Source organism: Sitophilus oryzae, unplaced genomic scaffold, assembly GCF_002938485.1.
Source record: "Sitophilus oryzae breed Bouriz unplaced genomic scaffold, Soryzae_2.0 scaffold_815_pilon_pilon, whole genome shotgun sequence".
Taxonomy (NCBI): Eukaryota; Metazoa; Arthropoda; class Insecta; order Coleoptera; family Curculionidae; genus Sitophilus; species Sitophilus oryzae.
This window is the reverse complement of record NW_022147434.1, coordinates 4,208,147-4,784,862: the sequence shown is the minus strand read 5'-3', so window position 1 is coordinate 4,784,862 and position 576,716 is coordinate 4,208,147. Positions and strand designations below refer to the sequence as shown.

General features: G+C 33.0%; 5 protein-coding genes and 1 long non-coding RNA gene across 14 annotated transcripts; 1 reads left to right on the top strand and 5 right to left on the bottom strand.

Moving 5' to 3' along the window:
• Positions 1-73,516: 73,516 nt before the first annotated feature.
• LOC115889589 (protein ZBED8-like) lies at positions 73,517-74,083 on the bottom strand. The gene has a single exon (XM_030909642.1). It carries the CDS (start codon positions 74,081-74,083, stop codon positions 73,517-73,519), a length of 567 nt encoding a protein of 188 aa, XP_030765502.1.
• Positions 74,084-76,594: 2,511 nt separating this feature from the next.
• LOC115889588 lies at positions 76,595-81,720 on the bottom strand. The gene is made up of 2 exons (XM_030909641.1): positions 78,775-81,720; positions 76,595-78,706 (listed from the first exon to the last, which is right to left on the bottom strand). Exons 1-2 carry the CDS (start codon positions 81,718-81,720, stop codon positions 76,595-76,597), a joined length of 5,058 nt encoding a protein of 1,685 aa, XP_030765501.1.
• A 72,720-nt stretch (positions 81,721-154,440) lies between these two features.
• LOC115889477 lies at positions 154,441-156,474 on the bottom strand. Its single transcript, XR_004051456.1, has 2 exons — positions 156,413-156,474; positions 154,441-154,799 (listed from the first exon to the last, which is right to left on the bottom strand). It is a non-coding gene; the product is annotated as an uncharacterized LOC115889477 (long non-coding RNA).
• A 10,122-nt stretch (positions 156,475-166,596) lies between these two features.
• Positions 166,597-167,028, bottom strand: LOC115889587. The gene has a single exon (XM_030909640.1). The coding sequence runs from the start codon at positions 167,026-167,028 to the stop codon at positions 166,597-166,599; it is 432 nt and encodes a 143-aa protein (XP_030765500.1).
• A 72,828-nt stretch (positions 167,029-239,856) lies between these two features.
• LOC115889586 lies at positions 239,857-240,321 on the bottom strand. Its single transcript, XM_030909639.1, has one exon. It carries the CDS (start codon positions 240,319-240,321, stop codon positions 239,857-239,859), a length of 465 nt encoding a protein of 154 aa, XP_030765499.1.
• Positions 240,322-260,420: 20,099 nt separating this feature from the next.
• On the top strand, positions 260,421-572,215 carry LOC115889476 (nuclear receptor coactivator 2). Of its 9 annotated transcripts, none has more exons than XM_030909476.1 (20): positions 260,421-260,884; positions 412,282-412,386; positions 431,453-431,624; positions 433,009-433,155; positions 434,528-434,770; positions 435,562-436,034; positions 437,995-438,321; positions 442,281-442,523; positions 444,858-445,101; positions 534,279-534,536; positions 545,547-545,844; positions 547,475-547,767; positions 547,846-548,040; positions 551,084-551,293; positions 552,256-552,540; positions 554,922-555,117; positions 558,537-558,728; positions 563,797-563,991; positions 569,553-569,632; positions 571,063-572,215. In XM_030909476.1, exons 1-20 carry the CDS (start codon positions 260,796-260,798, stop codon positions 571,138-571,140), a joined length of 4,323 nt encoding a protein of 1,440 aa, XP_030765336.1. In that variant the 5' UTR covers positions 260,421-260,795; the 3' UTR covers positions 571,141-572,215. The 9 variants fall into 9 exon arrangements, with proteins under 9 accessions (XP_030765336.1, XP_030765334.1, XP_030765342.1 ...); XM_030909474.1 differs by having other exon boundaries at positions 260,422-260,884; positions 554,892-555,117; XM_030909475.1 differs by having other exon boundaries at positions 260,423-260,884; positions 551,084-551,263; positions 554,892-555,117.
• Positions 572,216-576,716: the final 4,501 nt, after the last annotated feature.

Sequence of the window (576,716 nt, the reverse complement as noted above, 5' to 3'; positions counted from 1 at the left end):
TGCGAATAATCACTACTATTGCCTGCCTCTCAAAACTTGTTACACTTTCCTCTTCCAAACTTGTCACTAATCTTTTTCTTTTACGCATGTTTTTATTTTCTAATAACTTTAATCGCTTATCACACTCCGCTCTACGGAGCGAGAGCCGATCGATATCTTTTACGCGATATTCGATGTGGGTCGTACCGCACACAAAAAAAGACTAAATAAGAAATGATGCAAGGGCATGTAATGAGGTAAGGGAGCAGGGAAGCGAGGGGCATGTTGAAATTTGTTTGTTTAGGCTTTAAAATGTGTGGTCGTCGCACGGAGAAAAGGGAACTACATTGTACTTATTTATGGAGACGAGACCTATATAATTATTAATATTAATTGCTCCAAATACTAAAAAACTGAATTTTGTGTGTGTAGAAAGTAAATGTGGTAAAAAGTAACATCTTAATTAAAATAAATAATTTTATTTCATTTTTTGACGAATGCTTATTTATAAAAACAGAGACGTTCATTTTTATAACTTATTAATATATTGATTTTTCTGAGCCAAATCCACATTTATTTAGAATACTTTATTAATTAAAACAATTTAAAAGTATGTAATTAACTAATTTTTGGTCGAAAATAATGGTGGTATATTTAATTGGTATACTCTTTTACAAATATTTAAATAGTTCTTTTTTATATACCAATATGGGCTTGCAATATTTACCACCTGTACATTTTGTACATGTATGTTGCTTTTAAAAAATTCTGAATGTCTGAATCCATGGCTATAGTGATAAATGAGGTCTCAATTATAAGAAAATGCATTTTCTACAAAAACTTGAAGAGATAGGTAAAAAATTGTATAATAAAATATCATAGACAATTAAATTGTGCATATTATTCACGTAAAATATACAGGGTATTCTATTTAAATTAAACAAGTTATTGCCGTTTAATGCTAGTATTTATTTAATATAAATTTTTGGACACTCTGTATAAGGTAGTAAAATTTTTATTATTGCAACACAATATCTGATCAATAAATAATATTCAGTAAATATTTAGCATTAAAAACTTTGATACCCTTGGAGAAATGAGGCCTTAAAAATTTTACTTCAATTTCATAAAATTGAAAATATTTCAAAAACGGTAGGGTTTAAGTATGATAAACCTTAATCAAATTTACCTTTATTTCAATCGTAGAATCCAAAAATAGAATAATATACGGGGTGTTCCATTTAAAAGAATACAACTATAATATTTTTTACTTATTTGGGACACTCTGTATCATGTAAAAATATTTTTAAATTGTTGCTCTAATAGTCCTTCAATGAACCCAAAACTTACAATTTGTAAAAATCTAATCGTTTAGCTACAATACTCCGTGTCGTATGTGGTGAACAACCCTGTATAATAATATCGTCATATTGTTTTTTTTTTCATGCTGACATAAATGGGAGAAAATTTTATCCAGTTTGTATGTTAATGGAAATTCTTGCTTTGCTTTATCATCATCATTACAAATAATCAATTCGACGCGAACGAAGTCGCGGGTACACGCCAGTAGTTAATAAAATTCTTATAGTTATTTGCTTCATCCTAAGTCATTCGCTTCATTCTAAGTCATTCAGGAAATAATCTAGCCTTATATCACTCAACCTATAAATTTAAAAACTAACCAAACATTATTCCGAAATAGGAAAAGATTTAAGTCATTAAAAAAAGATTTAAGTTTTTTAAAAAAATTAAGTCTTTTTAGAAAGGATTTAAGTCATTAAAAAAGATTTAATTTTTTTTTAATGACTTAAGTCATTTTACAAAAGATTTAAGTCTTTTTTTCATATATTTTTATCATCAATTTTTAACAGCGGCATCAAATATGTGTTTACCATCTTTAGTTTCATAAAAAAGTAGCAACTGTGAAAACCGTATCTTTGTACCGCTGCTCATAAACGAGAAACACTGTAAAACACACTAGAAATGGGCCAACCTGTACAAAGTACCACGAAATTTAGTTTTATTTAAGTTGTTGATGTTTTTATATGTGTTTTTATGTCCTTGATGCGTTTATTTTTTTATTGTTTATTCTAGTTGTTTATGTAATATTTTAATCTAATCTGGATCTACAATAAATTAATATAGATATTAAAAAAAGTCGGTAATGGGTAGTACAAGAAAATTAATATTAACATTTAAAAAATAGGTATTTAAATTGAATTCTGCTTGTCTTGACTTGAGAGAAAATATATTGATTTAAGTCATTTTACTGATTTAACTTGCAGATTATCATAATTTAAGTAAAAAAAGACTTAAGTAAAAGAAAGAGTTAAATAACCTTATATTGATTTAAGCACAGTTTAAAGAATATAAATATATCAGTCGGCCCACTCTTCGCCCTCATCAAAATTCCTGCCGTCGCTCCCCGCCTGTCTTGTAGACTTGGGTCAGTCTACATTCGTTGCTCGACGTGTACACAGCATTCCAAGTTTATTTTAGTTTTGTTTTCGGTCCGACGCATAGGTTGAACCAAAAATAGTGTTTTAGTTGTTTTGTTCCAATTGTGAATAAAATGTCTACTAGAAATATTCGTGAAGTGGATGTTTGTGCCCAAAAGATGAAGGAAGGTATATGTTTATATAGTACTTAAAGTATTAGACATATTAAGTATATTATAATTATGGAAACCCAACTATGAATAAATTGTTTTAAAAATATACATATAAATTAAGAAAAGATTTTACTCGAAATGTGCACAAAATATTTATTTTTAACAATTAGTTTATTATTTTAGTAGATATTTTAGACTAGTAGTTGTACATATTTACTATTATGTTTTGGATTTTCCTGTATTTACCGGTTGGCGAAGTGCATATTAAATTATTTTTTTAAATAGCATGTTTTCCTTTTTAGATGTTTGTATTTAACTTCAACTACCTACCTGGAAAGTCCAAATTTTATCGTCAGGTAATAAAAATACGTGCATACAACTTGTTCTGCTATTGACAAGTTTTTTAGAGTTTTTACTAAATTTTATGTAACAGTAAATATAACAATTGACGAGCACATGGGAGAAACGATGAGTATCCAGAAATCATAAAAGTTCAGGAAAACGTTTTTTTAATTCAAATTACGCATGGACTTTTATATCGTTTTCCCCATTTTTAAATGCTTGATTCTATGAGGCTGTTATCGCTATTCCCGTTTATTTAGGTACTAAAAGGTGTAGCTTTTTGGTACTCTCATTGTTTTTCTCGTGTGCTCTTCAATTAGTAGTAAATATTGTAATAAATTATATCTGCATATTTCTTAAGTTATAGCATGTTTTGCTTTTTAACTGTGTGCATTTAATTTGAATTATCTACCTTTATATCAAAAGGTAATAAAAAGTACTTGGATACAACTTGTCTTGCCATTGTCAATTTTGTTTTCAGTTTTTACTAAATTTTATCAAACATTAAAATTTATTACACAATTAACTACTAACAGTCATAATTACTGTTCATGATAATCATACAATTTAGAAAAAATCCCAAAAAATTGACAAAGGCAACACAAGTTATATGCAAAGGTACTTTTATTACCTTACGATAAAATTTGGGCTTTTCAAGTAGGTAATTAAAGTAAAATGCAAACATCTATAAAGCAAAACATGCTATAATTTAAGAAATATGCAAATATATTATATATGTTAAAAAATTAACTTATTATATTTATTTAGAATACATTTTTCATATGGGGTTTCCATAATAATTATTAATAATAATAATTTCCCTATTGACAATTCCATATTCCAAAGAATTAGGATAGAATAATATATCTAATATTTTAATACTAATGTATCCACCATAATATGTATGAGTAGAGTATGTATGTATGAGTAGAGTCTGACATACTATGTATGAGTAGAGTCTGATAAGGAAAATAACTTGTAGGTGTGGAGCCTGGAAAAGTGCCTTAGGATTTATAGGATCCCACAGATATGAAAATTATACACCAGAACAATATCATAACCGTATTAGAATTTGCGGTTTATGAGATATGTTATTAGATAATAAGAAGAAGAAAGTAAATAAATATTGATCAATTATTAAAGACGCCTAAAACTGTTAATCAATAAAACTAGTACTGTATTTTTATTTTTCTACTTGCTATATTAAAATTCCTTAGTATTTTTAGTTGATCCCTCGTATACTGCCAGCGTTCTGACTGATAAAATAGCACTTCCGCTGCACCCGGTAAACGTACAAATTTTTTGTCACCTCGAAGGGTCACCGGCCGCCTTTGAAGTCAAAATAACAATAGAATTCATTAGAGTGAGCCAATTTAAACTGTGATTTTTAAGTCTTTACAAAAATGACTTGACTTGAAAGAAAATGTGACTTGAGTCATTTGAACTTTATATTCAAATTGACTTAAGACTTAAATCATTTTAATTTTAGAAATGACTTAAGACTTAAGTTAAACTTAAGACTTATAAGACTTAAGTCTTTTTAAAAGTGAGTAGCAGCTCTGCTGACGTCCATTGCTGTTTTTCATTTCTTGAAATTAATTAACGTTTGTTATTAGAATAAACTAATTACTAGATATTTTAATATTTCCTGTTTTCAATTATAAAAAACCTTGTCTTGCACTCTCTAAAATATTTTTAGCATTACATTAAAAAGATTTATAACAGATTGTAATTAAATACCGCGGTTTAATGAATTATTTACCATAGACACAATGTAGCAATAACCGTGAAGTTCTTTGTTTAAATATTATTTGTATTTAAATATGTACCACTATTTATTGTAGTTTATTTTAAATATACACTTAATTGTTGTGTATTGACCCTGTGTATTGGCCTTGGCAACGATAATAAAAGTTATAAATAAACAGGATCAATTTTTGGATTAATATTAAATAAAAATAATCTATTTTAAGAGGTGTTTTATATACTGTTTGCTGTTGAATTATGTGTATTTATATCGATAATAAATGTTGGTTTGTTCTTCATTAATGTTATTAATATTTTGCCAGTAAAGTAATAAAGAGTATTAATATTACACTATACAGGGTTCGGCAATAGTGCGTCGGGCATCTGTAGCTCATAGAATAAAATACTTGAGAATTTTGTTTTAGTGCAAACCTAAAGTATGTACCAGGATGTATTTCAGGAAAATATTTTAACTTCTATAGGGTGGCTCAAAAAACTGTGAGTGAACCTGGATGCTTTTTTTTAAATGGAACACCCTGTATATTATTGCATTTTTGAATTCCTTTCAGATCACTTTACATACACCTAAGATATAAATAAATATATTTCGATAGTTTCAGGGATATTAAAAAATAAATCAAAAATATATATTTTTCAGCCCTTCTTAAAATAATTATTAAAAATACAAGAACTGTTCTGAAATCAAAACTATATTAGGTATTTACTTTAGATGGTCTATTCTTACTTTGCTTTAAATATGGTAATCGTAAATCCTACAGGATGTTCAATATTCTACGTCAAACTTTCTTAAATATAAAATATGTTTTCTTTGTTTTTTTAAATGGAACACCCTGTATATTATTTTTTTATTAGATGGAGAGTGTAAAAATGAACATTTTTTGTATTTAGAGTATTTCAAAATTCTTAAAGGTTTCGCAGATACACGCAGTATTATTTCATATGGCGCTTTCAATGGTAAAATACGAGAGAAAAATCATTGGGTGGCTTTGATAAAAATTTACTGTGGAAAATGCCATATGAAATATAAAACCGCAAATATCTGCGAAACCGTTAAAAATTTTAAAATACTGTAAATACAAAAAATGTTCATTTTTTAATTATCCGTCTATTGAAAGAATAATATACAGGGTGTTCCATTTAAAAAAACGAAGAAAAATTATTTTATATTTTAGAAAGTTTGGCGTAGAATTTTGAACGTCCTGTATAATTTACGATATTCATATTTATAGCAAAATAAGTACAGACCATCTAAAGTAAATACCTAATATAGTTTTGATTTCAGAACAGTTCTTGTATTTTTAATAATTTTTTTAAGAAGGGCTGAAAAATATATATTTTTGATTTATTTTTTAATATCTCTGAAACTATCGAAATGTATTTATTCATATCTTAGGGTTATGTAAAGTGATCGGAAAGAAAGCCAAAAATGCAATAATATACAGGGTGTTCCATTTAAAAAAAAATCATCCAGGTCCACTCACACTTTTTTGAGCCACCCTATAGAAGTTAAAATATTTTCCTGAAATTCATCTTGGTACATACTTTAGGTTTGCACTTAAACAAAATTCTCAAGTTTTTTATACAGATGCTCGACGCACTATTGCCGGACCCTGTATAATTTAAATATGTTTTTCATTTTCTTATAATTCAGCCAATTTATTGAAAAAAAATACAGCTTGATTACCCACGAGGTATTAAGAGACCTAGAGAAAGACCGAACCTGAGATTGATGATATTAGGAAATTAGCAGGGATAACTTGGGCCCCCATGCGCTTATGCGCTTGACTAAGAATGGGTCCCATGGGGACTCTCCACTGAGGCCGCGAGGGCCTATTGTGGCTCAGTTTCTACACGCTCTAATTTACAAGAGCGTCAAAGTTCACCCTCAAGACCCAGCCTCCTAATATAGGCCGTTATGTCTGAGGGCGATATGTCTCCTAGGTCTGATAGGTCTAGCATGGGTTTGCCAAACATCTCAAACCTGGTCCTGCTCCCAGCCAGGTGAGGTACACATAACGTGCTTCATTGTTTCGTCATCTTCCATACAGAGTCGGCATTCGGCGTCTTCCACCAGTCCCGTCCTCTGTAGGTGAGATCTCAGCCGGCAGTGGCCCGTGTACACTGCAGTGAGCACACGCGTTCCATTCCTACCGGCCTTTAGAAGTTCTCCTGTTCTATGTTTGGATGGCTCTGCTAGGATTTTCTTGGCATGTTCCATTCCGGGCCCCCATAGCCAACAATAGACCACAATGGGTCCAGCTACAAAGAGAGTGTCTAAATATGTAAGGGAGGCTACACCATAATTAGAAATGGCTGAATAAGCTGAAAATGATGATGATGATGATACTTTCTGTTTTAACATTAATGGTACCAAAGAACTAATTAACTACTACTTATTTAATTTTTCACTTTATATTTATTTACCACTACTTTTTAGTACACTTCTGCAGTATTTATATGAACAATTTAAATTTAAATAATTTTTATTTTGTGGCAGACTCACTACTGGGGGAAAATCTAGAAAATGAAAATATTTACTTTTTATAAGGCTTTGACCGTGGATTTTAAATGGACTTATCAATTTATTGAAAATCAAATGACTTTTTTGTTCGGTTCCATATGCCATAAGCATTTTTTATCATTTAAAAGCTTATACAACGTTTACAGAATTAAAAATATAGACAACAATTGTTTTACGTTTTTTACAAAACAAGAAAACAACATTTAAAATATCTCTTTGTCTACAACCGTTTAGTTATAACGTTTTTACATCACTATTTTTTTAGTATTTCAGTTACGTTATGAGATTCATAACACAACTAGTGGTGTTATGAATCTATAACACAACTAGTTTTTATAATAATGAAAAACAACTACGAACATCTAATTCCTACACTAGGAATTAGATGTTCGTAGGCCGAGAACGACACCGACACCGAGACACGATGCAATATTTATTCCAAGAGAGCTTGGTCGGACCTTACTGATTGGTTTCACTTTGGATTCAACGCAGTGATTTTTACTAGAGAGGAGCGAGACTGGTCTTGGTCTTGCACAAAAAGCAAAAGCGAGACCCAGAATGGTTCTGTTTATTTGCATCACCCATCTTTCTGAGAAGAATAATAATGTTGATGGTATTTTTCGTACCTTAAATTCTTTAGGCATAGCCGTAGAATAAGGGTAAAAATAATATTTTATACAATTTGTCGAATATACATATACATATAACCATATTAAATGTATGTTCACAACAGTAGTTTTTCCCGACTATTGCAGAAAACTTTAAAGAAAAAACAAAAATAAAAATAATAATTAATAAAATAAGTAAACGAAATATTTCAAAATTGTTTGAATGACTTCAATCCAAAAGATTTTTTAAAATCGGAGTACTTATACAAAAAGTATCAGTTTATAACTTCAATTTTTTCCTGATTCTTTTATTGTTAAATCTAGCCAGCTAACAATTAAAACGAATGATGGATATATGAATTGCCGATTTTATATTACACAATTATTTCAAAGCTGGCGTGAAAACGTTTTGTTCACTATGTTAGTAGGTTTTCGTCTATTATGTTTACAAAAGCCATGCGAATAAATGTGATTCACTGCCGCTTCGCACCTATCGAAAAAGGAAATACAGGTAATTGTTATTCAAGGTAATATTGGTCGCGCTAACAATATGGCATTCGCCTTCGCTACCGGCTCATTTAAATTTAAATTAGCCTCTTTTTGTTTATCGCCAACCGAAAAATTACCAAACAGTGTATAGGGGCTCGAATGCGACCTTTATCGATTCGAAGGGCTTGTTTACAATATCTCAATACAATAATAAAACACGTTCCAAATAAAAACACGTGTTACAAGGTAATATGTTTGCACTTGTTTTTATTTGAAAAATTTTACCTGATTAAAAATTTTATGGATTGGAGGAAAATGCAATTTAATAATACTAGCATAGAATACATTTTTCTGTAGGTATGTATATTCTGTGATATTAGTATTTATACAATCATCATATGCAGCTTTATAAAATATAATTATATCTTCTTGTACGGGCAGTGTCTTGTATCGTTTTAGAGTTTCACCCTACGTACGGCTGCTGTTCACATAAATATACTTAATAAATCTTTAAGCCTCAAAAATTGGGCGCCTATTATTATACAAAAGAAAGGACAAAATTGTATCTATTTGATTAGTTGTTCATTGATGGCACGATGGTAGCTAGGTTTTAACTTAGAGTGGGGCTAATAAATCTGCTTTCTCTACTTTATACGTTACTCAACAAACTAGTAAATTTATATCAAAAGTAACCTACAAGGAATCTGGCTAAATTTTGTGAAAATTTTGATTTCAAATTTAGTTTTAGTTTCTTGAAACAATCTGGATTTCATCTACCAATCTTTGGCTGTGAGTATGTTGTGTGCCATTCTTTTGTGGGCTAGCGATAAGACCAGCCAGGAACAAATGTTTATATTTCTATGATTTTATCGACTACATTTTTTATAAGTTCCAAGTTTTTTCAAATGCTCCAAACATCTTGTATAACCTATAATCAAAAGTTGCCGGCTTTCTATGCATGTAGGAGCCTTTAATGACTTAATGGTATGTCAAAAGGATTCTTCTTCGAGGCGTTAATTTTGGAGCTTTAATATGTATTTAGTGAAGTAAAATGAGTCAACTAAAGTATTGCTTTTAATGAAATGCGTGATTTTGGAGGAGATTTATCTTCAAATTCTGCCAATATGGTATATTAAAACATCATGCGAAAGAAGCGAATATACTGTGCATATCTTATCATATAATAAGAAATAAGAAACTTGTAAATATACAAAATATCTGGAGTAACTGAAAAAAAAATTGCATCCTTAAAATCTCTACCACTAGTCGAGAAAGGCTAAGAAATGTAAATACTTGCTGTTCGCTGCTCATATCAATGAGCTGCAAAAAAGCCGATGTACACACAGCTTCAACATTTTTTATTTTATTTCGCTGCTTTGCCAACATATCTTCTTTGATTGACTTTGATAGTTTATTACAGCTCACAACATAAACACGGCCTTACTCTTTCAATACCAACATTTTCACATTGCAGTATCTCATATCTACTATTCTTTTTGGACTCAATGTGCTCAATTCCACTCAATATTATTTTAATGGTATTGATAGACATAAAATTATCTAATCTTTTAGTATTAAAATGTGAAACGGAGACCTCTTGTTTCATTGTCCATCTCTAATGTCCAACTATCTGAAACAAGAAATAGCCATCTTAGCCGACAGTCAAACAGACTGAATAGCGATCAACTTAGGAACCATCAATTCGAAGTTGGTGAAAGAATGTCTAGAGAAGCGGAACCGGCTTATTAGGCAAAGAAGTCCTCCTACTCTGGGTGCCAACCCACCAATGGATAGATAGTAATAAAAAACAAACGCTCTGGCTAGGATAGGAGCGAACACTCCACTAACTGGACTTAACCCAGATCTTGTCTTTTTTGTCCTTCGCCTTTTTCTTCATAATGTTCCTTAACATGCCGCAAATCGCTTCGATATTTTCATTCGATGATGTTAGAAGGTTTCCGACGTTTACTCTAATAATCTTCGTACCACAGACTGTTTCTGCGTTTTTCCGTAAATCTTCGTGCGCGTGACACTCAAATAGTGTGTGGTTAGCCGAGTCTGACACCTCGCAATACCAGCATTTAGGAGAGTCAACCTTGCGGATTCTGTGCAGATACTCGCCAAATACTCCATGGCCAGTCATGCCTTGCGTGATGTAGTAGTCCGTGTTTGCTTGGTCGCATTTTATCCAATGTTTAATATTGGATATGAAAGTCTTTGTCCATCCGCTATATGCTTCCCATCGTGTCTGCCATTCCTCTAGTACCATGTTTCTGGCCTCTTTCGGGAAGGAAGTTCCATTTTTATATATTTGATTTCTTTCCTGGATCAGTAGACTGACTGGAGGTATCTTAGCAAGACACAGTACCGCTACTGTTGGACATGTGCAGTTTCTGCAGTACCCAAACAGTCCTCCAGCGCTTTACGTACTTCGTTTTTTGTTGTTTCAGAGTCCATCCCTCTAATATGTATGGTCTGTTTTTTGATCTTGCCATCGTATCTCGCCACGCTTTTCATGTTCGTGGAGTCCAGCGTTTGTTTGAGTTTAGCTAGCACGTTTTTATCCTTCTCCAAGTTTTAGTTCCACTTCACATAGCTATTTTTATACGTTTGTTTCGTATGAGCGATAGAGCTTCTTTATCAGGCAAGGTGACAGTGACGGCCTGGGTCTCCGCTGCGTTTGGTCTTGGTTCGCCTATCTTCGTATTTTCTGCAGTACCCAAACAGTCCTCCAGAGGGTGTATGTACTTGCTTTTGTCGTGGAGTCTCCTCTGAAACTTCGTCCTTGTATGTTAGGCTTTGTGTTTTCCTTGCCTTCGTAAGCGCTTTCCTGAAGGCTTTACATTTGCCGCTGTTGGCCGTGTGGCCTAATGTATTACAGACTACACAGTGCATCTCGCCTGTACATTCTTTTGCAGTGTGACCGTCTTTACCGCATTTATAGCACGTATCTTTCCTGTCTGGCCTTTGACAATTTCCACTAACTGGACTAGAACCGTTCTTGCTATCCGTAACCTGAAATGGGATTCGTTCAATGGGCAGGACTCACGACCGAAAAAAAATAAAAGAATTTTCTTAATTTAATTAAAAACATTATTCGGATTGTCACGGGGTTTTTAATAGGACACTGTCTCCTCAGTGAACACCTCAGTAGATTGAAGCTAAAAAACAGTGGCGAATGCAGATTCTGTAGGGAAAATGGGGAAAAACCAGAACACCTATAATAATCACGAGTGCGCCGATACGACAACTATTCGTGCCCTAAACTATGGTACGACTGATATCGGAGCTGGAGAAATAACCTCTGTAAAACCGTTTTAGATACTGGCTCAAAGTTCTGAGTCTTTGATGAGTTATAACTCAAGAAAGAAGGATAATAGATCTATAAGGTCGGTGGTGATTAACTTTCCCCCTCCTATACAATCTACATCTACATTATCGGAAACATATCTTGGTCCAAAGCCAGTACTGAAAATACCCAGATGTACATCCCGTAGTGCAACAAGGCTATGAATCAAGGAAAAGCATAGCATCCACTTCTTCCCCTAGGAGATGCAAGATGTCGTTGGTGGGGAAGCTCCTGGTCAGGTGCTGGGGGGAATCCCCCCTAGCACTTGGCTTGGTCTAAGAAGCATCTCACTCATCGTCTTGTCTCTGACTGTAGTGTCGTGGCCAGGGAATTGCACCAAGACATATAACGATACCGGGCGGGGCTACGAACAGCCTCAACCTTGGGCACCGGGGGGCACCCCATTGTATTTTACCCCTTACTTCTACATGCGGGGCTCTGTAGAAGTGGACCGACTGTCCCTAGCGACTCATAGGAACACTATGAGATCTGGTAATAATAGTAATAAAAACATCACCGGTGAAGCTATGGGGAAACCCCCTAGCGACACTGGGAACAGTAACAATGAAAGTTCCAAGGGGCCAAACCCAAAGAGAACTACAGGAGAGGTGACTGACACTTGCGTGAGACCATCCTCCGCAAGTGGCATACAAGCTACCACCTCCTCCAAGGGTCGGGAGCCTACCTCCTACCTCTAAACCCAACAGGCGACAGAAGCTACCGTTTCGTCTACCCGGCCTGGGTCGTAGCTCCTCGACTGTGAGGGACACGGGTCTCCGTAGGAAGTCCTGGGACTGTATGATGAGTTATAACTCAAGAAAGGGGGACACAATAGATCTCTAAGGTCGCAGAGATTAACCCCCCTCCCACTTATTCTATTCTATAGCATCCACTTTAGAGACAGACAGGTGCACAAACATAATAGGTCCGTTATCCGTGGACCTAATTCTAAAAAACCCAAAGTAACTGCCAATGCTCAGCAGAAATATAGTGCTGATTACAACAGGTCTTTTAATTGGACATATATTTTTCAAGTATCACCTGAACAAGGTCAACCTGTATAAAAGAATCCATTGCTGCAAACGTCACTGTAAAGTTCTGGATCGCAATTGACACTATTTATTCTGGAAAGCAAGACTAGAACCGAAAAAACTATGCTCTCATTCTAACAAGGATCTGTAAAAACTGGTGTGGGGTTCAGGGATACGGTGCTAGGTTAGGTTAGGTTAGGTTGTAAGACATAAAAAGGAAACAACCACAATTTTTAACCTTACAGAGTTTCCATTATAATAAGACGGTCCCTTAAAATCCGAAAATAATTTATTTGAATTCATCTACTTTTTGTGTGTCATCGTTGATTGTAATGTCTTGAATATCCACTAGCTGATTTTACATGATTTTCGTTTTACTTTGTTAATATTTATGCATTAATGTTGTAATTATTTATGCATTATGTATTTATCAATACGATGAATAATATTCAGTTTGAAAAAGTTCCGAAAAACCACCAACCCAGATTTCCTGTTGAGGATTTCTACCTTTTTTTCTTCCAAGTCGAAATCTTTTATTCGTTTAATTTTTTAATTTTTGTTCCTATTTAATGTTACTTATTTTTATTTTCTTGAGATTAAGTTGAAAATTCAAATATTTTAACTTCTCAGCTGTAAGTATATAAATTTCACCTTGTACGTTTTTCACTTTTAACATCACACACATCAAAAAGTATTTTAAAGAATCATCGTTTCACCCTGTATGTTAATATTTACTGTTTTTATGGCATATCAAAACTAACATTACTTTATTGCCCTAAGATAGAATATAAATTGTAGTTTTTAAATCGTTGAATTGTATTTTTATTGACACATTCTCTTTTTGCAGGTGAGTAAACAAACGCAAGAGCTTTCTGAAAAAAAGATGGACACCAAGAGGTAAAGCTATAAATTCTTATTGATTTATTTCCGTTTCTATGTAATGTAGAATTATATAAATAAGTAGTATATAGATAAAGTTAATATCTGTTATGATATTAAATGTATTTCTAAGTCTTTAAAAGTTTTTACTACACGCATGCTATATTTCGAGGGCTGAGAACCAGGGGTGGATGGGCCATATGGGAAAGCGGGAAAACTCCCGGTGGGCTGGTGGGCCGGCCGGTCCCGATTAGAGCTCAAAAAAATATTGGATTAGCAAAATTTAAATGGTCAATCTTCTAACTAAAGTGACGTAAGATTCTTAGAGGCTCCATAAGTAACTAATCAAGTTGCATCAGTATAATCGTCAGTTGCTTTTAAACATAAACACCAATTTGTAAAATAACTATTGTAAGATGTCTTTCTCTGAGACACTTTTTAATAAACGTCTGTTGTTTGTTCGTTTTGAAAATTTTTATTATACAAGGTGACTTTATAAGTGCATATATTTTCAGGGCTGGTAGATCTCAATAAAAGAAACATAATATATTTATTCTCTTTACCGTGTTTCAAATAAGTCCAACCGAGTTATTAAAATTTGAAAATTAAAAAAAAAATTGCACTTATTTAAGACTTACCCTGTATAGTTTTACCACTATTCTTTTATTAATAACTAGTAAATATGACTGACTGGCAGCAGAAAATAGAATGAATAGCACAACAGGTAAATTTAAATAGTCTCGATCTAAGTGTATTCTAAAAATACGGTAACGTAGATTGACAACTGGGGGCCTCGGTGCAATATTTTTCGAGCTCCCCTTTGTAAAAAGATTGACCAATTTGACGCGAACTCTGCAGTTGACAGAGAAAACATGTGATGGCTATCTCTATGCTTGAGAACTAAAAGCCAAGTCTAAATTGTTGTTTAAAATGTTACTAAAATTAATTTACTAACAATTACTGAGACATCAGAAAAGAGTTAAATAAGGGTTGGTTTGGTTTGCTAGACTAGATAATAAAATATTAATATGTCTGGAAAATCCAAATATTCTTATTATGGACTGTAACATAGCATTACCTCAGAACACATTTATATCCACTGCCTAGGTCTAGTTTTTTTTTCTTTTGAGACATGGCATTATTATCGTAGTCACATAGTGTATTCCGTGTTTTCATGAAGATCCTAGGTCACTTGATGAAGCGTCGGTTAGGTTAGCAGTTTAGTTATGTTATTAGGTTAGTTTCATGAAGGCGCTTCATGAAAAGACGGAATACACTATGAGACTGCAAGATGCCAAATGTAGAAAAATATAAAGGAAACGTGATAAGAACTAATATAATAACCTAAGAAATGCAGCAGTTTTAATGCAAAAACACGTATACACGACGAGGCTGCTGCTCTACCAGAAAAGAGAGAACTTCTTTCTACAATGTGTAAGAAAGTACCGTATGATCGAATAAAAACGGCCTCAGCGTTGGCTATGAAATGAAGATCGCTGTCATTTTATATGTAAAATTATATAGGAAATGTCATCGGTCGTCATTTCATAGCCATCGCTGACGCCGTTTTTATTCGATCATACGGTATATACCTGAAAAGCTAAAAATAATGTATTTAACAGGGGATTGGGCCAGCTGAACTGAATGAATCAGGTAGTCTTAAAGTTTCTCAAAATCGTGACTCAAAATCGTAGCCTATTCAAGATCAAAGTACCGTTATCGATAATGGAAATAAAGCAGTAGAACCCTATAAAACTGAGCCTGAAAAATGAAGCAGTAGAACCCTGTAAAATTGATCTTTGTGAAAATTTGAAGAATTGAAGACAATTTCAATTTATTTAAAAAACAGGAGGGAGGAGAGCTTTTTTCGCACGAACGAAAAACACCCTTATTTATATATATTAATAAATAAAATATTTTATTTTGTTTCTTCGTTATGGTCATTTTTTGTGGATTTGGGCCGGTTGCCTGTTATTCCGGGGCCGGTTTCCACTTCCCCATCCACCCCTGCTGAGAACCATAGGGTTCCAAGCGACATTTTTTTCAAAATTCACTTTTTTGCAGGAATCTATTTTATAGATCATTATCTTTAATATATATAAGAATCGCTTTTAAAACGTCCTTCAACGTTGTGCGATGCCTAGTCGCCATTGATTCCGTTCATTCCAGTCTCCGTCACGCAGATCCGACCGCCTTCTTGACACCCTCCATCCAATTTGTCCTTGGTCTTCCCCGTTTCCTTCTCTTTTGTGGAAGCCAGTTTAGTACTTTCTGAGGCAGTCGCATGTTGTACATCCTTCTCACATGTCCATACCACTTCAGTTGGGCACTCTCTATTTCCTCTACTATAGTTTTTTGTCTACCCATTTTGTCCCTGATTATTTCATTTCGTACTCTATCCAGCCTTGATGTTCGTGCTGATCTCCTTATCGCGTCCATTTCTACCGCCAGTAATTTTTTTGTTATTCTCTGTTATCCTCCATGTTTCCGCCCCATATAACAGATTTCTCTTGATTATCGCATCATAAATCCTTAGTTTTCTGTCTTTACCTATTTCGTTACTCCAGAGTATATTATTCAGACATTTTATTGCATTTCTGGCCTTGACTATTCTTGAACTTATTTCGTTGTCGTCTTTCCCGGATGTATCAAAAGTAACGCCTAGGTATTTGTATTCGTTACATATTTGTATGTATTATCTAGCTTTATCGCTCTTTGATCCGATCCAATGCAGAGATATTTAGTTTTTGCGATATTCATCTCCAGTCCGCAAACTTGGTATTCCTCTTTAAGTTTTCGTGTCATATATTCAAATAACTTGGTCGTCGGCGAATTGCAAAGTGTATAAGCAAGATCCTTCACTTATTGGTATGCCCATATCTCTACACTTGCTTTTTGCAATGCTTTAAAACTTGGTTGACGTATATTTTAAATACAGTTGGTGACAGGCAACACCCTTGTCTTAATCCTTTTTATATTTTAAATGGTTTTGATACTTTATTTCTAGTTTTTATCGAGGAACAAGAATTTGTATATATCTTTTGTATTGCTGTTATAAGTGTGTGATTTAATCTGGTTTGTTTAAGAGATTCCCACAGTTTGGTGATAGGGACGATATCGTAAGCTTTCTGGATTATCTTTAATTTGCTGTAAAAATTGTAAACTTGTGTTTCTCTTTAATGAAATTACAATAATTTTCAAATTTTACTATAGTTTTTTATACACAGCCAGATTTCTTTTTAGAACCATAGAGTTTCCAGTACAGTGCTTACAGTGCCACAAGGTTCCAAGTACAGTAACAACGAAAAAATACATAATTCGAGTTTTTATAGCAGCTCTTTGTGTATGTTTTTATAAACAAAGCCCTATACAACGTTCCCAAATATATTTCAATTTGATTTCTGTTATCATAATGAATTTATCGACTATCAAACTTTAAAATTCATTTTTCTAAGAAAAAGAAAAATGTCGCTTGGAACCCTATGGTTCTCAGCCCTCGATTTGTGGTTATTTTCTAAAGTTTTATGCATGTTCTTTTTTTATGGCACATTCTGTTTTAAAAACCGGTCAATGTAAATGAACTTAAACGTTGAAGTTTGGGATTTTCTGAGAAAACTCGTAATCAATGGTATTTGTTTTCAATATGCGTTTGTAATTTTATACACATGTTCCAATTTCAAACTCTTTAATGTTCTTTGTACACTTTGTATACGTAATGCTCTTTGCGAAGAAACGCTTTAGCTGGCATTTAAATCTATTTTTGTATAGTAGAATTATTTAATACAGTAAATAAATTAAGTAGATTGTGGAAGTATTCGTAAGAATTATAATAAATTTGCATCAAGTTAAGCGCTATTTAACTTGAATATTCCGTTTTTCGTGATAAACAGACGAAATACAACATTTTAGGTATCAAAAATAGATTTGTATGTTAATGGTATGATAAAATATTTTTAGAAGTTTTAATAAATTCCTAAAGAAAATTAAAAAAAAATATGATTATTTAGTGTAAAATGGATGTTCTTCTAGGTATTTTAGTGAATTTCTGGATTTTTTTTAATTTGAACTAAATTTAGCTTAAACCGTAGATCTTCATTTATTTAAAAAAGCATTCTTCCTTCAGTTTAAAGTACGACTAATTTCATTTGGTATACAGATCACATTATAGGCTCTTATCTTAGCGGTAATATCATAGCTCATGAAAGGTGAGCCTCTGTCAGAGATATGGAGTTTCGCTACCATAAGATTTAAGAAAAACAATATCTACATTTCAGTTTCACACTTTATTAAATCAGCAGTTCTTCCCCTACAAAAACAATAAAATATCAGCAGCAACGGCCCGGTTGTACAAACATAGCTTAAACAGCTCTCAGACGAAACGTTATTACCCTTCAAAACAGTTAAAACACATGTAGGTGGCGCCCCTACAAATAGGAGTCATATTAACATCAAAATCAAAATTCTCGTGTCAAAAAACTCCCAGACACTAATTTTCATCCAAATATTGACGTTACTTCAGAAATTAGTTGAAAAAAATTAAAATAAAAATGAAATTTGTGCAAGCATTTTAGGACATACATTTATACGAACTTTATACTTATTTTTATCTGCAGAATATGCTGCCCAAGTTTCCAGAATACAGTTCGGACCATCCTGTATAGAGACTGAAAAATGTAATTCAACAGTGGACTGTTAAGAGTAAAATCACACTAAAACAAAAAGCGGATACTGTTTTTTTTTTGGACTGAAAAAGTTCAGTTTGATCCGTAGCAGTAGAATCATCTAACCTATTATCTTCTAGTATACAGGGTGGGCCAATGGAAACTTTCCATCCCAATTTTTCTCGTTTAAAATTAAAATTTGCAAAAACGCTCGGATACGTCGATTTAGTTTTCGAGGGGGAAAAGAAAATATCATAATATCACTTTTACACCTATAACACACGAGGCGGGGGCGGCGCCACCCCTAAATTCTTAAATGGAAAGGGGGGCCGAGTGATACCTCATGTGAAAGGTCTTTCAATTCCCTTTTTAATGATATAATATATCATGTACTTTCGTTCGGTAGTTTTAGAGATTTATTGATTTAAAGCAGATTTTAATTTATCAGCTAAGTGGTGAAAAAATCGGTTTTTATTTTTTTTTCTCTCTCAGTATGTATTTTTTTGGCTAATAAGATCGGATGATTATATTATTAGATTTAAGAACCTATTTTACGAATTCAAAAGTATACGAAGCTAGTATTTGGATTTGGATTGGAGCAAGATAACTTAATTATTATCATATACATACTTTCCCAACTAGTTGTTCTAACCTCTTCTTGTTAGTTTAATCTGTTTCCAATTAAAACAGCAGTGCTTTAGAACATCTGGAACTGGAACAGCATAACTCATATGAACTATACCTGTTCCAAACAAGTTCCAAATTTTTTTTCGAAAATAACAAATCCTGTTCCAAAGCATCATCACTAGTTGTTAGCTGACAATTTCATATATTTATGTTTTTAATAATTTTAGTAGATCTGGGCTCAACCTAAGAGGGTAACTTTGTACTGACACTAGTTAAAGCCTCAGTGTTCTTATCGGACTATCGTATTTATACTAGAGAAATTAGTTCAGTTTTTCTATGTACTTGTAAAGTTGCATTATTGTTAGGATTGATGATACTATATTACAATAATTGTCGACAAAACGGACACAATCGAGCGCGTCATAATAGGTGCGAATGTGTTGTTTGTTTGTTTTATATGTTTTATGACATTAAGCAATCAATTTCAGTCGGTTCCGACATACACTTAATGCGAATAGAGACGTTTTGGTGCAGAGTTATTGATGGAAACAGTCACGGCGTATTGCATGCAAGAACTTGTCTGTGGGTGAGTGATTTACAGAGTTTCCAACTACGCTATTCAGAGATTGCATTACAGAAATACAGACCTATATTTAAAATTATCTTTTCATTTTTCACACAAAAAAATGATCCACATTTATATAGTTAGTGATGTCAAGCGTTAAATTGAGATGAATATACGGAAACTATCATAGTAAATAGATGTTAGATTCGAATAAATCATAGCGTTCGTTAAATCAAACAGCGAAGCGTGAATAGCACATGATAATTAACAAATTGCCGAATTCGTTAATATAAACAGGCATAGAGACGTTATAATGATTTGGTAGCGTTTAATATACAGTATGTGCTAAAATATTTGCAACAAATAGGAAAACAATTATTGTGTTGAGTGGTCTTAACACAAAGGTGCTAAAACAGTTTGTATCACGAAGTTTTAATAAGCAAATAAATAATTTACTTGGGTGTTATTCAACCAAGGGATTGATCAATTTATTAAGGAAGGAAACTACTGCCATAACCTTGGCCCTTCGAGCCGGATTCATCCAGCAGTTTATAGAAATCATCGGAAAAATACACATACATACATAACATGTTCTTTCAGCAATACCGTAAAAAAGGAACAGAGGCTCTCAACTTTAATCTCGTAATGCCCCAAAGTTCTAAACGCGTGTTAAATGTCCTAATATCATGTTGACTTTCTTTTATCAGAAGTGGGAGTGCGGTTTTGTTCTTTTAGTATATTTTTATATTACTAAATTATAAGATTTAAGAAGAGCTGTAATAAATATTTTTCCCTGTATTTATTTGTATTAAAAACAATATCCCTCGAAATTGCTTTTTAATAAAGATGTTTTAATAATAAAAATGAAATATTTTCAATAATTTTTGAATCTACGCATAGTATGCTTCTTTAATATAAGTTTTCATATTTTTTTGTCTAGTTTGTGTTTCTTTAAAGATAATTTAATCTCCTTAAATCAGAATCCTTTCCCCCTTTGTTTATCTTGACCGTAATTACTTTTCATTCACCCACAACGAAAACAACTTAAAAGTCCATTAAAGCAAATCCAAATTTGCTAAAGTGGATTATGACAAAAGTGACAGTCTATAATATAATAGATGTTTATTTTATATAACCCTTCTTTGTATGCTTTTTATTAATATACTGGATTAAACACAGTAGATTGACACATATAATCATATTTCAGTATTTGTATTTGTTATGCTAGATTCTTTTACCATACGATTGAAAAAAAAACGGCGTCAAAGATGGCTAGACGTCATTACTTGGCTCGTACTCTTTTTTATTTTTTAATGACGCTAACTGCCAGTTGGCCTAAAAAATGTTTTATTTTGTCTTGAGTAAAGCTTCATTCAGAACCTCGTTATTAGTGGAATAAATTAGTGGTTTCAATTAGCGTAGAAGTTCGTTCCTTTAATTTCAATGTAAGCATTCGGAACGTCAAAATTAGTGGCAGACATTTTCTATTACTGGAAAAAGGTATCAAACTTTTTTACTAATTATACTTCAAAATTTGGGAGAAGTGTCATTTTGGTCTTTGATTTTCTTCCGTCAAGAGAAATGGTGGTTAGAAATCAAAAGTTGATGTTTTATAAGCTAAAGTTATTTAACTTTTTGTTTTATTCTTTTTTTGTTTAGCGAATGTTAACAATTACTAGTAAAAGCGCACATTCACAGATTTGCTAACAGTACGTCAGTAAAACTTCAACAACTAATTTTGAAATCAACTTTTACTAGTGAATGTTTGTTAACATTCACTGAGCTTAATAGTGAATTACATTCAAGTTCACTTTGCTTTTTATTTTCTAGCAGCTGTTCATAATTTACTAGTCGTAAATTGAAATTCGATGGATACAGGAGCTGACTGAAAATTTGACGTGAGACATTCAACTTTAAAATCAATGCATTCAAAGCCATCAAACTCGTATGCACCATTATAAACCTTGCAACATCGGTATAAAACTTTGTTTAATATTTTCGACAACAATCACAATATTGGACTTCTTCGCACTAATGGGACAGTACTTCCCGATATTATACCATATCGGGAAGCGACAGTCTTGGACACAATTTACATGTCTAGAAGCGATCTTGTAAGACGGAGAGAGAAAAATGCGAAGTGTTTATTACATATCTTCTAAATCCGGCGCTTGAGACAATAGCTCTTCTTTCTTTATTAAGTAGAAATTACTGTACTGAACGTATTGACTGTACTCCTCGTACATACGAAAATCGGCATCCAAATCTAGACCTTGCCGACTCTGTATAGAACATACAGATTTCGTGCTGAGTTCGTTATAATCTGATTATAATATCATAATAAAGGCATAAAAATCTGCCAAGGTCTTTCTTTTTATCTTAAAACTGAATACCATTCTGTTTCATTGTCTTTTTTTCTTAGCGTTATAAAACCATCATAACAATTATCTGCACTATACTATAAGAGCAAAACAATAGCCAAGTTACTTCATAATGCCATTTACATTTGCTATAATTGTTCTATTCAACTAACGCAATAGGACATTGGCGAACTTGTCCTGTTGTTCTAGTTTAATTGAAATGTCATATCAGCTTATGTTTGTAATTATAAAACATTTTCTGTGTATTATTTTTTTGGTTTTCGATATAATGACATGTAGAATTGTCTTTGTACTACAGCTTATTTTAATTATTTTTGTTCACATTGAGATACAGGATGTCTTATTGTTCAACACAAATTTTATGACTAAACCAATGAACATCTTGTCATATGCATGGTCAATTTATGAATATTTTGAGAATTAAGAATAGCATGAGGTTTTCCACTGAGCATTGAAGCGTTTTATGAGTGGTTGTCATATTGTTGAAATTTCCATACTTGGATTGCTAAAGATTTTATTATTGTTAGAAATTAATACGGCCGGCCTCTTTAAATTTGGGTTTTTTGCAATGGGGTTCTTCGAACAGGCATATTAAGAACATTACCAGCAAAGCCACAAAGGCTCTCATGATATGCAGAAGACTGGCGGGAAATAGGTGGGGTTGCGCCCCTAACATTTTGCGCTGGATGTATACCATGATAGTAAGACCCATGATTACTTATGGAGCAGTTGCTTGGTAGACAAAACTAGAGCAACGTACAGCAAGGCAAAACCTGTGCAAAGTACAGAGACTGGCATGTATCTGCATCACAGGTGCCATGAGAACATGTCCAACAGCAGCCATTGAGGTCATTCTAGACCTAACACCACTGCACATTGTCGTCGGTAGTTATGCCAATGCGACAATGATTAGAATGGTTACTGACGGAAACAGTACTGGGAGAATTTTCAGGTCAGGGGCTTGGAACACCCTCAAAAAGAAAATTCCACTTCTCCAACTCCCAGTAGATGACATACCAAGAATTTACAACTTTGAGAAACACCTCACTGTAGTATTGAGTAATAAAAAGGATTGGAAGAAAGAGACGCTTACTCAGCATATAAAGACCATACCATCATGTGGTATACGGATGCTTCAAAACCAAAGCAGGGACAGGGATAGGGTATTTGGGCCGAAAACTTAATACTCCGAACCAATGGGCACCTACCCCAGTATCCTTCAGGCAGAAATTTGCGCTATCGAAAGATGCGTACAATTTATCTTAGATAAGAACTATCGAAAACAGGAAATTGCCATCCTATCCGATAGTCAAGCAGCACTTAACGCGATCAACTCAGTAACCATCAATTCGAAGTTGGTCATAGAATGCCTGGAGAAGCTCAACAAATTAGGCAAAGAAAATAAAGTCCTACTCTGGGTGCCTGCTCACCAAGGGATAGAAGGTAATGAAAAAGCAAATGATCTAGCTAGAAAAGGAGCGAACACTCCACTAACTGGACCAGAACCGTTCTGTTTTCCAAACGGGAACCAACTGAAAGCGGAACTGAAGAATCTGGAAGACTCCATCCGTAACTTGGAATGGGTGTCCTCCAACGGTCTAAGACACTCGAAAAAGTTCCATAGAACTTATGACCGAGAAAAATCAAAGGTTTTCCTTGATTTAAGTAAAAACAATCTTCGGATTGTCACGGGGTTTCTAACAGGACACTGTCTCCTCAACGAACACCTCAGTAGGCTGAAACTGAGAAACAACGGCGAATTCAGATTTTGTGGGGAAAATGGGGAAACACCAGAACACCTTATCACTGAGTGCGCCGAGACGACGACCATTCGTGCCATGAACCTTGGTACGTCTGATGTCGAGGATGGAGAGCTGGTCTCTGTGGAGCCGTCTTAGATACTGGCTTTTCTTAAAGCCCTGAGACTGTATGATGAGTTATAACTCGTTATAACTCAAGAAAGGGGAACACGCAATAGATCTATAAGGTCGCGGTGATTAACTCCCCTCCTAAACATTCTACATTCTACAATGGGGTTCTTTGTGGACATCACGAGCTTCGGACCATTTTATGTTGTGGTGCTTGCACATGATCTGCAATGCCCGACTTTATTGTTTCACCTCTTTGCGTATGTTTTTATGTTCGTCAAGTCATACATGTAAAGGACGTTTTGTCTCTCCAATATACGACGCATCGCACTCGCAAGGTACTTGGTAGATGCGCTCTTTCTCTTGGTTTGATGATTCAAGTTTTTTTTTGTATAATTTTTTAGCTATTCGCCTGATCTTCTCCGATCTTCCTTTCACATATGGAATCGTCAAGAGAGAGAGAGAGAGAGAGAGCATCCTTCTCAGGCTGGCGCACCAATGAGTCGGACTTGCAATCGGATATAATATTGTCTAGGGATTTTGCAGAGTAACCATTCTGAAGCAAATCGGTTTTACTATTACATAGTTCAGAATTCAGAGATTCTTGGTCATTGCATATAGTGATTGCTCTATGACATACTGTTTTAACTATACCTCTTTTGGTAACATATGCAAAGAGGTGAAACAATGAAGTCGGGCATATCATGTGTAGAGCACTACAACATAAAATGGTCGGAATCCCGGGTTGTCCACAAAGAAAAGAAGAACCCCATTGTGGAAAAAGCGCAAATTTAAAAAGAGACCGTATTCATTTCTAACAATAATAAAATCTTGGGTTATATGAGTTTGGAAATTTCAACAATATGGCAACCACTCATAAAACGCTTCAATGCAGGTGTTCTTAGTGGAAAATCTCATGCTTGACAGCAGTCAACAAATTAACGGGTGAATGCTCGGCTCTATAATTAGTATATAGGGTCCGGTAATAGTGCGTCGGGCATCTGTAGCTCCTAGAATAAAAAACTTAAGAATTTTGTTTAAGTGCAAATCTAAAGTTTGTTCTAGGATGTATTCCAGGAAAATATTTTAACTTCTATAGGATGGCTCAAAAAAGTGTGAGTTTTTTCAAATGGAACACTATGTATATTATTGCAATTTTAGCTTCCTTCCAGATCACTTTACATAATCCTAAGATATTAGTAAATATATTTTGATACTTTCAGAGATATTAATAGATAAATAAAAAATTATATTTTTCAGCCTTTTTTAAAAAAATTATTAGAAATACAAGAATTGTTCTGAAATCAAAACTATAGTAGACATTTACTTTAGATGGTCTGTACTTACTTTGCTATAAATATAGTAATCGAAATATCATACAGGATGTTCAAAATTTTACGCCAAACTTTAAAAAAATATAAAATAATTTTTCTTCGTTTTTTTTACCTAAATGGAACACCCTGTATATTATTTTTTCAATAGATGGGGAATTAAAAAATGAACTTTTTTTGTATTTAGAGTATTTCAAAATTTTTAAAGCTTTCGCAGATATTCGCGGTTTTATATTTCATGTGGCATTTTCCATAGTAAATTTCTATCAAAGCCACCCTATGATTTTTCTCTCGTATTTTACCGTTAAGAGAGCCATATGAAATAATACGGCGTGTATCGGCGAAACCATTAAAAATTTTGAAATACTTTAAATACAAAAAATGTTCATTTTTTAATTCTCCATCTATTGAAAAAATAATATACAGGTTGTTCCATTTAAAAGAACGAAGAAAAATTATTTTATATTTTAGAAAGTTTGGCGTAGAATTTTGAACATCCTGTATGATTTAATATTACGATGTTTATACCAAAGTTAAGTATATACCATCTAAAGTAAATACCTAATATAGTTTTGATTTCAGGACAGTTCTTGTATTTGTAATATATTTTTTTAATGAAGCTTGAAAAATAAAATTCCTTTATTTATTTATTATTATCTCTGAAACTATCTAAATATATTTATTCATATCTTAGGATTATGTAAAGTGATCTGAAAGGAAGGCAAAAAATGCAATAATATACAGGGTGTTCCATTTAAAAAAAAACCCGATCCACTCAAACTTTTTTGAGCCACACTGTAAATGAAAATGTCGTAAAATCACAACAAATATTGTTGGTTACTTTTGACCACCAATTATTGTTGTAAAATTACAGTAATCTGTATTTTTCATACCCTGTCGTAAACGTATCGTATTTTATAGCATGTAAATTTACTTCTAAAATGCTGGGAAAAGCTTATCGAATTAATCGAGTAGATTTGATGAAAGTATCATAGTAATATTACTGGTTTCTGTACAATTCCGGTATTTTTCCAGTTATGTTACAAAAATTGGGTAATCCTTCTGTATAAAAATTGTATTTTTGCAACAATAATTGTTGTAAATTTAGACCTCTTTTAAATTTCTTTTGGAAATTTACAATATTTTTTGTAAAAAAAGCCAAAATAATTTATTTAAATTTCTGCTTTTTGTTTGTGATTATATCGTAAAATTACAACGATTAAGTAGTGAAAGGATTTTAGCTTATTATTTTTTACGCTAAAAACAAGGCAGGTGTCAAACGTCGTTTTTCGCAGACCTTGAAAATAGAAAAAGTAAGGAATAGCCAACAAAATAGTGTTTAAAGGCAATATAACGCCTCTATTTTTATCAAAACACACTGTGTCTGTAAAAATACTAAAAAATTCACTTTTCGAAACATACTTTTTTTTAACTAAATAAACTTTAAAAGATATATAAATAAGCAACAGAAAATTTCGTAACAAAATTTTATTATTGACTTATATATATAACAGGTATATTTATATATATAACAGGTATAGGCTTAGGTATAGACTTATATATATAACAGGTATAAAAAATGTGGAAATATTTAATTTAACAAAAGAAAAGTTTTCATTGCTTAAAAAGTAAAAAATAAAATAGGTAAAAATAGGTAAAGTAAAAAAAATAAATAGGTACGTATTTGAATTTGACTCCTAAAACTACTCGGGTTTTATGTCCTTAATTTCTTAATTAAAGTGAAACTATTTTTTTGACGCAGATTTTTTAGACTCATCGCAACTTTCTGCAGACCTTCTTAGATTTCGATCCGTAATCCGAATCGTCGGCAAGTATATATTTTTGGACGACGATTTCAAAACTAGTGCTAACATTTATTGGAAACTTGACTCCAAATATATAGTACAGGCAGAGTAACATACTTCAAAGGCTTCAGTAAAAGTGACATATCCGTCTTCATTTATGATTTGCCTCTTCATGGCCACATAATACAGTTTCTGGTTTGCACTTGGTTCTAAAATTGAACATGGTAATGTATTGTATGTACTAAACATTTTTAAAAATGCTTTTTTTCTAAGAGCCTGTGCAAAGTTATACAAAGTACACTTTTCCCCATGCATTTTAGTTTAAAAATTTGTACTTTTTTACACTATAGTGCGGACAAGTAAATTTCAAATATCCATCACTTGCCGTTATGCCACAATGGTGATACCAGCAAATCCCATAAGAATATTGGTGTCATTATTGACATAACGGCAAGTGATCGATAAATAAACTTTAGTTTTCCACCCTTAGTGCGGAAATATAAAATTATTCTAATTGACCACGATTCTAGCAAACCAAAATAAAATGTACTTATTCCGTTTTTATTATATTATTAATTATTATTATAGTGGCTACTTTTCTAAAAAACGTTTAAAGCAATAGTTTCTACTATTTACGTTTACTGTAAAATGTACAATTGTTGTCAAGTTTGATCGCCGACATTAAAGTCAAAGAAACAAATAATTTTGTTGCGATATTCTTGGACACATGGTTTACACGTCTATGTACGGCCGCGAGCAAAAAAAACTGGGACATTCGAGATTATGTTAAATGTGTGTATCAGTCAATTTTGAATTATTACACATTCAAAATTGACTTTAGATGTCCCAGTTTTTTAAAGGATTTTTTCGCTCATTCAAAAAAGCCAAAAAGCATTGTATTTCCTAAGTAAATTAAATATTTGGCCACAAAAATCACATCTAAACATAGTCCCTATTATTAACTACTAAAGTACTTACCTAAATTATAATTTAAAACACTGTTCCACTGCAAAAAAAGCAACAATGCCAGAGCGCTGGAGAATACCTACCACCTACACAAACCACTATCGAATGCTAATGATTTTAATGGCGTCTTCCCCATCATATGCCTTGCGTATCGACCGAAAACTGGGCAAATATTACTATAAAGCTTGCTGTAAATTAACAGGGTTTTATATTTTTAACGTAACTTTCAGTATGTTGATGATATTTATCAAACAAATTGTAATTTTTATGTGATTTTATTTTAAACATTAGATATAATTACGATCCGATGTGTAAACATGGAGTATAATCACAAGATTAAACGAACTTACCTGAAGTGAAGTTCAATCTTGATTATATGAAGGTCTCGTCGAAATAAATAAGTACAATGTAGTACCCTTTTCTGCGTACTGCGACCACACATTTTAAAGCCTAAACAAACAAATTTCAACATGCCCCTCGCTTCCCTGCTCCCTTACCTCATTATATGCCCTTGCATCATTTCTTATTTAGTCAATTTAAAGATACTTATTATGTTGTTGTAAATTGAGGTTGAGGGTGGGAGGGAACTTATTTATTTCGACGAGACCTTCATATAATCAAGATTGAACTTCACTTCAGGTAAGTTCGTTTAATCTTGTGATTATATACGGTCTCGTCTCATAAATAAGTACAATGTAGATTTTTAAAGTAATAACAACAACATAATCTTTTCTCCCATTTCTATATTGAAAATATATAAAGATTAATTTCTCAGCAAAACTATTCTCATTATCCATCAAGGATCTATTGTAAACAGTAGCGAACATTCTAGAATTTTTAGACCAACCAGCAGCGAGTCTGATGGTATCAAAATTTAACCCTTTCCTGGCAGCTGCTGAAGTTACAGCATGCCGTGTACTATGAGCGGTAAAATGATCCGTATCAATCCTACTCTTATTTAGGACAATTTTAATCCAGCTCCCCAAGGTTTGAGTGGATGTTTTCTTATGCGGTTTCTTGATTGTTACGAAAACAGAAGTTATACTTCCTCTAATGCTCTCTGTTCGTTTTAGATACTCTACTAACGTGCTAGCTACGCATAAATTAGCGTCTTTCTTGAAATAAGGTAAGCGTAAAAAGGGTTGCGGCTTATTTCTACCGAATGTTTTTAATCTTGCGCTAATTTTTATATGTATTTCCCCTAACTTCCGAAAAATTTCCCTTATATCAATAAGCGATAGTGTTTGTAAACGTTGACCCGATGCTAAGGCCAGTAATGTCACTAATTTATGCGTAAGCCCCTCCAAGGTTAACTCATAATTATTTTTTATTTTTAAATAATTAAGTACTACGTACGTAGGATCCCAGGTATTTTCGGACTTGGGCTTATTAGGTCTCAACATATATATTCCCTTAAAAAACCTTTGCATACGAAAATCTTGTAAGAGGTCTGGGCCCGCTATCTGTGCTATGGCTGCTCTATAAGAACTTAATGAGCTAAAAGATGCGCCTTCGTTAAAGAGTTGAGTCAAAATATTAGAACGTTGGAACCCGAAACCGAGAAGGGATCTAAGTTCTTAACGCTACAAAATTCCCACCATTATTTAAGCCCTGAGTTAGACTGTTTTAAGGTGTTACTTGTTATTGAAGACATGCAAATTTCCAGCGCTTCTTCTGGAACATTCCCTAAGAGCAAGGCTTGCCTGATAGCCGGACCTCCCGTCAGAGAAAGATGTTGGCTAACGGGTGGGGAGATCCGCTAAAAGAAGTAAATATTTATTAATTTAAAAAAATAATCGGCTCATCTATTAACATCGCCCTTAAAACCGAATACCAAGGTTGCGAAACCCAGTTGGGTACAACCATTATACCTTCTGCCTGATCAGAAATAATTTTTTTTCTTTTTGCAGAGCCTTTGGGACCATTGAAAATGGAGGGAAAGCAAAAAATAAAATGTTTCCCAGTTTGTTGTAAAGGCATCAATGGCGTACATATCTGGGTCCCTGTGCCACGATATGTATTTCTTGCATTTAGCATTTATATGCGTAGCAAACAAATCTATTTCCGGTAAACCCCACTTATAGTGACCAATTTCCCAAATGCCCAGCTCGCTAAACTCCATTCTGTCTCGACCTTAAATTCCCTGGAAGCCCTGTCAGCTTCCTTATTCTCTTGAGATCTAATATAAGAGGCTACGATAAATAATCTCCTTTCCTCACACCATTGCCAAATTATTCGAGGGATATTGTTTAACTTGGAAATTGAACACATTATGTTCTATGTAATATAGGTATATGCCAGTGCAGTAACACTACTGCACTGGCATATAGGGTAGACAACACTGTCTACCTTGCACAAGCTAGAAACGTTAGATAAGTCATTAGCAAAGCCTTTCAAGCCAAAATAAACAGCTTGTAACTCCCTAAAATTTATGTGTTCTTCTCATTCGTAGGTAGGCCAGAGACCTTGAGAACTTATGTTATTGCAACAAACACCCCATCCAATATCTGATGCGTCAGAGAATATTTCCATAGAGTATTTACTATATGATAATAAGTTTTTGCTAATAGGTATGTTTCGAATCCACCAATCGGTATCAACACATAACTTCTTAGAAATTTTCATAGTTCCGTTATAATTTCCTTTATTACTCTTTAACGCTAAATTTTTTTCTCTCTCGAAACAATTTGGTATATAAATAACCGTACTTATGGCTGGACATATGGATATCAACTTCCCTGTTAGCCTTACAAACTCCCTTGTAGTGCATTTCTTCCATCTTAAAAACTTTTTTAAATGCAAAATTATTTTTGTGATTTTTTCCTCTTGAACAGAAATAGTCATATCCATAGAGTTTAATTTAAACCCCAAAAACGTCACAATTTTTTGTGGAGATAATACTCTTTTTATAGTTTACAATAAACCCCATATTCGAGTAGTCCAATTGTTTCTAATACATTTGCTAAACATGCATCATAAGAATCTCCTAGTAATTAAAAATCATCTAAATAAACAACTGAAACGTGAATATCTCTGTAATAAACTGATTTTTACATGGCTGTGCCTTAGAAATAGCCCCTATACTAAGCAATCTCCGAACGTTGCCCTCAATTGTCTTATGTTGTTGCACCGACCATTTATGTCTACCTGAGATTATGTTATGTGATGGTCTCGTCACAAACGGAATTTTAAAACCTTGCAACCATGCCATAATACATCTATTATCCCTATACATCTTCCCTGAGAACGCGACCTTACGCCGAAGTGTTGTATTCGGTTCCAGGTCCGCCTTTGACGTGGGCGGTTGTAGGAAGTTTCTCGAACATTGAGTCTGTCCCGTTTCCCTCCCTGCTGATGTTGAGGCAGACTTTTGAAGTTTAAATGCGGCGTGGACCGAGATCTGGCTGCATTTGATACGATTCTTCCTGGAGTACTTCTGACAGTCTTTAACTGACTGGATGACAGTTAAAGGCGGACAACTCTTTGCCCGCCTTTAATCTTCCTTCCAAATCCTCACCAAATAACCAGGTATCCAAAGGGGATTCCGTTAGAGTGGTTTTCCAATTTTTATTTAAATCGAAAGACACTAGTTCCCTCCTCGATATTGACTCGGAATGGATAACACCAGTTATAAAACGTTCTGTGTCGTTTAGGGTCTCTATATAATGCTTTATATTCCTTTCTCCCCCCTTTCCCTTTTCCTCTAAAATTTTTGCCATTACTTGGCCTATAGCCGACAAACTGGCTGCTAATCTTGATTGAATTTTAGCCAATTTCATCTCTGCACTCCACATTATCATGTATGGCCTGTTTCCCCATTAAATTTAACTGTGGTGGTCCTAAAGAGGTGGCATTCTCTGGAGAGGGGTACTTTTCCATTAATAGGTTAAGAACGGGTTCTTCAAGGCCGGTTTTTGCGATGTGTATGTATCTTTCTGCAATTTCCGGTTCAATCGGTGGTGTCGTGGTATTTTTCCCGTCTACCTTATCTCCTAAAACCGCTAATAAACCTTCCTAGAAAGGTTTAGGTAGGCTCTTTCCAATACCTTTTTCAATAAGTGTACTAGCGCTTTCACCTATAAGAAAATATCATGATATGTAAACACATATTGGGCTAACTCATGCTTAAGGAGTTTATAAATCTTATACAGCTAGCTTAGCAAAACGTCACTCCATAAGGACAACCACCAACGTGCCCTTATGGGACTACCAACTTTGAAAATAAAAGCAAGACAGCCATGCGATAAGTATTCACCAATAATACATATATACCAAGCTAGAGTAACCACCAACGTACTCTGCTGTATTAATGTAATAAGTGGGAAAAACTAGGTAATATAAGCATTCACTGAGGTATTCGCCAACAATACCTACACACCAAGCTAGAGTAACCACCACTGTACTCCGCTACAATTAACTTGAATAAATTTAATGTCCTATAAACCAAGCTAGAGTAACCACCAACGTACTCTGCCATATTATTGTAGTAAGACAGCCATGCGATAAATATTCACCAATAATACATATATACCAAGCTAGAGTAACCACCAACGTACTCTGCTGTATTACTGTAAAAAGTGGGAAAAACTAGATAATATAAGCATTCACTGAGGTATTCACCAACAATACCTACACACCAAGCTAGAGTAACCACCACTGTACTCCGCTACAATTAACGTGAATAAATTTAATGTCCTATAAACCAAGCTAGAGTAACCACCAACGTACTATGCCATATTAGTGTAATAAGACAGCCATGCGATAAGTATTCATCAATAATACATATATGCCAAGCTAGAATAACCACCAACGTAATCTGCTGTATTAATGTAATAAGTGGGAAAAATCTAGATAATATAAGCATTCACTAAGGTATTCACCCACAATACCTTAGAAGAAACCCAAGCTTAGAAGAAATTTCCCCCTACTATTCAGGTATTGTATATGTATATGTTATATGTTTATTTACCTTTATTTCTAACATCTCAAACACTGCTAATCTCGTCCTCAGAATCTTGCGAATACTCACTACTATTCGCCTGCCTCTCAAAACTTGTTACACTTTCCTCTTCCGAACTTGTCACTAATCTTTTTCTTTTATGCATGTTTTTATTTTCTAATAACTTTAATCGCTTATCCATCCGTTTAAGATAATCTAAAAACACTCCGCTCTTCGGAGCGAGAGCGCGATCGATATCTTTTACGCGACATTCGATGTGGGTCGTACCGCACACAAAAAAAGACTAAATAAGAAATGATGCAAGGGCATATAATGAGGTAAGGGAGCAGGGAAGCGAGGGGCATGTTGAAATTTGTTTGTTTAGGCTTTAAAATGTGTGGTCGCAGTACGCAGAAAAGGGTACTACATTGTACTTATTTATGAGACGAGACCGTATATAATCACAAATTTATTTAAAATTACTGAAAAACTGTATATTTACATGGCTTTAATTGTGTTTTTTTCTTAAATGTTCCACAATTATTCTAGTAAAAATACAGGCACATTTTACAGTGTACCCTAGAGAAGTTAAAATATTTTCCTGAAATACATCCTTGTTCATACTTTAGGTTTACACTTAAACAAAATTCCCAATTTTTTTTATTCTAGGAACTACTATTTACGTTTACTGCCCGACGCACTATTGCCGGACCCTGTATAAGCTCAGTAGTTTTATAATTTAGTTTAGTTCACAGTTGAAACGGTCAGTGATACTTCTGACCGAAACGTTTTGTAAGCAAAATAGATAAAGACAATGAAACTCTGAAACTACTATTTTAGTTTTAAATTGAATCATTGTCTACCACATTCAAAGTGCCAATATATTTATTGAAACGTCAACCAAATAATAAACCTAAGTTTTATTTTGACCCAGATCCAACAAATAAAAACAACTTTAACCCGAGTTTGTTCCTGCTGGTTCATGTTCGTTTCGTAGGGTTGGACACGGCTTTAGAAACAAGTGTAGTGCGGGCGCGATAGCCACTCCATTTTTCGTTTCGCAAACTTACCATTATTAATAATAACGCTTCCATTACCATAATTGCCGTCTTGGCTGAATTTAAGTGCAGCCTTTTTCGGTTCAGTCGGAAATGATAATAGTGAAGAGTAGCGGTAATAAATTTTAATTAGACTCTCCACTTGCGCTTAAGATTGTTAAAGGAAAATTAGTGAGCGTTTTTTTTCGTATTCTTAGTTCTTTTATTCTTTTAGCCGCATCGAGCCCAAGGCTGACCAGATTTTACCGCGCTATTATTTAGATTGTAATTTATGTTTCCGCTAAATTTGATAGAAAAGCTACTGCATTATTTTAGGTAACTTCATAAAGATGCCATTTTGGCATTAACAAAAAAAATATTATAATTTTTATTCATATATTCCACGATTATGAACTGGTTTCATCAATATTCTTTTTATTTTACCAAATAATTAAGCAAGCCCCATAATAATGCACTTGCCATTGGTTTAGTTTAAAGAGATATTGGGTTAATAGTCCACGGAGACAAATTTCTGTGTAGGCGTGTACTTGAGCACAAAATTATGCAGAAAACTTATTTAACGTTTCAATTTGTCTCCTCGGAATTTTTGACGAAATAAAAAAAAAGTAAAATTAAAATATGTATACAGGGTGACAATTTGAAAACGAAGAGTATTTAATATTGCCTCTACCGATGATAGTATGAAAATTTGGCGAAACACGTCAATTTACATATCAAGGGGGATAATTTTTGAGGCATTTGCTGTCGTGTTACTTTCAACCGCTTGACCCCCAGGGCACCTACCCCTAAAATTTTAAATAGCAACCCCTATTTCTTTTACCATTTTTGTGTTTCTTATAGAATTCTAGGTCATAAACTGCATTATTTTTTGAGAATTTTATAAGGAACTCAAGAATGGTAAAAGAAATAGCCCTGGGGGTCAAAGGGTTGAAAGTAACACGACAACAAATGCCTCAAAAATTGTCCCCCTTGATATGTAAATTAGCGTATTTCTCTCTCTCTCTCTCTCTCTCTCGCCAAATTTTCATACTATCATCGGTAGAGGTAATATTAAAAACTCTTCGTTTTCAAATTGTCACCCTGTAATATAAATCACACAGTTATATGAAATGAACAAAATTCTTACAGCTTTAGTGTATATTAATAAATAATATTTTCTTGCCTTTAGTTGTGTATTTTTTTCTAATTTTGAAAAATCGAAAGTAGAAAAAAAAATGTTTTGTTTGTCGTAAAAGGGGGAACCAAGCTCCATTCCCACAACCGGTTTCTGGGCCTACCCTTCATCAGTTGGGCTGCCCAGGGCGTGGTTCTCACTGAAACGGCAAACAAAACTTGTTCAATATCAATCGACGATGTCGTAAAGTGTCGGTGAGATATTAGCGCATCTCCCATCAAAAGATGGTAAGGAACGTTTTTCGGCCCGCTTAAATATACCGGGTGGTGCATCGTCGTTGGAAACATAGGAAATCCTATGCAAATTTTGAACTGTTCAAATATTGGCTCCCCTATTGATTTGACAGCGAAGTCGTCAATAGATTTTTTAAAGGTTTATGTATGGTAAATACACGTGCCAATTTTGGACCAGCCGATTTTAAGTAATTTAAGAAAGATTGCATCTATTTTTATATTAAAACCGCACAGGTAACAATCAAATACCAGTCAAAACCTGACATACCTTATGTTTACAAACTATGATCAACTATGATTTTGTCATTGTCAAAAGTAATTTAATTTTAATATTCAGGGGAAATTAACAATTAACCGAAACATGTCAGATACACTGTCTAACCTATTTCCCGCTTAGTAGGTACCATTTCATCACGCTTACTTTTTCTTTTTGTGTATAACAATAAATTATATTACTAGTACTGAATATTAAGATTTTATTAAAATTAATTTACGTTTGAGAATGACGTTGACAGCTTAAGGTATGTCGGTTTTTGATTAGTGATTGTTACCTGTTCAGTTTTAATTTAAAAATAGATGCAGTTTTTCTCAAAGTATTCAAAATCGGCTTGGCTAAAATTATTCAAATTTGGCATGTGTGTTAACCAACTCTTTCGATCAAGCCATCGTTTTGTAGTTTTATCGTTTGTAGTTTTAGCAAATTTATCTTTTACTCTCTTTTTACTATAAAATAGATTAATAATATTATGTGTAAAAAATTAAACAAGTTCTTACATATAATCACCCACCATCAAGTAATGTCTTTTTAATATATTTTTTTTCCTTTTACGAAATTATGTTTTCTTTTTATAAAAGCAAGCTGGAACATGTTAATATTATAAGATAATTAATTAACGAAGTAATAGGATTAACTCCTTATCTTTATACTAAACCTAGCGGAGCAGCCTTTAAATGAGAGGTGATTTCTCTTTTGACGGCGTATGTACGGGCGTTAATTTTTCGTTTTTGTCTGGCTGACTAAAAGGTCTGCAACGTTAATTTCTCATCATGCCACGGCTTTCAACGCCAGAAAAAGATGTCGGAGGAAAAGAAGTTATACGCGAAGCCGTACTTTTACTGCTTCTTCTTCTCCGAGGAACTTCTAAAGAGGTTAATTCGTACATTGATTAAAGGTGTTAAGCCGTACATTAATGATATTTATATCCCAGACAAGTCAAATTTTATATGTAAACCATGAAATTTTTACCCAAGACTGATTATTGTTCTTTTGCTGAGTTATTCAAGTTTGAAAATTAAAAAAAGTTGCTTTTTTGAAAAAAAATTGAGAGCCACCGGATTTTTTCTGTAATTTGTTTCTCTAATTTTAATTTAAAAAATTTCAAAATTTCACCTAAATATGATACTCGTATTTATAACACTTTGAATGTTCACCGACACCTTTTAGAAGTGAGCTAAAAATCCTGCCTTCCGGTGATATTTTTTTTGGGTTAATAGGTTCATTTTCACCCAAAATTCCACAGGTTAGTTTTTTTAGCTCACCCTAACGTCCATATACAGGTTGTTAATTTGATTATTACTCGCGGCAAGAGCTTTATGGTTGAAATATGGCAACCTCGGCCCGCTCGTCGATAGACGACGCGACGGGATGAGTCGGCAGAAAACCCCTATAAGTTCATGCGTTCTCAATAGGCAGTGTTGCCATTCTGTTCCCCTATAAGTAACTGTCCAGTTAACAAACTGTATACTAGTTGACGTCTTTGTGCGCAATTCTGTAACATGGCTCGAACATCTCGATATGTTTCCCAGCAACACGCCGTTGACACAACTGCTGGCAAAAAATCAAGATCTAATCCGAATACAGCCAGACCGCAATTAACTAGAGATGAGTAGTTCCGAATGGATACAAATCCACGGACCTGTCTCCGGGATTGGTACTGATGGATGTAGCTCCAACTGACTATCGACCCCTATCCGCGGAACTACATTGCTGACAGCCAATTGATCACGTCAGCAGATAACGAAAGCGATGCAATGAAATAAATCAGAAGGAATTGTTCGCTGAGTTGTATTTGCTTTATTTTGTATTTTTTTTTTGTCCGCAAATTCTGTAACATGGCTCGAACATCTAAGTTTTTTTTAAGTTTACTTTTGCGGAACCTTAGCGATATTCGAAATTATTTTATATTTTTTGAAATTTGTGTCTAGTCTTGAGGCTGGAGAATCTGTCTCCATTTTCTCAACCTCTTTAACTTGGTCTCTCCTTAGACCTGATACCGGTGTTGTCCCGTATCTATAATAGAGGATATGTCCTTCTTTCTCTATTGCCTCCTTGGATTTGAGGTCTTCTTGAGATTCTTATTGTGAGGATCTGGCCATGACTCTCCTCCCTGGAGTTGATGACTCGCCAACTCGATGTCCTTACATTGAAGTTCTGACCCTGGATAAGGCTCAGCAGGTAGGTGGTGTCTTTCCTCTTGCTCCTCGGCAGAAAGACCGTGATGGCTGCCCCTTTAGGGATGTTTTCTCCCTTCATTGCAACCAGTTCCGGCCCTTGCCAATTTTTAAGCTTAGGTACGATTTCCATCAACCAATTCGCCGATTCTTGAGATACACAATCTATGAGGATCATGCCTACCCGAAAGTGCATTCCCGCAAAACGCAGCTGACCCACATTTTGTAGATCGTTGTATTGCGATCGATCGCCACTACTTCATCCAGTATAGCCCCTTCTAGAAACGTTTGCTGGTCGGTGGTCAGAGCAACCTCTGGGAAATCCTTTGGCAGTACCGCCATTTTCACTTGTCCAGCAATAACGGCAAAGCTGGCGATACGTCCCTGCTTGCCTCCCGGTGTTGGACGGCTTTCCATCCTGGTTTTTTTCTCTTCCTGTCGGAGAAGAGGTGAGAGGTTTTCGCTCTTGCCCTTTGATGGAGATGAGGGTTTCAGGTTGTTTCTTGGTTTCTGTAATCTCCCCCTTTCGGAGGAGTGTTTTCGCTTTTGCTTCCTCTGGAGCAAGTCCTTCGTGGAGCAGTCGGAGGTATCTCCGTGCTTCTGCTCCGCTAAGACCTACTCTCAGAGGATCGTCTAGCCCGCCTGGTTGACCCAGGCCGGGTAGATAAAATGGTAGCTTGCGTCGCTAGGTCTAGAGCTAGGCTCCAGACCCTTGCTGGAGAAGGTGGTAGTTTGTGTGCCACTTGTGGAGGATGATCCCAAGCAAGTGTCAGCAGCCTCTCTTGTAGTTTCCTTTGGATTTGGTCCCTTGGAACTTTCATTTGTAATGTTCCCAGTGTCGTTAGGGGACTTCCCCACAGCTTCACCGGTGGTGTTTTTAATGCTAGATCTCTTAGTGTTCCCACGAGTCGCTAGGGATAGTCGGTCCACTTCTACAGAGCCCCGCATATAGAAGTAAGGGATAAATACAATGGGGTGCTCCCTGATGCCCCAAGTCCAATTTTGTCTCATAATCATAAAAATTTGAACCTTAAGGTACCTTTACCAAATAAATAGAACGTTCAGCAGAACTGGAACCTGGATGTAGGTCCATGAAGGTTGATGTAACTCCGGAGCCGATCGTCTCTAAGGTAGGAAGTTTAATCTCGACAAAAAAGGAACTCCCAGTAAAAAAAAATATTCTCCATAAAAACTTTAAAATACTGTTATTACTGACCGAAACGTTGTGGAAGTCCAAAATTCTTTTAGTATTAATACTGAATCATTGTCTACCACATTCAAAGTAACGGTGTATAAGAAAAACTACATGAAAAAAAAATAACAAAAAGACACAAAGTAAAACAATCATGTTTTCAGCTTTATGTTTTGCTACAAAACATATTAATGTCCCATATGGCTCTTAAATACTCCTCCGTTATAATTTTAGGAAAAGGAAAATGGATCTGTACAGTTTTGTTATTGAATTAATTATCCTATCTTTTACTTCCATTAGTCCACATAATGGCATAAGAATGTTGCTGGGGGCATTTTCGTAAAATATAATGAGTGCCGTTAAATACAAATTTGAATAAATATCCTCTGGGCACTTTCCTTGATGCTTTCTGTTTACAAATTACTATCTAGCATCATAAAAATAAAAGGTCTCTTATTATTACTGGAAATTTAATTTTTATTGTATAGCCCAGTCAATTTAGACATATCGGTGGAAAATTTTCCTAGAATTTCGAAAATGGTTTTAAACTTTTTCACTAGACATAGGCTGATACGTGTCAAAAGAGAAATGAGAGAAATGATTGTGGCTGTTTTTCGAAGTATGCCTTTTCATCTTTTAAATATTGTAATTATAAATAGTGAAAATAAATATAGAGTAGTATATATTTTTGAAAACCCAGATCATAATATGATTTATAAATATACAGGGTGTTTCATTTAAGAAAATATAACTTTAGTTCATATCTTCAAAAATATTTTTTTCCTAGAAAATCAGACTACACCACTGTATTCTACGTAAAAATTTCTACAAGAAACAGTTTTTCCCTTCTCGATACCTTTCACCAATAACAAATATACGTGGGGTGTCCCAAACTGCAAAATTTTCAAAAAGACCTCGTAGCTCAGAAACGAAGAAGGCTATAAAAATGTAGTTTACGGCATCTTCCGTTTGTCAAAAGAGTGAGAAAAATTTAGACAAACCGCATCCCATTATCTTAACTAATACCGTATGATTTCAACCAAAATGGGACACCCTATACAGAGGGGGTCAAATTCGACGCTTTTAAAGGGAAACACCCTTTTCTATAGGAGATAAACGAAAACTAATATCGGTGTCTGAAGCTCAATTTTTATCAAAAACATGATGGCGAAAACCGCACATCGATATCTGTTACCGTTTCAGAGTTACGGGGTGTTTTTAAAAAATGTGCATTTTTAAAAAATTGCTATAACTTTTTTGCTATGGAAAGTTTTGTATTTTTGTGAAAACATTTCTAAAGCACCTTTTTACGTAGAATTTAATGGTTTAAGTATAATTTTTTTTAAAATTAATAATTTAGGAATTATCAACAAAAAAGGTTTTGTGATTTTTTATATTGGACACCCTTTATATTTTTAATTAGTTGAAAAGAATTTAAAATTACCTTTCCAAAAATATAGCACACTTCATATTTTGCTCGATTCCTCTTCGAGATATAGTGTTTTTAAAAATTCGCCCACTTTGAATAAGTAGGCTTTGAACAACGCGAGCCGGCTGTAATGCAAAAAAAATCTAGCTGTGAGCAGCAATTAAAACGAAAATAATATTTAGAATGAGAGATGCAGAATTTTATAACAATTTAAACTATATTTAACAACATCAACATATTTAAACTCTATCTAATAAGAATAAAAATTAATAGCAAACCAACACATGAGATTTTGCTACAGGTGTTCGACATGTTGACCGTCTTCTGTTATGGACAGACGGGGCCGTTTTTGAATATTTCTCGCGGAATTCATTAACTCAGTGAAGGTGAAAGATACCCTCGCCTAACCGCTAAGTACTTCTAATTCTCGTTTAGATTATACGGGCAATTTTAAAATAAGAACCTTTATGCTTCTGCAAAGATAAAAAATCAACTAAATATAACAGGCACTAAGTCCGGCGGCCTCGACCAACGGCTGGTACCTTGGTTAGCTATTCCATTATTCTCGAAATTGGCTGCAAACATTTGCTGATAACTTCAGCGTTCTGAGGCGGTGCCGCGTTTTGCTGGAAAAGTATCTTTTCGAGTTCCATTAGGTTCCATTCATCAATAAGGGGTTCAAAGCCAAAGCGAAAACTTAAAAAATTCTGTATTTCGAAGGGGACTATAACAAAATATCAAGTGTGCTATATTTTTGGAAAGGTAATTTTAAGTTCTTTTCACTTAATTAAAAATATACAGGGTCCTCAATAAAAAAATAATTTTTCTGTTGATAACTCTTAAATTATTAACTTAAAAAAATTATACTTAAACCATTAAATTCTACGTAAAAAAGTGCTTTGGAAATGTTTTCACAAAAATACAGAATTTTTCATAGAAAAAAAGTTACAGCGATTTGTTAAAAATGCATATTTTTGAAAAACACCCCGTAACACATAAACGGTAACATATATCGATGTGCGGTTTTCACCTTCATGCTTTTGATAAAAATTGAGCTACAAACACCGATATAAGTTTTCGTCTATCTCCTATAGAAAAGGGTGTTCCCCCTTTAAAAGCGTCGAATTTGACCCACCCCCTGTACATACGTTTCGTACTCTATCCATTTATTCTATATGTGAACTATTTATCTTGTTTTCTAGTCATTAATTTGTATCAAACCAATTATAGCTTAATTTTGCTACAAATAAGAGCACATTACCAATTACCACATTCTTTCCATCCAACATTAGCGCATCGTATATTTTCATTAAGATGCGTATATAAGTCTTACTAATCGCAATTCAAACATCTAGATTAGTATAGTTGGACGATTAAAATACTATAAAGCTGAAAGACACAAAGTAACGTTCTTTTTGTCATTAATTTAAATTAGTCTCAACTAGAAGAACAATGGAAGCTCGGGCAGGTAGAACAATACCGCGTACATGAATCATTAGATCTGTTGCTCAATCTGACGATGTAATTAGTGTTTTTCTGTGTCTTGTTTCTCATTTTACTTTTATTTTCGTTCTAAACGGTATTTGTTACGGTATCTACTCTCAGTTTCAGTCTGTATTTTTGATAACAAATAATGCGCGACTAAGATTATTTCAAAAATATAAAAATATATTTGTAAACGGATATAAGTGGAAAAAAGTCATCACATTTAAAGAAGTATCATCTATTTTTTTCGATTTGGAATTTTCCTATGAGGTTATTTATATGTCGAGGTACAAGGTATCCCAAATTTTTAGTTAGGTTGTAATATCAACCTAACTACTCGTATACATAGAGATACGAGGTTGGTTGAATTGAGACAAAGTTGCGTAATTTGATACTGATCAAAATGCCACCTGAAAAGTTTTAAAAATTCCGAAGATTTCCAAACTTTTTTCAAAAAAAAAACAGTTTTTGCGGCTGCATTTTTATTTTTTTATATAAATCTATTTGAATATAGATATAAGAAAATAATTTCACATTTTATTTGCTACTTTTTATGTTCTACAAGATGATGAGATTCGTCTTTGAGCTGCCATCATCAACTTTCTTTTTTTTAATATGGCTCTCAATTTTTATTATTTATACTGAAGAATACATGCTGATGTATTTATATTTGCGAAATCGGAGAAGAAGAAAAGGAATATTTTTTCTTTTGAAGTTTGACTTTATGTTTTCAGTGATAACTTTGAATAGCCCGACCGTTTGAAATTATAACAAAGTCATAAATCAGTTTTATTTTCTATCTCTAATAAAAAAATCAGTAGAGGCTGACCAAATTTTATGAATGCGCATGTTGTTTCTATTTTACGAGCGGAGACGAATGAGTGCCTAATGTATTTTCGACAAAAATTAAAATGTACCTAGTATTATATTTGCTGTACTAAACGTGACAACAATATATGAATTAGAAGCGAGTTTGTAGGTTGCAGTAGTTAGAATTTGCTTACCTTCCCCAATTCCTTTACATTCTACAAGTATTTTTCTTATTTTCATTTAAATAATATTCATCTAGTTTCTCTAAAATAAGTTTAAATGTTGTGACATGTCTATTTTTAAATTGTGTTCAAATATTCGAAACAAAAAAAGAATTAAGTGTGGCATATCATTGTACTCAGGAGACCGAGTTCTTTCAAAACCTGAAATAAAAAATGCAGGTCCGTATTTGAAAAAATTAAGATGGCCTCTGTATCTCACAAATTATCACCTAATTTGAAAATATAAAAATACTATCATATAGCCCTAATAAAGTGGCTAAGAGAATGTGCAATTGGTTTTTTGATTTGCTGAAAAGTAACGACAGGAAAAAATAAAATTGATTTTCAAAAAAATCCGTTTTTTCGAAAAAAAACTCAGCAATCCTTGAAATTTTTAAAACTTTTTTAATGGCATCTTGATGAACATTCTAAAGCGCAACTTTGCCCCAATTTAACTTAATTAATTTTTTTTTTAATTTAAGGTTCGTATCTATTACAGTTACCGAGATACCAATGCTCGTACCTCGAATTTATAGCACCCTGTATACCAAGAAACAACACTGTATACAACTGTATACAAAGAAAAATAATATACACAAGAAAAAAAGATAATGATCTGTCTCATAAAACAGATACCCAGTTGTAGTTTATAATCAATTGCCTCTTAAATAGCCATAACGAAATCTCTTGAGTCGCTCATATATACAGGGTGGTCCGAATTGTATTCCGGAAACTTCGGCAACATATTCTGCAGATAAAAATAAGTAAAAAAGTTCGTATAAATGTATGTCCTAAAATGCTTAGTTTCGGAGATACAGGGTGTAGAAGTTTTGATTTTTATTTCGATTTTTTCCAAATAATTTCTGAAGTAACGTCAATATTTGGGTGAAAATTTGTGTCTGGGAGTTTTTTAACATGAGAAATTTGATTTTGATGTCAATATGACTCCTACTAGTAAAGGGCGCCACCTACATATTTTTTAACTGGTTTGAAGAATAATAACTTTTCGTCTGTACCTGTATAAAACTACTGAATAAATAATATACATTTATGACGTTTTTTACGTGAAAAAGGTCTCTTGGTAAAAACCGCTACTAGTAATGGTTTTCGAGATATTTGGAATAGAAATTATCAATACCTGTCCGCATTGACATAAATTAAACATGTTGACTAAATAATTATTAGACTCAAATCATAAATTTGGAATGTTTTTGTGCCAAATGTTCAAAAGAAACTGTTTTATCATCATTTTTTGCAGAAAAATATATGATTAATTTAAAAAATAAAATAGAAATTTCCCAAATTTATTATTTCAGTGAAATAACTATCTACTCAACATAAAAGTTATTACTCTTCAAAACAGTTAAAATACATGTAGGTGGCGCCCTCTACTAGTAAGAGTCATATTGACATCAAAATCAAATTTCTCATGTCAAAAAACTCCCAGACACCAATTTTCATCCAAATATTGACGTTTATTGAAATTTAAAAATTGTTTTTTTTATTTTTAGAAAATGTTATACAGGGTGGTCCGAACTGTATTCCGGAAACTTCGGCAGGACATTCTGCAGATAAAGATAAGTAAAAAAGTTCGTATAAATGTATGTCCTAAAATGCTTACTTTCAGAGATACAAGGTGTAGAAGTTTCATTTTTATATCGATTTTTTCTAAATAATTTCTGAAGTAACGTCAATATTTGAATGAAAATTAGTGTCTGGGAGTTTTTTGACATGAGAAATTTGATTTTTGTGTCAATATGACTCCTACTAGTAGAGGGCGCCACCTACATGTGTTTTAATTGTTTTGAAGAGTAATAACTTTTCGTCCGTACCTGTATAAAACTACTCAGTGAAAAAATATACATTTCCGCGACTTTCTACGTAAATAATGTCTCTTGGTAAAAATCGCTACGAGCAACTGTTCTCAAGATATTTAGAATTGAAATAGTCAATACATGTCATTATTGACAAAAAAATAAACATGTTGAGTAGATAATTATTTGACTGAAATGATAAATTTTGGAAATTTTTGTTTCAATCATAAATTTTTCTTTGAAAAAATGATGATAAAACAGTTTCTGTTGAACTTTTGGCACAAAAACATTTTAAATTTATGATTTCAGTCTAATAACTATTCAGTCAACATGGTAAATTTATGTCAACGATGACAGGTATTGATAATTAAGATTCCAAATATCTCGAAAACCATTACTCGTAGCTATTTTTACCAAGAGACCTTCTTCACGTAAAAAACGTCGTAAATGTATATTATTTTACTCAATAGTTTTATACAGGTACGGACGAAAAGTTATTACTCTTTAAACCAGTTAAAAATATGTAGGTGGCGCCCTCTACTAGTAGGAGTCATATTGACATCAAAATCAAATTTCTCATGTCAAAAAACTCTCAGACACCAATTTTCATTCAAATATTGACGTTACTTCAGAAATTATTTGGAAATAAAAATGAAACTTCTACACCCTGTATCTCCGAAACTAAGCATTTTAAGACCTACATTTATACGAACTTTTTTACTTATTTTTATCTGCAGAGTATGCTGCCCAAGTTTCCGGAATACAGTTCGGACCACCCTGTATATGTCATAAACCTTACATTTTAGTCATATACTTGTCATAAAACTCAACTTTATTTTATAATGTAACTTTTTTGGAAACGCCCTCTAGAACTCTACTATATAACTATATTTTTAATAGAAAACAAATTTCTTACAGTATAGGTATATAATAAAATTATGACAAACACAGCGTAGAATTACATTTCTATATAAGCAGTTAAGTGGCAAGAATCCTTATATAATTTTATTATATTTTTAATCTAGCTATATTTTTATATATATATTTTATCGGCGGAGCCTGCAGAAGATATTCGGTAAGTTTTGGAGAAATATAAGCATTCGTTACACAATATGAAGAAGATTCCAGTGGCGGTGCTTAATAAAGATATGTTCGCAAATGTTCTTAATCACTGTCAATAAAATAAAAATTACTTTATATCTTCTGACAGCTAAATTGGCAGGCTCTAGATTGGTAGCTTTATTTCCGTCCAAGCTTTATCTGTAACTTTCTTTCTATAGTCTGTCCAACGTCAAAACTCTCCATTTTCTTGTCATTGATAAGTTGGTACAGTTGCAAAGCAGGAAATTAATATATTTTAGTGGCAAATGACTACTTCAAAATATTATGTAAAACTTGGAAAATAAGTTCGTTATAATAATGGTTTTATTATTCACTATTCTAATAAAAAATATGCATTCCTTCGGAAACTCTATTTACTTAACTAGTAATGCTAAAACACTCTATTTGAAAGTCGATTAGAGAAAATAGTATAATTCATTGGCCAGCGATGTAAATATTTGCGATCAGGTAAAATTGTGATGTAAGAGGACAGGCTTAGCTTGCGGCGGGTCAGTAGTAGACGGGCCGGCCGGCTGTAGTGTAGTGTTGTCTTGTGTTTTGTTACAGAGTTGACATTTTGAGGTTGCGAGTCTTTTTGACTATTAAGGATGCGAGTCTTTTTGACTATTAAGGTTGCGAGTTTTTTTGACTATTAAGGTGAGTCTTTTTGACTATTAGGGATGCGAATCTGTTTAGCGGCAGATTTGCGTCCGGGGGAAGCCCCTATACTTATTTCAGGTGACACCAGCTAGTTGTTGAAGATTAACCAATAGATCCGAACAATATTTGGATTAGATGGAAGATATGGAATGGGATATATTGAACAGAATGTCAGTGGCTAGGGGGCGGAGTATCCCCCGGTGAGTTTTACTACTTAACTATCAATTTTATCCATATCAGTAAATGTTTGTTTTTTTATTTACATGTACAACGAGAGTCTGCTTGTCAATGACCAACAAAGTGGATATTTGAGGTAACTTTGCATTGTGAGACCCGGTTGAGTAAGCCCCAGAAATAAGCGATTTTACAATTATGAAAAGAAAACTGTATAAAACTGAAAAAGTCTAATGGAGTTATTGTATTTCGAAATAGAAAACATACAAAAAAAACTATAAAGGAAAATTACTATCACTTCTTACTTCTTACTATCAAGAAACAACTTCTTACAACTAACTTACTTCTTACAACTTCAAGAAACTTCCTACATTTATTATTATATTTCTCAATATAACTTATGTAAAAATAAAAAAAGTTTTAACATTGCCAAGAATAAAGAATACACAATATGAAAAAACAAACAAAATATTTTATTAATAATACGGTCAACACTTACTGAATGTTTTATACCTTAAAAGTTAAACCATATAAGTTAATCTTAATATTTTTTAACCAGTATTTTTTGACCTTATCTCTCTACAGCACTGAAATCTATTATTATTTATCATCGTCACTATAGTATGATATCTTTAATTTACAGCTACTTCAGTTTTTAAAACCATATACGAAATGATATACAAACTTTGTATGCGAAACCTGGACACTTAAAATGGACATCATCAGGAAATTGCAGGTCGCACAACGCACAATAGAGGGACACAATAGATCTTTAAGGTCGCAGTTATTAACCCCCCCTCTCACTCACTCAACGCACAATAGAACGAAATGTGCTGGGAATAACCAAGAGAGACTGTAAAAGAATCGAGTGGATACGACAAAAGTCCCAGGTAATAGATAGATCATCCACAGAGTAAAATCCCTCAAATGGCAATGGGCACGACACCTGGCAAGAAGAACGGGCAACAGATGGATCACAAAAATTACAGCATGGAACCCATTAGGAATTAAGAGACCTAGAAGAAGACCGAACCTGAGATGGGACCATGATATTAGGAAATTAGCAGGGATAACTTGGGCCCGCATAGCCAACAATAGACAACAATGGGCCCAACTACAAAGAATGTATGTGATGGAGGCGAGACCATAATTGAAAATGGTTGAATAAGATGAAAATGACGATGATGATACAAACTTTATTGCTGGCTCTACACTTAATTTGATGATGATCTGTAATTTTTGAAATAAACCAATACGATTGGTTAAAAATAACAATAGACGACTCAGGGCGAATTTATGTATAAAAAAGCCATTCATAATTAACTTAAAAAGTATTAGAACTTTTTTTAGTGAAATAAATGGATTGGTATGGACGTCATTTGCCTTTTTTCTGTCATCGTCGGTCGAAATCTTATCTGAGTCGTAAAAGTGAGTACACTGTAAAAAATCAGCCTGAGTGAACACATATTTCTCAGGGAGTGAATTTTTTGAGTGAAATAATTGAGTACATTTTTATCTAAAATAGAGTAAATTCATCATTTTACTCAAATATGATCTCTATTTAATCAATAGCTATTGAATAAGCTCATGTTCGAGTTATAACCCCTATCTTTGAGTAATGGAATAGAAAAATTCACTTAAAAACTCATGTTATGTTTTACACAATAAAAATTTGAGTGAAATCACCCAGTTTAGAGTATTTTCGCTCATTACTAATCATACGTCATACGCGCTTCTTCGATACCGAATAAGCTATTTCCCTGTTCCTCAGTTTTTAATTATCTGTTCGAGTCGTAGGTTGTCTTGTTCCTTCGAAGGTGCCCAGGTTACAAGTCCATAGTGTATGTGTGTGTGATGTAAAGTGTGACAGTGGCCGCGTGGCGTGGTGAAGCGAATACGAACTCATAACTCCTAAATATGTTTTATGTTAAGAACATTTTTTTTCACATCGCAGAAATCCGCCTAACATATATTCAAATTCGACTGCGTCTACTGATTGCCGCAATGCTCGGATGTTTCCTGGACTAATTAGCGTAGCGAAAATCTAGGTACTTTCCCTCAATCTGGAACTGGGAACTGGAACATTTGGCAGAATAACATTTTTTTTTAATTTTCAGGAGGAAAAGTATCTGGATTTTCCGGAGGATTTTCGTTATTAAAAGTTAGTTTAGAAATTAGAAATATTCGAGAATGTTGGTAGCCGAGCTGACGAATGCTCTTAATAAAGCGGATTTTTGCGATGTGATGCAACTTTTCTAGACATCTAGCTTAAAAAGTTCCTGTATTTTTTCCAAAAAGAGTTGAAAACTTTTTAAAATGTTTTTGATATTATAATAATAGTGTTATATTTGGTTTTATTTGTTTTTTTGTCAAATAAAAATGACAAATAAAAATATTTTTGAAGGTTCTACAGTTTTTTATTTGGTTTGTTAAAAAAAACGAAATATTCTAAATGATTTTTTTAAAAGCTATGTAAGCTAACTTGTTATTTTATTACAAGTGACCAGATGCCTCCCAAAAGTGAATTTTAGGAAATGGACATGTTCGAGACCATGTCCTAAACTGAAACTTACCTTTGAAAGGCACCTGCCCACCTGTTATAAAATAACAAGTTAGCTTACATATAGCTTTTAAAAAAATAATTTAGAATATATTTCTCAATACTGAGTGAAATTAATACTCAGATATGAGTACTAATCGAGTTAAGTGTAACACAAATTTGAGTAAAAGTCACTCAATAAAAGGTGTCTTGAACTCAACACTTAGTGAGTTCACTCATTTTAAAGTGAATAAATTATCAAAATCGATCAAAATCCTACTCAAGGTAAACAATAATGAGTAAAAAAGGAGTCTTTCGTCTAATCTCGATTGAGTGAAAACACTCAGTGCTTTTCACTCTGAGAATTGAAGATTCACTCGGTTCTGTAGAGTGGAAATTTCACTCAATCGGGTGTGGACAGAAATTGAGAAAGTATTGAGTGAAATCTGAGTGAAATTTCACTCATTTTTTTTTACAGTGTATACCTACACAACATTGTTATTTGTTGATAATAACTAATTCTTTTCTCTTGAAAAAAGTCTATATTTTTCCTCACTGGAAGAGAAATCTACAATGTAGGTAATAAAGTTATTTCGTGTAACCGTCAACTAACCTAACCACACTGCGTTGAATCCTAAATGGAAAACAGCTTGTTAGTAATTGTACAAATTTTCCTAAGTATGGCTTCTTTTTTTTTTCGGAAAAATCAGATAAGAAAACAAAACTTTAAAGTGTGTTTATACAAAATTATTCTAAGTCAGTTACAAACCGTATAATATTTTATGTTCTGTTGAAATGACATTACATGGAGTTAAACTTCAAATTAGTAATTACTTTCGGATCAAAATTAGTTAATGAAGTAAAAGCAAAAAACTTTAACTTTTTGTATATTATTAGCCTCGTTATTAGCCGATCATACCAACAGGGCTATTAAGATCGGCAAAAAAAAGTTTTTTTAAATTCACTCAAACTCAAAATGAGTTATTTGGATCATAAATGACCTAAATACAAAATATTTTCATGGTGTCTGTCTGTCTGTCTGTCAGTCTGATAGACGATAACTCAAAAACCGCTAAACCGATTTTAACCAAATTTGGCACAAAAATACCGAGCACATATATAAAAAGCACCCGAGAATCTGGCCATTAGTTTTTGGTGGGGGTGGGTGGTTGGTAAGGGGGTATGAGAGGGGGTTAAAAATTTAAAAATCGTAATTCCAAAATTACAGTAGCTAGCGAAACGCGGTTTTCAATTTAAGATTAGGAATAATATTTGCAACAAAATTTTTAATAACATCAAAATCAGTCAAAGTCGCAGTTTTTGAGATAATTGAAACTAAAAGAACTGCCTACCAACTTTTTATTAACATATTTTAGTATGGGCGGCTATACGGGCCTCCCGGCGCCAATTTTTACAATCTCTACAAATGCCGGAGTTATAAATACATTTATTTGTATTAAATTGGAAAAAGTTTTTATTTTCGTTTAGAGGCGCTAACAATTCTTTTATTATAATTTTTGCATTGTTAAAATCTACTCTCTGCCCTGTGTCCCATGATTTCTGACAAATCCTATTTAATTAATTTTATTAATTCTTGGAAGCTTAGCAGCCGCCACTGTCGATTCTGTAGTCCGTATTTTCATAAATGTTTATCCAGTCTCCAAAGAGAATATTTTATGAAAAAAATGAGAAAATAGGATATCGGGATTTTATTTTTACTTTCATTAATAATTTATCAAAGACATTTTTTCTACAAAAAAATAAACAGCATCTTTAACAAATATTTTCACTGATAAAATATATAAATTCTTGAAAAAATAAGTTTACCGTTAGAGGTCTTTAAAAAACTTAGACCGAAAAAATTCGGATTGTCACGGGGTTTTTAACAGGACACAGTGTCCTCAACGAACACTCAGTAGATTGAAACTAAAGAACAATGGCGAACGCAGATTCTATGGGGAAACACCAGAACACCTTATCACTGAGCGCTCCTTGTCGAGACGACAACCGTTCATGGCATGAATTTTGGTACACTGAAAAAAAGGATCTCTCAGTCGAAATGAATATGACTTTGACCCAAAAGATTGGCGCTTTTCAATAGGGCCAAGAACGACGTTTCTTTAGTTCAAGTCTCTCTTTTTTATCAGTGTACGACTGATCGAAGTCGGGGATGGAGAACTAACCTTTGTAAGGCCGTCTCAGGGTTTTCTCAACTGCATGATCAGTTATAACTCAAGAAAGGTGGAAACAATTGATCTGTAAGATCGCGGTGATTAACCCCTTTCTTTTATACCATTCTACATTCTACACGTTTTAGGGATCTCTAATGATTATTTCATTGGCACACTTCGTTAAGAGCTTAGAGATCAAATTATCAAAAAGCAAGTAGGTACTTAATAGTAAAGAAAATGAGAATAATTTTATTGAAATAAATAACATTATTAATTGTTATGTAGTTTTATTATTATGTTTTTATATTTGTCTTAATAAAGTAATACTTTAACACAATAAAATTGTAAATATGATAAATTGTCATACAAATTTAACATGGCTATATCGGATAAAGCGATTCCCACACAGCGGTAGCTTCTGTAATTTGTAATGACACCAAGCATTGCATTGTGAACATTTTTCAAGATAATGTGACGTTTTATGGCTTTTTAAAAGGTATATAATTGCTTATTGTTTTTATTTTTAGTCCATTGCAAGGATCATTTTTTATTCGATTATTATACTTTCGATTTTAAAAAGGTGTTATGTGTTATGGAACCTGGACCTCTTAATTTTTGTCTATTTTATTTGATTATTATGTACTTGTGCAATAATTCTGCACACAGAAACTATAGCGTGGAACTAAAATTTGACGTCAAATAAATTATTTGATTGTTTTAATTATCTGATTTAAACCGGACGCCTAATATGTTAAAAAGTTAAATAATTTTATTTCCTTGTTTATGAATATAAGTATAGAGCAGTGATTCCCAAAGTGGTCCAGGTGGACCCCCAGGGGTCCACGGGAGACTTGCTGGGGGTCTACGTAGGCGTGAACAAAAAATGGGGGTCCATAAGATGTTAATGGGGGTCCACGAAAATTTATCTGCTTTTGATAGTAAAGAGCAAAAATGTAAGCATAGTTTTTATAAGGGCCTACCTACATTGTTTTAAGTACCTATCTAAGCAGATAATATTTTAATAAGGCAAGCGACTGTTACTTGTCCAAACTTGCGTATTCGATATTACGTACAATTTCGTGTACAGACTTGCAAAGCGCTATCCGCCCGACAATGCTTAATGCTTGTTCAGACATGAACTTGATCACCACTATAAATACTTGATGCCAAAGGCAAACGCATTCATTTGTTTCCGGAATTTCGAAAAAAGGCGGAATTTGGAAAAAAGTTGTGAGAAAATTTATATCTGTGTTTGCTAGTGCCGGAGAAAAGTAAGTAACCTACCTTTTTTGTTATAGTACTTAAGTATTTTGTTTACGTGTACTAGTCGGTTGATCACAACGGCCTGTATAGATAGGTAACTTAGTAACTTACAGATATTTTAATTGTCCTCTTTCGATTTGAAGACAAACACAGCACGTTTTATTCAATTGTTTTTTCACGAGAGAAACACTGCCTCTCTAAAAAGGCCGAATAAGCAATATTGCAGAGCAATTAATTTTGTAATTTTTCTTGCAAATAACTACTAATTTTATAAAACAGTAATTTCATAATCATTTTAAATTGGTTTTGAAGTAAATATTTTATCAAAACTATTCCTTTTCGGAAAGAGCGAGCGGTGCGCGGGCGACGACGGAAAAGGGCAGGGCTTGGACTTCGATGCCAGTTTGTCACGTTTTAACAATGAAGCCGCAGACAAAAAATACGCAAATACACGGAGCGCGTGAACTCATTGATTTAATAAAATGTTAGTTATCGTTTTTATGGACAATTTTGGGATTTCGACTTTTATTTTTTCCTACACAAATATGATCAGTATTCGATACTGAGTACACCAATTTTATTTATACTATTAAAAATTAGTGGTAAATTATGTACTTTAAAATTGATACCGTTTTGTGAAAACGTCTGTATTTGTCTCAGCGGTTTATTAGTTGGTCCCTTTACAAGCCGTAATTCTATTTCCGCGTGCTGACAAAGGCTGCGGTGTGATACCTATATTCAGAAAAAACTTGGTTACTAAAACATTTTTTTTACAGGTAAGGTAACTGACACGAAACATGGCTACAGCAAAGAAAAAATGTCGACAATATAGTATCGATTATTTGAAATATGGTTTTGTTCCATCAGAGGCAGACAAACAATTGCCCATGTGCCTATTATGCAACAAAGTTTTGAGCAATGACTCTATGAAACCATCAAAGCTCGAAGATCATCTAAAAAGGTGTCATACTGATAAAATAGGTAAAGATTTAAAATATTTTCAAACATTGAAAGAAAAATATGGAAAGAGACCCACCATGCACAGTATGTTCGCTTCAACATCTCAAAGTAACGATGATGGCTTGCGGGCATCTTACAATATCTCATTACTTATAGCAAAATCTGGAAAACCGCACACTATCGGAGAACAATTAATTTTACCCGCTGTTGAAGAGGTTTTAAAAACTGTTTTGCACAAATCTCCATTTGACGTACTAAAAAGAATTCCATTAAGTAACAATACTGTACAAAGACGCATTGATGAAATGAGCTCTGATATCGAAAGCTTTTTGTGCAATCATCTGCAAAAAACTCATTTTTCTATACAACTGGACGAGTCAACGTTACCCAGTAATGAAGCATTACTATTGGCATATGTCCGATTTATTGTTGAGGAAGAAATTCACGAAGAATTGCTATTTGCCAGAACTTTGGAGACTGACACTAAAGGCGAATCAATATTTAATGTCCTGAGTAATTTTTTTACGGAAAAATCGATCCCATTTACAAACATTATTTCAGTGGCAACAGACGGAGCTCCTGCAATGGTCGGGCGATATCGTGGGTTTATAAGTCATCTCAAAAGAATTATACCAGGACTTACAGCTATTCATTGCGTAATCCACCGACAACATCTTGTGGCAAAACATTTAAGTGACAGGTTGAACCAATCTCTTCATTTTGTAATAAAAGCTGTCAACAAAATCAGAAGCAATGCATTGAATACGCGTTTATTTGCTCAATTGTGCGACGAAAATGATGAAGACTTCCAACGACTGCTCTTACATACTGAAGTACGCTGGTTGTCGAAAGGTGCATGCTTAACGAGATTTTACTCTGTTTTCGATTCCATATTAGAGTTCTTAGAAAGTAGAGATCCAGATTTAAAAGAAAACTTGATCAAATTCAAAGCAGACATTGCGTATTTGACAGATTTGTTTAAAAAATTTAATGATATTAACTTGCAGTTACAAGGGGACAGCCTGAATTTAATAAAAACAAAGGGGATAATTTCGGCTTTTCTTGGGAAATTGAAATTTATGAAGCAAAACATTAGTCGGCGCGAATTCTCTCAATTTCCAAACTTGTCGCAGGTAGAATGTATTGATGAGGATATCCATTAGTAGTGGGAACTATCGAATGAATACTATCGAAACATTCGATAGTTGCAATTCATTCGAATAATTCGATAGTTAGTAAGAAAACATTCGTTGAAAACTATTCGAATAAAAATTATCGAATAGATCCGTCATCTGCCTTGAAATATTGTATTCTAGTAATTCGGCAGCAAAAACCATTCATTTATAAAATTCATTCATTTATAAAATTCATTCATTTATAAAATTCATTCATTTATAAAATTCATTCATTTATGAAATTCATTTATTCGTCAGGATCGATTATAATAAAATATTAACTGAATTTTAGTTGTCGCCCGGCGACGTAGGTTTCCGAGAAAGCGGTCGGTGGCAATGCTATGAAAGAAGCCGGCATCTTTGATTTTTGCGGAGTCATATATAGATAAGGGACACATTATTTTTTATTGAGGTGCTAGTATTTACACAGAAAATACATTATGAAGGGCGCTGTTGCCATATTTTTGTATTAGTTGATATTAGCAAAGAATATTATTGTTTGGCTTTAGTTAGTTAGGGATAGTATGTCTATATATTCTGCATTTTTTTATTAATATTCTGTTGTTACACTGCAATAATACTTGTTATTTTGGATGTAGGAAAATTATTTTTAATGTTTTTAAGCAAAGACTGGTTTAATAAATAATAATAACAGTAATAATTTGTTATACCTATTAACAACAAAATTTAAAATCATTTAATATAAATATTTTTTTTAAGTAGTAGCAAAATATAAACAACAAATTAGATGTCAAAATTATTTATATTAGATCCTATTTAAAAATAATATAGTCTCTAATTTTTTTTGGCAACGTTGGTTTATTAAATAATAATAATTACAGAACTAATTTGTTATATTAACAACAAATTTTAAAATCATGAAATATAAACATTTATTAATTTTCTAAGCATGCAGTGTAATGGAAGGAAAATATAAATAAAAAATTAGAAATCAAAATTATTTATATTAGGTGCTTTATATTACTATTTAAAAATTATATTTACTTTTACTGGCATTTACTTTAAAAATAAATGAAATATTTTTCTTCGCAAAAAACTACATGTAAGAGAATTAGCATAAACAAAATATAAACATCGTTAACTTTTTTTTTTGAATTGGCACGTGTAAAACTTTCATTTTAATTTTCTCACCCCATAGTTTGAGTTCGATAACCATTTACTTAAATATGATTATACAACCACATTACTTAAATATGATTATTAAGTTCAACTAATTCATATTATTAAAACATCTAAAATACAAATATGTATTTTTAAAATTAATTGTAAGTTCATCTCATCTCTCTTAAAAATTGCTACTTCCCAAAATTTCCCATTAAAAAATAGACCATATACCATATAAAATTAAATAATTGAAAGATCGGACTACGGAAAACCACACAAATTATCGAAAAAATTTTGACCACCTGCACATGCACACAATCGTCAATAAATAAAATTAAAAAATAACTACTATTTTAGTATTTTAACTATTTTAATAAACGCAAAAATAGCACAGTATTTATACGGCGAAGTTATAAAAATTTGGAAGAACCAATAATGCACTGACGCATACAAAAATCAAACGAATACTAAATTTCATTTATCAAAAGCATTCGATAGTCGTGGCTCAACGATAACCATTTAGTCGCACGGCGAGGTTGTCACATATGCTTTAGTTTACAAATGAATGAATGATTTTATTCGAATAAAACCATTCGATAGTTGAAATCATTCATTCATTAACCATTCGATAGTCTAATTCATTCGATAGTTCCCATCGCTAATATCCATACCTACAGTCAACATTTAAGTGCTCTGCATGATGACTTCAAAACCAGGTTTGAAGATATACTGACGATGGATATACCACCATGGATCATAAATCCATTTGATGAAACGGAAGTGGCCAATGTTGTATTACAAGAGGAGCTGCTCGAGCTAAGCACTAATGAGGAGCTGAAGGTGAAATTTAGAAAAGGCTACCCAACATTTTGGCTGCAAGCAGAAATACCCGAAAAATATCCTGGACTGTGGGAAATCGCAAAGGAAATTTTTAATAGCTTTTCCCTCGTCATACCTTGTCGAAAGGAGTTTTAGTGCCGTTACAAACCTCTTAACAAAAAAGGAGCAAATTAAACATCACAGAGCAGGGGGGATTTGCGGTTTGTGCTCACAAAAATAAAGCCAAACATTGATCGTTTGCTGACACTCCATCAGATACATCCTTCCCATTAATTAAAATTATGACCTGAACCTATATTACCTTAATATTTTTTCTTGTAATTCTATTCTTTTAATAAATAAAGTGATATAAAATGTACCATTTTTCGTTTTTATTTTACATATCGGAATATAGGGACAGAACTCAGAAGTGACACAATTTTTATTTTTTGGCGACTTTAAGAATGTGGTAGAAATGTAGCAGCAGGGGGTCCACCGAAACCAGTAAAATTTTGAAAGTGGTCCACGAGAAAAATAAGTTTGGGAACTACTGGTATAGAGTATACTATATTTTTAGATAGCTCCATAACCAGCCATATAAAATAGAAAAAAAATATATACCGGGTGCGTCTCAAAAATGGCTCACCCCTATAACTTTTTTTATTTTTTCAGTTAAAAAAAACGAGATTTGATATGTTAGTATATGACATAATATAGGATTGATTGACGTATTCAATTGTTTTCGGTCACTTCCTGTTTCACCGGAAATGACTACAACTTTTCATTTTTAAATGGCACCCTCGGTATTTTTTTACTTTATTTGATCGAAAATAACACTCTGAATAGAATGACATATCATATGTCAACTTTTGACATTTTCGGATATGGTTTATTTGAAACTATAACTTGCGGTTCGTAACAAAAATTTGACTCGAAATACCAAGTGTGTGATATCAAATTATTCGTAAAAAAATGCTTTTTCCAAATATGCTAATGAGCCACCCCTCGTTTTTTTTTTACATTAAAAATACGATTTGAGCATTTTCTAATTGGCCAGGACAAGACACTAAAAAGATTAGACGGTCAAATCTATTTTTCCAAGGCTCCTTGATTAAGGGTTTGTGTTTTTATCATAACCATAGCACTCTAGATTGAATTTTAAAATATTTTTTTTTATTAGGCGACAATGTCAAAAGTTGACACATGATATGTCATTCTATTCAAAATGTCATTTTCTATCGAATAAAGTAAAAAAATACCCAGGGTGCATCTAAAAATCAAAAGTTGTAGTCATTTCCGGTGAAACAGGAAGTAGCCAAAAACAATTGAATACGTCAATCAATCCTAATTTATGTCATATACTAACATACCAAATCTCGTTTTTTTATCTGAAAAAATAAAGTTATAGGGGTGAGCCACTTTTGAGACGCACCCGGTATACAGGGTATCCCCTTTAAAAAAATAAGTTTGGGTCATATTTCATGAATGACAACTCCCAGCGGAAATCTAGTTATATCACTAAATTCTACGTGAAAAACGCTATGGGACTCATCAATCTTCACCTTTTCGATAAGTTATAAAATAACCGAGAAACGAAGGGTGGTCGAAAAATGCAAAATTTTCAAATTTGTCCTGGATTTCAGGAACTATAAGAGAGCTAGGACAAATCTGTGTTTAGCATCTTTAGTGTCATAAGAAAGTAGCATAGTGATGTGAAAACCGCATCTTTGTATCTCTACTCATAAACGAGAAACCCTGTAAAACACACGAAAATGGGATACCCTGTACACCATGAGCATACTACATACTATTATTAAAAAATATGAAAATTTAATGAAAAACGTACTCTACAATTTTATAGCTAAAAACTGGATTTATAGAAACTTAAAAATGAAAAATTTGCTTCAATCTCAATAGTTTTATAAGATTTTTTTTTATTCTTAAATAAAATAGGAAACTTTTATTTACCCTTTTTTGAAAATGTATATTTACATTCTTCAAAATTGCATTACAAAAAATGCTTCTAACAAAATAAACCATGGCATTACCATTGCAAATCGATTAGCTCTTTGCATAATATGTAGTTTGTATTTTGAGTATTACTAAAGAATAAACGTATCTGATCAGTAATCAGTACATGTTTTTCATCAATATTCTATTGTGCAGCTCGCTTGAAATTCGTTAGTAGTATTAAATAACAATTAATATTCTACATAAAATCTTATCAAAGTACAAGGTGTAAGTATCATCTTTTCGTGCTCTAGAGAATAAAGTACATATCTTTGGTAAATTACCCATCATATTTTGATGATATTTGATGGGTTGCAATTATTTAATTTATACTTGTATCTTTTCACATTCGACTTTAAACGATGCGAGCTGTTGTTCTATGGCATGAGTTTAACATATGTTGACACATACTGCTCATTCAGGCCGATTCTAAGCCGGATGAGATCGGATATCTTATGAGTAAGAGTCGATTTAGACACTCGCCAAGACGGTAGGCCATTGACAATGATATGGCCGAGGACCGCGGTTCGGATTCCGGGTAAATAAACTAGGACCTAAAATATTTTCTTTTTTCTTATATTCTGGGTTTTTAACCCCATTTCAAATTTAGGATTAATTTTAAGAAACATGTTTTAACTTTGTGTTTTGCGATATTTTTTTATTGGTTCTTTTTGATCTTGTTATTAGAGGATAGTAACTAAAGATGGAATAGCATTTAGTTTTTGTGTTATATAAAAAGAAGAATGTAATGCAAAATGCACAAATTGTAAATGCAAAACTTTTATTCTTAGTTACTATCAGTCATACAGTTGCACATAACTTAATAACTTGTTCTGTTATTATTAATTTATATTTATTTATAAAATTTTCTCAAAAATACATAACAACATAAAGGTACCCAAATACCCACTATAAAAAAACACGTCAAACTAATCATGACGCTCGTCAAAACGTATATCAGATTTTTTATTAAACACAAAATACCCCTAAAACAATAAAACAAACATGTAATTAATGCATTGTCATAATATTATTTGCAATCGCGCATCACGAAATACTTACTTTCTGAGTACATTAAACACTATTCTCATTGTGCTGAAAAAAATACTCTCACCGTGGCCACAAAGCCTGTTTGAATGGCAAGGCAAAACCTGCACGAGAGTATAATGATGGGAATAGATTAAAAATCACTGTCTTTTTGCGAATAGGCGTATTTGTTTCCGAGAAATGGCGGTGTTCAATTTTAGGGATACTATTCCATATTTGGTTACTTTCCTCTATATTTTAGTTGTTACAAAATCTACAAAAAAAATCGCTCTATATTGAATTCCTTTTACAAAAATTTATTGTTGATTTAAGTTATTGGCACAACTAAATAAGTGTTTTTTTTCAAACGTCACAAAAATATTAATTTTTGCGACCTAACAACATAAACAAGTCATTTTAACGCCTAGGCATAAAAGTAGAGCATTTTTATGCCTAAGTACAAAAGTAGGAAAATATATTCATAATATATTTTATTAAACTGACATAAAAGGTCAAATTCAAGGAGTGTAACCATAATTTCTCGATATATAATTACTTCCAGGGTATTACTTTTAAATATTTTTATATTATTTGTGAACGTTTGAAAAACATAGCATGTTCTATTCGGGTTCGAGAGAAACATAATTCTAAGCGGTTCTCAATCAACCCCTCCCCCTCCCTTAAAAAATCCTTTTTCATAGTCCATTGTCTTTTCTTTACTTTGCAAAAAGGTGGCAACCCTAGTCCCCATTCCTAACTGTAATACTCAAGTTTAGATTTTGTTCAAAAATCAGGGCTGCTAGAATGAGACCACTAGATTTGACTAACAAATGGGGTATTATCAATTATTTTTACTTGTACCACAAGTAAAAATAATTTAGAAATTCAGACGATCCAAAAACAGCTGCTATTGGTTAAAAACCAGAATTTTGAAAATGTAATTTTCAAAATTCGGCCAATAAAATGGAGTTTAGCCACTTCTTTAAATGTCAAATTTGACAGCTACCTGACAGCAACAGCGTTAATTTTATTATGTCATTTTTATTCTACTTTAAAGCAAAAATTAAAAAGTCAAATTTGACCTAAATCCATAAATAACATAAAACACCATATGATGCAGACTTTATCTGTGACACTGTAGTAAAGAAAAAATATGTTTCCTTTATCAAGATATACTAGCCCTGTGAATACTTATTTAAGACTCACCCAGTATACATCAAAATTTCAACCGTCTTAGTCAACTTATTAAAGAGCAATATGTTGTCCTTGACCAAAACTAAAAAAAAAATCATGATATAACCGAAATGTTTACAAGTTAATCTGAAAAATTCCGGTAGTTGTTTGCACAACTTCCTGTGCCCGTCATTTTTTTCTTGGCTATCAGACCGAGCGGCTTCTTTAATTTAATGGCTGTATTCATTAAACATCTCCTAGATGAATGGTTGGTTATCTCTTGGTGTCGTAACACTCCGCTTCCGGAATCGGCGGTTACTTTTATAATTTTAGACACGTCCGTTCAACTAGCATTAGTAAAATATTATTTTGCGATTTGAATGAGTATATGCATAAGCCGATCAATAAAAATATTATGTTTTAAATAAGATCTAATACAAACTACAACAGAAATTATACTGTTTGATTGTGTAAGGTTACGAGGTTGTATTTTATATTTTGCATATAGAACCATAGTAGGGGCCTAGGTCAGGACAAAATCAACTGTCACCTTTAGTTAACGCCTAAGTTTTAGATAACTTCGTTTAAAACCCTAGTACCTAAACTGAGTTTTTGAAGTTGACGAGTCGAAAAATGGAATCAAGCCGAGAAAACTTTCCCGCAATCATTTTGATTGTTGAATTTTGAAGACAGTTGTTTCAATATGAATGTCTTAATATCTGATTAGAATGGGAAGGAACAGTACTGGGAGAATTTTCAGGTCAGGGGCTTGGAACACCCTCAAAAAGAAAATTCCACTTCTCCAATTCCCAGTGGATGGCATACCAAGAATTTAAGACTTTGAGAAACATCTCACTGTAGTATTGAGTAATAAAAAGAATTGGAAGGAAGAAACGTTTGCTCAGCATGTAAAAGGCCGTTCCATAACGTGGTATACTAATGCTTCCAAAACCAAAGCAGGGACAGGGATAGGAGTATTTAGGCCGAAAACTAAATACTCTGAATCAATAAGCACCTAACCCAGCATCCTTCAGGCAGAAATCTACATTATCGAAAGAGGCGTACAATTTATCTTAGATAGGTACTGTCGTAAACGTAAACAGGAGATAAAAACACTAAATCACCACAATACACCAAAACACTTTTATTTTTGTTGATAATGAACACATATTGTTGATAATGAACATTGTATAGATCTTAATAATTTAAAATTAATTAAACAAGTCTCAAATTACAGGCAATTAGATGCATATGAAAGCATCAGAATTAATAAATGTAAAGATAGTATGAACAGAGTCAACGGTTCAATTCCTTCAAGTTCTTTGTTCCTACTACTCTAGTGGCGGAAATCTAACTGTTACGCTCAGTTGGCTCTGACTCGGTTGGCTAGATTTTGCCACGCCCACTCGGTGCCCACTGAGCGAGTATATAAACGCTCAACTTGTAGATTGTACTTTAGTTTATAATCATCTGCTGATGATGCTAACATGGTTAGCGAAACGCGCGTACAGTGTAAAATAAAAGTGTTTTGGTGTATTGTGGTGATTTAGTGTTTTTATTTTGCTGTGTAACACCAAAGGTTCCAACCCTCAACTGTAATCAGGAGATAACCATCTTATCCAATAGTCAAGCATCACTAAACGCGATCAACCCAGTAACCATCAATTCGAAGTTGGTCAAAGAATGCCTAAAGAAACTCAACAAATTAGGCAAAGAAAATAAAGTCCTCCTACTCTGTGTGCCTGCTCACCAAGGGATAGAAGGCAATGAAAAAGCAAATGATCTAGCTAGAAAAGGAGCGAACACTCCACTAAGTGGACCAGAACCGTTCTGTTTTCCAAGTGGAAACCAACTTAAAGCAGAACTGAAGAACTTGGAAGACTCCATCCGTAACCTGGAATGGGTGTCCTCCAACGGTCTAAGACACTCGAAAAAGTTCCTCAGACCTTACGACCGAGAAAAATCAAAGATTTTCCTTGATTTAAGTAAAAACAATCTTCGGATTGTGACGGGGTGTCTAACAGGACAACTGTCTCCTTAACGAACACCTCAGTAGGCTGAAGCTGAGAAATATCGGCGAATATAGAAGCCGTCTCAGATACTTGCTTTTGTTAAAGCCCTGAGACTGTATGATGTGTTATAATTTGTTATAACTCAAGAAAGGGGAACACACAATAGATCTGTACGGTCGCGGTAATTAACTCCCCTTCTAAACATTCTACATTCTAGCCTTAGGGTTTTACACACAAGTTTTAAACACTTCCTTGGAAATTACCTTATACATATAGGATGAATCTTAAATAAGTGCAAATATTTTCAGGGAAGGTAGATCTCGATAAAAGAAACATATTTTGCCCTTTACCATTTTTCAAGTAAGTCCAAAATAACAGAGTTATTTTGTTTTGAAAATTTCCAAAAAGTATGTTTTTTGTCTAATTGCTTTTCTGGGTTTTTTCTTGTAAATTTAATTTACTACCTATGTTGTCGTATTATAAAGAAATTATGTTTTTTAACTAAAACTATATATTTTTTTTGCACAAAAATCTTCATAATCGTGTATCTGCGGTCGAAATATACTACCCCTAAAAATATTTGCACTTTTTAAGACTCACCCTTTATACAGGGTTGTTCACCACATACGACACGGAGTATTGTAGCTAAACGATTAGATTTTTACAAATTGTAAGTTTTGGGTTCGTTGAAGGACTATTAGAGCTACAAATTAAAAATATTTTTACAAGATACAGAGTGTCCCAAATAAATAAAGAATATCAAAGTTGTATTTTTTTAAATGGAACACCCTATATATTATTACATTTTTAGTTTCTACGATTAAAATAAAGGTAAATTTGATTAAGGTTTATTACACTTAAACCTTACCGTTTTTGAAATATTTTCAATTTTGTGAAATTGCAGTATAAATTTTAAGGCTTCATTTCTCCGAGGGTATCAAAGTTTTTAATACTAAATATTTACTGAAGTTTATTTATTGATCAGTTATTGTGTTGCAATAATAAAAACTTTACTGCCTTATACAGAGTGTCTAAAAATTTATTTTAAATAATTACTAGCTTTAAACGGCAATAACTTGTTTAATTTAAATGGAACACCCTGTATATTTTATGAGAATCAGATGCACAATTTAATTGTCTATCAAATTGTATTATACCACTTCTTACCTATTCCTTCAAGTTTTCGTAGAAAATGCATTTTCTTATAATTTAGACCTCATTTATCCCCATGGAATATTGACATTTTAGATTGTTTTTAAAACAACAAATGTACAAAATGTACAGGCTAGTAATACTATCGTTTTTAGTAAAACGATAATATTACTAGCCCATTTGTATGCAAAAAGAAAACTATTTAAATCTTTATAAAAGAGTATACCATTAATTAAATATACCACCAGTATTTCCGCCCAAATACTAATTAACTACATACTTAATTGTGTTCGTTAATAAATTATTCTAAATAAATGTGGATTTGAATCAGAAATCAATATATTAATAAGTTATGAAATGAACGTCTCTGTTGTTATAAATAAGCATTTGTCAAAAAATTAAATATCATTTTTAATGTGTTACTTTTTACCACACTGTCTAATACACATACATAATTCAGTTTTTTAGTATTTGGAGCAATTATTATTAATCAACGCAAACAGTCAATGAATGTAATTTGAATACTGGAATCATATTAACTGGTCCCCTTTAACAAATATTTTAACAGTTTTTTTTATTTTTTAATGAAATAAACAAACTATATCAACAATATTAGTATCTGTACTCTTTAAAAATTTACTACATCTTTAAAAATAATCTAAAATGTCAGTATTCCATGGGTATATTGATAAATGAGTTCTAAGTTACAAGAAAATGCATTTTCTACGGAAACTTGAAGAGATAGGTAAAAATGGTATAATACAATTTGATAGACAATTAAATTGTGCATCTGATTCTCATAAAATATACAGGGTGTTCCATTTAAATTAAACAAGTTATTGCCGTTTAAAGCTAGTAATTATTTAAAATAAATTTTTAGACACTCTGTATAAGGTCGTAAAGTTTTTATTATTGCAACACAATAACTTATCAATAAATAAACTTCAGTAAATATTTAATAATAAAAACTTTGATACCCTCGGAGATATGAAGCCTTAAAATTTATACTGCAATTTCACAAAATTGAAAATATTTCAAAAACGGTAAGGTTTCAGTGTAATAAACCTTTATCAAATTTACCTTTATTTTAATCGTAGAAACTAAAAATGTAATAATATATAGGGTGTTCCATTTAAAAAAATACAACTTTGATATTTTTTATTTATTTGGGACACTCTGTATCTTGTAAAAATATTTTTAAATTGTAGCTCTAATAGTCCTTCAACGAACCCAAAACTTGCAATTTGTAAAAATCTAGTCGTTTAGTTACAATACTCCGTGTCGTATGTGGTGAACAACCCTGTATATCACACAATTTTTTTGTATCATTCAAAAGTCTAAAACATAATTAATATCCAGGCATTAGCATCCAACAAAGTTTTAGCTTTATTAAAGCCAAAATAACGGGACGGTTAGGCGATTTTTGCAAAAATAATTTAATGTTCCTTTTTTCATACCGTACCACAAAAGGAGAAGTTGTGTGGTAATTGAAATAAATTGGTTTCGCAGTTTTTCATTCGGAAAATAACAATAAACGCTGGAACGGAGCGGCAGAAACGATATTATAAAGCAGGGGAAAATTTTGTATGGCTTGTGCCCAGCATTGGAGCAACAAAAAATATATGTAATTCATGTAGAATTATTGTATATGTATATGTACGAGATTTAGGTGTTTCGACATCACAGAATTTTTTTAAATTTGACGCCAAAATTTAACATACCAACCAAGAAAGTTGATTTGCTTTTAAGCTATAACAAGCTTTACTACATTATTTACTGTAGCTGCTATACGAATCATTTATAATATACAGGGTGTTCCAAATATAAGTTAAAGTCTTGTAACTGGTAGTATCAATGACTAAAGAATACAAGGACAAATAACACTCGAGACCAAACTGTTACCATTCTTCCAAACAGTAAACAGTGCCGTGGCACATATTTTTCTTAAAATAGTCGCTTGAAACGATATTGAATTTTTGATAAATTTTTTGACTACGCCTATAATGTATGCGGTGGTATTGTACTAATTAATTACGAAATAAAATATATTAAAATGTTAACAAAAGATATAAAACTAGTATCGACGAAAAGCACCTATCAAGTACATATAATATCAGAAAAATAGTTATCGAATTCAATAAAAAAACGCTAAAATGGTGGAGTGGATTGTTTATTTCCCTATTAAACGTAACTCCTGACTCTTTCTTATCATTGCGTTTTTTATACTTGAAAGCTGAACAAATTAACTTTGTAATAAAGTTTATATAGTGTTTACTATAAAAACAATAAAGCAATGATTGATTGATTGATTGACTACACACAAGAAACTCTTAAAAATCACTAAAATTGTCGCCAATGACCAGCTGATGACTCATTCGTTACTTCCAAAAAAATGGCGTCTAACATCACAAATTGTGCTGCAGCCCGTATATGAGCGTTACATGTCCTTGTATTAGTCGTCCTCCTTTAGTCACTGGGTAGTATAATTCGACCCCAGAAACACACTCATGAGGTTTTTGCGAAAAAAAAAAACGTTGAAAATATTCTTGACAGTATCCGGAAAATATTGATAAACTTTTGAGTACCGCTTGTTCAGTTTTGCGGAAATGCAATGTTGCCACCTTCTACGTTATCCACGTTCTGTATGTTTATAAGTTCACAATTTTAAATTTATACAAAGAAACACTTGAATTAATTTTATTCACGTAGATTTTTTACTCATTGGTACTATTAAGAAATAGTACAACGTCTACTATTTTCAATACCTTTTTTACATTTTAGTAAACTGAAATAATAAAACTCTAAATAATGAAGAATTATACACATCCTTTTTTTACACATCAAACAATTCTACATAAATACATTTTAATTGTTCCACCTAAAGATTCCGAGATCGATATTCCAGCAAATTTTTGCTGGCGTCTGCTACCGACGATTCCAATGATACTGACCATATACTGAATACATCAAATATTTTTTCACTCTAACCTAATTACATCGATCTACTATCTATCAAAGTCCAAATTTCTAATGTTAGATATTTTTTACTTTTAACCCTGTCGGTACTTAAACGAAAAAGTGCGTTGGGGACGATTGTGGTGTATATGTTACGGTTAAGATCCGGTATTTGGTTAATATCGACATTACCCGGTTAATCTCGAGAATAACACAACAAAACAACCAAAAACCTAACCAAACCCAAACATTAACCTGTTAATGTCGACATTAACCGGACCTCGGACTTTAACCGTAACATATACAGGACACCAGCTCAATGCTTTCTTATGGCCATTGCAAAAACTCCCGGTCCTGCGGAATTTTTTTTCCAGGCGAGCCTCGGTCCTGAAAGGATTAATCTGAATTTTCCAAGTCATTTTTAAATCTTTCTAGTCGATGTGTCAACACTGGGCGTCGATCAAGCTAAGATCCGAGTTATTGCTTGGTATTTGGAGCTGATCATTGATTGCTGTCGGCTGCTCTCAAAATGTTGCCATTATTTTTTTTTAATTTTTAAAGCTTTCATAACTTGGTTATTTTCGATTTATTTTACAAAAGATAAAGAAAAAATATGTTTCTTTTGATCAGATCAGCAAATGACCAGACAATGACCGTATCTCAAGATTGGCAACGTAGAATACGAGTATATGAGAAACTCTCGTAACATTCCAGTGCTGCTGCCTCTCAGTATACCGGGTGCGTCTGAAAAGTGGCTCACCCCTATAACTTTTTTATTTTTTCTGGTAAAAAACGAGATTTGGTATGTAGTTTATGACATACATTAGGATTGATTCACGTATTATATGGTTTTTGGTAACTTCCTGTTTCACCGGAAATGACTACAAATTTTGGCTTTTAAATGGCACTCTCGGTATTTTTTTATTTGATAGAAAATGACAATATCGCTTAATAAAAAAACGTATTTTAAATTTCATTCAAGAGTGCCATGGCTATGTTAAAGATAGTAATTTTTAATTAAGGAGATTTAGAAAAATAGTGTAGAAAAGTTTTAGTGTTTTATCCTGGCCGGTTAAAAGATGCCCAAATCGCATTTTTAATCATATATCAATTGTTTCAAATGGAACGAGGGTGGCAAATTAGCAGATTTGAAGAAAGCATTTTTTTACCAATAATTTGATACCACACACTTGGTATTTCGAGTCAAATTGTCGTTATGAACTGCATGTTATAATTTCAAATAAACCATATGCGAAAATGTCAAAAGTTGTCATATGATATGTCATTCTATTCAGAGCAGAGTGCTATTTTCTATCGAAGTAAAAAATACTGAGGGTGCCTTTTAAAAAAGTGACCGAAAACAATTGAATACGCCAATAAAACCTAATTTATGTCATATGTCACAATCAAATCTCGTTTTTTTAATTGAAAAATTAAAAAAGTTATAGGGTTTAAAGTTATATACTTTTGAGATGCAGTAACCATGCATCATCAGCAGATAATTAACACTGCAATTTAAAATCCTTTTTAATAATCTTTAATTATGAATTATTATTGTTATTTTCAGTAAAATCTGTTAAATGAATTTAAAGACATTGGTGCTGTGAATTTATCACTCTGATCATAACCCACGTTCTTTTTGTGAATGGAAAATATTTTATTAGCTGAGATAAATTTTGATACTAATTTTTCTTGAAAGTAATACAAAAAGTTTTTATTTATAGGACTTTTTTGTTGGTAAACACAGACTTTATTATTTTTTAACTTATTATTCTCCGCCAGTACTTTTTTTCGTTAACATTATATAACCCAAACTCAAAATTTTACCTACATTAATCACTGGTTCCTTCATCCATCATTCTTTTAATGAGTTTGGGCGTTCTCAGAATTAAAATTATAGGTTTGGATTTCTTGTTTTGTTGAAATATTTAGAAGAATGGCAGTTTTTTGGCCTAAAGCAGAATAAACTATATTGTGAAAAATGGTTTATATTATATTTTCACTCATATGAAGCATTTAAACTTAAACTGATTTTTTATCCGATATTTATAAAATAATATATTTCGCAAAAGTTCCTAAAAGTTCGGTACATGCTAGTAGAATTCCTGTTCCAGACAAAGGGTTGCCACCCAAGAGAAAAACTACAACCCCCTCCAAGGTATACCGATCTCGTAACACTTATTTTTATAATATCAGCAGGAATCTGGGCGCACAGTATATTAGCTGGACTAATAGGTTACCCAAATATCTAGTAATTACACCTCATAGTTTATGAATTATCGCTTGTCAAATATCTTTAATTTCGACATTGACTCACTGACAGATCGGTGTAGATGTGTGACAAACTTCAAATTTCAAATTTTCGGTAACTTTAAGCTTATAATGGAAGGAAAAAAATGAAAAATCTCGAAATATCTTTATGGATCAAAAGTTAGCTTGGTAATCGACTTTCCGGCGACGGTAATACGGGGACCGGTTATAGGATTGTTTAGAAAATTTGGATTTTTATATAAAGACACCTGTTCCATCCATCTAAAATATTATCAGTGTAACAGTGTTGCCGGATCATTTGAAAAGTGGTAGCATCATTGTTATTTTAAATAGAACACCCAGTATATTATTACATTTTTGGAAACTACTCTCATATTTCATAATTTTTTTATTATATTAACATATACCTATATTCTTATAGTTTTCGAGAAAAATAAAATATGTATAAAATTGACAACATGATTTTGAATAAGCAATGGTAAAATCGTGAATTGAACATTTTTAAAGTTGATATTTAGGTTATAACGAAAGTCGGAATCACAAGTCGTTAGAAAACTAGAATTAATCCACTTCATATTATCTGACTTTATACGATTATTCAAAGTTTATGAATTATTGCTAGTCAAACTTCTTTAATATTATTTTAAATGATATATTACCCGAGAAAAAAAAGGAGGATAACCTACAAAAAGAAATGAGATCCTATCAAAATCAGAATTTTTACATTCTAAAATAACTAATAAACGGAATATATTACTGCAAAATAAATACCCATCCAAAACATAGAATGTAAAAAAAATGGCAAGTCTCGCAACACAATTCTTCCACTATAAAAAGTTGTGAGATCTCATGTAAAACCAAGTCAGTTTATTTTATTCAATCTCTCTTTAAGAGAGAGCACCTATTCAACAATTTTGTTAGTACCAATATTAGTCTGTAAAAATTATGATGATATATTTCTGTAATAATTATAATGACTTGGCAATTGCACGATATGATATTCTACTCTAATTAAAAAACTTTATTTTTAAGGCTACTGTTTAGATTTACTTAGTAATCGAGTTGGTAGATTATTCTTTTATAATTCTGGTGCTGTGCAATTGCCAAGTCATTATAATTATTAAAGAAATAAAGATGACTAATATTGATAGTAACAAATGATGACAAAATTGTAGAATAGGTGCTTAAACAGAGACTAAATAAAATAAATTGACTTGGTTTTACATGAGATCTCACAACTTTTCATAGTGGAAGAATTGTGTTGCGGGACTTGGCATTTTTTTACATTCTATGTTTCGGATGGGATTTTAATTTTCGGTAATATATTCCGTTTATTAGTTATTTTATTTCAAAAAATATTTATTGTTTTTTATTGTTACACTTTGAATTTATACGTTATTTTTAATTGTCTTTTATGTGGGTTATTAACTAGTGATGGGAAAAACCGATTAATTCCAATAATCGAGTACTCAAGTTTGGAGCGATTGCGATAACAGAGCGATCGCTCGAGCGAAATATCGCTCGTATTTAAAAATACGGTTTTTCGCCCGTCGCTTGTTGTAAGTACTCGTTCACTCCAAGCGCCAAGCAGTAAGTTGCGTGCGCAGGGCCCATATTCTTTCGGTGATGAATGGCAAGTAGCAAGCGACGAGCGATTCGCTTGATTTAGTTTATTTCAAAGCATTGTTGATGTAGGTCGTAACATTTTGTCTCTCAGATACGCAACGGACAAATATATATACGGCGTCGTATAAATTTGTTACCTGCAATGTATGTAGATAATGCGCTCGGCTTTTTATCGAGTATGTCACATTAAAATCGGATCTTAATTTATTTCATTCTAGGATCGCCTGCGTTCGTCGCTCGTAACTCGTTCATAATCGAGCAATGTCGGTTATTTCAATAATCGAGTACTCGGGCGAATTTTCGCTCGAGTTATCCCATCACTATTATTAACCTGTTGCGCAATAAACAATAATAAATTATTGTTTATTGCGTATTTTAATACGGTAATTTGTTTGAAATACTATTTCCCGAGTCTTTTTATTTAATGGTTTAAAAGATTTTAAGTTATTAGGCTAAACCTCAGAGGAATGACACCTTACACAATTCAAAATTGCAGTTGAGCGTTTCCAACGCGAGCTCGTTGGCGCTGCATAAATAATCCAACTTCCGAAAGCAAAAGTAGTCTGGCATCGATTTTCCCGCGCAGCCGGCCGGGGCCCGGGCGAAAGGAAACCTCGCTTCGTTTTCCTCGACGATCACCTGACAGTTTCAGCGCCTGCTATAATGTTCGCTTTTCGCAATAAAATCTATACGCGATCGGCCCAAAGCTGCTGCACCTTGCCGGCTAATGGCTGGCTTTAAAACTTCGCTAACTTGATGGCTTTAGAGAATCTTGGAGAGTAAATTTGAAATATTCATTTCCTGTGCAATTTTTTCCCATTTCACATGGAACGTATCGTCTGACCCCGGATCATATATATTTACGTAGATGCGTAAACGCCATACGATTAGCAATAAAAACGATGTCTTCAACATTACGACATGCCATTTTCAAAACTTTATTGCATTTATGAAACGTTCGTCTTGTTTCGTTCGTTCGTTCGTTCTCGTTCGTTCTCGTTTGTTCGGTTTGTCTTTCTTGAGGACCTTACTTTGCGCATGTGCATTAAAAGTTGCACGTTTTTCCAAAGTAATCACATTTTTATACGGCTTAGAAAGTACCAATTATACATTGTTATGGAATCCAACTTTTCATTGTCATATTGTCATAATCTTATGTCATAATCTAATTTCCATTGTGTAAAGGTTCTCACAGTGTGCAAAAGCCTCCATAACAACAACTCAAGAGTGTCACCATCATGGATCACTGAGCGATCCCTTCCTAACAAACACAGGAGTTAGGCAGGATTACCCTGTCTAGTCACTTATGCAGAATGCAAGAAAATCGCATACCAAAATCTCTGCTTTACGGTGAGCTTGTACGGTAAGAGGAGGTCGGGTGGACAACTCGAAAGGTACAAGAACATGCAGAATGAATGGGAAGAACCAGCTCACAATAGAACGGAATGGAGAAAAGTTGTAAACTCAGTTAACAGTGTAGCATTTTCATTTTCCAAATGCTACTTTGTTTTATTATAGACGGTTTTTTTATTATTGTATCGATATTCTTTTTACATTTCGACAACACTTAAATTTCGGAACGCTCTCTATCGAAAATATTGGATCGTACCCTGGTGTATCGACAAGACGGGAAACGTCAAAATCGTCATCTCGGATTTGGCCGTTGCCGAGGTCACCGTGCCATTTTTTGAGAATTAAATTTATTTGGTTTTTTTATATAGTATTTTTCACAATATGGGAAAATATTGTGATTTTGTTATCCTATAGATCAAGGTTTCTTAAACTTTTTGCAGTCACGGACCACTTTCGCAATTTGTACAATTCCACGGACCCCTATCAGAAATAATAGAGGAAAATAAAAAAAAAACTTATTTACATAAAAAGAAAACGTTTATTAGTAATAAATATTACACGTACACTAAGTAGTGAGAAGGATACTGCTATTTAGCCTTAACGAGAACGCTGAATTGTGGGGCTATCTTCGACAAGGCAAGGCGCGTTGACATCTGCGACGTTCAATCGGTTGCCACTTTTTGTTTTTATTGAGACCAGAACCGAGAACCCTGCCTCGGCAAAGGTACGTAGTAGCAAATGGTATCAGAACGGACATAGCTCGCTTGACAAGAAGAGGGTAAGCTTGACTTAAAGAACACCAAAACTCGCCAAGATCTTTTGCATGAAATTCAGCTTTCAAAACTTCTTTTTCTCAAAAGATCTCATGTCAATTCAGTAATCTTTAATGAGATCTTCATCGCTGATATTATCCGTGTCGATTATAAATGGACCCTGCACCCCGTTTCATTTTCAAACGATTCTAAGTTAATCTATTATATAATCTATAATCTAAGTTAAAGTAGCCTTCAAAAGAAGTTTGCAATGTATCAAAAAGCCTAGACACCTCTTTCTGTAGCATTTTTTATATCGTGTTGCCGTCACCTTGTGCTATTAACTCTTCAAACATCGGAAAATTTGCAAAGTCACCAGATTCTCCTTTTTCAAAGTGGCAGTTTACATATGAAACCTCTCAACCGTTCAGACGCATCCACGATAGTCACCGCAGAGCCCTGAAGTGACAGGTTAATCTCATTCATTGAGTAAATATATCTGCCAAATACGCTAGCCCCCGTACAAAATATTCGCTCTCAAGATATTCAGACAGTGAATTTCCTTTATCTTTTAGAAAAAGTAACACTTCTGTCCTCAACTCGAACAATCGCTTTAAGACCTGTCCCATTGACAGCCAACAAACTTCTGTGTAGTAAAGCAGTACTTCATGTTCTGACCCCATTTCTTGACAAAGTCTTTTAAATGGCGGTGGTTTAAGGCTCCTCTGATGAAGTTAATTATTTTGATACATGTAGACATAACTTCCTTCAGAAATGGAGGTAAAGTCCGTGAAGCCAAGGCATGTCGATGTAAGACACAATGAGTTATTATGACATGAGGGATCCCTTTCTTGACCAAAGCCGCGAAACCAGACGTATTACCAAGCATTGCGGGAGCTCCATCGGTGCAGATACCACCAAGTTTAGTCTTCCAGTCTGTATTTTGTTCGTTGAAAACCCTTTTTGTCATTTCAAAAACATCTGAAGCCTTTGCAGTCTCCAAAAGTGAATTGCAAAAAAGAAAATCTTCTTTAATACTACATGTGTCTTGTTGTACGTAACGGACAAATACAAAGAGTTGGTTACATTGTGACACATCGGTGCTTTCATCCAATTGAATGCTGAATGGAAACGGTGAAGCAATTAATTCTTCAACAACTTGTAAAACATTTGACGACATTTCAACAATTCTAGAATGAATAACATCTTTTGATATGGGGACAGCTTCAACTTTGTTTTTTTGATCCTTACGCGCATCGCGTAGTGTTTAGTAATTAAATACCTACAGAATTCGTCGCCCTACATTATTTCTTTTCTTAATAAATATATTTACAGTTAACTGACGTAATGCAGACCGCGGACCCCTGGTACATACGCTATGGACTCCTAAGGGGTCCGTGGACCACACGTTAAGAAACCCTGCTATAGATGGTTGAAGGTCCCATATAGATTTTGATTGCTTAGATTTTAAAGGATTTATAGTTTTGGTAAGATTTTCTTTAACGTTCCTTTTGTGAGAAAAAATCTTCACATGCCTTTCTTTTAGATTCTAGTTTTTTTTATGAGAAATTATTGATTGTGTGCCGTCACAATGAGGTAAATTAATCTCTTCGTAAATTTTTCAAGTTTTTTTTAAATGTAAGGTTAACTTATACCGTACATTTCTTTTCAGGTTTTTCTCAGCATTTTTCTTTGGATTTTTCTGCAAGTAGTTCTAGACATTTTTCTAGATGTTTTTCTACAGTTTTTCTACACTTGTGTCTAGAAGTTTTTCGCCAAGTTTTTCAACAAGTTTTCCTTATGAGTCTTCAGTCACCGAAGTAATCAGTAGCAGCCTGTTCGGTTAAATTTCAGCCCTGCACACCTCTGAGAAAAAGTTGGATGCTGTGATGTTTTTGTATTATTAAGAAGATTCTTTTTTAGTATAATTTGGTATACAAGGCCAGTGTATTTTTTTATAGTAAACTAAAATTTTATTAATTTAATTTTAAATAATCATTAGTGTGAAGAAATTAACTATTCTTTTTCAAACATTTTACATTTAACTGGTTAAGTACTTGCCTTCGGCATTACTTACAAACTATCAGCATCTTTTTGAAATAAGTGGCGCCCTTTGGTATGCAGTGTAAGCAGGTGGGTATCGTATTTTTAGCCAAGTGCAGAAGCAAAAACTTGTTCCCACCGCCTCCGATATAAGAGTAGCCGTTCGCAATATTTTGACTTAAATTTTCATTAAAAGGAAAGTTTTTGTCACAACAGCGACAATCAAAAAGTAAAGAGACAACAAAGCAATGAGATTTTTGAATGTCCGGAGTGCAGTAGACAGATAACATGAAATCAGAATCACATATCGGGCTTTTCAGTCACAGAAAAGCTCATGAAAGAAAACGCCTTGCATGACCATCTTCTGATGCGTGGCAAATACTCGTCAGCGAGTAATGACAGTGTGTATGTATATGTATATAATTTGATTTTTTGTAACAGTAAGCATTCGATTTATTGTTCAAAGATAAATATGCATTTTACAAATAAAATGTTTAAAATTAATATCCAAATTTGGCGCATGGATGTTTGCGACAGTTTCCATAGTGATTTCCGTATCCACGTAAAGGATCCTGACAACGTTGATAATCCATCATGAACGTAGCTAGGTTTTGAGTTAGGATGGGGTAAAAAAAAGTTAAATCTGAGAAAATGAATACCAAAATCTGTAAAGTAACTTTATTTCAAAAGTAATCTGCGAGAGCTCTAGCTAAATCATGACAATATTTTGATTTATTGAACCAATCTGCTTTTTAATTACAAGATTTTGGCTATGATTATTTTGGAGGTGTAATAAATCATAAATTCAAGGGAGTTAGTTCGGACAAGCCGATTTTGAGTAATTTGAAAAAAATTGAATCGATTTTTAAATTGAAACTGAATAGGTAACAATCAAACACCAGTCAAAAACCGACATACCTTAAGTTGTCAACATCATTTTCAAACGTAACTTAATTTAAATAAAATTTTAATATTCAGTACTATTTACAATTTATTCTTATACCAAGTGAGTATTATAAAATGGTACTACGCGTGAAATAGCTTAGACAGTATAACTGACGTGTTTCGGTTTATTTCTCCCGAATATTAAGATTAAATTACTTTTGACAATGACAATATATCATAGTTTGTAAGCCTAAGGTATGCCAGATTTTGACTGGTGTTTGATTGTCACCTGTTCGGTTTTAATTTTTTAATTTAAAAATAGATACAATATTTTTTAAATTATTCAAAAGCGGCTGGTACCATATGGAGCGTCTTTTTCAATGATGTTTACCTTTTATATACAGCTACAGACAATAAATCGAGTATCTTTGTCAATATGGTCTTTATTTCTAATTTACTAAATAACACGACAACAGAAAAATGGTAGTGCGATGCACTCCCCCTTAAACACCAAGCAATACTAAGTTTTTGTAAGCTTTTCGGCTGCGCTGTGGGCCTACGTGACTTCTGCCTTCTGCCAGCGACGCGCTCCCCGCCGGCGGCGATCAAGGTCCTGCGCTAAGGCCTTGTACGCATCGTACGTCGTACGGCTTTCAAAAACCCAACATGCCGCCCCCCTTGAAAGCTTGTCTTTCAAAAACCTTAACCCTAATTCCTAAAATCTATTTTAAACACTAAATCCTTAATGTTCCTAAAATTCTTATTAATTACTGCCTTCAAATGGTAGAACACATACACGAGAAGTAGACCTCTTTATTAAACCCCTAGCGGTTTTAAGCGACACAACACGACATATCCCGTCACTACCCGTGTGTAACTCCACTACTCGTCCTAACTGCCATTTCATGGGCGGAGTGTTATCTTCTTTCACCAACACCATGTCATTAATTTTTATAGAGTCCGCTCTTATTCGCCACTTAGATCGCTGTTGCAAGTTACCCAAATACTCCGTTTGCCACCGTTTCCAAAAACTTTGGATAAACTGAGTCAATAACTGATACCTTTGTAAGCGATTTGGATTATGACCTTTTATATCTTCTTGAGGCAGAGCAGAGGGTGAGCTACCCATTAAAAAATGACCTGGCGTTAAAATTTCCAAATCATCCGCAGATTCACTTACAGGAGTAATTGGCCGGGAATTCAGACATGCCTCCACTTGGGTTATCACTGTATACAACTCTTCAAACGTCAACTTCTGATCATTTAAAACCCTCTTTAGATGGTACTTTGCGGATTTCACCGCAGACTCCCACAAACCCCCAAAGTGCGGCGAACGTGGTGGAATGAAATGCCATTTTATAAATGAATTTGTAAAGTACTGTGAGAAAACCTCCTGGTTACCCTTATCCTGTAAAAATCGACTAAGTTCCGTAAGTTCATTATTAGCCCCTATAAAATTTGTCGCATTGTCGGAGTACACATTCCTACAAAGTCCCCTACGTGCGATGAACCTCTTAAAGCAGTTAAGAAAAGCTTGGGTCGTTAGATCAACGACCAATTCTAGGTGGACCGCCTTAGTCGCGAAGCATATAAAGACGCATAAATACGCCTTGGTAATAACAGGTTTTCTAACTGTGCCTGATTTAACAAAAAATGGCCCTGCGTAATCAACCCCACAATTTTCGAATGGCCGACTTGGAACAATACGACTGCTTGGTAACTCCCCCATGTATTGCCTAAAATCCTTTGGTTTTGCCCTAAAACATACAATACAACGCGATAAAACACTTCTTATTGTTTGACGACCTAATATGGGCCAGTATTTGAGACGCATTACTGCTAAAAGCGCCTGCGGACCTGCATGTAAATGCTTGTAGTGCTCACATAGAATGATTAACCGCGTGACGTCGTGTTTATTTGGAAGTATTACCGGAAACCGCTGATTATAACTAAGATTAGCCTTGGCTAGCCGACCTCCTACCCTTAATAGCCCATCCTTGTCCAAAAACGGATTAAGAGACAAAATTCTACTTCGTCTATCCAGCCCGCATCCCCCTTCTATGGCCTTAATTTCAGCACCAAAAACTTCACGTTGAACTAATGCGATTACCACTGTCCATGCTTTATCAAGCTCCTGTACCGTTAATGGACCTCTTCTAGGTGGTTCCCCTCTTTTAGAAGCCCTGCAATTTTGCATAAATCTTAAACAATAAGAGAATGTTCGAAGTAATTTATTGAAATTCGAGAACCTTCTAAGCACCTTATTAAGATCCGTCACGATATATGAATGTTTTATGATCTTCTGCTCAGGAATGACATCAACACTAGGAATATGAGTTTGAGGAAAGTAATTCTCTTCGCGAGATAACCAGAATGGGCCTTCCCACCATAATAAATTTTCACTTAAGCTGTCACAGTCAGTACCCCTGGAGACCAAATCCGCCGGATTTTGCTCTGATGGTACATGACCCCATTGGTTGCCTCCGCTGAGGGTTTGAATCTCCGCGACCCTATTTGCCACGAATGTTGTCCAAGTCGAAGGTTCCCTTGACAACCAAGACAGCACAATGGACGAATCCGACCAATACCTTATTTGAGACGGATTTATATCGATCGCTTGTAAAACTGCCTTAACCAACTTAGCCAACAAAAGGGCACCACATAATTCTAATCTGGGAAGAGATATTACTTTAAGTGGAGCAACCCGTGATTTCGAACATAACAACCTTACGTGACAATCTCCCTTCTGGTCTACTGATCTCACAAAAATACAAGCCCCGTAAGCCTTCTGCGAAGCGTCGCAGAAACCATGTATCTGAAAATCCCTAGACCCTGTGCATATAACCTGCCGTTCTATTTGAAACACCTTTAGTTTCTGAAATTCCTCTCTCAAATTTAACCATGGAACTAGAACACCTTGCGGAACTCCTCGTCCCAACCTACCTTTTCCTTCCATAATAGTTGAAGTACAAGTTTAGCTTTAATAATAACAGGAGCCAACAGTCCCAAAGGATCGAATATCTGGGATATCAATGACAAAATTATGCGTTTGGTTACCTTATTGTCCAATAAAACACCATAATCTTCAGGACAATCGTAGTGCAAAGTATCTAGGTGTGGATTCCATCTGATACCTAGTGTTTTCGAAGTGCTATCTCCTGATATATAATGCTCCACATTTGGCTCATCGCAGGTTAACAGAGTTTCTGGTTTATTAGAACTCCATTTTCTCAGGATAAAACCACCCGAAGCTAACACCTGACTGATCCCTTTCTTAATCTCTCGGGCTTCTTCAACTGTATCTGCCCCTGTCAAGAGATCATCCATGTAAAAGTCCTTCATGATTGCCCTTCCTACTTTATCATCCTCACACTCCGAGAGTTGTTGCAAACATTTTACTGCCAAATATCCTGAACATGCCATCCCATAAGTAATTGTGTTTAACTTAAAATGTCCGATGGGTTCATCCGCGTTAAATCTCCATAAAATTCTTTGCAGATCCTGATCCTCCTCCGCAACCCAAACCTGCCTAAACATTTTCTCCACATCAGCTGTTATGATTACTGCATATTTCCTAAGACGTACTAGTATATCAAAAATATCATCTTGCAGCTTTGGACCAACCATTAGCTGATTATTTAAAGACACTCCAGTGTTAGTTGGTGCGCTGGCATCAAAAACAACTCTTAGCTTGGTGGTCAGTGATGTTTTCTTAATAACCGCGTGATGTGGAAGATAATACGCCACCGGTTCATTCATTTCCTTATCCGAATATACTCTAGACATATGGCCCAATGAAAGATATTCTCTTATGAATGCGTGATACATTTCCTTCAATTCATTGTCCCTTTCTAATTTTTTCTCCAATGAAGAAAACCTTTTTATCGCCAGATTGACTGAATTGCCTAACTCTGGTACCCCGACACATATTGGCAACTTGACAACGAATCTGCCATCTTCGCTTCGTTTCGTCGTTTCCGCGAAAAATCTTTCACATTCTTCTTCTTCCCTTGTTAGTCGTTTCTCATAACCTATTTCTTCTAGAGCCCAAAATTTTTCTAACTGCCCCTGAACCGAACAGTTAGATGAGAAATGACACCTTTTTGGTTGTGATTGCTTATGCACTTGCATTTGCCCTGGTTTTAAATGCATAGTCCCAGCAATCACGAATCCCAGTTTCGTTCCATGAAGTAGAGGCCATCCTTTACCTAATTCAACCTTCTCTGTGTCCAAAACGGACCAAAACACTGAAGCACCCAATAGCATATCGATCTTACCTGGTTCACCACAAGATGGATCCGCCAATTTAATGTTTTCAGGTAAATTAAGTGATTTTAAATCAATACTAACCGAAGGAATGTTGTTAGAAATCTCATCGATTACCAGAAACCCCACTTCAGCATTATATTGCGAATGAGTCGAATAAATCCTTGCAACTACCGAGTGATCAATACTCATGGTTTCGGGCCCTATACCCATAATTGAACTGTTTATCCTTTTCATTGGAAGCCTCAATATATCACGAAACGCCTTGGTCACGAATGAAGACTGTGACCCGCAGTCTAACAACGCCCTACACTCATGCCATTTACCTTCTATATCCTTAACCCTTACAACTGCAGTAGACAAGAGAACCTCCGTAATTTCCTTTTTTACACCTTGCATCTCGAGACCTTTATCTTCACTACTATGACCGTTAAATACCTTTGAGCCACCTCCTTCCGCTGCGCCTTCCTTGGAATCCCGAGTTTCCTTACCTGTGTGCTGATTATCATGCAGCAGAAGATGATGTTTCCCTTTACAACGCCTACAACCTCCAGATGTACATGCATGCACCCTATGTCCCAGTTTGAGACATTTCCAACAAGCATTTGACCTTGACACCACTCCCCTCTTGTCCTCCAACGACATATCCAAAAATTGTTTACATTGCTGTAAACAATGTTCATCTGCCTTACAAAGTATGCAACTAAATGTTTTAGTTGTAGATCGGGGAGGGGGTAGGTGAGGTTTCCCTTTCCCTTGGTCATCAGTATTTGAAGATCTGATATTGGTTTCCCATACTGCACATTTGTTTACCAAAAATTTAAAAAAATCATCCATCGTAGCAAATTTATCGACCGAACCTTGTTTTTGCCACTCCTTCCTGGTAATAGGATCCAATTTCGATTCAAGCAAGTAAATTAGTATTGGATCCCAGTGTTCTACGCCTAAACCCAAAGTTTTGAGTGCCCTCAAATCCTTACGCAGCTCATCTAACATTTTCCTTAACCCGGAATGAGACTCCTTGGTAAGACCCGGTACATTGCAAATAGAGTCAATATGACTAAGAGCGATTAACTTTTTATTTTCAAACCTTTCCTTTAAAAGGTCCCATGCAACCTGATAATTTTCTGAAGACACCTCTAAAGAATGGATCACATCAGCCGCCGTACCCTTAAGCGCCCCTTTTAGATAATAAAATTTTTGAATATTAGTTAAAGACAAATTCGAATCTACTAAGGACTTAAAAGAATCGTGAAATTCCAACCACTGCTTGTATGAACCATAAAAGTTAGGTACTTCCATTGGTGGAAGACGTACTTCCGTTCTTGGAGCAGTTGAGTCCTGTGTACTCCCACCGTGCGCAAGCAAATTTAGGCGACCAAGAATGTCAAAATACTTTGTACCAAAATCATCGCGTTCAGCCACTTGCTCATCCGAATTATCCAGGTCCTCGATTTCGTCCTGGATGCTTTCAAATTCATCCCACCACGCCTCCGCTCTTTTAAGACGTATCGAAATCTCATGATGCTTAGAGGAGTCATAATTCTGAATAAAAGTTTCTAACCGTGTAAGCTGCCCTTTAATATTTCCCCTTTTTCGAGTCAATTTAGCTAGATCAGTCATCTTGACCCTTTACCTTAACCTTTACCTTAAAACCTTAACCTTTACCTTAAAAACCCTTATGAATGTTTACCTTACCCTTAAATTATCCTTAAATCTGACACAGATTCTTAACCCAAGTGCGCTGTCTTTACAAACCGTCCCTTACAAATATAAAACACAAATCAATTTAATAACTTACAAAAATAATAAAAAGAAATGGTACGTAAATTTGGAAAAACTGGACTTATAAATAACAAAATCTATTTAGAATTTAACCTTTTGTCCACCTTAATAACAAAAATACAAACAATAATTAATTTAATGCACAAAATAATAATAAAATGCACAATAAAACAATTATGTGTACCAAATACATCAAAAGTAAATACTTATTTGTCAACTAAATCAACCATAAATATCTGTTTTTCGAATAAATCAAGCAAAAAATATTTATTTTGTCAAATAAGCCAAACGAAAAATATTTATTTTGACAAATATAAATCAAAGCAAAAATATATAAAATTAAAATTGCTCACCCTGTTGCGCACTGCACCTACCTCGGTAAGTATCCAATCTGTGTAGATAACCTTCAAATCTTCTTAAATGTCCTTAAACCTTAAATTTCCTTAAACCATATAAATGTCCCTTGACCTTCCTTAAATTCCCTTAACTTTCCTTAAAATGAGTATTAGCCTGGTAGTCCTTAAAGTCACTGTATTATTTGTATTTCCTTGATGCACTGACCTGTTCCTTTTCTTCGATAAATGTAGCCTTGTAGCCGTATCCTTTCCTTAATTGGACTTTTCCAATTATCCGGCTCGAAGGACCATAAATGGAGCGTCTTTTTCAATGATGTTTACCTTTTATATACAGCTACAGACAATAAATCGAGTATCTTTGTCAATATGGTCTTTATTTCTAATTTACTAAATAACACGACAACAGAAAAATGGTAGTGCGATGCACTCCCCCTTAAACACCAAGCAATACTAAGTTTTTGTAAGCTTTTCGGCTGCGCTGTGGGCCTACGTGACTTCTGCCTTCTGCCAGCGACGCGCTCCCCGCCGGCGGCGATCAAGGTCCTGCGCTAAGGCCTTGTACGCATCGTACGTCGTACGGCTTTCAAAAACCCAACACCATACATACCATATATAAACCTTACGACTTTACTGTAAAATCAATAGGGGAGCCAATATTTGAACAGTTCAAAGTTTGCATGGAATTTCCTATGTTTCCAATGACGCTGCACCACCCGGTATATGTTTATATGCAGGTGCTTGGTAGCAGTGAGTAGATTAAACTCGTTTTTGTGGACCAGTGATAAAAGGCAGCCAGGAACAATGAAAAGAAATGCTATATTTCTAAGCTTTTATCGACTAAATTTTTCATGAACGCCAAGTGTTTCAAATCAAAATCAAAAGCTTTTGTTTGTATCATTGTTGATTGGCATTTTTCTTTTTGATATACCATTCTGCAGAATTTGAAGATCATTCATTTATTCAGAAATCAGGTAAGAATTTTATCGATGCGCGATGTATGAAACCGGTAACTTTTTATTTTATATACAAGATGTCGTTAAGTATGGTTGAAAAGGAAAAGAAATCTAAACATTTGTTTTTTCCTGCTCTTATTAATGGGTTAGGAATTAGCGCCGATGTACTCAAGTTTCAACATAAACTTTATCAATGTGCTCAATTTCACTCGTTATTCTTACATCGATACTGATTGACATAAAAATTATGTTGATTTGTGTATACTTTTTATTTTATTTAATACTTTAATATATGCCATTTAAATAGAGCCCCTATTGAGCAATTTAGAGGATCAGTATCTTATTTAAATTAATAATATTTTGAATGTTAAATATTTTCCTATACACTGGCAACGTCGCTAAATTTTGCAAAAGCGCTCTGGGTGCGTGTTAGGCCTATTTTATGGTTTTCTCGTCTGCTTTGAAGAGGGTGTGTGCCTCCAAAAAACGCCCAATACTCTTCCCCTTATTTCTAGGCCGCTCTGGAATGATAAATGTGTCTGCCTGTGTCTGAGGTCATTTCCAACTTCCGATTATGTATAAAATGTAGAATATGAAACGGAACGGTATACTTATGTCATAAAAATATTATTAAATGTGTAAAAATAAATATAAATATTTTTATCTGTTATTTTGAACTGTTATTTAATAATAACAGTTCATAATAACAGATTTCTACTGCTTATTGATTTTGTTGTTATGCAGTTAAATAATAAAAAAACGTTAAAAGATAAAAAAAACGGTATGTGTTAATACAAAACAAACAAGATAAAAAAAACACATACCAAAAAATATAGAAAAGAACTGTTACTTACCTTGAAAGTAACACCCTTCCCCCATTTATTATTATATTTATCAATATAACTTATGTACAAATACAAATTTGTAATATTCCACAGGAATAAATAAAACAACAATTATTTACCAAACTTACCAAATTTTATACCTTAAAGGTTGATTAATTAACTTTAATCTTAATTTTTTTAAACCAGTACCTTTTGACATTATTTTTCTGCATTACTAAAATCCATTATTTACCTATCGTGTGATGTCGTTATATGTTTAGTACGATCCTTGTACCATATACGAGATGCACTTATCTATGACGAGATGAGATGGTATACAAACATTATTGATGGTAACTTTGCTGGTGTGTAAGACTTTCTCCCTGGGCACCGAGTGTTAACTATAAACCGTGCTCTGGGTCTACAGTTAATGTAAGTCCATGTATGTTTTATTTGTAATTTTAATGACGTAATTTTTTTTGAGTTGATTTGTATTGTATCATTTTTTTTTTGTTATTTGTATATATTTTTTTGTGTTTTTGTTTGTTGTGTACATGCTTTGTCGATGAAGCTATTTTGGCTTTTTGTATAATAAAGCGTTGTTTATTATTATATATTATTATTATTAATTTTCCCTCGATTTTTTTTGCCTCAAAAATCTAAAGGCGAATTCATACGCATCGACGTCCATTTGTCGTCTATCGTTCCGTCAAACCAATAAAATTGAAATATGATGTCATTTTTGAAATAAACCAATAAAACTGGTTTAAAACAACGAGAGACGACGCATGACGGATTTATATTTAAGCCCATCCATAGTTAACTTAAAAAATATTAGAAACTTTTTTAGTAAAATAAATAGATTGGTATGGACGTCATCTGCTTTTCTCCTGTCGAAATCTTACCTGAGAAAAAAAACAGAGTATAGTAATGTTCATCAATTAGAATAATGAGAAAATAAGCATATGTGTAGTTGTAACAAATTTCTACTCTTTGGCTATAGTTTGTATTTTACAATACACACATTGTTCAATATGAATTTGTAAGGCGTGCCCCCTCGCATGTTCCGTCGAATACATTTGAACACCGGTAGTTACGTCACTGACCAAAACAGTTTTACTTTTAAACATCTGCATTATATCCCTGGTTTTCTTTGAACGTCTGGTTTTCTTTGAACATCAGTTTCAACATATGATTTAAAACCGCCCAATGAAAATGCACACAGCATCGAGCAAGCGTAGAAAACTTCTGGCAACCCATGGATAGACTTACTTGGGAAATTACACCGTTTAAATTCTATATCTATCCTCCAATATCCGAACAAAAATTTATACGGTTCCTGCAGTATATTCAATAAAATAAAATATAACTCTATATTTACATATATTTTTTGTTTTTACTCTTGGCTTTAGGTCGTTGGGGTTGCAAAGATGTTTCTAGATTTTGTTCATTATTTTTTTATTTTATGACGACGTTTCGACAGTATATGTCTTTTTCAAGCCTCTTGAACGTAGATTCTTACAGAGTTAAAATTTGTTAAAACTGGACAACACAATAACACATATTAACTATTGTTTTAATTGTTTTTGGACATCACACTTTACTATAGAGCACGTACGTATTTCCTAGCAGATCGCTCTTTATATCTCTATGATCTCTATCTATGATTTACATATATTGCCTACTTATCTTAATCTGATCTTTGAGAACTTTATTTATATTTTGGCATACGCCTGGTATTATTTTTGAAATGCTTTGCTTGGAAACTTTGATTTGTGCTGTCTGCGGTGTATAAGGTTAGTTATAAGGGAAAAACAAATGTAGGAATCTGTATGGTTGCCAATGACTCTAAATGTCACCTCAGTCTAATCCCGGTGCAATGTCGTTTTTTTTTCAACATTTTTGTCAGGTATTATAAAAGAACGACCTATTTGAAATCGTTTGATTTGGTTTAGTTTGGAAAAACAAACGAGAATATGTACTCTCGTTTGTTTTTCTGAGAATTTAGAAAAGGATTAAACTGTCAAGCTATCAAATGGTTGCAGTGTGCCGGTGACTCAAGTTTAAAAGAACAAAACCTATTTGTTTTCGTTCCTTTATTTGTACTGCTAAAAGCGTTAACCCGACTCCGTAACAGCTCAGGTCCAAAGACCCCCAATTCTAAACGGAATTACGTGTGTGCCGAAAAGAGCACACCTCGCTCTTTTCACCGAATCCGACCAATCCCCTTGCGTTACGTGACGTAGCTGTCACTCCCAGCGCTGGTATCGTCGTCCCACGTGACAACGCCGCGCCGCCTCCTCCCATAGCGGCGTCGGCGGTTTTGATCGATCGGCCGCCGCCAACGTCGGCCGGCGTCGGTCGTATCGAGCGGCGGCCGTGGGGCAGGTTATTCCAGGGTCAAGGTCGGGAGAGCCGAGCCGCCGCCCCTTCGAGCGCCTCCAAGCCTAGAGAAACAGGCCTCTTCCCCTCTCTTCCTTGCCACACACCAAAATTGTTTTCGCCGAATTTTATAAAATATTTAGTAGGAATATAAATATCCACAAATCAATGAAATCTTTTTGTTTACTATTCGGTATGTTGTTTCATAGATATGGGACTGACAATTAGGGCTGGTAAGTTTTATTGCCTAACAACGCGACCTTAGACTTTGCTAAGAATGCAATCCCATCAAAAACATAGAATGTAAAAAAATGCCAAGTCTCGCAACACAATTCTTCCATTATAAAAAGTTGTGAGATCTTATGTAAAACCAAGTCAGTTTATTTTTTTAGTTGTCTTTAAGCACATATTCAACAATTTTGTGGTAAATTGTTAGTATCATTATTAGTCATTTTTATTTCTGTAATAATTATAATGGCTTGGCAATTGCACAACACCATAGTTATAAGAGAATAATCTACCATCTCGATTACTAAGTAAATCTAAACAGTGTCCTTAAAAATAAAGTTTTTTTTTTAATTAGAATAGAATATCATATCGTGCAATTGCCAAGTCATTATAATTATTACAGAAATAAAGATGACTATAATATTGATACTAACAATTTATAACAAAATTGTTGAATATGTGCTTAAAGAGAAAACATTATAATAATAAACTGACTTGATTTACATGAGATCTCTCAACTTTTTATAGTGGAAGAATTGTGTTGCGAGACTTGACATTTTTTTACATTCTATGATGGGATCTCATTTCTTTTTGTAGGTTATCCTCCTATTTTTTTCTCAGGTAATATATCATTCAAATTGTCCTCTAAAGTCAGATAATATCAAATGGATTAATTCTAACGACTTGTGTTTCCGACTTTCGTTTAAATATCAACTTTAAAAATGTTCAATTCATGATTTTACCATTGCTTATTCATAATCATGTTTTTGTCAATTTTACACATATTTTATTTTTTATTTCGAAAACTAAGAGATATAGGTTAGTATAATAAAAAAATTATGAGATACAAGAGTAGTTTCCATTCCATAAATGTAATATTATACTGGGTATAAAATAACAAAGATGCTTATAATACCACTTATTAAATGATCCGGGAAGACTGTTACACTGATAATATTTTAGATAGATGGAGTAGGTGCCTTTATATAAAAATCCAAATTTTCAAAACAATCCTATAACCGGTCCTCCTAAACCATCACCGGAAAGTCGGTTACCGGTAGCGGCTAGACAGCTAACTTTTAATCTGTATAGATATTTCGAGATCTTTCATTTCTTCCTTCCGTTATAAACTTAACGCTACCTAAAATTCGAAATTTGAAGTTTGTGACACGTCTAAAAGTACCTTAGAATTTTGATGATCTGTCAGTGAGTCAATGTCGAAATTAAAGAAATGAAAAGAAAAAACTATTTTTAAGTGTAAAAACTCTTTGTCACCGGTAATAAACTATTTGTTACACATAAAAAATATTTTTTACGCGTAATCTTTTTCTTTAATTTATTACTTTTTCAACATTTCAAACTACACTTTTTAAAAATCCTTCAGTTTAGTAGCTGCTAGTAAGAAATTTCGCTTCAAATATGCGCACATAGTGTAGACACATTACTTTTTTGACCACTGTTTTATCCAAAAATATACAGCATTCCGTTTAAAAAAATACAGCTCCAATTACCACAAGAAAGATATTTTTATGAGGATATTTTTAAAAAATGGGCGCGCTATTATTGCACCCATATTTTACAAAAAAATATATTGGAGCAAAAAATCTCAAATAGGAAACCTAATATAAAGCTTTTTCGTAATACAGGTTTGCTCATTACCCTCTATTATAGTCAGATATTTAATGCCGGATATATTTTTCCGGAACTAATTTTTCACCAAAAATACTTATTTTAGTCATACCAAAATAATTGAAGTAATAGATATAAAATATATTTCAATTTGAAATAATAATACCGACACGTGTACATATTTTAGTGCAAATATAATTATCAATTGAATATTATGCATAGCTTTTGAAATATTGACGGTCATTATTATAAAATAATGAATTTATTGCTCTGTATAGAGAATTTTCGCTACACATCCCCTAGCAACCCCGTCACCGTCGACAGCTAGCTAGCAACGGCCTCCGAAACTCGAACCACGTGGAGATGGCCCAGCTCGCAATCTGCTGCTGCTTCTGCTGCTACTGCCTGGCAGGGAGCCTTCCTGGAAATTATGCCGTCGCACAGTGGTCTATTTTCAATAACTAGATGGTAAAAAGTCTGAATTTTCAATAACTAGAATGAAGATGTCTGATATACCAGGTGATAAGAAATGGTTGCACAGACCACCATTTAATTGTTTCTTATGCAGCTAACAAATGTAAAATTTAGGTAAAATTACATTTCCTATCAAAAATCAAATGAATATGGTTTAACTGCAAGTGAGAGTGAATGCGAAACTTTTTAAACACCTTTTACGTATTTCAAATATTCTTATATACAGTGTGGTCCGAATTGTATTCCGGAAACTTCGGCAGCATATTCTGCCGATAAAAATAAGTAACAAAGTTCGTATAAATGTATGTCCTAAATGCTTAGTTTCGGAGATACAGGGTGTAGAAATTTCATTTTTATTTCGATTTTTTCCAAATAATTTCTGAAGTAACGTGAATATTTGGATGAAAATTGGTGTTTGGGAGTTTTTTAACATGAGAAATTTGATTTTGATGTCATTATGACTCCTACTAGTAGAGGGCGCCACCTACAAATATTTTAACTGGTTTGAAGAGTAATAACTTTTCGTCCGTACCTGTATAAAAATACTAAGTAAAAAAATAAACATTTACGATGCTACGTGAAAAAGGTCGTTGGTAAAAACCGCTACGAGTAATGGTTCTCGAGATATTTGGAATAGAAATTATCAATACCTGTCATCATTGACATAAATAAAACATGTTGACTAAATAGTTATTAGACTCATAAATTTGAAATGTTTTTGTGCCAAATGTTCAACAGAAACGGTTTTATCATCATTTTTTTGCAGAAAAATTTATAATTAATTTAAAAAAAAATCCAAATTGATTATTTCAGTGAAATAACTATCTACTCTGTATATTTAGTAGGTAGTTTTATACAGGTACGGACAAAAATTTATTACGCTTCAAATCAGTTAAAACACACGTAGGTGGCGCCCTCTACTAGTAGGAGTCATATTGACATCAAAATCAAATTTTTCGTGTCAAAAAACTCCCAGACACCAATTTTCATCCAAATATTGACGTTATTTCAGAAATTATTTAGAAAAAATCGAAATAAAAATGAAACTTCTACACCCTGTATCTCTGAAACTAAGCAGTTTAGTATGTACGTGTATGTTTTTAGTAGTACTGCAGAATATACTGGCGAAGTTTCTGGAATACAGTTCGGACCACCCTGTATATTACGGCTAAAATAGATACTTTTAGGGCAATTATTTTGCAAACTAACAACACAACAACCACCGCAAACTAACACCACGACAGACCAACAAAATAACAAACTTAAGGTGGTCCACCTTGTTAGTGGTATTTTACTGGTAAAAGAAATTTGCCTAACTGACAAAAAAATGCTTAACATGTCAGGAAGTAGATCTCCTCTTGTCGTCCGAAGCAAAAAAAAACACAAAGAACATTGAAATGATGAACTATTTAAAATATTTGAATACAGTTATTCAAGAACACTATAGTTTTTAGCATATACGTCAAATCAGCTGTGTACACATAAATTCTGGCGCCCAACGTGGGAGTCGACTCTGAAATTAAGTCTAATCTCTTAGTCTTCTGGAAGCGCACAATAATTTATATGTTTATGTTTGGATTTAACGCCAATGGTGTTTACAAAAAATAACTTTTTTATTTTATATAATTTTCTTCCAGTGACGAAAAACACAGATTTCTTTTCAAGAGATTTATATTGATATAAAAAACAGCAGGTTTCGTCGTGACTTACTAAGTTAAGAAAAACTCAAGTTTTAGTGAGGATGCAATGAATAATCACCACATAGGCCAATAAAACTACTTTTCAATTTGTCAAGCTTTCGAGAAATTTATTCCCATCATCAGGACAGTTTGGATAAGTTAATTAACAAGACCACATCCTTTGCACAATTTCCAATGATGTTAGTTTGTAAGGCCTTATTGTGTAAAGGATGTTGTTGATTTAAGTATTTTTAGTGGTTTTTATATTTTTCTAGTAGTAGCTATACTTGTAATCTAAAATCTAAATACAACTTATAAATAATAATTTCTAAAACTGTTTATTACTACCTAATTTTAGTTTCTAATCCACTGCTTGTCGCTTGTCGTGCTGTCTGGCTAAACATTTCTAAGTCAATGTTGCCACCTGACTGGCTTACTGCCGCCTGCTGCCGTAGTCGATTCATTCACCTTATGTCTGCTGTGAAGCGAAAGGAAATATGTAACCCACTATGGCTGGTCAACATAATTCCGAATTTGAGGAGGTGTCAAATTAGGAAAGAGCAGTTTTCGATAAGGCATTTTTGTGAGACGAGTATAATCAAAAAGGGAAGAGAATGTCGCTACCGGCGTAATTATGTAAGAGCCTTACTTCGCCATGTTACTAAAATCAATACGATATCCCATTGAACATCAAAGAATGCCGAGTTTTGTTTTTCATAAGTTATGTTTTATTTGCTCAGATGCGGCTGATGATAATTTTGTTGAAAAACAATTAAAGGTCACTTGAAAATTTCGAATGCACGTTACGAATGCAACAGAAAAGACACTGCTTTTCGCATCTGTATTATGGCATATCTCAGATGCACTTTATTATTTTGTTTCAATGTAAATTCTATTAATATTGTCTTTCTATTTTCTGATTAATATGCAGGGTGAGTTTTTTCGATGTTCTCTATGGATATTGATATTGCGTATTGGAAACTACTGGAGATAGAGAGTCGGCCAAATGAGGAAAACATTGCAGTTTTGTGAAATTAAATTTCACAAACCAAAAAAATATTAAAAAGAACTATTTCTTACTTTCAAACTTAAAGAAACTTCCTGCAATTATTATTACATTTATCAATATAACTTATATACCGGGTGTCCCACTAAGAATAGCTCTCGGCTGTATCTCGGAAAGTATTAGCCGTAGGGCTTACGGAAAAAATATTTATAACTAAAGGGGCTATGAGAAATTGCTGGAAATTATTTTCAAGTTTGTAAAACGGCCGCTAGGGAACGCAACTGCTATGGAAAATAAGAAAATAGAATTTTTACAGAATTTTGCCTAGATAATAGGTACTATAAATAATAGCTTCGCGATCTTCAGTAGATTTTGGATTTTTTTTTGTTAGAACCATTTTTCTCTATCTGCTTCAATAAAGTGGTGGGGGAAGGTTAGATCTATCTTTATATAAATGTTAATAACTCCGGACTGGATGATCAGAATCCAACAAACGAGGGCTCGTTTAAAAGAGCGTTTCTTACTCTATATTATACCATAAAAATAATAATAATAATAAGGTTTTGAACCGGGGCGCTTTCTTACAATTTAACAAACAGCGCGTTTTTTTCAAAAAAATTAAATAGTATATGTAATTTTAGCTGATAGTAAAGAGTAGTAAAAGCTTAAAAAGTCAGCGAAAACCGCATCTTCTTTCAAACCGAAGATATTAGCAAAATTATAATAAATACCAAAAAATAAGCCCTTAATTACCTTATTTTTACAATACGGTATCAGTAGCCCTCTTGATTGTGCCCATTCTAACAAAAAATAAGATAGAAACAGTTAGTTTATTTTAAAATCGACGAAATACCAGAATACCATAATACCAGATGTATTAATATGCAATAACTAAGATATTAATAACAGTGAACAAGAAACGATGATTCGATGAAGTTATGGTAGGCTTTGGAAAAAAGTTGCTTTTCACGTAATAGTGTAAACGTCAAACTGTTATTAGATCAACATTTTGACAGTCTTAACCGCGTTTTTTATCTTTTAATTGCTTTTTTCCAAATACCTTCATTATTTGAAGTAGTTGAAGTTGTTGGCTTTGATCTTAATTTTTAAAACAAGCCTTTTGAAGCATAAACCTTTTGACATTATCTCTCGGCAGTACTAATATCTATAATTTACTTCTCGTGTGATGTCATTTTACAGGTACTACAGGTATACAAACTTTATTGGTGGATATTGGTGGCACCGAATATTAACTATAAACTGTGCTCTGGGTGTACAGTTAATTTTACCTCGATTTTTTCTCCACTTAACTTTAAAAAACACAAAACACACAACTAATAATACAAACCAAAGTACAAAAGCAATTCGCAAATAGGTTTTGACATAATTTGACACAAATTATAGCCTATAATTTGGCAAGAGTTTAACAAGCCTCAAAAAATCTTAAGTCGAGTTCATATACGCATCTGCATCCGTGGATCTTTTATCGTTCCGTCACTCCAATAATATTGAAATATGATCTGTCATTTTTGAAATATATTAATAAAACTGGTTAAAAACAAGAGATGACGCATGATAAATTTATATATACATATAGTTAACTTAAAATATATTAGAAACTTTTTTTAGTGAAATAAATGGAATGGTGTGGACGCCATCTGCTTTTTTTCTGTCATCGTCTGTCGAAATATTACCTGAGTAAAAAAAGTAAGCATGGCTGCAGAAGTTTCCGAGATACCCATAGAGAATATATAAAAACTCACCCTATATCTCCTACGCGGAGCAAAGGGTTTCAGTGAAAGCTCTCATCGGGTTCTGTTTTTGGCAGTTGTTTTTTCTTCTTTCCATGTTGAACCTACTTGTTGAAGCTCCTCCAGTATGGAACGTCTCCATGTTTGAGCAGGTCGTCCTTGCTTTCTTTTTCCTTGGGGATTCCACTCCAAAGCTGATCTCGCTCTTAAATCTCGCTGATCTCGCCACTGATATCGCCTGATTATTACCATTTGATTTCCGCAAGGTGCGGTCTATCCAACCCCATTTTCTTTTACGGATTTCAATGCCTACTTCTTGTTGGTTTGTAAGATGAAGCAGGTCGGTATTGCGTATAGTGTCTGGCCAAAAGATGTTTGGTATTTTTCTCAACGCGATTGATAAACACTTGTGGGCGGTGGATAGATATTTTTTTCACCCTGAGCTCTCTCACATTACGTTGGAATTGAATATTCTTAATTTTGTTTGAATGGAGAGTTGACAGGAGGTCCAAACTAATTTTAGTTGGCCAAAGGCTCGCTGCGCCTTCCTGATCACACCCTGGTGTATAAAAATAGTTATTTTTTATACAGGACGATAAAATGGTATTTTATCGTCGACCGAAAAGATTAATTCACGAGCGATGAAATCGCGAGTGAATTAATTTCGGGAGACGATAATGCAATAATTTTATCGTCGTGTATAAAGCAGTATTTTTTTCCATAGCGAGTTACGTTTTAGAAAATATTCAGAAATTATTATTTCAAGGAATTTATTACGAGTAGAAAAAATATTGTGCTGGGTTGGTGTTGGTTTCTATGTAATTTGAAAAATAAATAAAGATGTCTCTTTAGTTGTTAGTTTTGAGTCAATATTTTTTAATTCTCTTTCGTGTCGATTGCTGATTGAATTGGAGCCAGAAATGGCTCAAAACGAAATAAGTAAATTACCAACAGATATTCAGGCTGAGGCGACAAACGCCATATCCAAACTACTTCCATTTAAATCCCGAATAACTTGGAAAAAACTTGAATGAAAAGTAATACAAAAGTTTTCAAAAATGGAAATGCAATTAAAAAACGTGGGAGAAGAAATACATTTTTTAACCTATCCTCGCTGTTATAGTATCATTTAATCTACCCTTACGGTTAAAGTACTATTTTATCTACTATTTTTGATAGATATAAGGCATTTAACAGTTGCTATGGGAAAAAAAGATATATTTTAGATAGTTAAACATTGTTCTATCAATGACAGCACCTTAAAATACCAAACTATAGGGTTTTACTTCATTTAATCACCGTCTGTTGTTTTTAGGAATATTGTTTTTCATTAAGCCTCTGACACATTACCAGATTATATTATGTAATCACTTAATCACTTTCAATGGAACGGCGCGGCGCGCGGCGTCGTATATATTTAAGCCCCAAATGGAGTTTCTAAAAATAAAATTTACGGAATTAATTTCGATTTACTTAGGTGGAGGGAAATATTGAATATTTAATATATTTTTGTTTGTCCGTTGGCCAACGAAAATCCTTTGCGTGCCCGATCCGTGCTTTGATGGATCTGACGATCAAAACAAGAGAAATTTATTCGATTGTTCCCGTTTGTAGACCTTTACGAGCAGTCATGAAAATGCTCCTCTATCGGAATTGATCAAGTAAAAGTTTTATTTGTATTCAATCGTTGGAAAAGATCTATTGTCGTTTAAATTATGATTGATCGAATATGACCGGTCATATACAATATGGGCGAATTGAAATATCAATAACGTAATAATTGTGTTTGAAGTTATGGATAAAACACAGAAAAAACTTAATATTTAAAGATTACAGTTGATGGTTGGAACCTTTGGTGTTACACAGCAAAATAAAACACTAAATCACCACAATACTCCAAAACACTTTTACTTTTACACTGGACGCGCGTTTCGCTAACCATGTTAAAAGGGACTTCGAAAATTTACCTAATCATGAACCCTCTTTCTCAGTTAAAAATAATGTTGAATTCATTAACAAAATTAAAAATATAACATTGCATGAAGGTGAAATTTTGGTTTCCTTTGATTTAACTTCATTGTTCCCAAGTGTTCCAATTCCACATACTTTAGGCTACTTGAAGGAATTACTGAACGCAAATGGTCTCGACAACAAAACTGTGATTGAATATATTGAGCTTACATCGTTATGTATGAAACAAAATGGTTTCCTTTTTTATCAACTTTTTTGAACAGCGGGAAGGTACAGCAATGGGTAATCCATTGTCTCCATTTTTGGCTAATTTATTCATGAGCAGGTTTGAAGTGGATGCTAAAAATCAGTTTGAGTATTTTCCAAGAGTATGGTTTAGGTATGTGGATGATATTTTTGCCGTTTTTGACACACATTCAGACACCATAGATAATTTTATTTCCAAGTTAAATAATCGTTTTCCTTCCATTAAATTTACACATGAAATTGAGAACAATGACAGATTACCATTTCTAGATGTATTAGTTATTAGAAGTACTAATAATTGCTTGGAATTTGATATCTTTAGGAAAAATACCACTACACGCAGATATATTCCTAATGAATCATATCATAGTGTTGAACATAAAATGGCTAATTTAAATTTCTTAGTTCATAGATTACTTAGTTTTCCACTTTTCAACGAAAGATATGAAATAGAAAGAGATTACATTAGAAATGTAGCTGAGTGTAATGGATATTCTCCTTCACTAGTTGATAAAATAATTAGAAAACGTAGGTATAGGTTAATAATTTCTGAAAATTTGACTTTTCAAGTGGAGAATACGTCAAAATATTTTTCAATACCGTTTGATAAGAGAGTTATCCCGTGGTCTAAAAGGAATTTTTAAGAATGTCAATTATAAACTGGTGTATAGTGCTAATAATAAATTACAACAATTATTAGGTAATCCAAAGGATAAAACACCTCCACTGGAAAGGTCGGGTATTTATGAAATTTCTTGTAAAGATTGTAATCAGAAATATGTTGGGCAAACTAGAAGATCAATATTAACTAGATTAAGGAACATTTAGCTCATATAAGATATGGTAGACCGGATAAATCTTGCGTTGCCGAACATATTGTTGATAAAGAACATTGTATAGATCTTTTAGAACATGTTTCGAATTACAGGCAATTAGATGCATATGAAAGCATCAGAATTAATAAATCTAAAGATAGTATGAACAGAGACAACGGTCCAATTCCTTCAAGTTCTTTGTTCCTACTACTCTAGTGGCGGAAATCTAACTGTTACGCTTGGTGGGCTCTGACTCGGTTTTCTAGATCTTACCACGCCCACTCGGTCCCACTGAGCGAGTGTATAAACGCTCAAATTATAGATTGTAGTTTAGTTTAATCATCTGCTGATGATGCTTAACATGGTTAGCGAAAGCGCGTCCAGTATAAAAGTAAAAGTGTTTTGATGTATTGTGGTGATTTAGTGTTTTATAATATTTAATCTGTATAAAAATGGGATTTAGGAAAATTACTTATAAGAAAATTAATACGGATTGGTTAGGTTTTTTCTGGTAAGGCTAATCTGTTAAGGTAAAAGTCATTACCTGTCAAAACAGTTGAAGAACATGTAGATGGTGCTTCCTATAAGCAGAAGTCATACTGACATCAAGATCAAATTCCGCATGTCACACCCAAACACCAAACAAAATATCTACCTTTGTTCGACTTTTTTCACTTTATTATAAAATTGATTTATAACAAATTCATAAAATATATAAAAATGTGATTATTACAAAGCAAAATACGGGCTGTACATTTAACAGCCCAACCAGTTTATTTTTAAACGTACATAAATTTGATGTTATTGAATTTCACGAAGAGGTGTATGCTTCATAAATCCATTTGGATTCGGTACAATTTAGTGTGATATTAAATTACAAAATTTGTAGGTAGATAGAGTTTTAGCAGTATCGATTTTATAATTTCAGTATAACGTAGTTGTGCGTCTATAATTTGAATAATTGATCTACAAAGTAATAACATGAATAGATAAATTAGAGACCTTTATTAAATTAACGTGTGTTAAAGAATAATGCTACTACCAGAAATCAACAGAAGAATTATTATTTTATTATTATTATTATTATTAATTAAGTTAGCATGGAGTTAGAACAATTAACCTATACAAGAAATTCAATCATATTCAAATCTAGAATGCCACTTTAAAAAAACAAAATAAAAACACTAAATCACCACAATACACCAAAACACTTTTACTTTTACACTGGACGCGCGTTTCGCTAACCATGTTAGCATCATCAGCAGATGATTATAAACTGCTCAATCAGTTTATAATCATCTGCTGATGCTAACATGGTTAGCGAAACGCGCGTCCAGTGTATAAGTAAAAGTGTTTTCATGTGCATCATCAGCAGATGATTATAAACTGCTCAATCAGTTTATAATCATCTGCTGATGCTAACATGGTTAGCGAAACGCGCGTCCAGTGTAAAAGTAAGTGTTTTGGTGTATTGTGGTGATTTAGTGTTTTTATTTTGCTGTGTAACACCAAAGGTTCCAACCCTCAACTGTAATATGCCACTTTATCTAAAGAAAACATTCGACCAGTGTGTACTACCAGTCATGACCTATGCATGCGAAACTTGGACACTTAAAACGTACATCATAAGAAAACAGCACAACGCTCAATAGAACGAAATATGCTGGCCGTAAAAGAATAGAGCGGATACGACAATAGACCCAAGTAATAGATGTCATCCACAGAGTCAAATCCCTCAAATGGCAATGAGCAGGACACCTGCCAAGAAGAACGGACAACAGATGGAAAAGTACAAGATGATTTACATTTGAGTCAAATAACTATGTAGTCAACATGTTTATTTTTTGTCAGTGATGACACGTATTGATAATTTTCATTCCAAATATCTTAAGAGCGATTGCTCGTAGCGATTTTTATCAAGAGATTTTTTATAGCGGTCTTTTAATCCACGAGGAATTAAGGAACATAGAGGAAGACCAAATCTGAGTTGGAACCATGATATTAGGAAGTTAACAGGGATAACTTGGGCCCGCATAGGCAAAAATAGACAACATTCAGGGGGCCAGGGGGCAGAGGGGGAAAAGTATTTATATATGTAAGGGAGGCTACACCATAATTGAAAATGGTTGAATAAGCTGAGAATCATGATGATGAAAAAATAATGCTTCTTTACTTGATTTTTAAATAAAATTGGGAATTAACAAAGAAATACGGGTAAAATTCCAAACGACTGGCTAAAATCAACTTTTATAACAATTCCCAAAAATGCATCTCCAAAATACTGTAGTGACTGTAGACTTATAAGTCTAATGAGTCATGCTCTGAAACTTTTTCTTCGAGTCATGCATGCTCGTATATACTCGAAATGTGAAGGAAAAAGCGGAGAGACACAGTTGGGCTTCATCAAGGGGCTGGGTACGAGAGAGGCTTTGTTTTCAATCGAGCTACTGATCCCGAAATGTTATGATCAACGCCAAGATGTCTTTGTGTGCTTCATAGATTATCAGAAGGCTTTCGACAACGTTAAACACGATATTCTCCTAAACAGACTGCTCGAGATAGGAATAGACGCCAAAGACATTAGAATCATACAGGAACTATATTGGAACCAAACCGCGGAGATAAGAGTTAACAAAAATTTATCCACAGACACCTTGAATGTGTGTAAAGGAGTCCGCCAGTGCTATACAGCTGTCATCAATACTTTTTAATATATACGTCGAAAAGATATTTCAAATGGCCCTGGAAGGAGAAAGTGGAGGAATTAAGATTAACGGAGTTCCAATTAACAATATAATATATGCAGGTGATACGGCAAACCTAGCACCTACTTTAGAAGATTTCCAGCAAATAATAAATAAGATAGAGGACATGGGAAATCGTTTCGCTCTTAAAATCAACGCTAGCAAGACCAAACTTATGGTAATAGGACGCCAGCCTATAACAAAGAATATTATAGTTTTAAGAACTCTCGTGTGGAAGCTTTAGTGATTTGTCATACGGTGGCGCTTTTGAACATAATCGAAGCCTGAAAATGCTAATATTTTAAATTTTGAGGACTACGCGCGGCGATATTTCGTACGGTGTTGCCAAACATATTTTATTTCTCGATATTTAAAGAAATATGTATTGATTATATATTTCGTATATTCGATAGTACATGAGGCATCCTAAGGCTATGAAAAAAAACGTAGCTATGAAAATAAAATTTTAGATTTTTAATTTTTTTGTACCTTCTAATAAAAATTACCTCTATTCCAATAAAAAATTAACTAGTATGATTATGTGTTATCTGTGCTAGTATTAGGAAACTGGAGTAAATACGGAGAATATTAATTCGTTCTCTAAGATGAGCATTACTAAGTAATTTTTTAAAATTCGACCCATAAGGGGGTGTAATTAGATAAAGGGATGTAATTATACAAAAAAAAAATCTGTACCTACTAGGAGTATGAACTTTTGCACAGATGTGGCGCATTTGAACATTGATAAGCGATTTTTGGAAATGTATAGCCTAAACTGGGGGGGTGAAATTTTGTACAAAAAGTGTTAGTTCTAGGAGTATGAAATTTTGTACAGAGTTTCCTTAAGTGACGAAAGTGAGTACCTAGAAGCTAATTTTTGACATTCATCCCTTAGAAATAAGGGATGAAAATTTGTACAAAACGTTAAAATCGGTTTTAGAAGTATGAATTTTGCAGACGTTCCTTATGTAACGTAATTTAGCATTAAGAAGCAATTTTTGGAAATTCGCCCTCTAAGGGTGTGAAATGAGGGGTTGAACGTTCTGGAACAATAAATTCTGTTCAAGGAATATGAGAATTTGCAGAGAGGTTCCTTATGTAGCGTAATTGAATATTAGAGTGATTTTTGGAATTCATTCCTTAAGGGGGTAAAACTAGGGGTGAAAATTTGTATAATTTTTTTATGTAAAATCCGTTCTAGGACTAGGAGTATGAAATTCTGTTCAGAGGTCCCTTAAATGATGAAAGTGAGTACCTAGAAGCGAATTTTAGGCATGCATCCCCTGAAAAATAAGGGATGAAAATTTGTACAAAAATTTGTTAAAATCGGTTTTAGAAGTATGAATTTTGCAGACGTTCCTTATGTAACGTAATTTAGCACTAAGAAGCAATTTTTGGAAATTCGCCCTCTAAGGGTGTGAAATGAGGGGTTGAACGTTCTGGAACAATAAATTCTGTTCAAGGAATATGATAATTTGCACAGAGGTTCCTTATGTAGCGTAATTGAATAATTAGAGTGATTTTTGGAATTCATTCCTTAAGGGGGTAAAACTAGGGGTGAAAATTTGTATAATTTTTTATGTAAAATCCGTTCTAGGACTAGGAGTATGAAATTCTGTTCAGAGGGCCCTTAAATGATGAAAGTGAGTACCTAGAAGCGAATTTTAGGCATGCATCCCCTAAAAAATAAGGGATGAAAATTTGTACAAAAATTTGTTAAAATCGGTTGTAGAAGTATGAATTTTGCAGACGTTCCTTATATAACGTAATTTAGCACTAAGAAGCAATTTTTGGAAATTCGCCATCTAAGGGTGTGAAATGAGGGGTTGAACGTTCTGGAACAATAAATTCTGTTCAAGGAATATGATGATGATTTGCACAGAGGTTTATTATGTAGCGTAATTGAATAATTAGATCGATTTTTGGAATTCATTCCTTAAGGGGGTAAAACTAAGGGTAAAAATTTGTATAATTTTTATGTAAAATCCGTTCTAGGACTAGGAGTATGCAATTTTGTACAGAGGTCCCTTAAGCGATGAAAGTGTGTACCCAGAAGAAAATTTTGGACATGCACCTAAAAAAAATAAGCACTCCCTATAAAACAATTAAAATAAAAAATTTGTCTAAAAAATAAAAAAAAAGTTGGGGTGGGCCACTCTTATCACTTAGGGGTATAAAAAATAGATAACAATCTAGGAATAGGTTGTGACCAAACCAAACCAAACCAGACCTACTGAATATACATATAAAATTTTATCAAAATCGGTTTAGCCGTTTCGGAGATGGTAACAAAAAATTAAAAAAAAAAAACCCTATTAAAATATAGGGGATGATGGTGGAACGGTGAAAATTTAGGGTTATTTGTATTTATTAATGCCAACTAAAAAAATAAAAACATTTTTTCTTTTCAAAAAATAAAAAAATGAGGGTGGGCTACCCTTACCACATAAGGGTATAAAAATAGATAACAACCTATTCTTAGACGTACTGAATATACATATAAAATTTTATCAAAATCGGTCAAAGCCGTTTCACGGATGGTAACAAAAATTAAAAAAACAACCCCTATTAAAAAAATAGGGGATGATGGTAGAACGGTGAAAATTTTGGGTTCTTTGTATTTTTAATGCAAAATAAAAAAATAAAAATATATATTTTTCAAAATATAAAAAAATGGGAATGGGCTACCCTTATCACTTAAGGGTATAAAAAATAGATAACAAACTATTTTCAGACCTACTCAATATACATAATAAAATTTCATCAAAATCGGCAAAACCGTTTCGGAAATGGTAACAAGAAACTTTAAAAAAAACAACCCCTATTAAAAAATAGGGGATGATGGTAGAACGGTGAAAATTTAGAGTTGTTTGTATTTTTTAAGGCCAAATAAAAAAAATATTTTTTTTCAAAAATAAAAAAATGAGGGTGGGCTACCCTCTCGGCTACCCTTATCACTTAAGGGTATAAGAATAGATAACAACCTATTCTTAGACATACGGAATATACATACATATAAAATTTTATCAAAATCGGTCAATCGGAGATGATAACAAAAAACTTAAAAAAACAACCCCTATTAAAAAATAGGGGATGATGGTAGAACGGTGAAAATTTAGGGTTGTTTGTATTTTTTAATGCCAAATAAAAAAAATTAAAATAATTTTTTTTTCAAAAAATAAAAAAATGGGGGTGGACTACCCTTACCACTTAAGGGTATAAAAAATAGATAACAAACTATTTTCAGACCTACACAATATACATAATAAAATGTCATCAAAATCGGCCAAGCCATTTCGGAGATGGTATCAAAAAAACAACACCTATTAGAAAATAGGGGATGATGGTAGAACGGTGAAAATTTAGAGTTGTTTGTATTTTTTAAGGCCAAATAAAAAAAATATTTTTTTTTTCCAAAAATAAAAAAATGAGGGTGGGCTACCCTTATCACTTAAGGGTATAAAAAATATATAACAACCTATTTTCAGACCTACTCAATATACTTATAAAATTTCATCAAAATCGGCCAAGCCGTTTCGGAGATGGTATCAAAAAAACAACCCCTATTAGAAAATAGGGGATGATGGTAAAACGGTGAAAATTTAGAGTTGTTTGTATTTTTTAAGGCCAAATAAAAAAAAATTAAAAAAATGAGGGTGGGCTACCCTCTCGGCTACCCTTATCACTTAAGGGTATAAGAATAGATAACAACCTATTCTTAGACGTACTGAATATACATATAAAATTTTATCAAAATCGGTTAAGCCGTTTCGGAGATGGTAACAAAAAATCTTAAAAAACAACCCCTGTTAAAAAATAGGGGATGATGGTAGAACGGTGAAAATTTAGGGTTGTTTGTATTTTTAATGCCAAACAAAAAAAAATTAAAATATTTTTTTTCAAAAAATAAAAAATGGGGGTGGGCTACCCTTACCACTTAAGGGTATAAAAATAGACAACAAACTATTTTCAGACCTACTCAATATACATAATAAAATGTCATCAAAATCGGCCAAGCCGTTTCGGAGATGGTATCAAAGAACAACCCCTATTAGAAAATAGGGGATGATGGTAGAACGGTGAAAATTTAGAGTTGTTTGTATTTTTAAGGCCAAATAAAAAAAATATTTTTTTCAAAAATAAAAAAATGAGGGTGGGCTACCCTCTCGGCTACCCTTATCACTTAAGGGTATAAGAATAGATAACAACCTATTCTTAGACGTACTGAATATACAAATTAAATTCTATCAAAATCGGTTAAGCCGTTTCGGAGATGGTAACAAAAAATCTTAAAAAACAACCCCTGTTAAAAAATAGGGGATGATGGTAGAACGGTGAAAATTTAGGGTTGTTTGTATTTTTTAATGACAAATAAAAAAAATTAAAATATTTTTTTTTCAAAAAATAAAAAAAAATGGGGTGGGCTACCCTTATCACTTAAGGGTATAAAAACAGATAACAACGTATTCTCAGACCTACTGAATATACATATAAAATTTCATCAAAATCGATCAAGCCGTTTCGGAGATGGTAACAAAAAATTAAAAAAAAACATCCCCTATTAAAAAATAGGGGATGATAGTAGAACGGTGAAAACTTAGGGTTGTTTGTATTTTTTAATGCCAAATAAAAAAAATAAAAATATTTTTTTTTAAATAAAAAAAATGGGGGTGGGCTACCCTTATCACTTGAGGGTATAAAAAATATATAAAAACCTGTTTTCAGACCTACTCAATATACTTATAAAATTTCATCAAAATCGGCTAAGCCGTTTCGGAGATGGCAACAGAAAAAAATAAAAAACAACCCCTATTAAAAATAGGGGATGATAGCAGAACGGTGAGAATTTAGGGTTGTTTGTATTTCTTAATGCCAAATAAAAAAATAAAAAACATTTTTTTCTTTTCAAAAACTAAAAAAAAATGAGGGTGGGTTACCCTCTCGGCTACCCTTATCAGTTAAGGGTATAAAAATAGATAACAACTTATTCTTAGACGTACTGAATATACATATAAAATTTTATCAAAATCGGTCAAAGCCGTTTCACGGATGGTAACAAAAAATTAAAAAAACAACCCCTATTAAAAAATAGGGGGATGATGGTAGAACGGTGAAAATTTTGGGTTCTTTGTATTTTTTAATGCAAAATAAAAAAATAAAAATATATATTTTTTCAAAATATCAAAAATGGGAATGGGCTACCCTTATCACTTAAGGGTATAAAAAATAGATAACAAACTATTTTCAGACCTACTCAATATACATAATAAAATTTCATCAAAATCGGCAAAACCGTTTCGGAAATGGTAACAAGAAACTTTAAAAAAAACAACCCCTATTAAAAAATAGGGGATGATGGTAGAACGGTGAAAAGTTAGAGTTGTTTGTATTTTTTTAAGGCCAAATAAAAAAAATATTTTTTTTTTCAAAAATAAAAAAATGAGGGTGGGCTACCCTCTCGGCTACCCTTATCACTTAAGGGTATAAGAATAGATAACAACCTATTCTTAGACATACGGAATATACATACATATAAAATTTTATCAAAATCGGTCAATCGGAGATGATAACAAAAAACTTAAAAACAACCCCTATTAAAAAATAGGGGATGATGGTAGAACGGTGAAAATTTAGGGTTGTTTGTATTTTTTAATGCCAAATAAAAAAATTAAAATAATTTTTTTTTTCAAAAATAAAAAAAATGGGGGTGGACTACCCACTTACCACTTAAGGGTATAAAAATAGATAACAAACTATTTTCAGACCTACACAATATACATAATAAAATGTCATCAAAATCGGCCAAGCCGTTTCGGAGATGGTATCAAAAAAAACAACACCTATTAGAAAATAGGGGATGATGGTAGAACGGTGAAAATTTAGAGTTGTTTGTATTTTTAAGGCCAAATAAAAAAATATTTTTTTTTCCAAAATAAAAAATGAGGGTGGGCTACCCTTATCACTTAAGGGTATAAAAATATATAACAACCTATTTTCAGACCTACTCAATATACTTATAAAATTTCATCAAAATCGGCCAAGCCGTTTCGGAGATGGTAACAAAAACAACCCCTATTAGAAAATAGGGGATGATGGTAGAACGGTGAAAATTTAGAGTTGTTTGTATTTTTAAGGCCAAATAAAAAAAATATTTTTTTTTTCAAAAATAAAAAAATGAGGGTGGGCTACCCTCTCGGCTACCCTTATCACTTAAGGGTATAAGAATAGATAACAACCTATTCTTAGACGTACTGAATATACATATAAAATTTTATCAAAATCGGTTAAGCCGTTTCGGAGATGGTAACAAGAAATCTTAAAAAACAACCCCTGTTAAAAAATAGGGGATGATGGTAGAACGGTGAAAATTTAGGGTTGTTTGTATTTTTTAATGCCAAATAAAAAAAATTAAAATATTTTTTTTTTAAAAAATAAAAAATGGGGTGGGCTACCCTTACCACTTAAGGGTATAAAAATAGACAACAAACTATTTTCAGACCTACTCAATATACATAATAAAATGTCATCAAAATCGGCCAAGCCGTTTCGGAGATGGTATCAAAAAACAACCCCTATTAGAAAATAGGGATGATGGTAGAACGGTGAAAATTTAGAGTTGTTTGTATTTTTAAGGCCAAAAAAAAAAAATATTTTTTTTCCAAAAATAAAAAATGAGGGTGGGCTACCCTCTCGGCTACCCCTTATCACTTAAGGGTATAAGAATAGATAACAACCTATTCTTAGACGTACTGAATATACAAATTAAATTCTATCAAAATCGGTTAAGCCGTTTCGGAGATGGTAACAAAAATCTTAAAAACAACCCCTGTTAAAAAATAGGGGATGATAGTAGAACGGTGAAAATTTAGGATTGTCTGTATTTTTTAATGCCAAATAAAAAAATAAAAACATTTTTTTTTTTCAAAAAATAAAAAAATGGGGTGGGCTACCCTTATCACTTAAGGGTGTAAAAAATAGATAACAACCTATTCTCAGACCTACTGAATATACATATAAAATTTCATCAAAATCGGTCAAGCCGTTTCGGAGATATTAACAAAACAAATAAAAAAACATCCCCTATTAAAAAATAGGGGATGATAGTAGAACGGTGAAAATTTAGGATTGTCTGTATTTTTTAATTCCAAATAAAAAAATAAAAGATTTTTTTTTCAAAAAATAAAAAAATTGGGGTGGCTACCCTTATCACTTAAGGGTGTAAAAATATATAAAAACCTGTTTTCAGACCTACTCAATATACTTATAAAATTTCATCAAAATCGGCTAAGCCGTTTCGGAGATGGCAACAGAAAAAATAAAAACAACCCCTATTAAAAATAGGGGATGATATAGAACAGTGAGAATTTAGGGTTGTTTGTATTTCTTAATGCCAAATAAAAAAATTAAAAACATTTTTTTCTTTTCAAAAACTAAAAAAAAATGAGGGTGGGTTACCCTCTCGGCTACCCTTATCAGTTAAGGGTATAAAAATAGATAACAACTTATTCTTAGACGTACTGAATATACATATAAAATTTTATCAAAATCGGTTAAGCCGTTTCGGAGATGGTAACAAAAAAATAAAAAACAACCCCTATTAAAAATAGGGGATGATAGCAGAACGGTGAAAATTTAGGGTTGTTTGTATTTCTTAATGCCAAATAAAAAAAAATTAAAATATTGTTTTTTCACAAAATAAAAAAATGGGGGTGGACTACCCTTATCATTTAAGGGTATAAAAAATATATAACTACCTATTCTCAGACCTACTGAATATACATATAAAATTTCATCAAAATCGGTTAAGCCGTTTCGGAGTACGGTAACCAAAACTGTAACACGGGAATTATATAAGATAATATTATATGTAAACTGGCGGAGTGCGGAGAACGGAAAGACTGATTATAGCAATAGATAAAATTTAAAACTATAATTTAAAACTATTCAAGAAAGTACACACAAAACAAGGCAACGCTGCGCGTCTATTCGTTCAATTCCGAGCAAACTAGCGAGGCTCCACGAAGTTGGGGCCTCGCTCGCCAAAGCGAGGCCCCATCGACAGGTCAGATTTTGATGCCAGACGAGACTTCTAGGGTATTAAGATATTCTTTGCCTATAATCAACACCGCATTGACGGTGGATGGAAATTTTATAGAGCGAGTACCACGATTTCAATATCTAGGTGCTATGATCAATGAACGATGGGACTGCGATGAGGAAGTTAAACTTAGAACGAATTATGCAAAATCAACATTTTTTTAAACTTAAAAACTTCCTATTAGCACGCAGTCTCCCGCTAGCACTTAGACTACGGGTAGTAAAATGCTACATATGACCCATCTTACTATACGGCGCAGAAACGTGGTCTCTCAAGGCTAGAACCCTGAACCGCATCGAGGCTTTCGAGATGTGGACACTCCGGAGACTCTTACTTGTACCATGGACCGCACATGCCACCAACGAAGAAGTTTTAAGAACTGCAGGTTATGAACGAGAAATGCTTAATAAACCTAGTTAAAGAAAGAAAAGTTTCATACCTCGGCCATATCCTTAGAGGAGACAAATATTACATTCCTAAGCTGATTCTACAAGGAAAAATAGAGGGACGGCGAGGCTCAGGAAGAAAACAACATTCCTGGCTAAGAAACATACGGGATTGGTGTAACATCAGCGACGCAGCCACCATATTTCGAAGAGCCGAAAACGGCATTCTACACATTGTATGAAGAGTACAGACAATCGCCAACGTGCAGCTAAGCACAAGGCACAAGAAGAAGAAGAACAAAGAAAATTGTAAAACATCATGGTTTTTATAGATTTTATTGATTCTTTATTTTATAATTGTAGATATTTGTCAGTTACTTAAACCTATAACTTTGGTTTTAAGTGATATAATATAGTATTTATTTTTTCCTTTAATCCTATTTCTTCATCGATAATTGTAGGTCTTTAGTAACTCTATTTGTGGATTCGCGTCGACAAATGACAGTAAAAGCCTTCCAAATAGATGGATTTCTAGTTCAGAGTTTCATCACTTATCTCGACCCTAATACATTCTGAAAGTTATGCTTTAAAGCCATCATTACTAACACTGTTATCGTTATAAATAACTCTTAATATTAATGATATTCCAAACTTGATACTTTATTATTCTTGGTTGATGTTTAGAATGTTTTCGACAAAAAAATCATAATTATTGGCCAAATGAATTCAATGATTTACAACTGTTTTACAACCATTACAGATATCACATACATGACATAATATCAAAATATGTTTTTATTATCAATGACGAATAATCAATTTCGTTTTATTTTTTTGATAAAATTCTATATAATAGAATGTTCTTACGTTTTTAGTAGTCGTAGCTACTGTAAAAGGATTTTTAACCAAGCTTTTAAATAGACATTAATATAAATGATTTGAAAAATATTGGAATTCGATCAAACGAATTGAAAGTGGTAAAAATTCTCTAGTAATGCTTACCAAGCATAAAAATAGATTTGATTTTAATTTAATAAAAATAAAATTCTTTATAGTCACTAGAAAGTCAAAGTAAAAACCATAGAGTAATAACAGTAAATTACATAGGTACAGTATGATCAAAGAGCTTATTGATTTATTATACAAAGGTCATAAGATTTTTGGATCATATTGTATGATTGTTTATCGCGTGGCAACATGGACTATAGAGCACGTCACAAAATGTAACAAAACCAGGTATCACAAATATTTTTCTTTGTGATAGCTTGGTGACAATTATTCTTAAGCACATTCCTATTGCGATATATTAGTTTTAAATTAATGGAAGCTTTTTTGACACGATTGCCAACATGCTCGGTAACCCTTAGATGAACGTTTATAAGCAACCCAAGTCCCAAGGTACTATTATAACACTTCATTCTCAAGGCTTAATTTTAGGCAGCGTTTGTACTTGTCTCTATATGGCACCCGTCCGAAGAGCTGGACTTGACATTTTATTGCATTTTGAAGATCCCTGAAATCAACTATTTTGGACATAGCATAGGCAATAGGATAACAAATTCTTTAAGCAATCCCCAATTATTTATGGAATTTTTCTGTCGAAATTTATTTTGGAGATGAACTTTTTTATTTTCTATGGCCATTGGAATCTGGTTAGGAAGTTGTCTGTAGCATTTTCAGTTGTTTGAAGTTTTTTGGTTTTTATATTTGGTTAGTGCCTTATCTCGAAGATGCAAAAAGAATTTTGCATCCGATTTTTGGTATTTCTAACATTTCTAATATCGTTCAATCATATTAAAGTAGAATGTAGAAAGTTTAGGAGGGGAGTTAATCACCGCAATTTTTTATATCATCCCATATTAAATGAATCATTGAATAATTTTACTTTATCATCAATCAATTTTGAGGATAAAAAATATTTCGAGGCAAATTTAATAAATCTGAATACCAAAGATATTTAAACTGGGGAGATACAACGATCCATTCATAAAACGCTCTAAACCTTCATCACACATTGCTTTGCGAAAATCAACGAGTGCGAGAGAGAATGGACAAAGAAGGCAATAGGGTATCGGCGCAACGGCAACAATGTAGTTGTTTACAAAGATTAGACGGTTTGGGTCAATTTCCAGTGGCGTGCCGATCGACCGACAGTATTTTAAGGAAATTAAAATAATTGTTTAATAAATTTAAAAAAATAATAATAACACTTACATATTTGTCGCATTGTAAAAAGTTGAGGGAGGATATTAATAGGAAAAAAATAAGTTGAGGGAGGATAGCGAAATAAATAAAAACCGGCATAATTTTTTATTATAAGATGGCTTTTCACATAAGAATAACGATTAAAAAAATCAATAAGCGTTTTTTACTTTATTTTATTAAATAAAATATCAAATTTTGGGTGTATTAGTAAATGCAGTTTCAATATCTTGTTCCAAACCTTGTTCATCTCCGGTGTGAATGAGACTCCTCTATATATATATATATATATATATATATATATATATATATATATATATATATATATATATATATATATATATATATATATATATATATATATATATATATTTATATATAAAGATACTGCAAATAAAGAATACGGAGCTTGATCGGCGGCATAGCAACATCGCAACAGGAGAATCTAGGAATTTTCATTCATCCTCGAAATCCGTTGTGCTACGCCGGCATATTTCTAAAACTGACGTTGCCAAACTGCTTTTTATTATTAAAAGAAACACGATCATGATATTTTTATTCCATTATAAAATTTTAAATAGTTAAGCAGTTAAGCATTAAATGAAAAAATTGATGTTAGCAAATTAATGTACTTGATATATTATAGAAATATAACGAAATTATTTATTACTTAATAATTGGTTGTGGTATTTAATCGAATACTAATACCAATATACAGGTAAATCTGGCAAATGTTTTCGGTGTAAGAGAGATGCGAAAATAAGGATAGAATAATGGCCGATGAAGGAAAAAGGTAAACAATTGTATCTCGTGAGTTTAAATATCTTTGCTGAATACCAACTCTCGTAATCAAAAAGTTTAAATTCCCTTTAAGAAACTATGAGAGGCGGTGGTTTTAGTATTCGCAAACGGCATACGACATTAAATGTGGAATATATGCAACAAACATAGGGTAATATTTAATATGTTAAACAACTTTAAGTAACAAAAAATTTAAAAAAATCATTTTAATTCAGATATAGAATGTTTCGCCTTTATAGACTTTTCTTTTGTTTCATTAAATATTTAAAATTTAATACACCGACAAGCACAAATTTGCGAAAAAAACGAAGATTGAATCACAAATAACTGAAGTAGTTAGAATTGAAATATTCAGAATGATAAAAAAACGCGACGCTTGGTAAACTTTACTTAAAGACGGAGTAGCACATACATAATTTATGTGAATATTGAAACGGTTCGTCTCTTGATTAAACTGCATATTTACGTTAAAGATTTGTTGAAGTTTTTGTCTGCCATTTTAATTCAATGAAAACTGTTTTCTGACAGACAATTATTTCATTTACTCATTTATAAGAATTCTATAAATCTCTACCTGAATACTTTTATAGTTCTAGGGACAAGGCATGGCAGTGTCCCCGCTAAATCGAGCACAACCGTATCGTCCTTTTCTCAAAGCAACCCATGACCCATGGCACTTTTGACTTTCCTGTTACCTCGTTGTGGATAAAGCAAGAATATTATTTTTTACTAATCAAGAGGACATATTATAGCTGGCTCTATTGCCAATATATATATACAAAACCTTATGCTGGAAGTACACACTCGCCGAGGTGATCCGAGGCGCGACAAAAAAGAACGGTTCTACCCAATAGCCGCACGTATACCGTTGATTTTTTTGTCGCGCCTCAGGTCTCCTCGGCGAGTGTATACTTCCAGCATAATAATTTTTGAAGTATCGCTGGTCAGTTTTTTTTTTAATTTCAACAATGACTCACTGATAATCATCAAAATTCTCAGGTACTTCTAGAAGCTTCACAAACTTCTCAAAAAAAGTTTGGAATTTTAGATACCTTTAAGCTTATAATGGGAGGAAAAAATGAAAAATCTCGAAATTTTCTCATGGCCATGGGCTAACAGTTAGGTGTCTAGCCGCTAACGGGAACTGCGACTTTCCACTCGACAAAAAGTTAGAAAACTAGAATTAATTGATTTGTTATTGTCTGACTTTATTTATACATCATTTTCTACGATATTCTCTATTATGGGTATCTATAGGAAGCTAGTGGAGGTATGAGGATACCAGCGGAAAAACGGCCTAATTCACAAACTCGCTAATAAAAATAAAAGTTTTCAGCAACAAAATTTGCTTCATTATTAGTTTTCATGCAATTAATATAATATCGGCCTAACTGCAAATAAATTCAAAAATAAAAAAATTATGTGTGCACTATGTGTGCATAATTGAAGTGAAACTTCTTATTTTCGTTTCTCTGTCCGACCGTCTGTCTGAGGTTTCCATTCGGGTACCTTTATCCACCTTTGGTTCCAATCGACCCATAATTAAGAAAAATCCTGATAATTTCGTCCATTTAGTAGCATCGGTTCGAAACGTCGGGGCCGTTATCCTGTATTACCACATTTTTCTTCAATATCAAATCGTTAGTCCCACCCTGATGAAGATGTAAACGAAACGTCGTTTACATCGTTTACGTCTATCTTCATACCCAATTTCACTTAAATCGGGCGATTTTTGTTTTCATTCATTGATGATTGGGTTTCGTAGCGCACGAAACGTCGTCAAAATATCATAAAAAGATAGGGCTCTTCCACCCTCATCTACATTCCGAGTTTCAGCCTCCTCACATAGGGCCCGAGTTATAACGCTCCGTCTTAACCTCCGATTGTTACCACTTTTCCTGACGCTTCTCGTGTGTCACGGTCTTCAATTTTTACACTCATCGCGCGTAAAGAAGTTTCACTTCAAAAACGGCCTAATCCACATTTTTTCTAGTAAGCAACATTTATTATACATATACTTATGTCTAAATTTTAGTTCATTAGATCTTTAGGCAAATATTTACAGCAAAATATCAAAATATTGTTCGAAAATTAAACTAGTGGCGTTAGTGTCATTAAACTTTATTCCAAGTTTTCTCAAAAGAAGTTTTTTGGTCGTTTTTATCGTTTTTGCGCTGGTAGCCTCATATACAGGGTTAGTCTTCAATAAGTGTAATATTTATACGGGTAGTACCTATATTTCGACCCCAGAAACACGATTATGAATTTTTCGCGATTTTTTTTTTGAAAATTTCGATTTTTGAAAAAAAAATTGGAAATTTTTTTAGTCTTTAGTTAAAAAACATAATATGTTGAGAATATGGCAACGTCGAGAGTAGATTAAATTTACAAGAAAGACAATCCAGAAAAGATCCAATGGTTTTCAAAATTTTACTTTTTTTCAGAAAATATTGTGTTTAAAATATGTTTCTTTTATTGAGATCTACCAGCCCAGAAAATATGTGCACTTATTTAATTCTTCTCACTGTGTACAGATGACATACAAAAAGAAATAAGGTCCCATCAAAAGCATAGAATTTAAAAAAATTCTAGATCTCGCAACGCAATTCTTTCACTACATAAATTTGTGGGCAACGGCCCAGCTACTTCGAAATACCGGTTACCATTAGAACACCGAAGTTAAGCGACGTAAGGCGATACTAGTGGATGGACGGGTGATCGGAACTTTGTATCGTGTTGTTGTCCAATAAAGGCAAAAGTGTAAAATCTATTGACACACACTGCTCATTCACGCCGGTTCGAGGCCGGATGAGATCGGAAATCTCGTGAGTAAGAGTCGATTTAGACACTTGCCAAGTCAGTAGGCCATTGACCATGATATGGCCGAGGACCGCGGTTCAGATAACAATGTAGGCTCCGTCCAGATTAGCCCTGGCAGCAAAAATGAGACGTTAACTTGAAATCTTTACTTTACTACATAAATTTGTGGAATCTCTTGTAAAAGACAATTTATTTTATTTAGATGCTATTGAAGCGTCTTTTGTTAGCATCAATATTATAAAAAAAAATTGGCGCTGGGAGGCACGTATAGCCGCCCATACTAAAATATGTTAATAAAAAGTTGGTAGGCAATTCTTTTAGTTTCAAAGTAAAGGAATTTTTCCAATTTTGTCCGCGGTTATTTCCCCTATCCGCCATCTGGGGTCGCGTCCGATGGAAGTTTGGAGTTCTCCACGCGGATTTTCCCAAAAACGGACTACGGAAACACGGAATATCTCAATAACTGCGACTTTGACTGATTTTGATGTTATTACAAATTTTGTTGCAAATATTATTCCTAATCTTAAATTGAAAACCGCGTTTCGCTAGCTACTGTAATTTTGGAGTTACAATTTTTTTAAATTTTTAACCCATACCCCCTTACCAACCCCCACCCCCACCAAAAGCTAATGGCCAGATTCTCGGGTTCCACAGTATTTTTTTGCCAAATTTGGTTAAAATCGGTTTAGCGTTTTTTTAGTTATCGTGTTACAGACGGACAGACACCATGAGAAAATATTTTCTATTTGGGTCATTTATGACCCAAATAACTCATTTTGAGTGAAATTAAAAAAACTTTTTTTTTGTCGATCTTAATAGCCTACCATACCCATTGGTATGGTCGGCTAATAATCTACCATTTCGGTTTCCAAGTAAATCTGAACTGTGCACTTGAGAATAAAGTATTTTAATTAGTAGAATCCCATAACCTCCAATTTCCAAGTCATCATATAATTATTACAGAAATAAAGATGTTTAATATTGATACTAACATTTAATAACAAACTTGTTGAATAGGTGCTTCCATAAAAACTAAATAAAATATCTGACTTGGTTTGACATGGGTGGAACTCTGTAACGAAAGAGCTATCGGTAGCGATGAAGAATACTGTCACTTGCCGTTCGCTATTTAGTTACAGAGTTCCACACCGTTTTTTCTACACATAACTTTCTCATGCGAAGCTGACTGGTCATAATATTTGGAATATTATCAAACTACTTAAACGTTTTTCTCATCCTATAATCTGTTTCTTGGGGGTTGAAGGTATTCGCTTTCACTTTCTTATTGTTTTAAGTTTCTAGGTCGCTGTAATTAAACCAGTGACTCATCTAAATAAGATAACCGAACAGAAAGTTTGGTGTATAATAATTAGTTCGTCGTATTAATATTCTGGACACTTTGTTATAAAGCTGTTAAAATTTTTTATGACTATTGAGAAAATTATATTTTTTTTTACTACCTTCCATTGTCTCGGATCTAGGTCGAGTGATTAACTCAGGTAGATTGAATTGAAGATTGAATTAGTTTAAATGTTTAACTTGTGCTTAAAATATTACATCGTAATAAAGATTAACGTTTAATAGAAGGAATATGTATATGCAGAAGCAAATAAAAGGGTAATTTACCTTTACTAATTTTTAAGTTAACCGAATATCGAAGTCCGGAGGGGGGGGGTGTACAGAACAAAAGTCATGGATGCCATAGAGAAAATAACTACTTTGAAATGGAATTTGGCAGGGCACATTGCAAGGCTAAAGGATGAACGATGGACGAGGAAAATAATAGAGTGGAGACCAAGACATGATGCATTCAGGAGCAGAGGCCGTCCTCCAACCAGATGACATGACGACTTAAGGCGTATCCACAGTAACTGGATGCAAATGGCTCAAGATAGAGAGTTATGGAAGCAAACGACGATGGAGGCCTACGTCTAGCAGTGGACTTTAATGGCTGGTTTATGATGATGATGATGTTTCCGTGCAATTGCTAAGTTATTACAATTATTATTATAGAAATAAAGATGTCTGATATTGATAGGATTACTATAAATGTTGAAACTGTTTAGATAACAATTTATAACAAAGTTATTGTTGAATAGGTGCTTCCATAGACAATGACTAAAATAACTGACTTGGTTTTACATGGGATCTCATAACTTTTTGTAATGGAAGAACATTCTATGTTTTTGATGGGATACGATTTGCCATTCGGGGCCAAAGGTACCTACTGAAACGTTCCCTGAAAAAATGTTTGTATACGTCACACTATCGGTCATCTGAATAACTGCATTTAAAAACCATGGGCCATTGTAGATATTTTTTATCGATTTGACAAAACAATCGAAACCGTACAGTGTGAACGGGTTGTTACTCTGTAATATATACGAAAAGACAGATAAAATGACCAAACAAAGCTGTTTTATAAGTTCAGAATCCTTCTGTAAAAGTTATTAAAAAATGACTGGAAAAGAGTAGATGGCCACAAATCTTCAGTATGGTGAAAAAATTCATCAGGAAAGAGGGAGACAAAACATTTCCTTGTACACTCGTAAAAATTTAGGGTAGACCTGATTTCCTCAGCAAAAACAGTTTTAGTGGGTCTATACAAACGGGACGTTGCAAGTCCAATAGGCATTTAAAGCTGTTGGGATTATATAAAATCATGTGAAGATTTTGTCAATCAAGAAGGGAAACGGCAAACAGAATTAAATGGATCAAGTCCAATTTCCTACTATTTCAAGATAATCGTCTTTATACATTTATAAAATATTGTGTTTTCCAGTAGAGAAATGAATCAAGTCATACTTGGTTACAGTCATACTGTTTGATTTCATAATATTCTGTTGGTTCCTTTCAGAACTGAAATGGATCAAGTCCATAAAATTTAACGCTGTGCAGGATTTTGACATACGTGCTAAAGTTTAGAGCTAAAAAAATATTTTCTTGATAAAATGGATAACAACGAAACAATGTCTGAACTATTTGCACCAAATGAATCAGATTATCAGCCATCTTCAAGGTCTGATTCTGTCGATTCTGAAAGTATAGTTTGATTTATCATTATTTTCACTATTACTACATCAATATTTAGGCTGGTTTTCTTACAAATACTTAGATATTTAACATGTTGTTGATCTGAATAAAACTGCACGAGGAAGAAAAATGTTATCATTTCATATAGACGTAACGTAACACACTCTAAAAGGCAACACATGAAAGATCTTCTTCCCTTTATCTCGCCTATATACCATATTTTTTATAAAAATCGAAGAAAACACTATTAATAGACAATGTGAAGTTCTTCCTTAATGACGAAGAAGAATGTAATGATGAACCAATTTATATCTAACTTTAAGTTATCTGGTTCAAGTCCAAAAAAGTATAAACAAACATTCTTAAAAATTACCACATTTATATTTTAAGTTACTTTAGTTTGCAATTATACAACTTAAAATATAATAAAGCATTGTGTCAAGTTTTTTCTCCAGCTTGTATTATTTTAATTAAGTAACATTAAAAAACCTTAAATCTCATTTTCTCCATAATTATCTTCTAAGACTAGATCCATTCCACTTTTGAACCCCTCATGTATCAGGGCGACAGTCTGTTGTACTAGGCCAGTGATGCGATCCTATGACCCGTAGGTCAGACACTGACCCCCGCAAGATTTTTATCTGACCCACGATTGCTTGGCAACCATTTGTTTGTTGTAGAATGTAGAATAAGTGGAAGGGAGGTTATTCACCGGGATCTTAATATTCTATTGTTTCCCCCCTTCTTGAATTATAAATCATCACATGGTCATCTTCCTCTTGCAGGGGGGACAGGGTATCCCACAGGAGCCTATCCTCCCCTGACAACAGAAGTTCATCCTCCGAGGACTGGACATCCTACGAGGGTATACACTCTTCCACGTTTGGGGTTTAGCACTCCGTGCCCTTCACATTTGAGGAGCTTTTCTCCTACTGAGGTACTCATCAGGTGGAGAATATCTGCATTTTATCCACTGGACCATTTAGATCTGAAACCGGTGTTGTCCGGAATCTATAATAGCGGATATATCTCTTTTTCTCTATTTGGATTTGGGGTCAATACCTATTGTGAAGACCTGATCAGGGCCCTCCTCCCTCGGACATCGAGTTGATGACTCGTGTCTTGAGGAGTCTTTTCGCTTTTGCTTCCTTTGGAGCAAATTCTTCGTGGAGCAGTCGGAAGTATCTCCGTACTTTTTCTCGGGTCGTCTAGCTCACCTGGCTGGGTATCTACCCAGGTAGCTTGTCTAGCCTCAAATTAAAATTCTAAGTGTCTATACCTAATAAAAGTTTAGATGAAATGTGAAAAACGTTTTAACGTCGAATCTGCTAAAACTGACCGTGTTCATCGGGTTCATAATTCATTTGCATCTGCAGACTCTTAGTCATTTATTTCTTTGAAAAATGCACATCGACATCTATCTGCTTAAATTTATATTGAAATGATGGTTAGCTGAAATGATAAAATTAATAGGGGAACAGTTTAAATTATTATATTTTTTAATTTCCTTGCAATTTAAAAGGTTGTTTTAAAAGGATATTATTTATTGTTTTTACCTTACATGGGGGTATATACTTGTATTTTTTATAGTTTATTACCAAGAGAAGATATTTTATATTGCATTTTTAATTTTATTTTATATTCGATAGAGAATATTCAAATTTAAAAAAAAAACTTGTTGAAGAGATAGATTTTTTTATGTATTCTCTATAGAAATCTTATATTTTTTTATTATTTCTTTGAGAGGCCACTTCAGTTCTTGATTCAACAATCTAAGTTTGTGTTTATGAAAATCTCTGTGTTCTTAAATTTACGCCATATTTGAATATTTTTTTTATTTTGTAAATACTATCTTATATCTATAATACAACTCTTTCATTTCTTTGTATAACTATTTTAATACATTTCTATATATTATGCATCTTAAGTCATATTACTTATTTTACTTATCTTAATTTTATTCAGCTCACTCAGCTCAGTATAAAATGATTCAATAATACTAACTTACGCTTTTTCTATATTACATTTTTTTAAAAATAAAATTTGTTTATGTACCTAGCTGATAAATTCATTAATTAATATTAATTGGTTTTAAGATTGGATTACTTGTAAATTACGCAGCAACTCATAATAAATATTAATATATTTCATATCTTCGTTAGGTTAATGGATCTTGGCAATGTTAATATTTAAAACAACAACCTGTTATTTCAGTTCTACTACAAGTATAATGTATGATATTTCAAGGCCTACAAACTAACATTCATGCCTAATAGTTACATTAGCTGTATTAGAATCTCTTTATAAGATAAATTTGTTTATTTTTAAACCGTAAAAATACAATAGAAGTAAAGTATTAATTGATTATTGGATAAATTGATTTTACTGAGAATTTATTTATTTTAATTTGAGGAAGATTGATTAACTAATCATATTTTTTTCAGCATAAGTTTCAACAATAGAATTTCTATTATTTATTTTGTATTCAAACAATCACAGTAAATTTTTAAGGAAATCCGAAAATGAAAATTAAACTTAAAGCCATTTTTTTCTAACAAATAGTATAGTAAAGGCAATAAGTTTGTTTTCTAATCATTGTAGGTAATCATATTGATTTAATAAATTTTCTGAAAAGTATAACTTCTGCAATAAAAATTGCCTATTATTTTTGTGTGACTCTTTTCATAATCCTTGAAGTTTTCAAAGATTTTTTTATTTACCAACTACGAGCCCTAACAACTAAATGTTCGGACAAACAAAAATTTATTAAAAACCTTTATTTTCATTAACTGAATTATTTACATTTAAGAAATACATTAAAAATATATTAAAATCTAACATTTCTAATGAGTATTTAAATAGTTTAGTTTCTATAAACATTAAAATAAACTGTAGGCCAATAAATAAACAAAAATATTGCACAATATCGTGACAACTAAATGTTCGGACACTTTAAAAAATAACTGTTCCAATATGGCATTACATCGGCATGAACTTTTGCAACCACTGCATGCCTGTTTGGCATTGTTTTTATTAATCATTGACATACGCCAGAGTAAGAATTTTGCCATAATTCACTTAATATCATCATCAAATGGGCCACGGTTTCTTGGGGATCGTGGCACCATTTTTATTTTGTTTTATGCCGTATGTCTCGATAACATTAAGGTCCGGACTGTGCGAAAGCCATGAGGGGACCATGATGTTCATGTCCCTAAACCATTTTTAGTAGTTTTAGCCGTATGGCATGCCCCGCCATCCTGTTGAAATATAAAATTCAAATCCTGGTAAAGGCCTCTCGCACTTGGCACAAAACTGTTTTTCAAAATTTCTTGATATTTTGACACATTATTTGTGTCTTTCTACCACCTCATACCTTCCTAGACCCATTTGCGAACATAAACTCTAAAAGCATAATGTCTTTAGAAAATTCCACTGTCCATCTTTCATAACGATCATGCATGCGTGCAGATGTAATCCTTGAACTTGCAGTTTGCGATTAGAATTAGCAGCGTCGGATTGAAACTTCTGATATCACAAACTGCAAAAATCACATTAAGGTAAAAATTTAATTATTTCCCAATCCGACGCTAATAATTCCAATCGCAAATGGCAAGTGCACGGATTACATGTGCACATGAGCCACCTTAATATGTATATAACACCGCTAGAGTGTCTATTTGATAAAGATTGCCTCAAAAGGACAGTGAAATTTCCTAAAGGCATTATGATTTGAAGGTGTATGTCCAAAATAGGTTCAGAAAAGTATAAGATGGTAGAAGGCATAATTGATGCGTTAAAAAATCAAAAAATTTTTAAAAATATTCTTGTGTCAAGTGGGAAGGACAAAGGTCCTTGTAACCAATTGTTCTGGTAAAGACCAGGACATTAATTTTATATTTCAACAGGATGGCGGGGCATGATGCTGAAACTACTAAAAAATGGTTTAGGGACATGAACATCAAGATTCCCTCATGGCCTTCGCACAGTCCGGACCTTAATGTTATCGAAACATATCGCATAAAACAAAACAAAATTTGTGCCACGATCCCCAAGAAACCGTTGCCCATTTGACGATGATATTAAGTGAATTATGGCAAATTTTTTATTCTGGCGTATGTCAATCATTAATAAAAACAATGCCAAACAGGTTTACAGTGGTTGCAAAAGTTCATGCCGATGTAACGCCATATTAGAACAGTTATTTTTTAAAGTGTCCGAACATTTAGTTGTCACGATATTGTGCAATATTTTTGTTTATTTATTGACCTACAGTTTATTTTAATGTTTATAGAAACTAAACTATTTAAATACTCATTAGAAATGTTAGATTTTAATATATTTTTAATGTATTTCTTAAATGTAAATAATTCAGTTAATGAAAATAAAGGTTTTTAATAAATTTTTGTTTGTCCGAACATTTAGTTGTTAGAGCTCGTATTAATCTGACAAGTATCTTAAAGAAGTTCTTATTGTTAAATTTATATTTATCTTATAAATTTAATAATTAACTGATTTGCTTCATTCTTCCTATTATAAACGGTCAATATGTCCTAAAAATATCGTCTGTTTAAAAAAGAATATTAAAGTTCATCCTCAAAACCCATTCTTTCAACATAGTAGGCTGTTATAAAAAAATAGATTTAATAATATGGTCGTTGGTCAAAATTTGAAAAAAAAAATGTTTATCTTGTATGCATCACGTTGGGAAACATCTATTTTGTGTAACTCCTGTCCAACCTCCATTCGTTACACAAAATAGTCTCTTTCCCAACTAGTTGCGTAATTAACTATTTTTTGTGAATCTTTTATTGATCATAATTTAACAATTTTTTTTTGTTCTAGGTAAGCTATAATGGAGTGAAGATACCGGTTGATGAATTCCGTAATGCGAGTTGTAAGCAATTTTTTTATTTTAACTTTATATTCCCTCGAGTTCCCTCAGTGATAATAATAATAAGTCATTAATAACAATACATTTTTAGATTAATTATTATTGTATGACTTATTATATTAACATACACTAACATAATAGTAATAATTGAGGAAAACCATTTCTCGTGTACAGATTTGTTTCTTCTATAAAAGTAATTTCAAGGAACATATTATACATATAACCTCACTTTTATCATCGCAAGTTTTGCTCATTAATAGGTAAATTTAAAAAAATTGTACAGAACAGGGGTAAATGTATAATTACTAAATATAAGGTAATTTAAAGATTAAAATATAATGGAGATTTTTTGTATAACATTTTTTGACTCGGCATTTTCATACAAAGATATTTGGTCTCTATAGAGCAAACTAAAAGCACACTGTTATTGACTTTTTTCAAAAACGGTTCACACTGAGAGACCTTGAGAGATATGTGGTGTCTGGATATCATAGATCAAGTCGTATATAGAATGATAATAATCTTTGAGAGGACTTAAACACGCAGGACAGATGACTTTAAGTCCAAAAGTTAATCTGGACCATGTTCAATTAGAGCAACAATAGTATAACAGAAAAGTCCACAGACTTCGAGACATAGGAAAATCAAGTCCATTTAGCGTGTGTCCAAATTTTGACAAGTTTTCAAAACAGACACAGTTTTGTTTAGACTGACGTTTAATTTCATTTTATTTAAACTTGATAAGTTCTAAATTATTTATCTCAGATTCTTGAATTGCATTTAAAAATGGATGTGTATCATGTTAATGAAAAAATTCAGATAATTAAGTGGATTTATCAGAACAAGTCGATTGAAGAATTAAAAACGGGATTCAGACAAGCTTTCGAGAATAGACCGGTGCCTTCAAAAGCCTCCATTCGCACCATACTGATTGTTTTTCTTTTTTAAAAATATAGAAAAATAAGTGGGTTCTCCTCAAAGGGCCAGGTGTCTGGGTTATGTTTTTATTTCCTCAAATAGTCTAGTTTTCAAAATTAAATAGATTTACTGCGACTTTTTGCGACTTCGTAAGATATGAACAATTACGTACATCAATACTATACAAAACACTGTTTGTATTAGCTGTAACTGGGAATAATTTCCATTCCCATTTTTTTTGTATCTATACTATTTTGGAGTGAATTAAACTTAAGAAATCGATAGAACATCAAAAATAATGAAAAAAGTTCCTATAAACATGTGTCCGGATCCGGAAATGCTTGCATATACTTTTCGAGATTCAGGGTGCCAAAATTTTATTTTTACTTTCGTTTTCTTCGTCTAATTTTCTACATAATTTCGATATTTAGATGAAAATTGGTATCTAGGAGTTTTTTGACGTATAACATGCATCGATTATTTCAAATCCAAATCCAAATATTATACAAGGTCTTACAAAAAGTCACGAAACTTTAAATGAATGAAAATATATGTAGGTGGTGTTCCCCTCAAGTAAGAGTAAAATTAGGATAAAATTTAAATTTCTTATGTCAAAAAACCTCTAGATGCCAATTTTCATCTAAATATTGAAATTATATAGAAAATTAGGCGAAAAAAAATGAAAATACAACTTTGACACCCTGTATCTCGAAAACTATGCATTTCCGGACACATGTTTAGAGAAACTTTTTTCATTATTTTTGATGTTCTATTTATTCCTTAAGTTTGAATTGCCAAGTCTAAAACACCCTGTATATCGACTAATCTTCAGTCTGCTCTATACAAAATGTTTAATTTAAGTGTTATTAATAAAAACTAACGATTTAAAAAAATATATTTGTTCATTTAATACGTAATTTTAGCCTAAAAAGTTCATCAGGAATGATACAAAAGTTTTTCAATATTATTGGTTCATTAGGGCCCACTGTGCGGCGCGGCGATTCGACGATTATTTGGCGAGAGATTTGGTGATATTTGGTGGCTACAAGATGGATGTCCAGCACACAATGGTCGTATTGTGCAAGAATATTTAAACAATACTTTTGGCAATAGACTAATTAGTGGGCATGGAACCATCTTGTGGCCGCCAAGGTCACCTGACCTCTTGGTGAATGATTTCTTTTTATGGGGGTACATAAAATCTAAAATTTACGGCCATGAAGAAATTCAAAACTTGGAGGAGTTAAGGCAGAACATATTTAATGCCTTTGACACTGTCACCCCTGATATGTTATCCAATGTGAGGAGAGAGAGAGGGGATCGTTTGGGTTATTGTTTAATGCAAGAGGGGGGCATTTTTGAACAATTTTTGTAATTTTTTAAATTTCATTATTCTGTTTTTTTACCGTTTACCCATTACCTACCTTGACGAACATGGGAAAACAAAGGTCCTTTTCAGGACCACAAATATTTTGATTGAGAAATTTGTTCTTTTGCTTTTATTTTTTTTTTGGATTAAAAAAACAAAAGTTGTTAATATAATATCAATTTAAAAGTGTTTTAGTAGTTTTAATACACACTATGATATAAAATTTATTATTATTATAATGTACATTATTAATACTATTAGTATTAATAGTAAAGTAGAGCTTAGAATGAGTTGTATTTATATTTACTTCAGGGGCCCAAAATAAAAAGCAATGTAGAATATGCTTTTTAGGGCGCCATTTTTAACCCAAAAGCCTAATATTTTACAGAATTTACAGATTTTAGGGGGGTCATGGCCCCATAGGCCCCCCCCTGTATCCGCCGTTGATTTACTTTAATCACACTTTAATATTCAGCTTAAATGAGGGAATTTGACTGATACAATTTGTGAATTTGAATTGTTTTTAATGATACTAACAATTTTAGTTCAATTTTTAATAAAATTTATTTAATATTAATAGAAATCCAAGAGATTTGAAACCTTTTAGCATTCTTAAATGAATTACAGGTGTCCTTATTTTCTATGAAAACCACACAGCTTTTTTCATAGTCGCTGCAGTTGCTATAAAAAAACATAAATAAATGAATAGGGACACTCTTTATTCTCTTAGTTTCATAGTACTTGCGTTTTTAAAGAAAAAGTCACAGTTATAACTCGACTTAAGCTAAGAAGGCCTTAAATATCGCGGTGCAATTGGCCATATATTAATGTCAAAACTGATTTTTTAAGGTGTGAAAATCGCGACACACGCTAAATGGACTTGATTTTCCTATGTCTGGAAGTCTGTGGACCTTTCTGTATACAATTTCTGGATTAAAACCATCTCTGTCTGAGTAACTTCCCACAAACAATAATAATATAATTTATCATATAATTTCAATAACAGTGACAATGGAAAAATAATAAACTAATTGATAGGTGTGTTGATGAGGATCAAATGCAAAGGCGGACTTTTAATGCTAACATTGTTGTAAATCGGTACTGTCTTCTTTAAAAGCGAATATCTCCAACAAAAATAACGCTATCGAGATGGACCAAGAAATAAACTAGAGAAGAAGATTTGCACCCTAATGATAAAGCGATTTTTATTTTTTTTGCTTTGTGGAATGGGTTATCCGCAGAATGTTTTTATCAAAATAACAGCATTTGTTTTCCCTCTTATACTCGTGATAGACAGATGGAACAGATAATTTTTAACTTAAAAGGAGGCTAAAAAGTTAAATAACAACAAATTGCATTAAAAATCATCAAAATCAACTCACTAGGTGAAAATATATTAAACTTTAAAAAACATAAAAATAAAGGTGTCCGTTTTTTCCGTGCCGGTAAGTGCGTAGAGTAACGCGGTGAATGTATTTAAAATATTTCATCATCCTGTATCTACAAAAACTACTAATTATTTAATAATTACTATTCTAATTAGTAATGTCATACAGAGTTACCTAAACTTTCTCACAAAACTTGTGTATTATGTGCCTACCATATGCAGCCGTAACTAACTAATATTATCAGATGTTTAAATTGCAACTGCTTTCCATTATTTTTCATTTGTATTCCAAAACATGTTATTATTGACCGCATACATTAAAACGAAAGCAGCACTTGCTGTACATAAAAGACAATGTATAATTAACTGTTATTATTTGTCATTATATTATATCTTTTTGTTGTTCTATTTTTATCTAAATAACATATGTTTTAATAAAGGAAAGTAATTTTATTTTACCCTTATATGGGCGAGTGCGGACGGCTAAGGTAATTCTTACAAAATTAATATTGAACGTTTTAGACAAGGTGACGTTATCTGTGTTCTGTAATATGTGGGTCATTTTGAATTTCCATTATGAGGTTTCTTTTATCTGTTCCACGTCATTACGAATTTATAATAACAATGAGAAAAGCATAGCAATTATATCCATGTGAAGGAATAAAAAGCAAGTACAGTTTTTTATTACTATGAACAATATCTTTATTATGCAATTATTGGTCAAACGTGTTTTGTACTAGATTCGGATCTAGATGTAGAAGTATACCACGCCTTAAAGCTAGTGATTTTAATTTGTTGAATAAATGTCTACTTTTAGTAATATTTAAGATCTAGATAATAAATTGATCGAAACGTGTTATTTTGTGTGCGCTCATAAAATATACTCAGTTGCATCAGCAAAGTTGCAAAGAAACTTAACCGAAATACACAAAAAAAAATGTTCTAAATATGTAATGCTACAATTATTGTAAAATTCTTTGTTGCAAACTGTAGTAGTATATGGGCCAAATACAAGTTTTAATAATATCTATTATTTTTGAAGTGAAACTTCTTTATGCGCGTTGGGAGTCAAAAATTCAAGGTCGTGACACACGGCCTTGAATGATGGCCCCGGACGGCCGTGACGCGCGAGCTAGCGAGAAAAAAAGTAATAGCGGCAGTGTTGCCACAGCTACCCTATTTGGGGTAGACCTACCGCTTTGTAAAACAGTTTAACTCCGTTATCTCGTGATAATCTACCCAATGAAAAATAAGCTTGTGGCAACTAGTGTTGCACAAGACAAGAATTCTTGTCTTGAAAATTAGTTTCTTGTCTTGTCTTGAAATTCAAGACAAGAAATTTCAAGACTTGAAATTCAAGACAAGAAGTCTTGTCTTGCAGATTTCTTGAATGGCAAAGTCTTGTCTTGTCTTGCAAGACTCTTGAAATTTCTTGTCTTGAAAAATTTTACATTCTAAAAAAAGGTAATAATATTTCTATATTTTATTTCATAGAAAGCGTCGCACAGTGCTTCGTCCCATGGACAAAAATCGAAAAAAAAGTTAAAATTTACTAATATCTGAATATGTAATTTTATACTTATAGCAATGTTCAACCATCCTGTATATTATTTTTCATAAACAGCGTTTTTTTGTTCAGCGTAAATTTTGCGATTATTATCTTATATCAGTGAAAAGAATAACATTCATAGTAGTTCTGTATATGGAGTTAAACGTTACGTACTTAATTGAAAGTCACTATGGATATTGTTAACAAGGTATGTACTTTAAATTTATTTCTAAACAAGTTTGTTATTGTTTAGTTTTTATTTATTTTTTAAGATGATTCTTAAATGGGTATAAAAATTTTACGTTTTCAAACTTCAAAGAGGCATTAAAAAAAAACATATCAAAACATATCGTATTTATTGAATATTTTTGTTGCCATATTCATACACTTTTAATTTTTGCATAGTTCACCTGCGTCTGCTTGCGACGAACTTTATTTTATAATACTTTTCAGATGGAGTAAAATTGATAAGCAATGCCGATCTGGTTAATACTTGGCTTGATCATAAGGACAAGAACTCAAAATTATTTATATTTCAAAAAATGTGTTCTTTATTAGATATTGATGAACCTTCCAGTCCAATTTGATAACCACTTGTGCCTGAGCCCACTATGTTGGAGCGAAATGGGGCATAAAAAATGTTTCCATCTTTCAATTTATTATAAAACCTCATACCCAAGAAAACGAAAAAATAATATATGGATATGGTCTATTAAAGAGGTAACTATTAACATCCGAACCCCTCATACCAACAAAAAGAACAGTAACAACGCGAGAAAGTAACATATTAGAAAATGATGTACAGAAATATCTTATATGTGAAGATATTTCATCTACCTGTGATTTGGATACTATAAATTTGGAAGGTTCTGTCAGCAATGATTCTTCTGAATCAGAGTAGTTACGATCTATGCATTTTGTTGTCCTAAAGTAAATTTATAGTATCTTAAGTTTTTTTTTAAATTAAATATAGCATTAATGTTTCTTTTTCATTAAAGAAAAACATTTTTATCTTATATTAGGTTTATATTGTAGGAATCATATTCTAATGTTATTCCAATTCTTTTTTATCACAGGCATTTATTTAATACTTACACCGCTTTCATACTATAAATTATTATTTCCTTAGATGGAACAGAGCTCCAACATTTTTATTATTTATAAGATTTTTTTTCATAAACGTGGGACTAAAAACATCATCATTTAGTACAATGAGAGTACTCATCATTTGTGTCAAATAAACCTAGTTTGAATAAATTGCCTACAATAAAAGAGAAGTTTTGCATTTTTGTCCTCTAGAGCCATATGTTCGAAGCACTGTGCGTCGTATACAAAATGTAATACGGAAAAATGAACAACAACGATAATTTTAGCAAAAAAAATGTTAACGGGTCGCAAACGAACTACGTCAACTCGCCCGTTTGACGAAACAGCCATTACCAAATAAAAGCTGAATAAGGTTAAGTTCATTTTTAGTTCTAGTTGCTAATGCCTGTTACTTTATTATGTTCTATTTTGGTTACCCGTTTGTTAGTTTTATTTTTTATCGTATTTATTTTATTTTTTTATTATTTTTAAGTTTTAAAAGTTTGGATACAGGGTGTACGGAAAGATCATGCTAGAGTGTACTATTTGCGTTATTTGGTACTACTTTTTGTTGGCAGAGCAATTTCGTGCATGAAAAGTAGTACCAAATAGCACAAATAGCGTGCTCCACGAACCCACCATTAGTTTCAACTACCGTTAGTTTTTTTTTATAATACCATTATACCAATATAATTTTGTGTATAATACCAATTACCAATATACGGTTTGTTGCCTCGACTTTATTTTATTTCATTCTCAACTCTAAAACACTGGCTATGATAGAAAAAAAAATGAACACTGGTCAATATTAATGCCGGGTTTATACAACATTTGCATAAGTCGTAATCACAATCACAGTCTTAATCATCGTTATAATCACAGCACAATTTTAATGTGCGTTTATAGAACATTTTCATAATCATAATTCTGAAATTAATCAGTGAAGCTAGGTAACATAATTAAAGGCTGAGTTCATGGTAGATGTCAACAGGTTTATAGGAAGTGGATAGTTTAACTTTTATGATTATGACTATGATTATGATTACGACTATGTAAATGTTGTATAACCCCAGCATAACTTACGCAAAGACCTAATTATCACTTAAAAAAATGTATCATTTCTAACTTTCAAGAAGTCTTGAATTCAAGAAATCTTGCAAGACTCTTGAAATTTCTTGAAATATATATTAAAGTCTTGTCTTGTCTTGAAATTCAAGACAAGAAATTTTGAAAGTCTTGTCTTGAATTTCTTGCAAGAGTCTTGGTCTTGCAAGACTTTTGTGCAACACAACCTTCATTTCATGCATATTTTCATCGATAGGTTTACAACATTCTGAGAATTCGAATAATGACAAGACAAGTGAAATCTGTCTAAAAAAAACAGCCATTTAGAGTGACAATTTGGTTATGTAAAATTTATAGTTACAATTTTGATTATGCAATAGAAATACATATTCTATGAGTTTATTGGTTGCCTAAGGATTAACATTAATTTAAAAATAAATCCCCAACATGAATAATGAACAAAACATTTAAACAAAAGCAGAGCACAGACCACTCAAAACAATTGTTGGTTAGTAGCAGTTAGTAGTAGTTAGAGATATAGATGTAGTTGTATTTTGGTGTAATGGTCACAGCTATCCGGCCGGGTAATAGAATTATCATTTTTTAATAAAAATTAAATAAAACATTATAAAATTAGAAAGCTAGAATCGCTAGAATAGTATACAATTTTATATTAACTCTAATTTTTTTGAAGTTTATAAAAACATTCATAAAAAATAATATATCCTATACAGTACGTCTGTCCGTTCTGTAGCTACGGGGTATCCGTGAGAGGGGAAACGATATTCTCTCCATGTTTTTCGTAAAAAATTAGACGACGCGTCCCATCAATAAAAATTCGACAAATTTGCAAGTAGCCAATAAAATGAATGGGCGGAGCGATTAGCGGTGACGTACTCGTCAAGTCGACGTATAAAATATATTTCTGTTTATTTAAATGTTTTTGTCCGCATTCCTTTCATAGACACAGATCTAGCAGACGTACTGTACATCCTTCAATTTAATCGCGGTAAGTAAGAAGTTTCACTTCAAATATGCGCACATAGTGCACACACACAATTTTTTTTGTGCTTAAAAAGTTGCATAAACAGTTCATAGTTTTGTAGAAGGACTGCATATCAAGTCATAATTCCTCAAAGATTGTACTAAAATGTAAGCTCATGTCGGCAGTATTTCCGTTCCATTGTAGTAAAAATGACATTTTCGATCTTAACCAAAACTACAAATTGTAGTGAAATCTAAATTGCTTATCGGCAATTCTTAAATACTTTTGTAGTAATAATTACCATAATACGTTCTTAACCAATACCACATATATTGCAGAGAAACTGTTGAAAAACTCGCTCTTTAAGTTGCAATTCGCATTTAGAAATCGATGCGTCACGGACGACTCCAAATGATATTCTCCGAAATTCTGTTTTCTTACACCGTCCCACTTATGGCCGGTATTATGCTGGGTCCAGACCAAAGCGACAAAAAGTAAACACGATTTTGAGATAAAAACAAGACAAATTTGCGACAAAAAATAGGGAATTCTGCCAAGACAAACTTGAGACAAATTGTCCACACCGCAAGGACAAAAGTACAACAAAGTCAAAAGTTTAGTTGTTGCGAATGAGTTTTATTAACTATGTGTCTCCTACTGTCGGCAGCACACGCCATCCACACTGCGCCGACAACTTGTTTTAAAATATACGAACAAAACATAGACACGTTCATCTTTACAGAGTCGAGACGGGACATTGAAAAATCCCCGAATTTTGAAACAAAACAAAAATGAGACAAAAATGTTGCAGAAATGTATTGGTTTTGTCGCAATTTTGTCATAAAGCATGAATATTTCTGTCTTGTTGTTGTTTTGTCTGCTTGGTCTGGACTCGGCATTACACTATCAAATTTCTTTGTCAAAGATCTTTTATAAAAGAGATTTGATGAAAAATTTGACAGTGTTAATATTATACAATATTTTATAAAATCACACATATTACACTGTCAAATTTTTTGATAAAATAAAATCTTTGATATAGAAATTTGATAGTGCGATACTACTGGCCTGTGAGTCTTATTTTTCCGAAATTCTATGTATCTGCAAATTTCACGTTCAAAAAATTCAGGTAGAAAATTGGCATCCTCGCGTAAAATTACATTGAAAAATCTTCATATAGGAAATAGAAAAACTATAAATTGAGGAGTGAGACACAAATAATATCCCTGTACTTATATTTCATATAAGTACAGGCATATACCTATGCACTTTTTATTTCATATAAAAATAAATACATTTTCATTTAAAGTGATGTTATTTAAAATTTTAATTAACATTTATTAATATCTTTAATGAGTGAATGGTGTACAATTATTTAAAAATTATGTTTACAATTAAATATATAAAAATAACAAATTAAAATAATGACCCGATATAAAATAACTACGATTTATTACTTGGATTTAAGTTTAAACAATTTTAGTATAACAAAAATAATTCGCGGCGATCAAATTAGGAATTACGGATAATATCAGTATTTAGATTACAGTTGAAACCAAAAAGTTGACATATGATATGTCATTCTATTTAGAGTAGATATCATTTTCTATCGAATAAAGTAAAAAAAACCTAGGGTGTCATTTAAAAATCAAAAGTTGTAGTCATTTCCGGTGAAACAAGAAGTGACCGAAAACATTTGAATCCGTCAATCAATCCTAATTTTTTAGCCGACCATACCAACAGGTATGGTAGGCTATTAAGATCGGCAAAAAAAGAGTTTTTTTAATTTCACTCAAAATGAGTTATTTGGGTCATAAATGACCTAAATAAAAAATGTCTGTCTGTCTGTCCGTCTGTAACACGATAACTCAAAAATCGCTAAACCGATTTTAACCAAATTTGGCACAAAAATACTGTGGCACCCGAGAATCTGGCTATTAGTTTTTGGTGGGGGTGGGGGGTTGGTAAGGGGGTATGGGATAGGGTTAAAAATTTAAAAAAATCGTAACTCCAAAATTACAGGAGCTAGAGAAACGCGGTTTTCAATTTAAGATTAGGAATAATATTTGCAACAAAATTTGTAATAACATCAAAATCAGTCAAAGTCGCAGTTTTTTAGATACCTATTCCCTGTTTCCGTAGTCCGTTTTTGAGAAAATCCGTGTGGAGAACTCCAAACTCCTATCGGACGCGACCCCAGGTGGCGGATAGGGGAAATAACCGCGGACAAAAATTGGAAAAATTCTTTTACTTTGAAACTAAAAGAACGGCCTACCAACTTTTTATTAACATATATTTTAGTATGGGCAGCTATACGTGCCTCCCGGCGCCAATTTTTTCATATACTAAAAAATAAACAAGTTATAGGGGTGAGCCACTTTGGAGACACACCCGTTATACTGGATGTTTTGTTGTTTTTTATTAGCGAATTTAGCTAAAAAAAGTTCACTGCCTTTTTTTGCACTAAAAGTAGTAAAAATTACAATATTTTAGGACTTTTTACTACATATTGTTTCTATGTTATTTTTAAGACTTCCTGTTATATTGAAGGTATTACAATCATCTGAATTTTCTCATCCTGAATAAAAATCGAATAAAAATAAATTGCAGTATTGGTTAAATTAAAAAACAACAACCTTTCTTTCGAATAACATATAATAACCAATAATTACGCTTTAAAATTTACACACTTATCCATAATTATGCCTGTCTGGCATTGACCATTCTGGAGTCACAAAAAACTTGTTCTATTATTTCGCGCTAGATTAGGCAAGTTGCATAACAACAAAATTATTGGTTTCTCATTTCAGGCCCGTATTTATTAGTTCTGATTTTGTTGGAGTGGTATGGTTAGAGATGAACATATTATATCCTTGCACGAGAGAAAGATATCTTGCATTGAGTATCACTTAAAGTCGTAAAGCATACAGGGTGTTCCTTAATGACATGCTAATATTTTAGGGTATGATTCTTTAACCTATTTTAAGAGAAAAAATTCATATGAATGTATGTCTTAAACATCTTAATTTCTGAGATACAGGGCGGTAAATTTTTCTAAAAAAACTTTGATTTTATTTCAGATATCTTTATAAAACTTGATACACGTCTTTTATGCATCAAAATACCTTTTTTGACGTAAAAAGAATTTTATTTATTTCAACCAGTGCCGTCCATGCGGGTTTTACATTGAATATTTTTGAAGAAGAAAGTGGTACACCACCGACTTCCCTTAAAATAAAATGATTTTCAAAATCTCCATTCACTTCTTCTAAACATTGCTTATCTCTTGATTTTTTTCGTCCGACGCAGAGCGAAATGTAAAGTGAAAGAGATGTCATTTCCATAGTCAAAAGTAGGCAACACGTTTAACCAGGACCGATAGTAGCGCACCCTTGAGCCCTAACTGAACTAATGGAAATATAACAGACGTAATCGGTAAAATAGGTATCTGCATTGCCTACCACGAAAAAGGCGGGCCGTTTAAATGTGAATATAAAACTTTATGTATCTTTAAAAATATTACGAAACTAAAACTGCAAAAAATATAAAGAAAATTTATTTTTAAAAACGGAATATTTGAAAATTTGAAAAGTGTAAACTATTGGACACTTTTCAAATGCTTACAGTTAAATGTTAAATTAAATTTTATAATACAAAACATAATATGCTGAATTAACCTCGAGGGGTAAACCGCTGACGAATTTCTGTACACTAATGCCAAAGTAATGCCAAAAAATACGACAGTAATGCTAAATAATTTCGTACTAATACCAATAATACCACGAAAATGCCAACATCTTGTACACCAAAATACACCAGCGGTTTACCCCTCGATTTACCTATAGTATTATAAAACGTCAAAATTGATTGAAATGATTAAAAACTAGTAGTAGTTTTTAATCATCTGCTCCTGATGCTAACATGGTTAGCGAAACGCGCCTCCGGTGTAAAAGTAAAAGTGTTTTAGTGTATTGTGGTGATTTGGTGTTTTATTTTGCTGTGTAGCACCAAAGGTTCCAACCTCCAACTGTAATTATAAAACGTATTTACAACGCCACTAGCAAAGCATATAAGATCGCAGGGTTTGCAATCTATGCTATTATACCAGGTAAAGATTTAAATAAGACAACTTCATCAGAAATTAATTCACCTTTAAGATGGATCAGTTGGATTTATAAACTCAGCAGTTGAAGTTCAGTTGAGATAGCAAATGTTCAACACTATGAAATGAAGGCGCGAATTTATAGTCAGTTCGTTTTACGTTCACGGAGTTCAGAGATGGGCAATGTCTTTAACTATCGAACTTGCTTTGCATGATCCGCTTTCCTGGATCGTGTTCAAATCACATCATCGGCTGAACAAAATATTACATGATGACGGCAAAACACATAGCACAAAACATAAAGTTCAAATCATAGAGAAATATAAGGTCTCTGGTTCCTCGGGAAATACAGTCTGACAAACGGATCTGAAACAACGGGGCAACGGTAAGGGGATCGCAATTTTGTGAAATCATGACCGATTAAATATCCAGGAGCGTGCGGTGTTTCATAAAATATATCAGGAATTTTTATAATATTTTCCAGTAAAGTTTATAATATTATTTTACTTTAAATGTACCTACATTTTGTTTAGTCATTTGCCAAATATAGTAATATTTATTAAAACGCGTGTACTAATTACAACAAGCAGAAATCAAGTTAAAAGCATAAAACGCAATATAATACACCGCCACTGGATTTTTCAGTAGCAGTGGATGTTTCTACTATTCCTAGAGAGGGGCATAAAGTTGAAAGTAACGGCGGCAAGACGTGCGAGAATCTCGACCAATCAGATTGATTGAATCCGGGATGCCATTATGAATTTTGTCGGCGTTGCCAGCTTGCCCTAAGCGGACGTTATTTATAATAGGCAGAATGAAGGAGATCAGTTAATTAGATAAATATACATTAATACAATAAGAACAACGTCAAGATATTAGCATATATATAATTATGTCTGCTGAAATGAACTAAAATATATTCAATTTATAGGTAATATTGAGCAATTTTGCTTTTTTATTATTAAACGTGACAACGTCGACTTTTTTTGCCCGAATTCCTCTTGCTGTTTTAGATCCGTTTGTCAGATATTATAACTTCCTCCATAATTTCTGTACGCACAAACACAAAACAAACAAACAAAGAATATACTACACAAAATAATAACAAAATTCCAAAATTCAAAGCAAAATACAAATAACTTGCTGTTATGTCACTTGTCAATCTTGTCATGACATGTGACAGGTAGCAGGTAGCGACGCTTTGGAGCCCTATAACTGAACTATGCAACATTATGGCCAAGTTAGACAACCTTTCAAACACTCATTTATTTTAGTTACTTTATAGTCCGACGCATAGTTTTTGCTTAAAACAATTAAAGTCAGTTTATTTCAGGGTCAAATCGCTGAAAATACGATGTGGTGACTGTTATTTGGAAATAATTTCTTCATCGGCTGGAAGGAAGTTAAGAATAAAATCATTTGATGTATGATATGATGGTATATGTATAGCATCCGAGATATTTAGAAAAAATGACTATCCTGTATCTGAAAAGTTAAGATATTTAGGACATATACAGGGTGGCCCATCGAAAACGTTCCGCAAGGCATAACGGCCAGGGTAATTTTTTTTTCAGAAAATTCAAAAACACGTCAATTTTGTTTGTGAGGGGGACAATTTTTGCCCCAAAAATGATTGCAAAATCTTCAACCCTCTAAGCGGGGGTATCATCCCCCAATTTTTTTCAAATGGGAGGGGGGGTCAAGTGGTACCGCAATGAAAAGAGCTTTCTATTCTCTATACTTTCCCGCTTCGTTTTTGAAAATCGGTCGAGTCATTGAAAAAATATGAAGGATTGAAATTTAAAAATTTTATTTGAACATTTATCAGAGTAACGATAAGGATAAATTCTTTCGACCAATTTGCAGTTTTTTCTTATTATTTCTAGATGTTTACGCATTTTTTCCCTTGTCAGAAGGTCGAACGATCAGGTGCGGTAGCTGCTAGATAGCTGTTCTGTGACTTGTGCGTTGAAGCGGTGGAAGTTCTTTTTAATATCATTAAACTTTTTAACAATTGTGGTGTACTCACTTGCAGAAAGAGTGGAAATAATCGAACTTTATTTTAAAAATAATGAATGTGGCAATCGGGCTGCGCAGATATTCAATGAACGCATCCTGACAAACACCTTTATGGCAAAATTGTTCGCGAGTTGGTAGCAAAATTTCGCGAAACTGGTTCCGTTATGAATAAAAAGAAGCAGAGGGAAAATCCTGTAGTAAATGAAGCTATGGAGGTATTCGTATTGGGCGAAGTTGCCATGGATAGTACGCTGAGTACAAGAAAATTAGCCAATGAGACTGGCGTCAATCGTACAAGTGTCCAAAGGATATTAAAAAATCACAAGTTCCACCCGTACAAAATTCAGTTGATACAAGAACTCAACGAAGACGATTTTGATCGTCGTTTGCAATTTTGTGAAACTATGAGTGAACGAGTGGCGAATGATAATAATTTCTTATTTAATGTGTGTTTTTTGGACGAGTGTACTTTCTTTTTGAACGGTGTAGTTAATCGGCACAACTGTCGATACTGGGCTCAGGACAACCCCAGGGTTTTTCACGAGGTGCACCCCCAAAACCCTCAGAAATTGAACGTGTGGGCTGGTATTTTTGGAAATTCTATTGTGGGTCCTTTTTTTCTTCCTGGAAATCTAACAGGTGATATGTACTTGGATTTACTGGAAAATACCATCGACCCAGCCCTAACTGACATTATAGAGAACAATCCTGGATACGTTGAAGCGGAACTAATACTTCAACAAGACGGTGCACCTCCACATTACTCTCAAAATGTGCGTAATTATTTAAACAATAACTTTCCCGGTCGGTGAATAGGACGAAGGGGTGCAGTTGAGTGGCCTCCCCGGTCACCCGACTGGACTCCTTTAGACTTTTTTCTATGGGGACACATAACAAGTAAAGTGTATAGCACTCCACCCGCCTCATTAGAAGATCTGCGAAGACGAATTATTGATGTTTGTCGCGAAGTGAGCCCGCAAGTTCTTCAGAATGTTCGAGAAGGGTTTGAAAATAATTTGTATTACTGTATGGAGGTTGGCGGGCAACATTTTCAGCATTTGCTTCATTATTTAGGTAAGTTTTTTTTAATTAATTCAATTTATGCGTTTTTTTGCAAAAAATACTTTTCAAATTTCAATCCTTCATATTTTCAAAATGACTCGACCGATTTTTAAAAACGAAGCGGGGAAATATAGAGAATAGAAAGCCCTTTTCATTGCGGCTCCACTTGACCCCCCTTCCCATTTGAAAAAAGTTGGGGGATGACACCCTCGCTTAGAGGGTTGAAGATTTTGCAATCATTTTTAGGGCAAAAGTTGTCCCCCTCACAAACAAAATTGACGTGTTTTTGGATTTTTTGAAAAAACAAATTCCCTGGCCGTTATGCCTTGCGGAACGTTTTCGATGGGCCACCCTGTATAAAGGTTTTTTCGTAGAATAGGTCCAAGATCACCTCCTTAAATATTAGCATGTCATTAAGAAACCTCTTGTATGTTTATTCAAATTTTGAAAATACAAGAATTTTAAAAAATCATACAAATCATGAATTCAAAGTTCTTCAAATTCAAAGTTTTTAAAAAAAATTCAATATTAAAGGTCCAAAAATATTTTTGTTTCATATTTATCTTAGGTAGCTTAAGTAACTTAACTTAGTTTTAATCATCTGCAAATAATTTTCAGATTAAAAAGGAATCACAGTACATAAATTGATTATTTTTGTATTTTATGAGTTCATGGAAAAATGATATCGTCATCAGGAGTTTAGCCAGAGTATATATCCCATCAAATTCATCGATTCTATATATACTATTGACCTATTTACCTATTGGTTCTTGAAACCGAACGTCGTACGGTTTCTAACGGTTAACGTTTTGCACTTACTCACACACATTCGGTATGTTAATGTTGCGGGCAGTGAATGAACGTGCACCTCCTTCCTGCTGTCTCTCTCTGGCTCGTGGTTTCAGAGAGGGACGGACAGACCAGATACGCAACGGCCTAACGGGTCTTGGTTTAATACCGGCGCGTAGATAGACATATATTGTTTTTTTTTCTTCTTCGAAAGTCGTTTTATTACCTTGTCCGGTCTGATGGCCTGAGCGTAGGATGTTGTGTCCATCTGTATTGGGTATTATCCATATACATAGCTTACGGTTGTGTTAGTTTCAGAATAATTCTTTGTTTTTTGTTAAATTTAGACCAAATTCCGAGTCCATGTACATATATACAATCCAATATGCTATGTCTGCTTCCAACCAACGTTTTTACCATAACAGACTGAAATTAGCAATTTTATAAGAATATACCAGGTGCGTCTCAAAATTGGTTCACCCCTATAACTTTTTTATTTTTTCAGATAAAAAAACGAGATTTGGTATGTCAGTATATAACATAAATGAGGATTGATTTAAGTATTCAATAAAATTGTTTTCGGTCACTTCCTGTTTCACCGGAAATCACTACAACTTTTGATTTTTAAATGACACCCTCGGTATTTTTTTACTTTATTCGTTAGAAAATGACACTCTGAATTGAATGACATATCATATGTCAGCTTTTGACATTCTTGCTTGAAAAAAAATTGTACCTTAAATTTCAATCTAGAGTGCCATGGCTGTGTTAAAAACATTAATGTTTAATCAAGTGGCTCAATCTCAAAAGTGGCTCAACCCCATGGTACAAAGAATACAAGGTATGATATTGCGCAGGTTGGTCGCTACGTCACAGGTGATAACTGGCGCTATTGGTCAGCACTCTCCGCGTGCCAGTTCAAATCGTCAAGATATTGTTATAAACCTGTTTTTTTTGTTTATATACCGTCATTGAATTATCACTAAGCAAGTTACTGTGGAGCAGTGCGTAAGGAGTCGGGCTAGGAAGCGAGAGACCGGAGTTCGAATCTCGGCCGGGACATAACTTTTTATTTATTTTTTAAATACTGTTGTATTCTATAGTTTATTTTTGTAGTATAAAAAAAGAACTATTTATTCTGTTATTTTTTAATCTCCGGTATTAATATAAATTGATTGTTGGTACAACACTTCATTTAATATAAAATAATATTCTACTTTTTGAAATGTATCGGGCACTAATTGTACCTAAAAGTAATATATTTTTAGTGATATACCATATTGTAAACTATTTAATATTTCAGTCACTTAAAAAGTTAATTTGCATTGAATAATTGCCTACCATTAAAGGAAATTTGAGCTATATAATCCTTGATGGTCATATTCTGGGTATGCAAATACTTCCTCTAAATTTTGGGTTTCGTTCAACCGATTTATTCTCAAAACCTGAAACATCTACATATAAAAAGAAGCACAGGTCACTAATTATAATAGACTTCACCCTTGGAATTACTTCTATCACAATTACAATACATTCATCTGCATTGGCATTTTCTACTTTTCGATGGGAAACTTCAACTTCCCAACATTTTTTAAATGATGTAACAATTCCTCTTGTGGTTACTTTTCCATAGATATCCTCATCTCTGTCCTCATGTGAATTCAGAGGCAATGAACATGAAAATTATTTACCATAAACATCGCAAACTAAAAACCTAATAAACAAATCCATGTTAATAGATAATTATTTTTAAATATATTTTTGGAACTGAAAAATAAACAATTCTTAACCATAACCCCAAAAAATGCAGATCTCCTGTCAACTTTCTTTATTTTTTATTTATTCATTATTTTCCTAGTGACGTCACAGGTGGTATGCGCGAACTAAACGAAATTGGAGCCACTATCGATCATACCTTGTATTCTTTGTACCATGGCTCAACCCTATATCTTTTTATATTTTCAGATAAGAAAACGAGATTTGGTATGTTTGTTTATGACATAAATTAGAATTGATTGAAGTAGGTATTCAATTGTTTTTGGTCACTTCCTGTTTCACCGGAAATGACAACTTTTCATTTTTAAATAGCACCCTCGGTATTTTTTTTACTTAATTCGTTAGAAAATGACACTCTGAATTGAATATCATAGCATATGTCAACTTTTGAGATTTTCGCTTTAAAAAAATCGTATTTTAGTTGGTTAGGCTGTGTGGCACTAATTTTTAGTCAAGGAGCCTTGGAAAAATAGATTTGATCGTCTAATCTTTTTAGTGTGTTGTCCCTGGCCCGTTAAAAGATGCACAAATCGTATTTTTAATCATATCTCAATTTTTTCAAATAGAACGAGTGTGGCTCATATTTGGAAAAAAGAAAACGCATTTATTTACGAATCATTGAATAATTTGGTACCACACACTTAATATTTGGAGTCAAATTGTCGTTATGAACTACATGTTACAATTTCAAATAAAGTATATGTGAAAATGACAAAAGATGATATATGATATGTCAATCTATTTAGAGTGTCATTTTTTATCGAATAAAGTAAAAAAATACCGAGGGTGACATTTAAAAATGTAAAGTTGTAGTGACCGAAAACAATAAAATAAAAAAAAGGAATATAATAAAAAAGGTAAAGAAAAATATGGATTTTAGTGTCTATCAAAATCATTAATCAATTTAAAACAATTAAAAGAAGGGTGTCAAATTAGTAGTAGAGCATTAATATCTCGTTTTTTTCAGTGTTTTATACCTATAATGTAAGCGTCTTCATACATTTAATAATCGCTATGAAGGTTGTTGTTTCATGTTACAATTTAGAGAAAGTTTCTTGTAACTCATCATTTTTGACAGTCGATTTATTTTTCCATTACAATATCGACTGGTTCATGTTTTGTTAAACGAAGAAATAGTGAGATTTTACTATGGTACATTATTTGTGGCAGAGATTTTTAACTTTATACTTATTGATTTTGAAACACATTTTTTATATTACTACAAAACTATATACTACGATTTACAAGAAACTTTTTAAAATGTCTTTGCGAAAGAGATCTGCTAATTTTTTCTGAATTGTTAAAAAAAGTCTTCGCCAAACAGTTAATGTTGAAGCTCCTCTCAAATGCTATTATGTGAATGGCTATCGTGATTTATTTTTTCGTTTCTCTCAAATGCTAAAACTGCAGTAGACATATTCGCTTTATTCCTCAATTTATGAATATTATAATTTCTTATTTTTTATTATACTTTTGTGTAGCTTTCAAATTGATTTCGAGTTGAAAATTAAACATACTATTGACAATAACATGATCTTGAGTAAGAATTTGGAAAATCATGATTTGGAGTCTATTGAAAGTTGAAATTTTATTTGCGTGTTAAGGAAAATCAATACATTTAACAAGTGTATCCATTATAAAAATTGAACTCTATTAGTATAAAAGTAAAAAATATTAAAATTGCTTTTTGATGATATATCATGTACGAGCCCTAACAACTAAAAGTTCGGACAAACAAAAATTTATTATTTTTTTTTATTTTCATTAACTGAATTGTTTACATTTAAGAAATACATTAAAAATATATTAAAATCTAACATTTCTAATAAGTATTTAAATAGTTTAGTTTCTATAAACATTAAAATAAACTGTAGGCCAATAAATAAACAAAAAGATTGCACAATATCGTGACAACTAAATGTTCGGACACTTTAAAAAATAACTGTTCTAATATGGCGTTACATTGGCATGAACTTTTGCAACCATTGCAAGCCTGTTTGGCATTGTTTTTATTAATTTAGTAAATTTTGCCATAATTCACTTAATATCATCGTCAAATGAGCAACAGTTTCTTGGGGTGGTTTGGAACAATTTTTGTTTTGTTTTATGCCACATGTCTCGATAACATTAAGGTCCGGATTGTGCTAAGGCCATGAGGGGACCTTGATGTTCATATCCCTAAACCATTTTTTAGTAGTTTCAGCTGTATGGCATGCCCCGTTGAAATATAAAATTATTGTCCTACCAGAACAATTGGTTACAAGGACCTTTGTCCTTCCCACTTGACACAAGAATATTTTTCAAAATTTTTTGATTTTTTGACGCATCAATTATGCCTTCTACCACCTCATATTTTTCTGGGCCTATTTTGGACATACTCCTTCAAATTATAATGCCTTTAGGAAATTTCACTGTCCTTTTGAGGCAATCTTTATCAAATAGACACTCTAGCGGTGTTAATTATATCGATATTAATGTGGCTCATGTGCACATGTAATTCGTGCACTTGCCATTTGCGATTGGAATTATTAGCGTCGGATTGGGAAATAATTAAATATTTTACCTTAATGTCATTTTTGTAGTTTGTGACATCAGAGGTTCCAATCCGACGCTGATAATTCTAATCGCAAATTGCAAGTTCAAGGATTACATCTGCACGCATGCATGATCTTTATGAAGGACGGGCAGTGGAATTTCCTAAAGACATTATGCTTTTAGAGTTTATGTCCCCAATGGGTCTAGGAAGGTATGAGATGGTAGAAAGGCACAACTAATGTGTCAAAATATGAAGAAATTTTGAAAAACAGTTTTGTGCCAAGTGAGACGAGAGACCTTTAGCAGGATATGAATTTTATATTTCAACAGGATGGCGGGGCATGCCATATGGCTAAAACTACTAAAAATGGTTCGGGGACATGAACATCAAGGTCCCCTCATGGCCTTCGCACAGTCCGGACCTTAATGTTATCGAGACATGTCGCATAAAACAAAACAAAAATTGTGCCACGATCCCCAAGAAACCGTTGCCCATTTGACGATGATATTAAGAGAATTATGGCAACATTTTTACTCTGGCGTATGTCAATCATTAATAAAAACAATACCAAACAGACATGCAGTTGTTGCAAAAGTTCATGCCGATGTAACACCATATTAGAACAGTTATTTTTTAAAATGTCCGAACATTTAGTTGTCACGATATTGTGCAACATTTTTGTTTATTTATTGGCCTACAGTTCATTTTAATGGTTATAGAAACTAAACTATTTAAATACTCATTAGAAATGTTAGATTATAATATATTTTTAATGTATTTCTTAAATGTAAATAATTCAGTTAATGAAAATAGAGTTTTTTTTTTAAATAATATGCTAAGATGCTACAACACTGAAAAAAAGGATCTCTCAGTCGAAATGAATATGACTTTGACCCAAAAGATTTTTTCAATAGGGCGCTTTTCAATAGGGCCAAGAACGACATTTCTTTGCCCAAAGTATTAACTATCTTTTCATAAGCTTTAAAAAATTACTTTAGAGAACAGAAGAATCTATCTGTCCAAAGTATTTCACTCTTGACCCAAAATGAATATGCAAAAAGTTCTTGCTACAAGAACAATAGTTTCTTTGATTCATGCAAAAATTCTTGATTGAAAAGGGACATTTCTTGATTAAAGAGACACTTTTCTTAAACCAATAGCGAATACTATTGACCCAACTAAAATTTATTTTGATCTAAGAGAAGTATGTACATCATATACAGGCATATTAGGAGGTATATTATTTTCTGATAAATTTAGGTTTTCCTGGTCTGTAGTAAGTAAAGTGATATTATTTTCCTCGATAGTATAGTTATTTCTGCTTCTTCACTCCTTGGTATTTTTTGGGGTGGTTCATCACTCTACAAATTACAAAAAAATGTTACATCACGATTAATCAAAGTAAAGCAAGTAATTTATTAAAATTATAAGCTTTGGTCACATTTTGAATTTTTTAATACGACGACTTGAAATTCTAAAATTTTTGTAATTATTTAAATAAAAAAATCGATACCTATATTCTTATTCTATCTATAGTCATGCATGCATTATCTAAAAAGGTGCATAGATAAATGTCTCTTACCTCAAATATAGCAAATAAATGCTCTAATTTCCATTTTTTCAGAAACTCCTTTAAGAATCCATATATCCTAAAATTTGTCCATAAAAAATTACAAATGCATGTTAATAACGATCACTAATTTGTTATACGATTATACGATGCGTTTAAAAAGCAAATTATGCAAAATTCCAAGCAACAAAACCCGTGCGTATTATGATGTGCGACCTATGAAATGCGACGTACTACTGATCGAACTGCCGACTGATTGTATATACTTCCTTCGTCATCGTCGTTGCATCTCGTTATTATTTTTCATGAAAAGAGTATTTAGCTATTGGAAAAATGGCCATGTTTCTTGAATGAAGTACTTCCTAGCGTATCTTTCTTATTATCTTAAAACAAAGTAAACTTGCACTTGATTGAATGAAAATAGATTCAAGAGAAATTTTCGAATTTTTCAAGAGAGCCAGTTTTCTTGAGTTAAGAGAGTTTTTCTTCAGGCAAAATATTTTCTTTTACGCAAAAATAAATTCTCTTGTCACTATTTTTTTTTTCAAGAACGATGACGACTTTAGTTCAAGTCGTGCGTAATGATAAATATTTGTTCAGGCTGCAGCCTTGCCATTCCTTGTTCAGGCTGCAGCCCAAATACGTTATCAATCATGTATTTGCATAGGGCCTTGCACGAAACCTTGGAAACAGCAGATACAATCTGCTGTTTCCAAGGTTTCGTTATTGGCTCCGACTATCTAAGCGCTTTTAGACGCTCAGCGTATATTCAAATTCAAATTTCTTTATTAGACCCCATTAAATTTTACAGAATAATATTAGTATTAATAAATGTGTGTCTAAAGGGATCACACCGCGATTAAAAAACCGATACAATGGCACAAAGTGCTAGAGTGGTGCGACCCCAAATACAAAATAGAAATAAATTAAATTATAATGTATATGACGTTAATTTTCGCTGAGCGCGCACTTAACTACCGATTTGGATATTCTCATCTGACGCGCTTGGCGTCTTTACTGATTGCGCTAAGCGCTTTGAAAACGGTTGCCTTAAAGGATCGTTTTGCTTGTCGAACTGTCAGTGAAAATCGAAAAAATTGTGATTTTGTGCGTTATCTTGCTCTTTAATGAAAATTACTACTTCTATTATAAATTCCTCAATAAGTAATTGATAATTTACGACTTGGCAGCTATAAATATTGTTCAAAACATCGAAAATGCTGAGAAGCGTTTTCAACATTTCCCTCGTATCATAAGAATAATGACATATCCTTAAAAAAATAGGTTGACATAACTCAACAATAGGTTATGAAATTCACTTCACATTGAAATTTTTCATTGTTTTATTCACATTTGACTATTAGATACCTGCAAAATTGCGATGGTGTCAATATGTGCTCAACGCGTATCCAGAAAACGATTCGCAGTTCAAGGAGACTATATACCAAAATCGACTGCTTGGCGTTCCACTAATCGCATACTTTCGCTCACCGCTTTGAAAGCGCAACGTTTTTATGTCAAAGTTACAGAATTCGGGCCGGTCTTCTTGCAGTTATGCCTCGCATACCATACATATCACATGCTTCTACTAGTCGGTCTATCAATTTCTGCAATTCCTCAGCACTACCAAGAACCTAAATTTTCAAAATACATCCATTACATCCATTATACGTTTTTCCATATACGTCTCGTCGTCCTAGTATTTACCATGAATCACCCTGTATATGAGTCATGCTATGATAAACTTTGTCGCGTTAAAATCGCACGATGCCGTGTAAATAGTTCAATCCATCAAATGACTTAAGGCATCATTTCCTTTCCACTACAATAATAGAACACGGAAGACGACTATCCCAATAAAAATACCCCGCTAAAAAGTATAAATAATCTCCCGCAGGTCGCTATGATCCCTGTCCCACATATATCTGGCACATTTGTATGCGTATAATTTAATGGGCATGCGAACAAGCCGAAGTATGAATGGATGCCAATTTTTTCACGAGCGATTTTTTTTTCATCGGTTTAGTCCAGTCAAAATGGGAACTCCAATTTATTTTCACCAGCTAAAAGTATTTTAGGATAAGCTTAGAAAATAACTTGAGTATTTCGCCACTGAAGTAGAAATCTGAAAAATAATAAAATGGATGCAGTTGTTTTTTACTCATTAAAAAAATATGCCTAGCCGTCAAAGAATGCTTAACGTTTCAAGAGGTATATCTCCCCTTCAGAAGCAGAGAAAAAAGAAGAAAGAAAAAAATATTTATATTGTCTAAATACAACTACTCACATACCATTTTTTTTAACAGAGACTTCTTGGCATATTCTTAAAAATACCGAAACGTCTGTTAAAAATCATTGATGTTTTGTCAAAATGACACTACATGAAATCAAACTTTAATTAGCAGTTAGTACCTGATTATATAATTAATGAGCTTAAAGCTTCATTCAAAACCTCGCAATTAGTGGAATAAATTAGTGGTTTCAATTACCATACAAATTTGTTCCTTTAATTTGAATGTAAACATTCAGAACGTCAAAATTAGTGGTAGGCATTTTGAATTAGTGGAAAAAGTTAACAAACTTTTAACTTTTTCAATCATTATACTTCAAAATTTGCGACGAATGTCATTTTGACCTTTGATTATCATCTGTCAGGAGAAAATGTGGTTAGATCTCAAAAAGTTTATTGTTTTATAAGCTAAATATTAGGCTTTCTTTATGGATACAACTGACTACCGCAAGCTGTTGTTACGATACGATTAATTGTAATTGTGTTTTTTAGACATTGTGAATAATCGTAAACTAAAAAGTATAAAGTGTAATTGAAACCGATAATTTATTCTACTAATTGCGAGGTTCTGAATGAAGCTTAAAAACCAAAAAGTTAAACATTTTTGTAGATATATGAAATATTTGTAACAATTAAACCAACTAGCCTTTGATGTTGTTACATACAGAATTAAAACGTGGACATTTACTATGGGATAGCAAAACTCGAGCTAAAAAGGTCTATAGAGTGATGTATGCCTGAATATTAAAGAGGAGCCACAAGAGAATTGGGTACATTAGACAGAAAGTCTGGGTAGCCGACGTCATCTGTGGATTTAAATCTTCAAATAAAAACGCACCAGATACCTATCGAGAAGGTCTAACAAAAGATGGACGAAAAAAAAATACACAATTGTACCCCATGCGGAGGAGTAAAAAGAATAATGAGACACTCTAATCTACAATGGAACTACGAGATTACAAAAGAAGCCGAAACTAGGTGGCATTAACAGTAAACATTACAAAACAAAACATGTGGGTGTCTATAAATAAAAAAAGAATATACAATGGAAACACCACAATTCAATTGATCGAGGAATGTGGACACAGTATTCCTTAAGGATGGACTAACTTGATGTACAGACTGGTCAAAGACCGCTGACTGAACAGTAAATGAAGTATTTGGGGAAAGGCAAAGGACAAAGGTGAAGCTTATTCATTTCTTTGGCTAAATATTCTACCATATTCCAGATAGAAATCAGCGCCATCCTCGGACAGTCACTTACACAGGCGGCAGATAAGGCCCTTATGAGCTCTAAGGTATCGTTGTGGCTCGTCTGGGAATGCCTGGATGAACTTGAGGCTCCAGCAGGAAGGATCATAAATCATAATTAAATTATTGTGGCTACCTGGTCAAGCTAACAAACTAGCGAGATAGGATCACCGGAATGCTATCTTGGTCCAGGGTACTGAGAAAAGAAAACCCAGATGTTATTTAGTTTATTGTAACCCATGTAGAATAGAATGTAGAAAGTTTGGGGGGGGGGGATGTTAATCACCGCAACCTTACAGATCTATTGTGTGATTATAAAATTTATTGAGTTATAACGACTTATGACTCACCATAAGTCCCAGGGCTTTGAAAAAAGCCAGTAGTTGACTCAAAAGTCGTCTAAGAGACTTCACAGACGCTATTTTTCCATCTCCATAATATATCAATCGATATCATTCGTACCAAAGTTTATGGCACGAATGGTTGTCGTCTCGGCGTACTCAGTGATATGGGGTATGTTTCCCCATTTTTCCCACAGATTGTAACCTATAGTACAGTAATAATCTGGATTACGGAACAGCAAACCGTCCACTGGAGAAACTTCAAGGCCTTCATCCAAGGTTTTAATTCTGAAAACCACTAAAGAACTGACAATACTTAGCAAGAGCTGTCTGAACAACATCAACCCGTATGAAGGAAGTCCCTGTTGCAGACTCTGCGATAAATATCTTGAAACACCAGAGCGCATAATGTGTCACTGTGAAGCTCTGGATTGCAAGCGACACTTTTTATATAGGCAAGCAAGGCTAGAACAAGAGAAACTATGCACTTGATCTATCAAGGACCTGCACAAGCTGTTGCAAGGCGACTGGGTGCAGACATATAACACTGAAAGGGAACTGACACAATAGCCCTAACAAGTCGCGGTGTTTCCGGCGTTGAATGGCTCCTTAATACTGAGGAAAAAAAGAGCACAATTATTAACGCTAGAATTAAGCTGAATATGATGCTTCCAAAACCAATGCGGGAACAGAGATCGAAGTATTTGGGTCGAGAACTAAATACTCCGAACCAATGGGCACCTACCCTAGAATCCTATAGGCAGAAATCTACGTTATCGAAAGATGCGTACAACTTATCTTAGATAGGAACTATCGGAAACCAGAAATAGCCATCCTATCTGATAGTCAAGCAGCGTTAAAAGTGATTAATTCAGTATCAATCAATTCGAAATTGATCAAAGAATGCATAGAAAAGCTGAATAAATTAGGCAAAGAAAACAAAGTCCTCCTACTCTGGGTGCCTGCTCACCAAGGCATAGAAGGCAATGAAAAAGCAAATGATATAGCTAGAACAGGACCGAACACTCCACTAACTGGACCAGAACCGTTCTGCTTTCCAAGTGGTAACCAACTCAAAGCGGAACTCAAGAACTTGGAAGACTCCATCCGCAACCTGGAGTGGGAATCTTGCAACGGTCTAAGACACTCGAAGAAGTTTCTGAGGGCTTACGATCAAGAAAAATCAAGATCTTCCTCTGAACACCTCAGTAGATTGAAACTAAGAAGAAACGGCGAATGCAGATTCTGTGGGGAAAATGGGGAAACACCAGTACACCTCATCACTGAGTGCGACGAGACGACAACCATTCGTGCCATGAACTTTGGTACGACTGATATTGGAGATGGAGAACTACCCTCTATAAAGCCGTCCTAGATACTGGCTTTTGTTAAAGCCCTGGGACTGTATGATGAGTTATAACTCAAGAAAGGGGGATACAATAGATCTGTAAGGTCGCAGTGATTAACCCCCCTCCCACTCATTCTAAAAAAATAGCTAAATATAGTGACCCAGAGCGTAGTAGAATTATCTTTGCCCAGAGGTTCCAGAGGAAGTATTTAGGGTGAAATTTAGATTGTGTTACTGATATAAAATAGACTCTGGCTGTAGTTAGTTGGATGTCTCCATTGTAAAATCTACTTTACTAGTAGGTAGTGAACTATTTAATACTTAAGACCTATAACAATACATATTTATATCCATGCGAGTCAAATATTTCTTTATTTTTTTGTACATTTCGACTGGTCTACTTTTAAAACACATCCGTGACCCAATTCTGGCCGGAATCGAAAAATGTCGAACGAACCAATTGGTCGGCTTATGCGGGAATCGCTATTTGATAACCCTGTTTTTAGATCGAAATTTTGTAGCCGATTGTGCTCGATTTTGTAATTTAATTGGTTTGGCAAAAATGCTGCCAGATAGCATGTATGTGTGAAACAGAGATAACAAAGTTACCATTAAAATTCACAATTATTATATTTTTTTACCATCTTAGTTTAATGTAAAAATCATATTCACTCATTATTTAATATTTTCGCCCCCTTATTCTGCTACTAATAAAATTATATTTTTGAAAATTTGTTTAAACCTGCGATCAGTTTTAACATTATTTTTGGTCTATTAGTCTATTTGAAAAAAAAATAGGATTAAATAATAATCCTATTTTTTGAACATTATGATTATTTTGAAAAAAAAAATGGTGACATTTATTTGCCTAGGCATGTGATTAAGTATTAGTTTTGTTAAAAGCTTTTTCTGATATTAATGAGGAAATATTGTAAACTAATTATTAAATACCGTTTACCGTAAATACCTCACGCTCTCAAAAATGGCTCAACCCCTATAACTTTTTTATTTTTTCAGATAAAAAAATCGAGATTTGGTATATTAATATATGACATAAATTAGGATTGATTGACGTATTCAATTGTTTTATATAAATAAATAAATAAACTGGTCTTTATTTGTAATAAAGTTGGACTTATTACATTATTGTGATTTGAGCATTATGTCGAGGTTTAGCTTAAGCTACTCTTACACCTAACCATAATACGCCACATATAAAATAGTGCAAACTACTTAATACAATAATTTAAAGAAATACAAAATAAGAAAAAAAACACAACAAAGTAAAAATACAAAAAACAAAAAAAAACAATCTAAATACAATATATATAAATAAAAATTATAGGCTAGGTATCTAATGACATATCCTTAATCTTCTTTTTAAAGAGGTCTACCGAAAGAATTTTAAAAGCTGATGAGATATTATTATAATGCTTGATGGCATTAAAAGAAAAACTACGCCGAAATAAAGTGGTCCTGTGCTGAGGGATGGAGAGTGTTGATACATGCCTAACATTCAAATTGTGAAGTTAACTCCTAAAAACGAGTTTATCCCTCAAATACTTTGGCTTAGATGTTATTAGCAATTTATGAACAAATAGAAGAAAGTGGTATTCTACTAAACTATTCATTTTCAACCATAATAATTCTAGCAAAATAAAAACACTAAATCACCACAATACACCAAAACACTTATACTTTTACACTGGACGCGTGTTTCGCTAACCATGTTAGCATCATCAGCAGATGATTATAAACTACTGTTGAGTTTATAATCATCTGCTGACATGGTTAGCGAAACGCGCGTCCAGTGTAAAAGTAAAAGTGTTTTGGTGTATTGTGGTGATTTAGTGTTTTTATTTTGCTGTGTAACACCAAAGGATCCAACCCTCAACTGTAAACATAATAATTCTTTATATTTAGACGTAACATGATCAAACTTTCTCATGCAAAATGTAAAAAATGTACTCTATTTTTAGTTCGTGAATCTAAAAAGTTATTATACACTATATCGCAATAATTAACTACAGGTAAAATCAATCACTTCTTGTGATTGATTTTCACATCAATCACTTCTTATCACATCCTATCACTTCTTGCTTCACCGGAAATGACTACAACCAATATCATATGTCAACTTTTCACTTTTTCGAATATGGTTTATTTCAAATAATTGCTACATGTGATTTATAACGACAATTTGACTCGAAATACTAAGTACCAAATTATTCGTAAAAAAATTCTTTTTCCAAATATGCTAATGAGCTACTCTCGTTCCATTTGAAAAAATTGAGATAAGATTAAAAATACGATTTGGGCATCTTTTAACCGGCTAGGACAAGCCGCGAATAACATTAGACGATCAAATCTATTTTTCCAAGGAATTTGAAAAATAGTGTTTTTAATACATCCGAAATTTAAAATTCAATTTTGTTTTAAGCTAAAATGTCAAAAATTAACATATGATATGTCAATCTATTCAGAATTTCATTTTCTATCGAATAAAGTAAAAAAATACCGATGGTGCCATTTAAAAATCAAAAGTTGTAGTCATTTCCGGTGAAACAGGAGGTGACCAAAAAGAATTGAATACGTCAATCAATTCTAATTTATGTCATATACTAACATACCAAAATCTCGTTTTTGATATGATAAAATAAAAAAGTTATAGGGGGTGAGCCGCTTTTGAGACGCACCCAGTATATATGAAGTAGGTTTGATAGTTGAATTATTGTATCCAATTTTATAATATACATGGTGATCCGAATTGTATTCGGGAAACTTCGTCGGCATATTCTGCAGATGGAAATAAGTAAAAAAGTTCGTATTAATCTATGTCGTAAAATACGATACGAATACCATTGTTTCGGGGATACAGGTTGTAGGAGTTCCATTTTTATTTCTATTTCTTCCAAATTCGTAATATTATTTAGATTTATAACAGTTTACTTAAAGTTACCTACAATAGTTTAATAAGTATGTAAGTATTTATTATTTTATCAACAAAAATAAAGCAGTATCTGCTGGCGGAATGAATAGATATGTTACTAGTGATTTTATATTGTGAAAAAAATTGCTTCTTGCCCTCAGGGGATTATGCTCAAAGATATTCAAATAGAATATTAAAGATTCCTGATAAGCGTTTCTTTGAGAAACTTCTTGTCCTATTCCAAAGCTGATAGTGTAGTTTATAAAAAACTTATTAGGCAGAAACCTGTCATTGGAAGTGAAGAAAATGAATTTGTCGTAATGGGCTATTTTATAGAAAATCCATATATCTACAAGTCATCGTAAAATAAATCAAAGAACTACTTCTCCGTTTTTCTTGACAGAATAATAAATACGTTTTTAATAAGTAATATTTTTTATTAAACTATTGTAGGTAAATTAAATAAAAGTAAACTGCTATAGATTTAAATAAAGTCAATAAAACTAATCATTATTTTGAAAATAGCTCTACTAAAACTGTCACTGGAAACTTTCCATGTCGACACCAGCCCTCTTGGTTGCCATTTTATTGAAAAATTGCTCTTTATTCAAAATCTGGGCTAGATACATACCTATATGAAACCCTAATATAGTTTGAAAGAGCATTTGAATCTGCTTCGATTTATTTCAAAAAATATAGGGTGTTAAACGAAGCAATCAAAATTTTCAGCAAAGTTTATTTCTCTGGCTTAAAAGTCAACACAAAAAATAATTCTGAAAAGCAATGTACAGGGTGTTGAATACAATTTTTTTATTATATAATAATAATAATAGCTCTCGTATATAGCGTTTAACGCCTTGGCAGTAGCAAGGTACAGTTTGCCATACTAGAGCCGTTCGGTATACAAGGAAGGTAATGTGGCTAGCACTACGCTTCAACCGCCTATTATTAACCTATTAATGCCCGCCTCGGGATTGTGAATCCCAAGTAACTCATTTAAGGCTGAGTCGACCTAGGTACCCAAACTATTTTTATTTTAATAAAAATAGTCTGCTGATGAACTGCCAGGTGTGGGATTCGAACCCACTACCTTGAGATTGGTAGACGAGAGCCTGTACCTCTACGCCACCGGTCACCTTTTTATTATAGCATGCATATTTAATATCTCAAAAACCAAAGCTTGTAAACATATTTAACCCTTACAATAAATGCCTTATTTTTATCCAAGGGTCCAAATATGAAATAAAATACGGGGTGTTCCATAAGAAAAAATATAACTTTGGTGTGGGTCTTAGATCTGACATACCCATTAGATATTTTTAATTAGTTAATTTTTACTGTATGATACCCGAAACGATACTATAGTTATGATTATCTTTACCATAGTTACCATATACCGCTAGTTACCATAGATATACATACATACATACATACATACATACCGCCATTACTCGCTGACGAGTATTTGACACGCATCAGGAGATGGTCACGCAAGGCGTTTTCTTTCATGAGCTTTTCTGTGACTGAAAAGCCCGATACGCATAGATATGTCCTATATAGATATGACCCGAAGCATAGATATGACCCGAAGCATAGATATGTCGATCGATGACGTTCGTTATATAAAATACCATTGCTAAATATTTTTCATGTAACTTGACGCCTTTTTTATATAGATTTTACGGTATTCTTCCTGATATTTTTCTTGTATACCTATAACATTTATTTTACCTAAGTAAACTTAATGACTGTGCCGGAATAATATTTTTAAATACTGTCAGTGAAATCTTTCTCTTTTATTAGTCAATCATGTTTAACACTGTGAAAGTATCTAGCTATTATCTTTTATGTCTTATCTCATAAGCCATCCGACTGATGATATGCAAATCCTTGCTTTTTTAATACCGCCGAACCACCAAGTTTTAGACAACAGTTATATGAAGAAATTTAGACAATAACAGACAGTATATTTTAGGTAATAATTTTACCTACGAGCATAAAATTTATGTCGATTTATATTATTCCAGGCAACTTTCACGACATTTTTAAAAAACAGGTTTGGTTTAGGCGATAGGTTCAGTCAATAGGAATATAGTAATTGCATGCGGCATTTTTATGTGCCCCGTTTTAGGTGATTTAAATATTTGTTTTATTAAAATCTTTTTCCACCACATTAATGAGGGAATATGCTAAACTAAATATATTAAATCATAGACTTAGAATAAAATATAGACTGAGCATCTCATTCATAAATAGCTGGAAGATGCGGACAGACAACGTCTTGTTATTGTTGTGTTATTGTTTTTGGCTCTAACGAGTGCGATACGAGCGATAGATAGGCTGTCTCCGTCGTAACGGTCGTTTCCTGACGGCTCTGCCGCCCAACGCAACACTGTCTTTTGTTTCTTCAGTGCACCTGCACTCTCCGTATCATAGGCGGGTATTTTTTTTAATTTTAATGAAGCTATAATTCAATTAAAAATATATCGTATTTAAACTTTTTTATTATTAAGATTTAGGATAAAGAAAATAGTTTAATATAAAGCAAAGTTTAGGACTTAGAAAAAAATACGTCTTAGAGTATAAAAACGATAAAATAATAAAGTACGTGTTATAGAAGAAATTTTAATAATCGAAATTATTTAATTTTTGAAATTGATGATAAATTATTAATTTAATAAAATATTAATTTTAGTCAAACATTTACAACTCTAATATTAATCAAAACAGGATCTATTCTATAGATATAATAGAACAGAAAGAGAAAAAACTTTATAATTGTTTAATTTTTTTTTCCGGTAAAAGTGATGTCTTATTATGTAAATTAGAAAAAACAGGAATCTGTTCCATTAAAGCAAGCTTTTAGGAAGTGAATAAAATGAAAACTACATTTATTTAACTCGTTACTGTCTTTATTATAGAGTAAGTATAATAATGGTAATGGTGACTATACTTTATTCAATGGAAATATGCACCAAATTCAAACAAATATAAAAGGCATGAGTATAAACAGTATTACTACAGTAATATTGAACATTGGTTCAAAAATATTACATTAATATAATACAATATTACTGTAGGTATTACTGTCAACGTGCAAGCTTGTTTGAAGCTTGATGTATTTGTATGCGCTTGGTACATCTTGGCGTTGGAAAATGTATAGAAAATTATTAAGAAAAACTAGTACGTAATGGGGGATATCTTGATATACAGAGTGGTCGGAATTGTATTCAGGAAACTTTGGCAGCATAATCTGCAAATAAAATCAGTAAAAAAAATAGTATAAATTTATGTCCTAAAATGCTTCGTTTCAGAGATACAGAGTGTAGAAATTTCATTTTTATTTCGCTTTTTTCCAAATAATTTATGAAGAATGTATTGATTAATTCGTTTCCAAATATCTTGAGAACTATACTTGTGGCGAGTGTCAACAAGAGACCTTATTAAGTAAAAAACGTTGGAAATGTAAATTTTTCTCAGTAGTTTTATATAGATACAGACAAAAAGTATTACTCTTCAAATAACTTAAAAAATATGTAGGTGGCGCCCCCTATTAGTAAAAGTCAAATTGACATCTAAATCTAATTTTTCATGTCAAAAAACTCCCAAACGCCAATTTTCGTCCAAATATTGACGTCACTTCAGAAATTATTTGGAAAAAAATCGAAATAAAAATGAAACTTCTACACCCTGTATCTCCGAAACGAAGCATTTTAAAAACTTACAAGTTCATTTTTTTAGAAAGCCAATGCAACATTTCTGAGTTTCAAATAAAGATAAAAAACAGTAAAACATATAATAATAATATGTAAATTATTTTCTTGGATACATACATATATGGCAAATAATAACAGATTGTTTTATTAAAGATTTACGTTTTGGTTAATTCTAAAACTATCTTCAGATTATATGTGATATTACTTAAGTGATATTACATTATAAAAGAAAAAATGAAAATTATACCTTATAATCGAAAAAAAACGGCGTCAGCGATGGCTATGAAATGAAGATCGCTGTCATTTTATATGTAAAATTATATGGAGTATGTATCGATGGTTTTTTCCAAGCCAACTGGACGCCGTTTTTTTCGATCATACGGTATTACAAATTAATAATAGATTAACAGTCGAGAAAAAAAAAGAAAAAACTCTAGGTAAGTACTGGATAAATTTTAAAATGGCATATTTATTTTATCTTTGTTTAATATAAAAAAAACGAAATATCTACCTGGTTTACATAACCCTGTATAATTTGTGAAATAATAATGGACAAAAATGCAAGCGGTAAGAAAAATATTTACAAAAAATATGTACTTGTTTACATTTCTGGACCATTGTTCGTCATTTTTGTTATCATAATGGTGACCCTATCATAAAAACGTAGTTATTTCTATACCTGATGTGAAACTATAGGGAAAAAGTAATGTTTGTAAAATATTTTAGTCTTGAAAAAAAATAAGGAATGTTTGGTATTTTAAAATGTTTGGTAGCTTGTAATTTTTTCGACTTTCTCGATTGTTTATAGTTTATAATAAGCCTTAAAAATTGTTGTTTCATAATGGAATATCATTCTGGAATTCCTGTATGTTATTTTAGATTCTAAGGATGGTTTTAGAATAAAAAGAAACACATTTTTCATAAAAAAAAGCATTAAATTAACCAATGCCCAAGAAAATAATGTGTCTACTTCTTATGTACTTAATAATGTATCTACTCGTTATATTAATAACGAGGTTAGTAAGAACCTTTACGTAAATGATAAATATAAAAAATACAGATTTTCCAGGGTTTATAATTTACTAAATTATTATCTAAATAAGCGCCTTTCTACAACGCCACTGACGCCAAAATAGTAAATTTGACTTACCTGTGGAATGTTGTTCCAGGACTTAAATAGTCCAATTTCTTACAAATTTGGCACTGACGAACATGTTTTATAGTTTTAAATAAAAAGTAATCAAAATAAACACTAAACCGACACTACACACTAAGAAAATCGAATCCAAAAAAATACAAAATCAAAACATCCAATAAAAACAATAAAATAGCCATGGAGAAACTGTGACAACAAGGTTTTACGACACGTGCTTTACTCTACTATGGCTCTACTACGAGAGAATAAAGAATGAACAGGCGACCCGGCGATTGATGGGTGTTGCTAAATTGTAAAGAATTTGTCATTTTTAAATAGTCTCCGACTTATAATTTAGTAGTATAGGGACTATTTAATACATCTTTCTACTATTAAACACTACTTTATTAAAATACAGTTTTAATATCTCAATATATGTGTATAACAACAAAAAAAATATTAATAATATTTTAGACGTGACAACATAGGCTGGAAGCGAAAGACTCAGACGGCCGAGGTCAGCTGCACCCAGGAGTAAACATGTTTACAAAAATTAATATTGGACCGCGCTTAAATGTAAATAGTGTAGTCTATATTTTATTCTAAGTCTATGTATTAAATACAGGGTGGTCCGAATTGTATTCCGGAAACTTCGGCAGCATATTCTACAGATCAAAATAAGTAAAAGAATTTGTATAAATGTATGTCCTAAAATGCTTAGTTTCGGAGATACAGGGTGTAGAAGTTTCATTTTTATTTCGATTTTTTCCAAATAATTTCTGAAGTAACGTCAATATTTGAATGAAAATTGGTATCTGGGAGTTTTGTGACACGAGAAATTTGATTTTGATGTCAAAATTACTCTTATTTGTAGGGGGCGCTACCTACATGTATTTTAACTGTTTTCAAGAGTAATAACTTTTCGACCGTACCTGTATAAAACCACTAACTAAAAAAATATACATTTCCATGACTTTTTATGTAAAAAATATCTCTTGGTAAAAATCGCTACGAGTAACCGTTCTCAAGATATTTAGAATGGAGATAGTCAATACATGTCATATTGACAAATAATAAGCACACGTTGAGTATAGTTATTTGACTGAAATAACAAATTTTTATTTTTTTAAATTAATCATAAGTTTTTCTGCAAAAAAATGATGATTAAACAGTTTCTTTTGAACTTTTGACACAAAAAGATTTCAAATTTAGGGTTTCAGTCTAATAACTATTTAGTCAACATGTTTAATTTATGTCAATGATGACAGGTATTGATAATTTCGATTCCAAATATCTCGAGAACCATTACTCGTAGCGATTTTTATCAAGAGACCTTTTTTATGTAAAAAAAGTCGTAAATGTATATTTTTTTACTCAGTAGTTTTATACAGGTACCGACGAAAAGTTATTACTCTTCAAAACAGTCAAAACACATGTAAGTGGCGCCACCTACAAATGGGAGCCATATTGACATCAAAATCAAATTTCTCATGTCAAAAAACACCCATCCACCAATTTTCATCCAAATATTGACGTTACTTCAGAAATTATTTGGAAAAAATCGAAATAAAAATGAAACTTCTACACCCTGTATCTCCGAAACTAAGTATTTTAGGACATACATTTATACGAACCTTTTTACTTATTTTTATCTGCAGAATATGCTGCCGAAGTTTCCGGAATACAGTTCGGACCACCCTGTATATATCAAATCAGTTTTAGAATTGAATTGTATCCAATTTTATAATATACCAGGTGTTTTTCTCAAAAGTGGCTCATCCCTATAACTTTTTTTTTTATTTTTTCAGATAATAAAACAAAATTTGGTATGTTAGGATATGAAATATTCAATTATTATGTTCGGTCACTTCCTGTTTCCGGAAATTACTAAATTCAAGCTAATGGCGATAGTGTAAAATGCTGTAACAGCCCTGGCAGGGTACTTTCCATTAGAGTAGAGAATACTATTGAAATACGTTGTCGAGAATACTACTAAAACTACAATTGTTAACTTAAAATAAAGATATTTCCTGATAAAATGGAATAATGCGTTTAAATTTACGAACATTTTTAATTGTATAATTTTTGCTTAAAATGAGAATATGCACTCTAAATTTAAGCAAATAAGTGTGTGACCTATACCTACTCAGTCTAAGATATTGTTTCTTTCTGTGCAGGAATCCGCTTCCCCATTGATAAAAGTTTAAGTAAACACATCAGCGTACAGGTAACCCAATTTACTTGAGCTTTTATCAAAATTGTTAATTTAGAAACAAAAAGTAAAGAAATAAGAGAAACTGAAGTTAAACAAAATCATTTGTGATCGGCCTAGAGCCCCTGAAAAAACTTAACCCAAAACATTCCAATTTTCGAAACCTAACTGTAGTTTTCTTATTAAAGTAAGAAGCACCAAAAAGTTTTTATTGCTATAACTCGGTTAAGAAAGTCGAAATGCCAAATGCGACATCTTTTTATATAACAAGAAATACCATTTTTTAAATCAATTTATATCTAAGGAGAAAGCAAAATATAATAGCATTAATTTATCTTATTGGACTTTTTAGAGAACGAAAATTAGGCTATAATTCTTCAAGCTAAAGTTATAGAATAGAGTACAATAAAGTTTACAATACGCATTATATGTTTTATTATATTGATAAGTGTGCATCTTTAGACAGGTCTAAGCTAGAAACCGGCACGTGTGCGTCAGATCCACGTTCTTTTTCTATATATTTTGTTGAATGGAAAATTGAAAAGTAAAGAAGATCTAATAACATTCTGTGTTTTTATTCATTTTTTGGCCTTTAGAAAGATGCGTCGTATAACTATTCTGTATATGATAATATGATGAAAAATATCGTAACTTTGTATTTTTTAATGTTAATTTAGCACAATAATTTATAGAACGATTTCACATTAAGTTTAAAAATAAAAATCACAAGTACGATTTAGTTTTTCTATTTTCTGATTTGCAAGAGTCTTGAAACAAGGCCAAGACCAAGACTATTTATTAGACTGCAAGACCAAGACCAATAGAGTCTTTGTCTATAGCATTTGCTCTTCACTATACATACACTGAAAAAAAGGATCTCTCAGTCGAAATGAATATGACTTTGACGCAAAAGATTGGCGCTTTTCAATAGGGCCAAGAACGACGTTTCTTTGCCCAAAGCATTAGCTATCTTTTCATAAGCTTTAAAAAATTACTTTAGAGAATAGAAGAATCTATCTGTCCAAAGTATTTCACTCTTAACCCAAAATGCATATGCAAAGAAGTTCTTGCTACAAGAACAATAGTCTCTTTGATTCATGGAAAAATTCTTGATTGAAAAGGGACATTTCTTGATTAAAGAGACAGTTTTCTTAAACCAATAGCGAATACCATTGACTCAACTAAAATTATTTATTTTGATCTAAGAGAAGTCTATACATCATATACAGGCATATTACGAGGTATATTATTTTCTGATAAATTTAGGTTTTCCTGGTCTGTAGTAAGTAAAGTGATATTATTTTCCTCGATACTAGTTATTTCTGCTTCTTCACTTCTTGGTATTTTTTGGGGTGGTTCATCACTCTACAAATTACAAAAAAATGTTACATCACGATTAATCAAAGTAAAGCAAACAAATTATTAAAATTATAAGTTTTGGTCACATTTTGAATTTTTTAATACGACGACTTGAAATTCTAAAATTTTTGTAATTATTTGCAGAAAAAAATCGATACCTATATTCGTATTCTATCTATAGTCACGCATGCATTATCTTAACAGGTGCATTAGGTAAATGTCTCTTACCTTCAAATATTGCAAATTCCTTACCTTCAAATATTGCTCTAATTTCCATTTTTTCAGAAACTCCTTTAAAGAATCCATATATCCTAAAATTTGTCCAAAAAAATGACAAATGCATGTTAATAACGATCACTAATTTGTTATACGATATGCGTTTAAAAAGCAAATTATGCAAAATTCCAAGCAACAAAACCCGTGCCTACTATGATGTGCGACCTATGAAATGCGACGACTGATCGAACTGCCATACCGACTGATTGTATATACCGTCCTTCGTCATTGTCTTTGTCTGTCGTTATTATTTTTCATCAAAAGGGTATTTAGCTATTGGAAAAATGGCCATGTTTCTTGAATGAAGTACTTCCTAGCGTATTTTTGTTGTTGTCTTAAAATTTTTGTTGTCTTAAAATTTTTGTTGTTGTCAATAAAGTAACTTTACACTTGGTTGAATGAAAATAGATTCAAGAGAAATTTTCGAATTTATCAAGAGAACAAGTTTTCTTGAGTTAAGAGAGTTTTTCTTCAGGCAAAATATTTTCTTTTACGCTAAAATAAATTCTCTTGCCACTAAATTTTTTTTTTCAAGAACTATGACGACTTTAGTTCAAGTCTATCTTTTTTATCAGTGTAGTTTTGTTTAACTTAGTATACTGATGCTTCCAAAACCAATGCAGGGATAGGGATCGAAGTATTTGGGCCGAGAACTAAATACTCCGAACCAATGGGCACCTACATTGGGCATTCTACGCTATCGAAAGATGCGTACAATTTACCTTAAACATGAACTATCGGAAACAAGAAATAGCCATCTTATCTGATAGTCAAGCAGCGTTTAAAGCGATCAACTCAGTATCAATCAATTCGAAGATGGTCAAAGAATGCATAGAGAAGCTAAACAAAATAAAACCAAAGTCCAGGTCCTTCTATCCCTTGGTGCCAGCTCACCAAGGAATAGAAGGTAATGAGAAAGTAAATGATCTAGCTAGAAAAGGAGCGAACACTCCACTAACTGGATCAGAACCGTTCTGCGCAGACCAATTGAAAGCGGAACTCAAGAACTTGGAAGACTCCATCCGTAAGCTGGAATGGGAATCCTGCAACGGTCTGAGACTTACGACCAAGAAAAATCAAAAACTTACCTTGATTTAAGTAAAAACAATCTTCGGATTGTCACTGGGTTTAACAGGAGATGGTGAATTACCCTCTATAAAGCCGTCCCAGATACTGGCATTTGTCAAAGCCCTGGGACTGTATGATGAGTTATAATTCAAGAAAGGGGGATAAAATAGATCTGTAGATTGCAGTGATTAACCCCCTTCCCCCTCATTGTACAGGGTGGTCGAAATTGCTCTGTTTTAACAGAGAAAACCTATTTCCTGACTAGTTAGAGCAAAACCGACATAGATGTCATGGGCTCGATTTCTGAGACACGGCGCCGGCGTAATTATTTTTTATTTATTTTTATTTAATGGCGTAAACCGCCTGTTGATATTTTCACTGCCAACTGAGATACCGAGTCTTTGAATTTTTTACCTATTATAGGATATCATATATATAGGAAAATTGCCTATAACTTTTGTATTTCGCGGAATAATAAAATTCTGTAAAAACGTTCTTAAGGCACTTTTTTATGCACAATCCAGTGGCGTAGTCAGTTTTTTCTATACTTGTTCTTTTTGTCAGAAATAATAAAAAATATAATTTTTTAAATAGAAATCATAGTTGGCTATGAACTTAAAAAAATGCTGGCGTTTAACCCTTTCCAACGATATAATGTTATGTGTATTTATTTCTAAGAATGAGAGAAATATTAGGTTTTTTATATTTTATCGAAGCGGGCCTTGATTTTATGTTGGCCGAGTTGCCTAATTATTTTTTATCACAATTTGATAATCCATATCATTTATCTGCATAACTAAAGATTTTTGAGACGGTAAATCAACAATCTGTATTAGTATTACCAATTACAATTAAAACGCCAGGGTTACAACTGGTACTATTAAATGTAGAATTTAGAGAGAATTGGATTGGAACAAGGAGCCCATATCTTGGTCTGCTAGATCCTGTAATTTAACTCTTTTCGACTTTTTTATGGGGAAAATTAAAAGACCTTATATAAGGGAAGAACCATTGGCACGAGAGAAGAATTACAGAAGGCTACTAGGCAAGCTTTTGGACTTATTACACCAGTTCGCCTAATAATTCGTTGTAACTCTTGACGATTTCAATAAATTTTTTTAGAAAACTATATTCGTCACTCAAAAAATACTTTTTAGTTTTGTTCTTTGTTTATCATATAGATTTCAATTGCAGTTACTAATACTAATATAGAATGTTAATAAGTCTTTAATTATGCAGATAAATAATAATATAGAATATTAAATTGTGATAAAAAATAATTAGGTAAATAGGCCAACACAAAATCAAGGCCCGCTTCGATATAAAGATAAAAAAAATTAATATTTCTCTCATTCTTAGAAATAGATACCCATAACTTTACATCGTTGGAAAGGGTTAAATGCCAGCATTTTTTTAAGTTCATAGCCAACTATGATTTCCATTTATAAAATTATATTTTTTATTATTTCTGATAAAAAGAGGAAGCATAGAAAAACTGACTACGCCACTGGATTGTGCTTAAAAAAGTGCCATAAGAACGTTTTTACAGAATTTGATTATTCCACGAAATAAAAAAGTTATAGTCAATTTTTCAAATGGTAAAAAAATCAAAAAGACCCCGTATCTGAGTTGGCAGTGAAAATATCAACAGGCGGTTTACGCCACTAAACGTGTCTCAGAAATCGAGCCCATGACATCTATGTCGGTTTTGCTCTATCTAGTCAGGAAATAGGTTGTGATATCCTATATACACATCGGGACAGGTCAACTCTGTGTATAGGATTTTAACGTGTAAGACAGTGATGTAGGCAGCTTAATGGCAAATCAAATGTATTAAAAAGAGAAAACAGTTGGGTGGGTATGGGTGGGTACATTTCTTCTGAGCGGTATTGCCAGATTTTGCATCAAAATTTCAAACCGCATAAGAAGTAGTTTCAAAAAAATGTCGCATCTAGGGTTGGTTCTGGATTTTCGACAATTAGTTACTCATTTTACTACAACTGTAATAGATTACATTTAGCTTAGATATATTATCTTCATTTCAGTAGTATACATGAAGATTTTTAACATAGTTTATTTTATTCTAATTTCTTTAAGACTACGATAATATACTGGTTGGCAAGAGAAAATCTTGGGTCGTTTATTTTAGTCACCATTTACCTACATGTCTAGAAGTGAATCGCTATGGCAATCTTGTAAGTCGGGGAGAGAAAATTATTACCTATCCACTTAATCCGGAACTCAACTTCATACGCTTGGGAAAATTCTTGCTCTTTTCTCTTTGTTCATTTATACAATCACAGAGTCTATAGACTCTGTGCACGACAATCGGCACCCAAAGCCGTGTGTACATTATCGGTTATATCATTAAATAAACTAACCAAAAATATATGCTGTATTACGTAGTAAATAGTGCAAATTCTATTGTCGACCATTCTAATCAGTATTAAATAATAATGGAGTGAGCCAGTGTGAAGTGAGACATTAAATGATTGATCTTTTTGTTAAATTACGTGGTATAACTTAACACAATGATGAGTCGTTTAATGTTTCATATGCACCTCCATAATTATTTAATCTGTAATCATACTGATTATAGCGTTCGACAACAGAATTTGCGCTTTTAGTACGTTTTGTAATTAATAGATTATCTGTCTTATTATGCAACTAGGGATGTACGTGTCTACGTAATAGAGCATCAGCATCTCTCTCAATATATCGTATTGTACTGAACACGTTGACACACGAGAATCAGCAACCAAAGCCGTGTGTACGCTTCATTAAATAAACTAACCAAAAAATATGCTCTATTACGTAGTTACGTACATCCTCAGTTACATAATAGGACCGATAATCAATTAATTACATAATGTTGTAAATATCACAAATTCTATTGTCTACCGATCCGGATTAATTGGATAGGTAATAAACTTCTCATTTTTCTCCCGAATTTTATAGTTTTTTTTTCAGTATATCGTATTGTACTGAACACACGTTGACTTTATTCTTCATACACACGACAATCGGCATACAAAGCCGTACGTTGTACGTTTTATTAAATAAATTAACCTTTTTGTTTATTTATTGGTTCGTTTATGCTTTATTTAATGATGATATTATTTTGTTAAGTTATACCACCAAGTGCTATAAACTAGTACAAAATTAAAAAAGTCAATTTTAAGTAAAGTTCTTTGAAATATATCTATATTATTATTATGAATGAGAACTCTTATCGATTTTTAATTTGGAATTATATTAATTGCCATGTGTCATTATTATTGTCAATTTTCTGCGGATAGCTGATAAATTAATCTATTGTCAATTCAATATGATTATAATATGATGTTCAAATACTATTTTGTTATTCATAAAAACGGCCTTTTTATTACTTCTCTGTCATACTGATCCATCAATAAATATTTCTTACGCGTTTGAACAGAGCAGACGAGCAAAATTTATTAATTTTAGGGTCCTTTATATTTACTCATCCCTGATTCCATCCAATTATGGCCGCTGATGAAGCGGGAGGTAGACGTTCGCTTTCGGTCATAGGCGTACTGAAAACTAAAATTTCTTATCCTCGTATTCAGAATTATAAATAGCAATAAAAAGGATAAAGATAAGTAAAACTTTATACTGATAAGTTTGCTGTACCAATATTAAAAAAATTGGTAGTAGGAAATATTATTTCATAATATTATGACATGATAATGTTATAATGTAATACTAAAGTAAAGTAAAAGATTTGAAGTTAACGTCCCCTTTTTGCTGCCAGGGCTAATCTGGACGGGGCCTACTTTGTTTACGCGGAATCCGAACAGCGGTCCTCGGTCAATGACCGAAGAATCATCCGGCCTCGAACTGGCGTGAATGAGCAGTGTGTGTCAATATATTTTAAACTTTTGCCTTTATTGGACAACAGCACGATACAGAGTTTCGAACTGGTCACCCGTCTATCCACTAGTATCGCCTTACGTCGCTTAACTTCGGTGTTCTAATGGGAACCGGTGTTTCGACGTGGCTGGACCGTTGGTTGCCCGTAATACTATAGCTACAACCGTTATAACACTAGTTATACCACCCCGCATAAATTCAGTATTATTATAAATAAGTAATTTATTTCACACCCCTTAAAGTGTTGCACAATTAGAATCATAAATACGATGCCACTTAGCAGTTATATAATGTTTATAATGTTAATTTTAAAGGTCGTTTTACATAAAAATTGTTTATCTGTTTTTATTTATGATACAAAACCCGCTTGATCATAAAACTTTTTGATCATGTCGATGAGTTTTTTTTTTATATTGAGTGCATGGGGCTTAAGAAGCAGCGTGGTGAAGGCGTTGTTCCACTGTTCGCATCTTAAACATTGTCAGCTGTCATAAAAAGATTATTATTAAAATTCTAATAAATTAAATTTTAGAGAATTCATAAGCAAAACTTTTAAACTAAAATTGGCTGTAATACTAAATCTAAATGAAAATAAAATATTAGTACGCCTATGACTCAAGAGTTTGGTTTGGTTTGGTGGCGACACGTGCGAAGAGATATGCATGGCTTCCACATTTCGAGAGGCGGGGTGAGACCAATCAGCTAAGACAAATCAAGTGGTGGGAAAGAATATGACCGTAGATGCCTAACATTAAGGTTTCTATCCAGGAAATACATTTTTAGAAAGCATATTTTTGGACACAATTTAGTGTGTGTATTTAATTTGTTTTCTCAAACTTGGCATTTCTAAAAGTATCATCAGATAAATATTTTAAAAGAATATTTTTTGTTGGTAGATTGACCGTGCCAACCAGGCTTCAGGAAATTTTCAAAACTTCATCTGGCAACACTGATTATCGAAGTCGTAGAACGGTAGACATACTTTGACACACTTGTGTCTAGCCCTAGCAGGCAACTATTAAGCCCTACCAATCACGTTAGAGTTTTTGACAAACACAAATGAATTAACACCCTTCAAATAACCAGGCTAACCAACCTGATTGGTCAAGCTTAAAAGTTGACGGCTAGGGCTAGACATTTCTCTTTGACAAATCAGTCGGATTTTGAAAGGGGTTGGGTGTACATCATTCTACAATATATTTACGACTTTGAAGGTTATCCATACATCTCGAGACGTTTAATCTTTTAACAATAAAAATAATTAAACGTCCGGTTGTATCTACACTGCTCATGTTTTTGTTGCTGTTTCAGCATAAGTTAAAACAAGCATTAAAAAAATGACTAAAAATCAACTTTAAAAAAGGACAATTAGCAAAATAATTATAAAAAATTAAATCAAAGGTTCAAAAATACCTCCCTGTTGTGCTTCGCAATAGCCAAGACGGTTATAAAACTCTGACCTAACTTTAGCTAACATAACAGCGGGGATATTTTCTAACGACTGAACGATTTTTAATCGCAGCTCGTCAATATTCATGGGTCGTTCATGGTTATGGCCATAAATGGAGTTTTTTACATATCCCCACAGAAAGAAGTCATTGGGCGACAAATCAGGAGAACGTGGTGGCCAATTAATTGTGCCTTGTGTGGAAATTAGCCGATTGGGAAATGTGGTTTGAAGGAACAGATTTACGTTCCGCGCGTTATGCGCAGGACAGCCATCCTGCTGAAACCACACTTCCTCAAAATTGATTGGCAAATTTCGAACTGCTGGTACAATTTGGTTTTGTAGCATATCCAAATATTTGGCAGCTGTTAACATACCATCAATAAAAAAAGGCCCAATGATATGATTTTGCAGCATGCCAGCCCAAACATTTAGTTTTTGTGGATATTGTGTCCGCAGTGCCATACTAAGGTGCTTATTTTCTCGAGACCAATAACGTACTATCGAAGGATTGTGGTAGCCATGTAAGGGAAACGAGCTTTCATCTGAGAATAATATATTTTCCAAAAATAAATTATTCCGTCGGCTCTTTCTCTTACAGCCTCGCAAAACTCCAGACGTCTGTTACAATTTGCGGGAAAAATTTCTTGCGTGGTACTGATTTTGTAGGACTTATCCATGCTTTTTTAAAACCCTGCGAACCGTTCGAGCATTGCAACCAACTTGTTCGGCTATATTTCGGCTTGAACAAGGTTCGCTTGTTTCGACCGCGGCACAAATATTAATTTCCTTGTCGGGAATCACCTTATCTGCGCCTTCCTTATTGTCACAATTTCTGCACGCCGCAATGCAGCCTGTTTGCTCAAATTTATGGACAATGTTGCGTACAGTTGTGGCACAAGGCACAGGGCGATCTTGAAAGGTGAACACAAAACGCCCAATGACCTCTTCCACACTAGACGAAATGTAAAACCATTTAACGATATGCACCTTCTCTTCGGTCGTATAAATAGCCATTTTTGAAACACTTAACGTACATACCGAAACAGCTAGGCGAAAAGAATGATGCAAAAATAGTTTGGATCTCAGGTGATCTATTTCCTTTCCCCACCCTTTCATCTACATAAAGGTGCGTATTCACTATCCGAACGAACGAATGCTACTATCCAACGAGCGAACGTCCAGTCTTGTTCGCGCGGTTCTATAATTTTCATTCGTTTGCGAACGTCTCTGATATACCGACTGGAAACGGATGAGGGAGCGAACCGAAGGGCGAACGGCCGCATGCATTCGGTTTGCTGTCCAAATATACCGAATTTCATTCCTTTGTTCTTTCGGATAGTGAATACGAACCTTAACATAAAGCACCGCCCCTCTCAATGCGTTCTCCCACCATGCTTATGCTTTACCTTGCCCACACCCGTAAATACCGGCAACACTGTATCGGTCGCACCGGCCCCTCGCCGGCCCCTTTTGATGCTGTCTCTCTGTCTGTCAACCGGTCATTTATATTATATTCTCTGTCTTACACGTTAAAATCCTATACACAGTAATCAAATGACCAGGTCGGTATATATATATATATATATATATATATATATGTATATGATATCCTATAATAGGTAAAAAATTCAAAGACTCGGTATCTCAGTTGGCAGTGAAAATATCAACAGGCGGTTTACGCCATTAAATAAATATAATTAAAAAATAATTACGCCGGCGCCGTGTCTCAGAAATCGAGCCCATGATATCTATGTCGGTTTTGCTCTATCTAGTCAGGAAATAGGTTTTCTCTGTTAAAACAGACCAATCTCGACCACCCTGTACATTCTACATACATAGTTTTGGTAGCACTAGAAGAAAAGACGTTTAAATAATATATTTGCAAAATCGAAGGAGAAAAATACTATTGGATAACATTATGTTAATGCGAATAACATAAAGGGATTCATGATGAATCACAGCGATCTCCTTGAAGCAATATTTGGAGATCATATCCTAGGAGATTATATTATTTAGTTCCTCCAAAAAATCCTATATGGGTATTTCGCCACTGCAAGAAAATCTGCAAAATAAAATAGTTATTTTTTGTAAACACTGCTGCGTTAATCCAAACGGAAACTACTTGTCACCAGTTAGGTTTACAGATATACAAATTTGCCTAACGAACAAAAAAATGCTTAACGTTTCGGAAAGTTTATCTTTTTCCGTCGTCAGAAGCATAGTTTTTTTTCTTTATTCTTTGTATTTTTCTTTGCTTCTGACGACGAAAAGAGATAAACTTTCGAAACGTTAAGCATTTTTTTATTCGTTACGCAAATTTGTATATCTGTAAACCTAACTACTGACAAGTAGTTTCCGTTTGAATTAATGCAGCAGTGTTTACAAAAAATAACTATTTTATTTTGTAAATTTTCTTGCAGTGGCGAAATACCCATATAAATTTTTTTGGAGAGATGGAATCCGCCACATAGGTATATGGACATTTTTTATTATTTAGTTAGTATTAGTTATAGCGCAATTATATTACTATATTACAGAATTGTATAAATTTTTGACTGGCCGTCGAAAAACGCGTGGTCATCGAGAAACAACAAGAAGATGCTGCGGAATTGTTTTAAGAATCGTATTGTTCTTTACGCCTCATTACCATATTATTTTGACAGGTGTTCTATGACACTTTTAGAAATACGTGCGTAGACATCGTAAATTAAATCGCATACCAGAAAGCATCAGAAGCGCCTGAAGATTTATACGCTGCAGAACATCAACACCCTCGAACACCATCGTAAGCGAAAATAAAGTGTGATTTAATGCGCGTTAAGTTCAAAACGACTGGCTGAATAAATCCGCGTTAATAGAGAATGGGCGGGACTGGTTACCAGAACGACTTGTTTTGGTTTGGTCAACAAATGAACTTGTGTGAATATCCTAGAAACCGTGCCAATATTTTGAACTAATCTGAGTAATTTACACCTTATCCTCGTTTTATGTAATAACTTATTCGCTACAGTGTTGCAGGAATTAAGTTCTTCTGCTTTTAGTTTGGGAGTTTAAATAGAGGTTTTATCTATTTTTGTTGGTCTAATACAGTAGTTTATACCGTATGATCGAGAAAAAACGGCGTCAGCGATGGCTATGGAATGAAGATCGCTGTCATTTTATATGTAAATTTATATGGGAAATGTCATTGATGTTCATTTCCCAGCCAACTGGACGCCGTTTTTTTTCGATCATACGGTAGTATAGTGTGAGAAATTTAGTATACAGAATGACGTAACTGAAAAGAAAAGTAATCTAAATATATGGTGACTAGGGTTTCTAAATCGGGATCCCGGTGTACGTTTATCCCGATATTAAAGCACGGGATCCCGAAAATCTCGAACATTTTAAATGCCCAATCTAAAATTATTGGATTTTATACACTTTAGTCTTTCAAAGATATATTTTATTTATACTAAGCAGAACGTCAACGTGGCAACACCATGAGGACTGCGCTACAGCTCGATGACTATGGCCCAAATACGTTTAAATAAAATATTCGACGGCCTCCCCATAAGATCAATGAGAGGATTTACGTCTCAGTGTTGAAGGACAGAAAATCGAGTCGAATGGTTTCAAGACATAAGTTCATCCTTGTTTAGTCAAACCTCCTACAACACAAGGACAGACTTATGTACGAAATGCATTGAAATTCTATAGCCATCCTTCAATATCGGGACAGGAATTTAAGCGGTACTCTCCGTATATTTTATTTTAAACGTATTTGCTATGGCCAGTGGTAGATAGCAAAAAGACAAAACAACTACTAGAGCACAAAAAGAACCTAGTACGCATAATTGTAGGTGTGATCACTGGAAACTGCCCCACGGGGGTAAACCTCGTGAGATGGAAAATTTCCAACGACGACTACTGCAGAGAATGCCGAGAGGAAGAAGAAACCATAGAGCACCTGCTGTGCCACTGTCCGGCACTGGAATCGACGCTTTAAAACTTTAGGGCAAGGTTTTTTGGAGGGACTAAAGGAAGCAGTAGAAGCCAACATCAGCGACATCGGGAACTTTGCAAAGAGCTGGAAGTGATTTAACGCAAAAAAAGAATGAGTGGAAGGTTTGGTACAACAATAGAGGGGTATCGCAATGGGCCCAAGGCCTCCGAGTGAGGGATCAAACATGATCCCAAACCCCAGCAACCTAACCTAACCTAACCTAAGCAGAACGTCAATACCTAAAAGTTATATTTTTGTGTTGGCTAGATTATATTTTTTTTGGAACAAGAATTGTATTTTTTTACTTACTAAATATAAATGTAACTTTGTTTTGTCTAGTTTAATGAAGTTCTTTTTCATTTTCTTTTTGATATAGTATATGTAGCTGCATTTTTCTTAAGTATTTCTTTAGATTAAATTTATCATTCTGGTAGTCAATTATAGGTTCTAATCCCAAGATTTCAAAACGGGATCCCGATCCCGAAAGTTGGAAACCCTACTGGTGACATATAATAAATATGCTGATGAGTGATATTTTTAGGCTCTCTATTGAGGTAAACGCGTGGCAATGACTGACCGATAACTGCTAGTTTGTTAATAATGTCTATACCTTTGGGGTGAACAGAATTCTTGGTTTTTCGTTACTAATGGAAAGTCTACAAACGAAAAAAAAACGTTATTTTGTGTAAGCATCACCGCGTTGAATTGAAATGAAAACCAGCTTGGCAATGTTATTTTATTAGCAAAAAAATGGTCTAACTGACGACGTAAAATCGAAATGTCACGTATCGTGACATTTCAAAGACCTCACTTTAAAAAAGTTTATATGAAGAATTGTCTGAAAAAAATAGTTTCTTGTTGGATACCTCATCTGTAGACGGAAGATCAGAAAGCAATTAGATAGAGTCAATTGGGGTCAAAAAACATTACACTGGTTTAACGCAGGAAACTCAAAAAATATATACAGTATTGTCAGTGAATCCTGGATGTATTCTTATGAACTCGAAAATAAGCGTCAATTAAGACTATTTCGGTGTTCCGAGATGAACCAAAACCGAAGAAGGTTATCCGTTCTCGATGTGTTTCCAAAGAGATGGTAGCGACATAAGTCTCAAAAGCGGGTCATGTAGCAACAATTCGTCTGCAATATCAAAGAACTGTTACTGCTGATTGGTACATATCTATTTGTTTGCCAGAAGTAATAGCTGAGTTTCGAAAAAACATTCCTCAGCGACGAATGATCCCCCACTAAGACAATTCAAGTTCCAACAGAGCTCGAAAAACAATTGAGTTTTTAAAGCAAGAAAACATAAAATTTTTGGACCATCTCCATACGGTCCCGACCTAAGTCCTAAAGACTTCTTAATTTTCCAAAAATTAAGAATGAACTGCGTTGTTAAAGGTTTCAGTTCCCGGAAGATGCACTCAGTGCCTTCAAAAACGCAATTTTGCAAGTACAACAAGCGAGTAGATTAACTGCTTTCAGAATTGGTTCCAACTGATGCAAAAATGCATTTCTCTTCCTGGAGGATACTTCGAAAAACAATAGTGTTTAAGTCATGTACTGTTTTTTTCTACGTCTCGTATCTATTTTTGTATGAGATTTAAATTAACTATCTTTTAACTTATCCTTTGCTTCAAAATTTTTAATTTTTCAAACAAATTAAAGAAATTATAAAATCAGTCTTAATGATTACATTACCAGTAGACTGCCTTAAAGATTTTTTTTTTATTTTAAGTATTGAAATTAAGAATATTTAATTTCTTCGTCTGCTCAAATTTAATTTGAATTCTTTTTTTTTATTTTACGTTTCATTTTGTCTGAGATTATATTGATTCTTCTTCTTTTATGATTTAGAATTTTTATAAAAGAATATTAATTAATAATTAACTAACCTGATTAGAACTTAGTAGTAACCTAAGGAAAGCAAAGAGGAAAAGTAGTATCAACTGCACAAAACTAAACTTTTGATAAAATTTTATTAATTACTTTGAGTTAATTAAAAAGCACCTATATCGAAACAAGCGTCATTAGTTTCATGAAACATTCTTGTAATAAGAATTAATTAGTTTCTAATTTTGAGAATGTTGTCGGTAAGTGTGTTTGACAAGTTCGTAAAAGAATTTATTTACTGGAGACAGTTAAAAGGTCTGAGGTATTTTGGAGCTGGAAGTTTTAATTTGAGCCTTGTTAGCTGGAAAGACTGTTTCTGATAATGTTTTATTGATTTTATGTTGTAAGCAGTGCGTCAGTAACTGTAGTAATAATATAAAGATCAAATTAAGTTGTTTTAATTACTTTTGGTTTTTCATTTTATTTCAAATTTAATCCACTAATTAGTTATATTTTACAAAGCTTTAAATTAGGATACAAATTGTGGTTTGGTTTGCTTTGGAAAATTAAAAAGTTTTTAATTTTCCAATTTATTTGCATTTTCACTAGTAATAGTTGTAAATTGTATGGGAGAGGGTAAGTTAATCACCGCAGCCTTATAGATGTATTGTGTCCACCTGACTTGAGTTATAACTCATCATACAATCTCAGGGCTTTGACAAAAGCCAGTGTCTGAGACGGTTTTGCAAAGTTTATTGCAAAGAATGGTTGTCGTCCAGTGATGAGGTGTTCTGGTGCTTCCCAATTTTCCAAAATTATTTCCGAAAATGTTTCGAGCTCATAAATATTTTCAAAATTATCCGAAATCGAAGACACGAGTTTTAACCTGAAAACATGTCTCGGTTTTTATGTTATCATTTCATGTATATATCGGTTTTCTATATACAGAAGTATCAGTATTCCCTACTTTCTATTAACAGGAACAAGCTACCAGCTAGAAACGACAGGTTCTTCCAAACTGTCTATATCTGTTCCATTCCGGATTATAAAACTATCGTCAACATTATTAGATTTTTGGTAGGGTTTCCAACTTTCGGGATTGGGATCCCGTTTTGAAATATCGGGATTAGAACCTATAATTATTGACTATCAGAATGATAAATTTAATCTAAAGAAATACTTAATAAAATTGCAGCTACATATATCAAAAAGAAAATGAGAAAAGAGCTTCATTAAACTAGACAAAACACAAAACAAAGTAACATTCATATTAGTAAGTAAAAAAAATACAATTCTTGTTCCAAAAATAAAATAAAATATAGCAAACACAAAAATATAACTTTTTGATATTGACGTTCTGCTTAGTATAAATAAAATATAATCTTTGAAAGACTAAAGTGTATAAAATCGAATCATTTTAGATTGGGCATTTAAATTTTTCTAAATTTTCGGGATCCCGTGATTTAATATCGGGATCAACATACACCGGCATCCCGGTTTAGAAACCCTAGTCACCATATATTTAGATTACTTTTCTTTTCAGTTACGTCATTCTGTATACTAAATTTCTCACACTTTATATATAAACTACTGTATTAGACCAACAAAAATAGATAAAACCTCTATTTAAACTCACCAACTAAAAGCAGAAGAACTTAATTCCTGCAACACTGTAGCGAGTAAATTATTACATAAAACGAGGATAAGGTGTAAATTAATCAGATTAGTTCAAAATATTGGCACGGTTTCTAGGATATTCACAGAAGTTCATTTGTTGACCAAATGCATTTATAGATTTAGAAACGAATCCAACTGTCTATATCCGTTCCATTCTGGATTATAAAAAATATCGTCAACATTATTAGATGTAGATGTTGATGTAGATTGTATAGGAGGGGGAAATTAATGACCGCGATCTTATAGATCTGATTGTGAATATAGTATTCTACCTTTACTACTAGTTTCTACCATTAAAGTCGTATCATTTTCCCCATAGAATCTGCATTCGTCGTTTCTTACCTTCAATGAACTGAGGTATTCAATAGAGAGGAGAGAGATGGAGTATGGAGGAGACAATGGTCTGTTAAAACCCCATGACAATTCGAAGATTGTTCTTACTTAAATCAAGAAAAATCTTTGAGTTTTCTCGGTCGTAAATCATGTTATATTTCTTTGAGTATCTTAGACCGTTGGAGGATTCCCACTCCAGGTTACGGATGGAGTCTTCCATATTTTTGAGTTCTGCTTTCAAGTTGCAGAGTAGGAAGATTTTATTTTCTTTGTCTAATTTGTTCAGCTTCTCTAGGCATTCTTTGACCAACTGCGAATTGTTGGTTAAGGAATTGATCGCTCTTAAGGCTGCTTATCGAATAAGATGTTTATTTCTGGTTTCCGATAGTTTATTTCTAAGTTTCTAGTTATTCGCATCTTTTGATGGTTCAGATTTCTGTCTGAAGGATGTTGGGGTAGGTGCCCATTGGTTCGGAGTAATTAGTTTTCGGTGCATATACCTGTTCCTACTTTGGTTTTGTCAGAAGCGGTATACCACGTTATGGTATGGTCTTTTATCTGCTGAGCAAACATTTCTCTCTTATTGTTTTTATTACTCAATACTACAGAGAGGTATTATTTCTCAAAGTTGTACAGTTATACCATACGAGGTTCACTAGTAATATCACAAGAGGATAAATTATTTCCGGAAATTTTTTGGAACTTGAATATTTTTAAAATTATCCTGAGTCGAGGACAGGAGTTTTAATATGAAAATATGTCACGTTATGTGTAGGTTTTTTATGTACAGAAGTGTCAATAGACCCCCATTTGAAACTGACATAAAACTTGTCAAAAATAATACTAATTATAGAAAGATTAAAAAGTTTAGAATGCTTCCAGACACACAAATCTATTTCCAAAAAAAATCTCGAACTTTAAACTATACCATTCAAAAATAATTTTTACTCAATATAAAAATAAATTATAACCTTAAGGCCAACTACCAGTAAGCGTCATTAAAAAATAAAGAAGAGAACGGGCCAGGTAGTGACGTCTAGAGATTGACTTCGTCAAAATTATCATCGATTGTCGTTCCCCAGCCATCTTTGACGCGGTTTTTTTTTGGATCGTATGGTACTTGTAGAATTGGATTGTAGATTATTGAAAAAGACGATTTATGTTGGATACCTATATACTAGATCCACATACTAACAAGAACATACTACCAGCTAGTCTAAAAAACGACAGGTTTTTTCAATCGTAAATTTGACGAGTCCTTTTGTAAATTGAGATCATTGAAAAAGGAATCCAATTCTCTATCGGTTTCATTCTGGATTATGAAGATATGGTAAACATAAATATCTAACCCAAACGTTGTGATAAAATAAACAAAGACAATGAACGTCCAAAATTCTTTTAAATTTCAAACTGAATAATTGTCTACTACGTTCAAAGAAACATCAATAAAACTTATTACACCTAAAGAAAACTCGTTCAATAAAAAGCTCAGTAGATAATACTAATACAAAAGCTAATAAATACAAATAAATCATGGTAGTTGTTGCATTTCCTTGTTATTAACGGTGGAAAAACTAATAAATAAAAATCCGGGCGGAATTAAATTTATTTTTCAGAGAGCGTTACACGCGATCCATTGTTTTGATGCAGCAGCGAAAAGACCTTTTGCATAAAGACAAGGGATTATGAGTGCAGATTTGGGTCAATCAATTTTCCCAGTGCATTTTACTAAACATTAGGTTGTGATTTAGTTGAGCATTGTCGAAGAAACTTGGATTAGAGTTGTAAAAGTAACGTTACAACTTTGCTGAAGAACACTTTTTTAGATTTTATATTTGTAGAAGAGAATTATTTGAGTGAATTTTGGAATAATATAATTAATTCGGATTAAAAAGTGTCAGATTTTACTACAGTTAGCTTTAGTTTTACTTAACTAAATTGTCGAGGTTTATAGCCAAGATTTATCCTTTCTTGTAATTTACTTATTTTTTTTTTTCGATGAGGAGATAAAAATCTTCCATAAGATACCCATAGTTGGGTAGTGGCGGATTCCTACCGGCTAAAAAATCACACCACGCCGGAACCGCATTACTTCGAGGTAGGGGCTGTCTACGCCATGTTCCTCTTCTTTTCTACTTAGTATATTATTTATACATTTGTTTACTGTTTCCCATAATAAGTCACCTCTCTCAAGGCTGCTGCGTGAAATCCAGTCCACTCTCTTTCTTAAAATTATCTCATCCTTCCATCTGGGACAATTGAATACATGTTCAACATCGTCTATTTTACAACAAAATAAACATGACTCAGAGCTTGCCAGCTGCATCTTATAGAGATATTTTCGGAAGCACCCGTGTCCAGACAGTATTTGTGTCATGTGTTATCCCACTTCGCCATATGGTCTGTCAATCCATTTTTCAATGTTGGGTATAAGGTCTCCAGGTCCATCTTCCATATTTTCCTTTATCCCACTGATCCTGCCACTTCTCCATCGCAGTTTTCCTGGCTATTTGTTTGAGCTCTCCCTTGTATCTATCCGTTCGTTCATGAGCTAATAAGTGGATAGGCAATGACACCAACTACCTTAGTAGATACAGTTCTGTATAAGCGCTACAAACTCTAATACATAATTTGCGCTGCAGAACTTTTATCTTTCGCTTTTTTTATTTTGTCCATTGCCTTACACCATACCGGAGCTGCATATAACAATTGTGAATGTATTACGCTTACAAGAATTCTACGCTTTGGTGACCTAAGGCCCTCCATGTTCGGCATTAGTTTTCATAATGCTGCTAGAGTTTTTTCCGCTTTAGTTATAGTTTGGTTTTAGTGATGTTTACAGAATGTTGTTTTACTGTCTAACCAGACTCCTAGGTATTTTACAGAATTCTTAGATACGATCAATGTTCCCTCAACATCAAAATTAATTGGTGTCAGTTTGCATTTGCTTAGTTAGAATTGTCGCCTCTGTCTTTTGTGGTTCTAGCTGTAAATACCTTTGTGCCATCCATTTAGAAATTCTCAAGAGGCCAGTGTTAGCTTTATTCATGAGTATTTCTTCGATATCAGCAATCACGACCGTGGAATACTTTTTACTTATTTAGATAATAGTATTGTTGGTGGGTTAATATTATTTTTTTATGGGGTGCAAGGGGTATTGAAGCGATACATATAGCCTAGCTTACCCAAAAGTCAACCTCACCTTCACGTGGTGCACCCTGTTTACACTAACGAGGCTCTGACGTCCGAGTATAGGCGGTATAACCTATATATATATATCCCTCGGACCCACCATCTTTCTGGGGAAGAGGAGTAGTGAACTGCTCCTAGCCGGCCGAGAACGTAGCACAAGGGAACTATCGTCGCGGTCCTCACTGTGCCATAGCCATCCCGTGCTACAGTTGCAGCCAAAACTGTGCGGCAGCGTAACCGTCACAGTTAAATCTTTTCACGCAGCTTACACATCAATGATGGAACATTCTGAGTGGGACAAAATCATCATCCGGGGTAAAATACCCCCTCAATCGGATCTCCGGGAGGGGGTGCCTACTCGAGCGTATCATCGGAGAAACAAAAAACATCAATGTTTCACGTTTGCGGCGTGGAACGTCCGCACTCTACTGGACAGGACAAACTCCAATCGACCAGAGAGAAGAACAGCACTGGTCTCACAGGAACTCCACCGGCTAAATATAGATGTTGCCGCTCTTAGCGAAACCCGCTTTGCGGATGAGGGTAGTCTCACTGAGGAGCATTACACCTTCTTTTGGAAGGGTCACCCCGCAACACACAGGAGAATTCATGGCGTAGGCATTGCAATCAAGAACGAAATTGCAACCAAATTAACAGAAGTACCTATTGGTGTCTCCGAACGCCTTATGACCCTAAGGTATCCCATATCAGACAAAACTTACGTCAACATCATTAGTGCCTACGCTCCCACCCTAGACGCTAAAATTGAGGATAAGGATAAATTTTACCAAACTCTACAAAATGCTCTCCAACGAATTCCGAAGAACGAACGAATTATCTTGCTAGGTGACTTTAACGCCCGTGTCGGTAAACAACAGGAAATATGGCCTGACGTATTGGGAAAACATGGTATGGGAAACGTAAATAGCAATGGTGAACGCTTATTAACAACATGCACAGAGTATAATCTTTGCATCACCAATACGTGGTTCATGTTGAAGGACAAGTTTAAAGGTACCTGGAAACATCCCAGATCAGGCCACTGGCATCAATTGGACCACTTTATCGTTCGAAGGACGCATCTAAAAGATGTTAGACTCACAAAAGCCAGAATAGATGCCGAATGCGGCACTGACCACCGACTTTTAATTTCAAAAATGAAAATCCAGTTAAAACCCAAACATCCACACTGTAAAAAACAAAACAACATGACCAGATTGAACGTACGGGGTCTAGAGAACAACAATACCGCCGACGCCCTCTCCGGGAAGCCATCAAAGAATCACTTCCACCGATAACTTCAATCTCAATATTGGAAGCTGAACAAGGCTGGACACAATTAAGGGATGCGATTCATAAAACCAGCGAAGCTGTTCTGGGAAAGTCCAACAAAAAGAAACAACCAGACTGGTTTAACGAAAATCAACCTAATATACAGGCTTTGTTGCAACAAAAGTATAGAGCACATCAAGCAGTTACTGCAAATCCACACAACCCAAGGCTGGTAGACAACTTTAAAGTAGCCAACAACACGCTTCGGAGAAAACTACGTCAACTAAAAGATAACTGGTGGTCACAGAAAGCTAATCAGATTCAAGAGTACGCCACGCATCACGATTACCGTAAATTCTTCGAGGCTGTAAAAGAAGTGTACGGCCCAACCAAGAAGGCAAGCTGCCCAATCATGGCACAAAATGGCGAACTTCTAAAGAGGAAGAGCAAATCAAAACCGCTGGAAAGAGCATTACAGCCATATCCTTAACCAAGAAAATAACCCCAATATGGAAGCGCTAAACACAATACCTCAGTATAACAGCCTCGATGTATTAGATATCCCAATAACAGAACAGGAAATAAAAGCCTCCATAAAACAGCTTAAAACAACAAATCAGCTGGCTGTGACGCGATTCCGGCGGAAATCTATAAGTGTGCAAGTAAAGAACTTATTGGTCATCTTAAGCTCTCTTCGATGTCATATGGGAAAGCGGAGAGGTACCTCAGGACTTTTGCAACGCAAATATAGTGAATATATTTAAGAACAAAGGAAGTGCATCAGACTGCGGAAACTACCGGGGAATTTCACTCTTGGTTATCGGCGGAAAAATTCTTGCAAAAATTATGTCAAACCGCCTGCACCCACATATAGAAAAAATCCTTCCAGAATCGCAAACGGGTTTTCGCACTAACCGCGGCACCGTCGATTCCATATTTTCCATCCGCCAACTATAGGAAAAAGTAAAAGAACAGCAGTCTAAACTTTATGTTGCCTTCATCGACCTAACAAAAGCCTTCGACTCTGTGAACAGAGATGCACTTTGGGCAATTATGAAAAAGTTCAGAGTACCCAACAAATTTCTTACAGTGTGTAAAAGCCTCCATAACAACAACCAGTCAAGAGTGTCACATCATGGATCACTAAGCGATCCCTTTCTGACAAATACAGGAGTTAGGCAGGGATGTGTCTTAGCGCCTCTCCTATTCAACATATTCATGGCAGCGCTCTCCATTATAGTGGACAGCAAACTGCAGGAGAGAGGACTGGGCATTAGATACAGATATGATGGCGGTCTGTCAACATAAAAAGACTCAGGGCAAAAACACGTACAAAATTCATCACAGAACTTCAATACGCTGACGATTGCGCTCTAGTTGCAAAAACTGTACAGCAATTACAAGAAATGTTGAACACATATACCTGGGCATACGAGGCTTTGGGCCTTAAGCTAAACATCGACAAAACTAAAATCATGTGCACTCCTCCGGAAGATCACAACAATGCTATAAAAATCGGAGAAGAGCTACTGGAATATGTAGCGGAATTCAATTATCTCGGCAGTTTGATTTCGGAAAAGGCCAATATCGACTCTGAAATTCAGCACAGGATTAGCAGCGCTTCAAGAGCATTCTGGAAATTAAAAGACAGGGTTTTTTACAACCATGACCTGAGCACAAAAACGAAACTTGCAGTGTACCGAGCAATAATAATCCCCACCATGTTATATGGGAGCGAAACCTGGGTGCCGTACCGCCGACACATGAACGCATTAAACAAGTTGCAACAGAGACACCTTAGACAACTCTTAAGAATTAAATGGTTCCATCACGTCTCAAACGTATCGGTTCTTGAAAAAGCTAACTGCGAGAGTATTGAAGTCATGGTTACAAAATCCCGATTAAGATGGGCTGGTCACGTATGCAGAATGCAAGAAAACCGCATACCAAAATCACTGCTTTACGGTGAGCTTGTAGACGGTAAGAGGAGGCCAGGTGGACAACTCAAAAGGTACAAGGACATTTTCCACGAAAACTTAAAGGGGATTAATGTGCAGAATGAGTGGGAAGTAGCAGCTCACAATAGAACTCAATGGAGAAGAATTGTAAACTCAGTTAACAGCGAGAACCAAAAAGTTAAGAGGCAATAAAGCAATGAGATTTTTGAATGTCCGGAGTGCGGTAGACAAATAACATCACGTATTGGGCTTTTCAGTCACAGAAAGGCTCATGAAAGAAAACGCCTTGCGTGACCATCTTCTGATGCGTGTCAAATACTCGTCAGCGAGTAATGGCAGTATGTATGTATGTATTATTTTTTTATAATATAATTGATATTAAGATACCGTGTGATCGAAAATGCTTCTAGATTCTAGACACGCAAATCTATTTCCAAAAAAAAATTATCGAATTTTAAACTATACTCCATTTAAAAATAACTTTTACTCGATATAAAAATAAATTACAACCTTCTTAAGGCCACCTCGCAGTAAGCGTCATTAAAAAATAAAGAAGAGAACGGGCCAGGTATGACGTCTAGTGCTTGATCTCGCTACAATTATTATCGATTGTCATTCCCCAGCCGCCATTGACGCGGTTTTTTTCTATTGCATGGTACTTGTAGAATTGGATTTTAGTCTGTTGAAAAAGATCATTTATGTTTGATACCTATTGATATAGATAGATTGTTAGAAACTTACATAAATTTACTTTTACTGCAACCAGTTGTAAGTAATTATTTTGTGTAGTGACTGGATTTTAGGGACGAGCATTGGCGATAAATGCATTTATACAAACTGATATTTAACAATGTGCTTCATGCGATAGTTTTTTTTATTTGACTGCTTATTTTAATTCATTATTAGAGAAGAATCAGAAGGTAATAGTATTTTACTTAGAGTTTTTAAAAAAAAAATACTTTCCATAATGCTAGTTCGTTTTGAACAGTTTTATTTTATTTACAAAAATTCGACAATAAAAACATTTTTTTGAATCTCTAGATGCACGTTTTGCAGGTATGTCCAACCCGTCAGGGAAATTTTTGACAGACGACAAAATGACTGGTAACTGACTGTTACTGTCACGAGATCTCAAACGATCTCACGACAGACTTAGTAAAGACATCAGCAATTTTAATCATTTGTTTATGATATTTACCTGAGATATGTTCGAGTTAATGATTGGTCGTGTAAATAAATAATGTAACGAATCGAGTAATGAAAGGAACATCATGAAAACACATGGGAGCGTAGTCACTTGTAGTTGTGACTGGCTGTCATCTGTCATAACTGGTCTGTGACTGGCTGTCATCTGTCATAATAATGAAAACGTAAACTCATTTTTTAGCAAGACCAAACAAATGCAAGACCAAGGACTCTTGCAAATTTTGCATTTTTTTAATACATTTTTACTAGAGGCACCTTCTACCTAGAAAATATTTTAATAAATAGTATCTTTACTAATTTAATGCAAATAAAAGTTTAAAGAACGAAATTATTAGAATTATTTGTCTGAGGGTTTTTTTAAATTTTTTATATTATATTGAATCAGGCATTTCTTTCTTTGAACTTTTATGCAATAGTCGCGAAAACGGTATTTGTAATAAACTAAAACAATAATTATTAACAAATAAGTAATTTCAAATTATCATTATTTTATATACTTATTGAAACTTGAAAAATAAATGCAAGACAGCAAGAGTCTTGCATTGAGGTTTTGGTCTTACGATGGTCTTGCTCTGGTCGATCTTGGTCTTAGTCTTGCAGATCAAACGCCAGTCTTGGTCTTGCTTTTTGTGCAAGACCAATCTCGCTCATCACTAATTCTGACAACTGCCTCCTAGCAGAGCCATTCTAAAACAAGAAGAAATTGAATCTTAGATAAAAAATCCCTCTTCATCTTGTTAAAAATACTCAAAATCTGTTATAAACACTCCAAAAAATAAAAAAATGGTGAATTATTAAAAAATATTCGTACTTCTCTTCTTAACACATCTCAATAAATAAAAACATTAGTCATTGGAGCAATTTACATTGGTCGGTGACTCCAACCGGCAAATCCAACCCTTTTTTAATTCTAAAAGTTAAATTTCTTTGCATTTTTCTTTACAGTTTTCTTGGTCTTAACCCAAAGCGTCGTTAACGTCTTAACTCAAAAAAATATTTCGAGAAGTACGTATCAAAAAAATAAATCGCAGGATAAAAAATAAATATGTATGTACTTCCAAATTTAACTGTATTATAATTTTTATAATCATTATATTTGGCTGCGAGCCGATAATGTAAGTAGGTTGGCGTTGTTATGCCATTCAGTACATAATATTATTTCATTGTAAAATACTAACATGAACATAATTTAAATAACACAGAGCGAACAACAGGTGCTTTGTAAAACAATGCAATTAAAGATATCAATCTTCATTTATCAATGTCTAAGTTAATCATGTACAAATTATCTTTCTTTTTTATTAATACTTTATATTTCCAATTTATCATTTTTCCCTTGTATTTCAATCGTATGTGTCATTCAATTAATTTGGATTTGCCGATATATGATTATTAGGCGGCCAATTTGATTTACCTTCTTATTAATATCTAAATAACAATTAAATTGACTTACTATACATTTATTGGAAAAACTAATATAACATTCGTGTAATGTTTGAACTTATTATATACGAGTATAATTGCATGTTTTTTCACCATTTCTGCATTAGATTTTTTTTCATCATCACTAAGTGCGTGTTGTTTTCGCACGATCTCATCAAGTTCGTGTATGTGTTAGAACAAACCTTTTTAATTTTAAACGTCTGTAGTCCGTAGAAAGAAGAACATTCTATCCAATTTATTATTAGTAGATTGTCCGAACTGTATTCCGGAAACTTCGGCAGCATATTCTTCAGATAAAAATAAGTAAAAAAGTACTTATAAATGTCTTAAAATGCTTAGTTTCGGAGATACAGGGTGTAGAAGTTTCATTTTTATTGCGATTTTTTTCAAATAATTTATGAAGTAACGTCAATATTTGGATGAAAATTGGTGTCTGGGAGTTTTTTAACATGAGAAATTTGATTTTGATGTCAATATGATTCCTACTTGTAGAGGGTACCTATATATTTCTAACTGGTTTGAAGAGTAATAACTTTTCGTCCTTACCTGTATAAAACTACTGAGTAAAAAATATACATTTACGACGTTTTTAACGTAAAACAAAAGTCTCTTGGTAAAAATCGCTACGAGTAATGGTTCTCGGGATATTTGGAATCGAAATTATCAATACCTATACCTGTCATCATTGACATAAATTAAACATGTTGACTAAATAGTTATTAGACTGAAATCAACAATTTGAAATGTTTCTGTGCCAAAAGTTTTAACAGAAACTGTTTTATCATCATTTTTTTGCAGAAAAATGTATGATTAATTTAAAAAATAAAAAGTTTATAAATTTATTATTTCAGTCAAATAACTATCTACTCAACGTGTTTATTTTTTGTCAATAATGACACGTATTGACTATTACACGTAATGAGACGTATTGACTAAATGTCTTGAAAACGGTTGATCGTAGCGATTTTTATCAAGAGATATTTTTTACGAAAAAAAACGGAAATGTAATCAAAAAACACCCATGCAGAAACAAATTTTCATCTAAATATTGAGACATTACTTCAGGAATTATTTGAAAAAAATCGAAATAAAAATGAAACTTCTACACCCTGTATCTCTGAAACTAAGCTTTTTAGGATATACATTTATACGAACTTTTTTACTTATTTATTTACTTACTAGAATATGCTGCTGAAGTTTCCGGAATACAGTTCGGACCACCCTGTCTAGTCTATACTTTTGTTGATGGTTAATTTCTCCAAAGACTTTTATGAATATACCTATCAGGGTCACAGATTTGGGATTTTTACTGTCTATTGATTTATGTAAAATTTGACGTTGCTTTACATTCGTTTAAAAATTACATAAAAAATATCTGATTGCCTTCTATCTGAATATTTGGCAATATACGAAATTTGTTATTTAAATACATAAATTGCTAGAAAAAGACTGTATTTATCGAATTTTGAAAAACTTTATTAGAAAATATACTTTCTATTATAATTTTACATAAGTACGCTAATTTTCAGCCTTCTAGTTAAGTTAACTTAACCCTACGTATAATCAATAATAACAGCCATTTCTCGTGATAGAAATAAATCCACTGATTCGTTTTTATTTTTCAGTTTTTCACATGTTTCTAATTTATTTCAAACAGTTTGTTTTCAAACTTCTTTGTCAAATTAAAAACGATGTACTTAAACAGCCGTTAAACGGTAGCCTACTAAAATGCCGTTAATAGATATTGTGACGTCGTTCATGTCGGCAGAAAGTAATGCCTAGCCTTAAGCATTTTGCAAGAGCACCTGTGGCTCAGTGGCTGAGGCTATCGCTTCGTAAGCGAATGGTCCGTGGTTCAAATCTCACGCCGACCAATGCTTTTTTATATTTTTTTTGCTTATAACGTGATCTTATTGCATTGGTTTCACTCTTTTTGGTTGGATTGGTTTAGTTATTTGGCGGATTGGTTAGCGTGGTTATTTGGAGGGTGTTAATTCATTGGTTAGTTGGTTATTTGGTGGGGTTGGTTGATTTTTACTAATTTATATTTGTTTTTTATATTTTTTATCAGTGTCGAGGTTAGTTGAGTTGGTTAAGTTGGTTATTTGGTGGGGTGGATAGCGTTGGTTAGTCCTTATAAAATTCCTATATTTCATAAAGCCGTCAAGTGTGTCACATCAACGACGTCATACCTATTAACGGCATTTTAGTAAGCTACCGTTTAACGGCAGTTTAAGTACAGCCAATTAAAAATGTACATATTCTTTTTATGAGATGTATGTACTTTGTTCATAAATCCATTAAATCAGAAGCGACATATATAAAAGATTTAGTAATTTAAATTTATTTATAGGACTTAATTACCTTTTTATTGGCTCTGTAATACGCCAAAAAAATACATTTATATTTTTAGTGCGTCCTAGATTTAGAGCTACGATTTGTAAAAAAATAATGAGCTCATTTAGTAAGTTTTTAAAAATATATTTGAATTGCTTACGAACATATGTAGGTTATGTACCAATACCTATACTATAGTCTATCCAGGCCAAACAGAAACAGAAAGAGGCACCTTCTTTAGAATAAAATGATGAACAACAATTGTTGTTCATCTATATTATTTGCAATGCAGTTTCTTCTTTTCTAAATGAATACGTGTGCTGAAATAGAAACAACAAAGTTTAAAGCTGGCATTTGGCAATTGGTTGAAAAAAGGTAACGGCTTTTTTACCTTTTTTGCACCAATAATATAATAATTTCTTTTTTACAACAACATAATCCATTCTATAAAGGTGCTGTTTTGAGCAATTCTCGGACATAAACATATTTTATAAAATTTTTTGAAGATAAATGGGAAGAAAAGTTATGTATGCCTTTTTTGTCATTTATTTAAAACCAGATATTATGGATTTATCGACTTTTGCATAATCACTCCTCAATTATCGCTGTCAAATATGTTTCTGCTGAATAGACTATGCTGTCAAAGCTGGTTTTAATTTAGTACTTCCGTGCAATGTCCTTTGTTGTTACGTACTATCAGTCATGTCATACATTTACATATTTCTGTGATGATGTTCTTGGGAATGCAGATGTTTTTGCCCAATCATATAGATTTGCAATCAGAACGTTTTTTAGTTTTGTTTTGTATCAATATTCCCTCCATAATTTCATATTAGCATAAATTTACATTCTTTACGTTAACAAGATTGCCTGCAATATTGTTTTCTTACTATAAAATATACTATAATAATTTTACCAACTACAACGACAGCAGCGGCTACTTCAGAAATCAGTTTTTTTATTATTTATTTTTTTTTATTTTAATGGGACGCCTCTGCCTTGCGGCGTTCTTTTGATAAAAACGGTTCTGATGGATTTAATGAGTTTTAAGTACGTTTAGAAATGCTTTACTATAAACATGGAAAACCTATCGATAATATAATAGAATTCCTCCTCGTTGCCAAGTTCAAGCGCTTCGGGTTCCCGCGATGTAGCCCATTTACTTTAGACTTTTTTCAACATAAACATTCGATAGTTAATAATGTTAATTCTGTTTCTATTATTTTATTCTAAGGGATCGCATTATCAAACTTAGGTTATTTGAATTCAAATTTTCTTTTAAAACTAGCTACCCTTTTTCTTCATGGTTTTTTTCTCATATAGTTTTTTTCACGTATGTTTTTCACCTCAAGAAATGAGGAGTTTATTCATTTTTTATATCACTTAAGTGATTATTTTCAATGAAATCTATTTTGTTCTTTAAAAACTATTGATTCAATAAAAATAGCTTCAATAATTTTAACTATAACCTAGATAAATATTTTAAGAGACACATCGAATACCAGCAGTTATTAGCAAAAAAATATTTTATGTAGGTGGCTTATAATTTGTATACTTGTGTAAAATTAAAAATGAAACAGCTTTTTCAAAATTAGGTCAATATACTTATTTTTAGCTATTTATTTCTTTAAATACATAAACATTTTTAAGCCATTTTTAATCTAATTCAAAGCAGAAATTACCGCCAATGTCAAATCTCACTTAAATAGGGAGATATAAAAATATAAACTAACCGTATTGACCGTACTTACTGAATTGAATAACATATTGATGACACACACCTTTGATCTTCACCTACTACTATTTTTTTGTGAATTGTAATAGTAATATACGGGGTGTCATTCCGTGGACATAGAACTACTACGTATTTTTGAAATCAAAATAAGTTCATTGAACACAATTTACCTCTATACAAAAGTGCCTCGTTTGTGCATTACAGGCCATCAAACTTTAAAAAGATAAACACATTTTTTAGATATTTTAAGAAACGTAATTCCGATTTAAATTAAATTTTGAGTGTGTATGTTTTGCTAAGTGCTTTAGCATTTCACTTTCATAAAAATTAAGGAAAATTACGGGATGGGTGAAACTACCCCCTACTACTTACACTACACTACATAAATTTTAGTATAAATAATTTCCTACTCTATCGACGACCGATTTTTTTCGTAATATGATCCTTCTAGTATTTACTACATTTTTTGTCTTTTGTAAAAAAAACGCCACCGCGTCTACTTTTGGGGAAAAATTATTTTTCCAAAGCTGATTTCCAAAAAAATGTTTTTTGTCACATCAAGCTATAGAGGCGCATAAAATCTGTGATGCTTACAGTTGGTTTGGTTGGAATCTTTGTTCACAATCGTTACACAGCAAAATAAAACACTAAATCACCACAATACACCAAAACTCTTCGTCTTTTACACTAGGGGCGCGTTTCTCTAACCATGTTAATGATCAGTAGATGATTAAGACTGATACTACTACTGAACTGAGCTTTAATTATTCGCTGATGGTGATAACATGATTAGCGAAACGCGCGTCCAGTCTAAAAGTAAAAGTGTTTTGGTGTATTGTGGTGATTAGTGTTTTATTTTGCTTTTGATCTATTATGCTTTAATAATATAATCTACAGGGTGGTCCGAATTGTATTCCGGAAACTTCGGCAATATGTTCTGCAGATAAAAATAAGTAAAAAAGTTCATATAAATGTATGTCCTAAAATGCTTAGTTTCGGAGATACAGGATGTGGAAATTTCATTTTTATTTCGATTTTTTACAAATAATTTCTGAAGTATCGTCAATATTTGGATGAAAATTGGTGTCTGGAAGGTTTTTGACCTGAGAAATTTGATTTCGATGTCAATATGGCTCCTACTTGTAGGGGGCGCCACCTCCGTATTTTTTAACTGGTCTGAAGAGTAATAACTTTTTGTCCGTACCTGTATAAAACTAGCTAGTTAAAAAATGTACATTTACGATGTTTTTTACTTAAAAGAGGTCTCTTGGTAAAAGTCGCTACGAGTAATGGTTCTCGAGATATTTGGAATCGAAATTACCAAAACCTGTAATCATTGACATAAATTAAACATGTTGACTAATTAGTTATTAGACTAAAATCATAAATTTGATATGTTTTTGTGCCAAAAGTTCAACAGAAACTATTTTATCATCATTTTTTCGAAGAAAAATTTATGATCAGTTTAAAAAAATAAAAAGTTTCCAAATTTCTCATTACAGTCAAATAACTATCTACTCAACACGTTTATTTTTAGTCAATAATGACATGTATTGACTATTTCCATTGTAAATATCTTGAGAACGGTTGCTTGTAGCGATTTTTACCAAGAGACATTTTTTACGTAGAAAATCATGGAAATATATATTTTTTCACCCAGTAATTTTATACAGGTACGGACAAAAAGTTATTACTCTTCAAAACAGTTAAAACACATGTACATATAAAATCAAATTTATCATGTCAAAAAACTCCCAGACACGAATTTTCATCCAAATATTGACGTTACTTCAGACATTATTTGTAAAAAATCGAAATAAAAATGAAACTTCTACACCCTTATCTCCGAAACTAAGCATTTTAGGACATACATTTATATGAACTTTTTTACTTATTTTTATCAGTAAAATACGCTGCCGAAGTTTCCGGAATACAGTTCGGACCACCCTGTATATAGTTGGCGAAAATATGGAATTTTATGTTATTATCATAAATTATCTTTGACAATAAGCTTCATAAAAAGCTTAAAAAAATTATAAATTAATTAACTTTCGGGTTTATTTTTGATTAATGGCATCTAACGGACAAACGAAGCACTTTTGCATAAAGGTAAGTTATGTGCAATTAACTTATTAAAAGTATAAGTTTTTCGAACTTCCGTTGTCTACCACATTCAAAGGAATAACGGTACAATTAACATATTTTGATTCAAAAAATACGTAGTCTCAAAAACTATGCTATGTTGCGTTTTTTTTACAAAAAACAAAAAGTGTAGTAAATACTAGAGGGGCCATTTTCCAAAAAGAAAATCTATCTTCGGTGAAGTTGGATAATATTTATACTAAAATGTATGTAGAGGTGGGGGTAGTTTTTACCGTTCCCGTACTTTTTCTTTATTTTTGTGAAAGTCAATTAAGCCATTTTTAATTTAATTATACAGGGTGGTCCGAACTGTATTCCGGAAACTTCTTTAGCGTATTTTGCAGATAAAAATAGGTAAAAAAGTTCTTATAAATGTATGTCCTAAAATGCTTAGTTTCGGAGATACAGGGTGTACAAGTTTGGTGGAGTTTTTTGACATGAGAAATTTGATTTGGGAGTTTTTTGACATGAGAAATTTGATTTTGATGTCAGTATGACTCCTACTTGTAAAAGGCGCCACCTACATATTTTTTAACAGGTTTGAAGAGTAATATTAAAATTAGTGAGTAAAAAAATATAAATTTACGATATTTTTTACGTAAACAATGTCTCTTGGTAAACATCGCTACAAGTAATGGTTATCGAGATATTTGGAATCGAAATTATCAAGACCTATCAACATTGACATAAATTATAACATGTTGACTAACAGTTAGACTGAAATCATAAATTTGAAATGCTTTCGTGCCAAAAGTTCAACAGACACTGTTTTATCATCATTTTCTGGCAGAAAAAATTATGATTAATTTAGAAAACTAAAAATTTTCCAAATTTATTATTGCAGTCATATAACTATCTACTCAACGTATTTATTTTTTGTCAATAATGACATGTATTGACTATTACCATTTTAAATATCTTGAGAACGCTTGCTCCTAGCGATTTTTACCAAGAGACATTTTTTACGTAAAAAGTCACGGAAATGTATATTTTTTCACTCAGTAGTTTTATACAGGTACGGACGAGAGAGAAAAGTTATTATTCTTCAAAACAGTTAAAACATATCTAGGTGGCGCTCCCTAAAAATAGGAGTACTATTGACATCAAAATCAAATTTTTTATGTGAAAAAAACCCAGATACCAATTTTCATCCAAATATTGACGTTACTTCAGAAATTATTTGGAAAAAATAGAAATAAAAATGAAACTACTACACCCTGTCTCTCCGAAACTAAGCATTTTAGGACATACATTTATACGGACTTTTTTACTTATTTTTATCTGATGCAGAATATGCTGCCGAAATTTCCGGAATACAGTTCGGACCACCCTGTTTATATTTTGATTCTAAAAATACGTAGTAGTGTTATATCCACGGAAAATTGGGACAGCCTGTATATTCCCATAACCAATATATCACACTCTTTAAACAAATCGTTTATCTGGTCAATAAAATGGCAACTATACAATTTTAATGCGACTGTCATTTTTATTCTCACCTAAATTTTATCTTAAGTTATTGGGCTAATGTAAAATGTACGGCTACAAAAGTGGTTTCTGCTTAAGTGACAAATGGCAACACCGCGGAAAGGTATGAGCGTTATCGCATTTATAAAAGTAGGACATCCGTACGGCGATGTATGTAATATACCGCTTTTTCTGTAGAGAAATACCCGCGCATCGAATACAAATATCAGAGAATAAGTTATGACGTCATTTATACCGTGTGTCTTCGAAAGAACCAGTTTTTGTTACCGTTCGGTTAAGGAAGATATTGTTTTTATATGTATATAAAAGCTGTACTATTATTTCGTTATTAAAAAAGGGGTGTAGTGTTTTTTGGAAATCATTTTTGTTAAAAATTGTTTGTACTTTCCGCTAATTTGTTTTAGATTTGTAGAAAAATAGATACTTTTACGGTTGTTAGTTAATACGGTATACACCTCATGCCATAATACTTCAAATTAATAAATAATAATAGCTTATTCGGTACTTTAGCATGGAGTACATATGGAAGAAACTCAATCATATTCAAATCTAGAATGCCACTCTATCTAGAGGAGAAAACATTCGACCAATGTGTATTCCAAGTCATTCAATGTCACTTAAATTCAAACCATTTATCCCAACGTATAGTTCCTTTTTTCGACCACTTGTTTCTCCAAACATTATACTTGATTCTAGATCGGATAGTCCAGGGCAATTTTTTTCTAATTTTTGCAAAGATCACAAAGATCACAAATAATTCCTGAATGCATGCCACTTCGAAATGTCTCCACTCCTCCCTGGGAATTAATTGCCCCCTCAATGAATAATACACTCATCAAACTAGACAAAAAAAACACCCCTCCATCTTAAGATGGAGGCGGATAAAAGCGTCATTTTACGGTATTATTCAAGATCTATCTCCAGATAATATAATATATACACGGACGATTCCAAATTCTCCCAGGCAGCAGGATGCGCCGTATTACATAACAATATGTCTAATAAATATCGCTTATTTCCTACCACCAGTATCCTTTCTGCCGAACTTTTTGTTATTAAGGAATCACTAAGAATAATCTCCAACCTACCTCCTTCCAAATGGGTGATATGTTCAGATTAACTAAATGCATTACAATGCCTAAACGAATATCACCAAAACATCCTCTAGCCGTTAAATCGCCCTACTTGCATCACTCTTCAATATCTAAAGCCATGTAGGTATAAGAGGTAATGAAGATGCTGATAAGATTGCTAAGACTGCGGAAAATGATGGAGATTTTATACCACTTGTATTTTCTATCTCTGAACTTAAATTTCTACATATGTCCACAATAAAAAGTGGTATCCAGGCAGAGTGGGAAGTAACAGGAGATCATCAACATCATCAGTAACAGGAGATCATCAACATCAAATAAGCTATATGAATGTAAACCTCAATTCTTTCAAGTTTCTGTAGCTCGGTCACTGTCCAGAAGTGAGGAAGTCATTTGGAATCGGCTCATGTTGGGTCACTGCCATTTCTCCCATTCTTTCCTTTTAAAAGGCGACCCCCCGCCTAACTGCTCTCGTGACAACCGATTAACAGTGTACCACCTCCTAATAGAATGTCCCTCCTTCAATAACTTAAGACAATCATTTGGTCTGAATGGCGATCTGGCTTCCGTTCTTGATGCTAATAACCTACATTCTTTGTTCCAATTTATTAGGGCGGGTTTGGGTTCATTAATATAATTTAATTTAACTTTAATTTGATCAATGCCGCTAAATGGCCCAGCAGCTGATGTGGCTTATATAAAATCCTTCTTCTTCCAAGTCATGACCTTTGCATGCGAAAACTAAACACTTAAAACGGACATCATAAGGAAACTGCAGATCGCACAACGTTCAATATGCTGGGAACAAAATATGCTGGGAATAACCAAGAGAGACCGTAAAAGAATAGAGTGGATATTGTCAAGAAAAATGGCGTATCCGCCAGAAATTAAAAATGTATTACTGGTTGCCTGCACAACCGCAACGTATCCGCCAGAAATTAAAAGACTTTTTCAGGCGCCATCTTTTAGTCAAGTCGAGAAGTAAGGGAATCAGACAATGGAATTGTCTGGTATGAAGAAGTACGCTTTCCGAGAATTGGGGAAATTTCGAGAAGCAGTCAATAGAGTATATAAGCCGGAGCCATCGACAACTGAGACAGTTTTTGGAAATTGAATATACCGCGTGGAAATTGAAAATCGGACAATTTGGTGAAGGAATCTTATAAATAGTTAGTTTGTTGTGTGTTATAAGTTAGTAATTGTGTATAAAGTGAGAAAATAAATTCGTTAAGTATTTTATCGTGAGTTTAAATAGTGGACCCACGGAATCCGTAACAATTGGTGTCGGAAGTGCGATTCAAGAGGATTTTAAGAAGAAATTAAGTGGATTGGAAGATTTTTAGACCGAATTAGAGTATTTTTATGGTTGGTACAAGGGAGCAAACGAAGAAAATGGAGGAAGTAAGCAAATTATTGGGCGATTTTATGGAGAATATGAGAAAAGAAAAAGCAGAAGATCAAGAAAGACTCCGTAAAGAACGAGAAGAAGAGCGAGCCCGACTAGAAAAAGAGAAAGCAGAAGAACAAGACCGCTTACTGAAAATTCTAGAAAATCAAGAAATTAAACAGGACCGGCTTGAGAACATTTTCGAAGATTTGAAAATTCAACGACAACAAGACAAACAAGAAGAACAGGACCGGCTTGAGAGAATTTTTGAAGATTTAAAAATTCAACGATAACAAGATAAACAAGAAGAACAGGACCGACTTGAGAAAATATTAGGTAATTTAGAAATTCGTTTGGAGGAGCGACGTCATAGAGAAAGACAAGATCAAAATCGTCTTAAAAAGAACTTCGAAGATCTGGAAAAAAGACAAGAAATACACCTTCAAGAAGCCGTAGAAGATCTGGAGGAGCGCCTTCAACAGAAAATGGAAAAATTAGAGAAGGACCTACAGAAGACCAAGGCACAAGCAAGGACACCTGGCGTTCCTGGAACTGCAAACCTCAAGGCCCCGACCTACGATGGACAAACCACCTGGACGATGTACCACCGCCAGTTTGAAGCAGCCGCCGCTGCCAACGGATGGTCCGACCAGGACAAAGCAGCGGCACTTGTCATCGCGCTGCGTGGCCCTGCCTTGGAACTGCTGCAAACTATTCCTGCAGCCCAACAGCAGGAATACCAAACTTTGGTCGCTGCACTGGACAGAAGATATGGCGACCAACATCGACGTCAACTTTACCAGGCCCAGATCAAGACACGCCTGCAGAGGTCCGGAGAGAGTCTGCAGGAATTTGAAGCAGACTTACGTCGGCTGGTACACCTAGCGTATCCTGAGGCACCGGAAGGATTTAGGGAGGAACTCGCTGCTCAGTGCTTTATCAGCGGACTGAGGGACAACGAATTACAGAGGGCGCTGCAAATATCCCGATTTTCTACCAGCAGCGAAGCACTGGTCAGGGCGCTGGAAATTGAAGCTGCTTTTAGCGCCATCCCTAGACCGAAGATAAGATCGGTAACGGTAGAGGAACAGCCCGAGAGTACCCACAGAAGTTTGGAGGAGATGTGTAGAAAATTCGACAAACTATGTGAGCTACTAATAAACAAGGGAGTCAACAATAACCAGACAGAGAACCAGATAAGATCCCAGGACATAAGGTGCTATAGATGTGGCAGGAATGGCCACATCAAACGGGATTGCCGCGTTCAAATGCGATCCCGTTCACCATCCAGAGAACGTAGGCACCAGGAAAACTAAAATCAGTCAATACTAAGGGGCGAGTATTGACTGGGGGAGAACAGAGAGCCCCAGGATTTTTTCCATTAGAAGTCTAGGAAGAACCGCTGACAGTTTGGTGATCAACGGGAAAGTCAATGGAAAGGGAATCCGAATGACTGTGGACACTGGCGCTATGGTATCGTTGGTACGGGCTAACTCAGTGCAAGGATTGAAGCTGATGCCTCTGAGAAGAAGAGTGTGTTTACGTACAGTTACGGGGGAAATGGCCGTTGTACGGGGGGAGGCTATCGTCGAACTGAAGATAGGAAATTTGAAGTTCCAGCATAGCGTTTTAGTGGCAGATATTGAAGATGACTTCATCTTGGGCATGGATGTGATTCGTCAACATGGATTTTCGTTCGATCACCAGAGAAATATCCTGAATATCGGAAATGAAGAGTTTATGTTATCTCCAGATGAGGGACCAGGAAGAATGGATGTAAGATCAGCGGAAACTGTGGTGATACCTGGTAATACCGAGAAGATCGTATTCGGTAAAGTGGAGAAAATCGCTGGGTGCTGTGTTGGACTGGTACAAAGTGGCGACAAGAAACAAGATAGGTACTTAGTAGGAAAATCATTGGTGAACACCGACAAGAATATACCGATCAGAATTGCAAATGTTTTCCCGAATTGTGTCAAGATCCAAAAAGGTGACAAGATAGCCATCTGCGAACCTGTAAGAAGTGTCACCCGATGTGTTAAAGTGTCGTCAGCTGTTACACAAAAGGCATCCCAAGAAACACTAAAACATCTAGAACAGCCATGGGATCACCTAACACCTGAGGAGAAACAGAAGGCCAAGCAGTTCCTGCTAAAGTATGGCAGTATTTTTGAGAAGAACAGTGGAAGAACGGATTTTGTGAAGCACCGGATTAATACTGGTCATGCTCAGCCGATTAGACAACGTCCTAGAAGGGTGCCCCTTTCCAAACAACAAGAAATGGAGACAATGGTAGATAAGATGCTAGAAGATGGAGTTATCGAAGAATCATCGAGTCCATGGTCATCTCCTGTTGTTTTGGTGACGAAGAAAGATGGTAGTACACGATTCTGCGTGGACTATCGGAAGCTCAATGACGTCACTAAGAAGGACAGCTACCCACTGCCACGTATAGACGACACGTTAACCACACTGGCAGGTTCGTGCTGGTTCTCCACTCTCGACTTAAAGAGTGGATACTGGCAAGTTGGTCTGGACGAGGAAGACAAAGAAAAGACGGCTTTTTCTACAGGAAACGGACTATACCAATTCAAGGTCATGCCGTTTGGATTATGCAATGCTCCAGCCACTTTCGAACGTCTCATGGAGGTGGTGTTAAGAGGATTAACTTGGAAAACGTGCTTGGTTTACCTCGACGATGTATTGGTTATGGGAAGAACTTTTGAGGAGCATTTGCGAATTTAGAAGAAGTCTTTGGCCGCATACGGAATGCTCACCTGTACTTGAACCCGAAGAAGTGTAGCTTATTCCAGCGACAAGTGGAATTCTTGGGTCATGTAGTCTCGGCAGACGGAATTTACACCGACCAGAAGAAAATCGCTGCGATCAAGGATTGGCCTAAACCTCGCGACAAACATGAACTTAGAAGTTTTCTGGGTTTATGCACCTATTACAGAAGATTTGTCAAGGGATTTGCCAATATAGCTGCACCCTTACATAGACTTACAGGTGATGAAGTCGGCTACGAATGGAACACCGATTGTGATGTAGCCTTTGGAAGACTTAAGGCGGCTTTATGTTCAAGTCCTATTTAGCCTACCCGCAACAACAAGGGAGGTATATCCTGGATACCGACGCCAGCAATATCGGCATAGGTGCAGTGCTATCACAAGTGCAAGATGGCGAAGAACGAGTGATAGAATATTACAGTCGAGTTCTATCCAAACCAGAAAGGAATTACTGCGTTACCCGGAAGGAGCTGCTAGCAATTGTGAAGGCAGTTGATCATTTTCATAAATATCTGTACGGCCAAGAATTTTTAATTAGGACAGATCATGCGGCTCTCAAATGGCTTATGGAGATGAAACAACCTGAAGGCCAAATAGCACGATGGCTCGAGAAGCTCCAGCAGTATCACTTTACCATCCAACATCGTGCTGGGAAGATGCATGGTAACGCAGACGGTTTATCCAGAAGACCCTGTCAAACCGATTGTAAGCACTGCTGTAAAACGGAACAACGTGAAGGCACTGTCATGATAAGGAGTTTTAAGCTTGGAGCTGATGAACAGTGGACGACGGCACAGTTGAGGAAAGACCAAATGGAAGATCCAGACATCGGAGCAATACTAGGGCTCAAGGAAGGTAACGGCGAGAGACCACCGTGGCAGGATATTGCGGACAGAGGGCTAGTTTTCAAAGCTCTCTGGGCTCAGTGGAATTCACTGGTTATTGAGAATGGATTGTTAAAGCGCATGTGGGAAAGTGCGGATGGCAGGACAGTAACAACTCAGTTACTGGTACCAAGGAAGAAAGTTACCCAGGTATTGGAAGAAATTCACGGTGGTAAAACTGGAGCCCATCTTGGGGTAAACAAGACCTTGAGCAAGCTGAGAGATCGTTTTTACTGGGTGGATTATTGCGAAGATGTCAAGAAATGGTGTCGACAATGAAAACTTGTGCAGCCAGCCAAGGACCAAGCACTCGCTCTAGGGGAAAAATGAAACAATATAACGTTGGACTGCCATTCGAAAGAATCGCTGTTGACATTGCAGGCCCATTCCCTGAAACGCACAAGGGCAACAAGTACGTTTTAGTAGCGATGGATTATTTCAGTAAATGGCCAGAAGTTTTTGCCATTCCAAACCAAGAAGCATCGACTGTAGCTGAAGTATTGGTCAATAATGTCTTCAGTAGATTTGGAATTCCCTTAGAGCTTCACACTGACCAAGGAAGGAACTTCGAGTCAAGACTGTTCCAGAAGATGTGTGATCTGCTTGGTATTCACAAGACTAGGACAACAGCTTTACATCCGCAGTCTGATGGGATGGTCGAAAGATTCAATAAGACCATTGAAGAACACCTCTCGAAAATGGTGGCCGAACATCAAAGAGATTGGGATCAACACATACCGCTGTTCCTAATGGCGTATAGAAGTGCAGTTCACAACACCACCGGACTTTCACCATCGAAGATTTTATTTGGTCGAGAATTACGGTTGCCTTGTGACTTGGTGTTCGGATCACCAGACGACGGCACCACAAATGTAGAGGACTACGCGGATGAACTGAAGGAAAGGTTAATGGAAATTCATAAGGCCGTAAGAAGTAAGATTACGCTAGCCAGTGACCGGATGAAAGCTCGTTACGACCTCAGAGCCAATTCTACGGGATTTCAACAGGACGATATGGTATGGTTATATAACCCACAGCGCAAGAAAGGGAGGTCCCCAAAGTTAACTCCAGCATGGGAAGGTCCTTATACAGTCATCAAGAGGATAAATGATGTTGTGTACCGGATTCAACGCAGCCCTAGAAGTAAGATGAAAGTAGTTCATCTGGATCGATTGAAGGATATCAGACAGGAAACCTTGATCGGGACGATCAAATTTGAGAAGGGGGCAATGTCAAGAAAAATGGCGTATCCGCCAGAAATTAAAAATGTATTACTGGTTGCCTGCACAACCGCAACGTATCCGCCAGAAATTAAAAGACTTTTTCAGGCGCCATCTTTTAGTCAAGTCGAGAAGTAAGGGAATCAGACAATGGAATTGTCTGGTATGAAGAAGTACGCTTTCCGAGAATTGGGGAAATTTCGAGAAGCAGTCAATAGAGTATATAAGCCGGAGCCATCGACAACTGAGACAGTTTTTGGAAATTGAATATACCGCGTGGAAATTGAAAATCGGACAATTTGGTGAAGGAATCTTATAAATAGTTAGTTTGTTGTGTGTTATAAGTTAGTAATTGTGTATAAAGTGAGAAAATAAATTCGTTAAGTATTTTATCGTGAGTTTAAATAGTGGACCCACGGAATCCGTAACAATATGATAAAAGACCCAGATTATAGATGTCATCCACAGAGTCAAATCCCTCAAATGGCAATGGGCAGAACACCTCGCAAAAAGAACAGACAAAAGTTGGACCACAAAAATTATAGCATGGTACCCACGAGGAATTATGAGACCTAGAGGAAGACCGAACCAGATATGGGACCATGATATTAGGAAATTGGCAGGGATAACTTGGGCCCGCATAGTCAACAATAGACAACAATGGGGCCCAACTGCAAAGAGAGTATGTAAGGGAAGCTACACCATAATGGGAAATGGTTGAATAAGCTGAAAACTGAGTTGTTTGTTTTTGAGTATCCGCGTGTCTCTTTAACGTACCGTCTCATCATCTAAATATTCTTAAATTGCCGACAATGAACATATTGCACTTATTTATTCATTTTGATTCACACTGCCCAAAATGTCCAACCCATTTACTTCATGTTTTCTGTGGAGACGGTGCGGTGGCTCGACGTGATGGTGTTTGTACGTTACAGGTGAGAATCGCGCCTTATTAACACAACATAAAATAAATGAATCGTAAAACCTCATACTCACTATGAGCCGATGCGTCGATTTGATGCGTCCATGCACTCATAGTGAGTATGATGCGGTTCGTCGATTCAGTTCGTTAATTCGTTTGGAAATTCGTCCATTCCCGCCGAACCGCCGCCCACCATATCGCATCGAGGCATGTGGCGCATCCAATCGATCTTTTTTTGCAATAATTGGGAAAAGAGCAACTGAAATTGTCAAGGATATTTGTTGCGCAGAATTCATTTTTACGTGTATTGTATGTACCATTTTAAAGATACAAAAGTTTTTAAAAATTGTCAGTTTTTTGTTTTTGACCATTCAGTAGCCTACAGAAGACAAAAATTTACACTAAGGCCCCTATTTATAGTCGAGTTTCGAACCAGGGTTTTGACCGAGATCGTCTTAGATTCCAGACACACTCTTAGATTCCATCTGAGATTCCAGATACAAATTGTCGATCTAGGGAATTTGTTTTTATCCACCAGAGATGATAAAAGGTCAACGAAAAAATCGTTAATATGAAGAGATTTGGACATTAACCTCAATTGTTTTGGCGGGATTTTGTCTGTTTTTACAAAAGATGATCACGCAAGGCGTTTTCTTTCATGGGCTTTTCTGTGACTGAAAAGCCCGATACGTGACTGGCGTCGCGTTTTGAAACTCGACTATAAATACGGGCCTAATGCATTCAGAATCTTTGAAACTTTTCGATATCGTTAATCTGATTCAACTTTGCAAATCTTTAAACATTTGTTTGAGTCGTTTGTCGGAATGACCGTTGCCATATGGCATATGTATTTGTAAATAAACTTTTTTACGTACTTGGCATGCTTAATTCAGTCCTCGTATAAAGCCGGACTCTGACGACTCGTACTAGGCAAATATTTTTATTGGCATACATTGGCATATACAGGGTCCGGCGATAGTTTGCTTAGCTTCTATAATAAATTACTTTTTCGCCGGACCCTGTATGACAATAACAAATTTTTGCCAAGTGCACGAGTTGTCTGAGCGCATCATAGCATTTGGGAGATTACCAATGTTCAAATATTGATACAAATATAAACGAAAAGAATGGAAATTTATATAGGTACTCATTATTTTTCATTCGTCTTTAGTTCTTCCATTTTCCAACCTTTCCTCAATCATTAATAAAATGTATTACTATAAGAAAAGTAAAGAAAAGATGCTATATCAATTAATAAAAATAGAAATAATGATAAATACAAGATAAATATGTAATGTTATTTCCTTGTATTTATAAAATATGCCCAAACTTTTTAAACTTAAAATTATACATTAGGTATACATGTTTTTCTTACTTTTTTTACTTGGAAAAAAAAAGTTAGATTAGGTCACAACCGTTTGTATTATATGGAAATCGTATTATTCATGCTGAATTAAAAATATATGTAAATTGTTTTCTTTCTTTTTTAGGTGAGTGTTCAAAGATCAATACAAATAGAAAACTGCCAAGTTCGTAAGTATTGATGATTATATTATGTTCTATTAAAAATTTTTACTAGGTCATAAAAAGTTGTCATTGTATTCTTTATGTACAATCGTTTATTCGGTGTAATTTTAATATTATTATTTTTATTAGTTATTAGTCGATTATTAATTATACCCTGTAAGCCTTAGGTATTCTCTTATTTTTTCTCCTTTACTACACTCTAACTAAGTTAATGTTTGAAATAATTTAATCAGATGATTGTTAAAGTAGACAATCCAACCATTTCTACTGTTACTCACGCTAATCTATGTAGTTTGTTTGCTACATTGTTAAACTTCAAGTTTTATCTTGAAGCATAAACTTTGTTTACTGCTACACTAAAACAAAGCGAAGTTGAGCCAAAACGTTCAAATTTAATAACTTAAGCGCAAGTGTGTGGTCGGTAATTTTAATCAACGAAAAAGTTTGTAATGGCCAAAAGAAAATTGGAACTTTTTGAATTACAGAAGTAGACGTGCTTATAAAAATTTTAGTTCAACTTGAAAATTAAAAAGAAAAATACATTTTTATTTAATAAAATATTCCTTTTTATCCAAAAAAAATCCTTATGGGTTTTTCGCCACTGCACTGCAAGAAAAATCTACAAAATAAAATAGTTATTTTTTGTAAACACTTCTGCGTTAAACCTAAACGGACGCTGCTTGTCAGAAGTTGTGTTTACAGTAATAAAAATTTGCCTAACAAAGAAAAAAATGCTTAACGTTTCGGAAAGTTTTCTCTTTCCGTCGTCGGAAGCAAAAAATATAAAGAATCAAGAAAAAAACTATTTAAAATATTTAAATTGAACTATTCGAGAACACTTTACTTTTTAAAACAGATACGTCTACAAGAAATCGTTGACGTTCTGTTAAAATGACATTATATTAAGTTAAACTTCAAAATTAACAATTACTACCTGATAATTACTTAATAAGGTAAAACCAAAAAGCCCAAACTTTCTGTATGATTATTTTTAAATTTCATGTATGTTATGTTTATTTATGTAATGTTCTTTAAAATAAAAGAAGCGATTGCCATACATTACTAACATCTACAGATGCATGAGCAATACATTTATTTTTATTAGATTGAATTAAAAAAGCCTCTTTTATTTTTCTTTTAGAGGCTATCGCTTCTTTCATTATTATTTTTTCATTTTTTATTTTATTTTATTCCTTTTTGTTTAGGTAATGAAATGTTAATCCATGATTTTTTTAGTTTTTGGCACTGCACAAGAATTATTTAGTATTGAATCCTCATTTAAAATCACATTTTAAACTTAATTTTATGTTTTTTTTTTTCAAATTAAAATATTTTTTTTTCAATTTTACAATCTGTACACAGTGAGTGCCAAGATGTTTGCAACAAAGTAAAAAATTGGCGCCGGGAAGCACGTATAGCCGCCTATACTAAAATATGTTAATAAAAAGTAGGCAGTTCTTTTAATTTCAAAGTAAAAAAAATTTTGGTCCGCGGTTATTTCCCCTGTCCTGGGGTCGCGTCCGATGGGAGTTTGGAGTTCTCTACACGGATTTTCTTTTTTTTTTTTGTTTTTTTGTTTTAAATAAGTTTTATATATTTTTTTGCGATTTTTTATATATTTTTTTAATTTTTATTAACTAAAGTAGAAATTGAAATTAAAACTTTTTTTACTCTAAAAACTAACATAACTGCCGGGAGGAAAACTTTTTATTTTTTTCCTATTTATTTTTTTTTTTTCATTTTATAAGTTTTTTATGCTTTATCTCAAAAACTACGGCTTTGACACACTTTGATATAATTTTAAGTTTTGTTTAAAATATATTTCCATACATAAAAGTGAAAACCGCGTTTTGCTAGCTGTTTTGTTTCTGAGTTATAATTTTTTAAAAAATATTTAATTTTTTTTATCCCAAAAACTGCAAATATTATTCCTAATCTTAAATTGAAAACCACGTTTTGCTAGCTACTCTAATTTTGGAGTTACGATTTTTTAAAATTTTTAACCCCCTCCCATGCCCCCTTACCAACCTCCCACCCCCACCAAAAACTAATGGCCAGATTCTCGGGTGCCACAGTATTTTTGTGGCAAATTTGGTTAAAATCGGTTTAGCGGTTTTTGAGTTATCGTGTTACAGACAGACGGACAGACAGACACCATGAAAAAATATTTTGTATTTGGGTCATATACAGGTCGATAGCCTACCATACCTGTTGGTATGGTCAGCTTAAAATGGTGGAAGTTTCTCATAACAATTACATCAAATGATCTAGAGAAATATGTGGTCAAAAGGGATTCTTTGTTGCCAATTTAGAATTTTACTTAACATTTGGAATAGAAAGTACTGAAAGCAGCCAAATAAAAATAACGGGAATTAAATAAATATGTCTAATTAGACTATAGATTTTTTTTTCTAATGCAATTTCCAAGACAATACAAGTTTCACACAGCTGAAAAAACAATAAGTTTTTAAAGCAGCAGGAACATTGAATTGTTGGATGGCTGTTAAGTCCAAACGACTTTTTTACTTTTCCAAAAATTAAGAATTTTTGGAAAAAATTTGGGGTCGCACCACTCTGGCACTTTGAGCCATTGTATCGTTTTTTTAATCGCGGTGCGATCCCATTAGACACACATTTATTAATACTAATATTATTCTGTAAAACTTAATGGGGTCTAATAAAGAAATTTGAATTTGAATTTTGAATTTGAAGAATGAACTGCGTGGTCAAAGATTCCAGTCCGCAAGAGATGCAGTCAGCAATTTGGAAGGTACTAAAAAGCGAGCGGAATAACTGCTTTCAGAATTGGTTCCAAAGGCGTTGGTTCCAAACGAAAAAAGTTTTTTTTAAAAGTCATCTATTTAAGAATGAAGAATTTTATAGAAGCCGAATTAGCTGCTGAGCCATTTAGCGGCATTTGTATAATACATTTATAAAACTCACATATTGGGTCTTCTAATTTTACGAAATATAAAAATGACAATGTACAATACTTAAAAACAATAAATTTTAGTAGACAGGGTTTTAGTTTTGAATATTTTCATAAAATAAGATCCTTTAATTTGCAAACTTAGCTTAACGATTTCATAGACAAATAAGTTTTTTTTGTGCGTGATAGCACGACAATTTTATTTTCTAAGGTTGTTCAACGATTTTATTATTTTAATCGTGGATATAAATATAAAAAATCAACAAGTTTAACAGCAGATGATAAATCGAAAGATAATTGTAAAAATTATAAAAACTTTTCCTATAAAGCTCTAAAAAAATATTCCTATATCGAATATACCCTATATCTATTCGTCAAATAAGAACAAAGTTACACTTGGTGTTGTAACGTTCAAATACTTTAATAGAACAAAAAATAATTGTAAAAACATTATAACATATAACACATATCCCTATATCTATTGATCTATTAAAATGTTGGACCGATTTGGAATTGATGATTGAATTTATTCCAACCGATATTTTGTTCTGCAATAAGTACTTTTCACTTTGAACATTAGTTGGTACTAATTTTATTCTCGACTTAAGACAGCCATGATTCTTGTCAAAAAAAATCCCTTTGATCTAAGCGGCCGTTTTTTTTGCGAAAATAGGGGCATCGGCAAAGTTTACAGAATAAAATATATCTGTGACCGATATGGAAAAACTACACGTGCCGTAGATATATATTATAATAAAAAAGAAGAATGAAATTATTGGGCAACCTACAGTAACATTAGCCACGAAACATGGCTAAAATACGACTACCCGTAGACATTTAGTGTTTCTGCCTTCCGGCTTCATCAATACGGGAGGAGTCAGCAACGATGAACTAGCGATCCCGAAAAAAGAAAAAAAAACCCTTTCCCCTTTTTCTTTTTTCGGGATCGCTAGTTCATCGTTGCTGATTCCTCCCGTATTGATGAAGCCGGAAGGAAACACTAAATGTCTACGGGTAGTCGTATTTTAGCCATGTTTCGTGGCTAATCTTACTGTAGGTTGCCCAATAATTTCATTCTTTTTTATTATAGTCCCCACGATAACATCTTTTGTTTATATTATAATATATTGTCAATATTAGGCAGAGTTACAAAGATTTACATACATACATACTGCCATTACTCGCTGACGAGTATTCGACACGCATCAGAAGATGGTCACGCAAGGCGTTTTCTTTCATGAGCTTTTCTGTGACTCAAAAGCCCGATACGTGATGTTATTTACCTACCGCACTCTGGACATTCAAAAATCTCATTGCTTTGTTGCCTCTTTACTTTTTGGTTGTCGCTGTTAACTGAGTTTACAATTCCCCTCCATTGAGTTCTATTGTGAACTGCTTTTTCCCACTCATTCTGCATGTTAATCAACTTTAAATTTTCATGGAAAATGTCCTTGTACCTTTTGAATTGTCCACCCAGCCTCCTCTTGCCGTCTACAAGCTCACCGTAAAGCAGAGATTTTGGTATGCGGTTTTCTTGCATTCTGCATACGTGACCATCCCATCTTAAGCGAGATTTTGTAACCACGTCTTCAATACTCTCGCAGTTAGCTTTTTCAAGGACCGATACGTTTGAGACATGATGGAACCATTTGATTCTTAAGAGTTGTCTAAGGTGCTTCTGTTGCAACTTGTTTAATGCATTCATGTGTCGGCGATACGGCACCCAGGTTTCGCTCCCATATAACATGGTGGGGATTGTAATTGCTCGGTACACTGCAAGTTTCGTTTTTGTACTCAAGTCATGATTGTAGAACGTCTTTTAATTTCCAGAATGCTCTTGAGGCGCTGCTAATCCTATGTTGAATTTCAGAGTCGATATTGGCCTTTTCCGAAATCAAACTGCCGAGGTATTTCGGTACTGCCGATTCCAATAGTTCTTCTCCGATTTTTATATTGTTGTGATCTTCCGGGGGATTGCACATGATTTTGGTTTTGTCGATGTTTAGCTTAAGGCCCAGAGCCTCGTATGCCCAGATATATGTGTTTAACATTTCTTGTAATTGTTGTAACGTGTTTGCAACTAGAGCGCAGTTATCAGCGTATTGAAGGTCTGTGATGAATTTTGTACGTGTTTTTGCCCAGAGTCTTTTTATGTTGAACAGACCGCCGCGCCGTCGTATTGGTATCTAATGCCCAATCTCCTCTCCTGCAGTTTGCTGTCCACTATAATGGAGAGCGCTGCTATGAATATGTTGAATAGGAGATGACTATGTTGAATATATAGATGACTAAGACACATTATGTATTTGTTAGGAAGGGATCGCTCAGTGATCCATGATGCGACACTCTTGACTTGTTGTTATGGAGGTTCTTTTACACACTGTTAGAAATTTGTTGGGTACTCCAAACTTTTTCATAATTGCCCAAAGTGCTGCAACTGTAGCACGGGATGGCTATGGCACAGTGAGGACCGCGACAATAGTTCCCTTGTGCTACGTTCTCGGCCGGCTAGGATCAGACGTTCCACTACTCCCCTTCCCCAGAAAGATGGTAGGTCTGAGGGTTGTGTAAGGTTATACCGCCTATACTCGGACGTCAGAGCCTCGTTTGTGTAAACAGGGTGCACCACGTGAAGGTGAGGTTGACTTTAAGGGTAAGCTAAGCTAAGCTATATGTATCGCTTCACTACCCTTTGCACCCTACAAAGATTTAGCCATTTACGATAGGACTTTAAATAGGACCATCAGACAGACTTTCGTCCCTTTTTCGGTTACAACGATTCCGACAATATTCAAATGTTTTACGTATCAGTCGGCAACTGATAAATCATCCAGACATCTATTGTAACGGCGGGCGTCCGGTCAGTGTGACATTTCACGAAATTACCTTATAGATCGGGCCGGGTCTTTGAAAAGAACGCGCCAGCTGCGATGGCTCCAATCCATTTTCAGCATCGAATCAATCAACAATAGCATTCGATGCGGAAAAGGTCATTAGTGCCATATGTAGGTAAACGTAATACTTTTGTTCGATGCTTAAGACTAAGGCGTCGTTAGTGCTTTTTTAGGAAACGTGCATGCGTGTCCCGTTCTTATGTGATCGTAAACGACCGTTGCAGGAGTTATTGGTATTAGGATTAATTGGTAATCTGTCAGCTGCACCGGGATTAATGAGACCGGGATTAATGAGATTGAATGTGTCTAATATTATTTTTATATTGGACGGTAGGGTGTCCGAAACACGAGCTGTTTTTCGGAACCGGGAATTTCCGTACTACACTAAGGAACCGGGATTGTCCGGTTTTCTCGGTACTTTCAGTACTAGCTGTACCAGCTGTTTCGGTAATACTGTGCAGTTCGTCAATCAGCAAGCGATTCTAAAAATTTAGATAGATTTTCTAAAAATTGAGAGAAAATTGAGTCGTGAGAAAATTATCATGAATACAAATCAATACAAGCGAAGAAAAATACTAACTAACTTATAATTACTAGTAACTTATAATAATTCACATCAAACAATACAGGGTGTTTCAAAAACATTTTAGAGTTTCTAAAAAACTGGGTTTACGAATTAAAGTTGATATAATTATATAGTTTGCTAAAAAAATTATGAAAATAGGGCTAAAAATAACAAAAATATACACTTTAAATTTTTGACATAAAATTTCTCCGTTCCGTTTTTTTGCATTTGAATGTAGATAACGTTAATATCTACACTTAACGATAAAAATAAAAATATCTGAACAGCGCGTTGATGCGACTGTCCTCGTTACATCTTGAACTCTGCCGAACGCGAGCTGGGGTCGGCGAACTTTCCGGCCGCGATTACGTCTCCCGTTCTCTGTTTAACGCTTCGTCCTACGTGGGCGACAAAAGCCAGAGGGCGATGAGCTCGACTCGCGCGACATATTTCAATCGTCTGCGATGCCGCTTCAGTCGCGCGATGTCGCGCGCCTCTCCTACCGCGTTACTGCGTTATAGGACAGTTTCGTAAGAAAACGTTTGATAACAAAATAAGTGTCGCTCGCACCGCCCGAATCGCGCGCTTTTGTCTCCCACGGAGGACCATAGTCGGTGGGTGATGCAACTGCAAAAAAATATCTCGTTCGCGGTTATCGTCGCACGTCGCTATGACCCATTCTGAGTGCGGCTGTAAAATAGAAATAATTTTGCAATCATTCTTCAATTCTATGATGTGTTCAGAAAACTTAACAACTATTGAAGAAAGACCTCCAAAGCAAATTTTGAATATTAATACTAAATTAAAATCGTGGTTTCGTCATTTTTGTGAAAATGTTTATAAAAGTGAACACTGTGGTTGTAAGGCACTCAAAACTTTTTTGTTGGCCTCTCTACTATTTTATCTAACAGATACGTTTACAGCTTTGTTTTTTTACCTAAATTTAGTTCTGTTTTTAAATTGGTTTAATTATTTTTTAACCTGTTAGGTTTTTTGTAAATTTAATTTTGTAGCTTACTTTAATAAAATAAAGGAAAAAAACTTTATTGTATTATTAAAATGTTAATTACAGTTACTTGTTTCATCCCCTTGTATTGACGTCACGCTGACGCCGCTGATAGAAGTTTATTGTTAAGGGTTTTTGACAGATTTGATGGTTAATTAACATCTAATACTTAACTAAGCAGAAGGTAGAATTTAATTTAATTTTTTAATTCGCATTGCAACGCCACTGAAAAAATATTACTAATTGGTTCCTGTAATGACTAACCTATTAATTTTATAACTTGTTCGCGCATCACTCTTTCAGTGTTTATTGTAAACGACGGAACCCATTTAATTAAGATTTCCACTGCATAGCGAGCAGGAAAGGCTCGTTTTCCTGCTCGCTATGAAATTAAGCAACGGTGCCAAAATTATACGTTGGCGTGTAAACGCTAACTAGATTGCGGCCGGCCCGTAAAATCTGCACTCTGAATAGGGGTGGTTTCATTTCAAAGCGAAACATTTATGTACTAGATATAACGTATAATCGAAAAAAAACTATATAGATCATTTACATAGATATAAAACTTGTCAAAAATTAACACTAATTATAGAAAGATAAAAAAAGAATTGAACGTTTCCAGACACATAAATATATGTCCAAAAAAAAATTCTCGAATTTTATACTACACCATTTAAAAGTCATTTTTACTCAAATAAAAATAAATTACAACCTTCTTAGAGCCAACTTGCAGTAAGCGCCATTAAAAAATAAAGAAGAGTACGGGCTAAGATAATACGACGTGTAGGGTGAGAATTGGCGTAGTGTTAATATAGTAATTACTAGTAACTTTTTACATTCACTAATTAAAATTACTAGTAATTGTTAACATTACTAATTTGTACATACAAGGTATATTAGGTACGAGACAGGAAGGTTTCTTATAGAAGGTCGTCTGCCATTATATTAATTCATACACGGTTACAGGCTGTTTGTATGTTTCAATAATATTTAATGATGGCTTTCTTCTTTTCTATTTTAGGTGAGGTTAGGTTAAGTTGCTGGGGTTTGGGATCCTGTTTGATCCCTCACTCGGAGGTCTCAGGTCCATTGCGACACCCCAGTTTTATTGTATCAGACCTTCCTTTCATTCTTTCTTTGCGTTAAACCAGTTCCAGCTCTTTGCAAAGTCCCCGATGTCGCTGATATTGGCTCCTGCTTCTTCTAGTTCCTCCAAAAAACCTTGCCCTAAAGTTTTAAAGCGACGGTGTTCCAGTGCCGAACAGTGGCACAGCAGATGCTCTATAGTTTCTTCTTCCTCTCTGCATTCTCTGCAGTAGTCGTTGGAAATCTTCCACGAGGTGAGATGGAAGATTTCCAACGATGACTAACGTACGCATAATTTTAGGTGTCATCACTGTCATCACTCTTCCAGTGATAACACCTACAATTATGCGTACTAGGTTCGTTGTTTTAGTAATTCTTTTACTAGTAGGTGTTTTGTCTTTTTGCTATCTACCATTGGCCACAGTCTTCGAGCTGTAACGCAGTCCTCACGGTGTTGCCACGTAATGCTGCTTGGCCTTGATGGTAGTTTTTATAGCTTCCATCTCTCGTATCAGGTATTGAGGAAGGTCTTTCTCCTGGTTCCGTCTGTGGCGAGTCTGACCGCTTCTTGATTGCCCACCACATTGCTGTGGCCTGGCACCCAGCACAGGGTGGCTCCGCCTTGACGCAGACAGTGCGCTTCTCGAGTCAATCACAGTTTTCAATCTCACTGATTACATGGTGATGCTTCTTAAAGCGCCCAAGCTGTCAAAATATATCACGATATCTCCTATTGGTTTATCAGCGATTTTTTCTCGTATACCACTGGCCGCTTCCCTTATAGCATAAAACTCTGCTTGTAGAACATTACTGCCATCCGATTAGGCCAGCCTTAAAGATCGTCAGATGTCTAGTTCCTCTGAGAAGATGCCTATACCCGTTCCTACTGAAGTAACGGAAGTATCTGTGTAGACTGCTATCTCTTGATTGTTCATTATTCGGTTGCGTTCCCATTCTTCTCTTGTCGGGATGCCAATCCTTATCTTTTCTCCAGAGTCATGTTTGGTGAGCATATAGTGTATAGTCCGTTTTCTGGTCTAGCAGATGTGAACTCGTGTTCGCCATGATTTTCCCTATCATTGGAAATATCCTCGAATGACCGTAGTTGGTTCTGGTTTCACAGATTGGATTCCCTTAATCTTAGGGCACCCCTCCATTGATCCTTCACGAACCAGTCGATTGATTGCAAGTCCAGAATTACTTCTAGCGCAGCTTGCGCTGTGTTGTTCCTTGCTCCAGTTGTACCTAGAGCTGCTAATCGCTGTACTTTTGTGAAGCTGCGTACTTTTCCACTTTAAAACCTAGTAAAAATATCGATATTTATTTTTCTTATTTTTGTCATATCTTATTCAAACTACAACAAACCTACATCTTTTAGCGGTTCGTCGTATAAGCGCGCTACCTACGCTCCATCGGCGTCGATAAGAACAAAACGAACACGCAAATAAAATTAGCAATAAAGAAATCAGGTCGAGCGGCTTATTTAGCGAATTTTATTCGGAACACCTTGAACGGGGAACAATAAAAGAGTAAGCGCGGCTCGGCTCGTTTCGGCAGATATGGCGAAGAATTAAGTGCGGCGGCGGCGGCATTGGATCGCGCTGCCTTTGGATGCCTATTATATTATCAAATGGAGAGAGAGTGAAATTTGTTACGAAACTGTTACCGATATTCGTACGCGGTGGGCGCTTTTTTGGTCGCCCGCTCCGCTTTACAATTGAGACTTTGGTAGTATAGTCTGTTTGCAACAGCGGAAAAAAATATGAATTCAGTTACTAATCGATTGATTGGGTAATATAAACATTAAAGCAAAAAAAATAAAGAGGTGGAGAAAATGGAGACAGATCCTCCAGCCTCCACCTCACGGGTTTTTCAGCCGGAGGCAAGCTCCTCGACTGTGAAGAGCGGCACGGAGGGCCAAACTCCAACCGTGGAAAAGTGCAGTGTACCCTCGGAGGAAGAACTGTTGTCAGAGGAGGATGGGAAATACCCTGTCCCCTCTACAACAGGGGTATGATGGGTTATAGATTGTGTGATGACTCAAGGAAGGGGGGAATAATAGAGCTTTAAGGTCGCAGTTAACCCCCCCTCTTACTCATTCTACATTCTACATCATTCACAATGTCTAAAAACTGAATTAAAATTAATAAAACATCCTAGCAGCAGCTTGCAATATAGTCAGTTGTGTCCATATAGAGAAGGCATAATATTAGTTTTTCTACGACTAGCCTAGAAAATGCAGTTTGACACACGGAAAACTCGATCTGAAATTGGCGTTTTGCAAACTGTCGTGTGCTAAGGATTTAGCGCACGACATGTGTCTTAGTGCACACGACATGTGTCAATTTTAACATTTTTAACCTCCAATGTTTAGCTGAAACGCCAAGAAGCAGCCGTCAGAAAAGTGTCATCATTACATCGCAAATTATTCCACAAAACTGACAAAAATTGAGTGGGTCTGCTGCTAATTTGTAGTCGTAGAAAAAATAGCGTAAAAAACTCGTTCGAAAACTTCTTTGTACACTCGTTCGATTTGTGGCTCTGGCCTGCGGCTCGAGCCAACAAACTGTCGAACTTGTGTGCAAAACGTCGTTTCCGAAACTCGTTGTTTAATATTTTTATTATAAGTCAATAAACTTTTGATGTTTAACCACAATTTTGAATGACAGAGGATAATCAAACGCCAAAATGACATCCCTCAGAAATTTTGAAGTATAATTAGTGGAAAAGTTAAAAGTTTGTTAACTTTTTCTACTAATTGAAAATAACTATCACTAATTTTGACTACCACGTTCTGAACGCTTACATTGAAATTAAAGGAACAAACTTCTACGCTACTTGTAACCACTAATTTATTCCACTAAGTGCGATGTTTTGAATGAAGCTTAACGCCAAAGTTTTAGTGTTTTTCCTTTAAAGCTGTACCTAAACTGAATTTTTGAAGTTGACCAGTTAGTATTCGAAAAATACAGAGTTACGATATATAATACAGAAGACGAAAATATTTTCGCACAATAATTTTTTACAAATTTCGAGGTGAGTTGTCTCAGCAAGAATGTCTTGCCCAGTCGCTAGTCATTATCCTGCATGAAGTTAAAATTTTCCCCAATAACAGCTCTCCAAAGCCTAACGATTAGTTCTAGCACTGTATAAATTAACATACCTCCGACCCGTTAAAGTTTGTTGAAGTAGTAACACATTGGAGTTTTTGCTCCCAGCATAATACCTCCCCAGAACATTACAATTCCTCCTTTATATTTTGGTACAGATTTGGCCTGGAGTCTCGCTCGTCTTCCTGAAGCTCTGAGAACCCGAATTCGATGGTCATCTGATCTTAGGCCAATTCTAGTCTAATCCGAAAAAAAGAACATTTTGCCAATTCTCAAATGTCCAGTTTTAATGTTGAAGGCACCAATTTAGCCGGTCAATTTTATTTTGCCGGGATAACTGTAACTCTCTCCTACTGTACAACCCTCGATTACGAAGCATTTTTCTTATGGTTTCAAATGAAACATTCACATCTGTAGCTGCCGTAGAGTTGTTGTAGCTCTGGATGAGAAACATTGGGATTTCTTCTAGCAATTTGGCACACAAAGCGGTCTTGTTGTTCAGTTATGACCCTTTGACGACTTTGTCTGTGCATGTTCTTGAGAGTTCCTAGTTCCAAGTACCTTATCGTAACGCCTACTATTTTTGCTACGTCTCTTTGGGGCATTCCTTGTTAAGTGAGAGCGATAATTCTTCCCCATCATGGTTATTTACAACAAAAAGCTTTATCTTAAAGTTGTATACCAATTTTTTTCCTCTGCAAAAAGTTTAGTCAGAAATATTTTTTGTGCGCTATACAATTTTTGCGTGCTACCACTTAATTGAAAATTGTACGATATTTTTCAAGCGTATTATCAAATATAAATTGATTTTCGGAATTTCACCCTACTTTTTCGTTCCTTATATCAACGGGTACGATTTCACCCAAAAGCATTTTAATCATATATTCATTTCAGTATCGCCTTATTTTGCTGGCTTGTATACTTGCTTGAGGGGAAACAAATTATCCAAATATCTTGGTATTTTGGCGGATAAATCATATTTTTATCAAAAATGCTACGAATACCGGTAGTTTTTCATACTATATAGCTAGTTTCTAAAGTATACAAAATTTTTCAACAAACTATTTAAACTAACCTACTATTTGGTTAATGTTTTGACTTCAGTTACTCTCTTATGTTATTAACTTGTTTTATTTTGATTGTTTTAGGTATACATGTGAAATATTGTAATTGAATGCTGGCAAAAAAGTTTGAAATCTATATGTAAATCGTTTTTTTTTCTTTTTCAGGTGAGTGTTTTCCAACCACTTGTACTGTTAGAAGTAAATTCGTAAGTATATATTTATAAACAAACACATTTCATGTAATAATGGTATTAGCATTTTCTCATTCTTTTAATGATAAGCTTAAAATTTGTTATTTAATCTTGATAAACTTAAAAAAAGTTACGTTTAAAATTTTTTTAATGAATTCAAATAATTCTGAAATCTATAATAAAAAATGGCTTTGTTGCCTTTGCCTTATATCGGTTTGGTTTACAATGGAGACATTCATTTTGGTCGCGCGGCTCATCCATCTGATAATCATTTTAATACTAAACTGACATCCTTACAGTCATATGTTTTAGCTCGTTTGCTCATTGCGATAAGGTATTTTCTGTATAATTTGATCATCTGTAGCGGGTGTTTCTCAAAAGTGGCTCATCTTTTTTATTTTTTCAGATAAAAAATGAGATTTGGTATGCTAGTATATGACATAAATTAGGATTGATTGAGGTATTCAAATGTTTTCGGTCACTTTCTGTTTCACCGGAAATTACTACAACTTTTGATTTTTAAATGTCTCCCTTCCGATTTTTTTACTCCAAATGATAGAAAGTGACATGCTCAATAGAATGACATATCATATATGTGACACTTTAATTAAAAAATAGCATTTTTAATTTTAATTTAGAGTGCCATGGCTATAAATGATAAATGTAACGACAACTTAACTCGAAATACCAAGTGTGTGGTGCCAAATTATTCGGAAAAAAATTCTTTTTCAAATATGCTAATGAGCCACCCTCGTTCTATTTGAAAAAATCGAGTTATGATTAAAAATACGATTTGGAGATTTTTAAACCGGCTAGAAATTTAAAGTAGGTACGATTTTTTTAAGCGAGAATGTCAAAAGTTGACATATGATATATCATTCTATTCAGTGTCTGTCATTTTCTATCGAATAAAGTAAAAAAAAATAATTTGAATTTAACAATCGAAAGTTGTAGTCATTTCCGGTAGAACAGGAAATGACCGGAAACAATTGAATACGTTAATGAATCCTGATTTATGTCATATACTAACGTACCAAATATCGTTTATTTATCTGTAAAAATAAAAAAATTATAGGGGTGGGCCACTTTTGAAAAACACCTGGTATGTCTTTATATTACCCGGTATAATTTGTTAACAAGTTGATATTTTCACAAGATATTAATAAAAGATAAATGAATTTTTGATCCTTTATAAGTTATATTCATTTAAAATATTTGGTTATTGTTTATAAATAGCATAATATAAAAGTGATTGTAATAGTTATTTACAGTACAAGTGTGTTTATGAACATGATTACAACAACCAGTGTGAACGATTCAGAGTGTGAATCACACGAGTGTTGTAATCATGTTTAAACGCACGTGTCATGTACAACATTTTATCTACAACCGAAAAATCAGAAAATGCTGTTTTAATTTTCGTTTATTAGTCGCCCACCTTTAACTATGACATTTGTCACATTTTTTTTCCTGAAAATTCAGTTTGCCCTAACAAGTAAACGCGAGCACTTTTTGCCCAGAAAAATCATTTTAAAAATTAGAATTGTTTTGAAGTTTTAAAATGTGTTATTAATATTTATAATAATTAGTAGGTAGGAATTTGTATCAAAAATTTTTAGCAACTCTCATCAGTCCAACATCTCATAAGAGATTAAGAAAATCCGGACTTTATTGATTTATTATATTGCTTGAAAGGGTACTTGATTGTATGCTCTTTTTTAAAATATTTAAGAAGTGCAAAATTTTTGTATAATTTTTCAGGGCGATCATAACGAGTAAAAGTTATATTTTTAGGTCGTGATGTGACTCAATGCATCGTGCGTCTCGACCTTTGAAGTAATTTATATGTCTAACATTAACTTTGTTTTAAATCTAAAACACGTAATGTTTATGTACATGCACGTTGCTGTGATTTATTGTAGAACTTCTATGTCAGTAAAAAGCAAGGATATTGTATTATGGAGTTTACTAAGAAACCGATAGTTTTAGTATTTGATTGTTTTTGTCGATATGGTGTTCACATTAAGTTTAATAGTTTTTGAAGTGAAACTTCTTTACGCGCGTCGGGAGTAAAAATTCACGGAGTGACACACGGCCTTGAAAGACTGCCCCGAGACGGCCGTGACGCGTGAGCTAGCGAGAGGAAAAGTGATGCGGCAGTATTACCACAGCTACCCATTTGGAGTAGATCTGTCCCTTTGTAAAACAATATAACTCCGGCGCTATCTCGTAATAATCTACCCCGATGAAAAAAATAAGCTCGTGGCAACACTTGATACTTGACCTTGATGCGTAGTAATTTTTCATGCACATTTACATCGATAGGTTGTAGCTTCTAGCTCATTTGCCAGCTCAGAATTAGAATTTTAGAGTTAGTAACTCGCATTTTCATTGAAGGACACTGGCATATTAATTTCAAACCAATAATCAACGAGAATATTCGTATAATTTAATAAAATTAGTGTAAATAATTATAAATAATGAATTATTTATAATTGAGCTGTAATTTCTGTATTATTAATCCGGTAAATGATAGAGATAAACAATTGTGATTGATTAAAATTTTATTTTAAGATGAACCTTTTGTTAACAACATTCTGAGAATTCAAATAATGAATTGAATAATGACAAGGCAAGATGTCTAAAAAAGATAGCGACATCTGTCTAAAAAAGATAGCGATATAGAGTGACAATTTGGTTATGTACAAAAAAGAAATACAAATTCTATGAGTTTACTGGTTGCCTAATGATTAACATTAATTTAAAAATAACAACAACATTAGAACAAAAAAAGACCACACATATTGTTGGTTAGTATAAAAGTTGGTAGTAGTCAGAGATATAGATGTAGAGAATTATCGTTTTTTAATAAAAATTAAAAAAAACATTATAAAATTATAAAGCAAAAACATTCCTAAAAAAATAGGTTAGGTTAAAATATATTTTTTTTGTTAGGACAAAATATATTTTAGTTAACTTTTCATACCACTCTTGTATACTAAGATTATTTATATGGGTATATCGGGTCAGTAGTTCAGAGATATGCTCTCTAATCATTTTTCTGCATTATTATCGTCTAAATGAGCTGTCTGTATTAGTATAAATTAGCAATAGTGTTGTTAAAAGATATATTATTCTATAAGTTTAAAAATACTACAGCCCGATAAAATAACGGCTTTAAAATATACACGTTATTAATTCTTCACTTATGGCCTTTTTATCTACGCTTTCTTGATTATCACATAACCGAACATGTCCTTATTTAAATTTTATCTGCAACTTGTTTTGATATGTGTATTTACATAAACTGACATCACATAAAATTTAATGCTATAACGGATTTTTAAATTTACCCAAAAAATTTTGAAAATTTATAAAATATCTTCTCTTAATATTTAAAAAAAAATGGTCAAATGCGAGTCGGACTCGCGCACGAAGGGTTCCCCACCATTCATTATCTAACATTACACACTATATTATAATTTTTTTTCCGATTTAGCTGAAATTTTGAATGTGCGTATAAGTAATTTAAAAAAAAAATGAAGAAACACATTACTAAAAATTGTATTAATTAATAATAAATATATAAAAACTTTAAAAATATAAATATAATATATAAAGCGAAAATTTCAACTGTCTAGCTATAACGGTTCATAAGATAGACTTTTGTGACAGAACGGACGGACAGCGAAGTCTTAGTAATAGGGTTCCCGTTTTTACCCTTTGGGTACGGAACCCTAAAAATGATTGAGTCCCTCTATACTTGGTGTAGTTCCTATATACAAGTATTGTCAAAATTGTTGTTATAGAACTTCCTGATATATTTTTACAAAACACGGTATACGCCTGACCTCTGGATATTTTACGCATGAAATCGGTCATGTTTTTAAAATTGTTCTTCTTACCGTTGTCCCGTTGTATCAGATCCGTCTGTCAGAGTCTATTGAGATGAGCTTTATCTGTACTATTATAGTCTAGGATAACTAGGGTTACCGGATGTCCAGATTAATCCGGACATGTCCGAGTTTTTATTAGGTATGTCCGGGTGGGTCCAGGCGGATTTTTCATAAAGAAATGTCGCCATAATGCAAAATAATAAACTATTGTTGGTTATTTAAAAAATCGTAGAGATAAGTTCAGCAGTGTAAATTCATTGTTTTCCTTTGCAAGTTTTAGGTTTTGACAGTTTAAATATAAATGTACAATTTTGCTCTTGTTTTATTGATATGTAATCATCAATCAGTATGCAAGCTGAAAAAAGCTATTTTGCTAAAAAATTTAGACATCCGAATTTTTTTTGGAAGGTTTGTCCTGGGGGGACACGTTTGTAACCTTAAGGATAACTAATAATTGTGACATTGTAGCATTTTTATACGTTGTATAATTTGACACAGATAATTGTTCTATAAAATTGTCCAAAAATTTGAAACAATAGTGCAGATAAGCTATATTACACTCAAACCTACTTACGCAGATATGAAAATAAGGTTAGACAATAATGACAAGTATTTGCTTTTGGTGTTTATTAGTCATTTTTATCTAGGGCTTTGATTATATTTTTGATTTTTTTAGTGAGAATACTTATTTCATTTTCTTTCTGACAATAGTAATTATAATTGTGCCCAACGTTTTTTTTAAATTATTTAATTATTCGTATTATTTGTTAATTAGTTTAGTTTTATGTATTATTATTATTTATCTTTTACAGGGATATCATGGGAATAAATTTAGATTATGATTTTTTAAGCCAAAATGTTATTAAATGACAAAAAAATGTTAAAAAATGATTTATTTTGTTTGTAACACTCAAAAGTCACTAGATCAAAAATAGACAACAAACATTGTTACTTTCAATACAATGATATTCATAATATGCCAGGGTGTGTAGATTTCCTTTATTAGTTTTAATATTTTTTTGGAATATTGAGCAAATTATATATTACTAATATGGTGATTTTTATGAATAATATGTCAATTAATTATGTCAAATGTAAAAATAAAATAAACTGAAAAATAAAGATATAACGTAATATATTAGGTTTTTTCCATCGGACATTTAGGATGTGTAATGTCAATATCGCCTCTAAATTCTAGGCCACAGAACGATACTATTTGAAGAGACGTGACGTCATTATAAATAACATTATTATTCACTTTTAATTAAATCTATAGGAAAAAAATGTTTTTTAGTAAAAAAATAGTTTTTTTCATACAGTAATCAACTTTTGTAGTTTCTTGAATGTATTTTTTGTTAATTTTTTTATGGGCACCTTATACAATCTTTACCGTCAGCCTGTCCGAGAAGTCCGAGATGCAGTTTAGGTTTAGGCTGCGTGCCGATAACGGTAAAAACTAGTGCTGGGAAAAACCGATTCATTTCAATAATCAAGTACTTTAGTTTCAAGCGATTGCAGTAACCGAGTGATCGCTGGAGCGAAATATCACTCGTATTTACGGTTTTTCGTCCGTCGCTTGTTGTAAGCACTCGTTAACGCCAAGCAGTAAGTTGCGTGCGCAGGGCACATATTCTTTCGGTGATGAATGGCAAGCAGCAAACGACGAGCGATTCGCTTGATCGCTTGATTTAGTTTATTTCAAAGCATGTAGGTCGTAAAATTTTGTCTCTCAGATACGCTACGACAAATTCGCTCGGCTTTTTATCCAGTACCTATGTCACATTAAAATCGGATTCCAATTTGTTTCATTTTAGGATCGCTTGCGTTCGTCGCTTGTAATTCGTCACTTGCATCGCTCGTTTATAATCGAGCGATGTCGGTTATTTCAATAATTGAGTACCTACCCTAGCGAATTCGCTCGAGTTATCCCATCACCAATAAAGACTACTGTACCTACCGTAGTTCTGCTTTCAGTCGACAGAGTGAGTGGTTGCTGTAGACGTTGGCAGAACTACTGATTAATCAGTAGATTTACGGATTTTGGGTACAGTGTGTTAATAATACGGATTTTCTCTCATTAAATAATTTAATATAATATTATATGATTAAACAAAGAGATGGTCAGCGTCAGAGTTGGCTGGGAAATGAAGATTGCTGTTATTTTATATGTAAAATAATAATGGTAAATGTCAATAATCTGACGATTATTGATATTTTTCTAAGCCAACTAAACGACTTTTTTTGATCATACGACCTATAAAAGTAGTATTTAAAAAGAATTCTTACTTTTGTTGTTTATTCTATGTTTAACACAAATAAATTTTCAATACATAAACGCGGATTTTTCATCCAAAGATATTTTCGTCAAACGTATTACAGATATTACACATTTTAATATGGCAACACTGTTACTTTCACATCCACACCGTCTTCGATATGACTCCGCTGTCCGAATTACAGAAAACAAGTGTTTTATGCGTTGACTGCTGAACGATTGGTGTCTCCACCGTACAGCACTTGAGACGTAAGGGGAAATCAAATCAGCCTTGTCATGAATTCGCCCATTTAGTTGCGTAAAAACCTTTATTAAAAGGCTACAGAATCTCTAATTTACTTCTGCTTTGCAAATGTCAATTTTGACATTTCAAAATTTACTACCGTACATTTCATAAAAAATCATAAAAATGCAAAATTTTCCATAGCAAAAAAGTTACAGAGATTTTTTAAAATTGCACATTTTTAAAAAACTCCGAAACGGTAACAGATATCGATGTGCGGTTTTAACCATCATGTTTTTGATAAAAATTGAGCCCCAGACACCGATATTAGTTTTCGTCTGTTTCCTATAGAAAAGGGTGTTTCCGTTTAAAAGCGTCCAATTTGGCCCACCCTGTACAACTTTAAATAATTTTAACCCAAAACAAAATACCTATCTCCTGGGTGCATTTTATTATAGGTGAAATAACCTAACCATAAGCTCTTTTTTTTCAGAAAATTTTATTCTGAAATCAAAGTCACGCAATTCAAATTTATCTATATGTATTTACAGTTATTTTATCCACCTAAATTGCCCTCAAACATTAAGTGCTATTTTATTAATTTATATGATGCTATAAAGATTTATTTAACGTTAATCTTTATCGTCTGTTCTATCCTAACTCTACAATTACTCGTATGAAGTGACTACGAGGCATAAAGCCAAATAATGTCAAGTTTAACATGTAATTTATATTTTGGCTTAACTTTTTAATATATTACCATTTAAAACATAAATAATACAACTGTAAAATTGATTGTTATACGTATTAACTTTCTCAGCAGATGGCATATTTATGACATTGCAATAATAATTATATTTTTGTGAAATGCAATAAATGTGTTATTTTTATATTCTTAAATTTATAACCAGCGTTTTTCCCACTTACTGATATTGGTCAATATAAATAATACGTGAAAATTATATAAATAAAACGTGAATTATACAGGGTGAGTTTTATATATAAGTGCAAATATTTTTAGGGATACTATATTTCGACCCCAGAAACACGATTATGAGGTTTTTTTCGCGAAAGAAAAATTTTGCAAATTTCGAATTTTTGATTTTTTTTAGTTTTGAGTTAAAATACATATTTTTTTGATAATAAGGTAACCTAGGTAGTAAATTAAATGTACAAGAAAGAAAACCCGGAAAAGATCCAGTGGTTCTCAAAATTTAAGCAAAAAACTTTTTTTGGAAATTTTCAGAGTAAAATAACTCGGTTATTTTGGATTTATTTGAAAAACGGTAAAGGGGAAATATTATGTTTCTTTTATCGAGATCTAGGAGACCTGAAAATAGTTGCACTTATTTAGGACTCACCCTGTATAGAAGTGTATTAGTGACTAAAACAAAATATGGATTTTCCACCATCTTCTATAGTTATCAGTCCTACCAAAGTTTATGACAGGATTGGTTATCATCTCAGCGCACTCGGGGATGAGGTGTTCAGGTATTTCCCCATTTTCCCCACAGAATTTGCATTCACCCTTGTTTCTTATTTTCAATTTAGTAAGGAGACAGTTTCCTGTTACAATCCGAAGATTGTTCTTACTTAAATCAAAAAAATATCTTTGATTCTTCCCGGTCGTAAGTTATGAGAATTTTTTTCCTGTGTCAGACAGTTGGAAGGTTTTCATTCCAGGTTACGGATGGAGTCTTTCAGGTTCTTGAGTTTTTAAGTTGGTTTCAACTTGGGAAGCAAAACGGTTCTGGTCCAGTTAGTTGTTAGAAAACTGTTCAAGCGTTGGATATCGCATTTATTCACTCTTGATGTTCACTCAAAAACGTGTTTAAATTAACGTTTCCAACGTTTGATTAGCTGAGAGCAGTTTAAGAAGATGTATTCAGTATCAACAGTAGATTGTTAAGAAGAAAATGACTCCAAAGAAAACTAAAATTGTTTTGAAACTTAAATAATTATGGCACTTATCTTGTGGAATAGATGTAGTGTCAACCTAATCTATTATCTTCAGAAAATAAAATCACAACATGAAGGCAGAACTCTTTGTTTCTTCTTCTTACTACTCTACACTGTAAAAAATCAGCCTGAGTGAACACATATTTCTCAGGGAGTGAATTTTTTGAGTGAAATAATTGAGTACATTTTTATCTAAAATAGAGTAAATTCATCATTTTACTCAAATATGATCTCTATTTAATCAATAGCTATTGAATAAGCTCATGTTCGAGTTATAACCCCTATCTTGTCCTTACTATTCTTGCTTCGTCCATTCGGTTGATGTGGTCGTTCCATTCGCGCTTTCTGTTTATTACCCATTCATTAATGTTCTCCACCTTGCATGCTCCCCTGATGTTCTCGCTTCGTTCTCTATCTAGTAGCGTTATACTTGCTGTTTTACGGAGGATTTTCATTTCGCCTGTTTCCAAGAACCTTTTTGTTTTTGCTGTGTCTGGTTTGGTTTCTGCTTTGGAGATTATTATGTGTCTGACGACAGCCATAATAACCTACACAGCAGAAACCAGACCGGATACAGCAAAAACAAAAAGTTCTTGGAACTCTTTGTTTTACCAAGACAATGGACCATTTCACACCTCTGCGGTTGTCATAGCGAAAATTTATGAGTTACAGTTTAAACTGGTGGACCACCCTCCCTATTCTTTTTTGAAGAATACCAGCTTTAGCTTCCAGTAACTTCTTTTTACTTCCCAAGACAAGGTTTACAAAACTATGGCTAACAAGATTTTTATTATTTAACAAATTATAGTAATTCTAAAACCAGGCAAACCGACAGATCTCCCACAAAGCTATCGACCAATCTCATCTCTCATCAAATAACTCTGTTAAGTTCTTTGTATAAACTTTTCGAACGAGTACTGTATAACCGACTGAGTCCCATTGTATTTGCCAACATTCCTATAGAACAAGCAGGATTCCGACCCAATCGAAGTTGCTCGGACCAAGTTATGTCTTTGACCTCATACATCTAAGCAGTTTTTCAGAGAAAGGACAAAATCTCCACAGTGGTCATAGACCTCTCTGCAGCTTACCACACTGTTTGGCGCCACGGACTACTTTACAAACTAATTAGAATAGTACCATGTTTGAGGATGATTAAACTAATTGATAGTATGATTGGTGGCAGAGGTTTCCGGGTTGTTATGCTGGAGAAAATAAGTAAGCAGAAAATACTAAACAATGGATTACCGCAGGGATCGGTGTTAGCACCTTTGCTTTTCAACCTGTATATAGCCGACATACCAAAAACGATATGTGGAAAGTTCGGATACGCCGATGACTGGGTTATAGCCACCGGACATAGGTCAATGGAAGTTACTGAGCAAGTCTTAACATCTGATTTGTCAGTACTAGCAGAGTATTTTCGCAAGTGGCGGCTTAAACCAAACGTTTGTAAAACAGAGGCTTCTTGTTTTCACCTCAATAACAGAGTGGCAAATAGGGAACTTGAGGTATACTTTGAGGGAAGACGGCTCTCACACAACAGACAATCCACATATCTTGGAGTTACGTTGGATAGAACTCTGTCATTTAAAGTCCATCCCACCAAGCTTGCTGCAAAAATACGCACACGGAACAACATATTACAAAAATTATGCGGCACTACCTGAGGATCATCTGCGGCCACTCTAAGAACATCAGCCATGAGCCTCGTGTACTCAACGGCCGAATACTGTTCACCTGTCTGGTTGAATAGTGCCCATTTCAACAAAGTGGATGTCCAGCTGAATATCACAATGCGAATCCTCTCAGGGGCTATACGAACTACTCCCAAATACTGGTTGCCTATTTAAGTAACATACCTCCTCCTAACTTGAGGAGGAAACAGGCTTTACATAGAAAGCACAAGAAAATATTGCTAAACCGGGAGCTACCAGTACATTGTGACATAACAGATTTAAATACTAATATAGACTCCGCTCAAGAAAGCCACCACTCTCATCAAAAACACTTGGGAATACTGACGAGAATGCAGAGATCTACTTATATGAAGCATGGATGAACGAATGGATGGAAAACGCTCCACCACAAAGTCTGGATTTCACATGTATCTCAGCAGTTCCTCCTGGTTTTGAGCAGCCTCGCAAAATATGGGTAACTCTAAACAGGCTGAGAACCGAACATGGCAGGTGCATGGATTCTCTCTATAAATGGGGAAAGGCCACCACTCCGGTAAGTAATTGTGGAGCTCTACGACAGACTGTTCGACATATTAGAGAAGAATGCGCTTTAACGGCATATGAGGGAGATTTTGGAGATTTCCTGAAGGCAACACCAAGTGCGATTGATTATATAAAAAGTCTAGATGTTTGTTTATGACAAGTTTGTTTTGTACTATATTTTAAATTTTCCTTTTTACATTTTGTGTTTGACATGGCCAATTTTTGTTTGTATTCTTATTATTAGTATATTTACAGCTGTGATAATAACATGTGATTTTGTGTACTAGAGCCATAAGCTAAATAATAACTTCCCAAGATAGGAGTTGAGCTCGGAGAACAAATATTTTTGGCGAAAGTGAGTTTATTAACAACTTATATCGATGACAAAGACGCAAACTACTATTTGGAATAGTTGTTAAGGTCAAAACATCGTTGGAACAGGTGTGTGCTTTTATAAGAAGATTATGTCGAGAAATTTAAATTAATTTAATTTTCAAAAAATGAACCAATGTGAACTTTTTAGATTAACCTCGTATATATTGGAATATAAACCACTGGTGATGGGCTAATTTTAGGGAATAAATTGAAAAACAAAAAATTATCCTTTTGAGGTTAATATTTTTTTTATAATAATTTATTTTTAGGATGTTGGTATCTACATTTATAAAAAAAGTTTATATAGTTTTATTCATATGTTTTTGTAAACACTTTATTTGTAATATATTTCAACACAAATAAATGTCATATTTTTATGTTAGGTTTTTGTTCACTTTTTTAAACCACGTAAATTAATTATGTATTAAAATATCGTGAATATTTTATGTTTCTGTTTACGTGGCTCGCGATTTAACGTGTGGATTAAATCTAGAACCATTTATTCCCTGTTGGGCTCAATCGCGTATATACCTATTAAGCACGCTTTATATTCATGATCAGGCGACCCATACGTACAACACTCGCTCGAGCACTTCTAAACAACAATACTGTTGCCTTGCGATGCGGCATTGACACACTAACATTGTAACAGTTTGCTCTTTAGAATTACGTTGGTATCGTAGATTTTTTTATTATTATGTTTTTTTTTGGTGCTTACCATATGCTCTTTTAGTACCTACATTATAATGAAAATATTAAGTTTCAGTAAATTTGTTGTACAACTGTGAAAAACGGTAACGTTTTGGTGTACAGGGTGGTCCAATTATTGAGGACGTTGGCTGTAATTCGGATAAAACTTAAAGAAAAAGTATTTAGAGGTAAATCGACTAAGAGAAATTGCTGTACCGAGTGGCTAACTAATGGACGCCGGCTGTATCACAGAAACTACTTAATGTGTAACTTACAAAAACAAAAAAACACGAAAATCTTCAAGAAAATGTCATCTAGGGGGCGCATCTGTTATGGCCAATCAGGAAACGGGATTCTTACAAATATATACACTTGAAGAGATACTTTAAATATTGCTGCTATTGTAATCAATAGAATGTTTTTGGCAAAATAAAACACTACGACTACGTCACCACAATACACCAAAAAACTTTTAATTTTACACTGGACGCGCCTTTCGCTAACCATGTTAGCATCATCAGCAGATGGTTAAAACTAAACTAATATCTACAATTTGAGCGTTTATATACTCGCACAGTGGGCTCAGAGTAGGCGTAGCGAAACTAACCAAGCCAATCAAAACCAACCGAGCCGAATTTTAATTGCCGAAACTAGAGCAGTAGGAACAGAGAACTAGAAGGAATTGGGCCATTGTATCTGTTCATACTATCTTTACATTTCTTAATTTTGACGCTCTCATATGCATCTAATGGCCTCTAATTTGAGACCTGTTAAATTAATTTTAAATTGTTCTTTAAATCTAATTAATATTGATCTTCTAGTTTGCCCAACAAATTTCTGATTACCTACAATCTTTACATGTAATTTCATAAATACCCGACCTTTCTAATGGAGGTGTTTTATCTTTAGGATTACCTAATAATTGTTGTAATTTATTATTAACACTATACACTAGTTTATAACTCTCTATCAAACGGTATTGAAAAATATTTTGACGTATCTTTCTCCACTTGAAAATTCGACATTTAGAGATTTAGAGAGAAGTCAAATAAATTAGTTGCTTTTAAATTGCTTTCAAAATAATCAAAATCGATCGTGCGTCTCAAAAGTGGCTCAACCCTATATCTTTTTATATTTTCAGATAAAAAAACGAGATTTGGTATGTTTGTTTATGACATAAATTAGAATTGATTGAAGCATTCAATTGTTTTTAGTCACTTCCTGTTTCACCGGAAATGACAACAACTTTTCATTTTTAAATGGCGCCCTCGGTATTTTTTTTTACTTAATTCGTTAGAAAATGACACTCTGAATAGAATATCATAGCATATGTCAACTTTTGACATACTTGCTTTAAAAAAATCCTATTTTAAATTTCAACCTAGAGTGCCATGGCTGTGTTAAAAACAGTAATTTTTAATCAAGGAGCCTTGGAAAAATAGTTTTGGTCATCTAATGTTTTTCATGTCTAGTCCTGGCCGGTTAAAAGATGCCCAAATCGTATTTTTAATAATATCTTAATTTTTTCAAATGGAACAAGGGTGGCTCATTAGCATATTTGGAAAAAGCATTTTTTTATAAACAATTTAGTACCACACACTTGGTATTTCGACTCAAATTGTCGTTATGAACCGTATGTTACAATTTCAAATAAACCATATCATAATGTCAAAAGTTGACATATAATATGTCATTCAATTCAGAGTGAATCGAATTAAGTAAAAAATACCGAGGGTACCATTTAAAAATCAAAAGTTGTCGTCGTTTCCTATGAAACAGGAAGTGACCAAAAACAATTGAATATACAGGGTGGTTCGAACTTATTCCGGAAACTTCGGAAGCATATTCTGCAGATAAAAATAAGTAAAAATGTTCGTATAAATGTATGTCCTAAAATGCTTAGTTTCAGAGATAGAGGGTGTAGAAGTTTCATTTTTATTTCGAATTTTTCTAAATACTTTCTGAAGTAACATCAATATTTGGATGAAAATTAGAGTCTGTGAGTTTTTTATATGAGAAATTTGATTTTGATTCAATATGACTCCTACTAGTAGAGGGCGCCACCTACATGTGTTTTGACTGTTTTGAAGCGTAATAACTTTTTGTCCGTACCTGTATAAAACTACCCAGCGAAAAAATATACATCCCTGTGACTTTTTACTAAAAAATATCTCTTTGTAAAAATCGCTACGAGCAACCGTTCTCAAGATATTTAGAATGGAAATAGTCAATACATGTCATTATTGACGAAAAATAAACACGTTGAGTAGATAGTTATTTCACTGAAATAATAAATTTGGGAAATTTTTATTTTTTTAAATTAATCATAAATTTTTCTGCAAAAAATGACGATAAAACAGTTACTGTTGAACTCTTAACACAAAAACATTTCAAATTTATGATTTTAGTCTAATAACTATTTAGTCAACATGTTTAAGTTATCAATGATGACAGGTATTGATAATTTCGATTCCAAATATCTCGAAAATCATTACTCGTAGCGATTTTTACCAAGAGACTTTTTTCACGTGGAAAACGTCGTAAATGTATATTTTTTTACTCAGTACTTTTATACAGGTGGGGACGAAAAGTTATTACTCTTCAAACCAGTTAAAAATGTGTAGGTGGGGCCCTCTACTAGTAAGAGTCATATTGACATCAAAATCAATTTCTCATGTCCAAAACTTCCAGACACCAATTTTCATCCAAATATTGACGTTACTTCAGAAATTATTTGGAAAAAATCGAAATAAAAATGAAACTTCTACACCCTGTATTTCCGAAACTAAGCATTTTAGGACATATATTTATACGAACTTTTTTACTTATTTTTATCTGCAGAATATGCTGCCGAAGTTTCCGGAATACAGTTCGAACTACCCTGTATACGTTAATCAATCCTAATTTATATCATATACTAACACACCAAATCTCGTTTTTTTATCTGAAAAAATAAAAAAGCTATAGGGGTCAGCCCTTGAGTGAGCCACTTTTGAGACGTGCCCGTTTTTCGTGTCTGTGAGTGTACGCTGTTTCAACGAATCGCATCATAATTTTGTCGACATCTTATAGTGGTTTATAGTTTCCCTTAATTCTGAGGTATTATAGTATTTTGACGAGAACCTGTTTAGCGACATTAAAGATGGCTTTTCCAGTGGATGGTAATAGGTACTCCCTGAAATAGGAAACTTTTATAAAAATACCTATCAGCATCTCGTATTCGAAAACGTGTGTGTTTACTTTGGGCTCTAATTAAAATTTTCATAAAACAACGGTAAAGATACATTAAAAAATAAAGTCAAAAACAAACAAAAGTTCTAATGGAATGGATAGACTAATTTGCATCGTGTAATTCAACCGTGACATAACCACATAGCTGTTCCGACGAATCGCAGCATAATTTCGTCGTCACCGGTTCTTTTACGGGTCTGCTTATTGTTCAAAGTCGCCGTTTGTCATTGGGGATTATTTGAAAACACCTGTTTTATCGTCACGTTGTCGGTGAAGCAATGGCGTCGATGTCGAACACGCCTAAACGCTTTTTTTCTGTGTCGCGCTAATGATATGTGTATTATGGCGGTGAAAGTAAATTCGTTTTGTTCGGCGAAGGAATATTTTTTAATCAGAGGTTTAAGTTAACTTTAACAGGTGTGTAGACCCAATTAAAATATTTAATTAAAAATCTAGCTCTATCAAATTTATAGAAGTTTTTACAATTACTTTTTAAAATGATTCATACGATATTTTTATTTAGGGCCATAAATGTGCAAATATTTTTTAAAAATAAAGAGATGTGGCAGGTAGTTGGACGACGAACTAGTTGCAGAAGGTGTTATTTTTGAAGTCTCATGCAAGTGAATTCTCATGCAGAATGACTGGGAAAAAGTAGCTCACAATAGAAAGCAATGGAGAAGAATTGTAAACTTAGTTAACAGCGATAACCAAAAAGTAAAGAGGCAACAAAGCAAAGATTTTTGAATGTCCGGAGTGCGGTAGACAGATAACATCACGTATCGGTCTTTTCAGTCACAGAAAAGCTTATGAAAGGAAACGCCTTGCGTGACCATCTTCTGATGCGTGTCAAATACTCATCAGTGAGTAATGGCAGTAGTATGTACATTTTTGAAGTGAAACTTCTTTGCGCGCGCTGGGGGTAAAAATTCAACGCCGTGACACGACACACAAGACGACACGCGATACGACAATCGACAGATAAAGGTGCGTATTCATTATCCGAATGAACGAACGAACGAATGTTCGCTAGTGATATGGACGGGGACCGTACGATAGAACCGCACGAGAAGACCAGACGCATGTGCAGGCGAACGCCTTTGATGTACCGACTCGAAACGGATGGTCGAGTGAACGAACGAACGAACGGCCGCATGCGTTCGGTCCCCGTCTAAATATACCGCACTTTCATTCGTTCGTTCGTTCATTCGTTCGTTCGTTCGTATAATGAATACGCACCTTAAAGTGGTACGGACAACCGACGCGACGGCTTGGTTTGGTTTGGTCCGGTCCGAAAAATTCGTCCGATTTAAATGAAATTTGGTATGTCGATAGATTGGACCAAGGCCAACTTGACCGTGTACGACACCTGTCCCTGTGACAGTTAGTTGTAACGTAAGAAACGTTGATGCCGTCCGATCGCGACCAAATTTGGTAGGTAGGTATGCTATGGTAGGTAGGCTATGTGAGAGACGGTGCACACGGTCCCACCCTGCAAAGTTGGATACGATCTTTCATTTACATCTTCATCAGGGTGGGACTAAGAATTTGATACTGAAGAAAATTGTGGGCCGATTTCAGCATAATTGGGGACGGGCTACAGGATGACGACCTCGACGTTTCGAACCGATGCCTCTAAATGGACGAAATCATCAGAATTTTTCTTAATTATGGGTCGATTGGAACCAAACTCGGCACGTGGATAGAGGTACTCGAATGGAGTCCTCAGACGGACAGTCGATTATATTAATACAAAATTTGTGAAAGTGAATCAGATTATTTATTAATTTTTAATTTATTACTTTTTCAATATTTCAAACTACACTTTTTCAAACAAGTTCTTCAAATCCTTCAATTTAATAGTCTGCACATAGTGCACACACAATTTTTTTTATTTATATTTTCATTTACCAAAATATACATTTCAACTAACTATTTCTTTTAGTCAGGTAGTTATTGTAAAAATGTTAGAGTGCTACACAATTTAATTGAATAAATTATAGTTATTTTTATTTAAGAAAATTGTTAGTGATTTTTCTACTTGCCACCTACAACCACCTGCATCTCTTGAAATAATAAATAAGGTATTTTATAAAGTTGGTATAGGTATTCTTTTGGGGATATTTCATTGAGTTGTTAAATATAACTATTTTTTGTTATATAAAAGCTTTAGTTTTTGTTTAAATAGTTAAAATTAATTTTAATTTCTCGCGAAATTTAGAATAGGGATGTTCCTACAGAATATTGTTTATCTTTAAATTATTATAGAAAATATATATATTATATATATATAATCTTATTGTTATAGAAAAAAAAAACAATTTTCTTAACCCAAGGAATTTCAGAGTTAGTCTAATTTGAATGCATATTTTATTAGTTAACTACAACTATTAAGAAAATCGCAAATACCATCTCCTATATTGTTTTGATATCATACTTTCTAATTATTATAAGCCAGGCATGATTGAATATTATTTCATTTACATAGTATTACGAGCTCGCTTCTAATAAATAATAACAAAATTAAGTCTTATCTTTAATAGCTATCGTGATCCTATTATGCTGTTATATTTTACAACCACTATTACGAGTATTTATTATATAACCACGTCCTTGCCTTAAACAGTTTGGTTTATTTTTATACGGTTACTGTAGCAACATGAACATTTAAATGTAAATTTGCATTGTCTTAATGGATAGTACCACGTAAGAAGAATATAGATATATTCATTGAACATTACTGGTTCAATCAGGGGATTGATTTCATTGAGGTATAGAACAGTTGGATAATACCGACTCTAACCAATTTGATCATTAATTAAAAAGTTTGATATACAAAAACAAAATGCTCTAAGCTCTTTAAATGCCAGCCCGTACAGTCGGTTAATTTATTTAATTAAAAATGTTTATTTATCTAAGTAGAGGAACCATCGAATCTAATGGAAGTATAGTGTTTATTTTTTTTAATCGTGGAAAATCAACCTGAAATATTTTTTTTTCAAATTCTTTCCTTAAAAAATACTTTTTATCGATTTTTTACATAATGCGAAAGAAAAATAGTTGATTTTTGTATAAAATTACATTATTCAAAATACACTCTAAACTCAATCTATTTTTATTGATATTCCACAGATAATTTTTCAACAAAAAACAGATCTTTCCGACAACGTTAAAATAGATATTTCTAGAAGAATTGACATTCTTGACAATGCATTTTGGGAAGATGATATTACCGCCTAGGAATTATTTAAACCTATTGCTAGAGGAATAACGATTTTAGAAGAGGATTCGCCAATAACTAAGCTAAATAATATATCTGTTGTTTTACTAGTACCTATTGATAGATATAAAACAAACAGTCACTGCTAACCTTTTAACTTTATTAAAACTATACAGGTTGTTTCTTAATGACATACTAATAATTAAAGAGGCGATTCCTGGACCTATTCTAGGAAAAAAGCTTTATATGAATGTGTGTCCTAAACGTTTTAACTTTTGAGATAGAGGGTGGTAAATTTTTCTAAAAACATTTTTTTTTTCAACTCCGACGTTATTATAAATATCTTTATGAAACTTGGTAGACATTTTCTATACATCAGAATGCCTATTTTGATGTACTAACCATTTTATTTATTTCAACCAGTGACGTCCATACGGGTTTTCCTCATTGAACATTTTTGAACAAAAAAATGGTACACCACATTCATTTCTAAACAATTTTCATATCCTGATTTTTTCGTCGGACGCGTAGTTTTTGCTTAAAAAAATAAAAGTCATTTTACTTCAAGGTCAAATCGCTAAAAATCTGATGCGGTGGCTGCTGTGTGGAAATCGTTTCTACATCAGGTCGGGGAAGTTAGCAACTCATTGAAAGCAGGAATTATAAAATACGATCCTGCTTGGGCTGCTACAATTCTGCTTTATCCTGCTTCAAATCCCAACCCAGCCACACCTACCAATTTTGAGCTATGGTTACTTTTATTTTGGTTGCTAATTTCCCAGTTGTTGCTAATTTCCCAGTTGTCTCCACATGAGAAGCAGGATCGCCAAAACTTGTTCCTGCTTGCTATACCCCTGTTGCATCCTGCTCTAAATTTCATCCCAGCAACACTTGCTGTTTTTAAGATACATCAAGTTTAAGTCTGATTGGTGACGTCACACATAGCATCACAATAAAAGCAGGATGGCTGAAACAAGTTCCTGCTTTGGCTGCTATAATCCTGCCTTATCCTGCTTCCGACCCCATACCAGCCACTCTTGTCGTTTAGAACGAATCGATTTCTGGTAATCAGTCGCACATTAAGATTAGGAATTACTTAACGTACCCGCCTTAACGTACCCGCGAACCATAACCTCAAATTTTGTGTCAATGTGTGATTTGTGTTATTTTGTGTTTTTTTAAAGAAACGTAAGTATTTTTTACGGTCAATCTATCGTTAAACTTTTGTTTTTTATGTTTCGTTCCGTGCCCTAGCGGACAAGTCAGCAACAAGCTTTTATATCATATAAATTGTGTAATGAGATTATAAGTTGATAGTAAAAGTGTTACAGAAAATTGTTTTCTTCTTTTTAGAGCATTTAAATAAAAGCTTCTTTTTAAAAATGTTTTTAAAAGCTTTTATTTAATTTGCTATGTATATATGTATGTGGCTCGCGTATGTATTTCCCGCGGCTTTTGGATTGTAATTGATTTGTTTTTGTCTTTGTCTAACACATTTGAATTGGCGGTATCGATTGTTTTCGATAAACAGTAAAATTGTCACGTGATGGTCATCTTTCGTTTTCATGGTCATTTATAGTTTTTTTAGTTTTTTGGTTAATAAAAATTTCATTTTTCATAGATATTTGTTTAATGTTTTTTCCGACGTATTCTGACGTAATTTACTAGCAGTCTCGTTGTGAAAGGAATCATTAGAAGCATTTTATATTTGATCTTTTACAGGTTACATGATTGGAAAACTCCAATTCCCCAATTCCCGATTTCCACTAATCAAAACGAAATTTGCTGTATTTCAAAAGAGTGGCTGGTGTAGGGTTTGAAGCAGGATGAGGCAGGATTATAGCAGCAAAAGCAGAAACTTGTCAAAGGCCATCCTGCTTTTATTGTGTTGCTATGTGTGACGTCACCAATCAGACTTAAACTTGCTGTATCTTAAAAACAGCAAGTGTTGCTGGGATGAAATTTAGAGTAGGATGCAACAGCGGTATAGCAGCGCAACCAGGAACCAGTTTTGGCGATCCTGCTTCTCATGTATTGCCAACTGGGAAGTTAGCAACCAAAATAAAAGTACCTATAGCTCAAAATTGGTAAGTGTGGCGGGGTTGGTATTTGAAGCAGGATCAAGAAGGATTGCAGCAGCCCAAGCAGGATCGTATTTTATAATTCCTGCTTTCAATGAGTTGCTAACTTCTCCGATCTTTCTGCATCGGCCAAATGGAAATTAAGAGATACAACAAAAAAATACAGTTTTAGACATAGAAGACGTGTCTGAAATTTCATAAAGATAATTATAATAAACTCAGAGGTATTATGAAAATTTTTTTTTAGAAAATTTTACCCCCCTGTATCTCAAAAGTTACCATGTTTAGAACATGGAACATATGAAGTTTTTTTTTAAATAGGCCCAAGAATCACCCTCCTTAAATATTAGCATGTCATTAAAGAACACCCTGTATAGCAGTACTTAATAATAGAATTCTATAGCGCAACACTATAAGCGTTTTAATTCTTTGTTGCTAAGATATTCATAAATCAACATATTTTGTAGATCTATAATAGTGCCCCCCTTTCTTGAGTTATAACTCATCATAGAGACTCAAGGCTTTGACAATATCTGAGACGGTTTTACAGAGCCTTCTTCATTTCTGATATCAGTCGTACCAAAGTTTATGGCACGAATGGTTATCGTCTCGGCGCAATCTCTCGGCGCATAAGGTGATGAGACGTTCTGGTGTTCCGGTGTCTTAGACCGTTGGAGGATTCCCATTCCGGGTTATGGATGTAGTCTTCCAGGTTCCTGAGTTCCGCTTAAAGTTGGTTTCCAGTTAGAAAGCAGAACGGTTCTGGTCCAGTTAGTAGAGTGTTCGCTCTTATTCTAGCTAGATCGTTTGCTTTTTTATTACCTTCTACCCCTCGGTGGGCTTGCATTTAGAGTATTAGGACTATTATTTTCTTTGCCTAATTTGCCTTCTTTGACCAACTTCGAGTTTGATGGTTACTGTGATCGCTCTTAAGGCTGCTTGACTATCGGATTGTTATATCGGAGAGGTTTAAAGATATATTAATTAATGGTAAAATTATAAATTTCCGAACACAGCTTTTTCAGTAATTTAAATTACTTCTGCTATAAACTCTTGACAACAAACATATCACGATTCTACAAATTATTGTCTTCATTATCATGGGCATAATAAGTAATTTTGAATAAAAAAACTCATTTACTGATATAGTATAATACTATTTTAACGTTTTAACTTACAATTTGTTCTATCGAACCTCTTTTCTTCAAAAATAAGGCAGTTTGGTCAAGTTTTAGTGTTAAATTGCCGCCGTAAAATTAAATGAATGGAAAAGATCCACTTTTGGAACTGAGGAAACTTGAAATGGCCGTCGAATTTTAAATTTACTTGGCGGATACTACAGTTTTATTTGCTCGGACCTTTTTGGTTTGCTGATTATTTTACGTCGAGTTTTGAGATTATCGAGCTTTTAAGCAAATTGCTTTTTACCAACGAGTTTGCTATAACAATTTTAGCAGAACACGACGAAAAACGAATTAAGTTCATTAAAAATTAAATGTTTTTCCCTAAGTTTTAGAAAGAACGGATTAAGATTAAAATATATATAATTTCACAAACCCCGACGTATTTTTTTCTATGTTAGTACTTACAACTTATCAAAGTTCATTAACTCGTTTCTAAATAAAAGAATAGATAAATCTGTATTATCTTCAGATTAACGATATCTCTTCAGGTGATTACCCTGATATTATTTAGTTGAACATGTTTATTAATGATAATTTATGTTCTTTTGTGTGATATAAGATATAAGTGAACCAGAATAAATTACAAGGTGTAATTAAGGAAATGTTTTAAAGTATATTCATCTATATCTTTTTAATTATATTATTCATTAAGGGTAAAAAATGAGTATGTAGTATAGGTAAGATATTTATAAATAATAAAAGGAGTAACATATTTATTTTGGTGTTTTATTTTCTAAAATCATCAAGTTTTAACAAATTATACTTATAATAGAAAGTTGTAGATTCGAACAGAAGTCTTCCGTCAATTAGACCGGACTAACAAAGAATTAGATGGATATTAGAAAATAGATGGAGAATAACATAACCATCTAAGATTCGTCCTAATTGCCAATAGTCCTGAATAACTAGAAGCACAAATTAACGAACTAAATACAGCCAGCAGTAGAGTAGGTCTCAAAATAATTTTAGCTAAAACTTGTACAATGTACAACGAACTGGTGGACAGAAAAGATATTCTAATAAATACCACAACACTGGAAATAGTAGAAGAATATATGTATTTATTTGGGAGAACTAATACATAGCTAATGATCCCTAAGATCAGAAATCAACAGAAGAGCTAGCATGGAATACATATAATATGGAAGAAACTCAATCAACGACATTCAATTCTAGAATGCCACTTTATCTAAGGAAGGAAGCATTCGATCAATTCTACTACCAGTCATTCCCGTCGTAGGAAGCAAAAAAACACAAAGAACAAAGAAAAAACTATTTAAAATATCTAAATACAACTATTCACGAACACCTTAGTTTTTTTAAACAGACATGTCTATAAATACGTCTAAAGGCGGACTTCAAAGGCGGATTTTGACGACTCGTGTACTTGGCAAGTATACTATCTTTAAGTAAACCCTTCACACGACATGCAAGTATATACCAATAACAACAAATGTTTGTCAAGTACACGAGTAGTGAGAGTCCGCCTTGACGACTCGTTACTTACGCCAATATTTGCGTGCTTTTTTTTTTTTTTTTTGATTTTGAGGGGATGGTAAAAAACCTTTTATAGGCGAGTGTTGTTCTCATCACCATCTCGAGAGAGACGATCATAGAGACGAACTCCAAGCAGTGTGGGAGTCGAATTGTTACCCACTAAAAAAGTCCACCTCCGAGGAGTCAGCTCCTCCTCTGCCCTTACCCGGAATCACCGCCGCCGCATGGCATTACTTCGGGTTCGTACGTGATCTTGGGGTTTATATCTTATCTATGTTATTTTTTATCTATATTCTATTCTATTTTTTTTTAGGATACTTCCACATTTCTTGCCTTTTCGTCTTTTCCTTTCTCTATTATTATTTCTTTCATAAATGCCCCTACCTTTCCCCATATTTCGCTAGTTTTGGTCATTTTCATAATCAAGGTGTCCGAAGTTAACATTCCTACATCCGACAATAAGGCAGACCTTCCGTTTTCCCATCTCGGACAACAGAACAACATGTGCTCGGCATCGTCGATTTCGTCGCAGGACATGCAGTTGCCATTTGATATTTTCTTTATTCTGTGCAAGAAGTTCATGAAGACTCCATGCCCGGAAAGAAACTGCGTAATGTAATAGTCCACGTCTCCGTGTTTCCTACTTGTCCAGTCCTCCACGTTGTGTATTAACTTTCTAGTCCACCTTCCCTTGTCGGATGTATCCCACTCCTCTTGCCATTTTTGATAGGTACCTCGTCGTTGATGGTTTTTCACCTCATCGTTAATCTCTGCTTTGACATATAACTCTCGCTTTTCCTCAGCTGCTAAATGCAGCGGGACCAGCCCAGCTATAACCAACACGGCATCTGTTGATATCGTACGATACGCTGAACAGATCCTTAGAGCCATTTTTCTCTGTGTGGAAAGCAATATATTTTTCGTCCGTTGGAATTTTAGTGCCTCGACACATACAGGAGCGCCGTATAGAATTATATTTTGTATTGTTACCGCAAGAACTTTTCTTTTTTTGGAGGACGGTCCTTTTAGGTTCGGAAGTAGTCCACATAGCTTTGACAGTTCTGTTTGCTTTTCCGCAAGCATCTTTTACATGTTGACTGTAAGTTAGCCCTCTATCTAGTGTTATTCCGAGGTATTTTACTGTATTAGTTGGTTTAACGTACTTCTCACCGACTTTAAATTGTATACCACCTATCTTTGTCTTTCAGTTTAGAAGAATAGCAGTTGTTTTCTCTGGCGCAACTTCCAACTGGTTTTGATTCATCCACAAGTATATATAGTGTAAAGCCTCTTCGGTTTTGCGTATCATTCCTTCGGAGGTTTCAGCTGTGGTTAATACAGCCAGATCATCTGCGTAGCAGATTACTTTGACTCCTTGAGGCACCCTTATTTCCATTACGTCATCGTAAAGGATGTTCCAAAGGGTGGGACCCAAAACCGATCCCTGGGGTACGCCTCCCCCAACCTCTTCTTGGTGGTCTTTATCCAAGTTTACAGTACGCTGTGTAAAATATGATATTATAATGTTTATAAGATATGAGATGATGTTTCTTCTTGCTAACTTTGACAATATTATAGGCCATGCTGCCATATTAAATGCATTTCTCACATCTACTAGTATCAGCGCATGCCATTTTTCGGGTTTGTCCTTGACGGTCTTTGTTACAAGATCAACTGCACTTATTGTTGTGACTTTTTTTATGAATCCAAACTGGTTAGGGTTAAACCCACCTTTATTTTGTATTTCTTCCATTAATCTATTCTTTATTAAATTTTCATATACTTTGGCGGTTGCGTTAATCAGGTAGATTGGACGGTATTTAGTTTCTTCTACCTTCATTTTTTTGGGCTTGTCTATGAGAGTTAATTTGGAACTTTTCCAAATATCGGGAAAATCGTTATCATTTAAAAGTTTATTAAACACCTCCAAAAAGTATTGCGAGTTATTTCGGATGATAAATTTTACAACTTCTGGTGGTATTCCGTCGGGGCCTGGGACTTTTCCGCTTTTTAATTTCTCGAAAGCAACTGAGAGTTCGTTTAATGTAAATCTTTGGTAACCATTTTTTTGGTCTTGTTTATACATATTCAGATTTATACCTTTAGGAGGCATAAAGAGATCTCGAAAAATGGCCATCTTCTCTTCAATTTGTAAGGTCGTCTTTCGGTTACGTTCGTTTTCCTTCGTTTTTTTCTCTTTGAAACTTTTGCCTTTTCTTCCTAACTGCCAATATTTCATTATGTATGTCCTCTGACCACCAGTATGGCATGCTGTAATCATCGTTGCATCTAATTATTCTTGTAGTGCTTTCTTTGAATGCTTTCTGAACCAGTAGTATACAACTTTCGACGGTTGCGTCGCTACGTCCGCTGACTAAACGTTTCTTGAAAATCTTATCCATTTTTGCTAGATCTGGAGCTCCCTTTTTGTACGTTCTTTTCTCTTTATATTTAGATTTTGGTATTTTTATAAGTATGAATTGGTGCTCTAGGAGAGATTTTTCGTCAAGTATCTTTCAAGTTGGTGTTAACATCATGGTTGTGTCGCAGCACATTGTTAAATCTATGTAGGACGATCCCGTTGACCTCACTAGCGTAGGCAAAAGACCATCGTTTAGTATATTTAGTTTCAGTGAATATACCCAGTCCAGTAGCTCTTTTCCTCTTTGTTCTGTTTTGTTTCCGCCCCAATATATGTACTTAGCATTAAAATCTCCTGTTACAATGACTTTTTTTCTATCCTTTCTGCAATATCTGTTTGTAAGGTGTGAAGACAAGTTTCAAAGAAAACCTGGGTACTATTAGGGCTTATATAAACGCTATATAGTGCAAAATTGTCTATTTCTACACATACAAAACATTCCCCGGTATGATATTTTCTGACAGGTATGCTCTTACTGTGATTTACTATAGCGGCAGAGTAGCTTCGTTTGCATAGGTATACTGACTTTTTCCACACCATGAGATGTTTGGTTCGCTTATAGCGAGAAAATCACATTTTTCTTCTGCTACCACCACTGCCAAGTCATGTATCTGCTTACTTCTACTAGTATTAATTTGGAGAATTGTGATGTCCATTATTGCAAATTGGTTGGATTTGTCCTGTTTTTATTTCTGTAATATGACAATGCCCTACGAAACTTGCGGCATTTGCCAGTTCCAGCTCTATGTCTATTGTCTTCGCACATAGGACATTTCTCGTTATTCGGACATTCTTTTACTGTGTGACCTTCTTCACTACATTTATAGCATAATTTTCTCCTATCTGGTCCATTACAGTGCTCTTCGGTATGGTCGTGTGCCCAGCAACGCTTACACTTTTTGATATCGGCTTTCCTCTCTAAACTACATCGTACTATACCTATTCTTAATGTTGGGACTTGCAGTAATGAATCAGCAGTTGCCTTGTCAGTTATAATAGTGGCAGCTTGAGTGTTATTTGCGTTAGGTCGCAAATTGCTTAGCTGAAAAGTATTCTGCAGGGTTCCAACCTTTTCTGTTATTGCTTGGATTATTTCTTCTCTGCTTGTTGTTTCTTCCATACCACATAGATGTATGGAGACTTCTCCTTTTGGTTTGGTTGTTCCGGTAACTTTCGTTCCTATCTCTGCTGATAGGTTTTTAATTTCCTCGTTTAAAATTGCGATTCCCTTTTCGTCCTTGTCAGTCGTTATTAGCACTTGTCCATTTCGAGTCGTTCTGATCCCTTGTATTATTTTGCTTGTCTCTGTGTTTAATAGTTTGATTTTTATTGTCTTTATTAGTTCACTACGGTCAGTGCCCTTTTGATCTACAACAAGTGCGTAACTTTTCTTTCTCTTGGTGTTTTGTTTGCTGTTTGCCTATTATTTGTCCTTTTGTTGGTATATATTGCTATTGTGTTATTTGTGCCATGAAATATGGCTACTGTCATTTTTCTCAGTCGATTAATAGAAATTGCTTCGATGTGGTAAACGGCTATCCATTCATCATTTAACGTTTCATTTTTGAGTTCATTTAATTTTTCCCATAAATCTTGATCACTTCCTTTCAGAATAATTTTGATTACTTTTTGGCTGGCCGAATCGTTACTGTGAGTTGCTGACCTAATTTTCGTAGATTGTTCTAAGACAGTGAAATGTTCTTTAGCTTCTTCTAATTCAGGATATCTTCGCTTGTACAAGAGTTGAATGTCTCTATTCATATTTGGATCTGTATGTTCGACAAAAACTACTTTCACCACCGTTGCTTTCGAGTCCAAAGGGTTGCCAATTTTTATTTCAGTGTTTGTAAATGAACTACCCTTCCAATTTTTATTTTCCGCTAATATAAAGTCTTCTATTGTTTTTATTTGCTCAATCCTAACATCTTTATCGTTCCAGTCAATAGTTTGTGTATCCGCATCCATTGTCATCTTTTCTACCTGGTCATATCTATGAGCCTCCATCCATTCCTTAATCGATGTCCTTCCTAATACTTCTGCCTGTCTTTTTAGTTTTTTTGATATTTCTTTAATCTCTTTTTTATTAATATGTTCAATTTTATTCTCAAGATCTTTAGATATCTCTATAATTGTCTCTATCGTTCTCCTGATAACGAATGCCTCCGCGCTCTCCTTTACTTTATAAAGATCTGGCATTGAGCTTTTTCCAAAAGATGTGTCTAGTATCCTCCGTTTTTTACCTCCATCACCGCTTACTGAGTTGCATCGTATCATTCGTTCCAGTATGTTTAATCTAGTCTGTGTAGCATTAGTATTTTCCCCTTCCCTTTCCCCAATTTGTTTTCTGTTTGTATCTTCCATGTGATTCCCACGAGTTGTGACGAAGTTCCCCGGTCCGGTGCGGCAGTGCGCCCTTACCACACTAAGGCTTGTCTACTCCGGGAGTTTGCCAGATATCCCAGAGGCACCGTTTTTGACACCTGTGTCGGGAACAGGTACCATTCATCCCTCGGCACGGTATGCATAACACCTTGGATTAAACCCTCTCATTCTCCCTCTTGCGTTAGCCCTTTCACGTTACCCTCCACCGGGGTTGGTTACCCGATCCGCGGTTACCGGCTCCGCGGCAGGTTTCCGGGGTCCACCACGTAGAGGTGCAAGTAGGAATTTCTACGATCATTTAGGCTCGCAGACATTTAGACCCCAATATTTGCGTACTTGGTAAGTATACTATCTTCGTAAACAACATTTTTTTTTGCAACAAGCTTGGCGCTTACGCGGCGCCACGAGTGACAAATAATTGCACAAGTAAACTGCTCACATGAGATGGCAAGTATATGCCAATAACAAATATTTATCAAGCACACGAGTCGTCAGAGTCCGCCTTAAGATTTTGAATTTTAGGGCATAAAAAAATTCGACTATAAGTATAAAAAAATATATATATAAAGAAAACGAGATTAGTCATTTTAGATCAAGCAAAACTTTGCATGAATTTTCTTAAAATGTTAGGAATAAAAAAATGTTTCCTCTTGTAAAGACAATCCGGGGACATACTGTATATTGTTTTGGAGAATTTGCCTCGACTGTCAAGCGAATTAATTAAGAGGGAGATAAATCTAAAAGCTTTACGCAACATCTATATTTGTCCACTTCCTCCAGAGCGATAAGCGATAATTCGAAGGCGACGCAACCTCCGTCGATGCATCATCCCGCTGTTTGCCCAGTGACTTGCACTTATCTTTATGCCGAAGCGCCCGCGAAATCCAACAAAGGGGCATTCACGGCTCACGGCAACTCTGGCCGTCGAACGACGATCCCAACGTAAAAAATGCCCAACACAATCGATACGTAAGTCAACGGCCTACGGGGATTCGAGATTTTCTGCTTGCCATTTTCGACGACGACGCGCAACCTTGCCGGCCGCCTCGCAAAAAATCGCGGAAATATTTCCGATTGTTTCGCCCGTTCTCTTCATTTCCAATGATTAAGATCGATATCTTCGATCAGCTTCGATTAGACGGTTATGATTGGACTCGATAAACAACTAGCGGTGAGAACCGTTTTGAAATTATTTATTTTCCATTTATATTGACGTGGATTAAAAACATTATAACTGATATAAATCATAAATGAGTTGAGAGGAAGAAATACTAACGGTTTGTACATTCAGAGGTTAGCCCAAAATAATGCAACTTCTATAAACAATGGACCCCTTAGATTTCCTACCCCGGAGTGATTTTGAAGTCGCCATCTACCTAAATGAACTTCTAATTGACGACAACAACATGTAGCCATATCACATTTGAACTGTCTCGCCTTTCTTTCACATAACCTGCAAGTGTTGCTTAGATTTTTGAAAAGACTCCATAGTCTGAAGGATGTTTCGGGATATCGTCAAAAATATCATTGTTGTTTCCATACTCATATAGCTACTGTAACTAGACTATACTTCATTTAGAACCTCGACACAAGATTATTTTTTTTAGTTAACAGAAAATTGTTCAACGCGAGGAACTGACAGATGTGTCTCTCTTTTTACTTTACTATCATTTTGTGGTCTGTCAAAAATTTTCCTGACTCTAAGCAGTACTTTACATCACTCATCTCTCTTAGAAAGTCGACAATAGAAACAATCATCCTAATTATAATAGACTTATCAATCAGCACAATTTACTTCATTTCCTGGTCTTGTTCCCTCCCCACTATGTTGGTTCCTGCTGAATCAGAAATCTCATTGATAAACATGTGGCCTGTTTATTTGGCAGAAAATATCAAGCTTGTTATGTTGGAGCTTTTTCATGGATGGAAAAGGGTAGTTTGTAGATTCCGCAGCTATCGTTCTCGACCATGATTTCCAAACCTATGACAACACAAGTGTTTCATCAAAAGGTAAAAAGTTGTTAATAGACCCTGCATTTAACATCTGCGATGTCACCAAAGTTTCTTGTACACAATATATACCTATATGACATCTTGCAGTACACTGATAAAAAAGATAGACTTGAACTAAAGTCGTCATCGTTCTTGAAAAAAAAATAGTGGCAAGAGAATTTATTTTAGCGTAAAAGAAAATATTTTGCCTGAAGAAAAACTCTCTTAACTCAAGAAAACTGGTTCTCTTGAAAAATTCGAAAATTTCTCTTGAATCTATTTTCATTCAACCAAGTGCAAGTTACTTTGTTTTAAGATAATAAGAAAAATACGCTAGAAAGTACTTCATTCAAGAAACATGGCCATTTTTCCAATAGCTAAATACTCTTTTGATGAAAAATAATAACGACACGCAAAGACGATGACAAAGGACGATATATACAATCAGTCGGCAGTCCGATCAGTCGTATCGCATTTCATAGGTCGCACGTACAGGTTTTGTTGCTTGGAATTTTCCACTTGGAATTTTGCATAATTTGCTTTTTAAACGCATATCGTATAACAAATTAATTAGTGATCGTTATTAACATGCATTTGTCATTTTTTATGGACACATTTTAGGATATATGGATTCTTTAAAGGAGTTTCTGAAAAAATGGAAACTAGATCATTTATTTGCTATATTTGAAGGTAAGAGACATTTACCTAATGCACCTGTTTAGATAATGCATGCGTGACTATAGATAGAATAAGAATATAGGTATCGATTTTTTTATGCAATTAATTACAAAAATTTTAGAATTTCAAGTCGTCGTATTAAAAAATTCAAAATGTGACCAAAGCTTATAATTTTAATAATTTATTTGCTTTACTTTGATTAATCGTGATGTAACATTTTTTTTGTAATTTGTAGAGTGATGAACCACCCCAAAAAATACCAAGGAGTGAAGAAGCAGAAATAACTACTATCGAGGAAAATAATATCACTTTACTTACTACAGACCAGGAAAACCTAAATTTATCAGAAAATAATATACCTCGTAATATGCCTGTATATGATGTATTCTTCTCTTAGATCAAAATAAATTTTAGTTGAGTCAATAGTATTCGCTATTGGTTTAAGAAAAGTGTCTCTTTAATCAAGAAATGTCCCTTTTCAATCAAAAATTTTTGCATGAATCATAGAGACTATTGTTCTTGTAGCAAAAACTTCTTTGCATATTCATTTTGGGTCAAGAGTGAAATACTTTGGACAGATAGATTCTTCTATTCTCTAAAGTAATTTTTTAAAGCTTATGAAAAGATAGTTAATGGTTTGGGTAAAGAAACGTCGTTCTTGGCCCTATTGAAAAGCCCCAATCTTTTGGGTCAAAGTCATATTCATTTCGACTGAGAGATCCTTTTTTTCAGTGTATCACTAGAAATTCCTCGGTGTCAGGAAGGCACTGAAAAAAATAAACGTAAGTTGTCTAGACAAGCCCAATGATCTACTGGATCTGTGTCTATGATAGGAATGCGGACAAAAACATTTAAATATACAGCAATATATTTTATAAATCGCTACCTATATGGCAGAGAGTCTACGTGGACTTGACGAGTCACCGCATAACACTCCGTCCACTTGATGGCTACTTGCAAACTTGTCAAATTTTTATTGATGGGACGCGTCGTCCAATTTTTTACGAGAAACATCGAGAGAATATCATTTTCCCCCTTACGGATGCACCGTAGCTACAGAACGGGTAGACGTACTTATAGGAAACTCTGTAATGTGTCTTTATAATAAGCCTTTCCAAAAGTTAGTGTTATGAGCAATTTTGCTTTGCGATTTCATCTAAACAGACGCCAATCTGGTATGAGATAATGCATCTTTGCTATGAGCGTAAAATCTTAAATTCTGATTCCAGGTTCTTTACTAGCTCTCTTCCTTCTTAGGAAGAGAAATCTTCCTAAAATGAGCACATGGAAAGAATAGATGGGTTACATTTAGCGATATAATTCTGTACCATAATTATCTAGAGAGTGTAAATTAAGATCAATCCATAGTAAATGAGGTAAAGTGAAACAGCCAGTTTAATTCTTGTTCACTAATTAATCAAGAATTTTTTTTCGCGTATGACAAAGTTCTAATGTAAACAAACTTAAACAATTATGCAATAAAGTTACAAATTACGGTTTTTACGTTCCATTATTTGCCATTTACATGGCTGTAACTAAGTCTATGAAATACATATACGGAATGTTCCAATACTACCACGATTCTAGATATATCTCATGTAGTAAATTTAATAAAGAGCACTTAAATGCCAGAGCGGTATAACAATCTGAAATGGATATTTTAACGACATTTATAATAAAGGTAGATGGCATAAAAGGGTAGAGTAGTTTCAACACACTTATATTATCTAGACTTTGATATAATATAGTATTACTGCACATTAAATTAATCAAGGAGTTCATTGGAATTTCATCATTAAGATGATATTTGAAAATATAAACAATTTTTATGTCTAACATTACAATATGCTTAATATGAAGTATGTTTTAAAACAAAGAATTTTGGTCAAAAGTATAACTGACCGTTTATTATCTGTGAACTAATATAAATCCTAAAACTGCTGAGTTTTTATATTATTTCATGAGCAGATGATTCATCCATGAAGAAGTTGAGTGCAGTCAAGCATGAGGTTGTCCACTGAGAATACCATTGGTGCGTTTTATGAGTGGTTTCCATATTGCTGAAATTTCGATACTTGGATGGCTTAAGATATTATTATTGCTAGATATGAATACGGCTTCTTTAAATTTACACTTTTTTCAACGAGGCTCCGTGTAGACAACCCGTGCTTCCGACCATTTTTTGTTGTGCTTGGCTGGTTGATAGGGGTCCTCATTTTCTTGACAACTTCTTGATCTTGTCTTGATTTCAAGACAAGATCAAGACAAGAAATGATTTTTGGTTTTCAAGACAAGACAAGAAATTACTTCTCAAGATCAAAATTTCTTGGCAAGAAATCAAGAAAATCTTGAAATTTCTTGAAAATATATAATAAAAAAGAAATAATCATTTACTTAGGTATTTGTATACCTATTATATGAATATCCATGGGCAAATTAAATTGGAACTTTTGTTAATGCCTAATAATTTTTTTAATTTTTAAATGTTTTTTTAAATAATTAATTTGGATATGTTATGGCCTACGATATTAGAATAAAAAAAAACTTTGCAAACTACGGGTCTACTTCAGTGGCATACAGACTTTTTCAATTAACGTAAAACTTTTAAAATAAAATAAAATTAATGTTTCATTTTCATCATTCATTTTAATGTACGCCACTGAAGTAGAGTAGCTTTTATCATTGTTGTTTTGACTGTTTTTATCTGTAATAGTATTATATCACCTCACTACACTGTCAAAGTCACTAATTAAACTTCTACGTCCATGAAGAGTCCAGGTGTCTGAGGTGGTAGGTATTCTGAACCAGATTCAATTACGAATGGCTCAGATTTTGCTGCTCAACGAACCATCACAATCACTCATTTTAATGTTAGATAATAATAATTAACAAAATCATTTAAATCTGATGATTTTGGCTACTGTAGTATAATGAGCCCAAAGTTTTTGATTTTTTTGAAAATTAGATGCCTGACCATCGATTTTACGCATAAAGCATGAACATCACATTAACCAATATCACCGCGACTTTTAAACAGGGGGTTCCCTTTAATAAACGAATTTTAAACGGGGGTTCCCCGTTTGTCAAGATATCAAGAAATTTCAAGATTTCTTGAATCAAGACAAAAAATCAACTCAAGACATGGTCAAGACAAGATTTCTTTTTAATTCTTGAAAATATTTCAAAACAAGATAATAAATTGCTTGTCAAGACAAGATTTCTTGTCTTGCCGATCCCTACTGGTTGACACATGATCTGCAATCTGTCTTCATATTCTCACTTCTTTGCGTATGTTTTTAGGGTTCCGTACCCAAAGGATAAAAACCGGAACCATATTACTAAGACTTCGCTGTCGGTCTGTCCGTCCGTCCGTCCGTCCGTCTGTTACAAAAGTCTATCTTATGAACCGTTGTAGCTAGACAGTTGAAATTATTACAGATGAAGTATGTTGCCGCTATATAAGAACAAATACTAAAAACAGAATTAAATAAATGTTTATAAATAAAAAAGTACTTTCACTAAACATTATCTTTTAAGTAAGCGTGCGGTGTACCGAAACTTGCGATGTACCGAGCGATAATAATTCCCACCATGTTATATGGAAGCGAAACCTGGGTGCCATACCGCCGACACATGAACGCATTAAACAAGTTGCAACAGAGACATCTTAGACAACTCTTAAGAATAAAATGGTTCCATCATGTCTCAAACGTATCGGTCCTTGAAAAAACTAACTGCGAGAGTATTGAAGTTATGATTACAAAGTCCCGCTTAAGATGGGCTGGTCACGTATGCAGAATGCAAGAAAACCGCATACCAAAATCTCTGCTTTACGGTGAGCTTGTAGACGGTAAGAGGAGGCCGGGTGGACAACTCAAAAGGTTCAAGGATATTTTCCACGAAAACTTAAAGGGAATTAACAAGCAGAATGAGTGGGAAGAGGCAGCTCACAATAGAACGGAATTGAGAAGAATTGTAAAGTCAGTTAAGAGCGACAACCAAAAAGTAAAGAGGCAACAAAGCAATGAGATTTTTGAATGTCTGGAGTGCGGTAGACAGATAACATCACGTATCGGGCTTTTCAGTCACAGAAAAGCCCATGAAAGAAAACGCCTTGCGTGATGCGTGTCAAATACCCGTCAGCGAGTAATGGCGGTATATGTATATATGTATGTATCTTTTAAATAAGAATTTTACATAGAATCTTTCAAGTCCTCGGTTGCCGCTTGGTTTAAAGCGTTAGGACTTTACGCTGCTATGACGTTGGAGCCGTAGTAAGGCAGGTTCGAATCCTATAGTCAAGGCGACTTTTTTTTAATCGTTTTTTTTTAATTTTTTAAACCTGACATTCTACCCGAAATGGTAGACAGAATTTTTTTTCTTTCTCATTCGTCAATCTGATGGATTTACTTTATGAATTGAGACGATTGAGAAAGGAATCTAGCTGTCTATCGGATTCCATTTCAGATTATAAAGGAATCGTCAACATATCGAAGCCAGATTTTGGAGTTGGCGACTGAGGTACTAATGTCATTGGTCTCGAACCATTTTATAATATACATATATTCGCTATCACTGGAAAGACCTAGATTATCCAACCATTGGTAGGAAAACATCTTCATTTGTTAAGAATTCAACTACAACCAAACCAAACACTTTATAGATATACTTAAGAACGTAGTATTAGATCATTCAGACAAATTTGTCACTTTTGGCGTAGAAAATTTTTACACCAACGTTCCTTTAAATGAATTGTTAGATATCATCGAGGTTACATTGAGGGATGATATAACGTTTTCCGAAAGAACTTTACTGCTTCTTAGGCGGATGGAGCTCTTGAGAGGTATTTCTGCATAATTCTTACTTTTAAGTATAAGATATGTTTTTTGCCCAAATAGTTTACCGATGGTTGTATATGAATTTTTTATATTGTTTTCAGTGTTTTTATGGATGCGTGTGGTGATGACAATGTATTTTGGAGACTACATCTGATAATAACAAGATAATTATCAAAAAGCGTTTTGCAACATAAGATCAGAAGAATTACGAAAAGTTTTCGTATTGTTTGTAACTCTTTTTACAATGCCATTGGTATTTGTAAATAATATAATCGTTAAGAATGCTTGATTATAAGATAGTATTTCAATAAATTCTAAATTATAAATAATGTTACAGATCTCTAAATGTTTCTAATGGAAAGTCACTCTACACTGTAAAAAAAAATGAGTGAAATTTCACTCAGATTTCACTCAATACTTTCTCAATTTCTGTCCACACCCGATTGAGTGAAATTTCCACTCTACAGAACCGAGTGAATCTTCAATTCTCAGAGTGAAAAGCACTGAGTGTTTTCACTCAATCGAGATTAGACGAAAGACTCCTTTTTTACTCATTATTGTTTACCTTGAGTAGGATTTTGATCGATTTTGATAATTTATTCACTTTAAAATGAGTGAACTCACTAAGTGTTGAGTTCAAGACACCTTTTATTGAGTGACTTTTACTCAAATTTGTGTTACACTTAACTCGATTAGTACTCATATCTGAGTATTAATTTCACTCAGTATTGAGAAATATATTCTAAATTATTTTTTTAAAAGCTATATGTAAGCTAACTTGTTATTTTATAACAGGTGGGCAGGTGCCTTTCAAAGGTAAGTTTCAGTTTAGGACATGGTCTCGAACATGTCCATTTCCTAAAATTCACTTTTGGGAGGCATCTGGTCACTTGTAATAAAATAACAAGTTAGCTTACATAGCTTTTAAAAAAATCATTTAGAATATTTCGTTTTTTTTAACAAACCAAATAAAAAACTGTAGAACCTTCAAAAATATTTTTATTTGTCATTTTTATTTGACAAAAAAACAAATAAAACCAAATATAACACTATTATTATAATATCAAAAACATTTTAAAAAGTTTTCAACTCTTTTTGGAAAAAATACAGGAACTTTTTAAGCTAGATGTCTAGAAAAGTTGCATCACATCGCAAAAATCCGCTTTATTAAGAGCATTCGTCAGCTCGGCTACCAACATTCTCGAATATTTCTAATTTCTAAACTAACTTTTAATAACGAAAATCCTCCGGAAAATCCAGATACTTTTCCTCCTGAAAATTAAAAAAAAATGTTATTCTGCCAAATGTTCCAGTTCCCAGTTCCAGATTGAGGGAAAGTACCTAGATTTTCGCTACGCTAATTAGTCCAGGAAACATCCGAGCATTGCGGCAATCAGTAGACGCAGTCGAATTTGAATATATGTTAGGCGGATTTCTGCGATGTGAAAAAAAATGTTCTTAACATAAAACATATTTAGGAGTTATGAGTTCGTATTCGCTTCACCACGCCACGCGGCCACTGTCACACTTTACATCACACACACATACACTATGGACTTGTAACCTGGGCACCTTCGAAGGAACAAGACAACCTACGACTCGAACAGATAATTAAAAACTGAGGAACAGGGAAATAGCTTATTCGGTATCGAAGAAGCGCGTATGACGTATGATTAGTAATGAGCGAAAATACTCTAAACTGGGTGATTTCACTCAAATTTTTATTGTGTAAAACTATAACATGAGTTTTTAAGTGAATTTTTCTACTCCATTACTCAAAGATAGGGGTTATAACTCGAACATGAGCTTATTCAATAGCTATTGATTAAATAGAGATCATATTTGAGTAAAATGATGAATTTACTCTATTTTAGATAAAAATGTACTCAATTATTTCACTCAAAAAATTCACTCCCTGAGAAATATGTGTTCACTCAGGCTGATTTTTTACAGTGTATATATCCCCTAGACAGATGTCTCATGTCTTCGAGAAAGGGAAAATAAATTTCCTCAGATACTGCGGATCCGGAATGCTCCAGAGGATTTCGGAAACTTCAATCTAATTACCTCCCTCGTGTGGTATAGGCAGGTGTTTTCTACCACTCAAATAGATTAATATTATCGTACCTTTTCTAAAGATTTTCGTAACTGTCTCGTAGCAATACATAAAAAAATATTTTTTTTGTCATATCTGTATTTTTAGAATGAGATGAAGATGTGAAATTTGTTAATATGCGCTAACCCCTATCTAATATTTTCATATAAAATAGATAATTTTTTAAGTGAAATGTTTAATAAAATTTATCGGTGTATATTTGCTAGTTTTGCTACAAAACTCGTATTTTAAAAATGTCGTTAGTGTTTTTTGAATTACATATTATGCCCATTTTTACAGGAATTTTTTGCACCATTTAAAGATCTTCAAAATTATAAATCGCAAATTTAGTAACTTGTTCAATTTGAAGTATTTTGAAGTAATTTGAGGCATCCAACTTTTTGTCTCCAAGAGAAATGCAAGTTGTAGGAGTCGGAATAAGTAAATTTCTTGTACTGGCAATGCTGGTAGCTTCTGCTTCTACGTGAACTGCTTTTAATTTCTTATTTGGCGTATCTTTCTGTCCCATGATTCTTTTTGCTATTTCGGTTTTCTGTTCAATTGAATTTTTAATGTAACCTTCAGCAACCGAGCTTGATCGCCAACCTCCATATCGCTTTAAAACTGTTATGTCCGCTCCTGAATCTGCCAGCATTATTGCAGAGCTGTGCCGGAAACAATGACCAGTGTATTCAATGGCGTTGGAGAGCCCAAGAAATTTCACTATCTTTTTTGGCATATTCCCAATTATATTGATTCCAACTGGCAGGGTACAGCATTGATTTTTTCGATATAAATCCTGATGTGTCACATTGAGTGGTCGAAGTTTTGCGTACTTACGAAATACATGTAAGAAATTGATACCATCTATTGGTCCCTCAGTAATCGTAAACACTCTTGGAAAATGAGTTTTTGTATTCGGAATCTTCACACTAATAAATGACTGACAATCTTTAATGGCATCTACGGTCAAAAACGTGATTTATTCTCTCCTACATGCTTCAAATACTCCAATGATTAAGACAACTTTAGCTAACAGGAATTCTTTGTCATCGGCTTCTTTCATAAAGCGTTCTATTTCCAGTTTTGTAAATACTTTTAATTTCTTTCTAAAACTTTTCTCTTTAAAAATGCAATAAGGTTTGTAAATTTGCTAATATCTACTTTTCTGTTCAGGTAAATCATGGTGCGGAGAGCATCGAATATTTACTCCACAGAGTTGACGGCTTTAAGGTAGTGGATAACTTCAGGAAATAGGCTAGCAATACCTTTTCTGTGAAATTCTCAACATGTTTTTCTTTGACCCAGGTTTCAAAGTTGTTGTAGGTAGTCTCGTATAAGTTTTTCGACTTCTCGGGCACTAACGTGGATAGCGCAGTTTCAGCAGCTTTTTGAATATCCCAAGACTAGTCATTATCACTCATTTTTTTCACAAAACTTTGTAGGAAATACGGCGACGTTTGAACCTGACAGAACTTTGCCATTAAACAATGCATAAACAATACCTTAGAAACCGATAACCAGAACATTTTAAAAACTGCTTAAAAATAAATAATAATAATAGCATAAAAATTTCAAATTATCCGCTTTCACAAAAAATCTTGTATGAAATTCGTTGCGAAAAGAGTCACTCGACGCATTGTCCAACTCGGCTTTCGCCTCGTTGGACAATTTTGCTCCCCTTACTTGAAACACATTCATTTTACAATTTGTTACATAAATAGCTACATATATGTACATTGAATTAGTCGAATTTTGCTTGGGATCTGTAGATGCGTGTCTGAACCTATAATAACCACAAAGGATGTTAGACAGGGTTGCAGCCTCTCCCCTTTACTTTGTCGTGTATGTAGAAGTTGATCTGGAAGAATGGAAAAGACATTGCATACCTATGGGCCTTCCTATAGGCGCACAAAAATAATTTACTTTTGAATGTAGCTGGGTGGAATCTATATATTTTTTGTCGTTATTTCAAAGGGAACACTCTATTTTATATAAAAAATAAAAACAGTTTTCTGTTTCTTTTATATAGCACAGAAATAATGATAATTAATAAATTTTTACTATTAAAAAATTGGAGTATATGGTGTCACTTTTTTAATTATTACTAAAATTATTACTTTTAATTAGGCATACTATAATTATTCTACTGTAATTATTTATAATTACATAAAATTAACAAAATTTAATAGTATTTTTTATACAAATGTCAGCTGAATATTTAATACAAAACTATTTCCTACATAGATTGTGTAGTTACATAAAATATATGCTGTAAAAGTATATCTTAACACAACCTTTTGGTTCTTCGAACAAAATTGCTTTTTATTTTCTACTTTTCTGGTTTATACCAGGAAAATAGAAAGCAAAAATGAGCCTAAAGAAGGTGCCAAGTTTGAATCAAACTGAAAATTGCAGATGCTTTTTTCCTATTACTAATACACATCGTTAAAAAGCACCATTAAAGTGGAAAAATACAACTACAAAGAGGTCAGTTTTATAAAAGACCATTGAATATCAATTTAATCGGGTACGATCTTTTATCGTCTTTAATCTTTGGTAACTTGAGAACTTTCTTGGCTCGAAAATACATTAATAACGGGCGAAGGATTTATCTTGTAGGGCAAGTTAATCTTTTCAAGTTTATTGATACGATATATTAAATGGGATTAGTTTACTATACAGGGTCTTTTATTTATTACTTGGACAACATAGGACTGGGGATTGGTAAACAATTGAATGTGGGTAGACTAGTTAGTCATTGATGGTTTATATGCGATTCATAAAGCTGTTATATTTAACGATAGTGGTAACGATGTTACAAATCAATTGTTAGAGATGATATAATTGAAAATATAACTATGGAAGTCGGGTTTGATAGTAATTCTATGATATTATAGTGCTGAAATATAAGAGTGAAAAGTACACTAGTGCTAGAGTTAAAAAAAGTAATGTTTGTAGTGTTAAAGCTGAAAGTCGTGGGCACATCATTGTCGCTGTTCAAGACGAAATATAAATAGATTTAAGTTGCCCAATAAATCCATGCTGGATCTAGGTGACTTTGAAGACGCAACCACCTAAGTGAAAAGGTGAGATCTTATGGACGAAATTCATAGTGAATGGCGGAATTTTTTTTGGATACAAATACTATAACTCTCGCTTAGTTTCGTAAATATGATACATCGTTTCTATAAAACTAAACCTCTAGAGACGTCACTCGAGCTTCCCCAACTATGTCATATGAGAGCTATATCTACTACTCGACTGTACCTATAGCTATCAATTAAATTTTCAAATTATCAATTAAGCCTCTTTAGAAACGATTTGACCGGGAATGATCTTTAGAGCATTGCAATATTTAGATATATTTCATATCAATTAAAGTTTTAGTTACGTAATCAAGGGCGCGATTTTTAAATTCATTCTTGCCAACCATGGACATATTTGGAGCCGTGCTGACTAACTGGAATTTAAGTTTCGCGCTGGGAATTCAAGTGGTAGCTCTGGTGTAAAAAATGTTTCCTGACATTCGTTTTGACATCTTAGTTTTGTATTACGATTTTTTGGTTTAAGTAAATAGTGTTGTGGTACTTTAAGCTTGAAAATGTTTACTAACAGACCTTGCAGTCGAACATTGTTCTTTTTAGAACCTCTTTTAGTGCGAAATATACAAGATAGCTTAATAGGCGTAAAAAACTCATCGGAACTTTATTAGAATATTTTGAACGGGAAAGCGGTAGTAATGGATCTTTATGTCCCTTAAGTGCTGTTAAGAAGGTGAATTTTGTTTGTATATTTATAATTAATTCATTTTTGTTTTCTAAAATATTTTGATTAAAAGAAAATATATAAAGGTGGGCAACACTGTGCCGGTCAAGCTTAATCACGTGACTAAAAGTTTATTTGGTATGAATTATGAACTGTATATTGTTCGGCAACATGTCTTTGTACTGCCTCTCTTCCATTCGTTTGTCTATGTGAATACTTTCATTTTCAGACACCGTCAAACACTTATTATTTCTGATATATAGTGGTGGGTATTCATTCCGGGAACGTATTTTAGTTTGAATATATAAAAGTAAAGTAAAAGTAGTTTAAGTTAACGTCTGCTTTTTTCTGCTAAGCCTAATCTGGATATAGCCTACTTGGCGAGTGTCTAAATCTTGTAGAATGTAGAGTTTGTAAGAGGGAGATTAATCGTCACGACCTTAAAGATCTATTGTGTCCACCTTTCTTGAGTTATAGTTCATCATACACTCTATAACTCATTATACACGGGGATCTTCCTGTTGTAGCGGGACAGAGTATTTACCATCCTCCAATGACAACAGCTTCTACCTCTTACTAGGGTGTATACACCCTTCTACGGTTGGGGTTTAGTCCTCCCTGCCCTTCACAGTCGAGGAGCTTGTCTCCGGCTGAGGTACCCGTGAGGTGGAGGCTGGAGGATCTGTCTCCATTTTCTCCACGTCTTTAACTTGGTCTCTTCTTAGACCTGATACCCGCGTTGTCCCGAATCTTTAATAGAGAATATATCTCTCTTTCTTTATTGCCTCCTTGGATTTGAGGTCAATTACATCGCAAGGGTTACTCGGTCTACTTCTACAGAGACCCCTATGTAAGGGAGACGAGAATACAATGGATTGCCCCCTAATGCCCCAAGGTTGAGACTAGTTTTCTATCTAGCCGGCCATCCCTTTGACCTGGTCAAAGATCTTGGTGATAGCGATTTTCTTATAGTTACTTTATGTAAAACTAATGCTGGAGTCGTTAGGTTATAAAGATAATGGTTATAGTTATGGCCTAGTTGATACGATATGTTTAACAGCAATGCTAGAATACATATTTTCTGCCTCTGGACATAAACAATGCCAGAGAATAACTTCATAGATAAAACAGAACGCAATGACATTGTAAAACCACGTACATATCCATACGTATTCGATAACTGGTCTTCGATGTCATTTTTAATACTACATTCCATACATCCGTTTCGTTTTTTATCATCTTCCTTTTCCTCTTCCTACCGCCAGCGACGGGTTTATCGTCACTGGCAACGAACGGACGAACGATCCGCCGACACGACAGCGGACGACGACGCCGGCTTCCAATCTCCGCCCCGACGCTTTCCACACCCGGCAACGCCGCCGCGCCGCGAGGATCTCGCGCGCGAGGTACGACTTCCGAGCGGCTCCTCGACCGCGCTCGGCCGTCTTCGCCTGCGTCACCGCGACCTACTAACCTCATTAGCGGACCTCGCGGCGTTGCTGTTGTGGTATTGGCGCTAGGCAAGGCGGTGCGAAGCCGGTAGAGATGGGCTTACTCAAGCGTCGAAGTATCGATACATTTATGTTATTAGAAATAGGAATTATTGCGTAGACTGCAGTGATGTTCAGTAGCTTCGGTAATAGTATAAGAGCTAGCAACGTTTTCGAGAAAGTATTTTAAGACGTCTGGCTCTTTGATATATCTTTTATTATGCTCTCTAGAACAGCGTGCAGGCCGTCTGGCTGCCGATACACGTTGTGTTTACTACTGCGCATCCAAAGAAGAACCTCTATTTTTTACTTAGCGGTTTAAATTCTAGTATTGAATAAAAACCGAGCAAGTGTCCATTAGCTCGGCGCGTAGAGCTTTTGCCTATGAAGCGAAGGTCAGTGGTTCGATTCCGGCTGGGGTTGCAACTTTTTTATTTGTTTTTTTCGTTTATATTCTGATAGTAAAGTATTAAATATTTGCTTTTTATCACCAGAACGGATAGCGTTTATGGGTTTATGATCCGTAGTGTATATAAGTAGAATTTGATACTTTCATTTGTTTTGAAGGATTATTGTGGTAATTAATTATTAGATAGGTTTAGGATGGTCTGGCTGCCGCGTCGGTAGATGGCGTTCACTACTGCGCATCACATGGGTACAGGGTGTCTCATTTTCGTGCGTTTTTTGGGATTTGGGATATCTGGGATTTCTCGTTTATGAGTGGAGATACAATGATGCATTTTTTTTCACATTACTTTGCTAGTTTTTTATGTAACTAAATATTTTACCCCTAGATTTGTGCATTTTCTACACATTAACATTAATCAATCTTGTTTAGAAAGTATTATTATTTTATTTAATTTAATTTAACCAGATAATTTTGTTTTCCATCGTTATCTTAACAAACTGAACTGAAAATAAACTTGTGTAGCTTTTAGATAACAATCTGTTAAAAAAAGTATTATTAAAATAATAAACAACAGCTGAAAAAAATATTTTGAAGAAAGACAGACAGAAATTACCTTAATAAAGCATTAAAATGTTAATTTTTATATATTATATTTAAATCTTTAAAATAAAATTATAAACGAAAAATCCCAAAAAAACGCACAAAAATGGGACACCCTGTACACATGTGATGTGCAGTAATGAACGCAACCTACCGGCGCGGCAGCCAGACCATCCTAAACCTGCCTAATAATTAATTACCACAATAATCCTTCAAAACTAATGAAAGTATCAAATTCTACTTATACCCACTACGGATCATAAACCCATAAGCGTCATCCGTTTTGGTGATAAAAAAGCAAATATTTAATACTTTACTATCAGAATATAAACGAAAAAAAAAATAAAAAAGTGACACCCCCAGCCGGTATCGAACCACTGACCTTCGCGTCATAGCCGAAAGCTCTACGCGCCGAGCTAATGGAGACTTGCTCGATTTTTATTCAATACTAGAATTTAAAGCGCTAAGTAAAAAATAGAGGATCTTCTTTGGATGCGCAGTAGTAGACGCAACGGGTATCGGCAGCCAGACGGGCCGCATGCTGTTCTAGAGAGCAAAGTAAAAGATATATCAAAGAGCCAGACGTCTTAAAATACTTGTTTTCCCGACGTTGCTAGCTCTCGTACTATAAGGATGTAGAATATTTAAGAGGGGGATTAATCACTGCGACCTTACAGACCTATCGTGTTTTCCGTTTCTTAAGTTATAACGATTTATAAATCATCATACGGTCTCAGGGCTTTGACAAAAGCCAGTATCTGAGAAGGCTTTACAAAGACCAGCTCTTCATTTTCGACATCAACCGTGCCAAACTTTATGGTACGAACGGTTGTCGTCTCGGCGCACTACGTGATAAGGTGTTCTGGTGTTTCCCCATTTTCCCCACAGAACCTGCATTCACCGTTGTTTCTCAGCTTTATTCTAATGAGGTGTTAGTTGAGGAGACAGTGTCCTGTTAGAAATCTCGTGACAATCTGAAGATTGATTTTACTTAAATCAAGGAAAATCTTTGATTTTTTTCGGTGGTAAGTTTTGAGAAACTTTAAAGTCTCATAAATATGCATAATTTGTAGGAATATGATACGCCGGAAGATTTTTTTCTTTAAATGGTCAGGGTAAATATTATAATAAATAACATATTAAACTAAAATATATATATATATATATATATATATATATATATATATATATATATATATATATATATATATATATATTGTGTGCAATTAAGCTGCTTTTGAGACTGGCAGAATCAGGTCTAGCAGATCTAGCCGGACAAATACTCTTGATTTAGGAGCACCAAATATATAACTCTAAAATTGAAAAATATCCCGATATTATTTATTTCTGCTATCGGGTAGATGTAGTAGCAGTTCGAAAATAGTTATTATTCAACGTTTAGACTTTTGTAAATGTATTTGTGTTAGTCTGCAGTGTTTTCTATTTCTAGTCTGTAGTATTTTTCTAATTCTAAAATAGTAAATTGTCTATTTCTGTCCAATATTCTTTGTGTTGTCAGAGTTTCTATTATAGTGAGGAATGCAGGATCAGTGCAGTTTCTTTGTGGTTTTTTTGTTTGAATAATTTTCCTTGATTTTGAATCTGTGCGACACAAAAACATTTAATGTTTTTGTGTATCGGTTTTTTTATAATCGCGACACAGTCCCTTTTACCTAAGCTTTGTTTACTTTGTATATTAATACTTAAAAAAAGGTAAATCAACTATTTGAATTTGAGTCATTTTTCTGGATGGCTGCTTCAATTAAAACCGACGAATAACCATTTTTCTGTAACCAATGTTTTTATTCCTGATATCCTGTGAAATTTTATTTGTGTATGGTTAGAATTATGGTACCCTAAAGAAAGTCTATACATACTGTCAGCTGAGGAGCTTGGAACACCCTCAAAAGGAAAATTCCCTCCAGCAACTCCTACAGGATCAGTTACCAAAAATGTACAACTGTCAGAATCACCTCTCTGTAGTATTGAGCAACAAAAACAATTGGAAGAAAGAACATTTGCTCAGCAGTTAAAAGATCATACCATAACGTGGTGTACCGATGCTTCCAAAACTAAAGTAGAAGCAGGGATAGGAGTATTTAGGCCGAAAACTAAATACTCCGAACCAACTTATCTTAGAAACTGCCGGAAACAATAAATAGTAATCTTATCCGATAGTCAAGCAGCCTTAAGAGCGATCAACTTAGTAACCATCAATTCGAAGTTGGTCAAAGGATGTCTAAAGGAGCTGAATAAATTAGGCAAAGAAAATAACGTCCTCCTATAATGGGTGCCAGCACTACCCCCCCCCCTCAAGTTGAAACCAACTTAAATCAGAACTCACTATGAAGATTCCATCTGTAACAGGGAATGGGAATTTTCCAACATATTCTCAGAAATTTCAGACTTACGACCTAGAAAAATCAAAGATTTTCCTTGATTTAAGTAAGGACAGTCTTCTGATTGTCACGGCTTTTTAACAAGCCACTGCCTCAATAAACATCTCAGTAGATTTTAGATTGAAGAAAAACGAAGAATGCAGATTCGGTGGGGAAAATTGGGAAACACCAAAACACTTCATCACTGAGCGCGCCTAGACGACAACCAGTCGTACCATAAACTAGGGTACAATTGATATCGAAGATAGAGAAGTAACCTCTGCAAAACTGTCTCAGATTGTGGCTTTAGTAAAAGTCCTGATACTCTACGACCAGTTATAACTCAAGAAAAGGTGACACAATAGATCTATAAGGTCGCGGTGATGAACTTTCCCCCTCCCATACAATCTACAGTCTACCCATACTGGACAGTATATTTTTAATGAAGATACCTTTTTATTCCAGATTTAAGTAGAATAAAATTAGTATCGACAATTGGGGAGCATCGATGCGCCGCGGCTCTCCCTAGAAACCAGCCGATTCCAACGAGTTGGCGACGGTCGCCGAGCGAAGAACGATGGTTCAGTGTCAGCCGCCGCGATTCGCCGACCGTCAGTCGCTCAGGAGACTCGTTAACGTGCCGGGCTCACTTGATCCGTGTTGCGGCCAGCCGTGCCAGTGCTTTTCTCGATTTTAGTATTCGTGCCCATTCATGCACCGCCTTGGATTAATATTCGTTTCAACGTCACCATCAAACAGTGCCAAGTGGATTAATATGTAGTTCAAGCAAGTTTTGTGATCAAACCCTTGTAGGATTAAGTGGTGTTGCTTCTAGTGCGTCGTTGGTTCGTTTACACTGACCTAAACAGTCGTTAAAAGTGGTCGTGCCAAGGATTAACGGCGTCAGAAATGTGTGCTCTAGTCTGTGCGTAACTGCGACTGTGATAGCGGTTTGGATTATAGTATGTTGGAACACAGTGCTATGTATCTAAACGTTACTCCTCCATACGAAGACGAGGCGGCGTCTTTCTTTCCAGATTTATATTCCACACGGTGGGTGATACTTTAGTATTTGTTGGTTTATGTTTCCATGCACCCTCTGTCATTCCACGGCAAAAAATGCAAACCCTACATTAGTGATAAGATCACTCGAGTGAAAAATACTCGGTCACTTGAGTATTCAATGTCTCGAGGATTTTTGTCGATCCTTGAGGATTACTCGGCTTAAACTACCACCGGTATGTGGCATACCGTGCTCACGAGAATACAAACGATTTATGATTTATGCTGAAATCGTTTGTATATGGGATAACCGTTCGAACGATACTATCTGGCATAACAATAATAATCGGTTTCCTAGTAATAACCACCAGTATGCGATTCCATTTTTGGTAGACTTGCGTTTTTGAACAGAACACATTACTTATTATTTATATTATTTGTTTTCATTTGGCTTCAAAGGTTGCCAGATGAACCTCAAAGTCAGAGTTAGAATCAAAATTAGGACGTTCTAAAAGGCACCTTATGAAATTTTTATTTCCCACATTAAATCATTCAAGTACATGACAACATTGTGTCAACAAACAGCAAGTAAAAGGCATCAAGTATTATTCGGCTATTGATTGAGATATTCAACAGGCCTTCGAGTAGTTGAATTCTATGTATAATATGTGTAAATAAAAATATATGACTGAGAATTCCTCTGATGATCATCCGATTATTATAATCCTCGAGGATCAATATTTGAAGATTGAAATCATCCGATTATTCCCAACACTACCCTACATATACTAGATAACCGACGATGTTTACATTCCAGAAAATTGACTGTAGTTTTACTCTTATAGCTACTGTGATAGCTCAAAATCCTTAGTGGTTATATCACGAAAGAAGTAATTTAAGTCAAAAATAGTCAGTTTAAACAGGGAGAAATATTAGCTTCTCAGCTTTCACTTATGCAGATATGTTATTACCAGTAAACTGGAATCGAACTTGAAGCTTCAAATACAACAATGTAATAGTAGGTAACCTACTGTAAGGATGATTCAAATATTTACCGAATTTTGACTCTAAACACAACTCAATTCCAAAACAATGAGTTTACCATCATGAAATATTCAAATGTTCAAACACAACAGACAAGGAGATTGGAACAAGTCCAAAATTATAGGTTGAAGCTGTATCTAAATCTGTATGTAACTTTGTATACGTAGTAAAGAAAACTTTTATCACCACACTATACAGTAGCACTTTTATTACTCTAGACACACGAGTCGCTAACCTTGTTAGCATCATCAGTTGATAATTAGAACTAGTTCTAGTTATAATCATAATACAATACATTCATCCTCGCATTCATCTAAATGAATACACATATACAAACAATAAAAACGTATAATTGTTTATAGCTAAGTTTGCAATCTTAAGTGAACCCCATTTTAAAATGAATAATGTAATATTTCTGGCAAATTTAATAATGGATTCTAGATAAGAGATGATTTCGTTTAAGTTGACTATCTAAAACTTCATCGATATTGAAGAAATAGATCGATAGAATATTTCTTTCAAAATTAACAACCGTATATCCAGTAATTTAAATTCGCCATCTTCACAGCACATAAATTGCAGAAATTTTTTAATGGAAAATGTAAATATGCCTGTTTACGAGCAGTTAACTGGAATTTTGACTTTTAAATGCAATAAACAAGGATATTAAGAGAAGTTTTTCCTTTCAAGTCATTTGTTTTATTGTTGCTTGCAGTCTTAAAAACCAAACTATTATTGCGGTGTCAGATGCTGTTTTACCAGTAAAAAAAAGTTTACACAAAATAAATGCATTTGTTATGGAAATGTTACAATCTTCGGCAGATGTGGCAAAAAACAATGGATTCAGCCTAAATTATTCTGATAATAAGAAAACTATGGAGGAATATTACAATATTCCATGTATTTTTGAAATCTTCTTTCTTCTTTCTCAGCCTGGTTCCATCCAGTGTTGGATATAGGCCTCTTCTAGGTTTTTCCATGCTTCGCGATCTCTAGCCAATCTTATCCATTGTCTTCCCGCCACTGCCCTGACGTCAAAGACCCATCTCTTTTTTGGTCGGCCCACACTTCTTGTTGTTCCCCTAGGTCTCCATAGGATTACTTTTTTGGGCCATCGGTCTGGATCCTGTCTTGCCACATGTCCTATCCATTGCCACTTCAGACTTGTCACTCTTTTAGCGATATCTATTAATTTTGTTTTTTGACATATGTGGGTATTCCGTATTTTTTCCCTAATGGTGACTCCCAACAGGATTCTTTCCATGGCTCTTTGTGCTACTCGTACTTGTTCTGCTGTTTCGGGTAATTGCCATAGTCTCTAAGCCATACGTAAGCACAGGTAGAATGCAGGTGTCATAAGCCTTTTTCTTTAGGTTCATGGGCACCTTTTTATACTTGAAAATATCGCTCATATTTCCAAATGCTACCCATGCCAAATGGATCCTGCCCAGCTTGATTTGATTTGATTGAAATATTGATTATTATAAAACTACAGTTGATGCTATCATTCGCAATTCACTGATCTCAGCTATAAATGGTGGTTGCAGAAATCAATTCTGTATATTGATAAAATAAATACCTGGTGTTTTATTTTGTACAATGTCTATAAAAAATTTTTTGTTGTGGTTTTATTTCTTTTACTTATTGCTTCTGGGTTTAAGTTCATTTTCAATTTTTTTATCAGGTGCTCTTTGGAGTTTAGAATTATTTTGACAATAACGTCATTATTTTGGTTTGGTTTTTATTGATAATTTTATGTTCTTCAATAAATAATAATTTTCCTACTTTTGAAACTGAATAGAAGTTTTCGTTTCGTTAGCAGTTTGCAATAGTATCACAATTCACAATGGTGATTTTCAAAGTTGTACATTAGAAAAATTAAACAACTTAATGAATTGAAAGTTTGTACATGAAAATCATGCGAGAATAATGTAAATACAGAACATGCAAATGTAAATAGAGTTGTAATAATACTCAAATTGTCCAATTTGCCGTTTGTTGAGAAGACACATGAATATATTAAGTCCTCATTAAATTTAAGGATATTCTTTCCATGAATCAATACAACAGGCTTTACCTAAAACATACATAACAATAGCCATCTTATCCGTTAGTCAAGCAGCACTAAAAGCAAACAACTCAGTAACCATCAATTCGAAGTTGGTCAAATGCAAAGTTGGTTAAATTAGGCAAATAAAATAAAGTCCTCCTCTCGGACCTCCTACTCTGGGTGCCCGCTCACCAAGGGATAGAAGATAATGAAAAAGCAAATGATCTTGCTAGAAAAGGACCGAACACTCCACTAACTGGACCCGAACCGTTCTGCTTTCCAAGCGGAAACCAGCTTAAAGCAGAACTGAAGAACCTGGAGGACTTCATCCGTAACCTGGAATGGAAATCCTCCGGTTAAGATACTCGAAAAAGTTCCTCAGAACTTACGACCGAGAAAAATCAAAGATTTGCCTTGATTTCAGTAATAACAATATTCGGATTGTCACGGGGTTTCTAACAGGACAATGTGTCCTCAACGAACACCGCAGTAGATTGAGAAACAATTAATGATTCTGTGGGGAAAATGGGGAATCACCAGAACACCTTATCACTGAGTGCGCCAACCGTTCGTGCCGTAAACTTTGGTACGGCTGATGTCGAAGATGGAGAGCTGGCCTATGTGGAGCTGTATCAGATACTGGCTTTTGTCCCCTGAGACTGTATTATGAGTTATAACTTGTTATAACTCAAGAAACACAATAGATCTGTAAGGTCGCGGTGATTAACCCCCCTCCTAAACATTCTATATACCTAAAACATGAAAACTTCATGAATTCTTTTCTTTTGTTTGGTTGATGTAAGTTTTCATTTTAACTCTTATCACTTTCATTGCTTCAAATACGTTATTAAACGCTCCAAATGCTGAACCAAACCCAGTTATTTTTCTGGCACAGAATATCAAAACAAGTTTCTAGTCGTATTTGTTAACCATTAGTTTTAAGATCAAAGTAGGTATCGTGATTCATGAATATCATCAATTTAATTGCCATTTTTTTCCGTTTAATTATATGGCCCAAACCAGTTTTGGGATACTTTGTTATTTGGTAAGAAAAATCCGAACGGGTTCGGGTCCTATGTAATTATATTTTTTATTGGCTGCCAACTCGAGATGTTTCTCGGCTTTACTGTACTAATGATTACCGGTTGATTCCGATTTGAATGATGCCAAGCTTAAATAACAAAGATTAATTAAATTTGGAAATATATTTCCATCTGTTTTTGGAGAAACTAATGTAAATTTTAGAATTAACTTTAAGGAATTTTAGAATTTAGACTTTAAAGTGTCTTTAAATTTTAGTTCACACATCGAAATGGCCTAGGGGATAAAGTTAAAATTTTGTGTTCTCTGCAGCAGGGGGCTTAATCACCGCGACCTTACAGATCTATTGTGTTTCCCTTTCTTGAGTTATAACGAGTTATAACTCATCATACAGTCTCAATGCTTTTACAAAAACCAGTATCTGAGATGGCTCCATAGAGGCCAGCTCACCATCTTCGACATCAGCCGTACCAAAATTTATGGCACGAACGGTTGTCGTCTCGGCGCACGCAGTGATAAGGTGTTCTGGTGTTTCCATTTTCCCTAAAGAATCTGCATTCGCCGTTGTTTCTCAGCTTCAATCTACTGAGGTATTCGTTGAGGAGATGCTCTGTTAGAAACCCCGTGCTAATTCGAAGATTGTTCTTACTTAAATCAAGGAAAATCTTTGATTTTTCTCGGTCGTAAGGAACCTTCGTTGAAGGATTCCCATTCCAGATTACGAATGGAGTCGTCCAGGTTCTTCAGTTGCGATTTAAGCTGGTTTCCGCTTGGAAAGCAGAACGGTTCTGGTTTAGTTAGTGAAGTGTTCGCTCCTTTACTAGCTAGATCGTTTGCTTTTTGATTACCTTCTATCCCTTGGGGAGTTAGGTTAGGTTCTTGGCCTAATTTGTTCAGCTTCTCTAGGCATTCTTTGTTCAACTTCGAATTAATTATTACTGAGTTGATCGCTTTTAGTGCTGCTTGACAATCGGAATAAGATGGCTATTTCCTGTTTTCGATAGTTCCTATCTAAGATAAATTGTATGCATCTTTCGATAGCGTAGATTTCTGCCTGAAGGATGCTGGGGTAGGTGCCCATTGGTTCAGAATTTTTAATTTTTCGCCAAAATACTCCTATCCCTGTCGCTGCTTTGGGATTGGAAGCATCAGCATACCACGTTATGGTATGGTCTTTTACGTGCTGAGCAAACGTATCTCTCTTCCAATCCTTCTTATTGCTCAATACTACAGTGAGGTGTTTCTCAAATTATTTGTATGTCATCCACTGGGAAAATAAAAAGCAAAATAAAAACATTAAATCACCACAATACACCAAAACACTTTTACTTTTACATTGGACGCGCGTTTCGCTAACCATGTTAGCATCATCAGCAGATGATTATAATCAGATCAGAGTTTTTGAGTTTATAATCATCTGCTGATGATGCTAACATGGTTAGCGAAACGCGCGTCCAGTGTAAAAGTAAAAGTGTTTTGGTGTATTGTGGTGATTTAATGTTTTTATTTTGCTGTGTAACACCAAAGGTTCCAACCCTCAACTGTAATCCACTTGGAGTTGGAAAAGTGGAATTCTCCCAGTACTGAATCCGTCAATGACCATTCTAATCATTATCGCATTAGCATAATTACCGATAATGTGCAGTGGTATTAGGTCTAGGATGACCTCCATTGCTGCTATTGGGCATGTACTCATAGCACCTGTGATGCTGAAGCATACCAACAAATGACCTATGGTATTTCTGGTTGAGTTTACTGTGGCTGACACATCTCTATATTCCCACTCGCCTCTATCATCCCGATCTGAGCTCTCAACTGAGTGTCAAGGTTAAGATGGTTTGCATTATTAATTACAACTACTCACAACTTTAAACACACAGATATCAAACTAAACTGCTTTGAATAAATCTTTATTATACGCAAAAATGAGCCAAAACAGATACCCAATTTTATCATCTGTAAAGGTAAAAGCAACAACAACTAAGAACAAAACAAAACCAGAATATCTGCCTATGATTTTAACCTATGGCGTAGCAATCTTGGATCCTAAAATTAATTTATTTACAAATACATTACTTTTAATTCTTAAAAGGTATATCTAGTTCTTTATATAGTGACACATATTTTAAGAAAACATAAAATATAAACACAGTTATTGATGATGCAAGTTAATATATACTTTTCTAGTTTCTTAGTATATAAATCGTGTAAATATACGTCATTTTGTTTATAGTAATTAGCTGTGGGCATAGGTACTTTAATCCTTTTTATAGAAATATCTATTTGCTTATTACAAACAATAATTTACGTTGCGACAGATGGTATAAGTAATATCTGACCAGTTTAAGACTCTGAAAAAAAGCAAAAATATTGAATGAAGAATGACGAATGGAACAGAAGTGCAGTAATTACTTATAATGAGAATAATTGCTATTACTTGTATACTAAAAAGTAACACCTGATTACATACAGGGATTTTTGGACATTCCTGATTTTTTCGTTCAAATTTCCTCAGACAGCACAATATTTTTCAATATCATATAAACTTAAATCTGTAACCCATTATTTTTTCTGTGTCTCTCTGGGTTTCTTTCTTGACATTTTTGGCTTCAAGATTGCTCATTTTGTACGAGGTGTGCATAGTAAACAAGAAATAACGGAGTTATTAAAAATTGCTAAAATAATTAAATGGAGGATAGCTCTGTAGATGGTAGAGGGTAGGGGGTAGGGGGATTAATTACCGCGACCTTACAGCTCTTACGTGTCCCCCTTTCTTGAGTTATAACAAGTTATAACTTATCATACAGTCTCAGGGCTTTTTTTTCTCAGGCACTGTTTAAATTGATTGTTGAAGATTGTTTAAATATTAAAGCCGATTAAGGCAATTGAATCTTTATAATTTTGCCAAAAGGGTTTATTTTATTCTGCCATTTATTATACAGGGTGGTCCGAACTGTATTCCGGAAACTTCGACAGCATATTCTGTAGATTAAAATATGTAAAAAAGTTCTTAAAAATGTATGTTTTAAAATGCTTAGTTTTGGAGATACAGGGTGTAGAAGTTTCATTTTTATTTCGATTTTTTCCAAATAATTTCTGAACTAACGTCAATATGTGTCTGGGAGTTTTTTAACATGAGAAATTTGATTTTGGTGTCAATATCACTCCTATTTGTAGGGGGCGCCACATACAAGTCTTTTAACTGTTTGAAAAGTAATAACTTTTCGTCCGTACCTGTATAAAACTACTTAGTGGAAAAATATACATTACCGTAATTTTTTACGTAAAAAAATGTATCTTAGTAAAAATCGCCAGCAACCGTTCTCAAGATATTTAGAATGGAAATAATCAATACATGTCATTATTGACAAAAAATAAACACGTTTAATATAGATAGATTTGACTGAAATAATAAATTTGGAAATTTTTTTTTCATACGAAAAAATGATGATAAAGCAGTTTCTGTTGAACCTTTGGCACAAAAACATTTCAAATTTATAATTTCAGTTTAATAACTATTTAGTCAACATGTTTAATTATTTATGTCAATGATGACAGGTATTGATAATTTTGATTCCAAATATCTCGAGAACCATTACTCGTAGCGATTTTTACCAAGAGACCTTTTTTACGTAAAAAAATATCGTAAATGTATATTTTTTACTCAGTAGTTTTATACAGGTACGGACGAAAAGTTATTACTCTTCAAACCAGTTAAAGAATATGTAAGTGGCGTCCTCTACAAGTAGGAGTGATATTGACATCAAAATCATATTTCTCATGTCAAAAAACTCCCAGACGCTAATTTCTAGTTTCCGGATTACAGTTCGGACCACCCTGTATATGTGTTAACTTACTTTATATCTTGCAATGCTTGATTATGACGATTGTAAACCTTAATGACAATTTAACATGAATAAAGAATTTGAATTAGAAAAGTTATGTGTATTGAAAATAGCCAGTTTGATCATTTAAATAGGGTAATATATAAAACAATATTCGTGTTATATAAAAATACTGGTGCAGGTATTCAAATTTAGAAGTTATTTTCGGAATATTCCCGAAATTTTTCAAAACAAACCTTTATCTAATGAATAATGTATCAATATTCTCGAGAGCCCTTGCATTTCCAAGCTAACTGGGACAGTTTGCGAACAAAGGAGGATACGTATGTAAATTTATGAAGCCACATGAAAATGTATGTCAAACTTTATAGTCATACGACTTCTCAAAAGTTTTAATACTTTTATGAAACCGACCGAAGTTCGCTTCGGTAAGTTGCACTACGCCGGTGTTATTGCGTTTAAATAAAGTAGCTTCTACACTTACTGGATCATTCATTCTTATTACCAGCGAGCGCTATTAAAATATCGTTAAGAAGCCAGCATATGGACAAAAAATTGCCAGTTAAGTCTCACTAAATTACTGTTTTGCTGTCAGGAGAATAAATAAAGCTCGGAAAGTGAAAGAAGAAGCTTAGTTTTTTTTGTTTCTTTATGCAAATACTTGTGTATTTTTTAGTCATTAGCAGCAAAATAGAGATGGCTATTTAATTGGCTTGGCGGTGTTAATGGCTAAGGCGAAGATGAATAAGAAAGATAATAGGCATAGACGAAGTGAAGAAATAAATATGTCGATTTTAATAAACATGGATAATCTAGTTTGTTGTATTGTTAGTTTTCTTTTTACTAGAAAGTACCGTTTTGTTAACAAAATCTTTGTGGGAAACATATTTTTTTTAAATTTTAGTTAACATCTTTTTAGTTAATAAATATTATACAGGGTTGTTCACCACATACGACACGGAGTATTGTCGCTAAACGATTAGATTTTTACAAATTGTAAGTTTTGGGTTCGTTGAAGGACTATTAGAGCTACAATTTAAAAAATAATTTTACAAGATACAGAATGTCCCAAATAAGTAAAAAATATTATAGTTGTATTTTTTTTTAAATGGAACACCCTGTATATTATTCTATTTTTAAATTCTACGATTGAAATAATGGTAAATTTGGTTAAGGTTTATCACACGTTTTTGAAATATTTTAAATTTTGTGAAATTGCAATAAAAAAATTAACGCTTTATTTTTCTCCAAGGGTATGAAAGTTTTCAATACTAGATATTTACTGAAGATTATTTATTGATCAGATATTGTGTTGCAATAATAAAAATTATACTACCTTATACAGAGGATACACCCATGGAATATTGACATTTTAGATTTTTCAAAGCAACACATTTACAAAATGTACAGGTGATAAAAATAATAATATTGCATGTCCATTTATTTACAAAAAGAAAAGTATTTAAATCTTTGTAAAAGGTTATACCAATAATTAAATATACTACCATTATTTCGCCCAAAAATTGGTTAATTACATACGCTTTAATTAATAAATTATTCTAAATAAATGTGGATTTGACTCAGAAATCAATATAATAATAACTTATGAAACGTCTCTGTTCTTATAAATAAGCATTCGTCAAAAAATACAATAAAATTTATAAGGTGTTACTTTTTACCTCACTGTCTAATACACATACAAAATTCAGTTTTTTAGTATTTGGAGCAATTATTATTAATCAAAGTAAACAGTCAATTAATATAATTTGAATACTGGGATCATATTAATTGGTCCTCTATAACAAAAATATTTAAACTATTGATATAGTTCATTTATTTCATTAAAAATAAAAAAAAATATTTATTTTTTATTTTTAATGAAATAAATAACTATATCGACAATATTAGTATCTGTATCTGTACTGTTTGAAAATTTTTTACATCTTTAAAAATAATCTAAAATGTCAATATTCCGTAGGTGTGGTGATAAATGAGGTCAAATTATAAAAAAATGCATTTTCTACGAAAACTTGATGAGATTGGTAAAAAATGGTATAATACAATTTGATAGATATTAAAATTGTGCATCTGATTCACGTAAAATATGTAGGGTATTCCATTTAAATTAAAAAAGTTATTGCCGTTTAAAGCTAGTAATTATTTAATATAAATTTTTGGACACTCCGTATAAGGTAGTATAATTTTTATTATTGTAACACCAATATCTGATCAATAAATAATCTTCAATAAATATTTAGTATTAAAAACTTTCATACCCTTGAAGAAATGAAGCCTTAAATGTTTTAATGCACTTTCACAAAATTGGAAATGTTTTAAAAACGGTAAAGCTTAAGTGTGATAAACCTTAATCAAATTTACCTTAATTTCAATCGGAGAATCTAAAAATATAATAATATACAGGGTATATATTATATATAAATATAATAATATACAATTCTATTTACAAAAATGTAACTATAATATTTTTTACTTATTTGGTACACTCTGTATCTTGTAAAACTATTTTTGAAATTGTAGCTCTAATAGTCCTTCAACGAACCGTAAACTTACAATTTGTAAAAATCTAATCGTTTAGCTACAATACTCCGTGTCGTCTGTGGTGAACAACCCTGTATATCTTAATTAACTATTGCACTGTATTTTATTTAAAAAAATAAAAGTTAAAATCAATTTGAATACAATATACTTGGCCACATAATTCCGGAAAAAGCCAAACCGCTCCGAAATCTTCAAAAGCTTTGGATCTACGAGTTTATCGTTTAAATTCTCAGAGGTTTATTTCGACCTTTGGACCGGTTTAGATTTTTTGCGCCAAAATTATCATGGGTAGCACAAAATTAGGTTTAAAGAAACTTAGTTGTGTCCTACATAGCCCACCGAAATGAAAAGGAAAACCGTTACCACGTCATACATTTATTCATGCCAAAAAATAGATTTAAAAATAACAAAAAAACGCTGGAGTTTCCCAGAACTATTTGTTTAACTTACCAGGATTGGTTCAGTTTAGAGCATTGTTCAAAAAGATATATCTTAAAATGACGTTTTTCTTAATCTTACGGTCATGTGACACACACAAAGGAACTGTTTACAATTTTATTTTAAACCAACATCCAATTGTGACGTTTTCATCTCTATCTAAAGGTAGTATCAGACATAGCTACTTTTGTTGCGCAGCACATTAAAAACTGCGCAACTTGATCTGCTGCAAGTGTGTATACCTAGGCAACCTGCAACGTTGCGATCGCAGCTTGGTTACGTAGGCTACTTTTTTGTTGCGCGCAGTTTAAGAAATAGCCGTGTGTGAACAGTTGTTGAGGAAGGTTGCAAGTGCAGCAAAAATTACTAATCAGTTGAAACTTTTACTGCGGACATCGGTGCAGTATTCTGTGGGTGCGCTCGAAATGTATACACTTTTTTTCAGTTAACTTCTAATTATGGTGTAGTATCCTTACATATTTAGATAATCTTCCTGTAATTGTGTCTATTGTTGTCTAAAATTGGCTATGCTGCTCCAAGTTATCCCTGCTAATTTCCTAATATCATGGTCCTCTCTTAGGTTTGGTATTTTTCTGGGTCTTTTAATTCCTGGTGGGTACCATATTATAATGTTTATGGTTCATCTATTGTGTGTCCTTCTTGTAGAATGTAGAATGTTTAGGAGGGGAGTTAATCACCGCTACCTTACAGATTTATTGTGTGTTCTCCTTTCTTGAGTTATAACGAGTTATAACTCAAGGCTGTTATATCCGAGTTATATCTCACGGCTTTGACAAAAGCCAGTATCTGAGACGGCTCCACAGAGGCCAGCTCTCCATCCTCGACATCAGTCGTACCAAAGTTCATGGCACGAATGGTCGTCGTCTCGGCGCACTCAGTGATAAGATGTTCTGATGTTTCCCCATTTTCCCCACAGAATCTGCATTCGCCGTTGTTTCTCAGCCTCAGCCTACTGAGGTGTTAGTTGAGGAGATAGTGTCCTGTTAGAAACCCCGTGACAATCCGAAGATTGTTTTAACTTAAATCAAGGAAAACCTTTGATTTTTCTCGGTCGTAAGTTCTAAGGAACTTTTTCGAGTGTCTTAGACCGTTGGAGGACACCCATTCCAAGGATTACGACGATGGAATCTTCTAGATTCTTCAATTCCGCTTTCAGTTGGTTCCCGTTTGGAAAACAGAACGGTTCTAGTCCAGTTAGTGGAGTGTTCGCTCCTTTTCTAGCTAGATCATTTGCTTTTTCATTGCCTTCTATCCTTTGGTGAGCAGGTACCCAGAGTAGGAGGACTTTATTTTCTTTGCCTAGTTTGTTGTCCCTCCTTCTTACCAAGTATTCTAGTTTTACCACTTGAGGAAATTGATTCTGTGAATGACATCATTACCTGGAACTTTTGTCGCATTCGGTCAATTTTTGTATGGTCTTCTTGTGTTATTTGCAGTATATTTCATTCCATCGAGCGTTTTGTGACCTGCAGTTTCCTTATGATGTCTGTTTTAAGTGTCCAGGTTTTGCATGCTTACATTATAACTGATAGTACACATTGATGGAATATTTTTTTAGATAAAGCAGTATTCCAGATTTTTTTTGTTTTATGTGCATATAATGGAATACAATTAACTTGGATCAAAAGATAATTCTTCATGAGATTCTCTTTTTTTAAATGGATCTAATTTGACAGTAGTTGAAAGTAATAGTACTTCTTAAATAGAAGCTGTAGGTCTGTTATTAGTTTAATATTATATCTGTTCGTAGAGTTAAAGAGAAATCGAACTTGTAATTTAAAATATTCATGCATTTCTAGGTTAAATATTCTGGTTTTGCAATAAGAAGTGATTAAATTAAAATAAACGTCGAACTGAATAAAATAACTTTGTTTTTCTCTCATGGCAAGCTCTTTCAGGTCATCAAATAATTGAATTTTTATTTTATATATCAAGGCAAGATTATCTTCATAAGAATTTTATTTCAGATAATTATATGTATATCTATAATTATAATAAGTAAGATCTCGAGTAAGAAGATATTTATTTTTTGATTAAAACTTTAAAAAAAAATCCTTCAGTTAAATACAAAAATTATTCTGTGTTTAAAATTATCCCAAAGTTATTCGATGGACTTCGATGGATACAAAATTTTTTATAAAGAATACATTTTTGTCAAAATGCCAATAATAAAAAATGTTTCCTTTTGCAAAGACAATCCATGGACATAACTGTAGTATATTGCAGTATTTAAATTGTAATATATAGTTGGTATCTAAAACATCATATTATATTTAAATCGTTAAAATATGACAATTTAATTGTAACAAAAATAATAAATTACCCAATTCTGGTAAAATTAAATGACTAGTTTATTACCCATATTTGAAAACATAGATAATGAAATTAAAACAATCTAATATAATGAATTTAAAAGTCGGGCTTAATTATAAATTTAATTACTCAAATTAAATCAGTTTGACCTACTTTTTTAATTAAAATTCTTGATCAATAATCAGCTATCGAATTAATAGCCTGACAACGGACGAAAATCTTAAAAAAGAACGTCAAATAGATTGATATTATAATAGTAATCGGAGTGAAATGTTATTTTGATACGTAACAGTGTTTACCAAATTCGCAGCGCTACACTTTGGGACAAAGTGAATATTAAATGAGAGGAAACTACCAAATATGCTCGTTGCGTCATTGGAATACATCTTTAAGCAACAGTTTCTAAAAACAAAGAGAAAGTAAATACTGTCCAATATTATTTAGCGATGTTTCATTTTCTATTATTAGTTAATATTTGCTTTAACCGATTATGATGAATTTAAAAACATCTGATCTGTGATCTGTGTAATTATAAATACGTATTAAAAAAGTTCGCGAATTGAATGTTGAAACTGTAAGCAACTGAATTTTTAGCAATCAATAGGATTGAAAAAAATATGATAACTGCCACATTAATGGTAAACTCAATATAAGAAACATTAGTTATGTTCTCCATACTATATTGTTACTATATGTTAAAACATACTATATTCAGAACATATCATCATCATCATGATTTTCAACTTATTCAACCATTTCCAATTATGGTGTAGTCTCCCTCACATATTTAGATGCTCTCTTTATAGTTGGGACCATTGCTGTCTATTGGGCATTGTCCATCGCTGCTAATTTTCTAATATTATGGTCCTCTATCTTAGATTTGGTTTTCTTCTAGGTCTCTAATGTCTCGTGGCTACCATGCTGTAATTTTTGTGGTCCATCTGCTGTCCGTCTTTCTTGCCAAGTGTCCTACCCATTGCCACTTAAGGGATTTGATTCTGTGATGACATCTATCTTTTGCCGTATCCACTCTATTCTTTTACGGTCTTTCTTGGATATTCCCAGCATATTTCGTTCCATGAGCGTTGTTCGACCTGCAGTTTCCTTATAATGTCTGTTTTCAGTGTCCAGATTTCGCAGGCATAGGTCATGACTGGTAGTACACATTGGTCGAATGTTTTCTTCTTTAGATAAAATGGCATCCTAAATTTGAATATGATTGAGTTTCTTCTATAAGTACTCCATGCTAACTTAATTTTTCTGTTGATTTCTGGTAGTAGAGATCCAGAGCTGTGTATTAGTTGTCCTAGATATATGTATTTAACTCAGTATATAATTATTTATAACCAGCGTATTATGAATATCGCGTTTTTTGTAACGAAGTATTGGGATGATTTTTATTTTGGGAAGACCAGGACCCTAATTCATTTGGACTGATATTTTTTGTTAGGGAAGTGTAACATAATCATTACCAGAATGGAGACTACATATATCACAATTTTTAGAGAATATTTTCTAATGAATATTTTGCTCTAAATTTATATTTTTATTATCAGTTGATATAAGATTATATGAATGTGTTTTAGATTTAATTAAAAAGTTTTTTGCTTATTTATCTTCTTATTACGATTGTTGTTTTATTGAGGTGCTAGAAACCTTATAGTATTCTTATTGATAATGGTCAATTTATACAGCACATGACTCTGAATAAGCAAGACCCTCTAGATTTAATACGTAGGTACTTCAGAACCGTACATGAATGTAGGCGTTAAGTCTTCTAAAGATACGGTAATGTTTACTCAATATACTTTAATTTCCTTATTCCCCACAAGTAACTTTTCAATACTGAGATGTTTCTCCATGAATTGAATTTACATTTTTTTGACAATAGAATAATTTTATGAGTTATTACCAATCGATTTGATAGTTGCTGCCTCGGTTGCTGCTATATTTTTATTTACATTTCCATTAAAGTGTTTTCTATATATTGCTAGATTTTGATATGCTATTTTCCCACCTTTTCCCAACTTCGAATACCGGGACATAGGGGTGACGATTTTTGGTATTATCAGATAATATGGTAAGAAAACTTAAATATTGATTACCTAACGATTGAAGCTGTGAATAATGGTTTATCCATTAAGAAGAACTTTGTGAGATAAGGTTATTGTACAGACCCTATCGCGATGAAAATAGGACCACAATCTGTTTTAAGACTACCAGAAGAAAACATCTTAAAATATATGGATAATAGATAAATTTCATGCCTCTCATTATATCTTTCCGAAAGTTAAATAATTATTGAAACCTTCGAAAAAGGAGATTCAGAAGAAAAACTCATGTTTAACTTGAAACTGAAAAGCAAAATAAATTTCGATAGCACAAACAATCAGAAAACAAACCTTCAAGAATATTCTCAAGAGAGCATGATGTGCAGCATGAGATGCATGAAATGTAAGAGTTGGGAGCATATCTCAATCATCATATTTTTTTTTCGATCATACCGTAATTGATGTTCGTAGGCTATTGTTAGTTTTTAAAGCAAATAGAAAGTAAGTTACAGGTTGACATAAATTCAATACAGTTACGTCAATAATTATTAATCATTAAACTAACAATTTGTAATCATGAAATTTTAGCGGTTTGCTAAAACAATTTCCTGTTAGCGTGCTATAATACTAAGTGCAGATTTTAGATTTAGGCTTTTTTCGCATCTGTAATAAGTGTGTAATCTCACAACTTTAACTTGGGTTAAATATATACATGGTGTCACGAAAGTTCGATTTCGTGAGAACTGAAAGCGCCTAAATCTACGATTTTATTCAGAACTACATAAATATTAAAATATGCAATGTTTTTGATAGTTTATATATTTAGTGAAGTTTTACGGATGTGATTTTTTTTGCAATTGAAAAAAAATCTATTTCGTGTGTTATTTGTTACTAGGACACACTAAATCAGATACAGAGGATTCACTTTTTTAGTGGGTCTCTCAAACAAAAGAACATGTTTTTATACATCTACTTTTAAGACCATCAAGTGACCTTTGTAAATTACTTCTTCGTCTTAAATACTAAATATGTTTGTAATATTTCGTCCTATTGCTGCCAAAAGTCACTAACTAACATTTTTCCGAACCTGAAAATTCAATCACTAACTGTATTTTGAAGCGGAAAATCGATTGAAAAAGTCATTAACTACGATTTCTGGCTATTTATGTTGTATTTTAGTACCGAATAGTTACTAACTATAACATTTTTATGCAATGCAATTCATCTTTAGGCGCGTTTTTCTCGGAAGTAAGAAAAAGTAAGTTAGTGACTTTTGGCAGCAATGGGACGATTTATATATATATATATATATATATATATATATATATATATATATATATATATATATATATATATATATATATATATATATATATATATATATATATATATATATATATATATATATATATTTGAGATTTTATCATCCGTTAGTGGAATGAAATTGATATTTAGTTATTTAGTTAATATCAGTAATATTGTTTTAGAAGATTGATAACTAATTCATATAATACTGGAAGTAACCATTTGCTTAAAAAGTTATATAAGATTTGGTGCTGATGTACTTACGCATGTCACCGTTTATAACGAATCGTTGAATGAACTCTTGACATTTTTTATCTAAGCATATAAATTATTGATAAGAAAAACCTTGAAGATTACCTGTATTTACTTACCAGATATCTATGCAAATCTGGCAGGAAGAAGATAAACTGGACTGTTTCTAACGTGGCATTCATTTAGAGTACCTACAGTAAACTGTTTTTTAAGAATAACATATGTTTAATATATGTAGTGGATACGACAAAAGACCCAGGGTCATCTACAGAGTCAAATCCCTCAAATGGCAATGGGCAGGACATCTGGCAAGAAGAACGGACAACAGTAGGACCACAAAAATTACAGCATGGTACCCGCGAGGAATTAAGAGACCTAGAGGAAGACCGAACCTGAGATGGGACCATGATATTAGGAAATTAGCAGGGATAACTTGGGCCCACATAGCCAATAATAGACAACAATAACAATGGGCACAACTACAAAGAGAGTATGTGAGGGAGGCTTAACCATAATTGGAAATGGTCGAATCAGCTGAAAATGACCATGATGATGATAAAAGTTTGCAGTTATTTTTTGATAAATAATACTCAATATCTCTTATAATACATATCTCAGGATCTCTACTACCAGAAATCACCAGAAGTTAGCATGTAATAAGTATGGAAGAAACTCAACCATATTCAAATTTAGAACGCTGCGCTGCTTTAAGTATCTAAAGAAGAAAATATTTGATCAATATGTACTACCAATGATGACCTATACATGCGAAACCTGGACACTTAAAACCGACATCATAAGGCAACTGCAGGTCACACAACGATGCAACGAAATATGCTGGGAAAACAAAGAAAGACCGTAAAAGAATAGAGTGGATACGACAAAAGACCAGGGTAATAGATCTCATTCACAGAATCAAATTCCTCTTGTGGTAATGGCTGGACACCTGGCAAGAAGGAGAGACAATAGATGGGCTATAAAAATAACAGCACCCACGAGGAATTAAGAGGCCTAGAAGAAGACCAAACCTAAGATGGGGATAACTTGAATCCTAATAGCCAACAATAGAACAATTGGCCACAATTGGCAATTACAGGGAGATTATTTAAATATGTAAGGGGGCTACATTATAATTAGAAATAGTTGAATAAGCTGAAAGTGACGACGATGATGATAATCTTTACAGTTCAAGTTTTTTTCTATAACACAAAACCAAACCTTTCGCACTGCTTAATTTGTTCCGTAACCCTGTTCCATAAAAATAAATATTTCAGTTACTCATAGTAATAGAACAGAAAATCATAACCAAAGTTAGAAATGGAATACAACCTTATTTTACCGCTATGACAGTTGTTGTTACAGAACTTAGTTATGTCAAGAAAAAAAATAGCACTATGTTCACCGCGCATCGACTTTTTTCGATCCCTTTTGAAAACAGAATAATAAAAAATGTTCTAATGACGTTACCGAATATGCGGGAGAGTTTTTTGCGGCGTAGATCATTATACAATTTTATTTCGTTGTATCCTGCGAATATTTATGCAAATAAGTCTTAGAAGGAACGAAAAAAATCGGGCTATAAAGTTTATGGCGGTGCTCGAAATGACCGACCGATTTTTCTACCGCTGCTGGCGTGGAAGCGGAGACGATGTCGGACAAACGCTTAAATAGGGACGTTTAAAAATTATCGATATTTTCCCAATAATATCGATATTTATATCGATATATATTTACCACAATACACCAAACCACGTCTTACTGGATGCTTTTTTAAACTTTTTAAATGCTTTGATCATCTGCTGATGCTAACATGGTTAGCGAAACGCGCGTAAAAGTAGAGCGTTTTGGTGTATTGTCGTGAATCTTTGATTAATTTTGCTGTCGTAAATCAGTCTTTTATTTTGCTGTTGTAACATCAATATATAATAAGGTTTTAACCCCCAATGGTATTTTTATATCATCCATATTTTTATTCTTTCTAAATTAAGGTAAATAAATATACAAGTGCTCGTCACATTGCCTCAGTATTCGTTACCCCTTAAATGCAATTGTCCCAGTTAATGTCGTTATGGTGTCCGAGTAATCGTCATATTTAAATGAAATACTCTATTTATAGTAAACAGGAAATTAATATTTACTTAATATGAAGAATTGTTATTTTCAAGACTTCCTTATTCCAGTAGATTTTTCGTGCACTCAGCTCTTACATTTCATGCACTGAATCATGCCCTCTTGAGAATATTCTTGAAGGTTTGTTTTCTGATTGTTAAAGTTGTGTGTGCTATCGAAATTTTATTTTGCTTTGCAGTTTCAAATGAAAGATTAGTTTTTCTTCTGGATCTCCTTTTTCGAAGGTTTCAATAATTATTTTTAGGTTCCGGAAAGATATATTGAGAGGCATGAAATTTATCTATTATCTACATGTATATTATCAATTAAGGTGTTTTCTTCTGGTAGTCTTAAAAACGGATTCTGGCCCTCTTTTCATCGCGATAGGGTCTGTACAATAACCTTATCTCATAAAGTTTTTCTTAATGAATAAACCGTTATTAACACCTTCAATCGTTTTAAGCATGTTATCTGCGGAATATTTAAGTTTTCTTACCATATTATCTGACAATACCAGAAACCGTCACCTCTATGTCCCGGTGTTCGTGATCTCTAATTATCATGTTTTCTTTAAAATCCCGAAACAAAATAGTATGACGGAGACTGGGACGCATATTTTTACTGCTTAAAATAACACCATTAAAGATAAGGTCTAGACACACTAACAAAACTAATTTTCTGTACGAAATTATAATTTTTACTTCCAGGCACCGGTAATCGTCATATGTGCCGATTATTAGGACACCACCACTTCTATTAGACCTAAAACCTAAACTAAAAATATTCTTTAAATCTTGTATAATCGTCTAAGGACAGCTAGTTTAATATCCATACAGGTTATTTAATATAAAGCATGCATAATTAAACTTAATTTTGTGCATTTACTGATCTATCTCAAAAGTTTGGATGTCTTAACATACATGTTAAATAATTTGCCAAGAACCAACATCCTCCCTCCAAAAAGTAATGCAGAAACGAATTATGACTGCTATTAAAAAATGCACATGTTGCGAAATCGATAAAATAATATCAAATCTGTGAAATACATTTTGATTCATTATTGTACTATATAAAAATTCCTTAATTTTGGACAAAAACTCTACTGTAACAAAGAAAGTGCTGATTACTGGTACACTTACCTTAATTCTAATTGACGTTGACATAAAGCACAGATTAATCATTATTGATTAACCCACTACTAACTGATTATGATTAACCCACTACTAAACTAAAGCCGCACACTCAATATATGTTAATGCGATACGTGATGCGTTTCTTAGGCCTATTTGGCAGTACTCTAATATCTAACCTCGCTTAACTTCAATGCTCTATGGGGAAGAGGTGTTTCGACGTGGCTGGATCATTGTCCAGTGGTTAAAGAGAAACCAATAATTAAGCAGGCACGCGAGATACAAGGAAGAATAGGACTAACAAGGAAAGAGCAATGCTTGGTATATCTCTAAGAGAGAAGATACCCAATACAGTTTTAAAACAGTGTACACGAATAACAGATGCTATATATCTGCTTAACAAAGTAAAATGGAACTAGGCTGGGCATATTGTCAGAACAGACGGTAGATGGACCAAGCTAATACTAGAATGGCGGCCAAGACAGGATGCTCTCAGAAGCCGAGGCAGACCTCCGACATGATGGTCAAATGACTTAAAGAGATTTAAAGGAAACTGGATCCAAGTGGTACAGGACCGAGAAGAGTGGAATAATTTGAGGTAGGCCTACGTCCAGCAGTGGACACTTCAGGCTGGTTGATTATGATGAGCTCTAGGTCTTGCGTAATTATTTATTTTCCAGAAAAACATATAGAAATATCGATATTTTTTACCTAGAGCAGACATCCCTACGCGTTAAAAAAAGGCGAGGCGAGGCAAAAAACCATCCCGATGCATGTCGAATCGCCGAAGATTGTTTTGGAGCGTTCTCAGACTCGCGACGGACGGTTCGGTCTTCGGAGATAGATCGATTCCGAGAAGCTATTTTTGTTGTTTGTTCTTTTTTTTCAAATAGTGGCGGTGGTGAGTTATATAGGTAGTGAAGAGGATCGTACAATAGAACTAACTTCTCTGTTATTTTGATCGAAATCGGACGAGCCACGGCTATTATATGCTTCAGATATTAACAGAAATATGGCGAAGTTTAGTATTGCCTCGATTCCGTTAATCGTTATTTGGTTATCCGTGTTTCTCTAGTTTTAGTAGTCTTAAGAAGAAATACTGTGGTTTGGTTTTTTGAATAGACAAGTTTTTTTTAGCTTTTTTTAATTTACTGAATCTACTTACTGAAAATATCGTCTATCTATTTTATATACATATATAAAACAATGATGTTTGACTTAAGTCAACGCACACACGCACAGCACCCCGAAACCGCTTGTCCTACAAACATGAAATTTGATACAAACCCTTAAGGCGGTGAAATTAGGAATGGAAGATTGTATAAAAATTTGTTATCTGTTCTAGGAGTGAGTTATCTGTTCTAGAACTTTGTTCAAATATTCCACAAATGACGTAATTATCCACTAAGAAGCGATTTTTGGAAATTCAACACCTAAGGGGGTGAACAACCGAAGCAGGGACAGAGATAATAGTATTTGGGCCGAAAATTAAAAACTCCGAACCAATGGGCATCTACCCTAACATCCTGCAGGCAGAAATCTTATCCGATAGCCAAGCAGCACTAAAAGCGATTACCTCAGTAACCATCAATTCGAAGTTGGTCAAAGAATGCCTAGAAAAGCCGAACAAATTAAGCAAAGAAAATAAAGTCCTCCTGCTCTGAGTGCCCGCTCACCAAGGGATAAAAACCAACTTAAAGCGGAACTTAAGATCCTGGAAGACTCCATCCGTAACCTGGAGTGGGAATCCTCCAACGGTCTAAGACACTCGAAAAAGTTTCTCAAAACTTACGACCGAGAGAAATCAAAGATTTTCCTTGATTAATTGATTGTAAGAACAATCTTTGGATTGTTACGGGGTTTCTAACAGGACACTGTCTCCTCAACGAACACCTCCAGTAGATTGAAGCTGAGAAACAACGGCGAATGCAGATCACTGAGTGCGCCGAGACGACAACCGTTCGTGCCATAAGCTTTGGTACGGCTGATGTCGGAGATGGAGAGCTGGCCTCTGGTGGAGCCGTCTCACATACTGGCTTTTGTTGAAGCCCTGAGACTGTATGATGAGTTATAACTCGTTATAAGTCAATAAAGGGAAACACACAATAGAGCTGTAAGGTCGCGGTGACTCCCCTCATAAACATGCTACATTCTATAAGGGTGAAATGTCACCCCTTATAAAACTATTTTTTATACAATCTTTTGTCCTTAATGAGGGATCGAATATCGTATATAAATTTGTAATAATCTGTTCTAGGACTATGAAACTTTGTACAGAGATCCCTTGAATGATGTAATTGAGCACTATGAAGCGAATTTTGGAAATTCATCTTAAAGGGTAAAAGGGGAAAAAGTTTTTATATTTTATTAAATTTGGTTCTGTGACTATGAAATTTTGTACAAAGATTGGTTAGTTGATGTCACTAAGTACTATGAGACGCTTTTTGTAAAAGCAACCACTGGTGCAGAGGGTAAAACTGGGGATGATTGATTGTATAAAAACGTTTTAGAAGTATAAAAAATTGCACAAAGGTTCCTAAAGGAACTTCAGATGAAAAGTTTATCTAATTAGGAGTAAATTTTTGTATGAAAATTCGTTATTATTTTGGTCTAGAAATATGAAATCTTGCACAAATCTTTTAAGTGACTTAATTGAGCAGTATAATGCGATTTTTGAAGATTTCTTACGTTGAGAGCTCGGTTGAGAGTCATATTAGGTTTTAAAGATTGTATGAAAACTTGTTACCTTCTGGTCTAGATAAGATGCCTAGATAGTATAAAATATTTCACAAAGTTTCCTTACGTGACGTAATTTAGCACTAAAGCGTCATTCAGAACCTCGAAATTAGTGGTTTCAATTAGCCTAGAAGTTTGTGCCTTATATCAGTGTTCAGAATGTCAAAATTAGTGGTAGTAATTTTTAATTAATAAAAAAAGTTAACAAACTTAACTTTTTCCACTAATTATACTTCAAAATTAACGAGTAACGTCATTTTGCCCTTTGATTATTATCCATCTAGAGAAATTATGGTTGGAAATATAAAGTTGATTGTTCTTTATCTGAATTATTAGGCTTTCTCTATGGATACAATTGGCTACTGCAAGCTGTTGCTAAGATATTCTATTTCTAACTGTAATTTTAATTGTATTTTTAGACATTGTGAATGATCATAAATGTTTAAGTATAAAGCTTCATTCAGAACCTCACAATTAGTGGAATAAATTAGTGGTTTCAATTACACTAAAAAACACAATTAAAATTAGTAGTAGTAGAATATCCTTGCAATAGCTTGCGGTAGTCGCTTATAAAATAATCGACTTTTGATTTCTAACCACAATTTCTCTTGACGGATGATAATCAAAAGCCAAAATGATATTCCTCACAAATTTTGAAGTATAATTAGTGGTTTGTTAACTTTTTCTACTAACTAAAAATAACTACAGCTTCATTCAGAACCTCGAAATCAGTGGAATAAATTAGTAGTTTCAATTAGCCGTAGAAGTTTGTTCACCTAATTTTAATGTAACCATTCAGAACGTCATAATTAGTGGTAGTAACACAAAACATCCCCCTTTAGAACTTTTTCTTTAATGGCCATAAGCGGGAGTAAAAGACCAACCGCCCGAACAAACACTAGAGGCGCCACCGGTCATCAAATGGTGTAAAAATTGCGAAAATTTAATCATCTAATTAGGACACAAGGGGTCGCGCTTAACTTTTTCAATTTTAATTCAATATTCAATATTTTCAAACTATATTATTAGACTTTGTTGTATTTTGTGAATGTATAAATGTTTTCTTAGTATAAAGTTGCATTATAGTAATTTAAATTATATTACATACATATTTAATTATGACATATATGTCAGTTGCCATCTAAAATGTCATCTTGATAACAAAAAGTTAGTTATTGTCAAAAGTAGTTAAAATCATGTTAAAATATTAAACTTTACAAGTTATAATTAGATATTTTATATTATTTCAACAACAAACACATAAAAGTACAGCGTAATGTTGATACGCAGGTCCAAAACAAAAAGTGCCGTTATATTTTTCAGTTTTCGTTGTCATCCGCGAAAGTTTCAGTGATTTTAGTGTTGTCGGATATTTTTATTTGTGAAATAGAAATATTGCGTTTGGATTGCAAAACAAAAGTGGAAGTTTTATTGCAATGTAAGTAAGCGTTTGGTCCATTTTATATTTTACTTTTTTCATACCTACGACAAATATACATATATTGAAATTTTATAATTCGTTTTATTTAAAAAATGTTAGAAAACAAGCTTGTATTTCCTGTAATTGACATAATTGTTATGTAATATATTCCATTTAAATGTAATATATTACTTTACAATTAAAAAATGTAAATTTAAAAAATATATTAAAAATATATACAGGCATTAATTAAAATTTTTGAGTGCGAACAAACACGAGAGGCGCTTTATTATTTACTTTCATTTCTTAACATGACAGACGAAGTTCTATAGGGGGATGTTTTATGGGTAGTAATTTTCAATTTAACAAACTTCTGACTTTGCCACTAATTATACTTCAAAATTTGCGAGGAATGTCATTTTGGCCTTCGATTATCACCCGTCAAGAAAAATTTTGGTTAGAAATCAAAAGTTTATTGTTTTATAAGCTAAATATTATGCTTTCTCTATGGATACAACAGACTTGCAAGCTGTTGCTAGGATATTTTATTAATTTTAATTGTGTTTTTTAGATATTGTGAATGATCGTAAACTAAAAAGTATAAAGTGTAATTGAAACCAATAATTTATTCCACTAATTGGGAAGTTCGAATGAAGCTTACCTACCACTAATTTTGAAGTTCTGAATGCTTACATTGAAATAAAAGGAACAAACTTCTACGCTAATTGAAACCACTAATTTATTCCACTAATTGCGAGGTTATGACTGAACATGTTATAATATTTTTTAGAAAAACAACAAGGTCATATAGAGACCTAAGATTTTGTTTTTCGCGGAAATTTGAAATTTAGTTCACATATCCGTTTCAAGAGCAGACTTATATGTTTCGCCTCAATACATCTTTGCTTTCGCGAATTGTACCGAAGTAACGATCAATTACGAAAAGTAGAAATATCTTTTTATGGAAAAGGAGCGAAGTCGAGCATATCTCTCGAGATTTTCGTAGACAAAGGGAAGTTTAGATGCAAATTTTCAAAACTGTTTTTGAATTTATATACGAAAGTTTCCTCGGGTGGGAAAGTCGCGTAACATAGTAAACGGTTGACAAACAAGACCTAATTTGGTGTATGGCGCTGTTGTTTTAAAAGAAAGGAAGAAGAAAAACCTTGTCCGTGATGGGAATGGCGATTGCCGAGTGACTCGCTATTTTGTATCTTGTTCTTTCGAGATATTACTTAATCGGAATCGCTAAAAGTACCTAGAAACTTATTAACGATTTTTGTACTGATTTTCTAATTGGATAAGATCATTTCGCAAAGGTCAATTAGTTTTAAACGCGTAAATCCCAAGGTGTTTCGCTACTTTCAAATAAATTGTTCGTTTTATTTTAACAAGGATTGTCTGTATAGCTGAATAGAAATCAAACCATGATTGGTGCACGTCATCAATGCCGGAATGTGGACTACCTGGAGACTAGATTTTTGCCATGCTTATTTATACAAATATTAAATAAATTATTATACGGGTCTTAAATGTGGAGTCTTAAATAAGTGCAAATATTTTCAGGGCTGGGGTAGAAACAGATTTTCTCTTTAAAGTTTTTCAAATAAGTCCAAAATAACCGAGATTTTTTACTTTGAAATCGGAAAAAAAACATTTTTGACTTAAATTTTGAGTATAACTGGATCTTTTCAGGGTTTTCTTTTTTGTTAATTTAATCTACTACACACCTTTGTTGCGATATTATCACGATATTATGTTTTTTGACCAAAAATTAAAAAAAGTCCAAAAATGTCAAATTTTCGTTAAAAGTGTGTTTTTGGGGTCGATATTTCAGGTGTCTCTCAAAAGTGTCTCACCCCCATAACTTCTTTATTTTTTCAGATAAAAAACGAGATTTGGTATGTTAGTATATTACATAAATTAAAATTGATTGACGTATTCAATTATTTTCGGTCACTTCCTGTTTCACCGGAAATGACTACAACTTTTCATTTTTAAATGACACCCTTGGTATTTTTTACTTCATTTGATAGAAAATATCATTCTGAATAGAATGACATAGCATATGTCAACTTCAATTAATTTGTCAACTTTTTTAATAATAGCATATACCATTTTCAATTAAAAAAAGAGCGTTTTAAATTTTACTTTAGAGCCTCATACCGAATTATTTGTAAAAAAAAATCTTTTTTCAAATTGGCTAATCAGCTACCCTCGGTCCATTTGAAAAAAAAAATAGATATGATTAAAAATACCTCGGTTCTAATTATTTGGAAATCAGATTTAAATAATGTTTTTTATTAAAACAAAAACATCTAATTTAAATGGAACAATCTTATTTTTTATTATTTTTTTAAATCATGATTTTCGCCAACCCTGTCAGATACTAGAAACATAATGAAAATTATCTGATTCTATAGGTTGGAACGATATCCGAAATACCCTTCCTATATCGGAAAACTCCCATTTCCCGCTAATGTAAAACATGCAAATCACAAACTGAAAAAATATATAAGCAAATTTAAGCTGAACTTGTCGCTGGGCGATATCCGTCAAAGTGTGTCATCGACTTGAGGCCAGTCTAGTGAGTCGATGTGGAGCGGGCAAGTTTTTGGCATTATTCCAAAAGTAAAGACGAAAAATATAGTCGCGGTCCTATGTCGTGCGAATAACGAGTAACTTATCGATCAAAGGGGATCGAATATGAATTAGGCCAGTTTAATATTATAAAAACTACACTAATAGTTTCTTCATTTTTGGGGTTAAAGAGTTGTTTCGGACACAAATTAATCGTCTTAAATGACACTAATCCGCTAAAAGAAAACAGTTAAAAGGTGAAAAAAAATAGTTTTTCTAACACCAAGGTACTGGATTTATTTTACCAATGAAAGGAATAAACTGAAAAGAAACGATGTACTCTAAAAATGTAGTTAAAAGTTTAAGTTGTGAAAGTCTGTATGTATGGATGGATGTATGAATCTTTGTCACTCTTTCACGCAAAAACTACTGAATGAATTTTAATTAAACTTTAATAATAATAATATAGCTTATACATCAGAATAAAAGATAGGCTATAAATTACGGGTAATTCGGTATTTCGGTAGTTTGTAGTTTGGTACTTTGGTAGTTAATGTATACCTTAGCCACAGCAACGTGTAGACGGGTCTGCTACTTATATAACAATTTGGAAATGCAATGTTTATGATTTCTTGAAAAATGTCTGCATTTTTCGTCACTGGAGAAAAAAGTAATTTTTTCTAAACATTACTGCGTTGAAACCAAATGGAAACTAGCTTGTCAATGGGTTTTTACTAGTAAAACAAATTAGCTTAACCGACAAAAAATGCTCAACGTTTTTAGAAGGTAGGTACATCAATAAAAAGAAAAAAACTATTTAAAATGTCTAAACACATCTAGTTCACTCACCATATTTAATTAAATTACACTTATCAAATTGATATTTAAGAAAATACTATTATACAAAGTGAGTCTTAAATAAGTGCAAAGATTTTTAGGGGTTAGTCTCAAAACTGGCTCACCCCCAAAAGTTAGTTCTGGAGATACAGAGACGTAAAAAAAAGAGACCTTTTTACGTAAATGTATATTTTTTTACTTCGTAGTTTTATACAGGCACGAAAAGTTATTACTCTTGAAACCAGTTAAAATATCTAGGTGGCGCCCTCTACAAGTAGGAGTCATATTGACATCAAAATCAAATTTCTCATGTCCAAAACCTCCCAGACACCAATTTTCATCCAAATATTGGCGTTATTTCATAAGTTATTTGGAAAAAATCGAAATAAAAATGAAACTCCCACACCCTGCATTTCCGAAACCATGCAATTTAGGACATACATTTATACGAACTTCTTTACTTATTTTTATCTGCAGAATATGCTGCCGAAGTTTCCGGAATACAGTTCGGACCACCCTGTATATTAAACTTACATTCTATAAAAAATACAATAATCGGATTGGATGAAAATGAAAAACCCTGAAGAAGAACAGAATAAAACGTCTAATTTTAAATTACTTGCAATTTTGCTGACGAAACATCTGTCAACTGATTAATCGATCGTGGAAGTTTGGCAAATACCAACTACCGAACAGCATAGACGTCAAACCATCTCTGTGTCGTCTTCAATTTCCTCCTCAATTATAATTATTTCTGCTGAACGACGGGAAGCCTTTTCATCTTTGTCGACTTGAAAGAAAACTCGAGACCCACGTTGGGCGGCAAATTGCCCATATTTCATTAAGAGATCTTTATCTTGCGCTAAGCTAATTGCCGGGATTCATCATTCCGATTTTTTTCCACGAAAAATATCTCCCTAGGACGACGAAATAATATGGCGATGCCACGTACCGATCAACACGTGTATCGCAACGACGAAAGACGTTAAGTGCGTTCGGGCTGCCAGGAATTTCACCAGTTCGTCAAATAAATACATAAAAAAACCGTTTTATATAAGTCGTACGAACATCCATAATGCCGCGAAAAAAAGTTGTTTTTTTGCAAGATCAAAGGAAAAATATAACAATTAAGTAGATTTATACTCGTTCTTGGGAGCGAAGTGTTTTCTTGAATAACTTAGATATATTACTGTGCTAATAATTTATAATGACCATTGCGCTGTAGTGCGTTAATGCTGAAAATAGAAAGCAAATAAAGATGCATCAAAAGTTGAAGGCTCGTATATTTTGTACTGTTGTAATTTCGCGAGTGCCATTAAATTAGAAACTCTTTATTTCTCTTATTGATAATTTTTGGAGCAATGAGGACGCATTCTCGTTAAACCGTTATCACAAGGCAGGTTTTTTTCCAATAACAAGGGGCCGTCCTCTGCCGGAAACACTCCGACCTGTGAGGCCTATTGTGTTTGTCCCCTGTCTATATCTGTACCCATTCTCCAGCCCTGTACCAGCCCTGTACCCTGCACTAACTTATGCAGGTCCTTGATAGAATGGGAGCATAGTTCCTCCGTTTCTAGCCTAGCTTTTCCAAATAAAAAGTGTCGCTTGCGATCCAGAGCCTCGCAGTGACATATTATGTGCTCCGCTGTTTCAGGATCTTTATCGCAGAGTCTGAAGCAAAGACTTCCTTGATACAGGTTGAGCTTGTTCAGGTAACACTTGACAGCCATGTGACCTGTCAAGAGGTCTGTTATAATCCGCAATTTATTGCGGATTATAATATATATTGATGATTGGAATCATCGTTCTCATCTTTAGTTGATCATTCCATACGATCGTTCGAAAAAAAGGCGTCAAACACGGCTGGCAATTATTAATGAAAATCGTTGATAATTTTGGCGAGGTCAAGCCCTAGACGTCATTAGTTGGCCCTGACTCTTCTTTATTTTTTAATGGCGCTTCCTGCCAATTGGCCTTAACAAGGTTATAATATATTTCTATATTGAGTAAAAATGATTTTTAAATGGTTTAATTTAAAATTCGAGAAAAAATATTTTTTTGCAGATAGATTTGTTTGGAAACGTTCTATCCTTTTTTAATCTTTTTGGAACTAGTATTAATTTTTGACAAGTTTTTAGTAAATGACATCTAAAGATTGAGCTTCCCAAAAATTATCATCGATTGCCATTCCCCAGCCGTCTTTAACGCCATTATAATAGTGATGTGAAATTAACGGTAATTTATAAATCGGTAATATTATCAGTAATATTACGGTAACATTGGTAATTTATAAAAAACAGTAATCAAAACTGTAAGTCAGATTCAGAGTGGTCTGTGTTAGGCCGGTCTCACGCGATGTGGAGACACACCAATTGCAATATCCAATATGTCAGTTGCAATATTGTCGACACCTGTGCCACATGTTGGTTACCACATTGGAACACCGTTACAACGTTGGACGCATCGTGTAGGATCTGCTTTATAGTACGTAATAGAGTGGATAATGGTAAATCATCCTCAATCCCGTCATCTGGTTCTTGTGTCTCTTTCGTTAATTGAGTCAAGTCTATTAGGTACTTAGAAATCGATCTGTTCTTCTTTCATTTCTTTCTCAGCAGTTTCTATCATTCTTGGAAATTCTTCTTCATTTAGGAAATTATAATTATGGGCAATATAAGTTTTTCGTCCCTTTCCACGGTAAAGGTGTTTTTTCTTTGTCGATGAACAAATCCATAAGTACTAAGGGTTCTTTCGGTTGCGCCTGTTGACGATAATAAATTTAAAATTCTACAGCTTCATCTACAGCCATGAAAAAGAGTAGAGCGGAAAAAAGTAATATTTCCAATGTTACCGATTATGCGGTAATATTACGTAATATTACCAAAATTACTGGTAATATTACCCTTCACATCACTAATCATATACGGTATTTATAAATTGTTTGAATATCGTCGAGATATTTCAATCAGCATATTTGAAGTGTTTATACTCAACTATGGTTACAATACAATGATGACACATTTATAATTCAGAATAAAGATGAACAGACTTTTCATCAGTTTCTTTCAGACCTGAATAATGTCACCCTGGAAGTAGAAGAACTGAATTTGACCAACTGAATTTGACCATAGAAATAGAAGAACAACAGTTCTTTATTGGGCGTACAAGTATAGGCATATTGACAAGACAACAGTATTTTAACGTCAATATACAGAAAATATATCGACCCTGGACAGTATCTTCACGATAATTCCAACCATACAACATCGGTAAAGGAGTACATAATCAGAAATCTATATAACTGACCGATTCAGCAATCGGTAAATATGTTTAAATCTGTGGTATTACCTTCTTTAAGTCATTTCTTATATTGGAACATACAGTGTGTCAATTTTAAAACTTCCCACCCTTAATATCTTTCTTGCAGTTAAAAATATGAAAGATCTTGGAAGCCATTCAATCGGTCTCCTTCTGCCAATCCATGTACCCGGAAATCTCTCGTTTAACCACTGTAGGATCGGAAGAACATAATGAGGTCAAGCCACCGTCCTGCTGGAATGTTAACAAATCCTCCTGTATAACTGATTAGAGGTTGCCACTCATTCGAATTTTAGTTAATGTTTATGATGTTTTCTGTTTATTAGTATTTTGACCCCCCTAGAAAAATATAATGGCTACGTCCATGTTTCCACCTAATCTTCTCATTATTTGTACTACAAGGAGACCCATTGCAATATTTTTTATGTAAACAGTAGCCTGAAAACCATAATAATAATAATAATAATAATAAATGGCTTTATTAAAGGAAAAAGTAACAAAATACATACTCCTTCTTCAGGCAAAGTCTAGCCTATGGCTACTCTACTTAACCTGTTCAAAGAAAAAAAAAAATATACAATTACAGTTAGCACCACCTGCACTACAACAATTAGTAAATCAGACAGAAAATAACCAGAAAAACAAAGAAATATTTATAAAAAAAATAAAATAATTTAACAAAAAAAAAAATCATATATTATGACAATAAAAAACAAAACTGATAAAAAAAAAGTGATCTGGATCAGGGAGACGTCAAATCTGTTGGCTCATGTAAACCTCTTTAAGCTTTTTCCGAAAAGTGCTTAGAGACATTTTCTTAACATTATTTTCGATATTATTAAACAATAAAATTGCATTATATAGATAGGAGCGGCGAAAGATAGAGGAGCTGTAAACAGGAAACTCCAGTTTATTTGGATATCGCAAGGTTCTGTTTACATCACTGCGAAATATAAATCTATCAAATAAATATGAGGGTGTCTTTGTGGAAATAATTTTTGTGTAAAATTACATGTCTGATACTTATACATGTTATCTATTTTGAGCCATTGTAGTATATTATTTTTTTTCAGAAATATGGTCGTACTTCCGCAAGCCAAATACAAACCTACAACATGAATTTTGTAGTTTTTGCAGTCGATTTTGGAATTTTTATCTAAGCAGTTATAAAATGAAACAAGGCAATACGCAATTATAGGAAATATAAGAGACTCACATAATTTTTTTCGGATTTTAAAATTTAGGAGATATTTATTCATATATAACGATTTTAAGACACAATAAGATTTTTCAGAATATTTGCTATATGACTTTTTAAACCGCATGTCCACGTCAAAGACGACGCCTAGATTTTTATATAGCTTAACACAATTTAGGGATGTACCATTCAAGTTGACCTTTAGCTGTGATGAAACAGATTCGTAACGACGCGCAGAACAAAAGCACATCAAAGAACATTTATTAATATTTAACTTTAAGTTATTTTCAGCAGAGTACTCAGATATCAGTTTAAGATCATGAGTAATCTTAGTTATAGCAGTTTCTGTTTCATTTGGATTAAATGACATAAGTAATTGTGTATCATCAGCATATGATATCATGTTACAATAAGACGACTTTTGAAGTAAGTCTGCCGTGTAAATTAAAAATAAGATAGGACCAAGGACAGAGCCCTGAGGCACTCCAGAAGTAACACAATTTGAGGATGAAAAATTGTCATCAATTTGAACAACTTGTTTTCTATCCGAGAGATAGCACCGAAAAAACTTCAGTGATATGTCAGAAAATCCATAAAACGCCAGTTTGCTACACAATAACTCGTGGTCCAGCGTGTCAAACGCTTTAGAAAAATCCAGTAAAATTAGAGCCAAAGCTTCGCCATCATCCATACTATTCAAAATATTATCTATTACATACGATAGCACAGTGGCAGTGTTATGGCCTTGCCTGAAACCAGATTGATGAGCTGGTATTATTTTATTAAAAACTGCATACTGGTAGATTAGAGGTTTTAAAAAAATTTCAAGTATTTTTGATAAGACCGGTATTAAAGCTATAGGTCTGAAGTCTGAAAGTTCTGCCGGCTTATTTGATTTTGGGAGTGGTTTAACCAAAGAAAGTTTCCAAGCAGTTGGAAAATATCCCGTTTCAAGACATAAATTAACAATATGAGTTAGAGGTAAAGCAACGCAGGGCAACAGTATTGTAACATAACAGTAGTAATACCATCATAGCCAGCTGCATTCGATTTTAATGATGTAACAATTTTAATTATCTCCCACTCCTCGGCCAATCTGAATTTAAAACAAATAGTGTCATTAAATTTCTTTAATTTTAAAGATTCAGCAGTTAGTTTGCAGCTGTTATATTGACTGTAGACTGAAGCGAAGTAATCATTAAGATTATTGACATTTTTAAATTTATCGGGAATAGATTCTGTTTGCTTAGATTTAATATTCAAAGTTTTTAGAGCTTTCCAAAGTATTTTGCTGTTAGTGTTAGAGTCGTGTAAATTTAAGAAAGCCCTTTTCTCCTGACGTACTATGTTGGTAACTAGATTACGAAGTGATTTATAATAGGCCAAATCTGACGTAGATTTAGATTTTTTGTATTTTGTCAAGGCGTTATTTCTCTCCTTAATTAACAATTTTGTATTACATGACAACCACGGAGCACATGGCTTCGTCACTCGCCTAGACAAAAGAGGTGCATGCATATTAAATAGGTCAATAATTTTATTTGACAGAAAGTTTACTTTTTCGTCGATGTTTTTCATGTAGTAAATAGAATTCCAGTTAACAGCATGTAAATCATTCAAAAAGCTTGCCCTAGAGAAATACTTAAAGTCTCTAAACACAATTTCACGCGGTAAAGTTTTAGGCAAATTCAAATCCAAAGAACAATAAAGTAAACTGTGGTCTGAAATGTCATCTGCAGGAGTAACGCCAGAAGATGTTACCATATCTGAAAGTACCGAGCTTAAACAAATAACATCGATACAAGATTGCGAACAGACTGTAGTACGTGTAGGTTCTTTAATAAGAGAAATCATGTCAAAAGGCATATGCAGTCAGAAAACTGCTATCTGTTAGCTGATTTATATTTATATCTCCGGTAAAACATATATGGTCATATTGCGGTATAACAAATGACATAATATTATCTACATGCTCCACAAAATGTGGGATACTACCAGAGGGTGCTCTATATAAAACACAAAATAAAATTTTAAAATTATGAACTGTAACTTCAAGAAAGAGCTGATCCACTCCCTCCATTTCCTCTAGATCAGAAAACACAACCTTACAAGAAATATCCTCATGGATATACATTCCAACTCCTCCTCCACGACCTTATCTTTATGAAAAAACAAATAATTTGGAAGATGTATCATATCGGTTGCGTAATTTGATGCAATCCATGTCTCAGAAATACACATTACGTCAAAACGCTCAGAGGCCATTAAATCTGTGAAATTGTTAAAATTTGTGAAAATTGATCTTACATTTAAATGTCCTACTTTAAATATGTAGCAACTATTGTCAGTCATAATTAATATTTGCTTTAAAATAATTTAGTCTCGATATATAAAAGCTACAAGACCTATTTCCAGCATCGTGTTCGGTAGACCAACTTGTATTGAATTTAGTGTTGTGAAATTCACAGTTAGGACAACATTTGACATCTGCCCTGCAATCCTTAGCACTATGAGAACCAGAGCAATTTTGACAAACTATATTATTTTTACAATCTTTACTTAAATGTCCATATTTACAGCAATTATAACAACGAACAATATTAAAATAATCATTTACCCTGTATCTTTGCCAACCAATATATACAAAACCCCTGTTGGAAAGAAATTTATAAAAACTACTTGATAATTCTAAAACTACGTTAATTAAAGATTTTTTTTGAAAAGCATAAACAAGTTTTATGTCACCGATATTCGTATCGAGATTGTTATCGTATATTATTTTTTCGATAAAGTCATCTACGAGCTCAAGTTTTGTTCCGGCCTTTTTAAAATCTGCGGGAATTCCGTAAACTGCCACTCTCGGATTCAATCTTTTTTGGTCACACACTTCAAACTCATTTCCAATTTTTTCTTTTAGATGATCTTTCAGATTTGTTATGTCGGTTTCACTATTACAAGAAATTTGGAAACCGTCTTTGGTACACTTGGTATTATTTATTTCGACATTCAGTGAGCCTAGTGAAAAACGAGATTTAAATATTTTTTCTACAGATGAATTTAATACATTTCTATCCGTCGATTTTATTAGTAAATAGGGTTTTGACTTGACTACATTCTTCGTTTTTGTCGCTTCACTATAAGATAAAGTAGCCGTATTAGCACTTTTTTGCTCATCGCAAGATAAAAAATTATCAGCGGCCGTGTTTCTGCATACCTTGGAATTCACGTCGGCCAAATCCTTTTGTAGAATAGAGATAGTGTATTCTCTCTCACTTGCCAATTTATTTATCAGCTCCTTTTCCCTCGTTAAACACTCTATTTCCTTTTTCAAAACCACAACACTATCGCACGGTATATCAGCAGATGTAGATGCAAGTCTGGAACGTTTTCCGTCCTCAGAACAGCCCCGGCAGCGCCAGTTTTTTAAATCGATAGAAAACCACTTGGCAATATTGTCGAAACATTTTTTATGAATGTAAACTGCACAGTTTTGATTACTACACTTTAAACTACGTTTATCAGCATTTTCTAGACAAATTTTGCACTTTATTTTGTCAGACTTATCAGGATCTTTCGGATCATCCGACATCGCGACCGTCGCCGACGCGTGCCGGGCTACTAATTCTCAATAATCTCAATGCAGGCATGTTTAATTGTTTCTGCAAGTTTGAAACGCGATTATTCGGAAACCTCTGGATAAAAAGCAACAAAGTAGGATACCACTGAAAAGAGAATTAAACGTCCTTTAAAACGATGTGCCACTTGACCCCCATTCCCATTTAAGATTGTAAGGGTGACATCTACCCCTCCTAGGGGGTTGAAAGAAAAAGGCTAAAAATATTAATTTAAAGTGTCCCCCTTACAAATAAAATTGACGTGTCTTTCCGATTTTTCATAATTTTAACTGCAAGAAAGATACTAAGGGTGGGAAGTTTTAAAATTGACACACTGTATAAGAAGTTAATTAAAGAAAGTTATACGACAAATTTATCAAGCAACTATCCAGAAAATTTCAACCAAAGAACATCAACTAAGCAAAATAAATACAAAGAAAATGATTGAAATCGTGAATAATTTCATAATTAACCATAATGCCAGTTCAAGAGTACTCGTAAAAATTTAAAAAATGGTTTACTTATATTATTAATTACAGTTAATTAAGATTTGATATTCGATAGTGTAAACTATTTTATAAGTACTTTAATGCATTGAAAGACAAGATCTAAAATATTTATAAAATAATAAATATTTAAATACCATCACGATTTCCAAAAGACACTCACCGTAGGAGCATTTTATTATCTTGAATTTTTCGGTATTCTCCTCGAAAATACAGAAACTCGAATGCAAATGGGCACTGATTACAAAACGAACATCTGCCCAGGAAATGCGGGAACCTGCTTACCCAAAAATCTGTTTATCACGTCGACAAGCGACAGCTGGTTGTCTCCGACTTAAGAACACGTTTCAGACCATGTTCCCTTTTCTTTCTAATCCACGGTCTAATCTTACCAAGACGATCGTTTTCGGTCGTAGGAAATATGTCTTAAAGTTTTTATTTTTATTTTTTAACTTAACAAGGAATTGGGAAATACTGTAGCATTTACCGCATTTGAAAAATTCAGATATCTCCTTAAAATATTAGAACAAACATTTTAATTAGTTGTTATCTACATATATACAGGGTGGTCCGAACTGTATTCCGGAAACTTGGGCAGCATATTCTGCAGATAAAAATAAGTAAAAAAGTTCCTATAAATGTATGTCCCAAAATGCTTAGTTTCGGAGATACTGGGTGTTGAAGTTTCATTCTTATTTTGATTTCTTCGAAATAATTTCTGAAGTAACGTCAATATTTGGATGAAAATTGGTGTCTGAGGGTTTTTTGACATGGGAAATTTGATTTTGATGTCAATATTACTCCTACTTGTAGAAGGCGTCACATACATATTTTTTTAACTTGTTTTGATAACTTTTCGTCCGTACCTGTATAAAACTACCGAGTAAAATAATATACTTTTACGACGTTTTTTACGTAAAAAAAGTCTCTTTGTAAAAATCGCTACAAGTTATGGTTCTCGAGATATTTGGAATCGAAATTATCAATACCTGTCGTCATTGACATAAATTAAACATTGACTAAATGACTGAAATCATAAATTTCAAATGTTTTCATGCCAAGTTCTCAAATTTGTCATTTTTGTCAAATAACTATCTACACAATAAGTTTATTTTTTTGTCAATAATGACATGTATTGACTGTTCCCATTCTAAATATCTTGAGAACGGTTACTCGTAGCGATTTTTACCAAGAGACGTATATTTTTTCACTCAGTAGTTTCATACAGGTACGGATAAAAAGTTATTACTCTTCCAAACAGTTAAACTACATTTAGGTGTGTACATATTGACAAAACTTGTTAACTAATGGTTTTTAGGATTAAATTTACATAAAAAACTGAATTGCTGAGTTTCAGGAACTTCAGGATTTAAGGTTCATTCTCACTATACCTTCCCTTTCCATTCCATATTCGTTCCGTATTTTTATTGTATTGACGCTATACGTAAGCTTCCGTTCCGTATCAGTTCCATACTTTTATTGTACAATTTATATAATTACGAAAGTTTTTTTTTAAAATTTGTATCTTTTGAAAAAGGTAAAAAAGGTTTGTATCTTTTGAAAAAAGGTAGGTTTAATTAAAAGGTGAAAGAAGAAGTAAATATCCGCAAAATTTTGTCAGAGCTGAGAAATGTAACAACTTGACAAAGCTGTTTTCGATACGCTTCAGTCCATCCGCCAAAAAATGTATAGAAGGAAAGGATATGGAACGGAAGGGAAACAGAACGGATAGTGTGCATTGTCCTATTCATTATAAAACATCTTATTGACGTTTCGCCCTTAATTTCGGGGCATCTTCAAAATTCTTAATTGACTCAATTATATAGTATACTAGCGTGTAGCAGCGACTTCGTTCGCGTCGAATTAATCATTTGTAATGGTGATGATGAAGCAAAGCAAGAATCCATTAACATACAAACTGGATAAAATTTTCTCACATTTCTGTCAGCATGAGAAAAAACAATATGGCGATATTATTATATAACTTGGTAATATTTGAGAGGTAGTTTCATCTCGTTGGAATTTGACTTTCGAAAAATCCGTTTGCTAAGAATAAGCTTTTTACGTCAAGCTGTTTAAGCAGAATCGTGGTTAAGAAATTACCCAACTTTTTGGAACACCCTCTATAATTCTTTAAAAAATTTCGAAATATGTAAAAAAAAACAAATAAATTATGCTTGTCCAAGCGTTTTCCCGAAAGACTAACCGTTTTATAAATAACCAATATTGTAATTGAGGGGCGTTTTCACCCTCTTGGAATTTGAGATTCGAGAAACCCCTCCTTATTGAACCTCTACACCCCGCAGTCAATCCGTTTTCCAAAAATCAGCTTTAAACGTCAAGCAACTTAAGCAGAATCGTGATTACTCAATGGTCATATTTTATGAAACACCTTGTATAAATTTATAAAAAATCTTAAAATATGCAAAACAACAAAATAAAATATACGTACTTATTTAAGAGATTTTCCGAAAAACTCACCGGTTTTTAAATAAAAAATATTTTAATATTTGAGGGATAGTTTCACCCCCTTAGAATTCGAGTTTCGAAAAATCCCTTCTTATCGAACCTCTACACCCTAAAGTCAATCTGTTTTCCAAAAATCAGCTTTTTACGTCAAGCGCTTTAAGCAGGATCGTGATTAATCAATGACCAGAATTTTTTAAACACCCTGTATACATTTTTAGAAAATATTAAAATATGTAAAAAAACAAAATAAAAAAATACGTGTTTAGCGTTTTTTCGGAAACTTGACTGTTTTTTTAAATAAAAAATAGTGTAGTATTTGAGGGGTGGTTTCACCCTCTTGGAACTGAAATTTCGAAAAATCCCTTCTTATCGAACCTCTACACCTTAGAATCAACCTGTATGCCAAAACTGAGCTTCTGACGTTGAGTGGTTTGAGCAGGATCGTGATTAATCAGTATGTCAGTCACTATTAGTCACTATGTCAGTATATTAGTATAGATTAGTTTAATTTGTTTGTATGAATGTTTTTAGTGTTTATTTTGACATTGTAATTTATCAAAAAAAATTTAGACAATAAAAACTTTTGAAGATGCCTACTAATTTTATTATTTATTAACGAACCTCAACCCAAGAAAATATGACTTTTCTATAGTTAAGAAATGGTTCAAGAAAACTTACGCAAATTGTCCTATTCATTTACATGATATAATATTTTACGTAAACGGAAGGGAGCTGATATGGAAGGTATAGTGAGAATCTACCTTTACCCAGACATGTTCGGATCTTTCAGATGTCCGAGTTTCCAGGAATTTGTAAACAAGTCCGGGAAATGCTTTTCTTTTAGAATTTTTATAATGTAATAAAAAGCGGCGTTTAGTAGGCTTGGAAATGTCAATCGATGGCATTCGCTGTCACAATATACATATACATTTACATATAACATGACAGCGATCTTCATTTACCTATTAATTTTAAAAAAATAAATAATACGTAAATGTGTGATTTCATTCAAATTCCGCAAAAAATTACCCTCGCCTACGTCGCTATAATTTATGACGTTATTTTTTTAAATAAAATCAACTCTTGATTCATAATCAACATATTGTTGAGCTAAAAATATTTCTTTATTTAAAACGCAAAATGCATTAGCAAATAAATTCTTTAGTTTATTATACCTTTTGAAACGTTGAAACGAATTTTTTTAAATTTAATATTTTATTTTTGTGAAGGTGGAAAATTTTCACAAAAATAAGATTTTATAATTAACACTATTTTAAAAAACTGAAATGAAACGTTATACTTGTTAATTATGTAGAAAGTATATTCTAATTTTATATGATTCTTTTATGTAATATCATTTAGAAACTAGGATTTGTTTCCATAATAATTAATTTTTATTTGTTTCAGGTAAGTTCCCGAATAAGTTTACAACTAATGTAAATGTGCTCTATCTGTAAGTATGAAATATTTAATATTTGTTATGGATTTATTTTGTAAAACTTAAAATGTTGTGGTAAAATTTATAGCCCGATAAAATGTAATTCATTTAACTTATATGAATTTTTGTCATTTCTACATATTTTGATGTTATGGGCAATAACTCAAATCGAAACTAGAGCTTTAATAAAATGTTTTAGTTATTTTTTCATTTGGCTCGTCGACATAAATATTTCCTCTATGAAGTTAATTTATAGTTGTTTAATTACATAGTTAGATTTAACGTTAGAGCGGTCTATATTTTATCTTTGGATGTTTGCCATCATAATGTAAAACAACTTTAGGATCCTAAAAAAGAAGTTTTGATCTATATGAACCAGTCTTTCTTGTTATTTTATTTGTGTTTCAATAAAGTAACACATATTTATTTGTTTCTGAAAATGATTAAATATGTACTTTTCTTAAGTGTACATATATCTTAATGAAATAGCTACAAAAAATCTTTTGAATATTCATAAAATGTGGAAAACCGTAATTTCATTGCTTCTATCCAATCTATCTAATTTTTATCTATCTAAATTGACTTAATGCTGACTGTGCAAGGTGCAAGTCAGTATTGTATATTATATCAAGAGATATGATTAAAAATACGATTTAAGCATCTTTTAACTGGCCAGGACAAGACGCGAAAAACAATAGACAATCAAATCTATTTTTCCAAGGCTATCTTGGTTAAAATTAGTGTTTTTTAACACAGCCATGACATTCTAGATTGAAATTTAAAATACGATTTTTTAAGCGAAAATGTCAAAAGTTGCCATATGATATGCCGTTTTATTATATTTCATGTCATTTTCTATCGAATAAAGTAAAAATATACTTGGAGTGTCATTTACAAATCAAATGTTGCAGTCATTTCCGGTGAAACAAGAAGTGACTAAAAACAATTGAATACGTCAATCAATCCTAATTTATGTCATATCTTTTTTTTATTAGAAAAAATAAAAAAGTTATAGGGGTGAACCACTCTTGAAAAACACCCGGTATATCGTGGTTCTAGAAAATAATACCTTCTCTATAAATAAATAATATCAGAGAGAAAATTCAATCGCAGTTTACTATAAAATACTTCAATAGACCACAAAATTACATTCTAACAAAGCCGCAAATCGCAACTCCTACAAAATTCAAACTCGCAAATAGAAATCACGGTCCCAGTTTAAGGCTGGAACACATATACGCGATTGCGACCGCCATCGCTATCGCGATCGTGGTCGCGATCGTTATCGCAGAAGGAAGTGAACATATGCAGGCGATATTTTATTTTGAATCGCGGTGAGATTAGTGCATAAAAAAGTATCTCAATAGATCGATTGTTGGAAGAAGAGGCACTGCTCCTTGCAATATTATTAGATAACGATGAAAAATGCAATAATAACAGACAAAGGTAAAAAAAAAGCTTTATTTTTTATTCGCACATTTTTGTGGTCCGGCTGTGACATATCATACAACACATTATGTTTTTTCACATGTTCAATTAATTTTTCTGTAAAATCGGCCATTTTACTACTTATGATCTGCGATGAAATGCAACCTGCTGCATTTGATCGCTAACGCCGAGTACCACGCGATTGAACGCTGCAGATGTCCACCTTATCTCTAACAGGTCGCTACAAGTATGTGCGGCTTACTTCTTTGCGGTGGACGCAATTGATCGCGATCGCCATCGCTGTCGCGATCGTAGTCGCGATCGCGTATATGTGTTCCAGCCTTTACAAAATCACAATCGCAGCAAAATCGCAAATCGCAGCTATAGTAATAAGTTCAGATTTTAAAATCGCTGCCATTGAAGCACAGTTTGCGATTTCTTGCTCATCTCTACTGTGAAGTCGATGTATCTTTAAGAGAAGTGTGACGTACGTTACGTAGGAAAATATAAAAAATGTTTAATTTAAAATTTTATATGATTCAACTCATCAGACTCCCCTCGTATATGGTTCAATTGGTTTTTCGAACATTGATGTCCCCGAATTATTTTTGATTATTGACGCTGTACTATAATGCATACGCACACCAGGTGAAAGTCTACATAACCTTTATTTCGTTCAAGTTAACATCGATAAATCCATTATCATCGGTACTCTCGCAGAATGTTAACGAGTTTTATTTAGAAACACGCATATATCTGTAATAATGCTCGTTTACATCATTAAGATCCCATAAAAGATCGGGCCGATCCTTTCCATTTCACATGAAACTTTAGAAACCGAAATCCGATACGAAAAATGTTTCTATAAAAATATTCTTCGATATAATATGTAAATGAATACGGACCAAAGATACTCAGGTATTAAAATTACTAGTTACATCAGAATTCCATCGTTCATTTCATCGATAAAATTAATAGTTACGCTATTTTTTACGATTTTTCTTCAAGTATTTTCAGTAAATACTTAAAAATGTTCAAATATTTGATGATCATGATTATAATATTCCGGGTGTTTCTCAAAAGTGGTTCATCTCCTATAACTTTTTTATATTTTCTGATGAAAATACGAGATTTGGTATATTAATATGTGATATAAAAATTGCAACACCCAGTATACCGGGTGCGTCTCAAAAGTGCCCCACTCCTATTACTTCTTAATTTTTTCAGATAAAAAACGAGATTTGGTATGTTAGTATATGACAAAAATTAGAACTGATTGACGTATTCAATTGTTTTCAGTCACTTCCTGTTTCACCGGAAATACTTTTAATTTTTAAATGACACCCTCGGTATTTTTTTACTTTATTCGGTAGATAATGACACTCTGAATAGAATGGCATATCATATGGCAACTTCTGACATTTTCGCTTAAAAAACCCTATTTTAAATTTCAAATTAGAATGTCATGACTGTGTTAAAAACATTAATTTTAATCAAGTTGCCTTGGAAAATAGATTTGGTCTATTATTTTTCGCGTCTTGTCCTGGCCGGTTGAGGGATGCCCAAATCGTATTTTTAATCATATCTCGATTTTTTCAAATGGGACAAAAGGATAGCTGATTGGCATATTTAGAAGAAGAATTTTTTACGAATAATTTGGTTTATATCAAAATCGAAATCGCAGATTACAGTAGCTGAACTTCTTAGCTTATCTCTGCCCTGGTGAATTTATCCACGATTCTAGAGATTTGTTGGCGACCTACCGACTTGTGGTCATTCTTTTGACTGCTTTTGAAACGCCGCATTTCATCTGCGTTTTCGTTATTCTTGTGACTCTCCGTGCCCTGATAAACAGGCAAAGTAACATTGCTACAGTCACCAGTCACCCAATGTGTTTTAGAGGGTTGGAGAATTTTTGAAGTATAACACAAGACACACGAGCTAGCGTCATGACACGCGTCACAAAAGTGGTAACGATCGAAAAAGTGGCGGGCCAATGAGAAAGTTGAGATGGGTCTTTAGTCTTTAGAGCGTCATAACTCGAGTCCTAGGTGAGCTAGGGGGCTGAAATTCAAAGCATAGATGAGGCTCTTTGGGCCCCATCTTTTTATGATATTTTGACGACGTTTCATGCACTATGAAACCCCATCATCAATATCGAAAAAATCGTCCGATTTAAATGAAATTTGGTGTGTCGATAGATTGGACCAAGGCCAACTTGGCCGTGTGCGGCACGTGTCATTGTTAGTTTTGACATAAGAAACGTCAGAAGTTGATGTTGTCCGATCGCGACCAAATTTGATGGGTAGGCTATGTGGTATGCAAAGTTGTTAACGACGTTTCGTTTACATCTTCATCAGGATGGGAGGGACAAACATAGACGGAGAGACAGACGGACGGACAGACGGACAGAAATTTTACTTCAAATAATTCGCACATATGCACACACACTTTTTTTAAGTGAGTTATACGAAGTGTCCCAATATTCCGTGGATATAGAACTACTACGTATTTTTGGTACCAAAATAAGCCCATTTGACACAATTTACCTCTATACAAAAATGATTCGTTTGTCCGTCTGTAGGGCATCAAACTTTAAAAAATTAAACACATATTTTCAGATATTTTAAGACCCGTTACTCCGATTTGAATGAGATTTTGGGTGTCTATATTTTGCTAAGTGCTTTAACATTTGGCTTTTGCAGAAATAAAGAAAAAGTACGGGGAAGGTGAAAACTGCCCCTACCCCTATATAGTTTTAGTATAAATATTTTCCAACTCTACCGACAACAGATTTTCTTTTTGTAAAATGGTCCTTCTAGTATTTACTACATTTTGTGTCTCTTGTAAAAAACGACGCATCGCATAGTTTTTGTGAATATTTTTAAAGAATTTATTTTTCCAAAGCAGACCTACAAAATATACAGGGAGTTCCAGGATTTCGTGGACATAGAACAATTACGTATTTTTTGGATTAAAATAAGTCAATTGCACATAATTTACTTTTATACAAAACTGCTTTGTTTGTCGGTTAGAGAGCATCAATCAAAGATAAACCCGAACGTTAATTAATTTAAAAATTATATGTTCTTAAGTTTTTTATGAAGCTTATTGTCAAATATAATTTGTGATACTAACATAAAATTTCATATTTTTGCCAACTAGATTATTAGAGCATAATAGATGTTATGCGCCTCCATAACTCGATGTGACAAAAAAAATTTTTTGGAAGTCAGCTTTGGAAAAATATTCTTTTTCCTCAAAAAATATGCACGGTGGCTTTTTTTTACAAGAGACAAAAAATGTAGTAAAAACTGCAACCATTTTACAAAAAGAAAATTGGCTGTCGGTGGAGTTGGAAAATATTGATACTAAAATGTATGTAGCGGTGGGGGTAGTTTTCACGCTTCCCGTACTTTTTCTTAAAATTTCTGAAAGTCAAATGTTATAGCACTTCTTAGCTAAACATAAACACTCAAAATATCATTCAAATCGGAATAACGGTTCTTAAAAGATCTGAAAAAATGTGTTTATTTTTTTAAAGTTTGATGCCCTCTAGCGGACAAACGAAGCAATTTTGTATTTACCTCTATACAAAATTGCTTCGTTTGTCCGCATTGTGTCCAATGAACTTATTATGATTCCAAAAATAATTAGTAGTTCTATATCCACGGAATATTGGGACACCCTATATACATTGTTACATTTGGAAGGTCCTACGTTTTTAAAAATGAAAATAAAATAGTCGATGTTTTAAAAATAAAGTGGGAGGTGTCGGAAAATTTAATAATATCAACTTGTAGAGCAGGAAAAGTATTACAGTTGAGGGTTGGAACCTTTGGTGTTAAACAGCAAAATAAAAAAAAAGTAGCAAAAGTAAACAAGGAAAAGTAATACTTTTCAACAATAGAACCTTAACAATTATTCGATAATGCTAGAGTCAATACATCATTAAAGTTTGTACATATATGATAAAATAAAATTTCTTTCTATGAAATGAACCGAATTGAATAATTTATTTCTTAATAAACGAATAAACGAGGCTTTTATTGTGAATGTGAATACATCGATTTATGTAGTTTTCCGTTACATAGGAAGTTACTTTCAAACGAAGTGTTCATTTATATATGTGCGTTTTCCTTTTATTTCCATGTTATGTGATTGCCTTGTCGATCAATCCGTTCGTTCATCTACCTACGTCACGCCTACCATGTCGTCCCAATTAATGAATCAATACGCAGTAAAGGGGCATTAATAATTTTCGCGTATTCTATTGCAGGTCTTTAATGATTTATTGATACGTTATGACACATTAGTCATTAATTTTCAATCAATTTTTCGATTTCTAGTCATTATTTTTCTGTAAAAATTTAAGGACTTTTAATTTCCCCTGGTTAAACATTGTCGAAGTTGTGTCATACCCATTTATTGCGTAAAGGGTTGCATTTGACTGCAAGAAAGGATATCATAGAGTGTTTTATATACCTATCCTTTGTCTTGTTTTAGGAAGAAGACATTTTTTATATCACGGCTACATAGACCAGTCAAAATTACCAAAATATAGAAAATCCTTCTTATTGTGACGTAATTATTTAATGCGATACCAACGTAATTGCCTTTTCGCAATAAGGATATCAGCATCTTTCTTGTGTTACAATTTTTGATTTGATGTGATACAATTTTTGCTTTTTTTGTGAGACAGTTAGCACTCAGTAAATAGTGCTGAAACAGATTCTTTTTTTGCATTATTGTAGATCTTTCTATGCCTTTGGTGCTTTCTCAGTCTTCTCAGAATAGCCGTCAAAAATGACAAGAGAGAAAGAGAATAGGAATTAAACTCGAAACGCAAAAATTAATTGTCTGAATGATTTACGAAAATAAAAAAACGTGTTGTGTGTTTGATTGTAATTATAGTTCTGGTTGTAAAGAGTTATGGTCAATTCTCCAAAAGGCTTTTTAAGATACACTAGAATAAATATTATAACAGAAGATGAATGGTTACGATACTTTACAGAACTATGGACAGACAAAAATATAAAAAGAGAAAATGAAATCATGAAAATTACAGAGGATATGTGTATTTCTACCTATGAAAATCACAGAGGATATGTAGATCATGTTACCTTGGAAGAATTGAATAGGTGCTTTGGAGAGATTCAAATATAGAAAAGCAACAGGCTCAGATAGTATAAATATTGAACTTTACAAGTATGGCTACACTTGTATAATAATTACTGGTACAATGCAAAAACATCGTCTAAATGGCAAATTAGTATCGTTCAACCCATCTTTGAAAAAAAAAGGAAACACCATAATGGTCTCTACACTTTTCATACGTCTCTCTTTTGAGTGATATTGGATTCTTTCTTCTGCAACTATACCTGTACTTATATTTATACATAATTTAAATAAATTATAAATTTTTGACTTCTATTTTTTTATTATCGGAGATGTTGTAATTGTTGAAATCCTTGTCTATATGACATTCAACTTAAAACTTAAAAAAATAAATACTGTTGTGCGCTTCACAGCGCTGTTGAGACTTCAGAGAAAAAAACTTGAGTAAGGAAAATTTTAGGAAATTGTATGTATTTTAATTTTGAATAGAAAGATTACTTACGAAAAGTTGATATTTTTATAGTTATAAACAAAACATAAAAAAATCATTTTTTTCCATTTTTCCGTCACGAAATTTTATTAGCAAATCTCAGATTCGATTTTAGCACACCAAAAAATATAATAAATAGAAAAAATCAAACCAAAACTTTCCTCCAAAAGACAATTTTGAATTTGAATTTTGAATCTATCGAAATGGAGCATCTTAGGAACTCTTCCCGAACAGTTTATAGGAACCCATTTTTTTTTCGAATATAACTTTATTTTGCAATGTGTCTTTTTTATTGTGGAGAAACTCTATAACAAATTAAAAATTATAAGATGTTACTACATATTGATCTCCCTTGTAGATCTAAGTGAACATGGCGGCCACTATGGAAAAAGAACCCTTTCTCAATGCACAGAATGTGTTGTCAAAAATCCACAGACACAAACTTCACTGTTATTCTTTTCTCATAAAGAAATGTTGTATATATTTTCTTTTAATATGTTAAAAGAAGTCTAGAAAGCTGGTGAAATTTTAATCTCTTCTTGCTTGCGGCATAATTCCAAAATGTTCAGAAATTACCTTAACAATAATTAAAAAAAGTTTCACTTTCTACGTACTTGTAAAAATCTCCAATAAGTATTGTTAAAATTAAAAATATGTTGTTTATTATTAATTAGTGTGCCTAGGTAAGTTTTCTTCTATTATAATACATAAAATATTCACTTTTGAATACATCCAAATACATTTTGAAGGATGTAATTTTAGAAATTGGTTAGCAGCACTTATTTTTCAATTTCAAACTTACCTTGCAGCGGTCATGATTCTCTTATTTAATAATAATGTATAAATAAGGAATGGGGGTATTTTCGCACGACACACCTTCAGCAACTCATTCCAATTACAATTATTATCTTATTACACAAGAAAATGTCGAAAATATCCTTAACATTGCTGTCTGGAAGGCATTGTGTCTGTGTGTGTTGATCAAATAGAAAGAACCTTTCTCTTTTTAAATATGGGAACAGTAATTGGTGCTTTAAAAAGTAATTTTACAAGAAAATTGTTTCATGGGGAGTACAGTTAGAAGGAATTAGTGGTATTAGTTTTATGTCAAGGACTGTTGTACTTGATTTGAACACGTATCTCATTGAAATAAGTATCTATATTTTAACATGGATATGCAATTTTCTGTAATTTTTTTTAGAATCCAATTAAATATTATTGGTTTTCCAATTACCGATTGTACAAATCTTGTTTAATATAGAGTATTCTTCGGATGGTCTTTAGAAAAGGAAATGCCAATTTGTTATTATTAGTTTATTATTAACTTTTTGAGACAAATTAATTCTTCATAAATATTTGCTTCTTCTAAAATGGTTAATCTCGTACTCTAAATGGTACTCTTCTCTCTTTAGCCAAAAAATGGTACTCTTCTCTATTTAGCCAGAGATCATCAGGTATTTCTCTATTTTCTAGTTCTTCATCCACACCCTCTCTCCAGCTTCGTTGCGGCCTTCCTCTTTTATTTCTGCCTCGAGGTGTCCACAGTAAAATTTGTTTTGGTATTCTGTGATCGGGCATTCGTTGTACATGACCAAACCATATGAGTTGTTTTGTTCTTATATCGTCCACAATTGTGTGTTCTGCTCCCATAATCTCTCTTACTCTGTCGTTGGTTATTTGTTCTCTTTTCGAATTTCCAGCAGATCTCCTCCAGTAATCCATTTCGGTCGCTAATAGCATGTTCTCTGTTTTGCTTTTCAACTGCCATACTTCGCTTCCGTAAGTTATAATGCTTTTCACTACCGTATTATATATGTTCTTCTTATTAGCTTTAGAGATTCCTTGATCCCACAGTACACCATTCAACATAGATATTGCCCTCCTGCCTTGCAATATTCGATCTTTTATACCCTCATCGAGTTTTCCATCGTTAGTTATTTTTAATCCAAGATATTTATATTTGTCACAGTTTTTTATCACGCTTCCATCCTGATATTTACCTCCAACCCCCATTTCTTATACTCCTCTATCAGCTTCCTTGCCATATATTCAAGGTCGTCGTGCTCTTGGGCTAGGACTATCTGGTCGTCCGCAAAAAATAGGGTGTATAGGGGGATTATTAGGGGGATTCCCATTCCTCTACACTTAAGCATCCATTTTTTAGTGCTTGTTGCAGGTATATTTTGAATAGTATAGGAGATAGGCAACATCCCTGCTTGAGGCCTTTTGTAATTTTTATGCTTTCTGACAATGAGTCTCGTATTTTTATTTTAGCTGTGGTGTTCTGGTATAAGTTCTTAACTGCTTTAAGTAGGTTGACATTTATATTAGTTATTTCCAACGTTTCCCACAATTTATTTAATGGTATAAGTCTGTCATAAGCCTTTTGGAGGTCTATGTGTATGTATCTAGTAAGTGTACCTCTTAATCTTTTGCCGTTTTTTTTTCTCTAAGACCTGTGTTATGGTAAACAGATGATCCACAGTAGACCTTCCCGCTCTAAAACCCGCATGTTCTTCTATTTTTATCTCTTTATATTCATTTTCTCTTCTGTCTGTTCAAATCTCGTTTATACTTTTTCAAATTTCCCTACTGTTTCGGAAAAAAAATAGAGAATGTGACTAAATTTTTATAAGGTAAAAAAATTCAAATGCGTCTCTATGGCAAAATCAATTCTTGTCCATTATTACCAGGCATTAATTTTGGTACGGTGTTTGTTGTAACGACCAAGAACCCTATCCAAGACAAGTCTACGTTTTGTAATAAACGGTGATTATGAGTATAACGACAAGAACTAGCCCACAAGAAAAAGCTATCTTATCCATTAGTCAAGCAGCATTAAAAACGATCAATTCAGTAACCATCAATTCAGTGATGGTGGGGTTTTGTAGTGCACGAAATGTCGTCAAAATATTCGAACCCCATCTACATTCCGTGTTTCAGCCCCCTAGCTCACATAAGGCCGGAGTTAGGACCCTCTAAAGACCCATTAAATCGAACGATCTTTTCGCTATTAATGATGGGGTTTCATAGTGCACGAAACATCATCAGAATACCATTAAAAGATGGGGCTCTTTGATCCCCATCTACATTCCGAGTTTCAGCCCTCTAGCTCACATAGGGCCCGAGTTACGACGCTCTAAGATCAAAATTGTCAACGTTACCACTTTTCCTCTCGCGTCTCGTGTGTCACGGCTAATTTTTACTCCCATCGCGCGTAAAGAAGTCTTTCAACTTCAAAAATACAAAGCTCCTAGCTCACACTATACTATATTTTGCTAGCATACTTGTCATATTTGAAATACAAATATTATTTTAAAATAAAATCCTACAAGCTGAACGAACATTATTCTGAACACGGTAGTTTTATCGGTTAAGAAGAAAATGCCCGTTCCGTTACTGCTACAAAGTTTGGTAAAAATAATCCAATATTCCTCGTGGATTAAGAACGAGTTTTCGAAAGAACACACCACCGTAAGTGCCTTTCTTGCAGTGACAGTGATGAATCGAACAAAGTGGCAAAAAACGATACTGATGGATTCTTTTACGTCAATGTAGCATGTTACCATCACCTACAATTTGTAGAAAAATAAAGATAAAAAGAAACAGAATATGTTTCGGAATGTTGGTAGCGAGAAGAAATTTTATTGTCTTCTTTTTTGTGTTTTTTTTATTTCGTGAAAGTTTTTCTTCATTTTAGTTGCATTACCAAGATAATCAACCTGTTTATGTTGTGATAACTTTTATCGTAATTTTATAGGCGAGCGTTTTTAGTTCATCTTAATAGCTTTATTATTATTGCGAATATTTGCTTTGACCAATAGAGCAACGATTTGGAGCAATGCCTTTGCTTTTGAACCTCGTGAACATGAACACACCTAATATTGTTTATGGTTTTTCTCATGGCACTGTCATTGACAAGTCATATTATTGTTTGTTTACAGTTACTCTAGCGAGAAATGCTTTTAAAAGTCTTACAACAAAAGATACAACTTCTGGACTTAAACTTAAAACTATATTTGCTAGTAAAACTGCAATGAAACAATAATAATTTGATTTAACAAGACAGTGACATTACAAAAACAATAAACACTATTTCATAGGTGTGTTCGTGAGGATCAAAAGCAAAAGAATGCTTTTAATGCAAAAATTGATATCGATTATACAGTTTTCTTCAAACGCGAATATCTAGAAGAAAAAAAGGTATTGAGATGAATTAAAAAACAAACTATTGAGAAAAGATGCATCTTGATGATAAAATTGTTTTTATATTTTTTACTTTGTTAAATCATTCTACAACCCATATCAAACTTTCGCGAAATTTTATTTTGTTTTCCCTGCTCATATTATAATGGACAGATGGGGACTTTAATTTTTAATTTGAAAAGAGGTCAAAAGAAAAATAATTAGGCCACAAATTTGTTAAAAGATCATCAAAATCGACCCAATAGAACAAAATGCAAAATGATCAAAAATGAAACGGCCTCAACGATGGCTATGAAATGATGGTTGTCATTTAATATGTAAAATTTCAATAAAAAAATATATTTCCAAGCTAACTGGAGGCCGTTTTTTTCGATCATACGGTATACTGATTACTGATCTTTAAAATTCCTGAAATTTTTTAGGTATCCATTTTTCAGGCCGTTCAGTGGATTTAAGTTTGTTTGAAATGTGCTTGTGTTGCGTGAGAAAGTTGTGTCAATTGTTATAGAACGCAATAGAACTTGCAAAATATAATTAGGAAAATGTAATTTTTCTATGAAAGACCTATTTGTTATAAACCACAAAGTGAGTAAGTAGTTCGCTATACAAGAACAGTTCAAGGCGTCACATTTTGTTGGCATTTTAAAATTTATCGGTTCATATGGCTTTTTCTTCATTCCACCGGTCCTCGTTCAATTTATAGCGGAAAGTATAAATCTGGTTAAACAGCATTTCTGGCTGAAAAATTGTCCCTGCTTTTGTGTGTACGTGCGAAATATATAGTGACTGCTATTGCTTTCCGATTGCAATCGGTCTTTCTTCGTGTGACGGACGTTCGCACACATATACAGCAACGGAACGCAGCCAGTTTGAAAAAGTAACAAAAACGAAAAACCCGTAATAACGTACCGACCATTCTTGTATTAAAATAAGTCTGGTACATGCACACTATAAACCATAAAGTAACTAAAATAAAAGAGTGTTTGAAAGGTTGTCTAACTTGGCCATAATGTTGCATAGTTCAGTTAGGGCTCCAAAGCGTCGCCACCTGCTACCTGTCACGCTGTCACGTGTCATGACAAGATTGACAAGTGACATGACAGCAAATTATTTGTATTTTGCAGTTGTTTACAATTATGTTTTGAATTTTCTTTTAGAGCTTGCATGTTTAGCGTTGAAGTAATGTTTACAAATTCTTTGCGGAGAGATTTTAATGCATTCTTAAAGTTTTTTATTACACTTGTTTTAGATATGTAGAATGAGTTGGAGGGGGTTTAATCACCGCGACCTTAAAGATCTATTGTATTCCCCTTTCTTGAGTTATAACTCATCATACAGTCTACTACTCATCATACATGGGAATTTTTCTGTTGTAAGGGGAAATGTTTTTTCCCATACTCCTCTGACAAGAGATGTTCTGCCTCCGATTCAACGGTTGGAGTTTGGCCTTCCGTGCTCTTCACAATCGAGGAACTTATCTCCAGCTGTGGTACCCTTGATGTGACACTCCACTCTCTCCATTCCCTCCACCTCATTAACTTGGATCTCCTTAAACCTGATACCGATATTGTCCCGAATCTATGATAGAAGATATATCCCTCTTTCTCTATTGCCTCATTAGATTTGAGATCAATTCCTATTGTGAGAACCTGACCATGGCCCTCCTTCCTCGAGTTGATGACTCGCCAAGTCGATGTCCTTATATTGGAGTTCTGCGCCTGAATGAGGCTCATCAGGTAGGTGGTGTCTTTCTCCTTGATCGCGTCTCTAGGTATGTTTTCTTCAATCGCCCCTGCCAATTTTTAAGCTTATCGTGTGTTTCCACCAACCAATCCGCCGATTCTTTTGCACAATCTATAAGGAACATGCCTACCCGAAAGTGTATCTCCACAAAACGCAACTGGCCCACATTTTGTGAATATTTGCGTTGCAATCCGCTCTCTACTACTTCCGACCAGTATCGTCTTTAAACATACAGGGTGAATTTTCTACGATGTTCTCTATGGGTATCTCGAAAACTACTGGAGATAGAGACTCGGTTAAATGGGAAAGAATTGCAGTTTTGTGGGGTCATAAATATGCGCCTTCCATATTTTTGAAAAAGTTCATGGCTTACTAGATATTTCGAAAAAAAAATTTCGGCTATTTTAAAAATGGTCTCTAATTCCATTATAATCTATTTTAGACAAAAAGTTTTCAGATAATAGTTGTAGATAATCACTTTCTTAATGAGACTGTGTTCTCTGTTTCTTTCTAAAGCCTGTCATTTTTGACATATGACACAAACTTATGTTTTTTTTAATGGAAACCATAGTTGGCCATGACTTTATAAAAAGCGCCATTTTTAAGCTTTTCGGCGATATACAGGGTGGCGCACCTCATTCGCCTCGGTTGATTATACGAAAACGGAAAGATGTAGAAACAAAATATTTTATGGGTATATGTGGGAAGTCAATGTGCACAATTTAAAATTATTTTGAAATATACAGGGTGTCTCAGAACTAAGATCCATACCAAAGTTATATTTTTTCTTATGGAATACCCGGTATTTTATTTCATTTTTGGATTCTTGTGCCCAAAGAAAGACATTTATTATAACGGTTAAATATGTTTAAAATCATTGGTTTTTGAGATATTTAAAGATATTTAAATATGCATGCTACAAGAGAATAGATTATTAAGACCCTGTACATTACTTTTCAGAATTAATTCTTGTGCTGAGTTTAAAGGTAAAGAAATAAACTTTACTGAAAAATGTTATTGCTTCCTTAAATTTATACAGAGGTACCAAAAAATAGTCATCTATTTTAAGGATTTATTTTACATAAAAACTTTGTTATTTCAAATACAACACCCTCTATTTTATTAAATAAATCGAAGCAGATTTAAATGCTCTTTCAAACTATATTAGGGTTTCCTATACCTATCTATCTCAGATTTTGAATAAAAAGCGATTTTTAAATAAAATGGCAATCAAGATGGCTGGTATCGCCATGGCAATTTTCTAGTGACAGTTAGTAACTATTTTCTAAGTGCCTATCTGGTTTTCAGTCGCTTTGCAAAATGCCTAATGAAGACCAGTCAGATTGCACAGAACAGTTTACGCGGGTTTGGTATAACTAACCTAAATTTATCCAACGGCATTTCTTGAACTTCTCTTTCAAAACTTGGAAATAATGGCACAAAAAGTGATCATTCCGTTAAAATAGAGATGATTGAGGATGATTATTATAAAGATCTAAATTCATTTTATTCTAAAAGAAAGCAAAGTTCCACAAAGAGGCAGCCTTGTACACAGAATCGAATTATAGAGTATAATAATTAAATGAAATATTCATATTATTAAGGCTTTAATATATTTTGTTTTTAAATTTATGTTATTTATAATTAAAATTTATGAAATATGATTCAAGTTATTTTCGTATAGAGTAAAGTTTTGACATAAATAATTATTGTTTTTTTTTATAGGAAAATATGAGGTATTTTTATCATTTTTAATCTGCCTCGCCTCGATTCTCGATTTGGCTTTTGTAAAATGACTGAAAACAGGCAGTCTTTTTGCACAAGTGTATAGAAAATAGCATCATTGTTTAATATGCCTAATTCTGATTGGGCTTTTTACAAAGTGACTGACAATAGATCAGCTGTTTGTAAAAATTCCTTCTTTTGTGTAAAAAGCCGGCGTTTTATAGTATCCCTAGTCTTTTTGCAAAAAGCCGAATTATTTTATGACTGCGACATACATATGTATGTACATATATTGATTTTAAAATGTTTCGTTTTTCGGAGATTGCCCCGCATACATATGTACATTATAATTTGCCTTGGCTCCGAAAGACGAAGTCTAAATAAAAGCTGGCCGTCGTGGTCGTCGTACAGGGCGGCCTAGAAATTTTTCCTTTAATCTCTTCCTTCGCGCTTAGTAATCGCGGCCATAAAGAAAGAACACGTGGACCGTATGTGGCGGCGACGATGCCGTTCGAATCCATCCGGCGAAAAATAGAAACTTGTCTCTCGTTTTCTGTTTGTTTAGAGAGATGTTAATTAAAATTATAGGTCATCTGTTCAAATCGGCTATTCGTCACTTTGTTCACGACGCTTTTTAATGATGGAAGGAAGATGATAGACGTGGTTTATAGAGGAAAGCAGAAACCGAATTAAAGCTATTTTAGTTGTCTTTCTTCTAATTCTTTCATAAGCATTAAATTTGAAGATAATTCAATTTTAAACTTCAGTATTTGAAAACATTTTCAAATATATGAAATGTGGTATTCTTTTAAATATGTTTTGCGGCGGAGTTAGTTAATAAGAAATTACTATAAAGAAAAACTAAACTGTTACCCCTGCGCACGGCAGCTTTTCATGAATAGAGCAGTCATGGGTTCGATTGTATTTCACTGGAGAAAACTACTTAAATATACTAAGCTAAAATGGTTGGGCGCCTGACAAGATATAGAGAAAGAAATACAGTTGTAGTTGCTTAAAATTAATAACTATATTCAATAAGGATGAATGATAATAACATTTGAAATTTTTAAAAGTTATAGTAATGATATTTCTCAGATAAAATTATGTTAAAATGGTGATTACGTTCAGTGAAAAAGATTATAGAAAATTATAATAAAATTAAATCTATTGAAAATAAAAATAGATTAGCATTACTTTATTTAATTGTTTATTCTTATACGATGTTAAATTATAGTCGTCACAAGAAATAAATTCTAGAATTCATGTCGAGGCGCACTGTATTTAATCAAAGAACACAAGCAATACCATTACAGAGGGTAATGTGCGTAATGAAAATTAAGATCTATATCATATTTTAAATATTAAACTGACATAATAAACTTCACCACCTTGTTGGAAAAGCACTTTAAACTCACCTCGAAATACTTCGAAGGTCTCCATGATTAATACATCCGCCCTTTCTTCTATTTTATATTGGACTTGTTGGAGAATGAAGAAAAAAAAACAACGTGCCAGCAAAGTACCAAATATGGGTAATTTAGGTTCATTTGATCTCGTCCAAAACTCTACCCTAAAAACACGCAGTAAGAATAGTGAATCTGCGAGAGACAATATCACATCTTACCTGTTATATTTTGATACCTTAGATCATATCTCTTAGATCAATACCTTAGATCATATCATAAAAAAACATGTAACGAATTAAAAACGTTATAGTTTTTGTTCATTGATTCATTTTTAACTTTTTTTATCAGCATTAACTTAAAAGAAAATTCACTGCAGCATTTGAAAAATATATTTTTTCGATACAAAAAATGTGTTCAAAGAGTTGCAAACCTGTGACTGTGAATGAGTTAAATCATCAAGTAAATAGCGATGAGCAAATGCAAGATCAAGACCCCCTTTGTCTTAGTTTTGCAGGGCCCAGTCTTTGTTTTGGTTTTACTGCAAGATTCTTGCAACTCTCTACACAGAAAATTTTTAAATAATAATTTTTCAAGAGATTTAAAAAAATGACACTTTAAAGAAACAATATTTTTCAAAACCGATAATGATAATGATAAGTTTTTATTTTTCAAAATTAAGTACAGTACTGCCGAAACGAAAAAACCCTTATCTGAAGCGTTGAAAAATATCTCGTTGAAAAGTTGATGTTTGTTAGTATTTCTAAATATGACACTTTTATAAAATATAACCGTTGAATTTACACTTTAAGTGAAACTATATTCATTATAATTCTGAAAATAAAGCGAGACGGATTCCGTGGGTCCACTATTTAAACTCACGATAAAATACTTAACGAATTTATTTGTTTCACTCTGTACACACAACTTATACTATTTACAACACAACTTATGCAACTACTATTACTCTAACGGTATTTCGCGGTATTTTCAAACTTCAGACTTCAAACTATCTTCAGACTTCTCCAACTGTCAAAGCGCGGCATTGAACTAAATAAATTTTGTGCTTTTTTTAATATTTTAAAACCGCAAAAAATATGACAGTAATCAAAATGAATAATATACATGAAAAAGAAATATCATTATTAATTTATTTATTATTACCATAAAAAAGTGTTTTGAATTTTATTTTTCTCTAAAACGGTATGGAAATTTGGAGAATTATAAACTGGTTTAACCATTTTAGAACAAGCAAAAATATAAATAATTTATAAAGAATGCATTTTTTTCAAAATGTTGATAATAAAGTATTTTCTCTTGTAAAGACAATCCGGGTACATTTTGTATTTTTTAAGACTATCAAATAATATTCAAAAGTCATATATTTAGAAATTTTGAGTTTTTTTTTTCGTTTTAATGGCTTACATTTTTTTTAGTACAGGTTTTATACTTAAAAAGGTTAAATAATTATACTTCAAAATTATTACAAAATAATAATTTTGAATAAATAATAAAAATCCTTTGTATTTAGAATATACTATATAATTCTTGATTTACTCTTTAAAATCATTGACTAGAAATATCAATTTTAAATTAGAAATATTGAAATATCTGATTTATATCTATAAATAAGTATTAATAAACGTCATTTTTAATTTATCATTATTATTAAAAACTTTAATTTGTGTTCTTTTTAGATATGTATAGTTCTCTTTACAAATTAGTTAGTCAATAAACGTTTAAATTAATGATTCTCTCCTTAAATTAATTTGACAATCTTTGAACCACCACATAAATAAGAGTTAATTACACCGATATGATATAAATCAGATTTTATATAGCTCTTAAGATTTTTACGACCCGGAGATAAAATACATCACTTATTTACACATAATCGACCAATAATGTTTTATGTATTTTTTTTTGTTTTTTTCAGGTAAGTTTCCAAATGCTTACAGCTAATACAACAACGTCGTTGAGTAAGTATTTATGCTGGAATATTTTTTCTTATTTGTTGTTACTCATTTAGCTTTCTATTTTAAGTACTAAATATGATATTTATAAATAATTTTTATAATTCGGAATTTTATAAAGTCTCTCCAACGAGAATATTTCTTCCGACGACATTCAAAAAATGGCGAAAATACATTTTATCTACGTCAGTGAGTTAAGAAGCTCTTAACTCACGCATTTTGAGTGAGTTAAGAGCTTTTTAACTCACGCATTTTCATTACCGCACTCCTTGTTTAGATGACTACCAAAGAGAATTTTTTTTTGTAAAACATTTATTTTGCACTAAATTGGAAAAATATGTTATGAGTACCTTTTCATTTCCATAGTAGTGTACTTTTTTTTCGGTGCGCCATTTTTCATACTTAAGAGTATGGTATATTCATACTTCTGTTTCGATCTTGCTGGAAGCAATCCAGAAATGGCTCTGAATGCATCTTCTTCAATGTCAGAGGGAATACTTTCCGAATCGCTCATTTTTTAAACTAGTGACATCAATATTATTTACTGTCATATTGACATTGCCATGCATGGTGTTTTTGAACAAAGGTATTAAGGTAATTGATTTTTTGGATAGGTATATAGTTAAGTACAATAATTTTTAAAATTCAGTGTGTGTTTTTATAGTTAGACATAGATAAAATATTATACAATATACGCGAGTTAACTCCATTAACATACTTGTGTGGATACACAACTCGTGCTACGCACTCGTGTAACTTTCACACGCGTATCTTAATGATGCTGTTAATTCACTTGTATCGTAAATATCTATTATCTGTAAACTAAACTGAGAGACAACAGCTGTCATTGTCATCTATCCTCTCGTTAGACAGACCTTAGTTAATTTTTATAAACAACTGTTTAGGTGTCGATCGAGTATTATGTTAATTAAATACATTATTATTCTATCAACTTTATGTTCATCTACGATCAGATTGTTAGTTATTGGCGCTATTGCCACTTGCGCCAGTTTTATGCAGCTGTTTTGCTAGTTGGGACATAACTATGGCTGTAACGAAATTTTTTAAAGATACATAATTATAATTTTAGAACACGTCCATAAAAAAATTAAGCACCATTTGATTAAAAGGAAGTATACTATTAATATTAGTTAAATTATATTTTATCCTCATAGTATATACCTATTTATTTATTTTTTATTATGTAATTAGCACATTGTTTAGTCACTTGTTTGGTCGAACTGCCTGAATCCATTTTTGGTTTTGATCAAATCGTTGTGATAAAGCTGAGAAGTTGTAAAATGTTTCGGGAGAGTTGTATTGAGTTATTGCACCTAACAACCAAACAATAGTGCTATCTTTTTCGCGTTGACATTTTTTTCGGCAATGTTATTATCATTTAAAAATACATCGCCCAGTTGGGTTCTTTTTCACTTAATTTTTACTACCCGAAACAGCGTTACATCAGACTTCGTACCTGAGAGTTTTATATAGTTTCAGTAACAACTGTATTACTCAAAATTAAAGTAATTAAATATATGACAAAGTCACGGTTTTAATAATATTTCAATGCGATCAACATGAACGGTAACCGGGACTCGGAACTACGTGAAATACAGAGACGGAAAGTTCTGATTCCTGCCGTATCGAGCGCTGCTGTCGAAATTTTAAAAATCAACTGAAATGCACCAAACCCATATAAAAAGTATATCGTAAAAACAACATTGTCATAAAAATAAAGTTTTATTTTTCACAAATAAAAAAGGAATTCGTAGTAATTGCTAATGAAAAATTTCCTTCATTTTAATACGTTTTTTTTAAACGTTTTATTTAAGTTTTCCCTTAAAATAAAATGAGAAAGATAATATACTAGCGTGTACCAGCGACTTCGTTCGCGTCGAATTAATCATTTGTAATGGTGATGATAAAGCAAAGCAAGAATTTCCATTAACATACAAACTGGATAAAATTTTCTCACATTTATGTCAGCATGAGAAAAAACAATATGGCGATATTATTATATAACTTGGTAATATTTGAGGGGTAATTTCATCCCGATGGAATTTGACTTTCGAAAAATCCGTTTGCCAAAAATAAGCTTTTTACGTCAAGCAGTTTAAGCGTGGTTAAGAAATTACCCGACTTTTTGGAACACCCTGTATTATTTTTTAAAAAATTTCAAATTATGTAAAAAAACCAAATAAATTATGCTTATCCAAGCGTTTTCCCGAAAGACTAACCGTTTTTTAAATAACATATATTGTAATATTTGAGGGGCGTTTTCACCCTCTTAGAATTTGGGATTCGAGAACAATCTTATCCAACCTATACACCACACAGTCAATCCGTTTGCCAAAAATCAGCTTTAAACGTCAAGCAGTTTAAGCAGAATCGTGATTACTCAATGGTCATATTTTATGAAACACCCTGTATAAATTTATAAAAAATCTTAAAATATGTAAAACACCAAAATAAAATATACGTGTTTAAGAGTTTTTCCGAAAAACTCACCGGTTTCAAAATAAAAAATATTCTAATATTTGAGGGCTGGTTTCACCCCCTTAGAATTCGAGTTTCGAAAAATCCCTTCTTATCGAACCTCTACACCCTAAAGTCAATCCGTTTACCAAAAATCAGCTTTTTACGTCAAGCGCTTTAAGCAGGATCGTGATTGTATATATTTTTAAAAAATCTTAAAATATGTAAAAAACAAAACAAAATATACGTGTTTATAGCGTTTTTTCGGAAACTTGACCGTTTTTTAAATAAAAAATATTGTAATATTTGAGGGGTGGTTTCACCCCCTTGGAACTGGAATTTCGAAAAATCCCTTCTTATCGAATCTCTACACCCTAGAATCAACATGTATGCCAAAATTGAGCTTTTTACGTTGAGTGGTTTGAGCAGGATCGTGATTAATCAGTATGTCAGTCACTTAAGGATTTTATATATTCGTATAGATTTGTTATTTTCAAAATTTACGTGGGATTATATTCAGGTTAAGGATTTTTTGATATTCTATAAATATAACACAAGGTATATTGTCTAAAATGTAACACAAGGTATATTGTCTAATCGCAATTTGTGAGAACAATACAATTATAAATTTGAAGTAAATTCATTTCGAAACAGTTCAACTGTCTAAGAAAAAGTCTACTAGGTAAGACTAGTACGACGGTTTAAGTAGTATTAATTAATTAATCTCACGATTTAAATAAAAGCAATGAAAAATAAAAAAATCAGTTGTAAATTAAATGACACTTCTTACCGTATGTTACTTCATTTTGGGTTAACTTTGATTTGCCTAATCGTATTACATTAGATTTTTTTTTCTACCGTTGCGTATCATTCCCAATTTCAAAACCACGTTAAAAAACTAATTATACACTCGATTTTCAAGCAAATCCAAACCCAAGGTTCACAGAAATGAGGTCGAATAAGCTTAAACAATAATAATTGTTTCTTTTTTCAATTCCTTCTCGATTTTTTCCTGTCACTTGGATCTTGAAATTGACAGTCGAGAGACCGCGAACAATAATAAAGCGAAATTTCGTCACGGTTGCCATAGATGTCGCGCTCGATCGAATATCAGAAGTGTGACCGAAACTCAGTCGCTGTACGAATTCGATTAGAGTCAAAGCCAGTCATAAAAATAACGAAACAATATCGGTATTAACCAATACGTTTTATGCGCGATTCTCACTATAAATAACGTTTATTTAAAAAAATGTTTTTTTTTGAAGGCGCCTGAAACTAAAAGTACGATATTAAGCACATGGAAGTGCGAAGACAAAAATAATTGAACAGGAGGAAAACAATAATAACTTGAATATTCTTCATGTTGAAGATAAGAAAAACATTGACTCCCGTCTATTAAGGTTACAGTAGGAAAAAAACACTGAATCTTTCGCTGAACCTTCTTCCTGTGGAGAACACTCAAAAACCGTCTTTATGGGCATATCAAATACTGAAATTTAGGTGAACTGAAAGCGACATCTCTGTGGAATGCTAAAGATTCTCCCCTTAACAGCTTTGTATTGAGACGTAAATTTTACAATTATTTGGGGTATTGTTTGGCTGTGAATGGGGGATTTTGTAAACATTTTATTAATAATAAACTTCTTTAGTTACAAATATTTCTTTTCTTATTTGTTAAATTATTGTAGATGTGTGTAGTATGAGCGAGGCCTGCGAGTGATCGAGCAATGAACAGCAATCAAATCATATTCCACAAATACTATTCTCAGTTCAACCAATTCTTTTGTAGATGATCATTTCAATTCAGAAAAAAATATCCATCCTTTCCAAACCACATAAATTCGTGTAAATAAAAAAAAATGTGGCATCGAATCTGACAATGACAAAATCATATTTTTGCTGCTATTTTAATTGTAGCTTTCTCTGGAGCGTATTATAAATTTTTAGTAATTTGAAGGTAGATTTTTGCAAATAACTTTTATTACAGTTGAGGGTTGGAACCTTTGGTGCTACACAGCAAAATAAAATACTAAATCTCCACAATACACGAAAACACTTTTACTTTTACTTCAGTTTTTAATCATCTGCTGATGATGCTAACATGGTTAGCGAAACGCGCGTCCAGTGTAAAAGTGAAAGTGTTTTGGTGTATTGTGGTGATTTAGTATTTTAAATAACTTTTAGATACCTGTTCCAAATAAAACGAAATTCTAGACGAAAGTACAACTTTAACACGTCTTAAATAAGGGTCTTGCATAAAATCATCTGGGAGAAAATATTTGACCTTCTCAAAATTTACATGGGATTTCCTATGTCCCGTGTTTTGATACACCACACAGTACCGGGTGTTGCATCGTCGAGCGGGACATAGGAAATCCCATGTAAATTTTAATGGGGTCAATTATTGGCTTCCCTAATTATTTTAGAGAATAATTCTATTTAGGTTTATTGAAGAGCACTAAAACCCACATTCAAAAGAATAACTTTCTTATGGCCCTGTATTTACTTATGAGCACCAGTCAAGGTAGAAGATAACTGTCAAATGAAGTTGTCATTTCAGAAATTTATTTATAGTAGCCATGAATTACACTACCGAAGAAAAAGTATTGATGATTAAATGGTATTATCAAGGAAATAGTTATCAAAAGGTGTCGGACATGTTTGCTGCTCTGTATCCGAATAGACCGATACCTGGAAAATCTACAATCGCAAGGAATATCCAGAGATTTGAGACCAAAGGTACCCTAATAAATAACTGCAGATGTGAATCAAGGCAGGAACAAACAGAAGATGCAAGAAATGATACCGACTTGGAAGTTTTATTGTGCGTGGAAGAGAACGATGGAAAGATCAGCACAAGGAAACTTGAGGATGAAAACTTGATGAAATAGGAATAGATCACACTACAGCGTTTCGAATTTTGAAACAACATAAATACTATTCCTTCAAATATGAAAAGCACCAAGAGCTACGAGATGGGGACGAAATACGGCGTCAGGCGTTTTGTTTTGATATGATGGAAAGAGCAAACACGGATAGGGAATTTTTAAAAAACATATGTTTCACTGACGAATGCACGTTTACCTTAAATAATGAACCCAATGTTCAAAATTATTGATATTGGAACAAAGAAAACCAACACAGGTTTGTCGAAACAAGGACGCAATATCCACAGAAAGTAAATGTTTGGGCAGGGATATTCGGACACAATATTATCGGGCCATTATTTCTTACACGAAATTTAAATGCAGAATATTATTTGGAACTACTCGAAAATCATATTTTAGCTGCTTTACATGATACCGCTAGGGAAAACCAGGAAATTTGGTACCAAATGGATGGCTGCCCGGCACATAGTACCCTGGCTGTTCGGGAATATTTAGACAATAGTTTTAACAGAAATGTTATTGGCCTAAATCATACAGTAAATTGGCCAGCACGGTCTCCTGATATTTCGCCAAATAATTTCTTTCTCTGGGGCCATTTAAAAAACAGGATATATACAAGGATAAATAATACCCAAATCTAGACGATGCTATTTCTGCCGAATGCAATAGAATTTCAGTTTACCAACTAGCGAATGTAAGAAGAGAATTTTATGATCGCCTGGGTTATTGTTTAGCAATCGATGGAGGAATATTTGAACATCTTCTTAAATCCTAAAGTTCTAACAATTTAATAGTACCGAAATTAATAGGTTATTGAATATTGTAATAATACTATAATTAACCTTGTAATTGATTACTTTATTCTACTTTAATTCATATTAATTTGTATTTATAAATACATATTTAAGATTTCCGATGTAGGAATGAGTTTTCAATAATAATAAAGCACTAAATAGGTAAATTTCGGAAATGACAACTTCATTTGACAGTTATCTTTTACCTTGACTGGTGCTCATAAGTAAATACAGGGCCATAAGAAAGGAGAAATATTTAAAAAGAAATCGGCGATAACTCGTAAACGAGCTAATCAAAAATATTTAAAGTTATTCTTTTGAATGAGGGGGGTTTAGTGCTCTTCAATAAACCTAAATAGAATTATTCTCTAAAATAATTAGGGAAGCCAATAATTGACCCCATTAAAACTTACATGGGATTTCCTATGTCCCGTCCGACGATGCAACACCCGGTATATGCTATATGTAGCAAATTTGTACCGATGACTATCGGTATCTCTACTGTGTGGTTAACAATGGCACGGAGCCGATATACCGATCCTTGTCTGTACAAATTTGCGATATCTGTCTTATGGCCGATGGATAACTATGACAACAACAATTAACACATTTTTACTATATAAAAATACTACCTTAGTACGACGCTCATTGGTCGTACGTAGGTACCGAGAGCTGTTGTAACTTACCGATACCGATGGTTGTCGATACCGTGTATAGAATAGCGCTCCTGGGGTCATCTTTTGGGCATCTTCATCGACCACGCAGTTCATTCCTAATTTTTGAAAAGTAAAAAAGTCGTTAGGACTTAGGTCGGGACATGTACGTAGGATGGTCCAACAATTCCATGTTTTCTTGCTTTAACTGTGTGGGGACTTGCATTGCGTGGGTTTTGAGTGTTGCTTTTTCGAAAATCAGCAATTATATCCGGCAAACAAATAGATATGTACCAATCAGCAGTAACAGTTCTTTGATTCTTGTTTCAACACTTCTTGTAGAGGCATTGTTGCCACATGACCCATTTTTGAGACAAATTATTCCACCATCTCAGAACACCCAAGCAGACGTTGATTTTCGGGTTCATAAGAATAAATCCGGGATTTATCACCACTTCCAATACGTATATATTTTTTATTTTCTCTGTTAAACCGGTGTAGAGTTTTTTGACACCACAATTGCTTTCTATTTTTCCATCAAAAGATGCGGTATCAAACGAGAAATTATTTTTTTACAAGTTAATTCTTTAAGTAAATATTTTGAATCGGTGTCTTTGGAATGCCCAATGATTCTTCAAATTCACGATATGTGACATTTTGATCTTCTTGGATCAGCTTACGTACAGCATCGACGTTTTCCTGGGTGACTGATGTTGTTGGTGGACTTGATCGTTCTTGGAGGACTAATGATCTAATCCATCCACGTTTAAGTTCTCCATATCAACGAGAAATTGTTGTCTGATGTGGTGCTTCAATGCCGAAAACAGAAACTAACTCGACAAAGCATTCCTGTTGAGACCAAGCACCTGCTTGATTTGTTCTCGTATTGATGTTGCATGTATAATATACCTATTACAAACAACTACTTCATCCTGTTTATTAATTAATACATAAAAGCGCCACAATTTTCACGCTTTCTGTTGATCTTATGCATAAAAAAAACACAAAGCAAATGAACTGCTTGTGTTTTTATACTCTTATCCTCCATTGAACCTAAACGAAACTTTTATACTTATAACATTTCGGATTATAATCAGAATTGTGTAGAAATCAATGAGCATTTCATGATGTAAAAGGGTAATGAAACGCTTATTGATTTCTATCAATGAAATAAGAACAGTTATAGACATAATACAAAATATCATAGTTATTGCTACGCTCAAGTAAGACACAAGTATATTAAAATTTGTAGACCACAGTGTTATTTAAATTTTTCGTCCATAAATTAGTAAAAAATATATTATCTTTGATTCCCAGGTACTATAGATGGATTCTGTAGTGATCATCTGATTCTTTCGCAAAAACCTAATTAGCTTTGATGGCTAAAAGGTTGTAATTTGATAATTAAGCTCCTTTTATAGAACTGGTTTGTGTTTGTCTTCAGCGGTCAGTCGAGAGGCAATTTTGGACCGTTTGAAGATTTCAAATCATTAAGTGTTTCTTTTAATTAAGAAGATTTCTTTAACATTTTCAATAGCATTAACTTATAATGCAAATAGATAATTAAAATATAGTTAGAGACGTATATATAAATTCTTATTATAATGTAGGTTACATACGTCCAAAATGTTAGTTATTGTAATTTTCATGGAACAACTTTCTATCTTAGATACAAAAGTAAAGGATAATAATTTAATGTATTATATTATAATATTTTTGCTTATTTCTGTGGAACGCTACTAAAACATTCTAAATATTTTGTTTTATTGGCTATATTTCCAGAACGCTATCTATATTATCTAGTAAAATCGGAGAAAGTGAGTCCATAACTATAGGATTTTAAATGGCACTATCATGTTCTTTATATTCTTACTTGGAACTTAATATTTCCTTAGAGCTTAAAATTTGTCACAAGTTGATATTCTTTTTTATAATATGGCGGAATTAGAATAAGCACTATTAGTTTTATTTAAAATGTCAATTTTTTTCTTTATCAGTTTTTATCAGTTCTGTATACAAATGAAACGGAAGTAGTATTCAGTTATTTTGTATGTAAAATTTCAGTTTACCAATTATAATCATCATTATCATTTTCAGCTTATTCAACTATAATATAACTGGGCAACTATTATATAACTAGGCATATTGTCATCTATTGTTGGCAGTACGGGTCCAAGTTATCCCTGCAAATTTCCTAATACCATGGCCCCATCTTAGGTTTTGTCTTCTTCTAGATCTCTTAATTCCTCCTGGATACCATTCTATAATTTTTATGGTCCATCTGTTGTCCGTCCCGCTTGCCAGGTGTCCTGTTCATTGCCTGTTAAGAGATTTGATTCTGTGAATGACATCTATTACCGTATCTACTCTATTTGTTTAACTCTATTTTTTACAGATTTTCTTTGGTATTCCCAGCATATTTCCTTATGATGTCGGTTTTGAGTGTCTTGCTTGTTTTTGTGTTAATTTTTTCTTTACATATAACTTTTTATTTAGGACTGTTTGGGTTGACTACAATTGGCTAGGTGGCTGTCTAGAATTAATATGATTGAGTTTCTTCCATATACAGGGTGGTCCGAACTGTATTCCGGAAACTTCAGCAGCATATTCTGCACATATAAATAAGCAAAAAAGTTCGTATAAATGTACGTCCTAAAATGCTTAGTTTCGGAGATACAGGGTGTAGAAATTTCATTTTTATTTCGATTTTTTCCAAATAATTTCTGAAGTAACGTCAATATTTGGATGAAAATTGGTGCCTGGGAGTTTTTTGACATGAAAAATTTGATTTTGATGTCAAAATGACTCCTATTTGTAGGGAGCGCCACCTACATGTTTTTTAACTGTTTTAAAGTGTAATAACTTTTCGTCCGCATTTGTATAAAACTACTGAGTGAAAAAATATACATTTCTGTAACTTTTTGCGTAAAAAATGTCTGTTGGTAAAAATCGCTACGAGTAACCGTTCTCAAGATATTCAGAATGGAAATAGTCAATGCATGTCATTATTGATAAAAAAATAAAAACGTTGTTGTGTAGATAGATAGTTATTTGACCGAAATAATAAATTTGGGAAATTTTTATTTTTTTTAAATTGATCATAAATTTTTGTGCGAAAAAAATATCATAAAACAGTTTCTGTTGAATTTTTGACACAAAAACATTTCAAATTTATGATTTCAGTCTAATAACTATTTCAAATAGTCAACATGTTTAATTTATATTTATATCAATGATGATAGGTATTGATAATTTCGATTCCATATATCTCAAGAACCATTACTCGTAGCAATTTTTACTAAGAAATCTTTTTTACGTAGAAAACGTCGTAAATGTATATTTTTTTACTCACTAGTTTTATACAGGTATGGACGAAAAGTTAATACTCTTCAAACCAATTAAAAAATATGTGGGTGGCGCCCTCTACAAGTAGGAGTCATACTGACATCAAAATCAAATTTCTCATGTCAAAAACTCCCAGATTCCAATTTTCATCTAAATATTGACGTTACTTCAGAAATTATTTGGAAATAATTGAAATAAAAATGAAATTTCTAGACCCTGCATCTTCAAAACTAAGCATTTTAGGACTTAATTTATACGAACTTTTTGCTTATTTTTATCTGCAGAATATGCTGCCAAAGTTTCCGGAATACAGTTCGGACCGCCCTGTATACTCCATGCTAACGGCTAATTTAATTCTGTTACGTTTTACTTTTGCTTACCGATTAGGTACACTTCAAACCAAGTTTCAAATTTATTCGATAAACACAATTTAATATAATAATTTAAACAATGGTTTTGTAACCTATCTATATAATAAAATATAGACAAAACTAATGTTTTCTTTTATTTATCAACATGGATGCCATAGTCTATTTAAAATAAGCATTGAATTAAAAATATACTAATAACGCGTAACGAAATCTATCTAAAAAATGTAATTATACCCATAAAACAATTACATACTTTTCATAGTCCGTACGCAATTGGGTAAGTAACTGTAGAATATAATTACCTTGCTTCTTATTATTAGTATAACTACATAAAAATTGCAAACAAAATTAATAAAATATTCCATTAAGAGTTAATGATTATTTTGTGACAAAAAATGGATAATTTAATTAATTAAAAACGTTTCGTTTATTAATGTTCGTCACTAATTATCTCATTACGGTATTTATAAGCAGGAGCAAAAACCTACTTGCAGATACACCCCTTATATTAACACTATTATATCGGTGCCACGATATACTGCTCGTCAAAATTAACGCACATTTTAAAGGACAATACCTTGACAACGTATTTTTTGAACTAATGAATTATATAGATCGTTTTTTTCTTTTGTATTCCCAGCATATTTCGTTCTATCGAGCGTTGTGTGACCTGCAGTTTCCCTATGATGTCGGGTTTAAGTGTCTTGTTTGTGTGTCAATGTTTTTTTGTAACAGCATATTCGTAGATAAGTTGATTTTATTTCTATTTTATTTTTCTTATATCAACAGGGTGCATCTTTTCTCGTTAGTTTGTATTTTTATTCATCTCAATAACTATATTTTTATCGGAGATATTCGCTTTTAAAAAAGACAAAAAGACAGTACCGATTTACAGCAATTTTAGCATTAAAAGCATGCCTTTGCTTTTGGTCCTATCAACAAACCTATGAAATAGTGATTATTGTTTTTGTAATGTCACTGTCATTAAAAATAATATTATTGTTTGTTGGTAGAAACTCTAGCAGAGATGGTTTTAAGTACAGAAGTTGATCCCTATCATATTCATTTATAGCAACAGCCGATACAAATTCTAGGCTTAAAACTAACTGCTAGAGTAAATGCTCAAAAACAATAATAATAAGGCTTTTCATGAAAGTGTCCGTACAAAGCCAATAAACACTATGTATAGTCTATAAAATGAATAACTTTGAATTTTGACCGTTATTTTTTAGCAATATGGCAAATATAAAATTCCTCTGTCAAAAAAGTTACTGATAGTCTCTAAATTGAGTGGCTGAACGAATCAGATATGTAACAGGTAACTCTTTTTACTTTCGTGAAATAGAAAAGGAAAATAATAAAACAAGTGACAGTTCTTCCTCTTCTTGCAAAAATCAACACGAAATGTCATAATTGTCAAAAGTAAAATGTCATCAGCTTTTGCCATTTCTAAATATCAGACCAATCCCGTCTCTAATAGAACAGCCTCGGAGCGAGATTTATGACGTCACGTTAGTTAGATACTACGGATTAATAAATATGTTGTATAATACATGGAAAACATACTTATTCCTCGTATTTTAGGTTTAAAAATGATATAGTTTACATGAAATATACATAATATACAGTTAATAAATACAATATAAATACCTATTTATAGTAATAAATAATTTGGCAAATAAACTATGAACCATACAAATGCAGCAAATGTTTTACAATATAAAAATAATGAATAGGTACATAAGATACTGGGTAAAATGCAAAATATATTTTAAATTTTGGGGCTTGAAAATCGATCTAATTTAACAAAAAACATTGAATATCTACTAATAGTGATGTATTATTATTTACATTCACAAAATTTATATGTATATTTTGCCAGTATCAAAGTTCGAAAAATTATGTATACAAATAATACAATATCATAGAAAAAAGGCGTCAGCGATGGCTATGAAATAAAGATCGCTGTCATTTTATATGTATAATTATTCTAAAATTTTTGATTTTCTTGGGATTTAGGTTCCGGAAAAACGCTGATTAAGTTTTCATTTGGTTTTTCATTATTTTTATTTAAAATAATGAAAAAGGTTTAAAAAAACATTTCGGCTAACATTATAGCCTTCATCAGTGTTGTGTCATATGAAAAAAATTGTGTCGAATATAATCCAAAAAATTACATATAAAATATTCACACCACACACCACATAATGTTTACTGCAATTAATAAACTAATATAAACTTGTCAGAAGATGACCACATATTATAACGGGAGATAATATTATAAAATATAGAGAGGCAATATTATAAAATCAACGCTTTATGTTTGATTCTGTAATGATTACTATATTGGGCTACTTATTAAACGACTACGTTAGTTATGACGAGCAGTGTATTAACGCTATTTTATAGGTGCCATAATATATTGTGATTAATTCGAGTTCGATAAGCGTGTATAAAATCATAACAGTAAATTTCATAATTGATTTTTTATTCATGAAGCCGCTGCACAACCGTATAATTTGTTAGTTTGTATGCTGCGAAGAAAGTTAATAAGTGTTATCTGTAGAAAGTATTTTACTTCGTAATGGTGCTAAGTATACTTTCTTGCGTTTTGTTTTATTATTAAATAATATTTTACGATTTTTGTTTATCTTCTTTCGATATACAGGGTGGTCCGAAATGTAATTGGGAAACTTCGACAACATATTCTGCAGATAAAAATAAGTAAAAAGGTCTCTATAATTTTTTTAAATTTTGTCCCAGAAGGGTTCGTTTCGGAGATACAGGGTGCAGAAATTACATTTTTATTTCGGTGTTTCCCAAATAAGTTTTGAACTTACATCGATATATATTTGGATGAAAATGAGTGTCTGGGTGTTTTTTTGATGTCAGAAATTTGATTTCGATGTCAGTATGACTGATATTTGCAGGAGGCGCCACCTACAAATTTTGAGGAGTAATAATTTTTTTTCTGTACTTGTACTACTATATTGCACTACTTTGTTGCACTACTGGGAGGAAATAAAATATTTTTGTCGATTTTTACATAAGAAATAATCGAAATAATTATTACATTATCATTGAGAAAAATTAAACATGTTTACTAGATAGTTATTTGACTGAAATGATAAATTTGGAAACGTAAACTTAAATTTCGAAAATTTATAATAAAACAGTTTCTGTTGAAATTTTGACTAAAAACGTGTTCAGACTTTTTATTTCACTCTAATAACTATCTATATGTATAGTCAATATGTTTAATTTTTGTCAGTGATGTAAGATAAGTATGTAGTAAGACAATGATGTCAAGATAAGTACGGACGAAAAGTTATTAAGCTTCCGTCAGAACCTCGCAATTAGTGGTTTCTATCAGCGTAGAAGTTTGTTTCTTTAATTTCAATGTAAGCATTGAGAACGTCAAAATTAGTTTTAGACATTTGCAATTAGTAGAAAAAGTTGTCAAACTTTTAACTTTTCCAATAATTTTACTTCAAAATTTGCCAGAAATGTCATTTTGGCCTTTGATTAATCTTCCATCAAGAGAAATTATGGTTTGATTGTTTTATAAGCTAAATATTAGGTGTTCTCTATGGATACAATATTTTTTTTATAATTTATTTAAAAGGGAAAAATCGAAAAAAAATTAAATTTCTACACACCCTGTATCTTCGAAACGAAGCATTTTAGGATATGAATTTATACGAACTTTTTTACTTACTTTTATATGCAGTATATGTCGTCAAAAAATTCCCGATTACAATTTGGACCACTCTGTATAGAGAGTAATTAAAATTTTCAGTAATACTGATAATAAAGCATTTTTTATTACTTAAATTATTTTTATTTGAGTATCTGAATGTTATTATATGTTTATAGTAATTTAACAAAATTTATTTGTAAATAATTTCTTAGAAAAAAACATGACCTCACTTTTCATTGCATTATTTTGTGGTCAATGTATCTCAGCATTCTCAACAGTAAATACTGTAAGGTTTAACAACTTTTTTTTACGAATTGGCCAACATTTTCAATAGAAAACGTATTATTTTCATTATCCTACAGTTATTCCTCGGTTTAATAATAGAATATTACTGCCTCTTTTTCCCACATTCTTACTGGCTCAGCTTGGTTATTGTTGCCAACATGTCGTGTTCGGGTTGATGAATAAGTTATTAAAATCACGCTCTACCGGTTTTGTTTGTTTGGGTTCATGATCCTTTCGGATTCAAACGTCAGAAATTATTAACCTTCTTAAGAAATACCTTTTTTCCATAAAAATCCAATTTAAAATTGAGAAATTTACTGAATACAAGGTGTTGAGAAGTTATTAAAACGGGCATATTCATTGAAAAAAACTAAAGATTTCATCTAAATAACAATGAAGTTGAAATACAGGGTGTTTCAAAATCATGTGCCATCTCTCGGGGAGAGATTCTTCGTGTAAAAATAACATTTATTTCTTATACAGGGTGGTCCGAACTGTATTCCGGAAACTTCGGCAGCATATTCTGCAGATAAAAATAAGTAAAATAGTTCGTATAAATGTATATCCTAAAATGCTTAGTTTCGGAGATACAGGGTGTAGAAGTTTCATTTTAATTTCGATTTTTTACAAATAATTTCTGAAGTAACGTCAATATTTTGATGAAAATTGGTGTCCGTGAGTTTTTTGACATGAGAAATTTGATTTTGATGTCAATATGACTCCTATTTGTGGGGGGCACCACCTACAGTGTTTTAACTGCTTTGAAGAGTAATAACTTTTTGTCCGTACCTGTATAAAATTACTGAGTGAAAAAATATACATTTCCGTGATTTTCTACGTAAAAAATGTCTCTTGATAAAAATCGCTACGAGCAACCGTTCTCAAGATATTTACAATGGAAATAGTCAATACATGTCATTATTGACTAAAAATAAACATGTTGAGTAGATAGTTATTTGACTGAAATGAGAAATTTGTGAACTTTTTATTTTTTTAAACTAATCATAGATTTTTCTTCGAAAAAATGATGATAAAACAGTTTCTGTTCAACTTTTGACACAAAAACATATCAAATTTATGATTTTAGTCTAATACCTAATTAGTCAACATGTTTAATTCAATGATGACAGGTTTTGGTAATTTCGATTCCAAATATCTCGAGAACCATTACTCGTAGCGATTTTTACCAAGAGACCTTTTTTACGTAAAAAACGACGTTAATGTATTAACTAGCTAGTTTTATACAGGTACGAACGAAAAGTTATTACTCTTCAAACCAGTTAAAAAATACGTAGGTGGCGCCCTCTACAAGTAGGAGTCATATTGACATCAAAATCAAATTTCTCATGTCAAAAACCTCCCAGACACCAATTTTTCAGAAATTATTTGGAAAAAATCGAAATAAAAATGAAACTTCTACACCCTGTATCTCCGAAACTAAGCATTTTAGGACATACATTTATATGAACTTTTTTACTTATTTTTATCTGCAGAACATGTTGCCGAAGTTTCCGGAATACAGTTCGGACCACCCTGTATATCAACACAGGTCTGATTCTGCTTTGTTTCATAGTTACAGGGAGTTTTCATTTTTTTTTCTATGTATTGTGATTTTTCTTCCAAGTGTTTTTAGCAATGCGAATTAAATTTTAAGGGTAAAAGTTACTATGAGTATTGCATATTTTAGTACAGTTACAATGTACACATACAAGTACAAGTTTTAGTTTTATTTTAATTTTTTTAAGTATGATTATTAAATTAAATTGCGTTTTTTCTTATAAGGCGGCTACAGACGTTCATGCATTCCTGACAAGTATACTTGTGCAAGCGTACTTGTACAAGTTTGCATTAACTCCACACAATACCAGCGCACTTGAATAGTTTTAGTCTGGTTTTAATAGGTAAAAAATGGAAGAAGACGCGCTAGCTCTTGCGATGTTCGTTATTCTGCTTAGGGTGGCTGCAACGACATCCCGTCATCCTGCTGTTGAAACATGACAGTTGGGTTTTATATATAAAAACCAATTGTTTTGTTTTAACAGCAGGAGTACGGGACGCCGTTGTAGCCACCCTTAAGCAAAGAAAAAAAGAAAACCCGTCGATTTTGGTGCAAAAGCTGGCTTCTAAAGAGGAGTATCTATTTGCATACTAATATTTTAAACGAATTGAAGTTTTACCCTGCTGATTGGCATAATTATTTACGAATGAATGAAGATACATATTTTAAACTGTTATTATTGGTTACCCCTTTTATTGAAAAGAAAGATACCGTCATAAGAGAAGCTATAAGCCCGCATGAAAAATTATTAGCAACCTTACGATTTCTTGCGACGGGAAGAAGCTATAAAGATATGAAATTTTCGACTATTATCTCTCCAAAGTCATTAAGTAAAATTATTCCTGAAACATGCCAAGCAATATTTGAGGTTCTAAAGAATTGTCATAATTATTGTCATAATAAAAAGGTGTTAAAACAGTTCTAGTGAACTCCACCAAAATCTCGCGCAACAATTTTTTCATGTTCACTAGCCATTTTTATCTATCTTCTGGTAACAAACAAATAAGAAACAAGCAATAAACTTACTAGAGTCAACTTTTCAGGCTTGCACAAGTTTGATACACACGTTCATACATACTTGCGCAAGTCACTGGGGCATGAAGAAAAGTCGTACAAGTCTATGCCACTTGAACAAGTCGAAATACTTGTACAAGTTTGTTCCTACACACGTTCAAGATTTTTATACAAGTACGCTTGCACAAGTACACTTGTCGAGTATGCATGAACGCCTGTAGCCGCCTTTAAAGGAGATCGAAATCGACAAAATATCAAGATACAACTTTTAATCGGCATTAAACGGCCTATACAATTTTGCTAACAATGAAAAAGAAAGTCAGTGGCACATATGTTTTTTTCAGAAAAATATACCAGTGATAACCTACATATAATCACGTCTCTTTTGAATCTGTCAACACCTTTTTGGTACTCAAATATGTTACACTTTTATTTTTTAAAGTAACTTTTACCAATCAAAATTTCATTCGAATCGTTAAAAGCACTTGGAAGAAAATTATAATAAATAAAAAAAATGAAGACTTTAACCTCCTGTAGCTCGAAACAAGAATTCCGATACGTTGCTTACATATTTACAATTTTGAGCAAAGATGAACACAGTATTTCATATCACTTGAACAATACAGGAAGTTACCGATCTGTCTGTTACAGATATTTTGTTCCTGAAGTCTTTTTACATCTCGGAGAAACCCTTCCTCTCTGTACCACTGATGTTATCAAAATTTGAAGAGAATTGCTAATGGAGAAAAGTAATTTTTAATTAAATTCCATCTTTTATATACAAATTATTTCTTAAGAGTTTTTGGCATTTTGGATTCTGATTATCTTGAAAGTCTTTTAACCCTTTTCTGGAGTTTGTGTTCTTTTTTTGTTTTTCTATATTTTTCTAGGATATTTTGTGTATCTACCGAGTAATAGAAAATTCGTAGTACATAGATGTAAAAGAAATCAGATTTTTTTTCATTGTATCAAAAGCCATTAATGATGGGAAAGTAGAATAGTCTTTAAAAGGAGATAAAAAACCGCTTATTTACAATAAATATAAAAGAAGAAAGTTGGTTATTCAAAAAAGTTGGTTATTCTTATAAATAAGTATATTTAGATATAATGTAGGTACCACATAATGGCTGATTAACCAATTTAAATCAAAGAGAATGGTTTTAGTTCTTTAGATATTTTTCTTATGAGCTCTGAAGATAGATAAGCTGCAGTAAGTTACGTTGATATGGATCATGAAAAAATAATATGAACTCAGTCAATGAAAAATAATAATTATTTTATTATCCGTTAAATTCTACATTCTACATATTCCAACATTTTAATGTATTAGATATGTATTTCTGTACAAAACCGTTTTTGGTATATCCTCAATTTTATGCTCAAAATAATATTTTGTTTTGTTATTATTAACAATTTCCTATTTGTTTTATTTCTGATTTTGATTTGAACATGCTTTTTTTAAACCACCATATTGTAACTCTTGTAACCAAATTGTAAAACCGCTAAAGTAATTTGCAGATATACTAGTTGATAATATGAGGCTACAGAGAAAAAAATAAAAACTGAGACACAAATAAATTGTTCGTTCAAAAAATGACAACAGTATTTGATTTCCAAATACGAGTAGTAGACTTTGCAGCTAAAAAACGAACTCATATCATAAAATGTAGCATTATTGTTTGTATTAACATATACTATCCAGCGAAAACAACATACACCGTTAACTTTATAGTTTAGTTTTTTCACACATCATGTTTGTAGATTGAGTATACCTAAACAATCCTTTAAATTCACACACATGTCTAATTCAACATAGCGTTTAATAAGACATACATAAAGTTCCATCCAGAAATTTTAGGCTCTTCGTTAAAACTTAGAGGGTTAACGACATCCGCCACTCTGCTGCATTAGGAACGATAACTATATATCGACGATTATTTTGTATCGATACATTTTAGGTTTGTTCCAATCCGTCAAAAAACATTCAGTGTACGGTCATGCTCATACACAATCCAAAAAATCTGTTCTGATCGCAAAATAATAAATAATCTCCTCCTCACAACTGGGGTTGCCCCCAGTATTAACGTAAATTGAAAAAACATAGAGAGATTCTTTAGTCAAGCAAATATTCAGTGACTCTATCCTTAGAAAATAGTACTTCATTAGTTATGCTAATAAAAATACGATATCTATTCGCATTAGTTATGGATCCTTCGAATAAATCGATAGATTAATAATGTTCCATCTCTACCCTGAATAAAGGAAGTGCCAGCCTGGCTCAAATGTGTTTTGTCTAGAGCCTTGAGACAGGAATCGTTGAGGGTAAGGTCTAAGAGGGAGGTGTGGCAACCAGGGATAATGGGGATGACTTACTAACGTCTGGAAGACGAAAACAGTAGACGAGGGTGGCGCTGGCGAGGAACTTCGTTTCATTGTTTTGAAGTTGATTTAATTAATGTGAAATTTTGACAGTAATGGATGTTTGAATATTATTAAAGCTCAATAACGCTGGAAAAATCATTTTATATCTAAATAAAATTTGAATCAGTAGTAACTTGTTAAGTTGACCAATTACTATTGAAAATATATTGTAGAGTATATACAGGGTGACGCACAAATCATGAATCACTTGGTCTCGCACAAAATGCAAGACCAAGACTAGCCATTTATTTGCAAAACTCTTGGAGTCTACCGTTCCCGCATTTTTTTAATTACATACCATTTTTATAGGTAATAATTAAATGAAAATGATGAAATTTGTATTGACTTACCTCTCCTCCTATATTTTTTCAAATAAAAGATATTAAAAAAGATTTCTTCGAAACTATTGCCAGCGAATATGTAAATTTTGGTAACCATCAAATCAGCCATATTTATATAAAACCTGTTTAATCGAAACATGCCGAATATTACTGTATTAGTTAAGGCGGTCATGTTTTTGAACCATTCAGATAAATAAATATGATATAAAAAGTTACTTATTAGCTCAAAATTAGTGTTTTAATTGATTCAAAATAGTGTTTTCACGACTTTTGTAAAAAAATTAAAAAAAGGAATGCTGATTCGATAATTTTTTTTATTGAAAAATGAAAATCTTCATCAGACATATTTTTGTTTCTTCTTCAAAAAGTTTCATTTGAATTTAGTTATTTAAAATACTATTGATTTAAAGACTTCCTATGTAGAAAATGTCTTTATAAAAATCTATTAAAATTTCAGACACTGGCAAGTCTTGCAGCAAGACCAAGGTTAAGACTGAACCTTCCAAGATCAAGACTACTAGTAGGCTGCAAGACAAATACCAAGATCAAGCGAGTTTTGGTTTCGGGATGCTTATCGCTAACGATATATCATATCCTTATACCTAAAAGTCTTCTACCTGGTCTTCAATTATAGTTTATTTTTGCATTTTAATGAAAATCAAAATGGTTGTTATTATTATTAGAAAAATTATTTATTTATGCAATGATATATAAAATAACCCCAGAGTTCCCAACTGGCAAAGGAGTACGACAGGGAGACGCGATATCCACAAAACTGTTTTATAGCAACACTATAGAAGAAATCTTCCATCAAATGGACTGGACCAGCAAAGGAATAACAGAAGAATTAAGTTAGCATGGAGTACTTATCGAAGAAACTCAATCATATTCAAATATAGAATGCCACTTTATCTAAAGAAGAAAACATTCAACTGTTCTACCAGTTACCTATGCATGCGAAACCTGGTACTTAGAACGGACATTATAAGGAAACTGCAGATCGCACAACGCTCAATGGAACAAAATATGCTGGGAGCAACCAAAAAATACCGTAAAAGAATAGATAAAATCCCTCAAGTGACAAAGGGCAGGTCACCTGGCAGGAAGGGCTGATAACAGAGTGACCACAGCGATTACAGCATGGTACCTACGAGGAATTACTACAACCTGGCGAGTATTTGACAGGCATCAGAAGATGGTCACGCAAGGCGTTTTCTTTCGTGAGCTCTTCTGTGACTGAAAAGCCCAATACGTGATGTTATCTGCCTATCGCCACTCCGGACATTCAAAGATCTCATTGCTTTGTTCCCTCTTTACCCTTTGGTTGTCGCTGAGTTTACAATTCTTCTCCATTGAGTTCTATTGTGATCTGCTTCTTCCCACTCATTCTGCATGTTAATCCCCTTTAAGTTTTCGTGGAAAATGTCCTTGTACCTTTTGAGTTGTCCACCCGGCCTCCTCTGACCATCTACAAGCTCACCGTAAAGCAGAGATTTTGGTATGCGGTTTTTTTTGCATTCTGCATACGTGACCAGTCCATCATCTTAAGCAGGATTTTGTAACAATGACTTCAATACTCTCGCAGTTAGCTTTTTCAAGGACCGATACTTAGAGACATGATGGAACCACCGGATTCTTAAGAGTTGTCTAAGTAGTCTCTGTTGCAACTTGTTTAATGCGTTCATGTGTCGGCGGTACGGCACCCAGGTGTCGCTCCCATATAACATGGTGGGGATTATAATTGCTCGGTACACTGCAAGTTTCGTTGTTGTACTCAAGTCATGACTGTAGAAAACCCTGTCTTTTAATTTCCAGAATGCTCTTAAGGCGCGAGGAATTAAAAAACCTAGAAGTAGACCAAACATGAGTTGGGACCATGATATTAGGAAATTAGCAGAGATAGCTTAGGTCCGCATAGCCAACAATAGACAACAATGAGCCCACCTATAAAGAGAGTATCTATGTAAGGGAGGCTACACCATAATTGGAAATGGTTGAATAAGCTGAGGATGGTGATGATACAATGAAGACAATGGAAAAAAAAACATTTTCAAGGCTTTATTTTAAATAATAAATTTGAATGGTTTGTAACGGGAACTTTATACAAAGTTCTTGAATTATTAATTTCAGCTTCAGAAACATTTTTATCTTTAATAACCCAGCGGAACTTTACTTTAGTTAAAATATTTGTTCTCGTTATTTTATCAAAAAGTTTTTCACTTTTTTCTAATTTAAAGCCTAAATTTCTTAGACATTGGCTGTCTAAATTATTCCAGAATATATCCGATATTATTTCATCATCCGTTGCAAAAAAAATACTTCGGATAAAAGTTTAAACAAGTCAAACTTTGCCTAAAATTCTGAAAGTTCTTTTGTTATTATACTAAAAGAAAGAAGCTGAATCAGCAAAAAAAACGAAAAAACTTTGAATCCAAAGCGCTTTGCCTCTGTGAAATTTACTTTTCCGCATTTTCCTTGTAGAATTGGATTAAGATATTTTTAATTAAGTTGGGGTGGGGGTTTAAGAAGATAGAAAACTTTTACTTAACTTTTGTTAGCCTTTGTTCCGAGGTTGATTTTTTTTGAACTTGTTGAAAGTATGGCAATTATGATTGGCAGATAAAGTTTCTGAAATGGAGTTTTTTAATATTCCTTATTAGTATTATCTAGATAAAAATAAGTTAGTTTGAGTAAAGGCAAAGTCAAACTTAATTCAAATTAATTATTAAAAATACCGTATGACATCGAAAATTAAACAGCATTCAGTTGGCTTGGAAATGAACATCGATGACGTTCCCTATTTAATTTTGCATATAAAATGACGTCGTTTTTGTTTCAATCATATTGTATTTTAACTATTGTAATGCTTTCTATTCAAATGAATAAATATTGTTGAAGACATAAAAAATATTTAAAATTAACTAAACAATAAAATATGAATGTATTTTCAATTCAATTGATCTAATAATTCAAATAGGTATCGTAATGCCGCGTTTTCCAAAGAACACATGATTTTTTAACTTTGCTCTAGGTATTTCTCCTTTGAACTCTTTACACGCTGTCAAATAATGAAACTGGAATAATTACGCGAGAAGAACTATAAAAATATTGTTCAAGCTTCTACATTTTCATAATAAATTTATAATATATTATACTTATAAATTTAAATTAGCTTTTAAATGAGAAAAAATCCCGTTACTGTACTGTAATGTTATCTTACGATTGCGACACGTCTATAATATGATATCGCCAGTGTTGTCTGGTAAACAAGGTTGTCGAATGGAACAAACATTAATTTATTTAACTTTTTTCTTATTTTACATTTTACTTAATATTTTGATCCTGATCCTCATATTTTATATTTAGGTGCTATAGATATCTGATACATCAAATATTACAAGTTTATACAGGGTGAAAATAAAAAAGTGAAGTGCGAAAAAAATGTTGAGGCGTGAAACAAATGGTGGATTGTAAACAGAGAGGCATTTTTAATTTCTCATATATTGAATAAATATTAATATTTTGAATTTCAAAGTTCCTTTATAATTCAGCCTTGTATACCAGTTCCTTATTATAGTGGCCTAGATTTTGGAGTAAGAAAAATCTCAATAAATATATATTGACATTATTGACATTAGGAATAGTTTATTATTTTGTAATAATCATTATACTTTCAGTTTTCAAAATTTCGCCAATAAATGCATAAAAATAAAAAAAAACTATTAATCGATTTACATCAGATTCTGGCTGTGTCAAAGCGGGGCTACTCTGTGTTGGGTGCCAAGCCACAACAATGTGGAGGGCAACCAAGAAGCAGACAGACTCGCCAAAGAAGGAGCCAGGGAAGAGGCCATGGTAGATGACACACCACTTGTGACGATCAACACACTGAAGTAAGCTATAGGAACTACCATCAAGGCCAAGCAGCAAGAGACATGGCAAGTCCGTGAGGGCTGCGCCGCAGCTCGAAGACTCTGGCCAGTAGTAGATAGCAAAAAGACAAAACAACTACTAGAGCACAAAAAGAACCTTGTACGCATAATTGTAGGTGTCATCACTGGAAACTGATAAATACACTGGGATAAACCTCGTGAAGATTTACAACGACGACTACAGAGAATGCGGAGAGGAAGAAGAAACCATAGAACACCTGCTGTGCCACTGTCCGGTACTGGAATACCGACGCTTTAAAACTTTAGGGCAAGGTGTTTTTGACGGACTAGAGGAAGCAGCAGAAGCCAACATCAGCGACATCGGGAATTTTGCAAAGAACTGGAAGTGCTTTAACGTAAAAAAAAAGAATGAGAGGAAGGTTTGGTACAATAATAACAGGGGTATCGTAATGGGCCCAAGGCCTCCGAGTGAGGGAACAGACGTCACCTAACCAAACCCCAGCAACCTAACCTGACCTAACCTAACTTAGATTAGATTCTTTGAGGTGGCTATCGGCATGATCCACTGCGACCTTTTCAGATCTATTGTGGTCGTCTTCTGATCCTTCTTGAGGTTACATTCTCCAGTCCTATCAAAGTCCTATTAATTATTTTCAAAAAATCCAGCAACTTGGAGACTGAACCCTCCATGTAGCTCTCTGCCAATGACCTATCATTGCCTGTTAACAGAAAACCGCACATTTGCCAGGTTCTAGCACCGACATAAAATGTATTCTGTCGTTTCTTCGTTCAGATTGACAGAACGTGCACATAGCTTCATCCGTCAATTCCATTATCTTCAGATGCATATTCAGCTTACAATAATGCCCTGTTAGTAGACCCACTTCAGCATTGACTGTCTTTCTGTCCTTGCTTATCAGGTCGACCGTGAATTTTGGCGAATATTCTAAATTCTTTCGCCTGTTCCTACCCTGGAGAGTTTCTTCACCATTCTAGAGATTTGTTGACCACAAAATTATTAATTTTAATTTAATCCATTGATTTAGTTAAATTTGAAAGTTTACAGTGCTGTAACTCTGTATAGGCTCTCACTAACATAATCTGTAACCAATACAAAATGTAAATAGTAATTATAATTGCTATACCTATTGTAATTTGCCAGAAAGCTAAGGAAGAGTAAAATGTTTTATTATATGTTTACCTGGTACGGTTGAATAATTTTACATTAATCTTTGTACAGTAATTGATGACCATAAAAGCTGACATTCTTCTGCCTTTAACTACGAATACTAATTTGTGTTATTGATCATCAATAAATAACTAACAGTCAATACCATTTTTATTGCCAAGTATGTGCATAAATTATTGTTTTTTTTTTTAATTTTTTGGATGTCACCTGTTGCCAGGCTATATACAGAAAAGATAATAGAGGATGTAAATGAATATGTGCGAAAAAATTCTGGAAGTGATTGCTTTTCAAAAAAGAATATGAGTTTTTCACATAAACTTTTTCCAAGTGAGATTTTCCTAAAGGAATATTTACTTATTTACAGATTGACTCAAAATCAGAACGTATATCTGAAACTCTCAATTTATACAAAAATTATACCAGGCGAAGAGTAAATTAAGTGATACAAAGCACACTTGACGACTTGACCATAATCTTTGGATTATAGTGGCAGGATCGCCATGTAGGAATGTGTTTAGGGTCATGTAAATGATTACTCGATTGCTGCCATACTAATACTAATTTATTCTACCTTTGTATAATATAAATTTATAATGTTCGATTGATTATTGCTATGGTTGTAAAATATTAAAACTAGGTTTACTGAATAAGCATTTGATTTGGTTGCACCACATTTCGTATAACTTATCTCCGACACGAAAAATAGACATCTTTAAATTTTCATTTATTTTAAAGTTCAAAATATCTTGTTATATGTAGTGAACCGATTTTGTGGATTTTTTAAGCACTTTGTAGTAAGTTATTTGACTTTATAGTCTTTTTTCAAATTAAAAATTAAATTTCCCGTCTGTCTATTATACGAGCGACAACAAAATGTTGATATGTTGACGAAACTTTGAAACATTCTGTGAAGTGGAATATGGAATTTTAAAAGCATTTTTTTATCAATAATGTGCATTTTTTTCCGATAGGTTGTTTTTTGGTTCATAAGTTTATTTTTATTAGAGATATTCGCTTTTGGAAAAAGATAGTAACGATTTTGCTTTTGGTCCTAATCCTAATCAACACACTGATGAAATACTGTTTATTGTTTTTATAATATCGTTGTTATTGAAAAGTCATCAGAGATGCTTTTAAGTCCAGAAGTTTAGTTAAAACAACTATAGCCGATACAACATTTGGATTTAAAACCATTACTGCTGAAATAACTACTAACAACTGATATAAAAATAGTAAACACTAGTTCATAGATATGTTGATTAGGAACTAACATCAAAGGCATGCTTTCAATGGTAAAATTGTTGTAAGTTATACTGGATTCTTCAAAAGCGAATATCTCCAATAGCAACATCCATTTACTTTTAGTGCATAACAATTTTCAGTACAATCGTGTAACTTTTTTATTTATAAAGATTTTCACATACTGTCTGCGAAGAAAATATAGCAGAAATATTAAGAAAGTTTTTGAAAAAATTACAATCAATTATTTCTAATAGACTTCAAGATATCGTTTTTTGAATTCAGAGTTCTAATAGCGCGACCATTGTCGAACACCAACTCAGTTCTACTTATTTTAACCAAAAATACAAGTGTTTCTAATTTGCACTTAAACATTTTCAAGCTATAAGGGAAAATTACAACGACTCATTAATAAATAAACAAATAAAGTATCGCGAGACATAATTAAATCGTGAAGCTGAAAAGATGTACACCTTTCCCTATAAACATTATAAATTGATATAACTCTAAAAAATAATTTATATTGATTACCTACTTCTTATTTACCTAATTCCATTATTAAATAACTGAACTTCAAGGGATACCGTCCGTACACATAGTACACATAATTTTATGGTTGTTTTATGGTATTTACCGCCACGGTAGGCCGTTATTATGCACACAAAAATAACTCTTATTAGAACGAGTGCAGAGGGGAAAAATGATGGCTATTTTTTAAATTGCGATTCGGTTTTGTGATGCACACCATACAGCAGCGTTTACTAATTACGTTGTAATTGCATCCGGTGCTCTTGGTAAAGCAGCATATGCCTAAGAGAGTCCGTTGCGAAAAAATGCATCATTCGAATAAAAACAGAATTTTCTGTTGTTTGGAATTATTTCTTAAGTACTAGTATTTTTGTACCTTTACCGGTTTATATAATATTGATTCACGTTTAAGATACTGATGCATTTTTTTGCACATTGCAAGTACATACAATTGCATCATTTGCACAGCAAGTACAAACATTTTATAAGCACCATCTATATATAACGTCTTCATTTTTTTATATGAAATAAAACATTGCGTGTAGACGAAAAAACGTGTGAAATAACGGACTTTTTACTTGAGCTGAATAGGGAACCATAAATTTTCCAACAAAAATGTCGTTTTGCCTATATACAGGGTGTCCCATTTTTGTGTGTTTTGTGGGGTTGCTCGTCCATGATTAGAGATACAAAAATGAGGTTTTTAGATTACTATGATTAGTAGAGCTCTCTTAGTTACACACAGATTTGTCCTAGCCTTTTTAATTCCTGAAAATCAGGACAAATTTGAAACTATTTTAACCATTATACACTATTACTAGACCTACTTACACTTGAGTTAGGTACAGCTTGATACAGCTATAATACAGTTACTTAACTGATTTGGAATTGACTTTTATCGTTCTTTTATAAAACTAAGATTCGTTATTAAGATCAGTGCTGCCAACTCAATAGGAATCCTACTAAATCTAGTAGGTTTCGCAGCCACTGTAGACTGTAGGAAACGGATTCTTGATAGGTGTTTTCTTGCAATTATTTCCAGAAATAAAATTATTATTTTTTAGTCCTATGCATGTTTCGGTTGAAACAAAAAATTATTGCATTTTTTCTAACTTAGAATCAATGATTCATTAAATTTTGAGTAACTAACGACTGAAAAAAATAGAAAAAAAGTTTAAAACATTTCTTTGTTCGTAAAAACTCTAAAATATATGAGTCAAGGTATTTTTTCCAAATCGTAGATACCGAGTTATTAATTTTTCTTCGTGATAATAAGGAAAAAATAGAAAATCGAAAGGCGGAGGACCTTCCTATTAAAATTAAGTGCTCATATTTGGAAAGAATTTTTTGAGGTGTCTACCAACCTTTTTTTCAGAGTATAAAGTAAATAAAAATAGTCGATTTTTTGACCCACCCTAATATGTATATGACATCACGGTCAAGCTCGGATGAAACCATAGCCAATAGTCAAGTTTTTTTATTTAATAAAATTTGGCCTTTGGAAATTTTGGAAAATTTTTATAGATTAGTAGTATGTAGTATTCTAGTAGGATTTTTGTTGTAATTTAATTGGACGATTAGCGAAGGGTTGGCAACAATGTTTAAGATGTTGATGTGTTGAAGACTGTTAATTATAAAAAAGGAATAACACTTAAGCTGGTACTTCTTATGTGGCAACAGAAAATTAAGCCACTGTACAGTACGTCTGTCCGTTCTGTAGCTACGGGGTATCTGTGAGAGGGGAAACGATATTCTCTCGATGTTTTTCTTAAAAAATTAGACGACGCGTCCCTCAATAAAAATTCGACAAATTTGCAACTGGCCAATAAAATGAGTGGGCGGAGCGATTTGCGGTGACGTACTCGTCAAGTCGACGTATAAAATATATTGCTGTTTATTTAAATGTTTTTTGTCCGCATTCCTTTCATAGACACAGATCCAGCAGACGTACTGTACATACACTAAAATACTTTTTGACACTTTATAGGCACTTTTGACTAACTATACGAGTATTTGTATGCAGATGACTTAAACTAAGTTCTAATATGTAATTGTCAGTATATTTTAGAGTTGGATCAATACTGAGCGTAACATTCTTTCAAAAATACGCCATTTTTCAAGTGTAATTTTAGAATTGCGTTTTAGAGTTGCCTAATATTTTTTTTTATTGTGTAATATTTCTATATGATGTGACGAGGTGGTCAAAACCATATTCGTCACATATCTGACGCGCACCGAATAATTACACAACTTTTCAAAATATTTCTTGCATTATATGCTTCCGAAATTTTTTGATTATATTTTTTCCTGTGGCTTATGTCTGAAAGAGAATTTTTTCAAAGAAAAATTATGTTACTGCTTTCAAACTCGGTTCAGTTATATTCGTCCGCCTATAAAATACCCATTGCCCCATTAAAAACTAATTTAAGTTTGATGAAAGGCAGCTTTTTGATACGAAATTGGTTTTAAATCTTTTGAGAAATAAGCGACTTACGAGATCATTACGGTATATTTCTTTAAAATCACAATTAAGGCTTATTCGATGGTTTTCTTTTCATAAATGCTCATCTTCTGATCAAGACGTTAAAGTTTTATATATTTATAGATAAAAAAATATAATACCATTTTTTAATTACTTAACACTTTATCATCATTTTCAGCTTATTCAACCATTTCCAATTTTTTTAACGCTTTATTGTGCAAAAAGCCAAATTAGCTTCATCGACAAAGCATTTACAAAACAAAAGCACAAAAAAATATATAAATAATAAAAAATATAAAATATAAATCATACAATTAAAAAAAAATTTAAGTCATTAAAATAGAACATACATGGACAATTGCAGAACACAAAAAAAGGCGTATTAATAAAATTTTAAAATAGGAAGATTGTAAATAGATATAATTTTAAGAGTTAGAAAATATTAAATTGACCTATGACCAGTGTGTGAGATGATCAAAATTGTTCATGATTAAATATCAACAAAAATTTCGTTTACCGCATATAAGGCTCTCTCCAGTAAATACGATTTCAGAGCTTTGCAAAATACGGGAAAGAATGAAAGCGACTTGATATTCAAAGGCAGATGATTGTACATTTTTTTGGCATTGTACAGTATTGAACCTTTAACTAGTTGTGAGCTCGGGGTTGGCAGATAAAGATCGTGCTCCGCATTCCTAAGTGGATAGTTATGAGATGGCCTTTCGTGAATAGCAGATATGTGCTTGCGGATTAAGCAAACGGATTCAAACATGAATAAAGAAGGAAGAGTCATTGTTTAGAAATTTTTAAAGAAATTCTGGCAGTGAGTTCTACTGTTCAGTCCCAATAAATATCGAACTGCTCTTTTTTGAAGTCTGAAAATACGATCAAATTTTGTTGCGCAGCAAGTATCCCAGAATGGAAGGGCATAACGAAGATGTGACTCAAAAAGGGCATAATAGGCTATTTTAGAGGTTGATAAGTTCCTTAGAAACTGATCTTAGTGCAAAACAGGCAGCGCTTAGTTTCTTTGATAGAGCTTTGATGTCCCATTTTAACGAGTCCTAAGAATTTCACAGAGTCCACGACGTCAATAGTGATGTTATTAAGTACAAAAGGTTGTATAGTACTTTTATATGACAAAACTTAAGTTTTTGATAGGTTGAGGCATAGGAGATTAGAATCGCACCAAGATTTAATGGTGCGTAAGTCACTGGATATAGTATTATATAGTACCGTAACATCTGGCCCGCTCCAAGTGAAACTAGTATCGTCCACAAAGAGGCAGATTTTATCGCTAATGTCTAGATTTGCAATGTCGTTGATAAACACCAGAAACAAAATAGGGCCAAGTACTGAACCCTGAGGGACACCACATTCTGTAGGCTTACAAGAAGACATAGATATATCAATCCTCACAAGCTGCCTTCTGTTGCCGATGTGACTTAAGCCATTCGAGCGGCACTTCCCTGAATCCATAGTATTGCAATTTGTTAATTAAGATATTATGATTTACACAGTCGAAAGCCTTAGAGAAATCACAGAAAATTGTAGCTGTAGAGTGATGGTTATTCAGGCTAGAGTATACATTATTAAAAGAGTATACATTTGTGTCATCAATTATGGTGTAACCTCACTCACATATTTAGATGCTCTCTTTGTAGTTGGGCCCCCATTGTTGTCTATTGTACAAGTTATCTCTGCTAATTTCCTAATATCATGGTCCCATCTCACAGGTTCGGTCTTCTTCTAGGTCTCTTAAGTCCTCGTGGTGTCATTTGTGTGGTCCATTCTTCTTGCCAGATGCCCTGCCCATTGCCACTTAAAGGATTTGATCCTGTGGATGACATCTATTACCTAGGTCTTTTGTCGTATCCACTCTATTCTTTTACGACCTTTCTTGGTTATTCCCTGCATAATTTCGATCCATTGAGCGTTGTGCGACCTGCAGTTTATTATAATGTCCGTTTAATTGTCATGGTTTCGGATATCTAGATCATGACTGGTAGTCACATAGGTCGAATGTTTTTTTCTTTACATAAGGTGACATTCTAGATTTAAATATGAATGATGACTGATTTGATTTCTACATCCCTATTCATATTGTTTTTCGTGTCAGTTTTGACTAGGTAATCTAAAATCAAAAAAAGAAGTAGTGATCACCCAAAAATTGATCACTGGTCTTGAACATTAAAGAAAAAATTTAATAATTCTTGAAAATTTCCTATAATATCAACTGTCTCTTTTTTTCTAGAAAATATACCGAAAAATTAAAAACCACATCTTATTTTTTGAAAAAAATCTTTTTGAACTATTTATTTTTAAAATAAAACTGGTTTGTGACTCCTTAATTAATTAGCATATCACCGGTAAATACGTCAATTAGCTAAAGTGTAAAAATGTATCGGTCGTTAAAAGAATTTAATTGCATTATAACAGGGAATTTAAAGCAGTTTCTTAAACTGGTACGCATTTAATTTCAACTTTCGGTTTTTTTATAATTTGACTAGTGCTACACTCTGTTTCGAATCACTGTTTACCTACTGGCTTATAAAAGAAGACTGAGAAAGTTATTTCAACGTTCAACTTGACATTTCTTCCTTGGCACTGCGTGTAATACTTTTTCTACACCGAACAGCACTACGTATTTCTAATCCACGATCATATTTTACGACGACTATCCTTTATTGCCGGTAATAAAATATATTTCTTCCATAAATTACTGTTATTACGGCAGGATTTTTTTTGTACAACTAATAATTAAGTTTTCATTTTGTTACAGGTAAGCGTTTGCGAAATAGAGGAGGGAAGACTGTATGGCTGTGTCAGGACATGTATGTATTTATTTGTTTTTTGAACCATATGTCAATTTAAAGGTATATATCTATATTCACATATAATATGTCAGTCACATTTCCGTTACTGTAATTTCTCCGTCACATTTTCATCATTCAATTATGTCGAAATCACCGATTTGGTGATTTTAGAAGTGTGGTCTGAATTGTAACGTGTAAGACAGTGATGTAGGCAGCATAATGGAAAATCAAATGTATTAAAAAGAGGGGGGTTGATACATTTCTTCTATGCGGTATTGTCGGATTTTGCATCAAAAGTTCAAATGGCACAAATACACTGAAAAAAGGATCTCTCAGTCGAAATGAATATGACTTTGACCCAAAAGATTAGCGCTTTTCAAAAGGGCCAAGAACGACGTTTCTTTGCCCAAAGCATTAACTATCTTTTCATAAGCTTTAAAAAAATACTTTAGAGAATAGAAGAATCTATCAGTCCAAAGTATTTCACTCTTGACCCACAATAAATATGCAAAGGAGTTCTTGCTACAAGAACAATAGTCTCTTTGATTCATGCAAAAATTTTTGATTGAAAAGGGACATTTCTTGATTAAAGAGACACTTTTCTTAAACCAATAGCGAATACTATTGACTCGACTAAAACTTATTTTGATCTAAGAGAAGTCTATATATCATATACAGGCATATTACGAGGTATATTATTTTCTGATAAATTTAGGTTTTCCTGGTCTGTAGTAAGTAAAGTGATATTATTTTCCTCGATAGTAGTTATTTCTGCTTCTTCACTCCTTGGTATTTTTGTGGTGGTTCATCACTCTACAAATTACTAAGAAATGTTACATCACGATTAATCAAAGTAAAGCAAATAAATTATTAAAATTATAAGGTTTGGTCATATTTCGAATTTTTTAATACGACGATTCTAAAATTTTTGTAATTATTTGCATAAAAAAATCGATACCTATATTCTTATTCTATCTATAGTCACACATGCATTATCTAAACAGGTACATTACGTCAATGTCTCTTACCTTCAAATATAGCAAATAAATGCTCTAATTTCCATTTTTTCAGAAACCCCTTTAAAGAATCCATATATCCTAAAATTTGTCCATAAAAAGTGACAAATGCATGTTAATAACGATCACTAATTTGTTATACGATATGCGTTTAAAAAGCAAATTATGCAAAATTCCAAGTGGAAAATTCCAAGCAACAAAACCCGTGCGTACTATGATGTACGACTGATCGGACTGCCGACTGATTGTATATACCGTCCTTCGTCATCGTCTTTGCGTGTCGTTATTATTTTTCATCAAAAGAGTATTTAGCTATTGGAAAAATGGCCATGTTTCTTGAATGAAGTACTTCCTAGCATATTTTTCTTATTATCTTAAAACAAAGTAACTTGCACTTGGTTGAATGAAAATAGATTCAAGTGAAATTTTCGAATTTTTCAAGAGAACCAGTTTTCTTAGTTAAGAGAGTTTCTTCAGGCAAAATATTTTCTTTTACGCTAAAATAAATTCTTTTGTCACAAATTTTTTTCTTTTCAAGAACGATGACGACTTTAGTTCAAGTCTATCTTTTTTATCAGTGTAGGCGTTTATGGAAAACGCTGCATCTAGGGTTGGACCCTTATTTTTCACAATTAATTACTCATTTTACTACAGATGTAATAGATTATATTTAGCTTAGATATATTATCTTCATTTCAGTAGTATACATGAAAGTTGTTAAAATAGTTTTTTTTCTACACAAATTTTCCTACAGACGTAAAAACCGGCAACACTGTATGCCGCTGATTTTGTCTCTTTGTCTATCAACGGGTCACTTATGTATATTATTCTCTATCTTACACGTTAAAATCCAGACCACACTTCTAAAATGACCAAATCGGTATGTTGACTTAAATAGTGAGAATTCATTACTATTTTTAACAAATGGATGAATCGATGGTGAAACCAAATTTTATATGTATTTTAGATTGTCAAAAGATTTTTATATACAACTTAATAATATAGAACCCCAATTAAAAAAAACAATATTTAAGTCAGATTTTTCTTTTAAATAGAAAACATGTTTAAATTGGATTTCCAAATAATTGGTACTTGTTTCCAATAATTGACTAAATCTTCGAAATTCTGCCCGATAAACATTAACAATTCTACGGCGCGTGTCATTTTTCCACATCGGTCATCAATATATTCCGCAAGTCGCTTGCTTCAGAACAAAAGAATTTTATTCAAACGTCACAAAAGTATTACTTCTTGTCATTTTAATGCCTAGGCATAAAAGTAAAGCACTTTTACGCCTAACCACAAAAGTGTACCAAAATATATTATTAAACTGATATTAAGTGTCAAATGCAACGAGTGTACAAATTGTTGCTCGATATATAATTACTTACAAGGTATTACTTTTTATATTATTTGCAACATTTGAAATTGATTAAAAAATTATTTATAAGGTTTTAAAAAAATTGTATGTTCTATTTGGAGTAAAAATGTACTTTTTGTGCCTCCCTGTAACGTTGGACTAGCTTTACGGTCCGTTAAACCGTACAGCCTCGTCAAAAAAGTATAATTTTTATTCCTAATAAAACAATACGCTATTGTTCGGAAATAGTCTGAAGTCGATAATGGAATTATTATTAGTATTATCTAATGTCAAAGTACTTACTGAGGATCGAAATTTCGGTAGAAATTTAGAGAGAACTAGAAGATAAATCGGAAAAGACAAAAGTTATCAATTGATCAACATGCAGCTGTTTGAAAAAAAATTAATAAAACAGCATATTTTCTGACAACGATTATAGATTCTCGGAAATGAAGATATAACCTATAGCCTAATATCAGAAAAACCTAGTTCTGCACTTACAGCTTGCGAACAAAATGGGTGGCGGCTTTATGAATTAAATGGAATATTTGAATATATTAAATAAATTAAGTCCGCATAATAAAATTATGTATAGTTTTAGGGTCCTTAAACACATTTTTTGAGTAAACCAAGTATGGAATACATTCTCAAATTTTTATAGCTCTGGCGTATCGATTTTCGTACGTGTTGCGTGTTTTGGACAAAATTTATTGCTGATTTTCATGATAGATACTTTTTAAAACTTCATCTATGCCATTACCGCTAACAGAACAATAAATAAATCTGAAGGGTATCTAAATTGTTATAAGCCAAAAATTATTACAGGTTATACAGTTAAGCTGAAATATATACATATGTAACTAGCTAACCTATTAAGTAAGTATTAAGGTCTTAATGACTTTTTATCAAAATGATCAATCCCCATTTTGTTCAATTTGTACATTTTTATAGCGTATCCAAGAAATTTAGAAACCTATTCGTATAGAAAAACGTTTAAGTTTCTTAGAAAATTTTATACTCTCAAGATGTCAACATAGTTATTAGTTAAAAGGTTTTAAATAAAATTGTTTTCAGTGAATTGTGCGTCCGTAGCTGTTTGACTACACTTATATTCGGTTGAATAAGCCAAAAATAGATAAACTTTCATGATCATCATAAGTATCATCATTCTCAATTTATTCAACCAAATGGTTGGAAATCCATTTATGGTGTAGCCTCCCTCACATGGATACTCTCTTTGTAATTTGACCCATTGTTGCCTACGTAGGCCCAAGTTACCCCTGCTAATATCCTAATAGCATGGTCAGGTTCGGTCTTCTTCTCAGTCTTTTGAACTATTTGAACTATATTCTTCGTGGGTATTCTTCGTACTATGCTGTAATTTTTGTGGTCCATCTGCTGTCCGTTCTTCTTGCCAGGTGTCCCATTGCCATTTGAGGGATTTGACTCTCTCTCGTGTGGATGACATCTATTACCTGGGTTTCTTTTGTTGTATCCGCTCTATTCTTTTACGGTCTTTCCAGCATATTTCGTTCCATTCAGCGTTGTGCCACACGGAGTTTCCTTATAATGTCCGTTTTAAGTGTCCAGATTTCGCATGCATAGGTCATAACTGGTAGTACACATTGGAAAATTGTTTTCTTCTTTAGATAAAGTGGCATTCTAGATTTAAATATGATTGAGTTTCTTCAATCCCAAGCTTTGTATTAGTTGTCTCAAATGGATGTATTCTTCTACTATTTCCAGTTCTGTGTTATTTATTAGAATGTCTTCTTTCCACTAGTTCGTTGTACAGGGTGTCCCACTAAGAATAGCTCTCGGCTGTATCTTGGAAAGTATTAGCCGTAGCGGCTGCGGAAAAAAATATTTATAACTAAAGAGGCTATGGGAAATTGCCGGAAATGATTTTCAAGTTTGTAGAACGACCGCTAGGGGCGCAACTTCAACAAAAAATAAGTAAATGGAGTTTTCACACAATTTTGCCGAGATAAGGTGTACTATAAGTAACAGCTTCATAACATTCAGTACATTTTGAATATTTTTGGTTAGAGCCATTTTTCCCTATCTACCAAAATAAAGTTGTGGAGGAAGGTTAGATCTGTTTTTAATTGAATATTAATAACTCTGGACTGGATGATCGGCATCCAACAAGCGAAGGCTCGTTTAAAAGAGAGTTTCTTACTCTATATTGTACCATATAAACAATAATAATAAGCTTTTGAACGTAGACGCTAGGGGGCGTTGTCTTACAATTTAACAAACATTGCGCGTTTTTTCAAAAAAATTAAATGCAATAGTATATGTAATTTTAGCTGATAGTAAAGAGTAGTAAAAGCTCAAAAAGTCAGCGAAAACCGCATCTTGATATCTTCTTTCAAACCGAAGATATTAGCAAAATTGTAATTAATACCAAAAAATAAGCCCTAAATTACCTTATTTTTACAACACGGTATCAGTATCAGCATCCCTCTTGATTATGCCCATTCTAACCTAAAAATAAGATAGAAACAGTTAGTTTATTTTAAAACCGACGATATACCAGAATATCATAATATCAGATGTATTAATATCTAATAATTAAGATATTAATTATAGTGAACCAGAAACGATGATTCAGTGAAGTCATGGTAGGCTTTGGAAAAAAGTTGCTTTTGACGTAATAGTATAAACGTCAAATTGTTATTAGATCAACATTTTTATAGTCTTAGCAGCGTTTTTTATCTGTTGATTGCTTTTTCAAAATGCCAACAACTTCAACTTCTTCAAATAATAAAGGCATTTTGAAAAAGCATTTAAAAGATAAAAAAAACGCTGCTAAGACTATCAAAATGTTGACCTAATAACAATTTGACGTTTATACTATTACGCGAAAAGCAACTTTTTTCCAAAGCCTACCACGACTTCACTGAATCATCGTTTCTTGTTCACTATTATTAATATCTTAATTATTAGATATTAATAGATCTGGTATTATGGTATTCTGGTATTTCGTCGATTTTAAAATAAACTAACTGTTTCTATCTTATTTTTTTGTTAGAATGGGCCTAATCAAGAGGGCTATTGATACTGTATTGTAAAAATAAAGTAATTAAGGGCTTATTTTTTTGTATTTATTATAATTTTGCTAATATCTTCGGTTTGAAAGAAGATATCAAGATGCGGTTTTCGCTGACTTTTTAAGCTTTTACTACTCTTCTTCTTTACTATCAGCTAAAATAACACATACTATCGTATTTAATTTTTTTGAAAAAAACGCGCTCTGTTTGTTAAATTGTAAGAAAGCGCCCCCTAGCGTCTACGTTCAAAACCTTATTATTATTATTTTTATGGTATAATATAGAGTAAGAAAGGCTCTTTTAAACGAGCCCTGGTTTGTTGGATACTGATCATCCAGTCCGGAGTTATTAACATTTAAATAAAGCTAGATCTAACCTTCCCCCACCACTTTATTTTAGCAGATAGGGGAAAATGATTCTAACAAAAAAAAATCCAAAATTTACTGAAGATTATGAAGCTATTATTTATAGTACCCATTATCTAGGGAAAATTCTGTAAAAAATCTATTTTCTTATTTTCCATAGCAGTTGCGCCACCTAGCGGCCGTTTTACAAACTTGAAAATAATTTCCACCAATTTCTCACAGCAACTTTAGTTATAAATATTTTTTTCCGTAGGCCCTACGGCTAATACTTTCCAAGATACAGCCGAGAGCTATTCTTAGTGGGACACCCGGTACATTACTTTAGTTTTTGCTAAAATCATTTTGAGACCTACTTTATCGCTGTCTATATTTAGTTCGTTAATTTCTGTTTGTAGTTCTTCAGGACTATCGGCAATTAGGACTATGTCGTCAGCGAATCTTAGATGGTTAAGATATTCTCCATCTATGTTTAATCCTTTGTTGGTCCAGTCTTGTAATTAAACTTTATACAGGGTGTCCCAGAAATAAGTGCAAATATTTTAACTGGTAGTAGAGTTCAACCCTAGAAACACGCTTATGAGATTTTTTTCGCGAAAAAAAAAATTGAAAATTCGAAATTTATTGAAAATTTTTTTGGAAATTTTTTTAGTTTTTAGTTAAAAAACATAATTTCATGATAATATGAAAACATAGGTATTAGATTAAATTTACAAGAAAGAAAAACCAGAAAAGATCCAGTGATTCTCAAAATTTTAGCAAAAAATCTTTTTTTTGGAAATTTTCAAAGTAAAATAACTCCGTTATTTTGGACTTATTTGAAAAACAATAAAGAGAAAATATGTTTCTTTTATCGAGATCTACCACTTAAAATATTTGCACTTATTTCTGGGACACCCTGTATATATAACTTATATTCTATATTAGGTACTATAGAATATGGAATAATGTGTTTCTAATTGAAAATAGGAATCGACTACATATTTTTTAACCACTTAATTTTTTGAAAATCAACAGTTCAGATAAAGAATTAAATTGCATTTTAGCTGTTCAATATTTTACCTAGGATAAAGTTACCATAGCATGTTGAAATATTAATTTTATTTGTGTATCAACGTGTGTTAAATATTTTGGTACATGTCACGTTTAATGGATTTTTTTCGTGTTATTTTTCTTGGAATGAAGTTTAATGTCAAGATCAAATTTTAGACCCTAGAGTTACATGTTTTAATATTTTTACAGTTTTTTGTGTTAATATTATTCGATTGTACTGTAATGACAAGATAAATATGTGTAATTTTTATTTAAATGAATTAACTAACTAAATACACCGTACATTTGTCATTTTTCAGATTGTTTAATGTGATTTTATTGTAAGTCCTTAGCTATAAAGTTAAAAAACCGATATAAATCCTTTACTCAGCACACTACCCACAAAGTAGCCTCGACAATCTACTGATCAAAGGCAGTTGGTTTGGTTTGGCGATTCATAAGTTCTGAAGGAAGCTTGGCACAGCCTCCACAAGAAAAAAACCTATCTACTAGTTTTAATAGATAAAGTCTATGCTAGTTTTCATACTAGAAGTGACGTAATTATTTGATCGTATAAAGTGTAACGTAATATCTATCGTGCACTCAACCATAGAATGTTCAGCCATTGTTCAAAGTCACGTCATATATTGTCGAACTCTCTCAATCACGTTCCAACCAGATAAAAGAAATTAGTGACGTCATTACGTCATCTCGTAAATTACTGCATATTCTTTTTAGTAATTGTCATTGTCATTTGATTTTGAGTTATAATTTTATTGTCGAACATCGATCAATGTCAAAATTAAAATTTGATTGTTGCTGTAAAACAAAATTCAATTTTTAGCCGACCATACCAATAGGTATGGTAGGCTATTAGGATAGGCAAAAAAAAGTTTTTTTAATTTCCCTCAAAATGAGTTATTTGGATCATAAATGACCTAAATACAAAATAATTTCATTGTGTCTGTCTGTCCGTCTGTCCGTCTGTAACACGATAACTCAAAAACCGCTGAACCGATTTTAACCAAATTTGGCGCAAAAATACTGCGGCACCCGAGAATCTGGCCATTAGTCTCTGGTGGGGGTGGGGGATTGGTAAGGGGGTATGTGGGAGGGGGTTAAAAATTTTCAAAAATCATAACTCCAAAATTACAGTCAAAGTCGCAGTTTTCGAGATATTAACATATTTTAGTATGGGCGGCTATACGTGCCTCTCGGCGCCAATTTATTTTTATTGCAAAAATGCCTCAAAAATTTAACCAAGAATGAACAAGAGCTCATTGCTAATGCAAAGGTTTAATATTCCTATGTAAAATACAAAGTGATAGCGTTTTCAAATCATATAGCGAGTTGTTGATGCTTTGGAAATAGGAATTTCAACAGTTCAAAGGATTGGAACTAAAGGGATCGTAAATGATGAAGAGTTCAATAAAAAATGAAGAAATACCGAAAAAACGGAACTCGCTCAATCAATAATGTAGGAACTTACTTAAAATTTTCTAAACAATATGAACTGATCTCAGACACACCCTAAAACTCATATTTAACAAATAATATTTCAAACAGTCTTTATATACTTATTTATTTCCTTTTATCTTGGTTGGGTGAGCATCTGCCTCTGTGCCCTCTAGGACCAGTACTGGTCAATGGTGCCGGAAACCCGAAGTACGTGACTCTACACTCGTGCACCCTCTTGAGAAATTTAAGATGATCATTTATTGTCAAATTGTGCATTAGCAATAATTGTTACGCAAAAATTTATCAATGTGTATGCATCAGTGTTTAATGCGTTGCACTAATACTGATTAGCAATTGAATCGACAAACAAGAGCAAAATCTAAGAAAACAGAAACTTGAAACCTGCTGATTACGTTAAATTATACTGCCAACTTTCAAAATAAAAAATAGAGGACAAGAGGGTAAAAAGGTGTCGCAGGCAAAACATTTTTTGAACCTTGCCCATATGTTGTCAAAAATTTACCCGAAAGTTATGTAAACGTTATGAAATTGATAGTCTTCTTACTTTCTTAAAAATATTTATACCTAAAACTTACATTATAAAATAAAACAAACGATTTTTTACAAGACTTTTTATTTTAAAACCTAAGCTAACAATAAGTAAACATAAAGAGCTAAACATGCATGGCTTCCACAAAAAATACTTCTTGTACATAAATATTTCCTTTGTGTATACAAACTGGAAGTGGGAGTAGCGAAAGACACATTCTTGCCAAATTAAAAATTCTATTAAGCATTTTGCCGATAGACAAATATTTTTTATATAAACGTGTAGTTTGTAAAAACGAGGAGTTTTTCAATACGTGAGAGAAAAGAGTATGACAGTACGATCAAAAAGAGTATATCCTCTGAGATAGATGTCGGTTAGCAACCTTACGTTAAATCAAAAGAAATTGTAGTAGATGTTGATCATGAAATGATGAAAAAGAAAATGAATATTTAAAATTGAAAATCGGATATATAGATCATAAGATCATACCAAATAAATATTCGGTGATATTGGAGACATGTTTGTCATACAAAACGCAACTTGTTACTAAAACTTGAAGCTAGAACAAAATTTAATCAAGTGTATACGGAGGACGGATGATGCAGTTGTGCAATGCTACGTTAGATTATATTAGATTCCTAGGGGTGGCTCTTGGCCTGATCCACTGCGACCTTCTCAGATCTATTGTGGTCGTCTTCTGATTAACCTTAGGTTACATTCTCCAGTCCTATCCTTTTCACAAAATTTAGCAACTTGGAGACTGAACCCTCCATGTAGCTCCCTGGCAATGGCCCCTCCATGGAGAAATATAAAATAAAAGAGTTGTCATTTCCATAGTCAAAAGTAGGCAACACGTTTAACGAGGATCGATTGTAGCGCACCCTTGAGCCCTAACTGAACTAATGGAAATATGACAGACGTCATATCGGTAAAATAGGTATCTGCATTACCTACCACAAAAAAGGCGGGCAGTTTAAATGTGATTATAAAATTTTATATATTTTTAAAAATATTACGAAATCAAAACTGCAAAAAATATAATGAAAATTTATTATATATATGCTATTATAACAGATTAAGATTTAAAAGACATTATCAAAAATTAATTCATCTTTAAGTTGGATTTATAAACTCAGCACACTGAAAAAAAGGATCTCTCAGTCGAAATGAATATGACTTTGACCCAAAAGATTGGCGCTTTTCAATAGGGCCAAGAACGACGTTTCTTTACCCAAAGCATTAACTATCTTTTCATAAGCTTTAAAAAATTACTTTAGAGAATAGAAGAATCTATCTGTCCAAAGTATTTGACCCAAAACGAATATGCAAAGAAGTTCTTGCTACAATAGTCTCTTGGATTCATGCAAAAATTCTTGATTGAAAAGGGACATTTCTTGATTAAAGAGACACTTTTCTTAAACCAATAGCGAATACTATTGACTCAACTAAAATTTATTTTGATCTAAGAGATCACATAGCACAAAACATAAAGTTCAAATGGTTCAAATCCTAGAGAAATATAAGGTCTCTGGTTCCTCGGGAAATAAAACTTCCTCCATAATTTCTGTACGCACAAGCTCCAAACAAACAAACCAAGTATATGCTACACAAAATAATAACAAAATTTCAAAATTCAAAACAAAATTGTAAACAATTGCAAAATACAAATAATTTGCTGTCATGTAGAGAATGTAGAATGTTTAGAAGGGGAGTTAATCACCGCGACCTTACAGATCTATTGTGTGTTCCCCTTTCTTGAGTTATAACGAGTTATAACTCATCATACAGTCTCAGGGCTTTAAGAAAAGCCAGTATCTGAGACGGCTCCACAGAGGCCAGCTCTCCATCCTCGACATCAGACGTGCCAAGGTTCATGGCACGAAATGGTCGTCGTCTCGGCGCACTCAGTGATAAGGTGTTCTGGTGTTTCCCCATTTTCCCCACAAAATCTGCATTCGCCGTTGTTTCTCAGTTTCAGCCTACTGAGGTGTTCGTTGAGGAGACAGTGTCCTGTTAGAAACCCCGTGACATCCGAAGATTGTTTTTACTTAAATCAAGGAAAACCTTTGATTTTTCTCGGTCATAAGTTCTAAGGAACTTTTTCGAGTGTTTTAGACCGTTGGAGGACACCCATTCCAAGTTACGGATGGAGTCTTCCAGATTCTTCAGTTCCGCTTTCAGTTGGTTCCCGTTTGGAAAACAAAACGGTTCTGGTCCAGTTAGTGGAGTGTTCGCTCCTTTTCTAGCTAGATCATTTGCTTTTTCATTGCCTTCTATTCCTTGGTTAGCAGGCACCCAGAGTAGGAGGGCTTTATTTTCTTTGCCTAATTCGTTGAGCTTCTCTAGGCATTCTTTGACCAACTTCGAATTGATGGTCACTGAGTTGATCGCGTTAAGTGCTGCTTGACTATCGGATAGGATGGCAATTTCCTGTTTTCGATAGTTCCTATCTAAGACAAATTGTACGCATCTTTCGATAGCGCAAATTTCTGCCTGAAGGATACTGGGGTAGGTGCCCATTGGTTCGGAGTATTCAGTTTTCGGCCCAAATACTCCTATCCCTGTCCCTGCTTTGGTTTTGGAAGCATCAGTATACCACGTGATGGTATGGTCTTTTATATGCTGAGTAAGCGTTTCTTCCTTCCAATCCTTTTTATTACTCAATACTACAGTGAGGTGTTTCTCAAAGTTGTAAATTCTTGGTATGTCATCCACTGGGAGTTGGAGAAGTGGAATTTCTGTCAAGTGCTGTCATGTCACTTGTCAATCTTGTTTTTTTTTAAAGGTGCTTATTAATATTATATCTCCGAAACTAAAGGTCCAAAAAAAGTCGTACTATATCTACAAATTCATTTACGCACTAGTAGATATAAAAAAACATTTTTGGTAAACTCTGTCTCAAATAGTTTCTGAAAATGCTTTGGAGCCCTAACTGAACTATGCAACATTATGGCCAAGTTAGACAATCTTTCAAACACTCTTTTAGTTTAGTTACTTTATGGGCCTATCATCTATCATTGCCTATTACCGAGAACCGCACATTTGCGAGGCTGTCGCGCCGACATAAAAATGTGTTCTGTCGTTTCTTCTTCAGATTGGCAGAACCTATGGGCACAGTTTAAAGAATATAAAATATATTTTATATTCTTTATATTCTTTAAACTGTGCTATGGGTAAGAACGATTTATGGGTCCTTTAAAACATTTTTGGAGAAACGAGGTTTTTGCTTTTAAAACCTGATTATGTGTGTGAATCTTCAAAAACATTGTTAAAATGGCGAAAACCACAAAATTCTTACGGCCAAAACTGAAATATTTTCATCGGGTCTATTGATTGATAAATTTTCTATAGAACGATTGGCAAACATCGGTGTGTCTACCGTCAGTAAATATTATTTTTCTTCCAACAACGTTCGACCAGAACGTAGTAGAGATAAAAGCTTTATATAAAAGGTCGTTCATACCAGCAGATGAATTGCCGAGCGAGCGAAAATATTTTTAATGGCCGCCGTTCAAGGTCGACACAGCGCAAAATAAAAATACGAAATGCTCGCCCATTTGTTATTATAAGCCGAGCTAAGTGCAACACGGTCTCTCACACTAGAGATGTCCATTTCAGAAAAAAAATATCGATTGAATAGTCAGTTTCGATACTTTCTATTTGTCAATATTGACTTTAAACTTTTAAAAAAATTAATGTAATTTCTAATGAGAACTGCTTTTCTGTTACAGAAAGCAGGCTTCAAATCTCAGGCAGAAGTCATCCTGATGCTCTAAATTTGAAATTCAATTTTGAATAAATCTCAAAATATTGTTAATTACAAAAAAATACCTCTGAAAAAAGTATCAGTGATTTAAATTACATTAGATTTTTGGGGTGGCCATCGGCCTGTTCCACTGCGACGTTTTTAGATCTGTTGTGGTCCTCTTCTGATCCTTATGCCCATTTCGCACCAACACAGTCCAATCCAGTCACGATCAGTCACGTCGGACGTTGCTGAATCCAATCTAGGACAGTCATGAGAAAAACAAATGCGGGAACGAAAGTTGTTTTCAAACAAAACACGTCGTGTACAGTCCAGTCGCGTCCAGACAAGTCAAGACTGATAGTGATTCGTTCGGTCGAATTTTTATGCCAGTGATTTGTGAATTTTTTTTTTGCGAATTTTTATTTGGAGCATCTTCCAAATATAAATTTGCCCCCTTAGTTTCCATGATACTGACAATTGATTTTGCAACTTTTTTCGTAGAATCCAGTGATTAATTTTTTTTCTTAATATTTTTATTTTTGAAATATTGACTGATGTGTTGTGCTGTTTTGTTAATCAATGTATTTGTCAAGAAATTAAGTTTTTTTAAAAGTTTATCGAAAATATAAAATATCTACTATGAATATATTTCACAAAACAAGATAAGAATCACACTTTTTTTTTCAATACACATTTAAAATTTAAAAGTAGGCTATGCAGAACAAAGCTGCATCTTATCATTTAATAAGCGGAGGTAAACAACAGTTTCCAAATGAAGGTTGATTCTCGCTATACCTTTCATTTCCATTCCATATCCATTCCATATCCCTTCCGTAGTTTTTATTGTATTGACGTTATACGTAAGCTTCCGTTCCGTATCAGTTCCGTAATTTTTATTGTAAAATTTATATTATTACAAAAGTTTTATTTTAAAAATTTGTATCTTTTGAAAAGGGTAATAGATTTAATTATGAGATGAAAGAAATGGTACAAATGTAAGAACTTAACAACGCTGTTTCCGTAACGCTTCAGTCCGTCCGTCAAAAAAATGTATGGAAGGAAAGGATAGGGAACGGAAGGGAAACGGAACGGATAGTGTGCATTTTCCTATTCATTTACATGATATAATATTTTACGTAAACGGAAGGGAAACGAATGGGAACTGATATGGAAGGTATAGTGAGAATCAACCTTGAAGGGTCCAGAGGAAATATGATAAGCGCTGTTTTACTAACAGTAAAGTAATAAGGGAGAGCCCTGGACGGCTGGTGGTTATCAGGTTCTTTCTCTGTATGTATATTTTTACTATGCATATAGGATTTAACAGTCCTGCAGAGCTTATACATTTTGTAGAATCCATTAAGACCTACTATAATATTGTAAAGCCCTAAAATTAAGGAATTACCGCTTATCATGTTTTTCCCCTGGACCCTTGAAATGTTCTATTCTGTATTAGTATTTGTATATTCTAGTTTATTGTTATTTTTTTTTTGCTCTTCGGTTTTCTATGTTTGTTTACGTTGTTTTTGCATTAAATAATGAAAAATTTAAACGGCATATAGGACGTATTTTAACAAATAAATAATTGGTCTTAACGATGTTAAAATATTTAGTATTATTTATGAAAAAGACCAACTAAATATATACAGGGTGTTTCAAAAAACATATGCCATCTCTCGTGGGGAGATTCCTCTCGTAAAAATAACATTTGTTTTTAATATTAACATAAATCCGATTCTGTCTTGTTTCATAACTACAGGGGGTTCAAATCTTCAACTTTTTTCGATTTATTATAATTTTCATCCATGTTCTTTTATATAGCGATTCGAATGAAATGTTGAGGGTAAAAGTTACTATAAGTGCGACATATTTTAATATTAAAAAAGTGTCGACATATTCATCAGGGACATGCATATGGGTTGTCACTAGAATATATTTCTAAAAAAAATATGTGCGCCACTGAATTTTTCCTCTTATTAGCAAAAGTGTATAGGCCATTTTTTAGCATTGAACACTTTTTTTTAGCATTGAAATAAGTAGAACTCATACTAACTTTTACCCTCCAAGTTTCATTCGAATCGCTAAACGCACTCGAAGAAAGTTATGATAAATAGAAAAAAAAATAAGACCCTTGTAGCTACGAAACAAAACATAATCGGACCCATGTTTAAATGAAAAATAAATCTTATTTTTACACGTTTCTTGTAACACCCTGTATTTTATTTAGTTTTACCGAATATAAAATAATTTACTTGAGTGTAGGTCACTGATAAAGCAATTTTGAAAACATTTTCAAAATAATCGGGCAAATGACGAGCATATGATAATTTTTTTGGTGATATTTTGGGTTTCAGAAAATAGATGATCTTCGTGAAAAATAACTTTTTTCTGTCAAAAGAAGGATTTTTTTATCTTTTTTAATAAGCAATAAGTATATCGTTCAACTGCAAGGAGGCGCTTTATACACTGTATATCGATATATTTTTAAATGCGGGGCGTATCGATATTTGTCGACGTCCCTACCTCTAACTCCCTGGCTAGAGATCTCATACGTCGCCGTCGGTATGGGTCGATGCAATGCGGTGACATCATTGTCGAGTTTATTCCTCTTTTTCGGATACGGACCTTTTTATATGGGAACACATTTTCGTGGTGTTATGTGATTTAATATCGTTTCGAATAATAAGCCTAATTTAGTAGTCTGTATACCTTTGTGGTGGGATCATGCAAAAATGATCCCACAACACAACTTTTATGAATATCGCTACAGCAATTAGTAATAATAATATGATATGTCTTTTATTAATTCAACATTATTCGTATACGGAGCAATCAAATGATTGAATCTTTCTTTATTCAAAAATTAATATAACACCTAACAGTTTAATGGTTAGTTTTGACGTTGTTAGTCTTTTCACTAATGTGCCGGTAGATAAATCACTTAAAATAGTTAGAAATAGATTAGAACAAGATCAACATTTAATAGATAGAACAAAATTAAACATATAGCTAATATTTTGGAATTGTTGACACTTTGTGTTAAAACTACTTATCTTCAGTTAAATAATGAATTTTTTCAACAAGATTTCGGTATGGCAATGGGATCACCTATCTCTCCTTTGTTAAGTAATATTTTTATGGAAGATTTTGAAAATAATACAATAAATTGTTTTTCAAAAAAGCCTGTAATATGGCTGCGTTATCTTGATGATATTTTTGCAAAATAGCAACATAACGTTTCTGAAATAGACATTTTTTTGGATTATATAAATTCTCGCGAACCTACCATAAAACTTACCTCTTTTCGAAGTAGAGAGAGGTAATTGTTTGACATTTCTTGATGTTTTAGTGTCAAAGTTTTAAATTAAACTAATTTTAGATGTTTACAGAAAACCCACAAATACCAGATAGATATTTAAATTTCACATCTAATCACAGTATAAGTGTAAAAAAAGTGTTATAAAAAGTTTATATGATAGGGCAAAATTAATATGTTCAGACGACATTTCACTAAACAGAGATAGAAACCACATGAAAAATACATTAATAAAAAACGACTATCCACCATATTTTATTAACAAAAATTAAACGAGAAATACAAATCCCAAATCATAGACACAATGATAACAATACACAATATATACAACTTACAATTCCATACATACGAGGCGTTTCGGAAAATATAAGAAGGATAGGAAAACAATATAACATACGAACATCTTTCAAAACACAAAATATACTTAGATCCATTTTATCACATACTAAACCAATGAATACAGAAGAACAAACAAAAAATGTAATATATAAATTACCACGTGAATGCGATAAATTTTACATTGGTGAAACATCTAGACCCTTAAATGTTCGAATTAAAGAACATAAAGATTATTTAAGAAAGGGAGATTTTCACAGATCTAAGATTTGTCAGCATTCATAGGACACAGGTTACAGAATAAATTTTAATAACGCCAAAATTGTAATGAAAGAAGCGATTGTCTCTAAAAGAAAAATAAAAGAGGCTTAATACAATCTAATAAAAATAAATGAATTGCTCATGCATCTGTAGATATTAGTAATGTATGGCAATCGCTTCTTTAATATTAAAGAACATAACATAAATACGTAACATACGTAAAAATTAAAAATAATCATACAGGAAGTTTGGGGCTTTTTGGTTTTACCTTATTAAGTAATTGTTATCAGGTAGTAATTGTTAATTTTGAAGTTTAACTTGATATAATGTCATTTTAATAGAACGTCAACGGTTTTTGTAGTATCTGTTTTAAAAAACTAAAGTGTTCTCGAATAGTTTGGTTTGGTTTGATTTTTTTCTTTATTCTTTGTATTTTTTTTTACTTCTGAAGACGGAAAACTTTCCGAAACGTTAAGAATTTTTTTGTTTGTTATAGTGATGGGCCAAACTGTTATTTTTAGATAACAGTTGAAACTGTTATAGTTATTTATAAAAAACAGCTTAAAATAACAGCTTAAAAATAACAGGTTTCTTTATTTTACTGCTAAATATCTGAAAGAGTATGAGACGGTCATCGCCAGGCGTATTAACGCAGTTGCAAGTTGCAACAATGACGTGCTCGGTGGTAGTAAAAAGAATACTTACATAATAACATAATCACTGCTTTATTTTCATCCTTGTTTTCAAAGCAAAGTTAGAAATAATAATCGGCGAAGAACTTTTTAAATCAATACAGAATGACAACTTAGTTAGAACGCTTTCAAAATATTTGTACCAGCAAAGTACCTCAATATGATAAGCCCATACAAGTCAAATGATTTAAATCATGATTTAAATCGTGATTTAAATTGAGGGATTTTATTTTTATTTTAATCATGGGGTTTAAATAAAATAAATCAATATACTCAAATTTCATAAAAAAGAAACTGGCAACATTCAGTCCAAAGAATATATAATTGAATCCAATTAATATTATCTTGAGCAAGGTCTACTTATAAAAATCATTGTTATCAGATAAAATACAATGAAGTGTAGAGATACGACACCACACAACAATAATGTAGTGTTTTATTTTATTTTGTGTCAGGCAGGTGAAGTTTTCTTTTGTGAAAAATTCAATTCTTTTTGTATTTTGGAATAAACCTGTGTTAAAACTACTATAGAAAAAGTGGAGTAAACTTTAAGTGATGGATTGTTTTATGGGCTTTTGTGTTCTTTTATTATGTTTACCGGTGTAAAGTAAGTTACATTGTATAGAAGATAAGCATACTACAGGGAAGTAAATTTATTTTTAATTTACACAATATTTAACTTAATGAACTTAAGTACATTATATTTGTTTCATAATACGTATTAATGTGGTATAGAAGTAGACAGGGTGTCCAAATGTTCTGTGGACAATGAACTACTACGTAACTTTGTGAATGAAAATAATTTACATATGCAATATACTCTACAACAGTTTTTTGTTTATCCGTTAGAGGGTAACAAGTTTTAAAAAAATAACATTTTTTAAAATATTTTAAAGCCCAATATCAATGAGATTTGGGGTGCCTATGGTTTGCTAGGCGCTTTAACGTTTGAATTTCACAAACTATCTTCACACCTAGATGAATTCTAGCAGATACATTTTTCGTAAATGGTTCTTCTAGTATTTTCTAGAATTTTTTGTCTTTTCTAGTAAAAATCAAATGTTTTTCCGCAGCTGACCGGCAAAAAATATTTCTTGTCACATCAAAGTTTAAAATCTAGTAATCCATAATAATTGAAAAATGGTGTAATGTTATGTCATTCTCACAAATAATTTTTAGCTTCATAAATTTTAAATTAATTAACCGTTTGGGTTTATTAAAATTTTATGCCCTTAAACAGACAAACAAAACACTGTCGTATACAGATGAATTATGCCCAATTAAATTATACAGGGTGAGTCTTAAATAAGTGCAAATATTTTCAGGGCTGGTAAATCTCGATAAAAGAAACATATTTTCTCTTTACCGTTTTTCAAACAAGTCCATAACCAATAACGGCGTTTTATTACTTTGAAAATTAAAAAAAAAATAATAATTTTTTGCTTAAATTTTGAGAACCACTAGATCTTTTCTGGATTTTATTTTTTGTAAATTTAATTTTCTGCCTATGTTGCCATATTATCAAGAAATTATATAATTTTAAATTAATTAACCGTTTCGGTTTATTAAAATTTTATGCCCTCAAACAGACAAACAAAATACTATCGTGTACAGGTAAATTGTGCCCATTAAATTATACAGGGTGATTAACGTCTTAAATAAGTCCAAATATTTTCAGGGCTGGTAGATCTCGATAAAAGAAACATATATCTCTTTACCGGTTTTCAAATAAGTCCATAACCAATAACGGCGTTATATTACTTTGAAAATTTCCAAAAAAAATAATTTTTTTCTTAAATTTTGAGAACCACTAGATCTTTTCTGGATTTTATTTTTTGTAAATTTAATTTTCTGCCTATGTTGCCATATTATCAAGAAATTATGTTAACTAAAAACTAAAAAAAAATCCAAAATTTGTTTCAAAAAATTCCAAACTTTCCAAAAAAATTTCGCGGAAAAAAACTCATAATCGTATTTCTGGGGTCGAAATATACTAGCCCTAAAAATATTTGCACTTATTTAAGACTCACCCTGTATAGATTCTAAGAATAATTAGTAGTATCCACTAAATATTTGGACATCTTGTACTGTTATGTATGTTATTTAAGTCTGGATTCATTGATCAAATTTTGTTTTATAATACAATTAAAAGATTTTATTCTTTAAGATTTTTATGTGATAACTACCTGACCCGGCAAACATAGTTTTGCCGTATAAATATTTTTATGGGACAAGAATCATTTTTATTCACGAGGTTGAAAATCATTGAATTACTAATATGTCTATAAAAATAGGGGTTGATGGTAGAAGGGTGAAAATTTAGGATTGTATATATTTTTTAATACCACATCATAAAAAAATTAAAATAAAAAATTTTCTCCGAAAAATAAAAAAAACTGAGGTGGACCACCCTTATAACAACCTATTCTCAAACCTATTGAATATACATACATATAAAATTTCATCAAAATCGGTTAAGCCATTTCGGAGGAGTATGGTAACTAATACTGAGACACGAGAATTTTATATATTAGAAAATGGAACCGTTTGAAGTATTTTCCTCCTTAACAATTTAGGACAGACAATATTTCTGAATGTAGTTTTATTTTTTACTTTATTTAATTTACAGTCTACTGTGTTACGTCTACATAAATATGTATTTAATTTTTGTCACTATAAGCTAACAAGATAATTTCAATTGTGACTGAACAAAGCATACAAGGTTCACATAGTCAGCTGATCAGAAGTACTTATTTTTATGAACATTGTGCATGTTTGTGAATGGTTTTCATATTTTCATATCGTTTAAAAAACATAATATTGACATATAAATCATCGAATAAGAATATCATAACTAATTAACTGTTGTTTTTAAGACAGATTATTATCAACAGCCGTTTTTGATATTCTACTAAATAGTTCCAATTTTATAGAAAGTAATAGAGTTTTCTATTGCTCTATTTAATCTGTATTTTTTTAGTAATACAAAAAAGCAATGGAAACTTACTGTAAGTACTGGAATGACGTCATAGAAATCCTTTAATAAAGGTCGTCATCATTAGCGTTTGATACTTGATATTAATCTTATATTTTGTTACAAAAACATAGAAGGCCAATATTATGTGATAGATTCCGAATAATAAATATACCTATTAGGACTAAAATAAAATTGCAAAATTTATTCCGTATTTGTATTTTTTTATAAATTAGCTTGCAGAATTTTTTGGCAATTCATCGCATCTTAGGGGGAAAATGTTGCTTAGTGCTCAATTAACCCATTCAAAGGTGCGTTCACACCGGCTACGCCACAAAGAACTGGTAACCGCGCTCACAATAGAACTCAATGGAGAAGAATTGTAAACTCAGTTAACAGCGACAACCAAAAAGTAAAGAGGCAACAAAGTAATGAGATTTTTGAATGTCCAGAGTTTGGAAGAGAGATAAAATCGCGTATCGGGCTTTTCAGTCACAGAAAAGCTCATGAAAGAAAACGCCTTGCGCAACCATCTTCTGATGCGTGTCAAATGCTCGTCAGCGAGTAATGGCAGTATGTATGAATTATAGCAAATAAAATAATGTCATTTAAAAGAATCTTTGTGCTAATATTTGTGTCTAAAGCCAGAGGTAACGAAGTTTTATAAGGGGTCGCTTTTTTGTATGGAAACGGTCGCTTATTAGATAAAATATAAGAGGTACGGAAAAAAAATTAAAAATAAAAGTTATAGGATTTTAAAATATCTATTAGCGGGTAATAAATTTTAGTATATAGGGTAGGTCAGAAAGTCGTGGCACATCAAAGTTTAATTTTTTTAAACGGAACCACCTGTATATTATTGCATATTTCGGTTCTTCCTTCAATTCTAAGCAAAAATCAAGATACACACAATGTACCTGAAACTAACCATATCCGAGTTGTTGACTTTTGAAAATATCACTTAAACAATTTAATTAATTTCGATGTGTTCAGTTTCATTTAACGATGCCGTTCTGCGGAAACTGTGATACTTAACAATGTTTAACATTAGTTTTCATGTTAGCATTTATAGATGTATAAAATGAGATTATATCAAGTCTAGAAATTACGAAATTTAACATTTCAATATCAAAACTTCATAATTCGGTCCATAATACTATATATATGGTATACTCCATAATACCATGTCCAATCCTATACAAGTTAGAAGGGGGGTGCGACAGGGTTGCGTGCTATCTCCACTCCTATTTAATTTATACTCAGAAGCTTTCTAAGCTATTCTCAGCTTCTCAGCTATTGTCCAGGAGGCCCTGGAGGACATGGAAATGGGGGTCAAAGTTAATGGAATGTGGATTAATAATATCCGCTATGCCGACGATACGGTCTTAATTGCAGACAATATACACGACCTACAACAACTGGTCAACAAGGTAGGAGAACAGAGCAAAGCAATGGGTTTAAACATCAACATCAAGAAAACCAAATTTATGATTATATCCAGAAACCCAGATGTGTTTATAAACTCCATTCTAACATTTAACTCAAGGCCCATAGAAAGAGTAGATAAATTTAAATATTTGGGTATCCGGCTCTCCGAAGATTGGATATCAGACAAGGAAATTAAATGTCGCATCGAACAAGTTCGGCAGGCATTCTTGAGGTTTCGAAAAGTACTTGTCTGTTCTGATTTTGACCTTAGCCTTAGATTAAGATTCGTAAAGTGTTATGTGTGGTCGATGCTCTTTTATGGTATGGAAGGTTGGACATTGAAAGCAGCTACCATCAACAAATTGGAGGTTTTTGAGATGTGGCTATATCGCAGAATCCTGAAGATACCTTGGACGGCTAGATTGACAAATGAGGAAGTTCTCAGACGTATTGAGAAAGAGCGTAAATTATTTGAATTGATTAAAAAGAAAAAAAACGCATACCTGGGGCACATAATGCGAAACCCCAAATATCAATTCTTGCATTTGTTGATCGAAGGCAAGATCGAAGGCCGGAGGGGTATCGGAAGGAAGAAAATGTCTTGGCTGAGGAATATTAGACAGTGCATAGGGCTACTCATGTTCAGTCGTTAATACACACCTCCCGGAACAGAGAAGCAATGGAAAATATTATCACAAACATCCATTAATGAATCTGCACTAGAAGAAGAAGATAAAATTCGGAAATTGTCGAAGTTAAGTACATTATGTGTATTATGATTATGTAAAATATTTTCAAATTATATGACGCTTACAAATTTAGAAAGTTAATTAAGACTGAATGTTAAACGAGTCTAGAAAAATAACAGGAAAAGTAATTAACCGTGAAAATGTGCCAATACCTTTTAGCTAACAATAAATAAAATAATCAAGGCTTATAATATTAAGTGTGCTACTCGTACTTCTGTGTATTTATGTGTAAGTAATATCTAATAATTCTCATTTCAGTTGATCTTATTAATAACACTTGCCTTAACGTATTATTTTTACTCACTTTAACAAGGGAGCTAGATTTTGGAAATCCTTTATCATTAATCTAAATATATAGGGTGTCCCAATATTCCGTGGACATAGAACTATCAAGTATTTTTGGAATCAAAATAAGTTCATTGGATACAATTTAGCTCTGTACAAAAGTGCTTCATTTGTCCGCTAGAGGGCATCAAACTTTAAAAAAATAAACACTTCTTTTTCAGATTTTTTAAGAACCGTTATTCCGATTTGAATGAGATTTTGAATGTCTATGTTTTGCTAAGTGCTTTAACATTTGGCTTTCACAAAAATCAAGAAAAAGTACGGGAAGGGTGAAAACCACCCCCACCTCTACATAAATTTTTGTATAAATATTTTCCAACTCCACCGACGACAGATTTTCTTGTCGTAAAATTATGCATCTGGTATTTACTACATTTTTTATCTCTTTTAGAAAAACACTACATCGCATAGTGGTTGAGAAACAATTTTTTTGAGAATTTATTTTTCCAAAGCAGACCTAAAAAATATACAGGAAGTTCTAATATTTCGTGGTAATAGAACAACTGCGTATTTTTTCGATCAAAATAAGTTAATTGCTCTTAATTTACCTTTATACTTAAGTGCTTTGTTTCTCCATTAGAGGGCATCAATGAAAAATAAACCCCAACATTAATTAATTTAAAAATTATTAACTTTTTTAGGCTTTTTACGGAAGATATTTATACTAAAATTTATGTAGGGGTGGGAGTAGTTTTGGCCCTTCCTGTACTTTTTCTTGATTTTTGTGAAAGTCAAATGTTAGAGCACTTAGCAAAACATAGACACTCAAAATATCATTCCAATTGGAATAACGGTTTTTAACATTTCTGAAAAAATGTGTTTATTTTTTTAAAGTTTAATAGAGGACATTAATAAAAACATGTCCTCTAGCGGACAAATGAAGCACTTTTGTATAGAGATAAATTGTGTCCAATGGACTTATTTTGACTCTAAAAATACGTAGTAGTTTTATGTCCACGGAATATTGGGACACCGTGTATTTCAAAGAATGCATTTAGAATTTTATGTGTCAAATTTTATTTAATTAATTAAGTATTTAAAAAATATGCTAAAAGTACAGTATAAATACTAACGTACCTACTTAGAATTTAGGTTCGATTCATCCATCTTCGATATTAAGTAAAAAAAGTAAAAAAAGTAGTTCGCAATTAACATAATAAGAAATTATTTTAAAAAAACGGTAATTATTCTAATTGTTTAGAAAAAATATACTGATACGTTAACTGTTAGATACGTTAACACCAAAAATAGTAATATAAAATTATACACTTTATCAACAAATAGATTCACTAAAACAATAATTATTCATTACTGACAATGCTGAAAACAATGAAAATTAATATGCGGCTATAGCTAAAGATGTCCTAGTAAAAGATTAAAAAAAGTATTAACTTTTTTAAGCTCCACTTCTTCCAAGTTATGTAATAGGTAAACTTCTTTCTTAGCCGCCTCTACCATTCTTGGATGTTCTTCTCCATTTAGTAAATTATAATTATGGGCAATATAAGTAGTTTTCTGGTCCTTTCCACCGTAAGTTTGTTTCTTCTTGGTCAATGGACAAATCCACAAGTACTTAAAGTCCTTTTGGTTGCGGCTGTTTACGATGGTAAATTTAAGTTGTCTATAACCAACATACCTATTTTAAAGCTGGAGCAAGACGTCCCACCAAAAACGTCCAGATATAGATTTTTTGCTGGAAAAGACAAATTCTTTAGCAAAAATATTACCTCTAATTTTGTATTGTGTCAGTCAGTGCTTCTATAATGAACTCTACTTGTGAAAAATACTTTTGCCTTGCAGTTTCGTAGATGAACTCCGTTGCAATTAAATTTTCAGCTTCAGTTAAATTTTCGCCGCGTAGATTTGGTTATAATAGGTAGAGAGATGGGCATGTCTTTAACATTTACTTGCCCATTTTTCCAGAATTGCACACATTTTCTTGTTTTCCGACCTAGCAGCGGATGAATCTGTTATTTTGATACATAATATAGACCTTAGATCAAAAAAGGAGGTAAAACCTTTTGAAATTGTTAGCTTCAAAAATCGTTGTCCACTTAGAGATTGGCTTAAACAAGTCATAAGTTGCTTGTATTTGTAGCCAAAATTCGTTTCGAAGAAAGATTACTATGTTTAGTGAAAGAACATAAGATATATCTGGGCTATCATCAACTGCTAAGCTTTTTAATAAGCGTATAGTGTCCAAAAAGGGCTTTTTAGACAAGAAACAAGCCATCTTGTTTTTACCAAAAAAAAGGAAAAGTGTAGAGCGGGAAAAAATGTCAAATGTCCAATGTCCGATATTGCGGTAATATGCCCAAAATTACCGGTAATATTACAGCGGTAATATAGGGCACTCGCCAAGCCGATTGGCCATTGACAATGATATGGTCGAGGACAGCGGTTCGGCTTCACCGTAAACAAAGTAGACCTCGTCCAGATAGAGAACCTTAGCAACAAAAAGAAGACGTTAACTTAAAATACTTTACTTCTTGAGAGATTTATATGAAAATTTGTTACTGGTCTAAAATCTGGTCTAGAAATGTGAAATACTGCAGGAAGACCATCCTAAGAGCACACTAAGCCGCAGTTTATCCCATCTTAATGGATGAATTATTAGGTAGGGCTGCCTACTGTTCTCTATTCCAGCGTACTTTTTTATATACCAAACTGAAAATTTAAAAAATAATCCTTCATTGCTACAAAGCTTCATAAAATTGTAAAACTGGGAACACTGTCCTTTGCTACTCCCACCCGCTCGTACAGTCGTACAGAAAAGGAATATTTAAGTACAAGAAATATTTGTGAACGCGATAAATATGTTTGGCTTTTTTATATTTTCTTAATGTCAGCTTATGTTTTGAAATATTTGTTTTAGTAGAAAATCGTTTGGTAAAAATGAACATCATCCGCATAACGTTTACGTAACTGTTAGAGTCAATCTTTGACAAAATATGGGTGAGGGTTCAAAAAATATTTCGCCTGAGGCGCTTCTTTACCTTCTCGTTCTCTATTTTTTATTTTAAAAGTTGGTAACCCTAGAATCCGGACTTTAACCATAGTTTTTTAGTGTAAATAATTAATCTTCATACAATTTTATGACACCCGTATTTTTTATTTTACTTCAATTTCATCCCATTTTTAAAAAAAAAATAATCAATATTAAGATTTTCAAATTTACACTTTTGCAATCTCTGACGTCACCTATCAAAAGTGTCACGGTAAAAGTACAAAATCTTGTACTGACATATTGTTGTCTTGCCGCTTCAAACCAGGCTCTTCGACGGCTTATCCAAAGGAACAGTTATAAAAACTTTTTCTGGAGAGCCTTCAGAGTTATTTAGACAGCCCTTCACAAAACAAACTTTAACACCCATCATTACAAAAATAATAAAGGGGGTACAATAAAACAAAATTATTGAAAACTCAAAGTATTTAACGCCAAACGCAAAATCCACAAAATACAAATCTAACCTCGAACCCTCGAACGCTTCGAACATCCGAACAACTTCGGTAGTGTTTAGTGCTTCGATAAAAATGGCAGTAATGGCCTGTTAATTATACAAATTTAAGTTTTATTTTCTAATAGCAAAAAATATAAAAGTAAATTTAATATTGGAGTAATAAAGAATAATCCCACATAAAAACGTATTTTTTAACGATCTTAATAAAAATAGAAAAATTTAACGTGATTTTAAAATATATAGTGTAAATACGGTAGTAGAGAACTAGACACGCCATAATATAATTCTTCAGAGGCTCGCGCCCTCTGTCAACTATTCAGTCAAATGCTAATAGGTGACGTCACAATTTTCTACGCGTCATTGTCATTTCAAAACAGTGAAATTTGTATTGAATTTGATTTATTATTTATTCCTTAATTGTAACTTCGTTGCATTTCTTTTTGTATTGAGGAAGTACTTTTTAATCACTTCAATTGAATTTTATATTAAAAATAACAAAAATTTATTATGGTTAAACACCGGATTAGGTAATGCTATAACTGAAAAACAAAATGTTTATCTTGTGAATGTTAAACCAATAATAATTATTGTCCATTGCAGGTAATTAATATGTATGTATTTTATTTCAATAATTCAAGGCAACTATATTACTCTGTATGTGTTTGAAGCAATTAATACGATATAAAAGCAGAAACGATTAATCCGAACGATTTTAACGAGTGCTTAAGCGTGATATTTTGACGCAGGAAAAAATTTGGCATTTAAATGATTCGATTAAAGTGTATTTTTAGTGCTAGGAGATGTATTTTTAGCGGACGCTAACCGAATAGTTAAATGCACGCCTTTATTTTCGTTCGGTCTCTCCAGTTTATTTATTTTTTTTCAGTCAGTTTTTTCAGTCAAGTTTATATATCGACTCCGTTCTAATTTTGTAAGTATAGGAATTTTGCAAATTTTGTGTTTGGAAATTGGCTTTTTAACTATGTGCCGCCACGCACGCTATATTGTTTTGGGTGTTGCGTCATAGATTGGTCATTCGCACGAAGTCCGGGAGATTGGTCTAAATTGAAACAGAAAATTGTAATTATCTAAAACTCTCTAACTTTAATATAGCATATAATCGATATGAACAAGTTGGCTTGTAACTCCTATAGAGTGGCTCAAAAAAGTATGAGTGGATAAGGATGATTTTTTTAAAATGGAACACCCTGTATATTATTGCATTTTTGGTCTCCTTTCAGGTCACTTTACCTAATCCTAAGATATGAGTAATTGTATTTCGATGGTTTCAGAGATATTTGTAAATAAATAAAATATATATTTTTCAGCCTTTTTAAAATAAAATATTATAAATACAAGAACTGTCCTGAAATCAAAACTATATTAGGTATTTACTTTATATGGTCTGTACTTTCTTTGTTTAAAATATGGTAATCGTAAATCATACAGGGTGGTTAAAATTCTACGCCAAACATTATTTAAATATTTTTTCTTCGTTTTTTTAATCACTCTGTATATTTTTTTCAATAGATGGAGAATTAAAAAAATAACATTTTTTGTATTTAGTTAGAGTATTTCAAAATTTTTAACGGTTCCGCAGATATTCGCGGTTTTATTTTTCATATAGCATTTTCTACAGTAAATTTATATGAAAGCCACTTATTGAATTTTCTCTCACATTTTACCGTTGAAAGAGCCATATGAAATAATACTGTCTGTATCTGCGAAACCATTAAACATTTTAAAATACTTTAAATACAAAAAAATGTTCATTTTTTAACTCTCCATCTAAGAAGAAATTAGTATACAGGACGTTCCATTTAAAAAAAACGAAGAAACATTATTTTATATTTTAAAAAGTTTGGCGTAGGATTTTGAACGCCCTGTATAATTTACGATTTCCATATTTATAACAAAGTAAGTACCTATAGACCATCTAAAGTAAATACCTAATATAGTTTTGATTTCAGGACATTTCTTGTATTTTTTTCTTGTAATAATTTTTTTTAAGATAGGCTGAAAAATATATATTTTTTATTTATTAATAATATCTGTGAAACCATCGAAATATAATTACTCATATCTTAGAATAATGTAAAGTGATCTGCAAGGAAGCCAAAAATGCAATAATATACAGGGTGTTCCATTTAAAAAAATCATCCTGATCCGCTCACACTTTTTTGAGCCATTCTATAGAAGTTTGGTTGAATATTTTCCTGAAATACATCCCCGTACATACTTTAGGTCTGCACTTAAACAAAATTTCAAGTTTTTTATTCTAGGAGCTACAGATGCTCGACGCACTATTGCCGGACCCTGTAGATGTGTTTGTGGGGTCGGAATATATTACATCTAAAAATAATTGCACTTATTTACGACTCATCCTTTATTTATCTCTTGGCTTTTTTTGGTCAACGCAAAATTTTCTTGTGAAAATATAAAAACAATATTTTCTTGTGAAAAATAAATTATGGTGTAAAATTCGTTAAGGAATCAAATGAATGAACGGCATCGGCACTGGTAATAATTTGATAAAATATTTTTCATCGAAAAATGCCGCTTAATTGCAAAAAAACACGTACCAAAGTTCGTGAAAATATCTGGAGTAGCTCCGAAGATTTTACAAATAAACTATTTTTTTCTCAAAATTAAGTCACCCTGTATATCGGAAACGAAGCATCTTAGGACACATGTTAGGACACAGTCTTAGGACACAGAAAAATAACTCCGTTATTTTGGACTTATTTGAAAAACGATAAAATATGTTTCTTTTATCGAGATCTATCACCTCTTAAAACATTTGCACTGCACTTATTTCTGGGACACCCTGTATAAACATTTTATCTTAAAAATACTTGAAAAATCACCTTAATAATGAACGTAGTATAATATTTCATGTTTTTACTTACATACTATCAAAGTAAATGGATTCTATGAAAACATTAAGTAAATTTCCAAGTTCCAAATTATTCATTATCACAACTTGCCAAGTTCGCCAAAGAAAAAGAAAGCGATAGAAGTTAAAAAAACAACTGAAACTATTACCGCGTACCTAATGAGACACGTAAGAAAACAATTTAAAGGCTCATTTATTAAATCACAACATTTGCCAATTTACATATCCGTATAGCAACTATGTCACACTAAAGTAAAGGTGGCAGCGTTTTCGATTTCATAATCGAGAGTTGGATTTGAAACAGTTAAAAACAAACATAATATGAAAAATATTTTGTAGATGACAAATTTTATTGCTATTGTAAAATATAAAACGCTATTTTTAAATTAATTAATAATATAATATATTATGATAAAATTTGTAGAAAAATGTTTTTGACTAAGCATATCTTCGTTCAAGGTGTAATATAATACAACTTGGGTTTCCAAACCTATGTTTTCTGTATATCAGTGTGTATGTGTATCCCCGAAATCCTGATATTAATCCCGAAAATCTCGAAAAATTTAAATGCCCAATCTAAAATAATTCAACTTTATACACTTTAGTCTTTCAAATATCACATTTTATTTATCATCATCATCATCATTTTCAGCTTATTCAACCATTTCAAATTATGGTGTAGCCTCCCTCACATATTTAAATACTCCCTTTGTATTTGGGCCCATGTCTTTTATTAGCTATGCTGGCTCAAGTTATCCCTGCTAATTTCCTAATATCAGGATTCCACCTCAGATTTGGTCTTCCTTTAGGTCTCTTAATTCCTCGTGGGTACCATGCTCTAATTTTTGTGGTCCATCTGTTGTCCGTCCTTCTTGCCAGGAGTCCCGTCCATTGCCACTTAAGGGCTTTGATTCTCTGGATGACCTGGGTCTTTTCTCGTATCCACTCTCTTCTTTTACGGTCTTTCTTGGTTATTCCCAGCATATTTCGTTCCATTGAGCGTTGTGAGACCTGCAGTTTCCTTGTAATGTTCGTTTTAAGTGTCCAGGTTTCGCCTGCCAGGTAATAACTGGTAGTACAGTTTGGCCGTTTTCTTCTTTAGATAAAGTCGTATTCTAAATTTGAATATGATTGAGATTCTTCAATTTTTTTTGGCATTGAGATTCACTCCATGCTAACTTAATTCTTCGTTTGATTTCTGGTAGTAGAGATCCCGAGCTGTGTATTAGTTGTCCCAAATATGTTTATTCTTCTACTATATCCAGTTTTGTGTTATTTATTAAAATATCTTTTCTGTCTACTAGTTCGTTGTACAGGGTGTCCCACTAAGAATAGCTCTCGGCTGTATCTCGGAAAGTATTAGCCGTAGGACCTACGGAAAAAAATATTTATAACTACAGAGGCTATGAGAAATTGCTGGAAATTATTTTCAAGTTTACAAAACGGCCGCTAGAGGGCGCAACTGCTATGGAAAATAAGAAAATATAATTTTTTCAGAATTTTGCCTAGATAAAGGGTACTAATACTTAAATAGCTTCATAATTTCTTTAGTAAATTTTGTTTTTTTTTTGTTAGAACCATTTTCTCCTATCTGCTGAAATAAAGTGGTGGGGGAAGGTTAGATCTATCTTTATTTAAATGTTAATAACTCCGGAAAAGAGCGTTTTTTACTCCATAATATTATACCATAAAACTAATAATAATAAGGTTTTGAACGTAGACGTACAATTTATCAAACATAGCGCGTTTTTTCAAAAAAATTAAATACGATAGTATATGTAATTTTAGCTGATAGTAAAGAGTAGTAAAAGCTTAAAAAGTCGGCGAAAACCGCATCTTGATATCTTCTTTCAAACCGAAGATATTAGCAAAATTATAATAAATACGAAAAATAAGCCCTTTATTATTTTATTTTTACAACAGAGTATCAGTAGTCCTCTTGATTATGCCCATTCTAATAAAAAAATAAGATAGAAACAGTTAATTTATTTTAAAATCGACGATATACCGGAATACCATAATACCAGATGTATTAATATCTAATAATAAAAAAATTAAAAACAGTGAACAAGAAACGATGATTCAGTGAAGTCATGGTGGGCTTTGGAGAAACGCTGCTTTTTTTTCTTTTGAAGTAATACTATAAACGTCAAATTGTTATTAGATCAACATTTTGATAGTCTTAGCAGAGTTTTTTTTTTATCTTTTAATTACTTTTTCAAAATGTCTTTATTATTTGAAGTAGTTGAAGGTATTGAGCAATTTGAAAAAGCAATCAAAAGATAAAAAACGCTGCTAAGACTATCAAAATGTTGATCTAATAACAATTTGGCGTTTATGCTATTATGTCAAAAGCAACTTTTTTCCAAAGTCTACCATGACTTCACTGAATCATCGTTTCTTGCTCACTGTTATTAATATCTTAATTATTAGATATTAATAAATCTGGTATTATGGTATTCTGGTATATCGTCGATTTTAAAATAAACTAACTGTTTCTATATTATTTTTTTATTAGAATGTCTACTGATACCAAGAGGTCTACTGATACCGTGTTGTAAAAATAAGGTAATTAAGGGCTTATTTTTTGGTATTTATTTTAATTTTGCTAATATCTTCGGTTTGAAAGAAGATATCAAGATGCGGTTTTCGCTGACTTTTTAAACTTTTACTGCTCTCTACTATCAGGTAAAATTACATATTCTATCGTATTTAATTTTTTTGAAAAAACGCGCTATGTTTGTTAAATTGAGCGCCCCCTAGCGTCTACGTTCAAAACCTTATTATTAGTAGTTTTATGGTATAATATAGAGTAAAAAACGTTTTTTAAACGAACTTTTTTTCTGGATCGTTTATTGGATTCTGGTCATCCAGTCCAGAGTTATTACATTTAAATAAAGACAGATCTAACCTTCCCCTACCATTTTATTTTAGCAGATAGGGGAAAATTGTTTTAACAAAAAAAATTCAAAATTTACTAAAGATTATGAAGCCAATATTATTTATACAATTATTTATTATAAGAATAGTACCCATTATCTAGGCAAAATTCTGTAAAAATTATATTTTCTTATTTTCATATCAGTGGCGCCCTCTAGCGGCCGTTTTACAAACTTGAAAATAATTTCCAGCAATTTCTCATGGCCCCTTTAGTTATAAATATTTTTTTCCGGAGGCCCTACGGCTAATACTTTCCGAGATACAGCCGAGAGCTATTCTTAGTGGGACACCCTGTACATTACTTTAGTTTTTGCTAAATTCATTTTTAATACTTAAATATGAATGTTACTTTGTTTTGTCTATTTTAATAAAGCCCTTTTCTCATTTTCTTTTTGACACAGTTTTCACCTGTTCGAGAAGTTATATAAAATAACCAGGATACTAGGGGGTCAAAAAAATACAAAATTTTCAAATTCGCCCTGTATTTCCGGAAGTAAGAGGGTTAGGACAAATCTATGTATCATCTTTAGTTTCATAAAAAGTATAGTACGGTGATGTGAAAATCGTATCTTTGTATCTCTACTCATAAATGAGAAACTTTATAAAATACACAAAAATGGTACACTCCGTACATTTCGCAATATCCTTAAGCTGAATAATACATAAACGGATTGTGTGAAAAGTCTATACATATAGTCTGGATTAGTATAAAAATGACTAATGTCAATGTAGAAATTATGTATAATCTGTCCCCATAATACCGGTACACGTAGACGTGCACCCGTAGCAATGTACCGAATTATCGGTACTAATTTCAAAAGGAAACAATTAAGTTGAATGCCAGCAAAAACCATGGCCCGACCTTGTGCCCAAATCGGCGGAAAGTGAAAGCGTTCACGCCAGCATATGTTTCGGTTTAATTCATTTTTCTGTTGGAATTGTAGATGGTTACACTGAAAAAACGCCAAAGAATGTCAGTTATAACGAATAATATTAATAAATTAACTAATTTAACGTTGAGTTACTGAGTAACTAATTTTGTCCTCGGATTTATGCCAATTTTTTAATGGGAATTTTGATGATCCGTGTGCCATCTACCTCGAAATTCATCAGATAACTATAAGATGTATTGCCAACTTTAAACAGAAATAATGCAATGGATTTTGCTATTTTTAAGAAAGATTTGCAATCATAAACTTACTTCTCAGTATCTTTGTATTGATTATTTTAAGAACTATTGATTTTATTTATCTTAAATAATAAATTTCTATACTTATTACTTGAGATTAATGAAACATTTAGTAAGCCATATTAAAAGTACTCCAACACACTAATGTTTGAAGAATGTTGACAGAAATAATGCAAGGGGATTGTGTTATTTTTAAATTATTTTTAAAAAGACACGATGTTTAGTGAACTTAAGAACCATTCTTGTTGTGCTTCTTATGTGAGATCTTGCCGATCTGTTAGTTCTAAGGTTGCCTCAGGAGTTCTTGAGAAGTGGACTTCCAACTGTCTTTTCCCGGTTTCCCTTTACAGAGCTATGCGTGGTGGTCTGGTTTTCTTTCATGCGTTTTACATGTGCGAACAATTGTCTTTTTCTTTATCTACCCCATCTCACTACGTCCTGTACTCCACATTGTTGTCTGATGTCTGTGATCCTAATTCTGTCTCTTCGAGTCTTCCCCATTATGATTCTTCTTTTCTTCATTTCAGCAACCCTTAATACGCTTTTTAACATGATTTTGTTGGTTTCCTCTCGGATTTCTATACCATATGCCATTATTAGTCCGATGCTGGTCTTATAAATTTTAATTTTACTCTCCAAAAAATGCCTTTACGGGTATTTCGCCACTGCACTGCAAGAAAATACCGCTTGTCAGAAGTTATGTTTACAGTTATACAAATTTGCCTAACAAAGAAAAAAATGCTTCTGCATCCGTAGATGTTAGTAATGTATGGCAATTGCTCCTTTGATTTTAAAGAACATAAGATAAATAAACATAACATACGTAAAATTTAAAAATAATAATACAGAAAGTTTGGACTTTTTGCTTTTACCTTATTAAGTAATTGTTATCAGGTAGTAATTGTTTTTGAAGTTAAATTTTGAAGTTTAACTTGATATAATGTCATTTTAACAGAACGTCAACGGTTTCTTGTAGACGTATCTGTTTTAAAAAAGTAAAGTGTTCTCGAATAATTGAATTTAAATATTTTAAATAGTTTTTTTCTTTATTCTTTGTATTTTTTTGCTTCCGACGACGGAAAGAGATAAACTTTCCGAAAGCATTTTTTTCTTTGTTAGGCAAATTTGTATAACTGTAAACATAACTTCTGACAAGCAGTATTTTCTTGCAGTGCAGTGGCGAAATACCCATAAAGGCTTTTTTTGGAGAGATGAATCCGCCACACCATCCGCAACGGCCCAGCTACGTCAAAACACCGATTTCCATTAGAACACCGAAGTTAAGCGACGTAAGGCGATACTAGTGGATGGACGGGTGACCGGTTCGAAACTCTGTATCGTGCTCTTTTGTCCAATAAAGGCAAAAGTGTAAAATCTATTGACACACACTGCTCATTCACGCCGGTTCGAGGCCGGATGAGATCGGATATCTCGTGAGTAAGAGTCGATTTAGACACTTGCCAAGACGGTAGGCCATTGACAATGATATGGCCGAGGACCGCGGTTCGAATTCCGCGTAAACAAAGTAGACCCTGTCCAGATTAGCCCTGGCAGCAAAAAGGAGACGTTAACTTCAAATCTTTAAATAATAGATTTTTTATTACCCGAGATTATTGAAACAATTAGTAAGCGATATTGAAAATAAAAATTTGTAAATTGTAACTAAATATTAATTACCTGAATTTTTGGATTCAGAAACGGCTAGACTATTGTTATAAAATACAGGGTTGTCCGAACTGTATTCCGGAAACTTCGGCAACATATTCTGCAGATAAAAATAAGTAAAAAAGTTCGTATGTCCGAATATTGCTTAGTTTTGGAGATAGGGGGTAAAAGTTTCATTTTTATTTCGATTTTTTCCGAATAATTTCTGAAATAACGTCAATATTTGGATGAAAATTGGTGTATGGAATTTTTTTCATGTCAATATGACACTTATTTGTAGGGGACGCCACTTACATGTGTTTTAACTGTTTTTAAGAGTAATAACTTTTCGTCAGTACCTGTATAAAACTACTGAATGAAAAAATATTCATTTCCCTGATTTTTTACGATTGATTTATTAATCAAATTTACCTTTATTTTAATCCTAGAAACTAAAAATGTAATAATATACAGGATGTTCTATCACGAAAATACAACTGTTATATTTTTCTTTATTTGGGACACTTTTGAAAATAATTTTAAATTGTAGCTTTAGTAGTCTCCAACAATCTAATCACTTACAATTTCTAAAAATCCAATCGTGTAGCTATAATACCATAATACTCCGTGTCGAATGAGGTGAATAACCCTGTATATCATTAAATGATATACAGGGTTAGAATTAAAAGGGTTTAGTTTTTAAATTTTAAAAAACCGAAACAATATCTTCTATTTCATTTAACACATCCAGTTGGTACAAACTATATACCAGTTAGATTTTAGAACATTACAAAATGTCTACTTTATGAATTTGTTATCTAATTTAACGATGATGTACGATGGCTAAAACAGCCTCTAAAGTGTTTGAAATGGGTGGTAAAAATTGCAATGAATTTTACCGCAATATAAAACGACCTCGTAAAGGAAGACATTGCCCAAAATCTACAAAGACGTTATGGGTGTTACTAGAGTCATTTTATAGTCAGAAAATCATAAAGAACTATAGTTACGATTTTCAGTAATAAGATGTATTAATAAAATGATATTTATTAACTTCGGCAGCATATTCTGCAGATAAAAATAAGTAAAAAAGTTCGCATAAATGTATATCCTAAAATGCTTAGTTTGGGAGATATAGGGTGTAGAAGTTTCATTTTTATTTCGATATTTTCCAAATAATTTCTGATGTAACGTCAATTTTGGATGAAAATTAGTATTTGGGAGTTTTTCGACATGAGAAATTTGATTTAGATGTCAATATGACTCCTACTTGTAGAGGGCGCCACTCTGAAAAAAAGAATCTCTCAGTCGAAATGAATATGACTTTGACCCAAAAGATTGGCGCTTTTCAATAGGGCCAAGAACGACATTTCTTTACCGAAAGCATTAACTATCTTTTCACAAGCTTTAAAAAATTACTTTAGAGAATAGAAGAATCTATCTGTCCAAAGTATTTTACTCTTGACCCAAAATGAATATGCAAAGAAGTTCTTGCTACAAGAAAATAGTCTCTTTGATTCATGCAAAAATTCTTGATTGAAAAGGGACATTTCTTGATTAAAGAGACACTTTTCTTAAACCAATAGCGAATACTATTTTGACTCAACTAAAATGTATTTTGATCTAAGAGAAGTATATACATCATTACACAGGCATATTACGAGGTATATTATTTTCTGATAAATTTAGGTTTTCCTGGTCTGGTAGTAAGTAAAGTGATATTATTTTCCTCGATGGTAGTTATTTCTGCTTCTTCGCTCCTTGGTATTTTTTTGGGTGGTTCATCACTCTACAAATTAGAAAAAAATGTTACATCACGATTAATCAAAGTAAAGCAAATAAATTATTAAAATTATAAGCTTTGGTCACATTTTGAATTTTTTAATACGATTTGAAATTCTAAAATTTTTGTAATTATTTGCATAAAAAAAATCGATACCTATATTCTTATTCTATGTATATAGTCACGCATGCATTATCTAAACAGGTGCATTAGGTAAATATCTCTTACCTTCAAATAATAGCAAATAAATGCTCTAATTTCCATTTTTTTCAGAAACTCCTTTAAAGAATCCATATATCCTAAAATTTGTCCTCATAAAAAATGACAAATGCATGTTAATAACGATCACTAATTTGTTACACGATATGCGTTTAAAAAGCAAATTATGCAAAATTTCAAGCGGAAAATTCCAAGCAACAAAACCCGTGCGTACTATGATTTGCGACCTATGAAATGCGACGTACGACTGATCGGACTGCCGACTGATTGTATATACCGTCCTTCGTCGTCGTCTTTGCGTATCCTTATTATTTTTCATCAAAAGAGTATTTAGCTGTTGGAAAAATGGCCATGTTTCTTGAATGAAGTACTTCCTAGGGTATTTTGCTTATTATCTTAAAACAAAGTAACTTGCACTTGGTTGAATGAAAATATATTCAAGAGATATTTTCGAATTTTTCAAGAGAACCAGTTTTCTTGAGTTAAGAGAGTTTTTCTTCAGGCAAAATATTTTCTTTTACGCTAAAATAAATTCTCTTGCCACTAATTTTTTTTTTCAAGAACGATGACGACTTTAGTTCAAGTCTATATTTTTTATCAGTGCACCTACATATCTTTTAAATAATAAGAGTAACTTCCAATGGTAGAGAGTATCAAAACATTCCGATTTATATTTAAATTAGAGAAAGGATTGGGTGAAATACTCATTGACCTAGAAAAGAGTTATATAATTTTTTAACAACCGGTCGAAAATACATCAAAAGCCATAAACGAAGTTTATAAATAAACCTAATCATAATAGCTTGTGTTTGCAATAAAATATCAAATATTTGTTTTTCCTCTAAAACTCACCGAACTGCGACCGTACTGTCTAACGGTGACTTTATTACACAGGAGCTGGCAGTCGGTATATTTAACTGGAAAAACAAACATGGTCCTGTTTAAATTAGAAATAGCGAAGCGTCGTGGCTCAACACGAAAAATAGAAGCCGAGGAGGAAATATATCCCGACTTTTTCATTTCCAACTAATAAATTTTCCCCATAGTTTTCAGCGCTTACCAAACAAAATATTGGCCTTACGTCGATTTACGTCACGGTCGGTGCCGACGTTGCCAATATCATGATTTTGGCTGCAATTTCTGGTATTTTTTTAGTTTGTAGTTTTTAGTTTACTATTTATTTTTAAAATATTATACCGGGTGCGTTTCAAAACTGACTCACCCCCTATAACTTTTTTATTTTTTCATACGACATAAATTAGGATTGATTGACGTATTCAATTGTTTTCGATCATTTAGGCTGTATTCCGTTACAAAACCAGGCGAACCAGACCGTTAAACCACGATAAAGAGCAGTTCCTGAAAAACATCGGTTTGATACGGAACGGTTTGGTAAAATACTGGAAACGTCAAATGTTGACGTTTTCTAAATTTCAATACCTCTATTATAAAATTTATCTTTTATGCATTTTTAATGTAACTATTCTCTGTTTTTATGTTTGCTTCTTCTTTTCAATGGAGTTTAATATTGAAAAGTACTTTATTAATAAACTGTTAAACTCGTTAGACAGATCAAGCGAAGATTTGCAGGTCCAATATTGAAACAGATCAATAATAAATAAACAAATCTAATCAGTATTTATATTTTTATAGCTTACAAAACATTCACGATTACTTGCTGTCTTGTTTTTCATGTTTTCTTTAAATGTTCCTGACTTTAAGAAACAATGGCTGCATGATAATTTGAAATGGTCCTAAAAAGTCTTTCTATTTAGTTAATGAAATTTATTTACCTTTACTACCTACCTCCATTAATTATTGCTTTTGGATGTAAATACAAAATTTTATTATATATTATTATATAAATTTTAGAAATTAAATGAGAATTTCACTCAAACTTCCAATATTTTTTGCTTCATTTCTATCACATAAATGACACTGATTGACAAACAAAACCAGAAAAACCAGAGAGAACACTAATAACTAAAGTGAGAGAGACCGATCAACGTTAATTTTTGAAGACTGTGTTAGTGGCGCGGCCTTTGGCGTCTAACCCGAACTATGAGCGCATTATCGATATAGTAGGTTGCATTCATACCTATATACTGGCGCCAAAAATTTAAAATTTGTATATTTGAACCGAATCTTAATCTTTCAAGTTTATAATAAGAAATCTTCGTAGTTTTTTTTAGATTATTTTGTTGGCAACGAAAATTTGTTATTAGACTTTAAACCATTAAAACCTATAAATAAAATACTGTGTAGGAACATAATAATTTATTTAACTCTAGACTCCTTGCCATACTCCAACTCAAGGCTGCAATCTTCAGTATCTTTTTTATCTAACTTGGTTGGGAGTGAACAGGGAAGCACGGTTGGGAGCTCGCACAGAGTATCATTAGGTATCCCGTTGGTATTCAATGTTTTTGATAGTCTTTATCCTATAACAACCTAGCAGTTGAAGAAAATAATCTGTATTACTGGGAATAATACCAGGTATAATACCTTGTCGTTCCATAGGTATCAGAAAAGAATGTGATGTTTTAATTTAAAAAAATTAAATTAGCAATGTACGATTATTATGTGCACTCACTATTACTATTAGGTATGTTAAAATAATTACCGAGATAAAACTTACCTTTAAAGGAAACGTTTTGTCTGGGTCTCAACCACAAAACAAAAATTACAAAAATGCCGAATAATCGTGGAATCTGAAATAATCTTGAAATAATCAATAATGACAATAATCTTCTCTTCTGACAAGCTAAAAGAACAGGCACATTCAGTCAAAAACAATTTATTACTCCGATTTGCTCCGATTATCAACAGATTTTAGTTATCTCCTTCTAGAACTAAGAAATAGAAAAAGCTACTGACAATCTAATTAATCCAGTCAAATGTTTAACTTGCAAAGTTGAAAACTTCCTTTTTTGACCGCCTAAACGCTATGCGCGTCTGGGATGCGCGGTGACAAAATAAACTTGTCTACGAAATTCCCTATTCCACAAGCCCTCTCACTTTAGTTATTAGTTTCTCTCTGAGAAAAACCAACCTTGTCGCGCTGGTTAGTTTGGTGACAGTTATAACCGAATTTTTCAGGAACCGTGTTCCGTAATAAGAAAACTTTCAGGAAACCGATAGAAACGGAACATAAAACCATAACCAAGTTAAGCAACGTAATACACCCTTACTGTTTCACCGGAAGGGACTACACTACAACTTTTGATTTTTAAATGACACCCTCGGATTTTTTTTTCCTTTTTTCGATAGAAAATGACACTTTGAATAGATTGACATATTATATATCAACATTTGACTCTTTCACATATGCTTTATTTGAAATTGTAACATGCGGTTTATAACTACAATTTGACTAGAAATGCTAAATGTGTAGTACCAAATTAATCGTAAAAAGTTCTTTTTTCTATGATCGTGCAAAAACTAACTATTTTTTACACTATCTGCTGTATTAAAAGTCAAATCTTTAACATACCTATAACCATCGTGAGTCGTGCAACAAATATGTCCTTTTGCACTAGTTACACAAATAACTATTTCCAAATATGTCCTCGTTCCATTTGAAAAAATTGATATGATGATTAAATATACGATTTGGGCATCTTTTAACCGGGCAGGATAAAACACGAAAAACATTAGACGATCAAAACTGTTTTTCCAAGGCTCCTTTGGTATTAAATTACAGTATTTAACACTAGATTGAATACGATTTTTTAAAGCGAAATTGTCAAAAACATATGATATGGTTTTCTATTCAGTGTGTCATTTTCTATCAAATAAAGTAAAAATATACTAAGGCTGCCATTTAAAAATCAAAGTTTTTAAACGGCACGGTTTTCAAGATATTTGCTTTTAAAGGTAAACGATTTACGATACTTCCATTTTAGTATTAGCGAAATCATGAGATAATGAAATGTTTGATAACTAATTAGTAGGAATTCGAATGGAGTATTAAAGTAATTAACATACCAGATGATGATCAAAAAAAAACTACAACAAATGTGTTCAGTGTGAGGGATGTAAGGTCTGTAAAGACTTTCTGTAGACTGTTAATAAAATATTTTATCCATGACTCGTCTATAATTTGATTATTATACATGAGTTTATGAAATAATAATAATATTCATTATTCACCGCTTCCACGGATATCTCGATCCAAACTCCAAACAAGAGCTGGAGCGAGCATCCAAACTGGCTTGGAATGCGATTGTATGCACAAAATAAAAAAAAACAAAGGACTCGTTCAATATTTTTTTGACATTAAAAATAAAAACTTATATTAATATTATCTATTTTTTATAGTCCTGTATAAAATATAGTATTCTACTCGCATATAATGGCTGTTATTCACTTGCATGATTTAATTATAAACTTCCACGTGATTAACAGCCACCATAATATGCTCGTTGAATAATATACTATTATCAAACTTCAGTGGGTAATACAGATAAATAAAAGAAAAAGATCCTATGATTATAAAATATGTTCCCTAAAATGCTTCCTGAGCAAATTACAGCCCCACCGTTGCACCCCTCGGTACACTATTTTTTAACATCCTGTATATTGTCTGTTTATGCTTCTATGTTTAAATAATCATTAAATAACTCATTTTGATTCAATATTTACAATAGAAGAAATCTTTTTATATTACGTAAATTTTTAATTAAAAGTTTTAATCATCATACTGACAACAGTCTAACGAAATTGCCCAAGAAAAATAAAAACCTGGAGGAAAATATCAGGATTTTTTTTCATTTCGAGCAAATGCATTTTCTCTTATAGCTTTTCTCACACGAAACTAAATATTAGCATTACGTCCATTTTCATCACGCCAACGTTGCCGGTTCGACCCCCTTCCAACTTTCACCATTAATGTTTCACGTTTACGTTGAGCTTGTTGGATCGATAGGTATGGTTTTATTGGAAGTTTATTTATTTATTGGTTTGATATTTTTCATCTGCAATTACGTCCTGTCATAATATATGTTTTGCGACTGACGTGGCTATACTTTTTTATTCGATATAATACTAATAAGCTTCAATTCAATATTAATGTTTATCGATAGAATTCATATATTTATAGCAGGGGAGCCCAATAAACCGGCGATTATAGGATTTACTCAAACGCGGCAGAATAAAGGCGGACTCTCACAACTCGTGTACTTGTACATTTGTTATTGGCATATACTTGCCCTGTCGTGTGAGGGGTTTCCTTGTGCAATTTATTTGCCACTCGTCGCGCCGCCGCCGCGTGATCGCCAAGCTTGTTGCAAAAAAATGTTGTTTACAGAGATAGCATACTTGCCAAGTACGCAAATATTGGCGTACTTGCCAAGTACATGAATCGTCAGAATCCGCCTTAACATAAAAGCGGATTCTCACAATTCGTGTACTTGTACAAACATTGGTTATTGGCATATACTAGCCATGTCGTGTGAGCGGTTTCCTTGTACAATTATTCGTCACTCGTCGCGGCACGTGAGCGCCGAACTTGTTGCGAAAAAATGTTGTTTACAGACATAGCATACTTGCCAAGTACGCAAATATTGGCGTACTTGCCAAGTACATGAGTCGTCAGAATCCGCCTTAACATAAAAGCGGATTCTCACAATTCGTGTACTTGTACAAACATTGGTTATTGGCATATACTTGCCATGTCATGTGAGCGGTTTCCTTGTACAATTATTCGTCACTCGTCGCGGCACGTGAGCGCCGAACTTGTTGCGAAAAAATGTTGTTTACAGACATAGCATACTTGCCAAGTACGCAAATATTGGCGTACTTGCCAAGTACATGAATCGTCAGAATCCGCCTTAACATAAAGGCCGATTCTCACAATTCGTGTACTTGTACAAACATTGATTATTGGCATATACTGCCATGTCGTGTGAGCTGTTTCCTTGTACAATTATTCGACACTGGTCGCGGCACGTGAGCACCGAGCTTGTTTCAAAAAAATGTTGTTTACAGAGATAGCATACTTGCCAAGTACGCAAATATTGGCGTTTGCCAAGTACACGAGTCGTTAGAATCCGCCTTAAGGAGAGAAACCTTGTACTCTGTTGTACCCCCACCATACATGAACCCTTTATTCAGTTACGTGCGTATAGGGCAGAAAAACTATAAGCATTTAAATAATCTGACGATTTAAGTGTGGCATAAGGAACTCACAATGTTGAAAAAAACGTCACTTGGACATTCTCGAGCGTCGTTATTTTTTTATTATTTTGAAGTAAATCATTCAAGAATGGTGGACCGCCAGAACCAGAAATGAAGAAGTTCTTCGAAGAATGGAGCACGACAGACTACTTCTGAATATTATAAAGCGACGAAAACTTGAATATCTTGGCCATATAACCAGAGGACCTCGATATGAGTTTCTCCGACTGATCCTTAACGGAAAACCCGAAGGAAAAAAGTGAATTGGGCGCAAGAGGCTTTCGTGGTAGAGGAACTTGCGGCAATGGACAGGCTTGAGCACGGATGAATTACTCCATATAGCGCAAGATCGAGAGCGATACAGAGATGTTGTTAACTTGGCAGTCCTCAGCGTTCACTAGGAACATGACACTTGAAGAAGGAGATTCAAGAATCACGGGACATAATTTTATTGATTTCCACAAGTTGAAGTTGCTAAAATCAGCAATAAAGTACGGTGCTGAGAACTATATATTTCTAAAAAAATCTGCCATGAGTCTTTTGAATAGGAGCTTCTTTAGGGTTCGCTTAACATCCCCTTAATATCTAACGCGCTCGAATATTTTTTTTCTTTTCTCATTTTCTAAGCCTAATCGTATATGATATCCCTCCGTTATTAGAAACACGTGGGGTGCAAGCACTATTAATATCTGACACACCCAAGTATTTCTTTGTGAGTTTTTACATTTTTGAAACCTTGTACACACTTTCCCCAACAGTAAGAGAGCATACATCATATTATCATTTTCAGCTTATTCCACCATTTCCCATCATTATTGTCTATTTTTAGCTATGCAGACCCTGCTGATCTTATCCCTACTAATTTCCTAATATCATGGTCCCATCTCAGGTTTGGTCTTCTTCTAGGTCTCTTAATTCCTCGTGGGTAACATGCTGTAATTTTTGTGGCCCGTCTGTTGTTCGCCTTTATTGCGAGGTGTCCTACCCATTGCCATTTGATCCTAAGGATGATATCTATTACCTAGGTTTTTTTGTCGTATCCACTCTATTCTTTTAAGACCTTTCTTGGTTATTCCCAGTATATTTCGGTCCATTGAGCGTTATGCAACCTGCAGTTTCCTTATAATGTCCGTTTTAAGCGTCCAGGTTTCGCATGTATAGGTCATGACTGGTAGTACAAATTCGTCGAATGTTTTCTTCTTTAGATAGAGTGGCATTCTAATAGATTTAAATATGATTGAGTTTCTTCCATAACATAGTGTCTTCCAATTTTGTATACCTCAGTATTACAGATGATCGTTAGTCTTTAACGTTTTTTTTATTTAGTTTAAAGTATCCGATGCAGCGTAATATGACGTTACGATAATAGTCACCAAAACCATCTCGTTTTTTTTAAAAATCACAGCAAATGTAATGACAACTGAAAAAAATGCAAATTGATCGTGATCAGTTCATTTCACTCTTAAAAATTAACCAAAGCATGCATGATATATGATCAAAAAAACAAAATGCTCAGGAGACATGGTTCTTACCGTACAATTATATTTTAAGAAAATTTACATACGAAATTATTGCACAGGGTGTTTTAAAATTAGGGTAAAAAAACAACCCCTCGATTAACCCTGTATAATATATCAAATACTAAAGTTTTTAAACTACTAAGTTTACAAACTAAAGTTGATGTAATTATATACAGCTTGCTTAAAAAAAACATGAAAATAGGGCTAAAAATAACTAAAATATAACACTTTAAATTTGACCAAAAATTTCCCCGTTGCGTTTTTTTGCATCTGAGTGTATATATTCATCTACTATTTCCAGTTATGTGTTATTATTATTATATAACCTTTTTTTATTTTTAGCATCTAATTTTTACAATACAATAGATCCCTAAGACATTCGAGTAAACCCCCATTTGGCCATCTTGGATCTTGGGTTTCCTACTAAAATAATGTTTATCGATAGATTTATATATTTAGAGGTGAACATATTCGATATATCGTAACCGATATTTGCTGAATTTCAATTGAAACGTGCTTTATCAATTTACCGTGTTTACTTTTCAATAACGTTTTATTTTATTTATTAGTTTTACGATATTTATAAATCTATAAAAAATTATGGCATAAATATATAATCCAGCAGTACAAACATTATCGTCCTAGTTACTAAAATTATGTACAAAATTAATTTAAAAAGTACAAAGGACTTATTATTTCTTAGAAATATTGTAACAGACATGTGTGCTCTGCTGTTTATTACTTTTTAAATAAAATTAAGAAGTTTGTTCTTTTTGTTCTGTTTTACATGTTAATTAAATGGAATATACTCTAGTTAATTAGTTGCTTTATTAATTGAATAAAATAAATTAATTGTTTCAGGGAATTGTATTATTATAATTGAGCCAATTATATTCAAATATTAATGATGTAGATTAGTAGATTGTTGAAGTAAATATAGCTACTAGCACTTATTTCATTTTCATTTATAGGTAGATTGCAAGTTTTGTAATGCTAATTAATATATCTTTTATGTCGCTGCCAAATACAATTTTATTTCTAAATTAATAATTCGGGTATAAGACACTCACCGGCGCGAAAGACAGGCACCTTATAATTTTGATGTACCTACAGGGTGGTCGAAATTGGTCTGTTATAATAGAGAAAATCTATTTCCTGACTAGATAGAGCAAAATGGACATAGATGTCATGGGTTCGATTTCTGAGACACGTTTAATGGTGTAAACCGCCTGTTGGGGATATTTTCACTGCCAACTGAGATACGGGTTCTTTTTGAATTTTTTACCATTTGGAAAATTGCCTATAACTTTTTTATTTCGCGGAATAATAAAATTCTGTAAAAACGTTCTTAAGGCACTTTTTTTAACGACAATCCAGTGGCGTAGTCAGTTTTTTTCTGTTTGCTTTTTTTATCAAAAATAATGAAACATATTTTTTTAAATGGAAATCATAGTTGGCTTTGAACTTAAAAAAATTATGGCGTTTAACCCTTTCCAACGATATAAAATTATGGGTATCTATATCTCAGAATGGAGAGAAATATTAGGTTTTTATCTTTATATCGAAGCGGGCCTTGATTTTGTGTTGACCTATTTGCCTAATTATTTTTTATCACAATTTAATATTTTATACTATTATTTATCTGCATAATTAAAGACTTTTGAAAAGGCAAATTAACATTCTATATTAGTATTAGTACAAATAAAATCGATACAATAAACAAAGAACAAAACTAAAAAGCGTATTTTTTGAGTGACGAATATAGTTTTGAATAATTGTTTGTTAATTTTCTAAAATCACCAAAAATTTGAGCAAAAAAATTTTGAGCACCTCCTTGTTGAATACACAATAAATAACCTTTTGCGCACAGAGTTACAACGAATTATTAGGCAAACTGGTGTAATAAGTACAAAAGCTTGCCTAGTAGCCTTCTGTAATTATTCTTCTCTCGTCCCAATGGTTCTTCCCTTATATACAATTTCAATATAGAATATAATTTCCCCCATAAAAAATTCTAAAGGAGTTAAATCACACGACCTAGCAGGCCAAAATTTGGGACCCCTTGTTCCAATCTAATTCTCTCTAAATTCTCCATTTAATAGTGCAGTTGTAACCCTGGCGTTTTAATTGTAAATGGTAATACTAATATAGAATGTTGATTTAGGTACCTTTTCAAAAGTCTTTTGATTATGCAGATCAATAATTATATAGAATATTAAATTGTGATAAAAAATAATTAGGCAACTAGGTCATTAATATTTGATTTTTAATTTTTAACACAAAATCAAGGCCAAACAAAGATAAAACACCTAATATTTCTCTCATTCTTTAAAATAAATACACATAATTTTATATCGTTGGAAAGTATTAAACGCCAGCATTTTTTAAGTACATAGCCAACTATGATTTGCATTTAAAAAATTATATTTTTTATTATTTCTGAGAAACAGAGGAAGTATAGAAAAAACTGACTACGCCACTGGATTGTGCTTAAAAAAGTGCCTTAAGAACGTTTTTACAGAAATTTATTATTGCGCGAACTACAAAAGTTATGGGCAATTTTCCAAATGGTAAAAAATTCTAAAAGACCCCGTATCTCGGTTGGCAATGAAAATATCAACAGGCGGTTTACGCCATTAAACGTTTCTCAGAAAACGAGCCCATGGCATCTATGTCGGTTTTGCTCTATCTAGGCAGAAAATAGGTTTTCTGTTAAGACAGACCAATTTCGACCACCCTGTATTTTAAAGATTTATATATTGCGTTCTAGTTGACCCATTTTGATGATTTTTAAGCAATTTGTAGCTAAATTATTTGATTTTTTAGTATCCCTTTCTAAATTAAAAATGAAAATTCTCATCTGGCAATTATACGTTATACGGAAGGAAACAAAGTTATGTTGTAGCAAATAATTTTTTATATCATTTTACCTAGGTGCATCTTTTCTCGATAGTTTGTTTTTTGGTTCATCTCAATAGGCTTTCTTTTTTTTGGAGATATTCGTTTTAAAAAGAACCAGTAACGATTTATTGTAATTTTAGGAATAATCCTAAAATATTATTCCTTATAAAAGCACGGCTTTACTTTTGGGTTTAATCAACAGAGATCTATGACATAGTTTTTACTGTTTTTGTAATGTAACTGTCATTGAAAAAACGTATTATTATTGTTTGTTGGTAGTTACTTGAGCAAAAAATCCAAAATCTTGGACGACGCGGTGTCTCCATGGCAACGCCATAACAGTGATGCAGAAATTACTAATGTCGAAGAAATGACCAAGCTTATCACAATATAACAGATTTTTGGTGTATTTGGTCTCGCTGTACAGTGTGTCCCATTTTTGTGTGTTTTACAGGTTGTCTCGCTTATACGTAGAGGTAGATTACGTATTTAGTTTCATAAAAAAATTGTACAGTGATGTGAAAACCGCATCTTCGTATCTCTACTCATAAACGAGAAACCTCATAAAACACACGAAAAAGAAACACCCCGTACACCTTCCATGGCGCGAATTCGCCCATAAGATTGCGGATCATCCTTTTTGCTTCTCTTATCCATTTCAGGTGTCCATGTACCTACTCTATCGATCTATAAATTTCGCGAACATTTATACCAAAAAAATATTTGTAACAATCTATAATGCTTAAAACACTTTGTAACGATTTTGGGCTCCATATCAGGGTTCTAAACAGAGACATTTTCGAGAACATTCAACGCAAATGGCTTTAAGCTGTTGCGTTTAAAAACTTTTGGTCCCCTGTGTAAAGCATGGCAACGCCGTAAAAAGCTCGCCGGTCCCCGATTTCAGCTGAATATATATCGTTCTGTAGAGTTCCGACCTAGCCCAACGGAACCCTAACAAAGCCCTATGGGTGAGGGACTCGGGGATCTGAAGTTAACAGGATCGGAGTCAGCCCAAAAGCGTCTAGCTACTAATCGTTTAGTAAAATAGGTGTTACATGGACACTTTCAAATATTTTAATTTTTTTTTATTGCTTTATTTTTATTTTAAACACCCAGTATATTTTTCCAGTGTTCAGTGAGGAATTTGTATATCTTCAAAATATTATTAAGGTTACGTACTCCTCAGACAAAGATTTTCCTAGATATTTTATTTTTTATGACTTTGTGTCAGTAGATCTTTATTATTTGAAAAAATCTAGGTGGCTGTGTGACATACATTTTGTTAATTTAACAAAAATTAAAAATTGTAGAGTACCGTTGAGTATCGGTAATAAAAAGATACACGTTTAAAACATATTTTAATTATTACGGAATTAAAACTAGATATAAAGCTATAGTAATAGATATGATGATAGATGAAATCAAATGCTCAAAATGGTTCCTTTTCTGTTAATTGCATAAAATGATTGTCTTTTCAAAAGGATATTTTCATTTTAAAATGCATATGTGGAGTTCTACCTGGAAAAGCAGCTGCAATAATTTCTCTCATGTTGTCGACAATAGTTGGTCGAGTTTTGTAAACACTGTCTTTAACATATCCCTATAAAAAACAGACTAGATAAAATCAGGAGCATTTAAGTATTCTATTAATTGGTGAATGCACACTGTATTCACCAACTAATAGAATCATATCAATTCTCCCTGATGTAAGATAAGTTTGCATTTTCGGCAAATTTCTAAGAATTTTTTTTGTAACTGACACAAAATGATAACTAGTTGTTAAAGTTGGACTAGTTAGACATCTATGTTGAAGTAACGTCAGACATATCACAGCCACCTAGATTTTATCAAATAATAAATATCTACTCAGATCAAATCATGTAAATGAAAATATCTACGAAAATCTTTGTTTGAGGGGTAGGCAACCTTAATAGTATTTTGAAGAGACATGAATTCTCCATTGAATGTCGGAATAATATAATGGGTGTTTCATTTAAAATAAATGAGTAACATGCTTTTAAAGGTGACCAATGTTCAATATTAATTTTGTCTCACCCTGTATAAATTTTTGGATGAAGTTTTAATTTGATTTAGGTTATACCGGGTAAATTCCAATTTAGGTAGCTTTTATTGTGAAATTTAAAAAATTGTTCTATATTTTTTAAAAATGTTAAATATATCAAAAACCTTACATTTTAGTCATATACGCACTTCTCTTATAAAACTCACCTTTATTTTTCTCCCAAAATTCGAAAATCAATTAATATTGTATAGGATGTTCCATTACAAAAAACACAACTTTGATATATAATTTTTTAGACACCCTGTAGAACTCCTTATATTTTTAAAAAGTGCTCTGAATTTCATTTGCTCACAAAATTTCCCTTCAATACAAACTGTCGTTCTCCTTGGAGCCTCCGCGGCGTATGAGTGGTGCCACCCTGTACATTTGGAGAGATTTGATATTTAACCATTTTATATTTGTATTTTATTTTCTTTGCAGTAAAATTGAAAGCTCAAGCATCTAATATTGCAGGTATTTACAAAAAGATATTTACTTAGTTTCACTCACAGAGATCTGTTGGCAACATGTGCAGGTGCAAAATGTATTTGACCTTAATTTTAATGTACTTGAGGAGTGCTAAATTTACATTTGCAAGTGCTTATAAAATATTATACACATACATCAAATGGGTTATATAAAACTATATTTAATTACTTATATTATTTCTGTATATATTTATTACAAAATTCAAACAAAATACAAAGATTTATTCATGTTCGTCATATCCTTTGATAAATCTTCATAAACGTTCATTAATGAGGGAAATTTACTAGAAAATGGTTAGATATTTTGAATTTGGGATTTTATTTATTAGAAGTAAGCCCGAAATGTGCAGTGATTAATTACGTATTTAATTTTTTGGAGGTTTTGGGTCAGATTTAATTTAACCTTTTGTATTCATTAAAATTGTTTATTTGCTTCTAGCTGGCTATTGTATTAAAAGTTATTCAGTTAATTCGAAAATAAATAATAGAAAAATTGTTTTTCAAATAAAGATACCCAATAACTTCAACTTTTATTTTCTATTAAAAATCAAATAGATCAATACAACAGCGACATGAGCCACAATTGTAAAATAACTATCTAGTAATAACTAAAGCAGGGAAGACTGACAAAATGGTGTACTTATTCACGCTGAGGCATCCTGGTATACGGAATTAAGAATATACAGGGTAAGAAGTAGAGAAGAAATAAGCGCAAGTATTTTAAGGTGTGGTAAATCTGGTCAAAAGAAACATTTTTTCTCTTTACCGCTATTCAAATAAGTCCAAAATAACCGAGTTATTTTACTTTGAAAATTTCCAAAATAATCATTTTTTGTTAAAATTTTGAAAACCACAGGATCTTTTCTGGATTTTCTTTCATGTAAATTTAAGCTACTACCTATGTTGCAAAATAATAAAAAAAATTCCAGATTTTAAAAAAAAATTATCAAAAAATACCTCATACGCGTGTTCTGAGGCCTACCAGTTAAAATACTTGCACTTATTTCTGTTACACCCTGTATAGGAACTAGATTAATAGAACTGAAACAAGAAACATCTTATCCCATAAGCTTATCCAAGGATCTCATACTTTTGCAGGCGGAAATAACGGTAATCTATTATTTTCCAGCAGTTAGAATATAGCAGAACGTTTGCCAAAAGAGACCTGATAAGCAAAGATAGGAAGACTGTCAAAACTGTATTGGGTCTACTAACACGGTATTGCAAGTTCAATAGGCAACTAAAACTGATGGGATTGACGAACACAGTCAATGTGCAGATTTTATCAATCAGAAGAAGAAACGATAAAGTATGTTCTGTGTCAGTATGACAGATAGCTTTACAAATGTGCGGTTCTTTGTACTAGTACTAGACAATGATAAACCATTTCCAAAATTTACAGTTGGGGGGTTGCAACCTTTGGTGTTGCAACAGCAAAAAACACTGATTCACCACAATGCACCAAAATATATTTTTTTTGCACTGGGTGCAAGTTTTGCTAACCAAGTTAGCATCATTAGCAGATGATTAAAATTAGTTTTAGATGATAATAGTAGCATGTTTATGTTTTATTCTGCTGTTGTAATACCAAAGGTTCCCCAATTCTGTTGTAATACAAAAGGTTCCAACCTCCAACTGTAATTTGGGTAGAGCTCAAAAACTGTGGCCAGTAGTAGATTGCAAAAAAATAAAACAACTACTAGAGCACAAAAAGAACCTAGTATGCATAATTGTAGGTGTCAACACTGGAAACTACTCCACGGGGGTTAACCTCGTGAGATGGAAGATTTCCAACGACGACTACTGCAGAGAATGCGGAGAGGAAGAAGGAACCATAGAGCATCTACTGTGCTGCTGTCTGGCACTGGTATGCCGACGCTTTAAAAGTTTAGGGCACGGTTTCTTTGGAGGGACTAGAGGAAGCAGCAGAAGCCAACATCAGCGACATTAGGAACTTTTCAAGATCTGGAAATGCTTTAATGCAAAGAAAGAATGGGAATTAGATATTGTTACGGATTCCGTGGGTCCACTAATTTAAACTCACGATAAAATACTTAACGAATTTATTTTCTCACTTTATACACAATTACTAACTTATAACACACAACAAACTAAGATTCCTTCACCAAATTGTCCGATTTTCAATTTCCACGCGGTATATTCAAATTTCAAAAACTGTCTCAGTTGTCGATGGCTCCGGCTTCATCTTTATTATCGAATAAATTTAAAACTTGAGTAATTTATAGGTTATACAAACTCACAGAAAGGACAATTGAATATAACTTCCGATTTAAATGGAAGTTACCCTAAACAAAAAATTTTAAATATCGTACGATCGAAAAAAAAAACGGTGTTAAAGACGGCGGGGGAATGACAATCTATGATAATTTTGGCAAGATCAAGCCTTAGACGTCTTTTTTACGGGGGTTTACTGCTAGTTGATCTTAAGAACATTTTTTGGAAATAGATTTGTGTGTCTGGAAACGTTCTATCGGTTTTTAATCCTTCTATAATAATAAGTTTTATGTCAATTTTTAGTAAATGATGTCGATTGGCATTCCCAAGCCGTCTTTGCCACCGTTTTTTTTCGATCATATGGTATAAAGCAAATTGGATACTTTTGTTCATTTTTCCTCGTTTTGCTTGGATTTTATTTTTCATTTTATATATTCAGAATGTAAGAATGAATCCCAAATAACAGGACTTAATATATCTAATTGCGTGTAGAAAAATGTTTAACACATGACAATTTAATTTTTTTAACCTAAAGAACATTAGAAAAAAAACATACAGATTATTTAAAAAAATACCATGGAATAAGTGCGTCATTTCGTTTTAGCAATTCAAAACGGCCCAAATGAATAATGTATAGCAATATTATTTTATTGTGATATATAGCAACAGGACAGGTCAATGTTACATGAAAAATTTACAAGTAACCACCGGTCACTAGAAAATCGGTTGAATTGGAGATGGTATGTTTTATAACGAGCCTTGTATTATTTTCACCGATATATCACGGGGAATAACAAATTATTTTTATTTGCTATGTTAATAAATGTATTAGGATCTATTTATATTCTTGGGTATATGTTTACTTGGAATCTTTGAAATGTAACTGTTAAGCTCCGTCTATACAACATATCGTTTTACCTATCTAAATCTTGTGTGTAGACGAAAAAAAACAACGTTTTACTTGAACTGAATTAAGAATAAATCTAGAGAACTGACGGGATATTTAATTTTTATTAAAAAACGGCTGGATTGCCCTTACCCTGGCAGCTGTGGCCATTAAACCAAAATATTACTACATCTATATCTCTGCCTACTACTAACCAACAATTTGTTTTGTGTGGTCTATGGTCTGTTTTTGTTTAAATGTTTTATTTATTATTCATTATTTATAGTGATTTACATTAATTTTGTTTAATTATACGAATATTCTCATTAATTATTGGTTTGAAATAAATATGACAGTATCCTCCAATGAAATACGAATTACTAACTCTAAATTCTAATTCTGAGCTGGCAAATGAGCTAGATGCTTTACCTAGACCGTTATTCAGAAGCTTCATCGATAAAAATATGCATGAAAATTTACTTCTTAGCACACAACCAGAGGATATTGGTACTCATCAAGGATGGTACAGTATCAAGTTTATTATAGTGATTTTCTATGGCACAGATCGTTACCCAGTGTTTCCAGAAGCTTATTTTTCGTCAGGGTAGATTATCATGAGATTCTTCTTCTTCTTATCACGCCCTCTCCTGCCGAAGGTTGGCGATCCAATAAATGGCAATTGTGGCTCTGGAAACTGTAGCCCGGAAGATTTCCGCAGACGAGCGTTCAAACCATCTCCTTAAATATTTTAGCCATGAGTTCTAGCGTCTTCCTACTGATCTTTTCCCTTGCACTTTGCCCTCTATTATGAGGCGCAGTATTTCGTATCTATCACCTCTAATCACACCAGGTATTGCATTTTTCTTTCCTTGATAGTATTCAGTATCTCTTTTTGTTTCTGCATGTGCTGGAGTACTTCGTGGTTGCAGGTATCGAAGGTTATCGTTATTATCAGGTTGCTTCGTATTTCGAAGGCTTCTATTCTCTTTTCGGTCTGTGAATCCAGTGTCCAGCTTTCACATCCATAGAGACGAGATCTCACATCCACAGAGAAGACATAGCATCTGGCCATTCGAGTTCTGAGTTCCGCACTGACTTCTCTAATCATCAAATTGCGGGATTAAATTATTTTATAGAGGGATAGATCTACCCCGAATGGCTACACTGCCGTTACCACTCTTTCTCCCGCTAGCTCGTGCGTCACGGCCGTCACTGACACACGGCCTTGAATTTTTACTCTCAACGCGCGTAAGTTTCACTTCAAAAAGTAGCCGTGGTATCATAACTACGAGAATTCATCAAATAGTTTGATGAAGTGCATGCCGAATTTTATTAATTTTCCTATAATAAGGGTATTTTGAGTTTTAAATGATATATAAAAAATCGTCAATAGTAGCAGAATTTTCAAACGTTTCTTTAAAAAAAGATTTAATCATGATTTAAGTCGATCCAGTCCTGATATAAAATGCCTTTTCCGAGGCCTTTTCCAGAAATCGAATTTTGTGTTGCAAAATATTTAACTGGATCGAAATCTCTTAAAATACTACAATATTTTTTTATATGAACAAAACTTCACATATTTTGTCTGTATTTTCTGCGCCTTATCAACTTTCCATTTTCGACGAACTTTCCAACGATATAGTGTCGTCGTTAGAGTGGCAAAGTATGAAGCGGGGGCGGATGGTACAGAATGAGATGAGATGAGACGCGGGGGGGGATGGGGTTGTTTTTCCTCTCTCGTTCCGCCGAGAGAGAAAGCTTTTGCTGTGAAAAATGAAAACGGGTCCGCGGAGCCAATCAATACTCAAGGATAATGCCGACGGCGGCGAGACGTCTGACGTCATTCGGCGACGTTGGGCGCCTGCGCCGTGGCCGCGGAAGCAGCTCCGTAACATGAATGAAAATGATTTTGTAATGGCATGAACGAATATTCAATAATTTCACTTGAGTATTGACGAAGAATGTCGTTAACGGGAGGTAGCTATGAAGTTGCTTATTTTACAGTAAACTATCTATATGTTATTGTTTATTAATTATCTTTTTCATATATTTTTGGTTGTGAAATTTTTTCTTCGTACTTAGTCTCATTTAATTAGTATAATTATTCATAGAATTATAGCAGAATATTTAATGATTTCGACGATTTTAACGATTGAATGGCGAATGGTAGCAATTCAAAAAAATAAAAATGCTATGTATGATAAAAACATCAATAATCTAAAAAAATATTTATAATTCTTCTATCTTCATTAAAATAATGCAGCCTGTCCATCAATAAAAATCTTAATCTGTATACCGGGTGCGTCTCAAAAGTGACTCACCCCTATAACTTTTTTATTTTTTCAGATAAAATAACGAGACTTGGTATGTTAATATATAATATAAATCAGGATTGATTGACGTATTCAATTGTTTTTGGTCACTTCCTGTTTCACCGGAAATGACTACAACTTTTGATTTTTAAATGACACCCTCGGTTTGTTTTTACTTTATTCGATAGAAAATGACATTCAGAATAGAATAACATATCATATGTCAACTTTTGACATTCTCGCTTAATAAAAAATTGTGTTTTAAATTTCAATCTAGAGTGCCATGGCTATGTTAAAAATACTAATTCTTAATCCAGGAACCTTGGAAAAATAGATTGGATCGTCTAATGTTTTTAGTGTCTTGTCCTGGCCAGTTAGAAAATGCCCAAATCTTATTTTTAGTAATATCTCAATTTTTTCAAATAGATCGAGGGTGGCTCATTGGCATATTTGGAAACAGCATTTTTTTACGAATAATTTGATACCACACACTTGGTATTTCGGGTCAAATTTTCGTTACGAACCGCAAGTTATAATTTGAAATAAACCATAGGTATGTGAAAATGTCAAAGGTGACAAATGATATGTCATTCTATTCAGGGTGTTATTTTCTATCGAATAAAGTAAAAACATACCGAGGGTGCCATTTAAAAATCAAAAGTTTTAGTAATTTCCGGTGAAACAGGAATCGATGACATTTCCCATATAAATTGACATATAAAATGACGGCGATCTTCATTTCATAGCCATCGCTGACGCCGTTTTTCCTCGATCATACGTTACTAACATACCAAATCTTGTTTTTTTAACTAAAAAAATAAAGAAGTCAGGTGAGAATAAAGAATAGGGGTGAGCCACTTTTGAGACACACCCGGTATAGTTCTTTTGATGTATTTGATATATAGGGTTGTCCGAATTGTATTCGGGAAACTTCGGCAGCATATTCTGCAGATAAAAGTAAGTATCAGAAAGTTCGTATAAATTGACGTCCTAAAATGCTTTGTTTCGGAGATACAGGGTTTACCCGGTTTACCTGGATTTTTTCTAAATAGTTTCTGAACTATTAATCGAAATTTCAATCAAAATTGGTGGGGTATTTTTTGACATGAGAAATTTAATTTCGATGTCAGTATGACTACTTGTAGGGAGCTCTACCTACATATTGTTTAACTGGTTTAATTATTTATAACTGGTTTATTAATTTTCATCCAAATATCGACGTTCGTTCAAAAATTATTTGATAATAAACGAAATAAAAATGAAATTTCTACACCCTGTATCTCCGAAACGAAGCAATTTAGGACATAAATTTATACGAACTTTTTTACGTATTTTTATCTGCAGAATATGCTGCCGACGTTTCCCTAATACAAGTCGGGCCACCCTGTATATGGCTGATATTTTTTATGAAGTTATTTTCTTACTTACTATTAATATTACACGGCTACTACTTTTTCTAAGTCGAAAAATTAGTTTAAATAAACCTAATGGAACCGATTTGTAAGACAAGTTTTGTTTGAAAAAAAAATCGCTGAGTTAACATTGAAACACGAAACCAATTTCAATCTATACGCATGAACGAATATTGCAAACAATTCAGAAACTTATTAAACAAGGCTTATTGTATATTAACAATCTAGGTTTTGATATTTTTTTCTTTATTACATTACTGTTAGGAGAATTGTATTATCTTATAAATGAAACCGTTAATTACTTTTCTTAATCAGACCTTTAGCACAATAATGTTATTGCGCAATAAATACAATTTGATATTTGCATCTTTCAAACAGATTTTCAAAACTCATTCGACGTAATATACGAAATGGAAGATGGAATATAGATAAGAAATGGAATAAACGAACATGTACTTTTACGTTTATTGCATTCGAAAAAAGGAAAACGGAATATGAGAATATGAAAATCTAGATTGTCTTGCATAACCTAACCCACTAGTTGGGAAGTAATAAAACATTACAGAGGTTTTGTGTTAACATAAATAATATCCTATCAAAACAAAAAATAGTGTGTGCACTAGGTTCGCATATATTTGAAGTGAAACTTCTTACTTCTTACTAACAATTATTAAATTGAAGGCTTTGAAGGATATGTTTGAAAAAGTTTATTTGAGATGTTGAAAAAGTAATAAATTAAAAATTAATAAAAAACTTGATTCACTTTTACAAAATATGTATTAAAATGACCATGTGTCCGTCTGTCCATCTGAGAACTACATTCGGGTACCTCTATCCACGTACCGAGTTTGGTTCCAATCGACCCATAATTAAGAAAAATCCTTCTGATTTCGTCCATTTTGAGGTATCGGTTTGAAACGTCGAGGGCGTCATCATGTAGCCCGTCCCCAATTATACCGAAATCAACCAACATTTTTCTTCAATCTCAAATCCTTAGTCCCACCCTGATGAAGAGGTAAACGAAATGTATCCAACTTTGCACGGTGGGACCGTGTGCACCGTCGCCCACATAACCTACCCACCAAATTTGGTCGCAATCGAACTACACCAAGTTTTGACGTTTTACGTCAAAACTAACTGTCACAGTGATACGTGTCCTACACAGTCAAGTTGCCCTTAGTTCAATCTATCGACATATCAAATTTCATTTATATCGGACGATTTTTTCGCCATTGATGATGAGGTGTCATAGTGCACGAAACGTCGTCAAAATGTCATGAAAAGATGGGACTCTTCGAGGGGATGATCAAAGATATAGAGAGATGGACAAAAAGCCTACTGCTGGTCGGCATCAGTGACAATAATGTGTAGCTGAATAATATCGCGGTGTATATCGGGTTGCATAATTGTAAAATTTAAATAAAATACTATTTAACAATAAAATTATAGTAAACATGATGCAAAAATAATAGTTATTTGCGATAACTTATGAGCTAGCACACAGAGGTCGTAGCGAGGAAATTTGACTGTTACATGTCGATAGATTGGACCAAGGCAAACTTTACCGTGTACCAGACGTATCATTATGACAGTTAGTTTTTTTTAGTTAGTTTTGACGTAAGAAACGTCAAAAATTGATGTCCAATCGCGACCAAATTTGGTGGGTAGGCTATGTGAGCGACAGAGTCCCACCCTGAAAACTTGGATACGACGTTTCGTTTACATCTTCATCAGGGTAGGACTAAGGATTTAATATCGATGAGAAATGTGGGTCGATTTCGGCATAATTGGGGACGGGTTACAGAATGACGACCTCAACGTTTCGAACCTATGCCTCTAAATGGACGAAATCATCAGGATTTTTCTTAATTATGGGTCGATTTGAACCAAACTCGGCACGTTGACCGAGGTACCTGAATGGAGTTCTCAGACGAACAGACAGGCAGACGGACAGACAGACGGACGTGAAAAGTCGCACTTCAAATATATGCACACATAGTGTCTACACAATTATTATTTTTCTTTTGCAAATAATCTGTTTTGCCGCAATTTCTGCCTTCTTTCTTCTAATGCCTATTATTCTTCTAATTGTTTTTTCTCTTTCTGAAGATAATCGATTAGGATGCTCTTTCTTTGGAGTCATTTTCCCCTCAGCAATCTACTGTTTTAATTTCATTTTCGTTTGGGGGGTGTGTAATGATGTATTGATGTTTTCGGTCTAGAGTGATTAATCTGCGTCAACCAAACCTTGGATGCTAATTCATTTGAATTCGAACCAATTTTTGGTCCATAGTTAACAAACGCAAAATCCAATGCGCAGACACCTGGTTCATTTCATAATCTTGATTAAGTTTGTGACAAATACGTTTTTTGGACATGTTCATAGCCTTAACTTGGTTTTACTTTAATTTGACGGTTGTGTAGTAAGTACCATTTAGTGAACTTGAGTAGTGGTATCAACCGTGGTTACAGTTTTTGGACGTCTCGGAGATAGTTCATCTAATTCAACTACAAAACATTTTTCGGTCGTAAATGATGGTGCACAGTCATTCAACCTTCATGTTATTCAACCTTCGTTTTTGATGCGTAGGTGTATTGGCTTTCAAAAGCTACATTTTTAGAACTGCTTGATACTGGATTTTAACTCGTCCATTAGCGTCCGTCTAAGCGTCGGAAATGGCTGACATATTATTGATTTTTTTTTTTGGGAGATGTGTAAATTCCACAGATGTTTACCCTAGTGAAGAATACCCTAGTAAATGGTACTCTTGATTTAAAGTTGTAAACGTCACGGTGTCATCATCACATAGCTATTTTAATTATTTTAATATTTAATAAATCTATCACTTTTATTGTATTTGATATGATAATTGATAGATATACTTTATATAGAAGTTTTATATTCTTCATTGACAGTTTCTTTCTTTAATTTATTAGCCCACGCTATTCTTCTTAGATATCTGCATGTAGCACTACTGTCCAAAAGACTTATTGCCCTTTGTCTGTATTCTTTACTATAGCCACATAACACTAGTATTTTAGAGGCATATAATAAGCTCATACGTTTATCCTTTATATTTACTTGGCCATTATTTAAAATCTCTAAAGCTATACTTGGAGGTCTGTATATATATATAATAGTCTGCTGGCCAATACCTCACTGCCACCTAGAGACATATCTGTTTCTTGTTTCTTCTTACAATCTCTACATTGAAAGCATGCATTAAAAATACCCATTTATACGTATAACTGTGTCTATTATTTTATATAAGGAATAGGCTAACTTAACATGATATATAAAGCCTACTACCAAGTTACCGTGGTGTATTCTGATATATTAAAAATATCACGTATTTTGAAGGATATTCCAGATAATATTTTTATTAAAAGTTGGTATTTAGCATTAATGCATAATGCATATAATGTTTTTCTAAATAAGGTTACTAATTTTCTTAAATATTTATTTTTTACTCTTATGAAATGCTCATGCATCTGCATTCGAATGAAGAATTTCCGTAAAATCTTAATTATAAATAATTGATGTAAGAAATGTATCCCAAGTATGCAAGGAATATTACTTTTTTCCGTTCAAATATTTTTTGAAAGAATTCTTGTTTTATTAATTTCAGAAATGTTTCCAGTTGGTAAGCACTGGAAGTTTTATACTTAGGAATGTCTGGAACTTTAATATGTATTTAATAAATTATACTGGCATAAGCGGTATTTTAAAAGGTATACCAAATATTTAGGTTACTGGCGTAATCAAAGGGATCTTTTAAGTTCATTTCATCATTTCAACATTTTCATGTTAATTCTTAACAAATTTCATTCATCTGCTAGCTTTATAATGCTAGTTGTTTATTAAAAATAAAGATTATATTTTGAAATTTTTATAAACAATGTTTATTGTTTTATGGGTTTTATGACGAATTCCTGTTCTTTTGAATAAAATAAAATAGATTTTATGAAGTCATTATTTATCCTATTATCATTTTCAATATATCTAATCAATTATCAATGATACTAGATACATCACTTTGAAATATTGTTTGTTATTTATAATTGTGTTGATTCATTCCATTTTTTCACCACAGCATAAATAGCTTTCACTGTTCGAAATACGAATATTACAACTCACTGAACTAAAAACTAAATGAACTAGTCTTTTGTACTATTCACTTGTACGAGTACTATTCACAATCGGTTAAGTGAACTAAACTTCCCAGCTCTATATCCAAACTATTACGTTTTTCAGTATTGTAATACTATTTTTTTGTTGCAGGTTCAACTGTGAGCTGCACGATCCGGTGTGGGCTGCCAAGATGAGCGCTCTCACCGGAATTAAACAGAAACGGAAAAAAGTTGATAACAAACCCCAAACGCAAATGTAAGTACATACATTTAATGCTTAATAATGCTACGCACTAAAATGCAATTTTTACAGTATAGTCTGTCGAACGACAACATCCTTGACAGTGATAGATATGTGTCTGTCATTTTAATTTCAAAGTAGTTTATTTTATTTTACAAAGAAATAAGTCGGTTATAGAATGCAAAACGGGATATTAATATATTATTTAAAATTTTAGTAACAAATGATTAATTCAAAGTTTTAAGAAAAAAAACTGTTTCATACAGAGTTTTATACTCAGAAATTCTAATCGAGATATTTTATAATATAGGGAGATCTACAGAGTGTCCCCAAAAAAAGTTACACATCAAAGTTGTTAGGTGGTCCGAATTGTATTCCGGCAGCATATTCCGCAGATAAAAATAGGTAAAAAAGTTCGTATAAATGTATGTCCTAAATTGCTTAGTTTCGGAGATACAGGGTGTAGAAGTTTCATTTTTCTTTCGATTTTTTCTAAATAATTTTTGAAGTAAAGTCAATATTTGAATGAAAATTGGTGTCTGGAAGTTTTTTGACATGAGAAATTTGATTTTGATGTCAATATGGCTCCTACTAGTAGAGGGCGCCACCTACATATTTTTTAACCGGTTTGAAGAGTAATAACTTTTTGTCCGTACCTGTATAAAACTACTGAGTAAAAAAATATACATGTACGACATTTTTTACGTAAAAAAGGTCTCTTGGTAAAAATCGCTACGAGTAATGGTTTTCGAGATATTTGGAATCGAAATTATTAATACCTGTCATCATTGACATTAATTAAACATGTTGACTAAATATAGTTATTAAACTGAAATCATAAATTTGAAATATTTTTGCGCCAAAAGTTCAACAGAAACTGTTTTATCAACATTTTTTGCAGAAAAATTTATGATTAATTTAAAAAAAATAAAAATTTTCAAATTTATTATTTCAGTGAAATAACTATTTACTCAACGTGTTTATTTTTCGTCAATAATGACATGTATTGACTATTTCCATTCTAAATATCTTAAGAACGGTTGCTCGTAGCGATTTTTACAAAGAGATATTTTTTACGTAAAAAGTCACAGAGATGTATATTTTTTGGCTCGGTAGTTTTATACAGGTACGGACAAAAAGTTATTACGCTTCAAAATATTTAAAACGCATGTAGGTGGCGCCTTCTACTAGTAGGAGTCATATTGACATCAAAATCAAATTTCTCATGCCAAAAAACTCCCAAACACCAATTTTCATCCAAATATTGACGTTACTTCAAAAATTATTTAGAAAAAATCGAAATAAAAATGAAACTTCTACACCCCGTATCTCTGAAACTAAGCATTTTAGGACCTACATTTATACGAACTTTTTTATTTATTTTTATCTGCAGAATATGCTGCCGAAGTTTCCGGAATACAATTCGGACCACCCTGTATATTAATTGATTTACAGATTCTAGCAGGAAAATAAAGGTGTGTTTCATTAGAGAAGTACCGTATGATCGAATAAACACGGCGTCAGCGATGGCTATAAAATGACAATCTATGACATTTACCATATAATTTTACATATAAAATGACAGCGATCTTCATTTCATAGCCATCGCTGACGCCGTTTTTATTCGATGATACGGTACTTCTCTAATGAAACACACCTTTATTTTCCTCCTAGAATCTGAAAACCAATTAATATATAGGGTGTTCCATTACACAAAAAAACAACTTTGATGTGTAACTTTTTTTGGGTAATGTAATGTTTTTGACATATTTAACATTTTCTAAAAATGAAGTTTTAAATTTCAATAAAAGCTACCTAAATTGGAATTAACCCGGTATATGCCTAATATAATCTATTATTTAACTATTGTAAATCATATTAAAACTTGATCCAAAAAGTTATACAGGGTGAGACAAAATTAATATTGAACATTGGTTACCTTTAAAAGCATGTTACTCCTTTATTTTAAATGGAACATCCAGTATATTATTTCAATATTCAATGGGAAATGCATGTCTCTTCAAAATGCTATTAAGGTTGTCTACTCCTTAGATAAATATTTTTCTAGATAAATATTTTTATTTTTATGATTTAATGCTTATTTAGTGTCAGTAGATCTTTATTATTTGATAAAATCTAGGGTGGGCTTTGATATGTTTGACGTTACTTCAATACAGCTATCAAATTAGTTCAACTTTAATAACTAGTTATCATTTTCAGTCAGTTAAAAAAAAAACTCAGCAATTTGCCAAAAATGGAAACTTATCCTACATCAGAGTGAATTGACATGATTGCATTAGTTGGTTGGTTATTCCATTAATTGGCGAATGCACACTGCATTCACCAATTAATAGAATACTTAAATGCTCATAATTTATGTTCAGTATTCAATATTCGCAAATATTGAACAACCGTACAATATTTTATTCTACATCCTTTAATTTTTGTAAAATTAACAAAAGCTATCTCACGGCCGTTTAGGTTTTATCAAATAATAAATATCTACTGACGCAAAATCACAAATATCACAACCTCAATAGTATTTGGAAGAGACATGCATTTCCCGTTGAATATTGGAAGGAATAATATACTGGGTGTTCCATTTAAAATAAAAGAGTAACTTGCTTTTAAAGGTAACCAATGTTCAATATTAATTTTGTATCATCCTGTATGACTTTTTGGGTCAAGTTTGTAAATTTGTTGTGCTTTTGTTTGTTTTGTAAATGCTTTGTTGATAAAGCTATTTTGGCTTTTTGTATAATAAAGCGTTATTTATTTATAACTTAATTTAAGATACAATAGTTATTTTAACTATAGGGAAATTAAAACAACTTTGGGTGCACGTCATCAATGACACCATGCGTCGTCTTATGGAGTTTGCTGGTCATCGTATTATGATGTTCAACCATAGTTATTTTAATTTCCCTTTACACACTAGGCTGTTCAGGGTAAATTTCAATTTAGGTAGCTTTTATTGAAATTTAAAATTTGTTCTTCATTTTTAGAAAATGATAAATATGTCAAAAACCTAGTTAGTATTTCCTAGAATCCGAAAATCAATTAATATATAGGATGGACACCCTGTAGAACACTCTATATTTTAAAAAATGCTTTAAATTAACCTACATATGCTCACAAAATGTTATTTCAATACAAACTCTCGTTCTCCTTGGAGCCTCCGCGGCTTATGAGAGGCGCCATTGCCACCCTTTATTTTAAAAAGAAGTAGAAAAAAGACTCAAAGTCTCGCTCTCAACATTTACCCTGTATTTTATTAATAATAATTTCAATAATTCACAAACACTTAATTAACTTTAATCTTAATTTTTTTAACCAGTATTTTATTTTTGACCTCATCTCTCTACAGTACTAAAAGCTGTTATTATTTCCCTATCGTGCATGTGATGTCTTATACAGCTACTCCAGTTTTGGTACCATATACGAGATAGTAGGTATAGGTACAAACTTTATTGATGGCTAATACAACTCTCTGGGTTTACTAAAGTTTTACTTAAGCTTTACTAAGGTTTTAATAACTTTATTTAACTTTTCCCTCGATATTTCGTGCACTTATCTTAAAAGAAAAACACAAAATACACGTAATAACACAAACCAAAATGCAAAAGCAATACCGCAAATATTTATCATTTTCCAGAATGCTAGTTATTTTATATAATTTGACACAAATAATAACCTTGAATTTGAACACTTTTAGAATAATTATACTTTTTTTTCGTATACTCGCTATTTAAACCCGTGTATTTGTATATTATGAGTTGTTTACGATATACTCTGATGGTGGCAACACCGGCGGAGAATGGCACCTAGCCTATAAGCAGCGGTCAAGGCGAGAATGTTAAAATCCGAACAAAACTGTTACAACCCTCTTAATGAAAATATGCTCGCATCGTATCACAAAATGGGTTATGATATGACGATTAACCAACTCTGGTGCCTTTTGTCGATCATATGGTAAAAATAGGTAGTGTTCGCTTAATGTTCTTCAAACAAAAACAAAATAATACGTCTTATTAGACATTTCCATAGCGACAATATTAATAAAATTTATTAGTATTATATTTAATATAATTTTGAAAGAAAAACATCTTACAGAATATATACATATACGTTGATTGAAATCTTTCGTCGATATTTTTTCTTCTCTAAGGGAAAGGCAAGTTTCAAATGAGTATTAGGTAATGGAAAACGTCTCAGAGCCTAATTGAAAAACGACGAATAAAGTGGCGCTGTCAAAGCCAACTCGTCTTAATTTCTCCTTTTGAAATTTCAGCTCGATATTAAATGGGTCGTTTTCTTCAGATCTCTCTGCGTCGAATTGTAAAGAGCGAATTTTTCGGAGCTTTTTAAAATATTTACTCGATGGCAACATATTAAAGTATTGTAATTTACGGAAAGGAATGATATTGATAAGTTTGCGTATAAAATTGCTTTTTAAACTAATTGGAGCATGCGTGGTTGAAATTAATTGATTTAAAGTTTGTTTTCTTGCTAAAATTGCGTATCTACGTAATGGGCGAAGACTACAAAATGGAAAGCTTAACAATAAAACACTAAAATATACACAATGTTACGCGGATTATAACAAAATTTGAGAACTGCGGTTTATCTTTTATTAAATGATAAGTTGCAGTACTGATTTGCATTGCACTGTTAAATTTTAAACATGTTACAGTAAAAGTTGAAAATTTAATAAATGTTAACATTTCACTAGGAAATGGAAACATTCATAGGAAACAATTACGCATTGGACCTGTAAATGTCGTATTTTAAAGAAATTTGTCGATTGTTAACAGTCGCTAGTAGGAGTAACATTTACTAAATGTAGTTAGTAAAAGTACTTCTATGACACAATAGGAAGCGCGTTGGTGGAAGCTGGAACAAATAAAACTTTTGGGAACATTGAATTACCTCCATGTTTAACCTGATTCACTCATCTTAAAATTATAAGAAAAAGATAACAAAGCAGAAACACCAAAACTAGGATATTTGAATGAGTACTTAACCACATCAAAACGCATCAAGCATCTACCCACTAACTGACCATCAATCAACCCGAAGTTATTAGTGTAACTTCTGAATGCTTTGGCTTCAACCTTTGTTATTTTGTGATTCTCTATTTTTTTAATACGAATTTGTTTGCTTTGAATGTCTTAATTTAATATTGAATTTCACACTTTTTTTACACAAATTTTCAGCTGCACTAGTAAACTCCAGTGAATACTAACATACTAACTACACTAGTAAAAGTTCTTCGAAATTCGTTGTTGATCACTTACTGGCATAACATATCAGTAAATGTGAGCTTTTAGGTACTGGTCAGTATTTCAAATTGTGGAATATTATTTAAATATTAAAAAAAAAAACTAACTAAAGCTAGAATGCAGTTGAGGTTGTAACCTTTGGTGTTACAACAACAAAATAAAACACTAATTCACTCCAATATACAAAATACTTTTTCTACGACTAGCCTGGAAAATACAGTTTAACACACGGAAAACTCGATCTGAAATCGGCGTTTTACAAACTGTCGTGTGCTAAGGATTTAGGGCACGACATGTGTCTTAGTGCACACGACATGTGTTAATTTTAACATTTTTAACCTCCAATCCTCCAATGTTTAGCTGAAACGCCAAACGCAACCCAGCCGTCAGAAAAGTGTCATCATTACATCGCAAATTATTCCACAAAACTGACAAAAACTGAGTGAGTCTTCTGCTAATTTGTGATCTTATAGAAAAAATAGCGTAAAAAACTCGTTCGAAAACTTCTTTCTACACTCGTTCGATTTGTGGCTCATGCCTGCGGCTCGAGCCAACAAACTGTAGCACTCGTGTGCAAAACGTCGTTTTTCTGTTGTCCGTCAACTGAAATACAAAAGGGAGGCTGAAGTTGTACAGTACGTCTGCTGGATCTGTGTCTATGAAAGGAATGCGGACAAAAAACATTTAAATAAACAGCAATATATTTTATACGTCGACTTGACGAGTACGTCACCGCAAATCGTTCCGCCCACTCATTTTATTGGCTACTTGCAAATTTGTCGAATTTTTATTGACGGGACGCGTCGTCTAATTTTTTACGAAAAATATCGAGAGAGTATCGTTTCCCCTCTCACGGATACCCCCTAGCTACAGAACGGACAGAAGTACTGTAACTTCAATGGCATTTTGTATTAACTAAGGGGGCTATCACAGTTTTAATTGCTGCATATCCAAACCAAGCCACAGGATTTGATCGTTATTTATTTATTTGATCGTTAACTAAAAATTAAAAAACAATTCCAATTTTTTTTCGAAAAAAACAACATTTTCAAATTTATTTTTTCGCAAAAAAATCCTCGACACAATCAATAAATATGTGCGCTTATTTAAGATTCACCCTGTATATATTTTTATTAATAATTAGTCTTTCTTCAAGGTTGTAAAAGTAATTTTCAGAAAATTTTAACCAATTTGTTATTGTTTTGGATTTTGTATAAAACTGTATAAATGTAAATAAAGTTTTTTGTTGTATAATTTAACACGTACAACTGTTATGACGCTATGACGTCGTTTGAAAATATTAGTTGGGAAATGATTCTGAATATATTAGATGATTTTGCAAGTAGTATTTAAATTTCAACTTGTACCTACATTGATTGTAAATTTGCAAGACGAGATGGAACGTTAATTGTCAAAGCCAGTAAAAAGTAATATTGATTTTCTTAATTTCTTTACCGTCATATTGAATTATCATGTGTCATTTTTGTAATAACCCATTATAAAAAAAAATATTATGATAATTATTGTATAAAAACAACGGCAGACGATGTATGACGAATGTCATCCATATATAGTTATTATAACATATAGCGATCATCTGCTTTTTTTCTGTTATCATCTGTCGAAACCTGCTCTGATTCGTTGGGCAGACTATAGAAGATTGGTATACTGAAATATAAATATACGAACGCTGAAGCGTTTTTGTCGCCCAAATTATAAGCAAATTATAATTTGAATTTTTAATGGCGATTAAAAATGAATAGCGTACCCTACGCCACTGTCTAGACCGCGGACACGTCGCAAAGAATAATCTTCTTCTCTCCCCACCTTTTTATTGTTTTAAAACACACCACGGTCTTACCGAAAACGCTGATATGCCACTTTTCCTAGCGGACGTGCGCTTTTGTCATCGCTTTTTGATAGTAATTAAGTCGCTTAGTCAGTGTAGATGGAACGGCGATAGAACCGTGGCTCGAACAAAGTGCCTTTTTTTTCGTTACCGCTATCAAAGTGCTGCTCTCGCGTCAGTGGTGTAACATTGTTGCCGGATTATGGGAGAGTCGAAAGTCCTCGCGGATGCTACCCCTTCTTTTACGTAAGATTGTTTTTACTAGTAGATTATGTTAAATTTTTTGAGTTGGCTATTGGCCTATTCCACTGCGACCTTTACAGATCTATTGTGGTCTCCTGATCAATCGTATACCTACTTCTCAAAGTTTAATAATATGGAGACCGATCCTATCATATAGCTCTTTACCAATCATAGGCTTATCATTGCCTAGTACAAAGAACCGCACATGTGTCAGGCTATCGCACTGACATAAAATGTGGTTTTTTCGGATTGACAATCTGCACATGGCGACATGGCGTCATCCGTCAATCAGCTTTAAATGTTTATTGAGGTTTTAGTGCCCTGTTAGTAAAGCAGCTACAGTTTTGACAATTTTTCTCTATTTGCTTATCAGGTCTGCCGTAACTTATTGACAAATATCCTACAATCTTACTAGAACTGTTTGTTATGGTACGATTTAGGCCATTTTACTAGAACTGTTGGTTATGGTACGTCGCCAACAGTGATGCCAACTCGTGGGAAATTTTCCGATTTGTGGGAAATTTCGAGATCCAGAGGAAAAAGGAAATTTTAACCCAAAACAGCATATTTGTGAGAGAATCTAAATTTAGTGTCAGTAGATCTTTATTATTTGATAAAATCTAGGTGGCTGTGATATGTCAACGCCGTTACTTCCACATAGCTGCCAAATTAATTCAACTTTAACAATTAGCTATCATTTTGTGTCAGTTAAAAAAACAAATACTCAGAAATTTGGCGAAAACGGAATCTTATCTTACATCACAGAGAATTAATATGATTCTACTAATTGTTGACTGCAGTGTTTGCATTCACTAATTAAGAGAATACTTAAATGTTTCTGATTTATCTAGTCCGGACTTTTTATGGGGATATGTTAAAGACAGTGTTTACAAATATCGACCAGCTACTGTCGACAACATAAAAGAAAGGATTGTGGCTGCTTTTCGAAGTAGAATTCCTCATATGCCTCTTAGCATGAAGAGATCTTGTGAAAAGAGAATCATTTTATGCAGTGATCAGGAAAGGAAGCATTTGATTTCATCTTTTTAATTTTTGTCACATAATTATACCTTTAAATCTAGTTATAATTCTGTAATAATTAAAATATGACTTAAACGCGTATCTCTTTAATACCATTGAATATTTTACTCTACATCATTTAAGTTTTGTTAAATTTACAAAACATATATCACAGCTACCTAGATTTTATCAATTAATAAAAATCATAACGCAAATTCATAAAAATTAAAATATCTAGGAAAATGTTTGTCTAAGTCTTGTCTAGAAAATGTTTGTCGTTTGTCTTGTACAGGCAACCTTAATAGTATTTTGAAGATACAGGGTCCGGCAATATTGCGTCGGGCATCTGTAGCTCCTAGAATAAAAAGAGAGAGAATTTTGTTTAAGTGCAAACCTAAACTATGTACTAGGATGTATTTCAGGAAAATGTTTTATCTTCTATAGGGCTCAAAAAAGTGTGAGTGGACCGGGATGATTTTCTTTAAATGGAACACAGTTTACATAATTCTAAGATATGAGTAAATATATTTGGATAGTTTCAGAGATATTAATAAGTAAATAAAAAATATGTATTTTTCAGCCTTTCTTAAAAAAATTATTAAAAATACAAGAACTGTTCTGAAATCAAAACTATATTAGGTTTTTTGTTTAGATGGTCTGTACTTAACTTTGCTATAAATATGGTAATCTTAAATCATAGGGATGTCAAAATTTTACGCCAAATTTTCTAAAATATAAAATAATTTTTCTTGGTTTTTTTAAATGGAACACCCTGTATATTATTTGTTTAATAGATAGAGAATTAAACAATATTTTTTTTCTATTTAAAATATATAAAAAAATTTAACGGTTTCGCAGATATTTGCGGTTTGATATTTCATATGGCATTTTCCATAGTAAATTTTTATGAAAGCAAAGTTAGTAATGATTTTTCTCTCGTATTTTACCGTTGAGAGAGCCATATGAAATAATACTGCGTGTATCTACTAAACTAAACCATTAAAAATTTTGAAATACTTTAAATACAAGAATTGTTCATTTTTTAATTCTCCATCTAATAAAAAAATAATATACAGGGTGTTCCATTTAAAAAAAAAATCTAAGAAAAATTATTTTATAATTTAGAAAGTTTGGCGTAGAATTTTGAACATCCTGTATGATTTAAGATTACGATATTTATAGGAAAGTTAAGTAAATACCTAATATAGTTTTGATATCAGGAATCAGGACAGTTCTTGTATTTCTAATATAATTTTTTTAAGGAAGGCAGAAAAATATATATTTTTTATTTATTTATTAATATTTCTGAAATTATTGAAATATATTTACTCATATTTTAGGATTTTGTAAAGTGATTTGAAAGGAAGCCAAAAATGCAAGAATATACAGGGTGTTCCATTTAAAAAAAATCATGCCTATCCACTCACACTTTTTTGACCCACCCTGTAAAAGTAAAAATATTTTCCTGAAATACATCCTAGTACATACTTTACGTTAGCACTTAAACAAAATTCCCAAGTTTTTTATTCTAGGAGCTACAGATGCCCGACGCACTATTGCCGGACCCTGTTTGAATTCTCCATTGAATATCGGAATAATCTACTGGGTGTTCCATTTAAAATAAAGGATTAACTTGTTTTTAAAAGTGACCAATGTTTCCGACTTTTCGAAGTTTTAAAAACTTTTAATTCTGAATTTTAGTTAGCTAATAGAGTCAAGCTTCTAGAGGCTACTGATGGCAAAATATAACATCAATTCACAATTCACCACAATACACCAAAAAACTCTACTTTTGCTCTTGATGCGCATTTCGCTAACAATGTTAGCATCATCTGCAAATGATTTAAAACTGATCTACTACTAACTGCTCTCTTACTGAGTACCTACGCCACTGATAACTAACTCTCCAGTCCACACTAAGTTTGTAGCCCTAATGAGTTTTAATATTTTCTTTTTTTTTTAGAGATTCTTTTGTTACTTTGAATGTTAAAATTAAATGTCTCACATCTAACTATTAAATTTGTGTCCACAAATGAAATATATCATTGGAGGTTTTGATACACCCTATATACTTTTTTATTGAATACTCGTATTAATCTTGCACCTTGCGATCAAAAATTTAATCTAACCCGAAAACGATATTCGTCGATCCAGCCACATGGTACCTTCGCGGGATTATACCATAAAATATTCCTTAAGGTTTTTTTTGTGAAAGGGAAAAAACTCTGATCTATCAGGTAGATGGCAGCTGTTCTATTGTGCTTAATGCCGCAGATGGGGGAGGCAGACTAACTAACTATTCAAATAAAGAAGAAAAACATCTGGTTCTTACGGCCAACAACGTATAAGATAATTAGATGTGATAGCGCAAGTGTGTTCAATAAATTAAAATAAATCGCATGGAAGCTTTGAATAAATTGTCAGTTTTATTTTCATTTTGTTGGTGGGATAGCCAAATAAAAAGAAAATAAATAGCCACAATCAAAAATAACCTCTGTGTAGAAGAAAGTCGCTAAGAAAGTCTTCAAGGTTGCAAATTGCAAATTACAATTTAATTGGTCAATTAGCATTACTTCAGCTTTGTTCCAACGCGTCGAAAACGCGCTCATCACTACTCATAAGCGTAATGTTATTACGCTTATGAATAGTGACCAGCGAGTCTTAGTCATGGTCTTGGTCTTGCACAAAGCATGCAAGATTCTTGCGGTCTTGCATTTTTTCACATTTATATGATTTATTATATGAGAAATTACTTATTTGTTTATAGTTTAATGACGTTCATAGTATGATTTTTCGGGATCCGGGAAAACTTACCTAAATCAAGGATTTTCCCGAAAATCTCGGACGTCTGGCAACCCTATCTAATTCAACCCTATCTAAGTTCTATCAAATATCGATAAAACTATTAAAAATAAAGGGTATGTGTAAATATTTTTGAAATAAGTGGAAGATAAGCTATCTAATATGGATCTGATATACAAGGTATATCATTAAAAAATTGGTTATACCAATATCTTTGACATATGATAGTGAATGACATTTTTTCTGGTAACAATAATACTTGACTAAAGCCCCTATAATCTGTTTCTTCAACGAATGCTCTATTTCAAAAATTAAAAAAGTTTTAGTCTGTTAAACGTAGGACAAAATAAAATGCTAGCATTATACATAGACCAAAGAATATTTTGGTTATATAGGGAGAACCAAAATTACCACATTAATTTTAATTTCCTAAAAAAAGTATACCAAAAACTTGAAATTTGGTGAGTGGATGTCACTAATCAAATCGCATATTAAAGTAGAATGATTATTTGGGTACGTCATACAAGTATAGAATAATAATCTATGATACAATTATACAGGTTATTCAGACCGCTGCAGCACTTGCAATGTTTAGTATATTTTTTATTCTTCGACAATTTTTGTAATAAGAAATGTATACTGTATACTCGTAATAGTTAATTAAGAAACTCTTCTTTTTTCTTTCTATGCATAGTGTTTATTTGTATACGTTTTTTTCTTTTTTATTACTAAATGTTTTTCTACCTACTGTGATTTCATTTTTATTCAATCATACTGTATAATTCACAAATTAATTAAATTATTGTACAAAATGTTTAGTATTTGTAACAATAGCTATTTCAAGAACTTATAGAAGTAGATTGTTTTATTTTTGTAATTATTAAAATGTGATTATAGAACAAATAAGTCATGCGATATTAAAATAATAATACTTGAGTAAGCCCTAGTATTGGTTTGATTGCGATTTTTTTAATTGATATTTATTTAAAATATATTATTAAAATTGATATTTCCGTAACAGAATCAAATTGTGTTTAAATTTTGGAAAAAAACTTTGAAATTTGGAGCAGTAATATTTTATTTTTTATATATTATCACTGGTATACTGAATATGGAGTTCGAAGAAAACATTTGTATATACAGGGTGTCCCAGAAATAAGTGCAAATATTTTAAGGCGTTGTAGATCTGGTCAAAAGAAACATTTTTTCTCTTTACCGTTTTTCAAGTAAGTCCAAAATAACCGAGTTATTTTACTTTGAAAATTTCCAAAAAAGCTTTGCTAAAATTTTGAGAACCACTGAATCTTTTCTGGATTTGTTTCTGTTGTCATATTATCAAGAAATTATGCTTTTTAGCTCAAAATTAAAAAAATTTCCAAATTTTTTTCAAAAAATTCCAAATTTTAATATTTTTTTGCAAAACATACCTCATGGGCGTGTTTCTGAGGCCGAAATATACTATTAGTTAAAATATTTGCACTTATTTTTGGGACACTCTGTATAATACACTCCTCGAAAAAATTATCGCACCACTATGTTTTTCAATTATTTGTTTGTTGACCTATATAATAAAATATGATCTCTGTAGAAAATACCGTATGATCGAAAAAAAAACGGCGTCCAGTTGGCTGGGAAATGACGGTCGATGACATTTCCCATATAATTTTGCATATAAAATGACAGCGATCTTCACTTCATAGCCATCGTTGACGCCGTTTTTTCTCGATCAGACGGTATATGGCAGAGACAAAAAAATCTAAATTGATTGTTTTACACTCGATTTTTTTTTATTTCTTGCCTTTTTGAACGTATTGTACAACTGTTTATTTCTAGCTCTTTGAACAACACTGCCATTGACAACATTATTTTATCGCATTCATTTTCCAGTTCCAGTGTGTACAGGGTGTCCCACTAAGAATAGCTCTCGGCTGTATCTCGAAAAGTATTAGCCGTAGGCCTTACGGAAAAAAAATATTTATCATTAAAGGGGCCATGAGAAATTGCTGGAAATTATTAAGATATTAATAACAGTGAACAAGAAACGATGATTCAGTGAAGTCATGGTAGCAGCGTTTTTATCTTTTAATTGCTTTTTCAAAATGCCTTTATTATTTGAAGTACTTGAAGTTGTTTTCATTTTGAAAAAGCAATCAAAAGATAAAAGTCTATCAAAATGTTGATCTAATAACAATTTGACGTATATACTATTACGTCAAAAGCAACTCTTTTCCAATGCCTACCATGACTTCACTGAATCATCGTTTCTTGTTCACTGTTATTAATATCTTAATTATTAGATATTAATACATCTGGTATTATGATATTCTGGTATTATGATATTCTGGTATTTCGTCGATTTTAAAATAAACTAACTGTTTCTATCTTATTTTTTTGTTAGAATAGGCATAATCAAGAGGGCTACTGATACCGTGTTGTAAAAATAAGGTAATAAAGGTCTTATTTTTTAGTATTTATTATAATTTTGCTAATATCTTCGGTTTGAAAGAAGATATCAAGATGCGGTTTTCGCTGACTTTTTAAGCTTTTACTACTCTTTACTATCAGCTAAAATAACATATACTATCGTATTAATTTTTTTTGAAAAAAACGCGCTATGTTTGTTAAATTGTAAGAAAGCTCCACCTAGCGTCTACTTTCAAAACCTTATTATTATTATTTTTATGTTATAATATAGAGTAAGAAACGCTCTTTTAAACGAACCCTCCTTGATTGGATTCTGATCATCCAGTCCGGAGTTATTAACATTTAAATAAAGATAGATCTAACCTTCCCCCACCACTTTATTTTAGCAAATAGGGGAAAATGGTTCTAACAAAAAAAAATCCAAAATTTACTGTAGATTATGAAGCTATTATTTAGTAGCCATTATCTAGGTAAAATTCTATAAAAAATATATTTTCTTATTTTCCATAGCAGTTGCGCCCCCTAGCGGCCGTTTTATAAACTTGAAAATTATTTCCAGCAATTTCTCATAGCCCGTTTAGTTATAAATATTTTTTTCCGTAAGCCCTACGGCTAATACTTTTCGAGATACAGCCGAGGGCTATTCTTAGTGGGACACCCTGTACACTATCGTTTTTATTTAATTACAATATACGGTATGATCGAAAATAAAAAACGTCAAAGAGGGCTAGTGAATGACAGTCGATGATAATTTTGCCGAGGCTCTATAGACGTCAATTACTAAAAATTAACACATAAAGGTTGTTAAAAATTAAACCTAATTATAGAGAGATTAAAAAAGGATAGAACGTTTCCAGACACGCAAATCTATTTCCAAAAAATATTTATTCTGGAATTTTAAACTACACCATTTAAAATTCTTTTTTACTCACAATAAAAATAAAATGCTGTTGAAAAGGACTTCATCTGGCCAACATTCTCAACAATTGACATTTCCAGCCATCTTTGACGCCGTTTTTTTTTTATCGTATTGTATTATTGCATATTCGATATTAGAGAAACATGAAAAAACAAAAGACGCGCATAACGAATGACGCAAATTTTCGATGCTAAAGAACAAATTTGCGACCAAAATTTTTGTGACAATTTTTTTGGGACTATCTATTAATTCAACACGAACGCTAAATTGATCAATGAATACTGACGACCCAGCTTACCATAGGTATTTACACTCACACACACACACACACCAATTGCTAACGCTTTGTAGGGTAAGGACACCTCGAAAAAAAGACTACTATATTTATGATCAACCTTGCTTATTTAAAAAAAAGGAATCACCTGAATTTTTTCGCTCATATTCTGTTAACTCCTGTATAAAAAAACTAGAGTTATAACCACAGATGCACCCGTATAGTTATTATCCGTTAGTAACTACCATATCGAATTTGAGTAATTATGGAAATGAATATCTTAATGACATTCAAGATTGTCATCATATTTCATGATACTCCGCTACTTAATCGGCATTAATATTTCAAGGAATTCAACTTCAATTGAAATACGAACTGTTAACTTATCCATCACTGTATTATTGCAGTTTTTTTTTCACTTTTATAGCATACGACACTAAAAATGTTATTTCTTGGAAAAAGTCTTAACTGACATCTGTTACAGATCTGTAAAATTCTCAAGCTTAAAATGCAATAATATCCCTATTCATTATATTTAATTTGTTGTGCGTTTTTATCGAGGTTTTTATATAATATGTAATTCAACACCTATTTTCAACTCATCAGGTGTTTAATTTTAATCCCCCGTTGATGATGTTTTTTCTAAAAATTAAGGAGCCGTCCTGTACCAGAAACACTGCGACCTGTAAGACCTATTGTGTTTGTCCCGTTTCTACGTCTGCACCCAATCTCCGATCTCTGTACCCTGCACCCACTTATGCAGGTCCTTGATAGGATGAGAGCATAGCTGTTGGGGTTCTAGCCCTGGTTTTCCAAATAGAAAGTGTCGCTTGCGATCCAGAGTCTCGCAGTGACATATTATGTGCTCCGCTGTTTTAGGATATTTATCGCAGAGTCTACATCAGGCAAAGATTTTTTTTCATACAGGTTGAGCTTGTTCAGGTAACACTTGACCGCCATATGTCCTGTCAAGAGAGCTGTTGTAATCCGCACTTTATTCCTACTATGCACTAGCAGTTCCTTTGTGGTTTTAGAATTAGGTCCTTTCTTGCTAAGGTTGTGCCTCTATCTATTTCTCCAGTGGACATTTTACTTTTCCCTGATGCAGAATTTTACTGCACTACGTGTTATACAGGGTGAGTCTCCTACGATGTTCTCTGTGGGTATCTCGGAATCTACTGGAGATAGAGAGTCGGTTAAATGGAGAAAGAATTGCAATTTTGAGGCGTCATAAATATGCGCCTTTGAGATTTTTGAAAAAGTTCATGGCTTACTAGATATTTCGAAAAAAACGAATTTCGGCTATTTTAAAAATTGTCCCTAATTCCATTATAAGCTATTTTAGACAAAAAGTTTTCAGATAAAAGTTATAGATAATCACATCCTTAATGAGATTGTGTCCTCCGTTTTTTTCTAAAGCCTGTCATTTTTGACATATGACACGAACATATGTTTTTTTAAATGGGAACCATAGTTGGCCATGACTTCCTAAAAAGCGCCATTTTTTAACCTTTTTAGCGATATAAGCTATAATATGTTTTCTTCAAAAAATTACTGAGTTATAGCCAATTCTAATCATTTTTAAACAATTTCACTTAGTTAGCCACGGAAACAAGTTCAATCGTCTTTTCTCTCATAAATGTGAAGCTGTCACATCCAAACTTTGTAAATTAAAATAAACAAAAATTGTAAATATGAATTTTTCAAATGAAGAAAAGCGTGTAGGATTTATTGGTTCAACTTTTCTTGACCATACATTTTCGAGGATACGTTGGCCGGTGAATGTTGATTAAAAATTATTATTTTTAACACAGCCATGGCACACATGGCGAAAGTGTCAAAAGTTGACATATGATACAGGGACGGATACAGGATTTTATTTTATGGGAGCCCAAATAAAAAGTAATGTAGAATATACGTTTTAGGGAGCCATTTTTAACCCAAAAAGCCTAATATTTAAAGCAATTTATAGACTCTGGGTCCAAGGCCCCTTGGGCCCATAACTATTCAGAGTGTCATTTTCTATCTAATAAAGTAAAAATATACCAAGGGTGCCATTTAAAAATCAAAAGTTGTCATTTCCGGTAAAACAGGAAGTGACCAAAAATAATTGAATACGTCAATCAATCCTAAACAGACCTGTGCCTGTATATGTGCAAAGCTTGTAAATTCAAGATATAGAGAATCAATTTTACTGAAATTAGACAACGGGATAACGTCTCTACCGAAAAAAGAGCCACTGATGAAGGATTCCTTTCTGACTTTTTTGCGCGAAACCACTCTATTGTTTTTGAAGGGATGGAATGAAGAATGTCAACAAGCCGTCAATGTAGTCAAATGTATTTTGCTATTTACCCAACCCTGGACGCACAGTGCGGCGTAAAATAAAATATCTCTTAATGAAGCGAAATGTGTCAAAGCCAGTCTCGGGGAATTGCATAAAATGTCGCCTGAATGGAACAGGTGAGCGGAAATGCGGGTATGCTAACTTTTTTCCCTTTATTACTATAATGTTAATAGCTCCGGTGGGTATTTCGTTTCGATGCTGTTGCGCAATGGGGAGTGTTATTGATATTAAATTAAATTAATATGGTACGGAAATGGACGAATAAAACGGCTTTTTACTTGATGCTGTAACTATTTCGAAAACTCGTTGCAAATAAAAAGTTTACACGTTTACACAACAAAGTCAGACTTTTTTGGTCATATAATTATTATATTGAATTAATTATTATAAGAAAAAATATTACTACACTTAGATGTATTTTAAATGACATCATTAGATTAAATTCTTCGAGGTAGTAGTTTGGTTTGGTGGACCACAAATCTTTTGTGGTCTTCTTATTATTCGTAGGTTACATTCTCCAGTCCTGTCCTTTTCAAAAAGTTTGGCAAGTTAATACATACATACCGCCATTACTCGCTGACGAGTATTTGACACGCATCAGAAGATGGTTACGCAAGGCGTTTCCTTTCATGAGCTTTTCTGTGACTGAAAAGCCCGATACGTGATGTTATCTCTTCTCCGCACTCCGGACATTCAAAAATCTCATTTATTTATTGCCTCTAATGCCTCTTTACTTTTTGGTCGTCGCTGTTAACGCAGTTTACAATTATTCTTCACCATTGCATTCTATTGTGCGCTGGTTCTTCCTACTCATTCTGCATGTTTATCCCCTTTCAGTTTTTCGTGAAAATATCCTTGTACCTTTTGAGTTATCCACCCGGTTTCCTTTTACCGTCTACAAGCTCACCGTAAAGCAGAGATTTTTGTAGGCGGTTTTCTTGCATTCTGCATACGTGACCAAGCCATCTTAAGCGGGATTTTGTAATCATGACTTCAACACTCTCGCAGCTAGCTTTTTCAAGGACCGATACGTTTGAGACATGGTGGGACCATTTGATTCTTAAGAGTTGTCTAAGATGTCTTTATTGCAACTTGTTTAATGCATTCTCGTGTCGTCGGTACGGCACCCAGGTTTTGCTTCCATACAACATGGTGGGGATTTGATCGGTACACTGCAGGTTTGGCTTTAGATGCGTATTCAGCTTACGTTGCCCTGTTAGTAGACGACAGCTTTGACTATCTTTCTGCCTCTGCTTATCGTGATTTATCATTGTTTTGAACAGAAGATGGCTAGTTTAAACTTCTTAGTACATAGATTACTTAGTTTTCTACTTACTGATGATATGAAATAGAAAATATTCGGAATGTAGCTAAATGTAATAGTTATGCTACTGCATAAGTTGATAAAATAATAATTAAAACATAGGTATAAGTTTACGGGGTAATCCTGAAAGGCTCGACCTTTGTGTAAAAAGACACGTCAAATTATGCCACAATATCGTTTGATAGAGTAGTAGGAATCAAAAAAAAATGAGAACTTTTTTGGAAATAGATTTGTGTGTAACATTGAACTTGGAAACGTTCTATCCTTTTTTCATCTTTCTATAATTAGTGTTGACAAGTTTTGTGCCAATCTAAAGATTTACTAAAGTAAATAATGCCTAGAGATTGAAAGTCGCCAAGATTATCATCGATTGTCATTCCCCAGCCGTCTTTGACGCCGGTTTTTTTTATCATACGGTATTAGATAGTCCTAAAGATAAAACATCTTCATAGGAAATGTGGAATGTTTCTATATACTTATAAATTGCATTTAGTGTCTTATTGATAGGTATATTAATTTTTAAACATAATAAAAGTGGAAATTTTAAATCGCACAATGTAGTGAAGTTGATTATTATTGTTTTCCTTTTTGTTTCAGAAATAAGTGCAATAATGAAAAGCTCAGAAGAGAGAAAGAAAACTATTACATAGATGAGTTGGCCAACCTGATCTCCGACAATTTCTCGGACATGAGCTCGCTCTCGGTCAAGCCCGATAAGTGTGCCATTCTCCAAGAAACTGTCAATCAAATTCGTAGGATAAAACAACAGGTTAGTATTGATTTGTCAAATTTCATTAAATCTTTAATTAAAATATTTTAATTGATGCTGGGTTGGAACTTGAAGGCTAAGATCTGGACTATGATTCTAAATCTTTTCTAAATCGACATTAAAATCTTATATATTCTTCGAACTGATCGAAGTATTTTACTCTAACGGTAAAGTAAGGTAGTTAAAGGTAATTTTAAGTTAAAGGAAAATCTTTAGACATTTTTTGGGTGTATTTTACAGGATTCGAAGAGTTAGTTCGAATCCTGTAAAAGAAGGCAACAAAATATTTAAGCTGTTGATGAAAGGGACTGGTCCTGGTAATGCGTTTTTGGTTCTTGGTTTTATAGAAAAAGCAAGACCAAGACTCTCTTGGTCTTCGTCTTAGTCTTGCAGTTAATAAGAAGTAGTCTTGGCCTTGGTCTTGGAGGATCCAGTTCTGGTGCTGGTCTTGCTGCCAGAGACACTTGCAAGTATTGCATTTTTAAAAATAGATGTTTACTACATGCCTTTCTACATAGAAAATATTTAAATAAATAGTACTTTTAGTAATTTAATGCAAATAAAATAAAACTTTAAAGAAAGAAATTATTAGAATATGGTGTCTGACAATTTTTATTTTTTAATTTATTACTAAAGTTTATGCAATAGTCGCGAAAACTCTATTTTTAATAAATTAAAACAATACTTTTGAACAAATAAGTAATTTCTTATACAGGGTGAGTCTTAAATGAGGAAGTCTTGCACTGGTCAGTCTTTTTGTGCGCCGTCCAAGACCAAGACTAGCGTTTGATCTGCAAAACCAAGACCAGCCTCGCTTATCAATAACTAGCGATATATCTCTAAGACTCAGCATGCAAGATTCTTGCTTTTTTTTAATTTAAATTAAAAAATTAATATTAAATACTTCAAAATTCAATATTACATGGAAAAAACTTCAGCAAATAATTCCTTAACCACAAATTAACACAGATTTATCAGTAAGACGGAGAAACTAAATAAAACAAGGCTGCATTCGCTCCCTTTAAATAGGACATTTAAAGTACATGCTTATGATGAATACAATAAAGCTATGCCACAGATTAAGTATTATTTCAATTGGGAATACATTTTTTACAAAAAGCAACAATGCATTCGAGAAAGACTAAAATCGATATCATGGGTGTCTTTGTCTGGGTTGTCAACAGTCATAGTATTTCTTGCAGATGTGTAAATATTTTTTCTTCTTAATTATTAACCTGGATATGTTAACAATTTGACACAAGTGATTTCTTTTTCATCTATCATATTCAAAAAGTAACAGTTTTCAAGTTTTAAGAGCATCTTACGACATATTATTATTTATTATATCCAGATAAGCGATTTACTACACTATAATTTATTTCAGGAAAACGCGAACCAAACTACAGCCGATCCTGTGCAACAAGGCGAAGTTTCTTCATCAAGACCAACTATCCTTTCCAATGACGTATTTGGACCATTATTATTAGAGGCATTAGAAGGATTTTTATTTGTTATTAGCTCTGATGGCAAAGTAAGTTTTACTTTTATATTACAACAAATCTTGATTAATGAGGGACCAAAATAATTTTAAATGTATACAAATGCCGTGTGAAGTGTGTTCCAAAAAGTTTCAATAGTTTTTTTCAGTAACTTTTCAAATAAGTTCTATGGGCATTTCGCACTCTAAGAAAACCTAGAAAATAAAATAGTTATTTTTTGTAAACACTGCTGTGTTAATTCAATGGAGAGCAACTTTTCAGCAGTGATTTGCTAAGAAACAAATTTACGTAACGAACAAAAAAACGCTTAACGTTTCGAGAAGTATACCAGCGCTTTCAGATGGAGCGGATCGTTTGCGACTTCGAGCAAGTACCATGAGTTTATGTGAACAATTTCACATGGGTTGCGTATGCTCCGTCCGGATGATTTCGTCCGACGGCTATCTTGAAAAAACACAACGGACGGTCCGCGCGGACACTCCGCTCCATCTGAAAGCGCTGTACTTCTTTTCGTCTTAAGAACCAAAAAAATCACAAAGAACAAAGAAAAAAACTATTTAAAATATCTGAATACAACTATTCAAGAACACTTTAGTTTTTTTCAACAGATACGTCTACAAAAACCGTTGATGTTCTTTTAAAATGACATTAGGTATATCAAGTTAAACTCAAGTTACAAAATTAACAATTACTACCTGATAACAATTGTGTAATGAGGTAAAATCAAAAAGCCTTAGACTTTCTGTATATGATTATTTTTTATTTATTATAAATTTTATTAAAATATATTTATATAATACGTATTTCTAAAATAATGTGCCTGTGCCCCTGTCTGTTTCTCCAGTGGGCATTGTGGTTTTCCTTGATCCAGAGTTTTAGTGCACTACGGGCCATACATTTGGTATCATCGGTATTACCTATATTACAAATGTTTGGGTTCCTAAGTTCTTAGTCTAATATTCATTTTTTAAAAGAGTCGCATAATAAGCAATGAATCAACTCGAACGATTCTTTGAACGAACGAACCGTAGGAACAAACGGATCACAGTGTGATCCGATTCAATTCCTACGACTCGTTTACGACTCGTTCGTTCATATTTTATGTATCTGTAGTGGCTATGATTCATTTGAATGAACTGTATTCTGGGCATTAGTCCGATTCAATACTTTCGATTCATTTCTGCGATTCGTTCAAATATTCAAATTATTTTATACATGCGCCGTGCTCGTTCAATCTTTGCTAACGACTCGTTCAATCTTTACATTTGGATCTCACAACTTTTGTAGCGGAAGAATTTCATTGCGAGACTCGACATTTTCTTACATTTTTTGTTTTTGACGGGCTCTCGATTTTTGTCGTAGTCGGCTCATTGATTATTAACTACCTTTTTTATGTTTTTCCAGGTCGAGTATGTTACGGAAAATGTGTCCAACTACATCAAGTACTCCAAGGACGAGGTCACGGGAAAGAGCATTTACAATTTCATCCACCACGGGGACCACAACCATTTTCATACTAACTTACTGCCGATGACAGTCGAGTGGAACGACCAACCAGCAGCCACTCGATCCAAATCTATCGACATTCGATTTCTGGTCAAACAGCACGAAGATTTGGACGAAACAGTTGAGGAGAAAACACAACGAGTATGTTCCAATTATTATATTAAAAACATCAGAAAACGACTTTACCTTCTTTAGCGGCTCAAACGCACTGACGACCAGGGTACCTATTCTTGACCACTCGCATCTCCGAAAAAGTCATATAACAATACATGTAAATGCACATACGCAAATTGCGAACGATGTCAACAATAGCACTGAGTCGCAGCGACCAGCCAACGGCCAGGACGATAGTGCGGGTTGTACCATTTAATTTAATGGTATTACTGGTCGTCAGTACGTTTGACCTCTAAACGTTACCCCGTATACAGGGTTCTGCAACAATGCGTCGGGAATCTGTAGGTTCTATAACCAAAAGTTGTTAAAGAACTTAGAAGAGGATTATATGTAAAGTAATCAGAAAGAAAGCCAAAAAATGCAATAATATACATACATGGTATTCCATTTAAAAAAATCATCCCAATCCACTCACACTTCTTTGAGCCACCCTGTAGAAGTTAAAATATTTTCCCGAAATACATCCTAGTACATACTTTCGGTTTGCACTTAAGTATAAAAAATACTTAAATCAAAATATAAACAATAATATACAGAACAAAGAATGACAACTATCAAATCGATTGGTCTAGCCGGGTCAGCTCGTACCATATGTAAATAATGTGTTCACTAAAACAGGCGTACTAATACAATCCGCATTGTGTTATAATAATCTACTGTGGGAGCTGTCTAAGTCTAATGAATGTTGGCGATAATCCCAGCAAAAATTTTTTTAGTGTTATAATAACCGTAGCTAAATATCTATTTTATCTTTCCAGCTTTGCTCTTACGAGCTGATGCACATCTCCTCCACGCAGCTGCGCGAACAACTGTCCGTGTCCGACGAGGGCGACGCCAGCGACAACAACCCCTGCCTGCTTTGCATCGCGAGCCGGATCTCGCACCGCGACAAGGCCTCTTGCTCCTTCGAACAGTTCACCACCAAGCTAGACGCAACGGGCAAGATCATCGGCGTGGACACGTCCAACGTGGCCGAACCGCTCGGCCAGGTGCTGCGCAAAGACTTCAAGGACCGCGTGCTGCGCGACTTCGTGCCCGCGCAGGACCTTCACAGACTCAATACGCATCTCAGAGAGACGCTGAACAAGGGAACGTCGATCAGTGCCGTGTACCGTATACAGGTGGCGCCCGACAATTACGTTAAGGTGCAGACTAAGTCGAAGTTTTTTAAGACGAACACGCACGCGAACAGTGATACCGATTTTATTATGGCTACGCATTCGATAATTAGGTAGGCATTTTAATAATTAATTGTATTGATAAATCATTAATTAGTATTTAAGGTTTATAAATGAGACTAATAAGGTCCATCGCGAATAGTAAAATATTAAAATTGTCAATTTCAATTTGTATGCCATTGCAATGGCTTGAACAATAAAAAGCATAAACCTAAGACCAGAACCATCGTGAGGCCGTGAGCTAACAATCTTAAGTAATCATCTATCTTTTGTATATATATATATATATATATATATATATATATATATATATATATATACATTTTTCAAAATAATAAATACACATATCACTTATATCTTGATTAAAAAAATCTAATAATCTATTTTTTAGTAAATTTGTAATTGGCAGCGAAAAACCGCACAAAGTTAGCATTTACCTCCAATATGGTTCTGCGTAAGCTCTTTAGCTCATGCGGAGAAAAGGATAGGCATATACGATAATCTTGTTCTAGAAAGAAATATGTAGAAAAATTTATGTTAAAGTCACATATAAAGAAAATTGTGCGTAATATACATATATGGCATAGCTTTATCCACGAAATGTATAAGATATGTGATTAAAAGAATAAGAAGAATAATACATTTTTCAAAAAAATATTTGATATTGTTGTGAGGTCGGAAAATTTTCAGACCAACTTTAACCTGTAACTTTACTACTAGAGATGAGCAAAACTGCGATTCTCCAGTCGCAATTGAAACTGCGATTGCGATTTTTAATCCGTTGCGACTGTAACCTGCGATTGCTATATTAATATTTACATATTGCACTAGGGATATAATTGTCAGCTTAACAATTAAAAGAAGCTAATAAAAATCAGTTGTTTAGAGTATAATTTTTTTTTAACATCTGAACAATTTGACTCGAAATACCAAAAGTGTGGTACCAAATTATTCGTAAAAAATGCTTTTTCTAAAAAAAATATGCTAATGGGCCCACCTTCGTTCCGTTTAAAAACATTGCGGTACTTGAGATACGGTACGACTTCAGATATGATTAAAAATACGATTTTGGCATATTTTAATCGCCCAGGACAAGACCAGGGGCGGATACAGAAATTTATTTTAGGGGGGGGGGGCAAATAAAAAGTTATGTATAGAATATGCTTTTTAGTGCGACATTTTTAATCCAAAAGCCTAATATTTAACCCAATTTATAGATCTTAGGGATCTCTGTATCCGCCACTGGACAAGACACTAAAAACATTAGACAATCACTTTTTTTCCAAAGATCTTTGATTAAAAATTAGTGTTTTTAACACAGCCATGGCACTCTAGTAAATTTAAAATACGATTATTTTAAGCGTAAATTTCAAAAGTTGACATATGATAGACCTTCTATTCAAAGTGTCATTTTTATCGAATAAAATAAAAAAATACCGAGGGCGAGGGTGCCATTTAAAAATCAAAAGTTGTAGTCCGTTCCGGTAAAACAGGAAGTGATCCAAACGAATTGAATACGTCAATTAATCCTAATTTATGTCATACTCACAAACCAAATCTCATTTTTTATCAGAAAAAATTAAAAAGTTATGCGAACCACTCTTGAGAAACACCCGGTAAAATGATCTTGGTCCTAGAAAAATAATGCCTTCTGTATAAATAGATAAAATCAGAGTAACAATTCAATTGCAGTTTACTATAAAATGCTTCAATGGACCACAAAATTACATTCGCAACAAAATCGCAAATCGCAACGCCTAAAAATTCTCTCCCACAGATAGAAGGTTATCACGGGCCTAGTTTACAAAATCACAATCGCAGCGAAATCGCAAATCGCAACACGCAACTAAATAATATTGGTTACCTAAATTGAAACTCGCAAATAGAAGAAATCGCAGTTGCAGTTCCCAATCTATTTTCAATTTTAAAATCGCTGCGATTGAATTGCAGTTTGAGATTTGTTGCTCATCTCTATTTACTACAATTGTTTAAACGAATTTCTATTTGGCGCAGTGACGACGCTCTGGGTCCGGGCGACCCCGGCGGAGGGAACATCGGCGGGCCCCTGATGACCAGCGTGGTGAACGGGGCCGGCCCCGTGGTGACCCGCAACGGACCCTCTTCGGCCGGCAGCGGCAGCGACCCCACGCCGCCCTCTTCTTCGGGGGCGCTGATGCAGGCCACCGCCGCCGACTACACACCCCAGTACCTGGAGCCTGACGACTTCAACAATTTCGACTTTCCCTCGTCCACGTGGACCGATCTCGGGACGGGATGGAGCGAGGCCACCAGGTCGGAGTCGAGGCAGAGCGTCACTCCGGTCTCTACACCGACGCCGAGGTAAGATTTTTCTATAAAAGCTGAGTTCGGAATGGTTGAAACATGCACACCATTGCATTTGATAATGCATCGGTGTTAGTTTGGTGTACACTTCTATTGCGTTTGCTAAGGAGTTTGTATGGTATTAACACCATAACACCATATGCTCGGTAAAAAAAAAGACGGCGCAGCGTTAGATTAGGTTAGGTTACTGTTACTGGGGTTTGGGATCCGGTTTGATCCCTCACTCGGAGGGGCCCATTGCGATACCCCTTGTATTATTGTATACCAAATCTTCCTTTCATTCTATCTCTGCGTTAGAGCACTTCCACCTCTTTGCAAAATTCCCTAAGTCGCTGATGTTGGCCTTTCAAAAAACCGTCGGTTTTGCAGCGCCGGACAGTGGCACAGCAAGTGCTCCATGGTTTCGTTTCTTCCTCTCTGCATTCTGCTATTCACGAGGTTTACCCACGTGGAGCAGTTTCCAGTGACGACACCTACAAGCGTACTGGGTTCTTTTTGTGCTCTAGTAGTTATTTTGTCTTTTTTTCTATCTACAACTAGCCACAGTCTTCGAATTATATACTTCTACTTTCTTAAGCACGAGTCAAGGACTACGTGCTTGCGTGGCCTTAGCTACAGAGGCTACATCATCCATGGACCGTAATACTTTTCTTTTTTTCAAAATCTGTTTTCAACATTGTCCGTCTTCATCAAGTTCGAGTTTTTCACCCTTCCGGGCTGGCAATATCCGTTTGCATAAGGCCTCTAAACCTCCGTGACAACGTGAAACCTGAAAATACTAAAGAAATCCAATTCACATTTTTTCAATTCACAATCCATTCCATTTTTTAAGTATACCCTATCTGTGTATGGTAGAGTTGGCTAAAACGTAAATTCAAATGTACGGGGTGTCCCATTTTCGTGTGTTTTACAGGGTTTCTCGTTTAAGAGTAGAGATACAAAGATGCGGTTTTCACATAACTCTGCTATTTTTTATGAAACTAAGGATGCTACACACAGATTTGTTCTAGTCCTCTTCATTTTTGAAATTCAGGGCAAAATTGAAATTATTTTATTTTTGATTCCCTTCGTGTCCCTATTCTCGGTTGTCTTCTAACTTTATCGAAAGGATGAAAACTGACTCCTATAAGGTTTTTCACGAGGTTTTTCACGTAGAATACAATGTTTGTGTGCGTAACTAGTTTTTCGCTGGGAGATGACACAAACTCTTTATATTCATTTTTGAAAGAAATGAATATAAAGAGATAGAAATAGAAGAACAGGCGGGTTTTAGAGCGGGAAGGTCTACTGTGGATCATCTGTTTACTATAACACAGGTCTTAGAGAAAAAAACCGCAAAAGATCAAAAGGTACACTTACTATATATAGACCTCCAAAAGGCTAATGACAGCATACCGTCAAATAAATTGTGGGAAACGTTGGAAATAACTAATATAAATGTCAACCTACTTAAAGCAGTTAGGAACTTATACCAGAACACCACAGCTATAATAAAAATACGAGACTCATTGTCAGAAAGCATAAAAATTTCAAAAGGCCTCAAGCAGGGATGTTGCCTATCTCCTATACCTACTATTCAAAATATACTTGCAACAAGCACTAAAAAAATGGATGCTTAAGTGTAGAGAAATGGGAATCCCCCTAATAAATGAGGACACCCTATACACCCTATTTTTTGCGGACGACCAGATAGTCCTAGCCCAAGATCACGACGACCTTGAATATATGGCAAGGAAGCTGATAGAGGAGTATAAGAAATGGGGGTTGGAGGTAAATATCACCAAAACTGAATGTATCACTGTAAGGAGGGGGCACAAGAGAACATAGTCTTAGAGGATGGAAGCGTGATAAAAAACTGTGACAAATATAAATATCTTGGATTAAAAATAACTAACGATGGAAAACTCGATAAGGGTATAAAAGATCGAATAATGCAAGGCAGGAGGGCAATATCTATGTTGAATGGTGTACTGTGGGATCAAGGAATCTCTAAAGCTAATAAAAAGAACATATATAATACGGTAGTGAAAAGCATAATAACTTACGGAAGCAAAGTATGGCAGTTGAAAAGCAGAACAGAGAACATGCTATTAGCGACCGAAATGGATTACCTGGAGGAGATCTGCTAGAAAATCGAAAAGAGAACAAATAACCAACGACAGAGTAACCGAGATTATGGGAGCAGAACACACAATTGTGGACGGCGAGGCAGAAATAAGAGGAAGGCCGCGACGAAGCTGGAAGGAGGGTGTGGATAAAGACCTAGAAAATAGAGAAATACCTGATGATCTCTGGCTAAATAGAGAAGATTGGAGGTTAGGTGTCGGAAAACGTCGTAGAACGTTCTGAACCGACTTATATATACAGGGTGATTCTTGTAAGTCGGTCATGCTTTCGGGGAATGATAGGGGACGTCGAAATATTAATTTTGATATAGCACACTATGGGTCGGAAATGCCTCTTACGCAAGATACAGGGTGTTAAAGTTTTTGAAAAATTAAAGATATTTTTTAATAGTTTTTTAACAGTTAAAGGTATCGTTATAAAATTTTATTATAGGAGTCTACCTAACAGAGACACTTTAAATGTAAAAAGAAGAGGTTTTAGTTTCAACCAGTAGCGTAGATGTGATACGCATCGGGTTTGTTTTAAAAAAAAATAGTACGCTACTGATAAAAATAAAAAATTCAGAGTTTTTTTATTTACTCGGTTTATTTCCAAGAAAAAATGTGCCTTGCAACTTTCTCCGTCTAATACCATTTTGTCACAATTTAGAAATAAATAATTTTTTTAATGAGAACCTTAAATACAGCTAATTATAACTAAAGGGCAGAAACACATGTGCATCGTTAGCTCCCTTCATCACTAACATGAGAATTTAAATAGGCCAAGGTTAGAGTTACATACCTTGGGTAACATTAGTATTTTTTACTATTAGCTCCTTAAATTTTTTATATTTAAACTACAAAATTTGTTTATTGTTTGTAATAAAATTCTTAGTTTTAAGATAGTTATAATAACTGGCATATTTAAGGTTCTCATTAAATAATTTATTTACTTTTAAATTATTGTGGTGTCTCTCTGAACAAACTCTGAAATTTTTATTTTTTTTCAGTGGCGTACTATTTTTTTGAAAAAATTACCCGATACGTATCACATCCACGCCACTGGTTTAAACTAAAACCTCTTCTTTTTAAATTTAAAGTTTCTCTGTTAGGTAGACTCCTATAATAAAATTTTATAACGATACCTTCAGCTGTTAAAAAAACTATTAAAGAATATCTCTAATTTTTTAAAAACTTTAACACCCTGTATCTTGCATAAGAGGCATTTCCGACCCATAGTGTACTATATCAAAATTAATATTTTGACGTCCCCTATCATTCCCCGAAAGCATGACCGACTTACAGGAATCACCCTGTATATAGATGACACAAACTTATTTTTTTAATGGAACACCCTGTATATTTTTTTAAATTTTATTTGCCTTGTTATTAGCCATTAATAAGACAAAAATGCATTATTGAACATATAGGCGGCCGGCCAGTTTAAATTAGGTAATCAACACAGTCAATTTTTTCGGCGTCAAATTTTAGTTATTGACTATTCCACGCTAATTTTAAGTGTGTTGAATTGGTGCACAAGTGCATCAAAAATATAAAAAGTAATTCTGACTGATACGATGTTACCCTATATACAAGATGTAACAGTATTCCGTGGTCATAGAATTACAAGATTTTTTCTATTCAAAATAAGTTAATTGAACACAGTTCATATCTATACAAAAGTGTATAGAGGTTTTTTTTGTTTTTTTTTTTGAGAACACCTTTTAATTTTTGATTATTTCAATGCGTTTTTTTGTGGACATCTCTAGCTCTCTGACCACGACATAATAGTTTTGTTTCACAACTAACGATATGACTCAAATTAATTGGTCTTTCTTATTACTGTTACAGGCCGCCTAGCAATCCTTCGTACAGCAACACCCCTACGGTGGTTCAGAGTCCTCTGGCTCATTTTTCGGCTCAGCAAAGTCCGGCCAATCAAGCTCAACAGCAACAACAAAATCAGAACAGCAACTTTAATCCGTTCAGCTTGATGGAGGATTATTCTGAACAGAATTGTTACCCAGTCGAGGAACAGAAAGATACCAAAGCTAATGTGTTAGAAGAAGCAGCGAGTCTTGCTGATTCTCATAGGTGAGTGTAAAAAATGATGTAAATATATATTTTTTCATTCAGTTTTATACAGATACTGACGAAAAGTTATTACTCTTTAGAACAGTTAAAAATATGTAGATGGCGCCCCTACAAGTAGGTGTCACACTGACATCGAAATCGAATTAATATCTTGTGTAATAAAACACCTAAAAATCAATGTTCATTCAAATATCAACGTTAGTTCAGGAATTATTTAGAATAAATCGAAATAAAAATAAGACATCTACACCCTGTATCTCTGAAACGAAGCCATTTTAGGACATAAATTAATACGAATTTATTTTTATCTGCAGAATATGCTGCCGAAGTTTCCCGAATTCAATTCGGACCGCCCTGTATATTTTAATTTTATGCTTTTTAAAATGCACCTGAAATTCCAAAGTCATTTTGTGTGTCAATCTATCTATCGTTTGCGTATTTAAGTGTATAAATTAGTGATGGGCATTACGAGTCTTTGTAGTGGATCGAATCACACGATTCAATTTTTCATATTGAATCGACTCTTACGATTCGTTTGAACGAACCACATGCACATTTTACGTTTCATAAAAAACAAGAATGGCACTACCGGCGATAATTTGGTAGGACAATTACTTAAGGGACCAGAAAAGAAATATACATTTCTTTCATTTTTTTCAACACTTTATGACACTGGAGTAATTGGATTGATTATTTTACCAATAATATTAAATTTTCAATCCAATTTATATAATATACTATTTATTAAAGACTTCTTAATACCAATTTAATATTTTTAGAGCCATATTTTAATTCCGATTTAATAATCATAATAAATAGTATATAATACCGCATGATCGGAAAAAATGGCGTCCATTTGGCTTGCAAATGAACATCGATGACAATTCCCGTATAATTTTAGATATAAAATGACAGCGATCTTCATTTTTTAACCATCGCTGACGCCGTTTTTTACTACATTGAGCAGAGGCCAACAATATTTATTTGGAGTTGCAGAAAAACACGATTTCGTCTTTTAGTCCTACATTGAATAGTCGGTAATAATTTTAACAAAAATTGGCGCCGGGAGGCACGTATAGCCGCCCATGGTAAAATATGTTAATAATCAGTTATCTCATAAACTGCGACTTTGGTTGATTTTGATGTTATTACAAATTTTGTTGCAAATATTATTCCTAATCTTAAATTGAAAACCGCGTTTCGCTAGCTACTGTAATTTTGGAGTTACGATTTTTTTAAATTTTTAACCCCCTCCCATACCAACCCCCCAACCCCTTACCAACCCCCCAACCCCACCAAAAACTAATGGCCAGATTCTCAGGTACCACAGTATTTTTGTGCCAAATTTGGTTAAAATCGGTTTAGCGGTTTTTGAGTTATAGTGTTACATTTATCACCCAAATTCAGTCATTTTTTTTTTCAGTTTCAGTCATTTATGGCCCAAATAACCCAACGCAATTTTTTGCCGATCTTAATAGCCTACCATACCTGTTGGTATGGTCGGCTAAAAATATTAATGTGATAATTAAATACCTTACAAATACTCTCGTACAGTATAAATAAGTGTTTTTCTTGTAAATAGCTTTCTTATCGTTTGTATTTTATACCCATGATGTTTGTTTAGGGTTTTTGTTCAAGTCTAAATATTGGTGCCTACCTATTGCATTTATGCCTTATCACCGCCGGCACCGCGCCGTAGAAACGATCAATCGCATTGTGATCCAATTCAATTCTCACGATTATTTTTTACGACTCATCGTTCAAATCTTATGGATCCGTGCTGGCCACAATTCAATTGAACGAACCGTATTGTAAGCAAAGAATTAATTCTTAAGACTCTTTGAACGCACGATCGTATTGTGATCCGATTCAATTCTCACGATTCTTTTTTACGGCCCAACGTTCAAATCTTATAGATCCGTGCTGGCCACGATTCAATTGAACGAACCGTATTGTAAGCAATGAATCAATTCTCACAACTCTTTGAACACACGATCGCATTGTGATCCGATTCAATTCTCACGATTCTTTTTTACGGCCCAACGTTCAAATCTTATAGATCCGTGCTGGCCACGATTCAATTGAACGAACCGTATTGTAAGCAGTGAATCAATTCTCACAACTCTTTGAACACACGATCGCATTGTGATCCGATTCAATTCTCACAATTCCGGATTGCAAGCTATGAATTGAATCTCACGATTCATTTTTAATATCGTTCAAACGAACGACTCGTTCAATCTTTGCCCACCTCTAGTATAAATGAATATGATTTTTCTCTGTTTTATACCTGAACATATTAAACTTATATCGAATCATTTTTGTGTTTTACAGATTACGAATTCTTCTTACCAATCCGCCGACTTCGAGCGCTAACAGCAATAGTTCTAGCTCGCAGCAGGACGAGAATCGCGATCGTATTTTAAAGGAGTTGCTAAATCAACAGGACGATGATCAGGGTAACAGGGTGGACAACAGGAGCAGTCCGCGAGGTTTGATGAGTAGGGGACAGATGGGACTGCCGCCAGAACCACCCAAAGCTAGTACTTCGACGACGGGGAATAACATGCTACGACAGGTAAGTGATTTTTGAAGATTTATTTTACTGAATAAAAGCACCAGAGAGGGAATACATCAATAAAATTAGCGATAGGGGGGTTTAAAAAATACGGCTGGCCAAATCCGCCTTATTAGTCCGGTTGAGCTCCCAAAATCCGTGTGTTTTTGGAAGGTGGCCTATTTTTTATGATTCTAAATAATTTTTAAGGTGTTAACGTTGGAATTAAACGTCAACTTCGAAAATTTTGGCATTTGGTCGCTACATTAAATTATAACAACAGAAAAAAATAAAGGTGTAAATAAAAATAAGATGTTTCCTCTCGGAAACGATAAGTAGCTAAACCACCAGTGAAGCCTCTACGGATAGGGCTAGTGGAGCTCTATATTCGCACCATTTAAACTGTGTTTCGGAAATGCAAAGTTTCCGAGATATTTAATTCGAAAGAGTTTGATTGTCGATTTTCTGGATATATCCCTTTGAGAAAAATCGAATTTTTTATTTATTAACTTTTTCCAACTTTCTCACATGGTACGGTTAGAAGACATTAATGTAAGAATTCCAAATGCAATTTGACCCGCTTTTTAGGTTATGTATTTTTCCGGCCAAAATCGAGCTTTTTTCATTTATTCCGATTTGAAAGATTTTTGGGGATGGATCGATGCAGATTATAGTCTAAGAGCACGTAAAGTATTAAATAATTCTGGTGATTAAAAAAACAAATATTTAATACTTTACTATCAGAATATAAACCATAAACGAAAATAAAATAAAAAAGTTTTTATCCTGATCCTGACCCGGATTCGAACTCTGAATCCTCGGTTTGTGGTCGGAAACTTTCCGCACTGCGCTATGGAGACATGCTCGATTTATATTCAATACTAGATTTTAAAGGACTAGTAAAAATATAGGATCTTCTTTCAATGCGCAGTAGGGAACGCAACGTTTACCGGCAGCCAGACATGCTGTTCTAGAGAGCATAGTAAAAGATATATCAAAGAGTCAGACGCCTTAAAATACTTGTTTTTCCGACGTTGCTAGCTCTCATAGTATTGATTAGTTAAGTTTTTTAGTATACACAGTTTGTCAAAAAACTACATACAGGGTAATAAAAAACATAAAAACCGATTTTTTCATTCTACGTAAATTATCTACCGGCGGCGCGGCGGCGCGGCTTTATGTCGCTAATTTTGAATTAAGATTTATTTCTATAAACATAGCTACTATCGTAGGTATTATTGATATAAACTTAATAATACGTCTTGCGAAACATCTGTCACACGACGCGACGTTGTATTTTCAAGTTTGTATCCATAATAAGAAACGCTGTTATTGTTTCTGTCGGTGAGTTTCATTCTGACTATACAAGGCAATCGAATTTAACAGTAATTCCTACCTACATATCGCTAAGATTCTTTCGGCACCTGCTCAGCCTTCCGCCGTAATCATCGGTTCTCGATTATTATTAGACCTACTCTTCTACATTCCCTCCGTCTTTGTTCGCGTAAGTATGCGAAATTGATTTGCGGTTTGGATAAGGATGGTCATTTTATGAAAAAATTATCGATATACCAAGTGTAAATGAATAAACAAGTGCGAAAAAGTAAAGTAAAAACGAGGATACCCGACAATAATTAATAGCTATTTATATTTTTTAAGGTCTTCATCCTCCTCTATTAAAGTTGCTCTCCTTTCTAGGCATTGATAAGTAATCAGTACTCTTCAAAAAAGTCCTATGAGTATTTCACCTCTTGCACTGTAAGAAAATCTAGAAAATTAAATAGTTATTTTTTGCAAATACTGCTGCGTTAATCCAACGTAGACCAACTTGTCAACAGTGACTTACTAATAAAGAAATTTGCCTAACGGACAAAAAAATGCTTAACGTTTCGGGAACTTCCCATCGTCGGAAGCAAAAAAGCACAACTGACAAGCACAAAGTGACAAAGAAAAAAACTATTTAAAATATCTAAATACAGCTATTCAAGAACACTTTAGTTTTTTTTCCCAACAGATAGTCTATAAAAATAATAATTTTTTAAGTGTAAAACCACTTGGCATATCATAACTTTTTATATTTATAACATTTTCCAAATCCATAGAGAAATGGTAACCTCTAATGTTTGGAAAAATGTTATAAATATAAAAAAATATGAATATATCAAGTGGTTTTACACTTAAATAAGAAATTTTGGAGTTAATCGAATTGTGCTTATGTATGTGAACGGCTCATATGTACTGATTGATAACTTCTTCTGATCTAATCTAGACTTAAACTTATTTTGACATAAATTAAAAACTCAAATATCTATTAAAAAACATAAAATATAACTAATACATTGAACAACATTATACTAAATAATAAAATATCATATTTAAACTTCAATAATTATTGCCAATAAACATTAAAGGAACATCAACGGGGATAATAAGCTAAAACAATAAGAAATAGCATCATTCCTTATTTAGAAGAGTTTCATTTCGATCGCTAGAGTATCAAAGGACATTCTCATGTAACAAAATTTTTAATTATCGTTACCGAATCCTTAATGAGCCGGGAATTAGTTTCGAAGTCCGGTTGTGTGATGGCCAAAGAGATCCTGAAATTCCCAGTACTTTCAAAACCCGGTACTTTCCCGGTTCTGAAACATTTAGCAACATTATACTAAATAATAAAATAATATATTTAAACTTCGATAATTGCTAATAAAAATTATAGGAACTGCAAAAGAACTTCATAAATAAGAACAATAATATAGCATCACAAGAATCTCAATCTCATCACAAAAATCAAAATCTCATATAGCATCAAAAGGTTGGTAGACACCTCAAAAAATTCTCTCCAAGTATGAGCTCTTATTTTTTAGGGTCCTCCGCATTTCAGTTTTCTATTTTTTCCTTATTATTAGAAAGAAAAATTCATATCTCGGTATCTACTATTTGGAAAAAATATCTCGTAAAAAATTGAGTTATAAAATTCATAAGAAAAAAGAAAATTGCCTTAAAATAATCAAACTTCAACCTTTAATAACTTTCGAACGGTGAGGTTTACAAAAAAGAGAATTCAATTTCCTAAGCGATATTTTTTTCAAATGTAGATACCGATATATAAATTTTTCTTTCTATTAATAAGAAAAAAATAAAAAACTAAAAGGCGGAGGACTTTCCTATTAAGAGCTCATACTCGGAGAGAATTTTTTGAGTGGTCTAGCAACCTTTTTTTCACAATATAAAGTAAAAAAAAATTGTCGATTTTTTTGACCCACCCTAATCACTACTTAGAAGAATTTGATTTCGACCGCTAGAAAGTATCAATGGCATTTTGCATGTAACAATTTTTTTTAATTATTGTTACCGAGTCCCGAAAGTACCGAAAGACCCGGGTATTAATAATTTCGAGTTTCGGTTCTTTGATGTCTCCGGGATGTTCCCGGTTCTGAACCCTAATTGGCAGCCACTTCAGGTTAAATCTACCAATTTCATTATTATTTATTTCCTATTATTTATTTGCCAGGAAATAGGATATGCTTGAAAAAGAAAGTGCAATTCATAATATCCTCAAGACAAAATTTCATTAAAACATCAATAAAAATAGAAAATAGCGAAAAATATAAAGGTACGCGCACACTGACCAGCGCCGCGGCGCGCCGCACTCGCCGCACGAGTCGCACTTTCTTTTCTTGTCGCGCACACTGAACCGAACATTATTTGCTATTTTGTTTCTTTTTGCTCCTACTACACCCATATTTGTCAATCGAATTTCTCATCAGTCGCTTCCGGAGTCCTGTCTGCGGTGATAAGATAAGCGTGTTTTTTTTAATATTTCTCGACAATGAACGACAACGAACAAAAAATAATTATAAGCTCCTTGCTAATAGAAGAAGAAGAAATCACGAGAAAGAATCGAAAGTTATAGGTTCACAACATTTGCAAAAATCCACATTGCGCACACTGACCAGCGCCGCACTCGCCGCACGCGCCGCATTATTTGCTATTTAGTTTCTTTTTGCCCCTACTACACCCATATTTGCCAATCGAATTTCTCATCAGTTGCTTCCGGAGTCCTGTCTGCGGTGATAAGATAAGCGTGTTTTTTTTTATATTTCTCGACAATGAATGACAACGGACAAAAAATAATTATAAGCTCCTTGCTAATAGAGCAAGAAGAAATCACGAGAAAGAATCGAAAGTTATAGGTTCACAATATTTGCAAAAATCCACATTATTTCCATATTTAATTGAGGATAAACTAAAAATTTTTCAATATGAGCCATGAAAAAATTGCGAACTTTCTTAGCATAGTGAATTTCTAATCTCCTCTTCGGCTACCTACGTAGAGTGGAAGGAATTGCGTGTGACGTCAGCAACACTAGCCGCATTTATCGAAAATCATTCTGGCCCAACAATGCTGGCCGCATTTTCGTCGATGCGATTCGTGCGGCTCTGGCTAGTGTGCGCACCTTCATTGAAAGTAACACAAACAATATTTTTCTTCGGCCGATGCGGCACGTGCGGCTCTGGTCAGTGTGCGCGTACCTTAAAAAATCTATTTTTTTAACATTTTGATTTTCGATGTTTTTCAAAAACATCAAGATTTTTCTCAAATCTACCTTTGACATTTTAACTTTAATATCGACATCTCGGAAATAAAATTAATCTGCGAAAATATCGATAAATCGATATTTTCTTATAATAAAAACATCGATCTTCTCGGACGTTCCTAGGTTTTGTTTTAAGGCTGCTCCGTAAATACAATACTTCGAGCGATTCATAATAACTCGCCAACCAACCTTGAACGAGATTCTTCACGTTTTCGGATCAGATTTATTTACAGTCTAAAGACGCTCGATTGCTGTGAAGTTAGCTTGAATAAAGATGTTTTTTTGTGAAACTAAACGTCATATAACTCCGTTTGTTTAAAAACAGTAGAGACACTGTTTTATTTCAAACTAGCGTGTACCAGCGACTTCGTTCGCGTCGAATTAATCATTTGTAATGGTGATGATAAAGCAAAGCAAGAATTTCCATTAACATACAAACTGGATAAAATTTTCTCACATTTATGTCAGCATGAGAAAAAACAATATGGCAATATTATTATATAACTTGGTAATATTTGAGGGGTAGTTTCATCTCGTTGGAATTTGACTTTCGAAAAATCCGTTTGCCAAAAATAAGCTTTTTACGTCAAGCAGTTTAAGCAGAATCGTGGTTAAGAAATTACCCAACTTTTTGGAACGTATGATTTTTTTAAAAATTTCGAAATATGTAAAAAACCAAATAAATTATGCTTGTCCAAGCGTTTTCCCGAAAGACTAACCGTTTTTTAAATAACAAATATTGTAATATTTGAGGGACGTTTTCCCCTCTTGGAATTTAAGATTCGAGAAACCCCTCCTTATCGAACCTCTACACCCCACAGTCAATCTGTTTGCGAAAAATCAGCTTTAAACATCAAGCAGCTTAAGCAGAATCGTGATTACTCATTGGTCATATTTTATGAAACACCCTGTATAAATTTATAAAAAATCTTAAAATATGTAAAACAACAAAATAAAATATACGTGTTTAAGAGTTTTTCCGAAAAACTCACCGGTTTTTAAATAAAAAATATTTTAATATTTGAGGGATAGTTTCACCCCCTTAGAATTCGAGTTTCGAAAAATTCCTTCTTATCGAACCTCTACACCCTAAAGTCAATCTGTTTTCCAAAAATCAGCTTTTTACGTCAAGCGCTTTAAGCAGGATCGTGATTAATCAATGACCAGATTTTTCAAAACACCCTGTATACATTTTTTAAAAATCTTAAAATATGTAAAAAAACAAAATAAAATATACGTGTTTAAGCGTTTTTTCGGAAACTTGACCGTTTTTTAAATAAAAAATATATATATTTGGTTTGGTTGTGTTTTCGAATTTCGAAAAATCCCTTCATATCGAACCTCTACACCCTAGAATCAACCTGTATGCCAAAATTGAGCTTCTTACGTTGAGTGGTTTGAGCAGGATCGTGATTAATCAGTATGTCAATCACTTAAGGATTTTATACATTAGTATAGATTAAACTGATATCGAACTTCTATTGTTTCTATTTATTAACTACGACTTTTTGGATAGTTATATTTCAAATAATTCAGCTACACATTGCTTAAAAAATTATCAAAATAGACCCACTAGAACTAAATATCTAAAACTTTAATATATTAAATGAAAATTTGTTGTAGAAACACTAATTAATAACTAAATTGTTTGAAAAGAATAACTAACAATTAAACCCAAAAATATTGAACGAAAAGTAGGTCAAAATTAAATTTAAATTCTAACAGACTACTAATGTACATTATTTTGCTAACACAGCAATACACCTATTGGTAATTTTCCTAACAAAATGACAGTACGTGATATTTTTGAATTATTACTTATTTATTTTAGTAAGGTATATACAAAAAAAGAAAAATTCGGAGAATTTTTTATTTTTGTCCTTTGCATGTTTCTTTTAAACAGAAAACATATTCTTTCAAAAATGCTTAAATTATTCCACTTGCATTTGTATAATAAATGGCCAAAGTCTTTCGTGTAATTTACCGTAAAAATATTCTACAGGAATACACGTCTTCTGAAAAATACTCTAACTTATAATAATAAAAAAGAAACAACTATACAATTTTTCTCCAAAAGTCAAAAGTCGACGAAAAAAAAACGTTTTTTCTACAATCGTGCAAAAATTATCTATTTATATCACTATCTAGTGTATTAAAAATCAATTTTTTAGCCGACCATACCAATAGGTATGGTAGGCTATTAGGATCGGCAATTTTTTTTTTTTTTAATTTCACTCAAAATGAGTTATTTGGGTCATAAATGACCTAAATACAAAATATTTTCGTGGTGTCTGTCTGTCTGTCTGTCTGTCTGTCTGTCTGTCTGTCTGTCTGCCGTCTATAACACGATAACTCAAAAACCGCTGAACCGATTTTAACCAAATTTGGCACAAAAATACTGTGGCACCCGAGAATCTGGCTATTAGTTTGTGGTGGTGGTGGGGGGTTGGTAAGGGGGTATAGGAGGGGGTTAAAATTTTTAAAAAATCGTAACTCCAAAATTACAGTAGCTAGCGAAATGCGGTTTTCAAATTAAGATTAGGAATAATATTTGCAACAAAATCCATACATATATAAAAGCTCAAAGGGCTTTTGAGCTTTTATATATGTTTTTTTTGTTACATCCATCCCGCCGAAACTGCTTTACCAATCTTGATGATTCTTTTTTTAAATGAATGTATATGTCTAGTCTGTGTCTGTCTCAATATATGTCTAGATTTGTTATGAAGTATTTATAAATTGTTGAATGGCTATTTCTTTGTGTAAATTGACTAAAATAATAAAACATACCTGAAAAACACCTACACACAATACCTCCAGAAATAAATTATTTGTCATTGTCAGTGGTTTGTCAGTTAGATTATATATCAAGTTTTTAGATATTTTAGGGATCAGTTCATACAGCCAGCTTTAGATACATAAATATTAGAACAAAGGTTCGTTTAAACGACATTAGTGAATTAGCTACACAAAGCGATTTTAGGAAATTCATCCTCTTAGAGAGTAAAATTATTTCGGAACAATTTGTTGTATGAAAATTCCTTACTATGTGGTCTAGAAGAATGAAATCCTACAAAAAGAATTAGAAGAGATTTTTGAAATTCATTTTTTATTTAGTAGGTATATTTGACCCCAGAAACACGATTACGAGTTTTTTCGCGAATTTTTTTTTGAAAATTTCGCATTTTTTGAAAAACCTTTTGAATTTTTTTTAGTTTTTAGTTAAAAACCATAATTTCTTGATAATATGGCAACATAGATAGGTAGTAGATTAAATTTACAAGACAGAAAAACCCGAAAAGCTGCAGTGGTTCTCAAAATTTAAGCAAAAAATATTTTTTTTGGAAATTATTTACAAGACAGAAAAACCCGAAAAACTGCAGTGGTTCTCAAAATTTAAACAAAAAATATTTTTTTTTAGAAATTTTAAAGTAATTCCAAAGAATTATTTGAAAAACGGTAAAGAGAAAATATGTTTTTTATCGAGATCTACCAGCCCTGAAAATATTTGCACTTATTCAAAACTTGCCCTGTATAATACCCAGAAAATCGACAATTGATAACTTTCATATGAAATACGAGTAGCTCTAAAACTCTTAAAAACATAGTTTAAATAGGGCATTTGTAAGGCTCACTAGCTCTATATACAAAGTAAATCATTTAAATCAATGCATGAACTAGGTATTCGAGGTGTAACGCGAACGTAGTCGCGGGAAAAACCTAGTTTATAATAACATCAAAATCAGTCAAAGTCGCAGTTTTCGAGATATTAACATATTTTAGTATGGGCGGCTATACGTGCCTCCCGGCGCCAATTTTTTACACTAGTGCAAAAAGTAACTTATTTTTTGCACTAATGCAAGAAACACCTGGACATTATTAATAACGACTTTAGCTAATGAGAAAAAAATTTGTAAATTTTTGTAAAAATTTGTCAAATCCGGGAAGATAAACCAAGTACCAGTATTGGACACCTCCCAGAAACATTCCGGGAAAGAGTTTTAAATGAAGTACAAGAACTCTCGAGACTTCCACGAGCAGAAATGAAAATAAAATTCAGTAGTCTGGAAATTAAGTTTGTCCATTAATTACCTTAGTAAATTTTTGACATTAAAATTATAGCAGCCCATACTAAAATATGTTAATAAAAAAGTTGGTACGCAGTTCTTTTAGTTTCAAAGTAAAGGAATTTTTCCAATTTTTTTTATCTCAAAAACTGGGACTTTGACTGATTTTGATGTTATTACAAATTTTGTTGTAAATATTATTCCTAATCTTAAATTGAAAACCACGTTTCGCTACCTACTGTAATTTTGGAGTTACGATTTTTAAAAATGTTTAACCCCCTCCCACACCCCCTACCAACCCCCCACCCCCACCAAAAACTAATGGCCAGATTCTCGGGTGCCACAGTATTTTTGTCCCAAATTTGGTTAAAATCGGTTTAGCCGTTTTTGAGTTATCGTGTTACAGACGGACAGACAGACACCATGAAAATATTTTGTATTTAGGTCATTTATGACCCAAATAACTCATTTTGAGTGAAATTAAAAAAACTTTTTTTTTGTCGATCTTAATGAAAATATTTTGTATTTAGGTCATTTATGACCCAAATGACTCATTTTGAGTGAAATTAAAAAAACTTTTTTTTGTCGATCTTAATAACCTACCAAACCTGTTGGTATGGTCGGCTAATAAAAGCGTCATTGTTAGTGATAATATTATTCTGTGAATTACTGTAAAAACTTTATAATAAACATTTAAGTAAGAATTTCAATTCTATCGTGGAAAAAAATGTTGTGTGCAACATATGCAAAAAGCATATTTGTTGCACTTAACATTTAAAACTCATACGTCGTGCAACAAATATGTCCTTTTTGCAGTAGTTACACAAATAGCTTATTTATTTTGTAAAATATCAAGTCTACAGGATAACCCCCTGACCATCCTATCCGATAGTCAAGCAGCACTAAACGCGATCAACTCAGTAACCATCAATTCGAAGTTGGTCAAAGAATGCCTAGAGAAGCTCAACAAGTTGGGCAAAGAAAATAAAGTCCTCCTACTCTGGGTGCCTGCTCACCAAGGGATAAAAGGCAATGAAAAAGCAAATGATCTAGCTAGGAAAGGAGCGAACACTCCACTAACTGGACCAGAACCGTTCTGTTTTCTAAGCGGAAACTAACTGAAAGCGGAACTGAAGAATCTGGAAGACTCCAACCGCAACTTGGAATGGGTATCCTCCAACGGTCTAAGACGCTCGAAAAAGTTCCTCAGAACCTACGACCGAGAAAAATCAAAGGTTTTCCTTGATTTAAGTAAAAACAATCTTCGGATTTCACGGGGTTTCTAACAGGACACTGTCTCCTCAACGAACACCTCAGTAGGCTGAAGCTGAGAAACAACGGCGAATGCAGATTCTTTGGGGAATTTGGGGAAACACCAAAACACCTCATCACTGAGTGCGCTGAGACGACGACCATTCGTGCCATGAACTTTGGTCCGGCTGATGTCAAGGATGGAGAGCTGGCCTCTGTGGAGCCGTCTCAGATACTGGCTTTTGTTAAAGCCTTGAGACTGTATGATGCGTTATAACTCGTTATAACTCAAGAAAGGGGAAAACACAATGGATCTGTAAGGTCGCGGTGACTAACTCCCCTCCTAAACATTCTACATTCTACATCACCCCCTGACGGAAGACGACGTTTCGAACTGATGCCTCTAAATGGACGGAACCATCAGGATTTTTCTTAATTATGTGTCGATTGGAACCAAACTTGGCACAGGGTACCCGAATGTAGTACTCAGACGGGGAGACGGTCATTTTAATACAAATTTCGAAAGCGAATCAAATTATTTATTAATTTTTAATTTATTACTATTTCAACATTTCAAACTACACTTTTTCAAACATGTCCTTCAAATCCTTCAATTTAATAGCTGTTAGTAAGAAGTTTTACTTAAAATATGCGCACATAGTGCACACACAATTTTTTATATTCATAATGATAAGATACGGTACCGCTACTTCATGATATCCCTGTATGTATTAATTTTATCGCTTTCAGAGTTCAAACAAAGACGCCTCTTATTATCGTAACATACTCGTAATATTCAAGTACCAAGTTTTTTTTGACAAATTTAACGGTATCTCAAAAACGTTTATAGTTTGTGCAAATACGTAAATGATCGAAACTAGGTTACCAGTATGGTTCCTATTCATACAATTCTAAATTCGAAACTTGCTAATTGTTCAGTTTACAGCGTGCAAAAAATATTGTTATGCGTCACCGAATAACAGGTAATTTTGGAAAGAACAGTTTAGGCAGAATATTATTTAAATATTTCGACAATAGCTCCATATACAGTCCAAACGAATTTATTTTTTTATTTTTTGCCGTTAATTTTTCAGATATTTTAATAGTTAATTCTGCTATTCCGAATTAATCCAACAAATCAGAGATCATTAAAATCGATCATTTTTGACTTAGAAATAGTGTAACTGACCCGACTTTGTTTTATTTATTTACAGGATGTTTCAAAAACATGTGCCATCTCTCGTGGGGAGATTCTTCACGTAAAAATAAGATTTATTTTTTATATCAACGTGGGTCCAATTCTGTTTTGCTTCGTAGCTACACGGGGTTAAAATCTTTTTTTTTCGAATTATGATAATTTTCTTTCAAGTGCTTTTAGCGATTCGAATGAAATTGTGATGGTAAAAGTTACTATAAGTGTTTTAGTACTAAAAAAGTGTCTTCAGATTCACCAGGGGTACGTCCATGAGTTATCACTGGAATATTCTTCTAAAAAAAACATCGGCGCTACTTTTTATTAACAAAATTGTTTATTGGCCATTTATTGGCGATTAAAAGTTGTATCTTGATATTTTGTCGATTTCGGTCTCCTGGATGAGATAAACGCAATTTTATTAAAACAAACTCTATTAATAAAATTAACATAAAATTAATAAATGTTTTATTTAATCTCTGCTATTATTAAATTTTATTAAGATGTATAACTCTGATGTTCATTGCTACCTACAGCAAATTCAAGAAAAAATTAAATTATATTTACAGAAGATTTATTTTTTTTAAGTTTTAACATCCTGTATCTCTGAAACTATGCAAACCAAACTATCAAACTAAACCACCCAGTTTTATAGAAACTTTTTTTTAATATTTTGCAAATTATTAAGGCAAATTAATAAAATTGTCTTTATCTCATCAAAGAGAGTGAAATCAATAAAATATGAAGAGACAATTTAATCGGCATTAAATGGCCTACACAACTATGGTAACAATGTAACAAGAGAAAAAATTTAGTGGCACACAGGTTTTTTTTTTTAAAAATATTACGATAACATTTATGCACTGTCTGTCACCTACAATCTGTCGAGTTTTGTAGTATTAAAATATGTTACACTTATATTAACTTTTACCCTCAAAATTTCATTCGAATCGCTACAAGCGCTTGGAAGAAAATTATAATAAATAAAAAAAAATGAAGATTTTAACCCCTTGTATCTACGAAACAAAGCAGAATCGGACCTATGTTAATATAAGAAATAAATCTTATTTTTACATGAGAAATCTCCCTACGAGAAATGGCACATGTTTTTTGAAACACACTGTAGATTGTGATATTGTGAGACACTTTCTGCAATTTAAGAGAGATTTAAATCCATTTTGTTTTATTATGAATTGTCATAACTTAGGGGAACTATCTTTAACCCATTAGAAGCCCATTCCGAAATTGTTCTTTAAAACATAATTTTTGAACGTACTTATCTTTTTTTATTTTAAAACTTGTTTTCAAAATTTCTTTATACTTTTGAATTTATATCCTCTTATTTGATATTGCTAGTTAAATGAAGTAGAAACAAATAATTTTTATTTAACAATCGCAGTGTTATTTTTACATATATAGCTTCAGACAAAAATGATCAAACTGAACAAAACTGTCATGAATCATTTAAAGCAAGTTATAGGAAATACACGACCTAAGATACGACAATATCCAGTAGGATGTACTATACGAATTTCTTTCTAAACTTTTTGTTTAATCAAATTGTAATTGCTTACTATTTTTGCTTGTCATGTTATCAATATGTACCAACCTCTCAGTATATTATAACATATTGGATAGTTTTTTTTTGGCAATCCATAATAACATTCCTGCAGAATGAAAAACATGATGAAGTCACGTGAGCTTTAGTTCGTTTTTAGTTCTGCACGAATTAGTTCTGCCTGAGTTAAAAGGCGTGCCGGTAGTGGGTAATCACTTGTAGCGCAATTACAAACAGCAAACCGGACGACGTTGCCAAATATCGTTGTAATCATTTTCGGCAAGATTTAAATCTTACGGTATTACGCAGTTGGTTAAAATGAGGTATGGAAAAGAACAGTGATGTCAGTGTTTTCGTTTTTACTTGACCGGTTGCTTGATAAATACGCTGTTCTGAATGTTCATAGTATCTGTTTCCTTTGCGTTTATTTTTGTCTTATTATTCTTACTAGTCTAGGGACTAGCCCAACATATGAGTGAAAGTATTAAAATACTTTTGTGACTTTCTGTGTTGCTAAAAATTTTTGTAAACTATTTTCGTTTCCTTAGATTACACGGATTCTTCTGACTGGAAATTTGGAAAATTTATTTTGTGGGACAAAGTTAACATGATTTTTGAAGTACCTTAATTAAATACTTTTTATAAATATTATAAAGTATCAAGTTGACATATTGATAGTTTTATTCTTATTAAAATTATAAAATTAAAATCACAATATTATAAATAATATTGTGGTGGGTTCATGGGGACAAACTAATTTAAATAGTTTTTTTGGTTCTGTGTGTTTTTTTGCTTCCGATGTCGGAAAGAGATATACTTCCCGTAACGTTGTGCATTTTTTTGTCCATTAGGCACAAATTTATTTATTGGTAAATCACTGCTGAGACAAATTGGGCTCCCTTGGATTAACGTAGCAGTGTTTAAAAAAATATCTATTTTATTTTGTAGATTTTCTTGCAGTGGCGAAATACCCATAGGACTTTTTTGAAGGAACCAAAGCATGATGTGAACAATATATTGTACGTCTCAGTTTCAAATCTCAAACGTTTCTTCATCTACGAATTTTAATCTAGTATTCTTTCCGCAATTTACATCTTCCAAGGTCGCACTTACTACGTAATTTCCGCCGACATACTAACAGACTTGACTAATAACTCTGTTATCGTGATCGTTAGATATTTGAAGAAATAACGAACGTACGAACTTTGATTATCCTTGTAGAATAATCGCCGGTTGATTAAAGAATTGTATACACGACTTAAGCACCAAAATATGAAAGAAATTGACTAGATTAATAGAAAAACACTCCAATAAAACTTCAAACGACCACTTTTAAAACCAATTATATTTTTAACACGATCCGATGACGATACAGATCTTGCTAAGACTCAACTAAGACTATCCTTATTTTTCTTTTTCATTTCAATATTTCTTTTAACTCTCTATCTACATATAATAAAGAGCTCTTTCTATAATATCTACAGGGTGACCAAGCTTTCGGCGGTAGGTGACCAGTGTGCCTGCTTCTGAACCAAGAACACCGAATTCTATTACCAACAGTTATTTTTCACACTGCTTAAGTACTTCGTGTTATTTTTTCTCGAATGCATATATGTATTTTTGCTACTAAAGTTACATTTTGAATAAATACAAGGTTGTATTTTTCTGTTCGTTGAACTAAGTAATCTAATATGCATTTTTATCATTATATTTCTTTAAAGAAACGGAATGTAGATCTTTTGTTACAAACGGTCAGTTACAAGGAAATTTGCCGGCGTGGTAAATTACATGAAAACTCTTAAATTGCAATAAATGCGAAATAAATGCGAAATAAGAAGACAGTTCTTAATACAGAAGCTCAACATGCATACAAAACATTTTTTGTTTAACACTATATTTTTCATACTTTTTTGATTTGTTTAACTAGAAGAACACAAGCTGTGACAGAAGAGCGTCCCATTAATTTGTTGAAAATGGTCAACAAAGATGTCGCAAACACAATAATTGTGCCAGTTTCAATTGACAATTTTTGTCAATGGCCATAGCCTTCTTCGTTTTCATGTTACACTACGACCTTTTCAAATATATTGTAGTCCTCTTCTAATCCTTATATTACATTCCTAGTCCTATCCTCAAAAGTCTAACCACTGGGACACTGAACCCTCCATTTAACACTTTGTCAATGGCCTATCACTGCCTGATACAAAGCTTTGCAAATGGGTTCTGTCGTTTCTTCTTTAGATTAACAACATCTGCACGTGGCTTGGTCCGCATCAGCTTTGTATGCTTTGAATGCCCTGTTAGTATTTTCTTAAGACAGCTTTTACTGTCTTTCTGTCTTTGCTAATCAGTTCTGTCGTGAATTTTGGCGAATGTTCTACAATGAACTTTTCACTTATTTTGTTTACCCACAATTTTGTGACAATTTTGGTGACTGCTTTTGCAAGGCGGCAGAAGGGTTTGGTTAGACCTATAAATGGCATTGATGAGTCTTGTTTGGCCATTTCATCTGCCTTTTCGTTACCCTTGTGACCGTCAGTATATGTATATATTACGCTCAATAGTCGAATTCGGTCAAGGCCCGAGAAAAATACGCAAATCTTGTTTTGAGCAAGGAATATTTCCCCAACCCGAAAAGTTAATTTTATTCGATTATTTTTTTTGCTTATAGTGTGATTTGATTGCATTGGTTTCACTCTTTTTGGTTGGATTGGTTTAGTTATTTGGCGAGTTGGTTAACGTGGTTATTTGGAGGGTGTTAATTCATTGGTTAGTTGGTTTTTCGGGTTTGGGAAATATTCCTTGCTCAAAACTAGATTTGCGTATTTTTTTTCGGGCATTGCCCGAATTCGACTCTTGAGCGTCGTGTTCAGGCACCCATGCTGCGTTTTATCGTTTAACTGGAGAAGTGGCAGTTCCCAAACGTTGTCCTGGTTCGTGTCCTGACACTCTTAATTGCCATTTTTACTACTGAAAAAGCGACAGCTTATTTGAAATCACGTTACTTAAATCAGGAAAATTTTTATTTAATTTTTATTGTTCTACTCACATTGCCACATGCCTCAAGCTTATAAAGGATTGTTTTTATTCAATCGTAAGTTTCATTATTATGTAGGTTTATCATTAATTTTTTTTCTATTTACTTTTACTATAAATAGAAATTCACAATAAACTCTCAGGACCAAGCAGAATGAATGATTGTTTCATAGAAAACCCGCTGAGCTCAAATGGCACAAGACCTAATCGACTAGTCATTAACGTTGATGAATCAACGTTTGTTATCAACTAAGCATTAAATAGAGATAAATGACAAAAGGAAATGGCTAATATACAGGGATGCCAGAAAGTAAACTAACTGTAAAAATATCAGATGTTAATAATACCTTATGATCGAAGGAAACAGCGTCCAGTTGACTTGGAAATGAACATCGATGACATTCCCCATATAATATAAAATATAAAATGGCAACGATCTGTAACTGTGTAACTAAACGTGGGCTGGTCTATAGCATAGGTAGATTAATACAAATACATATTAAAGATTGGTAATTATTAATAGTCATATTACAGTTTATAAGATTTTTATTTGAAACTTTTCGTTGATATGTAACATTTTGATGCTCTAAAAAGATATCACGTTATTCGTAAACATTATCAATTATAATAAGTTATTTATCTTTGCAACTCGAGAGCAATATCTCAAACTTCGATATAATCTGTTTAATCGGAATTTCACTTTTCAATTTAGTATTGATAGCGATCATTTTTTTAATAATTATATCGACACAAGAATAATCGATTGTGTGATTGAAAATGATATTGAAATAACAAAGAGCTATTGTTGTTAATAAGTGACCGACATTGTTTTGTTGGTATTCGTAAGAGATGAAATATATTTTTACAATGCTGAAGAAATATATTGACGAAAAATTACAATTACATAAAAGCGAGTTAGTTATGATCATTGAAAACATACTATTATACACCATAACATTTGTATAATGCTTATGTTGTTCTAAACTTGTCTACATCTATCTCCACATACACCAATCTGACTATCGAAACTGCGTGGTCAGGATTTTAATGTAGAGTGACGTAGCGAGCTTAATGGAAAATCAAATGTATTAAAAAGAGATAAAAGTTGGTTTGATACATTTCTTCTCTGCGATTTTGCCGAATTTTGCATCAAAATGTCAAACCGCGCAAGTGGGCGTTTATGAAAAATGTTGCATCTAGGGTTGGAACTTTATTTTTCACAATTAGTTACTCATTTTACTACAGCTGTAATAGATTATATTTAGCTTAGATATACCGGGTGCGTCTCAAAAGTGGCTCACCCCTATCACTTTTTTATTTTTCAGTTAAAAAAACAAGATTTGGTATGTTAGTATATGACATAAATTAGGATTGATCTTTGAATAAGAAGACTAAGGAGCATAATGCTATCCATGTATTCATGCATGGTGGGCGGAAAAAACGCCATAAAAGCACTCTAGGGTGGGGATCCTTGACAGTTCCGTTTGACGATTCATTTGACACATTTGAATTTGATTTGAAATTTTGTGAATTTGTCAGTCTTTACGGAGCTTATTTTATGTTATTTATTATTTATTCTACTACTGATAGTTGTATAATGGTAATAAATCTAGATGGAAATTGTGGCAGAACTTAAATTAACAGTGACACTATCGCGATTTATCGAAAAAGTCTCTAAAATAGTTGGTTGTGTAGCGTGCGGTAGATCTCGGCAAAAATTGAGTGAAATAATCGAACAACTTTTCGCTAGTAAGTGACTATATAATATACATACCTGTAGTAAACCGATCATTTATGAAATTCACTTAAATTAACTAAATTATATATTTTTCTTGCATTTTAGCTTTTATTTATTACTTGTCAAAGATTAGATGTCAAAGAATTTAGATACGTTAATTTGACTTACCTGCTTCAGTAGCGTATCGGATGTTTGTGTTAATAAATACTTATTATAACTTATCTATTTTTATTAGAATTATATATTTTTATAACTATTTAAATAACTACCAACGTTTATTCACAACGTAAAATAAAACAACAAATTATTCAGTCTACCCCACGTCTACCCTACATCATAGTTTTACATTTTTTAAATAAAATTAGAACGACACTGATAAACCGGAATTTAAGTCGGCCATATTTGAGGCCCATCGCGGTGTACCTAAGATTTTTTATATGCTCTTTCCTTAGTCTTCTTATTCAAAGGGATTGATTGGCTATTCGATTGTTTTCTGTCACTTCCTGTTTCACCGGAAATGACTACAACTTTTGATTTTTAAATGGCACCCTCGGTATTTTTGTACTTTATTCGAAAGAAGATGACATATTATATGTCAAATCTTGACATTTTCGCATATGGTGTATTTGAAATTATAACTTGCGGTTCGTAACGAAAATTTGACTCGAAATAACAAGTGTGTGGTGTCAAATTATTCGTAAAAAAATACTTTTTTCCAAATATGCTAACGAGCCACCCTCGTTCCATTTGAAAAAAAATTGAGACATGATTAAAAATACGATTTCAGCATTTTTTAACTGGCCAGGACAAGACACTAAAAACTTTAGACAATCTAATCTATTTTCCAAGGTTCCCTGATTAAGATTAGTGTTTTTAACATAGCCATAGCACTTTAAATTGAATTTTAAAATACAATTTTTTTATTAAGCGAGAATGTCAAAAGTTGACATATGATATGTCATTCTATTCAGTATGCCATTTTCTATCGAATAAATTTAAAAAATACCGAGGGTGCCATTTAAAAATCAAAAGTTGTAGTAATTTCCGGTGAAACAGGAAGTGACCAAAAACAATTGAATACGTCAATTAATCCCAATTTATGTCATATACTAACATATAAAATCTCGTTTTTTTATCTAAAGAAATAAAAAAGTTATAGGGGTGAGCCACTTTTGAGACGCACCCGGTATTATTTTCATTTCAGTAGTTTACATGAAAGTTTTTAAAATAGTTTATTTTTTTCTACACATTTTCCTACAAACACACAACGGCAACACTGTATGCGGCAGTATATTGTGTCTCTCTTTCTGTCAACCGGTCATTTATATTTATCTCTGTCGCATGCATTGCCTGCAAAATGATTTTTTCTTGTGGACAACACAACAATCAGATGGATCATGCGCATTAAAATAGAAAACGTAGAAACGGGAGAAATTTTCATTCTATATATTTTTTTCAGTTATTTTTTTATACGTATCTAAATTACTTTATTGCATGATACACAAAGAAATGTCTGTTTAGAAATATCATGTTTCTATAAATTTATTTGTTCGATATAACAAGTCTTCAATCATATGAACATTAAGTTTTGCTAGATATTGTAAGGATGTTACTATATCAAATTGCTATTAAATTGCGTCTAATGAAAAAAAGTATAAATTCATATAAATAATAAATATCAGCAAGATTATCTAAGAATTCGTATATTTAATTTATTAAATAGTATTTAAACAGTTTGAAGCAATATGGTGTTTGATCAAAAGTACTCACAAAATTATTAATGACAGCAGCTTGCAATTTTGATATATACAAGGTGCAACTAAGTCGAATATCGTCGTTGTTGTCGAAGATAAGAAAAAAAGGTTTATTAATATTAAATATTGCGCGGTTTATGAAGGTGCATAATCCTAAATATATTTTCTTGTATAGAGGATGCCCCAAAAAATGTAATGATAAAGTTTTAAGTTATTTAAATTATAACCCCCATTTTTATGTGAAGAATTGAATTAAGCATAAAATTCTGCATATAGTACACTAGTTTTAATTCAAGCACTATGTATAGTAGGTATATATTCCTATTTCTTATTTACTATAACGTTGTTTAAAAACACTTTCGCAGTAATGGGTCTCCCTGTATTGCAATAAGTGTGAATTCAGCACTTTTGAGGTAAATTGGTTGTAAACCTACAAAATTTTAACGATAACTTTAATCGCAAAATCGGATATTTATAACTCATCCTAATGGATTTCTATTTCTAGATTTTCTAATATATAAGATTTTTCAATGCCTTTTTATTAATAATTACCTTTATTTATTTAATTTTACTAAAAGGAAGAATGCTATTAGAATCATAAAACATTTACTAATAATAGATGCTAACATAATACTAATAAACAATAGTTAGATAATTATTATGGGTTAAGGAAATCATTACAATAAAGTTATTAGATTTTTTTTACAAAAACTCACTACACGCTCAATAATCATTAAATATTATTATTATGTGATGAAAATGTTTAGTCATAAACAGACGGTATACGTCAGTTTATGTTAACTCCACTTAATAACTGACCTTACAAGCGTTGAATGTACGTTAACCTTTTGCGATTCTTATTTTAAACAACAAAAATACATTTTTATGTTGCTTTTAATAATAAACAATATTTTGCAATTATTCGAAATATTAGTTAATGTTGATGTTTGATAATACATTTAATTATGTTTTTCAAAAATACATTATATATAAATTCTGTATTGTTAGAATTTAAATATTTATTAATTTATTATAATAATGTTGACATTTGTTACAAACGCGATCAACTCAATAACCATCAATTCGAAGTTGGTCAAAGAATGCCTAGAGAAGCTCAACAAATTAGGCAAAGAAAATATAGTCCTCCTTCTCTGGGTGCCTGTTCATCAATGGATAGAAGGTAATGAAAAAGCAAATGATTAGACAGATTTGGAAGCATCAGTGTACCACGTTATTGTATGGTCTTTTACATGCTGAGCTAACGTTTCTTCATTCAAATTCTTTTTATTACTCAATACTACAGTAGTACAGTGGAATGTTTCTCAAAGTTGTAAATTCTTGGTATGTCATCCACTGGGAGTTGGAGAAGTGGAATTTGCTATTAGAGCTTTCTGGTGGATGGCACTACCGCGTTTTTATCTGAGTGGATGCTCAGCCCGACAGTCCTGCACAATCTCTCAGCAGTCCTGTACAATCTCTCATGTCATCTGCATACCCTATGCAGTGTATTCCCGCTAGAGTTAATTCTTCTAGTAGTTCATCACCTTGTGGATTTCCTTGAGTTGTTTTAACAACTACAGTTTGGGTACCTATCTCAGCCTCTTCTGTTGATGAGAGCATTTCCCAAAACCAGTGAATTATCGTTGTTGTTTACATTTACATATAATAATTTTGAAAGAGATATTGATTTATATTTATTTAATTATAAAGGTGTATTAGCAAATTAAAAATTGTCTGCAAATATATCTCATATATTTTTAGATCTTCATCACAATAATCTTAAATAATGATGTTAGTTTAGTTATTGGCATCATGAACTATCCAATCCAATATACTTAAAGCAATTCTCATTAATGTTAATATGGGTGGTTTGTTAATAGACAGAAGTAGGAAAATTAAGTTTTAGTCAAATCTTTTTATCGTTTATGAGATACCTAAATCATTGGTCTATATTGCGGAAAATATTGTGATTGGAGATGCAAAATGCTTTTCTGAACCTGTAGGTCTGTAAGATGGGATATTGCAAGCACGTTTTTTGACTGTGGACAATATTTGATTTAGACTGACTTAAAGCGAAAAGTGGTAGTATTTTAACGCACCGTGTTTAATGTTACTTTACAGTAATATTCACCGTACTAGAGATGGGTAGGTCCGTATGAATACGAATCCACGGACCTCTCTCTTGTGCAGGTACTGATGGATGTAGATCCTACCGAATATCGACCCCTATTCACGGAACTGCATTGCTGACAACCAATTGATCACGTCGGCAGATAACGAAAACATAACGATGCAGCGAAATAAATTAGTATTGGAGAGTACTGGAACAAAGAGGGAATTGTAACTGGTGCTGAGTTGATTTTACTATTTTCTTAAGTTTGCTTTCGCGGAACCATAACCGTATTCGAAATTATTTTGTATTATTTGAAAATTGTGTCTAGCGTTGCTACTTTATTGGTAAATTCCAGAAATTATGGAATACGCTATGATTGTACAATGTTTATCAAAGAAATGAGCAGACGAGGACTACGTTCAAATTTAGTTTTTGTTATTTTTTTTGTAAAAAATTGCCATTTTATTTCTTAAAAATATTATCTGTTAAGTGCTGATCGTTTTACTTCTAGCATGAAGCAATCCCTATGCGGCAGTTTTAAAACTGCCTATGAAAGTTGTAATTGTGTCTCGAATGTCTTTTATTAGTATGTAAAGTTTGTATTGTAATGCTTTGCCCGATAGTAATAAATTTGAATCTTAATGTACCTCTTCCAAATAAATAGAACAGTTAAGATCAGGTGATAGGGATTTGGCATTACGCAAACATCAGATTTCCCATTTCCCTAACGGACTAGAAATATTTTGAACGCGTATTGCTTCATGTAAAACAAAATTTAAGGTTAAATTAAAATTAAAGGTGGGAATGATATACATCCGGCAGAACTAGAACCTGGATCTACCCATCTCTAGGCCGTACTACTCGTTGGCAAAAACAGCCGCTGAAGTACGGCCACTTTTTAGCGGTACCGCTTTGTAGGAAACCGAGGCTTAACCTAATGACTCGATGTTACCTCTAGATCTAACTAAGTTTTATTAATCGAAGCTTACGGCATTATTGACACACGTACGCTAAAACGAATTTATTAAGGTTAAATCATCGTCACACCACATATTTTTGTTTACGTTTGGCCCGCGATGACTTCCTTTCCATAGGCAACACCACTGAAAAAATAGAGATGGCTAAAAATATCGAATAATAAAAATATTTTATTTAATTTTTTCTTGGCTTTAGGTCAGGTAAACAATGAGAAAAACGGTTTTTCTCATTGTTCAGTGTTCTCATTGTCTCACTGTTCAGTGTTGTAAAATCCATTTCAATGTGTATGTCTCTTTACAAAAATTGTGACGACTGTATCGATATGTTTATGTTATGTGTGTGGATGCCAATGTTGGATATTGGATTATTTTCTTCGCTAAGAATGAAAATGATAAAATTGTAAAAAGAAAACAATAAAAATTAAAATAAAAACTAAAACAAAACGGCCGAAATCTACGTTCAAGTAATAAATTTTGATAAAGACCCTACCAGGTCGAGACGTCAATGAAATTTTGAATATAAAAAAAACCGTTTTTCTCATTGTTTACCTGACCTAAAGCCAAGAAAACATTAAATAAAATATATATTGAGAGGTCAAAGAAAAGAATAAAAAAAACATAATAAAAATATCGATATATGTATTCATTCACATAACAAAACATGCCCAATTTATTTGCGCCTATCTCGTAAGAGACCCACTAATATTTCAGCCATTTGAGGTACTTACTTGTTGCATAACAGTCGTTTGGGAAAATGGAGAAAATCGAGTATGGGAACGGTCATCAAATATTGGTTTTTCACAGGCAATATAGTATCGGATATCATATATTGGTACTCCCAATTCGTGACAACCGTAAAATTTTGCTTAACTGAATTTAAACGTGGCCAACGTTTGAGACGTCCAAGAACTTCAACCACTGATATTGCAAAAGTTATATAGAGAGGTAGCAGAGGCCGTGGGCATGTTGTCCAAAGCTTGTTTGTTACATACCAACAAACCTACTGAATAAAAATTTGGGCGTGAGAAGTGATAAAGATGTTTGATTAATTGCTGTAGTTGAAACAGTATAGTTGGATATTGACACGCTATAGTTGGATGCAGCATTATATATCCAAAATATTGAACAGCTGAAAAGAAATAAAGCGAGATGGCGTGTTTTTTGGAATACCCGCCTGATTTGATTATCTTCAAGAAGAGAAAGACATTGCAGGAGATACTTCGCATCTTTACTTGACAAACTGAAGGCAGAAATATCTATATACAAAAGAAGACGATTGACCTCTGCGGTTGTCATTGCGAAAATTCTCTAGGGACGGCTTATACAATAATTGACCATTCTTCGCATCCTCGAAATTTAGCTTCAAGTTACCTTTTTATTCCTCAAACTAAAAGTTTAGCTCATACGATATAGCTTTTCGTCAAATGGGGAATATATAACTTTCATAACTTGTTTGTGGTTTTAGACATCTTTGTAGATGTAAAAGAGGCATTTATGTTGGTGACCTCTGCACCAGTTCAACTTGCTTAGACTGTTTGTAACTCAGTAGCTTATCTTAATATAGTTACTTCCTCATTCTTTGAATTATGTTACACACTCACTCTTTTAGTTTATATTATTAATACTTACTTACATATATACTTATTAATAGCAGTATCTATTGTCTCCACTTCAGGCCATTTTTTTTGAGGTAATGTCTGTGTTTTTGACGACAGTGTTTGTTAACGACAACGTTTAAGACGTTACAACTTTCAGAACCACCGCGCTGTAGTGTTGAGCAATAAAAATAATTGGCAGAGAGAAATGTTTGTTTAGCATGTAAAAGACCATACATCATAACATGGTATACTGATGCTTTCAAAACCAAAGCAGGGACAGGGGTAGGAATATTTAGGCCGAAAACTAAATAATCCAAACCAATGCGCACCTACCCCAACATCCTTCAAGAAGAAATCTCTATCGAAAACGAGACGCCATCTCATCGATACGAGTAAAACTTCGTGATTACTATTATATATCGATATTTTCTCCTTAAAATGGACATTCCTAAAAAAAATATGAAAAACGGCGCGAACAAATCGGCAACTACGCGATATGGCCTTGACTACTCGCGGCGGAGCTCGTTAACCTTCTCAAACTGATTTTTTGCAACTGACGAAATACTCTGTGGCCGGTGTTTGATTCGTGTAGCCACAGCGATACGATCGCTCTATTAATATTTCCTTTCGTTCAAAAACAAATTTCGATTTTTGCTCGACGGTGGTGTTCTTGTAAGCTCGTTTTTACCGCGCACTCGTTTTCAATCGAACCAAATTTATATTTGGTTTGATTTTTTTTCCCGGATGAACAATTTAATAGATTCACCTCGAATTGGTTTTCTTTTAATTTAATTTAATAACCTTAGTTATTTACATGGCAATTAGTGATGTTTGTTTATTATACTCATTAAATTATACAGTGTGACCAAATCAAGAATTCAATCACAACGTATCAAGTAAAACATTGTGTTGAAACGAAAAAAAAACGGACGCTAGTTCTCTCGACGGTCAGGCAAACCGTAATGTAAAACGTTCTGTCTGGGTCGGGCTTAAGATAAAAAGTAACTGGGGCAGATCTAAACCTTTTTTCTAGAAAAAATTATAATTATTTATTTAAAAAAAAATAAAATTCGCAAATTTATCATTTTAGTCAAATAACTATCTAGTCCACATGTTTATTTTTTGTCAGTGATGACATTTAGCTATTTTCATTTCTAATTTACATTTCAAATATCTTGAGAACTGTTACTCGTAGCGATTTTACCAAGAGACTTTTTTTAAGTAAAAAATGGCGAAAAATCAAATTTTCTATGTCAAAAAAACACCCAGAAACCAATTTTCACCCCATTTAGTTCAGAAATTATTTTGAAAAAATCGAAATAAAAATGAACTTCTAAACCTTGTATCTCCGAAACGAAGCATTTACGGACATACATTTATACGAACCTTATTTTTATCTGCAGAATATGCTGCCGAAGTTTCCCGAACACAATTCGGACCACCTTGTAACAGACTGTCTGCAGAACTGACGAAAAATTTTTCTATACTGTCATCCGTTTTTGACTGACAGGCATAACGTTAGATAAAACGTTAACTGTAGACGGATGTAATAAAAAAATTATTCATAGTATTCCAAATTCTATTGAAGTTATTGTTATATGACTATTGACCCATTGATTTCATATTTCATAGTTTTCGAATTCAGTTGTTATTTGTGTTTAATTGTCTTTTCGCTTGGTTTAAAAAAATAAATTACTTTTAAACAAATACATCACTTTACAGTTGGATCAATCGTTTTTATTTTGAATTATTTCTACTCAATCATTCTTTATATATTTCTATTTAATTGCACCGTAAAGGTTATCTCAATAATTAAAAAGCAAAGTTCCTGGTTTGGTACAGAATATTATTTATAATATTAAAATATTTTTGAAGTAAAATGTTTTTTTATTATGTTTTAATTTAAATTTGTCGAAGAAATATTTCTAGAAATAATACCTACTTGTTTTAGTTCTCTTCAACTGTTGTTTCTTAATTATCTTATATTCTGCATAATGTTGTAATGCACTCTTTAACTAATATTTTACACACATTAAATGAAGTTAACATGTTATAATATGTCCGTATAGATAATAGCAAAAGTTTTAGTAAATAATGTAGTTACTTAAATTTTCCATTAGGTTTGGATATTTTAAATAACACAATCTTTAGACAAATGTCACTGACTGATAATGTATTATCTGCATTATATGCATTCACATTTATTTATAGCTTCAAGAGCATTGCAAAATTATATACGAAAAAGTTATTGATTCTCGACATTACGAAATTAATGTGTTATTTTATATAGGTAGTAATTAGCGAGTTAATAAAATATATTACCTGTAATTTTTATATTATTTTTTACGTATTATTGCTTTTATTTATTGTTACGGACTTTTTAAAATATAATTATTTAATATTTTTAACGTACATACCTCTCTTTATGTTCTTATTCATTTAGTAAAATTTGTTCTTCTGGTCTAAAAAAAGAACATAGAAAAATAAGGACAACGTCATTTCAAGAACACCTGTTTATTAAAGGAGGCTATTATTTTATTTATTAACCACCTGTCATACCGAATAATACGTTAGACATGCCAATTTAAAAAAAAATGTTTTTCGGGGGCTTATATACCTAGTATGAAAGATTATATTTGAATTTGAACATTTTGGAATAAGAAATGAAACCTTTTCAATTTTTTTCTGTATCACACAATCACACACTTCGGTTATTTTGCTCAGTTTTAACCGTGCTGTTAAAACCGCGCACGTAGAAAGCATGGGTACAAGAAACCTTCTGGACCAGAAGAACAAATGAAGAACCACCATAACCCATAACCACCAAAATTTACTATTGGGAGTCAACATAGATAACCTGGGATTACTTGGGAAACCTAGCCTAAACACCCTCTCTGTTGGAGAACAGAGAGTTCTGTATACAAAAAGACACCAATGCTTAGCCTTTGCAGATGATTTAGTTATCTTAGCAAGAGATCGGAAAGAACTGATATCGGTCACCAAAAGACTACAAGATCGAGTGCAAAAAGTAGGCTTAGTGTTTAATGAGAAGAAAACGAAGTTTATGGAGTGGTCAGATAGGGATTTTTGAGAAGGGAAGATGTCAACAAATAGATTCTGAGAAAGGGAAACGATATAAGTTTGATGAAGTAGATATATTCACATATCTAAGAACCGTAGTTCTAATGAAACCAAATGTAACTCTTATAATAAAGAAATTGTGACAAGAATAATGGCAGGAAATAGATGTGTTAGCGCACTACTGAAAATTAGTAAGTGTAAGCACATCCCTAGAAGTAGAATCAGAATGTACCAAACAGTGATACGACCAATAGTGCTGTGTGCATGTGAAACGTGGACATTCAAATTCAATGGAAAGTTCGAGGCTAGAGATTTGGGAAAGAAAAATACTAAGGAAGATTTTTGGAGGAAAGAAGATAGACAACATATGGACCAGAAGAACAAATGAAGAATTAAAGCAACTATGTCGAGCACCGAGTATAACGGGAGTAGCAAGAGCACAAAGACTGAGATGGTTAAGACACATTGAAAGAATGGCTGAAGCAAGAATTACTAGTATGATAATGAAACGTTAAATAGGTGAAAAGAGGAGGAGGCGTATACCGAGAACCAGATGGAAAAAGGATGTTGAAGAGAACTTGAGAAGGATAAGAGTGGATGGGTGGAGAATAAAGGCGAAAGACAGAAACAAATGGGGATAAAGATAACCAATCAAGCCATGAGCCTTTTAGGCTGTTAGAGCTGTTATATATAAAAAAACAGCCACTAGACATCAAATTTTGCCGCTAACAGGAAGGTTCTAAGTCCTAACGTCCTAACTGAACAGTCCTACCGGTTCGGTTAAAACCATGTAAATTAACTGAAGTGTATGGGGCACTTTACGAAGGCGTTGGTTAATTTCCCTTTTTGTCCTAGTCGTCGCTAAAACGTCGAAAAACAATTAATTTTCGACGAGGGAGGAAGGGCGTCATCGGCATCGAAAGGAAAAGTTGGCTGGCAGAATAATCGAAAAATGACCGCAGAATGTGTGCTCGTGAAGTGCTGGAAATTGTCTGCGGTTTGGCAACAAAAAATATTACATTTTCTTACGTCGGCACATTAACGAAGGAATAAATAACTTTGAGAGGATTTTAGATATTGTTTAGCAAATTTGCCAGAGCTCAAGAGCTGTACAGGATGGTCCGAACTGTATTCCTGACACTTCGGCAGTATATCCTGCATCCTTAGCTTAATTAATGCCGAGCCTCGGAGGGTGTAGAAGTATATAGGGTGTAGAAGTTTCATTTTTATTTAGATTTTTTCCAAATAATTTCTTAAGTACCGTCAATATTTGTATGAAAATTGGAGTCTTGGAGTTTTTTGACATGAAATTTTTTTGTTGATATCAATATAATTTACATTTGCGAGTTTTTTTACGCAAAAAAGGATCTTAGTAAAAAAGGTACGAGTAATGGTTTTCTAGATATTTGGAATCTAAATTATCAATACCTGTCATTGACATAAATTAAAAATGTTGACATTTTGTATGACAAAGTAATGACAAGACTGAAATCATAAATTTGAAATGTCTTTCGGCCAAAAGTTCAGCAAAAACTCTTTTATCATCATTTCTTCGAAGAAAAATTTTTGACTAATTTAAAAAAATAAAAAGTTCTCAAATTTATCATTTCAAACAACTATCTACTCAACATGTTTATTTTTTGTCAATAATGACATGTATTGACTATTACGATTCTAAATATCTTGAGAACGGTTTCTCGTAGCGATTTTTACCGAGAGGCATTTTTTATGTAAAAATTCATGGACATGTATATTTTTTCACTCAGTAGTTTTATACAGGTACGGACGAAAAGTTATTGTTTTTCAAAACAGTTAAAATACATGTAGGTGGCGCCCCCTACAAATATGACCCCTATTGACATCAAACTAAAATTTCTCATGTCAAAAAACTTCCAGACCAATTTTCATCTAAATATTGACGTTACTTCACAAATTATTTGGAAAAAATCGAAATAAAAATGAAATTTCTACACCCTATATCTCCGAAACTAATCGTTTTAGGACATAAATTTATACGAACTTTTTTACTTATTTTTATCTACAGAATACGCTGCCGAAGTTTCCGGAATACAGTTCGGACCACCCATTATATTGGAACACGCTATAGTACTAATTGGATATTTGAAAGTTTGTTTTTTGAACATGTGTTTAGGTATTGCTTTTTTTATTCTACATATCTTAAAATATCCACTGATACAAAATCATGAAAGTAAGCATAATTAGATTTCGACATACGACATCCAAAAAATGACAGAAAATATAATTTACCTGCGAATTAAAATGATAGACAACAACTGTCACTGTCAGGTATCCCCCGTTGGACAGATCTAGAAAAGTGTTTACTAATTGTGTGGAAACACTTAATAGTACACCATTTAAAATAAGGGAGTAAGTTTGTCTTAAACATGATCAGTTTGTCCAATATTATGTTTTTTATTACCCTGACTTTAAATTACTCTGAAACTTTGCTTTATCATAGTTAGTTATTAACTAAAAAACATGGTACGAAGAAAACATAACTTTAGTTCATATCTTTAAAAATATTCTTTTCGTAGAATAACAGACTACGCCCCCACTGCATTCTACGTAAAAAGTTTACATTAAACAGTTTTTACCTTCTCGATACCTTTAACAATAACAGAGATACAGGGGTTGTCCCAAATTGCAAAATTTTCAAAAAGACCCTGTAGTAAACGAAGAGGGCTATGAAAATTTTGTTTACGGTATCTTCCGTTTGACAAAAAAAGTAGGACTGGTTTGTGCAAACCGCATCCTTCTATCTGCACGAATAACGGAGATACCATAAGATTTCAACCAAAATAGGACAACCTGTACATCATTATCATTATGTAGGTACTTTGTCATAACAAAGAAACAATAATGCGGTTTTGATGCATCAAAAATGAAAGTTTGTATGTATGTAGTTAAAAAAATTGTTGCAATTATAACAAGAAATACCATTAGAAACCAAATATTTATGTATTTTGCAATGTCCTATTTGAAGTATAGTAATACTGTCTTTTCTTTCTATTTCAGTATTGTGGTTTTCCCTATTAATAGAACTATTTAGGTTTATTAGGTGTTAAATATGAGATCTTAAAATTGATATTTATATCTCTTGAAGAAAACAAGTCGTTACTCTAGAAATACGACTATTTCATATTTCATTATACATCTAAAATGCGATAGAAATAAATAAGCTTTTATTTGAACAACTCAGCTTAGCTTTTTCAATATTATATGAACGTGAATGATTAAACCAAATCTTGCCAGAAAAGTGAATTTTATCTTTAAAAACTTAACATCCTGTGAAAATGATTAGTGGAAAATAGTAGCATTAGATTTTCCGTTCAAGAGTTTCAAGTAGTGTGACCATTTCTTGACATAAAGCTTTTTGGTTCATATTTGAAGGGTTTTTACAATTTTCATCATTGGTAAAAAAAGTGTCTCCTTGATGTTGTGTCGTAACAAGAAATATATACCTGGGCATACGAGGCTTTGGGCCTTAAGCTAAATATCGACAAAACTAAAGTCATGTGTACTCCCCGGAAGATCAGAATAATGCTATAAAAATCGGAGAAAAACTATTGGAAATTATTGGAATACGTAGCGTAATTCAATTACCTCGGCAGTTTGATTTCGAAAAAGACCAATATCGACTCTGAAATTCAGCACAGGATTAGCAGCGCCTCAAGAGCATTCTGGAAATTAAAAGACAGAGTTTTCTACAATCATGACTTGAGCACAAAAACGAAACTTACAGTGTAACGAGCAATAATAATCCCCACCATGTTATATGGAAGCAAAACCTGGGTGCCGTACCGCCGACACATGAACGCATTAAACAAGTTGCAACAGAGACACCCTAGACAACTCTTAAGAATCAAATGGTTCCATCATGTCTCAAACGTATCGGTCCTTGAAAAAGCTAACTGCGAGAGTATTGAAGTCATGGTTACAAAATCTCGCTTAAGATGGGCTGGTCATGTATGCAGAATGCAAGAAAACCGCATACCAAAATATCTGCTTTACGGTGAGCTTGTAAACGGTAAGAGGAAACCGGGTTGACAACTTAAAGGTACAAGAATATCTTCCACAAAAACTTAAAAGGGGGAAGCATTTAGAATCAGTGGGAGGAAGCAGTCCACAATAGAACGCAATGGAGAAGAATTGTAAACTCAATTATCAGCGACAACCAAAAAGTAAAAAGGCAACACAGCAATGAGAAAGCACAGAAAGCTCATGAAAGAAAACGCCTTGCGTGACCAGCTTCTGATGCGTGTCAAATACTCGTCAACAAGTAATGGCAGTAGTATATGTATGCATGTTGTAACAAAATATTTAGAAGAGAAGAATTTAGTAATTGAAGTTATCACCGCTTATGCTCAGACAGTCAGGCGGCACTTGGGGCGCTTATGAACCCAAAGGTATCGTCGAGACTAGTCTGGGAATGCCTGGGTGAACTGGGAGCTCTGGCACGAAGGAACAGAATTAAATTATTCTGGGTGCCGGGCCACAGCGGCATCCAAGGCAACGAAAAAGCCGATGAGCTAGCTAGGCAGGGATCATCGGCATCCTATCTTGGTTCAGAGCCATTACTGGGAATACCCAAATGTATGGCCCGTAGTGCACTAAAACTCTGGATCAAGGAAAAGCACAATGTCCACTGGAGAAACAGACAGGGGCACAGGCACAGCAAGGCTTTTATCCAAGGATCTGGCTCTAAAACCGCAAAAGAACTGCTAATGCTTAGCAGGAATAAAGTGCGGATTACAACAAGCTTCTTGACAGGACACATGGCTGTCAAGTGTTATCTGAACAAGCTCAACCTGTATCAAGGAAGTCTTTGCTGCAGACTCTGCGATAAAGATCCTGAAACAGCAGAGCACATAATATGTCATTGCGAGGCTCTGGATCGCAAGCGACACTCTTTATTTGGGAAAGCTAGGCTAGAACCGGAGGAACTATGCTCCCATCCTATCAAGGACCTGCATAAGCTAGTGCAGGGCACAGGGATAGGAGAATGGGTGCAGATATAGAGGGGGGACAAACACAATAGGCCTCACAGGTCGCAGTGTTTCCGGCAGAGGACGGCCCCTTGTTATAGAGAAAAAAATATTCACCGCTTACTACGGATTTACGGATTTAAATACAATAGATATCGTATAGGATATGCTAGGGGGTAAAAATATTTTTAAAAAATTCGTTCTCCATATCTCAGTATATCAAGAGATTGGCGATGAATTTCGGATAATTTTCCATGACTAAGCCCCATTAAATTTTGTGACAAATCTGCATGAATACGCTATTATTCTAACCATCAAGTCGTATCGCCATAAAACACAATAGGCTCAAAGTATCCGCCTACTTAAGCGCCTATTTCGACAATCGTAAGGCTTCTTTTTTTCATTTCTTCCACATCTTTAATGCTATATGATTGTGTGGCAGCATTTTAGTGCTCGTCTAGACTGCGCTTTTACTCTCAATGCGTGTGGTTTCTTGTCGCTTTTTAATCTATTACGACTAATAAAACATGGTTGTTATATGGTCGTCGTGGGCCGTAATAGCTGCTGATAAATACATTGTATTTGCCAAAATATACATGTATCATCAAAAGTGAATTCCTTTAGATGCAGCTTTAATTATTATTCAATGAATTTAAAATTATGTTACCTTAGAAAAAAGTAACGAATGGAGGCAAAACGGCAACTTTTTTTTGTTTTTTGGCAACTAAAGCGTAGTCATGAGCGTATTGAAGTTCTGTGATGAATTTTATACGTATTTTTGTCCTGAGTCTTTTTATGTTAAACAGACCACCGTCGGATCTGTATCTAATGTCTATTCTTCTTTCCTGTAGTTTGCTGTTCACTATAATAGAGAGCCCTGTCGTGAATATGTTGAATAGGAGAGGCGCTAAGACACATCCTATCTACCTCCGCTTATCTCCTGTATTTGTTAAGAAGGGATCGCTCAGTGATCCATGATGTGACACTCTTGACTTGTTCTTTAATTTAAAAAAAACTAATGCGTTAGTACTACTCTTGAAAAATACGTCAGCAATTTTTTTGGTCCCTCCTGCGTCCTTCATTGGTTAACTTACTCAAAATCTGGTCACTTTATATTAAATTTAAAATTTATTTGTGGTTTATTGTTGAATAAAATTTGAATGTGTGGATGTTTTAGTTTAATTAATCTTTATATTTTTGTTTGTTTCAGGTAAGATCCCGTATATCTACAACGAAATAGCATATTTTTCTATGTAAGTACATTAATTTAGATAGTAAGTTGTTTCAGTTTTGAATTTTTACAACACGAATACTTCAGGTATGCCGTAATAAATAATATTCAGAAAATAATAAGAAATCCAATCTTAATTAAAAATTCTAGTATAATATATGTTATAAAGAAGTAATTCCACTATTAAACTTATTGGTCTCTCTTGAAATGGATATTTTCAATATATTTAACCAAAAAATCCGACAAATGACACCGTAAAAACATTCAAAAATTATAGCTCCATTCAATAAATATAAAGTTAACCCAATGTCACAATGAATTGCATTTCTTCGATCCCTGCACGGGGAATCCTCCGCCATTATTTCATTTTTTGTTAATCTCCGCAATATACCGGGAAAAATCCGGTTGAAAAGGGGTCATTTACGTTCGAATCAATGGCCCCATGTAACATCAATGCCCTAATATGACAGCGACTTAGTGTCAGTATTACAAAAGCCTAAAATCGTTACTTTGTATTTGGAAATGTCTGTTCTTTGTGGCTGTTAACCGGTGTTAAGCTTGTCATATTTTACAACAAATTGTTACTTGTTTGTTAAGTCTGGTTTACACGTATCCAGTAATTTAGGGTTGATTTGAAATAAGTAGGTCCATTTATGTAATTTTCGGGAATATGTTTACTGAAACATAACACTTAAAAATCGAAATATCTGCTTTAAGTAAAGAGCATTTGCATTCAGAATCCATGAACTAAAATTACAAGTCTTTGAACTATCTGTCCATGGACTAAAATTCTAATTGACAAAATTATCTGGAATGATTGAACCTATATTGAACCTAATCGATTTGACAGTGGTTGTCATTTTTGTTCTCTATATTTTTTTTACATTTCGATTCAAGTATTATTCCTGTATATTTCAATATATCTTTCTAGATATGAGTATGCTATTTTCTCACTATTTTCTGTTGAATTTCTATTCTACAGGGTGGTCTGAATTATATTCAGAAAACTTCGGCGGGATATTCTGCAGATAAAAATAAGTGAAAATATTTGTATAAGTATACGTCCTAAAATGTTGCGTTTATGAGATACAGGGTGTAGAAGTTTCAGTTTTAATCCGTTTTTTTTTTCAAATAATTTCTGAACTAACATCGATATTTGAATGAAAATCGGTGTTTGTGTGTTTTACGACATGAGAAATTCTATTTCAATGTCAATATGACACCTACTTGTAGAGGGTGCCACCTACAATAGAAATCTAGAAATAAATCAGTAATCAGCTATTTTTTATAGAATGCCACTGAGTTAGAATTCAAACAAAAACCATTCTAAAAGGCTTTTTAGTTTTGTCTAAACAAATTTACCTGATCAACAAAATACATGTTTCACATATTTCCACACATGCATCGTCAGAAACCAAATAAAAATAAAGAAAAAAAAATATTTTAAATAAAATTATTTTTTTACATTGTCGATGTTCTGATAGATGGTCATTACGTAAAGCCTGATAAAGTCAGATTTCAAAAATTAACAATTACTACTTAATGACAGTTACCTAATGAGTTTTGAATTCTAAACAATGCATTTTACACAAAATACCGTTTTTATTTTTTAGATTTCCGTTTTAATGGCAAAACCACCTTTTTACAAAATTATATTTTTCCTCTATACACATTTTGTTATAAACAAACAATTTCGAATAAATTGTTTATGTAGGGTTGTTCACCACATACGATATGGAGTATTGTAGCTAGTGATGGAAAAAACCGATTAATTTCAGTAATCGAGTACTCGAGTTTGAAGCGATTTCTATGCAATGGCAAGTAATAGCAAGCGTCGAGCGATTCGCGTGATCGTTTGCTTGATTTAGTTCATTTCAAGGCATTGTCGATGTAGATCGTAAAATTTTGTCACTTAAATACTCAACGGATAACGTCGTATAAATTTGCTACCTGCAATGTATGTAGAAAATTCGCTCGGCTTTTTATCGAGTAAGTCACATTAAAATCGAATTTCAATTTATTTCATTCTAGGATCGCTTGCGTTCGTCGCTCGTAACTCGTCACTTCCATCGCTCGTTCATAATCGAGCGATGTCTGTTATTTCAATAATCGAGTATTCGAGCGAATTTTCGCTCGAGTTATCCCATCACTAATTGTTGCTAAACGATTAGATTTTTACAAATTGTAAGTTTTGGAGGTTCGTTTTACCCCATTCGTAAAGACTATTAGAGTTACAATTTAAAAATAATTTTACAAGATACAGAAAGTCTCAAATAAGAAAAAAATATTATATCTAGTTGTATTTTTTAAATGGAGCACCCTGTATATTATTCTATTTTTAGATTCTAAGATTGAAATAAAGGTAAATTTGATTAAGGTTTGTCACACTTAAACCTTAAACCTCACCGTTTTTGAAATATTTTCAATTTTGTGAAATAAGCAAACTATATCGACAATATTAGTATGTGGTAACTCTTTGAAAATTTGAAAAAATTGAAAAAAAGAACATCTTTAAAAATAATCTAAAATGTCAATATTCCATGGGTATAATGATAAATGAGGTCTAAATTATAAGAAAATGTATTTTCTTATAATATTGAAGTCTAAATTATAAGAAAATGTATTTTCTTATAATATTGAAGTCTAAATTATAAGAAAATGTATTTTCTTATTATTTAGACTTCTTGGGTGTTTCATTTAAATTAAACAAGTTATTGCCCTTTAAAGCTAATAATTATTTAATATAAATTTTAGATACTCTGTATAAGATAGTATTTTTTTATTATTGCGACACAATGTCTGATCAATAATTAAACTTCAGTAAATATTTAGTATTAAAAACTTTGAAACCCTAGGGGAAATGAAGCCTTAAAATTTTTACTGCAATTTCATAAAATTGAATATAGTTCAAAAACGGTAAGGTTTAAGTATGATAAACCTTCATCAAATCTACCTTCATTTCAATTGTAGAATCTAAAAATAGAATAATATACAGGGTGTTTCGTTTAAAAAATACAACTATAATATTTATTACGTATTTGGGATACTCTGTATCTTGTAAAAATATTTTTAAATTGTAGCTTTTCTAAATCGTTTAGCTACAATAATACTCCATGTCGTATGTGGTGAACAACCCTGTATAAGAGAGAGAAAGTCATCCGCTGTTAAAAAAAATCAAATATAAAAAACGACTGCTAATCCTTTTAAGCCGACCCTGGCCAACTGCAGATTTTAAACTGAACAATAATGAAACACAATAAACATAATCTTTTCCATATGTTTTGTCGGTGATTCTAAAATACATTAAGCGAAATATTTTTGAGTGACAGGTGGTATAGCATTGGATAAGCAATTACTTGAAGGTCAATTACATCATGCTGGTTACATCACAAAACGAATATGTCTTCCTGTACAACAAGGAGAATGAATGTGTTTTTTGTCGGACTAATAGAAACATTCACTGACTTGATGGGTTTATGGGATTTTTTTCTGTGTGTTATGAAGAAGGTTTTTTATCCCTCAGTTCTTTATGTTTATATTAAAAAATACAGTAGAAAGATGAAGCTTCGCTATTAAAGATCAGTACATTTTTTGAGATTTTTTACCAACTTCAGAAACGCCCAATAAAATGTATACAGGTTGAGTCTTAATTAAGTGCAAATATTTTCAGGGCTGGTTGATATCGGTAAAAGAAACATAATTTCTCTTTACCATTTTTCAAATAAATCCAAAATAGCCGAGATATTTTACTTTTAAAATTCAAAAAATGATTTTTTGCGAAAATTTTGAGAACCACTAGATATTTTTGGAGTTTTCGTTTTCGTAAATTTAATTTACTACCTAATGTTGCCATATTATCAAGCTATTATGTTTTTTTAACTTAAGATTGATTTTTTTAAAAGCAATCAAATTTTTAATTTTTTTCGAAAGATACCAAATAGATATTCAAAATTTTTGTTTTAAAAAAACGTGTTTATGGGGTCGAAATACCGGGTGCGTCTCGAAAATGGTTTACCCCCTATAACTTTTTTATTTTTTTCAGATAAATAAACGAGATTTGGTATGTTAGTATATGACATAAATTAGGATTGATTGACGTATTCAATTGTTTTCTCTGAAAATGACACTCTGAACAGAATGACAAATAATATGTCAACTTTTCACATTTTCGCATATGGTTTATTTGAAATTATAACATGCGGTTCATAACGACAATTTGACTTGAAATACCAAGCGTGTGGTATCAAATTATTCGTAAAAAAATGCTTTTCCCAAATATGCTAATGTGCCACCCTCGTTCCATTTGAAAAAATTGAGATATGATTAAAAATACGATTTCAGCATTTTATAACTGGCCAGGACAAGACACTAATAACTTTACACGATCAAATCTATTTTTCCATGGCTCCTTGATTAAGAATTAGTGTTTATAACATAGCCATGGCACTCTAGATTGAATTTTAAAATACGATTTTTTATTAAGCGAGAATGTCAAATGTTGACATATGATATGTCATTCTATTCTGAATGTCATTTTCTATCGTATAAAGTAAAGCTAGACGCTAGTTTCCCTCGTTCCATTTGAAAAAATTGAGATATGATTAAAAATGCGATATGGGCATCTTTTAACCGGCCAGGGACAAGACAATAAAAACATTAGACGATCAGATCTATTTTTCCAAGGCTCCTTGATTAAAAATTAGTGTTTTTAGCACAGCCATGGCACTCTAGATTGAAATTTAAAAATACGATTTGTTTTTGAGTGAATATGTCAAAAGTTTACATATGATATGTCATTCGATTCAGAAAGTTATTTTCATTTTCTATCTAATAAAGCAAAAAAATACGAAGAGTGCCATTTAAAAATCAAAAGTTGTAGTCATTTCCAGTGAAACAGGAAGTGACCGAAAACAACTGAAAACGTCAATCAATCCTAATTTATGTCATATATTAACATACCAAATCTTGTTTATTTATCTGAAAAAATAAAAAAGTTATAGGGGATGAACCACTTTCGAGACACACCCGGTATACCATCCCTAAAAAGTATTTGCACTAATTTAAGACACACCTTGTAGTTAGCGCTATATTTTAGTGAAAACGGACTTGATTAAAATCCTAGTCATGGTAATATATAAAAATAAAAATTGTTACATTTGAAATGCTAAAACAGTTAGTTGGTTTATTTATCATTATTAAGAATCTAAATGAATAGAAATAATAATGTTGGTTCTTAAGACTATACCAAACCAAACTGACTTTAAAATTTTTATGTATTTTAAAGTTCAATATACCGGGTGCGTCTCAAAAGTGGCTCACCCCTATAACTTTTTTATTTCCTCAGATAAAAAAAAACGTGATTTGGTATTGTTACGGATTCCGTGGGTCCACTAATTTAACTCACGATGAAATACTTAACGAATTTATTTTTCTCTTAATTTACACACAATTTATAACACACAATTAACTACTTATAAAATTCCTTCGCCAAATTGTCCGATTCACAATTTTTAAACGCGGAATATTTAAACTTCAAACTATCCCAAGTGCCTATTACGCGGGCTTATATACTCTACTGACTGTTTCTCGAACCTTCTAAAATTATCCGAGAGCGTTCTACTACTAGAAAATTCCACCGCTGCCCGATTCGCTTTTGCACTTAGCTAAAAGATGGCGCTTCAACAAAAACGTCTTTCACTTTCTGGTGAATTCGCCATGTTTCTTGACACGTACGCAACCAGCAATACACGTTGCAACAAGAAATACAGTTTAGCGCCACATACACCTTAACAGTATATTAGTATATGACATAAATTAGGATTGATTAACGTATTCAATTGTTTTTGTTCACTTCATGTTTACCGGAAATGATTACAACTTATGATTTTTAAATGGCACCCTCGGTATTTTTTTACTTTATTCGATAGAAGATAACACTCTGAATAGAATGATATATCATATGTCAACTTTTGACATTTTCGCATATGGTTTATTTGAAATTATAACTTGCGGTTCGTAACGAAACGATTTGACTTGAAATACCAAGTGTGTGTTATCAAATTATTCGTAAAAAAATGCTTTTTCCAAATATGCTAATGAGCCACCCTCGTTCCATTTGAAAAAATTGAGATATGATTAAAAATACGATTTCAGCATTTTATAACTGGCCAGGACAAGACACTAATAACTTTACACGATCAAATCTATTTTTCCATGGCTCCTTGATTAAGAATTAGTGTTTATAACATAGCCATGGCACTCTAGATTGAATTTTAAAATACGATTTTTTATTAAGCGAGAATGTCAAATGTTGACATATGATATGTCATTCTATTCTGAATGTCATTTTCTATCGTATAAAGTAAAAAAAATACCGAGGGTGTCATTGACAAAAAAAAATAAACAGTATTTCATAGATGCGTTGATTAGGACCAAAAGCATTGGCATGCTAAATGCTAAAATTGCTGTAAACCGTTACTGCCTTCTTCAAACGCGAATATTTCCAATAAAAATGAAGCTATTGAGATGAGTCAAAAAATAAATTACCGAGAAAAGATGCATCTTGATGGTAAATTTGTTTTTAAACTTTCCTTACTTTGTTAAACTATTCCACATGGTGTTTCAAACATTCGTCAGAATAACATTTTATTTTCCCTCGTGATGATAGACGATGGGGAATTTTTAATTAAAAATACATAAAACATCAAATAATTTTGATACAAATTGCTTAAAAATTTAGGTTCGCTAGAACAAGATATATTGAAATAAGAAATTGAGAGAGAAATGCAGGAAAATTTTGAGGTGTCTGCTGTTCGTGCCGATCAGTGTAGTTTTAATGAGAAATGTGCCTTAATTATAGTGGACTAATAATAAATAAATAAATATTTTATTTAAATGATAAATATGCAAGAACAATTAATATTTATATTATAATTGATATAACTTTAATAGAAACTTTGAGTGATTATTTCCATCTTAAATATGTCAGAATATGATTGCTAATACATTTTTAGTTAAAATAAAAGATTTTAAGTAAACACATAAGTAGGTTATCTTTTATCATCAACTTCTCGGTATACAATATATAAATTACGTTTTTATTTAAATAGCGTTCTTTGTCTGTAGAGTGATTCCTCTTTAATGTTGCTCCTTACCGAGCCTTTATTGAAATAATATGACATTTTATAGTAACAAACTGTATAATTATTTTTTTCACTTGTTAAAGATTATAGGTTATAAGATTAAGATAAGTAATAAAAACATAATATTTTATGATTATTAGCCTTTTTTATATATTTATATACTTACATGTTTTTATTGACTACTTTGAAGGAAATATACTTAATTACTTAAGTTAATCTAACAATACTTTTGAATATACAGTATGAGTTTTCAGAGATATTTAGTGCAGTAAAGTATTACAAAATGCATAGTGTACCTTGGAGACTATATAAATAATACTCTCTATCTTTTGTGTGGTAGTGGTTAGTGCTTGCCATTGATTAAACCAAAATAATTCAAAACAGTTCACGCAAATGTAGACAAACTATATAAATATTTGAAATCGAAAGAAAAAGATCTATCAAAAAAAATATATACAGTGTGAAAAAAAGTTATAACTCTCTGATTGACACACTTTAAAACAGACCTGGGCGGCTTCTGGTTTCCTCAATTTATTCCCCATAAAAGCTAGACGCTAGAGACCTTCACACAAACTCTGCAACAAGTAATCAGGGGTGGAACTCTGTAACTAAATAGCGATCGGTAGCGATGAAGAATACTGACCTTGGCCGTATAAACTATACGGCAAGCGACAGTATTCTTTATCGCTACCGATCGCTATTTAGTTACAGAATTCCACCAGAGAATCACTAAGGTACATTCGCTGTGACTATTGATCGAATTTGTAACGACAACAGATAAATTAGATACATAAAAAATTTCTTTAAAATTTATTTAAATATCAATCGCCCAAATCTAGCTTGATCATGACAGTTTTTCATCATACTGTACATCGAAGTAAAGAACATGTAAATAACGCAAAAAAGTGAGTGTTTAAGTTAAACAAGCAAAGCAAACTGTTTGAAAGAAAAAAAGATCTTGAGAAAATAATGCTGTTCAATTTTGGTCAGATTTTCTTTACCTCGCTACCAGTGCGCGATGTGGAAAACAAAAAACAATAGACGACAGACAAACGTATAGCTGACGTCACGCCGGTTAATCGACCGTCCTTCTCCAACCAAACCGCGATCTAGTTTCCTCTCCGTCGCGAAACTATACAGTCGCGTGTTTTCTCTTTCTTTGGTCGGTCAGTAGCGTAGCGGGACCGGGTTTGTCGCCGTGTTTATTTTGCTTGTTGGTCGTTCTGTCTATACATAACCTGTAACGGAGAAAAACATTGAAGATCTAGAGAAGTTATGCCAGAAGAAGCTGGACATTATAATTCGTTAAACAGAGTTTTAAATCAAGTAGGTACTATTAGCTAATTAACCATACACCATTAACCACTATTGAATACAATTAGTTAATTAGTAGTTGACAGAGGTTGTTGCATTTTGTCATTTATGCTATTGAAGAAGTCGATTTTGGAAAATTAAATAAACTACATAGAAAAAACGTGAAAGAGAATAAAAAAGTAAAGTAAAGGTACGTCTTCTATTTGCTACTAAGGCTAATCTGGACGGGGCCTATTTTTCCTCGGTTATAGTTAATACGAGCCCTAAGAACTAAATGTTCGGACAAACAAAAATTTATTAAAAATTTTTATTTTCATTAACTGAATTATTTACATTTAAGAAATACTTTTAAAATATATTAAAATCTAACATTTCTAATGAGTATTTAAATAGTTTAGTTTCTATAAACATTAAAATCAACTGTAGGCCAATAAATAAACAAAAAGATTGCACAAAATCGTGACAACTAAATGTTCGGACACTTTAAAAAATAACTGTTCTAATATGGCGTTACATCGGCATGAACTTTTGCAACCACTGCAAGCCTGTTTGGCATTGTTTTTATTAATGGTTGACATACCCCAGAATAAAAATTTTGCCATAATTCACTTAATATCATCGTCAAATGGGCAACAGTTTCTTAGGGATCGTGGCACAATTTTTGTTTTGTTTTATGCCACATGTCTCGATAACATTAAGGTCCGGACTGTGCGCAGGCCATGAGGGAACCTTGATTTTCATGTCCCTAAACTATTTTTTAGTAGTTTTAGCTGTATGGCATGCCCCGCCATCCTGTTGAAATATAAAATTATTGTCCTGGTCTTTACCAGAACAATTGGTTACAAGGACCTTTGTCCTTCCCACTTGACAAGAATATTTTTCAAAATTTTTTGATTTTTTGACGCATCAATTGTGCCTCATACTTTTCTGGGCCTATTTTGGACATACACCTTCAAATCATAATGCCTTTAGGAAATGTCACTGTCCTTTTGAGGCAATCTTTATCAAATAGACATTCTAGCGGTGTTCGATTATATTTATTATATCGATATTAAGGTGGCTCATGTGCACATAAAATCCGTGCCATTTGCGATTGGAATTATTACCGTCGGATTGGGAAATAATTAAATTTTTTACCTTAATGTCATTTTTGTAGTTTCTGACATCAGAAGTTCCAATCCGACGCTGTTAATTCTAATCGCAAACTGCAAGTTTAAGGATTACATCTGCACGCATGCATGATCTTTATGAAAGATGGACAGTGGAATTTCCTAAAGACATTATGCTTTTAGAGTTTATGCCCGCAATGGGTTTAGGAAGGTATGAGGTGGTAGAAAGTCACAACTAATGTGTCAAAATATCAAGAAATTTTGAAAAACAGTTTTGTGCCAAGTGCGAGAGACCTTTACCAGGATATGAATTTTATATTTCAACAGGATGGCGGGACATGCCATATGGCTAAAACTACTAAAAATGGTTTAGGGACATGAACATTAAGGTTCCCTCATGGCCCTCGCACAATCCGGACCTTAATGTTATCAAGACAGGTGGCATTAAACAAAACAAAAATTGTGCCACAATCCTCAAGAAACCGTTGCCCATTTGACGATGATATTAAGTGAATTATGGCAAAATTTTTACTCTGGCGTATGTCAATCATTAATAAAAACAATGCCAAACAGGCATGCATTGGTTGCAAAAGTTCATGCCGATGTACCGCCATATTAGAACAGTTATTGTCCGAACATTTAGTTGTCACGATATTGTGCAATATTTTTGTTTATTTATTGGCCTACAGTTTATTTTAATTTTTATAGAAACTAAACTATTTAAATACTCATTAGAAATGTTAGATTTTAATATATGTTTAATGTATTTCATAAATGTCAAAAATTTAGTTTATGAAAATAAAGGTTTTTAATAAATTTTTGTTTGTCCGAACATTTAGTTGTTAGGGCTCGTATTCGGTGGTCATAGCATTGTCAATGGTCTCCCGCCTATGAGATATCCGATCTCATCCGGCCTCGAACCGGCATGAATGAACAGTGTGTGTCAATAAAGTTTACACTATTGCCATGGAACAACAGCACGACATTTTTTTTCAGACAGTTTCCAAACGGTCACCTGTCTTCACTAATTTATGTAAGAGGTAAGAGCCTAATCAAAAGTATGGTAATCGCAAAACAAGTTTCGATGCACGTGATCAACTTTGAGTGACAAGCTATGACGACAGCGCTGCCAGATTGTGATAGATTTATGAGATGAATCTTAATTTAAAAGTGGCAAACAATATATTTATTATAATTATTTATAGATTTTTACCTTTTATTTTTAATTTAATAACTAATATTTTAGTAATTAATTGATTTATTTGTTTTATACCTTATTTTACTTATTACATATTGGCAAAAACTAGTCCATTATGAAGATTATTCTAAGCGTTATTATGGGTTATTTATTTACTTATTGATGTACAGGGTGGTCGAAATTGGTCTGTTTTACCAGAGAAAACCTATTTCCTGGCTAGATAGAGCAAAACCAATATAGATGTCATGGGCTCGATTTCTGAGAAACGTTTAATGGCGTAAACCGCCTGTTCATGTTTTCACTGTCAACCAAGATACGGAGTCTTTTTGAATTTTTTACCATTTGGAAAACTGACCATAACTTTTGTATTTCCCGGAATAATAAAATTCTGTAGAAACGTTCTTAAGGCACTTTTTTAAGCACAATCCAGTGGCGTAGTCAGTTTTTTTCTATACTTGCTTTTTTAGTCAGAAATAATAAAAAACCATTTTTTAAATGGAAATCATAGTTGGCTATCAACTTAAAAAAATGCTGGCGTTTAACCCTTTCCAACGATATAAAGTTATGTATATTTATTTCTAAAAATGAGAGAAATATTAGGTTTTTTATCTTTGTATCGAAGCGGGCCTTGATTTTGTGTTGACCTATAGTTGCCTAATTATTTTTTTATCACAATTTAATATTCTATATCATTATTTATTTGCATAATTAAAGACTTTTGAAAAGGTAAATTAACATTCTATATTAGTATTACCATTTACAATTAAAAAGCCAGGGTTACAACTGAACTATTAAATCGATAATTTACATAGAATTGGATTGGAACAAGGGATCCTATATCTTGGCTTGCTAGGTCTTGTGATGTAACTCCTTTTGACTTTTTTTATGGGGGAAATTACAAGGCCTTATACAGGATGTTTCAAAACAAATGCGAAAAACTTCAGGGGGCGATTCCTTGTTCAAAATAAAGAGTAGTTTGCTTCATAAACGTTGGGTCAAAAGTCAACCATTAGGGAGATATCGCGGTACAAAGATGGCGGAAAAATAATGTTTTTATTTTTTATTTTGAAAACGAAAAGAGATAGTCTAATGAAATTTTATGGGAGCATTACTGTTACGAAAACACACTCTGGTAATTTTTTCACTTTTTAAAATGAGTGGAAGGGGTTGAAATAAACTACCCTTATCATTCTTGATAACGAAATTTAAAGAAAAATCTTATCAAACACATGCAAAAATGATTTGATAGCTTGGTTTATTTAGAAACTTTTTTATCTCTTGTGTTTCTTTGATAAAACTCGCGGATTTGAGAATAAAAAATAACATGTAAAGCATTACATGTCAGGATCAAAAACATTTTTAGATAAAGAATCTAGTGATAATAACGATAATAATAAGAATCTAGATAATAACGTATTGCAGTAGAGTAATGTCAATAAAATAATATTAGAAACATCCTAAAAAGTGACAGCGGCCGACTAGATTTATTCCTAAAAAAATTAGAGCAGCCCACTAGATTCTTTATCTAAAAATGTTTTTTGTCCTGATATGTAATGCTTTACATTTTATTTTTTAATTTCAAATCGGTGAGTTTTATCAAAAAAACACAAGAGATAAAAAAGTTTCTAAACAAACTAAACTATCCAAATTGCAATTTTTTTTGCATGTGTTTGATAAGTTTTTTTTTAATTTCGTTAACAAGAATGATAGGGGTAGTTTATTTCAACACCTTCCACTCATTTTAAAAAAGTGAGAAAATTACCAGAAAGTATGTTTTCATAACAGTAATGCTTCCATAAAATTTCATTAGTCTATCTTTTTTCGTTTTCAAGGTAAAAAATTAAAACATTATTTTTCTGCCATCTTTGTACCGCGATATCTCCCTAATGGTTGACTTTTGACCCAATGTTTATAAAGCAAACTACCCTTTATTTTGAACAAGGAATCACCCCCTGAAGTTTTTCGCATTTGTTTTGAAACACCCTGTATATAAGGGAAGAACCATTGGGACAAGAGAAGAATTACAGAAGACTACTAGGCAAGCTTTTGGACTTATTACACCAGTTCGCTTAATAAATTGTTGCGCAAAAGATGTTTATTGTGTATTCAATAAGGGGGTGCTCAGTTTGAACATCTTTGATTATTTTTTTTAGAAAACTATATTCGTCGCTCAAAAAATACTTTTTTTTAGTTTTATTCTTTGTTTATTGTATCGATTTCAATTGTAATTACTAATACTAATATAGACTGCCAATTTACCTTTTCAAAAGTCTTTAATTATGAAGATAAAGAATAATATAGAATATTAAATTGTGATAAAAAATAATTAAGCAAATAGGTCAACACAAAATCAAGGCCCGCTTCGACATAAACATCAAAAACCTAATATTTCTCTCATTTTTAGTAATAGATATCCATAACTTTAGATCATTGGAAAGGGCAAAACGTCAGCATTTTTTTAAGTTCATAGCCAACTATGATTTCCATTTAAAAATTATATTTTTTATTATTTCTGACAAAAAGAGCAAGCATAGAAAAAAAACTGACTACGCCACTGGATTGTGCCTAAAAAAGTGCCTTAATAACGTTTTTACAGAATTTTATTATTCCCCAAAATAAAAAAGTAATGGGCAATTTTCAAAATGGTAAAAAATTAAAAAAGACCCCGTATCTCTGTTGGCAGTGAAAATATCAACAGGCGGTTTACGCCATTAAACGTTTCTCAGAAATCGAGCCCATGACGTCTATGTCGGTTTTGCTCTATCTAGGCAGGAAATAGGTTTTCTCTGTTAAAACAGATTAATTTCGACCACCCTGTACATTTTATAACGCCATAAGTGGTAATAACAAGTAAGAGGGTGCACGAACTAATAATCACAGAATTTAATAAAAACTAACGCAGAAATAACTTTAAAAATGGTGTAATGTGCTTATCAATCAAACTTACTTCTCTGACTGCAGTCAACGGTAATCAAGGACCTTTATTGTCACGTTCCCATTCAAAATAGTTTATCAGGGAAGCTACAAGCTGTTTGCTTCGACTATTCAAATATTTCGGCATATTTTCAACACACAATTTCAAGAAATGCAATACAAAAACTCGAAAATGTAGTTCTTAAAAGAACTGTTTGTGCTTAAAAGTACAATTTTTAAAAAAAGACTATGAAAATAGACAAAAAAACTAGAATTACTCTCAAAGATCCAACAACAACACGATATTATACAAAATAATGACTGACATTAGGATAATTAATTGTCAAATAATAAACGACAACCTTGCTAAAAAAGGCGCAACTTTAAATAAAATATCTGTTACAATCATTTGCTCTATAAAGTAAAATGAAGAGCTGCTCCGTACAATTATACAACAAATTTTAACATTTCTGCCAAAATTTAATTTATTCAGGTTTATAGACTTTAGTGTCATGGCGATATGATTGATGACGTGCATCGGAAAATGTTTTGCGATTACAGTATATGTAATATTATTTTCAGAATTTACTATTACATCTTCTACAAAAATCATATTTGGCCGAAGTATTGACCTACTAATGATTGTGCTAATAAATTGTGTTAACATTTTTTTAACAAATATGTGTGTTTAACAATACCAAACATAAGAACCCGCTTTAACAAGATAAGTGCATCGTATTTTAAATATAATATTGCATAAGATTATAACATATTTCATGTTTGAAAGCAATCCAATGATTGTTTTCAAAATGTACCCTAATTCATTTTTTTTATTTAAGACGCTTCAAAAGTTATTTTTTTATGACCTACTAAGGATGGTGCTAATAAATCATATTAACACTTTTTTTAGCAAGCATCTTTTTGTATCGAGAGTAACTTTATTGTAATTAAATCAGCCAAAGCTTCATAGCTTTATTTATATAATATTTTTTGTCCTGGTATTTTATTCATACATGTTTTTATTTTGGCAGGCATTTCTAAGACCAAGAGGTAATTTAAAATAAGTTTCGCACAAGAGGGCGCTTTTATTTTACTTTTATGTCTTTTATGGCCTGGTCTATTATTGGGGTAGTAATAAAACACATCTGTGTGTTTTATGACGTGTTTTTCATTCTAAGAGGCTTCTTTAATTTTCTAAATTGTAAAACTTTTTGTATTTTATTTCTTGTTGATTTATTGATGATTTTTATTACGCTTTTTTGCAAAATATGTTCTGGATGACAAAGAAAATCTCTATACAAATCAGCAATGGTAAACTTGGGCTAAAGATATTTTGAATATCGAAATTCAAATTTTTCATTAAATACAATAATAGAGTAGTATATTGATGTTTTTTTGAATAGTTGTATTTAAGTAAACCTTTAAATAAATATAAAAAGTATTTAGCAAATTAAATCTTAGTTTTTTATTATTACTTTTAGTTCTGAAAGAACATATACGTTTATTTAATTAATTTACAGTGTGGTGGCCTTAATTACAATGTAATTGTTTACAAAATATAATTTATTTATATGCGACATTGCTCCACTTCTTATCTGTATCGATTTACTTTTGACTTATCGAACAAAATTTATAATTTTAAGTAAATTCAACTACAAGAACAAATAAGGAACGACAATACCGGGTGCGTCTCAAAAGTGGCTCACCCCTATAACTTTTTTATTTTTTTAGAAAAAAAACGATATTTGGTATGTTAGTATATGACATAAATTGGGATTGATTGACGTATTCAATTGTTTATTCGATAAAAAATGATACTCTAAATCGAATGATATATCATATGTCAACTTTGGACATTTTGGCATATGGTTTATTTGAAATTGTAACATGCGGTTCATAACGACAATTTGACTCAAAATACCAAGTGTGTGGTATCAAATTATTCGTAAAAAAATGCTTTTTCCAAATATGCTAATGAGCCACCCTCGTTCCATTTGAAAAAATTGAGATATGATTAAAAATACGATTTGGGCACCTTTTAACCGGCCAGGACAAGACACTAAAAACATTAGACGATCAAATATATTTTTCCAAGGCTCCTTGATTAATAATTAGTGTTTTTAACACAGCCATGACACTCTAGATCGAAATTTAAAATAGAATTTGTTTTTGAGTGACTATGTCAAAAATTGACATATGATATGTCATTCGATTTAGAGTCTCATTTTCTATCGAATAAATTAAAAAAATACCGAGGGTGTCATTTAAAAATCAAAAGTTGTAGTCATTTCCGGTGAAACCGGAAGTGACCAAAAACAATTGAATACGTCAATCAATCCAAATTTATGTCATATACTAACTTACCAAATCTCGTTGTTTTATCTGAAAAAATAAAAAAGTTATAGGGGTGAGCCACTTTTGAGACGCACCCGGTATAGAGCAATGTCGAATTAAAAATGTGATTTCAAAGCACCTCTAATAGTTACAAACTTTAATAATTTTTGAATTGTAACTACCAGTAAAAAAAGCAATTGTTTTAAATAATGAACTTCATTGTGGTTTACTGTAATCTATATCTAACCTTAGATTAAGAATTATCTAACCGTGATATAGGAAATCTAAAAATTAATCGGCTTCCTGTGTGAAGAATGTGTACGAAAAAGTAATTCAAACCTATAAAACTGACTCTGTAATTAACGCTGGCCTGCTCAGAACCATCCTTGACAGGACATATGGATCTCAAGTGCTATCTGAACATGCTCAACCTGTATCAATGAAACCTCTGCTACAAAGTCTGCGCTGGGATAGTCCTGAAACAGCAAAGCACATAAAGGTGCGTCCAGACTTAAGCATTTTAGCCCGAACGAACAGAATGAACCGAGCGCGCAGGAACAAGCAGAACGAATAAACCGAACAAAAAGCATATACACACGTATTATAGAAATTTTATATACCGGGTGCGTCTCAAAAGTGGCTCACTCCTATAACTTTTTTATTTTTTCAAATAAAAAAACGAGATTTGGTATATATGACATAAATTAGGATTGATTGACGTATTCAGTTGTTTTCTGTCACTTCCTGTTTCACCGGAAATTACTACAACTTTTGTTTTTAAATGATACCCTCGGTGTTTTGTTGCTTTATTCGATAGAAAATGACACTCTAAATAGAATGACATGTCATATGTCAACTTTTGACATTTTCTCATATGGTTTATTTCAAATTGCAACATGCGATTCATAACGACAATTTGACTCGAAATATCAAGTGTGTGGTACCAAATTATTCGTAAAAAAATGTTTTTTCCAAATATGCTAATGAGTCACCATCGTTCCATTTGAAAAAATTGAGATATAATTAAAAATACGATTTGTGCATCTTTTCACCGGCCAGGACAAGACAGTAAAAACATTAGACGATCAAATCTATTTTTTCAAGGCCCTTTGATTAAAAATGAGTGTTTTTAACACAGCCATGGCACTCTAGATTGAAATTTAAAATTCAATTTTGTTTTAAGCAAAAATGTCAAAAGTTGACGTATGATATGGCATTCTATTTAGAATGTCATTTTCTATCGAATAAAGTAAAAGAATACGGAGGGTGCCATTTAAAAATCAAAGGTTGTAGTAATTTCCGGTGAAACAGGAAGTGACAGAAAACAATTGAATACGTCAAACAATCCTAATTTATGTCATATACTAACATACCAAATCTCGTTTTTTTTATCTGAAAAAATAAAAAAGTTATAGGGGTGAGCCACTTTTGAGACGCACCCGGTATACGTATATGTAGTTTTCACGTCCCGTCGCCTTAATTTTTCCAAAAAACCCTAGTCATGGGTTTTTAATTAAACTGTGAAACACTTCTTACTGAAGGTAAACTTGCTAATTTGGTATAATGTTAGACATTCTATTAAGGACATGTGACGTACTTTTTTCTTCAAATTCTGTTATATGTACATCACGAAAAATTAAATAACACGTTAAAGTAAAATCTGCTTTATAATATTTATTTATCAAAACAGTTTGACACTTCAGTTCTAAACTAAACGCTATGTCATTGTTATTTATTGAATAATTGTCATGTTGTCAAACTGATGATTGTTTTAACACACAGTCACAACACACAGTCACGCACCCAGGATTTCGTACTTTTTGATGAGGAAACAATTGTCTCTGGTATTAGAAATTATAAATTTTTAAAATGTCGAGTTTGAAACACACTCTGTTAGAATACAATAATAAATACATCATTATATTTTGTGTAATTTTTCTTAACAAGAATTATTTTCGTACGTGCTATAATAACCGACTCTTCTAGAACATAAATAAAAAATATATAAGAAGTAACTAACGTTCTTGAGCTAATTAAATACAAACAACTAATCAAAAACATAAATAAAATGGTTCTAGAAAAAGTCAATCGTAAACAAAGCCACCGCTGGTCATTATAGAAACGTGCAATAATTTAAAAGATTTTCTTTTTCGTTTTAGAAGTATTTGTTTTCTTTTTTGCCATATAGGTTCGGGCTCAGAGTGAAAAAATATTTGCTATGTTATTTATAAAGTTTACACCATATGGCAATAGTTTACTTGATTTTTTTATTGTAATCTCTTCGTCACTTGACATTCATTTGCACACTGCACTGATTGAAAATGAAAATAAGCTGTTTATAACTCTTTCAAATTTTTGCAATAAACTAGTCTGACTCTTATTTTAAGTACTAAATAAAAGTACAATACCGGGTGTCTCACAAAAGTGGCTCACCCCTACTTCTTCTTTATTTTTTCAGATAAAAAACGAGATTTGGTATGTTAGTATAGGTATAACATAAATTAGGATTGAGGCATTCATTTGTTTTCGGTCACTTTCTATTTCACCGAAAATGACTACAACTTTTGATTTTCAAATGACACTCTCGGTATTTTTTACTTAAATAAAAAAATTCGTAAAAAATGCGCTTTTTCGAAATATGCTAATGAGTCACCCTCATTCTTTTGAAAAAAATTGAGTTATGATTAAAAATACGATCTGGGCATCTTTTAACCGGCCAGGACAAGACACGAAATACATTAAACGATCAAATTTATTTTTCCAAGGCTCCTCCACTCTAGTTTGAAATTTAAGATACGATTTTTTTAAACGAGAATGTCAAAAGTTAACATATGATATGTCATTCTATTCAGAGTGTTATTTTCTATTGAATAAACTAAAATAATACCGAGTGTGCCATTTAAAAATCAAAAGTTGTAGTTATTTCCCGTTAAACAGGAAGTGACGGAAAACAATAATTGTTGTGATCGAATACATCAATCTATCCTGATTTATATAATGTACTAACGTACCAAACCTCGTTTATTTATCTGCAAAAATAAAAAGGTTATAGGGGTAAGCCACTTTTGAGAAACACCGGTATATCAAAAATGTCAATACTTTATGATAATCTAGGGGTTAGAGTTCTAAAAGATACCAGAATAATAATATAATAAATACCAGAAAAAAATTCTACATTTTAGTCAACGCCAAGATGCACCAGATTAAATGCAAACAAATAGAGGTAGACAAAGATCAAACGAGTTGTTCATTTGAATAAGTATTAAAAATAAATCGTGAGATTCGATTCTCCGCATAGAATACGCTTAGTTCAACTGAATCGTGGATAAAATAGCACAGTATATCTATAAAATAATTTCAGTATTTGAACGAGTCGTACAAATGAATCGTAAGGATTGAATCGGATCGCTGCCCAAAATACGATTGGTTCAAATGAATCATGGCTAGCTCGTATCCATAAAATTTGAACGAACGACTCGTACAAATGAATCGTAAGGACTGAATCGGATCGCTGCCCAAAATACGATTCGTACAAATGAATCATATCTAGCACAGATCCATAAAATTTGAACGAACGAGTCGTAAAAATGATCGTAAGAATTGAATTAGATCACAATGCGGTTCGTTCGTTCAAAGAATCGCGACAATTGATTAATTGCTTGAAATACGGTTTGCTTAAAAAATGAATATTAGAATTATATGCTATGATCTTGGGCACCCAAACGTTTGTAACATTTTTGGTTAACTTATTCTTGGTCTTTGGTCTGCTTTTAATAATACACTTTAAATAGAATTTAGGATAATCTTTACTAGCATTCCGACGTTTCGATCATCTTTAGATCATTTTCAAGGAACAACTACAGTAAAAAATGATGATCGAAACGTCAGAATACTAGTAAAGATTATCCTAAATTATATTTAAAGTGTATTATTAAAAGCAGACCAAAGACCAAAAATAAGTTAACCAAAATTATACAAAAGAGGGCCAAAGAAGTAAACAAAAAATAAAACGTTTGTAATATAGCTAATAACAATATTATTATAACTATAGATCAGTAATTATTATTTTAGTAATTTGTAAACAAACAATGGAAGGATATAAATGCAAGTGATGTGAAAGATGTTGTAAAATATCTATTTATACTGTGATACGTAAAACGTGTATGTAATTTGTTCAAATGAACGAATCGTAAGAGTCGATTCAATATTTTGAGAAATTGAATCGTATGATTCGATTCACTAAAAAGAATCATATGCTCATGACTACAACAAATACACGAGCCGTATATTATGCCTGTTCACTACATGCTTTATGTATTGGTTTGCATTTGGTGCATCTTGGCGTTGAATAAACTGTATTTTTTAGTTAAGTTTTATTTATTAATCTGAGCATCGGACAAAAATGCGATCCGCTAAAATCACAAATAACGCGGACGTATCTATATCTATCTGATGTCTAGGTAGAAAAAGGAGCGACCGTAACTGGGCGCTGCTGCTGTTGTCGTAAAGCAGGAAAAAAGAGGCACTGGCTTCTCGGAACTTAGAAAACAAAAGAACTGCAAACGCCGGCCGTGACGTCACCGTTGTTAATTTGAAATTTTAATGTTGATTGGTAGTTTCATCTTGAATAACATCGCGGTCGCATGTTTTGTTTGATGCGTTTGCTTAATGACGGTGTTTTTTTACTGTAGCGATGTGGAGATATTGAAAAAGAAAAATTCTTACGGTAATTATTATTAGATAGTTATAGTTTTGTTTTATTATAACTATAGTTTAGAATGAAGAAAGAAACACTTTGGAAACAACTAATTTTATTTTTATGTCAGGCTATGGTTTTAATTTCAGAAAAATAAGTATAAATAGAGGCATCCTAATATTGATTTCTAGTCAGTGCAGCCTCAGAGGCTTGCACACACACCGGCAAAATCGGTGCGGGTGTCTGTAGTTAAATTGTAATATTAGTTAAATTGTGTGTGTGTGTGTGTGTAATTCATTAGGTCATTACCTATTACAATCTTTCTAATTTTAGTACAATTTAATACATTATCTAATTTTAACAATATACAAGGTGGTCTGAACTGTATTCCGGCAACTGCGGCAGCATATTTTGCAGATAAAAATAAGTAAAAAAATTCGTATAAATATATGTCCTAAAATGCTTAGTTTCGGAGATACAGGGTGTAGAAGTTTCAGTTTTATTTCTATTTTTTCCAGATAATTTCTGAAGTAACATCAATATTTTGATAAAAATTGGTGTCTGGGAGTTTTTTGACATGAGAAATTGGATTTTGATGTCAATATGACTCCTACTAGTAGAGGGCGCCACCTACATATTTTTAAATGGTTTGAAGAGTAATAACTTTTCGTCCGTACCTGTATAAAATTACTGAGTAAACAAATTACATTTACAACGATTTTTATGGGAAAAAGGTCTCTTAGTAAAAATTGCCACGAGTAATGCTTTTCGAGATTTTTGGAATCGAAATTATCAAATCATCATTGATATAAATTAAACATGTGGACTAAATAGTTATTAGACTGAAATCATAAATTTGAAATGTTTTTGTGTCAAAAGTTCAACAGGAACTGTTTTATCATAATTTTTTGGCAGAAAAAATTATTAATTAATAATTATTATTAATTAAAAAAAAAATTTCTAAATTTAATATTTCATTGAAATAACTATCAACTCAACGTGTTTATTGTTCGTTAATAATGACATGTATTGACTATTTCCATTCTAAAAATCTTAAGAACGGTTGCTCTTAGCGATTTTTACAAAGAGATATTTTTAGGTAAAAAGTTACAGAGATGTATATTTTTTCACTTGGTAGTTTTATACAGATACGGACAAAAAGTAATTACGCTTCAAAACGGTTAAAACACATGTAGGTGGCGCCCTCTACTAGTAGGAGTCTTATTGACATCAAAATCAAATTTCTCATGTCAAAAAACCCCTTGACACCAATTTTCATCCATATATTGACGTTACTGCAGAAATTATTTAGAAAAAATCGAAATAAAAATGAAACTTCTACACTCTGTATCTCCGAAACTAAGCATTTTAGGACATACATTTATACAAACTTTTTTACTGATTTTTATCTGCGGAATATGCTGTTGAAGTTTCCGTAATACAGTTCGGACCACCCTGTATATTTTATTAATTATTAAGATACAAATTATTCTCTATAATCACTGAAAAGGAATTCCAAAATTTGCCAAAATGCACAAATTCTAATAGTTCTTGTTTTGCAAACAAACAAAATTTAGGTTAGCAATAGTGATGGATTTTTACTAAAGGTACTTTCTACATGGTAATATTATTCTTCCAAAACAGTTACAAAACAGTATTAAACAAAATTACCCCAATAAAAATTCCAAAGAAGAGTTGCTGCAACATTTCTTGCATGCAAGTAAAATTTCAAACTATAAAGACAGGCGGCCACTGCGAGCGAAACTAAACTAAGCTAAGAATATAAAAACAAACGGTAACTAAACGAAAATAAGTTTCATCGGCCACTGAGAACGATTTTCGCTCAGTAGTCAAATAAGTTAGCTGCGTTTTTGTATTGTATCTCTGCTATCATAAAACTAATCGCTGCGAAAAATTTGCTGGAACCTGTCACGAACTAAAACGAGCGAAACTAAACAACGATTTGAATCTTCGTTCATATATTTTCGTTTAGTTTCGCTCAAATGGCCGCTGATGCATTTAAAAGTATGGGAGCTGATTTTTACAAATCTTATCTTCGCTTGGCTTAGTTTAGTTATGCTCGCAGTGGCCGTGGCCGCCTGCCTTAAAGCGGCGCGGCGTTTAGATTCATATTATACAGGGTGTCCCAATTTTCAGTGGAAATAGAACTACTATGTATTTTTGGAATTAAAATATGTTCATTGAACACAATTTACCTCTACACCAAAGTGTTTCGTTTATCCCTTAGAGGGCATCAAACTTTAAAAAAATAAACACATTTTTTAAGGTATTTTAAGAACCTTTATTCCGGTTTGAATGAGATTCTGTGTGTCTATGTTTTGCTAAGTGCAGGGTCACACGTGAATTTCACAATAATTAAGAAAAAGTACAGGAAGGGTGAAAACTATCCTCACTTCTACATAAATTTTAATAAAAATATTTTCCAACTTCCGATTTTTTTTGATAAAATCGTCCTTACGGTATTTACTACATTTTTGTCTTTTGTAAAAAAACTCCACGTCGCAAAAAGAATTGGATATTTTTTTCCGAAGTAGACCTACAAAATATACAAGGAGTTCCAATATTCAATGGACATAGAACAACTACCTATTTTTTGAATCAAAATAATTTAATTGAACACAACCTATATACAAAAGTACTTTTTTGTTCGTTAGTGGGCATAAAATATAAACACGATCTTGAATTTAAAATTTATTTATTTTTTGAAGTTTATGAAGCCTATTGTCAAATATAATTTGTGATACTAACAAAAAATTCCATATTTTTGCAAACTAGATTATGTGCTAAGTGCTAAAATAAATTAGCGCATAATATATTTTAAGCTCCTACATAGCTTGATATGACAAGAAACATTTTTTGGAAGTCAGCTTCGAAAAAATATGTAATATTTTTTGCAAAATATGCGCGGTGGCGTTTTTACAAGAGACAAAGGTATAGTAAATACTAGAAGGACAATTTTACGAAAGAAAAATCGGTCGTCGATGAAATTGGAAAATATTTTTACTAATATTTATGTAAGAGTGGGTGTAGTTTTCCCCTTTCCGTACTTGTTTTTGATTTTTGTGTAAATCAAATAAAGCACTTAGCAAAACATAGACACCCAAAATCTCTTGAAATCGGAATTACGGTTCTTAAAATATCTTAAAAAATGTGTTTATTTTTTAAAGTTTGGTGCCCTCTAACGGACAAACGAAGCACTTTTGTGTAGAAATAAATTGTGTCCAATGGACTTATTTTGATTCCAAAAATACGTATTAGTTCTATATCCACGCACTATTGGGACACCCTGTATATCCATCGAAATTGTTATATCAGTGGTGCTTCTCTATTTACTCGGAAAATCGCATCTTAATGCAGTAGTTCCTCTGGCCGGTTGGCCATAAACGATTTGGAGGCATCGTAAAGTGCATTTATTTTATGACTGCCAATAAAAATGTTTATTTTTTCTCCTCTTTTAAAAAATCCCCGAGTATCTTTGTAGTGGTCGACAAAATTTCAGATATGTAGACTGCCAATTAACATAGCTGGCGTTTATTACCGGCTTAAGTTTCGTTTCGTTTATTTTTTCGCATAAATTTTATTGCTAAAACTTAATTCTATTTAACATTTTGAAGGTTGCCTTTTTATATTCAATCTATTTTTTTGCTTCATACACTGAAAGAAAAAGTCTTGTAAACATAACAAACTATTAAGCAATCAGAAAAATAAGTAAACATAGTAAGAGACGCGCTAACATATAACGTCACGTCACTATGTATTTCTAAGCCATAGGCTGTTCTTACTACTTTTTCTATCGTTGCCACTTTTCGTTACCACTAGCTCGTGTGTTTGTTTTACTCCCAGCGCGTGTAAAGAAGTTTCAGTTCAAAAACACAAAAAATAGAACATATTTCAAACTAATCTCAAAAAACTTAAAACTTTCCAATACAAATAGGACAAAAGACGAAATTAAACTCAAACCAATTTGAAGTTATCAACTGTTATCATTTATTACTTATTGATCCCCTCTGTAGTGAGAACGTAAAAAAAAATTTGGATGTGCACTCGTCAAAGATGATATACATATTTAAGATAGATTATATTCAGTTTTGTAAATATTGTTTAATGTATACTTGTGTGTATACTATGATGTGCCTACACCTACGTCCTTGAGCAAGGCTAAAATGGTAATTTTACGACCTTTGCTCCATCTTTGGTTGCTCTAGTCAACTTTACCCACTGAACTTGGCTTCTTTTACATCTGTTGCACAATATTTCGTATATATTCGAAAAAATGGGATAACAAAGCAAGAGCAAGCTTTACCAACTTAAATAAAATTGACTTTTGTATAATTCCAGTTTGTTTCTTCCTTACTTACTTGCTTACATCAGATTATTTTTATATTTTACATAGGCGTATGAATATATTTGCTCATGGTGCTGCGTAGGAATATTTACAATAATATTTTGGTTATTATTATCTTAACAATTTTAATATTTAACGAAGTCAAAATCTGAAGGTACCGGGTGATCAAAAAGTTTTAACATTAACAAGTCTTTTGGAGAGTAACATAATAAGTTTAGCAGATACTGAAGTTGAAACAAAGTGAAAGTATTGGAATGAACATCTCCAATGCTTTGTTGATGTAGTTTTATACATCATTACACACCTGGAAAGACATGCAATCAACACAGTGTATTAAGCTCCGTTTACACATAATCTTTGACCTGTCAATCTTACCTGTTCAGTCAAAACGTGTCTCATTTATCTCAAGACGAGATCATTTTTACAATAAAACTGTCATTTGCCTACACTGGAAAAAATAGTGACTACAGACTTTGACTAGTACTTTCTAACATTCACTAGTAAAGGTAACATTTACTAAAAATTGCCAGTAAAAGTTATTCTATTGTAAAGGGTGAGTCACGAATAAATTAATGCTCTTTATCTCATTTGTTAAAATACATAAGTATTAAAATAAATACATAAGTTTCAGAATGTGCTAAAGTGCATAATTTAAAATTATGTTTAATTGTACAGGGTGTTCCAAAAAGTGTGGCGAATATAACATAAGTTTTTTTAAATTACATCTTATTTTAATTTTATTTTTAGATTCTGGTATTTTTTTGTTATGTAATGTTATCATCACAAAAAGAAAAACAAAACGAATTTACGGTAGATGTCTGTCAATGTTGCCAATGTTTAACCAAATTTAATGTTATCCTTTATGTTTATGTGTATATTCCTTATTGTTCTATAAATCCTTAATTATTCTTATATTTTACAACATGTGACAACCTCGCAAACTGAATGTTTCTTTTCAAACTCACTGCTGTCTTCCAAAGAATGCTGCGAAAATAGCTGTTGAACTTTTACTAGCGTAGTCTTAGCAAATCAGTGAATATGAGCTCTTACTAGTAAGTGTTAACAATCACCGATTTCCGACTTTTACTGTTCTGTATATTACAGCATCTTTAATAAGCAACTTTTTAAAATCTAATTTTAATAATTAGGCTTTTGCGTCTTTATACAGAAAATTTGAACTATAAATATGCATTTAAAGATAAATTCCATGTTTTTTTACAACTTCACTAAACACAATGCTATAATCTCGGTTATAATGGATAAAACCGCAGGTAAAACTTCTAGTGTCCGCTAGGCTTTAATCCGTTTTACCACTTAATCAACAACAGGTAAAACACTATATCGATACGGGATTAAAACGGAAGACCGTCCCTAAGACTGGCGTCATCTCTCCATTTTAACTGACGGATAAAACTTCATGTGTAGATGGGGCTTTACAGGAGAGATGGCTCCAAATAAAACGAAAACTGTTCAAAACGTTTTTTCTCACAATTTTGTCGTAATGATAACTATGTTTGACCTGATAAGCATCCTCATTTAATGACAAAGGTTAATTGAAAACCCCCGAAAAATTATCTTAGAAGAATTTAGTCATTCTTGATTGTCCTGTCGAGGTTTATTTCAATTTAACGATCTTCAAACAAAGCATTAAATCTTCGGTCGGGGCCGACGTTTATTTTCCAAGTTGAAAATGTAAAGACTAATTACCATCGAGGCAAATATTTGAATTTCTAATCTGTTTCTAATCGACTTCCTCCTTTTGCTGCCAGAAACGTATCTTGGGGATATTTATTTTTGCGGATATTCACTTTAAAGTAAATATTAAAGTGCCACAAACTGGTCGAGGTTGCTCCGTTTTTAAAAGTTGGTCATGGTTTCAAAGAAAGCACCAGTTTAATGTTTATTTAAGAAAATTGGTCCAAATTAATTATGTGTGGTTATGATGAATCATAATAATATGTTTCGGTGTACTACGGTATGATCGAAAAAAACGGCGTCAAAGACGGCTGGGGAATGACAATCGATGATAATTTTAGCAAGGTCAATCTCTGGAAGTCATTTACTAAAAAATGACATTCCTTCCTTCAAAAATATATTTTTTCTCCAATTTTAAACTAGACCATTTAAAGATCATTTTAACTCAATATAAAAAAAATTGGCACCGGGAGGCACATATAATATAGCCGCCTATACTAAAATATGTTAATAAAAAGTTGGTAGGCAGTTCTTTTAGTTTCAAAGTAAAGGAATTTTTCCAATTTTTTTTTATCTCACAAACTGCGACCTTGACTGATTTTGATGTTATTACAAATTTTGTTGCAATTATAATTTTGGAGTTACGAATTTTTTAATTTTTTAACCCTCTCCCATACCCCCTTACCAACCCCCAACCCTCACCAAAAACTAATGGCCAGATTCTCGGGTGCCACAGTATTTTTGTGCCAAATTTGGTTAAAATCGGTTTAGCGGTTTTTGAGTTATCGTGTTACAGACGGACAGACAGACACCATGAAAATATTTTGTATTTAGGTCATTTATGACCCAAATAACTCATTTTGAGTGAAATTAAAAAAAACTTTTTTGTTGCCGATCTTAATAGCCTACCATACCTACTGGTATGGTCGGCTAATAATTTACAACCTTCTTAAATTCACCTGGTAGTAATCGCCATTAAATAATAAAGAAGAGTCCGTGCCAAGTAAATGACGTCTAGGGCTTGACTTTGACAAGATTATCACCGATTTTTATTCCCCAGCCGTCTTTAACGCCATTTTTTTTCGATCGTGTGGTATTTTTAATGTCTTAATTATATAATAAAAGTAGTCTAAAAGGTTTTAATTAAAACTCTCTCACATAGATAGTCTTGTGACCTCACTATGTGAAATTGCTCAATTTCGTAAGTCTGGCTATAGTAAATTTTGCAGAAAATTTGTTAAAATCGATTTTAGTAGTATGAGTATCATATAATATATAATAGTAGTAGTATTATATAATATATAATATTTTAGTATCGAGTATGAAAAACATTCTCATAGATTAGTGATAAACTGAGCACTAAGAAGTAAGCACTAAGAACTGAGCACTAGAGTAACTGAGCACTAAGAAGCGATTTATAGAAATTATTATCCAAGGGGATGAAGTTAGGGTGGAAAGATTGTATAAACTTTTTAAAATCTCTAACCCAATGCCCTGCCTATGAAATTTTGCACATATACTTCTTAAGTGTAAGTTAAGTGTTTAGTTTAAATAAACTGTAAATTTAGACAACAAAGATATTATTTGTAATACATTTAGAAATTAATTTCAATCCAGTACAAGCTACATTACTACAGGTAGAATTTTGTCAAGAATAGGTAATAAATTACAATCCTTCGCTACTAGACAAAGATTTTATTTCAGTTTTGAACCTATGCCACAAGAAAAAATAGGTACTATAAGGATAGATTTCCTTCTTTGCTGAGAAATATATTATATTTTCAAACATTAGTCATTAAAAATAATTGCTTAAAACCTAAATAAGGCACCACTATTAAATTACTTTCTAAGAGAGGCACCTGCAAAAGTAATAAAATACCGCTTATCGTAATATAAATGTAGAAGTTTTAGTAAAGTACATATTGTAATGTAATTTGCCATCCATTCAGCTGAAAGACACGTCATAAATGGAAATTAAATTTAATATAAATATCTTAATTCTTCGGATTAGCATACATTATCAGACAGCGGCGCGGCGCGGCGACTCGTGAGTTCTGAAGAAGAAAAAACTTAGCTACGATTTTTGGCACACAAAGTCTGTCCTACTTCTCATGCTAGAAGTTACGATATCGATCTATTAAGCTGGCCCTATGCACATCTAATCCGTGCACATGAATCCCGCGATTGGAATTATCAGTGCCGTACTGAAAAAATGACATTAGCGTGCAACATTTAAACAATAAATTTTACTAGACTGGCTTTTTTGTTTTTATTTTTTTAACAAAATAAGATCCCTTAATTTTCACCCTTATGATTCATTCAGAACTTCGAAATTAGTAGATTCAATTAGCGGAGAAGTTTGTTCCTCTAATTTCAATGTATGCATTCAGAACGTCAAAATTAGTGGTAGTAGTTTTCAATTAGTACAAAAAGCTTCATTCAGAACATCGCAATTAGAGGAATAAATTAGTGGTTTCAAAATTTGTTCCCCTAATTTCAGTGTAAGCATTCAGAACGTCAAAATTAATGGTAGTACTTTTCAATTAGTAGAAGAAGTTAAAGCTTCATTCATAATCTCGCAATTAGTGGTTTCAAAAGTTGTTCTTCTAATTTCAATGTAAGCATTCAGAACGTCAAAATTAATGGTAGTACTTCTCAGTTAGTAGAAGAAGTTAAAGCTTCTTAATTCATAATCTCGCAATTAGTGGAATAAATTAGTGGTTTCAAAAGTTGTTCCTTTAATTTCAGTGTAAGCATTCAGAACGTCAAAATTAATGGTAGTACTTTTCAATTAGTAGAAGTTAAAGCTTCATTCATAATCTCGCAATTAGTGGAATAAATTAGTGGTTTCAATTAGCGTAGAAGTTGTTCTTCTAATTTCAGTGTAAGCATTCAGAACGTCAAAATTAGTGGTTAGTGATTTTCAATTAGTAGAAAAAGTTAAAGCTTCATTCAGAACCTCGCAATTAGTGGAATAAATGAGTGGTTTCAATTAGCGTAGAAATTTATTCCTCTAATTTCAATGTAAGCATTCAGAACGTCAAAATTAGTGGTAGTGATTTTCATTTAGTAGAAAAAGTTAACAAACTTTTAACTTTTCCACTAATTAGACATCAAAATTTGCGAGCAATGTTATTTTGGCCTTTCATTGTCGTCCGTGAAGAGAAATTGTGGTTAGAAATCAAAAGTTGATTGTTTTATAAGCTGAATATTGGGCTGGTTTGGTTGTAGAATGTTCGGAATGAAGCTAAAGTTTGTTAAGCCTCATTCAGAACCTCGCAATTAGAGGAATAAATTAGTGGTTTAAATTACACTTTGTACTTCATAGTTTACGATCATTCATAATGTTTAAAAAACACAATTAAAATTAATAGAATATCATAGCACCAGTTTGCGTTAGTCAGTTGTATCCATAGAGAAAGCCCAATATTCAGCTTATAAAACAATCAACTTTTGATTTCTAATCACAATTTCTCTTGACGGAAGATAATCAAAAGCCAAAATGACATTTCTCGCAAATTTTGAAGTATAATTAGTGGAAAGGTTAAAAGTTTACTAACTTTTTCTACTATTAATTGAAAATGTCTACCACTAGTTTTGACGTTCTGAATGCTTACACTGAAATTAAAGGAAGAAACTTCTGTGCCAATTGAACGAAAAAAAGTGGTGGAAAAAAAAAATTGGTGGAATTACGCCATCACATCTCATTTTTTTCTAACCTCAAAAATTTGGTAAAAATCCGGGAAAATTCAGGAAAATGTAATAGGAAAAAATAAAAAAAAAATGTTTTCTCATGTATAACACTATAACATAATGTAAATGGGCCTGATAAACTCAAAACACCTATCAGAATTGAGCTAACATATCTCATTATTTGTTCTAACCTCAAAAAACCTACCACAAGCCATGATTTTCGAAAATCGCACGGATCTTAACCAAAATCAATATAGGGCTTTTTTGGGTCGCTGATCATGAATCTGACAGATTGGCAGAGTTGAAAATAGCGGATCAAATATGGCCGCTGCGATTTTCAAAAAATGCACGGTCTTTGACAAAAGTTTGTATATGGGAGTTTTTTAGGTCGCTGAACGCGAATTTGGAATCAAATGGGTCACTGCTCACGCGTCTGACGTCGAATTCGCTAAATTCAAAATGGCGGATCAGACGGCCGATCATCGGCCGTTTGACGGATTGGTTGTTGGCGGATCAAACGACCGACGCGAATTTCAAAAAACCACGGATTCTTCTCAGGCTAGTCGTGCTCTACGCTATGGCACCATGGAAATGGAAATGTTAATGTTTCTCATGTGCTATAGATTTGACAACCCAAAAAGAGCATTTTTTCGGCGTGGTCGCGTAACAGTATTTGTTTAAAGTTATGCACCCCCAAAATACCGAACCGCGTGCCGCTACTGGCATACATTCATATTTCTTGCTTCCATATTTTAACATAATTCGTAAATTTGTCATTATTTCATTGAGAATGTCTGTCCGTCCCTTCGACAGGCAAATAAAGCAGGCTCTCCGTATAGGCATTAATCATAGCTATTGAAATAAAAGCGGATGTATTTAGGTAAAGAAATACATTGTACACCTTTGCTGTTGGCAATAGATGAGTCAGAAACTGTGCAGGTAGATAGAGGCTGTGATAGAGGTCTTAAAGCAGAAAAGAGCAAAAATAGTGCGACATGTTGAAAACTGAACATTTAGTGGATTTTAGAGATATTCTTCTAAAATCGATATTCATTTTAGTCTAGTTGACTTGGTTAATATGATCGAAGTAAAAGTAAATTATTAGCATTCTAATATTACTTTCTGATAATGAAACTTTTACCTTGATAATGAAAATACGAAAACAAAGTTATACGGTACATTTAAGTATATCTACTCTTATTCTATTTTAGGTACATTTATTATTATGCTTACAATATGTTACATTTTATCTTTTTTCATAAACATTTTATATTAAAAATACAGATTATAATATAAAATAATACATAATTACGTTGATAATAACAGGATATACTTTTAGAGATATACACTCTTCGACAATAATTTCCAAACAAAAACAGACGAGAACACAATTTTGGAGACACTTTATGTGGTATGTAGACATGTGTCATAGAATGTTATCTTGAATTTGATTTTTCAAAAAGTACTGATTGGCCGATCATTAGACGTCAAGCTTTTTTACCCTTAAAAACTTAACGCCCTGTGAAAAAAATGAGCCTAAAATGTTGCTTCATTAGGTTTTTACTTCAAGTGTAACAATTAAAAAAAAATGTGTTGAATTTGTACAACTTTGTGTAAAATATTATAATGTAATGTCGATTTACCATAATATCTTACATACGAAATAACAACGATTTTCATTTCCAAGCCAACTCTGACGCCGTTCTTTGTTTAATCATAGAATATTATATTAAATTGTCTAATAATAGAAAATCTGTATTATTAACGTACTGTAGCCAAAATCCGTAGATCTACGGATTAAACAGTAGTTCTGGCAACACTATCTCCAGCAACCACTCACTCTTTCGACTGAAAGCAGAACTACGGTACAGTATTCTTTATCTGCTGCGCTGTAAACGACTATCAGCGCACAGCGGCGCAGTGCTAAACTAATCTCAGACAGACTGGCGTAACGCCAGCTACATCTCGGACAGGTTTTATGCCACGAAATCGCCCATAAGGTTGCGCATCTTCTTATTCAATCAACGCCACCACATAGTCCGGAATTAAATACAATTGAACACGTACGGGACATGCTTGGTAGACGTGTTCGTAATCAGCACCTAGAAACATTACAAGATTTTTAAGCAGCAGTTCTTCAAAAATTGGATAAGATTTTTCAAGAAGAGATCCAAAACTGCATTAAATGGTCGTATGATAAGAAAACTAAGTGGTGATACGTCCTTAAATATTGAATATTTGTATAGGTTACTGATAAGATAATGTTATATCAGCAAAATAAAACACTAATACATCAAAACACTTTATTTTTAAACACTGGACGCTCGTTTCGCTAACCATGTTAGCATCATCAGCAGATGATTAAAACGACCTTAAAAATTATATCTCTGCAGAATTTATTGTCGGGGAGTGTACAATTTTTTTCTGGTCAACAGATTTTTTTAATTTTTTTATCGATCCTTTTTTAGAAAAAGAAACATTAATAATATAAATCTCAGAAATTTTCATAGTGTCTAAATGAATTATTATTAATAAATATTGGCATTAATATTTGCACACGTATTCAACAAGTTTTGCAGTAAAATATGATTTTTTCCATGGCAACACTGTACCTTCCGAAGTCAAATACGCGCACCAAACGGTCAAACCGAGACAAATTCTCGACACACCCCACCTCACCCCTCTGGTCTTCATAACTTGTTGCTCGCCATCAGCTTAGGGATGGAACGATCTTATATAGATATCGATACTTTTCGTCGATAAGAGTTTTATCGATACATACTTGACAGTACTTGAACAAAAAACGATAACAAATAATTAACTAACATAAAACAATAACTAACAAAATAACTAATAATTATTAAATAAAAAAATAAGGGATTAGACCAATGATTTTATTATATTCATACATTAAAGACTGAAAGGACGTCATTGAATCATATTTCTTTTGGACCAACAAAGATTAATTAAAAATTTTAAAAAAATGGAGAACATCTTGACCATCTAAGATTCGCTGATGACATAGTCCTAATAGCCAATAGTCCTGAAGAACTACAAACACAAATTAACGAACTAAATATAGCCATCAAAAAAGTGGGTCTCAAAATGAATTTAGTAAAAAGTAATGTTAGTGGAAAGAAAAGACGTTCTAGTAAATAACACAACACTGGAAATAGTAGAAGTAGAAGAATATATATATATATATATATATATATATATATATATATATATATATATATATATATATATATATATATATATATATATATATATATATATATATATATATATATATATATATATATTTGGGACAACTAATACACAGCTCAGGATCTCTACTATCAGAAATCAACAGAAGAATTAATTTAGCATGGAGTGGTGGCTCCAGCGGTAGTGTGTCGATCTGCGGAGCGGAAGGTACTGGATCCCCAGCCAGTACGGTCGCTTTATTTATTAAAATAAAAATATTTATTTATCTAAATAGAGCGACGACCAACGAGCCGCCACCTCAAGGAAGACAATGGCAAACCACCTTGAGTATATTTGCCTTGTACAACAGCCTCTCAAATAGTGCCGTTCGGATTCGGCGATAAACTGTAGGTCCCGTGTACTTGTGAAACACTGATGATACACATCACAAATACATGCGAGAGGTAGCCGACGCTCTATATAGAGTATGGCACTGTAAGAAGAAGAAGTAATGGAAGAAACTCAATCATATTCAAATCTAGAATGCCACTCTATTTAGAACTTCGACGAACACAACGATCAATGTCGACCTATGCATGCGAAACCTGGACACTTAAAACGGACATCATAAGGATGCAGGTCGCACAACGTTCAATGGAACGAAATTATGATGGGAATAACTAAGAGAGACCGTAAAAGAATAGAGTGGATACGACAAAAGACCCAGGTAATAGATGTCATCCACAGAATCAAATCCCTCAAGCGGCAATGGACAGAACACCTTGCAAGATGGACGGACAACAAATGGACCACAAAAATTACAGCATGGTATCCACGAGGAATCAAGAGACCTAGAGGAAGACGAAACTTTAGATGGGAACATGAGGGTGCATCCATACCATCCTAGAAAAAGCGGAACGGCGTATCGGCGTAACGACCCTGAATCGATTTCCAGTAATTCTATTCGCTGAAATTTTTGACAAATGGATTCTCGAAAAGTTTCAGCCAATAGAATTGCTGGAAATCGATTCAAAGTCGTTACACCGAAACGCCGTTCCGCTTGTTTAGGATGGCATGGATGCACCCTGGCATAAGGAAATTGGCAGGGATAACTTGGGCCCGCATTGTCAAAAATAGACAACAATGGGCGCAACTACAAAAAGAGTAGGTATCTAAATATGTGAGGGTATACACCATAATTGGAAGTGGTTGAATAAGCTGAAAATGATGATGATAATTGATTCAACGCAAATTAAAATCATCAAATTATTGAGTCTTGTTAAAAAATTAGAATGCCATTGACAAACTGGAGTGATACCTATAATTTTGTTGATATAGGTACTTCTTCCTTATAGTCTTTCTATTCAATAATGTACTAGATATTCTTATGTATTGTCTTGTAATAATAACATAATATGTTGAACTTGAATTTATATTACGTAAATGTTTTCTTTTTATTTTAATTCGAGTTAATCTAATGTCTTCAGCGGTTCAAAAGAATCGACACCAAAAGCATTATTTGGTATCCAAACCCAAACTATCGAGTAAACACTGTTATCTGCTTGTATCGTTTCATCTCTAGCTGGAGCGACAAGGGATGCTGCCTGTTTGTTCGGCTTCGACTACCTGCACCCCCTCCACTCCTTCCAACCCCGAACGAATGCACCACCCGGCGGTCGTAGTCACGTTTCTTCTCCGCCGTTCTTAACTTTGGCGAAAGTTTTCGTGAAAGTTGTCTAAGGGTAGTTACGTTTCGGCTTTCATTCGCTTAGGAAGTTTCCCCTTGTGTTTGTATACCGGTACGTGCTTCAGTGGAAAAGGAACTTAGTTTTTCCATCTCCGGAACTAAGGAGGATGAATTACATGTTTGTGCGTTACGGAGCTCCGTACCATGGCATGGTGAGTTTGCTTAAATAACGCTTAAACACGTGATAATAGTTTTTAGGATGTACATCGCATGTTGTAGTTTGGTCTTGAAGTGATGGAGTACTAAGTTAGTTAGCTATTGGTTTATGAAATATATCATTAAGCCTCTATAGTCCATGGGTTAAACACGTGTTTTTCATCATCTTCAGTTACATAGTTGCTGTAAATTTCGACTACGTCTTCGATGGCAATCTGTTTTCATCTATTTTATCATCTTTCTTCAGTAATGAGTCCTGGATCCATTTATTTCTTTTATAATACAGGCATAGTATATTTTAAAGGAATGCCATATTTCTATTAAAACAGCTACGCAAATTAGTTGATTTTTTTTCATATCTAGCTCGAATACAATCTATAAAATAAGCAATAAGTTGCCAAATAGCCAAAATCCCAGTTAATTTGTGTAATTTTGTTGTATGTACATAGTTTGTACTTAAGCGACAGATCTTTGATTGTTTTTTGAATAATATACAAACTAACCAATATTCGTAGTTATTTTAGATGCAATAAATACAGAGTTGACTTGGAAATGAAGGTCGCTGTCATTTTATATGTAACATTATAGGGGAAATGTCATCGATTTTCACTTCCCAGCCAACCTGAAACCGTTTCTTTTTTGATCACATGATATATGTTTTCATCACTATATCTAGGCGTTTATATAGTTTGTGTACTCTGCAGCTACATTATAATCTAGCCAAGTAACTGTAGAGACAAGTTTAACTGTAACTATATAAAACCATACGATCGAAAAAACGATGTCAAAGACGGCGGAGGAATGACAACCGATGGTAATTTTGGCGAGGTTAAGCCCTAGACGTCATTAACTTGGCCCGTACTTTATATTAAGGTAAAAAGATTAGGTCCGTTCGACTTTACGGACAGTAGAATTTAAAGAAAACAAAAATTTGCCTCAAAAGTACGGGTTTTTATAGGTAATTTTAACCAAATAAAATTGCGGATTATCTAGTAAATTTGGTAATGTTGAAATAAAATTATAGTGCTATTTAATGCCGCGGAGGAATTTTGACAGATGACACAAGCATATGATGACATTACCCTATTCGATGTTGCCGCTATTTAACGCCAATTTTTCTGGTTCTTTTATGTTTTTATATGATACGTTAAAAAAGTATTATCTACGGAAATCAAACCAAACCTAACCAAATCAACTCAAAACCTAACCAAATCAACTGAAAACCTAACCAAAGCAATCCAAAATATAATCAAACTAATAATATTGTTACGGATTCCATGGGTCCACTAATTTAAACTCACGATTTAATACTTAACGAATTTATTTTCTCACTATATACACACAATTTTTACCGATTGCAACACACAATTAACTATTTATAAGCTCCTTCGCCAAATTGTCACGATTCACAATTTAAATCGGTGTATTTTCAAATTTCAAACTGGCTCAACCTCCGATCGCGCGCCTTTATATACTTTACTGACAGTTTCTGGAACCTTCTAAAATTCTCGGTATCATTCTGCCTCCTACTAATAAATTCTGCCGCCTGATTGGCTTACTTTTCTACTTGGTTAAGAGATGGCGCCTCAACAACAATGTCCTCAGGTAGTCCTCAACCAGCAATACACTTGCGGTTTATTCACTTCTCCGACAGATGTGGCCACATACACTTTGACAGTATTTTTGCAAAATCACAGCGTGTTTTGATTGCTAGAGCTGTATTATGATAACTTCAATTCTTATTTTTTATTGGATATATTTTGTAAAATTAACAAAATTACATGATAAAGAAAATCATATAAAACCATTATATTGACAACGTCGCAAATTATATACGAAGGCCGTCGATCAACTCTCAATCAAAAAGACAATGGCTGCTAGCTGGGAATATTGTAAATACATATATATTTTCGCGCCAAAATGATCATCGATTGTCATTCCCAAGCCGTCTTTGACGCCTTTTTTCTTTCGATCATACGGCATGTTGCAGGTGGTTAAATTACAGTAATTTAAACTTTATATAATTAAAATATAATCAATAATACAATATTGCCAGTCTAAAAATAACCAAAATTTGGGTAACATATTCAAACACACTTTAAAATTTTTATAAATGATCTGTTTTTCTTCTGCAGGTATCTATCTGTAAATTGAAGTGTTTCTTTTTCACTTCACAAAATATCAACCTACTCTAATTAATTACCATTTATGTTAGTAATTAATTATATAATACTATCGATTACTAATTAGTAATTATCTTGATTAGTCATATGCTAAACAGGTATTTATAATGCTAATTTCTTTTATTGCTACACATATTTTATTTGTTTATAGGTTTTTACTCTGTACGTTACGATGTTCACGCAATAATAATGTAGTGGTCAATACAGCCTCTTTTATATGGCTGGCTAGCTTCTTTTGCATATAAAATAATGTTTTCATCGCAGTTGATAACCTTGTGTGAAATATTCATTCATATATTTTTGAAATGGTCACGTAGTGTCACTTTTAACGACGTGACTTTTATCATTATAGATGACAACTAATCTTCGCCATTTTATTAGAATTATTTAACGATTATAGGAGCCAGTATTTAGTGAACATTTGATTTGTTCTTTCTCACTGCAGACTACACAAGAATACATATTTTTGAGCCTATAATCGATACATGTCCCTCGTCTGATTTATTACTTTCGAAACTTAATAGCTGAATATAATTGAGGCGTTAAGTTGCAAAACCCGCCTTACCCATTTTTTTAAATGGCCTAAAGACATATTATATTAATAGTGGATCCTGAAATCTACATAAACATAGTCTTAAACTGCAGCAAAAGTCACCTAATCTTAAAAGAAAGTGTGCTTAAAGAGAGACTAAAAAAAGGTGCTTAAAAATTGACTAAATAAAATAAATTGACTTGATTTTACATGAGATCTCACAACTGTTTATAGTGGAAGAATTGTGTTGTCGTTCTATCACTCAAATTAATATTAAAGTAGTTTGGCTAGCAATAATTCATAAATATTGAATTATCGTATAAAGTCAGATAATATCAAATGGATTAATTCTAGATTTCTAACGACTTGTGTTTCCGACTTTCGTTATAACTCAAATATTAACTTTAAAAATGTTGAATTCATGATTTCACAACCAAACCAATGCTTATTCAAAATCATGTTTTTGTCAATTTTACACATATTTTATTTTTTTATCTTGAAAACTATAAGAGACAGGTCTAGGTTAGTATAATAGAAAAATTATGAGATGATGAGAGTATATAAACTCACCGGCAAAAAAAACCTAAAAACTAGTCCCAATTTCAAAGTTGGATTTCTCGCACACCACTCATTAGATTTTGATGATTTTTTTTTAAATTGTAAATTAATTCCTTCTTAACGGATGCTACGTCAGAAATTTTTATTCCGAATTTATTTTGAGCATATACAGGGCACAACAATAAGACGAAGTTTTTTGCCCGAACTTTGTAACACCCTGTAGGGTGCAGCAGCTGTAGTAACTATTGCTAAATCAAATCACATTGTAGCCTCATCTTTTGTGAGCATTTTTTTTAATCACGACATTATCTCTCTTTTTATTGGAGATACGCTGCTTTAAAACGAACGTCTCGGAAAAACGCTGCGCAGGCAGAAAGTTTTATGTGTAAATAATTAAGGCAACACAGGCGAAAACGGATTTATGAGTATTTGCAATATGACAACAACGGTTGTCAAATTAAAAAATGCAATTATCTGTGACGGATGTTGCTCGTATTGTGGCTTTAATTGAGGATGGCCGAAGTGAACGTTATGTCTCCGATACCCTGGGCATACCTTGAACAACAGTCCAGGATGCCTGGAATCGGTATATGGAAACGGGAAATTTAACTAGGCGAGTGGGTTCCGGAAGAAAACGGAAGACAAATGCAATTGACGACCGTTTTATTGTCCTGAATACTTTACGAAATCGTAGAATTACAGCGTTTCAGAATCAACATCTACTACAAGCCGTGCGTAGAACTCAAGTCAGTGAGAGAACAGTCCAACGAAGACTAAAAGAAAACAGCTTGTCTGCAAGGAGGCCTGCCACAGGACCCCAGGTCTTCCAAGACATCGTCGAGCACGTCTTCAGTTTGCGCGTTTACATGTGAATTGGTTCGGTCGCGGTTTTGCCTGCAAAGCATTGTTCCGAGATGTTCGTTTTAAAGCAGCATATCTCCAACACAAACAGAGATAATCCCGTGATTAAAAAAACAAAATGCTCACAAAAGATGAGGCTACAACGTGATTTGATTTAGCAATAGCTACTACAACTGCTGCACCCTACAGGATGTCACAAAGTTCGAGCAAAAAACTTCGTCTTATTGTTGTGCCCTGTATATGCTCACAATAAATTTCGAATGAAAATTTCGAACGTAGCATCCGTTAAGAAGAAATTAATTTACAATTTAAAAAAAATCATCAAAATCTAATGAGTGGTTCGCGAGAAATCCAACTCTGAAGTTGGGATTAGTTTTTAGTGGCCGTTTTTTTTTGCTGGTGAGTGTAGTTTCCAAAAATGTAATAAATTTAAAATAACAAAGATTCTACCACTTTTCAAATGATCCGGCACATGTAACGCTGATATATTTTAGATAGATGGAGCAGGCAGTTGCTTTTATATAAAAATCCAAATTTTCAAAACAATTCTATCACCGGTCCTTTTATTATTACCATCGCCGGAAAGTCGGTTACCGGTAGCGGCTAGACAGCTAACTTTTGATCCATAAGGATATTTCGAGATTTTTCATTTTTTCGTAAAAATTCAAATTTAGAAGTTTATAACACTTCTAGAAGTACTTTAGAATTTTGATGACGGCGTGTGAGTCACTGGCGCAGTTAAAGAAGTTTGACTAGAAAAAATTTATAAATCTTGAATTATTGTTGATTTATTGATATACAAATAAAATCCGCTTTGATTAATTATAGTTTTCCACCTTTTTCTCGACTGGAAAGTCAGTTACCGGTAGCAGCTAGACAGCTAACTTTTAATCCATAAGGATATTTTGAGATTTTTTTATTTTTTCGTTTGGTTATAGCTTAAAGCTACCTAAAATTCGATATTTGAAGTTTGTGACACATCTAGAAGTAGCTTAGAATTTTGATGATCTGTCAGTGAGTCAATGTCGAAATTAAAGAAATTTGACAAGCGATAATTCATAAACTATGAGGGATAATTACTAGATATTTTGGTAACCTAGCCAGCTATAGTATGTCTTCATGTGTAGTGAAAATTAATATTCTTGCTTTATCCACAACGAAGTTACAGGGTGGTCAAAAGTGCCGCTAACACCTTCGAGAAAAGGATGGTACGGTTTTGCTTGACTTGGCGCAAAGATATTTGTCTGATGACTGATTTTTTAAAGCTTTGCACTTATCCAAAATTCCTAAGTTTTTTATTATAGGAGCTACTGCCGGGCCGGTATAAAATTGTAGGAAAAACTTTGAACCGTGGCAAGCCCTATTTGCGGCAACGTTTTGATTGGCACCCTGTTAAAAGTGTATTCCCCTATATTCATAGATATACGTAAAAAAATTATGAACGTAATAATCCTGCAACCGGATCCTGTACTATTGCATTTGGCGTAAAACGGTCTGATTTTACGTAAGAAAAATGCAGCTGGCTGATGAGTTCCGATTCCGCGACGTTGCCGGTTTTTCGCACAAGGTCGGAACACGACGTCGCGAGCGATCGAGCCCTTATCTGCGCGACCGACGCGCATCCAATCTCGCCGGCCGAACGCGGACAATAAATTAAAAAAAAAGATAATTTCAGTTTCGTCGTATTAGTCGAGCCACCAACTGGTGATAAGAAATTCGACTTGGCTGTCGTGTATTCTAGTCGGACCCAGCGATAAGAGGTTTGGCGTTCTGTCACGTCTGGCCGCCGTGCAATCGCGATTCCCGCTTCCACCATGCTGGTACGACCGTGATTTCTGCCCATCGCCGTCCTAACCTTGTTCCGTGCTGGTATACGCCGCCACTGATAATAACGATGACACGTCATCGGGACGAAAGTGCTTATCCGGTGGTGCAGTGCGGAGTGATGTAAAGTGTTTTTAGATAGTCGGTACCATGTATATGTACGGTCGTGACTCGCCAACTTGGTGAAATGTTCAAAATACGGTCCATATACCGTAACGGAGATATTATCGTAAGTCGGGTTTACGGGGGATCTTCAAAAGGTAAAAGTGATTGGGTGAACTCTATTCAATGCCAGATTCAGAGATTTTTAAAAAAAATTACAACAAAGATCTCAATATAGCGGACGTAAACGTATTAAGCGCCAACACAATTTTTGGCATCTCATTACAAATTACAAACTTATTTGATTACACAGAGTGACTCTGTATACATCTTCAAATTTCAATATACATTTTTATCTCATTTTGTACAATCACGTTCACCATGCAAAGAGTATAATGTCATATAATGCCATTGGATCTAGGAAAATTGACCAAAAGAATTGACCGAAAGGAAAATTATCCAAAATCTTGAAAAGAAATGTCACCAAATTAGAGTTGACAGAAATAAAAATTTTCAAGTGTCGATTTTTGGTAAAAACATGCTCTAATACAAGGTTTTTAAACGCTCCATTTAAAAAGGAATAGCCAAACCAACAACATAATATTAAGAAAAATATATAGTCTTTATACTCGAATAATGATAATCACAATAAATACAATTTTATAGAAATTAACAGTGATGACAATGACAATTATTGTTTCTTTCAGGCAACTTTCTGGTTTGCTAAAATGGTATTAGGGAAATTATCTTTTCGGGTATTTTTCCATTAAGGCAATCTTCGTTTGAGTAATTTGCTTTCAATCAGTTTTCTTTCGGACAATTTTCCGGATACGATGTCATATTATCTGACCTACAGTTGCAGCTGAAAATGAGTACAGGCGCTTACTTTTTTTTTTTAATTTAGTGTGCAATTTTATAATGGGATAAACCATACATTAAACATAATCATATTATTATAAAAAAATGTCTATACCTATGTGGCGGATTCATCTTTCCAAAAAATTCTTTATGGGTATTTCGCCACTGCACTGCAAGAAAATCTACAAAATAAAATAATTATTTTTTAAAAACACTTCTGCGTTAAACCTAAACGGACCCTGCTTGTCAGAAGTTATGTTTACAGTAATACAAAGAAAAAAAATGCTTAACGTTGGCTTAAAATGCTTAACGTCAGAAGCAAAAAAATACAAAGAATAAAGAAAAAAACTATTTAAAATATTTAATTTCAACTATTCGAGAACACTTTACTTTTTTAAAACAGATACGTCTACAAGAAACCGTTGACGTTCTGCTAAAAAAATGACATTTTTAACTTGATATTTAAACTTCAACATTAACAATTACTACCTGATAACAATTACTTAATAAGGTAAAACCAAAAAGCCCCAAACTTTCTGTACGATTATTTTTAAATTTTACGTTGTTATGTTTATTTATCTTGTTGTATCTATTGTTCTTTAAAACCAAAGAAGCGATTGCCATACATTACTAACATCTACAGATGCATGAGCAATACATTTATTTTTATTAGATTGAATTAAAAAAGCCTCTTTTATTTTTCTTTTTGAGGCTATCGCTTCTGTCATTATAATTTTGGCGTTATTAAAAAAAAATTATTCTGTGCCCTGTGTCTCAAGAATGCTGACAAATCTTACATTTGTGAAAATCTCCCTTTCTTAAATATCTTTATGTTCTTTAATTCTAACATTTAAGGGTCTAGATGTTTCACCAATGTAAAATTTATTAATATATATATATATATATATATATATATATATATATATATATATATATATATATATATATATATATATATATATATATATATATATATATATATATATATATATATATATATATATATATATATATATAAATTTATATTATATTTATTTTCTCATTGTTATTAATAAAAATAAATGTATTGCTCATGCATCTGTAGATGTTAGTAATGTGGTAATGTATGGCAATCGCTTCTTTGATTTCAAAGAACTATAAATACAACAAGATAAATAAACATAACATAACGTAAAATTTAAAAAAATAATCATACAGAAAGTTTGGGGCTTTTTGGTTTTACCTTATTAAGTAATTGTTATCAGGTAGTAATTGTTAATTTTGAAGTTTAAATATCAAGTTAAAAATGTCATTTTAACAGAAAGTCAACGGTTTCTTGTAGACGTGTCTGTTTTAAAAAAGTAAAGTGTTCTCGAATAGTTGAATTTAAATATTTTAAATAGTTTTTTCTTTATTCATTGTATTTTTTTTGCTTCCGACGACGGAAAGAGATAACTTTCCGAAACGTAAAGCATTTTTTTCTTTGTTAGGCAAATCTGTATTACTGTAAACATAACTTCTGACAAGCAGCGTCCGTTTAGGTTTAACGCAGAAGTGTTTACAAAAAATATCTATTTTATTTTGTAGATTTTATTGCAGTGCAGTGGCGAAATACCCATAAAGAATTTTTTGGAAACATATCATTATTATTATGATTATTTTGGCTTGCTAAGTGCTCTAAAAGTGACAGTGAGAAATTAGAAATCTGAAGAATGTTTGTAAAAAACTTGTCATACAAAAAACCAGCTGATACCAAAAAATAAACAAAACCAACCCAAACTAACTAAGTCCAAAATAACCGAGTTATTTTACTTTGAAAATTTAAAATAAAAATGATTTTGCTTTAATTTTTGAGAACCACTGGATCTTTTCTGGATTTTCTTTCTTGTAAATTTAATTTACCTACTACCAATGTTGCCATATTATTAAAAAATTATGTTTTTTAACTTAAACTAACAAAAATTCCAATAAATTCCAAATTTTCAGAATTTTTTGTCGCCAATAAAACCTCATAGCCGTGTTTTTGGGGTCGCAATATACTATTCCTAAAAGTATTTGCACTTATTTAAGACTCGCCCCCTATATATTGAAGTAAATTATTCCATATTATCACAATTTTCTACTAAAAAAAAAAAATCGTTAAATACTAAAAAATATTATTTCTAAAACAATTCATTTCTTTTTCTAATATAATTTATAAACTTTTTCCTGTGTACTTATTGTTTTTAATTTCATTTTATGTACTACTTGTTGTTTTAGTCATTGAGACGCTGACCTTGCTTTGCGATAACAGGTCATTGTGTCAAACTTGTTTTATGCAATACGAAGTAGAACTTGAAACCTCGCATAGGTTATAATATCTTTTTAATATATAAGAATTTAACCAGATAACATTTAAAACCTGGCAACGTAAAATATTTTCACTATTTGAAAGTCACCAAATTAACTTATTTTTTAAATAAAATCTGTTCAACGAGTCATGGGAAATATCGACAGGTGACATGCAAAAAAGACAGAAATAAAATACAATTTCCTTAGGAATTAGAAAGACAGACAACAACTGTTTGTCACTGTTATCTATCCTCTTTAGACTAGACCAGAAATACTATCAATGTTTATAACTATTTTAAATGACATCATATTTTTAAACATTGTGTCTATATAGTATATTCAATTAATATTTATTAACATATCATATTATGGTCAAAATTAAAAACGGCTACCTTGAAAATTACAATGGATGACGTTTACCATATAATTTTACTTTTAAAAAATGTCATCGATCGTCATTTAGAAGCCAACGTATTGTATGTTCCATTGATTCTATTGCCGTTCAAATTTCTTGCAGTGTGTAAAAGCCTCCATAAGAACAACAAATCAAGAGTGTCACATCATGGATCACTGAGTGATTCCTTCCTAACAAATACAGGAGTAGGCAGGGATGTGTCTTAGCGCCTCTTCTATTCAACATATTTATGGCAGGGCTCTCCATTATAGTGGACAGCAAAATACAGGAAAGAGGATTGGGCATTAGATACAGATACGACGGCGGTCTGTTCAACATAAAAAGACTCAGGGCAAAAACACGTACAAAATTCATCACAGAACTCCAATACGCTGATGACTGCGCTCTAGTTGCAAAAACGTTACAGCAATTACAAGAAATGTTGAACACATACACCTATGGGCATACGAAGCTTTGGGCCTTAAGCTGAACATCGATAAAACTAAAATCATGTGCACTCCCCCTAAAGATCACAATGCTATAAAAATTGGAGAAGAACTATTAGAATATGTAGCGGAATTCAATTACCCCGGCAATTTGATTTCGGAAAAGGCCAATATCGACTCCGAAATTCAGCACAGGATTAGCAGCGCCTCAAGAGCATTCTGGAAATTAAAAGACAGGGTTTTCTACAATCATGACTTGAGCACAAAAACGAAACTTGCAGTGTACCGAGCAATAATAATCCCCACCATGTTCCATGTTATATGGAAGCGAAACCTGGGTGCCGATGCCGTATACCGCCGACACATGAACGCATTAAACAAGTTGCAACAGAGGCATCTTTGACCACTCTTTAGAATCAAATGGTTCCACCATGTCTCAAACGTATCGGTCCTTGAAAAAGCTAACTGCGAGAGTATTGAAGTCATGGTCACAAAATCCCGCTTAAGATGGGCTGGTCACGTATGCAGAATGCAAGAAAACCGCCTACCAAAATCTCTGCTTTACAATGCTGTTTACGGTGCTGTAGATGTATATGGTGCTTACGGTCAGCTTGTAGATGGTAAGAAAAAACCGGGTGGACAACTCAAAAGGTACAAGGATATTTTCCACGAAAACTTAAGGGGATAAACATGCAGCATGTAGCGCAATAGAACGCAATGAAGAAAAATTGTAAACTCAGTTAACAGCGACAACCAAAAAGTAAAGAGGCAACAAAGTAATGAGATTTTTGAATGGCCGGAGTGCGGAAGAGAGATAAAATCGCGTATCGCGTATTTCAGTCACAGAAAAGCTCATGAAAGAAAACGCCTTACGCGACCATCTTCTGATGCGTGTCAAATACTCGTCAGCGAGTAATGGCTGTATGTATGTATTGCCTGTTTAGTATCCTAAAAACTCATATTTTTACAGTTTTGCCATTTTTTATTCAATTCAAATTCGAAATTGTAATTACTGTAGAATGTTATTAATTTAAAATAATTAAATCTTTAACACAATAATTATAATCTTTAATAACTAAATATACCTATAGTTTTTAAATTAAAACAAATAAATGTTTATCATCACTCTATGTTTTTTGTTTTTTAATTTTTATTTATACATTAATCTATCGATAACTTCAATTCTGGTGTGGATAACAACCGATTTTAACCATATTGATAATATGATGTATGATAGATTTAGCCACATCGCATCGTATCAAAAATATAAACAATAATAAAATAATAGATATATAATTTGTAAAGTAAACAAATTCTAATATTACAACAAAAATGTTTCTGGAATAGTTAAATATAGCGTGATAAAAATGTGTTTGCTCAATTTCATTAAAATTTCGTTGGTAATTTGGATTTGCGATATTGTACTTATAAGTACCATTGCGATCAAAAAAAAGTAGTACAAGAATTAGTAGTCCCAGATAGAACTCCTGGTCTATAAGGATATTTGAATTATATTGAATTTGGATTTAGCCTACAACACTGTTTTTTTGTTTATCCCTAATGCATCTGCAATGTCCCTTATGGGAACCCATCCCTTAATCGCGTAAATATAATCGATTTTTGCTCTGAAGTTAAGGGCATTTTTTAAAAATTACTTGATACTGACACAAGAATTCTGATGACACTGAGTTATGAGCTATGGTTATCAGTTTGAAAGAAAATATTTCATTATAGACCAGCAGGTTAAATCATATTTTGTTGTACTACTTTTTTTATCGCAATGGGTACATCCTATATTTTATTTTTATTTTAAAGTACCAAAAAATTAAATTTATTGGATAAACTATACAGACCATAATAATTATCTACCATTTTTAGGTTATTTGTTAACCTTATTATTTTTTTATTTGACTTTTGTTTTTATTTGTTTGCCCGATAACATTCAAAATATTTCTGCAATATCTATTAAATTATGTAGATTTTCCTAACATTATGTTTATTCAGTTTAAATTTAATGTGAATATCTGAGCAACATAAAATAATTTTTCAAAACAACATTATTTTCTGTTATCAATGTAACCGTCCCTGACCATACCAAAAATATTTACTGTTTGTTGTTCACTATCGCATTAAAATTGATTGGGTTCATATTCAAATCACAAATGTGTATAGGATTTGTTTCCAAGTACATTTTTTTGAAAAATGCGTTTTAATTTATTAAAAAATTTAGTAAGTACCTTTCTGTAACCATAATATGAAGCTCCAAGTGGTAAAAATGGAGATGCTACCTAACATGACGTCATAAACGTGGGAGACGGTTTGCGTTTGAACCTTTGAATAAGAAGACTAAGGAAGGAGCATATCAAAAATCTTAGGTACACCGCGATGGGCCTCAAATATGGCCGACTTAAAATTCCGGTTTATCAGTGTCGTTCTAATTTTATTTAAAAAATGTAAAACTATGATGTAGGGTAGACGTGGGGTAGACTCAATAATTTGTTGTTTTATGTTACGTTGTGAATAAATGTTGGTAGTTATTAAAATTGTTATAAAAATATATAATTCTAATAAAAATAGATAAGTTATAATAAGTATTTATTAACACAAACATCCGGTACGCTACTGAAGCAGGTAAGTCAAATTAACGTATCTAAATTCTTTGACATCTAATCTTTGACAAGTAATAAATAAAAGCTAAAATGCAAGAAAAATATATAATTTAGTTAATTTAAGTGAATTTCATAAATGATCGGTTTACTACACGTATGTATATTATATAGTCACTTACTAGCGAAAAGTTGTTCCATTATTTCACTCAATTTTTGCCGAGATCTACCGCACGCTACACAACCAACTATTTTAGAATCTTTTTCGATAAATCGTGATAGTGTCACTGTTAATTTAAGTTCTGCCACAATTTCCATCTAGATTTACTACCTTTATACAACTATCAGTAGTAGAATAAATAATAAATAACATAAAATAAGCTCCGTAAAGACTGACAAATCCACAAAATTTCAAATCAAATTCAAATGTGTCAAATGAATCGTCAAACAGAACTGTCAAGGATCCCCACCCTAGAGTGCTTTTATGGCGCTTTTTCCGCCCACCATGCATGAATACATGGATAGCATTATGCTCCTTCCTTAGTCTTCTTATTCAAAGGTTTGAACATATTTATATGAGACCTTCATATAGCGATAGAGGAAGTCTAGAACCACCTGAAATGATTACGCTGACAAATGATTTTAAGGGTCCAACATTTGTTTATATCGAAAATTATCATAGATTTATTAAAATCCAGTTTTTGGACTTATTTATATATACCTAGCGATACCTAAACAACTAATTTAGAAAATTATATATTTTTTTAGTTGATAGAGAGAATGTTGGTCAATGTCATTAAGTTAATTGCATTCCCCTGAAGAACGTGGTCTCGAAGTATGATTAGGTAAACTACATCAATGGAGGCGCTTCTGGATTTTCCATCTCTTCACGTGTTGAACCGAACGGAGGCAAGAATCAACAACAAAATCTCTGGGGAAATGGACGGAAACAGGACACTCAAAGATGAGGGGATTCTATTGGAAGACCTCTGCTCCAAATGAGATCGGACCAAACTTTTCATCATTACCACGAACCATTCGAGATGTAGTAGCAGATGCAAGATACAACCGAAGATACAACATTGCTTCAGGACGTACTAACAAGGTATACAGACGGGTGAAGCATTGCTGACTGAATAGGAGCTGGTGTATTTGAGGAAAGACCAAGGGCAAGCTTATCCTTTTCCTTGTGTAAATACTCAACCGTATTCCAGGCAGAAATTTTCACCATTCTGCAATGGGCGAGAGAAAACAACGGAGAACAGCTTACACAAGAAAGATCAGACAGTTAGGTAGCATTTAAGGCGCTCATGAACCTAAAGGTACCTCGAGACTCGTCTAAGTACGTTTGGATGAGCTTGGAACTATAGGAGAAACGAACAGAAGAGGTAGATGAATATGGCTCCAGAAGAGGTAGATGAATATGGCTCCAGAAGAGAAGAGGAATATGGCTCCAGATTAAACTGAAAACTGTTTTTCAGACTGGAAAGGTAATGACGACGAAGGAAAATATTACAAGGGAATACTGCGCATTCTTACTTCACAAACTGAAAGCAGATAACGTAATAAAGTCATCACATCTGCAAACGACGATAATTTTGTTTCACCAAAACTGTGCATTATCTCACACCTTGCTATGGCAAAAATCCATAAATTGCAGTTTGAACAGCTAGACCATCCTCCGTATTCGCCAGATTTAGCTCCCAGCTGCTTCAGTAAAAGAGACTTTTATATGGATGTATGTTAATTCTAAGTTACTTTTTTCCGAGCTAATATTTAACTAATTTGAATTTAAAATTATAATAATATAATATTTTCTTATATAACCATTTAATTCAAATTTCTTAAAGTTTCGAATTTACACATAGGCGTTAATTCATTCATTTGTGTTGCCGTTTTATTTATTTCTGAAACATAGCCGTCACTTTTCCTTTTTAGTCATGTAGTTCCAGTAAACCAGCCGATGTTAATAAATAACGGTGTTGCAAAAGCGGTTTTTATTGCTTTGACATACATTTTTTTCACGCTAAACAGTATCATTTAGCGGAAGAAACGCACAAACTTTATCTACTGCTTTTAACATTGAGCAAATAATTTTTAGTTTCACATATCGACCAGAACTGTATACAGTTATTGTTTCATTTTCAGTTTGTTCGATAATGTAATATGTACTTATTTAATAGACAGAGATTTGTTTGGCACGGGATTTATTTTAAAGTGTTTTAATACGGAAATATCTGAATATAATACAGCCTGCTACTAAATAGCAATCAATGTTCACTTCCAAAAACACTTAGGGCTCAAATAATTTGTTTTTAGCATCAAAAAAATATTCTAGGCATCTAGGAATACAGATAAAAAGATAATTTTGATATAATCTGTATAAAATATCATAAGGCATTTAAAAAATACCCTTAAATATGTTAAAAATAGACATCAAAATGTGTAATAGATATTTACGTTATAAGTCCGGTAAATCACAAATTTTACAGTATGTCTGATATGTTTATGTCGCTTATGTTTATAATAATCTTAAACTCTTTTTTAATCCGCTTCTCTATGTTTCGGATACTATTGTATTTACTGGTGGACATCAATGTAATATTAGCAATAAAAAGAATTGGAAGAGAGAAACGTTTTCCAGCCGTTTTGAAAGACCATACCATACAGTACTATATTGATGATTCCAAAATCATGCAAGAACAGAGACAGGGGTTAAAAGTAAAAGAGAGTTCACCCTTAATAACGGTCAGTGATACTTCTGACCGAAACATTGTGTAAGCAAAATAAATCAAGACAATGGTAGTCCGAAATTCCTTTAGTTTCGATACTGAATCATTGTCTACCACATTTAAAGGAATAGGATTATTTGGACGGAAAACTAAATACTCCGAACCAATGGGAACCCCAACATCTTAAAATCAGAAATCTACTCTAGCGAAAGATGCGTACAGCTTACGTTAGATAAGAACTATCGTAGACAGGAAATAGCCATCTTATGCAGAGTTAAAAGTGATCAGCTCAGTACCCATCAATTCGAAATTGGTCAAAGAATGTGTTTTTTGTGTGCCTAATTTGTTCAGCTAGAGCTAGAGAAGCTAAACAAATTAGGCAAAGAAAATAAAGTCTTCTATTATGGGTCCCAGCATAATGAAAAAGCAAACGATCTATTGCTAGAAAAGGAGCGAACACTGGAAGAAAACCAGACCTTGCCTACAAGACCAGAAATCGGTGTGTTTTTATATTGATAATAAAATTGTGTTCCTCTGCGAGGCATCTTAATTATTTTTATTCGTTTTAAATTTAAATAGGCTCACTTGACAATAAAAGCAAATTTTCTTATCTTGGAGATAAAAATGCTCGTATCGATGTGTCTTATACAATGAACTTATTCGGCGAGATTATTATATATGTTGAAGCAAGAGAAACATTTATTATTCCATGTCAACAATAGAATCTAGAATTGTAGGCCTAGGTCTTTATCATTAGCGCAAACAATATGCAGTCTCATTTATTTTATAAGCCTCTTCTCGAAATTTGAATGTTAATGATTACATTACGATTTTTTAACAAATTACACTATCATAAATTTGTTTATTTATCGCTAGTAAACATTATTATCTGTTATACAGTTTATGTTTAACCAGTGGTTGAAATTTTTACTATTAGTGTCGTTACATTTCAATCATATTATTTAAAAAATTTTGTATATATTATATTATCTGATTATTCATTAAAGTATATATATATATATATATATATATATATATATATATATATATATATATATATATATATATATATATATATATATATATATATATATATAGAATGAAAAATAGTTTAGATATATTTTATAGAAATATATAATGCAGAATTGTTACCTTCATTTTTTTTAAAGTTCATTATCTATTTAATCGCAAGTGTTTTATCAGGCTAGTAAATTAATAAATTGTGAGTCTAAGTTGATGAAAATATTAAGTGTATTTACATCACTGAATTTTTCAACATCTTTTAAATACTTATCGATGTTACGGCTAAAATGGATACTTGGCTAGTTTTAAAACTAGCTAGCTATTTTGCAAACTAACTAAAAGCGCTGTTATTTTGAAGAAATCCTCCCATTCTTGCCAAATAGCAAGCAGCCAACGGCTAGTTTACAATCTACCTGGTTAGTTTGCAAACTAGACATAATATGTATATTCGTATTAGATAATGTCATAATTTTATATTTTTGTTTTCATATTAACCAGTTATTTTAGTTAATTTGTATAATAAGCATTTATAATTTTGGCTAATATGATAACGTTTTAGTCACCCAAAATAGCAAGATTCTTGGCTAGTTTACGAACTAAAATCCTTGCAATTTAAGAGTAAGATTATGCCTATATATTCTTTATATTGAAGAGCTTACTTGTGTTTCTGTGTTTGTACGCGTATTTATGAGATTTTCTCAAATTAAGGTGGGTTCAAGTAGTAAAATAAAATAAAAAATGAAGAAATTATTACTTCTAATATGGGAGCATTCAAACAGCCAAATAAAATAATAAATATACATTTGCAAATGAGCAATACGTTAAAATTGGAATGGTTTTCAGTTTAGTAGTTGTTTATAATAATTTTAGTATTTGCAGTGTACTTATTTATTCAACGGCAATGTACTTGTCTATTCATATTGAAATTATGCAATAAAATAAATCCAAATCCTGAAAGTAATTTATAGGTTAAAAATAAAAACTCTTATTATTATACCCTCTCACTTATTTTATTTTGTCTGTATAAATACAACTACCATGTTCGATATAACCAACTTATCTCTTATATTATTTTCTACTATTCTCATTTTATCTTATTTTATTTCTTTGACGTATCCATCCTTCCATGTGAATTTGATTTCGAAAAAATCCCAATCCTAACCAGATTTTCTAAATACTTTGCATACTAACCAGTTAAAATATAAACTAGCTGCGGTTGTCTGCTATTTTACAAGAACAGGCGGATTCTTTCAAAATAGCAGCGCTTCTAGTTAGTTTGCAAAATAGCTGGCTAGTTTTAAAACTAGCCAAGTATCCATTTTAGCCGTAACATTTATATTTTTATTAACATTATATTTACCTCAGTAACATATCCATAAGCACATGAGGACTTTTCATTTTATTTAACATAATAATGTAATCTAAAAATTGACGAAAATTTGTCCTAAAGCTCCCACCACACTTAACGTTTTACCTGTCAGTCATGTCTGTTCAGTCAAAACGGATCAAGTAAGACCTTGTATGTAGACTAAAAGATAGTTCGATTTACTTGAACTGAATTAAGTTTGACAACAAAACTGTCGTTTTGCCTACACTCTAGAAAATTGTATTAAGATTTTCGCAATTAGCTTTGCGTATTTACAAATGAAATTTAAACCACAACTACAACATTGTAAGAAAATTCACTAAACACAATGCTATAAATAACTTGATAAAACCTCAGATAAAACTTTTGGTATAATCAATAGCAATATTTGACTTTTTTATAATTATTGCAATCCAATTCAAAACACGCTCGGCTAAATTTAACTCAAAAGCAATTAATAACAAGTTCCCATATGATGCGGACGTTATCTGTAAACGCAGTACATAAAATATTAAGGTAGGTACAACAACAAATCAATATAAAAGGCTGGTTAATGTTACCATGTGTGAATATTGTATGTATTACAAGATAATAAATATTCCACAGTCTATTTTGAATGAGCTATACATGTATTTTTTAAGAATAATTCGGAATGGGTTTGTAACAAATGAACTTTTAATAAATTAATTAATTTATAGCAAATTAAGCATATCCACAAGTCCATGTCCAAGCAATAGTCAATAAAATATTGAAGCACAATTTTTCATACACTTAGATTTGGACAATAATTATTATTCTGTAATATACATAGATATACATTAAACGTTTGCACGAGGTTAAAGACACCTGTGCATAGTACTTTGTCTATATGAAAAACAATACTCAAAAAAATCTAATTGCCTTTTTTATCTTATCGCAATTTTGCGTACTTATAACATGCTGTGTGCTTTTGACTGGTCTATACTGGTACTGGTCGACAACTAAAAATCTCTAAGACACTTTTTTACATATTTTTATATTATAAATTTAAAATAAGACTTATTGATACATAAAATCAAGCATAATTTATTAGTGTTTCTATTTGTACAAACAGTAAGTTATTACACAAATAAAAGTGATAATTGATCATACGTAACAATTTATAAAATTGTATGTGTATTTGTTTTTATAAAAGTAATAAAACAAAGGGATATCAATTTATAATTTTAAATTAAAACGTTCGTTTTGATTAGATATGTAAAGAAAGCTTTAGTCATTATCTATTTACAATACACTGTTGTCATAACTTAGAGTCGATATAGATATTTTCATCAGTACAATTACTCGTGCATTTTGGCTAAAGTCTGTCCAATGAGAGAATACGTGACAGGAACATTTCTTGTCTACCGGTGTTATTAAAAAATGTATTTTCTGTTATTTTTTGGATGTCTGTCAAAATATTCCATTGTTTGTCAAAATATTCCATGTGTTTTTTCGAGATCTGTGGTATAATATTTTTACTATAATTACTCTCTGAATTCTGCTATACATTCAATATTTTATTACTTGTTGCTTTTCTAACAGTAAAAATAGATTCTTTTCGAATTTTTATATGGCACGAAAAACCTTTTTGTGAGTGCAAGTAATATTCAATACAATTTTTTTATTATCTTTACGCTCCCAGATTGTTGAAAGTGGTACTTTATCAGTATTTTTATACAGAACACTATAAAATCCAGTATATCTGTTCAAGTAATAAACCAATTGAATTGAGATTTTCTGACTAGTCAATCATACTATTGCTGGGACTCATGCATAAGTCCTTTAATTAAACACATGAAAAACACTTATTAATTATTAGTATCTCTAATATAAAATAGTCATAAAAAGTTTTTTTGTCATTAGAACTTGTTCTCCTCTACAAAACATCAGGCTTACTTAGTTGTTAAAGACCATCACAAGCATTCTTAATTTAAATGCGAACCTGGATTTTTTTTTGTTGCACTATGGCATTAAGCTCCTCATATCTGCAAAATAGAATTGTGATGTAAGTCATAGAGGAATCACGAATAGAGAAATACATAGGGTATTTCTTTGACCCCAATTTGTATAAAATAGTCCAACCAACATTTCAAACTAAAAAGGTTTGACTATTCCCCATCACATTTAGTGACCAACACGCTCTAGACCTAGACTAAATTTGGTCTTCAGTCTAATAAGTAGTTTTGGTCTTGGTCTTGGAGAATCCAGTCTTAGTCTTGCACTTTTTAAATAGATTTTTGCTAAAGGCACTTTCTACATAGAAAATCTTTATAAATAGTACCGTATGATCGAAAAAAACGGCGTCAAAGACGGCTGGGGAATGACAATCGATGATAATTTTGCCGAGATCAATCTCTACAAATCATTTACTAAAAATTTAAAAAAATAAATAATCTAAATCTGCTTTAAATAATAAATTTATTAAAATCAAAAAATCTATTTTTTTGATTTAAGAAGAACTTGCACCCTTTGCAAACTTTTGCACCCTGCCCAAGAGGGAAAAAATTGTTTTAAGGATTTTTATAAAAATCCTTTATTTATCATTAAAAATCTTGATTTAAAACAAGTAAACTAAGAAAATAAGTAACTGAAGAAACCATAAACTAAAGTAAATTATTTGTTTTCAGCTCCTCAACGACAAGAGCGACGATGACGATATCGAAGCGAAGACGGGCATGAAGAAGCCGAGCGAGCTTCTTCAGCAGCTCCTGAAAAAGGGTACGGACGATGACGACGACAAGAAGAACGACAACGGTCCCCAAGAGGACACGCTTCTGCGCAGTCTCGGCTTCCCGCCTGGATCGCCCGCGGAACGGCGAGGTTCCAAGAGATCCCTGGACGAGAAGGACGACAGGGATGCCAAGAGAGCCAACGACGGTTCGCAGGTAAGTTCAGACAGATTAGATTTTTGTGTGAGCGCTATTGGTCTGTTCCACCGCAACTTTTCATATCTATAGTGTTATTCTTCTAATCTCTAGGTTACATTCTCCAGTCCTATCCTATCCTTTTTAAAAAATATAACAACACAACTTACTAACGGACTGAACCCTCCATATCGCTCTGTCACTGGCATATCATTGCCTAATACAAAGAATCTCACATTTGCCAAGCTGTCGCACTAACATAAAATGTTCTTCTTCTTGTAATAGAACGAGGTTCTGTCAATTCTATCAATTGCCTTCTCGTGGCGTTGATGTTCCGCTGTCATACCAGCGTTTTGGGTGTCTACCAATGGGCGTCTTGTTTCTGGCTTTTGTGTTTTGGCCCACTTGGCAATTCGATCTAGCCCTATCCTATCTACGTGGTCTCTTCAACAGCGTCGCCTTGCTCTTACCCATCTGACAGCGTCCTGTAATTCCAACTCTCGTAGTGTGTCTATGTTGCGTATTCTTATTGTTGGTAATATTTTCATCTCCGTTGTTCTCATTTGTTTCTGATATGTCTACCCTTGTTTCAGCAGCAAAAATCAGTATGGGTCTTATAAATTCACGTTTTACTCTCTGTTTTTCCATATTATGTCACGTAAATACTCTGATATTCTTGAGGATTTTTTAATTTGATTGTCCACTTCTGTCATTACTCTTCTACTACACGATGTTTCTCTCTCTAAATAATCCAAACTCATCTGATTTATAATGCGCTCATTTACTACCATATTAACATAGATTGCATTTTTTTGCAGGAAATTTCATGATTCATTCTTCAGATGCATGTTAAGACTCAGGTGCCGCTAGATTAAATTTATATAGGAAGCGCTGTAGGTCGTCTTTTTTTTAGTAATCAGGATAGCATCTGCTTAACAAAGTACTCTCAGGTAACGGTTGTTCATCTTAAATCCTGTATTAACCTCACACCTTACTTATTATGTTAAAGAGACATGGGCTAACACTGTCTCCCTGACTGATACCAGATAAGACTTTGAGTTCCCTTGTTAAGCCATCTTCTGTTCGTATACTTGTTTTATTATTTATATTGAGCTACCTTAGTAAGTTTGGGTGATACTTGTTGGCACCTTATTGGTTTAATCGACACAAAATGTGTTCTTTCCTTTTTTCTTCAGATTAACAGAATCTGCACAAGGCTTCATCTGTCAATTCCATCAGCTTTAGATACCTATTCAGCTTACGTTCTTGCCCTGCTAGTAGACCCACTACAACAGTTTTTCTGTCTGTGCGTATCAGGTCTCCATAAATTTTGGTAAATATTCTACTATAAATTTTTTCACTTGTGAATCCTGGTGAATTTATCCACCATTCTAGAAATTTGTTGGGACTCCCACTGTTTTGCGGCAAATTTTGCGACTGCTTTTAGTGCCACTTGGCTATTTGTGAAGATGGTAAGAGAGTGCGTTTGTTCCTGCCTTATTATTTCTTCTACACAATAATTGAATGACCAGTATATCAGCCTGGAAAATTGTGACATCTTGGATATGCTTACGGTGAAGCTTTTCCTTATTTCGGCCTTACCAATCCAGCTTCTACACATTCCGACGTTGTTGAGTCATTTGTATAAAAGGTTGCCTCAGCTTGAATTAAAGAAAAATTAGTCGAACCAGACTACAGTAAAATGCACTTGTAACGTAGGTACATGTTTATGATGATTGTTCTCCCTAAGAAAAAAAGCAGGCCACCCACTAGAGGGCATATTGGGCAACATAGTTGCGAAGCATGTTGCTCAACATACTGCCTAGTGAGTGGGCGCTTGACTATGTAAATACGAATTTGAATTCAGAAAAATTAAATCTCACTGTAGTAGACGCTTTTGTTGAAATGAAGAATGATCTTGCTTAATCCAATATATCTACAGATGAAATTGTTGAACAGTTGGGACAAAGTGAACATCTAGATAATGCTAAACATAAAGAAGAACGTTTGATAATGAGATTGGAGGACTAAACAAATGTAAATTATTTTTTTAAAAATTAGAAACAATATAATATCGTATTTTGATAGGTTTATTAGAAATATATACCGTGTAGTACAATTCCGACCTGAACATTGAAAATCCTATGTAAATTTTAAAAACGATAAATGAGCAATAACTATAATTATGCGGCTATGGGTAATTAAATGCAAGAATAACTTTTTTGTTCACCACCCCCGAAAAAAAAACGGCGTCAGCGATGGCAATGAAATGAAGATCGCTGTCATTTTATAAGTAAAATTATATAGGGAACGTCATCGATCGTCTTTTCCAAGTCAACTGGATGCCGTTTTTTTTATCGATACTGCTTTATTTTTCTTGATAAAATAATGAATACTTACTTATTAAACTATTGTGGGTAAATTTAAGTAAAGTGTTATAAATCTAAATAATAATGTCCATAAACCAATGTCGATGTTGAAAATAGTTACTACAGTAAATTCAACCCCAAGATGCACCAAACGTAAACAGAGACATGAGGCAAGCACGTGAACAGGAACGCTGTATTAATATAACCAGGACCGCACTAAGGTCGGATATTTCAAATCATAAAATTGTTATGTATATTTTTATGATTTTTTAATATTGTTTATATTTTATGATGGACATTTATATTATATAAATAGGTAATTATTGGGAAAACTGGAAATCGTCCTATTTTCACCAAAATTGGTATACACCCTTTTTTGAGGTCGTAGATTACGAATCTGATCAAACCTAACCAACCAGAGGTCTCTTACTGTTTTTCAGAAAAATGGAAAATAATTTCAACATTGAATTTTTCTTTATTTCAGCCCTATAAAGTAATAATTTCACTATATTTTTATTATATAGGTCTCGTCTCCATAAATAAGTACAATGTAGTTCCCTTTTCTCCGTGCGGCGACCACACATTTTAAAGCCTAAACAAACAAATTTCAACATGCCCCTCGCTTCCCTGCTCCCTTACCTCATTACATGCCCTTGCATCATTTCTTATTCAGTCTTTTTTTGTGTGCGGTACGACCCACATCGAATATCGCGTAAAAGATATCGATCGGCTCTCGCCCGTAGAGCGGAGTGTTTTAGATTATCTTAAACGGATGGATAAGCGATTAAAGTTATTAGAAAATAAAAACATGCGTAAAAAGAAAAAGATTAGTGACAAGTTTGGAAGAGGAAAGTGTAACAAGTTTTGAGAGGCAGGCGAATAGTAGTGATTATTCGCAAGATTCTGAGGACGAGATTAGAAGCAGTGTTTGAGATGTTAGAAATAAAGGTAAATAAACATATAACATATACATATACAATACCTGAATAGTAGGGGGGAAATTTCTTCTAAGCTTGGGTATATAGGTATTGTGGGTGAATACCTTAGTGAATGCTTATATTATCTAGATTTTTCCACTTATGCTTATATTACACTAATATGGCAGAGTACGTTGGTGGTTACTCTAGCTTGGTTTATAGGACATTAAATTTATTCACGTTAATTGTAGCGGAGTACAGTGGTGGTTACTCTAGCTTGATGTGTAGGTATTGTTGGTGAATACCTCAGTGAATGCTTATATTACCTAGTTTTTTTCCCACTTATTACATTAATACAGCAGAGTACGTTGGTGGTTACTCTAGCTTGGCATATATGAATTATTGATGAATACTTATCGCATGGCTGTCTTATTATACTAATATGGCAGATTACGTTGGTGGTTACTCTAGCTTGGTTTATAGGACATTAAATTTATTCACGTTAATTGTAGCGGAGTACAGTGGTGGTTACTCTAGCTTGGTGGGTAGGTATTGTTGGTGAATACCTCAGTGAATGCTTATATTATCTAGTTTTTCCCACTTTTACAGTAATACAGCAGAGTACGTTGGTGGTTACTCTAGCTTGGTTTATAGGACATTAAATTTATTCACGTTAATTGTAGCGGAGTACAGTGGTGGTTACTCTAGCTTGGTGGGTATGTATTGTTGGTGAATACCTCAGTGAATGCTTATATTATCTAGTTTTTCCCACTTTTACAGTAATACAGCAGAGTACGTTGGTGGTTACTCTAGCTTGGTATATATGTATTATTGGTGAATATTTATCGCATGGCTGTCTTACTACAATAATATGGCAGAGTACGTTGGTGGTTACTCTAGCTTGGTTTATAGGACATTAAATTTATTCAAGTTAATTGTAGCGGAGTACAGTGGTGGTTACTCTAGCTTGGTGTGTAGGTATTGTTGGCGAATACCTCAGTGAATGCTTATATTACCTAGTTTTTCCCACTTATTACATTAATACAGCAGAGTACGTTGGTGGTTACTCTAGCTTGGTATATATGTATTATTGGTGAATACTTATCGCATGGCTGTCTTGCTTTTATTTTCAAAGTTGGTAGTCCCATAAGGGCACGTTGGTGGTTGCCCTTATGGAGTGACGTTTTGCTAAGCTAGCTGTATAAGATTTATAAACTCCTTAAGCATGAGTTAGCCCCAATATGTGTTTACATATCATGATATTTTCTTATAGGTGAAAGCGCTAGTACACTTATTAAAAAAGGTATTGAAAGAGCCTACCTAAACCTTTGTAGGAAGGTTTATTAGCGGTTTTAGGAGATAAGGTAGACGGGAAAAATACCACGACACCACCGATTCAACCGGAAATTGCAGAAAGATGGATACACATTGCAAAAACCGGCCTTGAAGAACCCGTTCTTAACCTATTAATGGAGAAGTACCCCTCTCCAGAGAACGCCACCACCATAGTTAAATTTAATGCGGAAACAGGCCATACATGATAATGTGGAGTGCAGAGATGAAATTGGCTAAAATTCAATCAAGATTAGCAGCCAGTTTGTCGGCTATAGGCCAAGTAATGGCAAAAATTTTAGAGGAAAAAGGAGGGGGGGGAGAAAGGAATATAAAGCATTATATAGAGACCCTAAACGACACAGAACGTCTTATAACTGGTGTTATCCATTCCGAGTCAATATCGAGGAGGGAACTAGTGTCGTTCGATTTAAATAAAAATTGGAAAACCACTCTAACGGAATCCCCTTTGGATACCTGGTTGTTTGGTGAGGATTTGGAAGGAAGATTAAAGGCGGCCAAAGAGTTGTCCGCCTTTAACTGTCATCCAGTCAGTTAAAGACTGTCAGAAGTACTCCAGGAAGAATCGTATCAAATGCAGCCAGATCTCGGTCCACGCCGCATTTAAACTTCAAAAGTCTGCCTCAACATCAGCAGGGAGGGAAACGGGACAGACTCAATGTTCGAGAAACTTCCTACAACCGCCCACGTCAAAGGCGGACCTGGAACCGAATACAACACTTCGGCGTAAGGTCGCGTTCTCAGGGAAGATGTATAGGGATAATAGATGTATTATGGCATGGTTGCAAGGTTTTAAAATTCCGTTTGTGACGAGACCATCACATAACATAATCTCAGGTAGACATAAATGGTCGGTGCAACAACATAAGACAATTGAGGGCAACGTTCGGAGATTGCTTAGTATAGGGGCTATTTCTAAGGCACAGCCATGTAAAAATCAGTTTATTACAGAGATATTCACGTTTCAGTTGTTTATTTAGATGATTTTTAATTACTAGGAGATTCTTATGATGCATGTTTAGCAAATGTATTAGAAACAATTGGACTACTCGAATATGGGGTTTATTGTAAACTATAAAAAGAGTATTATCTCCACAAAAAATTGTGACGTTTTTGGGGTTTAAATTAAACTCTATGGATATGACTATTTCTGTTCAAGAGGAAAAAATCACAAAAATAATTTTGCATTTAAAAAAGTTTTTAAGATGGAAGAAATGCACTACAAGGGAGTTTGTAAGGCTAACAGGGAAGTTGATATCCATATGTCCAGCCATAAGTACGGTTATTTATATACCAAATTGTTTCGAGAGAGAAAAAAATTTAGCGTTAAAGAGTAATAAAGGAAATTATAACGGAACTATGAAAATTTCTAAGAAGTTATGTGTTGATACCGATTGGTGGATTCGAAACATACCTATTAGCAAAAACTTATTATCATATAGTAAATACTCTATGGAAATATTCTCTGACGCATCAGATATTGGATGGGGTGTTTGTTGCAATAACATAAGTTCTCAAGGTCTCTGGCCTACCTACGAATGAGAAGAACACATAAATTTTAGGGAGTTACAAGCTGTTTATTTTGGCTTGAAAGGCTTTGCTAATGACTTATCTAACGTTTCTAGCTTGTGCAAGGTAGACAGTGTTGTCTACCCTATATGCCAGTGCAGTAGTGTTACTGCACTGGCATATACCTATATTACATAGAACATAATGTGTTCAATTTCCAAGTTAAACAATATCCCTCGAATAATTTGGCAATGGTGTGAGGAAAGGAGATTATTTATCGTAGCCTCTTATATTAGATCTCAAGAGAATAAGGAAGCTGACAGGGCTTCCAGGGAATTTAAGGTCGAGACAGAATGGAGTTTAGCGAGCTGGGCATTTGGGAAATTGGTCACTATAAGTGGGGTTTACCGGAAATAGATTTGTTTGCTACGCATATAAATGCTAAATGCAAGAAATACATATCGTGGCACAGGGACCCAGATATGTACGCCATTGATGCCTTTACAACAAACTGGGAAACATTTTATTTTTTGCTTTCCCTCCATTTTCAATGGTCCCAAAGGCTCTGCAAAAAGAAAAAAAATTATTTCTGATCAGGCAGAAGGTATAATGGTTGTACCCAACTGGGTTTCGCAACCTTGGTATTCGGTTTTAAGGGCGATGTTAATAGATGAGCCGATTATTTTTTTAAATTAATAAATATTTACTTCTTTTAGCGGATCTCCCCACCCGTTAGCCAACATCTTTCTCTGACGGGAGGTCCGGCTATCAGGCAAGCCTTGCTCTTAGGGAATGTTCCAGAAGAAGCGCTGGAAATTTGCATGTCTTCAATAACAAGTAACACCTTAAAACAGTCTAACTCAGGGCTTAAATAATGGTGGGAATTTTGTAGCGTTAAGAACTTAGATCCCTTCTCGGTTTCGGGTTCCAACGTTCTAATATTTTGACTCAACTCTTTAACGAAGGCGCATCTTTTAGCTCATTAAGTTCTTATAGAGCAGCCATAGCACAGATAGCGGGCCCAGACCTCTTACAAGATTTTCGTATGCAAAGGTTTTTTAAGGGAATATATATGTTGAGACCTAATAAGCCCAAGTCCGAAAATACCTGGGATCCTACGTACGTAGTACTTAATTATTTAAAAATAAAAAATAATTATGAGTTAACCTTGGAGGGGCTTACGCATAAATTAGTGACATTACTGGCCTTAGCATCGGGTCAACGTTTACAAACACTATCGCTTATTGATATAAGGGAAATTTTTCGGAAGTTAGGGGAAATACATATAAAAATTAGCGCAAGATTAAAAACATTCGGTAGAAATAAGCCGCAACCCTTTTTACGCTTACCTTATTTCAAGAAAGACGCTAATTTATGCGTAGCTAGCACGTTAGTAGAGTATCTAAAACGAACAGAGAGCATTAGAGGAAGTATAACTTCTGTTTTCGTAACAATCAAGAAACCGCATAAGAAAACATCCACTCAAACCTTGGGGAGCTGGATTAAAATTGTCCTAAATAAGAGTAGGATTGATACGGATCATTTTACCGCTCATAGTACACGGCATGCTGTAACTTCAGCAGCTGCCAGGAAAGGGTTAAATTTTGATACCATCAGACTCGCTGCTGGTTGGTCTAAAAATTCTAGAATGTCGCTACTGTTTACAATAAATCCTTGATGGATAATGAGAATAGTTTTGCTGAGAAATTAATCTTTATATATTTTCAATATAGAAATGGGAGAAAAGATTATGTTGTTGTTATTACTTTAAAATCTACATTGTACTTATTTATGGAGACGAGACCTATATAATCATTAAGATTAAACGAACTTACCTGAAGTGAAGTTCAATCTTGATTATATGAAGGTCTCGTCGAAATAAATAAGTTCCTCCCACCCTCAACCTCAATTTACAACAACATAATAAGTATCTTTAAAATTGACTAAATAAGAAATGATGCAAGGGCATGTAATGAGGTAAGGGAGCAGGGAAGCGAGGGGCATGTTGAAATTTGTTTGTTTAGGCTTTAAAATGTGTGGTCGCCGCACGGAGAAAAGGGAACTACATTGTACTTATTTATTTCGACGAGACCTTCATATAATCAAGATTGAACTTCACTTCAGGTAAGTTCGTTTAATCTTGTGATTATATCATAGTTTATCTAAAAGCCACACTTGATTGAGGATTGAAAAATGTCCAAAATTTTACTGAAAAACACTTTTCTTAACAAAATAACTAAGAAAATTGAGACCAGATGGAAGTTTGACATTTCATATATTCTTCTTTCTCTCTCCTATGTAATGAGAGAGACAAATATTTCAATTTTTTCGGGTGATTTTAAATAAATTACCTATTATGAGATTTGACAATAGTTAAATATACCTATATCCACAAAGTTACGCGGAAGAATTTTAATTACATTGCTTTCACCTTCTATGCTTAGGGGGTTGATATTTTTATGCTATATTATATTAAAAAAGATTAAACCCCTTCGCAAAGAAGTTATATAAATAATATTTATAAGCACGAAGTTGCATGAAAGAGTTTTGATTGCATTGATTTTTCAACTTTTGTGGAGGGTTTAATCTTTTTTATATAATATAACAAAAAGATTAACACCCTCCGCATAGAAGTTGTGGCAAACCAAACAAAATGACCTAACCAAACCAAACAAAATCTTTTTCGTGCCACTTCGTGGTTATAAATAGTCAGATTTCGTTAGTAAAATAGCAGATATGGGAGGGAGCCGTTCCTCAGGCAACCGCCTTTCGTAATCCCAGAATGAGCGAAAAAACACACTAAATTTACGTTCAGCATTGGCGACGTTGCTTTAAATGCCAGAAACACATAACCCAACATTTTTAGATTGTTTACAAATTTATTTTAGCAAATTTTCCTCTATTATGCATAGAATTGGTTAAAAAAAGTAACAGAAAATAGCAAAAACCTTATTGTTTATTGAATACCTAACAAAATATGTGCGAGAAAACCTTAAAAATATCAGAAATTAAGTAAAATTCTATGTTGAAACTATTTTCCGTTTTTCTGAAAAACGGTAAGAGACCGCCAGGAAAAATGTTCAGATTCGTAATCTACGATCTCAAAATAGGTGTATACCAATTTTGGTGAAAATCGGACGCGATTTCCAGTTTTTCAATAATTACCTTTTAATTATTATCAAACTACATATATAATTAGATGTAGAAATAAAGTGATGGGAAGGGGACGGGAATATTAAAATATTACGTTACTCTTTGGCACGACCGATTTCAACAAATTTGGTGTTTTTAAAAGGGCTTAATTTGTCCTTTAAAATAATTATCTTTTATTTGGTACTACTGATTTTTTTATTTCCATTATTGACAGCAATATCTGAATATCGGTATAAATAGGTATCTGTTTCTAAAATACTATTTGTAAAAAATGCAGTGATGTAAACGTTTTTACATCATTTAAAAGACCAATTGCATTATAACATAATTTAATACATTTTAGTTGACAAAAAAAGCACTTAGTTTTAACTAATTTTATATAAAATATATAACTTTTGACTTTTTGTAGTAGGTACGTGTGTACTAAATTGTAAAAATATTTTATGCAAACATAAATAATTATTTCTCTATTTGTAACTTGTAACTTGTACGAAGTGATCAACAATTATTATTGAAATAGTTGACCGTTCTGATTTTACTCGCTTGGTTGGGTATAAATTTAAAAAGCATTTTTATTTTATCAAAGAGTATTCCTTAACGCGCTATGCAAGCCGACCCTGTAAAAAATCTCAACCGCCTACCTCAACGGCTCTATGGCTGGCCGGCCAATCAGGGTAGATTTCGCCGCTGGCTCTCGCCTGACACGTGCTGATCACGCACTGTGCATTTGTTTATATTGGTGCATTTTGAATTTGAATACAGTTTAGCTGTCACTAGAAAATTGCCATGGCGACACCAGTCATTTTATTGAAAAATCGCTTTTTATTTAAAATCTGAGCTAGATAGGTATAGGAAACCCTAATATAGTTTGAAAGGGCACTTAAATCTGCTTCTATTTATTTAAAAAAAAATACAGGCCGTTGCATTTGAAATAAAGTTTTTATGTAAAACAAGTATTTAAAATAGATCAGCAATTTTTGGTACTCCTGTATAAATTTAAGGAAGCAATAAAATTTTTTAGTAAAGTTTATTTCTGTACCTTTAAACTCAGCACAAAAATTAATTCTGAAAACTAATGTACAGGCTGTTTATAATTTATTCTATTGTAGCATGCATATTTACATATCTTTAAATATCTCAAAATCCAAAGATTTTAAACGTATTTAATATTTATAATAAATAATTTTTCTTTGGTCCAAGAATCCAAAAATGAAATAAAATACCGGGTGTTCCATAAGAAAAAATATAACTTTGGTATGGATCTTGGTTCTGAAACACCCTGTATATTTCAAAATAATTTTAAATTGTGCACATTGCCTCCTCACATATACCCATAAAATATTTTGTAGATTTTTATGCCGAGTATCATTTCGGAGGTTTTGGTAGATCTGAATTGGTATTAGTGTTTGCTTGACCGGGATCGGATCATGTTTTGGGTTGGGTTGATCAATTTGGTAATAGTTATTTTAAATTCTTTAAGAATTTGCTTTATTTTAATTTTAAGTTCTTTAAAAATTCATATACAAGTTTCTTATAAAGAAAATGGGAAACATTTGTTCGTAATGTACGAAATTTAACTGCGATTTTCTGTGTTTAGGTCTGTGATGATTGTTTAAAGAATTAATAATACAGTGAAAATATAATACCTTTTACCAATATATAATATTTTTTACCAAATTTTAAAGTCCGATGAAGAACATTATAACAACGATTTACTGTGTTTATTACAGGTATCCTCATCTGGTTCATCATCTTCGAGCGAACTGTGCAAGAGAAACAAGATGCTCGCTTCGCTATTGGCCAAACAGACGCCAGCTCCCCCTTCTATACCGCCCATTCCTCAAAGTGTGATCTCCGCTACGCCTCAGGACAAACTGCCTACTGTTTACACCGATTCTTCCAAACTGAGAGGAAACTCTATTGCCTCTAATAATAACATAAGACCTAACAACGCCAGCCGTCTTGTCGGACGACCTCCAACAAACTACCTCAATAACAATGTTCAAAGACCTTCAGGCCAGCTTTCTGGTAAGTACCTTTTAAACATGTAGTAAGTACATCTTATATTAAATACTGAAATTATTATTCTTTTACTTATAGTGGAGTGCTTTAAGCCATTAAGATACAAACCTCGGGATTCATTTACTGTGAACGAATTTTTATAAAACTTTTTGCATTGTATTGTTAATAAGATATATTACACAGTTTACCCATTTAAATTCGTTGCTTTCAGTTTAGTATTTAAATAAACACACATATACAAGATGGCTCCGTATTCCGGAAAAGCTCTGTATCAGGATTCCTATTTGAGATTTTCACTCCAAACATTTTCCAAAATATATGTTTAATGGTAGTTCACATTTCAAAAATATTTTTATAGATATACAGGGTGAGTCAAATATATCTCATTTATTTATTCGAGTTCAGTGAATTTGCTATAAAATTCTGGTTCCGAAAATACCTTAATACCATAGAGTATACTAAATGGTCTTTGAATTATGACCGCATCCATGAGGACGTCAATCTAAACGTCCAGAAACCTTCGTATGAGAACTTCTAGTCGAGACGATCGACTTATTGTAAGTTTATCGCTAAGAAACCGCCGTTTGCCAGCTTTTCAAATTGATAATAAATTGCACTTAAAGACCATACATATTAACTAACGAACTATGTACAATAAGAAGATTAAATGAAGCAAATATTATGTCAAAAAGGCCTGCTTCGGGACCAGAACTTACTAGATGTGTTGACTAGGAGACTAGGCCCAAAAGCAAAGGTATGGTCTTAATGTAAAAATTACGAAAAAATGTTAGTGCCTTCTTTAAAAGCGAATATTTCCAACAAGAATAAAGCTAATGAGATGAACCAAAAAATAAATTATCGGGAAAGGATGTATCTAGATGATAAAATGATTTTTAAATTTTTTGCTGTTTTAACATATTTTACAGGGTGTTTCAAACTTCCATTGAAATAAAATATATTAACCTTTAAAATACAAGTTTTAAGGTGCCCATTTTTTGTGCCGGTGAATGTATTTCAAAAACTATACATTTTAGTCATATACTTTTCTAATGAAACAAAACTTTATTTTTTTACTAGAATCCAATAATTAATTAATATATAGGGTTTTTCGTTACAAAAAACATAACTTTGATGTGTAATTTTTTTGGGGACACCCTGTAGAACTCTACATAATTTTAGAAAATGCTTTAAATTGACTTACATAAGCTCACAAAATTTCACTTCAATACAAACTTTTGTTCTCCTTGCAAAAACCGCGTCGTATATGACGCGCCACCCTGTATAATTCGATTTCAATCAAAATTTCAATGATTAGAATATAAGCAGAATAGGCATAGCTTATGCACTCGCTTATGCATTAGATTTATTTATTTCAATAAATTTACTTAGAAAAAGAATTAAAAAAATCAAAATATTAAGAAGGAAATAATTAAGAAGCAACGAAAAAAATGGGTAAACATTTTAGTATTTTATCTATAAAACACAATACAGAAGGTTCCACATTAATACATTCACAGTAATTGAATTCCGAGGTAAAAGTCCCTGAGCACTCCACTATTATAATTTTATTGGAATCACTATTTTTTGACAATTATCTAAAATAAAATATCGCTAGTGAAAATATATTATATCTTAGGCATGTATACTAACCAAGCTACTTCAACTTCGGATAACAACAACTGGGTTGATAACAATAACCTTCAAGCGAACATCTTCGATCCTGACTTGTCCGAACTTTTGGATCAAGTAATCGACATCGTTCCCGAAGATTTGGAAGTCAACGAAGCCCAGCAGCCGAATAATTTCCTCAGCGAAACGGCCGCCATTAATATAATCGAAAACTCGTTGAGACAGTACGAATCCGCTGTGAAAAGTCCAACATCTCCCAATATTTCACTTCCTGCTAGACCGCCAGCCTATCCTGCAAATGTAAGTGAACTTATAAGAAATTTAATGTTAACGATTAAACATTTTACATAAAGTTGATATTTTTGTTTAATATTTTAGGTATCTTCGCAGAATAATTTGGGATATCCACCGCCACCCAATTATCCACAGAATAAATACCAAAGGCCAATAAACGTGCGCTCTGGGGCTGGACCACCTTATGGTACTGCGAATATCACCAGCGCGCATTCACTTTTAATTGCGCAACAAAGAAGATTGCAGTTGCAAGACAAGCAACGGCTTTTACAGCAACAGGTAATATTATACACATCAAAAAATTCTTTCAATATTAGATTTACCGCCTTGTATTTGGGCAAGAGTGAATTTCACATTGAAGACCCTTCAACCTAATTGTGACTGAATTACACAAAATTAAAGAAGTCTTTATATATAGACTTTTATCATTTAACCCCTTTATCATATAAGCTTCATTCAGAACCTCGAAATTAGTGGAATAAATTAGCGGTTTCAATTAGTGTAGAAGTTGGTTCCTTTAATTTCAGTGCAAGCATTCAAAACGTCAAAATTAGTGGTAATAATTTTAAGTTAGTTGAAAAATTTAAGTCTCGTTCAGAATCTCGAAATTAGTGGAATAAATTAGTGGTTTCAATTACACTTTATACTTAAAAATTTACGATAATTTATATTGTCACCATTTTAAAAGTAAAATTAAAATTAATAGATTGTCCTAGCAACAGCTTGTGGTAGTACGTTATTCATAGAGAAAACCTTATAATTAGCTTATAAAACAATAACATTTTGATTTCTCACCATAATAATACGTCTCTTCGCAGATGATAATCAAAGGCCAAAATGACTCGCAGATTTTGAAGTGTAATTAGTGGAAAAAGTTAAAAGTTTTTTTAACTTTTTCTACTGATTGAAAATTACTACTATTAATTTTGACTTCTGAATGCTCACATTAAAATTAAAGAATCAAACTTCTACGCTAATTGAAACCACTAATTTCGAGGTTCTGAAGGCTATTAAAAATTTGCGACTAATGTCATTCATTTTGACCTTTAATTATTATCATTCATCAAGATAAATTATGGCTAAGAAAAAAAATTGAGCGTTTTATAACCTAATTATTAGGCTTTCTCTATGGATACTACTGATACAACTGACTACCGCAAGCTGTTGCTAGGATTTTATATTAGTTTTAATAATTGTATTTCTTAGACACTATGAATATTGTGAATTGTCATAAACTCTTAAGTATAAAGTATAATTGAAACCACTAATTTATTTCATTAATTTCGAGGTTCTGAGTGCAGCTTTAGTTCTCTGATTTAAGTATTATTTGTAAACAGCTGTTTGTATTTACAGCCAAATATAATTTGCTGGCTACATAGCAACTGCTTAATTTAAAGAATTTGTAAAAAAAATAAAAAAAACTCTTCAGAAAATAAGTATATAATTATAACAGTTGAAAGCAAATTGTAGTCCATTCTTTGGACAACAATTTGCTTATAGTTCGTTACACCGGATATAAAGTGACCAATATGTTATGTTGGTATGCTTAACTACATATATTATACACACACCGGAAAAATCTAGGGATATCATTTTATTAAAGTTAAAAATAAATGTTTTGAATAAACAACCACATATTTGTAGGCCGATTCTTTCTACTTCGATTGAAATGAAGTAGTCACACTAGTTATTTCTAAATTTGGGATATTTGCAGAAGTGTTTGTACATTTTTTGTCAAATGTATAAAAAACACCTAGCATCAATTGTTCGAATTTAACCTGTACTGGCTATGTTTTTATGATAACTGGCCAGAATTCATTCAAATAACTCTGTTTAGTATTAAACGACATTATGGAGCGTAGAGATCTTAACAGAAACGGAATGCTAAGGGCCATGGGATGCTCGAATCTGGAATGCGCCAAATCGACGTAGCTAGAGCATTAAATACAACGCAAAGTGTAATATCGCGATTAAGTGCACGCTACCGTGAAAGTGGTGATGTTGCTGAAAGGCACACAGGGTGACATCGCATTACTACCCCTCAGCAAGATCATTTTTCACAATTAAATACCCGACGCCGACCGACTCTTACAGCACCAGCGCTTAGTTTAATTCTCCAGGAAACACATAATGTAATCGTTAGTCCTGACACTGTTCGCAATAGATCAACAGAGGTCAACTTAAGAAGCAGACGCCCCTGGAGAGCTCAACCCTTAACGAGAGGAAATCGAGAGGTACGATATTTGTGGGCTCAAGATCATGTTCAGTGGTCGAATGAACAATGGGCCAATGTTCTCTTCACGGATGAGTCACGCTTTGGAATTCATCCGGATTCGAGAAGGCTTAGGGTATGGAGAGAACCGGCAAATCTTATTCGGTTGGATCATGTTCAGAAAGTGCACCCTTATCAAGGTGGAACAGTTATGGTCTGGGGAGGAGTCCAGTTAGGCCGAAAAACCGATCTCGTTTTTCCTGAAAGGTTTCTAACAGGAATCACATATCGTGATTTAATTCTTGAGCCTGTCGTGTTACCATATGCCAATGATTTTGGGAGAAACTTCAGTCTCATGCATGAGAATGCACGGCCTCAGACAGCCAGAGTGGTAGGTGAGTTTATCAATGCTCATCAATTAAACATCTTACCCTGGCCGGCACAATCTCCTGACCTCAACCCCACCGAGCACGTATGGGACGCGGTCCAAAGAAGAATTTTGAGAATGGGTATGCCTCGTGAAACTCGTAGGGATCTGGTTCGGGCCGCGAATGTAGCGTGGCAGGCTGCCTCAAGAAGAGATCGACAACCTGATCAGGAGCATGGAGAGACGATGTAGGGCTGTAATGAACTGTAGAGGGGGTCATACCCTTTATTAAGTAAAAATGGTTTTATCTTTTTTTTTAATTCACAGTTTAGAATAAAAAAAAAATGTGTGTATTTTTTTGAGTCCAATAAAAATCAAGGTAAATTTGAAAAATTCGGTAAATTTCGCATTTTTATTTCCAATACGTCATGTAAACTATTTGTGTATTTTAATTTTATTATATCAGAAATGCAAATAATAAAATTACTGACGATGGCTGGATAAAATTGTAATATCCCTAGACTTTTCCGGTGTGTGTATAATACAAGGTATTGAACCACTAAGAAATTTAGAATAGTATGTGTAACAATATTCCTTAAATGTTTAACAAATTTTGTTGGTTTAGGTTAAAAATACTGACTAACAAATAGCTTAAGACTGTCAAATTTCGGTAGAAGTTTTCAATCAATTGAATTTTGAGGTTTTAATTGCCATTTTAATTTATATGATTAATTTTTTCGTAGAAACAACAGCAGCTTTTAATTCCGTCCAATGCCACAGCTACAGAAATGAACTCAATCCAAAACATTGACAGTTTACTGAACAACACTGTGGCCCCAAATGTGTCGTTACAGCGATCTAATAGCGTACCAGAGTCTCAACTGTCTCCAAACTATAACGCACAGTTACAGAATTCAAATTCGGTAAATAAACGATTAGTTTTAAAATATGAGGTAAAAATTTAATTATACAAAGTAGCTTAGAATATTCTTTGGGTGCTGAAAAAAGCTAGACACATACAGAAAGAGCAAATCTGTTTTAGTCAAAAACGTCGTTTTTTTTCTTTTATAAAATATGTTTTGAAGAAAAACAAAATGTTTTATCAAATATCAATCAAATATACACGGCAGCAGATACTGAACGGGTCTAGTGCAGCCTGACTCTGAGCTCAGGGCCTTAAACTGTCTTAACGCTCGCGACTTGTGTGCGTTAGCCTATTTAATTTCATTGAACCATCAAATAAAAACACATTTTTTCCATAGCAACTGTTAAAATTGCCTTATATTTATCAAAAATAGTTGATAAAATAATACTTTAACCGCAAGGGTAGATTAAATGATACTTTAACAGCGAGGATAGGTTAAAAACTTTATTTCTTCTCGCACGTTTTTTAATTGCTTCCATTTTTGAAAATGTTTGCATTCCTTTTCATAAGTTATTCGAGATTTAAAGGGAAGTAGTTTGGATATGGCGTTTGTCGCCTCAGCCTGAATATTTGTTGGTAATTTACTTATTTCGTGTTGAGCCATTTCTGGCCCCAATTCAATCAGCAATCGACACGAAAGAGAATTAAAAAATATTGACTCAAAACTAACAACTAAAGAGACAGCTTTATTTATTTGTCAAATTACATCGAAAGCAAGGCCAACCCAGCACAATATTTTTTCGACTCGTAATAAATTCCTTGAAATAATAATTTCTGAATATTTTTTAAAACGTAACTCGCTATGGAAAAAAATATTGTTTAAAAAAAAAATAACTATTATTGAAAACGTTTAGTAGACTAAAACTGTTTTTGCTTTTCCTGTGTGCATACAGGCTTACTTAAACTAAAATAAAAGTAAATTCAAATTTAATGATCTCTTGATGACGCTGACAACGTTGATTTCATTTAATATGTCATTTCTTTTTGTAGCTTTCTCAAGCAAACCAAAGAGGCGTTCCTCAACAACCTCAACAGCAACCACCTTATTCACCTCATTCACAGTTACCCTCTCCTCTGAATCAGCAGAGTTTTCAGCCGCAAACCACCGTGGGCAATTATAACCAGCAAGCTGCCAGGCTTTCGCCTCAATCGCAGTACAGCGCCCAATTGTCGCCAAGACAGGGCTATCCTCAGGGTAATGGTGCGGGATCGGCCAACTGGTCCCAGCAACGGATCAGCGTTCAGCAAAATCCTATGTTAAATGCTCAATTAATGGTAAGTATGGGGATATTTTTTTATAGCCTGTACCTACAGCCTTCGTTCAACTTATGTCATCTCTATTTATTTGATATCAGTTCTAAGATATGTCAGGGATGTGAATACTATCGATTTTAAATCGATTTTTAATGTTGATCATTATCAGTATGATTTTTTGTTAAATACCTTAATACTGCTATTAAATGAGATTATATTTTTATTATAAGTGGCTATCAGCCTGTTCCACTGTGACTCTTTCGGATCTATTGAGGTCCTTTTCTGATCTCTAGGTTACATTCTCCAGTACTATCCTTTTCAGAAATCTGACAACTTGGAAACTGAACCCACTCTATAGCTCTTTGTCAATGACTAATTATTGCCTATTAAAAAGAACCGCACATTTGCCCGGCTGTCGCATTGACATAAAATGTGCTATCGTTTTTTCTTCAGATTGGCATAATCTGCACATGGCTTCGTCCATCAATTCCATCAGCTTATCTCTGCCTGTCTCTGCCCTTGTTATCATCGTTGTTTTATCTTTCATCTATTAAAGTAGTGTTTCTCTTTCATCTCTTAATCTAACTGTCCTCTGCACTATTTTTCTCTACTTCTTTGATTTTCTCCACCATTCTCAGATTTGTTGGCCACCCACTATTTTGTGCCAAACTTGACTGCTTTTGCAGAGCCGCAGAAGTGTTCTGAGCCTACGAATGGCATTGATGAACCATATTTGGCTTTTTAACTTGCCTTTTCGTTACCCTTGTGACACTCGGGCCCCGGTATACCCAGGCTAACATAATATTGCTACATTTTCTCTAATGTATTTAGAGCACGCACTCAATCCCATACTAGTCTTGAATTGACATCAGTGTAACCAATTAGTGCCGCTTGGGCGTCTGAAGATGGCAACTGAACGGTGATTTCTTTTCTGACTTACTCATTATTTCTTCTACACTACAGTATATTGCTGTTATTTTCGCCCGAAAAATTTTCGACATTTTTGGATAGGCTTCCGGAGAAGGATATTCCTTGTTTCAACCCTACTATTCTGGCCCCTGACATTCTTGGGCCATCTGTATATCAGAGGTGGGATTCTGTAAGTTCTGTAGCAAGCAATTTCCTGTCTAGTCTATGCTGTTTGTATACAATTGATGAGTCACTAGACAGGAAATAAATATGTTTACAGAATCGGACCCCGGGTTGTTCAAAACAACCATAAAATTCAAACCTTAAGATTCAAATGACAGTTACAATTTATCACATTTTCAAGTGAAAGAGAGAATACGACAATATATGACGTACCGCTGACCGAAGGTTTGTAGAAACATTAACTATATTAGTTTTAGAGTAACCTCATGTTTCATTTATTCTATATTTTTTTAATTCATCAACCACATAACACTTACCCACTAAACACAGTGATCTAATAAAATACTTAAAATTTGTATAAATTATTTGTTATACAGAATTTTTCATATGACCAATTCATTAAAATGATCATATCATTCAAAAAGAATACAAATTATGCAGGTAAAGATATTTTGATGTCTACTTTCTTTTAGAATATTAGGCGGGTAGAGGTAAGAAGAAATTTCTTCGAATAAAAGTGGCCATCATAGGGGTACAATTAAGATGGCGCTGCTGTAGCAAAAGTTCTGCATTTGAAAGAAAGCTCCAAGGAATGTTAAAGCAGGAAATAATTAAAAAAATCTAATTAAAAAGATACAAAATTTGTTAAGGCGCGTGATGCCACTCTCTTTTGACTAACTTCACTTTGGTTATAACCAATAAGTTCAGATCGAACTCTTATTGGTTATTAGCGCTAACCTGGCCATTTCTTAGGTGGCCACTATTATCCCCTTTTAGGTGTGACCACTTTCGCCACTTTTTCGAACATATTTATAGTTTGCTATTACAGCTACAAATATACTTATTTTAAATAGAACAACTATTACTTTATAACTGTTTGATTCTTCTTAAAATTTTGTGTATAATTTTTAACCTTTTTTGGAATATTTTCAATTTTATATCAAAAATAATATTTACAGACCAAAAACAAATTATTCATTTTTAAAAACCGCTTTAGTATATTTATTTTTTTACTAATTGATTAAATATTATACAGAGTATTCATAAAAATGTATAATACTTACATTAAAAAAACTATAAAATGTTAGTAATGTTTGTAAAATAAGTGTAAAAACATAACAGCTGTGGTTTAGGTTTTGTTTTGATTGCAATTTTTTATTGGCAAAAAAACTTACTTTTTAATACGTCATTCATTTATCTTTCATCTATTAAAGTAGTTTTATCTTTCATCTCTTAATCTAACTGTCCTCTACACTCTTTCTCTGTACTTCTTTCTTTAGGGAAGTCTAACAGGCGGCCGCAATTTTCAGAGACCTCCCACTCAGTCGCAACAACAACAGAGGTCGCTGAATAGTCCGGGACTGCAGGCGCCGAGACATTCGCCATTCGCTGGTGATCAGTTTCCACCGCCAACTTCTCCAAACTCTACGTTCAACCAGACCCAATACTTGCAGAGACTGCAGAGGGCCAATAGCGTACCTACCACCAGTACGAATCAGATGACAGGTTGGTTGATAGATATAGTGTATTTCGGTTATCTCAGATAATTAGGTGTTTCTTAAGTAAATGAAATCGAAGAATCTCTCAAGAAAATTATCCAGTTTTCTCTTTGAAGTGACATGTTAATTTCGTTTTGTAATTAATAGCATTTTCTTCTGGTAGAACTACTATAAACACCAAATTTATTTTTCTTCACTGTATAAATATCTAATATTTTGAATTTTGATTTTTTTATAAAAATTGACATACATCATTGCAATGTGACATATGTCATTGCAATGACATTCCATGGTAATGTTCGTTGGAGTTGGCGTTACTATTCACGCTATTGAAATAGTTACGAGGGAAGCAATATAATATACGGCCTTTACTTATTTTGGAATTTATAATCTATAATAGTGGACTGGTATAAATTCATTGTCAAAAGCAGTTAGGAATTTGTGGTGCTACTAGATTGCATCTAAGCATTCTGCAAACATAATAAATAAATTTCATTAATGCCTATCGTTGTTTGTATAAATTATATAAATAATAAACATTTTGAATTAATTTTACCAAAGAAAATGCTGTTATTCTCGGGCACTATAGCTTATGGCTATGAACATAAAACATAATAGTTTTGTAAATTATGATTTTTATTAAATTTTTTAAATAATAAATTCGTTTAATTTCTGAAACACCTTAAAGTTAAATTTTAAAAACGTTTCAAATTTCTTTTGCCACCAATGAAATATACATATGGTTTATCGTTTCCTTATTTAACTATTGTACAGTGTACATTAGGTGGATTTGAATAACACTACGTTTAAAAAGATTTGAATTGTGTTAATCAATTTTGTCATTCAATAAAAACATCACAAACAAATCTTTTTAAAAGTTTTATTTATGTATATATTATAATTTTGAAGTAATCCTATAAGTATAAACTACAGTGGCTGGTTTAAAAAAAATTCTAATTTTTATTAGCATGGTTTTTAATTATCTGCTATAAGAGAAGTGTTTTGTAGAATTTTACTATTAGATTTAATGCAGTGGTTTACAATGATACTTTTTGGTGCATGTCATGCCTCTTTTTTACTTTTACTCTTGTACTTTCCTCAATGATAGGTTTATAAATCTATTTCTGCTGACCATAGAAACTTACTTATTTGACTTGAGCAAAGCATGGTATTGTTTATTTTCTTAGCATTATAAGTACAATATATAGTTACATATAATCAACAAAAAAACTTTAGTCGCGATTTTGATTATGTTGGATAAGGGCAAATTTTGGGATATGAGGGAGGTATATTTCTTTCATGGGGGAAAATACATTCTCTTAAATGATTAAAAACTATTAAAATTAATCTTAAAAACGGTTGTCTAAAACATTTTGCTCTAAATATATTATTTATAAAAAATTCTTAAATCAGCTTTTAGAATGAGTTATATCTTATTTGGAGATTTTAAAATATAAAGACAAAAATTGCAATACAATATTGTAGTTTTTATAAACATATTATCTACTAAGTCTTTTTTTTTTTCATTAGGTACCTAATATTTTTGGGCATCTATAACATAAATACTACTCTGTTTTTTTGTTGAACAAAAGATTTAAAGCTTTGGTTGGGTTTTTAGATTTGTAGTTTTAGATTTTGCATTAATTAGTTTCTTGATTATTGTATTTTCGAATTTTACATCAAGATTTTTTTTCTTATGTGACACATAATTTTCTATAATTACTTTGTAGTCCTGTTGTTTAATATAATTAAAATATATCTATTCAGAGTTCGTTAGGTTGTCTCTCAGTTTAAAAAAAACTTAATAATAATAAACTCTGTCATGAAAACCATATCTAATAGTGATGGAGTGTTATAGTGAGATTTCTAATTAATATTTTCTTAAATTATACTTGCACTTGATAGTGTATTTTTATCAATAAACAAGTAATTTTTTTAGAACGATTCTAAAAGTTGTTAAATTGATTTAAAAGTTATTAATATTTTAACAGTCGAAATAAAAAATTCGATTTTTTAAAAATGCTATTGAGTTTAAAATTCATTGTAACGCCAAAACTTCTCAGTAACTTTTTTGATTCTCTCCGTAGACAGAGGTAAACGCATATAAAATGTACCGTACATTCGAAAAAACGGCGTCAGAGGTGGCTTACAAAAAGGGGGAAGAAAGGAAATGTCATCTATCGTCGTTTCCAAACCAACTGGACCTTAGGTAGGAACTATTAGAATCAAGAAATAGCCATCTTATCCGAGAGTCATGCAGCCTTAAGAGCGGTCAACTTAGTAACCATCAATTCGGAGTTGGTCATAGAATATCTAGAGAAGCTGAACAAATTAGGCAAAGAAATAAAGTCCTCCTACTCTGGGTGCCGCCCACCAAGTAGTGCTGTGAGTGTACCAAGGAATGAGGGGTATTGAAAAAGCAAACGATCTAACTAGAAAAGGAGGGAGCCCCGAACCACTAACTGGACTCCTGCTTCCCAAGTGGAAAACAACTTAAAACAAAACTCGAGAACCTGGAATACTCCATTTGTAATCTGGAATGGGAATGCCCCGACCGTCTAAGATACTCAAGACTTATGACCGAGAAAAATCAAGGATTTTCCTTGATTTAATTAAGAACAATCTTTGTACTGTCAGGGAGTTTTTAACAAGACACTGTATCCTCAATGAACACCTCAGTAGATTAAAACTAAGAAACAAGGGTAAATTCAGATTCTGTAGGAAAATACAACCATTAGGAGATTACAACCATTTATCTCTACTTAACTGTAAAGTTTAACAGTTAAGTAAGGTTCTACTGATATCGCAGATGGAGAGCTAACCTTTGTAAAACCGTCTCAAATAATGGCTTTTGTCCAAGCCCTGAGACACTGTATGATGATTATTACTCACCATACTCAATAAAGGGGGTCACAATAGATCTATAAGGTCGCGGAGATTAACTTCCTCCCTCCGATACAATCTACAATCCAACTTGACGCCGTTTTTCTTCTATCATACGGTATTTATAATCTTGAAATCGCCTATGAAGGTAACACTTTAGATGTTGCCTGAAAATTAATCATTGACCTTCTCTATCTAAAAAATCTAAAAACAAAACAATCATGTCGTTATATTTTAGTTTTCTGTTTTGGTAAAGAAATGCCCAATTATTTCCTGTAAATGAACTCACTATAAATGTATCGGAATTATTTAAATTCAGTTTTATGAATATATATTTAAATTCACCTTATGATATTTGGCTGTCTATTACTATTAGATATGGTGACTCTCAAAGATTAACGTACCACGTCATTGAGGAAACTACAAAATGCAAGTACACACGGACTTCGTCTTCAAAGTATGATCGGCGAACCACTATCAACGCTCAGATTAACCAATAAAAAAACCATAACAAATCTTAACGGGTGATTGCGTGTTTTACAGGTGGGCTGGGTTCGCCCAGACCGTACCCGGGCAACCAGGCCCCTCCACACTACCCCTCCAACCCCTTACAATCCATCCCTCCCGCCCCCATGCTGTACCCGCAACAGGACGCGCCCTATAATTGCTACGAACAACCGCAAGGGGCGCTAGGCTATGAGCGCAGGGGCAGCGCTCCCCCGCACCTTCCGCCCGGTAAGTGAGACTTCGGAACCCTGCCCTATTGCCTTGGGAGGCTTAGGACTAGGGCGTATCCACTGGTGTCCCATTGGCAATCATTACTTTGCGTTTCCACAACAATCTGATCAGAAGCACTACTGTTTCTGTTTCAATATTGGACCACTAAAATTTGTAGGCTAAGAGATAATAGCTCACTTCGGGTTTTTGTTATTAACGACTCTGTACCGTCCTAGGTCTTTACCGCGCATGCGCATATGAATAAAACACTGGCTAAAAATCCGCGGCGCCGCGCCGGCGGTATTGTTAGTGTATACAAAAAATTCTGTCATCCGGCGGCATAGCATTTCCAGTGGCGGCTCGTGGTTATTATTGTAGGGAGGTCAATATATAAAAATATTGCGTCGATTTTTTTAAGACGCGACCAAATTTAATTGACTTCTTACAAGGTACTTGTACGTTTTGTTAAAGAAAAATAATGTAACCTACCCTTACATTTTTAAACAGGTGGTCTAGTGCCATTTCACTAAAAATCCGGTCAATATTGTTTACACAAATTTTCCACGGTAGGATTTAAAAGACACTTAAATAATAATGTCACACAAATATAAAGACATATATACACATACACATTTCTAAAAGTTTTATTTCACATTTTTTTATATTTTAAGTCAATTCTTTCTCTAAATGTTTTTCGAAATTTAAGCAATTGTTTTCTTTTAACCGCACGATTTTACAAACTATGTTGTCTAAAACCCCATATGTTGTCTGTTTGAAAATATCTATTCCAGAATCAGTCAACAAGAGTTCATCATTTATCCAGAACCAGAAAATTATGAATTATTACCTACACAAATTTCGCGCTGCATCTCAAACCAAACATTATACGCAATACGCGATAAACGATACAAAAACCTAGGTTGTTTTATAATTTGTCGTTGACGGGGGCATGCGCTTAATCTGGCAGACTAAAGCCGTTTAACGGCGGCATACTCTGTTTTAAATATCAAATTATTTCCATTTTTTTGGCTTGAGTTGAGCTGTCGTTGATAGTTGTAAAAATTTGTATATCCTTTAATTTTAAAATCAGTATCAGGTGAGCGTTAATCAAACAGAGAAAAACGAAAAAAGTGTGCAACCAAAGCAAACAAAAGACGCTTACAGCGTGTTTTGATTGCTCGAGCTATAGCTAGATTTGGGTTAATACCGAACCAGTCCAACGACCGACAAATCATTACTGTTTTGAGTCTCCCCATTCCGAGGAACTCATTTCGTAATGATAACATAACCTCAATTTTTGCATTTCGATTACGTGATAAAAAAGTATTGAAAAAAAAGGATCTCAAAATAAAATAGTTGCCATTATGACCCCCCTTCTACCTATAACGTATGAATATAAAATAAGTATTGACTCCTTCTTTAGTCTCTGTTTATTCGAATAATTAGTATTAATAACAGTAATTGTCATTTACATTTTTCGCGGCGTTTGTCGAAATAATGTATCTCCTCACTGGAGAGACTATCTATAGATAGTCTCTAATCTAGATAGTTTAATATTGTATGTAATTTTTTATTTAAAACTTAAATATTGATACTACTCCAAAATCAGTTACAAAAATAGGTGAAAAAACATGTGTTATTAGTCTTGAAAACGAGAAAGAGAAAAATGATATTATGGCTAATAAATCTAAATTAAGATATATGAGTGAAGATCGTATATTTATTAGTGAAGACATGACATTTAAAGAAAGGGAAAAGCACTTAGTATTTTTGTTTTATTAATAATAAAATCAATAAAAAGAAACAGGTTGTTTTGGAGACAAGTCATTTATGTTTCAGCATTTCACAATTTGCATTCATTGGCACTTTGCCGTGTGTCTAACTATCATTCAAAAAGTCCAATCATTAAAACTACTCATCCCTTGTTTAGAATTATGTATGTGTATGTTTCTATTAACCTTTGATAATCGATACATATCTTTTCTTCAGGATTTAAATGTACTTAGTAGAATGTTACTGATACCGTTGAACGTACCGTCATTTTTGTGATTGGACTAACTCATCTTTTTGTGATCATAGTTCATTATATGTGTTAAATAATCATTGGGGATATATTCCTATCCTATATCCTTTATTTTTTAAGCTTCCATTTCCCTTCAAGTGATATTCAGTGAAATTTAACCTTGCTTTCTCTGCACTATATAAATGATACGAGAATCATAGGTCATCTTTTCCACAGTTCTTATTTATATCGAATAAAATTAGAATAAAACTGAAAAAATATACTAGTGTATTGTTTTACTAGGAGTAAAAATGACACTTCTTGTGGAGAACCACAAAAATCAATTTAACTCTGTATAGTAGTATATATAGTAATAATAAAACAATTTCAGACGTTGCAAATTATATAAAAATATTTAAAAGTAATAACTTGTAAATAATTATATATAATTATAGATTTTATCTAGAAACTATGGTTAGGCTCATTGAATTTGACACTTTATGTCAGTTTAATAATATATTTTCATACTTTTGTGCTTAGGCGTAAATATGCTTCAATTTTATGCCTAGGCGTTTTTATATTGTCAATCGCGTCGCAAAAATTAATACTTTTGTGACGTTTGAAAAAAAAGATTATTTCGTTGCATTTTTTTGTATCATACAAAATCTAAACTAATTTTATTCTATCGTAACTCCCCTATCACATAAACTACACATTTCCGCACTTCCAAACATTTTGACACTCCATCCATGATGTGTAAATACACCTACATTCATCGCCATACGTGTAAATTTCGTGCTTATTTTATGTTACCCTTTATGTTGCTTACTAACTATAGGTATATTTTTATAACTGATTTCAAATAAATTATCAAATTGTTTGTGTCTTTATTTTCCTCTATCGTTATATCTGCCAACTAGATTCTAAAGAACTAAAGGCCAGTTCATACCATATTCATTTTAAAGCTTTCCTGAATACCAAAATAATGTTTACGCATCTACAGTAACTAATACAAATGGTATGAACTGTCCAGTAATTTAATTTATTTTATTTTATTTAAATAAATTAATGAATAATAAACCGTTTCAAAAATTTTACACAATTCGCTTCTAACATTTTATATATTGTTAAACTTTACTTTACGATGTATATAAAATGTAAATATGTTTAAAAATGTAGTGTAGTATTGCTTGAAATTAACAGTTCATTAGAGTATTTATAGTGTATCAAAATATGTATTGCTGCATGACTAATTCACTAAAGCTTTTATTAATAACATTAAGCATTTGTTTTTATATATCAATGGAACTTAAAATTGATTGAAATCTATTCTATAAAACTCATTAAATAAAGCATATTGTTCATTTGGAATAGTTTCTGCAAATATCTTTTTCAGTTATGGATAATAAAAGTTTACGTATCTAAATGTTAATTTTTTAGTACAGGGTTTGAAAAAAAAACAACGTCTTTTATATTTTCACACGAAACGTGTTTCCTATGGTTTAAAACTTGTTTAAACGCTTTTTTTAAGAAGTAGGTTGAGTAATGAACGGGGCAAAACTTATTTCGAATTTTAGAGAACTTACTGGTAAAAGTTGTGGTGATGTATAGTAGGTTTAAGCAATGATAGACAAACATTGAAATTTGGGTGGTTCTAAGGCAAAACCCGAGCCAATATGTTACATTATTTCCCTACTGACATATCGGGCGGTTCTGCCGGTACTACGGTTCTGTGGTACTAAGGCAGAACCCGATATGTCAACATTATTTTTCTATTGACATATCGGGTGGTTCTGTCTTAGTATCACAGATACATATATTGAATACCCGGTATATACTTAATGTTTATTTTGTGAATTTAACGTACTATAACAAATTTTAACAACAACTTGTTATCTTACTTATTTTACCCCACAAAGGGCCGCACAATAGCCGTAATTGTATGGAAAATACAGCACAACGCAGATAGTTAAATTTAGGTTAGGTGAATAATCGAATTTTACAAGGGTTTCCTCTACAAAATATTCTCTCAATGGGTATATACCCTACAGGTTTCTGGGTATATACCCAAATTTCTTTATTATACCCATTGGATATTTACCAACCGCCCATCACTGGGTTTAATAGTTTAGGAATCGTGTTTTTTTCTTTTCTTTCAGTTCTGTTGTCAGAATTACGTACGTTTTTTATTAGGTATAAAAATAAATACCTACACGCCAATCTTGATAAAAACATAGTTTTAAACAAATGTTTAATACAACTTATTATTTGTTCTACTCTTGTTGTATGTCTTGTACTTTGTTATTACTCCTTCTTTTATTTTTAAACAAAATGTTTAAACCATAACGAACCTGTTTTACAGTTTGCTTTTTGTAACTTTCTATACAGAGTTAATATTCCAGATGTTTTTGATAAACCTAATAGAAGTCGAAAATAATTATATGATTATGTTATTTGTCATAATGTGACATCAGTGTTTTTTGGGATATCCAGGAATATATTTTCGATTATTTTCGTAATATTTTATTTTGCGTTATTTTAATGAGTTCTTTAAAAGTATTTTATTCGTCATGTATAAAATTTACCTGAAATTTCTTATGCGCAGGGTTGCGATGTAACATACAAAAATATAAAAACAATTGCTTAATAAAATTATGGGGGGTAGAAATTAGGAGAAATATCTTCGTGTATTGTAAAGTGGTCATAAAATAGGGAAGACTTAAGATGGCGCTACTGTAGCAAAATTTCTACATTTGAAAGAAGCTCCAAACATTTTTAGAACTGAAAATAATTAAAAAGATGATAAATATGCTATTTCTGAAGGCGCGTGTTGCCTCTCTACTTGACTAACTTCACTTTATTAATAACCGCTAAGTTCAGTTCGCTCTTTTATTGATTTTAGCTCCACTGCGGTAATTTAGTGAAAAAGTTCCATATAAAAGATGTTTCTCTTCACCTCTACCCTCTATAATAAACATGAAACATATTCTAGTAATGTTCCAGTAAGTCGATTTTAGGCCATCTAACGTTCAAATATCGCAGCAAGTAAGAAAAACGCCATTAATTAGTTTATTTTACCGCTAGGTATCGCCAGCAGTGGTCCAACGTCAGAATTTGTCAGACAGGAACTGCGCGCTGTGGTAGGTGCCCGTACTGGTCAATCGCAAAGCGCCGGCACTCCACGATCCAGCACTCAACAGGTCCAGCAACTGCAACAGATGGCGCAACAACAAGCCGTCGATCTGGAGAGTTTGGGACTTACATTCGAAATGCCTTCCGGTAAGCAGATAGGTTATTGGTAGTTCTAGGATAGTGAACAAAGGAGTTAACAAGTCTTACTAATAAGATATAGTATAATATAGTAGTTGATAATCATCAAATGAGTTAATTTATTTTTGGTTTCAATCAAAATAATATCTGCAGAATGAAATCTTTTCTATGTTCAGGCTAAAATGTTTTCTATTACCAGTGTATAAAGAATTTTTATGATCAATCACACAATAATTAAATATAATTAATATATACAGTACGCCCCCGGATTGTCTTTACAAGAGGAAAAAAAACTTTTTTATTATTGATATTTAGAGAAAAATGTATTCTTCATAAAAATGTTTGCTTGTTCTAAAATGGTTAACGCCGTTTATACTATTCCAAATTTTCATACCGTTTTAGAGAAAATTAAAAAAACATGAAAATTTAGTTGAATTTTTTCCCAGTCCTAAAAATCAAAAGTGGTGTCTATGGCAATATAATTTCGTTTTCATTCTTTGATAGATTGTTATTGATAGAATTTTAATTAATGTCATATTTGTTGCTGTTTTAAAATGTTTAAGAAACACAAAATTTATTCAGTTCAATGCTACGGAAAGTGTGATAATATTTATCGAAAATGTGATACTTTAACAACAGCAAAAACTATGACTAATCAAAATTAATAATTAATTAAAAAATTTAAAAAAATCGAACTTAAAAACTGGATGCTGAAGTAAATAAAAAAACATTGTGTTATGATGAACTTGATAAAGCTACATTTAACTGCTCAATTTTTGTACAGAGCGTGAAATCTTTAAGTGTAAAAGAGTAACTTTTGTTTCCACCTGTCAGTAATCCATATTTTTTGGCAAGTAAAATAATGAATAACATTTCCAGGGATTGGAAAGAAAAATCCGATAGCAATTATACAGATTATCAATCTGATTAAAATTATTTTTTTGAGGAACATATTACAGTCTGTCAAAGAATGAATATATGATTTTCATAACGTGCAAACTGATAATAAACAATAGCAATCTACTGTTGAATTAATCAAAAACCACATTTTTTGTCACTGATGTATATTCTATCGCTGGTGACCATAGTTACACTCGATTTAAGATGATAAATTTGACTATTAAATCTATCGTGATTTTTATAATGCAAATGAAGTAAAAGTCAACAATTTACTACATAATAGATTTGGTTATATATTATATAACATAATATATAATGTTATATAATATATAACCAAATCTATTATGTAGTAAATTGTTGACTTTTACTTCATTTGCATTACATCCCTATAACACAACAAAGGCGAACAGAATAAATAGTTATTTTTTTTAGAAAATTATTAGTAAGATTTGAGTTATTGGAATGGGAGGGGTTAATGGTAGTTATAATTTAAGATAATTAAGAATTATTTAAATATTAAAAATAATAGATAATCGTACAAATTGCATTCAAAGTGTCACAAAATATATTTTTGTACATACATTTCCCACTCAAAATTATTGGGCATTTGTTTGGTGTTTGCTACAAGAAACTTCATTATATTCAAAAAAAAAATAAAGTGGTGTACACATTCTTGATTATTTGTGTATAGAATCCCCACATCAATTGTACATTTAACTTTACTAACAAGTGCACATTTTAAACGTCACTATTTGGGTTGTCCTTCAATTTTTAACAGGGATTTACTATTACTTTTTAATACAATACATACATACTTGTTTATAATAAAGCAGAGGTATAGACAGTATATTTTAGAACATAATTTTTTGGTTCCAAATTAATTGTTTTTTAATCTTTATACTATATTTTATTAATGTTGGATTTAGTTATTTCTTCTTTAATATACTGCCTATCACCCTTTATTTGACCCCTCTCAATACATTTACTCCTTACAACTATAATATGAAAAAATATAAGCAACCTCTATTCTTAATGAATTATGTTTTAAAATTAAAGATTGTGAAAAAATGAATTTTTGCACACGCATAACTGACAGGTAAAGCATTATGTGTAAACGGAGCTTTACATTTTTTTTAAAAAAAATACTAAAAATTTAATTTCAACATCTATTTGGTGTTTTCTCACTGAACAGTTGAAAAACTAAATCAAAGATCTTAAGATTATTGTGGGTATTTTATACCACATCACTGCGTAAACAAGTATATTTAGATAATATATCGAAAAACAACACAGTGTCAGAGATGGCTTTAAAATGACGATCGATGACATTTCCCATATAATTTTTTATATAAAATGACAGCGACCTTAATTTCCAAGCCATCTCTGACGCCGTTTTTATTCTATCATAATGTATTTCAATGTATGTGCCTGAAGTTGGGTATTAATACTTTATATGACACATGTTGGATAAAGTTAATTCTAAATATTGATTAAAAAAAATAGTACTTGATTTGCTTTTGGGAATATCAGACTGTAATGCCTGGTTCATGCTTCCGATATTAACAACAATGTTACTGTTAACATTAATTTCAACAACAAATTAAGCAGTCCTGTATAGTTTACAGTTCTTACTTTTTTTAATTTAATGGTAAATTATTATTTTCTGTCGATCATTGAATGTCATCTGTCGAACTCGTCCCGTCCCCCAATAGCCCCAAAAGCCGCGGACTTGGCCTGCCGACTTAGTCTGCCAATTAGATCTTTCGACGTTTTATAATAGTTTTTATACAGGGTGGTCCGAGCTGTATTCCGGAAACGTCGGCAGCATATTCTGCAGATAAGTAAAGTAAAAAGATAAGTAAAAAAGTTCGTATAAATGTATGTCCTAAAATGCTTAGTTTCGGAGATACAGGATGTAGAAGTTTCATTTTTATTTTCATTTTTTCCAAATAATTTCTAAAGTTACGTCAATATTTGGATGAAAAATGGCGTTAGGGAGTTTTTTGACATGAGAAATTTGATTTTGATGTCAATATGACTCTTACTTGTAGAGGGCGCCACCTGCATATTTTTTAACTGGTAAAGAGTAATAACTTTTCATCGGTACCTGTATAAAACTACTGGGTGAAAAAATATACATTTACGATGTTTGTTACGTAAAAAAAATCTTTTGCTAAAAATTGCTACGAGTAATGGTTCTCAAGATATTTGGAATCGAAATTATCAATACCTGTCGTCATTGACATAAATTAAACATGTTGACTAAATAATTATTAAACTTTCTTATCATCATTTTTTCAAAGAAAAATTTATGATTAATTTACAAAAATAAAAAGTTTCCAAATTTACTATTTCAGTCAAATAACTATCTACTCAGCATGTTTATTTTTTGTTAATAATGACATGTATTGACTATTTCCATTCTAAATATCTCAAGATAGGTTGCTCGTAGCCATTCTTACATTAGATATTTTTTACGTAAAAAATCATGGAAATATTTTTTTTTTTCACCACGAACGGACGAAAATTTATATAATATAATTTTATACAGGAACGGACGAAAACTTATTACTCTCAAAAACAGTTAAAACACATGTAGGTGGCGCCTCCTACAAATAGAAGTCGTATTGACATCAAAATCCAAATTTCTCATGTCAAAAAACTCCCAGACACCAATTTTCATCTGAATATTGAGGTTACTTCAGAAATTATTTGGAAAAAATCGAAATAAAAATGAAACTTGTACACCCTGTATCTCCGAAACTAAGCATTTTGGGACATACATTTATACGAACTTTTTTACTTATTTTTACCTGCAGAATATGCTGCCGAAGTTTCCGGAATACAGTTCGGACCACCCAGTATAGATAAATGTTTATCGGAATAAAAACTGCCATATTTTTGATACAAGTCTACGGACTCACAAGCACAAAGTTTTTATCTGCAGACCAAGCCCGCAGGTCAAATCTTCTGGTGTATGGGGAGCTATGCAGCTTACAGTTAAAAACGACGGCGACGACGAAAATATTTTATCTATGGGTATATTTATGTAAAATTAAGAAAGAAATAACTTTTTTAAATCATTTGTTTAGAAATTTATTCGTTTACATGCTGAATTTAACTGATAATCGAGAGCAACAGATTAAATTTATTTTTTCTACCATATACAGGGTGGCCCATTAGTGCGAGGAAGTCCAATATGGTCGTCGTTGTCGAAGATATGAAAAAAAGTTTTATACAGATGTTGCATGGTTTATAAAGGGGCATATCCTAATATTTTGTTGTATACAAGGTGCACTAAAATAAAGTTACGATAAAGTCTTAATTTTTTTTTAAATTGCATCCTCCATTTTTCTGTGGAGATTTGGATTCAGGTATTCTCGGTATTATATAACTTATTTCTCTTTCAACAGTAAATTTTTATCAAAGCCACCTAATAATATGATCTTTGTCAAGCATTTTACCATTGAAAACCCCATAGGTATGTAATATAATACAGCGAATGGCTGCAAAACGGCTAAACATTTAGGAACACTTTAAATACAAAAAATGTTCATCTTTTAATCCTGTATATAAACGAAAAATAATATACCGCATTTTAAAATTGAGATTTAACATTTTAAATATTCCGATTTTGGTGACGCTGATAAAAATACTCTGTATTATTCCAATTATCCTTGATGTTTAGAAAAATATAGCTAAGTTTTAATAAAGTTATATTCACTCCAGTTTTTAACCACTTTTCGGATATAGTGTTTTTAACCAAAGTTTTAGTAAATAAGAAATAGAATGGCAATAGTGCTTGAAATAAAAATAGTGTACTATATATGTACAATTTTATGCTGATTGAATTTTTTACAGAAGAATGGGGGTTGCAATTTAAAAAAAAAGTAAAACTTTATTATAACTAGAGCAACGGCCCAGCTACGTCGAAACACCGGTTCCCATTAGAACACCGAAGTTAAGCGACGTAAGACGATACAAGTGGATGGACGGGTGACCGGTTCGAAACTCTGTATCGTGCTGTTGTCCAAAAAAAGGCAAAAGTATAAATTCTATTGACACTGCTCATTCACGCCGGTTCGAGGCCGGATGAGATCGGATATCTCGTGAGTAAGAGTCGATTTAGACACTTGCCAAGTCGGTAGGCCATTGACCATGATATGGCCGAGGACCGCGGTTCGGAATCCGCGTAAACAAAGTAGGCCTCGTCCAGATGAGCCCTGGCAGCAAAAAGGAGACGTTAACTGAAATCTTTATTTTACTTTTTTTTATTATAACTTTTTTGGTGACACCCTGCATACAACAAAATATTTTTAGGATCTACATCATTATAAACCATGCAAAATCTGTAGAAAACTGTTTTCATATATTCGACGCCAATGACGACATTGCAGATTTCCTCACACTAATGGGCCACCCTGGATATAGTTCTAAAAAGGAAAACTAAAGCCAAAGAAAAAAGTTATCTCACTTGACTGTAACAATGTATGTTTTGCATTTCTTCTGAAGAAACCTTTTATAACAGAGGGTGAATCATCTATTTCACATGACTGGATAAAATTGAGACTAATGTTAGTGAGTATATTTAATACCGAGAGTATGAACAGGCTATAATAGAGGTTGCTTAATGTCGGGGTAGCATACAATGACGTCATTGTTGCGTACAGGTGCGAGCGAAAGCCCAAAACTTTGGGGTACAATGGGGTCAGAAATGGGTTCAATATCTGCGCAGCCGGCCACTTCCAGGGTAAGCTACACGCTTATACAGTATTTTCTAAAGGTTTAAAAAATAACATGTATTCTCTTTTACTGTCGCTAAATTTTAAACAATGTACGATTGGCTGATCTGCATCTGTGATCCTTATTGTTTTTAAACATGTGTTCTATGCTTACTTGGTCTGTGGCTGTTTACTAACATTTAATTAGAATTAACTGCTTGGCTTTTTTATTTAAAACGATTTATGTTGACTGTTTTCGTTTGTGCAGTACTTTTTGTTTTTTATTAATTTGTTTGTTTAATACTATTAACATTAATTATATTTTACTGTAAACGTTCAATACTTTAGTTCATAAAACGTATCTTGCATTGTTTTATGAACTATTTTTAATTAAGTATGCGTTTTTCTGATTTTTTTACCGCGTTTCTTTTATTTATAGAGTGGCACTGATTTTTATGTTTGTACCTGTACTATGAAATTAGAAAATGCAGTGTGTTAATGTTTAATTATTACTTTAGGCTATTTAAATCACTTTCCTACAACAGATAATCTACAAATTATATTGATTTCAGTGTAAATACATTTTTTAAACCAGTGCAGTGCTCTCTAAATATAGTAAATTGACTTTTCTCAATACCACATTCAATTTTAATGATTTTTAGTTAGTTAATAGTAAGATAATCATAAATATAACTAAAGTCATGTATAAAAGCTTAAATATCACCTTTTTTAATAATAGTTATGTTCTTGAAAGTGACACCAATAATACCGTTAAGATTTTTATCAGTAATAAAAAAATAGAATTTTTAAATGAAAATTAATTTTTAATAACACAATAATAACGTATGATCGAAAAAAAACGGCGTCAGCGATGGCTATGAAATGAAAATCGCTGTCATTTTATATGCAAAATTATATGGGAAATGTCATCGATCGTCATTTCCCAGCCAACTGGACGCCGGTTTTTTTTTCGATCATACTGTATAACAAACTACACACCATTGATTACGTTCACTACAGTACATTACATTCACTACAGCAACTTTGAAATTTTACACTCATCACATTACACTAATAGAAAAAATAAACTTAATATAATTCTGTTCTTCCTAGTTTTTTCTTCAGAACCTAATATGAAGTAGTTATTATTCAGTTTGCTTCTTAATTTGTTTTCACGTTTTGTATTGAGGCTCAATATAGCATGCATATATTTTACTGGTGAACTAATTGCATAGGTCTATATAATAAGGGATATTTTAAATTATGTTGTTATTGTCCTATATATTCTTTATCCATGATTTTTCGATAAATTGATCTATGGAATCCGATACCAAAATATATGTAAACTATGCCCGAGCACTTTGTATATATAGAATAATGTATTTAAACATTTACGCATGAAATGAATGCCTTTTTTGATATTTACAGCAGTATACTAAAGAGTATTTTATATTTTCAGACTACTATGGAGGAAGGTCGACCAGGTGATACGAAAACTTCATTGTTACAACAATTGCTGTCTGATCAAAGTAAATAATCAGTCACGAAAATTGAAGTGTCTTTGATGTTAAACATGTGTTTTAGAAAGAATCTGTCTATATATTCATATGTAAACTATTGTTAAGAACCAAGCTATGTTACATTATTGTTTATAATATATGTCAACCAAAGATGTCGTGTATACGTGAACCTGTTGTCACCCATATTATTGCTCATATGTGATTGTATTTTCCGTATTTCGGCAGAGTCAACTAAAACACTTGTTATATGATATTTATCATTGTATTTAACCCTATAGAGTAATCCTATTTAGGTTTTATTTACAACTTATCTGTCAGAGTGATGATAATTGAGATGTACATACAAATAGGATAATGCAAAGAGATATTTCTACTAGGTACCTCATGGGTTACGTACCGCAGGCTGTAATCTAGACAGGTTAGCTGTATCAAAAGTGCATTACATATTGCTTGTTGTATAATATGTTTAATAGGGTAATGCGGGGCGATGAAGAGGCACTGGGCTCGAGTGCAATTGTATATAGTTAAGACGTGTTAATATTTATGTAATATTAAATTTTATGGCAGGACTTCTGTTCAAGTGATTTTTTAACACATTAAGAACGATAACGTTGTCCAGGTTATCTTAGAACGAATAAATCATTTTTTAATTTTCTTTACAACATTAAATATTTCAGCTAAAACAGTTCAGTGATCTCTAACAAATTCTCAGATAATCGGGACAACCTTGTTGTGTCGCCCTGATTTTATGCAGAATATTGAGCTACGCATTACCAAAACTTTTTTTAAATAGTAACTGTTAATATTTTATACATAATTTAAAGTATGTTATTTGAAAGAGTCGTTTTTGTTGGACATTGTGATAGGCAACCGCCATGTTACTGTTGCTAGGGTTGATCCTAGGAATTATTTTAGAGAAAATAGCATTCATACTTGATTATATTGTCAATTACCCTTCTCCCCTCAAAGCCACTAAATTAAATAGAAATATATGAAGAACAAATTAACAGACAAAAACATTATTTAATTACACAAATATTTTTTGTACATTATTGGAGTTTTGAAAATATATTGAATAAAATATAAACATTATTATTGATCGTTTTATTTTCATGTTTAACAATCAAGTCATTTTATATGGTAAAGGTATTTACAAGGTAATGATCAGTAAAAAAATGTCTCAATATATTAAATATTTGTTTTTTTTTAATTACCAGAATTATTGAATACTTTACTATCAAAATATAAACGAAAATAAAATAAAAAAGTCTTTGACCTGACCCGGATTCGAACTCTGAATCATCGGTTCGTGGTCGGAAACTCTACGCACTGCGCTATGGAGACATGTTCGATTTATATTCAATACTAGAATTTATAGGACTAAATTAATTAAAAATATATGATCTTCTGTCGATGCGCAGTAGTGAACGCAACGGGTATCGGCAGCCAGACGGGCCGCATGCTGTTCCAGAGAGCATAGTAAAAGATATATCAAAGGGCCAGACGTCTTAAAATACTTTCTCGAAAACGTTGCTAGCTCTTAGACTATATAGGCTTATCCTCAGTCACTACTAATTTTATGTTTTTCATTGTGTAGTGTTTACCATCGTCTATTTACCGGCGGTATAAGTTAAGTCTATTCAGAGAAAGAATACTAAATGTTGTTTTCTGTCATTTTAAAGACAACTTGTATTTTGTTATACTTTCTACTTTTATCTACCGTATAATCGAAAAAAACGGCGAAATTTTTTCGATCATACGGTATATTAAGTTTGACAAGTTTTTGTGTCGCCATTACAAAGGCTACTACTACGCCAATTTTTTAATATGTACAAAAAAATTGATATTTAATTTTTTCATTCAAATGGTCCGATTTTCGTAATATAATTTCAGAAACTAAAATGTTTGTATCCTAACTATATTTGACATGCTTGATGCTTTTGAAAACATTTCCGCTATACCGGGTGCGTCTCAAAAGCGGCTCACCCCTATTTTTTTATTTTTTCAGATAAAAAAACGAGATTTGGTATGTTAGTATGTGATATAAATTAGGATTGATTGACGTATTCAGTGTTTTTGGCCACTTCCTGTTTTACCAGAATGACTACAACTTGATTTTTAAATGACACTATCGGTATTTTTTTACTTTATTCAATAGAAAATTACATTCTGAATAGAATGATATATCATATGTGAACTTTTTTGACATTCTCGCTTAATAAAAAATCGTATTTTAAAATTCAATCAAAGTGCCATGGCTATGTTAAAAACACTAATTCTTAATCAAGGAGCCTTGGAAAAATAGATTTGATCGTCAAATGTTTTAGTGTGTTGTCCTGCTGGCCTGTTATAAAATCCTCAAATCGTATTATCATATCTCAATTTTTTCAAACGGAACGAGGGTGGCTCATTAGCATATTTGGAAAAAGCATTTTTTTACGAATAATTTGATACCACACACTTGGTATTTCGAGTCAAATTTTCGTTCCGAACCGCAAGGTATAATTTCAAATAAACCATATGCGAAAATGCCAAAAGTTGACATATGATATGTCATTCTATTCAGAGTGCTATTTTCTATCGAATAAAGTAAAAAAAATAACGAGGGTGCTATTTAAAAATCAAAAGTTCTAGTCATTTCCGGTGAAACAGGAAGTTAGGTCAGCAATTTAACCAAACCAAACATAGTAATTAAAAGTTGTTTTTTTACGTACGTTTCGACCATTCTTAGGTCTTCTTCAGAAATTATAATAATTATAATTATTATCGTCTAGAAACACGATTCAATTTTAATAATACAATTAAATAATACTTAAAAAAACTTACCAAATACATTACACACAACAATATAATATAATTTTAAAATTTAATTAACATACAAAAAAAAGTTAACAAACAACCACATTACTAGGACATATCAGACTCTAAAATAAATATTATAATATTGAAATATACAGCTTGTTTAGATATTGAACGTCTTTTTTGTCATTAATCGAATGTGAGTTTTCTGTATTTCGATTATTTCACGGAATTCCTTTTTTTTTGGTTTACTTCTATTAAAAATATTTTGATCTCGTTAAAATTAAAAGAGTGCTTTTCTTTCATTTCATGGTTTGTTAGGGCGGTTTAATTTTTTTGTCCTATTTGTGCCCTATTATCCTGTTTTCTAGGTATTGGCTAGTTTGTCCAATATACACTCGGACTCGCAACATTTCAAACAAAAACTTAAAAATTTCAAAATACCAAACGGTTACAAGCTAATATCCTTGGATGTTGCTTCACTGTACACTAGCATTCCTATCGATTTGGCCTCACAAATAATAAGAAAAAAATGTGATCAAATAAAAAAATTCACTGACAAGTGACATCCCACAGGATGAGTTCATTAAAGGGGTCGAAACAACATTGAAATCTACGTATTTTACTTGCGATAATAAAATATACCAACAAATAGATGGCTGCCCTATGGGTGCTTCAATTTTCAGCGTTGTGGCTCAGATAGTAATGGAGAATTTAGAAAGTGTATTGAAAAAACTAGACTTCACATTCCGTTCTTTTTCAGATATGTTGATGATTATTGTTTAACGGTCATACCAGCAGATTATATGAACAGAATTCTAGATAAATTTAACCAATACAAGAGTAACATCAAATTTACAATGGAAGTAGAGGACGAATCAAAGATTAACTTTTTAGATGTGACAATTCACCATAAAAATGGAATACTAAGGACAGAATGGTTCACAAAAGAGACATGGTCTTCAAGATATCTAAATTTCAACTCAAACCATCCCATGTCACAGAAAAAATCCGTTGTAATAGGCTTAGCAGACCGGAAAAAATGCTATAAACAAAGCAAAAACAGCTTTAAAGAAAAGCAATTACCCGTTAATTATAATATAATTATAATCGTTTTTAAAAATAGAATTAATAAATTTTGCCCGGTGGCGTAAAGGTACAGGCTCTCGTCTACCAATCTCAAGGTATAGTGCCATGGGTTCGAATCCCACACCCGGCATTTCATCAGCCGACTATTTTTATTAAAATAAAAATAGCTTGGGTACCTAGGTTGACTCAGCCTTAAATGAGTACTTGGGATTCACAATCCTGAGGTAATAATAGGCGGTTGAGGCGTAGTGCTAGCCACATTACCTTCCTTGTATACATTGTTAATCTAAGTTGTATACCAAACGGCTCTAGTATGGCAAGCTGTACCTTGCTACTCCCAAGGCGTCAAACGCTATATACGGGAGCTATTATTATATATTAATAAATTCCGGCAATATTATAAACAAAAATTAAGACAAAAAAAAATAAATTCATATCTTTGCCATACATCAGTGGATTGTCACAGCAACTAAGATGAATTCAAACAACATATATAACATATGTCATCGAGGTAACAATGCAATAGGACAAATCTTTAGCTGCCCTATGGGTGCCTACACCAAAAAATAAAAATGTAACATTGTTTATCATATATTCCATGTAATGATTGCGATTCTCTATATATTGGACAAACTAGCCAATACCTAGAAAACAGGATAAAAGGGCACAAATATGACAAAAAAAATCAAACTGTCCTAACAAACCATGAACTGAAGGAAAAGCACTCTTTTAATTTCAATGAGACCAAAATATTATTAACAGAAGTAAACCAAAAAAAAGGGAATTCCATAAATGATCGAAATACAGAAAAACTCATATTCGATTAATGACAAAAAAGACGTTCAATATCTAAACAAGCTGTATATTTCAATATTATAATATTTATTTTAGAGTCCGACATGTACTAGTAATGTTGTTGTTTGTTATTTAATATGTTATATGGAGTACTTAATTAAATTTTAAAGTGATTTTATATTTTTGTGTGTATATGTATTTGGTAAGTTTTTTAAGTATTATTTAAATGTATTATTAAAACTGAATCTTGTTTCTAGACGATAATTATAATTTCTGAAGAAGACCTAAGAATGGTCGAAACGTACGTAAAAAATAAAAACAACTTTTAATTATTGTGTTTTAAATTGCTGCCCTAAAACCAAGAATAAATCTCAACTAAATATACAGAAGGTCAAAGAAAAAATTAGATTTATAAAAATATAAAATTTATTCCTCGCTAGTCCACGAAATATCTTTCTCATCTCTCATACATTTTCTTTCGTTGTTTCGGATTATCATATCTTTTTGCTTTGATCTTTGATCGATTATCCCAGCTCCACCATAAGGTGGGGAATCTTATAGATGAAAAACAGATTGGCTCTAGAACCAATCTGTTTTTCATTTTCTTCGCTTCTAGAAACGAAAATTGTTATATCTAAATTTTATCATGATTTAAGTTTAAGCTTAGTTGACACAATCAAAGTGTACTTGGATCAAATGGACGCTGTTGGGATAATACCAACTGATTTAAAATCGGTTGATAGGATCCAAGTACAGTTTAGCCAGAGCCCTCATATACATCATGTACAGTACGTCTGTCCGTTCTGTGGCTACGGGGTATCCGTGAGAGGGGAAATGATATTCTGTCGATGTTTTTCGTAAAAAATTAGACGACGCGTCCCATCAATAAAAATTCGACAAATTTGCAAGT

Coding starts and splice junctions, on each gene's coding strand:
- LOC115889589 (XM_030909642.1), bottom strand. CDS start 74,083: ATGTCGTCAAATGTTTTACAAGTTGTTGAAGAATTAATTGCTTCACCG.
- LOC115889588 (XM_030909641.1), bottom strand. CDS start 81,720: ATGACTGATCTAGCTAAATTGACTCGAAAAAGGGGAAATATTAAAGGG. Junction 78,707..78,774: donor AACTATTATGGAAGGAAAAG/GTAGGTTGGGAC, acceptor GAGGAATTTCAG/AAACTAAAGGTGTTTCAAAT.
- LOC115889476 (XM_030909474.1), top strand. CDS start 260,796: ATGTTGGAACACAGTGCTATGTATCTAAACGTTACTCCTCCATACGAA. Junction 433,156..434,527: donor TTATTAGCTCTGATGGCAAA/GTAAGTTTTACT, acceptor ATGTTTTTCCAG/GTCGAGTATGTTACGGAAAA. Junction 547,768..547,845: donor CGCCAGCCTATCCTGCAAAT/GTAAGTGAACTT, acceptor TTAATATTTTAG/GTATCTTCGCAGAATAATTT.
- LOC115889586 (XM_030909639.1), bottom strand. CDS start 240,321: ATGGAAGAAACAACAAGCAGAGAAGAAATAATCCAAGCAATAACAGAA.
- LOC115889587 (XM_030909640.1), bottom strand. CDS start 167,028: ATGTTAACAGCTGCCAAATATTTGGATATGCTACAAAACCAAATTGTA.